A 488,605-nucleotide genomic window follows, 5' to 3' on the forward strand; every position below is an offset into this window, starting at 1 on the left:
TGTACAAATGTATTTGGGTGAAATGACACATCAATTCAATTCACATTAAGAGTTAAATAATTGATGTTTAATACTTTACTGAGGAGAAATTTTGATGAGGAGGCCCCCGAGCTCCATGGTGGAGCACTTCTGACCGTCAGGGAGGGGAGGCATCGTCTTGCTGCTGACCAGGGTACTTGGCCTTCCTAAATCAATAGAAATTGATAAGAGATCAGAAAAGAAATTCAGGCAAGGATTCCTCGGGGTTCCTGCTGCAGCAGGAGGGAGCGAAAACAGGTAACAGGTTCCCTTGCTAGCTCCCTGAGGAGGGGGCCAGCTGGTTCCTTATATGGGGGTTCCAGGGGTTGGACCAGAGGGGTGGCTTAGGTGACTTGCCTACCCGTTTGGTGATGTTGTGTGCATGGGGCAGGCTCAGTACCCTGCTTTTGCTCCCGGCTTTTCAAAGTGGCAGTTGGGTTCTTGGTCTTTTTGTATCTTTTTGTCCATAACTTGCTCCAAATGAGCATGCATACAGCTGTTTTTAGTCCCATATAGTTTCTTTGTATTTTGTTGCTTGAGGAGACGTGTGTCCAGGTGCAAGTACCGCGGCAAAGGGTCCCAGATCCCAGGTCCCAGCCTGTCTCCATCTGTTTGTGATCAATTGAAGGCCATTCCAGCCTTTGTGTTTCTGGAGGGCATAGGTGGGAGGAAGCTGAGCCCTGTGATGTCTCTGAAATAGAATCAGTTTCCTCCAAGGGAGGAGTGATAACAGGAAATCTACCTAATGACCACCCATATTCATAAATTTTGCAACATTTCTCTAAAAAGATCTAGATACCAGCCTTAGAAGTACAATTACTGTTGGATTAAACTTATGCTCACCCATGAAATCACAGAAACTTTACACCTGTTCCTTCCCCTCCCACAACACTCCTGAGGCTGCCTCTCAAATGAGGAATCCAACAGATGAGAATAGTATAAGCTCTTCCTACGCACTACAGGACCCTAAATTAAGTTAAATAATAGCCATAGCCAACATTTATTTATTTATTTTTTGGTCAAGCACTTCACTAGCATTACCTCATGTCATCTTGATAACTACTATTGTCATCATCCCTATTTCACGATGAGGATATTGAAGCTCAGAGAGGTTAAGTAATCTGCCCAAAGTAACCCAGATAGGGCCAAGACTTGACCCAAGGCAGACGTATTCTGCAGCCTATGTTTCAGCTACCCCAGACTGTTTCCACTGGTAGAAACAAAATTTTTTGGCATATAGAAGGAGCTAAATGGAATTTTATCCAATAACAAGAATGAGCCCCACACTGTTTATTACCCAGGCTAGAGGATACCGAATGGTGAGGAGTATCAGGCCCTGGAGAGTGTCTGGCAGAGAGCGGAAGTTAGACTGGGATTGCCATGTTCTACGCTTTATGCCTGGTGTTTGGTGTACATTTCTGCTTTTCTGGGCAAATAGCCTAAATAACTCCTTCAGTTGTCTTTGGTGGGGTCTTGAGCCATCAGTACCATATCACCTCCACTCAATTTTTGTCTCATATCTTTTGTCACCCAGCTCATTTCCATGGCCTAAACCTACAATTATTTGGTGTCTGCTGAATGCAAATGAAGCTGATTCTTGATACCCAGTGAAGTGACAGTTGATTTAGGCTCTTAGTTATTCCCTCTTCTCCTTCTGTTACTTCTTTTCTGCTACTTACTTTAGAAATTTCATCACCTCCACCAGGAAGCACACAAGTGGAAGGAAAGCATGCTCATTGTTAGTCTTTTGTTGCCAACTAACTCTTTGTTAGTAGTTACCACTAGAAAAAGACTAGTGGGGAAGAAGGCTGAGGCTTGTAGATTACCCTTTTGCCTGTGCATTCCCTGTAATCTGATAAGCTAGTTAATGTCTAAACTTTTTTCTTAGTTGAGCCTTGGCTGTGTTTCTTGAATTATCTGTCATCTTTCACTCATGACCCACCCTTGGTCAAATTCTGTGATTGAGGAATATGGACAGCACTAGATTTTCACTTTCTCTCATTTAATGAATTAATGCATGTAAAGTCCTAGGACATTTCCTCACCCAGAGTAAACCCTCAATAATTGTTGGTTATAATTATTGTTGACATTATAACATATTGTTTGAAAAATAATACTCAACATCCAAGGCATCAGTTATTTTTGTTACCCTAAGATTTTTATTATAACAACTGAGATTGAGTTTTATTATTATTATTATTATTTTGAGATTGCGTTTTAAAGCAAAAGTTCCTCAAGGGCAGGAACCAAGGATGATAAGATAGAGCAGTACTATTTATAAACTCCTTAGGGGGTGACTTCTGCTTCTAGACATGATGGACTAGCTTGTAGCAGACCAATCCTCCCTACAAGAACAACTAGAAAAACCTAGATTTAAAAAAAACTGTAAAATATCTATGTGGAAGCATTGGAGAGCTACAAAGACAGGGTCTAAGATGGTAGAGAAAAAGGGAACACAGAGAGGTGAGTGGCTGAACATACCGCTGCTTTCTCCATGAAGCATTTGCAGTTCTGAATGAGTACAGAGATGCTGAGCAGCTGAGCAGGGCTGTTGGCAATTTCACAGGGCTAAGGAAACAAAGATTGGGATTTAAGTCCTTCCAAAAGGAGGGGTTCTAGTAAGCATACCAGTCTTTCAGCTGGAAACCTTTAAGGCTATATCTTGGTAGTAAAGCTAGCCTGAAAATAGACTAGTACTCACAGAGACTAAAACTCAGATCTGAATCAATTCAATCTCAGATTAGATTAAGGAGATATTCTCCTAGCTAACTGCCTGCCAGAAACAAAGTAAATCCTCTTTGGAGGAAGCTAACATCATCCAGAGCCTCAAATTATCACAATTTTTCATGCACAGTGTGTGCTTAAAAAAATACCAGGCATACAATAAGATAGGACCAAATAACTGAAAACTAAGAGAAAATAATGATATAATTTAAACATATATGTTGAATTTCTTTTAAAAAGAATCATAAGAATTCTAGGACTGAAATTAAGAACTTGTGGAAGTATTTAAAAGCAGATTACAGGGGCTTCCCTGGTGGCACAGTGGTTGAGAGTCTGCCTGCCGATGCAGAGGACATGGGTTCATGCCCTGGTCCGGGAGGATCCCACATGCCATGGAGCAGCTGGGCCCGTGAGCCATGGCCGCTGGTCCTGCGCGTCCGGAGCCTGTGCTCTGCAAAGGGAGAGTCCACAGCAGTGAGAAGCCCATGTACCGCAAAAAAAAAAAAAAAAAAAAAAAAAAAAAAAAAAAAGATAAAAGCAGATTACACACAACTGAAGAGATAATTCATGAACTTGAATATAAGCCAGAAGAAAATATGCAGACCTCTCTATAATTACAACAAGATAAAAAGTTTATGATATATAGAAAAGAGCCTACGCTACATATGGAACCCAGTGTAAACTTTGTATAATTAGAGTCCTGGAAGGAAAGGAGAGAGATAATGTAGCATAAATAAGATTTTAAGAGAAAATTATCTGAGGATTTAAAAACTGACAAAAAACATAATGCCACAGATTCCAAAAGTGCTACAAACCCCAAGCAGGCAAATACAAAGAAAGTCATAACTAGGCACATTATAGTAACTGAAAACAACCAAAGAAAAAACTGTAAAAGCAGCCTATGTTAAAAAAAAAAAACCCAAACAACCAGAAAGCTACACTTTGCTCAGAGACGCAGTAAGATAGCCAATTTTCAACAAAAACCATGGAAGCTAAAAAAAATAATAAAATGACATTTTTAAAAGGCTACAAAAATCCCTTCTAACCCAGAATTCTATAACCAGAGAAAGTATCATTCAAAAATGAAAGTGAAATAAAGACATTTTCAGCCAAACAAAAACTGAGGTGTTTTATAGGTAGCTGACAGACACCAAAGGAAAAACTAAGCAGAGTTTTTTAGGTAGAAGGAAAAGAATCCCAGAAGGAATCAAGAAAATGCAAAAAGGAATATTGCATTTTATATGTGTGTGTGTGTGTGTGTGTTTGTGTGTGTGTGTGTGTATACCACATCTTCTTTATCCATTTATCTGTTAGTGGACATTTAGGTTGCTTCCATGTCTTGGCATTGTATATAGTGCTGCTATGAATATTGGGGTGCAAATTAGAGTTTTCTCTGGATATATGCCCAGGAGTGGGATTCCTGGGTCATATTGTAACTCTATTTTTTTCAATAGTTTTTTAAGAAACCTCCATACTGTTCTCCTAATGGCTGCACCAATTTACATTCCCACCAACAATGCAGGAGGGTTCCCTTTTCTCCATACCCTATTCAGCATTTATTATTTGTTGACTTTTTAATAATGGCCATTCTTACTGGTGTGAGGTGATACATCATTGTGGTTTTGATTTGCCTTTCTCTAAATTAACGATGTTGAGCATCTTTTCAGGTGCCTGTTGGCCATCTGTATGTCTTCTTTGGAGAAATGTCTATTTAAGTCTTCTGCCCATTTTTTGGTTGGGTTATTTGGTTTTTTTTTTTTTAATATTGAGCTGTATGAACTGTTTGTATATTTTAGAAATTAATCCCTTGTCTGTTGCACTGTTTGCAAATATTTTCTCCCATTCCATAGGTTGTCTTTTTGTTTTGTTTATGGTCTCCTTTGCTGCACAAAAGCTTTTAAGTTTAATTAGGTACCATTTGTTTACTTTTGTTTTTGTTTTCATTACTCTGAGATGAGTCCAAAAAAATATTGCTGCAGTTTATGTCAAAGAGTGTCCTGCCTATGTTTTCCTCTAGGAGTTTTATAGTATCCAGTCTTACATTTAGGTCTTAATCCATTTTGAGTTTATTTTTGTATATGGTGTTAGAGAATGTTCTGATTTCATTCTTTTACATGTAGCTGTCCAGTTTTCCCAGCACCATTAAGTGATACACTTCTAAATAATCTGTGGATCAAAGAAAAAGAGAAAGTATTTTAACTAAATGATAATATAACATGTATTATATATAATTAAAACATGTATATAATCAAAACATAAGGGATTCCGTTGAAGCTGTGCTTGGGAGTTGGGGGCAGCAATTTATAGCATGGAAAGCATATGTTAAAAAAAGAAGAAAGGCTGAAAATCAGTTATGTAGGAATCTATTCCAAGAAATTAGTGGGGGAAAACTCAGCAGATTAAACCCAAGAAGGTAGAAGAACATAATAAAGATAAAGGCCAAAAATTAATAAAATAGTAAACAAATGTGTAGTGAGTCAACAAAGCCAAAAGTTTGTTCTATAATACAAAAAGATCAATAATGTTGATAAGCCTCTGGCAAGAATAATCTAGAAAAAAGAGAGCAAACAAAGTATTAATATCAGGAATGAAAAAGAGCACCTCAACACAGATCCTACAGGTATTGAAAAGAGAATATGAGGAGGTGATAAATAAGTTTCTGCCAAAAAATTAGAAAATATGAAATGGATAAATTCTTCAGAAAGGCACTGTACTAAAGCTGAGACAAGGAAAAATAGAAATCTACATAGTCCTATGTATATTGAGTCTATAATTTAAAACCTGCCCTCAGGGAAAACTCCAGGCCCAGATGACTTCATCAATGAATTCTTCAAGTGTTTTGGGAAGAAATAGTAGCAATCTTACATAAACGATTAACTCTCCTAGAAAATAAAGAAGGAATAGTTACTACCTTGTTTTATGAAGCCAGCTTAACCTTGATACACAATCCTGGCAAAGATATTGCAGGAAAGGAATATTACAAACCAAACCCTCTTACACATAGATGCAAATATCGTATTCAAAATATTAGCCTAAAATATATGAAAAATAATCACAACCAATTTGAATTTACTCCAAGAATATAAGGAAAGTTTAACATTCAAAGCTCAGTTAATGGGACTTCCCTGGTAGCACAGTGGTTAAGAATCCCCCTGCCAATGCAGGGGACACGGGTTCAAGCCCTGGTCCCAGAAGATCCCACATGCCGCAGAGTAACTGAGCCCGTGTGGCACAACTACTGAGCCTGTGCTCTAGGGCCCGGGAGCCACAACTACTACTGAAGCCTGTGTGCCTAGAGCCCGCACTCCACAACAAGAGAAGACACCACAATGAAAAGTCCATGCACCACGTCGAAGAGTAGCCCCCACTCGCAGCAACTAGAGAAAGCCCATGTGCAGCAACGAACACCCAGCGCAGCCATAAATAAATAAATAAACAAATAAATAAATTTATTTTAAAAACTCTAATTCTGGCAGATACCATTTTAATCAAGTGATCAAGGTTAGCATTACCAATAATAAGAGGTATCATGCACCGCCTGATGTGATGCATTGGGAAGAGCACATCATCTCTGTAGTATATTTCTCAAAAATGCAAAACCTCAAAGTAAGAGATTGTCAAAGATTAAAGCGGACTGAGGAGACATGACGACTAAATGTAATATGGGATCCTGGAACAGAAAAAGAACATTATTTGAAAAACTAGAAAAATCTGAATAAGATATGTAGTATAGTTAAAAGTATTGTGCTAGCTTTAATTATTTAGTTTTGTTAATTGTCAAATGGTTATATAAAATGAGCATTAGGGGCAGCTGGGTGCAAGGTATATGGGAACTCTGTACTATTTTTGCAGCTCTTCTGTAAATCTAAAATTACTTCAAAATAAAAAGCTAAGATAATTCAATTAATGTAATTTACTGCATGAACAGAATAAAGGGGGAAATCTCATGATCATCTTAATAGATACAGAAAAAACATTTAAATAAAATTCAACATTCATTCATTATTTTTAAGACATTCTTAGCAAACTAGAAATATAAGGAACTTCCATAATCCTATAAAGGGTACCCATAGATAACCCTATAGCAAACATTGTATTCCCCCTAATTTGGAAATGAGACAAAGATGTCTGTTATCACATCTATTCAACATTGGACTAGAGGTTCACAGCTAGTGAATAGGGCAAGAAAAAGAAATAAGGTATGAAGATGAAAAAGGAAGAAACAAAACTGCCGTTGTTCATCAGCATCATGGATAATATATAGAAATATATATGAATATATATGTATATACGTATTATTTATATAGATATAGCTATAGAGAGAAGATCCAAAAGAACCTATAGACTGTATAAATTAGTAAATGAGTTGAACAAGCTAGCTGGATGCAAGATCAATATAAAAAATCAATTGTATTTCCATATGCCAGAAATAGTCAGAAAATGAAATTTTAAAATAATGTTACAGCATTGCAGTAACAGCATAAAAAACTATACATCTCTAGAGGAATAAAGCCAATGGAAGATGTGCAACACCTTTGTGCAGAAAGAATAACATGTCATTGAGCTAAGGTAAAGAAAACCCAAATAAATATTCAGGGATTAGAGGGCCCAGTATTGCACAGATGCTCTCCCAAATAATCGACAGATTCAGTGTGGTCCCAATCAAATTCCAAGAAACTGATAAACTGATTCTAAAATTTATATGACAATGCGAAAGGCCAAGAATGTTAAGATAATCTCGAAGAAGGACAACATTGGAGAACATGCACCGAAGGTTGTCTGGATTTATTTTAAAGTTACAATAATTAAGACAGTATGGTATGGTGCTAAACATGTTTGATTAAGATGAAAGTGGCGATGCAGATCAGTGAGGCAAAGGTAATCTTTTCAGAATTATACTGGGTCATTTGCCTATCCATATCCAGCAAGAAAATGAACCTTAATAGCTACCTCACACCATCCACTAAAACTAATTCTAGGTGGACTGTAGGTTTAAATGTGATAGGTAAAAATTTATAGCAACTAGAAGAAACATAGATATCTTCATTATTTGAGGTAGGAAACTATTTCTTTAAAAAGACACAAAAGCACTAATCTTAAAGCAAAAGGTTGATAAGCTAGATTACTCTAAAATTTAAAACTTTCTAAAATCAAAAGACATCATTAAAGGAGTGTGTGATTCCATTTATATAAAGTTTAAAAACAAGCAAAATGAATCTATGGTGTTATGGTCTGTGGTAGGCCAAATAGCACCCCTCCCAAAGACATCTACATCCTGTCCCCTAAACCTGAGACTATATTACCTTTTATGGTAAAAGTGATTTTGTGGATGTGATTTAATTATGGATTCTGAAATAGGGAGATTATCCTTGATTATCCAGGTGAGCTCAGTCTAACTATAAGGGTCCTAGTAAGAGGGAGCAGGAGAAGCAGAGTCAGAGCTACGATGCTGGATTTGAAGATGTAGGAAACGGGCCATAAGTCAAGAAGTGCAGGTGGCCCCTAGAAGCTGGAAAAGGGAAGTAAACAGATTTTCCCCTAGAAGCCTCTGGAAGGAACCAGCCCTGCAGACACCTTGATTTTAGCCCAGTGAGACCGATTTCGGATTTCTGTTCTCCAGAGCTATAAGAGAATAAATAGGTGTTGTGTTAAAGCCACTAAGTTTGTGGTAATTTGTTACAGTAACAGTAGGAGACTAGCGGCCAGAATACCGGTTACCTCTAGGAAGGAGAGGAGGTGTCGTGTCGGGAAGAGGCACAGGTAGCTTTTAGGGAGCTGATAATGTTCTATTTCTTGATCTGGGTGGTGGTTATGTAAGCATAGTTATGTTGTGAAAATTTATGATGATCTGTACACCTTTCCGAGTAGAAATTATAATTCAATAAAAATTTATATATTGAAAAAAACCAAAAACTCCTTATGGGGAAAGCATTTTACATTCTCCCACTACAGTCAGCACAGACCTTTGCTAAGAAGAGGCATTCAGTGTCTATCCGTTGAGGGAACTGCTGAGCAGAAGCCTAATTCCCAGGTATTACTTAAGGACATCATATATGGCAGAAGCATATATATATATTTTTTAAAAAGTTATTTATTTATTTATTTATATTTTTGGCCGCGTTGGATCTTTGTTGCTGCACATGGGCTTCCTCTAGTTGTGGCGAGCGGGGCCTACTCTTCATTGCGGTGTGAAGGCTTCTCACTGTGGTGGCTTCTCTTGTTGTGGAGCATGGGCTCTAGGCATGCAGGTTCAGTAGTTGTGGCACATGGCCTCAGTAGTTATGGCTCGCAGGCTCTAGAGCTCAAGCTCAGTAGTTGTGGCGCACAGACTTAGTTGCTCCACGGTATGTAGGATCTTCCTGGACCGGGGCTTGAACCCGTGTCCCCTGCATTGCATTGGCAGGCGGATTCTTAACTACTGCACCACCAGGGAAGTCCTAGGAGCATATATTTAATTCTATGAAAAGAGGAGGCTGTGCTCAAGTTAGAACGTAGTCTTCACTTGTCTTACCTGTAAGGATAATCCTCCCTCCTTGAGAAATTTATTTTTTTCCAACATCCTACTTTTCAATCAATATATGAAAGATTTTTACAACAGGAAGATTTAACTTATAGACATCATGCCAAGTGGTGATACAAGATTAAAATAATAAATTGTTTTTTTTTAAGTTTTAGGTAAATTTGAAGGTGTTAGATCCATAATTGGCTATTAAAGAGAAGCAGGATGCTTGGAGTATGGCTCTGGCCTTTAAAGCTGACCTCTGTGAGGACAGCCACATGCTTCCACTGCAGTGGACCTTGGGTCTGACTCAGTGTCGCCATTTCTAGCTTATTAAAACGCAGCGGGGGGCTTCCCTGGTGGCGCAGTGGTTGGGAGTCCGCCTGCCGATGCAGAGGACGCAGATTCTTGCCCCGGTCCGGGAAGATCCCACATGCCTCGGAGCGGCTGGGCCCGTGAGCCATGGCCGCTGCGCCTGCGCGTCCGGAGCCTGTGCTCTGCAACGGGAGAGGCCACAACAGTGAGAGGCCCGCGTACCGCAAAAAAAAAAAAAAAAAAAAGGCAGCGGGTCTGGTTCAGAAGCATAGGCTTTTCAGCTACCAGTTGAAGGCTCTGAGGATCCAAGCATCAGCCTCATAACTATTCAATTAATAACAGTGTGTTTGCATGTGGCAGCAGTCAAGGTCATAAAACTTAACATAATCTGGGAGCTGGTGAGCTGGTAGTCCCTAACTTTAGTTGCAGGTCTGCCTCTCACCAGCTGCGAGACAACGGGCATTGGGCTTGCCACTCAACGCATGTGAGCTTTGTCTGTGCGTGGAGATACTGCTACCACCCACACACGGTTGTCTGGGAAGCTGAATAAGAAGTGATACAAAAGCATTCAGTCAAGTGTGGGGCACTGTTCAAACGTGAGGTAAGGCTATTCGTTTTGTCCTCAAAGGAAAAAAAAAAAAAATCATAGTGCCCTGGTTACCTTAGTTTACTGCCAGAAAGAGTTTTCTAGTGCAGTAAGGTTCCCTGAGATAGAAAGATTCTGTTGTCAAAAAAGTTTAGGAATCTCTGAATCTGCACCTCCTTTGCCGGATTAACCTTCATTCATCCTTTTGATCACAACTAAAATACTGCTTCCTCAAGGAAGGTGTCCTGACACACTCCAGACTTAGGACCCCCGCGCACACCCCTGACCACCACACCCCCGCAGGCCTCCCCTGCGTGCGTCTTCTCAACGTACAAGGACCAATCTGTTTTTATATTATTTATATTAATGCCTTTCCTTCCCCACTAGACTGTAAGCTTTATGAGGGTAGGAACTCGTCTATTCTCCTCAGTCTTATCTGTCTAGCCGAAAGCTCCACAAATCTTTTTTGTTGTAGGAAAAAAATCTCTTCTTCTCAATACAAATTACACTTCCATTTCTGCTGTTTTGCCTCACTGCTTCTGCAGCTTCTCCACAAAATAAAAATCTCATCACTTAAGCTAACCTCCTCTTTTCTCCCCAGTGATGAAACCATTTTACTGACTTCTCCAGAGAGCTTCTTTTCCACTAGCTCTGGTTTTAAACTCACATTACAGCTGTACAGGCTGAACAGTGCCCACACCCGGAGGCCGTCTTCACAGATTACAGTGTGTATGGCACCCCCTGGAGTTGTGCGGTACTATAAGCTGAGAATACTCTGCCTTGTCTTTTATCAGAAGGTTTATTGTTTTGGTCTGATGTAAGCATCTGACCCAGGGCAGGTTTCTGGGCTAATGTTTATCACTATTCCAGGCCCCCTACCCCTCCTGAAACCCCACTCCCACTGCACATGTACAGAAAGATGCTCAAGCTTTTGCTTGGATCTTTTGGGGGACTTGGAGTGCACTACTTTGCTTGCTTGCTTGATCCTCAGGTCAACCCCTATCTTACCCAACTCCAGGCTGTTCTTTCTGCCCAGGAAGGCCAATCCACCAAAGCCCAACCTCCTTCCCCTCCATAATTTAATTCCTACTCATCCTCAGGCCTCAACCTACAGCAGGCCACTTCTTCAGAGGGTTCTTTCCTGAAAGATGACGTTGATTTAGTTCACCCTGCTATCCTTTTTTTTTTTTTGGCAGTACTTGGGCCTCTCACTGTTGTGGCCTCTCCTGTTGCGGAGCACAGACCCCGGACGCGCAGGCTCAGCAGCCATGGCTCACGGGCCCAGCCGCTCCGCGGCATGTGGGATCTTCCCAGACCGGGGCACGAACCCGTGTCCCCTGCATCGGCAGGCGGACGCTCAACCACTGCGCCACCAGGGAAGCCCACCCTGCTATTCTTTCTCGTGATATTCTACACTTTTCCTCTAAGATGCCCATCACAACTTGCACTTCCATACCTATGAGTTATTTATTTATGTAGCAAATGTCTCCCTAGTAAACCATAAACTCCATAAGGGCAGGGCCAGTGTCTCCTTTTTCACCAGCCCCATGCCCATCCCTGTGCTTGTTTACAGAGCAGGTGTTCCATAAATGTGTACTGAAAGAAAGGCACAATGAATGAACCAATGAATACGCTTGCTCTCAAAACAGCTTTTGACTCTTGGAAACCTGCCTGACTTGAAAATAACTCCAAGTCCAAGCAAAACTTAAGGAAGTGTAATTTGAAGAAACAAATTGTGTCTTGAATTTGTCAATGCCAATTCTCTGTCTATTTTGACTTGTTTTTTCACCTCTTGGGTTCAGAGCGACCTCACCAGTCTCTAATCTCCTGGGGCACGTACTTCCCTTCTGCCCTGTAATAATAGGCTGCATGGGGGGCTTGCTGGGCTGTGGTTTAAGAAGTCCACAGGTGGCTTCTCCTCTCTGCAGCCGGAGGGGACTTTCCGGAGGGCAGGACTGTGCATCCGCCTTCCCTTGTATCCCTGGACCTTAGAGGCAAGGCTGGGTACACGTGGTCTTCCGGTCCTGTTGGAACAGGCTGACTGTTCCCTTGGTTCAGTTTATTTTTCTTTGACCTGACTTCATTCTTACCCGTAGTAAAGCAACTTGAAAAGCATTTATGTAATAAAGCTGGTAACAGAAGATGCCAGTGCTCCACCCATACTCCCCTCAGTCCCTTTTTACCATTTCTTTTCTTTTTTTTTCTTTTCTTTTTCGGTACGCGGGCCTCTCACTGTTGTGGCCTCTCCCGTTGCGGAGCACAGGCTCCGGACGCGCAGGCTCAGCGGCCATGGCTCACAGGCCCAGCCGCTCTGCGGCATGTGGGATCCTCCCGGACCGGGGCACGAACCCGTGTCCCCTGCATCGGCAGGCGGACCCTCAACCACTGCGCCACCAAGGAAGCCCCCTTTTTACCATTTCTTGCACACCCAAGGCCTTGGTTCCAAAAGCCAGCTCTGTGGTGAGTTTGGCAGACGGCCCCTGGGGGCTCTGGAGCTGCCTTGGCTGCACAGATAGAGAGCCTGGAGCATGACTAACAGGGTCAGGCCCAGCTGCCCTGTGTGAGCTCTGGCCTGTGCTCCTCCCCAGCCCTGTCCTTCGCCCTCCACTCCTTCCCAGTGTCCTCACATCACAGGCACACAAATCCTCACCTGAGGCCTGCTTTGGGGGACCCAACCTATGACAGTTGGCTTCAAAGTGGGCTGGGAAGCTAAGCACACTGAGGCCAGGTGAGCATAAACCACAAAAAGGGATCTGAGAGTACCTGGTGGAGTACAGACATTGTTCACTTGCATCCTGCATTCAGTTCCACTCCGCCTTCCCATGGAGCCCTCACGATGGAGACTGGCCACAATTTATAGGAAAACTTAAAAAGAGGTGAGTTAGTTGGACAACTCATAGTCCTCGCCTGCTACAGCTAGACCGGAGGCTAATGAAATTTACATAACCCTCCTCGAACCTTCAGCCTCGGCCGGCTGGCACTTCTGCTGGTTGTTCCCTAGACGGGGTGTCTCAGCCCTTCATCTGTGAGGAGGCTGAGCCCGGTTACCATGGCCACGCTGGCTGTAACTGCTGGGTCACAGTTAACACTGGGCATAGGACTAACCTCCAGTTGCCCTGAGTTCTGCACATACGCCCGCCTGGCCCGTGGTAGCAGGGACGTAGCCTCCTCCTAACAATCAGGGTTAATTATCCTGGCCAGGACAGCAGCCTCTTTCTTTGCCTGATGCTCTACAGTATGAGAAGCCCCCAAATGACCAAGTGGTTGCCATAGATTTAGGTTGAGTAGACCTTTTCTGTGTCTCCTTTCTGGAAATTAGGCTCTCCGGACCCACAGAACCTAAAGTTGTGACAATGGGAAACACAACTTCCCCCAGATAGGTCACTGGGAAAGATGGTGAACAGGGCCACTCCCACTTCCACCACCTGCCCTATCCTTGTGTGCATTTCAGGCTCTGTCCTCTCGGGCAGGGAAGACTCAGGTGCATACCCAGGTCCCTCGCAGGGTCAGTCTAAAGCTGCCCTCTGTGGGGCTCGGTTGAGATCTCACCATGGTTGGGCCTACTCTCCTCCCCTGCTCTGCTCCCCTTAGTGGTTTCCTCTAGGAGAATCTCCTTGATAAATTACTTGCACCCAAAAAAGTCTGCTTTCTGGGGAAGCCAACCTAAGAGGGACCTGGAAGTCAGGATGAGTGGGGTGGGTAAAGTGCTCTGGTTTTGAATATATGAAATGGACTGAAGCCAGGTTGAAAGGAGGAGGTTTGAGCTACTGGACAGAAGCTTGAACGGGAAGTTGAGGGTCCTGCTCCTATGGCCACCTGATTGAAAATGGAAAGAAATGGGCCTCAGCTTTACCATGTTTCTGATGGGGATAATGCTTTAACTTCGAACAACAGAACAAATGCTCTCATAAGGTGTTCACAGCATATTTATTTAAATGTAGTGAATTTCAAAGCTGGTAAAATTATTTGCAGATAATATAAGATAATAACAATAGCTAACACTTCTGGTGCCTTTCTGTGGCCATGCACTGTACTAAGTACTCAATAAGATTCTCTCCTTTCATCCTTACATCCACCCCATGCAGAAGGTATAGGATTAGAAATTAGTCCCATTTTACAGATGCGAAGACTGAAGGAGAGACAGGGATTTGCCTGAGGGAGCTGTGGGGCGGGGATGAAACCCAGGTGTGCGCTCCAAACTGCCCGCTGCCCCGCAAGCAGAGACACGAATGTTCATCTCTCCCCAGCATGTCTGTGGAATGCAGGGTATTTGCTTTTCTGGTTTTTAAGTTTGCACACACACACAACCCATGGTTTATTTGAGTTGAGAGAAAGTGCTACTTCGCTGGTCTCACCAGAGAAGCTAGGGGCAGCCCCAGAAGCTCCTTTCATCCTACTCCAGTGCAAGAATTCGGCTGATATTACTATCAGTTGATATTTCTCATGGCTTCATTTGGCATATTCATGAGGAAACCTTGGCATTCCTTGGTTCTTGGGTGGGCAGGTAGGGCTGGCGTGAAGGGTGCGGCAGTGGCGTCAACAGAACCCCGTATTGGTTGGTATGTTCCAAAGTCTATTCCCGAGGCCAGAGTCACCATTTAAAACACACCTATACTTACTGCTGTTTTCTTCAAAGAAGATTACATTTTGGCTCCTAAGAAGTAGTTTGTCAGAACTCTCTTGATCGCTAAATGAATTTGAATTTGGTTTGGCAATTTGTGGATCTGGATTCCCACTAACCCTGGTCTCCTTTCTCATACCAGACACCTTTGGAGCAGACCTCCTTGTTACACTGAAAACCTTGGAGGGTGAGGCTTGTGTTTTGTTCACTGCTGGGCGTGGTCCCTGCCAGGTAGTAGGCTCTCTATAGGTGGTTGTTGAATTAACAAATGAATTGGTAACAGACTAAAGAGAACCAGCATAGTTCACAGTTAAGAGCCCAGACTCTGGAACTACACATCTGGATCCAAATCAAGCCAGCTGTGTGACCATGGGCAGATGACCTAATTTCTCAGTGGCTTGGTTTTCCCATCTGTACAATGGGCGTGGCATTAATATACATCCCTCAAGATTGATGGGAGGATTAAATGAGTTAGTATGTGTAAAACACTGAGAACAATGCCAAGCCCACAATAAGGGTTCTCTCACTGAATTCCTTAGATTGTGACATCGGGCCTGGCATAAATTCTCCTCACAGTTGTTGCCCTTTCCTCATACTATCCTGGAGGAAACAAATTTTGTTGTGTCTCTATTAGCTTGAAACCCCCTCATTCTCATTCCCCACTAAAGTGTCTTTGTGTCTGGCAGTGGGGCTGGTGGACTGCTAGATCCCACTGTTTGCACAAAATAGTGCTGAGATCCTTAAAAACATTCTCTGCAAGGAGCGAGGACAGATATACTTTGTTTTTCTAGAAGCAAAGCTGACAATTTATCACTGCCTGCCAAAACCTCTCTCTAAGGCATCCCTTCTCAAACTTTAAAAACTCTCTCCCTGTCGGCCTCGTCAGAACAACAAAGTCCAGAGTCATTCTCAAGAGAAGCGGGTGACAGGAATGAGCTGGCAGCTGGAAGCCAGGTGCATAATGCTTTAGAGCAATGAGGGAGGGACATCCAGGGCTATCATGAAAAACAGTCTGCAAGCCACCAAAGGTAGAGGCTGCAAAAGGCCCCCATTGTGGACCACGTTAGCTCAGAGGGACTGCTTTCCACAGTCTTCAAAAGTTACCCATTTCTTTGTTTATTCAACAAATATTTTTGAGTGTGTACTATGTGCCAAGTGCTGGGCATGCAGAGATGACCAAGGCAAATGTCTCTGGCTGCATGGAGCTTACATTCCATGATCATTAATGTCTACCCAACACCCACTGAAAACACTGCTCACCCAGGAAAGTTTACTGAACCATAGCAGGTCCTCAGGGATTCTCTAAGATGAAGCTGTAATGCCCCAAAAAGACTTTTCAGCAAGTCTGCAAGAATCACTTGACTTCTTTGGTCATGAGGAAAATGTAAAAGGAGCTCTTGTTGTCATGTGTGAGTCTCAATCCTGGCACTGGGAGACCCAAGCCTCAGTCAGGTGTGCAAGACTCCATGCTCAAGAGTTAAGGCTCCACACATCACACCCAACAGGGTGGTCACACACACACACACACACACACACACACACACACACACACTCTAGAAAATAACAAGAGTTGCCATGGATGTGGAAAAATTGGAAAGTTTATTCACTGTTTGTGGGAATGTAAAATGGTGCCGCTTCTATGGAAAACAATATGGAGGTTCTCAAAATATTAAAAATATAACTACCATATGATCCAGCAATCCCCACTTGTGCATATATAGCCAAAAGAATTGAAAACAGGGTCTCAAAGAGATATTTGCACACCAGTGTCACAGCAGCACTATTCAAAATAGCCAAGAGGTGGAAGCCACCCAGGTGTCCATCAATAGATGTTCTAGATTGACAATCAATACTCAATCAAGTCCAGGAAGCACAGAGAGTCCCATACAGGATAAATCCAATAGATGAATGGATAAACAAAAGGTGGTGTATACAGACAATGAAATATTATTCAGCCTTAAAAAGGAAAGACACAGGGCTTCCCTGGTGGCACAGTGGTTGAGAGTCCGACTGCCAATTCAGGGGATATGGGTTCGTGCCCTGGTCCAGGGGGATCCCACGTGCCGCAGAGCAGCTGGGCCCGTGAGCCATGGCCGCTGGGCCTGCGCTTCCAGAGCCTGTGCTCTGCAACGGGAGAGGCCACAACAGTGAGACGGCTGCGTACTGCAAAAAAAAAAAAAAAAGGAAGGACACAGGTAGCTTCAAGATGGCAGAGGAGTAAGACATGGAGATCACCTTCCTCCCCACAAATGCATCAAAAATACATCTACATGAGGAACAGCTCCTACAGGACACCTACTGAATGCTGGCAGAAGACCTCAGACTTCCCAAAAGATTTGCTTTTACCATTTGTCCTACGGTTCTGTCTGTCCTTTTTTTTTTTTTCAGTATACTTTTTAGTGCTTGTTATCATTGCTGGATTTGTTTTTTGGTTTGGTTACTCTCTTCTTTCCTTCTTTCTTTTTTTAAATTACTTTTTAATTTTTCATAATTTATTTTTTATTTTAATAACTTTATTTTCTTTCCTCCCTCCCTCCCTCCCTCCCTCCCTCCCTCCCTCCCTCCTTCCTTCCTTCCTTCCTTCCTTCCTTCCTTCCTCCTTTCTTTTCTTTCTTTCTTTCTTTCTTTCTTTCTTTCTTTCTTTCTTTCTTTCTTTCTTTCTTTCTTTCTTTCTTTCTCTCTCTCTCTCTCTCTCTCTCTCTCTTTCTCTCTTTTCTTCTTTTCTTTTCTTTTCTTTTCTTTTCTTTTCTTTTCTTTTCTTTTCTTTTCTTTTCTTTTCTTTTCTCCCTTTTCTTCAGAGTCATGTGGCTGGCAGGGTCTTGGTGCTCTGGCCGGGTGTCAGGCCTGAGCCTCTGAGGTGGGAGAGCCGAGTTCAGGACATGGTCCACTGACTTCAGGACATGGAGCCAAGTTCAGGACGTGGGGGACATCCTGGCCCCATGTAATATCATATGATGAAAGCTCTCTCAGAGAGCTCCATCTCAACACAAAGACCCAGCTCCACTCAATGACCAGCAAGCTACAGTGCTGGACATCCTATACCAAACAACTAGCAAGACAGGAAAACAACCCCACCTATTAGCAGAGAGGCTGCCTAAAATCATAACCAGTTCACAGACACCCCCAAACACACTGCTGCACATGGTCCTGCCCACCAGAAAGAAAAGATCCAGCCTCATACACCAGAACACAGGCACCAGTCCCCTCCACCAGAAGCCTACACAACCCACTGAACCAACCTTACCCACTGGGGGCAGACACCAAAAACAACGGGAACTACGAACCTGCAGCCTGCGAAAAGGAGACCCCAAACACAGTAAGTTAAGCAAGATGAGAAGACAGAGAAATACACAGCAGAGGAAGGAGCAAGGTAAAAACCCACCAGACCAAACAAATGAAGAAGAAATAGGCAGTCTACTGGAAAAAGAATTAACAGTAATGATAGTAAAGATGATCCAAAATCTTGGAAATACAATGGAGAAAATACAAGAAACGTTTAATCTAGAAGAACTAAAGAGCAAACAAACAATGATGAACAACACAATAAATGAAATTTAAAATTCTCTAGAAGGAACCAATGGCAGAATAACTGAGGCATAAAAATAGATAAGTTACTTGGAAGATAAAATAGTGGAAATAACTACCACAGAGCAGAATAAAGAAAAAAGAATGAAAAGAATTGAGGACAGTCACAGAGATCTCTGGGACAACGTTAAACACACCAACATTTGAATTATAGGGGTCCCAGAGAAGAAGAGGGAAAAAAAGGGACTGAGAAAATATTTGAAGAGATAGTTGAAAATTTCCCTAATATGGGAAAAGAAATAGTCAATCAAGTCCAGGAAGCACAGAGAGTCCCAAACAGGATAAATCCAAGGAGAAACACACCAAGACACACATATTAATCAAACTATGAAGAATTAAGTACAAAGAAAAAATACTAAAAGCAGCAAGGAAAACGCAAAAAATAACATACAAGGGAATCCCCATAAGGTTAACAGCTGCTCTGTCAGCAGAAACTCTGCAAGCCAGAAGGGAGTGGCAGGACATGTTTAAAGTGATGAGAGGGCTTCCCTGGTGGCGCAGTGGTTGAGAATCCACCTGCCAATGCAGGAGACATGGGTTCATGCCCGGGTCCGGGAAGATCCCACATGCCGCGGAGTGGCTGGGCCCATGAGCCATGGCCGCTGAGCCTGCGCGTTGGGAGCCTGTGTTCCGCAACGGGAGAGGCCACAACAGTGAGAGGCCCGCTTACCACAAAATAAATAAATAAATAAATAAAGTGATGAGAGAGAAGCCTACAACCAAGATTACCCAGTGGGGATCTCATTCAGATTTGATGGAGAAATTAAAACCTTTACAGACAAGCAAAAGCTAAGAGAATTCAGCACCACCAAACCAGCTTAACAGCAAATGCTAAAGGAACTTCTCTAGGCAGGAGACACAAGAGAAGGAAAACACTAACAATAACAAACCCAAAACAATTAAGAAAATGGTAATAGGAACACACATATCAATAACTACCTTAAATGTAAATGGATTAAATGCTGCAACCAAGAGACATAGACTGCCTCAATGGTTACAGAAACAAGACCTATATATATGCTGTCTACAGGAGACCCACCTCAGACCTAGGAACACATACAGACTGAAAGTGAGGGGATGGAAAAAGGTATTCCATGCAAATGGAAATCTAAAGAAAGCTGGAGTAGCAATTCTCATATCAGACAATGTAGACTTTAAAATAAAGACTATTAACAAGAGACAAAGAAGGACACTACATAATGATCAAGGGATCAATCCAAGAAGAAGATATAACACTTGTAAATATTTATGCACCCAACATAGGAGCACCTCAATACATAAGGCAAATGCTAACAGCCGTAACAGGAAATTGACAGTAACACAATCATAGTAGGGGACTTTAACACCCCACTTTCACCAATGGATAGATCATCCAAAATGAAAATAAATAAGGAAACACAAGCTTTAAATGATACATTAAACAAGATGGACTTAATTGATATTTATAGTATATTCCATCCAAAAACAACAGAATACACTTTCTTCTCAAGTGCTCATGGAACATTCTCCAGGATAGATCATATCTTGGGTCACAAATCAAGCCTTGGTAAATTTAGGAAAATTGAAATCGTATCAAGTATCTTTTCTGACCACAACGCTATGAGACTAGATATCAATTACAGGGAAAATATCTGTGAAAAATACAACACATTGAGGCTAAACAATACACTACTAAATAATCAAGAGATCACTGAAGATATCAAAGAGGAAATCAAAAAATACCTAGAAACAAATGACAATGAAAACATGATGACCCAAAACCTATGGGATGCAGCAAAAGCAGTTCTAAGAGGGAAGTTTATAGCAATAAAATCCTATCTCAAGAAACAAGAAACATCTCAAATAAACAACTAACCATACACCTAAAGCACTCAGAGAAAGAACAAAAACCCCCAAAGTTAGCAGAAGGGAAAGAAATCATAAAGATCAGATCAGAAATAAATGAAATGAAGGAAACAATAGCTAAGATCAATCAAACTAAAAGCTGGTTCTTTGAGAAGATAAACAAAATTGATAAACCACTAGCCAGACTCATCAAGAAAACAAGGGAGAAGACTCAAATCAATAGAATTAGAAATGAAAAAGGAGAAGTAACAACTGACACTACAGAAATACAAAGGATCATGAGAGATTACTACAAGCAACTATATGCCAATAAAGTGGACAACCTGGAAGCAATGGACAAATTCTTAGAAAAGAACAACCTTCTGAGACTGAACCAGGAAGAAATAGAAAATATAAACAGACCAATCACAAGAACTGAAATTAAAACTGTGATTAAAATATTCCAACAAACAAAAGCCCAGGACCAGATGGCTTCACAGGCATATTCAAGCAAACATTTAGAGAAGAGCTACCAGCTGTCCTTCTCAAACTCTTCCAAAATATAGCAGAGGGAGGAACACTCCCAAACTCATTCTATGAGGTCACCATCACCTTGATACCAAAACCAGACAAAGATGTCACATAAAAGAAAACTACAGGCCAATATCACTGATGAACATAGGTGCAAAAATCCTCAACAAAATACTAGCAAACAGAATCCAACAGCACATTAAAAGGATCATACACCATGATCAAGTGGGGTTTATCCCAGGAATGCAAGGATTCTTCAATTTACGCAAATCAATGTGATAAACCATATTAACAAATTGAAGGAGAAAAACCATATGACCATCTCAACAGATGCAGAAAAAGCTTTTGACAAAACTCAACACTGATTTATGATAAAAAACCCTCCAGAAAGTAGGCACAGAGGGAACCTACCTCAACATAATAAAGGCCATATATGACAAACCCACAGCCAACATCATTCTCAATGGTGGAAAACTGAAAGCATTTCCTCTAAGATCAGGAACAAGACAAGGTTCTCCACTCTCACCACTATTATTCAACATAGATTTGGAAGTTTTGGCCACAGCAATCAGAGAATAAAAAGGAATCCAAATTGGAAAAGAAGAAGTAAAACTGTCACTGTTTGCAGATGACATGATACTATATATAGAGAATCCTAAAGATGCTACCAGAAAACTACTAGAACTAATCAATGAATTTGGTAAAGTAGCAGGATACAAAATTAATGCACAGAAATCTCTTGCATTCCTATACACTAATGATGAAAAATCTGAAAGAGAAATTAAGGAAACACTCCCATGTACCACTGCAATGAAAAGAATAAAATACCTAGGAATAAACCTACCTAAGGAGACAAAAGACCTGTATGCAGAAAACTATAAGACACTGATGAAAGAAATTAAAGATGATACAAAAGGATGGAGAGATATACCATGTTCTTGGATTAGAAGAATCAATATTGTGAAAATGACTGTGCTACCCAAAGCAATCTACAGATTCAGTGCAATCACTATCAAACTACCAATGGCATTTTTCTCAGAACTAGAATAAAAAATTTCACAATTTGTATGGAAGCACAAAAGACCTGGAATAGCCAAAGCAATCTTGAGAAAGAAAAATGGAGCTGGAGGAATCAGGTTCCTGGACTTCAGACTATACTACAAAGCTATAGTAATCAAGACAGTATGGTATGGGCACAAAACCAGAAATATAGATCAATGGAACAGGATAAAAAGCCCAGAGATAAGCCCACACACATATGGTCACCTTATCTTTGATAAAGGAGGCAAGAATATACAGTGGAGACAAGACAGCCTCTTCAATAAGTGGTGCTAGGAAAACTAGACAGCTACATGTAAAAGAATGAAATGAGAACACTCCCTAACACCATAAACAAAAATAAACTCAAAATGGATTAAAGATCTAAATGTAAGGCCAGACACTATAAAACTCTTAGAGAAAACCATAGGCAGAACACTCTATGACATACATCACAGAAAGATCCTTTTTGACCCACCTCCTAGAGAAATGGAAATAAAAACAAAAATAAACAAATGGGAGCTAATAAAACTTAAAAGCTTTCGCACAGTAAAGGAAACCATAAACAAGACGAAAAGACAACCCTCAGAATGGGAGAAAATATTTACAAACGAAGCAACTGACTAAGGATTAATCTCCAAAATATACAGGCAGCTCATGCAGCTCAATATCAAAAAAATAACCCAATCCAAAAATGGACAGAAGACCTAAATAGACATTGAAGATATATAGATTGCCAACAAACACATGAAAGGATGCTCAACATCACTAATCATTAGAGAAATGCAAGTCAAAACTATAATGATGTATCCCATCACACCAGTCAGAATAGCCATCATCAGAAAATCTACAAACAATAAATGCTGGAGAGGGTGTGGAGAAAAGGGAACACTCTTGCACTGCTGGTGGGAATGTAAATTGATACAGCCACTATGGAGAACAGTATGGAGGTTCCTTAAAAAACTACAAATAGAACTACCATACAACCCAGCAATCCCACTACTAGGCGTATACCCTGAGAAAACCATAATTCAAAAAGAGTCATGTACCAAAATGTTTATTGCAGCTCTATTTACAATAGCCAGGACATGGAAGCAACCTAAGTGTCCATCAACAGGTGAATGGATAAAGAAGATGTGGCACATATATACAATGGAATATTACTCAGCCATAAAAAGTAACAAAATTGAGTTATTTGTAGTGGGGTGGATGGACCTAGAGACTGTCATACAGAGTGAAGTAAGTCAGAAAGAGAAAAACAAATACCATATGCTAACACATATATATGGAATCTGAAAAAAAAAAAGGTTCTGAATAACCTAGGGGCAGGACCGGAATAAAGATGCACATGTAGGGAATGGACTTGAGGACACGGGGAGGGGGAAGGGGAAGCTGGGATGAAGTGAGAGAGTGGCATGGACATATATTCACTACCAAATGTAAAATAGATAGCTAGTGGGAAGCAGCCCCATAGCACAGGGAGATCAGCTCGGTGCTTTGTGACCACCTAGAGGGGTGGGATAGGAAGGGTGGGAGGGAGATGCCAGAGGGAGGAGATGTGGGGATATATGTATATGTATAGCTGATTCACTTTGTTATACAGCAGCAACTAACACAACATTGTAAAGCAATTATACTCCAATAAAGATGTTAAAAAAAAAAAAGACAAGATGCAATTAGAGGCAATTGGCTCTGGGCATAGGAGTATTTGCAACTTAAATTTAGGCATAATGGGTCAGTTTGCTGGAATCACATGCTAGAAAAAGATCAGGAGATCACAAGCCAGGAAATTCTGTGATGCGGCCAAACGAAAGGACGCTTTGCTCGAGGTCTGTGGGTTGTAAATGGTGTGTCGAGAGCATTCCGTGGCATTCTAGATGTTTAGCAGAAGAGAGTGTCCTGTGATTCTGTGCAGTCACACAGAGCTTGGGGGGTGGGGGGGGCGGGGCGGGGATGGTGAGTGTGGTTATTCGGTGCCGGGAAGATAGTGTAGAAGTTGGCTGGAAGCGGTTTTAAATAGACATTTTATGAGAAGGGAGAGTGAAAAGTCTTTTCATATTATGTTTTTAAATAAGCAATAAAAGAAATTAATCATTAAAAAAAAGGAAGGACATCCTGTCACATGCTACGATATGATGAACACAGAGGACAATATGCTGAATGAAATAAGCCCATCACAAAAAGACAAAATACCATATGATTTCACTTACATGAGGTATCTAAAATAGTCAAACTCATAGAAACAGAAAGGTGCCTGGTAGTTTCTAGGGTCTGGTGAAGGGGGAGGGAATAGGGGGGTTGCTGTTTAATGGGTATAGTTTCAGGTTTGCAAGTTGGAAATGGTCTGGAGATATGTTTCACAACAATGTGACTATATTAGCACTGCTGAACTATCCACCGAAAAATGGTTAAGAAGGTAAATTTTGTTACATATATATATTTTATATATCTATTTAGATAGATAGATATAATATACATATTTATTTTACCACATTTTCAAAAAAGAGAGTTAATGCTTCAGTGGCCAAGGGCTGTGGCTGCTGCCCGGACGCAAGAGGAGGAGCACGAGGTGTGTGTGTGCGTGTGCGTGTGTGTGTGTGCGTGTGTGTGTGTGTAGGGGGCAGTGAGGGTGGGGAACAGAGTGGGTTCTGCTCTGCCTACATCCTGCTCCAGAGGTCCTGGAGGTCCAAATTAACTGGTCACACAGAGTCTGGGGTTATTTTTACTTGGATAAGTTGCCCAGAGGATGTGAATTGAGGCTCAGTGACTGGCAGTTGTCCCTGCCAGGTCTCCAAGTCCCCCAACTTTGTATCACAAGAGAGGAAATAGAATACAGTGTAGGGCAAGATTTCAAGAGTTCATATCCTGTCTCTGCCACCTGCTTAGCTATGTGGCTTTGGGCAAGGTACCTGAGCTCTCAAGTGCCTCAGTTTCCTCATCTGTAGAATGGGGGCAGTAATAGTGTTCACATCATAGGCATAGGGTGAGGACTGAACGAGTCATCCTGTGGAAGCCCTCGGCGTTTTGCCCAGTATGCTGTGTTCGTGTTTAGAAAGTTCCGGGATTCTCGACAGGGTTGAAGCGGGAACGGGAGAATTCATGTTGTAGTGAAAGAACTGGGCGTTGGGATGGAGATTGTTCAGTGAAAAGACAATGTGGCTACTTCTGGCCAGGATAAGCTAATGGCCTGAACAGGCCCTTCCCGGGCTAGAAGTCAGAGTAGCCTCGTGCACTATCCAAAGCCATTCTGCTCAGCTTGCAATGACAGTAGGATGAGGGGTGGCTGGCACCTCCCCAGGCCTCGTTCATTTGCCTTCTCTGCACACCCACACTGGGTGGGAGGAGGTAACCCAGGTGTGTGTGGGGTGATAGGCCACACGTGCAGGAAGCTGTGAGTGCCTCAGGCAGGGCCCTGAGGTGCACGCCAGCTCTAGGGCTTGGCGCCTCCCGTCCAGGCTCCAGTCTCCTCTGAAGAGTCACCCAGACCAACTCCTGAGAGTGCATTTTAAAACCGGTTCTTCCAGCCATTAACCGTACCACTCCTGACAGAACACACACCCAGGTGGAGCCAATTAGGTTGGGATTGGAGACCAGGACTCTAGAAATTTGGTGCCAGCCTCCCCTGCAGTTCACTCAGGGGTTGGGGCCCTGCCTTGGTAGGCATCAGCTCAGAGCCGTGCAGCAAGCAGGCACCACCTCCACGTCTGGGCGGCAGCTGCTTCCACGGAGCCCCCCTCCCCTCAGGCTGCTGTAGGAGTACACCCTCTGGTCTTGGGGCTCTTGGGAATCCTGCAGGGTAACCACTGTGTAATCATAACACTGCAGCTGAAGGATTTCAATTGAGCACTTACACTCTGTGGAGCCAGGCACTGACACTCATTATCTCCATCCTCATACCCACTCTGTGAGGAGGGTACAATTATTTATTCCCATTTTACAGATGAGAAAACTGAGGCTTAGAGGTGGTAAGATGCTTGTTTAAGGTCCCCGACCTTTAACTGATGGAGTTGGTATTTAAACCCAGGTCTATCAGACTCCAAATCCTACTTATAGCCCCTTCTCCTTTCTGCCTCACTCTAAAGATAAAATAGTCCACCTTAGCTAGTATATATTTGCACTGCCTGTCATGCTTATAGGCAACTGCTAGTGTTCAGTGTTGATGCTAAGAGCAATTACTAATGATGTGAAACAGTCAAAAACCTTAAAACTTCTCACCTAAAATAGGATCACATCACTCCGTCTTTCAAAAATCTTCAGTGACTTCTCTGCTTACCACATCAAGTTCAAACTCTTTAGCCTGCAGTACAAAGCACCAAAGAGAGTATGACAAAATGCCAAACTCCTGTTGCTCTTTTCTCTTTCAAAAATAACCTTCCATCTGGAGAGGAAAAAATAGCTTTACTGAGTTGGGATTGGAACCCAAGGTTGGTGAGAAGATACCTGAGGAGCAGGACAGGGTTGGAAGGGAGTCCAGATCCCCTTCCCCAACCAGTACACCCAGCCCGAGCCAGGCCTGGGAGAGTGAGGGCACCCAGCTTGCTCCGTGGCTGTTGTTAATCTTTCACAGAGGCACCCAGCTTGCTCCGTGGCTGTTGTTAATCTTTCACAGACCATAGCAAATGTGAGAGAGCCCCAAGCCTGGGCAAAAGTCCTAGTTTTCCAAAGGGAGAACACTTTAGATTCTGCAAACTGCAGAATCCCACAGGTATGAGGGAGCCCCAATAAAATTATAGTGTATGCCATTGAGCAAATGGTTTGTGCCACTTAAAAATAGGAGCACAGATCCCCAAAGAGCTACAGGGTCCACTTGAAACATCATGTGTGTCTCACCCCATTTCCTCTTCTAATGGGGCTGCCGGGCTGGTAGATCAGGGAAATGCTGATGATGTGGTATATCTGGATCTCAGCAAGCCAGCTGATAATGTCTCATGACTTCCTTGTAGACAAAATTGGAAAATTGAGCTAGAGATGCTTTTATTTGGAAGAACTGGTAGCTGATTAAATATACAACCTGAGGAATGCTGATTGATTGTAACTCCAAGGAGGTCTGTAGTGGTGGGCACCAAGTCTCTGCCCCGAGCCTGCTGTTTTGGATATTTTATCAATAACATCAAGGGCAGATGATGCAGCATTGGGAGAGATAATTAACAGTTTAGATGCAGAAATAGGACCCAGGCAGACTGAAATAATGGGCAGGATCTAATAGTATGAAACTTACTTGGGGCAAATAGAAAGTTATGGACTTGGTTTAACAAGTCTATGACCCAGGGTGAAAAGGACTCAAGGCTTTTAGTGGACTAAAAGCTCCATATGAGTTAATAGGAATCAAGCCATGGTAAGAGGCTCATGGCCCTCCTCTGCCTTCAGGATGCTTTATCCTTCCATAGGGTCAGATCCAGACGTGATCTGGCTACCGGTCACTGGATGGGTCTGGAATGTGCCATGTCCTTGCACACCTCCATGCCTCTGCGTGCACTGTTCCCACTCCCTCTGGATCACCTGATAGATCCCTCTTAAAGACCTGGTTTGGCAGCTCCATCTGGGCGGAGCCTCTCCGGATCCTGAGGATCCTGTCCCAGAGCACTCGCTCTTTGTGGCCCCTCGCGGCGCTCACCACGTTTTGTTCAGATGACCAATTCTCCCACCTGCCTCCTTCACAGGACCATGCACTACCTGAGGGCAGGGACTCCCTCATTCCCAGTGTGGGTGTCCAGCAAATGTTTGTGAAGAGGGTCTGGCTGCCCCCAAAGCAAATCCCGTCTTTTGCTGTGTTTGTACAGGGATGATGGAGAGAAATGATTTCCTAATTCTGCTCACACAGGGCAGATCAGACAGCTTGAATATGGGTTTCAGGTCTGGGTCCCACACTTCAAAAGAGACAGTGAGACAGGATGGAGGGACCCCACTAAGGAGCAAGCTGGGTGGTAAAGAGTGTAGAAGCTCTGTCACATGAGGAAAAGCAAAAGGATGGGTACGTTCAGCCAGGAAAAGAGAAGGCTTAGATGAGGACGCAAAAACTGTCTTTAAATGTGTGGGAGAATGACAGCAAGCGGTCCCTCTATGGTTGGGGAGTGGGGAGGGTCAGAGGCTTCTTCAAGTTCTCGATGGAGCCCTGGACATGCACACACGGTTCTCACGGAGTGGGAGGCAGTGCAGGGTACAGTCAGGAGCCTGACTTGAGACTTGGACTCCCCAGCCTGAATCCCGGCTGTGCCTTGGGCAAGTTGCTTAATCTTGTCTGTTTTCTTATCTGTGAAATGGAGTGATAATATTACCCGCCTTACAGGAGGATTAAATGTGACAATCCATGAAATACATTTACAACAAAGTCTGCCATATTCCATAAATGTTAGTGTAAAAAAAAACCAGAGAGTATGCCGTCTCTCAAAGCCTAAGGGAGTTCTCATTAGAGGGGCTGCAGACACCAGACTCAGAAGCCTACCTCCCTGCCTGGGTGTGGAGCCCTCCCTCCAAACCTGGCCTGTGAGCATCTGTGGGTCTGGGCCCACCTCCTCTTCCCTCTTTGCCTAAGCCCCAAACTATCAGAGCCCAACCTTTGGTTAAAGAACAAGCCCACTCTGGCCCAGGCGCACCCTTAACACATGTGGCAGGAGTATAAATGACACCCCCCCCCATGTGTGAAACCTACAAATCAAGCTAGCTAAATACATATGCTAAATAAATATGTTCTAGCCTCAAAACTCAAAAGCTACGCTTGCATAACCACCTGGAAGGCCAGGTTCAAATCTAGAACTCCTTGAAATTCTGTGCTGGAGCATCATGCAGCCCCTGGTGTGCAGACTGTGCCCCTTCTTTTCATGCCCCAGATATGGGGCTTCACATGAAGGGGTGTGCCCACCCCAGCCGTGGTGTGTAATCTATGTCACAGCCACAACACCCACACCCCTGCAGATGGGCACCCCGTGGGTCTAACGATGGGCCGTGGGCATGGTCTACACTTGAGAGGCCAGACCAGGGGACAGGCCAGTCAGGTCCTGTAAACATGCTCCAGGCTGTTCAGGCAGGGAATTCAGGTGTCCTGGACGCCCAGAGCATGGGAGGTGGTAGCCAGTTCTCCTTGGCTTTTGGAATCCTGGACTTTAAAGGTGAAGTCCAGAGCAGGGGCCCCCCAGCCCAGGCCTGAGGGCAGCACTGTGCCTGTTGGCCCTTGAAATTCTATATGCCTTCGCTCTAGCTGCTGCCCATCCCACCCTGCCCAACGTGATGGGTTTGGAGTGGGGGCTGTGTGTTTGCCTTCTGGAAGCCCTGCTTAGAAAGAGGGAGGGAGCTCTGTGTACCCCAGGGTCAGTTTAGAGGGTGACAGAAGGTGGTGACAGCTCTAAAGAGAGAAGGAGAGCAGGGGCAATGCCTGAAGCCTGCAGCCAGGGATACGGCAGCTCTGAACCTGGAAAGGCTCCAGTGTCGCGAGGCCAGGGGCGTTCAGGACTTCTGATCTCCACTGCTGGCTGGGCCTGCTTGCCTCCGGGCCCATTCCTCATCTTCCCCTCTGTTCTGCATGGCAGGCGGTGTGCTCTGCAGGCTGTGCTTCCCCGGGTGCTGCGTCAGTGGGCTGCTGGCCTGGTGCTGCCAACTGGAGGCTTTGGCAAGAGACTGCAGGGTGGATGGGGGTGGGAGGAAACATGGTATTTCTTTCCCTCCTTCTCTGCCTTGGATGTCATCTCTGGCAACTTCCACATTTCTCCTATGACCCTGACTCCTGCTGTGACCCCAGTTTCCTCCCAGTGACCTTGGTGCCTGGTCTTGGAGAGCTGCCTCATCCCTGTGTTCCCCCAGCCTCAGGCAGTGGTGGCTTCCTACTGTTGCTGATCTCTGAGTTGCCTCATTGGCCCTGGTTGACTTCCTAACCTTTTCCACCACCTGTGTAATCAATTTCCTGCATTAAATTCCTCCTGTTTTATATCCTGACATGTCAGTTTCTGTTTTCCTGACTAACACTGAAATCAACATGCATTGAGTACTATTACCTATTAGATGATTTCATATAGCATCAGTTTTATTATTCAGACCCAAACTAATACATGTAATAGTCATTTATATAGAGAGGACACTGAGTGTCTTAAGAGGCTATATAATTTTCTAAGGTTACCAGCTAATAAGTGGTGGAATAACTAGGATGTGAGTCTAAGTTTGTTTCACTCCCAAGTTTATTCTCTTTCTTTTTTGTTGTTGTTCTGAATATTTTTTTACAATGTCATGTTAGTTTCAGGTGTACAGTATTTATATATATATATATATCAGATTCTTTTCCCTTATAGGTTATTACAAAATATTGAGTATAGTTCCCTGTGCTATATAGTAGTTCCTTGTTGGTTATCTAATTTATATATAGTAGTGTGTATATGTTAATCCCAAACTCCTAATTTATATCCCCCTTACCCTTTGGTAACCATAAGTTTGTTTTCTAAGTCTGTGAGTCTCTTTCTGTTTTGTAAATAAGTTCATCTGTATCTTTTTTCTTTTTTTAGATTCCACATATAAGCAATATCATATGATATTTGTCTTTCTCTGTCTGACTTATTTCACTTAGTATGATAATCTCTAGGTCCATCCATACTGCTGCAAATGACATTATTTCATTCTTTTTTATGACTGAGTAATTTTCCATTGCTTTTATACACACACACACACACACACATATATATACCACATCTTCTTTATCCATTCATCTGTCAATGGACATTTATGTTGCTTCCATGTCTTGGTTATTGTAAATAGTGCTGCAATGAATATTGGCATGTATCTTTTCGAATTAGAGTTTTAGTCTTTTCTGGATATATACCCAGGAGTGGGATTGATGAATCATATGATAAGTCTATTTTTAGCTTTTTAAGTCTCCTCCACACAGTTCTCCATAGTGGCTGCCCCAATTTACAATCCCACAAACAGTGTAAGAGGTTTCCTTTTTCTCCACACCCTCTTCAGCATTTATTATTTGTACACTTTTTGATGATGGCCATTCTGACTGGTGTGAGGTGATAGCTCACTATAGTTTTGATTTGCATTTTTCTAATAATTAGCTATGTTGAACATCTTTTCTTGTGCCTCTTGGTCATCTGTATGTCTTCTTTGGAGAAATGTTTATTAAGGTCTTCTGCCCATATTTTGGTTGTTTGTTTTTTTGCTATTGAGTTGTTTGAGTTGTTTGTATATTTTGGAAATTGAGCCCATGTTGGTTACATCGTTTGCAAATATTTTCTCCCAGTCCGTAGGTTGTCTTTTCGTTTTGTTCATGGTTTCCTTTGCTGTGCAAAAGCTTATAAGCTTGATTAGGTCCCATTTGTTTATTTGTGTTTTTATTTCCATTACCCTAGGAGATGGATCTGAAAAGATATTGCTGCAATTTATGTCAAAGAGTGTTCTGCTTATGTTTTCCTCTAGGAGTCTTACAGTATCTGGTCTTACATTAAGATTTTTAAACCATTTTGAGTTTGTTTTTGTATGTGGTGTTAGAGAACATTTTAATTTCATTCTTTTACATGTAGCTGTCCAGTTTTTCCAGCACCACCTATTGAAGAGACTGTCTTTTCTCCTTTGTATATTCTGGCCTCCATTAATTGACCATAGGTGCGTAGGTTTATTTCTGGGCTTTCTATCCTGTTCCATTGAGGTATATGTCTGTTTTTGTGCCAGTGCCATACTGTTGTGTGTTTTTTAAAAATATATCTTTATTGGAATATAATTGTTTTACAATGGTGTGTTAGTTGCTGCTGTATAACAAAGTGAATCAGCTATACATATACATATATCCCCACATCTCCTCCCTCTTGCGTCTCCCTCCCACCCTCCCTATCCCCCCGCTCTAGGTGGTCACAAAGCACTGAACTGATCTCCCTGTGCTATGCAGCTGCTTCCCACTAGCTATCTATTTTACATTTGGTAGTGTATATATGTCCATGCCACTCTCTCACTTCGTCCCAGCTTACCCTTACCCCTCCCCGTGTCCTCAAATCCATTCTCTACATCTGTGTCTTTATTCCTGTCCTGCCCCTAGGTTCTTCAGAACCTTTTTTTTTTTTAGATTCCATATATATGTGTTAGCATACGGTATTTGTTTTTCTCTTTTTGACTTACTTCACTCTGTATGACAGTCTCTAGGTCCATCCACCTCACTACAAATAACTCAATTTCATTTCTTTTCATGGCTGAGTAATATTCCATTGTATATATGTGCCACATCTTCTTTATCCATTTATCTGTCGATGGACACTTAGGTTGCTTCCATGTCTTGGCTATTGCAAATAGAGCTACAGTGAACATTGTGGTACATGAATCTTTTGAATTATGATTTTCTCAGGGCATATGTCTAGTAGTGGGATTGCTGGGTCATATGGTAGTTCTATTTGTAGTTTTTTAAGGAACCTCCATACTGTTCTCCATAGTGGCTGTATCAATTTACATTCCCACTAACAGTGCAAGAGGGTTCCCTTTTCTCCACGCCCTCTCCAGCATCATACTGTTTTGATTACTGTAGCTTTGTAGTATAGTCTGAAGTCAGGGAACCTGATTCCTCCAGCACCATTTTTCTTTCTCAAAATTGATTTGGCTATCCAGGGTCTTTGTGTTTCCATACTGTTCTCTTTCTAGTATGTCTTCCTGCCATTTGGAAATACTTCTTGGATAACTGTATGGGGAAACATTAGATGCACTGTGAGAAGCCAGTGGAAGGAGAGTTCTGGGGTGAGGGTGGCTCTGGCTTCTGAAAATTACTCCAGCAGCCTCTCCTTATTTCTAGGGAGCCCTAAATAAATATGTTTGTTTGTTTGTTTGTTTTTGTTTTTGCGGTACGCAGGCCTCCCACTGTTGTGGGCTCTCCTGTTGTGGAGCACAGGCTCCAGACATGCAGGCCTAGCGACCATGGATCACGGGCCTAGCCTCTTCACAACATGTGGGATCCTCCCGGACCGGGGCACAAACCCGTGTCCCCCGCATCAGCAGGTGCACTCTCAACCACTGCGCCACCAGGGAAGCCCAATAAATATGTTTTTAAACTCTCGTTTTAAGTATTTTCAGAAAATCTGAATAGAAAGAAATCTCAGAGTCCACACCAGACTACCATTCAGACTGCTAGAAGTAGATTTAAATTGTTAGGCTTAATGGAAATCTGCGTGAGACACTATGATTTTTGAGAAACAAGAAGCCAGGCCGAAAGGAAATACCTGCTATAATTACACAATATTAAGGTTTAATCCAGTTAATACCAATGCAAATAGTTTTTCCTTTTTCTCTCTCTCTCCCTCCCTCCCTGTTTTTGTCCTTCACTTCTCTTTTAAAACATTAAACCAGGGCTTCCCTGGTGGCGCAGTGGTTGAGAATCCGCCTGCCGATGCAGGAGACACGGGTTCGTGCCCTGGTCCGGGAAGATCCCACATGCCGCGGAGCAACTAAGCCCGTGAGCCATGGCCGCTGAGCCTGTGCGTCCGGAGCCTGTGCTCCGCAACGGGAGAGGCCACGACAGTGAGAGGCCCGCATACCGCAAAAAAAAAAAAAAAAAAAAAAAAAAAAAAAAAAAAAAAAAAACATTAAACCAGTGTCTCTGAGATGATGCTCTTACATCACAAGTTAGATTGGGGTGATTTGTTCCCAAGGCAAAGAACTCTGGTCTTTTACTAATTCATGAGGTGGGAGGTGGGGAAGGGTGGAGAGGGTGAAATTAGGTTCATGGTATAATTTTTCTCAATTTTAAGAATTTTTGTGTTACTTTTTCTTAAAAGTAACCTGAAACACTTATGTGGACTAGAATCTAGACTCTAGTGTGAGGTGAGATCTGAGTTATCATTGAGTTTACTTATGAATAATTGAAGGTGTGCCACAAAGTGGCAGGACTCCAGTCATTCTGCCCTTAAAACAAGCTCACAAACCACTGCCTGCAGAAGCATGCTGAGACACCAGCTGTGTACTGTTCAGATTTCGGTCCAGGAGGGGAGCCACTGTGAGGTGTGGTTATGGTGACCCTCAGCTTCCCAGACTCGGCCACCCCCAACTTGTCTGACCCTCCACATACACTACTACACACCAGACCAGGAGACTTCCAGACCCTATCTTGGTTCAGAAAACATTGTTGTTGCAGGCAGTAGAACCTGCTCCAGATAGGATGACCCAAATACATCTCGGAGGATGTTGTTCTGGAATGACCTGGCAACATCAAAAGGATTTAGGAAGTGCCTTCCTTGATTGGGTATAGGGAGAGAGACTCTGTTGCTGGTCAACGAAGTCTTCTTTCTCTCTAGCACTCCTTAAATGAACCCAAAAGGCAGGCAAGACCTATGAGTAGAGTGTTAAACCTCATCAGTTTCACCTTCTGAGCCTGGCCATGGCAGGGAGTCCATGTAGGCCCATAGTCTAGGGATGGAGGGGGGGATACCCCAACTCCAGGAATGGAGAATCCATGAATATTTCCCCTGGAGCCCGAGGTCCCCCACCCCACTGTTTGCTGATGACCTGCGTGGGAGAAGATGACTTTCATCAAATTAGGCACAAGGGAGACACAGCCTATCTCACTGTGTGCTTTGCTAAGGACAAAATCAATTCCCTGGGAATCAATAGTTGGTGGCATTTGAAGATCCCATCCCAAACCTTACCTCATTATACCAGGCCACTGTGTTCAATATTTGCACCACAGCTGAAGAGGGGTTAATGGGATCCAACTCCACACTGTAGGTGATTGTCTTTTATCAGTTCTAATAAGTCACCAGTATTGGCAGTTTGCAGGCCAATTTTTCAGAACAGCCAATATTTAATAGACTACCTCAGATGATTAAGTGAAATGATTTCTTGGAGCAGTCCCAGACGTAGCTCTAAAAGTTGTCTCAGCTAATTATCTCAAAAGGAGAGAATCATAATGCCACTTGCCAGTTTAAAAATGGTTTCTGCCAAGATTAGGGATTCTAAATCTAGGCTCTACATGCCCAGAAGGTCTATGGTGAGGCCCCAGTGGGACAAGGAGAATCTTAGGTTTACACAAAGTCGTGCGCATTTACACCCGTGTTCATCAAATTCCCAAATGGATCCAGGACCCTACAGAGGATAAAACTGCCAACCTGGATTTTGGGTGCCATTTATTTTATAAGTCCATTTCTACAGTCTCTGATTAATTTTTCATCTTGCTCGCTGCTTTTATCCTCTTACTCTAGGTGGCCTTTATAAGTGGACCACTGTACCAAAAAAGCTACTAGCTGATTTATCAAACTGTTTTTGCAGCTAGGAAAGACACTGTATCATTTGTTTACGAAGCTAACACCTCAGTGCCAGTTCCTCCCCTCCTTGCCCAACATTAAGATGTTCAAATCTAAACCTGGAATAGTATGGCCATGTTCAGCATCTTAAAAATAAAGGCAAACCTGAGATCCCCCTCCACCCACAGATTACATTTAAAGTCAGATTTCCAAACATCTGAGGACAGTGTCTGTTTGAGTGTCTCAGTGGTATTACTAAATTACACTTGGCTTCCTGTGATGAGGTCTTTTCCTCCCCACACCCTGGCAATTACTTGCCAGTTAATACAATCAAGTAACCACCTTATGGCAATTTTTCATTCTGAATGTCAGGGTAACATTTTCCTCACTCTCCTCTACCCACGATTTCCTGTATTTTCAAGGCTTGGGCTGTGCCCCCTTCCCCTTTCATTCAGCTTAAAACTGGGCAGGACTAGGGGTAGTGAAGAATATTCATGTGAATGTCTGAGTGAAGGACTTCTGCCTACTTCCTTTCTAAATGCACCAGTCAGATGGAAGCAGTAAATTCAACAAGGGCTGCATAAAAAGCCTTACAAATCTGCAGACTGTCATGTTTGTGAACCCAGATTACCTCCTGGCACTATCTGGTGTCTCCAGAAAACAAAGCCCTCTTGTTCAGGAAGTTCTTTACCACCTATGCATTCATTCCCTATTCGCCACCAGGGCCCACCTGGGAGGGATGTTAGGTGGGGGTGAGTCAGCAGCACCTGCATGGTGCTGTCCTTCTGGAAGAACTTGCACTGGTATCTCTGTCCATTTTTGTCCTAGCGACCGGCTCACCTCAGGTGTATGCAGGCAACCCTGATGGCCTTCTACACTAGTGCCAGAAGACTGAACTCCCTTTCTTACTTTGCCACTAGCTATGTGACCCTGAACAAGTAACTTAATGTCCTTCTACTGCTGTGAAATGGAGATAATGATGTCGACATTACAGGGGTGTTGAGATGATTAACTTAGGTGAAATACATAAAGTCATTAGCAATCTATGTTAGGTTTCTTCTCATTCATAAATGGGATAATACTACCTAACAATATATACTGTACTATACTATACTATACTATACTATACTATAATCCTATTTAGTAATAGCCTACGAAGGCTTGAACTCTGTGGAAGGCTGCAGGAGTGAATGTGCCTCAATATTTTAAAAAATGTTTGATTTGGAGGTTAAAACCTTTGAAACATGATGCCACAAAGGCATGAGTAAAACTACAGCAGGCTTTCCTAAAGTTTCTCCTTTTGGAGCAAAAGAGAAAGTAAACTGACAAAGAGCCCCGAAATCAAATGTTTGGAAAACTCCACAGTCTGTATATTCCTTATGGAGGTTCACATTACACATTAGTATCTTAAAGTCCTATGATTTAAAAAGAATGTTTAGGGCTTCCCTGGTGGCGCAGTGGTTGAGAATCCTCCTGCCGATGCAGGGGACACGGGTTAGTGCCCCGGTCTGGGAAGATCCCACATGCTGTGGAGCGGCTGGGCCCGTGAGCCATGGCCGCTGAGCCTGCTCGTCCGGAGACTGTGCTCCGCAACGGGAGAGGCCACAACAGTGAGAGGCCCGCCTAGCACAAAAATAAATAAATAAATAAAAATAAAAAAATAAAAATAAAAAGAATGTTTATGATAAACTTGGTATTTTCACATTTACTTGACCACTTAATAAAAAGGATACTTTTATTCATGTCACACTGTTCATATTCCTGATTCGATGTAACACACTTTGAGATATGCTGAATCACCCTATTCCTAGTGTAGGCTAACCAAGAATTGGATGACACCAATTGCTGTCATAATTTTAGGGACAGATTTTAAATTGAATTAGAAATCAAAATGGGGGTGTTCTGTGACTATACACTTAGTCATCAGAAATTTTTTTTTTTTTTTTTTTTGCGGTACGCGGGCCTCTCACTGTTGTGGCCTCTCCCGTTGCGGAGCACAGGCTCCGGACGCGCAGGCCTAGCGGCCATGGCTCAAGGGCTTAGTTGCTCCGCGGCATGTGGGATCTTCCCGGACCAGGGCACGAACCCGTGTCTCCTGCATCGGCAGGCGGATTCTCAACCACTGCGCCACCAGGGAAGCCCCATCAGAAAATTTTTAACTTATGATTGAAAAAGATGGACTTCTCACAAAAGATGGGTTCTGTATCTTCTGGATTCAGATATACCAGCATCTTGTTTAACCAAAAAAAATGTCATTTTTGATGTATATGGCTTTTTAAATCTAATATGTCTGCTACTCAGGATCATCAAGGCATACAAGAAAGAAGTAGAGAGACCTTTATCCAGATATTCACATATTTTTTGCCACCTTCAGCTGAAGCTGGATTGGGATATTTGTTTTTGTCATCACAGTTGTGAACACTTTGTCTTTACCCAAGGACAAAAGCCTCCAGAGTTTCACATCCAGCAGCTTATGCAAGAGGGTCTGTTGTTTATATATGCTACCCACTATGCATGTATTTTTCTTTTTAATCCTCCACACAACCTTTCAACGTAGGTATTATTTCCTCCATCAGATGAGAAGACTGAGGCTCAAAGTCGTTAGGTTAACTTGCTTATAGTAAGATGTAGAACTGGGTCTCAAAGGCCATGTTGGCTAACTAAAAAGCTTGTGCTCTTCCTAATCCTTATATCACCTTCACTCCTCTTCCGTAAGATGTCTGGAGCTTTCTGTGGTGGCAGGATCTCATATTCCACACCTTTTCTTACCTCTGTAAAGTTACACCTGTCTTAGTGCTATAGACTGAATGTTTGTGTCTCTCCAAAATTCATATATTGAAACCTAATCCCCAATGTGATGGTATTAGGAGGTGGGGCCTCTGGGAAGGGATGAGATCATGAAGATGGAGCCCTCATGAATGGAATTAGTACCTTCAGAGAGCTCCCTCATTCCTTCTGCCATGTGAGGACACAGCAAATACACATATATGAACCAGGAAGTGAGCCCTCACCAGACATTGAATCTGCTGGTGACTTGATCTTGGACTTCCCAGCCTCCAGTACTGTGATAAATAATTTCTGTTGTTTAATAGCCACCCACACTCTGGCATTTTGATATAGCAGGCTGAATGGACTGAAACACTTACGAGGAAAATCACCTGATCATTTTAATCAATGCAAGAAAAGCATTTGATAAAATTCAGCACCATTCATGATAAAAACTCTTAGCAACTAGAAACTTCAAGTTCATAAGGGCATCTACAAAAAATCCAATAGCTGACACCTTACTTAATGGTAAAAGATTAAACTTTCTCCCTAAGATCAGAAGCAAGTCAAGGATGCTTGCTTTCACTTCTGCTCAATGTTTTACTAGAGGTTCTAGCCATTGCAGTCAGGTAAGAAAAAGAAATAAAAGGCATAAAGATCAAGAAAGAACAAATAAAACTGTCCCTGTTTGCAGATGTTATGATTGTTTATATATAAAATCCCAAAGAATCTACAAAATAACTAATAGAACTAATAAGTGAATTTAGTACAGTTGCACAATACAAAATTATTACAAGAAAATCAATTGTATTCTTATACACTAGCAGCAAACAATTGGAAAATGAGATTTTAAGAAAGCAATTCCATTTATAATAGCACCACAAAACATAAAATAGTTATAAGTCTAATAAAAGATGTTCAAGTCTTCCATGCTGAGAACTACAAATCACTGCTGAGAGAAATTAAAGATATAATTAAATGGAAATCTATACTGTGTTCATTGATTGGAAGAATCAATGATATTGATTCTTATATTGAGAATATTGATTCAAAATTCATTCAATATTCTCCTTAAATTGATCTACAGATTCAATATATTCTCAATCAAAATCCCAGGAAGATCTTTTGTAAAACCTGACAAGCTTATTCTAAAATGTATATGAAGTTGTAAAGGACATAGAATAACCAAAGCTAACTTTAAAAAGAACGAAGTTGGAGGACTTACTCTACCTGATTTTTTTTTTTTTTTGCGGTACGCGGGCCTCTCACTGTTGTGGCCTCTCCCTTCGCGGAGCTCAGGCTCCAGATGCACAGGCTCAGCGGCCATGGCTCACGGGCCCAGCCGCTCCGCGACATGTGGGATCCTCCCAGACCGGGGCACGAACCCGTGTCCCGTGCATCGGCAGGTGGATTCTCAACCACTGCGCCACCAGGGAAACCCACTCTACCTGATTTTAAGACATTATATAGCTATAGTAATCAGGACACCTTAGTGCCACTACTTTGAAAAATAGTTTGGTAGTCTATCAAAAAGTTAAATATCCATCTACTAAATGACCTGGCCATTCTATTCCTAGGTATTTACCCAAGAGAAATGAAAACACGTGTTCACAGAAGGCTTGTACAGAAATGTTCATAGCAGCCTTATTTGAAATGGTTCCATATGGGTAAAAACACAAATGTCCATCCTAGGTAAATGGATAAAGAAACTATGGTATATCAATATAATGGTATGTTTCTCAGCAAAAAAAAAAGGAACAATCACTACATGCACAAACATGGATGAACCTTAAAATAATTATGCTGACTGAAAGAAGCCAGTTACCTCCTCATAAAAATACATACAGTATGATTTCATTTATTTAAAGTTTTTGAACATGCACACTAATCTATTGTGATAGAAAGCAGATCAGTGGCTGCCTCAGGAAGGAGGTAGAGAAAGGAATAGATTACACAAGGGCATAAGGAAACCTTCAGGGGTTATGTAAATAAATGTTCATTATCTTGATGGAGTTGATAGTTTCATGGGGTAAACATTTGCCCAAACTCATCAAGCTGTACAGTTTTAATTTCTGTGGTAAAGTCAGTTACCTTAGTAAAGTTGAAAAAACTTACACCTGTCCTGGCCCATATGTTCAGAGCTTGTTCCCAGTTTCCTAAGGATCAGATCATAAGTAGTAAAATAACCGAGGGACTTTTGAGAACTTAAAGAAGGACCATCAAAGGCAGGAATTTCCATCAAGATTAGACTCATTTTCTTTTTAAAAAGGGTTCTTAGCATGGGAAAGCAAAGGAGCGTGTAGGCGCCTGTTGAAGGGTGTTAGCAGGCATTTGCTGTGCTCTTATGGTGCCTGGTGAACAGGACCTGGAGGTGCGGGGGTGCTCGGATTGCATGAAGAGGCAGGTGGATGGCGGTGGGAGGTTGAATGACCCAGATGGTGCGGATGAGGGGCCTGACATCAGCCAGAGGGTGGTGTCTACTGACAGCCACCTGCCCCTGCCTTGGCCCACTTCTGCTTGGTGTTTTCATCAGTGACTTAAATGAGAACATAAATTATATGCTTGTTAAATATACATTCAGCAAATAATCTATTGAGTCCTACAACATGACAGGCACTGTGCTGGCCCCGCACAGATAGATCTTGGGAGCAGACAACTGGGCCGCCTAGAGCTTGAACAAGAAAGAAAAGCAGTGAGACATACATACTCACAAATGAGGTCAGGGGGCCAAGAGGCTGCATGAGTCTGGCCTTGGGTGGTTTGGGCTTTGGCTCTGAGAGGAGGGCAGCAAAGAGGATTAGAGCCACAGAGTGACATGGGCAGGTTGGCGGTTAGAATCGACTTCTGCAGACACTGGATGGGAGGTGGTGAAGGTAAAGCAGGCAGGTGGCCTATGAGAGAGAGGATGGGGCCTGAGCTGGACAAGGGGTGGGGGCCATGCACGCAGCCTCCCAAACGTGCTACCCAGCCCTGGCATCAGCTCCTGTGACAGTAGCCTGTGACAGTATGCCATCTCCCTGGAGGGTGGAAGCAGCAGGTCCCCTGCCCCTTGGTCCACCCCCGCTCTCCAGCTCAGGCTCTGCCCGTCCTGCTCTGTGACAGTGAGCATCGTGTGTCTGGGCTTATCTCTGATTGCCCCAACCTGTGCCCCTTAAAAAAGCGTGTGGGGCTTCCCTGGTGGCGCAGTGGTTGAGAGTCCGCCTGCCGATGCAGGGGGCACGGGTTCGTGCCCTGGTCTGGGAGGATCCCACGTGCCGCGGAGCGGCTGGGCCCGTGAGCCGTGGCCGCTGGGCCTGCGCGTCTGGAGCCTGTGCTTCGCGACGGGAGAGGCCACAACAGTGAGAGGCCCGCATATCACAAAAAAAAAAAAAAAAAAAAAAAAAAGCGTGTGGATTTTGGTGTCAACAGATTTGCCTACAAATATTGGCTCCATTACTTATTAGCTATGACTTTGGGCAAGTTTCTAAACTTTCTGAGTCTCTGTTTTCTCTCTATAAAATGGGCATAAAAGTACCTGCCCTGGTAGGATTATTATGAGGATTTAAGCCTTTTTATTGTGTAAAATTTAGGCCTATCCTCAGCTTTTGCCCCAGTGAGTCAGAATTGCTTTCTGGCCTTCATTTGAGACACGGGGACAGATGACAATAAAATTAGTAAATGTAAAAGATCAGTATTGGAAATGTTACACATTAGCTTCTAGGGCCAGGACGTCTCTAGGCAGATACAAGGTCCAGTGCAATCACCCTGTTCCATTTGGATGAACGTCATTAAAGCCTCGAGTGGAGAGGTCCTCAGTGGCCCCCATGCTGAGCTGGAGGGGATATCAGGGATGCCCTCTCCTGCATGACACAGACTGTCCCATGCCAGACTCTTTTTTTTTTTTTTTAAGAATAATAAGAAGCTTTTACTAAAGAGCAAATACAAGTTGTCAAAAAGTAAACTTTCTACACAGAATGGAGTGTTTAGGCAAACAGCGAATTGTATAGATTATTTCTGTTTTTAATATTAAATAGAAATGATCGAACACATTTTCCTTTAGTTGTCTATCTCTTGCTTTACACAATAAGCCCATAAAGATGCAATAGAAATAAAGAGTCCATGTTATTGAGGAATTTGGTCGGTATCATCCTCTATGATTTTTGGAAGAATACTTCATTTCTTTGGACTTGTTGCTGCCATATATTTAAATAAATAATGCTAATTATAAATAAAGACAACCATATAGTGAAGTTTCCCCCTTTCACTGGGAAAGATTCAACAAATGTTTGAACCTTTCTTGTGTAAAAAAATCTGTCTGGAACACTCAGCATTTCTTGGAGATAAAATTCGATCTTTTTGGATAACTTCACACCTAATTTGCACTAAACTGCATACTCATGTTATGTCAATATCGCTGTCAAAAGATGGTGGGGAGTTGAAGAATCAAATTAGAAGACTAAATGAAGAAAAAAGTGAAAACACATGACTTTTGAAGCTTTCTCCTAACTGTATTTCCCATCAATTTCTCTGGGGAGAAGAGATCACATTGCATAAATTTGGAATCAAGTTACCTTTCATTTTAGTCTCCAAATTCCTCTCATAAGCTCTGATTTTAATAAATATAAATGCTGCCATTAGAATTACAAATGTTTTTATACTCCTATTGCATTTGCTGTAATTTTTATTCTTTTTAATTTAAAAATAAGTCAGACACAAAATACAGTTTTAAGAAACCAGGCTTACGGACCACATGCTTGCTTAAATAGATGAATAACAATTGCCTTAACACCTTTAGTTAAAATTGTTGACAGCATCTAACTTGAATTTGTTTTAATCTGAGCAGACATGATTTGTTGAAGGCTGTAGCTCTGAACACTAACCTGAGGTAGCTTATAGATCGTAGGGAAAAGTTGCTACAGCAGCACGTCAGGGTGACTTTGACCTAAGCAAGTTTCTAAAGGATAAAGACCAACTTCTTCATCATGCGCTTGGATTTAAAATGCTATTATTTTGCCAGTCATTTGGAAGTAATTGAAATAATAACTTAGATCAATTAAACATTACTTAAAAAATAATCTAAAATGAGATTCACATCTTGTTTCAAACACATTTTACTTTGTGGCTTATATTTATTCTTGGAAAATTACTGAGAAATTATTTTCCCCTCCAAAACCACAGATGATGTACAACTGAATACGATTCTACGCCCTAATGACTTGGAGTTGGAAGAATTCCTATAACTCAAGCTAAGATTTTTCTACTGCTTTGACCTCGGAACTTTTTAGGTGATTGTCTGCCCCAGCACCACTGTTAAAATTTTGTAAAGTGAAAGAAAGTATAAAAAGTGAAAACTTCAGGAGAAACCTTTAAACAATGAGTCTTGCTACACATTTTTAAAAGCCCTTACTTAATACCTTGTTATCCAGCCCACACATGCACAGGTGACACCCCGACAGTGGCATATAGGGGGTGTTCACAGTGGGAACAATGGTTTGCATTGGCTCCTAGTGACTTCTCTGTTATTTTTCAAGTTGTTGACTGTTTAGACTTCTTCCTGTTTATATATTATTTTCTTAATGCTTTTGTTATATTGGACAACATTCTCAAAGTAAAGTATTGGTAATTAAAATATACCATTCCATATAATCCTATCATTTTGCATATGAGTAATCTGCTTTGTAAAAGATAATTATTTCTTAATTATCTAGACAATACATTTTCCATTTGATAAACATTTTTCAATGCTACCTTTTTCTAGTCTTTTTTTTTAAACATCTTTATTTGAGTATAACTGTTTTAAATAGTATGTTAGTTTCTGCTTTACAACAAAGTGAATCAGTTATACATATACATATGTTTCCATATCTCTTCCCTCTTGCGTCTCCCTCCCTCCCACCCTCCCTATCCCACCCCTCTAGGTGGTCACAAAGCACAGAGGTGATCTCCCTGTGCTATGCGGCAGCTTCTCACTAGCTATCTAATTTACATTTGGTAGTGTATATATGTCCCTGCCACTCTCTCACTTTGTCACAGCTTACCCTTCCCCCTCCCCATATCCTCAAGTCCATGCTCTAGTAGGTCTGTGTTTTATTCCCGTCCTATCACTAATCTCTTCATGACATTTTTTTTTCTTAGATTCCATATATATGTGTTAGCATACGGTATTTGTTTTTCTCCTTCTGACTTACTTCACTCTATATGACAGACTCCAGGTCTATCCACCTCATTACAAATAACTCAGTTTCATTTCTTTTTATAGCTGAGTAATATTCCATTGTATATATGTGCCACATCTTCTTTATCCATTCCTCTGTTGATGGACACTTAGGTTGCTTCCATGTCCGGGCTATCGTAAATAGAGCTGCAATAAACATTTTGGTACATGACTCTTTTTGAATTATGGTTTTCTCAGGGTATATGCCTAGTAGTGGGATTGCGGGGTCGTATGGTAGTTCTATTTGTAGTTTTTTTAAGGAACCTCCATACTGTTCTCCATAGTGGCTGTATCAATTTACATTCCCACCAGCAGTGCAAGAGTGTTCCCTTTTCTCCACACCCTCTCCAGCATTTATTGTGTCTAGATTTTTTGATGATGGCCATTCTGACCAGTGTGAGATGATACCTCATTGTAGTTTTGATTTGTATTTCTCTAATGATATCAGGGATGCCCTCTCCTGCATGACACAGGCTGTCCCATGCCAAAGACTCTTGCTTAGTTGTTCTCAACTGAGGGATTTTGCCCTCCAAGAAACATCTGGCGATGTCTGGAGACATTTGGTTGTCATGACTCAAGAGTGATACTGGCTGCTGGTGGATAGAGGTCAGGGATGCTGTTAAATATCCTACATTGTTCAGGACAGTCCTCCACAACAAAGAATTACCCAGCCCAAAATGTCAATAGTGCCAAGATTGAGAAACCCTGGGCTAGTAAGAAAGCTGGATTCGAATTCCAGTTCTATCATTTGTAGCTGTGTGACTTTGGGCAAGTTACTTAACTTCTCTGTGCTTGTTTTTACATCTGTAAAATGAGGATGATAATAAGAGTTAGTGCCTCATAAGACTGTTGTGAGCATTAAATGAATTCATAGTATGTGCAGTGTTTAGATCTGTGACTGGGGCATGGGGAAACCCTATCTAGGAGTTTGGTATTGAACAATCCCTCATTAGAACACCACTCAGAGGTCATAGCTCTTCCCCTAGGGACTACCCTACCCTCAGGTAAGTCTTCTATTCTGTGGGCTACACACGCCCATTCTCTGTAACTGACACAGCTCCCAGACACGTTACCACGCTGGTCTCTTTTCTGGAAGGATTCTAGCATGTCATTATTAAAATAAGCCTCTCACAATTGTACCCAACAAACCAGATGTCCTGAAAGCACAGAGGGACCATGCTATTGCCTTCCTGGACTAGATGAACCCTTTGATGAAGGCTGTCTCTGTGGGGTTGGCTTTTATAACAAGAGCTGTGTGCTGCCATTGGCTACTTACACTTTGACCAGCTGGTACCTCCCTGCCTTTATTCCACAAAGGAGGGGTCCCAACATACAGAGTGCTCTGGGTAGAAATCACAGAGACTGAGGTGCTCCGATGACAAATGATGTACCAAAAAATAATTTTCACTTAGCCTAAAAGTTCAGTAAAACAAAACTCTGCTTTCCTTGAGGTGGAGTGGAGTGTTATTGAACTGGAAAGAGCTTCCCAGAAAAGCCATGTCACCAAGTAGAGAGGCCCTGACACCTGCATGCCTCACTCCTCTCCATTCCTCACTGCCCCTCACCTCCTCGGTGGGGTCATTAGTCTGATTCACTGTTTTTTATCATTTCCTAAACCCCTCAGGGAGTAGCCTCTTCTAGAAACAGGAACTCATAAAAGATTCTCCTTCGTCTAACAGTTTCATCCCACTGAAGCCTGGAGAGTGACTGTTTGACACATAAAACTGGGGCCCCTGCTACAGTCAATAGCAAGAGCAAGTTCGTTTCCAAACTTCCCTAACTCTCCGGGGAGCCCACTTAAGCATTCCTCCCATAGACCTCTGAGAGGATCTGTTAAACTGTAAAGGCTTCAATTTGGTCCAGTTCACCTCACACTGGGCTAACTTCTGCCCTTAGCTGTGTGTTGGCAGCTACCGCTCATTCCAGGTACAGTAGTGGGCAGGTAACAGTGGAAATTAACTCGGTGGATTAAAGGAAAAAATGTTAGCCGTGTCCTCCAAGCATGAGGGCAACAGTAACCTGCTGAAGCATGCTGATCATAAGTGCACAACCCACCCAGAAATCTTCATAAAGCCAGATCAAGTGGAAATGAAGTACATGGCCGACTCAGAACATGAGGGAGCTTTGCTTGTCTGTTTTACATGGTCAGGTGCTCTTTTACTTGCAGAATGTATTGAATGGCCAGTCTTTTCAGCTCCTCTGATTATAAGTCTGAACCACTTCCTTTCAGGGCATAAAGCCTTTTTAAACAACGACAACAACAACCCAGTTTTCTTTGGAAATCCTTCACGCTAAGTTTACTGTTTCAGTGTAAGGCTGCCCTGCCCGAGTGGGAAACCTAGAGCCTGCTCTTTGCTTTCTCACTCAGCATCCTTTTGGGATCTCCTCCACACCCAGGATTACACTTTTCTTCGCATGCATTTGAAACGGTGGTTTTTATCCGAGGGCTACGGTTTGTAACCAGATAATGGAAAATGGCACTAGAACAATCAGCTCAGGCCCTGGAGAGCTGTGGTCCTCTGACCCAGCCACTCATGTGGAGGAATCGGGACCCAAATTCCAAACTGCTTTCCCGCAGAACCCTGGAGTCCTCAGGGGGTTAAAGGGAAGGTGAGAGAAGCTGAGCAAATCCCAGCCACTCTTCCTGTTCAACCAGAGCACCTCCACTTTGATATATTTTTAACTTTTAAAGTTTAACATTTACATAGAAAAGTGCACCTATCCTAAATGTGCAGCTCAATGGTTTTTACAAACTGTAAACACCTGTGGAACCAACCCAGCTCTAGAACATTTCCAGCCCCCAGGAGCCCCTGTGTGCTCTTTTTCAGTGCTGCCCTTGAAAGGGGAGCCACGCTCCTAGATTTTTAACAGTATCTTATTGATATTTCTATACATTGAGGCCCCACATAGGTTTTTTTTTAACTTTTTATTTTGAAATAATTATAGATTCACAGGAAGTCACAAAGATAGTACAGCGAGGAACATAGAGTTTTATATTCTTTTTCAGTGTTAAAAAAAATCTTTCTTCAAAAGAAGCTTAAAAAAAACAGTGTTCTAGTAGAAAATGGAGAGGTTTTGGAGTCAGGCCTCATGGGGTTGAGTCCACATTCTTTCCCTTACCAGCACGTGACCCAGACATGTCCCTTAACTGTCCTGAGCTGCAGATAAGGTTTATATCGCTTTCCTGCTGCTGGTAGGTTTAAAGAAGGTGAGACAGTACACGAGCGTGCCTATAAACTGGGGGGCGCTGCGTGGAGCTACAGCTTCTGCAGGGCCGGGGCTTGGTGGAGCCGTGGAGGGAGCAGGAGTGGTCCAGCACCACCTGGCCCGGCTGCAGCTTCGTTTGGGCTCCAGCCAGTGTCACAGAGAGCTCGGTTACCCCAGCCCTCCCGCCATTCCTCTGCCTGCTCCACTCCGGCCACAGCATCTCTCCAGCCGCGTGGGCAGGTGGGGTGCTGAGCAGGTACAGCCGGGTGGAGGGGAGGCCTGACCCAGCAGGTTCGGGAGGCCACGTCCCGTTCAGACTGCTGGGGCTAGGCCTGCCTTGGTCCCTCACCTGTGGGCTGGCCATTGTGAAAGGCCACCCCACCTCCCACCTGGGGGGAGGGTGTGTCTAACGTGGGAGAGAATTGTCCAGTAAGCCATGAACCTTATCTTCAAGTGGAAGAGGCAGAGGTTCTAGATGGCCACAGTTAAGAGGTGGCTTTCAAGGCTTGCTCCTGGCAGAACTTTGGTTAAGTATTAAAATGATGATCCTGAAGTGGCAAAAGAGCTCTGCAGTTGTTAATGCTGTTTCCCACCGTGTACCCGGTACACAGGCATCCTCTGCCAGTAGTATTCCCAAGGCCAAATGCAGAAGCCAATGCAGACCATTTAATCTAATGGTAGATTAAATCTGCCATTTAATCCAGTGTTGGCAATTTTGCTTCAAGAAAACCAGACACTAACCTACGTGCCATAAAGTTTAAGGGGCTTTTACTAGTTTCATATCTAGCTTATATTTAGTTTGGTTAAAGTCGAGAAACATAGTGAAATAATTTAAATCGATGCTAAGAGGCTTGAGAGTTTGTTGTTTGTTTTTCTAAACAGACATACTTTTTACATTTTAGAAATGCTGCTCATGAGATAATATAACAATGAGATAATGTAAGTGAAAGCCTGTCTAACTGTGAAGTGCCATATAAATGTTCATACTTATTGGTTTTTTTTTCTGTTTCTTTTTTTTAATAACATACTTTAAAAAAATTGAGGTATAGTTGATTTACAATAATATGTTTCAGGTATATGACATAGTGATTCACAATTTTTAAAGTTTATACTCCATTTATACTTATAAAATATGGGCTATATTCCCTGTGCTATACAACATATCCTTGTAGCTTATTTTTTTTACACATATATTTGTACCTCTTAATCCCATACCCCTATCTGGCTCCTCCCTGCTTCCCTCTCGCCACCCGCAACCACTAGTTTGTTCTGTATATCTGAGTCTATTTCATTGTTATATTCACTAGTTTTATTTATTTATTTATTTATTTTAAAAATAAATTTATTTATTTCAGCTGCATTGGGTCTTCGTTGCTGCACGTGGGCTTTTCTCTAGTTGCGGGAGTGGGGGCTACTCTTCGTTGGGGTCGCGGGCTTCTCATTGCGGTGGCCTCTCCCGCTGCGGAGCACTGGCTCTAGGCGTGCGGGCTCGGTAGTTGTGGCTCACGGGTTCTAGAGCACAGGCTCAGTAGTTCTGGCACACGGGCTTAGTTGCTCTGCAGCATGTGGGATCCTCCTGGACCAGGGCTTGAACTCATGTCCCCTGCATCAGCAGGCGGATTCCTAACCACTGAGCCACCAGGGAAGTCCCTGTTTTATTTTTTATATTCCACGTACAAGTATTTATCTTTCTCTGACTTATTTCACTTAGCATAATACCCTCCAAGACCATCCATATTGTTGCAAATGGCAAAATTCCATTCTTTTTTATGGCTGAGTAGTATTCCATTGTGTGTGTGTTTGCATATGTATATATATGTATATATGTGTGTGTGTATATATATATATATTATATATATATATATGCCACATCTTCTTTATCCTTTCATCTATTGATGGACTCGTAGGTTGCTTCCATATCTTGGCTATTATAAATAATACTGCTATGAACATTGGGGTGCATGTATCTTTTTGAATTAGTATTTTGTTTCTTCATATATATACACCCAGAAGTGGAATTTCTGGGTCATATGGTAGTTCTAATTTTAGTTTTTTGAGGAATCCGCATACTGTTTTCCATAATGTCTGCACCAATTTACATTCCCACCAACAGTGTACAAGCGTTCTCTTTTCTCTACATCCTCACCAACATTTGTTATGTGTCCTTTTTGACGCTAGTCATTCTGACAGGTCTGAGGTGATATCTCAGTGTGGTTTTGATTTGCATTTCTCTGATGATTAACGATGTTGAGCATCTTTTCATGTGCCCCTTGGCTGTCCTTACTTCTTTTTCTCCCAGCTTTATTGAGATATAATTGACTTACAACATTGTATAAGTTTAAGGTATACTAGGTAGTGATTTGATATATGTATATATTGCAAAATGATCACCACAATAAGGTTAGTTAACACATCTACCAACTCACACAGTTAAATTTTGTGTGTGTGATGAGAACTTTTAAAATCTACTCTTAGCAACTTTCAAATATACAATATAGTATTGTCATTTATAGTCACCATGCTGTATAATACATCTCCAGAACTTATTCATCTTATAACTGAAAGTTTGTACCTTTTGACCATCTTTACCGATTTCTCCCACTCCCTGCCCTTTAGCAACCACCAATCTGTTCTCTGTTTCTATGAGTCTGGTATTTTTAGATGTCGCATATAATGAGAGTATATAGTGTTTGTTCTTCTCCCTCCTTGTTGTTCTATCTGTCCTTTTGCAAAGTGCTAGCTAGCTGCCCCACCTACTTCTGTAATTCTGCTCTTCCCTCTCCCTGCCCCTCCTGCCACATTCTCAGAGCAGAACCAGCCACTTGGCTGGAGCCATGAGGGGTCAGTTCCATGGAGGCCACTTCCGGGGCTCACTGAGGGAGGGTAGATTCTATCTTGCTAGACCTGGGCGGGGCCTTGGAGGTCTTATAGTCCCACCCCTCCCATGCAAGATGAGGAAGTGAAACCAGAGACACTGGACATGACCTTCTCAATGCCACAGAGGGAGTCAGTGCCAGATCCAGGAAGGAACTGTCTGGGATTCTTTTTCAATAAATTCTCTTTTCCCCATTCTTCCTATTATACACCAGGATGGAAAAAGGTACCAACTTTTCTGGAGACTCAAGACTCATGTGGCAGTGAAGGACACAGAAAAGCCAGAGAACCCAGCCTGGGAGGATGGAAGATGCCAGTCAGGACTCACTAGTGTCCAGGAATGGAGGGCAAGATGGCAGATGGAATGGGTCAAAGTCCGTAGCATGTTCCACTGGAATGGTTCTAAGTCCTCAGGAGCTTCAGAATGAAGACTGAGGTATCTCTGTAAAAGATACGCTGAGAAGACTCTTTCTCTTGGCAGACTTTATTTATGTTTTTTTCTATTTTTACCCATTAAAATGGGGAATTTCAAGGATCACTTGCAGGAAGGGGAGAGGCCTATGAGGAGAAGGGGAGTGAGTCATTGCTGAAAACTGAGGACTGGGCGGGGGAGGGGACTGATGCGTTGTTTCAGGGAAGATGAGGCCTTAGTCACAGGATGTGTCAGTTATTCCAGCTTGGCAAATGGCAGTGAACCTAGAAGGACTTTCTTTCACACTGGAATCAGGAACTTAAGCCTTAGGATATTTTGAATTTAAATAAAAAACATTTTGCTGGAAATTGAAAGAAAAGTGAGTTAAAAGGATTCAAGACTTTTGGAATAGTTGAGTACGTGGATTCCGGCCCAGGCATTACCCTTAAGAGAGGTGTGTGTTTAGGTTTTTTTCATTTGTAAACCATTCCATCAGAAATCCGTATGTGGTGCATTTTGCTGCGTGAAATTTTTAAATGGTAAATGATTTTAGTTATTTGAACATGTAGATATTTATCAGAAATACAAAAACAAAGCCCTTTTTTCAGATCCTAATATACAGTTAGAGGCCCAGAATTAGTCTTTAATCAGATGCAGTCAAGAGATTATCGGTATTTAGAGGTTTGAACTATGCTCAGGACTATGGTATGTATTAAATCAAAACCATGTCTCAGTTCTGGAGGTAGGTTTACATTACGAGTGATGACCTTTAACTTCATTCCAGCTGATTTATGATATAAGTGAGGCATAGAGTTTGGCTCATAGCAGATAATTCATGTTCTGCAGTGGATCTCCAAGTTTCCAGAAATATCAAGTCATCTAGGTGGCCAGTCCAATGAGTCACTATCATGTGGCACATGCTTGATAATTTGGCCACACCCCCAGGCTTAAACCCCAGAGGCAGCCAGAGAAGTATATGCATGATTCACGTCTTTCATCTGTGACTGTCTAAATTGTGACTTCATTTCCATCAAATAACACTTCAGTGGTTCAAACCTGTGACAGTGGCACCCAGGGCAGTTCAGGAATGGGAAAGAAAGGCTTCTGTTTCCTCTTGAAGCCACATGCCTGTGTGAACTGGACGCCAGTACTTCCGTGTTCGTGTGAGAAACGCCCTCCTCCCCGGAGCCCCAGCTCCATGCGTTCAGATGATTTATAGCATCATAAGAAGGTGTGGCCACGTCAGCCACGTCAGAGCATGTTAATGCTAACAAGACATGCATCTTTGGAAGGCGCTTAGGAAATCTCTCCAAGCTCCTAAAAGCTAGCCATTTGCCTGCATTAAAATAAACTAGATGTGCACGGTCTTCCTAGTGCCCCATAAATGGCTGCAGAGGAGGGCATGAGCATGAAGAAAATCACTGCCTTAATCACTCCTCCTCTTCATAGCCTCGAGGAGCCTCAGCCACTAGGCTCACAGGCCTTCTGATGAGGACCCAGTAGAAAGTGGGCCCACCTGCCTCTCCATTAACTTGAATAAACTGTCCCACCTGCACAAGTGAACTACCTTTTCCACGTTTAGACCAATGTCTCAAATTTCTTATAGGCAGGTAGTTAGCCCCTGACTAATTCATATGCACACACTAATTGGACAAACGTTAAGATTTGCTAAAAAACCTCAGGCCTAACACAACCCGGTGGGGGAGTGGGTCCAGTAGGCCGAATGCCTATCTGTTGGATGACCCTTCCTTAAGACAAGAGACAAAGAAGCCGAGCTTTCCTTCAAGGTGGATACAACCTTTGTAAATGGCTGATGACTGTATCTCACTCAGAGCACCCAGGATATGGGACAGGGTAGGACAGAAATGGCAAATAAGTCCATCTCACATGCCAAATCCAAAGAGCTACTAGTGGCTGCCTATAGCACCTTGTTAAGAAGGATTCTGGGGCAGCATCCAGTCTCACTACGAAACAGATCTGTGCTTGTTTAGCCAAGTCTGCTTCGGGCACAGGATGGAGAGGCAGCAGAGTTTAGCATCCTGGGTAGGTGTCTTAGACAATAGCTAAGAATTCTGTTGATCAATTCTTCCAGCAGGGAAGCCAGATCAAATTTAACTTGGCCTCCAATCTCTACAGGTTTTCTCAATATCCAATACAGACTGAAAGAAGCTCCTGCAGGCCACTGAAGAGATTTCCTCTAATCAGGGAGAGCCTTGGGAGCTGAGGAGATTCCTTAAGCTTTCATAGCTTCCTCATGCTTGTTACTTTCAGCGTCCGTCATCCGTTTCCACAGAGGAATTAGCAGTAAGTTTTTTAAATGAAAAGGGAACTGATTGCTGATTTGCTGGTTTTGAGGTATGAGGTAAAAGTGGAGTCGGGCAGACTGTGCTTTGCCCAGGAGCTGGTCATGGGGGAAGAAAGTGCTCTTTGTTGGGGGTAGCAGCTCTGGAGTGGAAAGCAAAGCAGGTCGAACACCTGGGACTGTGTATCGGGAGCTATGCTGTCCTCCTGGGAGGATAGTTGATGGAGGGGGCGGGCAGGTGAGAGGGAGGTGACACAGACACTGAACAGGTGGGAGTCCCATGTGATTTTTAAAACTACGTTGAGAATGTTTTCTGACTTTTCCTCTTATAAAATGATGGTTAAAGGAAAATATTGATAATTTGATTATATAAGTGACAATAAAAGGAACTGACCTACAGTTTAGGTAAAGAGGACATGCATGTAGGTATAAAAATGTCAGCTTCACAAGCGAAGACTTGGCCTTTCCTTCTGTAGAAACAAGCTATTTCTACTTCTAAATCTATAAATCTACAAAACTACACAAATGGACTAGAGCATGCTGAAGGGTTTTTTCCAGTTTGTTTTATTTGTGAATATCATGAAGGCTACATGGATCTCCAATTTCTAAATCACAAAAAAAGTTTCTATCCCTATTAAACTTGCTTCTTTCACTATTCTGTATTCTTTCATAAAGCACCGGGGCAGTACTCAATTAAGTCTTTTAAGGAAATTTGGTATAAATTCTTTTCACGGCCCAAATATTCTTTGAAGAATGAAAAAAAACAAAATATGCTCATTTTCCTTGGAAAATTAGCTGAGGCTATTTTATGAACTGAAACTCTTAAAATTAAATCATTTCACTTGAAAGAAGCCAGAACACATATTCGTTCTCAATGTTCCCTGCCTCTTGCTGGGTGGACATGTCCAGAGAATTGCCGTGCCAAAATTCTACAAGTCTGGTCTTTAAACCTGTTTTCCAAGCCTGCCCTCCAGTTGTTTGTGGAGAAACATGCCTTTCATGGTAAAGGGAAACATATCCAGTGTCAAGTTCCATGCTGTTAACTCTAAAATTAGAAAGTCTTGGTGGGAGGAGGGCAATGAGTGTAGGAATGATGGTAGTTACTCGGGAAGAAACTTAAATTAGATGGGACTGTACAGATTTTGTAATATGTGTTTTGTTTTATTTTTCTCACACAGCTGGGGACTTTTATAAGAGGAGCAAGCAGGGGGTGGGGTGCAGGGTGTGCTTTCAGGGAGAGTGTGAGGAGAGAGCTGTGGCCCTTGGTTTACAGTTTGTAACAAAGCAGGAAGCCCTACCCCCCACCTGGCCCCAATTCCTTTCACCCCATAAGTATTCTAGTCCTCTGTCTTCTTCATTTTTACTTCTTTTTAAAACATTTTTAAATTTTCTATTGGAGAATAATTGATTAACTATGTTGTGTTAGTTTCAGGTGTACAGCAAAGTGGGTGTTATACATGTATCTATTCTTTTTCAGATTCTTTTCCCATTTAGGTTGTTACAGAGTTGAGCAGCGTCCCCTGTGCTATACAGTAGGTCCTTGTTGGTTACCTATTTTAAATATAGCAGTGTATACATGTCAATCCCAGACTCCCAACCTGCCTACCCTTCCCTCCTGGTAACCATAAATTCCATTCTCTAAGACTGTGAGTCTGTTTCTGTTTTGTAATTAAGTTCATTTGTATCATTTTTTTTAAGATTCTGCATATAAGTGATATCATATATTTGTCTTTCTCTGTCTGACTTACTTCACTCAGTATGATAATCTCCAGGTCCATCCTTGTTGCTGCAAATGGCATTATTTCATTTTTTTAATGGCTGAGTAATATTCTGTTGTATACGTGTATCACATCTTCTTTACCCATTTATCTGTTGACGGACATTTAGGTTGCTTCCATGTCTTGGCTATTGTAAATAGTGCTGCTGTGAACACTGGGGTGCATGTATCCTTTTGAACCATGTTTTTCTCTGGATATATGCCCAGGAGTGGGATTGCTGGATCATATGTTAATTTTATTTTTAGCTTCTTAAGGAACCTCCATACTGTTCTCCATCGTGGCTGTACCAATTTACATTCCCACCAACAGTGTAGAAGGGTTTCCCTTTTCTCCACACCCTCTCCAGCAGTTATTGTTTGTAGACTTTTTTGATGATGGCCATTCTGACTGGTGTGAGGTGATATCTCATTGTATTGATAGTTTTGATTTGCATTTCTCTGATAATTAGCAATGTTGAGCATCTTTTCACGTGCTTCTTGGCCATCTGTATCTTCATTTTCACTTCCAAAAGCAAATTGGAAAGGGCAGTGGATGGGTGATAGGAAGGTGGGTAGGTGGGTAGGTAGATAGATGTGTGTGTGCGTGTTTAACTTCGGGAAAGTTCTGAAAACCTGCAGTTCTACCTCTGAACTTTCCTTGCAAATCAACCTCCTCCTAATCTTCTTCTTCCCAGTGTATTTGTCCCCAGGACACTGGGGTGTCCTGACCTTTCTGTGTTTCTGAGCAAATCCATGGTGGTGTGTGTCCCAGCTTCTGTGTTTCTGAGTATCCAGCTTCCAGAGCTGCAGAGATAGGATGGGAAAGAGGAAGGGGTGTGTGTCCAGGCACGTTCTCCTTCTGCTGGGGCAAGGGTGTGGTTCTCTTTCCTTTGGCTTTACCTGAAGGGGAGGAAATAAGTAGATGAGCTCCTTGCCCTGGGTCCAGGTAATGTGAGCAGTTTTGCCCTGCCAACCAAAGCAAAGTTTCACCAGACCCATGCTATGCCTGTTCATTTGTTTACCTCCTCATTTGTTTAGATCTTAGGTCATTTTACTTAAATGTTAACTCTTCCCTTCATGTCTACCATGGTCATTTAGCTTCTGGAGCACAGGGACTAGGCTTTATTTATCTAAGTCTGTCTTCGGGACTTGGTACAGCATCTGGTACCTAATGAGAGTTCAACAAGCATTTGAACAAGCCAGATCTCTTCAGCACACAATCACTGACGTCTACCACATGCAAGACCCACACGCAGTACTGTGAGTGGGGGCTTGGGGGGTGTCACTGGTGAGTCGGGCACCTTGCAAGGTCACAGCCAGGTGAGGGAGAGGGAAGGCACCCGCGGAGGGGTGCAGACACATCCCTGAGTCTCTAAATCTGACCCAGCACTTGGCACATAGTTATATTTGCTTCTTGGTGAAGTCTGCATGTTTTAAATCTAGGAAATACTCATTTCTGAGTGGTGTGTCAGGTTTGTAGCGTCCATACTTCTAAAATCAGCCACAGCATTCTGGCAGCTGCCCTTTGTGAGGCCCTTCTTTCTCCAGTCTTTGAGGAGGCTTTGATTTGGATCCAACAAATGGCCTCCTTCCTCCCCCAGATTCTGTGACACCTCATCCCCATTTCCCACAGCCTACAGCTCTCGACGTGGAGGCCTTCTAATGACCAACCTGGTGCTGTTTGCAGCAGTGGTTAGTGGTTGTAGTAAAACAGCTAAAACTAATCTCAGGTAGAGCATGGGCTTTGTTCTGGAAAACTCCATTGCTACTGTTGGTCTATAGAGCAAAGGGCTCCGAGGACAAGATCTGTAGCCTGGCCCGCTAATGAAAAGCGTGAGAGGAGTGGGGTGTAGGGGAGAGGGCCACATTTACTCTCACTAAATAAAAAATGGAAAAGGCCAGCAGGGTTCTGTTGGTTGCTAGCTGGCAACAGTGGTGAGGGACAGGGACGGAGACGGAGGCTGGGGTCTGGTTTTGAGCCACTGGAGGAGCAGGGAAATTGTGGACAGAGTTTGCTGCTTTGTTTTAAACAATTGAGATGATGCTGCCAAAGGGGGGAAAGTTTGAAATCTGAACCTTGTGGCCGAAGTTACTGGACAATTCTCCTTTTATTTGATATTAAAATGTGGTGTAAATAAACACCCTTAGGTAGTTTGGAAATGTAATACCACAGGGAGGTCCCACAGGAGGCCCAATGAGGCCACCTGTGTCTGGAAGCCCGCCCCCCACCCCCCCAGATCTCTATTTTAATGTGATTCCTGTCCAGTGGTGGGTGAGCTGGAGGCATCTTCTGTGCCCGTGTCTGGGCTGTAGATGGGGAGCTGGGGAGAAGGATGGCAGTGAGACTCTCCTCCAGCCTGGCCCTGGGACTTGGCCTCAGAACAGTGAGACCTTTGGAAAAACTAGAGAAAGCTATGGACACATCTTCCTGTTCACAACACATACCACACACGAGTACAGGAATAGATGCAGTTTCAGAGGCATCCCGGGTCCCCTGAGCTTCATGATTCCTTTGCTCCCAATGGTCTGGCCTCCTTTCACCTCCAGAATCAACTCTGAGTCCTTATCCCAGTGCTCTAACCTCCCAAGGCATGGCCCAACCTCCGCCTCCCGCCCCGTCCCACCGCACGTTTGTACCAGGCACAGAGGATTTGGAGATTCCCTGAAGGTGCCGGGCACATCCAGGCCCCGGGCCTGTGTTCCTCTTTGTGCTCCTGCCTGCTTCTCCCTCTCTCTCTGCCAAATCCCAGTTCACCCCTCAAGGTTCCTGTGCACTGATGCTGCTTGAATGAGGGCTTCCCCAGCCTGTCAGATGGAAGTAATTGCTCTCTTATTAGCATTTTCAAACTGCTTGGACTTTATTTTATTTTATTTTTTTTGCGGTATGCGGGCCTCTCACTGTTGTGGCCTCTCCCATTGCGGAGCACAGGCTCCGGACGCGCAGGCCTAGTGGCCATGGCTCACGGGCTTAGTTGCTCCACGGCATGTGGGATCTTCCCGGACCAGGGCACGAACCCGTGTCTCCTGCATCTGCAGGCGGATTCTCAACCACTGCGCCACCAGGGAAGCCCCTGCTTGGACTTTATTACATGCATCAGATGATAGTGGCTATGATTTCACCTCCTATGTGTGTCACATGATGCCATCTACACCAATGGATTATAAGCTACTTGAGGTCAGCCATGTGTGTCATTCTACCATGTATCCTCCTTAGGATCCAGGATAATGTCCAATTTTGAGGTTTGAGGGGCTTAGAAATGCTGGAGAGAATAAATGATAATGGCAAAGAAGCTCCACTGCCTCAAGATGAACAGGGACCTGGGCAGAGATGGGGCTGCAAACGACAGATGCCTGGAGTCCTGCAAAGACATGAAAAGAGCTTGGCTCTTTGTGCCTGGCAGGCCCCGCCCAGCAGAGCCCCAGACCCTGACACCTTTCACAGGGCTAAAAAGCAAAGGGAAAGCTCAGAGAGTGCAAGATGGCATGAAATGGGCTTTAAAAAATGATTATAATATACATTTTTGCATACGGCATCTAGTAAAAGTTTTCTGGCAAAAAGCTACCATCATTCATATTTCATGTGAAACTCCAGCCCCTTATAGCATTTTTGACTCTTACAGTCCCCCCTCTCTTTTTCTTAAACCAAAGGGTTCTTTGCTCTTTACCAAACAATTTAGGCCTTGTTCTCATTTTTCACTTGGGATGTTTTAAACACTCTCGGGAAACAGTCCTACCATTCAGAAATTCCAAAGATATCCGTGAGCCTTTATTTTTCTTCAAGGTTACAGGAATTTTCCCTGGAAACTATTTGAATTTGCGTAGAATTTTTGCCTTTCATGTCTCTTCCTGCTTTTAAAATGAGTTTCGGTAAATCGAAGTCTCTGAACTCATATTTACTTATTTATTTATTTTGCCACATTTAGCCTGTCTAAATATGCTTTGTCAGTAAAAAACAAAAAGTAATTTCAGGCCTTCCCCCTAAATTTCCTTTTAAAAATTAACTGGGCAAGATGTTACAGTGTGTCGTTTATTACCTTCATCATTAAGCTGGTATTGACATTAAAAGAGGAAGCCAACAGAACATTAAAAAGACATCTTTTGGCATCTCTCTTAACAATCTGAACGAAACCTCGAAAGCCATTCCACCTTCTGGTCCCACCTTTGTAAATTAGACCCCTGAGTATGCCAAATTTCAGGAACTCTTTTATCTTTATGCCGAGACACTACTCCAAAGAGAAGGAAATACACTGGGTTTTCTGGTGCAAACAAAAGCTTGCACACCTGAGGCACAAAGGGCAGGATGCTGCCGACCTCACTTCTCTCCCAACATTTTGGAACAGAAATTGACAACCTTGGCACAGTGGCCTCTCCCATACGACAAGTGTGCTGGCTGCAGAGCCACTTCTGGATCCCAGAAATCTGTCCCATCCAGGCTCAGCACAAGCTGTGGAGCCCAACCTGGAGCCAGGTTCTGCAAACAGGCTCCCGCACTACCACTGGGGACCCAGGAGGAGGGGCTGTGTGTGGCTCTTCCTGGGAAGGAGAGCACTGCCTGGCCTGGTGGGCCCTTCCGGGGAAGAGTTGAAAGAACCTCCAAAGAATACAAAAAAATGGAGAGACATCTCTCCTAGCATGGCGCTGAAATTAAAAGGGGCACCTGGAGGGTCCTGAAATGCTCTGTACAGTTGGGTTTGATCGGGTTTAGTGGGAAGCTCACAGATTTGGGATCATGTGACCTGAGGTCATCACACTTCCTCCTTTAGTAGCTGTGCATCCTCAGGAATGTCATTCAACTTCTCTGGACCTGTAAAATGTGGAGAATAACATCTGCTTCTCTTCCCTCTGGGTTGCTGTGAAAAGGGAGTTGATGACCTATAAAATGCCACTAAACAGAGGTGGTGGCCTCATGACTATCTGGGGCTCTGGGCTAAGAGTCCGTACTCAGAGAAGGCTCCCTGACCTCCAGACAGCTAGCTTTTGACTTGACTTTACTGAGACATTTGGCTTCATGGTTATTTTTTGAGGCTCATCACCCTGCTCTATTCTCACCTGTCCTCCTGCATCACCTGCGACCTTTGGCCGAACACTTCCCACACCCCTCCATCTATGCCTCTGCTACTCCCTCTGGAAGATGAGTCTGCTCCCCAATTCCACCTATCTCGAGGAGACCTATCAGAGCAAATCAAGTTCATTCACTGAACCAGAATCTATTAAAGCTCTACTCTGTACCCTAAGGTAGAATCATGAATGAAAGGAAACTCCAGCCCTAGAAGAAGAGAGAGACCAGTGATCAGTCAGTTCTGGGCAATGCAATTAGGTTACAAAAGAAGAATGGGGACAATGCCATGGAGGCTATACCGTGAGCCCTACACTTAAAGAGCAGGGTTAGAAGGGATCTTCTTACCAACAGAATTTCATAGACATCTCTACGAAGGAACCTCTGCTGTGCTCATCAAGGGAGAGATGGTGAAAGCAGGAACCGTTCAGCCTTCTTGCAGAGGGTTGGTCCCCGAAACACCCAGAGACCTGGGAGAGAGAGGTTTCCACACTTCTTACCAAGTTCTCAGGCCTGTTGTCCGGGGAGTGTCCTGAGCAGCCTGGAGTGGAGGCGTCCGGTACCAAACGTAGGGTTATGTCGCACCCAGATGCTTTGCTAACTTGCCCACTGAAAGTCGATACTTATTGGGGCCAAAGTAACACTTAGCAGTCACAGTGTTTGATAAGGTGATAATGAGTGATCAAACCACAGCACACCAGAGAGAAGTCAGGAATGCAAGAGGTCAACCTTCCCTGACTCACCGGTGGGTTGACTTTTCCCAGCCACACCTTGCAGCTGGTGGAGAGGTCTCATCCCATCCTCTACCTATAGCTGAGGGGAGGACATCATCTGGATGCAGATAAGGTGAGCAGGGACAGGTGGCCATAGTGCCAACTAAATTATACAGAAATTAGTCCATTCATTCATTCTTCTACTCACTTATAACTAGTTATCAAAGGTGCTGGACTTGGTGGGATATAACCAGGAAATTTCTTCTTTTTTTTCTCTCTCTCTTACCACTGTACTTCCAAACTGCTGTCAAATCTTCTTTCATTGGGCGACATCTCAGGCAGATCCCAGAACTATTCAGTCCCTTTCAGGTATTAATGAACTGTCCTCATGTTAGAGTATTAAAAAGTCCGGTCCAATATACATTTACAGCTGTTTCCTGCCAAATTCAAATTCCGGCCTCTTCCCTCAGCTCAGGTTTGACCCAAGCTCAAAAAGTTTGCATAGTCTTTTATTATTGGGTTGTCTCTTGCCTTTCACTAGCCGCTTATGACTCCCCAAGATAGAGGAAGAGAGGGGAGAAGAGGGGAAGAAGCAAAAATGTCTTTTTACTTGGCGGGGTCTGCTGTAACAGCCATTGGTGTCCTCTGAATACAGATGTTCTGGTACTGGTTCTTGTAAGGCACTTTAGTGATTTCCTTGGACCTGCCCCATCCCCACCCCCCGCCCCAGGACCTGTGCCTTGCAGTACCTGGACTTGGGATGATGCCCTCTCTGGCTGACTCTTAGGACTCCCCTTCAGCTTCAGAGCAATGGGATACCCCACATGGCCGTCTAATGCCAGCTTCACCTCTCCATAGCAGAGAAAGGTCCTTGGCTTGTCCTATAGAAGTCTCAAGCCTAGCTACCATTCTCAGGGTTCACGTGGTCCACAGAGAAACTTTTCACCTATTGTCTCAAGACCCTGTAGCTCAGCAAGCATCCATCAAGAAGGGAGATTTTATCTCTGCTCCTCCCCCACTCTCTGAATGGTCCTCTTGGAGCCATCCTCACTTGGCTCAAACATGGGGGAAGCACTTCCTCCCCTCCTCCAATGAGAGGAAAAGGAAAATAAATGAGTGCACAGTACTTCTTACTAAAACTCCCTTACAATCAATCTAAAATTATATCTATATATCTGTATCTGTATCTCTTGTTTTTGGCCAACTCCTAACAAGTCTTACTTACATGGCTAGAAGCTGTATCTCTGTTTGGGCCACTTGTTACCCATCTCAGTTTGGGGCATCAGCAGAAGTTCTCAAACAACAGAAAAATTCCAGTTTAACCCTCTGTTATTCACTAATTCATTCATCCACAATATTTATTTAGCAAATACTCATCCAGTGTGTACTATGTGCCCAGGACTATGCCTAGGTGTACCCAGTAAAGAGCAAAACTGGCCTGGCCCTGGCCTCCTTCTGGGTGTGCTGGGTGGCTCCACCATTGCTGGCCTCTTGAAACCTTTCCAGAACATCTACATTTGATTAATCCAATATCTTATCAACTGGAACTCTGTTATTCAGCACTGGTACATGACGGCTTCAAAGACAGTTGTAACTTCATGTTTGTAATAATGGTTCCAAGTGCCGCAAGATCCTAAAGTATCTTTGAGTCATCACAGATAACTTAATCATCATCATTGTTTTAGTGTTGACTGTATTTTGCTGATATCTGATTCTTTAGCAAGTACAAACTTAGTTATGTTTCTGTTTTAATACTAAGTAGACATATGCTCTAAGGTAGAGACGGTTACCTATAATCAGAGTACTTGCTAAATCATAACTTCCCATTATTTGACCAGGCTGGGTTCAGAACATTTTCCTGTTTGTTTATAGAGTACATCATAATTCTATAAAGTGTGCATATGTACATGAGTATGTAAATTTTTTCCAGTTTTTTGGGGGCGTATTTTATTAGATTGCATTTTCCTGGTATTTTTCCTTTTATCCAAAAAATGAAAGTGCCTACTTTCCCGGCTTCAATGGATAGCTCATTGAAATATTTAATCTAAGTTTTGTTTTTTTTTTTGCGGTACACGGGCCTCTCACTGTTGTGGCCTCTCCCATTGCAGAGTGTAGGCTCCAGACGCGCAGGCTCAGCGGCCATGGCTCACGGGCCCAGCCGCTCTGCGGCATGTGGGATCCTCCCAGACTGGGGCACGAACCCACGTCCCCTTCATCGGCAGGCAGACTCTCAACCACTGCGCCACCAGGGAAGCCCTAACTTGTTTTTTTTAATACAAAGTTATGTGTTTTTAAAACCCTGCCCCTGTTCTTGGCACTGCCAATCAAAAACATTCAACTTAGAATGTCTGCCTTGTTCTTGAGGTTGGAGTCTATGTGTTTTGATTTTGTGGGAATTTTTTTTTCCATCTCATTAAACCTCAGCAGAGATGAACAGTTTTGATCTTGTGCAGGGAAAAACACCAGCGAATCTTTAGTGTTGTCAACTATTCCATTTAAAAAGTCTTGCATTTTAACCCCAGTTCCCAGATGTAATATATAAATCTCGTTAACCTTATAAATATTATTTTTCAGGAGCAAAGAACTTCTCCCTTCTTCCTTGTTATGTCTAATTTGCATACTAGCACATAGTCCAAGTGTTGGTAGATAATAATATCTTAAAGAGCACTGAAGTATGAGAATACCTACATACTTGCAAATGTGTTATGAAATATACCCCATTAGTCACTTTATATTTGAAAGGCAGAAAAATAGGCGCTTAGCAACAACATGCCGCCGCTTGGGATTAAAGAAAAGCCATTTTACATCCAGGAAATATTACCCTTTTTTGGGGGGGCTGTCAGTGTAGCACATTTAATTACACAGAAAACTCTCACAAGGAGACTGGGCTGTTGATTGTCCACGTGCGTGATAAATGACAGTAATGACATCCCCAACGATGGCTTTTGGTAGAGGAAATGGGGCTCATTGGGAGCCTTCTATTCAGGTTCATAAGTCAGTCCTGTGCAGAGAGATCCCGAGATTCTGCTTGAGAACTGCGCTTTCCCTCCGGAAAACCCTTCCTTCCTTCCTCTCTTCCCCTCAGGGTGGATTCTGGGGTGGGAGTGCCTGTCCCCAGAACCCAGAATCTGGCACTTAACACGCTTTCAGGACCCACTTTTCCCCACAGGCTACGAGGGAGAGCATGAAAATGCTGAGCCCACATTAGCATCCAATTAGATTGAATTTCCAGAAGGTTCTCTCTCATACAAGTTAGGACATGTACGAAGTAACAGGAGGCAAGCAAAAGTGATGAAGAAGGAAGAAAATGTTCAAAACCTAACTTTCAGCTGGGGAGAAATTCCTTGAAGAACCCTATAGGTGCTTGCCTCTAGTCCAGTGCAGAGGACATCCCACCAAGTCCCCGAGGCCACTCTGCAGACATTTGCTGAGCCCCTGAGGATCCACAGCCCTGCCCTCAGCAGTTCCCCTTTGGGCAGGGGAGCTTGGCACCCAGGAGACTTCCCAGAAGCAGATTGTTCTCTCTGTGTCGTGGGGACTTGAGAATAGGCAGAAATTCCCACTTGATCAAGTCAACATCTTGCCTTCAAGCCTCGGCTTCCATTGGTTAATAGAGGGATGTAAAGTGAAGCAGTGGGGATTCACTCGCACGGGAAAGCCAGGGCTAGAGGAGAGATCGACTCTCCCTCTCTCCTTAAATAAATAAAAAGACGGAAAGCAGTAAGGGAGGGAGGGAGAAAGAGATAGAGCCAAAAATGGTATCCACGAGAAATAGATAGTGGCAATGACTGCACAGCGATGTGAACGTAATTAATGCCACTGAATTGTGCACATAGAAAAGGTTAAAATGCCAAATTTTATGTTATATGTATATACTTACCACAGTTAAAAAAAATAGTGTAATATACCTCAAACCATTGAACTGTACATTTTAAATGGGTGAATTGTATGGTATCTGAATTTATATCTCAGTAAAGCTGTTTTTCAAAAATTTGTTATCCATGAGTTGTGTGTGTGTGTGCACGTGCACATGAGCACAGACACAGGACAGCAGGAGAGATTGCCAATTTCTGAGTTAACCTACTTTGGGTGGAAACGTCAGAGTGAGGACTAGACAGAGGTAGGGAGGAGAAATGTAACACGTCTGCTCCTTGCTTACAGGTGCCCTGGAGGAAGGGAGAAAGAGGTAAAGTACGATGGATGCTAAAACAATGTCATAATAGTACAGGCTTCACATAGTTTTATAAGAGGGAGGATTCTCTGCTCTCTGTATGTACTTTGTTTTCAAAGTCAGAGGCACGGCCAGCTCTGCCTGTAGAGGCTGGTGTGACTGGTATGAAGGTGTGGCAAAGATCAAGCCGAAGCTCCCATTTTCCCGTGAAGCATCTGATTGTGCTTAGGAATGCAGCACATCTCTTTTGATTATGCCTTGGAGCCAACGTCCCTTTTCCTGGTGGCACACCTTCAAGGTTAAGGGGGCGTGGTAGAGGTGATGCTGGGTCTGGGTCAAAGACTGCCTCCCTTCCTGGGAGACTTTGAGTGGCTGGTGGGTCATCGCGTGGGCTTCTTCGGCCATAAAATGCTGCTGCTGATACCTCCCATGTCTTCTCCCTGGAGCAGTGTGAGAAGTGAAATCCAAACATGATAAGTGAGCCTTCAGTAAACTGCGAATCACCGCCCTTGTGGAAGTTGTTCTGGATGCACATAATAGAAAACCTAATAAATGAGCGAGAAAAAAGAAGGCGCTGTGTTGAAAGGATACTGGGAAATCTCTCGGAAACCACGGGCAGGGAGTGAGGGTCTGGAGAGCTGAGAAAACAGGCAGCTCACTCCCTTTGGCTCCTCTGTATATTCACCTGTCCTCATTTCCCTCCCTCTCTGCAGATCGTCTTCTGTTGTTCTGGCTTGCAGGCCAAATATGGTCACCCTGTGGCACCTGCAATTGCATACCGTCCATTCAAGCCACGAGCCCAGACTTTTCTCTCAGGTCCTCATTCACATCGGTTCAGCCTGGGCTGGGGGTGCACTACTTCTCCGACGAGCCGTGAGTGTGGGCAGGGGTCACACCTTTGTCCATCCCTGTTGGTATGAACTGGGCACGTACAAGGAGAGGGGCCTTCTACAAACATGATGGCAACATCTAGTGGTCTGATTACAACAGTCAATGGAAGAGTGAGATATGATTTTAAGAACCTCCTCTCATAGTGTCCCTGTCTCTGCTGTTTTCTGTGAGTCCTGTCCTGTGAGCTCTGTGGAGTCTGGCCCTGGCTGGGCACTGAGGCCAAGCAAAGTGAACCAAGGTGAGGCTGGAGGCCTGTCAGTGAGTGGGCCTGGGCCTGTGGGGTGCCTCGGGGGCCCTGAAGCCACCCTGCAGCTCCTCTGAAATGGGACCAGGCTGTTCTGCTTGTGCCCAGGGGTCCGTGTTGCATTTCTCACAAAATATTTTACAAATGAGAGTGGGTGCAGGTCATAGAAACCCATTTTAAGCCATAGCTTTAGCAAAAAAGGAGATTATTCTGGGGCTGCTTTTCTGGATCCCTCTCTCCTTTCCCTCCTGCTGCCCTTTGAGCCCTTCTTCTGTTTCCCGGCTGTCCACTCAGAGACAGACATGGTGAGTCCTGCATTGATCTCCTCCCATGAAAGGACAGTGGGGAAGATGCTGAACTAAGGGCTGCTGACTTTTTCTCCTTCTTTTTCTTTCATTGCCTGTGGTCTGCAATTACCCATTCCCCTCTTGGCCTTCAGAGCTGTGAGAGGGTGAGCAGGTGTTGAGAGCAGCTCTGTCCTTTTTGAGTCAATCTCATTACGTGGAAAAGGTCCAACTCTCTCTGGGGAGCTGGCAGCTCCTCCAAGGCCAGACCACTCGGCAAGGCTCCCAAGAGCAGTGCTAGCCTGTTTGGCGTCATAAGGAGCTGGGCCAGGCCTGCTCGCCTCGCCTCCACGAGCAGGTTGCTTCTCAAACAGATGTACAGATAATTGGATGCCTTGGACAGACTGCAGTGGTGTAAGGTAGCCACCTTACCAGGCTTGCAGGAAAGAAAAAAGAACAACTCTGAGCTGAGAACACTTCTGCCCCTCAGGTCTGTGCCGTCCTTCCATCTCTCTTCCATCCTCCTCTGCTATTGGACACAGGGAAGCCAGTGACTTACCTCTGGCCATAGGCCTGCTCCATGTGCCATAGAAGATGCTGGCAGTGGGAAGGGCAAGGGGGAGAGGGAGGGGAGGTATAAAGAAGAGCAGGCCTCTTCATTGCCCAGAATCTAAGTGGGCGAACACATTGAAGGTCCCTGTAGGACTTGAGCCTTAAGGATTAACCCTTAAGAAGCTACCAAGGTAAACAAGTACATGATTACATTCACGGCTAGTTATTTGATAATAATAATTGGCATCTGTTCCCAGCACAGTTCTAATCAGCTTACATTTGTCAGTTCGTTTAATCTTCACAGTTCTACAAGGTAGACACTTAGATTAGCTCCATCTTACAAATGAGAAACTCGAGGCACAGACTGGTAAATACCGTGCCCAATTTCATAGGGCAAATAATGGCAGAACCAGGATTTGACCCCAGAGAGCTCGCCTCCAGAGTCACTCCTTCAACTGCTTCCCGCATTATCAGCGTCTCAGGATACAAATTAAACACGGAGGACAGGGTGGAATCAGTCTTTGCTCTTGTGTGCTGTGATAATATAAAAGATGCTACTAGGGAGAAGAAATATTTTTAAAGTCTAACCATTGGAAAAGCAAGTGTTAGCAACAAAAAGTTTCATGGCCCATTCAAACCTCAGCGGTTAGTTTGCAGTTCTGCTAACTTCCCACAAGAGTAAAACTGGCTGTTCTCACTGCTGTTAACAGGAGCTGTGACCTTAATGTGGAGGGGGAGGGAGGGCCAGTCATCATTTAAGCAATGTGATCTGATGGGAAGGCGGTGCTGGAAAGTGAACAAAGGTGGGAATTATTGCACCGTAGCTCTCCCTGACGTTTATTGTGATTTTAAAATCTGTGAGCATATGGTAACTGCTGGAAGCATGGAATAACAGTTGGAAACCATAGACTTAAGGAACAAACAAGCTACTCTTTTTTCTCTTTTTTGAAAGGGAACATGCTATTTTTTAAAATTGAAGTATAGTTTATTTACAATATTATATTAGTTTCAGGTGTAGAACATAGTGGTTCAATATTTTTATAGATTATATACTCCATTTAAAGTTATCAGAAAACATTGGCTATATTCCCTGTGCTGTACAGTATATCCTTATAGCTTATTTATTTTATATGTAGTAGTTTGTACCTCTTAATCCCCTACCTCTATCTGGCTCCTCCCTGCTTCCCTCTCCACACTGGTAACCACTAGTTTGTTCTCTAATATGTGAGTCTGTTTTTTATATTCATTAATTTTATTTTTTAGATTCTACATATAAGTCATAACTTACAGTATTTGTCTTTCTCTTGTACTACTCCTTCACTTTATGTCTCCTTTTCCCACAACCCATTTTTGCTCCCAAATCTGAAGAAGACCCAAGAGGAAAGTCCAGAACAAGATATCTCCTCTTCTTCAACCCATCCCCCACACATCATGTAAGAGTTTTTCCTCTCCTGTTACAGGAGTTAGAATTTTGGTTCTTGGCTATGGTATTTCTATGTGCTGTGCCCTTTCCTGGTTTCGGCTGGATCTTGAATTCCACTTCTTTGTTTTATAGGGCTGGATGGAGAGCTGGAAATGTGGAGATGACATTTTGTTTGAGATCCCTGGTGGCCCTTGAGAATTCAGGCCAAGGGCTACTTCTCTTGCCAGTTGAGGGAGCACCACTGTGTGGCTAGGCAAAACCCACCCCCCTCCCCTAACACATACCCCCTCCCCTACCTGGTTATCCAGCAAACTCTGCATCTTTCCCCTCTTCTCTGACTCCTTTGGGTGCATCCTGGTGGTGATGTCCACCCCCTCTCTGTGCCTGGTGCTGACTCCACTTAGCCTCTGTCTTAGTCTGTTTCAAGCTGCTATAACAAAAATACCACAGACTGGGGGGCTTATAAACAACAGAAATTTACTTCTCACAGTTCTGGAGGCTGGGAAGTCCAAGGTCAAGGTGTCAGAAGATTTGGTGTCTGGTGAGGGCCTGCTTCCTGGTTCATAGATGGCTGTGTCTTCTTTTTTTTTTTTTTTTTAATGATTTTTAAAAAAACTTTATTTATTTATTTATTTATGGCTGCATTAGGTCCTTGTTGCTGCGCATGGTCTTTCTTTAGTTGCGATGAGCAGGGGCTACTCTTTGTTGCGGTGCATGGGCTTCTCATTGTGGTGGCTTCTCTTGTTGCAGGGCATGGAATCTAGGTGCATGGGCTTCAGTAGTTGTGGCATGAAGGCTTCAGTAGTTGTGGCTCGTGGGCTCTAGAGCACAGGCTCAGTAGTTGTGACGTGTGGGCTTAGTTGCTCCGTGGCACGTGGGATCTTCCCAGACCAGGGATTGAACCTGTGTCCCCTGCATTGTCAGGCGATTCTTAACCACTGCACCACCAGGGAAGCCCCGGCAGTGTCTTCTTGCTGTGTCCTCACATGGCAGAAGGGCTGAGGGAGCTGCCTGGGGTCTTTGTTATGAGGGCACAAATCCCATTCATGAGGGCTGCACCCTCATGACCTAATCACCTCCCAGAGGCCCACCTTCTAATACTATCACCTTGGGGGGATAGGTTTCAACATTTGAATTTTGGTGGGGGGGTGGGGAGACAAATATTCAGTCTATAGCAGCTTCTCTCACTATCTAGTTTACATGTTTTGTCTCTTCTAAATGGTAAGATTCTGGAGGTCTGAATCATGTTTTCTTTTTTATTAATCATATATATTTTTTAAGATCTTCAGATAATGCCACATGACTCCATAAAGTTTCTAGAATCTACACAAAAAAATTGACCAAGCTTCTAACTAGTCAAAGCAATGAAGAAAATACAATTAGATATAAGAATCACAGAGTTCACAAAATAAAAACAAAGCAAATAAATTTTTTTAAAAAAGAAAGAAATTTATCAATTTTATCCAGATTGTCAAATTTATTGCATAGTTACTTATAATCACTATACAATAAATTTGACAATCTGGATAAAATTGATAAATTTCTTTCTTTTTTTTTTTTTTAATGCAGCTTACCAAAACTGACACAAGAAGAAATAGAAACCCTGGAGTCTTTATCTATTAAAAAGAAATGATTTTGTAATTAATCAGAGGCTTAAAAGCATTAAATTCTATACACATTCATATGAAAATTCAGCAAGTTAGAAACAGAAGGAACCTTATCCAACTTGATAAAAGTGGAGATCAAATGACAGAGCTGCCCATGAGGGACTTAGACTTGGGTCACAGGCAGAGCTGCCCTGTAGCTAGTAGAGTGGAACAAGTTAGGGACCATTTTCTCTGACTCTGGCACCTTGTGAAGTGGGAGTTTGGGCATCTAGAGACAGCATAGCCATGACATTCTTATGTCCACTGGCAGGGGTAAGGCTCTGCCATGCAGTTTCCCTGACGATGGGCATGAATAAAATGGGCATCTGGGCAGGACGGGGAGAGCTGTGTTAGGCGCCTCCAGAGGAGTGAAGTCAGGATAGCAGAAGGGGTTATGACTGGAAGGAATATGCAAGGGGCTTCTGGGGCCCTGGGAATAATCTCTTTCATGATCTGGGTGCTAGTTAAAGAGATGTGCTCAGTTTATAAAAGTCAATTCAGCCATCCCCTTTTAATATGCACACTTTTCTCTCTGTGTATTACACTGCAGTAAAAAAGATTTTAAAATAATTTAAAATGCTTTTAGCCTCTATGTGTCCAGCACCAGGAGTTACAAAGATCCCAGTGCCTTGGCCTCTTCCCTTGAAGTTCAAGGGACTCAGAGTCTAGGGACTCCTGAGCCAAGGGACTCAGGAAAGCTCCTGTAGAGAGGCCACGATAACACAGTGTGAGAAGCACTCCTTCAGTGTGGCTGCAAGGGGACTGGGAGAGTCAGAGAAAGGGGCCCGAACTCTGCCATGGAGGGTCATGAAAAGTGAGTTTTAAGCTGAGGCTTGGAGGATGGGTAGGAGCCTTTTCCATAGACCAATGTGCAGATGTTGGGAAGGGGAGGAGGAGAGATGGTAGGAGGGAGGACATTCCAGGTCCATGAGAAGAGAAGATAAAAAACTGCCAATCTCCAGTCCCATCAAATACACAGTCACAGTAGAATAAATAATGTCCCTCAAAGCAAAATATGCAGCCTATTAATATAGGCTTATGACAGCTATTGGACACATACGACTTACTGAGAACAGGGGTGTGAACCATGTTTTCTTTATTCACTGCCTGCCTCACTCCATCAGCAAGCAGTGCTGTCACCCCCCGTGTCCACATACAGTCATCTTTTTTAGGCTTAATGTTGAGCACACTGCCTTTGATCAAGAAATGAATCCACCCCTTTTCAGAGATTTTCCCATTTTCTGAATCCCCTTCTTCCCTAACCAAGTTGCTTTGGGAAATAGGGGACTAGCTTCCCCTCCTCTCATAGTGAGAGAGGTCTGGAAGTCAGTTTCATGGGTAAACCGAGGCTCCCCCAGGTGCTTGCCCTTTCACATAACAAGCTGTCCCAGAAAAACCAGTTTGGACAGCAACTTCTTGTCTAAACACATCTCTAGAAAGCCCCATACAGAGAACACTAGTTTCCTATGTGATATCCACTCTGTCCTTCTTTCTTAGAAACAGACCCACAATGTTATTCCAGGTGGCATGTATTCAGTAAAAAGACTGATTCTCTGCCTCTCTTGTAGAAGATGAAAGCAGAACTTGTTGGTTGAAACTTCTGGGAAATACTTTTTTGCCATTCCATCCTACCTGCATCCTGTCATTTGAAATGTGGATGTGATGGCTGGAGCTGCAACAGCCATATTGAGGTCACAAAGAAAAGACTAAAAGAATCACAAAGATGCAGTACTAATTTTTTTGATTCTTAAGCCACTGAACCAATGCCAGTAATTACCCACACCTACATTTCACATTAAAAAAATTAATAGACCATTGTGTTCAAGTCACTGTAGTCAGTTCTGTTACTAGCAACTGAAAGCAATTCCTAATTGATACACTGAATTAGAGAGAGGGTAGCTCAATGAATACTCAAAGGCCTTAGTTACAGGGAGCTGAACTCTTATAAAGCCACAGTTCTCAGAAATTCTTCCTTTGCTGACAAGCCCTAGTGCCAATCTTCTCTGATTTAAGTGAGATCTTTGTGGCATTCCCAAATTTAACTTCTTCAGTGAAAATGAAACATGAAAGCCACCGGGCTCCCTCCCTAGATAAGCAGTTTTAGGAAAGCAAGTCATCATCTCCCTTTGACGTGTGGTCACCTGGTAAAAGCACTGCTGATACCATGCCTGTGAGCTACATGTTGAAGTTCTCCAACATCTGGCAGCTGAGCTGCTACTGGCTTTTTTAAGCCCAAGTAAAACCAAGCATTCAAATGTTCCCAATTTAGCCCCTTAAGCATTACGTTGGGTGCCTCTACCTTGGCCCACAGCTGCCAGCAATTCAAAACTCTTTCTTATACAGACATTTTCAGTGTTTTTAGTTTGTGCGTTCTCCTCATTCCCAGTGGTGGTAAAGTCACACTGGAGGAGTTTTTATAGAGGCAGTCACTGTTGTGTCTTACTAGCCATAGGTTTCCCTGGGGCTGGGGTGGTTAGAAGAGAGCAGGAAAACCTGCCATGAAGCTGGAAGCCCCGTGTCCTCTTAACCCCTTGTAAAGAGCCGATTCCTCACTGTAGCGAGGCCCTCATCTCAAGCAGCCAGTTTTATTTTATTTATTTATTTTTTAACATCTTTATTGGAGTATAATTGTTTTACAATAGTGTGTTAGTTTTTCCTTTACAACAAACTGAATCAGTTATACATATACATATGTTCCCATATCTCTTCCCTCTTGCATCACCCTCTCTCCCACCCTCCCTATCCCACCCCTCTAGGTGGTCACAAGCAGCCAGTTTTAAATCATAGTGGTGCCATGGGGGTGGTGGTAGAAATAGCAAACCCCACTTTCTTTCTCCTTCACACCTGGGCAGGGTGAGAAGCTGGGTCGGTGGAAGGCACAACTGTGAAACAGATGGACTCCATCCTCAAGGGCCAACCATTGCATCTTGTGGACCCCTTCATCCGCTGATGGTGCTGCCCAGGACCTGAGAGTTCTTAGAGCACCCTTTCTCCGGTCGTGCTCCAGGTTAGTGCCACCTTCTGCAAGAAATGTGTGGAATCAGAGAATATCAGCACTAGAAGGTGCTTCAGAGACTGCCTCACCCCACTTTCTAATTTGACACATGGGTAAAATGAAGTCCATGGCAGAGAGATGACTTGTCTCGAGTCACATTACTAGTTAGTGGCCTAGCTTTAGGTCCTGACCTTAGGCCAGTATGTTTGGCCCAGTAACAGATTTCTTATCTAGTGTTTGCTATGTACAAGGTGCTGGTGTAAGATATATATGGTGTGTGTGTGTACGTGTGTGCGTGTGCGTGTGTGTGTGTGTGTGTGTACAATCTTTCCCATTTTATGCGTGAGGAATATAAGGCATAGAGAGGCTAAGTAACTTGCCCAAAGTCACAGCTAGTAAGTGACAGAGTCAGGATTTGAACTCAGGCTGTCTGGCTCTGCTCTTGAGCACTGCACTACCCTGACATACTACTGCCCAGTCTTTATTCACTTCCAGTCCAGGGGAGGGATCTCTAATAAATTCCTTGGCCAGATGATTCCTGGCTTGATATCTTGCCCCTGGAGGAACGTTTCCCAAAACATGATAGCAAGCGGTACTAAACCAATCAACCAAAACAAAAATAAATTCCATGGTCAAATAAATTTGCAATGTTGTATTAAAACAAGTTAAACAGAATTGTTTTTACCACAGAACTTCTCAGGGCCTTTAATATGCTAATGGACATTGTGAATTCTCTAAGAGAGTCTAAAAGCATTTCCTAAACATTTTGGACCATAGAACATTTTTTCATGCAATGATGTCATCGCACAACATGTGGCTTCTGGAAAACTTGATTGAGTAAAAAAGGCAAATTGTGACTTATTATTGTTAAGAAAATAGTTTTGACCTCAAGAATCCTCTAAAATGGAAAATAGTTTTGACTCAAAGATACCCCTGCCAGGGTTCCCTGGAATATATTTTGAGAACTGATGTCCTAGAAAATAATATATTAAAAATAAGACTTGAAGCACATGATCATGGGCTAATTATCAACTTACCCTTGTAAAGGACAAGGAGAAAAGCAAATGAAAGAAGATAGGTGTGTTTTAAGAATTGGTCTCTCATTCTACTAACTCCTTATTTTCCCTTTTTCTTTCTTATCTTCTCTTCCCTCTCTTCTTTCCATTTAAAAATTCCTTGTTGCTCCATAAAGGATTTAAAGCAGCTTACTCTTCCAGTGAGTCAACATTCTTGTTGACAGAGACATATTTAAGAATAAGTAAAGTGTTATTTTAGCAGGGCTCCTGACCCTTCACCCTATCCTCCCAATTCTCCTCGACTTGCACCCTAGAGGTCAACCTGAAATTTCTATCATTAGCATTTTGGTTTTTTGGGTAAAGCCATGTCTTTCTAGAAAGAGGCCTGAGTTTAGATACGATTTGGATTTGGCGGGAGATGTGACACGTTGGGCTACAGCGCCTGAGCCTTTGCACAAGTGGCTCAGATTAGGGAGCTTGTCCCCGATGAGAATCCTGAGGGACTGGGACTCAGGACGGGGAGGAACTGCAGCGGCTACCTGCATGGGACCCTAGAAAGCGAGGTGCCCTGATGAGAAGTAGCTGCTCTTTCCTTTTCAGGGAGATATCCAAAGGTGCACTTTACTCATTTAACAGTTTTATTGGGGTTCTGCCCTTGATCTGAGGTCACTGTGCATTTATATTAGACCACAGGTCTTTGAACCTGACCTCAACCTTCAAGACAAAGCCAATGCGGCATTCGGAGTAACCCAGACCAGGTGGGAAAAATGAAATATTATATATGTCCGACTGGGTGGCACAGGGGCCTCCTTTGTAACACCGGCCAGTGCAATGTAATGTCCTTTGCTTGCAAGGCAGTTACCCTGCGGGAGAATGCTCCCCTCCCCGCAATCAGGGACCAGATGGAGAATCACCAGCTGGAGGGACAGTAAGTGTCCTCTCCCTCTTGAGAACAGCACCACCTCCCACGCTTCTTTGTCTTTTCCATCCTCTCGGTTTTGGGGCTCCTGCCAGGTGATGCTAACACTGAATCACCAACTCTTACCTGCCACTGCCGTGCACCATGCAGGTGTGTGGCAGGAGAGTCCTTAGCTGTTTGCTTGGAGTGGGCTTGCACGGTTGGTGTGCTCCTCATCAAGGCAAACCCATCCAACTAAGCGTTTTATAAACAACAAAACAAGTTTTATTAGAAGTTTCCCACATACATTAGTAACACATACTCCTTTTAGAAAATACAGATGAGAAAGCAGAAACGTTGTCCATAATCCTATCACCCAGAGATAAGGACAGCCAGCTTTAGGTGAGAATCCTTCCTTCCCTCCTGTTCTCTCTCTAGCTCTCGCTTCCTATGCAGCTACCGACACCTGCGGAAGGTCCCAGGTGGGGTTCATATGTGGCCACAGGAGTGGCCACTATTCCACCCTCCCCGCCTTCCACTGATTTGCAGCAATGGTCTACACGGCGGAAGGGGCCAGGTTTTGTGTGTGAATTCTCAGGCTTAGAGGGTAAATGGAGAGGACGGCATGGAGTTGGGCCCCTTTCTGCCTCAGGGGTAGATGGATCTGATGGGGGGCGAGAAGGGGAGGAGGAGAGGAACCCGCTTCACAGCTCTGGGTAGAATTCAGTGTGTCCCACACAGTGAGGACTCTGAGAAGTGTAGCTCTGCTCAAGCAAGTGAAGGGAGGGAGGATGTCAGTTCTCCATCATGTATTGAAGCTGCTATTTTTTCTCTTGGGACACCTCTGTTGTGGAGTGGGGTCTTCAGGCAGGGATACCACACTCTCGGCCAAGTATCTGCCACTTTTAACTCCTGGTTCCTGCACTCACCATTGATGCTGCTTTGGTATTCCTTTTAGACTTCCTAATTTGAAGACTATATTTAGTTTTTTTCTGCACTAGAACACGCACAGCAGTTAAACATGAAATCCAAGATGTCATAAACCAGCAGCCTACTACTATTCCATGTAAAATGTGTGGGGAGACATCACAAGCATTCACGGGCTGTGATGAACCACCTCAGGATCTCAGCATCTCACCATCTCGCTTAATTCTTCAAATTAACCAGGGAAAGAGCTGGGGAAAGTTGGGCTCTTCTGAGGCCAGCACCAGCCAGCTAGAGCGAATCCTCTCTGCTGGCTCAGCTTCTCCACCGGCAGCCCCTGCTGTCTCATCTGTTTATTCTGCAATTAGCATTAGAAGGAGACTCAGGGGGAAATTTTTGCTTGGGGGCCCAGGATTTATATTTCAGAACTTCTTCCCCTCATTAGAGCACCAGATTCTGTAAGGAGAGTTTGAAAACAATAGCTCTCAGTGCTCTTCCAATAACACTCTTGATAATAATCCTTGGTAATTTCAATATCCTCAAATGCAGTCTTTCTAATACATAGCCTCCCAGTTCCTCAACTTCCTTTCCTCCCAGTGATGGAAGGAATTCCTTTATGGAATCTTTTTTTTCCAATCTCACATGGAATAGTGCTTTTATTTATTTATTTTTAAAAATTTTATTGGAGTATAGTTGATTTACAATGTTGTATCAGTTTCAAGTGTACAGCATAGTGATTCAGTTATACATATATCCATTCTTTTTCAGATTCTTTTCCCATGTAGGTTATTACAGAATATTGAGTAGAGTTCCCTGTGCTATAAGTAGGTCCTTGTTAGTTATCAATTTTATATATAGTAGTATGTGTATTTTAATCCCAAACTCCTAATTTATTCCTCCCCCAGCATTTCCCTTTTGGTAACCGTAAGTTTGTTTTTGAAATCTGTGAGTCTGTTTCTGTTCTGTAAATAAGTTCATTTATATGGTTTTTTAAAAATTAGATTCTACATATGAGTGATATCATATGATATTTGTCTGACTTACTTCACTTAGGTGAAGGAAGGTCCACCCATGTTGCTGCAAATGGCATTATTTCATTCTTTTTTATAGCTGAGTAATATTCCATTGTATATATATACCACATCTTCTTTATCCATTCCTGTCAATGAACATTTAGGTTGCTTCCGTGACTTGGCTATTGTAAATAGTGCTACAATGAACATAGGGGTGCATGTATCTTTTTGAATTATGTTTTTCTCTGGATATATGCCCAGGAGTGGGATTGCTAGATCATATGGTAGTTCTATTTTTAGTTTTTTTTGTTTTTTTTTTGTGTGTGTGTGTGTGGTATGCCCTTGCGGAGCACAGGCTCTGGACGCACAGGCTCAGCGGCCATGGCTCACGGGTCCAGCCACTCCGCGGCATGTGGGATCTTCCCAGACCGGGGCACGAACCCGTGTCCCCTGCAAAGGCAGGTGGACTCTCAACCACTGCGCCACCAGGGAATCTCTATTTTTAGTTTTTTGAGGAACCTCCATACTGTTCTCCATAGTGGCTGTACCAATATACATTCCCACCAACAGTGTAAGAGGGTTCCCTTTTCTCCACACCCTCTCCAGCATTTATTGTTTGTAGACTTTTTGATGATTGCCATTCTGACTGGTGTGAGGCGGTATCTCATTGTAGATTTGATTTGCATTTCTCTGACAGTGATGTTGAGCATCCTTTCATGTGCCTTCTGGTCATCTGTGTGTCTTCTTTGGAGACATGTCTACTTAGATCTTCTGCCCATTTTTTGATTGGGTTGTTTGGTTTTTTTTTTCCATATTGAGCTGCATGTGCTGTTTGTATATTTTGGAGATTAATCCCTTGTTGGTCACTTTGTTGACAAATATTTTCTCCCATTCTGTGGGTTGTCTTTTTGTCTTGTTTATGGTTTCCTTTGCTGTGCAAAAGCTTTTAAGTTTAATTAGGTCCCTTTTGTTTATTTTTGTTTTTATTTTCATTAATCTAGGAGGTGGATCCAAAAAGATATTGCTGAGATTTATGTCAAAGAGTGTTCTGCCTATGTTTTCCTCTGAGTTTGATAGTGTCTGGCCTTACATTTAGGTCGTTGATCCATTTTGAGTTTATTTTTGTGTATGGTGTTAGGGAGTGTTCTCATTTCATTCTTTTACATGTAGCTGTCCAGTTTTCCCAGGACTACTTATTGAAGAGGCTGTCTTTTCCCCATTGTATGATCTTGCCTCCTTTGTTGTAGCTTAATTGACCATAGGTGCGTGGGTTTATTTCTGGGCTTTCTATCCTTTTCTGTTGATCCTTTATGGTATCTTGGCCACTCACACCCATGGCCATGCTCTTGACATTACTAACAATTGTGCTCCCTTCATTATCTCAATTTCAAATGTCCCACTCTCCCATCACAGTTTCTCCTTCCAGCTCAGTCTTCTATTCTCTCCAATGATTCTTCAACCTCACTGAGATCTGCAACTGATGGATCTACTACCTTTTCACTGTTCCTCACCACCCCATCATCACCCATGAACCCTCACTGCCCTCCTTACCCACTTAGATTATGTGTGGCCTCATTATCACCCTGCCCATTAATACACAATTGATTCCCTTCGACCCCTCCTTTCATTGTACCTTTTTGGCAAGACCATGATCCTGGTTGAATCTACCTTTGCCCACTGTGTCAGCACCTGCATGGCCAGGTGTGGCTACCTGGTCTTACTTTAAGTTCATCACCACAGCTGCAGGTGGGTCCTTGGTGCTGGCCTGGCACTCCTATTTCATTTCCCTACACTATTATTCTCCCACTCTTGAAGACACTGATTTCACATTTTTCTCCTCCCTTGTCAAACCCTCAGTCTTCTTCCCCCATCCTCACTCTCAGCTGATGGCCTTGCTTCCTGGTTCAGTGGGATAATAGAACAATGAGCTGACAAGTTCCACGTTTCCACCACCACACCCACCTGCCCACCCTTATCAGTGCCTATCCACTCTGCCTTCCCTCCTAGTACCGGGATGAATTTCCCAAGAGTCGATCAGCAGTACTCAATGTGTGGTCCTCAGTCCTGACTTGCAGCATCAGCGTCACCTGGGAGATTGTGAGAAGTACCATTCTCCAGCCCCACTCCAGACCTGCTGAATCAGAATTTCTGGGGTGGGGGCTCAGAACTGTCTCTCCAAGTGATTCTTAGGCACAATGAAGTTTAAGAAGTGCTGAGCTAGATCCCTTTCTCTCTCACCTGCTCAGATATATGCCTCCAAGGGTGGTCCCTTCTCTCTTTTGCATCATCGCACTTTTTCCTCTTTTGGATCATTGTCCATTCCATCCTATAAACAAGCTGGAGACAAAACACACAACCTCTCTTGATCCCAAATCCCACTTTAGCTACCACCCCATTTCTCTACTTCCCTCTTTCTCTTGAAATCCCCTCAATCAGTTTTTCGCTCCTACCATCCCCCAAAATGAACTTGTTAAGGCCATTTGGGCAGAAATTGGCTAGGTGGTCACCCAACTCTTCCCTCTTTCTGGCGACACAACTAAATGACATTTCCCAATTTCTTTGCATGTAAATGAGCCCAGGTGACTAGTTCTTGGCATGGGAGCGTGAACCTTCAGGCTGAGGCATTTGAGCAAGGGTGTGCTTCGATATAGATTGTCCCTTCCCTTTCCAAGGTAACCATGGAGGCCACATACTAAAGATGGACAGAGGCTGAGTACCTGAATCACCACATGGAAGGCCATCCACCAAGCACTGACTGGACTGTGACAGAAGTGAGAAATAAGCTTTTTCTTACGTTAAGTCACTGATTGAGGGTTATTTGTTACAGAAGTAAGCCTGCATAATAAAATTACCAGTGACCACCAAACTTCTAAATCCAATAGTGAATTCTTTGTTGTTATCATGTGACCAAAGAGCAGCATTTGGCAAAATTGAACAAAGGCCTCTCACTGTTGTGGCCTCTCCCATTGCGGAGCACAGGCTCCGGACGCACAGGCTCAGCGGCCGTAGCTCACGGGCCCAGCTGCTCCGCAGCATGTGGGATCTTCCCGGACCGGGGCACGAACCCGTGTCCCCTGCATCGGCAGGCGGACTCTCAACCACTGTGCCACCAGGGAAGCCCTTTTCATATATTCTTGAGGGCTCTTTTTTTCATTAAAAAAAAATCTTAACTCACTATAATATCCTTTGCTAATTCTTCTTCATGTTAACTGCCCCCCAGCCCTCAGTCCTTGGATCTCTTCTCTGTTAGTACTCATTCCTCCATTAATATCATCCTTGCACTTGGCTTTAAGCACCTTCTCTACAATAATGATTCCCACATTTATATCTCTAGCCTGGACCCAAGGCTTGCTTATCCAACTGCCTACAAGGCATCTCCACTTGGCATCCACTAGACACCTCCAACATAACATGTCCCAAACCAGACTCCTGATGCCCTTAGTCCTGCTTCATGCATCATCTTCCCCTTCTTAATAAAAATGTTAGCTCCATCCTCCCACTTGCTTAAGTCAATATAATGGACTAATCCTTGATTCTGTCTCTCATTTCCCACATCCCATTATTATCAATTCCTATAGATCTAACCTTAAAAATATCCTGGGACTCATCTCACCCTTGCACGGGTGCTGTCAGGGTTCAAGACACTGCTGCCCTCTCTTGCTTACACTCTTGCACAATCCTCCTAATACTCTCCCTGCTCACGTTCTGTCCTGTCTCCGTGCTATTCTCAATAGAATATCCAGGATGATCTTTAGACACAGAAATCAGATTATCTCACTTTTCTGTTCCAGTCTTGCTCCGCCCCTAGTATATTCCCAGATCCCTCAGAATTAAAACCAAAGTCCTTAAAATGGCTCTCAGGCCCTCCATGAGTTGGCTCTCCATCGCCTCTCTGACTTCATCTCTTCTGACTCTCTCCTTGGCTGGCTCTGCTCCTGTAACACTATCTTCTTTGCTATTTCAAGCATATTCTTGCCCGGAATACACTCGCCCAGTTAGTCAGAGCCCACTCTTGCACTTCCTCCAAACCCCTGGTCAAATTCACCTTCACAGTGTGGCCTTCCTCGATATAAACTCATGCCCACCCACCCCTGCACTCCCTGTACCTCTTAGCACTTATCACCACCTGGCACACTAGACATTTTCTTATTAGTTTGTTTATTGTTTGCCAATTCTCACCAGAATGTAAGGAGAGCAGACTTTGTCTTCTGCATTCTGTGTCCCCAGAACACAGAACAATGTTAGGCGCACAGTAGGTGCTCAATAAATATTTGTAGAATGAATGAAAGAATGAACAGCTAAACAAACCAGCTGCAGCCTCACTGGCCCAGGAGAAGAAGCAAATCTCACCAGTTGCGTTGTGCATGTGTGCTTTATTTCTGGTGAATCAGAGTCCTTTCTTGCTCTCCCAGTGAATTTTGTCCCAAGGATCTTGTCTACACAAAGCCTCCTGTGTATCCTGTTTTGGACCGTCTTGGGAGACCTGTCTCTTCCTCTTAGAACTGGCCTTGTAAACACTTGGTGGCATCGTACATGACTCTCCAGCACAGGCCTTTGCTCGTGAGGCTCTCCAGCACAGGCCTTTGTCCCGTTTGACACTGCAGGGAGGGTTGATTCCCCCACCTGCTCTCCTACCAGGCACACCCTGAGGTCTGACCAGGAGAGCAATGGACAGCACTGGGTTCTACTTTTGAAAAACTGCAGGCTTGTAATCACGGAAACTTCAGAGGAGAGGAGGGAGGTTTGAGGGTCCTTTCAGTCACCGGATTCTTGAGGAGAGATGAGCAAGACCGGGCAGGCTGCTAGAAGGTGCTGCTTCCTGGTCCTCCCCACTCTCTGACACTGTCTCTGGGCAAGGTTGTTGGAACCAGAAAGCACACGGCTTTGTTGATGAAAAGCCTGTTTATTCCTAGTACACTGGACACTTTGTTCAGGAATAGTTCATCCATTTGAAAATATTGCCCTTGTAATTGTGCCAAGGTCGTTGCCTGCTGGGGTTATCAGCAGAGTACGTGCCAGCTCTGCCTGGGGTATTTTAATAGGTGTATCGCTTCCCTGCCAAAGTGACTAAAGAACATTGCATAGTTAATTTGTATTCAGTCCTCTCCCTGCATGCATTCTTAATATTCAGTTTTTATTGGGACTTTAAGAGAAAAAAAGAAAGAAATGAATAAATAGGTTAGGATACAATGAACTGCTGTAAAAAGGAATTTTAAGTGGTTCTGATTCATTTTGAAGTTCTCTGTACCCATTTGATAATAACAATATACTTTGCAAAGAATTGGATAGTTTTCAAAAAATTTTTATATTCATTCTCTCTTTTGATGCTCAAATTTACTCTGAAAGGAAGGGTGATGTGTCCTCTATTTTAGGTGAGAAGACTGAGGCTCAGGGAAATTAAATGGCTTGTGTCAAACAAGGTCAAAGAATTAAACATGATGAGAAGAGCATTAGGATCCAGGTCTCTTAGTGCCTAGGTCAGAGCATGTCCATGCCATGGTGGCGAGCTGGGTGGTATAGGCAAGTCTCTGGAGGGGAAGGATCTAGCCGGGTTTGGTCAGAGACCCTTGAAGTCCAGAAGTGAATGCAAATGGAGATCTACTTTGTCACTAGCTGTGGCCTTCTGTGTCAGCCAACACAAAATAATAAACACAGTTTCTCGTCCTGAAAACAATGTGGAGACCCTACCTGCTGAGTGGCTGATGAGCATGTAGCAGGTGTAGCAGGGCCTGGGGGAGGCAAGCATCCCACGCAGCAGCCCAACGGCACTGTGGGAAAATCTCCACCCTGGGCTTCGGGAGACTGGAGTTCCAGTGCCAGCTCCACAGGGCATAGGTCTATTGTGTGATCTTGAGCAAACCCTGTGTAAGATAGATGTGATCACCTTGGCTCACCCCCTGGTAGAGACAGCTAGCTTCCATCGCAATGTAGCAATGGCTGGCATAAAGAAATACAAAGCTGGCCAACCAAGTTTGTGAATGCCACGAAGTTGGAAAGTTAGCTAATAATGACAAATGACAGATCAGTTTTCTAGAAGATCTTGAGACTGGCTGGAACATCGGGATGGAACCTCTAAGGTAAATGGACACAGTTGTACTCGGGTTTAACAACAATTGCATCAGGGGCAGCATTTGTTATCGATCCACATCTTTTCTACTCTTAGAAAGGATTTGGCAAAGCAAAATGCGCATGTTTGGACTGGAGAAGATTTATAAATTTTAGTTGACTGGAGGCTCAATGTAACTGGGGCTGACAAAGACGTTAGTGCAACCATGGGCTCTACTGACAAAGGTATAGAGCCTAGAAGAGCTCACCTTGAGCTTGCACACACAGCCAAGTGAACACTGGACTCCATAACAATGCTCTGTAAGAGGATCAAACGAACTGGAGCCAGGGTAAGTGGTGGGGAAATTATGGTCTATGTCAGGGGCTATATGACCTGTAAAGAAGAATACTCGTTGGGGTGACACGATGGTGGTCGTCATGTAATTAAATGATCAGGAGGACGAGGAGGTACATAATCTACGTGGAGGGCTGCAGGGCTGGAACAAGGCTGGTGAATGGAAACTGGAGGAATGCAGAGTTTAGATGTAAAAATGGGGCCAGGAGGGCTTGAAAGGCAGTGGTTCCTGCCCATCAAATATGCAGCAGCACCTCCCATCAGGAGGTGTCCTGATGGGGGTTCCTGCCCTGTGTAGGGCTGGAGCTAGGGGATGTCTCTTGACCGACACCAGTGATCTAAGAAAAGAGAGACTGCATGTGATACAAACTCTAAATGGTCTGTGAAGGTCAGGTCATTCTGTTTGAGGAGCTGGGGAGACTGGCCAGGCCTTCCTTCATCAACACGCACTTTCCACTGTCTCAGGCAAGGGATAGAAGTGTGTCTGCACTCACTCTTCACTAGTCTAGAGTGGGTCTCTAGGCCCTGCCCCTCCCTCTGAATAGGCCTGGAGACAAGGATGTTGCTTTGTCAAGACTTCTGAGTGTGTTTTATTTCCATCTCACAACTGAGGACACTGAAGTAGCAAAGATGTCAGGGTTGGGGAGAAATTCAGAGGCAGCTCCTGAAGGGTCCCATCCTTGAGTGGGAGTCTGTTCTTAGCAAATCTAGTGAGCCGGAAGCTCTGTGAGTCTGGCTTTACTGGGGTATCTTTATTTATCGGATCTGTAGAATTAAGGTTGAGGTTTTTCTCTTTTCTTTTTCTTTTTAGAGGTTTCTGGGTTACCTAATAGATCCGTTGAACTAATCTGGAGAAGAGAAATTTGTCTTTCAAACAGAAATGTATCCTTCAAACAATCCGCGAAGGCTATTGGCAACATGAAGCTCTTAGGCTTGAGGACACTGTGAGAATGATGCCCAAAGCTTCAGGCATGAAACCAGATAGGCTTCTGACTGTGGAACCTTCCTGAAGGGGGTATTTGCATTTTGACAGGAAAATACCTGTGGCACACACACCTCTGCTGTTTGTTCCTTATAACCCACAGTTGGGTTTCATCTGGACTCCCTCCCCAGGCCCACCCAAGCTGCCTCACTCTAAGAATCACAACTGCCCCTGACCAAGAACAGGGGGAGCTCTTAGCCAAGTTTCTATCAAAAAGCCCTGCCCAATCCTGGACCTGGGGGAACCCATCTACAAATTGGGCTGGATTAAGCAAAGACTGTCTCCTGGAGAATGATGTTAGGCCTGGCCAGTCAGGTGGTCAGTGGCTGGCTGGAGCTGGGCATGAGGCAGAGCCAGGGTCGAAGCAGCCATTTTCTGACATGAGCTTTCAATCAAACAAAAACTTCCCATTCAGTTATAATAGCTGAGAGGGAGCCTGATGTGACTGTGGGTGCCTGGTGTCTCCCTCCTTCCCCTCAACAACTGTGATCTCCCTGGGATGTGATTGCTAAGAGTGAGTTTGTTTTCACAGTTTCCACCACAACGAGAACCAGGCTGCTCTTGGAACGTATTAGACTCTTTAGCATTAAAAGTAGTGAGTGGTTTTAAGTGCAAAGTGAGGGTCATGAGCAGTGTTTATAATCTTGACTTGTATAGTATTTGAGATATGCTGTTCTCTCAATCTTTTTGAAAAGAGGTATAAGTAGGCCATGGGCTATGCTAATGAGTATTTTCACCGGGCTCCCAAAAGCTTCCTTTTAGATTTTGTTAATGATAGACATGCTTGTAGAGTTGATGCTTATTATTTTGAATCAAGGGCTAATGCTTTATTCTTTTTTTTTTTAATGCTTTATTCTTGTCATTACTTTTGCAAAACACTAAAACTCACTCTGAAATTAAAGGTCTTTCATAATTTTTAAGACAGTGGTTTATCAACAAGGAATTGCATTTGGCTGTGAGGGACAGAGACCCGAAAAATGGAGACATAACCAATTAGAGGCTTTATTTCTCATGTTAAATAGAAATCTTAGGGCAGCATCCAGGGCTTGTTATGATGGCTTCACAATGCCATGAGGAGCCCAGATTCCTTCCATCTGCTATCTTTAGCATGTGGTTTCCATCCTTGTGGTCATCAGATGGCTGCTGGAGCTCCAGCCATCAGGTCCACATTGTAAGTGGAAAAGGGAAAAAGAAGTCTAAGAGCAAAATGTACATACCAGTTGGTTGGGTCCCACCCAAGAGATTCTACTTATGTCTCATTGGCTAGATTTAGTTCCATGGTCATCTGGCAAGGGAGGCTGGAACACGAAAATATTGAATCAGGCTTATTGATACCTCACACAAAAGTAGAGTTCCATTAGTAAGGAAGAAGTCAGGAGAGTGTCTAATGGTCTGTGCTCTACAGAAAGGAAAATTTCTCTAAGACATATTCTATTGGCTTAACATTTTATAGTCAAAACCTATTAGAATTTCATATGAATTTTTCATTAAGAAACCACATCATGTACGATCTCTGATAGGGTTTCCATAGCTGACCTACCATCACTTCAAACTAAAGCCACTCACTGAACTCTTAATCATCTCACCCAAACGTCTCTGTGTCTGCCAGTTCCCCAGACCCAAAACCATAGTTTACTCTCTTGTACCCTTTATCCTTCACATTCAGCCAGTCACAAGTTTTAGCTGCCTCCTCTCCAGACTCTCTGTTAAGTCTTTCTGTTGCTTTCCACCTGAACCATCAGGTCAGCTGAGCGTCCCTGTAGTCAGGCACTGTGCTAAGCTCTGCACGTGCAATGATCATTAAAGCATTCGGTCTTATGACTTCAGCCCTGATTTCTTGTCCAGATCTGCCACTCCTTGCTGTGCACACAACACTTGCTCAGATACTGTCTTCTTCCTCCTGCAGTGTGCAGTCAAAATCTGTTTTTCAGAGGCCTCTGCAGCCTTGTACTTCACAGTACCCCTTTTGACTTTGCTGGGTTAGCTGGCCATGTGGAGGGAGGGTGGATTCTAGAAAGATCCCTGTTTAGCCATTTCCTGGCCCTGTGACCTTGGGCAAAAATCCCTGGCTTCAAGTGGTGTATGGGCAACAGTGGTGTGTAGCAGGGAACACTTGAGCGTGTTTGTCAGAACCAGGAACAGTAAGAAAATCTGAAAGAACCTTCTGTCTTAAGAAGGTACTTGACCCCCTTTGGATCAATTCAAAGAGGCTTCAATGACTCTTAAGAGGATTAGGCCAGAGGACTTCAGTGAAACTGTTTTGCTTTTGTTCCCTAGGTGGAAGCCCTTCACAAGTGATACACACAAACAATACTTGGGGTGGGACAAGAGCTTTATAATCATCTGTCTGGGGCCCGTAATACAATTCAACATCTCTTAAAGCTTCAGAGTCTATACGCATTTTCAAAATATTTCATTTAACCTTCACAATCGTTGAAATGCTTGGGGGAAAAATCCTACATTTTAAGATTTCTCTAGCAGAAGCATCACCAGCAATCTCAACAGCTATTTAAAAGGATGCAGTCTGCAGACATGTCACCCTCTTACGCTCACTCATTTTAGAGCTATTGCCTGGAAAGAGGAGAAGTGGATATCATTAGCTCCATCTGCAGTTGTGGAAATTGAGAGAGTAGTGAAGTGACTTTTTCAGAATCATAGCAGTAAATGGTAGAACTGGGAAGCTAAGTCTGATCATCTGGCTCTTGTCCTGTTGAAGTGATAAGGAGAGAAAAGGAAAAAGGTGACAATGAAGGAATAGAAACCATCTCATCCTCCTTCTACTCCTACCCCATCTCTTGCTAAGACTTCAGAGTAAAAGGAAGAAGCGAATACACGAGGAGGGTCATGCCAGGGATGGAAGAGCTGAGTGTGTGTTATGGAGAGGATGGGTGTAAAGCAGGTGGCATTATGAAGAGAGTGGGGTCATAGTCCCAGAAGCAGGATCATGGAAATGGGCTTGCAAGACCAGAGCAGGAAGACAATGATCCTCCAAGTACCTTCAGGCAACGTGCATTTAGCAACTGGATTTGGCCTGTGGAATTTGTCCTTTCAGTTGTCCAGCATCTGTTCACTTTTCTCCAGTTAACCACATCCTAACTTCCTACTTGGGAACTACCACTAACCCTGTTCTCGATCTATAGATCTCTGAAAGAACTGAATCTACCCCTAGCCCAGGAATCAAGAACCTGACCTGCGCCTAAGCTAATCATTCTATCAGATTTCCTTAGGCAAAGTGATCAATTTAGGAATGAGCAGCGATCCAGTTAGAATCAATGATATTTTCCCAGATATTCTGGGACAAAGACTCACTTTCTACTGGGTGTGGACCTGGAAGTGTGTAGTTCTGGGAGTTGCTGACGGCCATCTGATGGGCATGAACCTGTTTCAGAATGACTTCAACATTCAACAAGAAGTGAGCAGAGAGATGGAGATAAAATTGGACCCTGATAAACTTCCTTTGAAATCTTGTAAATAATGAATGATCTTCCTGAAATTTTCAGTTATGTGAGCCAATTGTTTTTTGTTGTTGTTGTTAAACCCAATTTGGGTCATGTCTTCTCTCAACTGCAGTCAAATGGATTCAGTTTCATAAAATAATACTTTAACTTTACATAAACTATCAGCAGAGTCAAGGTTTGTCATATAAATTTCTTCTAATGGAACTTCTTTTTTCATAGAATTGGGAAGGTTTGCAAAGTGTTTCTGCTTCTTGCTCCAGGGAATGGCAGATATCAGACTATCCTCCTGTCAAGAATAACCATAAATCTGTGCTTAAAACACTGATGTCTGACAGCATGGAGAAACATCAAGGCAGCCAGGATTGGAGGCGATTATCTCTGAGAGAATGAAATACAATTCCAATCAAAAGCCCAGATTTTTGTGGAAATTGACAAGCTAATTTTAAAATTTATACAAAAAGGGAAAAGGCCAAGAATAGCAAAACTATCTTGAAGAAGAAAAATCATTTTTAGCACCACCAAATATGAAGACTTATCATAAAGCTACAGTAATTAAAACAGAATGTCTCAAATATAGACAAATAGACCAAAGGAACAAAGTAAAGATTCCAGACCCGGAAATACATAGTCATTTTATTTTCAAGAAAAATGCCATTGTAATGCAGTGGGAGAAAGATGGTCTTTTCAATAAACAATATCCTAGGTTAGTTGGGTATACATCTAAGAAAAACTTGATACCTACCTCACACTATACACAAAAATCAATCTCAGCTGGATCACAGAGCTAAATGTGAAGGATAAATAGTAAACTTCTAGAAGATAATCTAGAATATCTTCATGGACTTGGCGTAGGCACTCATTTCTTAATTAGTGTGTCTTCTGACCTGTTTATCTTAAAGGAAAATGCTGAAAAATATTGAAAAAATTCAATTCAAAATATTGAAAAATCAGCCACTTGGCTGTATTGGACTTCATTAAAAGTAAAACTTTCACTTATTAAAAGAAACTATTAAATAAATGGAAATACAAGCCATGGAGTGGAAGAAGATATTTTCTATGTATATAGTTGACAATTGACTTGTACCTAGATATCTAGACTATACAAAGACTTCCTATATGTCCATAAGAAGACCATAGATAGCTCATTGTTTTAAAAAGGGACCAAAGATTTAAATTGCCCTTCACGAAAGAGAGTAATCAAAATGGTGAACAGACATAGAAAAAGATGTTCAGCATCATTAGTATCGGGGAAATTAAGTGAAAATGTAATACAAGTTAAAACCACAGTACTCCACATATAAATACTAGAATGACTAAAATTTAAATAATTGACAAAAACGTGTTGAAGATTTGGAGGATCTAAAATGCTCAGACACTGCTCATCGTGGGGGAAGAAAAGGATACAAGTTTGGAAAACTGTGGTGGTGTCTACTAAAGCTGAAGATGCCCTATGATCAGCAATTCCACTTCTAGGTATATATTCAACAGAAAGATATCTACAAGCGTGTTCATCTCAACACTATTTGTAATAAGCAAAAATTGGACACCAGATCTGGGGTGTCCACCCACTCTGGGATGTAGTAGACTGTGATAGATCATACCAGTCATGGTTGAACTCCTCTCTGTCTGTCTTCTACTGTGGAGGCTAAGAAATTCTAAGTATTCACTTTCTCCGCTTTCCTGGCAGTTGGAATGGCCATGTGACATAGCCGTGCCCAATGAGAGATCAACAGAAGTCTACTGTGGAATTATTGGTGTAGTTTTTGCTTTCCCCTCTTTTCTTTCTTCCTTGAACATAGATGTTATGTTAGGAGCCATCTTTACCCCATGAGGCCACACATTTGGAGTAAAATACTAACCTGTAGGATGATAGAATGAAAGATAGATGGATCCTGGGTCTCTGACCTCATCACTGAGAAGCTAAACCAACATCAGCAACCACTTACCTTCTCATGTCTTGTGTAAGATAACCCCCAACTTGTTTAAATTGCTGTCAGTGAGGATTCTGTTATTTGCAGCTGATGGATACATTTATAACTGATCATGTGGCAGATGATGGCAGGTAATCAGGGAAGTCTTCTCTGAGAATTAATGTCTAAGCTGAGGTGTGCAGGATGAACAGGTGTAAGCTGGGGGAGTGGTCGTGGCAGAGAGAAGGTTCTCCAAACAGGGGAGAAGCACAAGAAGAGGTGAAAGAGGACATGACAGTTGTAGAGAATTACAAAAATTTAGTTTAGCTAAGGCATTGAGTGAGAATTGGGAAAAGCTGAGGTTTGAGCAATAGGGCAAGGTCAACCTGTAAGGATGATTGTCAGCCCCATTAAAGAAGTTGGACTCTATCCTAAACTTCAGTGGGGAACCACCAGATACTTATTAAAGAGAGTGATATGATAAGATTTCTATTTTAGAAAGATTCTCCTGGAGTGTGGTAAGAATATATGCAGAGAGAGCAGTTAGAAATCTATTTCAGTGATACAGTTGAGAGATGATAGTACTTACTTGGTGCCAGAGGTCATTTTAAATGCTTTACCTGTATGATGGCAAATGGGATAGGAATAATTGTATTACTTTGAGAGCTATTAAGGAGATAAAATATGGAGTATTTGACGATTTGATAATTAAGGAGTGATGGAGAAAGAATTCATAATAAGTTTATGTTTGTGGCTTGGTTATGAGTAGATGGTGACACGCTTCACTGGGTTAAGGTATGTGGTATGGAAGCATGTTTTGGTAGAAGGGGTAAAATAATTAGGATTTGGACACACTGATTTTGAACTGCTATTGGGACCTTTTATTGGAGACGTAGGTCTGAGGATGAGGAGAGAAGTCAAAGCAGATATAGATTTGGGAGCTACCAGATGGATGGGACATGCATATTATGTCCCATCTTCTCACATTCTCCTGGTGCCACTGCCTCTTGGACCCTCAACCACTTGTTCTGCTCCAAATGGGGTCATCACCAGTTGAGTGAAGCTACTTGCATTCGGGCAATTATGCCAGACCCTCCTCCTTGGCTGCCACCTCACAGTGGCAACATAGTGTAGATTCTGGCTCCTCCCACCACTTCCAGACTTGGTTGAAATGGCTTACCATAGGTCATGGGTCCTGGCATTTCAAACGAAGTATTGAATATAGGAAACAAAGCGATAATAATGGATGAGAGGTTGGTGTGGGTACAGCAAAGGTAGCAGTCATGGGATCAGAGAGAGAGAAACGCTGCATCCTTTTAGAGTAAATGTTAGCAAAGGATACATAATGCTTATGTCAAGAAAGAAAGAAGCCATGGGAGATTTGAGGAAAAGGCTAATACAGGTGAAGCCAGGGAGGCTCTAGATGGAGTGTGGCCCAGTGCATAGAAAATTAAACAGGAAGCAAGTTATATTCTTCTTATGACTCTGGGCTTTCTCTTGTGTAACTTCATTCAAATTTTTGTCCATTGCTGGTTTTCAAGGCTACTGTCGAGCTGGGGAAAGGGAATGGGACTAAGCAAAGTCAAAATGGCACAAAGGTAACTGCTCTTATCAATATTCAAACATTTTTCTTAAATTAATGTTCATAAGGTTAAACAAATTTTGTCCTTGTAATTTGTAGATATTTTGGGAAATGGAATAATCTTATATTTGCTATTAGTCAATAACTGATATATTCACTTTTTTCAGTTTTGCTCTTATTGCTTACAAAATGCCACAACAACTGTCACTACAGTTTAGTTCCTTATACTGATAGCTAGTATTAACAAGCAACTATATGTAAGTTTGTGAGTATGGGCATGATTGTATGTGATGTTGTGTGTGTGAGAGAGAGAAAATGAGAATGAGAGACACAGATAGAGAGACCCAGTGACAGGCAGTGAGAATATAGTGGGTTTAAAACATATCTGAAAATTCTTTGATGCTTCTCCCATTGAGAGGTAGGGTGAATAATCCCCTCCCCTTGAATATGGGCCTTAATGACTTGTTGACCAACTGTAGTGACTTGTTGGCCAACAGAGTAAGGCCAAAATTATATTTTCTGTCTTCTGCTGCTAGGTTACAGAGGGCAATATAGCATCTGCCTGGTTCTCTTGGGGTTCTTGCCTTTGGAGCCCGAGCGGCCATGGTCACTAGCTGTGAAGAAGAAGTCCCAGCTACACTGAAAGCACAGGTGTAGGTGTTCCGGCTAACAGGTCCAACTGAGGTCCCAGCCAACAGTTGCCATCAACCACCAGACACATGAGTGAAGATGCCTCCAGACGATTCCTGTCCCCAGTTGCTGAGTTCCTCTGCTTCCACGTCTTTCCAGCTGAGACTGACATTTTGAAGCAGAGGAAAGCTGTTCTCACTTAGCCTTTTCCAAATTCCTGACCCACAGAATCTTTGAACATAATGCAACAGTTGTCTTTTACTGCTGAATTTTAGAATAATTTGTTATACAGAAATAGATACTGGAGACAGTTAATCATGATGCACTTTCATTGCAGCTGAACACAGTTTGCAGTAACTACTTTTACCATGAATAAACAGAGGGTTTTATGTTTCAAATACATATCTATTTTACCTCTAATAGTTTTATTTACCCTAAATAAGGAAGAGGATGTAAATTTTAGTGGATTCTGCAAATTAAAAGCTCCCCAATACAATATTCTTTTCAGGCCTTCCACCCAAAATACCAAATACATGTACATTTTATGGTATGGTTTATATAAATATTACTCATTATGCTGAAGTAGGAGCATACACATAACACTTTCATACTCAACTATCAAGTAAATGTTCTGCATTTTGATTTAGGCTCAGAGGGTGTTTGTTGTGGTCTAGTATGAGGCCTGTGCTGAGGGAGGCTAACATGCTAGTTCACTGGAAGGCAGAACAGAAAGGACTAGAGAAATGAATATAGGGGAGCTGGTGCTGGAAGCAAGGGACAGAAGGCAGGGAGGAGAATGTTCCACTTCCAGTAGTCTGGTTAGAGGTGACCATATTTTCTACTCAGATAAAGTAAGAAACTCAAACTAGATCTCAAAGTAAAATTCCCTGTGGCCTATACATAAAACACACATGTAAAACAATGTGTCTTTGAAAGCTTGAAAATAAAAGGATAGGCAAGATCATACAAAGCAAAGGCAAATAACAAAAAAATAGAAACTAGAATTCCTAAAATTAAACAAGGTTGAATTTAAGGCAAGAAGCATGATGTTTTAGAATGATAAAGGTGTAAACCACAACAAAGACCTAGCAATTATAAATAGATATGTAGTAAATAACATAGCAACAAATTTATGAAGCAAAGGGTACAGAACATACAAAGCGAAATAGAAAGAACAATATTAATGGTAGAAAAATTTAATTCTTTTATCTGAGCCCAGACAAGTACATAAAAATAATATTAAAGACCTAAGTAACATAATGAACATATATTCAAATACTGTATCAGAAAATGCAACTGCTTTAAGGTACTCAAGCAATAGTCACAAAACGTGACTCTATTAAACTAAAGAATACTTCATTGACTTGCAAAATGTAGAAATAGTGCAGGTCAAGTCCTCTGACAATATTTCAATAAAACTGGAAATTGATTTTTAAATAATACAAATCTAAAAACCTTATCATTTGGAGAATTTAAGCTCTCCATTTCCTTTTTTGATCAAAGAGGAAATTAGAAAGCATAGAAAATCTACAAAGTAATGGTAACATGTATGTTACATATTTGAACCTATGGTATATAGCTAAACAGTGCTCAGAAGGAAATTTGAAGTCCTAAATATTTATATCAGTGAGCAAGAAAGAATAAAAATAAATTAAGAATCAAGTTCTGGAAGTTAGTAAAAACTAAGGGAAGCAGATGGAAAGAATACTAAAGATAAAAGCTTAACTTATTTGTAGAGACGTAGATGGATCTAGAGACTGTCACACAGAGTGAAATCAGAAAGAGAAAAACAAATATCGTATATTAACGCATATATGTGGAACCTAGAAAAATGGTACAGATGAACCGGTTTGCAGGGCAGAAATCGAGACACAGATGTAGAGAACAAACGTATGGACATCGAGGGGGGAAAATGGCGGGGGGGTGGGGTGGTGGGGTGGGATGAATTGGGCGATTGGGATTGACATGTATACACTGATGTGTATAAAATGGATGACTAATGAGAACCTGCTGTATAAAAAAATTAAAAAAAAACAAACAACAACAGAACTAAGGCAATCAGATGGAAAGAATACTAAAGATAAAAGCTTAACTTATTACATTAGAAAACAGAAAGATGGCAATACTAACAAATAAATCAATCCAAGATCTGGTTCTTTAGGGGGAAAATAATAATATGTATATAGATGTTAGGTAATCTAATCAAGAAAAGGGGCAAAAACACAAATATATAAAATTTTAAAAAATGAATCATAAGTAGCTGCTTTGCTTAACTATGCAAATAAATGGCTAAGTGGATGTTTTCATAGAAAATATAAGTTGCCAAAATTGGTCAGAACAGAAAGAAAAGTCTAAACAGACCAATTAATATGAAGGAATTAGAAAATGTTTTTAATGACCTAACCCCAAAGAGCAATGGGCCTATATAGTCTCTCAGGCAATTTCTATGAAATTTTTAGGAAACCAGTAACTCCAGTGCTATTTAAATTGTTTCAGAATGAAGGAAAAGAATCAAAGGTGCAAATTCTTTTTATGAAACCAGTGTAAGATTGATGTTAAAACCCAACAAAAGTAGCACCAAAAGTAAATAAAATCATAGGCTAATCTTACCTACAAATAAGATATAAAAGTCCAGAATAAAAGAAACAATTATATTAAAGCAAGGAAATAGATAAAAATATGTATTATTACCATTATTTCACAATATATTGGAAACACTAGCCAACATAATTAAAGAGAAAAAAAAGAGGTATAAAAACTTGGAAGTAGGAGGTAAAATTATCATTCTTTGAAGATAGTATTGTTTACCTGAAGAATCCAAGAGATTCAACTATTATAAATAGTAATAAAATTTATTTAGAAAGCTTGGTATAAAGTTAACATTAGGAAAATAATAATTTAATTAAGTAGAAACAATAACCATTTAAAAATGTGATGGAAAAAAGACCTCATGTTGTACAAAAAATAAATTGTTCAGAACAAATTTAAAAGGGAATTGTGCAAAGACTAAGTAGAGAAAACTTTCAAATGCAAATGAAGTCTTTAAAAAAGGAAAGATGTTATGTTCTTGGATAGGAATATTCAACATTGTAAAGATGTCAATTCTCCCCAAGTTAATCTGTAACTGTAAAACAATAACAATAAAATTACTATCAGAATATTCTTTTAGAATTAGATAAGCTGATTATATACTTTTATACTTTATTTGAACAATAAATAATTAGTAATCTGAAAAAAAATAGATATAGGGATGTATTAGTTTTCTATTGCCACAAAACAAATTACCACAAATTTAGTGGCTTAAAGTAACACCTACTTAATTAGCTCACAGTTCAGTAGGTCAGAAGCCCAGGCATGGCATGACAGGGTTCTCAGCTCAGGGTCTAGCAAGACTGGAATTCAGATGTCAGTGAGGTGGCATTCCCTTCTAGAGGATGGACTAGGGAAGAATCTGTTTCCAGTCTCACTCAGATTGTTGGCTGAATTTAGCTCCTTGTGGTTGTAGGATTGAGGACCCCATTTCCTTTCTGGCTGTCAGCCAGGAACTGTTAGCTCCTAGAAGCCTCCCATATTCCGGGCCACAAAGCTCCCTGCATCTTCAAAGCCTTCTCTATGGTAAATAGACACTGTAGCTAGAGAAAGAGAGAGGATAGGAGGGTCACATGAATCCTTCACATTCCATTGGCCAGAATTCAGTTATATGACCATGCCTAACTCAAGGGAAGACGGAAAACGTAGTCTAGTTGTGTACCCAAGAGGAAAAGGAAATGTATTGGGTTAACAACTAATAGTCTCTTCCACAAATCCCTCACACCTTACACCAAAATTAATTATAGAGGGATAAAAGAGTAGAATATTAAAATGGAGGAAGAAAGGAAAGAAGGAAGGAAAGAAGAAGAAAACATGGGAGGTGTTTTTTTGTTTGTTTGTTTTTTTGTGGTACGCAGGCCTCTCACTGTTGTGGCCTCTCCCGTTGCAGAGCACAGGCTCGGGATGCACAGGCTCAGTGGCCATGGCTCATGGGCCCAGCCGCTTCGTGGCATGTGGGATCTTTCTGGACCGGGGCACGAACCCATATCCCCTGCATCGGCAGGTGGATTCTCAACCACTGCGCCACCAGGGAAGCCCAACATGGGACTTAAAAAATTTTTTTAATAATAATTTTCAGAAAAAAAAATTATGATTATTAAAAAAAGTCTCAGAATGAAGAAGGCCTTTCGAACTGACTCAAAATGTAGAAGCTATAAAAGAAAAAGAATGATTAATTTTAAAATTTAAAAAATTCTTCCTGACAAAACAAAAGAAAAACAGCATAAAGGAGAGTAAAGACAAGTCAAATTCTAATTGGGAAAAATCTAGCACATTGATATCTCAACCAAAGTGTTAATTTCCTAAAGCATAAAGAACTCTCAGAATTTTAAAAGAGCAAAAACACCCAATAGAATAATGAGCAAAGGATGTGAATAGACAGTTCACAGAAAAGGAATAAAATGGTTCTTAAAAGTATGAAAAGATTCTTGACTTCATTTATATAATAAGAGAACTGCAAAGCTGCATCTTTAACCTGTCAGACTGGCAAAGATGAAAAGATGGATAACACATTGTGTTGGCAAAAGGGTGTAAAGTCATGCTGCTGGGGGTATAAATTGGTCTAACCTCTGTGGAGAGCAATTCAACAGTAAAACTTAGCACATCTTTACCCTTGATCCAGCAAGTCCACTTCTAGGAATTTATCTTTAGGAATTTATGTACAGATATACATAAATGAAAAGACAGTAAATATACAATAGTACAATAGTCATGGCAAAAGATTGTAAATACTTAAATATTCATCAATGTGGAAATAAAGGGAAGTACTATGGAGCCATAACAAGAGTGAGCTGTAATATATAAAGTCATGGAATACTAGTCAAGGTACACTCTTAAACAACGAAAGCAATGTAAGAATAGTATACACAGGGTTAAACAACAAAATTCATCTGAGTAAAATTTAAAGATCTTATTATTTTTATTCAATGATTCCTGAATCAGGCAGCATCTAACCTAGCAGATAGAAAGGAACTCTGAGGAGCTGTATGAAATGTTAAGATTTTCTAAGCAGAAGGCAGCAGGAACAAGGAAGTTATACTAGCAAAAATCGGATTGGTTATTGCAAGGTCACTTTCCTTTAGGGGCTGGCAGGGGTCTCTCAGGCAGATTACCTAACTAGTGCTGTTCAAGTGATTCCTGATTGACTGGTTTAAGATTCCATTTCTGGGAGTGGCTGAAACTGTAGTTGTCTCATTATGGTGACATGAGGCTCAGCATAAGTGACTCCATTTGGGGTCTGTTGTCTTGTTTTTACAATTGGATGGAAGAGTAGAATAGAGATTGACTTCTGGGAAAGGAATGGGAATTTAGAAAATAAACAGGTGGCTGTAGGAAAAGGATGCAAAAGAAACTTTCCTTTTCTAATATACCTACCTTTTACGTTTTGCACTGTTTGAATTTTGTACAATGTACATGTATGGTCCATTAAAAAAGTAAATAATATATATTTTTAGATTTTGGAAGCAAATGTGTTATTTGGGTCCTCCAAGAAGCAAACCACAAGGTGAAATCAGACATGCAAGTGACTTATTAGAGAAAATGGGGAGGGAGCCAGAAACAGCAGGGAAAGCCCCCAAATGGTGATGAGGGTCTGACCCCTGAGAAGAAGAGAGGGAAGGAAGGAAGGAAGTTCTGACAAAGCCAATGGGAGTCCTTAAGCCAAAATCACCAGTGGGAAGAGTTCCCCCCTCCCATAGGAATGGGTGTGCCTTAGTCTCCCTGCCCTGCTTAGTCAATGTCTGGGAGCAGCACCTGGAAAGGCAGCCTCAGAACTGTTGATGGACTCAGAGCGCAGCAGATGGGGCCCTTGATGAGTTGCATTCCCAGCAGCAGATCCAAAATCTGTTCTGACCATCCCTTTACTGAAGTTTGCAAATACTTCTCTTACATGATGATTTACTTTGATTTTGTAGTTGCAGTGACTTGAACTTTTCTGTTTTTGAACACTAACATTTTTTTCTTTAATCATTCACTCATTCATTCATTCATTCATTCATTCATTGATCCAACCAGTATTTATTAAATACTTACTAAATACTATGCATTGAGCTAAGTGCTGGGGATGCAAAGATGAGCAAAACAGACACAGGTCCCAGACTTGTGAACTGTATGGTCTGCTGAGGAGGCTGACATGAATCAAATGATCAGACAGCATATAATTTCAAACTCTAATAAGTGCCATAGAGAATAAGTATAGACTCATGCATGCATCTAACACCAATCTGGAAGGTTGGAGAAGGTTCCCCCAAAGAAGTGAAACACTAAAAGTATATGCTCATTGAAAAAACAGAGAGTACAGAAGAGTTTAAAGAACAAAACTAAAATCACCTATAATTCTAAAACCCAGGGATAACCTCAACTAGCAATTTTCTTCATCTTTTTTTAAATGTAATTGCCCAACACAGCATTGTCCAATAGAAATAGAATGTGAGTCACACGTGTAATTTTAAATTTTCTAGAAGCCATATTTTTTTTTTTTTTTTTTTTTTTTTTTTTTTTTTTTTTTTTTTTGCGGTATGCGGGCCTCTCACTGCCGTGGCCTCTCCCATTGCGGAGCACAGGCTCCGGACGCGCAGGCCTACTGGCCATGGCTCACGGGCCCAGTCGCTCCGCGGCACGCGGGATCCTCCCGGACCAGGGCACGAACCCGCGTCCCCTGCATCGGCAGGCGGACTCTCAACCGCTGCGCCACCAGGGAAGCCCCTAGAAGCCATATTTTAAAAAGTGAAAAGAAACAGGTGAGATTAGCTTTAATAATTCAGTTTATTTAACCCAATTTGTCTAAAATATTGTCATTCAATATATAATCAATATAAAATTATTAACACAGTAGTTTACATTAGTTTTTCTTGCTAAGTCTTTGAAATCGCATATGTGTTTCATACTTACAGCACATCTCACTTTGGACTAGCCACATTTCAAGTGCTCAATGAGCACATGTGGCTAGAGTCTATTGTATTAGATAGCACAAGTTATATACACATATATAGTACGTATATATGTATGTAGATATATATACACATATAACATCACATTTGAGATCTTAATGCATATTCAGTTTTATGTCCTATTTTTTCAGTTAACGTTCTATCATATGAATTTTCCCATGACAGTAAATATTTTAAAAAATCATCCTTATGCACAGTATATGTTACACAGATCCACTATTATTTATTGAACCATTTATATATTATTAGATATCTAGGTTATTATCAACTTCTCAATATATAAATCATGCTGGCTGCAATGAACATTTAATAAACACAACTCTTCATCTGTATCACAGCTTGTCACCTTACAATACATTCTTGTTGGAGTTGCTTGGTCAAAGTGAATGAAGATTTGTAAGGCTCTTGAGACATTTCATAAAATTACTTTGAGAGAGGATGTACTCATGGCATCGCCAGCAGCCCTGACAGTGTATGTCTCACTGTGACCCTGGCAACAATGACCATTGTAATTTCTTCTAAATTGTTAATTTTATTTGCCAAATTTGGCATTTCCTTATTTTCACAAACAAATCTTTGAATTCCAGAGAGGCTGAGCACTCTTTATCTTTCTCTTCATTAGCTAATTCATTTCTAGTTTCAAATTACTAGTTTTTTTTCTGTTAATGTGAATCCGTGGGGCCTCTTGCATTGAATGGGGGAGGGTTAGGCCTGACATTTATGTTTATTTTTATAAGCTAACGTGGTTTGACTGCAAATTCCACCGACAATTGTTGAGCTTTACTCATTGGGTGATGCTGGCCTGCGTGTTAGAGGAGGCACAGTGAGTTGTGGGTGACTCCCACAGGAAGCTCAGGATCGTGAAGGAGAGAGGCAGGCACACATGCAGGCTGCTGGCACACCAGGCTGTGCGCACAGATGGGATGGAGGTTCAAAGGGCCCCTGAGAGCAGAGTGGTGCTGGTTAACTTACTCCAGGTGGAAAAGGCTTCATGAGTGGAACAGGCCTTGAGGAATAAGTAGGATCCCATCACATGGAGTAGGATGAGAGGGCACCCAGGCTGAGGGACGGGCAGAGACAACAGAGGTGTGGAAATGCTCCTGGTATTTGCAGGAGAACTGGGATGAGTCTGATAAAACATCAGTGGTGGGAGATGACGTGGGAAAGGCTGCCGGGCTCAGGTTCCAGCAGAATTTAAATACCTTGCTAAGGCTTTACTTTATGGACTTTGAGGATTGGTGGTGCTGTTAAGCAGTTATTTTTTCATCTGAGGAAAGAAAATCTGAATTCACAGAGCTAGCTTTTCAAGGAAAAGGGTCTAAAGAAAGGAAAGATTGTATGTCGTTAGATCTTCTACATTCGCTCCCACGTTGGTAGGCACCCCCAAGGTCAACGGAGGATGGAGAAGGGTAAAGCAATATGGAATTGTAATCGACTAAGTTCTGATTCAGATAGAAGAAATTAAGCTGAAATCCAGTTTCTTTACAACACTTCCATCCACAGCCTTTTGCAAATTGGTTTCAACTCATGATCTCCTGTGTCATAAATGAATGTGGCCGCTGAGCCAGTGGGACTTCCTGATGGAGACTATCTCATAAATGATCAGATCTTTCCACCTCAAAGATAACTAGAAGTGAAAGTGAGGTGGCCTCAGCTCCCTTGTGGATATATGCCCAGAGGGCAGTGCCCCTGTCAGGCTGGGCCCCTCATAGGCTTCCAGCCACCAGGCGCGTCTGAACACTGCCCAGCTAGGCCGGAGAGACTGTCTTCCCTGTAGTCAGCCTGGCGAGAATAGACTGTCTTTGGTTCCTCAGAACCACACCCAGTGAATGCACACGCATGCCCTAGAGTGGCCAAACATCCAAGACAGTATGACAAAAGAAGCTTCCTTGTGGTGACAGAGACTTGCCTGTCATGGCCACTGCCCTGTCAAGTTCCAACTTGAGCCAGGTTCCATCCCTCCTCCAGCCCCTCCACCTCCACCCCCTCCACCAACCCTGCCACCACACCTACCCCAGGGTCTAGTCCTTTGGAGGAACATGAATTTGGCCACCTTTAGAGCAGGCCAACCACTGGCAACTTCTGATTCAGGAAAGCTGGCTGTAACACTCAGGGCTTCCATTATCTTCATTATCCCAAAGCCTAAGCAGCAATCTCTGAGCCCTCCCCATCTCTGGGGAAGGAAGAGGGGACAAGGCATCTAACCAGGTCTCTAGTCTGGGGAGGAGAAGGACCTAGAAGCAGGGAAATCCTCCTTCCAGCACAGACAAGGAAGTCTTTTCCTCTCAGAACCCAGGTGTTGATGAGATTAATAAGGCATTCTACTTGCTAATTCAAGTGGAATACACAAAACCCACCCTAGCACTGGGTTCTACAGTTTTGGTTGAGGCAGTTTTTACAGATGCTAATGAACCGCTCCATTTGGCATCTCAGACAGACCCAGTCCTCAGGCGGTTTGACACTTGCTAATGATTGAAACTCCCTTTGGCTCCATAAACAGTGGGGGCCAGACGTGCAGTGCTAGCTGATTAGAAGCCCATTGGGCAGGCTGGGGCTGGGGTAGTTCTTCATCTGCCTTCGTTCTTGGGTGCAGGGTGAGTGCAGTGGAAGGAAGGTGAGAAGGTGGTGCCTCTTCTTGATCTCTCGGTTTTCTTCTGAATCCTCCATCTAGAATTCTCTGCGCAGGAGAGATGGACAAGAGGATTCATACACTTGCGCGCGCGCGCACACACACACGCTCCACATCTCTGCTTGTGACTGTTCTCTATCTTGTCAGATTGGCTCTGTGAGGGGCTGGTGAAGGCTGGGGCGCACTGCGGGGAGAATGTCTGATTGCAACCCACTGTTAAAGGTTAATCCCAAATCTGTGGGTGTGTGTTGGCAGAGAGCTGGGGGTGAGACAAAACAGAGAGGATAAAGATTTGCATCAACATGATTGCTTTTAAAAAATATGACAATTTGCGAAGGCTTTGCTGTCTGTTGAGCGTGAAAGGCACTCCTTGTCATTTACAGAGCAGTTCTGCAAGAGGGCTTCAGGGCAACTCCAGAAGAACTGCCAAGAGAGGGGCATAACCCAGGTCTTCTGACTTTGGCTGATTCCACACGAAGTTTCTTTTGTCATCAGCTCCGCTCACTGCCCTCTGTGTGGGGAGGAGGGGAAGTTGAGCGGAGGGAACATTAAATATTAGGAAACCGAAGGAAAAAGCAAAAGAGCCCCATATGGCAGTCTGCCCTCCGGAGGTTTGCGGTCCAGGAATGATGAAGGGAGACTGCCACCTATGGGCCAGGTTCCAGGGGAACCCACACATGGGACTCGGCCAGAGGGACGCCACACAGAAAGGAGGCTTCGTGGAACAGTTAGTCACCGCACCCTCTGCTCACAGACAAAAACACTGTCAACTCATTCACAACAAATTAGCCTTTTCCTGATGTAAACAGTGTCTTTCCCCCACAATAGCATGATCCTGGGAGCTGAGTTCTGTATATGTAATAGACACACCTGGACGCACCACCACATTAAACAGCTGTGCACACCATTGGGCTGCTCAGTGCCACAGCAGACGTCACCCCCGCACCACACCTACAATTTTATGGCTTCTTAATAAAAATGAACCAGCCTAATGGATCAGAGACAAGCATCGTCTTGCTGTGCCATCCTAGTAGAAAAGCAATAGGATAAGAACAATCGGGCAGATATCAAACACATCACAGAGGATGCCTGTAATGTGTTTGAGGCGGGAGGGATGGGAAATGAGAGGGGTATGGGGCACAAAGGAGAAAATAAAGTAAAATAAAACTAGAGAGGGGCCTCGCATGTGGTAATGGTAATGGAAGAGCATAATTGAATCAACTCTGCTCCCAAAGTGGAAAAAGATTTACAGAATTTGAGCTTGTATGAGGGGGGATCTATTGTGTTATAGACAACGTATTATATACGTTGTGTTATATACAACGGTATCACACAGTTGTCCTTCGATATTTGATGTGCTTGTGAATAGCACATTCTATTATTCCCATTCCATTCTAAAATCAGGTCTGCCCTACAATATTTACACAACAGTGGATCTTGACTGATGAAGCAACCCGACTTCTGTTGCAGAGAAGGGAGTGGTGTAGGTGTGTATGTGTGTGTGTGTTTCTTTGTGTATATGAGTTTGTGCACATGTGTGCAATTGTTTCTATAAATGTGTATGTGTATGTAAGCATGTTTTTGTGTATATATGAAAGTGCGTGTGTATTTAATAGAGGAACCCAGGAAGGAATATTGTTCTGTAACTCCAAGCCAAAGGGGGTTTAAAGCCCCTATGCCCAGCGTTGCAGCACCTAGAGGAAAACTAAGCCCACCAGGGAAACAGCACTCTCGAATAGGCACAAGTATAGGCCTTGGGCATGGATCAGAGAGGAAGAACCAGGCTGTAGAACTTTCTACAGAAATCAGCAGGTGAAACTTGGGGTGTCAGGTCTATACTTCTGGTGAGTGCCAGAGGAAACACAGGAATGAATCCATCCGAAGTAGGAGAGAGATTTCCCAGCGCAAAGCAGGCTGGGTGAGGGAGAACCACCCGGGACCTGTAGAAGAAGACAAGAAGCAGGCCCAGAGCCAATCTTTTAGCCCCACTGGTTGAGGGTTATTTTTATCAGTTCCTTAGGGGATAGGAACTAGCCATTGATATCAGAACCTCCAAGATGTCCTTTAGGGTTCTTTGTACTTCGGCACATAATAGTGCTAAATTCTCATAAGAAGCTTAGTCATTCTTGTTACCTTTTATGATGTGTTAATTCAAGGACCTCTCTAGATGTTGTAGTATTTAGAACACCTGGGGTAGAAGGCACCTCTCTCTCCTCCACCTTAGAGATGTGAATCATAACCAGGAAGATTTTGGTATCTTTAGTGTAGTATTGGTAAATAATATGTATGATTGTATCATTTATTTAAAATTTTAGATTTTATCGATGTAGATGATACGGATCTAGTTCACTTATGTTAACTGCTATGCAAGGTTGCATTGTATAAATAATTCCCATTTTATTTGCCCATTTTACTCCTGAAGGTCAGGTAGCTTGTTTCCACTTTTTACATGGAATGCTGAAAAGAACGTTCTTTCGTTTCTATTTCCTTGGGCCCATGTATCTCATGTATAAGGGTGGAATTGTTGATCATAGGTTATACACGTAGTAACTTTACCAGGTATTGCCAAATTGCTTTCTGCAGTGGTTAGATCATTTTATACTTGCACGGGCAGTGGATGAACGTTTTCATTTCTCCGTTCTCACAACTGGTATTGTTGGTATTGTCAGAGTTAAAAATTTTTTCTCCACTCTAATAGGTGTGAAACAGTATCTATTTGTTTTGCATCTTCTGGACTACTAGTGAAGTCAAGAGTATTTTCATGTGTCTATTGACCGTTAAATATCCTTTTCTACTAATTGCTTCTTCATACCCTTTGCCTTTTTGCTGTTTGGTGATTTTTTCTTGCTTATTTTTAGGAACTTATTATATAATTTGGATAGTTATCTTTGTAATGTTGGTTGTAGTTATCTTTGAAATATAGGTTGCTGATATTTTCTCTAAGTCTGTGTTTGTCTTTTTACTTTGTTATTGATGCCATTTGTCATGGACAAGTTTTTTAAAATTATGTAGTTTGATTTTTCACTTTTCCATGATGATTTTCACTTTGTGCCCTTCTAGAATGTTGTATATAGTTTCCATAGTCTGTCTAAATGTATACAGCTTTCCCTTAACATCTCTGAAATTTACTTTTGTGCATGCTGTGAGGTATGAATCTAATTTTTCCCTTTGAAAATATTATTAGCAAATAGTCCCAGTGCCATTTACTAAATAGTCATCCTTTCCCCACTGATTTGTAATGTCACCTTTGTCATATTCCAAGTTCCTATGTATATGTTAGTGTTTCTTGTTTTTTTCAGAAAACCTGTCCCATGGATCTATTTATCCAAATGCTGATATCAGAGTATTTTAATTACTATAACTTTATGATAAATCTTGATATCTGCTAGGGTGAATCCTTTCTCATTTCAAAATAGTTTTGGCTGTTCTTGGCCCTTTACTCTTCAGAGTAGGTTTTATGATCTGCTTATACAGGTCAATAAAAAAAAAAATTCCCCCAGGATTTTTAATAGCATTTATTAAGTTTATGGTGTAAATTTAGGAAAACTACTACTGTTAAGCTCTTGTCTTCCCATACATGAACATGTTATATCTCTCCATTTATTCGTTATTTTTATGTATTTCAATAAACTTTTAGAGTTTTCTCCATAAAAATTTTTCACATCTTCTGTTAGACTTACTCCTAGGTATCATACAGTTTCATAGAGTGTTGTAAATGGTATATCTTTTTATTTTATCCTCATTCTTGAATGATAGTTTGTGTATAGAATTCTAAATTAACAGGTATTTTCTCTCAACAGTCTGAATGTATTTCTGTTAGTGACCTAGGAATAGAAGGAAAATCCCTTAACTTGAAAAAGAGTATCTACCATAATCCTAAACAAATATTTTTCTTTATGGTGAAATGCTAAAAGCATCCCAGTTAAAGTCAAGAACAAGACAAGGAAAAATATTTATATGCAATTTCATCCTAATTACCAGGAACAAACAATTAGACATGCATTTTTAAAAAAAATAAATTTATTTATTTATTTATGGCTGCATTAGTTCTTCATTGCTGCAGATGGGCTTTCTTTAGTTGCGTTGAGCAGGGGCTACTCTTGGCTGTGGTGTGTGGGCTTCTCATTGCAGTGGCTTCTCTTGTTGCGGAGCACGGGCTCTAGGCTCGCAGGCTGCAGTAGTTGTGGCGCACCGGCTTGTTAGCTGTGGTGCACCGGTTTATTAGTTGCTCTACCGCATGTGGGATCTTCCCAGACCAGGGCTCGAACCCATGTCCTCTGTATTGGCAGACGGATTCTTATCCACTGCTCCACCAGGGAAGCCCAGAAATGCATTTAAAAAAAAAAAAAAAAAAACCCAATACATATAGCTGGATTTATTTAAATTAAATCTGAGCTTCAGTCTTTTAACTGGCCCATTTACGTTATTGTGATTACATATTGTGATGAATTTATTCTTTAAGCTTATTTCATGCTTTCCATTCACCATGTTGTTCTTTTTTCTCTTTTTCTGACTTCTACAGAACTGATCGATTCTTTTTCTTTCAAGTGATTATATTTCTACTTTTTCCTACTTATTGTTAAATTTAGCAAGCATACTGTTCAACAATCTGGTAGGTTAATCCATACACCTCGCCTTCCTTTTAAACTAAATATTGACCTTAGGATGCTTCATCTCTAATCATTCTTCTTCTCTTCTCACATATTGTTTCTAGTATTTTAGTTCCATCTTTTTTCATAACTTCTGTTAGTGCTTTTGTTACAATTATTATGGACATTCAATGCTTATCTAGATTTACTGTATATTTATCAATATTTTTACTCTCCATCTGCTTCTTTTTAAAACATCTTTATTGAGATATAAATCACACACTATACAATTCACCCATTTAAAGTTTACAACTCAGTGGTTCTTAGTGAATTCACAGACATGCACAACCACCAGCAGAATCAATTTTAGAACATTTTCATGACCTCCAAAAGAAACCTCATACCCATTAGCAGTCACTCCCCATTTTCCTCCAGCCCTAGGCAACCACTAACCTGCTTTCTATATCCATAGATTTGCCCATTCTGGGCATTCATAGAAATGGAATTATATAATAAATGGCCTTTTGTGACTGGCTTCTTTCATTTAACATAATGTTTTCAAGTGGTATCTCGTGATTTTGGTTTGCATTTCCTTACTGACTAATGATGTTAAGCAACTTTTCATGTGTTTATTGACCATGTGTATATTTCTTTTAGAGATTCAAATCCTTTGCCCTTTTTTTTTGTGTGCAGCACGCGGGCCTCTCACTGTCGTGGCCTCTCCCATTGCGGAGCGCAGTCTCTGGACACGCAGGCTCAGCGGCCATGGCTCACGGGCCTAGATGCTCTGCGGCATGTGGGATCTTCCCGGGCCGGGGCACGAACCCGTGTCCCCTGCATCGGCAGGCGGACTCTCAACCACTGCACCACCAGGGAAGACCCCTTTGCCCATTTTTAAACTGGGCTATTTGTCTTTTCATTATTGAGTTTTAAGAGTTCTTTATATATTATAGATACAAATCTTATCTGATACAAGATTTACAAATATTTTTTCCCATCCTGTGGGTTGTCTTTTCACTTTCTTGATGGTGTTTTTTGAAGCACAAAAGTTTTTAATTTTGATGACCCAATTTATATATTTTTCTTTTGTTGCTTGTGCATTTGGTATCATATCTAAGAACGTTTTGCCTAACCCAAGGTCATGAAGATTTAGCCCTATGTTTGGTCTAAGAATTTTATAGTTTTAGCTTTTACATTTAGGTCTATGATAACTTTGAGTTAATAATTTTTGTATGTAGAGTGAGGAAGAGGTCCATCTTCATTCTTTTACATGTGGCTATCCAGTTATCCAAGTACCATTTGTTGAAAGTAATTATTCTTTCCCTTTGAATGTTTTGAACCCTTGTTGAAAATCAGTTGACTATAAGTATAGGGTTAATTTTTGGACTCAGTTCCATTGATCACTATGTCTATTCTTAATCCAGTATCATGCTGTCTTCATTACTGTAACTTTGTAATAAGTTTTGAAATCTGGAAGTGTGAGTTCTCCAACTTTATTCTTGTTCAAGATTGCTATTCTGGATCGCTTGGACTTACATTTGAATTTTAGTACTATCTTCTCAATCTCTAAACAAAAAGCTAGCTGGGATTTTGATAGGCATTGCATTAAATCTGTAGATGAATATGGAAGTATTGTCATCTTAATAATATTAAGCCTTCGGGGCTTCCCTGGTGGTGTAGTGGTTGAGAGTCCGCCTGCAAATGTGGGGGACGCGGGTTCGTGCCCTGGTCCGGGAGGATCCCACGTGCCGTGGAGCAGCTGGGCCCGTGAGCCATGGCCGCTGGGCCTGCGCATCCGGAGCCTGCGCTCTGCAACAGGAAAGGCCACAATGGTGAGAGGCCCGCGTACCGCAAAAAAAAAAAAAAAAAAATAATAATAATAATAATAAGCCTTCTAATCCATGAGCATGGGATGTCTTTCCATTTATTTAGGGATTCTTTAATTTCCTTTAAAAATATCTTATAGTTTTCAGAGTACAAGTTTTGCACTTTTGTACTTTTTTTGTACTTTTGTTAAATTTATTCCTAAGTAGTTTACTATTTTTGATGCCAGTATAAATAGAATTGTTTCCTAATGTTATTTTTAGATTGTTCATTGTGAATTTTTTGCTTCTTGAATCCTTTCTCACTGGCTCATTTTTCCTATTCCCTGAAGTACATGTTTATGTAGTTCTTTCTTAAAGAATCTGTGAATGGAAAATTCTCTTAGCCCCTGTGTGAAAATGTCTTTATTTTCTTAAGTGCTAATTTAACTGGGTATAGAATTGTAAGTCAGCAATTCTTAAGATTTCTTCCTACTTTATTTTGGCCTCAGTTTTTGCTGCTGAGATGTCAACTCTCAGTCTAATTGATGATCCTTGACAAACAATGCCCCCCCCCTTTTTTTAAACTGGTTGTTTTAAGTTTTCCTAAGTTTTTTTTTGAAGTTTTCCTTAGTTTCACCATATGTATCTAAGTGAGGTTTATTTTATTTATTCTATTCAGTGTTTGCTGTGCTTCTTCAATGTGAGGATTTGTGTTTTTTAATTAATTCTAGAATATTCCCAGCTATTACCTATTTTAATATTGCATTCTCTCTAATCTCTTTCAAGACCTCTGTAAATGTTATATTTTCTCATTTTATTCTCCATTGTTTTTATTTTTGCCATAAAGAATCTCATTCTGAATTGTATTTTGATTACTTCTCAGATCCATATTCCAGTTTTTTGTTATGATTTTTTATTTACTACAAAGTAAAGGAGATAACTCTCCTCAAAAAGAATATTAAATCTTAAAATGGAGGACTTGAGTTTCATCCAGCAGGAAACTTTTCCATTAAGAAAAATTTCCAAATACACCCTTTAAATATAGAGAATTGTCCTAAGGTGGCTATAATTTTTTAAATATAAATATTTGTTAAATGATTGGATTTATGCTAAGGGGATATATCTGAAAATGTTGGAGGGGAAGATCACATATTTCATGATTTTACCTGTTGAACCTGATAGATCAGTAGGATGCCAACAAGCATATGCTTGGGGTCAACCAAACTTGAGTTCCAATACCAGCTTTGCCATTGACTAGATGTGGGACTTGGACAACTTATTTTAACCTTGCTGAGTCTCTCTGAATCTTAATTTCATCATCTATAAAATAAACCCTTCAGCCCTGACATGAGGAACGAATGATTAGGTACATGTGAAGTGCCTTGTGCAAAGTCCGGTCAATGGCAGGTGCTTCATAAAAGATTATCATTATTTCTTGCATAAAAATCTTAATTAGAGCTGGTGCCATCATGTGAGTTATCCCCATTTAGTATTTGAGACCTTCTCATTAGTCATGACCAATCATAACCCCTTTGCTATAACTTTGACCTCCCTAAAATACACGGATTAATAATTAATCCAGGTAAGGGCTGGAATAATTGCTAGTGGAAATGTCTGTGATAAGTGATATTTCACACACTTTTCTCCTGCAGCAGTCCCCCTAGGCAGCTATTGAAGGCCAAAAATAAAACATTCTGGGGTTCTTTTTTGCAGCAGATGGTGTATCGCAAAGTCTATCTTGGAGGCACACCCTATAAGCAAGATTTCTAGGACTCTTAAAAGAAAAACACTTAGAAAATTGATTCAGTCAAATGGAACTGCTATAAACATACTTTCTCTGTAATTTTTCAAACTAATATATTTAATTCTATCTGGCAGTGTCCCCTAAATTGAATTTGCATTAGATAGATGAGTCCATTGCATGAATATAATATATTGATGCAGGAATCATTCTGCCTTTGGTGGGGGTACTCAGTATCTCTAAAAGGTGAGGCTGCCTTGCACTCATGGTGTGATGGCAAATATTGCCTTTACAAGGCTGTTCTCGTGAATTCTTTCTCTAGCAATAATTATGGCAGGAAATGGGATCTCTCCTGTAAGCACATTTTAGTGACTAGCATCCCTATATGTGTAGTATATTCAGATCTGTTCATGGACCTGGATTGTACAGCCATCAGAATGTAGAATAAATCTCATCTTTATTAAACAACATCAATTATCCTATTATCTGCAACCCACTGTTGTACATGCCTGATAGTATGCTGAGCCCACACATATATTAATATATATTTGTATGTATATGATATATGTTATATTTAGTCTTCACCATAACTCTTTGAGGAAGGTACTATTAGCCCCATTTTATAGATGAGTAAAATGAAGCCCAGGGAGTTAGGTGCTCAAGCCTGTACAGCTAGGCAGTGGTGGAGCTGCAGCCACCAGGAAAGTCGTCTTACCTTCACCATATGAACGTGGTGAGACTTGAAGGTGCAGGGCTGGCCTTTCTTTGCTTGGGGATTCCTGGGGCCATGCTTCTACTCACCGGTCTCCCATGTAACACCTCTCTATATATTGTCAAAAAGACTGAAATTCAGAAATTGTAGCTCTGCTTAATTTAAATTGTATAATTACCTTACCTTTTACTTACCTTAACTCCACTGCCACTTAGGCAAACAGTTCTGCCCCTCTGCCCTTTCCTTCTTTCCTCTTCTTTCTCCCTGTTTGCTGAGGGCTTGGGCATAAAGAGAGAAGGAGGAACAGAAGGAGAAAAGAGTCTCTCCACTTGGGAAGTTTGCATTCTAGGGGAGGAAACAGGCTGCACAAACGTGAAACAGAGAAGGACGTGACAGTGTTTGGGGACACGCTGATGATGCCGCAGCTAGCACAGGCAGGACCATAGCAGTATCTCCAGCCTCTTCCTCACACGCAGTTGGCCTCTGGCCTGCCTCTCTCTGGTGGAGTTAATGCGCCATGTTCCCGTGCTGTGGCCCTCCCAGCCCATTGCCTTGGCTCTGCCTGTCTTCCTCCTTTGCTGCCCGTACCTCATAGGGCCTTTCTGGTAGATCAGGAGCCAAAGTACCCAGACCAAGCTGACAACGTAAATTTCAAACCACATGCAGTAAAATGGAATTTCACCTCCTAAGCTGAGGGAAGGTACAATTAGAACATGACACTGGCATTAGCACACAGACGAATTTTTATATTTCTTTAGAGGGTTCTGGAAACACTGGGCCACAAGCAAGCATTTCAGAAGGACTTCCTTAAATTTTTATATCTTGATTATAAAATAGATTTCTAGTCTCATCCTCTGTACTAGGTGATGTTCATCAGTTTGGGCTGCCACAATAAAATACCATAGACTGGTGTCTTAAACAACAGAACTTTGTCTCATGGCTCTGGAGGCTGGAAAGTCTGAGATCAGGGTGCCAGCATAGTTGGGTTCTAGTGAGAGTCCTCTTCCTGGCTTGCAGATGGCCATCTTCTCACTGTATCCTCACAAGGCAGAGGGAGGAAGCTCTGATGTCTCTTCCTCTTCTTATAAGGCCGCTAATCCCATCATGAGGGCTCTACCCTCATGCCCTCATCTAAACCTAATCACCTCCCAAAGACCCCACCTCCTATTACCATCACATTGGGGGGTTAGGGCTTCAACATATGAATCTTGGGGGGACTCAATCATTCAGATTATAACATAGGTAGAGGTGCTTTTAGCAGCACCTCTACCTATGTTATAATCAAAGTGAGAGCAGCCTCCAGGCTCTCTTTTCTCCTGGTCACCTTCCTTCTCCTCTCCCCTGCTTACTCTTCCTCCATGGGCTGAGTCTTCACACCTTTCCCGGGTAATCCACTAGCATGTGGGACATTTACCTTTCAGATCAAAATAACTAATCTTCCTAAAGTGGCTGCCTTCTATCACTAGTTCATAGACCGATGAAGGTATCTCATGTAAATACTTTATTCCATAGCAATACATGCACAAAATCAAAGGGTACAAAAGAGCATAACATTCATTCTTCAAAACTCATCAAATGGTATATTCCAATAAAGCTGATTTATAAAACTGGAAAAAAACTGGTTATGATATTAAAAGCAAGTTCCTCTCCCATTCCTGTCCCCAGCCACCCTATTCCTCCCTGGAGGCCACTGCTGTCAGGGAGTAGGGTATAGCCTTCCAGAGATATTCCCTGCATGTCGTCATAATAACGTATCGTGGCGATGATTCCATGTCCCTACAGTCAGTATCACCTCATTCTTTTGATGGGCAGCGTAGTTTCCCCCGTATGGATATAGCATAGTATCTGTACCAGTTCTTCTTAAAGAATTTTTTGGTTGTTTGCAGTCTTTTGTTCTTTTAAAGAATACTTATATATAAGCATATGTATAGAATAAACTCTTATAGTAGAATTATTGGGTCAAGTGGCATGTACACTTTAAAAGCTGTGAAATAATCTAAATATACAAAAAGTATAAAGAATAATGTAACTAACACTATACCCAGCATTATTACATCGCAACAAGGAAAATCACATTTCCTTTAGGAAGCACTGGAGTGTACAGTCACTAACTCCTGGGTTATGTATTAATGATATGGAATAAGGAGGTTATCTGATTTTGCTTTATGATCTGGAAGCCTGAATTCAAATGTTGCTAGGATTGTAAATGTATTCCATCTAGTGGCCTCATCAATGTCCCAAGTGGATTGTGTTTCTAACCCATCAGCTGTGTGTTCCTGAATACGATTCTTTGGTGTACTTGACCCTAAACAGTGAGACGACCGAGGCCTGGCCTGACAAGGAGCGGGGTCTGGCGAGAGACCTGAATTAGCTAAGAGGTGACTGCTTGCACCACGCAGAGCCCACGCCAAGTATCCAGCCATACAAGTAAGTGACTTTACAGGGATTAATTTTATCCCTTATAAAATGGAATGAGCTTTCAATTTTATCCTTATCTTTTGAGTTGACTGTGGCTTAATCTCTTTGTAAAGGCATATGTATGTATATGTGTAGACATAATTTCCATTATACTGTATTGTAGACCTCATACCTTCTGCAGGGATTTTAATAATGCTTTTCTGAATAGGAAGCCAGGGTTCTCTCCGTGCCCCATCCCCTGCTCCCACTGTGTTCACTTTCTTTACACGTTGCACATACAGGGTTAAGATTTTTCAGTTTTCCTTTGAATAATGATTGCAGTATTAAACACAGCCTCATAACGTTCAGCCCATTATTTGTATAGATGGCTCTCCAGTGCTTTTAAATTTACTTAATTAAAATTCTAGAATGATATGATTCCAGTGGGTTACATTCATCTTACTCTTACCTTCTTCAATCAGTTTTCTCTTGTAGGCTTTTTCTTTGTAAGAATTATTGAAGATGACTTCAGCCTAGCAGACTGCTTAACTCATAATTCATTACTTAAAAAAAAAAACTCAAATAATTAAAAGCATTCATTGTTAAGCGCAGTGGAGTTCAACTCAGCTTGATATTGATGCAGTGTCTCTCTACCACAAGGATATAGCTAACCTATCCTCAAAATGAAAAGGGAAAGGTTTCAGTTTTCTGAGATTTCCTATCCATCTTTTCTTTTTTTCCTTTTTTCTTTGAACTGAAATTATCCCATCAGTTAGCCACCGAGTTTGATTTTATAATCTACTTAAAGTTCAACAGGAGGGAACAAAGGATGTGCACTATCTTTTCCCTTTATGCCCAGAACATAGTAAGATTAGCAGATCACAGTTCATTGCCCGGGCATGCAAGTATTGCCATGCACAGGACCTCTGGTACCTCTACGTTTCTCCCTCCCTTAGTGACAGAAAACCCACTGGATTCCAGCAGCAGCTGAGCTCTGGCAGCCATTGGCCCCAAAGCTCTACCTCCTGCCTTTCAGTAGGTAGAGGCCAGCTGGGGAGGTGACCAATCGGCCGGTTTGTATCCAGGAGAACATGGCACAGTTCGCTATTTAAATCCAGCCAGGATGATGTCAGCAAGCAGAGCTGAAAGGGTTAGGAGAAAGGCTAACGGAGAGGAGAAATCTTGTCAGTCTGTATTATTACAGAAAGCTGGGCTGAGGCTAAGCAGAGGCTAACACACTCACCACCTGTGCCCTGAGCCCAACTCCCAGTGCCTCTGAACTGCCTCCTCCCAGCCTGGAGAAAGGAGGAATGGCTGCAGAAGATAACCTGATGCTAAATTATGTAGGGAGAGTTTAATTCTTACATGATTTTTTTTTTAACTGGAAGAGCAGGTTTCTACTTAGATGAAAATGCACAAACCATCTCTGGTTTGCAAATTACTGGGGTTTTACAGGAAAGCTGGGCTGACTCTCACCCGCTGATAAGAGAAAAGCGTTTGTTCCCGCCTCTGGAAGTCTGCGGTCCCAATAACCCCGGGTGAAACTTGCAGAAATGGTTCTCAGCTTAGATGCCGTTTTGCAGCACGAGCAGAATGTTCAGGCTCAGGAAATGATGCTAAAGACATTTTGAAAAATGTAAGATGGGCCTGACACAGCGCTGGCACAGGATATATGACGGAAGCGGCGTGGTGAGTGGTGATAACAGCCCCTGGGGCTTGGCAGGGAGCTGGTTTCACACCCCAGCCCTACCAGCGCCCCCCTCCAGCAGGAGCCTCATCAGGCTCCGGGGTGAGAGCGGAAATCTGGCCATGCTCCTGGAGGGCCCAGGCAGGGGACAGGCCCTCAGGAAGGAGGGCGAGATTCCTGAGAGCACCTTCTTATCAGCAAAGACTTGACAATCCACCGTACACACATCACACTTTAAAAAATTGTGTCGGTTTTGGTTGTTCTGGGCCCTGCTCACTCCTACTTTTCCAAAGCACCTGCTGTAGACAAAGCTGGCTTGGGGACAAGAGGGGATGCAGCATTTTTCCTTAGGGTCTCTCAGGGAGAGGCCACACAATGCCACTTACACAGGTGCTCAGTAAGAATTAGATGGAGAGGACACTCTGATTACTGCTAATGAGGGGGTAAGTTAATAACGGGGAGATGCCTGTTTCCGGGCAGATCCGCCCAGTGCGATGGGACCCACAGCTGATCTGCTTAGGAGGGTGGCTTTTCTTCCAGATGGCCATGGCCTTTGTGTCAGGGAAGGGCTTTCCTTCAAAGGCTGGTGCTCCACAGTTGCAATGCAGATTAGGGGTCCGTTTTTATTTGCCACTCTTAAAAAATAAACATTCTGGGCACAAGAAAGGGAGCTTTTCAACCCTGAGACTGTTCTGGATGTTTGGGTACATGTGGCAAGACCCTCTTACAGATAATGAGCAAGTGCTCCTGGCACTTTGGAATTATTCCTTGCTTCCACCCCAGCATTGTTCCAACAACTCTGTTCTTAAAGATTAACTACCATTCATTTAGTAACTTTTGCTGTAGAGAGGGGAGGGGAAAACTTGATGATATGAATTTAGAGCAATTATTATATTTGGTTTGTGTTTCTCCTGAAATGCTCTTCCTTTAAGGAGTAAGCTGGGAGGTATTAATAACTATTTGCCATTTTGCTTCCCTAATGTTTTTATTGCTGCTGTAATTTTAACAAGTATGGGAAGGCAAAATATTTGAGGACCCCTTTAATTTGTCTCATGCAGAATTGAGACAAATTCTGCATGAATTCTGAAGAGGTCACTGTATTTAAATGATACAGAAAAACCAGTATAGGTAACGAAATGATGGAAAAGAGCGTAATTCCATGATAATACAAAATAAACAGACAGTATCTCATCTCTGTCAAGCATGCCCAGGCACAGAGAGATAAAAATCTTTATATAGACACCATTCCTGCTTCAAGGTGCTCAAAATCTAGCGAAGGAAACAGACATGTATACAAATAACTGTAAGACAAGGCACGTACGTGACAAAAGTAAAAGTGTAAACCATAGAGCTGAAGAGAGCTGAAGAAGCAATGATTCATTCCAGGGGTGAGGCCTCTGAGTCTGACCTTAGGGATGAGGAGGGTTTCATCAGGCAGAATGTGGGTATCGCATGTGAAACTCTGCAGCCTTAAAAAAAGAATACCCTGAGTCTATATGAACAAATAGAGCAAGCTGTCCAATATAGACTACATAAATGGAGGTCACTTAGCAGTGTATGTAGAACTAGAATATATACATATATATATATATATATATATATATATATATATATATATATATAGTAGTTGAGCTTATTTTAAGCTCTAAGGACAGACTGGATTAAAATCTAAACTCAGTACTTTCAGTGGATTGTCATTGTTGAAAATATTTTCTGTCCCTCCCTGAGGGAAGGTTATTCTTTCCCGTTCATTGATACCAGGCTGGTCCTGTGACCTGCTTTGACTAATGAAATAAGAGCAGGAATGAGGTATATGCCTCCTGAGCTCACACTTTAAGAGCCATCATTTGCTTCAGCCATGTTCTCCTTTCTCTGTATTCTGATGATCAGGTAAGTCCGACTAGAGGTGCTCCTTTGGCTTCAGCCTGGATTCTGGGATGAAGATGGCATGAAGTAGGGCTAACTGTGGTCGACATGGCTTATTAGCATCAGCAAGAAACAAACCTTTGTTACTGTGGACACTGAGATGTCGAAGATGCTGTTACTATAGCATCACTCAGTCTAGGTTGACTGAGAGACACCTGGCAACCAACGGGATCTTATATAACTTCTTTAAACCTCAGTTTCCTAATCTATAGAATGGGAAAAATGATAGTATCTACCTCAGAGGATCATTGTGAGGTTAAAACAAGTTGATTTTAAAGCATGTTACATGATGTTTAGTTTATAATAAGAATTTAGTGTTAGTTATTTTTAAATAGATACACAAAAATGTCTGGAGGAATATACACTAACCTGTTAAACAACAGTTCTCTCTTGAATGTGAGATTACAGGTGACTTTCCTTTTTTCTTGTTAAATTTTATTTTTTTTTATGGAGCAGGTTCTTATTAGTTATCCATTTTATACACATCAGTGTAGACATGTCAATCCCAATCTCCCAATTCATCACACCCCCTGCGGCTTTCCTCCCTTGGTGTCCATATGTTTGTTCTCTGCATCTGTGTCTCAATTTCTGCCCTGCACACCGGTTCATCTGTACCATTTTTCTAGGTTCCACATATATGCGTTAATATATGATATTTGTTTTTCTCTTTCTGACTTACTTCACTCTATATGACAGTCTCTAGATCCATCCACGTCTCTACAAATGACCCAATTTCACTCCTTTTTTATGGCTGAGTAATATTCCATTGTTTATATGTACTGCATCTTCTTTATCCATTCGTCTGTCGATGGGCATTTAGGTTGCTTCCATGTCCAGGCTATTGTAAATAGGGCTGCAGTGAATATTGGGATATATGTGTCTTTATGAATTATGGTTTTCTCTGGGTATATGCCCAGTAGTGGGATTGCTGGGTCATATGGTAGTTCTATTTTTAGTTTTTTAAGGAACCTCCCTACTGTTCTCCATAGTGGCTGTATCAGTTTACATTCCCACCGACAGTGCAAGGGGATTCCCTTTTCTCCACAACCTCTCCAGTATTTGTTGTTTGTAGATTTTCTGATGATGCCCATTCTAACTGGTGAGAGGTGATATACCTCATTGTAGTTTTGATTTGCATTTCTCTAATAATTAGTGATGTTGAGCAGCTTTTCATGTGCTTCTTGGCCATCTGTATGTCTTCTTTGGAGAAATGTTTATTTAGGTCTTCTGCCCATTTTTGGATTGGGTTGTTTGTTTTTTTGATATTGAGCTGCATGAGCTGTTTATATATTTTGGAAATTAATCCTTTGTCCGTTGATTCGTTTGCAAATATTTTCTCCCATTCTGAGGGTTGTCTTTTCATCTTGTTTGTAGTTTCCTTTGCTGTGCAAAAGCTTTTAAGTTTCATTAGGTCCCATTTGTTTATTTTTGTTTTTATTTCCATTACTCTAAGAGGTGGATCAAAAAAGATCTTGCTGTGATTTATGTCAAAGAATATTCTTCCTATGTTTTCCTCTAAGAGTTTTACAGTGTCTGGTCTTACATTTAGGTCTCTAATCCATTTTGAGTTTATTTTTGTGTATGGTGTTTAGGGAGTGTTCTAATTTCATTCTTTTACATGTAGCTGTCCACTGCTCCCAGCACCACTTATTGAAGAGACTGTCTTTTCTCCATTGTATATCCTTGTCTCCTGTGTCATAGATTAGTTGACCATAGGTGCGTGGGTTTATCTCTGGGCTTTCTATCCTGTTCCATTGATCTATATTTCTGTTTTTGTGCCAGTACCATATTGTCTTGATTATTGTAGCTTTGTAGTATAGTCTGAAGTCCGGGAGCCTGATTCCTCCAGCTCTGTTTTTTTTTTCCCTCAAGACCACTTTGGCTATTTGGGGTCTTTTGTGTCTTCATACAACTTTTAAGATTTTTTGTTCAAGTTCTGTAAAAAAATGCCATTGATAATTTGATAGGGATTGCATTGAATCTGTAGATTGCTTAGGGTAGTATAGTCATTTTCACGATATTGATTCTTCCAATCCAAGAACATGATATATCTCTCCATCTGTTTTTTTCATCTTTAATTTCTTTCATCAGTGTCTTATAGTTTTTTAATTAAATGGCTGCGTTGGATCTCCGTTGTTGCGCACAGGCTTCTCATTGCGGTGGCCTCTCCCACTGTGGAGCAAGGGCTCCAGGCACACGGGCTTCAGTAGCTGTGGCTCAAAGGCTCCAGAGCCCAGGCTCAGCAGTTGTGGTGCCTGTGCCCAGTTGCTCCGCAGCATGTGGGATCCTCCTGGACCAGGACTCGAACCCGCGTCCCTTGCACCGGCAGGTGGATTCTCAACCACTGTGTGAACAGGGAAGCCCGAGTGTCTTATAGTTTTCTGCATACAGGTCTTTTGTCTCCCTAGGTAGGTTTATTCCTAGGTATTTTATTCTTTTTGTTGCCATGGTAATTGGGAGTGTTTCCCTAATTTCTCTTTCAGATTTTCCATCATTAGTGTATAGGAATGCAAGAGATTTCTGTGCATTAATTTTGTATCCTGAAACTTTACCAAATTCATTGATCAGCTCTAGTAGTTTTCTGGTGGCATCCTTAGGATTCTCTATGTATAGTATCATGTCATCTGCAAACAGTGACAGTTTTACTTCTTCTTTTCCAAGTTGTATTCCTTTTATTTCTTTTTCTTCTCTGATTGCTGAGGCTAGGACTTCCAAAACTATGTTGAATAATAGTGGTGAGAGTGGACATCCTTGTTTTGTTCCTGATCTTAGAGGAAATGGTTTCAGTTTTTCACCATTGAGAATGATGTTTGCTGTGGGTTTGTTGTATATGGCCTTTATTATGTTGAGGTAGGTTCCCTCTATGCCCACTTTCTGGAGAGTTTTTATCATAAATGGGTGTTGAATTTTGTCAGAAGCTTTTTCTGCATCTATTGAGATGATCATATGGTTTTTATTCTTCAGTTTGTTAATATGGTTTATCACATTGATTGATTTGCATATATTGAAGAATCCTTGCATCCCTGGGATAAATCCCACTTGATCATGGTGTATGATCCTTTTAATGTGTTGTTGCATTCTGTTTGCTAGTGTTTTGTTGAGGATTTTTGCATCTATATTCATCAGTGATATTGGTCTGTAATTTTCTTTTTTGTAGTATCTTTGTCTGGTTTTGGTATCGGGGTGATGGTGGGCTCATAGAATGAGTTTGGGAGTGTTCCTTCCTCTGCAATTTTTTGGAAGAGTTTGAGAAGGATGGGTGTTAGGTCTTCTGTAAATATTTGATAGAATTCACCTGTGAAGCCATCTGGTCCTGGACTTTTGTTTGTTGGAAGATTTTTAATCACAGTTTCAGTTTCAGTGCTTGTGATTGGTCTGTTCATATTTTCTGTTTCTTCCTGGTTCAGTCTTGGAAGGTTATACCTTTCTAAGAATTTGTCCATTTCTTCCAGGTTGTCCATTTTATTGTCATAGAGTTGCTTGTAGTAGTCTCTTAGGATGCTTTGTATTTCTGTGGTGTCTGTTGTAACTTCTCCTTTTTTGTTTCTAATTTTATTATTTATTTTTTTTGAATTTTATTTTATTTTTTTATACAGCAGGTTCTTATTAATTATGCATTTTATACATATTAGTGTATATATGTCAATCCCAATCACCCAGTTCATCACAGCCACACCCACCCACCCCCCTGCCACTTTCCTCCTTCTAATTTTATTGATTTGAGTCCTCTCCCTCTTTTTCTTGATGAGTCTGGCTAATGGTTTATCAATTGTGTTTATCTTCTCAAAGGACCAGCTTTTAGTTTTATTGATGTTTGCTATTGTTTTCTTTGTTTCCATTTCATTTATTTCTGCTCTGATCTTTATGATTTATTTCCTTCTACTAATTTGGGTTTTGTTTGTTCTTCTTTCTCTAGTTCTTTTATGTGTAAGGTTAGAATGTTTATTTGAGATGTTTGTTGTTTCTTGAGGCAGGATTGTATTGCTATCCCTCTTAGGACTGCTTTTGCTGTGTCCCATAGGTTTTGGATCATCGTGTTTTCATTGTCATTTGTCTCTAGGTATTTTCTGATTTCTTCAGTGATGTCTTGGTTATTTAGTAACGTATTGTTTAAACTCCATGTGTTTGTGTTGTTTACGTTTTTTTCCCTGTAATGGATTTCTAATCTCATAGCATTGTGGTCAGAAAAGATGCTTGATATGATTTCAATTTTCTTAAATTTACTGAGGCTTGATTTGTGACCCACGATGTGATCTACCCTGAGAATGTTCCGTGTGCACTTGAGAAGAAAGTGTAATCTGCTCTTTTTGGAAGGAATGTCCTATAAATATCAATTAAATCTATATGGTCTATTGTGTCATTTAAAGCTTGTGTTTCCTTATTAAGTTTCTGTCTGGATGATCCATCCATTGGTGTAAGTGAGGTGTTGAAGTCCCCCACTACTATTGTGTTACTGTTGAATTTTTCTTTTATAGCTGTTAGCAGTTGCCTTATGTATTGAGGTGCTCCTATGTTGGGTGCAAATATATTTATAATTGTTATATCTTCTTCTTGGATTGATCCGTTGATCATTATGTAGTGTCCTTCCCTGTCTCTTGTAACATTCTTTATTTTAAAGTCTATTTTATCTGATATGAGTATTGCTGCTCCAGCTTTCTTTTGATTTCCATTTGAATGGAATATCTTTTTCCATCCCCTCACTTTCAGTCTGTATGTGTCCCTAGGTCTGAAGTGGGTCTCTTTTAGACAGCGTATATATGGGTCTTGTTTTTTTATCCATTCAGCAAGCCTGTGTCTTTTGGCTGGAGTGTTTAATCCATTCACGTTTAAGGTAATTATCAATACGTATGTTCCTATTACCATTTTCTTAATTGTTTTGGGTTTGTTTTTGTAGGTCCTTTTGTTCTCTTTTGTTTCCCACTTAGAGAAGTTCCTTTAGCATTTGTTGTAGTGCTAGTTTTTTGGTGCTGAATTCTCTTAGCTTTTGTTTGTCTGTAAAGCTTTTGAGTTCTCTGTTGAATCTGAATGAGATCCTTGCCAGATAGAGTAATCTTGTTTGTAGGTTCTTCCCTTTCATCACTTTAAATATGTCATGCCACTCCCTTCTGGCTTGTAGAGTTTCTGCTGAGAAGTCAGCTGTTACCCTTATGGGAGTTCCCTTGTATGTTATGTGTCGTTTTTCCCTTGCTGCTTTCGATAATTTTTCTTTGTCTTTAATTTTTGCCAATTTGATTACTATGTGTCTTGGCATGTTTCTCCTTGGGTTTATCCTGTATGGGACTCTCTGCACTTCCTGGACTTGGGTGGCTATTTCCTTTCCCATGTTAGGGAAGTTTTTGACTATAAGCTCTTCAAATATTTTCTCGGGTCCTTTCTCTCTCTCTTCTCCTTCTGGGACCCCTGTGATGTGAATGTTGTTGCGTTTAATGTTGTCCAGAGGTCTCTTAAGCTGTCTTCATTTCTTTTCATTCTTTTTTCTTTATTCTGTTCCTCAGCAGTGAATTCCACCATTCTGTCTTCCAGGTCACTTATCCATTCTTCTGCCTCAGTTATTCTGCTATTGATTCCTTCTAGTGTATTTTTCATTTCAGTTATTGTATTGTTCATCTCTGTTCTTTAATTCTTCTAGGTATTTGTAAAACATTTCTTGCATCTTCTCAATCTTTGCCTCCATTCTTTTTCCCGGGTCCTGGATCATCTTCACTATCATTATTCTGAATTCTTTTTCTGGAAGGTTGCCTATCTCCCCTTCATTTAGTTATTTTTCTGGGGTTTTATCTTGTTTCTTCATCTGGTACATAGCCCTCTGCCTTTTCATCTTGTCTCTCTTTCTGTGAATGTGGTTTTTGTTCCACAGGCTGCAGGATTGTAGTTCTTCTTGCTTCTGCTGTCTGCCCTCTGGTGGATTAGCTACCAGAGTCAAAGGTGACTTTCAATATTTATTTCTCTTATTTCTTTAATCAAATTCTTTATAATAATGAGCATATATTATTTTAGTAATCATTAAAAAATAAGATATTTCCACTTTGGAAAACTGAACAATAGTACACTTTTCTGTCACAGTGATAATTGCACCAAACTTGGTCCCTTGAAGGAAAGGGCTACATGCCCTGCCCTGTGCGACTAGGTTCTGGCTTACTGGGTGCCCCAAGATAGGTGCTCAACACATGTTGACACAAGTGTAATTGATCACTGTTCCTTGTCTGAATAGCTCAACGGATAGTAGGTAATGACCTACTGTTTCTGAGATGAGAAACATGAAAAAGGTATAAACTCAGAATGTGTGCATTCTGCGTTTCTCATAGATCATTAATTGAGCACTGGGAATACACATTTGGAGATCAGAGATGGAGATCAGAAGCTCCTCTGAAGAGAGGTGATTAGTCGAATATGTGGGTATAGAGTGGGAGCATGGGCTTTCAGTTTCATCCCACTCCTCCCCACAAGACCAAGTCCAAATATTTTTCAACAACAACACCCATTCCACAACAATTTTCTGAGCACCTACCACATACCAGGCACTAATGGTACAGGAGTGAACAAGAAATGTTCAAATGTCTCTTCCCTTGAGCAGTTTATGTTTTATGGTGAGAGGTAGACAACAAGCAATAGTGAAACAATAATTAAAATATAGAGTGTATTCTATAGTGATAAGGAGGAAAAACATGGAAGAGGAAAGGGAACTCCGGGTGTTGCCATTTTTGACAGGGTAAGTCAAGGTAGGCCTTGCTGAGGACATAACATTTGAGTGTAAGACCTTAAGGAGGTACCAGGTAACTGTGACTACTGGGGAGCACAGTCCAGATAGAGGGAACAGAGAGGGCCAAGGCCTTGAGGTGGGAACATGCTTGTGTTTAGAGAAGCAGCAAGGAGTTCAATGTGTCTGGATGAGTAAGGGGGTCAGTGGTAGAGGAGTTCAGGGAGATAATGAGAGGTAGAAGGGAGGTGGTGGACAGATCCCATGAGGCCTCATCAGCAGACTGTTGGAGGAACTTTGACTTTTACTCTGAGTGACATAGGAAGTTCCTGAAGTTTGATTAGAGGAGTAGGTAGCATAACCTGACTTGTGTTTTAAACTGACCAGTCTGGTTCCGATCTTGATAATGAATGGATAAAGGGCAAGGGAGAAGCTGGGAGAACATTAAGGAAGTTATGGCAGTAATAGGTGATGGGTGTGTGGGCTGGAGTGGTGGCAGTGGAAGAAATAAGAAGAGGTCAGTTTCTGGATATATTTTGCAAGTGCAGCCAACATAATATATTCGTGGATTTGATGTGGCACATGAGAGAAAGAGGAAAGCAAGGATAACTCCATGGTTTGGGGCATGACCAACATGAACGATGGAGCTGCTGAGAGCTGAAGACCTCAGGGAGAGTGGTTTGGGGTAGGAATTTAGGAGTTCAGTTATAGACATGATAACTTTGAGATGCCCTTAGATATCCAAGAGGAAGTGGAGAGTAGGTGGTTGGCTATGTGAACCTAGAGTTCAGGGGTGTGATCCAGGCTGAATACATACGTGGGAGAGTTCTCAGCAGATCAGTAATGTTTTAACTGTGAGAATGGAGGAGATCATCTAGGAAAAAGTGCAGAGAGAAAAGGGGTCCGGGGACTGAGCTCTGGAGCCCCCCACCCTTTAAAGCAGAGGAGAAAAAGACCAAGCAGCAAAGGAGAATGAATGAGTGGTCAGTGAGGGAGGAGGAGAAGCAGAGGTGAGCTGCGTCCCAGCGTGTTTCTAGGTAGAGGACCTGCTACAGCAGGGTCAAGGGCAATGAGGACTAAGAACCGTCCATTGAATTTAGCCGGGTGGAGGTCACAGGTGACCAGACAAGGTGGTGGAGGTGCGGGGTGGGAGGTGGGGTGACTGAAGGAGGTTCAAAGGAGAATTCAAAGAGAGGAATCGGAGACAGTTTAAACAACTGTTTGAGGGAATTTTGCTGCAAAGGAGAATAGGAGGCGTGGAGCCTCCTGGAGAGAGAGAGATGAATCCAAGAAAGTATCTTCTTTCTTTTTTCTCTTTTTTAAGATGGTAGAAATGGCAGTGGTGTGTATCCCCCTAGCACCCAGCCCATCATACTCGTTTGATAAGCATTTGTTGAACTGACATGAGCAGATTTAAGGGTAAAACATGAGCAAATATCCCCATCATCCCTGAATGATGTCAAATAAGTGAAATGAGAAAAAAATCCCAATGCTTCCTATAAGAGACTGAACATTAACACTTGGAGACTTGTGGCTATGGGGATTCCTTTACCGTCTTCCTGTATTTAATACACTGCTTTTTAACAACAAAGGGTCAGGATCTATTTTTAAGTGGAAACCTTTGGGTTGAAATTTTTTTTTTTGCGGTACACGGGCCTCTTACTATTGTGGCCTCTCCCGTTGCGGAGCACAGGCTCCAGATGTGCAGGCTCAGCAGCCATGGCTCACAGGCCCAGCTGCTCCGTGGCGTGTGGGATCTTCCCGGACCGGACCAGGGCACGAACCCGTGTCCCCTGCATCGGCAGGCGGACTCTCAACTACTGCACCACCAGGGAAGCCCATTGGGTTGAAATTTTTTAAGGACACACAAATATAGGGAAGAAAATAGCAATGACTTACATTCCCACCAGGCAGAATTAAGTACTATTATCATGTGGGCATATTTGTTTCCAGACTTTTCATTCGATGCTCTGTTTTTAAAACCTACACGATGGAATTATGTGCTAAAAAACATGATGTGTGTCAGTGTGTGTGTGCATACTGTGAACTCACACATACATACCTGCTCACACATTTGTGGCTTTTTGCTTGCTCTTTCCCGGAGTTTCCGAGTTGGTAGGTGCTGTGTTATAAACTGCTATGGCAATAATGGAATCATGAAGCCATGACTTCACATGTCGGTATACAGAATGCACTGGCCAAAGAATACTTTTTTAAACATAAAAACTGTAAGTAATCTGTGCACACAGGAAAATATTCTAACACTACCCTTCTGGCCTACAGTCCTTCGGTTTTTCTTTCCAGACACAACTGGCATTGCCAGCTCCTTGTGAATGTTTCCAGAAATAGTACTTGCATATGCAAACATGTATTTTCTATTTTTCTACACAGATGGTAGCATACTGTTGTATACGGTTTGGTACTTAAGCACAGGGTTTTGAAAATTTTGGAAGTGCTTCTCAGCAGTAAGCTTTCTTTTTTAAAAATTTGTTTCATTGAGGTATAGTTGACATATAAAAACAGTAAGTTTTCTACATGTGCAAATTAGCAAGCATGCTCTTCCTTCTTGTCTGGTCTCAGACAATTAACTCAGGGTTGTGGGCAGTGGGGGTGTCAAGAATGTTCTACACTAGTTGGACAGGTCCCTTCAAATCACAAACTCCCATGTCAGTGCCACAGTTTGTTCTGACTCTCTCTGGTTGAACTTACTTACTTCAAAGCCCACAAGAAAACCCTTTATATTTTTGGTAGCTAAACCAAAGTCCTGCAGAACACAACAAAACCAAACGGGGAAATTTGGGGCTCAGCTTAAAATACAGATGGGCAAGCCCATACTTAGTTGCTGGAATAACAACCAGCTGGGAGGGTCCAGCTAAATTTAGCTTGGAACCTTATACACTGGTCAGCTCCGAAGTCAACAGCCCCCATCCCCCGCACAGAGCACTCTCTCCGCATCTCTGAAGCTGGTAGAGAAGAAGGAACAACCCTCCTTGTCCAAAATGCTGACTTTGCAAAAACCACCTAGTCGATCTGGTGTGATTTAATAGGTTGTAAAAGCTTCAATTTACAGCTGATCAATAGGCAAACGGTGTGATTTGTTGTCGGGGGAATACAGAGCACATGGACCAGGATGAGGCCAAACAGTGGGAAAGGTTAATTAACATTGTAAAGTTCATTTAAAATGTTCTTTAAGAAAGCAAGAAGGAGAACAAACTGGAACTGTAGGTGGGTCTCGACGTCAAGGCCGGCCTGAAGGAAAACGGAAGGTGAGCAGAACCGGTGTGCTCCACTAGCCCTCCTGGGAGGCCTCCACGTACACTCTGTCCCGGACCCCAGGGGAGGGCTGCAAAGGACAGGGAGCCCCATGCAAGCCCCATGAGCCCCATAAAGCTCAGTCTTGGCTTTATGATGTGGTGGGCCTCAGTTTCCTGGTTTGTTCAAGTGGCAGAGTTGGAGTAGATGAACCCCACCAGGCCTGGAATTCTTGGTGATTTGGGCCTCCTACAACTACCTGCCTTGCAGCCTGGAGCTCGCTACACTCTCTACCGTCACTCTCTGGAAACCCAAGTAGGGAGGAGGGACACACAGGGCCCCTAGTGCCTCAAGGTGAGACCACGTGTTGAAAACATAACTTGCTAAGCGGGGAGGATTAGGCCCCTGAGGGATCCTGCCATCCACCCCGATCCTGAAGATGCCCCGGCACTGACAACTTGCACAGAAACTCAGATGTGAGCTGGGCCTCTTCTAGGAGAGGCATGTGACACACTTTATGGAAAAACAACAAGACGAGCTTGCCAAGTGTGGCCTAGGTGGTGCCCAGGGAGTGATTGCAGTGAGGAGCAGGACTTCTGTTGAACTCACTGTGCTTGCACGTGCAAAATGATGTATGTCGTGGTTTCCGTGAGGCCCCTACCCACTGGATGGAGGTAAAGAGAAGCCAGACTGAGTCTGACCAGTTTCGACTTCGATGCAGTGATCACTACACCGTCTTTAGGGTGACTTCTGTCTCCATGCTGCTCAATCTTCCAGGCTCGCCTCCACTCCTCTGCTCCTGTCTTAGAAGCTGCCTAGCGGAGGGGCGGCAGCAGAGGCCTCCCAGGATGTCATGGCAGTTGGGGGTGGGATGGGCCCCCGGCCTTAGGCTGGTCTGTGCGTGTGAACACTCTCCAGGACCCCTAAGCTGTGTTTGGGCTGGTTTGATGTTTCACTGGTCTCAGCTGCCTGTGAATTCCTGGTGTGTTCTTTCTCAGCCTATCTGTGGGCCCGCTGCCCCTCCCTGTGGATCTGGGCTCCCCTTGTCTCTCTGTCATCACACACACCTCTGAATCTCCGCCACCCTCTCCCCCTGGGCCCCGGCCAGGCTGCCCCGCACAGCCTTGGCTGCAAGGTCGCTTTGTCCCCCGCCACGTTAGGGCCCTGGCAGATCTCCTGGCTCAAGGGGGCAAAAAGGTGCTCCAGATGCAAGCTAGACCCTCTCTCTGGCTGTGCCCTTCACATCTTGGAGGTGGGGTGTAGGCGTAGACGTCCCCCCCGGAGATGGCGTGCTGCCTCCTCAGGTCCTGGCGGTGTGCACTGCAGTCAGGACTGAGGGTTCCGCAGTCTCACAGGCCTGCTTCAGCCCCAGCTTTGTACTGAGCGGGGGTATGGCTTCGGGCCAGGGCCTTGACCGCTGCCTAACCAGGAGAAGGATACACACCTCATAGGATATGCTGATGGTCGATGAGATTTTCTGTAAAGCAAGCAGCTCCTTTTTGAGGCAGGGGAGCTAGCGCGTAGAGGAAAGAAGTAACCTTTGCTAGCGAAGCAGCGGGTGGTAGGATTCCTCCCGAAGAATTCTCATCCTGCCCCTGCCCCATCCCCATGCAGCACCTGAACTGGGCATGTGCCAGTTCCTGCTTTTTCTGAGTCTGTTTATCAAGGTCTCAGTGACTGAAATACCACCCTCTGATTTGGCCAATAAGTCATTTTTAAAAATAGCAAATTTTATGTTACTTCAATTATCAAATCTCCTGGGGATGAAGTCAATTTACAGTGGTCGCTCGACATTGCCATAAAGGGCGTTGCTTCCTCTCTGGGCTTGGACGCAGTGTGTGAAGGCGCCACGAAGGCGCGAGTCATTGGCAAGTAGGGAGCTGGTTATGACACCTCCCTCAGGAAGACGGTGAAGGAATTTGAAATCAACCTGCACACCAAGTACACTTGATCCTTCTGTGGCAAAACCAAAAGGAAGAGGTGAGCCGCTGGGGCTCTGGTGCTGTGGTGCCTGGAGCAACACCGTCACCTCCACTGTCACCGTGAAGGCAGCTGTCAGATGACTGAAGGCCCAGTAGACTGAGCCAGTGGAAACGCCGACAGCTAGACCAAACGGGCGAACTTACGTAACCAAGGAAAGAAGGGTCCTGGGGCCCCACATTGCTTCCTTAGGCTAACCCGGGGCACGGTGTGTGCTGTCTTGGGTCCACTGAGGGTAACAGGGGGACTCCCCAGAGTCGGGACCCTTCCAGGTCCCTCTTCTGTCGCAGGCTCTCCCCTTCACAAGCTCCTCCCTCTCTCTTGACAGCCCACCCCCAGGTGAACGTCCACTTCCCTGTAGCCGCCTTTGGCTGGAGGGAAGGTTAAGGTAACCGGTTCTTCCACAGAAGGTGTGACCCTGCCAAGCTTTCATTTCAAGCCTTCTGTCATTAACTTTTTCCTCTCTTTAACAGGGTTTCAGGTCTCTGTAGGTAGGGGAGGAGAGGTCCATTTTCAGGGCAATGGCTGTGGGCCAGCAGGTGCTCCAGAATTGTCCCAGGCCTGGTGGTGACAGGTTGGCCCTTAGGGAACCCTGGGTAGTGAACCAGGGCCTAAGAGTCCCCTGCTTCCTCCAGTCAGCGTGGTCCAGCGGGATGGAGCCTGACCCCAAGAGAGCTGATGAGAGGGGGAACTTGGGCCTCTTTTTGCGAGCCTCTCATGTTCACTTTCCTACCTAAAGACAGACCCACTTCCTTCCCGTCTCCTCACATCTGTCCCTGCCTTGCCTGCTTTGACCCCGAGACGCCTAGACACATATATTCTCATACAAGTGACAGCATTTTAGATCATATTTAATGACTTCTTTCTACCAACCTTCCTGGCCTTGTTTTCTATACCTTACCTCCCCTTTCCCCCGATTTTTAAAAATTAATTAATTAATTAATTTATGTTTGGCTGCGTTGGGTCTTTGTTGCTGCGCGCGGGCTTTCTCTAGTTGCGGCGAGCAGGAGCTACTCTTCCTTGTGGTGCGCGGGCTTCTCATTGCGGTGTCTTCTCTTTGTTGCGGAGCACGGGCTCTAGGCGCGCGGGCTTCAGTAGCTGTGACTCGCGGGCTCTAGAGCGCAGGCTCAGTAGCTGTGGTGCACGGGCTTAGTTGCTCCACGGCAGGTGGGATCTTCCCGGACCAGGGCTCAAACCCGTGTCCCCTGTGTTGGCAGGCGGATTCTTAACCACTGCACCACCAGGGAAGCCCTCTCCCCCGATTTTATTTTTCCTTCTACTGATAAAATGTCTGCCAAGGAAATGTCATTGGAACCATCCTTTTTGTTAATAGAGGTATTATTTTATAGGAAGTCCACAAGGCATTTTGAGGACATAAAATGCCACATCAATAATATAACTAGAGCAGAAACATTGACTTGAGACTAAAAACCCAAAAGAGGAATTAGAAACATATTGTTCCTTAACTTCAGGGGCTGGAGAAGGGAAGGAAGCAGTTTAATTTGAGGGCTATTCCTGATGGGGAATTCGGTTATGTCAGGAAAGTTGCAAGCCAGAGGGAAAATTTGGTAAAATCAGAAGAGGTTTGTTGTGTAACAATGCTATTACAATGTCTGCGCTCTTCTTGGAGGTGAACTCAGCAACTGAAATAAGAGCAGGCAGGTTAAAATATCAGGTTGCTGAGCTATGAGGAACTGCCCTCCCAAATATGTTGTTTGACTTCTGGTTACTTCTCTCCACGATTCAAGTTGTTTAGGTGTTTTGTAGAATCCAAACAAGGCCGTGGTAGCTCACAAACAGGCTGGTCCATTATCAGTTTGCTGGAGTGTAAGTTGGGACTTAATGCTTTTCATTCAACTTCTTTTTTAAGACACTCTTTTTTTTTTTTTTTTTTTGTGGTACGCGGGCCTCTCACTGTTGTGGCCTCTCCCATTGCGGAGCGCAGGCTCCGGACGCGCAGGCTCAGCGGCCATGGCTCACGGGCCCAGCCGCTCTGCGGCATGTGGGATCTTCCCGGACCGGGGCACGAACCCGTGTCCCCTGCATCGGCAGGAAGATTCTCAACCACTGCGCCACCAGGGAAGCCCTAAGACACTTTTATGTTTTGTCTTAAGCCACCAAAAAACCGAATCTGGAGGTATGTGGTATCTAAATAAAATGCAGTTAAGATGTCCTTGCTGTCAGATGCAAATTTTTCAGTGCCCACACCCCATCACCCTTACTGCAAAATTGAGGACAAACACTTTGACCCCGAGTTCCAGGATCTCTATGGAGGGCCTCAGTGGGCCTCTCTGGTTCTTTCTCACTGTTCCCCACATGGAAACAACCACCTTCTTCTTCCGTGAAGCCAGCGCCCATCTTGGCCCCCAAACCAGACCCCGTCCTCTTCTGCATTCACAGTGTGTGTCCCTTTTCCATGGCTCTGCCCTCCTTTTGTCTTGCAGTAGATGCATTTACTTACCTTTCTGCCTATTTCTCCACACAAACCGTCTCCCAAACCACACATCATAGGGCCTTGGAGGGCAAGGACCGTGCTTACTTGTCTCTGCAATCCCGTGAGTGCTGAGAATAATATCTTGAAATAGTTAAGAGCTGATAACTATATGTTGGTTAGTGGCAGGTCAGAAATTTTTTATAAGGACATTATGAAGATAGTTGTACCTCAGTCATCCATGGGAGTTACCTGTGCTAATTTTTTGAGCCAGAGGCAACAGGAATTCTACAACCTACCAGGTAAGCCCACCTTTTAATTGAATCACTTTCAGAAGAAAGCTTTTATTATTTTGGCAAACTGGAAGACAATGCTTCTGCAAATTTAAACATTTTCTCTAATTTCAACTTTCATAAAGTTACAGAAAACTTGTTGACCCTTTATAAACTTGGAGACAGATATTAAGTCAGTTGTGGTTTTTTTTTAAAGTCTAGTAAGCAATTTGGTCTAAATAGGAAGGAATAAAAAAAAAGAAGACAACTCGGCTTTGAGATGGGCACATTTAAAAATTGTTTTCCTACTTACGGGCTTCCCTGGTGGTGCAGTGGTTAAGAATCCGCCTGCCAATGCAGGGGACACGGGTTCGAGCCCTGGTCCGGGAAGATCCCACCTGCCGTGGAGCAACTAAGCCAGTGCGCCACAACTACTGAGCCTGTGCTCTAGAACCTGGGAGACACATCTACTGAAGCCCGTGCATCTAGAACCCATGGTCCGTGACAAGAGAAGCCACCTCTATGAGAAGCCCGCGTACCACAACGAAAAGTAGCCCCCGCTCGCCGCAACTAGAGAAAGCCCGTGCGCAGCAATGATGACCCAACAGTCAAAAATTTAAAAATAAATAAGTAAATTTATTTTAAAAAATTGTTGTTTTCCTACTTAAAAGCAAGACTCCTGGCTTGCTCAATAACTCATTTGACAAAGGATACCAAACAGCTCTAGCTCTTCTTGCCAAATAATGATGCATACTCTGGCTGTTAAAAGACAGTCTAAAGAGGCCTTACTTACTTATTTCCCCCACCTTACTCCCAAAAGGAATCGAGTCAGCTTTATACAAATAACACACAATATATCAAACCAAGAATAAACAAATAGAGATAGGGAAAAAAGAAAATAAAAGATAAAGACAGGGATAAAGTTAGCATGTAGAAATGTATGTCAGAAATTTTTGAACTTTTGAGTTTAGATCTGGGTGTCCTGGGGACCAAAGCAAAGAAAGGAACGCAACTGACTGCAAATTTCACAGTGTGTCAAAGCTTAGTTCCTCAGTGTCTGCGTGCCCACCTCTCAGTGTTTTTCTTCATTTGGGTTAGTTAGTCTGGTGCCTGCCGTGATGGGCCACATGTGTTTGAAACCATGGGATAGAGGGGAGTCCTCAGCCTGTGGACCTGCTGTCTTGTAAGCACAATGCCCATTCTTTTCAAGAATCAACCCAATGAGGGTGAGAAAAATAAGTCAAAAGGAGAAGAACACATTTCCATGCCAGCATCACATGCAAGGTTTTCAGTAGTGATCAAAGTTATGACAGTTGCCTCCAAAAAAGACCCTAGAAAAGTCCAAAGAGGCAAAAGAGTCCTAAACATCTTCTTGACAATTAACATTTTCCTCTTCCTGCCCTCCAGAAGCCATGATATTCTCTGGTGCCTAAAGCCCCAGCCTGCTTTCCCCAGAGTCCTCTGCCAAGCGCCCTGGCTCCACAATTGCCTCTCTTCCTTTTCCAAAGGGAAAAAAGAAAGATGACACACTTCTCTCTCAGATAGCTGTGTACGTAAAATAATTAATACAATGATGGGCATGACTGATATACACGCCACCCAGGAATAGACTGTATTTTTTTAAGAGTGGCTTTTTAACCCACTTAAAACTCGAATTAACTGACTGGAGGGTTGAGTGATTAATAGATTGTGTGTGTAGAGCAGAGTGACAGATTTTAAAACGATGACACCTTCTTTATATGTCTTGCATGCCTTTAGTGACCATTTCGTCATCCATCAAAGGCAAAGGATTTAGCAACTTGACCTCCACCTTCTAAAAACTGACTACTGTTGCCCTGGTGATATGTGAGACACACTGGAGTCACTTAAGCAGTTACCTCACTAAGCCTCAGTCTTAATTTATAAAGAGGAATAACAGTAGAAGTTACTTTAGGGCATTTGGACATGAAAGTAATAGGAGTGCTTTTTCTTCCCTATTTTGCTATCAGTCACCCTCCCTCCCTCATGCCTTTGTCAAATGTAAACCTACTAAACCACTGGTTTCATGCTTGAAATTGTATGTCCTCAAAAGCACTTTCCTTCCCACCCTGCCTGAAGTTGCACTGTTTCTGGACAGTATACAGTGTCTGCTCATGTATCATTCCACTGTCCAACTTCCACATATATCTTTCCTATTGGTGGTGTCTCATAATTAAGGCTATACGCCTGATGGTTGGCTAGTTGTGCCAACGGGTTGCATGTGGAATACTCACTGAAAACCACTCAGGATTTAGATGGTCCATTGCCCCACCTGCCCCAAACTGCTCTGTCCTACATCAGCTGCCAGGGGAGCAGAATTGTCAGCAGCAATCATCAAGGGATAGCATCTTGTGAATGGGTATATATATATATGCATATGTGTATATACATAGATATATGTTCATTCTATGTGCTTTTTTGTATTGAGGTCCGAATTGTGCTTTGTTTTGCCCTATGTAGAGCTAGGTTCCAGATATGAGCATCTGGGTAATTTTGAGCTTCTCAATAAACACTTCCCAATATTTTGAACATGTTTTAAAATAATCTCCAATACGGACAGAGTACTTTGGTTAAACGAGCCTTCCCAAATAATAACTATAATATTTGGGAGAAAAAATTTTAATGAACTATCAGAAAGCACTGAAGAATAATCAAAAGCTGAGAAAAACTAGACAAGAATCTACCATGGTGAGATTTGCTATCTGCAGAAGCAGATAGCAAATCTCACCATGGTAGATTCTTGTGTGTGGCTATTTGCTTTTGATAACTTCCCAATCTCTGTGCAGCTCAGAGGCAGCAAAAACCCACAGTCTCACTGGGTCAAAGAGTTAGCTGACAGAGTTTGGTATGGGATACCACCACATACCCAACAGAATTGCTAAAATTTAAAAGATTTATAAAGCTAAACTTTAGTGAGAATATGGAGTAACTGGAATTCTCATATGTTAATGTATAAAGTTGGATATATGTTGGACTACAAAATGGTACAACCACTTTGGAAAATGGCTTGACAGTGTCATACAATGAACATAGAGCTACACTTTGACTTAGCAATTCCATTCCTAGGCATTATCCAAGAGAAATGAAAACATACACACACACACACACTCACACACACACAAACAAACAAAAAAACCCCACTTGTACAAGGATGTTCATAGCAGCTTTTTTTTTTTTTTAACAATAGCCCAAAGCTGGAAGCAACTCACTGTCCATCAACCAGATAGTAAGACCTATCTAACAATGGTCCTTCCACTTAAGAACCAGTATTCTCACAATGGGATGCCTCGCAGCAGTAATCGAGAAGGAATTACTCAACAAAATGGATGACCCTCACAAATATTATGCCAAGTGGAAGAAGGCAGATTGAAAGAGGATGTTCCATTTATGTGAAGTTCTAGAACAGGCAAAAATAATCAAAAGTTAAAAAATCAAAACAGTGGATTATCTCTGATTGGGGAATGACTAAGAGGAAACATGAGGGAACTTTCTGAGGAGATGGGAAAGTTCTGTATTGTGATAGGAGTGGAGGATATGTGGGAGTGCTTGTTTGCCAGTATTACACGGTTAAGATTGGTGTATTTTAATGTGTAGAAATTACCTAAAAGAATGAACGATAACAGTTGTAACTGAGTGGAGGGGGGCAGTGGAGATACAGATGAAACAAGAATGGCAGAATATTAATAATTGTTGCAGCTGGAGGTTGGGTACATGGGGGTTCATTTTCTGTTCACTTTGTAGGCATTGGAAATTTTCCATAATAGAAGTTTTAAAAAATATAAGAGCTAATATGGAATTCCTTTTGACTACAGCAAGACCCACTGAACATTATCTAGTACTTTTAATTAGCTGGAGGTTAAAAATGAGAAATTAAGTGGCTTTCATCATGAATGTGTTTCTCTTTATTTCTTGGATCATTTTCATTTGTTTCAATGTTCAAAAATAGAAGAGAGGTCATCACTGTAATGCAGTCTCAGTATTAAACTTTATAACTAACATTTCCGCAGACAGCAGACTAAAGAATTCTAGTTTTATGAGAAAATTCACAAGTGTTCATGGTAGCAAGTTGTATGAGCATATATTTGATAAACCCAAAACATTCAATTGTCTAATTTTTTAAAAATTCTACTGAACTATACACTTTAAAATGGTTAGAATATTATGTGTATTTTACCACAATTTTTAAAATGTATGTAAGAAAAATGTTCCAGATGAAGAGATAAAATGGTTTTCTTTTTCCTCCACATATTCAATATTTATTTCTCTTGCCCTTGGATGTCACATGTTACTCAGTATTACAGTCCCTGGAAATAAAATACTTTAAAAAATATTTCCAATAATTGTCTTCAAGTTTCCAACAAGCAAAGATCCAGGATTCCAATATTCCCTGAAATTTATAAACAGAAATGCTTCATGAACAGTTGCGTCATCTGTAAACTTCTTGATGAGTTTTAATTTTAGCAGCTTGTTTTATATCAGCCTTTTAATTTCACAATTTAAAACCCCAATTTTGGGGTGGGGGGCCAGAAGGAGAAGAAATAGTATGGCTTTCATGCATAAAGAACATTTCAGTATAAATTCCCTGAAGCAATCCTTAGAGAAAGAGGCGGCATTGTAGAACCAACTTTTCGTAACGTTTTAATTCGGATTTTCTTCAAGTGTATAAGCTTTCACACCGGAAGGTCTCTGGCTGGGCTACTGCGGTGGTTTTGAAATCTCTGTTTTCTGGGAACTCGGTGGTTTTAGAGCCAGAAGAGATATTCCTCCAGGGTAGCTTTGGGCAACCAGGCAGCAGGAACAACTCAGCAGTCCTGGCCAGGGAGTAGGGCTGGAGTGAGAGTTTTCTGGAATGAATGAATACCTACTACTACTTTCCATCGTTGAGTCATTTGGTCAGAGAGATCAAGTCTTGAGAGAAAGAGTCTGATTGCCTGCGCTTAGGCCTGAGCCTGCCCCTGGCTGTTGGAGTGAGGGGGAATGCGGGTGGGGATGTGACAGGAGGTTTCTGCCAGAAGGAACCTCCAGGAACTCCTTCAGCCTTCTCAGTGTCAGGACAGAGTGTCTTCGATTACTGAACATACTGGAGGAAATGAAATTCACAAAAGGAAGTAGGATGTTGTTGCAGTCGGGGGAATGGATGGGTCCACTTCTGAGAGGGAAAGCTCTTCAGAAGGGACTTTCCTAATATGGCCACATGTTACCCATCCATTTCATTTTCACGGACACATCCTCAGGCTCCTCCAGTACAAGAAGATGACCATGCCTATGTTCCCACTCATTCTCAGTCATCCTTGCGATACTGGACAGAGTGGGTAGATCGGGATACTTCGGGCTGCAAGGAAAACCTCAACTGGCTCAGACAAGACAAAAAAGTATTATTTCACATAGCAAGTAGTCCTGAGATAGGATGGGTTGAGTCAGTGGCTAAGCAATGTTATCAAGGATCCACACGAATTCCATCTTTCTGCTCTGCCATTTTCAGTGTGCCAGTGACTGGATGGTGGCGGCAGCTCCAGAGTTCAAATCCCCACACACTATCCAGAGGCAGAACAAAGGGATTACTGTGTCCTTGTGTCTCTCTGTAAGAGCTAAGAAACCTTTCTCAGAAGGCCCTCAGCAGATGTCTTTTCATGCCTCATTGGTCAGAACTGGGTCACACAACTTTTTTGGCCAGTTACCATGAAGGAAAATGGCATTTCCACAACTGGCTTAATCAAGATAGCTGGGAATGGGGCCAGCCTGCCCCAAAGCTCATGGCCACAAAAAGTAAAATGGACAACTAGACAAAGTTGGGTTAAATTTTGTGGACACGTCACATTTGTGGCTCCCTATATTTGAGAAATTTCCCACATGATGAGTCCCAGATGGAAGCAGAACTCACCTTCCCAGTTGGTAGGTAAGTTTGGGTACAGGTATGTTACCTGAACTCAACCAACCAGATACACCTGCACAAGACTTGGATTTAGAACCGAGCAAAGTGACGGATTAGATGCCAGGGAGATTCCTTTTTCCAGTGAAGCTGGAGGAGCATTTCAGATAGACAATGCAGTTTTCTGAAACAGCTGAGTGGTAACATCTCGCGCATTGCGTCCACGTTATAGGTGGCAATAGCCATGGGTCTCCACTGGAGCAATCTGGTGGTATAATTTGGGTATTGTTCCAGGTTATATAGTCTTCAAGCCTGATTTTCCAGCCCTCCTGGGGATTCTGTGAGCTCCCTGTGTCCTTAAAGAAACTCCTTTCTAGCTTAAACTAGCTTGAGTTGGTGCTGTTGTTTATTACCAGGAACTCTGCAAGGAAGAAGTGAAGAATAGCTGTTGGGTAGGCAAAACCATCTCAACTACAGCAGGGGATCAATAGGTAGTCAGCACTGCAAAACACCAGGGGGCTGTATTCAGTGGGGTGCACCCCTCTTACAATGCCCTGCTGCTGAACCTGGCTTCCTTTCTCCATTGTCCTCCTTGGGATAACTCAAGGATTACTACCTTTTTCTGGAAATCTGCTCTTACTGCCTCTCTTTTTAATCAGTTCCAAATGGCTTCATACCCTGAGCATTTTCCCCCTTGGCCTAATGGGTAGGTGTAACTTAATACTGTGTGGAAGAAACCACAGACCAGTCTAGCCAAGTCAAGCCAAGCATAAATAAAATGGTTAAAAAAAAGAGATGCTGTATATGCATGATTCTGTATCCTCTTACAAATAACTAGAAGGTAATGAACCTTCCTTGCAATTTATTTAACATTTTTATTAAACAAACAAATAAATTTACGGTAACACTAATGAAACTTTCAACAACAGAAGGAAAAACTGCACTTACAATTCTGCCCCTCCTGCTGCCTTGACAGAACTCCTTGTGCCTCTTAACACTATTATTTGCATATACCAATGCCTTTTATTAAGTGGGTACAACATATCTTACCTAACCACCAACTACACTCACTAGATATTTAGGAGGCTTCCAAGCTTACAAACTTTCTTCTATTAATTTTGCATTAAGCAGGTGCAAAACATTGTTCTTCCTCTGAATAATGCAAATCACTGAATCAGATAAACATTTTGAATGGCTTTGCCTGGCATTGCTGTTTTGCGTTGCCATCATCAGTGTACATGTGGACCCGTTTTGCTACACCATCTCCAGCAACGAGTGTGTTTAAAATATCTTATTAATTTAATAGAAGCAAAATGCAACCTTATTGCTCTTTTATTTTGTATATTTTAATTATTATTGAGGTTTTCCTACGATTCTGATCGTGAAGACTCCCTCGTTCAGCATTATCATAGAATGTTCCAAGACAGAGTCAGCACCAGGCTCATAGGCTGTAAATGTAATAATGGTGTGCATATTATCAAGAATGTTTCAGAAGGTGCCATGTGGTTTTTTTCAGGAGCTGGTTTTAGGCAGAATTAATCCTTTTAGAGGGTTATTATATTGGATTGTCCTAGTTATGTCAAAGGATGGCCTGGGGGAGGGGACTTCTTCATTTGTTTGAACATTGCTGAACATTTAATTTCAAATTTTCTGCTTCGTGCATAATGAAAAGTGTTCACTGAATTTGTGGCAGTAAATATAAACTGTAGTTTTGACATTTGAAAAATTTGAAATAGATTAATATTACAGAACTGCATTAGGTCTCTGTAGCATCCCTCCCAAAAATAGAACTGCTATTTTTTAGATAAATTACTCCTTCTCTTTTTCTCTTATTTTCTCTGCTGCAAACATAAACAGTCACTTTTTAAAAAAAAATTAGCCATTAAAAGAAATTTACATTTTGGCAAACATTGCTTAATTTGGAATGCTAGTATAGTATTTCTCAAAGAAAGCTGGGGTCCTGGAAAACAGAATGTTATTTTTTTGAACTGCACTTTGAAAAGGGAGACCAACTGTAACTCTTGCTTTTCCAGGCCTTGCCATCCTGGGGGAGGACAAACAAAAAAGTAACAAAAATAGTTTTTGGCTCCAAGTGCCCACCAATGGAAATGCTGTAACCCATGTCCTCTAAGTTTGTTTCTTCCCCTTTCAGATGACCCTCTAGATAAAACCTGCATCAGTGGTAGCCATTCAATGTGCTCCCACTTGGTACCCCCCCTCTGCTCTGCCCCCTGGTGGCTCAGTCAGCCATTGCTGCCTCCACATAGTTTGACCTTTTGCCCGAAAGCCACCTGCCCTTTGTCACTGCCCCCACCCTCCTGCCAGCCTAAGGTGTCTGCGGAAGCTGTTCTCGCTGAGAAGGAAAGGAATTTGTTCCTTCAACGCATTACAGCAACCACTGCGCAGTCACCCTCTGGTGAGCTCATGCCCTCAGAATCTTACAGGCCCTTTTCCTGAAAACCTCTACTCAGGTTCCCTTGGCCCCAGATCAAAGGACATCTCAGCGACACAATGTTATCACTGCCTCAGAAAAAGCCTCTCACCTCTCTCCAACAGCTGGAACAACTTGGATAGTCACATGCAAAAGAATGAAGTTTGACTATTACCTACACCATATAAGAATAGACTCAAAATGGACCAAAGACTTTTAAATGTAAGAGTTAAAACTATAAAACTGTTAGAAGAAAAGAGGAAAAAAATCTTCATGACCTTGGATTTGGCAATAGGTTCTTAGATGTGACACTAAAAACACAAGCAACAAAGGAAAAAAATAATCTTGACTAGGAGTGTGGCCAGCCATCCCGTATGACTGCACAGAAGAACCACATCTGCTTTTCATTCCGTGGAAGCTCCAGGAACCTAAGAGGTGACCCTACCTAAGAGGTCTCTTTTAGCTCTGCACTTGCTACAAAAGCTACCTGTTAGCTCCTGGGGTGGGCTATCTCCTCCCCATGACCAGAGGGGTGCACCCTTACATGCCTTTCCTGGCTAACCGTTGATTTACCATGCCTCCAGCTCCTTCCCAGGCCTCTCGCCTTCACATTCTTCTCCCTCAAATAGCTCACGGTACCACAGACTGCTGGAACCCACTTTCCTTCACACACCCAAGAAACTCCCACAGATTATTTCTCCCACGTTACAAAGCAGTCAGGGGAAAGATGTGAGGCTTGACCTCAGACTCCAGGCCCTAAGCCCAGGGCTCTTTCCTGGGTAGTTCACACCAGGCCTCTGCTAACTGGAGACCTGGGAGGCTGGCGACCCCTGCAGGTGCCTGTGTGCAGGAGCCGATTTGCAGGAGAGCTTTTGGCTCACACTGACACTGATGGTAAGGAAGGAGTTTGTTGGTGCCAAAAGGAATAGAGAAATAAGAAGAAGAGGGATGAAGGGGTTCTGACCCTTAGCCAGAGGCCTGCGGACCGGTTTTGAGCCCCCGAAGGAGGAGCAGGTGAGAAGTGAGGATCCTCTGTTTGTGAATGGCTGTGTGAGGCTCTCTCTGGGCGGAAGCAGTGCTGGCCCGGGCCCTGGAGACGAGGTGCACAGAGGACCAGGAGAGCCCACCCCAACGCTCCCACTCCAGGCTGGCACCAGTGGGCAGGAGGGAAGACCACACTCTCCCAAAGAAAGGGCTCCCACAGCTGGGGCAGTGAGGAGACCTTGAGATGGCGTGATCTGAGGAGCGTGATGGGACTTGTTTCTGATCAGAGGTGAGACTGCACAGCCACGGGCACTCCCAGAAATAACTGACAAGAGGCCGGCGGTAGGCGGGGCTAGAGGGGGCTGGGGGTGACTGTCAGTGGACTGATACCGTGGAACATACGGGGTACACATCATGACACTCTGGCCTTGAATGTCATCCTCTCAAGCCCACATTCACTTGTTCATTTATTCAACAAGTGTTTAATAAACATCTATATGTTCTGGCTACCATTCTCGTATCTAGGATACCCAAAGGTGAGCGAGAGGGACAAACCCTCTGCTCTCAAGTGCTTACCATCCTGCTTAGCTATGCAGTTCCATTCTCTTCTCCTTGGGGTTCTCCTCTCTAGGACCCAAATGAACAAGAAGTATAATATACAGTGAGAAAAATAATAACCCAAAAAGAGATGGTTTGGAGCATCTTTAAAAACTTGCTACAGAGGCATTAATCTTTCTTTTTGGTGAGGTTCTCAAAAACAAAGACTATTTGGGTGTGGGACACCGGTACTGAGGGCTCAGGGAACGTGAAATGATGCTGTTCCATGCCAGATGAGCCTTCCTCATGGCAAATCATGACCTCAGAGTGTGTCCTGGCCAGAGAACTAAAGTGTGCTCTGCCTGGAGCTGTTTTAGGAGACCAGCTGGTACAAGATGCAATCACATGGCTTCTTAAGAACTTAAGCCACTTAGTGCAAAGCCTGGCAGATCTTTAGCGTTGGGTGCTAGGCTGAAACAGGAGGTGGCACAGTGTGTGGTGAGCAATGGTTGGCTGGGGGCTTGGCCCCTGCAGCTTAATTAGAGGGCAGGGGAAGGTAGGACCAGTGGGGGGTCTGGAGCAGCTGCAGCCAATGGGCAGAGAGTAGCAGGGTCCTGGAGGAGCCAGGGGGTCTCCACTCCTAGTAGAAAATGAGCTGCTTCGAACACTGCCATCTATGCCAAAAATTCCTTCTCTTAGTTTGAGTTTGAGCTCTCAAAATCAAAATGGTTTAAAAAATTGAAAAGCTTCTGTTTCTATCCATACCTTAATAAGAACTGTCACAATGAAGTTAAAAAAACAAAAAACAAAAAACGAACCTGATTGACACACCATTTATTTTAACAATCTCTGGGTGTGAACTTAGAAAACACCCAGAAAGAATAATTTCACTGAGACTTTCAGTCCTGAAACTTCAAGTTTCTTGATCAGTCAAGGCCAATGCACTGTTTTCAGAGTTCAGACAGAAATTGTGTTATCCACACTGCATCATGGGATAATCATCCTGTTTATTTCTGAATTTATATTTCCTCTATGTTTCCATCATAGCTTTTCATTTTATGAGCCTTGTAGAGGTGAAGTAGGAAGTGAGAGGGTGAAGTGGTTTATTTTAAACTGTTTACTTTGAGGTCTTGTAGATTCACATGCAGTTGTAAGAAACGATATAGTGAGGTCCTATGTACCCCTCACCCAGTTTCTCAGTGGTAACATTTTGCAGAACTATGCACAAAGTCACAGCCAGGACAATGACATTGACACTAACAAAATTCATCATTGTCAGATTTCCTGTTTCACATGTACTGGGGTGTGTGTGTGTATGTGTGTGTATTTAGCTCTATGAAATGTGAAGTGTCTGGGGCTCTGATGCAAAGTGCTTTGCAAGTACACAGTGATTATGATGAGGTTTTCATTGGTTTGTGGCTTTTACTTTTGCATTCCTGGTAGATAATATTGTGGACTCAATTTATGTAATATCTTTTATCTGAATAGTATAAAGAATTCTATGATTCTTCTCATCTCAATGAACATAGGTGCTTAGCACCTTTAGCTCTTAAAGATATTGCTATTAGCAGCCCAGATACTATCAGCTAGATTTGGGACCTGCTAGGATTCCTTCTGCCTGAATGCTGGAACTCTACATTTCCTTGATCACCTGAATTCCCACAACTAAATTAAACTTTTTTCCCTCTATTTAAATTTTCCTTCTTGTCATATTGCCAAGATAATATATTCTTGGGCTGGTAACTCAGTACAGAAGTACATTGTTTTGAAAATCAAACAAACTGAATTTGAGAGCCCCAAGAAGTGGCAAAGTAAGCCTCCTGGATGAGTTCCTCTAGGCCCACGGGTCTCCAGACTGGTTAGGGGGCTCCTTCTCAGGCCAACTCATTGCCATCATCACCCAAGAGAGCTGAGAAGCCTCTCTCTCCTAGAGCCTCAAGCCCTGGAGTCACAGCCTTCTCTGGGGCTGCCAGGTTCTGCGGGGAGACACTTGTACACGGGTGTTACTAGCACGAGAGCCTTGAGGAACAAACTACCTGATGGGTCAAGTTCTTCTCTCCCTCTGTCCCTGCCTTGTCAGCACTTCCTCTGGCCTCCTTAGGCCCCCGGCCACCCTGACTTTCCCCAGGGCAGTGGCTAGCCAGGCCACACCTTGGACCTCATTGTCTGGCTCTCACAACTGAGCCACTTCTGAAATCTCTAGCCCTCAGCCCTCTCTCTGACTACAACGTCCTGCCATGGAATGCTAGAGCCTGGCTGTACCTCGAGGGTCATGTAGTTCACCCTCCACCTCTCACAGGTGAGAAAAGCACAGCTATTCGGTGACGTGCCGAAGCTAAGGCGAGGCAGAGGCAGCATTTGAAGCAAGGTCTCCTGACTCCTGGTCCAGGACTCTTTCTACCGCAGCACACTCCTCATTCCCTGCCTCAAGCCTCCACATCTGCTTTGTGCCCTGGCCTGACCTCTGTCCTCCACCCTCCCCCAAACCTTCAGACAGGCACACTCTCCTCTCCCTTTACTCCCCCATACAGCCTAGGCCTGTAGCCTGTCCCTTCAGCTTCGTACTTCATCCTCTGGGCCAACCCCGGGCCTGGCCATCTCCATACACACTATTTCTGCTCTTCTTCCTGGGCCATGGGCCATTGTACAGAAAGCCACAGAAGTGTCCTGACTAGATCCGCCATGAACTTGACCAGTGGACAACGGGAGGCAGGCAGGAATGAGCAGCTACATGTCATCGTCTTCCTCTCTCCAGTGGGCTACCCCAAGGTAAGTTCCACCTTGCAATCCTTCCAGAGGAGTGCCTGGTTTGGATAAACATCCCTACCCAGTGCCCTGGCTTTCTAAGGGCAAGGGACCATTCAAAGCCAAGGCAAGGAGGTGGGGAGCTGTAGGAGTGTCCAGGGAATGGCAGCAGTCTGGTTTGTCTGAGTACATGGTATGTGTAGGAACATGGCCTCCAGAATCACACTGGCAGGGCTTGAGTCCTAGATCCACCATCTTTACCAACTGTGTGACTTGGGCAAATAAACTAAACCGCAGTTTCCTTGCATGTAAAATGAGAATACTTGTAGACTTCAGGGTTGAAAGATTTGCCAGCTGAAAGTCATCGAAGCACTTAGCACACGGCTAAGTGCTGTTATACCCCCCAAATAAATCCTAGTTATTATAAAAAGGTAGAAGCAGCAGCTGCAGTACAGAACCCAGAGGATCTGGGATATACTTTGGTGGTCGATGGGCAGACATTGAGAGCTTGTGAGCAGAGACAGCCACATCCAGGACTGTGGTCTATGACAGTTACTTTGGTTGCTGCCTGTAGGATGCACTTGGAGCAGGAGGAGAATGGAGTGGGGTCGTAGTGACCAGGTGGACAGTAGATATAAAAAGTGCCAAGATGGCATGGCGACAGGGTGGGGGGCCATCAGGGATAGCACCCTGCATCTCTTTGAGTCATGCATCGTAACAGTTCTCTCTTTTCCTTCTGCTCTGAAGCCAAGGATTCTTGGGACATCTCTGCCTCCTGTTTGGATCCTGGCTGAGGCCTTCAGAAGGGGGAGCTCTGACCTTCACTAGGGCTGGGGTTCTCCATTCTGGTTGCTGCATGTTATAGCTTCCCCAGCAGCTCTAAAAAACGCCGAACCCTTTGCCCTGTGCTCCCCTCCCCCAGCAACTGGACCAACATCGTGGTTGGTGCTGGGCACAGATGCTTTTTTAAAAAAAATTAATTTATTAATTTGTTTTTGGCTGTGTTGGGTCTTCGTTGCTGCACGCGGGCTTTCTCTAGTTGTGGCGAGCGGGGGCTACTCTTCGTTACGGTGCGCGGGTTTCTCATTGCGGTGGCTTCTCTTGTTGTGGAGCACGGGCTCTAGGCGCTCAGGCTTCAGTAGTTGTGGCTTGTGGGCTCTAGAGCGCAGGGTCAGCAGTTGTGGCGCATGGGCTGAGTAGCTATGCGGCATGTGGGATCTTCCTGGACCAGGGATCGAACCTGTGTCCCCTGCATTGGCAGGCGGATTCTTAACCACTGCGCCACCAGGGAAGTCCCCAGAGATGCTTTTTGAAGCTCTCTGGGTGACTCTGATGGCAGCCACGATTGGGCAGCAGTGAGACCAGGGACCACAGCCTCACTTCAGGACTTGACACCAGAGCGCCCTGCCTGGGCATTACTCGTTTGGTTCTCTCGTTCCAATCAGGACGAGCAACTTTCAAAATCTCCTGCCTATCAGGAGACATTCTTCATTGGTTCACCCAGACATTGTGGCAGACGTTGTCGGCACCTATCCAACAGCCATTGCCCCTTCTCCCTGATGAACAGCCTCCAGTTTGGTTCACGCTGTGGTGGCAAAATACTGAGAAGATGGGCTCCTCCCTCAACGCCCAGGGGATGAAACTCGATTGATCTAAATCAATCACAGTCATAGTCATCCTCTTCATCTCAGCCAGCAACTGCTGTGCGGACACGTGACACAGTTATGGCCAATGAGGTGTAAGGAGAACACAGCTGAGGCGTTGGTGGGACGTTTTTTCCTTCTCATTGTAAAGAGTGTATGGAGAGCGCTCTGCCCCTTCTCTCTCTCTTCCCAGCTCTGAGATGCTATCGTGTGAGAACGCACAGGCCAGTGCTGCCACCACTGTCTTGTGACAGTGCGGGGAGGAGGCATGACTGACACTCCTTAATGCCATCCCTGAGCTTCAGGGCCAACCCTGAAATAGCCCACTTTGAGATTTAAACAACATAATAAACATCCTTGGTATTTAAGCTACTTTTCATAGAGTATCCTGTTATTCACAGCTGAAAGCTTCCCAAAGATATAGGCATCCTCACTTAGTAATGGCTCACAGGTGAGTCTGACAAAGCATGGGGGTTTTCTGATGGTCTCTTCTACAGGAGGTACTTCAGTAGTTGTTTTAAGATGAAGCAATTTGTAGCTAAGACTCCTGGCTCAATCCTTGAAAACTAGAACCCTCTCCCATCCAGTGAAATACTAGGTAGTTAGAGACTCTTTGTAATCACCTGGTAATTAAATGGACCCTCTTTGTTAGCATCCTCAGCAATGCTTGACTTGGCTGCTCCTGCAGAACGTGGCCCAGGTGGTGCAGGTTCCACGGTAAGATAATGTGTTTAAAGGCAAAGACCGAAGGTGCACAGATTAGAGCTGAGCTCCATTAGACTTTTCATGCAATTTTTTTTTCAGTGAATACATTTTAGGACCTTTCCACAGTCTTGTGTCTATCCAGTTCCATGAAATTAGTTAACTTCCATTGCACTGTAAATTTTCACCAAGTTGCATTCTAATGTATTTGTACCTTTAAATCTGCATGCAAAGTCTGCATAGGCTATCAATTTGATGAACGCCTCACAGGGATTACGTGATAAAAATAATTAAAGCACTGAGATTCCATACTGGCAAAAGCAGAAAGTATCTCAAATGGAATATTAGAATTCTAAACTGGTGATTATTTCAAGCCAGAAGCATTTTTTTTTTCTCTGTGAGTCACATCTTTGTTATGGTCATAAAAACCATTGAAGGAATTGTGAGCATGAAAGAAGTATTTATTTAACTTGTATCTTTTCAAGAATATGTCTAATGTATAAACAAAGACAGGTTATAGATATTAAATATGAAGTATATGTAATGTAAACTAGTATAAACTATAAAACACACTGGTCGTCTGTGGTTGAAAGTAGCTATCATTCTGTTGTACTTCTTAGGGTACGTAAAATTATATTATTACCTGCTCTACCACCTATATAATTCTCACCTTAACCCCAAATCCAGAAATCCAGCAGACATTTTCAAGTGAATGTAAAGATTCTTAAATTCCTCTTGCTTCCTACAGCCCCACACAGGATATACTTTGAGATAAGTGAGGGAAGAAAATGAAGAGCATCTCTTAACAGCGTTGGCAGCCTAGGAACTACCTCTCAATGCTGTGAACAAGAGGCCTCAGCCTGAAAAATTACATTTACATGTGTACAATGGTGTATGACACATGGGACCTGGGCATCAAAAACACCAGGTCTCAGATCAGTTTACTAGCTGTGTGACTGTGGGCAGGTCACTTACCCTCTCTGAACCTCAGTTTTGTCCTCTCTCACATTGGGATAATAATCCCCAAACCAACGACCTCTCAGGCTTACTGTAAACTCTCAATAAAACAATAAAAAGGAAATGCTCCAAATGAAAGCAGTTTAGAAACTATAAAGTGCTTTATAAATGTTAGAGATGAAATGTTTTCCTCTTCAATCTTTCTAAGGTATAAGAAATGTCAACAATTTTGTTTCTAAAATAATTCCACTTATAAGCTTAACTATGTCAAATTCAGTTAAATAGCCATCAGGTAACGATGGAGTAACAGCCAGGTCAATATGATAGGCCATTGCTATGATATCCTCAAGACTTTCCCATGTCGTGCCCTTCAGTGAGGTAAGCTGGACAGCTTTATTGCTTTCAAATAACTCCTGCCTATAATTCTGCCCTTGTCATTCTTTTCAATCGTTCTGACTTGCCTGGCAGACATTTCCTGGCCAACTGAGCCAGCCAGCTTCATGTTCCAGTAGTGTGTTTACGAGGTCTATTTTAGCCCAAGATCCTAGGGTGCAAAGACCATAGTTAGTAATTGACTGTACAACAGGTTTTTAAACTGGGGTTTCAAATGAGATGCTAATTGTATAATCATCAGTTCCAAAATGAAGGTGAGGCAAAGTCTCCATAGGGCCAGTTACAAAGAAACATACAGACTCCCTGGACCTAAGGGTCCAGGCTGAGGCTAAAAATAAGGAGTCAGAGAGTGGAGGAGGGGGAGGACATATGAGAAAATTTCTGTGGAGTGTGGGGTTGCCAATTCCCTCATCTCAAACTCAGCAAGAGGGGCTTCCCAGAGACTGCAGTTCGGTGGTCCTGGGAAAACTAAAGCTCCATCCTGGGATAGCATGGAGGGGGCTGCATGGGCCTGCACTCTCAGGGGCAAGAGATGTGTGGGATTTCCCTGGGACAAGATATGGGGCCATCTTGGGATCCATCTAAAGGGTCTGGAGTGAACCCTGGATTTCTAGGGGATGGGAGGGAGTTACAAGCAACCAACAGAATAGCACTGCATCCACCCAGAGTCTCAGGGAGAGAGGTCCCCATTAACAGGAAACTCTGAAGGACTCAGGAAAGACCCATGTGGGTTGCTTTAATCACAGGCCAGGCACAGCAAGTTCAAAGCCATCAGCTCCAGGAACGAGTGCTCCAGCTCTTGGCTTCTCCTTTCCCTGCTTCCTGGCCACCTCCACCCAGGCTGGGTCTTAAGGAGCCTCTAGTCAGTGGGGAAGTGGTGAGCCTAAGCTAACCGCATCCCCTCTGGGAAAGCCAATTACAGACCTTAAGCCTGAGAAGGGAAGAGAGGGATGAGGCCTTACTTCCAAGTTAAGTTTGATGCATTTGTTTATATCTTGTACCCAACATTAGAATTTTGGAACGAAGCTGTGGTTGAGACTTAGTTACCTGAGGACTATCAGTTATCTATAACCGAGCAGAAAGTACAACTCTTACCCAGCTTTCCATCCAGGGGCAGGGGAAGATAACCAACACTATATTTTTAAATGGCAGTGAGACACAAAAATAAAGTTGCATTTTGGTCATATCTCACAAGTTGTGAACTCAAAGTACTAGTTATGGTTTATATTAAATGGGCAAAAGTCCCTTTGCACAATACAGTCCAATGGCCTGTAAAAGGGACTTGATATGATAATTCAGGTCGAGTCAATAGAAAAGATTTCAACCCTAAAGAATGCAAACGCTTTGTTTCAGGCCCTAAAATTACCCGGTCAACTAATAAGTATTTATTGTTTGTTATATGTGAAATCCTGTTGGGTACTTTGAAGAATAATTAGCTTCCTTTAGTTCAGGTTAATATCATTTCCCACCAAACACCATGCCTTACACATAGTATGTGCTCAAAAATATTTTCAATTTAATTATTCTTTACAAGATACCTAGCACCAAGGGATGTGGCATTTTTCCAATGCTGACAACAACACTTCAGCTGAAAAATCCCCATATTTATAAAATGTGGTGCAATCCTGAATGGAGCGTGATTATGGTCTCACTTGTATTTAACACTGTAAACTGTTGCTGAATATGGTCTAACAGGAGAGAGAGAACAGAATTTAAACCAGAAACATATAAATGGGGCTCTTCTGCCAGTCAACTGTGATAATGCAGAGTAGGAGCAAAAAATGAATGCTGATGGGAGGCCTACACTTGAATCTACCGCTGTCACTCATTAGACCTCGGGCCCCGATTTTGCTTCCTGTGAATGGGGATGCCAGGCTGGCTACCTCAGAGTGCAAGGGACGCTCAAAAAGGTACTATACAGTGAAATACTCTTTGTAAACTCTAAAGTGCTTCACAAGTGCAAGGTCTTAATAATAGCAACAGTTTAACATTCGTTGACTGGCACATGCATAATAGCACTTTAAATATGTTTTCTCATTCAATCTCCACAACCACCCCAAGACCTAGCTAGGTACTATTATTCCCTCCATTTTACAGATGAGGAGAGACTGAGAGGGTTAAACAGCTAGTTCAAGATTATAGTGAACCGCAACTTGAACCAGTAAATCCTGAATCTTACTCCTAAACACTAAGCTACTGTCCTGCTTATTGATATTTAATAGAGGTGCTGATATCTCATAGGGGCTCAACAAACGCGGTTCCGTAAATTGCTGATTTCAAAGCAGACGCCTTCCCAGCCCGCTCTTTCAAGCTTACCGGTCGCCCTTTCTCGCAGCACCTGATGCTCGTACTCCCGGCCACCGGCCCTCGCCAGCCCTCCTCCCACTCCCCGCGTGCTGGCGCCCACGCCTCAGTGTTTCTGCGCATGCGTTGGGGAGACCTGCGCAAGTCCAGTGGCCCCGCGGGGGCTGAGGGACCTCTCAAGTCACTCCTCGCCCGGCCCCACCCTGTTGGGCCCCGCCTGCTCTCGGTGGCTGCTGCTGCCGCCGTCGCCGCGTGGGGAAAGCTGGAGGATAAGCTGAATCTCCGCAGTTGTCACTGTCTCCACCGCTACCTACAGGTGCTTTGGGTCTGGCCGGAAGCCCCCTTCCCTGCGCCCACTCCCAACTTATTCCCTGGCCCACTCCGCCTGTCCAGCAGCTTCTTGGCTCTACAGGGAGGCGGCCTGGGCGTCCCGGGTAAATAGTTTGTGTACGGTTACCATGGAGACACTGGCCGGCCCGGCCGAGCGGGCGACCCAGCAAGCTGGCTAGCTGGCTGGCGGGCAGAGTGAAGATGCTGCTGCGCTCTGCTCTGGCCTGGACCGGTGGAGGAGGAGGTATTGCCGGGAGTGGGGAAGCTGCTGTCTGCGTGGGAGGTGAGGCGTCCCCCGCAGGTTCACCCGGCACCCCTCCTGCTGTCGTCCGCCTTCTGTCCCTGTATGGGGAGAGAGGTAATGAGAGTGCCCTGTGCACGCCTGTCGGGGTCGGGCCGCGGCTGTCTTTATCTCTGTACGCTGAGCATTTAGCCAAGCTCGTGGTGCTTAGTAGAAACTCAGTAGTATTTGTTGAATGAGAGTGATAGACTAAGGGACTTTGTTTAGGCATACAGTGACCCAGCCAAGGTCACACAAATTGTACCTGGGCTCCTCTAGGCAAATACATAGGGTCTTAATAAATAAGTGTATATGTAACAATATGCATTAAAATATATCGTACGTACATATAATGCCTTTTATAATCCATTCCTATGAGTATCACAGCAGATCTTCCATCTCACCCTGATTTAGAATTATTTTACTTGGTAGAAAAGCAAGTACCACTCTTTATTTGTATCCCATTTTGTGAATCTACAAAATTCTGATCAATTGTTGTTTTGACATAGCTGATATTCAATAAGATACTTAAGATTCTTTTTTCACAAAGCAAAACACCCTGGTTTAAATTGTAAAACTTATAAAATGTATGAAAACACTGAACAAATGTCATTTCCTTTCTTTTGCAATTTCTTTTTGTTTAATGCAACTTTTCATTCATGAGAAAATTTTTTGTTGTATCCTTTTATCACCTAGTGCTTGGACAGTATTTAATGTTTTTTAAGGGCCAGGCACCAAGCTAAAGCACTTTACGTTAATTTTGTCATTTAATGCTCAAAACAATCCTATGAAGCAATTACTATTACTACACACTTTTTACAGCTGAAGAAACTGAGGCTTAGAGATGTTAGAAGCCTTGCCCAAAGTTACGTAGCTGCAAATTGTCAGATTATTTGAACCTATACTCCAGCATCTAAGCATTTAACCACTGCTTCTTTGGATACTCATATTAACACGAAAGTCATTCAAAATCATGGTAAGGGTCTTGAGTATTTGATTTGCAGGAAAAAGGGTATGGAGATGGCCAGTCTTTCCCCTGTTGCAAACATCCTGATAGTGCCCTGTTGCATTTAGCAAGAAGCCTGTTTCAGATGACTGTTAGCAGCAGAGGTAAAGACAGATCTTTATAATTAGGTATAAACTTATAAATGACAACTCACAACTTTTCCCCTAACCAATAAGAAATATTTTGTTTGAAAAGGTCACCAGTTTCAAATTTCCTACCACTGGTGGTCATCCTCTAGAAGTCCTGTGGACATCATAAACTCAAGACAGTGATGCAAGACAGAACTCAGCTGCTTCTTTCCCTTCAAAGTCCACATCCCCTCCTGTTTTCTTTTATTTAAAAAAAATATTTATTTACTTGGCTGTGCCGGGTCCTGCAACATGCAGGTTCTAATTCCCCGACCAGGGATCGAACCCAGGTCCCCTGCATTGGAAGTGTGGAGTCTTAACCACTGGACCACCAGGGAAGTCCCTCCTCCTATTTTCTTTTAAAAGGTCAGCTTGCCCTCCCAACCTCCCTAAGTTTGCATACCCAGTGTCACCTCTGCCCGCTTCCTGCCCTCTCAGATGCCAAATCCTGTTGGTTCCTGTGTTCTTGGCACACCTTACTTGTTCTCATCTCTCTTCTTACTCTATTTCACCTTCACTCCTACACTTCAGGCTTTCAGTGCCCCATCCACTAATCACAACATTTATCAAGTCTTACTCCATGCTGGGCAACTTGAAGTGAAAGCAAGAAAGCAAAAAGGGGCTAAATTTGATCTCATATTACCCCATGGCATCAAGAATCAGATGCCATTTGAAATAAAGTCCCATGTGCTTTCTTAATCCACTGTAACAAATGCCTCCAATTCAGAAGCCATGCAGCCCTCATCTGGATATTTTCTAGCTTGGGTCTGTATTTGAAAATGGAGTCAGCGATTCCACAAATGCTGACTTTAAGCTGTGCTTCAGGTGAAGAGCTAAGGCTCAGAGTCTGGTGGGGTAACACCAGGTGTGCGGGCAATTCTAACCCAGTGAGGGGTGGGGTGTACTAACAGAGACCACGGGGGACCTTGCGGAGTATGGCGGAGGGACACCTAGTTGAGGCTGGGAGGGTGGGAGAGGCATGTCCAGGAAAGCTTTCTGGAGGACCTCTAAGAGTTAGCTGGGTGGTTATATAAAAACTGCCTGATCTTGTCCCTTCTAGTTTTTTCCATCCTTTCCATCCTGCCCATTCCTGCTATCACATCATGCCTCAACATCTTTTAATTTGCTTATCAGCTTTTATTTACTTTCTTGACCTGCCATTCAGTTCTGTCTCTGCTACAACTCCAGTCTTCATTTCCAGAGCTCCTTCCTCTCCAACGCACATCCCATATGTCCTTGATACTCTGCCTTGATTCAGTCATTGACTTGGTTGGAAATTCCTCCTCTATTCCAGCCCCAATGTCAGCCATTGTCATTTGTTCAAATTCAGACCATTTTCCAGAACCTAGCTCAAGCATCACCTCCTCTAGGATGTCTGCCTGACACCTCCCAATCAGAAATCCCTTTCTCTTTCATAATCACACGGTAGCTTATCTCTATGTTTTGTATTGCCCACATCAGTTTCTACCTTGTATTAAAAGCATGTGGGTACAAGCAGGACTGATACCCAGCTGGTTCACACCAAGAAAGCTGCTCTGCTTGTGAAAACACCAATATGTTTCTATATTGGTGTGTAAACAGCTGCAGCCCCAGGGCGTCTGAGTCCCCACCTTCCACCTCCCCATCCAGTGGGTAATAGTTTCAGTATCAGCCCTGGGCGTATGTCTTAGTTTGTGTGTGTGCGTGTGTGTACATGCTATTGCTTAAGACTTTATCCGCCTCATAGAGTTAATTGAGATGATGTACTTGAGAGTACTTAGCACACTGCTTGGTATTAGAGTAAATGTTGAACTAGCATTAGTGATTGGTCCTTGCCTGAGAGTGAAGACAGTGTTTATTCCTGCCTGTGTTCCCAGAGATCCAAGGGGAGGAAACAGTTCATCTATACTAGCTGAATGGATTTGTTCAGTTGTCAGGAGAATTTTTGTAAATTTAAAATTTCTGTGATACTATTATGTTATGGTTCAGGCATACTTTAGTATAAATAGACAAGCTTTCAAACTCTGATTGTTTTTTAAATTGGCAAAAACCATCTCTAATAAGAATTTGTAATTTAATAATTATAAAGAAAATACTCCCCCCCCGAAAAAAACCCCACTTCTAACTCAGTTCACTTGCATTATTGAACATTTCCATGTTTGATTTAGTTACTAATATATTGATATTGATATGATAATAGATTAACTGAGCAGATAACTACATTATTGAAACAGTGTCTCACAATATAGCTGCTAAAGTGGGATTTGCGGGGAAGAGAGAGGCAAAGGAAGAGAGGAAGTTGTGTTAGAATTTGTGGTAAAAATTTACAGACGAAAAGATTTTTAAATCCATTATGTACATCGTTTCCAGAAGTATTTGATCAATCTAAACTCCTGTATGCCCCAATAATTTACAGAGGTCTTAGAATTTGGCCTCCTTCATTACTCTATGAAAGGGTATAGTTTTCGATGTAAACTAAAATACAGCCAAGGACAACCTTAGTCAGGAATGATGGTCCATTATTACTCATCCAAAGCACGTTCTCTAATCTTAATTAGTTTTGCCAGATCACCTTTGGACATCCCTAAACTTATTAGTGCCATGTGGGGCTATGGCGTCACAAACCTCACTTGGTCTCTGGAAGAAACTTGTTCATTGTACCGAAATGTCTTCTTTTCTTACTTCAGTGGGCCTTTTAAAAACAAACCAGCAAACAAACTTGCCATGGACACTGAAGTTAGATGTTGTGGTTCTGAATTTGTATTATTATGCATCAAAAATTTATATATATATATATACATATATATAGTGTGTATGAAACACTTTATATGTATTTCTAATAATTAGCATTGAATATTTTTTAGTAAAGAGGCTATCATATGATATTAGAAGTAAACGTACCAGGCCTGCCACAGTTTTTGTTAATTGTTCTAATGTACATAATTCCGGAGCCCTTGCTTAAATTGGAACTCCTATATCAAAAATTCCTAGAATAGTGTTGCTTATCTACTAATTTATTACTGTTTTACTTCAATACCTGGCCTTTCCATATAAAAGGAACAGTATATTGTTTGCAGTTATCATATTCTTTTCCTCAAAAACTCTTGTGCAGGGTAGAACTAAACAAATGTTCTTGTTGTCTGTTGTTAAGTAACACCTTAATGTATAGAATCGTAATACAGTTAAGTCCTCTTTAGTTGTCTAAGGAATCACCTGTAGATTCTACTTACAGAAATGGTGTCTTTTTAGTTTCCTTGGGCATATGTCACAAAACTTTTTTCTTTTTTGCAGAAGTTATTCTAAAATTGGGCAACTGAGATATATGAATAATTTACAGACCTCAGTCTCCCTGGAGATACAACGTTGTTTTTTAATGAACACTAAATGTACTGATTAGAATTAAGTTTTAAAAACCTCGACTATTTTAAAGTGTAGAGCTGTCAGAGGTGTGTTGCCAAGTTAGCCAGGCCTCCATGGGACACATGAGCATAAAGAAGGATCTGCATTCTCATGGCCCTTGTGCCTGACTTTAACTTTTTAACTGAGGGCGGTGGCCTGGGAAAGGATCATTTGATATCGATATTCGGTATTTATTCATGTAGGACATTATCTCAAATTGAAGGTGATTTGAATCAACTCATTCAAATATATCATAGGCAAATGTAAGGCTGAACCTTTCTCTGAGTTTACAAGCTACATTTATAAAAGCTGATATAGTTTGGATAGAGGCCCTATCTGACTAACTTTAATCTTATACTAGCATTTTATGTGGATGGCAGTGAGAAAAAAAGGGAAACTTTGGTAAAACATTGAGCAGAACCCCTCTGCCCCGCCACCCAGTGTGTTTTTTATAGATTGGAGACTATGAGACGGTTTTCCCTTCCTGGGGTGTCTTCTTTCACGATTTATCCTCTTTCTCTCCAGGTTTAGCTTTCACTCTAGGTCTCTTCCCTGCGCGTCATTTCCCTCAATCGCATGTATTCCCAAAGGCATCACCGTGCATGTCAACCTATTTTTTTGAAAGCTCTTTTCCCTTCCTGATCTTCGAAGTGTAACTGTGTGGTAGATTTTTAATTAAAAGTTGTGATTTTGTTTTCAAGTTTAATATACAGGAATGGTTTAAGTATGTATGGTTGGGTTTGAGCACTCCTTTCTAAATGACTGGATGAAAATAGTTGATATTTTGTACCCCATATTTGCAGGGTGTGGTGTCTACCTGAAGAACATTGCACTTTAAGAGGAAAGATGCTGTCTCTAAATGATAAAAAGTTAGAAAAGCTAGATCCTTTTTACCGACCTTCAGTGTCCGAGCAGAAGACTAGTGCAGAAATCATAAGTGAAGCACGAAATGCCTTAAGAACTGTTAGGACCCAAAGACCATTTACACCACGGGAAGACCAGAGAAAACTATTTGGACGTGCATCTTCAAGAACACCAGAAAATAGACCCCGGTCTTCCTTCAGGTATTTAAAATTTCTCTTGCCTATACACTCAAGTATGTATACGTATGACGATGACATTTTCCCTTAATTCTAGTTATGGATAGTTGCTTTTTTAAGTGTGACTTCTGCTAATTATATCTCTTGTATCTGTTCAAGATTTCTAAAGATATTTCCAGACCTTGGGTCCAAGAAGTTGCTTTGGTTTGGAATGGTTAATAATAATTGTCATACCAACTTTATAAATTGATATGAACAAAGCTTTAAAAAAATCACAGTATATATTTCTTCTTTTCATTATTCAATATTTACAGTCCTCCTAAAAGCAAGAAAAGTGTTGTTAATAAAATGTTTAAAGTACTATGATTTTTAAAAATCACTTCTTCCTCAAGGCTTATGCATTGAGTGCTTTTACTTGTTTGGGGGCTAGAGATAACTAACATATACTAGAAATTTAAAAAAATGATTCTTTACAAACTAACACTTCTATTCTGTCTCCTATGCTAGCATCCATGCATCCAGTTTTGAGTCCTCTGATTCCAGGCCCATCTTTGGCGCACGTCTCAGTCCACTAGAGTTTGTGAGTACTTTATATTACCACGGGTGCTATGAAATAGAATTGGCCCCTGTACTTAGAATCAGCACTTATATATGCTAAGAAAATGATCACGTAGACCTAAATGTATTAATAATTTAATATGAAAGCAAATTCTTTTATACTTTTTCAAATATAATGATTTGTATATAATGAAACATGTTCATTACTCACCTATAGTTTCATAATAAAGAGGAATTTTAGAGATATATAGTAACTTGGCAAACAGAATGTTTCACAGTATCTCTTAAATTATGCATATGTATTTTATTTTCAGTAGTTACATATACAAGTAAAGTATAGATGCATGTACATAATCAAAGATTTGTTACCAAAAACCTCCAGCAGTCTTCCATCCCCTTGTTTTTCATTCTCCACTCTGCAGTGGCTCTCACTTTAAACTCTTTTGGCACATTCTTTTGGTATTTACATCCAAATTTTTAAATAACACAGTGTCTTGCTGTTCTCTAACTTAGGATCTTGAGGAATTATCTAATGACTTCCTGCTAGGGAAGATGAAGATTTAACCCTAGTCTGTCTTCCCACACACCTCCTCACAACACATTCACCCTTCTGTCTCCACTGCTACTCCCAGTCTATACTGGGAGTATAGACTGGTTAGATCCCTTTTCTCTGACTGTGATTATGTAAATCCTGTTTATAGCTGAGCCTTGAACTAATGATGATTGATGATGATTACTTCTCCTTCCCTGCACCACTCTTTGTTTTCCCTGGTGTTAATAATTGCCTTGCTTTTTTAGTTTTGTATTGTTTCAACTCCAAACTGTTCTCCAGTGGCCTTTTTCCTTCATATATTCAGACACATGAGGTATTGATTCATCTCCTTGGAGAACTTTTCACACTCCCTCCTGGACCACTCGCCCTGGGCATCTGCACACAGCTTGCTACTCCTTCCTGTGCTGGCTTTTGTATTTCCTGTATTCCAAGTCCCCCTTTTTCTTGAATTACTCTTGTTTTAGCAGAGTACTCCCTCCAATAGCTTCTTGAGAAAGGGTGTATGGGAAATGAATTATTTGAGACCTCGATTGCTGTTTTTTCTCTCTGGAAGTTTGTAGGATTTTTTCTTTTTGTTCCCAGTGTTCTGAAATGTCCTGATGCTGAGCACTTTCCATGTGAAATCTTGTACCCTTCAGCTCTGGGAAATGTCCTTGAATCATTTTGATGTGTCTTCCTCTCTTTTCTGTTCTTTTTGCCCTTTCTGGAATTTATTATTCAGATGTAGGATCCCCTGGACTGGCCCTTCAATTTTCTTATTTTCTCTTTTCTGGTTCTCATCATTTTTTGGATGAGGCTCTATCTTCTAATCCTTTTATTGAGTCCTTTTCATTTCTGCTATGATATTTTTAATTTCCTAAAGCTTTTCCCCCTCTAAATTATCTTTTTTTTAAATATATAGTATTCTCTTCTTATTTCATGGTTGCAGCATTTTATCTCAGTATATTAATGGTAGTTTTGATTTTTTAATTGTTTTCTTCTCCTTTTAAAATCTCTGTTGCTTTTGTGTGTGTTGGGGGGAGGGCTTAAAAAAGAGAAATTTATTTTCTCACAGTTCTGAAGATTAAAAGTTCAAGATGAAGCTGGCAGCAGGGTTGATTTCTTCTCAGATCTTTCTTCTTGGCTTACAGATGGCCATCTTCTTCCTGTGTCTTCACATGGTCTGTCCTCTGTGTCTCTGTTGCAGTTTTATATTTGCCTCGGTCTCTCTTTTTTCGTAGAGACTCTCCTCTGATAGCTCATGCTGCTTGTTGGGCTGTTCTTATTTGAGAGCGGAAGCATGTGGAATGGGTTGGTCAACTCACAGGTGATACCTACCCAAACCTACCTTTAGGGGGATTTGGCTGGGCTGTGTTGTTGGTGAGACCCTCAATAGCTATATCTTTAGGGCTTTCTTTGTGGGCTGCTCAATTCCCTGTAGAATATTTCTTGGAGGATAAAGGCTGGTTGCTAACTGTTGGACTGCACCCTGCAGGCCTGCAGTGCCTGCACTTGCCCAGCTTTAAGACTGAAGAAAGAGCCCAGAGTCGGCAATAGAGACATCAGTTATAGGAGGCAATTTCTCTGGCTCATTAGTTACCAGGGGAACCAGTAGAGGTGCATGCCCTTCACTTCCCCTTTGATAAGCTATCAGGTGGAGATGTTCTGATCTAAAGACTAGAACAATCACCAGCTGGGTCAGGGGCAAATATGTAGGAAGGTCAGTCATGTGAGTGTAGGATGTAGGTGAAGCAGATGCTGGTCATGCAGGGGATGTACAGAGAGCAAGAGATCAGTCATTTTGAGTGGCCTGACCATACATACACTAACTGCTAGGAGCCAGGAGGAAGAAGGTAGGAATGCCTAGCATTCAGTATGTAAATATTCAGTTAATATCTATGTTTACATTAAGTACCCTGACTCTTGACTGTGCCTGGTTAGCCTGATTCAGAGACCCTCTGTTTCATCCTCTCCGAAGAACACACTCCCCATCTAATCCTGGGTTCAGTAGCTTGACTGAGTAGAGCTGGGAGGGAAGGAGTTACACAGACTTTCAACCAATTTTCCTTAGGCACCCCTGCCTTTATGCCCCTGCTACCGCAAGTACCTGGTGATACCAATTCCTTAGACTTTCATGGAACTGGGGTGTCAGTCAAGCTGCTTCTTAATTTTTATTACTGTTTATGTGTGTGTATGTTTGTGTGTGCATATGTTTGTTTTTGATGAACTATTTTAAAGTAAGTTGTAGACCTTATAAGACTTTTTCCACAAAAATTTAAGCATGCATCTCATATTAACAGGGACAGTCTCCTACACCACAATGCTATCATCACAGCTCAGAAAATTAACAGTACTCAATAGTATCATTTAATGTATAGTCCATGCCCAAATGACCCTGATTGTTGCAACATGCATCATACATTCCCAAAGTACTCATCAAAATGCCTCTGTGAGGAAGATTATACTTGTTCTTATATTGCAGCTGACAAAAAATAAGATTCCAAAATAGGAAGCATGAACCAGTGTGCGATAAGTATTGTACTTTGTCAGCCATCGTTGACGTATGGCTTCTTGCACCTACAGCCTTGGAAACCACTTGGGTTTTGAGCCAGCAACAGCAAGAGGGCCCCCGGTTTAGCAGCCCAGTGGGTCTGCCTTGTTGAAGAGTGGCTCTCCATTCTACAGTTCTGTCATTTGACTCCTATGCTTTGTTTTTAATATTGCTGTAATTTGGGGGGACTCACTCTTTCCTAAAAATCTAAATTTCTAGAGTTCACATGGTCCCTGTCAAAGTATAGTTCTTGGACTTCAGGATTAGGTGTTAGGCAAAGATAATGTTGGTATTTGCCTCTGTTTAGGATCACTGCAGTTAAATTTCTTTACTGCAGAATGGTTGGGTGCTATGTGCAAATCAGGCTAAGAATAACTCTGTTAGTTTGAGTTTATTTGTTAGAGTGGATTATTTAAGGGTCTCAGGTATATTTCGTTTTAAACCATAATTAAAGTTTGGAGCTCTCAGTCAAAAAAACCTGAAAGTGGCCTTATAACTACCTCCCCTTCCACCTTTTCTCCTCCTTTCCACTAGACCTTTTAAAGAACCCTTTGACTCTGGTGACCACTAAACTGACAAAGAGAGGAGATCAGGGGCAATGGGAGCCCAGGGAGAGGGGGGAGGTAACGACCCCTAGAGGGTGGGGCAGGGGTGGTAGGTACATACTTAAGTCCCTTAAGGATGCAGTTGCTGAAAGAATTTGTGAAGACCTAAACACTTGAATTTCAGCACTTTTTGGATCTGGGACACTTTCTCAGGCTGGTTTGTTGCCTTGTAATAGTTCCTCACCCAGCAGTCAGGCAGGAAAGAGGGACCCATTCCAGCTCCTACATTTAGCAAATCCTCTCAACTCTTGGCACCTGTAGGCTGACCGCTCTCTCTGTCCCCTCCCCGCCCACCCCCTCCCCATATTCGGCCTGTGCTTCTTCCACAGCCTCCAGCAGGGGTGGGCTGCCTACACTCAGAAGCGCCCTGGGCTTCCGAGAATGACAGGAGAACTGACCCTCCTGGTCCCGGCTCACCAGGGTTCCCGTTAGCACCTGTAATCTTTTAAGTCAGGGGAAAGCACTGCAGTTTGCAGTCTGCCATGAGCATTTATATCCACCTTCTATGTAGGTGTGCCGTGCACAGCTTTCTCTTTCTCAGCAGCTCTCCCCCTCCCCCCGACAGCTCTGAGACGTGGGGCTGTTGTGTAGTGATAGTTATTTCCATTTCCATTCTGCCACTCGGGTTACTTAGCTGATGTTCCGATTTATAGGGTAGTATAAAGTAGGAAAAGAGATTGAGGAAATAGGAAGTTTTGTCTTTCATCATTATCATTGTCAAAACAGAGTTCTCCTTATGTTTCTGAAACTTACAAAGCCTAGTTATTTAAGCTCCGAGTATTTTTTTTTTCTTTTGGCCACACCACGCGGCATGTGGGATCTTAGTTCCCCGACCAGGGATGGAACCCGTGCCCCCTGCAGTGGAAGCATGGAGTCTTAACCACTGGACCGCCAGGGAAGTCCCCAAGTATTTTTATTAATTAAACTTTTTATCGACATACTGAAAAGACACAGATCATAAGAGTACAGCTTGATAAATTTACTCAAACTCCACAGACTTGGTAACCAGCATTGAAGAAGAAAGAAACAGGTCGTTACCAGCACCCCAGAAACCACCTTCCCAGGGTGACCACCGTCCTGACTTCTCACAGCATAGATTAGTTTCAGCCCGTTTTTGTATTTTATAAGAACCGAGTTCCAAGTATTTGACAAATAAAACGAAACTGAATATATTCTAGAAACAATAAATGCTGGAGAGTGTGTGGAGAAAAGGGAACACTCTTGCACTGTTGGTGGGAATGTAAATTGATACAGCCACTATGGAGAACAGTATGGAGGTTCCTTAAAAAACTACAAATAGAAGTACCATACGACCCAGCAATCCCACTCCTGGGCAAATAGCTGGAGAAAACCATAATTTGAAAAGATATATACACCTCAGTGTTCATTGCAGCACTATTAACAATAGCCAGGACATGGAAGCAACTTAAGTGTCCATCAACAGGTGAATGGATAAAGAAGATGTGGCACATATACACAATGGACTATTACTCAGCCATAAAAGGAAAAGAAATTGAGTAATTTATAGTGAGGTAGTTGGACCTAGAGTCTGTCATACAGAGTGAAGTAAGTCAGAAAGAGAAAAACAAATACTGTATGCTAACACATATATATGGAATCTATTAAAAAAAAAAAGTCATGAAGAGACTAGGGGTAGGACGGGAATAAAACACAGGCCTACTAGAGCATGGCCTTGAGGATATGGGGACCGGGAAGGGTAAGCTGTGACGAAGTGAGAGAGTGGAATGGACATATATACACTACCAAACGTAAAATAGATAGCTAGTGGGAAGCAGCCGCATAGCACAGGGAGATGAGCTTGGTGCTTTGTGACCACCTAGAGGGGTGGGATAGGGAGGGTGGGAGGGAGGGAGAGGCAAGAGGGAAGAGATATGGGAACATATGTATACGTATAACTGATACACTTTGTTGTAAAGCAGAAACTAACACACCATTGTAAAGCAATTATACTCCAATAAAGATGTTAAAAAAAAAAAAAAAAGAAAGGGACTTAGAAGCCCATATATACCTTTGGACTAGGGGAGGTCCAGGATAAGAAAGAGCAGAATGCGAATGTCAAAGCAGTGTTTTTTCTTTCACTGTTTCTGAAACGGAAGGGTGACATTACAGCAGTGAATCACATGCTGGGAGTGACAGAGGAGCCCAGAGGACCTGTGGAGAAAATCATAGTAATAGAAATGCACCTACAATTGCCACATCCAAAGATTATATGCTTGGGGGAATTTTTAATACGTATTTACTTTGGAACTTCCGGGAGGGGTGTGTGTGTGTGTGTGTGTGTGTGTGTGTGTGTGTGTGTGTGTGTGTGTGTGTGTCCTGTTGCCTTACAGATTAAATCACAGCAAGTTTCTGAGATGGGAGGCCTTGGACCCCCTTTTCCAGTCTTCATGTAGAGTTGGGACCCCCACCTTCCCAGCTGGTGATCCGGAGGAGCCAGGTCAGAAGCTGATCAGGGCCCACTGTGCTGGGATGAGAGTCAAGACCAGCCAGACCCCTTAAATGTTCTAGGGGGTTTGTCTTCGTTGATTGGGTTGTTCTATGAAAATGGTCTTTCAGTCTTCAAGGGACTCTAGCAGTTTTCTCAAACAGGACAGATCTTGAAATCTGACTTTTCCAGTACCTTGGTTATACCCCAGTCACTGGCTAGTATTATGACACAAAACTGGAGGGAGGTAAGGTTCTCAAGTGAGGATTTAAACCCACTTGCAACATTCTCTGAATTATAAAATGAAGTGAATTTTACAAGAAAAAATTTTTACTCATGTGCTTCAAAAAAGCCATTTTGCTCCACAGAGTGAAAGAACATTTTGTAGAACCTGGCATGATAGAAATTGATGGCTTGTTTCATTTTCCCTTGGGGAATTAAAAATGCTTCACATGCATCACTTTATATTTTCAGTCCAATGAGGTATATGTTTAAATGGGATACATAATTTAGTAAAGGTCAGTAGTAAAATGGAACTAATTTTTTATTATGCAAGCAATGACTAATTTTGCACTAGGAAAATAATGCCTTTTATCAAGGAGCAGTTAAGGGGATTTATCTTGCCATCCAGAGATAATTCAATTATTCCCTTCTGGGTAAAAATTAGCGTGGCAGAACCACATTTTCTATTTTATAAGATCGTTATTTAGTACCCAAAACATTTCTAATAGTTAAGGCATCTGTAAAAGCAGCCATTTACTTTGTCTGCATTATTATTATTTGGCAGACTTCTCAATCTTTGTTTCAGATGCAAGGTACCTGCAGAGTACAGACATTTTGAGATAAGAAAACCTTGAATCCACATTCAGTATTGAGAAGGTTATACTTTTGTATTTCATCTTTCATAATTAAATGTAAAGCACTTATTTGCCTGTATCACACTCTTAGATTTTTTTGTTACTATTAGTTTCATGGCCTAAGTCACATTCTTATGAATATTTTGCAACAAATTAAGGAGACTAAAAAGTAAAGCGACTTTATTAAACAAATATAACATAATTTATACAGATAGATGAGTGTTGTCTCCTTCAGAATAAATCCCTCTGAATTTGGGATCTTTTTTCTAGCAAGGTTGCCTCAGGATCTAGGGCCTTAGCTTTTGAGACTTAAAAGTAACTTGGAACCAAATCTGGTAAATATGTAAAGGGTGAGCAGCTTACCCGAGATATGCTAGGCAGGGAGCTAGCATATCTTGAGTTTCCATAAGAAGACTTGTATATACATCAGTGTCCCTGCAAGAAGGGAACTGCTGTCTCCATTTGATAGCTGGGCAAGTTCAAAGAAGTAAATGGCCCACCCAAGTTCACACAACTAGTACGTGGGTTTGATCTCAGAGTGATTTATTCTTCCTATTATGCTGATTATTTCACTTATGCTTTTTCTGTCTGTGTTTAGAAGAATGTATCTCTATAGTCATAAAATCGATATTTTTTTGGTCTGGTTTATGAACCGTTTATACATGTAAACGAACAAGAGGATATAAAAAATATTTTGAAAAATGTTACCATTATTGAAATAAGCAGCTTCTTGAGAGGAGAACACTAATATAGATGTCTGTGTTCTATTAATGTATATGAGAAAATGAGTGAAATTCTGTGTCATATATGATAGATGACCTCATCCATTTTTCTAAATTATCTGACTTGAATGTCACACTGGATTTTAAAAAAATTTGTTAATTAACCTATTGGATTGAGAGTCACTCATTTCACACAGTATGTAAGTGACTTGAGGAACTTGAACTCGATTACTTTTGGCTAGAGAGCTAGAAGCACTTGCTGCCATAAGATTGTGCTTTCATAGACAGATAATCCTGTTGCCTTGGACCACCAAGCAACACTAAAAGTGGGAGTTTAGGCCGCTCTGAGGCTGCGGCCCCAGATTGGGTCGGAGGCCACTGCCATCTGGAGGTTAGGTCAGAGGGTGCTCTGGGTGGCACAGTGCTTGGTGCAGGTGGTTTTAAGTCTTTAAGGAATTGGAATTTTGCTAGTAATGTCCCTTTTCTAAGGATATCAGCATAGAATTTTTGAGATGTAGCAAATAAAACGTTTTCATATCATAAGTCCCAAGACTACTTATCGCTCTGATGTTTTGTGACTTTTTAATCTACATTATTAAATTTTTTTATATCATTAAAAAGATACTTCTGTCAAGTCCAAAATATATAAAGGTAGTATTTAAATTCCACACAGTTCTTGGCACATATGGGTGCCCAAAAAATGTTTTCTGAGCTGAATCGAACACAAAAATTTACAAGGTATGTTGAATGTACTATACCATATTTTATAGTCTCTTATAGAGATCTGTTGGCTGGCACGGGTAAACCTTTTTTTTCAAATACACTAAGCAGGACAGTAGAGTATTTCATACAATATAATTGACAAAACAATGAAAAAGTGTTATATACCTAACACATTAAGTAAGGTGGGCCAATGAGACGGAGAACCAGTGGGCCGGGGAGAAGCCAGACAGGAAGCCCTGTGCTCCTCTGGAAGTGTCAGGGCCAGCTCCAGGTGGTGAGTCTTCTTCAAGACAAACTCATGCCAATCATTTAAAAAAAAAAATCTCTTTCCAGAAACCAAAAGCTCCAGCATCTCCTGCCACAGAAGAGGATCCCTGCCCTTCCTTTCCAAAACCCCCAGTGGACCCCGCGAAGATTAGAAGGATAAGCAGTGCCCGGGAGCGCTTACTCAGGGCGGCCTCACAGGGGGCTCTTCTGCCAGACAGGACACTTCCTTCTGCTCAGCGTAAGGCCACATAACATCCTGTAAAACCTGGGGGCAAGCATGTTTCTTGAGTTTGCACACAAGAGTTATTTTTATATGATGTTTTTCAAACTGCACATGATTTTTTATGTTAACTTAGTTAATATTGTGCAAAAGCTGGTTAAGAAACATTTTATGGGTGTTCATAAAGAATACCTAAACATAATGTTTTTTTAAAAAAAGTTACTTTGTAGAAAAATAATATTAGGATAAGTGTTTTTTAATGAATGCATTCACCTATTGATATATTGGAAATCATTTCTAAATTAGAGTTCAAAAAGTTGTTAATTTTATTAGGCATATTTAAGATTCATATAATGTACACTAAGCTTAGGTCTTTGAAAATACCTTTCTGATCCCATGTGAAAATGTAAGCACAAGTCGAATGGGGCTTATCCTGTGACCACAGAAGTGCTGGCATGTATCTAAACCTGGAAACAGAGAAGCTAAAAACCTCAAATCCTAAGGAATGCCCCCAATAATTGGAATCACCCCCTGTCAGGGCACACTAAGAGTTTTTCAAACTGTAGGAAATGTCCCATTAATTGGATGACAATCGATTTAGTGGCTCACACCAACATTTAAAACAATGAAGGAGAATAAAATAGAATGGAAATTATCAGGGCACATTGCAGACAATAAATGTTAGTATGGCTTCAAGGACTTCAGTCACGTACATGTGTGTTCAGGATCATGTTACAAGTTTACTATACATTATATTATAAATTTATCATTACTATATGTAGCCCCAAAAGTTAGAAATCCACTTAAACAGGGGCTGATAGAAATGGCCCTCCTTCAGTCAACAGGATTGATGAAGAGGAGGGATAGGTTTACATTCACAGAGAGGAGATAATCTGAAGATGGTCCCAAAAGTTACAAACCACCACCTTAGGATCCTACTTGTTTGACATGCAAGCCTTTTCTTTTAATTAGTCACCAGCATTGAAATGTAGAAGATCTCCCGGAAGAATCTAGATGTGTGACTTTTTGTGAAAAATTAGAAGATCTGGCAGCGCTGGGCCCGCGTTCTCTGCACCCATGGAGGGTGACTGAGCTGAGTAGTCTCCAGCCCCATTAGCCCGGGATATGATCTGCAGTCCCCATGTCTCCCCCGCCCAATGCACTCATTTTCCTGTCTGGTCCCTAGTGATCCCTGACGCAGCCGAAGACGTAGAATCGAGGAGAAAGGAAAAGACAGAGGCAGCGCAGGGTGTGCGTGCCACACCTCGATGGCGAACGGAGTGTGTAATTAGGCAATCTGCTTTACCTTGATGTCCCAGTTTGTTTTTTTTCCAACAGTCAGTCAGATATTTATTGAGGCCCTATTAACTGCCAGGTACCAGTCTAGGCCAACAGAGTCCTGCCCTCAAAGAGCTTGTGAGGGGAGACAGGCAGTAAACTGGAAAGCCAAGAAGTAAGACAGCAGTTGGGTTCTGAGTGTTAAGAAGAAGGTGAGCTAGTTTGCTGGGCTGGGGAGTGACTGTGGCAGGAGGAATCGTGTCACCTCTGGAAGGTGTCCTTGAGGAGGTGGCCTCTGAGTTGAAATGTGAATAATGAAGAGAAGGCAGCCTCTGGCTGGTGGACCCCAAGGCCCATGTGGCTGGAAGGGGGAGGGAGCTGAGGACACAGGGCCCATTCAGGGCCGGGCCAGGGGGTTCATGGCCAGGACTTTATACTTCCTGCAGTGAAAAGCCAGGGCAGGGTTTAAGCAAGGGAGAGACATCATCTGATTTCTGTTTCTTAATAGTAGCTGCACGTTTAGACTCACCCGAGGAACTTTTCAGACGTCGCACCACCAGGGCCCCAGTCAGACCAGTTACATCAGAAAGGATTGGTACTTACGAGAGCCGAGTCCTTGCCAAGGTGAGAGGCAGTGGACTCGGGAGCCACGGTGCAGGCTGAGGTCAGACCCGGATAGGAACAGGGTCACTTCTTGTAAGCAGGATGGCAGAGCCGGAGTGAGGGTTGCAGAGCTGTTGTTTATCAGATGTTTTTGCTTCTGAGCCTGAACGCCGCACACATTTAACTCTCGGTGGCTCCCATTTGAAAACCCTGCTGCTTGCTGAGCTGTTGCCATGTATGTGAAGGTGACAGAAGAGACAGATGTTTCCCCACCAGCCGAAGTGTGTCTCTGTTTCCGTTCTTCCATCCACCCTGTTGGCAGTTGCCCCCTTCACCACTCGCATCCTCCCTGAGGTCTGCGTCAGCGCCCGGGAAACAGAGGCAGTAAAAAGTCATTGTCTTTTAAAAGCACACATCACCCAATTTAAAAAACCATTCTGATGCTCCAGCCCTGGACTCATTGTCCATTGTACAGGAGCTCCCTGGGCTTGTTTCAGAGTCCCTATTGTTTAGAAAAGGTATCCTTTGTTGGGTAACAGGCTATAAAGGCCTGTGGTGGAGACTGAGACAGAGGGAGTGTCCCTGCCCCTGGTGTGAAGTCATTAGTAGCCGACACCTCCCCAGGCAGGGCTGGTTTGGTGCCGTGGCAGGTTTGGAATTCCTGTTTGAAGAAAGTGAAAGAAGAGATGTGTGTCATCATATTCGTAGGGCCAGCAGTTTAATCGCTTGTGTTCAAATAGGGTTTTTGGCTGGAGGTGCCCGTGTTGCTAATGCCCCCGTTACTCCAGCTGGACGGAGACCTCAGTGCAGGCTCTACCTTCTCACGATCTCTGTCATCTTAGCCACCACGGACAGGTGGGTCAACACAAGGACCCTGACCCTTGGAGCAGCCAGCAGAGCGTGGGCACCAGGTGACCACGCAGACGTGGCTGTGAGCGGCGGCCTCGTCCCTTCATCCCAGTGGGCCATGAAAGATGATGGTTTTCTCTCCGTGTGCCGTAAGGGGCAAGAGGTCAGGAAGCAGATAAAAATTAGATTGCATCATCTTCTTGCTGAAAACCTTTCAGAGGGCCCCCCGTGCCTAAAGGAGTGCTTGCCAGACAGTTCCAGGGAACACTTTTGGCAAAAATATTAATAGCTTTTCCCTGGAGGAAGGGTCCTGTGTGCCTACTTCCTCTCCCTCCTGGAGGGCCACAGTGCACGTGAGCATATTAAAGTGTGGGGAAGGCCATCTAGTAAAGTCACCTGTTTCATTTTAATTCAGCCCAGCATTTTACAAACCTCCTTGACTGTGGAATCTGTCTTTTGGGGAACACAGTTTGGGAAACACCGACCTAGTGCAGAAGTTGGCAAACTTCTTCCATAAAGGGCCAGAGAGTGAATATTTTAGACCTAGTGGGCCATAGAGTCTCTGTTCAACCTACTCAACTCTGCCATTGCAGCAGGAAATCAACCACAGACTGATTCATGGCCACTAAAATTTGAATCTCTTATAATTTTCACATGTTACAAAATATTGTTCTTTTGATTTCTTTCTTTCTTTCTTTTTTTTTTTTTTTTTTCTCAACCGTTTAAAAATATAAAAGCCATTCTTAGCTTGCAGGCTATACAGAAACAGGCGGCAGGCCAGGTTTGGTGGGGCTACAGTTTGCTGACTCCTGGTCCAGGGGATGAAGTCTTCACTGTGCAGCAGGCATAGTTCTGCCCCAGCCTAACATTCCAGGCCCTTCTCGCCCCTCCCCTTTGCCTGCCTACACCTCTTGCCCCTGTCTGCGCACCAGCAATATGGAACCCTTGCAGTTCCCCACACCCATCCTGCTGTTTCATGCCTCCTGCAGTCTCTGCTATATAATTCGCTGGACCCAGGCATAATGAGAACGTGGAGCTCTTTGTTCAAAAATTGTTTAGAATTTCAAGATGGCAACAGCAAAGCATTAAACCAAGTGCAAGGCCCTTCTAAGCATGGGGCCCTGCTTGACTGTACAGCTTAGACACACTTGAAGCTGACTCTCACGCCAGACTTTTGTTCCCTTTTCTCAGAACTCGTTTTTGGCCTCCTGTTAACCCTTTGGGATGCTTTTCAGGCTCCACCTTCTTTATGAATCTTTCCCTGACCAACTCCAACCCCTCAGGACTCCCCTGCTCTCTTACTCGTCCTTACCTGGCGCAGACCACACTGTACTGAATCTCTGTCTGGACGCATCTGCCTCTCTGTTTCCCCTACTAGACTGAACAACTTCAGTAGGAAAAGGGGTTTTCTCTATTTGAATCCCGAGAGCTTGAAACAGGGTATAGTCTATAGTAAGTGCCAAAGAAAATATCTGTGAAACAGGACAGTTCCTACACGGTAAGGCTACTGGTTGTAGAATCCTTTTGAAGTGTACCATGATCTGTTACAAAATTGGTACAGCGTGCTGCACATATTTTCCAGAGAGGCCCAGAGCATCGTTACTTATATTCAGTTGAATGATGGACATCCAGCAGGAGTAAGAGTGAGCCCTGGGGCCACTCTTCGCTGTAGTAATAACTGACAGCTCGCTCCAGTAGATTGTGAAGACAGAGGGGCTGCAGCTCCTCCGTCCACAAGTAGGGTTGCATTTTTCCCTCTAGAACAGAAGCTCCATGGTGGCTGGGACTTCTCAGTTCACCACTGGACCACCAGCCCCTGGAACAGCATCTGGCACATGGCAGTGGATACTTCATAAATATTTGTGGAGTGAAATAAATGAATACTAAAATATAGGGACAGGCTAACAATGCTTTGTAATCTAAAATGAAGTATGTGCTTTGTAATTCAGTCCTAAAGATATTTAAGGTTTTCTGGTGCTGTGGAGAGAGCCCTGGACTAGAAGTCAGGATTTGTGGGTTCCATTAATAATAATGATCATAACTTCTAGGTTTTGAGTGTGCTAGCACCATGGAAGTCACTTTACCAGGCCATTATCACTTGGGACCACTTGAGGAAGGGGAGAGAAGCTGAGTGAGCTGCCTGCATCACACAGCCTGTACTTGACCCCAAGTCTGATGGAATGCCAAGCCCATGCTCTCCCCACCATACAGTCTCGGCTCTCTCCGAACCTGCTCTGTGACCTTAGACTGGTCACCTTACCTTTTGGGTTCTCCATTTTCTCATCTGGATAGTGAAGGTTAGACTAGCCAATCTCTACGGTTCCTTTCTGTTGTAAAATTCAGTGTTTGAAAAGCATGGAGCTTAGTCAGAGGAGCAGACAGGGTGGATTTGTTATTGTTGTTTTTTAATTGGTTTGATGGTTCAAGTGCAGAAAAGGAAACCTTGAGTCATTTTGGAAAAGCTTGCAAAACTATTTCTCTATATGAAGCTCATCCCTCTTGCCCCTTTGAAAAACATATTTTATCACAGACTAGAGAATAGTAGCAGCATCGTGGGTAAGCTATTCCTAATGTCAATTTGCTGATGAAGAAACAGTGTTGTATTTTAAGTCTAAGGATCTGTAACGGTAAACACCGTAGGTGTTTCAGTTCAGAGACTGGACTTCTCTTTTTGCAACTTTATCTTATTCCTTTTTAGAAAGCCTTCTAAGTGTTTCAGTGCCCTCCTGTGTCCCCGCCTGGGAGTCGTCTGCTGGGCCTCCAAGAGCCGGCCCCCGTTCCTCTGATCACCTTTCTCCTCCCCTTCCCGTCACACACTCCACTTGAGCATGCCAGGCACACTCCTGCCTTTGGGCCTCTGCACCAGCTGTTCCCTCTGCTGTAAATACTGTCCCTCACCATCTGATGGCTTGATGCCTTACCTCCAGTAAGGGTTTGACTGCCATGCCCACCTGTTCAAAATTGCTACCTGCCCCAATTCCCAATCCCCTTTTACCCTTCTCCACTTTTCTGCTTTTGCTTTTTTCCATAGCACTTATTATCTTATATACTTCATTTATTATGGTCTGTTACTTATTGTCTATTGTGTAAACAGGTGTACTGTTAGGATGTAAGCCCTATGAGGGCAGGGATCTTTGTTCTGTCACTAATGCATCCCAAGTGCTTAGGACAGTGCCTGACATCAGTAAGGCACTCAATAAATATTTCTGAGTGAAAAATTACTAACATGATCAAATTCAGGAAGAAGGATTGTTATGGGACACGGAAGTATTTATGTGGACTTAGGTAGTTCATAAACCTCAATTAGAGTATTTACCTACAGGTAGACTCAAAGCTAACAGAGCTAAGATTAAGATTCTATTCATTTTTACCTGCTATATTGATGATGTCAAACCTAAAATAGTGGTGAGGTCTTGCATATGTTCAGGGAGGGTTTATCCATACAATTCCAGACTTGATTACTATAAGTCATATGTAGTTTTAAAATTGTATAAATTCTTGGATTGAAAAATATATTGAAAGATAGTGATTCCTAAAATAAGAAATGCTTTGACAAAACGTTTCCTTGGTTATTACAGCAAAGAAGAGAGTGGAATCCAAAGAAATAGTTACGATGGGGGACTCTATGGTGAAAATACATGGGATTTATTTAACAGAATCAAATGCCATTGGCCACGTGAGTCACCCACTTCGGCTAACGTATGACGGAGACTTCGGTGAAATCAAGGAGCAAGAAATTTTCAAAGGGGAAACATCCTTGCCATCTCGTCTCAGAAGTGGAGGGTCAGTATTCTTTTCATTTAACTTTCTGGTCAGGACAACTGTGTCATTTACCAGTTTGCTCTCTGTCTTATGTAGATGATTGATTTGCATTTTCCCCTTTTATATAAACAAAATTTAAGTTAATGATGCATGAGTAGGAGAGATTTCTTCTCACAGCTGAATGGGGTTGATTTTACATCTCCCTCTTTAATCCTCAGGAAAACATTCATACCTGCCAAAATGCTGCTTTGATAGGACTGTCAGAATAACATCTCTGCTTTATTTGGGCTGTTCCAGCAAGCCCTTGAGTGATGACTGATCATTCTGTTTGTGTTACTTGGGATTCTTGCCCGGGCTGGAATGTCTCATTACCTCCCTTTAGGTTAGTTCACTGTTGATGACTCCACCAAAGAGTGGACACTTGATTTATTTTATTCTCCAGTAGAAACTTGGATTAGAATATTTATTTTGGAAACTGATAGTTAAAACAGGAGAGTCCTATGGATTTCTCTTATCTATAATATCTCACTACTAATCCCTCATAAAATGAATGATTGAGGATTACTCTATTTCATACCATGTTCCTAGATAAGGCTTTTTTCACCCCAGTCTGTGATCCTTTCACCCCCATCCCATCGAGGAACCCCTGAATTCATACCGTGTTCCTGTATAGGGCTTTCTAGGCTTCCCCTAGAAAATTGAGGAGCAATTTTCCTACCATATTAAGAAGTTGTAGAGAATGTTCACTGTATGGACTGTGTGAATTCTTACACTGGTATTTTCCTAAAGAAGCCTTGACTAACTGGGGAACCAGGGTGGGGAATAGAGCAGGCTCTGTTTTCCAGTCCCAGCCAGTAGTGATGCTAAGATAGGCAGAAGGTCTTGCACTGGACAGGGGCACTCAGTTAGAGATATTTTTCTACGACTTTCCATTGGGTCATTGTGGGCAACTGCCCAGTTCGAATTTGCTTAACAAGATTAAATTCCATGGGCCATTTTAAGACCAAATGCTTGTTGCCCTCACTTAGATTTGGGTCTGACTTTGGCTTGTCCACATGTTGTGTGCTTAAAACTCCTCCCACCCCTACTGGCTGCTTGGCAGCTGGTTAGTTTAGCTGAACTGACCTTGTCTGCTGACACAGCCTGAAGAGCTTCGCACACACAGAATTTATATTAGGCAACCTAGTAGTCCTTGTAATGTCGCTTTGCATTCAGAACATTTTTTAAATTAAAGCAAAAATGAAATGTCTCCTTAAGTGGAAGAGGACTTCAAATTGGGACTTTGGGAGTTGAGCACAAAACATCAAACTAGCCATTGCGACAATCTTTTCCAGTTAGTGAATAAGAATAGGCTGGGGATCTCAGAGCTTAAACATAAAAGGCAGCAGGAAAACTTGTGTTTCTTTCAGCACTGAACTGAAAAGGAAACATTTATCTTGCTGCACCCATCCTTACAGTAATTAAAGTTGACTAGGAAAAACCAGACAAGAGCTGTTTTCTTTTTTCTTTTCTTTCTTTTTTTTTTTTTTTTTTTTTGCAAGCCTTCAGATGTTGCAGAATAATCTGGCAAGCCAGGGTTCATTATGTCTTCCTCAGTCTGGGACAGCAAAGGCATTTTCAGTTACATATTTTATCCCATGAACAGCAAAGGAGCAATCAATTAGGGACTGGAGGCACTTCTTCCTGACTGTCCAAAATTATGAGGCACTGGCGGCGGCAGTAATTGTTTTCTTTTTGCCTTGTTAGGACGGCTTTTGCATCGTATAGTGATTGTGTCTGCTTTGGGTTTGCCATACACCCTGGCAAGTTTAACTTCCAGTAACATTTTGGCTTTTGGAATCTTTACCTCCTTTAGTCATTGGATGGAACTTTTGTTGAGGTGATTCCCCCACAAAATATTTTTATATAGTAGGATTAAAACAAACCAGAAAATGGAAACTATTCGTAGTTCTTTCACTGATTACATTTGTGAATCAATCCGGAACACTTGATAGTTGTTTCTGGTAAACATTTAAGTGAATAATTCCAAGAAATGATCTTTGCTCCGCAGTGGAGTATTCCCAGTCTTGATGCTAAAGCCCTACCCTCAATTAACATGTTTTCATGTTTACACCAGAAGTGGAAAATGAAGACTCTTGTCAGTGAACTGGGCTGGCAGGAGAAGTGAGGGAAGGGATTGCGTAACTGGAACAGGGGGCAGCAGGAGCTGACAGCGGGTTGAGGGCTGAGAAGGCGTGTGAGTAGCTTGTGTAAAGGGGACAGAGGAAGTGAGGTCACGTTCTCCGCGCAGGGTCCTTGCTGCCAGTTCAGCGTGGGAGCCTCCACCTTCATGTCAGGGCTTCTTGGGCCAGGGAGAGAAAGGAGTAGTTTAATTCAATGAAACCACATTGATTTTAGGGAAACCTTTAATTTAGAATAAGCTCAGACCTGGGATGGACTGGAGTTTAACTTTATGCTGGTCATGATGGAAAAAGGCCTTGCTGAGCAAGGCATCATTGCAAGCAAGGTGGGCGGGGGGCGGGGAGGGAGCACTCTCTAACTTTCCAGAAGAGAATGCAATCTCTAGCCCTTATTGAACTGTTGTCTTCAAACAGCGTGCCAATTATGACAGTTCAGTCCATGTGTCCGTTTGAGGATTCAGTCAAGGTTTGGCAGGCCTGCTCTTAGCAACACCCCATCTTCTCTTACTTTATGTTGCCATGTGTTTTGAAAATAGCTTCTGTTAGAATATGTATGTGTGTATATCTCCATCCATCATCCATCCAGTGGTTCTATCTGATGAACCCCTTTATACATCTGCTTTTTAAAACCTTTAAAGGTTTTCTGTATAAATATTGTTCAAACTCTTGTGGTTTGGAAATGTGAGTTTTAGGAGGAAAGCCCAACAGCAGTCAGTTGTGGAGAGTCAAGAACTCTTTGTTGGGGGGCCAGAGTCTGTGGATTTAGGATTGGTTCTCTCTCAGCCACTTGATTCAACTGTATGTTCTTTGACAAGTCTCTGAACACTTTCAGGAGGTCAGTTTTCTAATCTATAAAGTGGAAAAAACTGTACTTCTTCACTTCCATCTCCTCCCAGCCCTCACTAAAGGCTGTGAAATGATAGCAGTTGGTTTAGAGGTGGGTGCATGATCCAAGCCAGACCAATTGAATCCTCCCCTGGGACTTTTGCCAAAGCCTTTGGGGAAAGTGCTCTTTCTCCAAGTTCACAAGCTGTAAAGATGATGTTGTGTTGGAGCCAACAGTGGCTATTTCATTGCCTTGTGGAGGGTGAGTCTGTCTGGGAAGTGATGTATAAACAAACAGAGCCGAGGAATGGAGACAGTGACTGAGTTCAAGGATGACATATTAAACCCCTAGATCCAGCTGTGCCTGAGGCCACCACATCCACACTGCAGACTGCTCTGTTTCATGAGCCAATATGTTCCTTTTTCCTTCTCTCTCTCTTACACTCTTCCTTCCTTGCTTGCTTCCTTTTTCTTTGCTTTCCTTTTTTATCTTTCTTTCTTCTTTCCTTTATTGATTTATTTTGACAGGAACAGCTTATGGTAATTAAGATTAGGTTTATGTCACTTGGAATATTGCAACCAAAAGAGTCTAGTTAACCTGCTAGACTTTATGAAATATAGATGAGGACAAGGGGGTAATTTGAGAGCAGACACCTCCTCAGACTTGAGCAAGAAACAAATTTCACTAAAAGCAAGTCTCTTAGTTAAGAAAGGTGTATCCAGTAGTCTTTAATTAAAGAAATGAGATCTAAGGATGTGGGCAGGCCACAGGAGAAGTGGGGAAGCCACAGTAGAGGCCCCCTTCAAGATCCAGAGTGTGGGGAATTCCCTGGTGGTCCAGTGGTTAGGGCTCCGTGTCTTCATTGCTGAGGGCCCAGGTTCAATCCCTGGTCAGGGAACTAAGATCCCATGAGCTGTGTGGCACGGCCAAAAAGAAAAAGAAAAAGATCCAGAGTGTGAAGTGACACAGGGGGAATGGAGCTGAGGGTGACACGTTCTCCTCGTTTCCTGTGATCCAGCCAGTTGGTGAGTGTGTTTATGGGGGAGGGAGTTTGATAGAGTAGAACCCAAAGAACCTAACCTGTAAAGGGGCTTTTCTGTGAGTCATGAAACCTGGTACATACAAACCAAGGGGACACGCACTGCAGGTCAAGAAAAATAACAGACCTGGTGGATGGATATTCAGGAAAACTAAAGTTGAAGCTACTGAGCACCCCAGTTCTCTCCCTCTGTGGACCATTTTCATTCTTCAACAAATACATGGCTCTGTTTCAAGATAAATAATGTTAGCACAAGAGTTAACATGGAACTTGAGCATGGGCTTTGTAAGGAACATAACAAAAGACAGATGGAGGAAATGGATCACAAAAGGATCTACCCTCCAAGAATAAGGAGAGTTAAAACAATTGTCCATAGTGTCAAAGAAATTACAGACAATGTTGTTACCCTCTTTTTAAAAAAAGAGGAAAAGAGCTCTTTGTTGGGTTATGAGAATTCATATTAGGGATTTTAAGCCCACATAAAGAATGAAAATATGCTCACAGTTCTCAGAAAAGAAATGAAAGAAAAATGTATAAACATGGAGAGAAAAGCCACATTAGAAATCAAAAGTGAGAATAAAAGCAGCTGAAAATGCAATCAGACATGGTGGATAAGCTGGAGGAAATCATACATAAAGAAATGAATAAGAAAATAGAAAAATGATCAGAGATATTGAGATAGGTATGGAAGGAATGACACTTGTATTCCTGAAGAGGAAAGTCGTCCTCCCCCGCCCCCTCCCCCTCCTCCTCCTCCATCTTACTTTGACTAAGTGCTAGGCACTCTTCCAAGTGATTTACATGTATTAACTCATTTAATATTCACAACAACCCACTGAGAATGGCAGAGATAATGAAAAGAAAAATATCAACATAATAGAAGACAACTTTCTGAAATAAAGATTTGAATCTGAAGCTCAAATGGACACATCATGTCCCAACAAAATTTGATATGGAATAATCCGCACTAAGACATCTCCAATAGTGCTCAGCACCAGAATACTACCCAGTACATAGTACACACTCCATTAGTAATTGTTGATTGTCTGGGTAAATGCGAGAAGGTATCCTATGGCCATCAGGCTGAACAAGCAAGTCACATAGAAGAAAAAAAAGGCAGGCTGCCTCTGGCTTTGTTAGAGCTCCTCTCGGTGCCAGAAGACAGTGGAGTAAGGCTTATGAAGTCCTAAGTACAAGAAGGATAACCCAAGAATTACATTGCCAGCCAAGTTCCTTCAGCAAAAAGGCAACAGACATTTTCAAATGCAGATGGATTTGGGGACTATAGTACTCATGCACTTTCTAGAAAACTTTTTGACAACAAAATGATGAGTCAAAATTCAGAACTCAGATGGAGAAGCTATGGTAAAAGCATTCATGGTGAGTACTGACTTTGTTTTCATACTGAATTAAAGCTGAACAACTCTGAAAACGATGGTTACGGAACAGAAACCTTGACAGCGTAATATTAGCATAAAGAACCAAAACTGGTACTTGGGAGGAAGTGTGAGTACTAAGTGCTTCACTTCATAGTAGGGAATAGATTTGTCAGTAGCTACAGTCTGAAATTGAAATATATAGTTAACAAAGAGTGATTTCACCCTCCTAACGTTTTTCATTCTTTTCTTAACTTTAGAGAAATCTTTTAGAAACTAATGTCTCTTGTGAAGACCCATTCATCTGAAGTTCTACAGTTCCTTCAGTTTCACCTCAATTTCTGTTTCTCTGTCACATTCAAGTAAAATTTATACTTCATACTTTTTAATTACAATGACACGTATGGTATGATCCCATTTATATGTATCTTTTATCTGCCCTTCCCTCCAAGTCGCCCTTCTGTTCTTTCATTCTTTTATCTTTTCATCTGAATATATGCAAAATATGTCTGGAATGATGTTTGCCACACATTAACGATATTTCTGGATGGTGGGATCGTAGATGTTTTTCTAAATCTTCTTTGTACTTCTTATATTGCTTGGCCTTAAAAAATAATAAATATATCATTTTTTCAAAAATAATTAAGTCATCATTATCCTTTTAAGAAATTAAGTAAATATGGCTGAGAAACTGTTTGCATTCGGAAAAGAGAGTCATTGATCAAAATGACTTTGTAGTATCCCACCTTATTTGACAGCTTCCGTTCGATAAGAATTTGTTGATAAGCAAAGCCCTGCGCTATGGGGGTTGGGAGATACACGAATGGACCCTGTCCATGAGAACCTCACCAGCATGTCAGGCTCTGAGGCTCAAGTGCAGTCCCTAGACCAGCAGCGTCAGTATCACCTGGGAGCTTGTTAGAAATGCAGGATCTCACACTCCACCCCAGACCTGCTGAATTAGAATCTGCATTTTTATAAGGTATCCAAGTGATATGAATTCACACAAAGTTTTAGAAGCACTGTTCAATGATTGACTCTAATGCTGGAGGAATGAAAGGAGAATGGAAAAAAAGCGCCTTGAGAGTTTAGAGGTGAGAGCACCTAACTCTGACTTAAAGATCAGGGAAGGTTTCCTGGGGTCTGTGGAGTTTGGGATGCCCCTTGAGGCTGGTTTTCAATAGAGGTGGGGCTCTGTGTTCTTTGCTGAAGGAGCAGCATAAGCAGGGGGGGATTTGACTTGCTGGTGGCAGGTTCAGAGAAAGGCAGATGGCCCAGTGTAGCGGAAGCATGGGTCCCGGGGCTGTAGACTACGTGGAGTGCTGAGAGGTTTGCAGGAGAGTGACGCTGGCAGCCACGTGAGGGACGATTGGAGACGGGAGAGCAGTAGCAGTTCTGGTGGGAGATGGTGATGTGTGAGCTGGAGCAGCCCACTAGGACATTGGGATGGAGAGCAGATCGTGGAAGCCGGTGTGGAATCATTTCCACAGTAACGGCACGGAAGAGGGTAGTGCCAGCAACTCTCCCCTGTGCTGAAGTACCCGTAGCTGCCGCGGTGAAAAGTTACAGCGCTCTTCACGTGAGGCGCCTTGAAACTGGAGCTGTGAAGGTGAAGGGGAGCGTGAAACTGTGGGCTTTTACTCTAAGCTAAGGGAATTTAAGCCTAACTAAGTTAAGCTAATGTGGTTAGCTACAGAACAGTGTCTAATCAAGTTTCTGCATATAGAACTTGAGTAATAACCAGTTAGTGATCATTGAAAAAGGTACAAGAATATATGCATAATCTTTAAAAATGTATATTTTAAATCTTGGACCACCAACCCAATGCTATGGTTACCTTGGAGGACTTTATCAAAATTTTGATCTTAGGACCATTCCTTTAAAATCATGTTCTTTCCTTTCACTGTGTTTCTATTTAACCATTTAAGTAGAATTCTATTTTAGTGTTAGTTATTAAGACAGAGTGCTAATGTCTAGAAACTGTGTGTCTGGTGTTTCAGGCTATGCAGACGTGATAAAGGGACCACCACCTTTTGGTGGTGGTATTCTTAAATTGCAGTAAAAAAAATAAGAGAGACTACAAAGCAGGGGCCAGCAGACTAAGGCCCATGGGCCAAATCCAGCCTATTACCTGTTTTTGTAAATAAAGGTTTATTGGAACACAGCCACGCCCATGCATTTACCTACTGTCCCTGGCTGCTTTCACACTACAGCCGCAGAACTGAGTAGTTGTGACAGAGACTGAGTGACTGCAGAGCCTAAGATATTTACTACCTGACTGGAATCTATACAACTTGAGTCTAATTCTAAAAATGAAGTGTCATCTTCTTAGGGCAAGGGAACTGTTAGCTCACGTTTCCTAAATTTCTTTTTATCATATATATCCTTTAAAATTTCCTTTTCCATTTTTTACATATAATTTTTTCCCAAATGGAAATAAATTTATTATATTTTTTTTCTTAATTCCAAATCCTACCATTAAGTCTGCTTCTTAATATCTTTTTAGCTATTGCTCCAGAGAAGGAGTCAACAAGCTATAGCCCTGGAGCAAGATCTGGCCAGCCATCTGTTTGTTTGTTTGTTTGTTTTACAGCCCTTAAGCCTAGAATTTTTTTCTGCACTTTAAAATCATTACGTTTTAAATGGTTACAAAAGTACCTACATTAATAGCCTCTGTTTTACCACTTGGCCCACAAAGTGTAAAATATATACTCTCTGGCTCTTTAAGAAAAAGTTGCTGACCCCTGACTAAAGAACCTCAGTCATAATAATTGGAAGAACTGTCTGAATTATAGCAAAATCTGAATTTTGGAATATTTTTAAAGAAATATACTTTTCTTTCTTTAGAGTGTAAATGATCCAGAAGTAGATGTTGCCAATGTGACTGACGCATGGATGGGCAGTAGTAACTCAGTCAGTGTATGACGTTGCCTTGGCTACAGAACTTGGTTCTGGTTGTTCAGAGTGAAAGGTGGGATTCTTGTTAATGATTGGGAAGAGAGGACCTTGTTTTTGCTCTGAAACATGTGGGCTACAGCAGAGAGACCTGGGAGTGCCATACCCACTATGCTTCCCTCGGGACTCCAACCTGATTACAGATGGAATCACAGGAAGGGCAGAGCTAAGCGAATTGCAGAAAGATGGAGCCAGTGCCCTGATCACACCACACCTAAAACCCACCCCTAGTGCTTGACTTTTGGGTTACATGAGCCAATAAATTCCATTTACTGTTTAAGTCAGTTAGAATTAGGTTTCTGTTATTTGTAGATGAAGATATCCTAATGAAATGGTCTTATTGGGGCTTTAAGAAGGATTTCACAAAAGAGCTTTAAAGAATATTTTCTGGAATTGTTTTATTCTTGGTACATCAAAAGATATTCCAAAAAAATTTAATTATGGTCTTTAACAGCATGGAACAGAAAGCTGAGAAGAAGAACAATTATACTGGATGTTTGAATCGAGATCTAGAAACATTTAATAGGCAGAAACCCTTTGCCAAGTATAACACTGAAATTTAATGAGGAGTCCAACATAGATGGGGGAAATCTGCCTTTAGCTGCATATGGAAGAAAAGACGAGAATTGACCAGCACTGCGATGTGACCACCAATACCGCTCACGCGGTTTTAGGCTGCATCATTTAGAAGCTCTCCTCTTTGCTCCTCAGGCCATACCTTTAGCTCAGTGCTGGGTTCCAGACAAACTGACACTCACTCTGAGTAACTGAACAGGCTGACGAAGAGATTTGATGAGGAACAGTTGAAGGGACTGGAGTTTGTTCATGACAACAGTGATGACAGCCATGATAATAGTAAACACTTGCTGAGTATTTACTGTGTGCCTGGAACTGTGCTAAGCGATTCCGCATCACGTCGTTTAATCCTCACAACGGCCTTACGTTGAGGGGCACTGTTATTTACCACCCCCTCATATGCAGATAAGGAAACCAAAGCTTAGGTTAAAAACATAACCCGAGGTCACACAGCTAAGAAGTGGCAGAACCATAGGATTTAAGCCATAGGAGATGAACTTAAGTGGTGACCACGACATATTTAAATATTTGAAGGGTGGTCAAGAGGAAGAAGGATAAAGTTTTGTTTCGTTAGGAGAACCAAGATCAATGGCTAGAAGTTACAGTGAGACAGTTCTTCTTTGAGTACAAGGGCATCTAGTCTTTAGCAGAGAGGGAATTTCTTTTCTGGGTGCCTCTCTCCCCGCTTCATGCCTTCTCTGGGTCCTGAGCTGCACTGCTCCACGGAAACCCTGTTAGGCTTACCCTCTCCAGACCGGACAGCTCTTCCTCCGTCCTCATCTTCCTGGATCTGTCAATCATACTCACTTCCTCAACACGCTGGACTGCATGAGAGCATATTTTCTCTGTCTCCTTGCTTTGGACTCCTTTTCCCGTTTCTGTCCTTTACCTGTGACTATCTGAGACAAGGCCGTGTCCTGAGATTCTGGTCTCTGAGCCGCCCTTCTGATAACTCTAGTCCCGGTGTACTGCTTTGACTTTTAACGGAGCTCCTTTCCTGATTTCCACATCTCCTTTGCTGATGCTCCGTTTTTCATCAGAAACTCAACATGGCGAAGCAGAGACCTGCTTCACCCCTCAAACTGTGCTGCTCCCTAACCCCCCCATTTCTGTATGGCAGCCCTGCTGTCCTGTCCCTCCAGGTCTGCCTTTTCATCTTTCTTCTGCCTGAAATCATCCGCTGAATCCTATCAACGTTTCATTTATAGGCTCTCTTGAATTTGTTCCTACTTCTCCAGTCCCACTATCACCTTCAAAGAATTAGTCCTTGTTACCTCCCTCCAATTCTCCTAAATACTTCTGTCATCACGTAACTCCAAATCTCACCATTTCCTCCTATAAGAACCTAGGACAGATCCTTATTACCCATCTAATTGGGTCCATTGATTCAATGCAAAGTTTCAGACAGCTGTTCCTGATCCCTGCCAGCAGAAACCTATGCCTAAATTGCTCGCCCTGTGCAATTACCCCCTTACCCTACCCACTAGGCTTCTCGGGCTCCTCTTTACCTTCAATCGTGCTACTGTCCCCCACTGAGAGCAGTGATGTCATTTGTTGGTTTGACTTTTATTCTTTTAAGTCCCACCCTGTGGCCCACTTCTCCCTCTCAGTAATCGCTTCCTCCCCAGCATCCCTCTGGTCCTTGTAACCTGCTGAATTTCACGTTCTAGTATTTGAGTAGAGAATCCATTAGCATTTTCCATTAAAAAATATAAAACTTCCTTAGTTTCTCAAAGTAGATTTTAAACTTCTGGGCAATGTCTTATACGTTCTTTATCACAGTAACACCCAGCCCTGGGCTGCTCAGACAGGTGCTTATTGACTTGGAGCAAAAGGGAAAAAGAATATTGACAATTTATTAAGTTCTTCAAATGTACCAGTCACTGTGCTAAGTAGAGACATTGCCCTCATTTTAAGAAAAGGAAAACAAGGCCAAGAGGTTAAGTAACTTACCAAGGCCACATGGCTGACAGTACTTGGACCCAGGATTTGAGCCCAGAGCCTGCACACTCAGCCACTGTACCATTTCGATCACACAGAGGATTAGTGGGTGCCATCCCTGTGCTCTTCTTGAGAGCCAGTAGGACTCAGCACTGTCAAGGTTCGGTGTTCGATAAGAAGGACCCTTCTTAACCGCCCCTCCAGATGAGGACGCACAAATGTGGTATTTACGGAGGCAGCCTCATCACGGCCATGTCCTCAGGGAGGATGGATCAGGAACTTGCATTAGATGCAAACTATCCTGCTTGATTTCAGTAGCTGTTTAGGACCATAATGAAAAGAAAGGCTTGTCTCTATGGTCCTCAAACTTTCTTGTGATTTCTAGAGTTGAAGTCTGGGAACTTCCTTGGCCTTACACCCTGCCAAACTTTTGGTATTTTACCTTTTCATAGAGTTGATTTTCTTTATTTCTGTCTTCTTTGAGATCTCCATTTGCATCTCTACTCTGAGAGTGTTGACAGAAAGGATCCCATCCCCATTTCTTTCTTGGATTGGCCAGAACATCTTGCCACCAGATCTATGATTTTACTGTATATAAAAATAAAGCAATTGTTTCAGAGTATTAAATACTTAGACCCTTTTGGGGAGAGTAACTCGATCTTTTCTCTATTGTATGATAAAAGGAAGTGTTAAATCAAGTGTTTTTTTTTTAAGGAAATGTTTATGGAAAAAATGATATTTGGATAAACGAATCCTTGGGGCAGTAGTCAAGGCCAAGGGCCAAGACACAGCACTGAACATTTGCTGAGGATCTCACTACACAGGAAGCAGGAGCAGTGGACAGCCACAGATGTTCATGGGTGACCCTGGCCACATGAGTGTGCATTCTGTATGATTTTTGTGACAAATATTGTATTTGATGGCGAAAATGAAATTTTTGTAGTAAAACTTGCACTATTATTCTCTAAGTAGTTTTTTTTTTACCTTGGAATTTTGTACAGATATTTACAAGTAAGTGTTTTAAGTATCAGCTCTAGCTGAAGAGAAGTTATGTCCTTCATAGACCATCTCTACATTGTATATAAGCTTCAAAACAAAAAACCCAGGCATATTATCCTGCTGTTGGCCAGCCACCAAATTTTCATTTGAAACACAAAATATTTGTCATCTGGGGACTGCTTGAATTTACCTTCGATTTTTTATCATGTTAAATATTTCTTAAAAAAAAATTTTTAGAGAATATTAATTAATTTTAAAATTATAAAATGGAGACAGGAGACTTAGTGATTTGGTGGAAAGAGCAGTGAATTGGAAAAATGAGACGTGGGTTCCAGATCTGACCCTGCTGTGTGATCCTCGTCACATCTGACCAATTTGGGAACAGTCTTCTTGCCTGGAGCACGTGTGTACCAGAGTTTGAGAGAAAGAGGTCTCTTCCAGCCCCTAAACACTACTAGGCTTTTGTGATTCAAGCATACCAGAGTTCTTTATTATTGCAACAGTGACCTCTTGTGGTGTAGATCCTTAATCAGTTTTTTTTTTTTTTTTTGATTTGCAGAATAAACTTTGGATTTATTTTGTTGTTGTTTCTAGTAGCTGTATTTCATATTGTAAAGCAAATCTGACTTGTCTTTAAAAGATAAATCTCAGTTGAAAATCAGAGGTTGATTTAAGCAAGGTATGGAGTACCAAACTTCATTTCTGGTTTCCTTAGAAATTATATTTAGCCAACTCTTGACTCTTGACACTTACAAAAAGAGAACTGCTTTGGCTTTTGTGCTGAGTGTTGTGTGTATTCCTCTTCCTCCCAGGGGCCAGGGGAAGAGGCGTTCAAGGGCCTCCTTATGCTCCCGAAGCTCAGACCGGAGCAGGCTAGACGCCAAAACAGGTGAGTCTCCCGTGTTCTTAGAGGTCCCCAGCACTCCTTCCTCTTATCCTCAGAATCTCCTTCTATAGGATAATCATTTGCACTAAAGATGTCTGATGTTGGCTCACTCTTTGAAAATTCCAGGAACTTAGTCCAGCTTGGTCACACGTCAGCATTTATTTTAATAAATTTTTATTATTTTCACAACAGTCTTAGCACTCTTACCATTACCCAGCTCTAGTGCCTCAAGCATCTGTAGATTACAATCTTAATGACTGAACAGAAATTATTTTGTAAAAGCACTTGACATCCACATTGTTCTTAAGTTCAATACTTGAGTCAAAATCATGGCTCCCTTAAATGAAACTATATTAACTATATGAAATCAGCCCTTTGCAACTTTAAACTGTTTGAGAAAGTATATAACAATATAAATCACAGGCTAGAAATGCTACAAAGTGTATTCATACAATGGAACATAGCAGTTAGAAAAATGAACCAGGGCACATTTATAATATTAAATGAAATGACTACAAACGTAACATTACATGAAAAAATTAAGTTGGAAAAACAATGACGTGTTGGTTATTGTTACAGATGTATGTGGTAAACATGTAAAGTCAAGCATGATAAAAATAATCATTCAATTCAGAGTGGTGGTAACGCCTGGGGAGGGGAATGGATGGGGTAGGCACACAGAGAGCGTTAACAATATCTGTAATGTTTATTTCTTTGAAATAAGGAGGAGAATGAAAATACAGTTAGTATTTGACCAAACTATTTGTGGGTACACAGGTGTTTGTTATATTCATACTTTTTCTTGGTGCACATGAACTTTTATGAAACCAAGCTAATATTCAGTTCCAAAATATTTTATTACCTTCAGAACTAATTTCTTATCAATTAAATGACTTTTGTGACCAGTGGGAATTTCTGTAGTACTCAGGAAAATCTTAGATAGACTGATTTCCGCATCAGCATTGTTGCTAAGCATCTTACGTGTACATGCTAAAAACAGCAGCCAATAAACATTGTGTCAAGTTTTTGTGTCCAGAACTCGAAGCTGCGGTTAAGAACTATAACAACTGAGACAGCAGAATCTTCAAAAACATGCTGAAATTTCTGCTTGACTTACCCAATTTCCTGTTGAATCATAATTTTTATATTTAGCAAACTGTGAACCTAGATGAAAGTGCTTTCTAAATGGGTTGTTGCCCAGGACTGAGACAAACTGTATTTATTTGTCATCTGTGGATCTTAAAAAGTAGTCACATGACTCCAGGCTTCAGTTTCTAGGGTAGAAGCTGGGTTAGTGTATAAAATGGGGTTTTTGTGGAGAGCAGAGTTGGAGGAGGTGTGTGAGGCGAAAGGCCATAGCCGGACACCACTGCTTACACAGGGGTTCCTGGGAGAGGGTTGAAAGCAGACTTACACCACAGTGTCTGGCAAACTTCTGTTCTGAGAAGAAACAAGTCTCAGAAACATTCAGAAGGACCTATGAGGGCCTTTCCTTTCCAAAAGGCTAAATAAACTGCTCTGTGATTTCTGGCTCACCCCTGTAATTCAGCTCCTCCTGGGGTGAACATGTTATCAGTTTTGTTTGTCCTGACAAACGGTTTGATAATCATGGTTTCTCATAGAGCGGTCCTGTTAAGGAACATGTCACATAGAAGGTGAAAAGGCTGATTTGAACTGATTGGACTTGAAGTCTGTATTTCTAATAAATTTAAGTGTGTCATAAATAGTTGTCTGTTATATTTTTTGCCTGGCTTATTATCTCCTGGCTTTCCCCTTGCCTTGATGTATGTTGAATTTATTCGCATACTTTGGACTTTGACCATGCCTGATACCTGGGAATATGAGCCATTATGGCTTTTTCATATTGCTTCAATAGTCATGTTTACTTTTAGGATCCATAACCATAATTTATCAATGTTAGGGAAGATTCATAAAAGTAATAATCCAAAAGATGGAGATGGTGGTCTGCAATCCTGAAACCCCAAAAGCTCTGAAAGCTGAAATACTGCACACACTCATTTAGTGGCAATGCCTGACCCGCACCGATGGGAGGCCAGTTATAGTCTTTGTTTCCTTAGTGTTAGTATTCATATGTTTTGCTGCAGGGTGCTGCCTCAGGAGACCCCGCTGGTGGTGGTATGTCATGCAGCGTGGGCACCATATTGCCTTTTACTCAAATTCAAAATTTTCTGAATCCCCAACCACGTCTGGTCCCAAAGGTTTTGGCTAAGGGATTGTGAACTGATATGGACTGGTTTTGTCCTAAAGACAATTCTACTATGTGTTTTGGTGAATTCTTCCTTTTGGGTTGGGCAGATTCTGTGCAACCTTGCCATTAAAACCATTGACAGCACCTACATCGTTTAATAACAGCTTTGTTGACATCCTTTCTATCTGCTTTTGCTGCTCAAATGCTCTTCATGCCCAGTGTGCATTGGCCTTGATAAAAACAAGCCTGGACTCAACGGCAGCTGGGGGTGGCCGTTTCCAGCACGGAGCGTCAGGGAAAGGCCTGTACGCTGGGCGGGAGAGCTGTCCAGGTTCTCCTGGGTGACATCACCACCGCTTGGAAAATTTAATATGTGTCGTGTATTTTTTTCTCAAGAGTAATACAAGTACATGAGAGGTTTTGGAAAATACAGGAGCACATAAAGGAAGATAATAGCCCTTAATCCCAATAGCTGGAGGTGCTCATTGTTACCCCATTTTACAGAGGGAAAGTGAAGCAACTTGCTCAAAGTCAGCTAGTAGGTGACAGAGCTGGAGTCAAACCCAGACAGTGACTCTAGAACCCGTGCTCTTAACAGGCTTCCCTGGTCAGCTTGTCTTGGTTTTGAGTTAAAACACCCTAAAAATATACAGGCCACACACCCCTTCACTACTCTGTCTCTCTCTCTGCAGAACCCTCTGATTGCCCCTATGATTTCTAACTCTCCATGTGACATTTTTAGGGTCCAGGCACCTACTGCGGGAACACTTAATTGGTACCAGGTCTGCACTAAGCAGGCACGGACTCCCTGAACCAGTATAGGTTGGGTGCCAGGTGAGGGCTTTAGGGGGTGGCCTTCAGAGAAGGAAGGCTGAGGATTTTGTCTGTAGCATTGCTTCTGAGTGCCTGGCACAGCGGTGCCCACTCCGGCTAGGCTTTCAGTGTTTTAGACCTGGAGATCTTGCCTGCGTGAAATGTAATCATGATTTGCAGTTTCTAATGTGATTTACATTTCTCCCCAAAGTTACCTTCTAGTTTTCCAGTTTGCTTCAGGGCAGAATGGCCCTGAAGGGGTCAAGTGCAAGGGCTATGGAGCTCTATGACCTTGGGCAGGTAACTTAATAACCCTGAGCCCCACTTTCTTCATCTGGAAAATAGTGACAGTTTGGGGACTTCCTCATAGTGTGACAAAAATTAAATACAGGCCTGCTGGATCTAAAGTACACAAGCTGTGGGAGCTACTACCCTTCCACAGCCTGCATCCTCAGGCAGCATCTCTTCTCGGTGATGTGGTGACATCATATAGCCCGATACGCTTCAGACAGTGATGATCTGTTTGTTGGTTTTTTAATCAGGGAAGTGAAATCCATATTGATTGAGTGTTACTAGATGCTAGGCACTGGGCTCAGAGCTTTGCCTATATCATGTCTTTGAATTCTCATAACCCCGAAGGCAAATATTTTAATGTCTGTTTTGCTGATGAGGCTCAGAAACGATAAGAAACCAGACCCCTGTCACCCAGTGCATCAGTAATGGAGTTGGGATTTGAACTGAGATCTGCCAGCACCCAGAGCTCGGGCTTCCAACTGCCCCCCACAAAGCCACAGGCGTGAACAGCGCTGGCCTCACAATAATGTGGACATTTTATTTTCTATAGGAAAGATAGTCCCTGCAGGCCTCCCTTTCAGAAAATTTTTCATTAACCATTTTCAAAATCCTTATTCTTTTCATATCAATAGTTTTCTATTTATTTTATATTACAGAGGGATATGTTTAAGTAAACAAACAAACAAACAAAAACAACTCCAAACTCTTTGCCTCACTGGTAATAATTTCAACATTTACAAAGCTGAAGACTTTATGCAGTGTCCCAGAGTTTAAAGTTCTGATTTCTTTACATTATCTTATCTGAGTTTAGTTTGGGATGATTTGATTAGAAGAAATGTAGTTCTAATTAGAATTAGTTAGGCTTGGGGGGCAAAGCGTAATGTAATTCTGGAGTCTGTTAATTATAGGGATGGATAACACAGTCTCATGGCAGTGCTCCAGTTATAACTGCTTTTTCATGGCTCTTTCTCCTCTTCTGGGTTTCTATTGCAGACTCAAAACTTGACTTGCAAGAAAAGGATACAGAAATAGAAGTAGGTGAAGTCTTTTGGAATACAAGGATCGTACCGATTTTGCGTGAATTAGAAAAAGGTAAAAAAAAAAAAAAAGTTGTTTTACATTAAAAATATCTGCACTTATTTATATGTTCCTCATTGCCCTGATATTTTCAGCACACTGACTATCATTTCTGTGAACATGTTCAAAAACAAATGAAGTCATCTATTTTATTTACCCAGTAATGTATGTATTAGATAGTATCAATACATGTAAACTTAATTTTCAGTGAGCAAAATTATACTTTAAATGCAGCAAAAGAACCTACTTCTGAAATTCCCTTTGGAATATAAATTATCACCTCCTCTTCCCAAGGAAATGCCAGGTTGAACACTGTAGAGTGGCAGTTCATGAAAAATAGTGAAAAAACAGATTTCAGGCCTCTGAAAGTTTGACTAAGTCTCATAGACTGGCATTCTTGGCAGGTGTGCCTGTGGTTTTCTAGATCCAAACGTATACAGTCGACCCTCCATGGCTGCAGGTTCCACACCCACATATTCAACCAACTGCAAATGGAATTCTGATCCGTGGTTGTTTGAATTCGAGGATGCAGAACCCGCGGATATGGAGGGCCGACTACACTATGTCATTTTATACAAGGGACTTGAGCATCCACAGAGTCTGGTATATGCAGGGGTCCTAGAACCAATCCCCTGTGGATCCTGAGGGAGGACTGTCTGTCCTCTTTCCTAAGGTTGAGCATGCGTGTCAGGGAGGCCACTCAGAACAGGAAGTGGCCTGGGATATGCCCAACCCTTACACTCTGGCATGCCCCAGCAAGGAAGGCTCACAACTCATGGGTCTCTGCCAAGGCGACCTATGGAAAGCTTGACCTATGGAATGCCCACCCCCCCATCCCACCTTCTGCCCCCTTGCTGCTCCTCAGGGATTCCACTCCTGAAGCTGAAATGGGCTCCTCTGGAGCTGCAGTCCTGGCTCAGGGCCGAGCCCAGTGCCTGGCCCACAGCCCACATGAGGCCCTCACTAACAACTGTGGAATGAGTGCTCCTTGGATGAGCGAACCAGCATGGTAGCCACGGGAAAAAGCCCTAGGAGAAGCAGAGTAAATGAGTCCTTCCCACCAACCTACCAGGGAAGTTGTGCAAAAGACGTACTTCCTTAAAGGTTCAAATGACCTCACCCCTCCTGGGCTCTCTGATGGTGGTTGGCAGTGTTTCTGGTTAATGTGGGAGCCCAGGATGGGGTTTCCGGTCCTGGTGCTGCTAACGAAGCAGATGGCTGGGAATCCCCTGATCTCTGTGCGAAGAGGTGCTCTCACCTGCCAGGTGAGGCATAGCCGAGGCTAGAACATCACCAAAGTCCACTGCAGCTCAAAACCCTGAGAATAAGACCATGACAACTTTGTTGTTCCCTCTAGGGTCAATCATTTTCACCCTCATGATAGCCTGGTTAACATTGGGTCCTTTATTTTAGGAAATGTGCCTAAAAACGAATGGGAAGGGCTTCCCTGGTGGCGTGGTGGTTGAGAATCCGCCTGCCGATGCAGGGGATACGGGTTCGTGCCCCGGTCCGGGAGGATCCCACATGCTGCGGAGCTGCTGGGCCCGTGAGCCATGGCCGCTGAGCCTGCGCGTCCGGAGCCTGTGCTCTGCAACGGGAGAGGCCACAACAGTGAGAGGCCCGCGTACCACAAAAAAAAAAAAAAAAAAAAAAAAAAAAAAAAAGAATGGGAAGAGCAGTCAATCTGGGCAAAGGTTAAAGAAGAAAACATACCAGGAGGAGCACACTGGGGAGGATAGGGGCAGCACAGAGGCCTGTCCTGGAGAAAGTCTTCAGCTTGAAGGATTTTAAGAGGATTCTGAGGGCTCTGTCTCCACAGGCACTAACAGAAAACATAGCAGGAGTTTGGGATTTGAAACGTGGATGAAACTCCCATCTTGGGGGATTATTAAATGCTGAAGGATGACATCTCTTCCATAGACAACTTTAAGAACAACAAGGGGTGGTAGGACTAGGTTACTTGACCCTTTGAGATCTTTCCTTCCTTCCTTCCTCCTTCCCTCCCTCCCTCCCTTCTTTCTTTCCTTCTTTTACTTTTTATTTTGATATAATTTCAGACTTTAGAAAAGTTGCAAGAATAGTACAGAGAAATCCTGTATGCTCTTCCCCCAGATTCCCAAAATATTAACATTTTACCACATAAGCTTTATCATTCTCTCTCTCCCTGCCTCCCTCTCTCCCTCTTGCTCTTTTGCTGTACACCCCCCCCAACACACGCACACATTGTTTTTTTTCCCTTTTTTGAACCATTTGAGAGCAAGTTGCCATCATGATACCCCATATACCTAAGTACTCTAGCATGTTTGTTTTTTTTTTTTTTTTTTTTTGCTGTACGCGGGCCTCTCACTGTTGTGGCCTCTCCCGTTGCAGAGCACAGGCTCCAGACGCACAGGCCCAGTGGCCATGGCTCACGGGCCCAGCCGCTCTGCGGCATGTGGGATCCTCCCAGACCGGGGCACGAACCCGCGTCCCCTGCATTGGCAGGTGGACTCCCAACCACTGCGCCACCAGGGAAGCCCCCTCTAGCATGTATTTTTAGAAACAAGGGCATTCTGTTAGGTGCCTGGAAATTACAAACCTTATTCAGATTTTGCCAGTTACCCTAGTGATTTCCTTTATAGAAAGAAAGTACAGTTGTTTGTCATGTCCCTTTCATGATCTTGATGTATTTGAGGAGAACAGGCCAATTATTTTATAGACTGCCCCACAGCTTGGGTTTGTCTGTTTTTTTCTTACCATTAGATGCTTATTAGGTATTTGGGGCAGTGTGCAGCATGAGTGGTGCTGTGTCCCTCCCAGTGTATCATATCAGGAGGCACGTGATGCTGATTTGGCCCTTTACTGGTGATGTGGACTTTGATCACTTGGGGAAGGTGGTGTCTGCCAGGTTTTTCCACTGTAAAATCACTGTTTTTCCCTTTCTAATTAATAGGTATCTTATGGGGAGTAGTTACTCTGAGTCTACCTTGCTTTCTGTTACTCATCAAACTTTCACCCACTAGCTTTAGCCCCTTGAGAATCTTGATAGCTCTTAGATTCAAGCTGTCTTTTGAGGCTACATGGCAGTTATAACAGACCAACTGGTAGAAAGAGGTAATTTGATCAATAGTTTAAAATTTGACCCGGGAGCCTTCCTTTTAAATTTCTTTTAAGCTAAAATAGCTACTCTTAAGTAGAACCCACCAGGCTGAAGAGTTTGTGGAGGGAACTATTAGAAAAATACCTTGAAGTCTATCCACTGCCCTCAGCTGAGTAGCCCTCAGCCTGGACTCGGGGTTTGTGAAGAAACTGCCAGTAACAGGAGAATAAAACAACAAAACAAAACTATTTCTTACAGTAGAGCTCAGGTTTTTCCCTTTATTTAAAGTTAGTCTAAGTCATTTCCCATCAATTCATTTATTTAAGTGCGTAACTGAAAGGCATGGAAGGTTACTTAGCTATTGAGGTTTAAAATTTTTTCTTAGATGTTATTGTTGAAAAGAGCTAAAAATGGCCTGAGTCATTTCCTTCTGCAGGCACACACTTCCTCTATGCGGGCTTTCAAGAGCACATTATGGTATTTATTTAAGATTGGTTTCCTACTTTTAAATTTTGTGACGGAATCTATCAGAGATAATATTTTTCAAATGAATGCCTTATACCTTGGATCCTTATATTCCCCTCATGTTCTATTTTGTGTGCTACTTTTCTTCCTCGTATGCCTGTTGGTAGGGCTACCACTTTCAAAAATTGCTTTCCTCAGAATTCTAATTATAAAATGAAGTGGTCTAGGTCTCCCGTTTCCTAACTAAAGTCTCCTTTTTATTATCCTCCTTGCTAATACCCACCTCCAAATAATGGTGGATGTGGTGACATTTTGAGATTTTGTTCCACTTGCACCTTCCTTTTTCCGATAATGAGCATTATTCTCATAGGAAAATGTTGATCATCATTTTTATCAATAGACTTATTAGAAAATGAATCTGCATTAAACTATGTTATAGGCTGTCAGTACAGTATTTTCACCGCACCATGCACCATTGGTACAAAGATGTGTCAGACATGGTTCCTACTCACTTAGCATGACATCTATTTGAGGGCATTGGGCATGTAACACAACATACATATATATGTGAAAAATAACAGTATTTGTTGAATGTTGCATGGTACACTTTTTCTAGAGGAGCTAGTAAGTAAACAGAGCTTTGAAGGACCAAAATCAGTAGGGATGAGGGTAAGGAGAACATTCTGGGCCCTTGGAACTGTGTGGCAGAGGGTCGACGGCAGAGACGTGAGTGGAATGCTTCTGGGGCCCTGAGCAGGGCATTGGTGGGTGGCTCATCAGGAATAAAGGAGAGCAGCTGAGATAATGCAGTTCCACTTCTCAATACACTCTTTGAAAGACTGTGTGTTTTAGATAAGCTAACTGATTAGTAAAGAAGTCAACATGGTAGGAGATGGAGCTACAAAATGGAAAAAAAAAATCAGGTAGATGGAAATGATGAGAAATGGAAAAAAAAAGAAACATAGTTCAGGAATTTGAAGATGTCTGGGGAAATAATTATGGGGTTTTACTTATACCTTCTGAGTTTGACACACTTGTAAACTTGACCTCAATGAGTAAGTTCTGCTTTGCTCTCTTTGCCCTGACAGAAGAAAACATTGAAACGGTTTGTGCTGCTTGCACACAACTTCATCACGCTTTAGAGGAAGGAAACATGCTTGGAAGTAAATTTAAGAGAAGAAGTATTCTCCTGAAGACCCTATATAATCTAGTTGATGTTGGCTCAGACTTGCTGAGCCTTAAACTTGCAAAAATTATTCTAGCAGTAAGTTTTTCTTTCCTCTGATCTTGTAGACTGTAGCACGTAAAAGTTGTTTAATGCTTTATTTGTAAATATTACAAAGAAGATTAGAAATGCAGTGTGTTCGTTTAGAATCTTGAAAAAAAATTAAGGTGGTAAACTGACATCCCAGAATTTTGACCAGAAAGTACCATCTAAGGAACTAAGGCTGAGTACAGATAAAATGTTCAAATAAACGCTCACACATGGACTGTGGCAGGTTTTAAAAGAACGTGACAACAGGCAAACACATTCAAAACAGTCGCTCAGGTAACCTGACTGGAGATCAGTATCGGAGAGCAGACTATGGTTTCTGCCCTACGGTTTCTGCTGGATGCTTGGTTCTATCACGTGATTTAATAAATAACTTCAGATAACTTGGGCTGTGGTCATAGTGGCCAGGTGCTTTATGAGGCCGCGTGAAACAGAACGAGCTGCTTAGTGGTCATGGGAAGGTGGTATTAGAAGGCTCCTGTGAGGTGTTAGAAGAAAAGGCCAGACACCTTTAATAAAAGTCTGTAGAAGCTCTGTCTCAAACAAAATGATATCATTGTTTGAGTGCAGCCCTTTGTTGTCACAGCCATAAACAGTTGGAACCAAAAGATAAGACACAATTATTACAGACTGTTCAAAGAGAGCCGCTAAAACAAATGAATGAAGCTTTGTTTACCTGGTTTCTTAAAAGTAAAAGCTATTAACACCCATAATTCATATAATTTAAAATCTTAAAGTACACAGTGAAGGTAAGTGTTGGCATACTTACTAATAGTTTAGTAAGGGTGCCCACTATTTCTTACTTTGAAGGATTTCATAAAGCAGAATATTCTGACTACATATTCTATGCAGTTTTTTGGAGAAGTACGTTCTTATTTAGCTGCCACCCTAAACTATTCACCCTCTTTGTAAAAGCTGTGATATGATATGTGATGCAGAAAGCAACATTTCCTTGAAATAATGATTTCAGTAGTAGTTTAATCCCCTCTCATTGATGAAAATGGATCAGTTTTAATGAAACAGAAAGAGCATAAACCACAGGGAGGATTTAAAGTCAGAAGTTATAAGTAGAGATGAAAAGATAGCTGCACGCTTGCCCAGTTCCGGATTTGGGGCACCTCCTGGCCCAGGAGACCCCAGTGTGAGGCTGGAGGGCTCTACTGGTGTAGCTGCCCTGGGCTGGACCCAAGCAACCAGCTGCCCAGAGACTGCCTTTGTTTTTCATCCTAGACATTGTGCTCTGTACCAAGTAAGTAAATAAATAAAAGAGAGAAAGGAAGAAGGAAAATGCCATGAATTTGTTAATGCTCTGCAGAGAAAATGTCATCTTGGTTATTAAAGGTGCCATTCAAATTAATTATATACATGGCACAATTTAAGTATTTTAGGGCAAAAGGCTGCGGTCGGCCAGGCAGTGAACACATTCTGAACGAAACATGTTTAGATAAAGCCCTTTCCATGACACTGACCTCCTGGCTGAATCGGGCAAGACCTCTCGGCTACAGTCCAGAGTGCGGAGGTGGGTGGGCCGTCCTTTTGGATTGGCTGTAGATGGTGGCCAGGACCGACCACGAAGTCCTACTTCTCATCTGCCATGTGAATCTTCTGTAATGCTCCAGGCAAGACATTGCTTCCCTTAGACCTTGGTAATGGGGGTCTGTGTAAATTTTTTTTTTTTTTTTTTGCGGTACGCGGACCTCTCACTGTTGTGGCCTCTCCCGTTGCGGAGCACAGGCTCCGGACGCGCAGGCTCGGCGGCCATGGCTCATGGGCCCAGCTGCTCCGCGGCATGTGGGATCTTCCGGGACCGGGGCACGAACCTGTGTCCCGCGCATCGGCAGGCAGACTCTCAACCACTGCGCCACCAGGGAAGCCCCCTACGTAAATTTTTTTTAAAGGACATCATAAAAAGCTGTTGAAGAAAAAAAAAATTTGACAAAATACTGAAGATAATAGGACTAAAATTTTTAAAAATAACTTCTGCTAATATTTTATCTACCAGTTTAATATTATAATTCAGACATTTAAAATTATTTATAGTTAAAAAAATCCAGTGAGTATAATGCTAGTTCTGATTTCTTGCATTCTTTGGTTTTTTTTTTTTAAACATCTTTATTGGAGTATAACTGTTTTACAATGGTGTGTTAGTTTCTGCTTTACAACAAAGTGAATCAGTTATGCATATACATATGTTCCCATATCTCTTCCCTCTTGCGTCTCCCTCCCTCCCACCCTCCCTATCCCACCCCTATAGGTGGTCACAAAGCACAGAGCTGATCTCCCTGTGCTTTGTGGCTGCTTCCCACTAGCTATTTTACATTTGGTAGTGTATATATGTCCCTGCCACTCTCTCACTTCGTCCCAGCTTACCCTTCCCCCTCCCCGTGTCCTCAAGTCCATGCTCTAGTAGGTCTGTGTTTTATTCCCATCATTCTTTGGTTAAGTGGGGTTTGCCAGATAGCCATTTTCATTTTAACCTTTGTATCAAAAAAATCTTACAAAAATATATCTGCCGATTTTAAGATTTTTTTTTAGAGTACAAACATATATACAGTGTGAAAGCAACTACATTCAGGAAGGGAGGACAATCTGACATCCTATACAGGGGGAAAAACTGAAAAGAAATAGCAGTATGTCAACAGTGACTATATATAGTGGCAGTGTTATGAGTGATTTTTAAACTTCCCTTTTCTTTAATTTTCCAAGTTTGCTTTAAATAAAATAAACTCCTATGTTTAACATAAAGGTGAACTACCCTACTGCAAGAACCTACTTTGTGCGAGGGAATGAAAGTGAATAAAATAACCCCTGCCCTGCAGGCTGGCCTTGTAGCAGGAGACAGAGAGTAAACACTTAAAGTGCTAAAGGGGCTGATGAGCCCTGTGGGAAAAAAATAAAGCAGAGTAAAGGGAATGGCCTGTGTTGGGGCAAGTGCTGTTTTATATAGGGTAGGTTATATTCCTTGCATATAATTTAATGTTTTATTGTCTTTTTTGTCTCAAAGTCATAATTTTACAGTTACCAAAAGAGAAGGTATAGGAATTCGCTTTGAATGTAAACTGACCTTATAGCAGGCCTGGAAATGGTGGGGTTTGTTGGGGGTTTTTTAATGAAAACTCTGATACCAGGTGTTCTTTTTTTTTTTTTTTCCTTTCCCACTTTTCACTAAACATGTAAGACTTGGAGTGGGGAGTGAGGGTAGTTGTATTCATTCATTTATTCAACAAGTTTCACTAAGTACATAGCAGATGCTATGTTCCACATATAGAAAGAGTAACAAATCATGGTTTTGACCTCAAAGGCTCATAATGTAGTGGAAGATTGCCAACAGATTAAAATATATTCCCAAATATAAAGGGCAATATATATTTCCATTGATACAGATTTTTTTTCTCTCTAGTCAGCTTTTTTTCCCTAGGTTTTAAAACAACATTTTAAAAATACCTAAACATTGAAAAAAAAATTTTTAAGTTTCCATTTCCTTTTTTCATCCTGAGAACAGAAAGAATTTCCATTCTGCCACGTGTGGCAGTTTCTGAGCCTTCCATAACAGAGCTTCTCAGACTTGAATGTGCACACGATCCCCTGGCAAAGTTGTAAAATGCAGGTTCTGGTTCAATACGGCTGGTGGGGCCTGAGATTCTGCATTTCTAATAAACACCCAGGTGATGCTGAGATGAGATGACATGGCCTATCTGAGGAGCAGACTCTTCAGTTGCAAAATGGGAATGACTACAGCTAATTTGCAGGGTTTGCTCTGAGATGTCATGAAAAGCACCAGAGCAGAGGGGCAGACAGAAGCTGCTCCATGAATAATAGTCACCTCCCCCTTTCTCTCCAGCTCGGGGCTGACCACGTTCACCTTGGTATTTCCTACAGCAAACAGCACAGTGCCTGGTACACAATAAGAGCTCAATAATATTTGTGGATCAAACATAGAATGAATCTTTTAAAAATATGTCTGACAAATTCCATTATCTTTTTTTTTTTTACTAGCTGAAAACTCATTAATAAACAATATTGAGGGCTTCCCTGGTGGCACAGTGGTTGGAAATCCACCTGCCAATGCAGGGGACACGGGTTTGAGCCCTGGTCTGGGAAGATCCCACATGCCGCGGAGCAACTAAGCCCGTGCATCACAACTACTGAGCCTGTGCTCTAGAGCCCATGAGCCACAACTACTGAAGCCTGCGTGCCACAACTACTGAAGCCCGCATGCCTAGAGCCCATGCTCTGCTACAAGAGAAGACACCGCAGTGAGAAGCCCGCGCACTGCAACAAAGAGTAGCCCCTGTTCACTGCAACTAGAGGAAGCCAGCGCGGGGCAACGAAGACCCAACACAGCCATAAATAAATAAATAAATAAAATTTAAAAAATAAGTAAACAATATTGAATAATTTTAAGGATACTTTTTTTCTAAAGGAATTTTTTCTTTTTTTTAGATTAATTATTTATTTTTGGCTGTGTTGCGTCTTCATTGCTGCATGCGGGGTTTCTCTACCTGCGGCGAGCAGGGGCTACCCTTTGTTGCGGTGTGCAGGCTTCTCATTGCGGTGGATTCTCTTGTTGTGGAGCACGGGCTCTAGGCACGTGGGCTCAGTAGTTGTGGCTCTAGAATGCAGGCTCAGTAGTTATGATGCACGGGCTTAGTTGCTCCGCGGCACATGGGATCATCCCAGACTAGTGCTCAAATCCGTGTCCCCTGCATTGGCAGGCTTATTCTTAACCACTGTGCCACCAGGGAAGACCCTTTTTTTTAAAGGATACTTTTTAATGATAAAATAATGACCTATATGCCATCCTTTTCACTCTGATATATTTATTTGTTCGGATGACCTCATTCCTACAAATATATTCTACACTCTTGCAATGAGGGCACATAGTATTTCCATCTTACAGTAGGTTATGTCTTTTTATGCATGGTGTTCTCTGTTATACTTTTGTGACTGCTTAATATGAATAGTATTGATGTTCCACAATTTATTAAACTATTCCTAAATGTTGGGCATTTAGGATTTTTTATTTGTACTACTTTACATAAATATGCAGCTAATTTAGACCATTTCAGTCCTCCTATACTGTGTTTTTTTTTAAGAGTATACTTCCTTGTTGCTTAATTTACTTGAATATTTTTCTGTGATTTAGAAGGTAATTTTAACCTTTGAACGGTACTTGTGATTTTCTCAAAGCATTCCAGAAATAGACTTAAATATTGTAATAAATACATATGTATTATCAAAGAATATTACTTTTTCATTTTATTTTATACAAATGATAAATATAATTGTACTTTTTCCCTGTCTTTTTTTCCTTCACCTCCATGATGTATTCTTTTCTAGGTTAGTTTAATCTGAAATTTTAGTATCCATCTTCCTTTACTTTTGTGGAAGGCAATTACTCCATTTAATTAAATTTATCAACATCAGCCCCCCCCTTTTTCCTCATATATTCTTTAAAAAGTAATAATTTCACATATAAGCATGAGACTTTATGAAGTGAGAAATAAAGGCTTATCATTAAAATGTGCTTACTCTAAATATCACTTATATTATATTTACTATAAGTGAGTTAATTAGATACCATAGTTGGCAAATATGTGGCCAAAACTTTTGAAAGTTGATTTCCTTAGAACTTTTATTTATGTTTTAAAAATTCTCCTGCTGCACTTTTAAAATTAGATGTTTATGTTTAAAAATTATGGCATATCTTTATTTCCCTGCAGTGGAAATGTGATTTCTTTCTCTGCAGCTTAAAGTGAGTGGAAAGAATCTTCTTAATGTCTGCAAGCTTATATTTAAAATTAGCAGGAGTGAGAAGAATGATTCTCTGATTCAAAATGACGGCATTCTGGGTGAGTATTATTCAGCACTACCATTGAGCAAATGTTGTACTTGAGTATGAATGAAAAGTTTGGAGAGCAAAGTTATAGTTAATGATAGCTGGAATATTTTATTTTCTCACAATATGCAGAAGTTAGGTGATGTCTGTTTTTTCTCTCTCCTCTATGTTTTCCATGTTTCATTTAATGTATCCTTTGGAACCTAGGAGGATAGCCTGCTTTTTTTTTTAATATGCCTATAGTAATAATATATAATTTATAAAGTGGTTCCTATTTAAAAATTCATTTCCTGGTCTTGGTTTTACTACTAGAAAAAATACATTTAATAGTGTTTGACATAAGTGAAATGTTTGATCTTTATAAAATTGACATCACAGTGTGTCAAATGTGTTTCAAACATGTAGGTAGAGAAATTGTAATACATTCTAATTATCTAGGTAATAATGTGTAATTCTTTATATACCTTTAAATAATTAAGATGCTTAAATAGTTACCTAAACAGAAATCTTTAATGAATTAGTATTGTTGATCTAAGGGAAGGCAGCAACATGGAAAAGACTAAGTCCTCTTTTTGCAACATAGGATAAATGGTCGTCTTCTTTTTTTTTTAATCCCAGCAGACAGGGACAAAGCCAGTACTGAAAGAAGTTTCTAACACTGAATCAGCTCATTGAGAGTAACAGACTAAAAACAAAGAAAGGTTCTGACAGATGATCACATTGACATTAACAAAAATTAATGTGAGATAGGCATGTTTAACTTTATCAGAGCTGCCTGAATTAATCCTAAAACCTAGTACTTGTATGTTATTTTGATGGATGTTCTTTAAGTTGTCTTGGGAAAAGGTGGATGTTATATTCGAAGCACCCCTTTCTACTGTTAAGATACCTTTAAAAGTTCCTATCTTGATTAACTTTCCATTCAAACAGCAACCAGTATATTCTTAAAGGTTTGTTGAAATGTAACTCTTAAATTGCTTTGATTATTAGTTATTCTATAATAACTCAAACTGTTTGTAACCAAAAATAAAGTTTGGCAAATATTAATAAGAGGCAAGGAATGGCACTCAGTTAAAAGAACACTTTCTTATTTACATATAATAATCCCATCTTTTTGCGTCATTACTGTTACAGAGATTTGTCTTAGCTAAAAGTAAGTTTTCCTCTTTATGCCATATGAGTAACTCTTCACAAGCATTTGAATGTAGGTTCTGGCTAACATCTCTCTTTCCAGCTGTTCTACTCATCCATTTGTAACAATTCATCTTTTTGACAGAATCATTATTGGAGGTCCTGAGAAGTGAAGAGCTGCAAGCTAACACCGAAGCTTTTTTGTACTGCATGGGGGTGATCAAATTCATTTCTGGAAATCCAGGATTTCTTCATGAAATGATTGGCAAAGGTGCTGTTGAAACATTGATGAATTTGATGATGCAAATAAACGAAAACACCAAGAAATCTGGGACATGTTTGCCTAATTCAGGCCACTTGTTAGTCCAAGTAAGTATTTTACGTGAAAGAGTTAGACGTGTAAAGTTAGTCTTCATGTTGCTTCATGTTGTCTAATACCACTTACCTGCCAGTGGGTGTAACAGGAAACAGGTGAGCTGTTCTCTGTAGCCAGGTGGGGGTGCCCGGCCTCGGGGATCAGGGTGGCAGCCCTAGCCACACCTCTGCCCTGTGTGTGCCCATTTCCTCTGGAAAGGCTATTCCATGGCTTTTCATGGAGCAGGTCTCCAGCATGTAGACATCTATTTCCACTACCCTGCGGAGAAAGCAGGCCTGGAAGAATGAAAAATTAGCACCTCTTCAAAACAATTGCATGTTATAATCAGAATTTTAATAGGCAGAGTGTTAACTTTCAGAGTTTAAGACAGGTCTAGCCTGGAGATTGTTCATGATGATTGGTAGCTTATATCATAAATATTGTATCTACAATAAAGAAAACAGAATTTAATGACACTGAGTGGACAGTTGTTGAGGGCGTGTGTAGACGGCGGTAGCAAAGCCAGATACATTTAGTATGACCAGGGCAGGAAGAAAAAATGTGTTATGTGTTAGAGTTTCATTACTTCTTTTGTGGCAGATTAAATTTCATAGTTGAATTATTTTCATTGGAGCTGCTTCAGGTCTCGTATTCTTTTTTAGAAGAGATTTTACTCTTTAATAGCATTTGTATATCAGATAATAGCATCTTTGGTGTAATAATTGATGAGATTTGAAATGTGCTTGTCAATTAATGGGGCTTGATCAAGGACTGTGTGCTCGAAGGCTTGCAGAAAGTGTGTTAAAAATTAGATTTAGGCCCTGTCTTAAAGATGCTTAAAGTGGATATGATAATTATTAATTTTGGACTTCGTGGTCTGTCTCCATTTCGAAAAAGACTGTGAAAACCTCCTTTAGTTATGAGTGATTCAAAATTCTACTGGATGTGCCATCTTTTGGCTAGGGAGACTTAAGAAACATTATTTTCATGCTGACAGTGTTATGGAGTTATTCAAATTTTTCCCTCAGTGAAAATAGTTATTTGGGTTATATAATTATTATGTTTCTTGTTAAAATGCAAAAAAAAAGTATGAGGAAGAGTGTAAAAATCACCTGAATTATTTTCACCCTTAGATAATCCACCTTCAACATTTTAGTAACCATTCTTCCATGCATTTTATTTGCATATATATTATATATACTTACATATGTATAATTTTATATAATTCTTGCTTTTTATCATGAACTTCCTCTTTCTAATAGTTGTTTTTGCTTGTTTTCCATCACCCTCTCTTCTTCCTTGTTTCTCCTCCTGGTTCTCCCTGTTAGCCAATATTGTTCACACAGATGTGCTCAGCACCTTTTAATATACTCATAGGTTTTCTTTTTTTTTGTTTTTAATAAATTTATTTTTATTTATTTATTTTTGGCTGTGTTGGGTCTTCATTGCTGTGTGTGGGCCTTCTCTAGTTGCAGTGAGCAGGGGCTACTCTTTGTTGTGGTGCGGGCTTCTCATTGAGGTGGTTTCTCTTGTTGCAGATCACATGGTCTAAATACGTGGGCTTCAGTAGTTGTGGCACGTGGGCTCAGTAGTTGTGGCTCACAGGCTGTAGAGCGCAGGCTCAGTAGTTGTGGTGCATGGGCTTAGTTGCTCCGCAGCATGTGGGATCTTCCCGGACCAGGGCTCAAACCCATATCACCTGCATTGGCAGGCAGATTCTTAACCACTGTGCCACCAGGGAAACCCCACTCATAGGTTTTCAAAAATGGAATATTCTGTGCACTTCTCTTTTCTCATTTAACAATACATAGTAAAAAACTCTATAGACTTATTCTTTTTATTGGCAGCATAATATTCTATGATGAAGATGTACCTCAAATTTTCAACCATTCTTCCACTGAGATACTCTGCTTTTAATTTTTACAAAAAAGCTTTTGGAATTCTTGTCTCGTTTTAAAAAGCTCTTTCATATATATATATATAGCTGTCCCTCAGCATCCATGGGGGACCTGCCCCAGATACTAAAGTCCACAGATGCTCAGGTCCCATACTCGGTCCTGTGTATCCATGAATACAGTACACCGTCCGTGGTTAGTTGAATCTGCAGATGTGGAACCTACAGATAGGAGTGCTGACTGGATATATGTATATGCATTTATATATTTATACATAATTTATAAATTTAAAAATAAAAACAAATATATAAATGTATTTGTATAGAATAAAAATATATAATTAAATCAGTTGGTATAAAGGAGAATTGAGTATTATTGTGACCAAAAATACATCAAATCCAGAGCTAGAACCTCTGGCATGTCAGTAAGTACAGTGCACTTCTCCCTGTGCTCCTCTCCTTTCCCTCTTCCCTTGCTTCGGCCTCCTCAAACGCAAACTGACTCAGTGGGTCAGATGCCCCTTTCTTGTCCCCACGTCCTTGCATCCCTCTAGGGTGTGGGGGAAAGGGCACTGTAGTAACTCCCTCCTCGCTGCCCACCACCACTCACCCGGCACTGTCATCATCTCCAAAGCCTTCCTCTGAACCTGCCTGGGATCTGGCGGGGGCAGGGCTTACACAGCCCGAGGCCTCTCTCAGGAGCGCAGTCAGCAGCCCACATCCCCATCCAGCAGGAGAAAGAGGCCCATTATTGCCTCCACCTGAGAATGTGCTCCTGCTGTGGTCACCAAGAGCCATTTGTGTCAACCGTACACTGTCACTATGTGTGTGTATGTTTACAAATTTGGGGGAAGAAAGATATTGTTTCAGGCTGTTTCATTTGCAGAATCCCCTGGACATTCCCTTGTGTTTAATTAAAACAAAGAAAAACTGTTTTGTATCATCCGAATGATAAAAATGTAAGCAACTTGACTTCACTATAAGAACAGATGAAAATCTCTACTCTTGCGAATGTGTCTCACTGACTGGCATTTTTACCAGCTCTCTCATGTGCGCATTCACCCAAACAGATCTGGCCATGGGCAGAATTGTTCAATTACAGCAGCCTTCAGAACTGGTAACTCTAGCTCAAGGCATTTTTTAAAAGCAACTTTGTTCAATTGAAAAAAATAAATAAATGACTTGCGGCTGTACTAACAGAATAATGTCTGTAAGCCAGAGAGAACACGGCAAGGCAAAAAGGTAAAGGCAGGACTTCCTCTCCTTTATGACTTTAACTGCTGTAAAGCTTTGTGCATTCTACCATCCGACCCCGTGCTAGAGTCGTCCTGTCTCCCTGAAGCAGCCCTGTTGGAGGCCACTGAATGAGTAGAAGGTGTCTGAAGCTGGGTCCTGCAGATTGTGTAGGATTTGGGAAACTGTCACCGAGGAAAAGGGATAACGGTGTGTTTGGGGGCTGCTGAAAAGGTAGGTCTGTCCAGAGCAGAGAGTTCCGTGGGAGAGGCATGGGAGGTGAGATTCAGCAGTTACCTTCATGGGCCTCGAATACCAGGCTGCAGAGTGCAGACCTGGAGTAACAGAGCAGCTGGAAGTCAGTGCAAGGGGAGGAGGAGATGAGATCAGAGTGGCAGACAGGTGGGTATGCGCAAGATATTAAACTGATAAAGGCTGAAAAGCTGAAATGTGGCAGGAGGAGAGTGTGTCAGTGGTACGGACGGATTGGAGGGTTAAGATCTCACACACAGCAGCCCCAATTAAGAGGTGTTGCTGCAGTTATTAGATTTTAGACTGATTATAATGGAGCTAAAGGATCGAGATCAAGGAATGGGCACGAAAGAAAATAAAAGCTCCTCCACAGCTTAGGGGCCAGTGATGCTTAGAGGAAAAAATACTGAAGTGTTGAGATTTTTGAAAGTTTCCTTTGCATAGTTTCTTACACATACGTATTTGTGTACACATACATGTATGTTTATCACTGCACCGCTGACATCAAGAGACGTTGATTTCACAAGTGTTTGTGCAGTGGCTGCTCTGTGCCAGGCGTGCTTTGGGTGGTTAGTAAGGCAGTGGAGGTCAAGAGAGCTGCCAGTAGGGGCCTACTTTTTGATGATCCCCATGTCCAGATACTAGTATTCTGATGCACTATTCTTTGACAAAACTCTGGTACTTCCACGAGTTCAGTTCTACCTGTCAGATGCTTAATAGCATTTTGAGAAGGTTGAGAGGATGATTGTTGATGCTCAGAGGGACCAGCACCACTTTCCACTAAGTGGAAGTATTAATATTCCCAGTCTGGCAAAACTGGAGGGAGGAGTTGGTCTGCAAAATCATTAGCGTAAAGAAGGTTAATCTGTACATGATCACTAAATTCCAGAATGTTAGGCTTTCGGGAGAGCTCCTTGAAACCTGGAAAAAGAGAAGTACAGACCAGCTAAAAGGCTAGGCCCCCTACATTCCAGCATTAAGTTGCATCACCTAAGGAGGTGACGCAGACGAAATAGGCGTTTGTCAATATTAATCTCGGTGGATTATCAGGAGGTGTTGGGGTTCATTTCTGACTTGTAAGGCCCAACAATTGGGAAGGAATAATACAGGAACTGAGGAAAATTCCTGGAGTCACCTCCATCAGAAAGTCCGTTGTGGTTTCCATCCTGCCCCCTTTCTGGGGACTGGAGAAGAGTCTTTTGTATGCGTCACAGTCACAAACAAGCCCCAATTCCCCTGGTGTCTCATTTGTCCTCTTGTGTCTTGAGGACACTATGTACAAAGCTGCTTTACTGTAATTGAAGAAAATCTCAAGGTACTCACATTTACAGTTGGGAATTTGTAGGTATATAACGTAACAATTAAACCCGGGTTGATTTAAACTAATATTCCTATTTTTATGGATTCCTTTGTATTTCTAGCCTTTTCTTCTTTACAGCCTGACCCACTTGATTTTGAGTTCAGTTCTTAGAGAAATATATTCTTTCCCTGCTTTAGATTTAACGTTTTTGAAGTTAGAACTGTCTGGCACTCCCCCAGATAACATGGTTTCTTTCCATCGTCTTACACCTGATTTCTCATCTCTGACCTCTAAACCTGCCACCCAGAGGGTCCTTCAAGTCCTAATCTTTCACCCTTCTTGCTCAGTGCAGCTCCACTGTCCAATTCTCCCTTTTTCTAAGCAGATGTTTCTCAGGAAGGTCATTCCCCTTACCCCTTGGCAATCCCTCTCTTCCACTTTGGCTCTAGAGGGTGGGGGAAAGGAGAGTGAATTAAACAGAGATTTGACCCTGGGTAGCTCAGAAAATGATAATGTTATTGTCAGAAATTAGAGGGTTATGTAAGGGAACTGATTTGGCGAGAGGAGGGAGGGAAATGATGTAATTAGCCCTCGTGTAAAACTTTTAAGGTGCCAGCAGAACAGCCAAGTGGGACCGTCCGGCAGGAAACTGGAGAGAAGAACCCATGCTTAGCAGAGAAAGTAAAGCCAGAAAAGCAGACTTGGCGTCATCTACATGGAGTTGACCGTTGAAGTCGAGAAAGACAATGATACTACTCAAAGGGAGAGTAGAGAGAGAGAGGAGGGCTAGAGGAGGGCTGAGGACAGGTTCCATAAAATGGCCAGATTTGTGGAATAGGGAGAGACAAGAGAAGTGACCGGAAAATTCAGAAAGGACAGTGTGGAAGAGGGTAGAGGTTTTAAGAGCAAGGGTTGGTCAGCTTTGGCAAGTGCTACGGCGAGCACACGGGGGAAGAGGAATTCTCTTACTGTGTGGGGCGATTTGAGTGGGCATGTGGGCCCGCGTCCTGTTGCAGGGGGTCTGTCCACACTCTCTTTAAATCTTAAATGATTTCTTTATCTCTACACTTTAAAATTAAGAGATGTTTTGATATAGTTGGGTTTTTGTTTTTAAATTTCTAAGCCCTAGAGTAAACTCCCCGCTTTGGCTGATGCGAGTTCGCTCCTGTATCGTGTATTCCACGTCCCCAGCACGCGGTACCGTCGTCTCCCGGAGCCCTGATGGTCCCTCTGGCTTTGTGCCCGGCGGGGACAGGGCTCAGTGCTGCCTCATGGACTAGTGACGGGAGCACAGGCCTGAAAAGGCGGTTCAGCTCTGACATTCTGTGAGCCTCGCCCTCCTCATCTCCCAGCGACTGGCCGTGCCCGGGGTAGAGGGGAGTCAGGGGAGTTAAACAAGATGATCTATTGAAGCACCTAGAACAGGACGTGGCACGTAGATGGCACTCAGCAGAAATGTATTAAACAAAGTGAGATCAGCATCACCAAAACTTGAAGCTTCAAAGAGCAATTATTTCTGATAAGAAAAAATTAATCACAGTCGACAGAGTTGAAGATGGATTTCATCTTTGTGTATTTTGTGTGTGTGTGGCTTTCCTTTTTATCTTTTGTTTTGAACTCAGTATAGGCTCACAAGATGTTGCAAAAATAGTAGAGGGGTCCTATTTATCCAATCACCCTGCTTCTCCCAATGATGACACCTTACGTAACTGTAGGACATTGTTAAAAGGGGGAAACTGATATGGGTACGATACAATTAACTATTTTACTTATTTGCATATTATTTTTGAGATTAGGTGAATCTCTTTTTTGATCACAGTCTTTAGTTTGGTTATTAGGCTTGCTAATTTTTTAATGATGTATTTGTTAGTGGGAAGGGGAGCTATTTCTACTTATGATGGTTCCTTCCTATAAAGGAATACCCAGTAGTGTAACTGACCACTCAGTCATCCAACTGGCATGAGAGAGTGGGCAGTCACAGCCTCCTCTTCCCTTCCCTGGGAAAGGGCTACATATAGGCAACTCGTGTTCAACTTTGACTCTCCACGGATGGCATACCTGAAGATTTGGGGGGAGTCAGAGATGCCGAACACGTAACGCCTTGGGCTTGGAATTCGAAATAAGAGAGAGACTAAGGCAGATGGGGAAGAAAGTTGAAGGATGTAGTTTATAGCTGAGGTGGGTGTGCTTTCTAATCCTGAACCCCTGAATCAGATTTACCCACCCAGTCACAGGCCACGCCTGCCCCGGGAGGAGCAGAGGAGAACACCTGTGCTCACCAAGCAGGAAGTGAGGGGTGGAGAGTGACCAGGAGATTATGCTAAGAAATGTCACCTCACAAGGGAGGAACATCAGGTGTGGGAAGTAAGTATTCCTATGCCACCTGCTTCTGGGGAGAGCCATTTGCTTTTCAACTGCTGTCGTATCTGCTCAGTCTCATCTCTTCCCTGTAGACATATCAGTTGTGGCAACAAAGAAATGTCACTAACTTTAACATGTAATTCTGAAAAATCAGTGTTGTTACTCTGTAGTTCTTAAAGCATTATCTTGTTCAGACTCATTTTCCTTATTTTACTGCTCTGGCATTCTGTATAGTTTAGATGACATTCAAATTTCAGCTGTATTGATACATATCATGGCCACAGCTGGAAGAATCAGCTACCTACTCATTTTACCAAGGTAACTGACATAGTGGCAGTAAATGGAGAAACAATAATGAACATAGGCAAATGTTAAATAAGAGTCTCAAAGTAGGGCACTGGAGCTTGAGGAGGGCAGAACCATTTCCTGCACAAGTAGGGCCCTCGTGGTAGGAATGTGCCAAATAGGCTTCACAGCCAGGCACCAGGCATTACTGAGGGTTGCGAATTAATATTACTTTCACATGCATGTATCTTAACTCCAAGAAAATGCTTAGGAAATTTTGGAACTAGTGGTTTCATGTATATAGTGGCATCTTACAATTGGTTTCCTTTTCCTCAGGCAGAACTGTACTAATCATACATGAGACAATATGAAACTTCTTGGGTTACCACATGGGCTCTGGTTTGGGCATATATGTGGTCTCAATTGGGCACAAATCCAGCAAATGAATATGCTTTCATTAATAGAGGGAGATGGTTTTGCTGAGGTTGGAAAATGGTGTGGCTTTGGTCTTAAATCATTTGACACTGTTTGTGGTCTCTGGCGGCTGTGTTTATTCTTTCACATCATCAGCGGGAAGTGAACCATGCTGCAGTTGGCAGTTAAGTTGAAATAAAGCTCTAGGGATTTTGGTTATGGATATTCCAGATGATGGAGCAATAAAATGAATGCTTTCAGGAGACAGTCAAATGGAGCAGGGGAGACAACATATGGGGAGTCTTTAGAGCCCCAGATGCCCACCTGCCTGGAGTTGGTAGACTTTCTGAGCTTCAGTTTCCTCATCTGAAAATTGGAGCTCAGAATACCTTTCCTGTCTACAACATTCAGGGAGCAAATGAGATCAAGCTCACAAGATAGCTTTATAAAAAATAAAGTAGCTGCTCATATTTTTTTCATAATAGCATTCAATGTATAAAAATAAAATGACTCATGATGCTAATTTTGGTAGAGGAAGCATAATAACTTTCAGACTGTTAGTGCAGTTTTCAATTGCATTATGTTCCAAAGTTTTCTTTGAAAGTCGGTTTTTTGAAATTGGAAAAATATTTCTCCAAGGAATAATACCATGATTGACGGTGAAGTTCCCAGGCTAGCCAAAGAGCCTGTTCAATTTCTGATGCACCTAAACAGGAATTCTGTGCTGGGCTGTGAGCTGCAAGCCCCTCTGATCTGGGCCAGCTCTGATGGCTGAATGCCTCCTAGGGCAGAAGAATCTGGTGAGTTCCCTGGGGACTGAGGACTCTGATGGAGGGAGAGTGCAAAGGGAGTAGAGAAGTCATCCACTTGAGAAATCAGAAGTATATGGAGGCCCAGGTGGACCAACCAGCCCTCCCCACTGTGCGCCCACCCCCCCTGCAGTAGAGAATGCTGGGGATGAGGCCACAGCTGCTGGGCCTGCACTGTCATTCTTAAGTTCATTGATCTAAATCAGGAGGGCCTCATATTTTGAGGCAAATATTTCATGTGTTTGCTTAGGTTTTTCAAATAATTAATAATTGGAAACATAATTTAAAATCGATAATGAAGTACCCACATTGATTTTTTTTAATGCTAAATCTTTTGAATTCTAATTTTGCTTTACTAAAATGCTTTTTGAGCCCTTATAAAATAATCAATTCTTGATAGAATTTTTCCCTTTAAAATGGGTCTCCCAATGTTGACTGCATGGTGAAGACCTTGAGGCCCAGCTAATTCAGTGTGAGATAGGACAGCTTTGCCAAACTCACCAGGTGTTTTACCTGGAGATGCTGATTGAGGTTGGGGCCCAATCTTGCGATCAAGGAGTTTGGGGAAACCCAGAGAGAAAAAGCTGCCTCAGGAGAAGTGAGCACCACAAAGCTGTGGAGTGTGTGTGTGTGGCTCAGTCATTTTCCAGCAGTAGATTGGCAACCAGAATCACACCGGCATGTTTCTTCCCTGATATATACCAAACATTTAGGTCCCCTTTTGTCCCAGACATCATCTAACAGCTGCTAATAAGCAAGGACACTTACATTTTTATCAATCTTTTTTGTGGATTACCAGTTTTCATATTCTTCTCCTTTTTCTTCTTCCCACTGGTTGCCTTCTGACTCAGTAGATCTGCCCCAAGGGGTTGCACATTAAGTGATGGGAAAAAGAAGAATGGAAACTCCTGTTTTTCAGTTTGCTATTTCTTGGTGAGATGACAGTTAAGAGGTTGGGAATTGTTCCAGTAAAGTCCTTTAGAAGCTAAACAAGCATCTATGTATGCATCTAACTTCTACTTCTTTTTCCTTTTTTGTCATAAAGTATTTGAGATGGCTTAAAAGATTATATGCAGTAAAATAGAAGAGTGCACAACTCAGTGGAATTAGGAACAATATAAACTAGAATAGAAAGTTAAGAAAGGAACAGATACATTTCTCCCAGCATGAAGCTCGGACTTCAGTGAACTCCTGCTTTGGGGGGGGGGGGTGGGACAGGCCCAGTGGGTGGGCTTTCCTGCAGGGTGGAAAACAAAAGACTCAACGGCAGAGCACACAGCTCATTAACAATTTCTGCAAATATATCTCTGTTAAAAAGTTGGAGCAAGGCTGAGAGTTAAGTGGGTTGACTTGGAATTTGCCTTTACTGTTACCACAGTATTTAGCTAGACTCTCCTCCCACTGACCTCTTTATATTTTTCCCAGAAAAAGCCACTTGTCTGTGCTCAGTGTTCAGCGCCAGCCCCTCCCGCAGTGAGATCATTGGCTCACAGCCAGCCTTTCAAATGGGGGGCCTTCACGGCTGCATCTGCCTGGCGACCTCCTCCTGACCCTCCTCCCTGGGGATTTAAGCTCTGGTTTACCACCAGGCCTCTGCTAATGCCGGCACTTTCTTGTCAGAGGCTTCTTAAAGGGGAAAAGCCTCATTTTCTGTCTCCCGTCTCCCTTGTCCCTTCATTTCCTTCCTCCTCCTCCTTTCCTTCTTTCCCCTCCTCATCCCCTCTTCCTTCCCATCTCCTGATGTGTATCATCCAGTAAGCTTTTTATGGGCATATTTATTTGTCCTCTGGGTAGGAAAAGGAATAAGAAACTGTATGGACTGTGGAGGAGCTCACAGTGGGAGAGAAGGTACCTGAAACTAGTGGTTAGGAGTCTGTGATGGGTATGGAACAGGAAGGTCTGTTCACCTGGAAGAGAAGCAATCAACCGCTGAAAAGTCCTCACAGAGGAGAAGTGAGCCTGAGCTGGGTCCATAAGCCCGAGCAGGAGGTGAGCAGGTGGGAGAAGGGGCAGCAGAGTGTGATGGAGGGGGGACATTCTGGGCAGAGGCAGTGATCCGTTCAAAGGCTTGGAATTCTGAAAGGATGAGGAGGTTGTGTATGGTGCAGAGTCTGAAAGATGGGGAGGAGGTGAAGGAGATGAGCTTGCGGGGGCTGAACCGTGCTTTAGAGAGTGAATAGCCTTTAGGATATGGATTTTGCCCAGTAGGCCACCAGAAGTCAGAGGACGTCTTTGAACAGGGAAGGTTGGGTTTCAAGATGCTCCCTTTGGCAGCAGGGAGATGCTGTGGGGAGATGAGCCCAACAGTGGAGAGAGTGGAAGGAGCCCATGCAGGGAGTGTAGAGTTTGGGAGAGAGATGAAGTGGGCTTAAACAGAACCAGCAACCTTGAAGATAGGAAGAAGAGGTAGAACAGGTGATCAGTCAGCTGTTGAAAGGGAAGGAGGGAAAGGAGTTAGGAGCCTAGGAAGGGGCTGCTGTCATGAATGAGATGAATAGGGAATGCACTAGTCCCCCTCCAGGAAGTCCATTTTTCTTTCATCGATGATTTTTTTATTCCTCCGCTCCTTTTAAATCATCTTAAAATCCATCTAACTGAGACATTGTCTGATTCATCCATGGTTTTCTGAATCCCAACCTTTCTATTTAAACCAGTGTTTCCCTTGTAGGTGTTAATCCATTCGTCCGTTCCATCAACAAATGTTTATTGAGGATCCACTGTGTGCCAGGCACTAGATTTGGGCCTGGGGGCCACAATGGTGAAAAGACAAAGTGTATACCCTCACTGAAGCTTCTAGTATAGAGAAATAGACAATAAAACATAATATTAAATAACCTAACGTAAAGTAGTTTGTGGGGGGGGGTGGTATGAGATGAAGTTTGAGGGGTTGGCAAGAGTCAGACCATACCAGACCTTGTACACCAAGGTGAGGAAATGGAGTCATATTCTAGGAGCAATAGACAAAAAGCCAGTAGGGCTTAGGGTGACAGAAAGGAGAAAGGCAAGATTCTGGAATGTGTCTGAAGTTTTGGGACTGGAGACACTGTGTCGATGGTAGTGTCATATATTGAGGCATCACTATGTATTTTTCAAGTGCATGGTATATGTTTCATGTATATTACTCTACTAGCATCACAACTGACAAATTTGGAAACATTCAACTCTCTCAACTCCCTGTACTACATACAGTGTGATTGATACAGGCAGTAAATAGATAGGGATTTAAAATCAGGTGATGTGTCACCTATAAATGTGTGCTTCCACTCTTGATTTGGGCCATTTATAAAAGTTATGTATTCGGGGCAAAAGAACCATGAGCTGTCTTAACTTTTTCTAATGAGGTGAGAAAAGGGGTTGAAAGGGAGAAAGAAACCAACCAAAACTGAGGTTGAAACAAGAAAACAAAAGCTCCTAAGAAAAGTCTGGTCCCTCCTGCTGACAGCGCCCCCTGCCAGAGGTTGAGTTGGGGAGCCAGAAGATGACAACAGATTGAGGTGCCCAATCTGTGAAGCTTTGGGGGCCAGGGAAGGGGAGGCGTTTGTGTGCACCGTGGGTGGAATGAGTGTTCCATGATCTGCCACGTTCTCTGTCTGTCTGGTTCAGGCCAGGATTCACTTGGGCATCTGTGCTCTTTGGTGTCAGAGTGGGGAAGCCTCTGAGTCTCCCTTTGGATTGACATAAACCAGCAATGCTCCAGTGCCTGGGCTGTCTCTGAAGAAGGAGAACAGGTAGAGCCAGGGTCTGATGATGAGAATTTTCCATTTTATGGCAGTGATGGCTTGAAATGCCTAGAATGGTTTGTTAACCTTCCTTAGCTTAAGAGACTGCGTTGTAGATCCCTGGTAAAGTGGAATGCTAGAATAGTTTGTTTCCCCTCCAGGGTTTTGGATACTGAATCTTTCAGGGAAGAATTTACTAAATTGCTACATAATTGAATTGACTACAAAAGACTTGCACACATTTATTTGAAGCGTTAATTTCATTTTCTCTGCTTTAGAGGGTAGTGGGTTATATTTTAACAAAATCTTTTTGTTGCAGTTGTTACAAAGGAAAACTAATCAAAGATACCTGACATCTTAATAATTGTTTTCAAAGTTTATTAATTATGGCTTTATATTTACATAATGCTCTACAGTGTACAAAAACGGTGTTACATTTTTTCCACCTGATACACACAACCCTGTCTGGTGAGCAGGGGTTGTAACCCCCTTTTCACAGATGAGGAAATGGGGAAGCTGAGGAACGAGTGAGTGCCTCAGTCACTTATTTAGGAAGAGGTTTCAGACTTGAATCTCCATCCTTTAACTCTACGGCCAGCAATCTCCCTTCTTCTGCATTTTGGGTGTGAAGACCCACAACAAAGGCGGGGATGGGACCCATGATTTTTGAGCTCCTGTTAGTTAATCAGCAGTGGCAATGCCACTCATGCATCTCACCTCATTGAATCCTAATAACTCCAGGGCATCACCATCCCCGCTTTACTGTTGAGAAAAATGTGCTCTGGGAGGTTAACTAACCTAAACTGGTGAGTGGTAGGTCTGGGATTTGACCAGGCCGTCCACCTCCCAAGCTGACTCTCTTAACCAGTAGCCGCGCCTGTACTATCTCACGAGGAAAGATCACCCTGCATATTTAAAATTATTAGATAACAGCAACTTTCACTTTATGGATTTATTAAATAGTTCTCCACTTTCAGACAAGGGTTAAAGTACGTAGCTTTTCTGAACATTTTTTTACAAAATAAGACAAATTTTCAAGACATCAATTCTTGCCACTTGGAAGAGAATGAGACTAACAGTCTTAAATATTCTTTGGCTACAGCATTGTTATTTGATGGTATGTGTAAGAATATGGAACAAGGAATTTCTGTTCTGTGGAACTCATGTGGCATGTCACAGGGTCAGCTGATGATCTTATGACTTCTACTAAACCAGATGACGATTTGCTTAACCCTGGGGTTTTGGTATACTAATTGCTTCTTAACACGAATATTTCATTCATTACTTTTGAACTAAAGTAGGCTTTCTTTGTTTTCATTTCTTGGTTTTCATTTTGTGCTACTTGTGCACATAGGCCCATGTTCTCTGATGGGAGATGCATAACAGGGCCTCGGTTTAGCTACTGATGTAACAAAACTTATGGTATGAATTATGCTGTGCCGATTAGTGTTGCTGTATTTTCTAATTAAAAAAAATGACACTAATGTGCTTTTTTTCATAGATGACTGCTACGCTGAGAAACTTGGTTGACTCACCACTAGCAAGAAGTAAGTTGCTAAGCATCAGTGCCCTTCCCCAGCTCTGCACGGTGATGGGACAGTACATAGGTGACAAGGAGGTCTGCACCAATGTTGCCAGAATATTCAGGTAGGTAGACTAGGAAAACAAAGTAGCCTTACAAAAATGCTAATGTTTAGATTTAGGGCGTGATTTGTAATATTTGTGTGTGTGACTGGCAAGGAATCCTGTTTTTGTTTTTTATGTCACCTCAAAGAAAAGGTAAATCTAGTGGCCCGAGTTTTTAAAAAATGATTTAAACTAATGACTTCATTTCTTATGTATTTCTATTGTGATTCTAAACTCATTGATTTTAAGTTACTGTAACTAACGTTGTGAGTTGTCCTAGTATTTTTACAAAACAAACAAACAAACAAAACTTCATCTCAGCTTATTGGAGATAAAGAGCTATATCACAAAACGTGGCAAACCTTCTGGTGTGCTTGGAAACAATGCTTACTGATTTTAACTGAAAAAGGAGGCCATTGCTTAGAAAGACTGATCTGACTTAATTTGTAATTGAAGGTCATTTTATTTCCGTTGTTTGGCTGAATTTTGGCTCACACATTCACTAGTCATGTTTATACTTACTTTTCTCCAGAAGCAATGATCACCTGAATCCAGGCTGCCTCAAAGCAAGTTGTGGCTAAATTTCAGAACTGTCTTTAAATTATGCATTTATATTTCTTCCCTCACTGCTCTTTGCCATTGTTTTTACATAATGATCCTTCTCAAGAGACCCGGGCCTTTCTTGAACTATAATATTGTAGTTGTTTAATGAAATACAAAATTTCCTGAAGACTGAATTGGTAATTGACCCCAATATGAGGATGTGAGTCCAGCCTTGATCTTTTAGCACTGTGCTTTCCTGTCTGGGTACTTAATTCTGGGTACTTAGTCCCATTTTGAAGCACTATAAAATCATAAAGAGTTTATTTTTATATATGGTGGCATGTAGAGATCCAATTTAATTTTTTTTCCCACGTGGACAGTTTTCCCAGCACATGTAATTGAATACACCATCCTTTCTTCACTGCATTTGAATGCCTAGTCAGTAGAACACGAGGTTCCATATACTTGCAGGCCTGTTTGTGGACATTCTGTTTGGTCCGTCTTCAGACCAGTTCCATGCTGTTTTTACTATTCTGGATTTAATAGGATAAGATGAATCTGTAGGATTCATCTGTAGGATAAGATGAATCCCTCACTTCTTTTCTCCTTTAAGATCCAAATTCTTATTTTCTCTTCCTCATGAATTGAAGAATCAGCTAGTCCATGACAGGAACTTTGGATTCTTTTTTCATGAAACTACATTGACTGTGTAGAGTATCTGGGATGGATGTGGAGATAATTGATTAGCATCTTTATGATATTGAGTCTTCCATCCATAAACATTTGTGATGTCTTATTTTAATAAAATTTTATTATTTTCTCCAAAAAGATTCTGTACATCTTTTGTTAGATACATTTCTTCACAGTGCTTGCTGCAATTATGAATGCAATCTTCAAAAAAACCCAATTCTAATGAGTGTTGCTAGTGTATATGGATAGTATTGATGTTTGCTTATTAATCTTGTATCCAGGGCATCTTGATTAACATTGGGTCTAAGAGTTAGTCTTTAGATGCTCTTTGATTTTCTATGCAAATAAGTGTAATTTTGGTTTTTTTCCCCCATGATTACAACCCTTGGCCCCTGTCCCCACCTTTTTCTTAGGTGCGTGGCTTAGGATGTCCAGTACAAAGTTGTGAGAGTGTTGAGCCAGCTGACTTTCTCCTGAGTTGAAAGGAAATATTTTTTTTGGTTTTGCCAGTTGAAATTAATGTTTGTTGTAGGTTTCTGTAGATACCCTTTGACAGTTAAGGAACAATTTTCTCTCATTAATGGATTTTAAGTTTCCTTGAATATTTGCCCCAAATATATTCTGATTATGTGGATTTTCTTAACAGATTTTCTCATGTTAAGCCATTATATATTGCTAGATTTGCTTAACTAATATTCTGTTTAGTATTTTTCATCTATGGTTATGAGTTACATTGACCTGTACGTTTCCTTTCTCATATTATCCGTGTCTGGTTTTAGTGTCAGGTTTATACCAGCCTCATAAAATGAGCTGGAATATATTCCAACATTTTCTCTCTTCTAGAAGAATTTCTGAAAATTAAACTTAACCTGTTTCTTGAAAAGTTTGTAGAACTTGCTTGAAAGCTGTTTTATCCTGATGTGTGTATATGCATGCATGCATGTGTGAATATCATTGACAACCGATTCACTTTCTTTAATAGTTATATGTCTAGTCATATTTCCTATTTCTACCTGATTCAGTTTCTAAAAGTTATATTTTTATAGGAATTTGTCCATTTAAGTTTTCAAACTGTATAAAGTCATCCCAAATATTCTATTATCCTTTTAATCTCTATTGAATCTCTAATTACTCCCCTTTTGTTTATATTATTTATTAAAGAAATACTTATACAGTGCCTACTATGTGCCAGGCAATGTTCTAAGCACTTTTCAAATACTAATTCATTTATTCCTTATAACAGCTTTAAAAGGTGGGTACTATTATTATTATCGTCATTGTACATATGAGGAGACTGAGGCATAGAGAGGTTTGGTAGTTTTCCACACAGCCATGATTTAAACCAGCCATGATTTAAACCAGGTAGTGTGGCTCTAGAATTCATACATTTAAAAGCTATGTTACACTGCCTCTTCATTTTGATATTGATTTTTATTCCTTATTTTGATGATTTGTGATGCTTCTCTTTTTCTCTTGATCAGTCTTGTCAAAGGTTTGACAATTCATTAGTTTTTGTGTAGAACCAACAGATTATCGAACCACTCTGTTGTATGTTTCTTTTGTATTTTATTCCTTCTGTTCTCATCCTTAATAATCCCTATCTTCTATTCTTTTTGGATACATTATATTCTCTTTTGATTAGAAATTCAATTCCTATCTTTTCAGCTTTCTTAAGGTTATAAATTTTCCTCTAACTACTGCTGTAGCTGCATTTCACAAATTTTAATTTGTAGTGTTTTTGTTATTATTCAGATATAAGTGTTTTCCTAGTTTCTTCTTTATTTGACCCATAAGTTATGTGTTTTTAAATTTCCAAAAGTAAGTTTTTTAAACAATGTGTTTTTCATTGATTTCTAATTTAATTGTACTTTGACCAGAGAATGTGATCTGAGACACTGGTTCTCTGAAAATTTACTGAGACTTGTTAATGACCTGGCACATGATCAAGTTTTTAAAATATTAGTGATGTTTTACCTATTAATCTATCACTTAATGAGAGATTTATGAACATCTCCCAATTTGAGGTAGGTTTGTCAACTCCACCTTGTGAGTTTCATTGTTTTCTTGCTTGCTTTTGAAAATTTGAAGCTACTTTCAAGGCTTTTTGCCTTAAGGTCTATCTTGCCTGATATTAATATACCACTAACAGCCTAGTCTATTTGAGCATTTTAACATTTACTTCTACTGGAGTCCCAGGAGATCAACTGGTTGATATCCAGCCAGATTTTGTGTAAATTTCTTAGCTTGTGTTTTCTGAACCACATGGGCAGTGTAAATTCATACCTTGTACGTGTGTTAGAGGCTTCAGGTTTCTCTTTTTCAAAGAACTTGAAAAAAATCTTCCCTCCTCCCACTCTATGCCCCTAGAGTCTAGAGCAGACAGCACACCTCCTTGAGGCTTCTCTGGACTGGTATGTACAGTATTTCCAGGCTGCTTTTCATGCATAGGACAGTGCTTTGTAGGTCTGCGTTTAAAGTGACCCTAGGTATAGTTGAACTTTATTGAAAAACAAAGTTTATTTTTATCTTTTCCATTTGACATTTCTACAGCAAAGTTACTACTTATCATGACTGCTGTGTAGCCTTGGCCAACTACTCCAGATGTTATGCCTTGTTTTTGAATCTGATAAACAAATACCAGAAGAAGCAGGTCAGTTTTTCATACATTTAATTCTTCAATGTGTCTTTGCATTGGTGTATTTGCGTAAGCCCATGTTTTTTTTGGTTTTTAAAATATTTATTTATTTGGCTGCGTTGGGTCCTAGCTGCAGCATGTAGGCTCAGTAGTTGCAGCCAGCAGGCTTAGTTGCCCCGCAGCATGTGAGATCTTAGTTCCCTGATCAGGGATCAAACCTGCGTCCCCTGCGTTGGAAGGCAGATTCTTTACCACTGGACTGCTAGGGAAGTCCCTGTGTAATCCCATGTTGAATGACTTTATATTTTGAATGTATAGGTTTCTATTAGAAGCTTCCATCCGATGTGTAACAAGCTTCCCCAGGAGGCAGAGTTCCATGGAGGAGGTGGGGAGGGAGTAGTTTGAGGGAGAAATGGCCTCAGTAGGATGTGGATGAAGTAGGAGGATTCACGATTTGGGGTGCAGGGTGGGTGGACCCCCCAGTGTTGCTTCTCCCAGTGATCTGTAGACCCGTACATGAGAGGCATCTTTGGGTGGGGTGGGGTTAACCGGGTTATTTCCAGGCCCCACCCCAGGCCTGCTGAGCCAGCTGGGTGCACATGGACCTAGCCATCTGCACTTTAACAAGAACTGCAGGGACTCCTGATGCAAACTAAAGTTTGGGATCTCCTACACGGGATATAGTCTAAAGATTCTTCTGGCCCTGAAATTCTCCAATTCCTTGACACTGCTGTATTTAGAAGATGGACATTTCTAGGTAAGTATTTAAAGGAAATAATTTGGTTTTAATGGATCGGACAAAAATGTGTATAGCTGTTTAAAAAAAAAAAAAAAAGGAAGAACTCACAAATGACTTCCCCTTAATAAAATTATAATACTTAGTACAAATGTTAATTCTTATTATATAAGTTTTTGAATATGCATTAAATGCAGTATATAAATAAAATGCTTAAAGTGACATCAACTCTTTAGTGGAGACGGTTTATACATGAAGACAATATATATTCATTTGAAATACGGTAAATTTTCAAAATCACATAGTAGGTATCACCAGTTTAAAACCAAATAATTTATGTATATATAAGACCTTTTTAATATAAAGCTTTGTGTTTATTTATAATAACCATATCAAAACCACCTCAAAATATAATCCCTGTTTGCCACAAACAGCATTGACTTATTTTTACCCAGTCAAGTAATTCTGCTGAGAATGACTAAATTTGTCATTATTTTACACTATTATCAGCTATTTATTAAATGGTTACTAGTGTCTTTTTGGTTATATAGACGGTAGAGAAATTTCTATGCTCATATTACACCATTACTACATTTTAAAGATGATAAAACTTTGCTTAAAGTGTTAATGTTTCTATTTAACTTTAAAAAACTGATTCACAAATAGGCAGTTGAGTTCCTGATTCTGAGTATTTGGATTACAAATGCTTTCCCCTGTGTATTTTGTATTTTCTTTAAATTACATACCCTGAAAGATTTCCTGGTATAAAAATTTGCTGTGTCAGGTGAAGAATGAATTTGATTAATGCACCTTAAAGTAGTCACAGTGTTAATTTAAGTGTCCATTAAGCATTTATTGATTTAGATTTTGGTACAATATATTACCAGAACTCTAATCTTTAGACAAGTGAATTATCCCCATAGGAGCTGAGGCACTCCTAGTCCTAGTTTTCTTTTTTATGGAAAAAATTAAAAGGGTAGAAAAGATAGTTTGCTGTAACATTAAAAGAAACTTTTCAATATTTTATCTAAAGAGGGATTTAGTTATGGATTTTATTTTGTAGTTTTGTTTTATGGGATTCCTTTATGGGTTTTAATTGTAATATTATTTTACCATCATTGTTTCTTTTTTGCTTTGGTGTTTTGATCATGGATGACTTAGATTAGACATGACCGGAGAAGATGTTTTCAAATGTGGATGAAAGAGAACACTTCTGTTTTACAGTTTGATTTCAAGTTATGTCATAACCTGTAATTTGTTTGAAAAGGAAGAAAACCTATCAGTTCAGTACCGACAAATAGCTCTGTTGTCTTACGGCATTATGAGCACATAACTGTTTCTCTGATTGTAGCTTAGATGATGGTCATATTTAATAAACAGTGAAAAGTCCTGGTATCTTGCTAATATTAGATATTTGAGATGTCAGTATGGTTAAGGATATGCTTTCTCTGGTTCAAGGGACTAAATGTCTTAAAGTTTAATTGGCATAAAATTTTAACGCACTTCTTACTGAACTACTTTTCACTTTGGACCAGTAGTTGTCTGTAAAGCAAAATTGGTGTTTAAAGGCCATATTCTTCTCTATTGATTTATGTTTTAATTTTGTGTTCCCGTTAAAGTTGTTTGGGTCCAAAGAAGAATAAAGAGCACCTTGCAAACTAAGTACAGTAACATGTTGTTTTCAGAACCATCAAGGAAATGTGTAATTTATCCCCTTAATCACCAAAATTATTTTAATCATTGTGGTAAAATCATATTCAAATATATTGCATGTTTCCTTGCCTTCTTAGAGGATATTAAAAATAATCTCTTCTTGATGCCAAAGGTCAATATTACAGGTATTAATTGTTACTCTAGAGGTTATTTGTCCTACATTGGGAGCATGAGTCTATTGATAAGGTTCTTTAAATGTCTGTGTCTTCTTCTTGTAGATTTCTCTCTCCCTTTCCTGGTTGTTAACTTTGCCTTTGGTAATCAGTTAACTGTCTTTTGCAACTATTTGCAATTAGCAGGGAAACCTCATAACCAAACTTGTTAAAAGTAACACCTAAATAATCTAAAAATTGAACATGAATAGGTTCTTAGTGAGAAGGGCTTGAGGGACTCTGATGAAGTTTCTCTTGTTCCTTCTCATCTTCAAAAGCCAATTCATGTTTCAAGATGTAGCGCTCCTGTTCCCTTCTCTGTGAAGCCTTCTAAGACCAGCCAATTTTTCCCTCATCAGTGCTTCATTTTATTTTTATTTTTAAAATGTTTGTAGTAGCTTTATATGTAGCAGTCAAAAACTAGAAACAACCAGATGTCCTTCACTGGCTAAATGGCTAAACAAACTGTGGAATATCCATACCATGGAATACTATTCAGCAATAAAAAAGAGTGAACTATTTATACACACTACAACTTGGATGAATCTCCAATTATGCTGAGTGAAAAAAAGCCAATCCCCAAAAGTTACATACTGCATGCATCATTTTGAATACATTTTGAATGTAGCTAGTACACCAGTCAGTATAGGCAGAGCTAAGGACCCAAGCAGTATGTCCCTGATCTCAACCATTTCACTATTATTAAGAAAAATTAACCAAAACTTAGAACTAGGGTGTGGGGTAGGAGCCTAGATGTCCTGACAAAGTCTTGCTGGGGCATTAATGGGCAGGGATCAATTCTCAAGGAGAATATATCTGTTTAAACTTGCTCTTTACTATTTGATTAGAACCCAGACACTATAAAGTTACACATTAATTTGTAGATTTCTCTCTGGTAGACAAGATAACCTCAAAGTTATGTTTTGTTACCTTTAGGCTATTAGCCAGGTGTGTATCTCACCTAGTTATCTTAATTCTAACATTCTTTTTAATGCCTGTAAACACTCATTTCTTTGATTGTTCATGGAGCCCACTTTACCATTGTATTGGCTTCCCTCATTAAATGAGATAATTTTTTAAATGTGTTAATTTTATATTTCTATGAGAGCCATGTTGACTTTTTAAAAATTATACTTTGACTCTGTATTGTCTTTAACTTATGCAGAAGAATGAAATATTACAGTTTTGAACCATCTTTGATTTTTTTTTTCTAGTAAGAAAAAATATGTGTAATTCGTATTTTCCTCAAAACCAAAATATTTTAGAAGAGCAGGGAAATTGTTCAGGCTACAAGGAAGTAGTTATGTGTCCCAACTATTTCCTAAAATCACTAACCAAAAGCTCTCATAGGTCTTTGTAAATATTTCTTCTGTGATTCTCCAAATGGTTATCATTTGCGTAGCTACTTCACCCACTGTTGGGATTTCCTAAGGACACAGTCTTTGTCTTTATAAACCTGAGATGATTCTTGGCATAACAGACTCATGATAAAAGTGCTAAAAGAATGAATTTTGAGTATGTGAGATGCTTTGGAATCTGTAAAGTATTGTACAGTATTTTTTTCTAGTCGTCTAGTACTTCTTCCTTAAATGTTTACTTTCTTCTTCCTACTTTGGAGGAGGAAATAATAATTTTCCCCACATTTCTCACATTGGGGGCTGCCATACACAATGGCAAAACAGAAATGATGGATCTTAAATTACTTTGGACCAGCACAGCATCTTAGGTTCTTGTTCCCCCTGGCCCAGGTGACCAGTCGGATAAGATTTGTTTTTCCTCTTTGCCTAGAGATAAAAGTGATTTTCAGAAACCGCACACGACATTCTGATGTGAGTGTATTAATCTTCGGTGGCTCAAACTTTGCTTCATTTGAGGTTTATGTGGACGCTGAGGCTTTGAACTGATCTTTGAAACATACACCAGTCCTCCAGCAGCTTTTAAAATAGAGTTATTACTTCCTGGAACTATTTTTGTTTCAGCTCTAGGAAATGTTTCTCTAAGGCTAACTTGGATTGTGGACACATATGTACTTTGGAGGCTTTATAGTCTCTTAATGTACACAGATATCACCCAGGGATTAATAATCAGAAAGACTCTATAGACTTTGTTTTGAGAGGTTAGTGTTGCCTTTGTCTTAAAAGTCTGAAGATTACATTGGCAATTGAGAGATTTCATTTTTCTGGGCCTTAGCCATAAAATAAATCATGAATCATAAATCATGTTATAGCTAAGTATATTTTTGAAGAACATAGAAACAAAAATCTAAAACAAACTAACAAAAACAAAAAGAAAAATCCTCTCTAGTAATAAATGAACTGTCACCTACACACACCTCTTTAAGTGTTTTTTATCAACCAGGTGAGGAGCTTGGCAGGAAACTGCCCAGCCACTTCCACAGTCCACCCGGGGGCGGAAATCCTGCTTTGAACTGGGTAGTACCAGAGCTGATGGCTGATGGGAGAAGTGTAGGATATTTCCTCCCCCATCTGATGTTGTTTCCCATTAAAGAAAAAAAAAAAAAAAAGAAAGAAAGAAATGAAATTGTTTGAGAAAATGTCAAAAAGTAAAAATTGTTTTCCTGTTTTGTTTTTTTTTTTACATTATTCATATTCATCTCTTTTCAAGGGTAATGTCTGACTTCAGCATATGAGAACGGGCCTTTTTGGAAAGTCCTTAATCTGTCTCTATTGAGTCAGTTGATAATGAAGGGTAGGAGGAGCATTTTCACTTTTATTTTCTACACATCTGTGTTGTGGGAATTATTTACAAGGAACATGGATTCATATTATTTTTAAACATGATATTATAAGAACAGTTAGTAGGTATTAAGGTGGTGAGATTTCGAATTCTTTCTTGATTTGAATCAGTGTCTCCTAAACTTGGGGAGCTTTAACAATACAGGTTCTCACAGGGAACTACTCAGTGCCCTCTGGTGACCTAAATGGGAAGGAAATACAAGGAAGAGGGGATATATGTATACGTGTGGCTGATTCACTTGGCTGTACAGCAGAAACTAACACAATATTGTAAAGCAGCTATACTTTAATAAAAAAAATAAAATACAGGTTCTCAGACTGCACCTGGGAGATGTTGATTCAGATCTGGGACAGGGCTCAAGAACCTGTTTTTAAGAGGCTCCACAGGTGATTCAAATGAAGAGCAGGTTTGAGAACCTATGGTATAAATTATTAAGATGGCTCCTGAAAACAATTTTTTCCCCCATATCGACAGCAGAGGGTTTTCTACAAAACCTCAAGAGATGTTAAAGTGATTTAAAAAAAGCAGCCACAAAGGGTCAGTCTTTCTCTACAGGCATGTGGCTGAAACAGTCTCCCTCACAAAGTAGGAACCAAATTAGCAAGACATGCCAGGTGTTGGTGTAGGTTTCACCGCCAGTGAGTGGTGATAGCCACATGCCTTGTGTCTTTTGCAACAATAGCTGAAGAGCACTTTCTTAGCCAGAGAAAATGAGATGGGTCATTAGACCCTTCCAGGAATTTTCTCTGCCAGATTTGTGTCCAAACAAGTCATCCTGAGACCAAACCCGATTTGATAACTAGGCCATCGCACTGATGGGGCTTCAGGCACTGGTCAGAGTGGGCTTACGAGGAAAGGTGAGCACGGGCCCTCGGGACCCTTGAATTGGCTGCAGAAGGGAGGGCTCGTTATCCTCCCTTAGCTAGACAAGCACGAGCTGCTGTTGATTCATTTGTCAGTGAAACAACCACCAAGCTTTATGTCTGCTTTTTGGTAGATAGCCATATCTTAACCGTGTAAGTTTGCAACAGATAAAGTCGAGGGCAATTTGTTCATTTTAAAAAACGCATGGTTTGGTTTATAACCCCCCTCTGCACACACAGCCCTTCAGTGATGGGGGCATGTCAGAATATGATGGCTGTGGTATAAGCCAAGGGTTTCTAGTTATCAACAGTCTCAGAGAAAAGGAATCCACTCCTCCCAGCTCTAACGAAGGACTTCCCCAAGGAGAACAAGGGAAACTTCTTTGGCTCATGTCTGTCTGTGAGGTTGATTTGTCCAAGATCCAGGGTCCAACTAGTAACTCCCAGTTCCCCTCCACACGCAACCTGAGACCGAAAAATGCAGCACTTCAGTCAGCTGGGTGCAGTTTGTAAGCTAGACTCTAACATTAAGTGAAGCATCTATTTAGAATGCTGACTGAAATTCAATTAAATGGCAAATCTCATTTAGAAATAAGCACATATTGTATGCTTTATGGTATAAACTGCGTTTGGTACAACCAAATGTGCAAACAGATGGGCCTCGTGTCGAAGGCATGGGCAGGGGCCGGCCATGGCAGCCTTGCGAAGCAGACCCGCCTCAGGAGGTGCCTCTGACGTCAGTGTTGCCGCATTTAGCAGCTCAGCAAAATACGTTTGGGTTTGCTTTTTTGGAAAAACGTGGAAGGATTTTCCCCCATTTCTTCTATAAATATCTACTGGGCAGGAGATCTGGTAAAATGCCTCAAATAAGACTTATAAGATTGGCACTATTTTGCAGAGGTCACAGTCCAAAAGGAGTAACCTTTACCTACATACCCATCACTCGTGTCCATTGAACAACTGTCTGTCTAACCCTCTCCACTTTTAGATATGGTCATTCAACTTCTTGTGTTTCTTCTTTTAAACCGAACCTCCAAATGCAGGGCAATCATCAGCACCTCAGAGAACACTGTCCGGGAATCCCCCGACTTGTCCTTGCTTGTGCTGCTTTTAAAGCCATGCCTCTCTCATCCCATTTAGACCTCTTTCTGGGCAAGCAGCTGTCTCCAGCCATGACAAACACTGTCTGATTTGGAGCACTCAGGCAGCGTGATGTCGAAAACAAGACCTGGAATGTCTGGAGAGTATAGGCTGAAAGCAAAAACATCTGCCCTTTTTGGAGCTGTTCACCTCCAATGCAGCCACAACCAAGGAGCAGGCCAGAGATAGCACGACCTCTCTCTCCCTCCCCTCCATCCTCTTTGGGGCCGGAGAGGATTGGTGAGGGAGGCGCCTCCACCCCTTCCCCTGGCGCCTTTATATGGTGACTTGGCTCCCCGCTTGCCCTCCGCCTCCTGCCTGGCAGGAGCGCGCCCTGTGGCTCTCTTCCCAGCCCCTCTGCAGGCACATTCCCAGTGGGTGCCGAGAGCGTTTGGCTGAGCTGGCTCCTTTTTTCGGCCTTGGCCTTGGTCTGTACCCCTGACCGGGCGGGCAGCACAATAAGCCCTTAGCTTGTTCATTCTTTCCAGCTCCTGCTGCTTTGCCCTTGTGGAACTGGCTCTTCCCCCCACTCAGCACGGAACCCAAATGCCTGATTTATGTCTGCTGACTTAAAAAAGAACTGAGCCCAGTGAAATTCTAGCATCACCCTGGTGCTTTTGAGTGATAGCCGCATTCAGAAGCATACAGTGGGCGCTCATTAAACGATTGTTGATGGAATGGATAGATGGATGGAAGCATCAAGGATGATCTCTTCTGGTTTTCAAATGATTTTCTACTTAGATTCTGGTTTTGAGTCTCCAACGTCTCAGATTCTTCCGCTTTCTATGGCTCAGCACTTCAGCAAACCATTGACCCACTTTCAGTAGCCTAAGGTTAATTAGCATTTCTGCAGCACTGCAGTCTGTCTTCCCGATTGGTAAAATTTATCTGTTCTTCAAGCCACCTATAAGCTCAATTAATGTCGGGGTTTTGTTTGAGGGTGAGAAGTTGGATAAATGTTGCAAATTGCAAATCCTGATTGAGCTCTCAGATCCAGATTGCATGAGAACTTTTTAACCCAGATTTAAACAGGGCATCTTGATTAGTTTAATTTTCTGGTTAAGAGAGGGTTCTGATTTTAAGTACGTTTACAGCTCTTTCAATTTCAACCCATTCTTGAAAACCTTTCTCAAACGTTTTCCTTGACTTAGAAGAAGTAGTCCTCTCCCAAGTAAGTAATGGAGCCTGCTGAACATCGTTGATTCTTTCTGTGACAGCCCCATATGGTTCCTTCCCCATGGTCAACATGATGCATCTGGGCTGTTTTAAGGGTTCTTTTAAGGTACTGCGGTAGGAAGGGTGTGGGAGTGGGGGAGGAGTGCGATCCCATTGGTGGGCCGTTGGGTGGGGAATAGCGTGAGGCAATGTAGAAGTGGACACATGGGGCCAGATGGTGCATTAGATGCTGGCTTTGGCATTTAATAGGCAGTGGATGTTTTTGAGCAAGGGGGTGACGTAAGAGCTGCGTTTCAAGAAGTGGAGTTAACCTTGGTCGCAGAGGGAGGAGCCCGTCAAGGGTCTCTGACAAGAGTCTACAGACGGGGGAGCCAGGGTTGATTTTGAGATGACAGTTTGGAGGGAACTTGGTGACTGGTTGCTGACGCAAGTGAGATAGGGAGGAAAGGAAGGTGCCTCTGGGGAAGATGAGCAGGTGCGCTTGGGTGGTTTTGGAATCCATCTGTGAGTTCAGAAGTGATTGTCCAAGTCCTGCCTCTTCTCTTCACCAGTGTGGGACTTTGGGGCCAGGGAGCCTCTTGAAGCCTCAGTTTCTACATCTCTGAGCAGGGGGGAATCTCCTCCAATGACTTTAGGCCAGTCTGTCTCACATGGAAAGTAACAGTCAACACGGCGGCTGCTGCTGGAACTTGACAGAGACCACTCTTTCCAGCAGTGTCCTGCTCCTTGTTTTGTTCCAGTTAATTTTTATTTACAGGCCTGGGGAGCCCATTCAGACTGAGTAACATGCTTGCTCATGAGGGCATAGCTTATGCTAAACCAAAGAGAACATCCCACAGGCTATACCTGGGATGCACAGTTGAGTCAGGCTTTGTCCAGTAAGTGTACCTGTCTGAGCTCTGGTTGGCCAGAGCTATTGCTGGGCTGATTCCGTTTTAAGCAAAATTAGAGTCGATATGAACTGGTTATACTAGACTGCCTTCTTAAAAAAGAAAAATAAGCTTCTGTCTCCTGATTCATCTTCATTTTGCTGTTTCAAAACTACATAGTTGTGGTATGAATATGCAACTTTGTGTTCAGTTTAATAAGAAGGCTATAAAAGTGCAGTGTTGATTTATAGGTGGTTCTCAGATGTTGTCTAAGAATAAAGGAGAGCCTCTGTACCTCAAAGGAGAATGGCCCCTCGATGAAATCGTTTTCTGCAAATTGTTTCTCTACAGATTGATGATTTTGGCCTTCGCCTAATTTTTCAAATCTTTACAGGATTTTAATTAAGTGATGTTTGGTAGACTTGAGATAGATTGGGCTGTGGAACAATAAACAACCTCTTCGAACACCATCCAGGGGCAGTGCTCTGCACGGCGCAGAGGCCACCCGCAGGGAGCTAAGGGGCCCTGCTAAGCCCTCTTGGTCAGCCTCCTTGTTCCGGATTCCAGATGAATCCAGACAAGCACTGGCATGGGAGTAAGGAAACACCACCGCCGCCAGCCTCCTGTGAGACTGCTGCTCTTCTGGCCTACTCCCTCGATTCACAGAGAATATATTTGAGAGAGGGGATGGGGGGAGAAAAAAAAAAAAAAGATGCCTTAGCCAACCCTGAGAAAGAGGACAGAAACAGCAAGCATAGCAGTTGCTGGAAGTTTGGTGCTGCAATCTGCCAGCCCATTTGTTGATTCTGCATGCCATCCTTCAGTTGGCACCACTGCTGCCAGGAACCACCCCCTCCTTTTTCCATCTGAAGGAAGGGAGAGAGGTACTGCGGCAGGGTTAACTCTTGCTGCCCTGAAGCCTAAAGTTTCTTCTTCCCACATCAGCCTTAATGATCTGTGCCATGTTAGGACCCACAGAGATATTTGAATCAAAGAATTTTAGGGGTTTCCCTGGTGGCGCAGTGGTTGAGAGTCCGCCTGCTGATGCAGGGGACACGGGTTCGTGCCCTGGTCCGGGAAGATCCCACATGCTGCGGAGCGGCTGGGCCCGTGAGCCATGGCTGCTGAGCCTGCGCGTCCGGAGCCTGTGCTCTGCAACGGGAGAGGCCACAACAGTGAGAGGCCAGCATACCGCAAAAAAAAAAAAAAAAAAAAAAAAAATTTTAGAAGTGGAAGGGGCCTGAGGGAATTTTTCAAACAAGAAAAGCAGCACTCGGTCTTCCCAGATTTGACCACATGTGACAGTGGGTAGAGGTCATTTGAATTATGAAGAATGAGGACCTCTAAGGAAACCTTGCTTTTTTTAACCTGCAGCCAGGGATCTGGTCAGTTAGACCAACCAGAAAAACAAACATCAGAGGTGGAAGTAAAGCAGCAGAGCTAGGAAGAGGGAGAAAGGAGAAAAAAAATAGTCTAGCATCCTTCAGAAGACGGCAGTGACATTTTAGGAGGTAACTTGATTAGTCCTGGTAATGATTTAACCAATAGAATGCAGTTATTTATCGTATTCTTTATGAAGTCCTTTAAGAGCACTGATCATGTCTTTCCTGACTTGCTTAATGTGCTTTTGTGGAAATAAGAGCACAATCCAGGGAATACCAGGAAGTCCAAAAATATTGGCCATAACTGCTGCCTAGGGCATGAGGGAGGTGGCTATCCAGATTGTGGAGATTGGGAACGTTTTGTTCAAATTAAAGAACTGCAAATTGTCACTTTTAGCGCATTAGTTAATTTGTGTACCTAGGTGCTTGGAACAGTGCCTGGTGCGTCATAAACACAGTGTATGAGCTGCTGCTGCTACTATCAGTAGTAATAGTAATTATTACAATTTTCAGAGGTGGGACTAGTGTAGAGTGTCTTTAATCAGAAATCTTGTATCAGTTTGTGTGAAAAGCTCTTATTCCTCAATTTAGAAAATACAGTGGAATTTTCCTTCAGGGAGCCTAATTCTCAGAAATAGCCTCTGTCCTGGTTGGAAAATGGTCTGCTTTGCTGCTGGGTGTTGCCAGGGTGGAGGAGTGCTCTCCTTCCAGAGCCCAGGGAGGAGCCTGCACCATCGGGAATTACATGAAGTAACCATTGGTTTCATGCGAAGGGAGACTGGAGTATTGTAACGAAACTTTGTGTGCTTGGTTTAGATTTAAAGCCTGTAGGCTTCTGCTTCTTTAGGGAACTGTCTGGTGATCAGACACAAAACAAGGTGACCCCAGGCCACGGTAAGGGACTGCTCTAGGTCCTCTTTCTCAAGACATGCTCCTTTTCCCCGTGCCAACCCACCTGTGTTCCCCACCAAATCTCCGCTTTCATTCATTTTTCAAGGTTGAACTTACCACGGTTAATGCTACTAACATTTTATTGATAGTAAAGGGTTCTTAACAGTGCCTGAGGGGAGTTCCCTCGTGGTCTAGTGGTTGGGATTCGGGCTCTCGTGGCCCGGGTTCAATCCCTGTTCAGAGAACTGAGATCCCACAAGCCACATGGTGTGGCCAAAAAAAACAACGACAACCCCAAAACAGTGCCTGAATCATCACTCACCACAATCTGTGCTTTACCTGTTTTTTTTTAAAAATGAATTTATTTTTACTTTTATTTATTTTTGGCTGTGTTGGGTCTTCGTTGCTGTGCGCGGGGCTTTCTCTAGTTCCGGCAAGTGAGGGCTATTCTTCGTTGCCGAGCGCGGGCTTCTCATTGCGCGGGCTCCTCATTGCACAGGCTCTAGAGCGCAGGCTCAGTAGTTGCAGCGCACGGGCTTAGTTGCTCTGCGGCACGTGGGATCTTCCCGGACCAGGGATCAAACCCATGTCCCCTGCAGTGGCAGGTGGATTCTTAACCACTGAGCCAGCAGGGAAGTCCCTGTGCTTTATCTGTTTTGTCTTAGTTTTGCGACACAATATTCCCCCCATTTTACAGATGAGTTAATCGAGTCACAAAGAAGCTAAATGAAGTGTGATGCAGGCTACCTGGCTCTCTTACTGGGAGTCGTAATCCCCTAGGGGTGTCTAGCTTCTTCCTTATTAGCCTTTCAGTCTTTGCTGCGTCCCCTCATGCACTAGCCTTGTCTTCTCAAGTCAATTCTAACTCTTCAGAGCACCTTGCCTTATCCTTGTTTGTGTGTGTGTGTGTATTTCCCCCAGACCCCAGCATTCAAAATATACCCAAGGACTAGCATCCCAGTTGGGGTGGGGGGGCAGGAGTGGGTCCCCTGACTGTACCACCTGCTGTGATTGGTTGCACACTGCCCAGCTGAGGTTTTTCCGGGTGTGAATGCTCTCCTGGGCCAGCACATCGTGTTAGACTCCACCCTTTCTTAATGTTGGCAAATGATTCCCAGCTTCACAAGCAGCAGCCTGGCTGCTTCTTCACCAGGGCCAGGGAAAACTTTTTCAGGAACAAGCAGGGACAAGTTGGTATTGGCAGAGCAGACCCAGGCAAACCCCAGTGTCTTGACCTTTGTCCTGGATCACCCACTCTCTCTAGGCCACACACAGTGCTCAGTGCTGCTCCCATCCCCCAGGTTCCACCTGGAGAAAAACCAACCCAGCTCTTTGCCCTTTGTCCCAGTTCCTTAAGGCTATGGCTGACTACAGATCTGATAAATTAGGGTTTATCAGAATCCCTCCTGGTGACATATTTACATTTAAAAGGAGATAATTCCTTTACTGCTCTGAAAGCAGGGTAGGCAAAGGAGGTTCGTAAATAACAGGCCACGTGAGAAGTGAGACGCAGGGGTGTAGGAAGGACTCCAGGTCTGGGTAATCCTGGGTTCAAATCCTGACTCCACCCCTCACTGGCTGTGACCAAGGCAGTTTCTCCAAACCAGTTTCTTGTCTGTAAATAGCACAGCACCTGCACAGTGAGCATTAGCACCCTGGCCAGTTGTAGCCCCTCAGTAAGTGTTCCTTTAACCACCGAACTGCTATGTCTGCCTGCTGTTGTCATATTAAGCACGTAATTGTTTCTGTTTCTTGTTCAGTTGTAAAGTGTTCTCAGCTTGGGATTTTTTAGAAACGTTTATTTATTGTGAAATATGGCTTATATACAGAAGAGTGCGCAAAACACATTTGTACCATTTAGCAAACAGTTATAAAAGTGTCACCCATGTAACCATTACCCTGGTCAAGGAAGACAAATACTGCTTTAAAGTGGTGAACACTTTGTAACAGTGGTTCTCACCTGGGGCCCATTTTGCCCCCAGGGGACTGTTGAAACATTTTTGGTTGTGGTATCTGGGGAAGTGCTTCTGGTATCTAGTAGGAAAGGAATGCCACTAAACATAAACAGCCCCCCATAGCAAAGAATTATCCAGCCCCCAAAGTCAGCAGTGCCCAGGCTGAGAAAGCCTGCTGTAACACAAGCTGATTAGCCACGATGGGACAAACACCGCATTTAGAAACACTAAACACACCTCCTGCTGAAGCAGGAGGTGAACTTTTAGGAAAAGATTTGGCTGCTCAAGAAACCTGTTTGGGTCAAGACTTAGATTTATATGACACATTGTTAGTAATGTCATCCGGCTCAACTAATTGTTCTCCAGGGAAAAAAAAAAAAAAAAAAAAAAGGCCAGCCAGCATTTCAGATGAAGGATCTGAAGTTAATAGACCTTGCTAACAGCATCAATCAGTTTGTATTCTTTCATTGTTGCCAAATGCTTTTAATTTCCTCTGTCACTTTGCACCAGTCTTGGGAATCAAATACTGCACACGTCAGAAGAAGCCAGGTGTGTTCCATTTTACTATTAATTAAATTGTGAATTAATTAAATACTGTCCTCTTCCCAACAACTTGTCCCAACCCCTTTGGTCTTGTGACTCTTTGTCTTTAATCTATTGCAGGATTTAGTTGTTCGTATTGTTTTTATCCTTGGCAACCTGACAGCGAAAAATAACCAGGCTCGTGAGCAGTTTTCCAAAGAGAAAGGGAGCATCCCAACTCTGCTGTCTTTATTCCATACATTCTACGAACTGGATCTGCATTCCCAGAAGCCCCTGGGGAAAGGAGAAGAGGGGCCCAAGGCGCCGAGGCCGGCCCAGGCGGAGGACGTGCTCATCAAGCTGACCCGCGTGCTCGCCAACCTGGCCATCCACCCGCGCGTGGGCCCAGCCATCGCCGCCCACCCGCGCATCGTGGGCCTGCTCCTCGCCATGCTGGGTAAGAAGTGAGGCCCTCTGGCGGCAAGGGTGTTGCCGGGAGATGGACCGGGGCTCGGGTGCCATGGGGGCTTTAGCAGCACAGTCGGCTCGCTTTAACGGGCCTTTTCTGTTCCTTTTCTGTTCAGAACTGCCTCAAAAGTCGTCCAGATTTTTTCTAAAAAAGAAAAAAATGAAAAACGTAGTAATACAAATTATTACTAAAACTCACGGAACTGTACAATTGAAAAGGGTGAATTTTATGGTATGTGAATTATATCACAATTTTTTTTGAAAGCATACCAATCAAATTGTAAAAAATTGGCCAAACTAACCACAGAGTTTAAAATCCCAAATTTTTCCTGGGATAGTCCACACGCTTAAAGTTTATTTATCTTTTTATTTTTTCAGCTTTTTTACATTATCAGCAATTATAGCCCCTAGTCATTCAGGTCCCGTTCCCCCGCCCACCCCACATTAGTCAGTTGGAGCTGCCATAACAAAATGCTGCAGACTGGGTGGCTTAAGCAACACAAGTTTATTTCTCACAGCTCTGGAGGCTGGAAATCCAAGATCAAAGTGCCCGCTGATTCTGTTCTGGGGAGAGCCCTCTTCCTGGCTTGCAGGTGGCTGCATTCTCACTAAGTCTTCCTGTGGCTTTTCTTCAATGTGTGCATGTGCACATGGGAAAGAGAATGATCTTTCTCTTCTTATAAGACCACCCTATCAGATACGACACCACCCTTATGACCTCATTTAACTTTACCTCCTAAAATCCCTGTCTCCAGAAATAATCACATTAGGGGTTAGGGCTTCAACGTATGAATTTGGGGGAAGGGACACAATTCAGTCAATAGTATTCTCCCCCTGGTCCCCCAAATTCATGTCCTTCTCACATGCAAAATACATTCATTCCATCCCAACAGCCGCCCAAATTTTAACTCATTCCAGCATCAACTCTAAAGTCTAAGGTCCAAAATCTCATTTAAATATCATCTAAATCAGATAGATGTGATACATCCTGAGGAACAATTCCTCTCCTGCTTGAACCTGTGAAACCAGACAAGTTATATGCAAGATACAATGGTGGGACAGGCACAGGATAGACATTCCCACTCCAGAAGAGAGAAATAGGACAAAAAAGAAAGTGTGATGGGTCCCAAGCAAGTCCCAAACCTAGTAAGGCGAATTCCATCAGATCTTTTTTTTTTTTTAAAAACAAATTTATTTATTTTTGGCTGCGTGCGGGCTTTCTCTAGTTGTGGCGAGCAGGGGCTACTCTTCGTTGCAGTGCGGGAGCTACTCTTTGTTGTGGTGCGTGGGCTTCTCATTGCGGTGGCTTCTCGTTGTGAAGCCAGGCTCTAGGGGCGTGGACTTCAGTAATTGTGGCATGCGAGCTCAGTAGTCGTGGTTCGCAGGCTCTAGAGCACAGGCTCAGTAGTTGTGGTGCATGGGCTTAGCTCCACAGCATGTGGGATCTTCCTGGACCAGGGCTTGAACCTGTGTCCCCTGCATTGGCAGGCAGATTCTTAACCACTGCACCACCAGGGAAGCCCCCATCAGATCTTAAGGCTTGAGAATAATCCTCTTTGGTTAGATGCTTTGCCTTTCAGCCCCGCCAGGGCAGTGGCCCTTCCTCCACAGCTCTGTCAGTTAGGCCACCAGGGCTCTGCAGGGCGGTCTTGCCCTCAAAACTTTGGGGTGAAGGCCAGTGTGGCCTGGTGAAACTGAGGCAGTGGCCCTGGTGATCTCTGAATCACCACTGGGGTCATTCTCTTCTCTACTAGAAGAATAGTGCATATTCACAGCCAAGTAGCTGTACACTGTGTCCTGTCAAATCCAAGGAGTCTGACAGCCTTCCTTCGTTTGGTCCTGTCTCAGCTCCTTCAGTTCAAATTGGCAGTGTTTCTGCTCACATAATCCCGTAAACTCTTTACTGAGTGATAGGCCAGCCACACCCTTGGTGTTCTCTCCAGCACATGATTTCTTCTTTCTTGCAATATGGATAGGCTGAGAATTTTCCAAATCTTCAAGTTCTAGTTTCTTTTGCTTAACAAATCCTTCTTCAGTTCATCCCTCTCTTCTTATATGTTACTGTAAGCAGTCAGGAAGAGCCAAGCCTCTCCTTAAACACTTTGCTTGGAATTCTCAGCTAAATACCCAGTATCATTGCTCGCAAACTAGACCTCCACAAAACACTAGAACACAAACAATTCAGCCAAATTCTTTGCCACTTTATAACAAGGATCACCTTTCCTACAGTTTCCAAGGACCTGTTCCTCCTTTCCCATCTGAGACTTTGTCAGAGTGGCCTTTGATGTCCATCTTTCTGACAGCATTGTATTCATGATTATTTCTGTGTTCTCTAAGAAGATGGAAGCTTTCTCTCCAGCTCTCTCTTGTCTTTGAGCCTTTGCCAGAATCACCCTGTTGACAAAAAATTAATCAGCAGTGGGCTTCCCTGGTGGTGCAGTGGTTGAGAATCTGCCTGCCAATGCAGGGGACACGGGTTCGAGCCCTGGTCTGGGAAGATCCCACATGCCGTGGAGCAGCTAAGCCCATGCTTAGCTGCTACTACTGAGCTGCTCTACTGAGCCTGCACTCTAGAGCCCGCGAGCCACAACTACTGAGCCCGTGTATCACACCTACTGAAGCCTGTGCACCTAGAGCCCTTGCTCCACAACAAGAGAAGCCACCACAATGAGAAGCCCACTCACTGTAACAAAGAGTAGCCCCCACTCGCTGCAACTAGAGAAAGCCCACGTGCAGCAACGAAGACTCAATGCAGCCAAAAATAATAAATAAATAAATAAATTTATATTAAAAAAAATAATCAGTGGATCAAAGAAAGAATTGGAAAATTTTATTCGAGCTAAATTTGAGGATTATAACCCAGGAAGAGCATCTCAGAAAGCTCTGAGAACTGTTCCACTGGTTAGAAATCAAGGCACAGTTACATAAGTTTTTTTGAGACAGAGGGCTGTACATCAAATGATGTGTTATTGACAGTTTACATAATCCAGATCTAAGCATCATCCTGGTGGGTCATGTGACCCCTTACAAGATCAAGAAGGAATGTTATCTTTTAAGGAGGGAGTCGTCTTGATGCTAGGAGAATGTTGCTCTTTATGGTTGAACAGGTATTCCTACCGATGGGAAAGGTTTGGTCGATGCATAAGGCAGATACACAAAGCACTGTGTGAGGAGAGAGGAGGCCAAAGAGCAGAGAAGTTCTATGTTTAAATTTTTCTGGTCTTGCCATAAAATATGAATTTTATTTCACAACCTTTAACATCCGTATTTCTTGTATACATCTCAGCCTCTACCCATTACCCAGTTCCAAAGCTACCTCCATACTTTTAGGTATTTGTTACAGTAGCACCTCACTGCTAGGCACCCAAACCTGTCTCAGTCTGTTTAGGGTGCCACAACAAAATAGCATAGGCTGGGTGGCTCAAACAACAGACACTTTCTGAAACTTCTGGAGGCTGGAAGTCTGAGATCAGGGTGCCGGCGTGGTTGGTTCTGGTGAGGCCTCTCTTCCTGGCTTATAGACGGCTGCCTTCTCTCTCTTCCTCTTCTTCTAGTGCCACCAATCCTATTGGATAAGGACTCTACCCTTAGGATCTCATCTAACCCTAATTACCTCCTAACAACCCTACCTCCAAATACAGGCTCATTAGAGGTGAGGGCTTCAACATAGAAATTTGGGAGGGGCACAGTTCAGTCCATAGCAACCCCCCTTCCACTTTTTAGACCTTGTCATTTCCCATGGGCACCTCTGCCTACCAGTGTGCAAGTAAATTGCCATCTAGAGTGATCTACTTCGCCACTACTTACCAGACTCTGAAAGGTTGTGTTGTTGTGGAAGAAGCATTCATGCCTGATGAAAATGATATATTGGGGTAATCTTTGAACTTTGCCCCTCTGCTACTCATTTATTGAGTCTTCACTGCATAATCAGTCCTATGCTGTATGTTAAAAGAAGTTTGTCTTAGTTTGCTCAGGATGCCATAACAAAATACCACAGACTGGGTAGCTTAAACAATAGAAATCTATTTCTCACAGTCTGTAGGCTGGAATTCCGAGGTCAAGGTGCCAGCAGGGTTGGTGTCTGGTGAGAATACTCTTTCTGGCTTGTATATGGCCACCTTCTTGTTGTGTCCTCACATGGTGGAGAGAGAGCTCTGGTGTCTCCTTTTCTTCTAAGGGCACCAGCCCTATCGGATGAGGGCCCCACCTTTACGACCTCATTTAACTTTTATCACCTCACAGGCCCTATCTCCAAATATAGTCACATTGTGGGTAGGGCTTCAACATATGAATTTGGAGGGGAACACAAACACTCAGGCCAGCACAACGTTTAAAAAAGTATAGGTTGGTATCTGCTTTCAAGGAACTCAGGGTATGTGTTGGAGGAATATCAGGTGTATAGACAAGAAGCTTATGAAAAGTGCCAGCAGCAAGGGGTACACGGAACATGAAAGCTGAGAGGACAGAGCCACAGAGCCCAGCTTTTGGTGTGTGGGAGTGTAAGTGACTGTGCCTTCCCTTGTTGTGGAGCTGTGTAATTTATTTTTATTTATTTATTTATTTTTAAAATAAACTTATTTATTTATTTATTTTTGGCTCCGTTGGGTCCTCGTTGCTGTGCGCGGGCCCTCTCCAGTTGTGGCGAGCGGGGGCTACCCCTCGCCGCGGTGCACGGGCCTCTCATCGTCGTGGCCTCTCCCGCTGCAGAGCACAGGCTCCAGGCGCACAGGCCCCAGCAGCTGTGGCACGTGGGCCCAGCAGTTGTGGTGCATGGGCCTAGCTGCTCCGCGGCATGTGGGACCCTCCCGGGCCAGGGCTCTAACCCGTGTCCCCAGCGTTGGCAGGCAGACTCCCAACCGCTGCACCACTAGGCAAGCCCTATTTTATTTATTTTTTAACTGGGGTATAAGTGACTGAAAACATTATGTTAGATCCAGGTACACAACATAGTGATTTGATATTTCTATACATTACAAAATGATCACTATCAGAGCCGCGCAGTTTATGAAGCATGTTCACATCTGTTACCTCACAGCAGCTGTGCGAGAGTAGGTTGTTATTTTAGCCATTTCACAGAGGAGGAAACAGGCTTAGTGAGATAAAGTGACTTTTAGAGGTCACAAAGTTAGTAAGTGACAGGGTTACTCTGCATGTTGCTGATCCTTTTTTTAAAAAAAATGTTTATTTATTTATTTGGCTTTGCGGGGTCTTAGTTGAGGCACGCAGGATCTTCGTTGCTGCACTTGGGATCTTAGTTCCCTGACTAGGGATTGAGCCTGGGCCCCCTGCATTGGGAGCTCCGAGTCTTAGCCACTGGACCACCAGGGAAGTCCCTACATGTTGCTGGTCTTAAGGAAGGATTATTAAATTCTGACTGAGGTCTTTCCTTGTGACTTAATCACTTCCACATGATAACTCAAAACCCTACACATTTAGTGTGGGACTGTCTTCCAAGCAGCTGACTGCACATTAAACCGTCTGTGCAAACCTGCATCGAGCTGTTCCAGAAATTCAGTTTCTCTAACAACCTCAAAATTTTCAGCACTTGGACCATACTATCACCCTGTCTCCTGATGATCCTTCTGCATCTGGAGGATCAATTCTTCTCCACCCAGAAGTCAGGGATCCAGCTGTCTCAGAGTCAGCTGTAGGGCTTATTAAAATACCCTTTCCAGGGGCTTCCCTGGTGGCGCAGTGGTTGAGAGTCCGCCTGCCGATGCAGGGGACGCCGGTTCGTGCCCCGGTCCGGGAGGATCCCACATGCCGCGGAGCGGCTGGGCCCGTGAGCCATGGCCGCTGAGCCTGCACGTCCGGAGCCTGTGCTCCGCAACAGGAGAGGCCGCAACAGTGAGAGGCCTGCGTACCGCAAAAAAAAAAAAAAAAAAAATACCCTTTCCAGTTTCTGGTCTTACCCAGAAAAAGGCTTTACCTGAAGGATGGTTTTAGGGTCTTGAAATATGCATTTCAACTACGCCCCTGCCCCCAGGTGATTCTTCTGCCCCTTAAATGTTGAAACCCACTGCTCAGAGAATCACCTTTAGCCTCTCTGGCTAGTGAGGTGCTGGCAGGTGGCTGAAACCCACCCGGTGAGTTCTCATCTGCTGGCAGGCCAAATCGCTTCACCTGACTGTAGCTACCTGGGGAGAGCCTGAGGACCTGCCCTTAGACACCTGGACACATCACTGTGGATAGTCAAGTTAAGAAATAAAGCTCTGCATGATTCATTTTCCTGCAATTATTAATATTCACATGTGAAGTGAGAAAATTCCTGGTCTTATATGTATTTTCTGAGCTTAGAAATTACATTTCTACCTATGAACGAAAGGTACAATGGATAATTTGTGTTTGACTTCTAGGAAACTGATGCTTTGGAGGCAGAAGAAAGGCTGAGAAGCAGATTTGGCCAGAGCTGAAAGGGTTAACCAGGGGGCCCGGCTAGAGTCCTTAGGAGGCTAGGGCTTGTCCCCTCCGTTCCTCCATCACCAAGTCCTCTGGGAGGGTCGGTGCTCTGTCTTGGTCACTGGGGGATTCCCATGTGAGGTCTCTCCAGTGCACCCTCTTGAGGTTATTGTCACTCGGGAATAGCCTACTTTCTTTCTTTCGCTCTAAAGCGATCAGTGAAACTCAAATCTGCTACTTCGCAGACTTCTTTGTGCATAGAATCATGCAGGGAGCTTATGAAAGACACAGACTCTTCACCCTACCCTCAGAAGTTGTGACTGATCAAGTGAGATGTGGAGCCCAGGAGTCTGCATTTTTTAAAGCTCCCTGGCTGGTCCTGATGTGGGTGGTAGAAGGTCTCACTTGAGAATGCTTCAGTCTCTGCATGTTAGAGCTCAGTGCCGTCTGAGGTTAAGCCCAAGTGAAGAAACCCTTCTCTCTAGCCTGCCATGCTGGGCAGTTGTTTGGGCAGGCAGTGAGGTCCCTTGTCTGGTTTTTTTTTTTTTTTTTTTTTTTTTTTTTTTTTTGCGTTACGCGGGCCTCTCACTGTTGTGGCCTCTCCCGTAGCGGAGCACAGGCTCCGGACGCGCAGGCTCAGCGGCCATGGCTCACGGGCCCAGCGGCTCTGCGGCATGTGGGATCTTCCCGGACCGGGGCACGAACCCGTGTCCCCTGCATCGGCAGGCGGACTCCCAACCACTGCGCCACCAGGGAAACCCCCTTGTCTGTTTTATCTCCTGAATGATTTGACCTCCCACGAAAAGCTTTAGTGGGGTGAAGTCACCTCGACAGAGGATCATACGCCTCCACCCTCCCCTTGGCAGCTCAGCTGCAGGGATGAATGTCCTGAGCCCTACGAGGCCCCCCCTAAACTGGTCTCTGCTGGTTCCTACCTGGAGTCTCTGCATCAGTGCAGAAGTGCAATCAGATCCTGGGAGAGGGAGCTGGTCTTCAGAGTATCTGCCTCCCTTAACCAGCCTGGTAGTGGCTTTGGAAAGCAGGCCAGGGCCGGCTTGACTCTGACCTGCTCACTTGCCTGAGGGCAAGGCAGCTGTTGCCCTGTTAGTCCCCGGTGCTCACTTAGTCCTCATTCCTCCCAGCCTGACACCTTTGCTGCACTGCACCCTCCCCCCAGGCACGTGAGAAAGGCATCCCTTGGGACCGTGTCCTCCACCTCTCCCCAGCCCTACTCCCCTCACAGAGGAGTTGCTTGTACCCCAGGACTCCCCTCCAGAGGCCAGTCTCATTGCAGAGGGTCTTTTAAAATCAAAACTATTTCTAGTAAGGACCAGCCTTCTCAGCAAGCGCCCAAATGCAGCGATTTGTTGCCTTAGTGGAATCTCCAAATTCCAGATTCTCTTATATTCATGAGTCAGCTACAGAGGGCTGTGTGGGTGTCTCGTGCTCTTTGGAGGCAAATTATTGCCCCAACTGGCTCTAATAGGCACTCAGCAAGATGCTGTGGAAAGAGCAGGATGGTGGAGTCAGGCAGACCTGGATTCACATGTCTGCTCTATGAAATCAGGCAAGGTATTTAACTTCTCTAAGCCTCAATGTTCTCATCTGGGAGGAGAAAATGGGATATTAGGAGGCTGCTGTGGACTAAACTGTGTCCCTCAAATTCATGTGTTGAAGCGCTAACCCCCCAGTGTGATGGTATTTGGAGATGGAGCATTTGGGAAATAATTAGGTTTAGATGAGGGTACAGAGAGAAAGCAGCCATCTGCAAGCCAGGAAGAGCCCTCACCAGAACCCAGCCATACTGGCTCCCTGATCTTGGACTTTTCGCCTCCAGAGCTGTTAAATAATTTCCTGTTGTTTAAGCCACTCAGTTTACGGCATTCTGTTCTGGCAGCCTGAGCTGACTGAGGCAGGTGCACCTTTAGAGTATTAATTATTGTGGGTTTAAATGTAAGTGCATTTAAAGCGTTATTAATAAGTAACTTCTGTGGGGTTAAATGCATGGAAAGTGCTTGGTGCTGTTCATGATAGATGCCTAGTAGCGGTGAGTGTCTCTCCTCTTGCTCCAGATGCCAGACGTTATTCCTGCTCCCAAACGTGAGGTCCTACAGCAGGGTGGCGACACATAAGAGCTGTATTCCTTTTTCTGGGCAAACTAATAAATTCTCCTACCAAGGCAAGAGAAAAAAACAGATCCCTAGACACTGCCCAAGATCTTTTGTCATCAGTCCAGGGATGGAGGGAACCAGGGATGAGACTTCCTCTTTGCTAAGTTTTAGACATTCACTCAGGCCATTCCCCATGAGCCATCCTTCTGGATAGCCCTCCTGTTCATTAACAGATGTTTATTTAGCACCCACAGTGTGCCACACACTTTTATAAGCCCTTAACAAGTATTAACGCATTTAAACTTTGTAACAAATCTGTAATGTAGGTGCAGTTATTATCCCACTTTGCAGACAAGGAAACTGAGGCCCAAGGAGGTTAAGTGACTTGAACAAGGTCACACAGCCAGCAGGTAGAAGATCAGGATTCCAGCTCCAGAGTCCCAGCGAAGCAAGCCGAGGATACTTTTGGGGGTCCTATGTCCCTACTTTTACCTTGCCTCCCTCAAAAACGCCTGGGATCTTTTTACAGATCTCCTAGAAACCCGAGGCCACTAGGATATTTCCTTGCTGTAGAATCCATACTGAAGTCCAAGATACTTCTGTTCTTTATTCCCTTCCCATGTATTTAAACTAACAAACCAGGCAATTAGGGCCTCATTTATTCTTTCTTTCTCCAGGTATTCACTGAGTGTCTACCAGGTACTGGACCCATGCTGGCTGCTGTGGGTGGAGGAACCACTGGCTGAAGGGCCAGTGTGTGTTTTCTGTAGCGTAACAAATGCCTGAATTTCCCTTTGAATAGAGTAAGCTGTAAAAAAGGTCATTCTCTTTAATGAAAAGAAGGCCAAAAGGAGAGAGAATTAAATCAGAGAATGTAAGAGCTAGCACAGCCCTCCTGCTCAGCTCACAGCCTCCCTCTTATCCCTGAGGAACTTTGGTTTCATACAAGAGATAAAAGGTACTTCCTTACTCATAAAAATGAATGAAATTTTGCCATTCGCAGTAACACGGAAGGACCTAGAGGGATACTAAGTGAAATAAGTCAGACAGAGAAAGACATACTGTCATGATTTCACTTAAATGTGGAATCTAAAAAAAGAAAACAAACAAATGAAGACAACAGAACAGAAATCGACTCAGAGATAGAGAACTAACTAGTTGTTACCAGTAGGCAGAGGCAATGGGGAGGGGCAAGATGGGGTAGGCGATTGAGGTATAAACTACTGTGTATAAAATAGATAAGCAATGAGGATATATCGTACAGCACAGGGAATATAGCCAATATTTTATAATAACTTTAAATGGAGTATAATTTCTAAAAATACTGAATCACTGTGTTCTATACCTGAGGTAATATTGTTTCTCAACTATACTTCAATTTTTTTAAAAAAAGAGGTACAAGGCACTTCTTAACCAATAAAACCCAGTGGGCAAATCAGGGCCCAAGACATGCATGGGCACTGAGTTTATTCCCTCCCAGGCTGGGGAAGGGCTTCCCAGTCAGGCGGTGACCGGTGACCGGTGGCTGGGTGGAGAGGGGAGTGAATGCACTCCAGGCACGGGGCGGGGGGAGGGGGGGTGAGGTGGAGGGGGCGTGCGCAGGGTCAGAGGTGAGAGGCAGAGGCTGCTATAGCTAGTTTAGTATAACCAGACTCCTGGTGTTTTCCTCTGACTCCCAGACCCTTATGTCCAACTGCCTTACCTAATCTCATCAACTGTGGGTACTTGAGAAGCACCTCAAGATGTCTAACTCATGACCTTTCCTCCACCTGGCCCTTCTTCCCATTAGTTCAGAGTATGGGATTGCTGTCCATCCAATTATGTAATCCAGAAACCCAGAGCTCATCCTGAGTGATTCCTCTCCCTCATCCCCCAGTCCAGTCTTCACCACACACTGTCCATTTTCCTCCCTAAATAGTTTTCCAGCCTGGCCTCCCTGTTCCATCTCCGCCGTCACCCCAGCCTCAGCTTTGTTATTTGCCATCTGGAACACCACAGGAGGTTCCTGACTGGCATCCTTGCATCTGCCCTTCTCTGCACTGTGGTCTCAGTCACCAGGAGATGAGTCTGGAGGCTGAGTGGAAGGCAGAGACAAAATAACTAAGGGTCTTATGTGCTAAGCTAAAGGGTTCATTCATTCATTCATTCTTGCATTCAGCAACCACTTATTTTTTTTTTTTAACAACAATGAAATTTATTATTATTATTATTTTGCTTCAAAAATTTATCATCTAGGCTTTATTCTGATCCACCCCAAGACACTGAAATGCTACAGTTTTCTGTTTTTTGTTAGTCGCTATTTCCAAGGGAAATTCCAGAGGGAATGATTTCTTTTTTAAAATTTTTATTGGAGTATAGTTACTTTACAATACTGTGTTTATATATATGCACACATCCAGTCTTCTTTAGATTCCTTTCCCATGTAGGTCATTACAGAGTATTGAGTAGAGTTCCCTGTGCTGTACAGTAGGTTCTTATTAGTTATCTGTTGAGCACTGCTCTGTGCAGACACTGTTCTAGATGCTGGGAATGCAGTGATGAATAAAACAAGTCCCTAGTCTTGTGGAGCTTACACCTTAGAGCTGGAAGACAGACATTAAACACATAACAAGTCAGGTGGTCACATGTGTTACAGAGAAGAGGGGGAGGGGAAAGTGAGGAACAGTGCTCTTTTATATAGGGTGGCTGAGGAAAGTATGTCCAATAAGGTGACAGCTAAGCAGCAGCCCAAAGGGCATGGGAGTGAGCCAGGATAACTGAAGGAAGGAATGTTCCAGACAGGGGGACTAGCAGTGCAGAGGTTCCTGGGCAGGATCAGGCTGACATGCTCAAAAAGAGCAAGAGGACTGGTGAGGTTGGCATGGGGTTGGGGGGAGCTGGGGGCTGGAGCAGCAAATGAGGCCAGTGAGGTAAGGACTGGGGCAGCTGGGTCAGGCCTGTGGGCCGGATGAGATGAGTGGTGTTATCTGAGTGAATCTTAAAGGACCACCATGTTGAGGACAGGCTCAGAGAGGCAAAGGCAGAAGAAGAGAAGCCAGTGAGGGGGTGAAAGATGGACTAGGTGGTAGCAGAGGAGCTGAGAGGCAATCGGACTGCGTGTTTCGAAGGCAGCGTTGATAGGAGTTATAGATGGATTATGACCTGAGGGCCATTCTTTTGGGAGGGGGGCAGGTCTGGGGAACAGACTTCCAGGGTCGCGGGCCCGGGGGAGCTCTGGGTCAGGGCAAATGAGCTCTGCTCGCTGGTGTTGGCACCTTTGTACACAGGAACTAGATCAGCCCGACTTTTCCAGACCCTTGGCTGGAGGGACTGAGCTTAGAGTGTTCCAAACCCTGGCCCAGAGTGGTCCCCTGCCTTCGGCGCATTTCCCTGCAGGAAGAGTCATGGGAAATAAAGCAGCAGACGGCAAAGGCAAACACTGCCCTCATACAGCCCTTGCCTGGCACAATGGCTTGTCCCCGCCACTGCTGGGGTTGCAGTGAGGATGTTGTGGTTTCTGCCCTGCAGTGAGTCTTTGACACCCTTGTCCTCACTTTATTTCAGAATCTAAGTCCATTGATGATTGTGAGGAGCTGGTGATCAATACTACGGCAACGGTCAACAACTTATCTTACTACCAAGTGAAGAATTCCATAATTCAAGACAAAAAGCTATATATTGCTGAATGTAAGGTTCAGAGTTGGGTTTGGGTGGATGCATGTTCATTTAAGGTTTTGACTTTACTAACTAAACACAGAACTGGAGGCATTTATATTTTCTGATTTCTGGTACTACTGTCTAAGAGCCTGATTTAATTTTAAGAAAGTTGAATATGGGGACACATTAGTTTCTTAGTTCTGGCTCAAGTCTCCTATAGTTGGAATTTTATTATCATTTTTAATTTTAAAATTACCAGTATTTAGCATGATATTGGTTTCTAATAGCCTTTAAATTGAAACTTAAATTCACTAATTTTATTTCTCTGGTCTCAAAACCCAGTGCTCTTAAAGCTCCTTGTGAGTCACAACATGGATGGAATCCTGGCGGCTGTGCGCGTTTTTGGAAATCTCTCCCAGGACCATGACATCTGTGATTTCATTGTGCAGAAAAATGGTGAGTTAATGACACTCACATTCATAAACAGGCATGTCTTGCCAATGAACAGCTGAGCGGTTTTGCAGCTTGGGTCATGACAACGTGATACTTGTTTCTGCTTTGGGACAAGTGGTGCCTCACATTCTGTTCCGTCCATCCATAAGGCTCTCGGCTCAGGATGCCAAGACGGACCTAGGCTGTGTTCTTAGTGTTTCTCTCTCCTTCATAAGTGGTCTTCTGAGTTTTGAGATGGCGCATGTGTGCCTGTGTGTGTGTGCGTGTGTATGTGTTTAAAGGAAACAAGTAATCTGTACACATCATTTCTGTCCATGGGAATGGACTCAGAAGACATTCTCCATCATGCACTGGAATGTCTATTATAGTACTGCTTGTAATCGTGAAAAATGGAAATAACCTAAATGTCCACCAACAGGTAAGAGGATAAATACATTACAGTATATTCATGCAACCAAGCTTCTACAGCAATGAAAATAAATGAGCTAGAAGTTCACGTATCACCGTACATCAACCTCAAGCGTGCAATATAGGAGCAAAAAGGCTAGTAATCGGAGGACATATATGAAATAATGCCATTAATATAGTTTTAAAACCTGCAAAACAATCTTGGGTATTATTTATGTACTATTCACGTGGTAATGGAATAAGGTATAAATGTAGTTGGAAATGATAAATTCCACATTTAAGACAAAGTTACATTTGAATGGTTGCCCCCAAATATAAAATTGAATCTGTAATGTTTTATTTCTTAAACTGGGTAGCAGGTACACAAGAGTGTATACTAAACATACTGTTTGTATGTCTTAAATATTTCATGTAAAAACAGTAAAAAATACCTAATTATTTATGTTCATAATAGAAACTTTGGATAATACAGATTAAAAACAACACTACCCCAGAGATAACTGTTAACATTTTAGTGTATATTCTTTTTTTTTTTTTTTTTTTTTTTGTGGTATGCGGGCCTCACTGTTGTGGCCTCTCCCGTTGCGGAGCACAGGCTCCGGACGCGCAGGCTCAGCGGCCACGGCTCACGGGCCCAGCCGCTCCACGGCATGTGGGATCCTCCCGGACCGGGGCACGAACCCGTGTCCCCTGCATCGGCAGGCGGACTCTCAACCACTGCGCCACCAGGGAAGCCCCTAGTGTATATTCTTTAGACTCTTAAAAACACACATGTGATGCAGCCTTTGCCAAGCTCACCGTGTGACACATCAGTAGGCCAGGGTCTGCACAGGGTAGCCACCTCTCAGGTGAGCAGTAGAACAGAGCACACACCTTACTCATTCTCCCCAACCCTTTGCCCAGCGCCTGCGGGGGGATGAGAAGACAGGACAAACAGTTCCATTTCTAGGGGTAAGGGAAGGCTGGGAGCCTGTCCTGATGTGAGACATCCCCTACCCTGGAAGTCCGGCCTCACTACAGGCGTGTTTCCTGCGGTCTGAGCGAGTCTTCCCTTACAAGCTGTGGCCTTGGAAGACTCCCAGGAAGATCTCCACTGGAGCCTGTGCTCCCCTCTCTCAGAGCTGTGTGTATAAAGAAAGTTGCTGCTGGAGGTTCATAAGGGCCCTGGAGAACAACCAGAAGTTAGAGATGAAATGAATGGCACCTGTGTGATTGGAAGGCCGTGGTTCCCTCCTCTCCGTGGGCGGGGGCTCTACCACTGCCTGGGAGGGGGAGCTGATGCCTGCGTCAGATACAGCAATATCAGGGGACAGGGGACCTGGGGGGCGGGGAGCAGGTTCTGAAGTGGTGGATGTTGGTTCTGAGCAGTGGGGGAAGTCCACTTAGGAAGAGTGGACCGAGTCCCCTAGCAGGGTTTCCAGTTTTGTAAGCTGCTCCCCATTTCCCCTTTGCCATTTGAGAAATGAAATACAGCTGGGGCCCCTGAGCTTTACTGGCCTGCATTCGTTCTCTGCCCTCCCAGTTCACAAGTTCATGATTGCTCTGCTGGATGCTAAGCATCAGGATATTTGCTTTTCTGCCTGTGGTGTTCTTCTAAATCTCACCGTGGATAAAGACAAGCGTGTCATCCTAAAAGAAGGAGGTGGCATTAAAAAGTAAGTTCAAGGCATGGAGTCCTGACTCTGTCAGGATTCAGAGGACATAGTTTTCCGGGGAGCTTGGGTCCCTCTCCTCATTTCTCCCAGGCAGAGGTATTTCAACATTTGGAAGTGCCAAGCTAGGGCTAGAGAGGGGATTTAGGTTCCATTGGATGTTAAAAATAATTCAAAGTAGGTTATTGCTACTTTAGAGCTGCTTAAATTTGTAGATATGAAATTAATTTTAATAACACTGAATTTTATATAATGCATATGAAATATCACCAAAAGTTAAGCATCATGTTAAAAATATAAAAATTAAAGAGATCCTGTCCTAATAACTTCTCAATTTGACTTTTATTAACTCAGGTTAGTGGATTGTTTAAGGGATTTTGGTCCCACTGATTGGCAGCTGGCCTGCTTGGTGTGCAAAACTTTATGGAACTTCAGTGAAAATATCACCAGTGCTTCGTCATGTTTTGGAGATGAGGCCGCCAACACACTCTTAGTCCTGCTCTCATCGTTTTTAGGTAAGACTCCTGACTGTGAGTCTGTGAGTTTTATCAAAATGAGAAAAAAATTTTGTGTGTGACCTGTATGGATAAAAATTGGTAGGCGTTTGGGTGGCTTTGTTTCTATTAAGTAACAAGAGCATGTTAAAGATTATTATAATTTGGAGCCCTCTGGAAGAGGCTGAGTGTTATTCACAGTGGGATGCAAGGACTTTTAACTCATTGCCTGATGTCATGATTTCTTCTGTGGCTTTTCCCCCTTGTTTGCATTTTCTGTAAACTGCATAAGTAGAAGACCTAGGCAGAAATGTATTGCTGTTGTTTAAAAAGTATATAGACATTGTCGTAATTGAGAAAATACGGCTAAAAGCTACTCTGAATTAAGTCACACTTTTCATGAACCCGTACGTTTTGATTAGCATCTATGTTAATTATGTGAGGGAGGGTCTGTGAAACTGTGACATTACAGTGGGGCCCTACATTGAACGGTGGGAAATCACTGATACAAACCAAAGGAAAGATGAGAGTGTCTTACCTTGAAAAATTTCTACTTTTAGGATAATATTTTCATCCTGGGTAAGGTCTAACAGCAGTGGTTTGGGTCAGTAAATGAGTGTTTAAATAATCTCTTTTCCAAAACGGAGGTGTCCCTCCCATTGCCTAGGCACTGTGCTGGATCAGCAAGGCCGTGTGGAAAGACTCGGTTTGACTCAGAGGCTGTGGATTCAAATCCAGCCTCTCTCGGGGGGTGGGGTGGTGGGGGGTGACTCGACAGGAGACTCTCTCAGAACCTATCTTTTCGTCTGTAAAATGGGGACATGATATCCCTGCCCTGTCGCAGGGAGTCGTGAGAATCAAACAAGCATCCTAAGAACACTCCGGGAAGACCAGAAGGCTGTAGTCAGACAATTCTGAGTTAAGGCCTCACTTTATCACGTACAAGCTTTTAACCTTGGGCTTAACCTCTCTGAGCTTATATTTTCTCATGTCTAAGATGGGGATGATTGATGTCCACTTTGCAGACTCGTAAGGGTAATAAATGAGCAGACCTGTACAAAGAACCTGATACAGAGACTGACACACAGCAAGGTCTCGAATCACGGTTGTCAAAGTGCTTCATAACGCTAAGTGTCGTAACAATATGTTATTAAAGAGGAACTCGGAACCTGAAGCTATTTGAAAGAATCGGGTGTGCTAGGTTGATGTGAAATTTGCTTTTTTCCAGGTAAATAAAATTTTGCTGCGTAAGAGTAGGAAAAATGAGCGTGACTTTAAGTCATTGAGGTTCACAGTCTGCTCCGTGGACACGAAGCTTTTTTCTCAGGTTGCCGGGAGCAGAAACCTGTGCTCAGCTTGCCTTAATTCAGTTCTCAACTGTGGCAGAACATTGGAATCAGCTGGGGAATTAAAAAACAAAAACAACAGCAAAAAAACACTTGTCCTGGCCCCACCCCCAGGAATTGATTCAGGAGCTCTGGGTGGGAGGCTGATTATCTGCATCATTAAAAAGTTCCACAGGTGAGTCTGCTCTTCAGGCAGCACTGAGAACCTCTGCCCTGGTTAATGAAGGAGTTGAAGGAGAGGATGTCCAGGGAAGAAGGGAGCCAGGAAACAAGCGCATTGCCCAGAGCCTGCTGGACAGGCACTCGGGACCAGGGAGGTTGTTCCAGGTGGAACCAGAGACCCCGAGTGGCCCCCCTCAGTAGCGGGCGTCATCTGCTCCACCCTGCTGAGACCCAGTCGTGCTCTGTGTCTCACCTCTTGTAGGAAAAGTCCTTCCTCCCCCTCGTTCCCTCTAGGCTCCTGCATGGCCATGGCTTCAGCTGCCTCGAGGCTGCTTCTTGCCGTGCTCCGTGAGTGGGACTCTGTCTCCTCTGTTGTTGGCATGACTTTCTGTGTCCCACTGGGGAGACGCGACTGGTTCCGTGAGTCACTCTCCTGGGGTGTTGGGCTTTCGTGCCTCAGGCAGCAGCTGCCTCGACCACAGGCTGTCTGTGGTTTCCTTTGGCACCTAAGTCTGGGGCAGTCAATGATATATAACAAAATGGTGGGGCCGTGTGGCACCTTGAAGGGATGTGGGCACAGCCGGCTGCGCAGCAGGGGCCAGCACACCGGGCGGACACTCGACTGTTCGTGGGCCTGTTCCTACCTCTTCCCTCCCCCAACCTTCCCTACAGCCGGGTTGGGCTTCGCGTGCTTCCCTAACCTTGTACCTTTGCTCAGGCCATATCCCTTACCTACCTGGCCCAATGCTGCCAGTCCTTGCAGGCCCTTCCCATGAGCTTTTCAAGCCCATGGTCATAGGAAATCTATACTACTTATATAGCAATTAATCATGAGCTGTGTAACTTGTTCTGTATTATTGTTTTGTAACTTTTCTCTTTTTTCCCCACTCCAGTGGAGCCACTTTAGGGGAAGGATATTGCCTTGTGCAAAGCAGGTTCTTGATGCTTGTGGATTAACTGACAGTGGTGGTATCTTTAATAGTGCTGTATACTTTTAAAAGCACGTTCATTCTGTCCTTGTAAGATCTCCCTAAGGTCATCAGCCAGGTGACAGATGAGGTAGGTAGGTCTAGGAGGGTTAGGTGACTTGTCTAAGATCATACTGTAGCAAGGCCAGGGCTCTTCATCAGAAAGTAAACATCTAGCCCCTGTGTTTTTCTGCTGTTCCATTACATAGTACATACCCTTACCCTACCCCGCCGTGGAAGGGGACGAAGGCATGGGTAACAAAAATCAACATAGTCCATCAGGGAGCCAGGTCATCACACTGTGGAGGACCGGCTGCTTGCTGGCTCTTCTCTCCACAGTGTGGGCATCAGACCCTTACTTCTGACAGGGTTGTAGCTGTGTCTGGCCAGTTGGGTGGCACCAGGTGAAATTGATATATGAGTGAGAGTATACTTAAATTTCAATTCTTTTACAAAAAATAGCTAAAACACAGGCCATTTTGAAAACAGGATGAGCTGTTAAATCACCAAAGTCCCACGCTGAAGTGTGAGCACTGTTTTTAGAAATAATGGTAGGGCAATTGATAAAGCAATGTAATAAGTTAACCAACTTTGTCTTGACGGGGAACTGGAAAAAGTAATGGTCCTCAATGTGGTTGGGATGTTGACAGTCTTTTAGGAAAGTGGCTTAAAAAGAATGTTGTCTGAAACTTCCTGATGTACTGCAGCCGCTTCTTATAAACTCACTAGCAATGTGTTTATCCTGAAGTTCTTAAGTGGTGTGCCCTGGCACACTAGTCTACTGTGAGCTTCTCTCAGGGTTGCCTGAAAATGGTGATCAGTGTGTGCAGTTTGTTATTGTGAACATAAACGACACTATAGGTTATTTTACGTTCGTCTGTGGTATGTGGAACTTAGCACCTAGGTTATATGACGGGGTAGAGGGGGACCCAGTGTTCAAATTAGAGGATCACATCACCAAGCCCATGCCAAAGAGCCATCAGGTGCTTCTGGAACATGTAAGGACTGTGCCTTATAATAGTCACAACAATAATCGAACCCTCAAGAGCCACCTGGTGCTGAACAGCAAGCTAGGAAATGGTGCAGTGAGTAGGGGAAGCTTTTATTGATGCTGCAGGATCCTTCAGCTGTAATAGATAGAGATTGTGTTATAATGGTCACTGACAAACTTGTTTTGAGTCCTTTAATCCTTTCTAATATCTTACCTAAAATTCTAGTATTTGGAAGTATGTTGTGCACAAAGAAAGCTTAAGAATAATTGGTTATCTAAATCAGCACTTTTCACACTGTGACCAGCATCTTTAAAAAATGAAGTAGCAAAGAAACAGAATATCAGAATATAGTACCTGGGGCTTCCCTTGTGGCGCAGTGGTTGAGAATCCACCTGCCAATGTAGGAGACACGGGTTCGATCCCTGGTCCAGGAAGATCCCACGTGCTGGAGAGCAACTAAGCCCCTGCGCCACAACTACTGAGCCCACGTGCCACAACTGCTGAAGCCTGTGCGCCTAGAGCCTGTGCTTCACAACAAGAGAAGCCACCGCAATGAGTAGCCCCCGCTCACCGCACTAGAGAAAGCCCACACAGCAACAAAGACCCAACGCAGCCAAAAATATATAAATAAATTTATTTTTAAAAAATATATAGTACATGTAGTAATATATAAATAATAAGTAAAATAAGTAAAAATAAGTATTCTATTGTGAAACATTTGCTATTTGTATATGAGTATTTAAGTGTGTGTATATAGTCATCATGTAATATGGACTTCTTAGGTCACAGTAAAAAAAAGGTTGAAAATCATAGACCTAAATTTTTCTTGGATTAGCCTCTGCTATTCTTTGCAGTACAAGTTCCAAAATTTAATACCTAGTGCAATATGACACATTTTATGCATTTGCTGTATTTACTTTGAAACTTGAGACTGCTTTTATCTTACCTATAGGTATTTGGCCACTTTTGTTATCTTGCCTAACCCAGTTTACAATGAATAGTGTCCGAGTGTAGATTAACTAATTATATGCTAAGCCTCAAGAAAAGTAACATAGTCTTGACGGTTCGTTAGATTAAAAAACCCCAGAACACCAAAATAGTGACTTGGCTAAACCCATCAAATCCAACCAAAATCCCTGGGCAGAGGAAAGGGCTGTGGGGTGCCTGGGCAGCCCTCAGCCCTCAGCCCTCAGCTGCTTGGGAAAGAAGGGAATGAAACAAGAGAGTTCATTTTTAATGAAAGTTTAGTGCTTAGAAAATCTGGAGAAGAGTGAGCAGGAAGAAGATCTAGAAATTCAAAAGCACTCAGAGTCTCACAGACTCCTTTTGTTTGGAAGTAGCCCAACGGGAAGGACTTTGAAGGCATTGAACACCATCTGTATTCTCTTCCTTTCAAGGCCCTGATTATCAAATGGGTGGGGAGAGCCAGGTTTGCTTATAGGGGTCTCCATGGAGAGCCTTGCTGAAGTGTGTGTGTCTGCCTGGAACTTATCTCGGAGCTGCATAGCTGTCCACTTGGCTGGAGGAGAGGAGGGGAAGGTACAGACTGGGATTCCAGACTTATCTTATCCTGGGTGGTGACACTAACACCGATAGTGCCAAAGTACACTCTGTGTACTGAAAATATTCAGGGTAGAAAATTTGATGTAAACACTAATGAAGCACTTTATGGTAGGATTTTAATTGGCCTTATGAAAAAAGTTTGCAAATTATGCAAGTAGCAATATTTGTGGTCACTTTAGGACTTAGTGGTTATCACTTAAGAAGGCCTCAGACCTAGGAAGTAGCAGAGCAACCTTCTGACTGGCAGGCCAGTGCATTGTCCTGAGGTCCTTCACGTGGGGTCCAATATAAACAAAAATGCAGTGGTAGGTCGGTGCAGAAACCTCAGTAGCCATTTGTCTTCCTACTTGGGTTGGATATACTTATGACATTCACAGAATTCAGAGTGCCCTTGGATTAAAAGCAAATCAAGGTTGTAATATTGCATTTTTTTTTACAAGTGCTTTTCTGCATTATCCATGGACTCACTTGGGATTCTGATACTCCTTAGGATTCTCAGTCGCCCACTTTTCACTTTTATTGGTGAGAGCATAAGGTGGCAAGGGGAGGGGTTGTCTTTTCAAAGAAGTATGTCTGGCCTGCTCTGAAATGAGCAATTTGATTTTCAGTCAAGTTTACAGTGTCAAATTCAACTATGCTACTTTCCCCAAAGATTTCCTAACTTCTTTTATATCTGTTAACCACTGAAGTAATTAACTTTTCTTATGTGCAGATGAGGAAATAAACTATTAATACTTTGTTTATTCTGAGAAATTGTAATCTGACTTTTGGATGTAGACTTACATGTAAACGTTAGGGATAAATTGAAGTAAGAGCTCAAGTCAATCTAGGATTTTTTTTTTTAAGAAGATTATTATCTTTTTCAAATTAAGAGACTAACCTATACTTATTTAAAAGTTTTTGTAAAGAACAGAAAAGAGTTAAAGAACTAGTCCCATAAAAAAAAAGCCTTGTTGGAATTAGAGATGACCCAGGATGAGTTTAACTCATGCCATCAAAAATTAAACTTTATTCAGTAGGATTATGTTTCTAAATAATTGCTGTAATGTTAATTTTTCTGATACAGATGAAGAACTAGCACTGAATGGGAGTTTTGACCAAGACCTAAAAAGCTATCACAAACTCCATTGGGAAACAGAATTCAAACCGGTGGCACAGCAGCTTCTAAACCGAATTCAGAGTCATCACACCTTCCTGGAACCCCTGCCTGTTCCTTCTTTCTAACATGACGCAGATTAACAACAGAAACAGGAAGTCAGGTCTCCTTCATTCTTAAGAAGTGGCAACATATGTGAACTTTTTTTTCAGTATTAACAAATATTGAAAGTTTTTCAGGTACTGATTTTAGTGAGTAGTCTTAGTATTTTAAAAGAAATAAGCATTTCTTCTTGTTAGGTATTATGGAAAATGAATATACATGTACTTTCTGCTATGAGAAATGTAAGATGAAAATATATGCATGGGATTTCTAAGTAAATGAATTTTTCTTCTATTCTCTATTAAATAATTTAGTTCTAGTCTTAAAATCCTGACTTAACAATTCTAGAATTCAAGTGCTTGTCAGTTCAGTAAATGAACTGAGCAATGAAGACTGTTAGGTTTTGTGTATAGAAAGAATGGTGGTCAACACTATTAGGAATATATTACTACATAAGCATCTGCACTAATTCTTACAGCATCTAATAATAATTTTCTGGTTAGGTACCAGTATTTTTCTGGTTGTCATATTAAAAGAAGGGGGTAATCAGAAACATTTAGAGAAGATTGCTTGGGGCCATCTACTCTTTACTAAATAAGTAAAATAGATGGAAAAGGGAGTATTTTACCTTTTTATTTTCATTTGAAATAAAATGAGTAGACCAGACAATTCTTCTACTTGTAACTCTCTGTGACTAGGGAGGTGATACAATGTACTAGAAAGAGTGTAGGCTTAAGTGTATGGCAGATCTCAGTTTGAATCCTAGCTCTCTCCTGCTTGGGCCTTGGGCAAGTAACTTGATTTTTTTAGCTTCAACTGTAAAATGGCATTAATATCTATTTTAATATCGTGTAGTTTAGGTAAAAAAATGGGCAAATTGTCCAGTATAGTGACTGATGTATAGTAGGTGCTCAATAAATTATGATGGTAATTAGTTTATTAGTTTGCCACTCTTTGTAGGATAAGTTTGGCCTTTGAATAAATGATAAAAAATCAAAGAAATTGAGATAACCATTGTTATCCCATATTAGCCAAAGGTGATTTGGAAATAAAGTAGATTTACTACTCTGCTCTGTAGGGTGAGAGATGAGACATTAATAACCAAAAAGCTCATCTCTCACGCTAACAAAAAACCAAGACTAATGGGATGAAGGCAGGCATCCCAGACTAGATGGGCTCTTAAAACTATTAGAAAAAACGAAATTTCCAGGAACAAATAGACTTACCAAGGGCTCCTCTAGTTTGGTGCTCACCCCTGGTTGGGGCTCAGCAAAATCCTCTAGAGACACTCACCTTATCCATACGTCTTTCATCCATAATTATATGCTAGTAGATTCACTCCAATAGTTGAAATCATTTTTTAAAAGTCTGACAGGCTAATCTCTCAAAAACATTTGAAGATCTAAGTCTTTATTTTAACCATAGCAGGCTATATATTCTACTTTCAGTGAAAAAGATAAAACTCTCTTCCCCCTAAAATAGCACCCTCTGTATTTATAGCTAATATAATAACTCATAGTGGAATACCACTGTACCTGTTCTCCATATTATACTCAGACTCATATGCAAGCTGGAACATCTGGAACCATCTCCCTGCCTTAAAAAAAAATTATGGTGAAAAACACATAAAATTTACTATCTTAACTATTTTATTTTAATTTAAAAAGAAATGTTTTTTTGGGGGGTGCACTGTGTGGCATGTAGGATCTTAGTTCCCCAACCAGGGATCGAACCCACATCCCATGTGGAGGAAGTGTGGAGTCTTAACCACTAGACCACCAGGGAAGTCCCCATCTTAACTATTTTAAAATGTACAGTTCAGTAGTGTTAACTTTATTCACATTGTTCTCCAACAGTTCTACAGAACTTCTTCATCTTGCAAAACTGAAACTCTATAATCCATTAAACAACTCTCCGTTTCCTCCTCTTCCCAGGCCCTAGAAATCACCATTCTACTTTGTTTCCATGAATTTGATTTGACTAGTTTAGATATTTCATACAGCGTTTGTCTTTTTGTGACTGGCTTATTTTACTTAGCCATAATGTCCTCAAAGTTCATCCATGTTGTGGCATGTGATGGGATTTCCTTCCTTTTTAAGGCTGAATAATATTTCCTTGTATGTTTATATCACACTTTTTTATCCATTCATTCATCAAAGGACATTTGGGTTGCTTCTCTCTCAGGGCTATTGTGAATAATGCTACTATGAACATGGGTGTGTAAATACATCTTTGAGATCCTGCTTTCAATTCCTTTGGGTGTATACCCAGAAACGGAATTACTGGATCATATAGTAGTAATATTTTTAATTTTTTGAGGAATCTCTATACTGATTTCCACAGAGGCTGTGCCATTTCACATCACCAACAGTGCACAAGGGTTCCCATTTCTTTACATCTTCTTCAGTACTTGCTATTTTCTGTTTTTTGTTTGTTTTGTTTTTGTTTTTTGGGTTTTTTTGATAGTAGCCATCCTAATGGTTGTGAAATGGTATCTCATTGTGGTTTTGATTTGCATTTCTCTAATAATTAGTGATATTGAGTATCTTTTCATATGGTTTTTGGCCACACATATCATCTTTGGAGAAATGTCTGTTCAAGTCCTCTGCCCATGATTATTTGTGTGTGTGCGGTACGTGGGCCTCTCACTGTTGTGGCCTCTCCCGTTGTGGAGCACAGGCTCCAGACATGCAGGCTCAGCGGCCATGGCTCACGCACCCAGCCGCTCCGCAGCACGAGGGATCTTCCTGGACTGGGGCATGAACCTGTGTCCCCTGCATCAGTAGGCAGACTCTCAACCACTGCGCCACCAGGGAAGCCCCCCTTTGCCCATTTTAATTTATTTATTTTGAAAAATAATTATTTATTTTAAAATTTTTATTGAAATATAGTTGATTTACAATGTTGTGTTAGTTTCAGGTTTACAGCAGAGTGATTCAGATATATATTTAATACACACACACACACACACACACACACATTTGTTAGATTCATTTCCATTATAGGTTATTACAAGATACTGAGTACAGTTCCCTGTGCTATACAGTAGGTCCTTGTTATCTATTTTATATATAGTAGTGTCTATATGTTAATCCCAAACTCCTAATTTATCCCTCTCCCACCCCGCTTTCCCCTTTGGTAAGCATATTTGTTTTCTATGTTTGTGAGTCTATATTTGTTTGTAAATAAGTTCATTTGTATCATTTTTTTAGATTCCACATATAAGTAAGTGATATCATTATATTTATCTTTGTCTGACTTAGTGTGATAATCTCTAGGTCCATCCATGTTGCTGTAAATGGCATTATTTCATTCTTTTTTTATGACTGAGTAATATTCCATTGTGTATATATACCACATCTTCTTTTTCCATTCATCTGTCAGTGGACACTTAGGTTGTTTCCATATCTTGGATATTGTAAATAGTGCTGCTATGAACATTGGGGTGCATGTATCTTTTCGAATTATGGCTTTCTCCAAATATATGCCCAGGAGTGGGATTGCTGGATCATATGGTAGCTCTGTTATTAGTTTTTTTTTAAGGAACCTCCATAGTGTCTCCATAGTGGCTACACCAATTTACATTCCCACCAACAATGTAGGAGGGTTCCCTTTTCTCCACATCCTCTCCAGAATTTATTATTTGTACACTTTTTGATGATGGACATTCTGATCAGAGTGAGATGATACCTCATTGTAGTTTTGATTTGCATTTCTCTAATAATTAGCGATATTGAGCATCTTTTCATGTGCCTATTGGCCATCTGTATGTCTTCTTTGGAGAAATGTCTATTTAGATCTTCTGCCCATTTTTTGATTGGACTGTTTATTTTTTTGATATTAAGCTGTATGAGCTGTTTGTGTATTTTGGAAATTAATCTCTTGTCGGTCACATCATTTGCAAATATTTTTTCCCATTCTTTTTGTTTTGTTTATGATTTCCTTTGCTGTGCAAAAGCTTTTAAGTTTAATTAGGTCCTGTTTGTTTATTTTGGTTTTTATTTCCATTACTCTAGGAGAGGGATCCAAAAAACTATTGCTGTGATTTATGGTAAAGAGTGTTCTGCCTAAGTTTTCCTCTAGAAGTTTGATAGTATACGGTCTTACATGTAGGTCTGACGGTAGGTCTTTAATCCATTTTGAGTTTATTTTTGTATATGGTGTTAGAGAATGTTCTACTTTCATTCTTTTTTTTTTGTTGTTGTTGTTGTTTTAAGAGATTTATTAAGGCATAACTTACCTACCATAAAATTCACTCATTGTCAGTGCACAATTCGATGATTTTTAGTTAATTTACCAAGTGATGGAAGCATCACTACAATCCAATTTTAGAACATTTGTATCATTTGCATAAGATCCCTGGTGCCCTTTTGCGGTCACTCTCCCTTCCCAAGACCGGTCCCTGGCAACCACTAATCTACTCTCTCTTTACTTTTTTTTTTAACATCTTTATTGGAGTATAACTGTTTTACAATAGTGTGTTAGTTTTTCCTTTACAACAAAATGAATCAGTTATACATATACATATGTTCCCATATCTCTTCCCTCTTGTGTCACCATCTCTCCCACCCTCCCTATCCCACCCCTCTAGGTGGTCACAAAGCACAGAGGTGATCTCCCTGTGCTATGCGGCAGCTTCCCACTAACTATCTAATTTACATTTGGTAGTGTATATATGTCCCTGCCACTCTCTCACTTCGTCACAGCCCACCCTTCTCCCTCCCCATATCCTCAAGTCCATGCTCTAGTAAGTCTGTGTTTTATTCCCGTCCTACCACTAATCTCTTCATGACATTTTTTTTCTTAGATTCCATATATATGTGTTAGCATACGGTATTTGTTTTTCTCCTTCTGACTTACTTCACTCTGTATGACAGACTCCAGGTCTATCCAGCTCATTACAAATAACTCAGTTTCATTTCTTTTTATGGCTGAGTAATATTCCATTGTATATATGTGCCACATCTTCTTTATCCATTCATCTGTTGATGGACACTTAGGTTGCTTCCATGTCCTGGCTATCGTAAATAGAGCTGCAATAAACATTTTGGTACATGACTCTTTTTGAATTATGGTTTTCTCAGGGTATATGCCCAGTAGTGGGATTGCTGGGTCGTATGGTAGTTCTATTTTTAGATTTTTAAGGAACCCCCATACTGTTCTCCATAGTGGCTGTATCAATTTACATTCCCACCAGCAGTGCAGGAGGGTTCCCTTTTCTCCACACCCTCTCCAGCATTTATTGTTTCTAGAGTTTTTGATGATGGCCATTCTGACCGGTGTGAGATGATATCTCATTGTAGTTTTGATTTGCATTTCTCTAATGATTAATGATGTTGAGCATTCTTTCATGTGTTTCTGGCAATCTGTATATCTTCTTTGGAGAAATGTCTATTTAGTTCTTCTGCCCATTTTTGGATTGGGTTATTTGTTTTTTTGTTATTGAGCTGCATGAGTTGCTTATAAATTTTGGATATTAATTCTTTGTCAGTTGCTTCATTTGCAAATATTTTCTCCCATTCTGAGGGTTGTCTTTTGGTCTTGTTTATGGTATCCTTTGCTGTGCAAAAGCTTTTAAGTTTCATTAGGTCCCATTTGTTTATTTTTGTTTTTACTTCCATTTCTCTAAGAGGTGGGTCAAAAAGGATCTTGCTGTGATTTATGTCATAGAGTGTTCTGCCTATGTTTTCCTCTAAGAGTTTGATAGTGTCTGGTCTTACATTTAGGTCTTTAACCCATTTTGAGTTTATTTTTGTGTGTGATGTTAGGGAGTGTTCTAATTTCATACTTTTACATGTAGCTGTCCAGTTTTCCCAGCACCACTTATTGGAGAGGCTGTCTTTTCTCCACTGTATATCCTTCCCTCCTTTATCAAAGATAAGGTGACACATATGTGTGTGGGTTTATCTCTGGGCTTTCTATCCTGTTCCATTGATCTGTATTTCTGTTTTTGTGCCAGTACCATACTGTCTTGATTACTGTAGCCTTGTAGTAAAGTCTGAAGTCAGGGAGCCTGATTCCTCCAGGTCCATTTTTCATTCTCAAGACTGTTTTGGCTATTCGGGGTCTTTTGCGTTTCCATCCAAATTGTGAAATTTTTTGTTCTAGTTCTGTAAAAAATGCCAGTGGTAATTTGATAGGGATTGCATTGAATCTGTAGATTGCTTTGGGTAGTAGAGTCATTTTCACAATGTTGATTCTTCCAATCCAAGAACATGGTATACTTCTCCACCTATTTGTATCATCTTTAATTTCTTTCATCAGTGTCTTATAGTTTTCTGCATACAGGTCTTTTGTCTCCTTAGGTAGGTTTATTCCTAGATATTTTATTCTTTTTGTTGCAGTGGTAAATGGGAGTGTTTTCTTAATTTCACTCTCAGATTTTTCATCATTAGTGTATAAGAATGTCAGAGATTTCTGTGCATTCATTTTGTATCCTGCTACTTTACCAAATTCATTGATTAGCTCTCGTAGTTTTCTGGTAGCATCCTTAGGATTCTCTATGTATAGTATCATGTCATCTGCAAACAGTGACAGCTTTACTTCTTCTTTTCCTATTTGGATTCCTTTTATTTCTTTTTTTTCTCTGATTGCTGTGGCTAGAACTTCCAAAACTATGTTGAATAAGAGTGGTGAGAGTGGGCAACCTTGTCTTGTTCCTGATCTTAGTGGAAATGGTTTCAGTTTTTCACCATTGAGAATGATGCTGGCTGTGGGCTTGTCATATATGGCCTTTATTATGTTGAGGAAAGTTCCCTCTGTGCCTACTTTCTGCAGGGTTTTTATCATAAATGGGTGTTAAATTTTGTCAAAAGCTTTTTCTGCATCTATTGAGATGATCATATGGTTTTTCTCCTTCAGTTTGTTGATATGGTGTATCACGTTGATTGATTTGCGTATATTGAAGAATCCTTGCATTCCTGGAATAAACCCCACTTGATCATGGTGTATGATCCTTTTAATGTGCTGTTGGATTCTGTTTGCTAATATTTTGTTGAGGATTTTTCAATCTATGTTCATCAGTGATATTGGCCTGTAGTTTTCTTTCTTTGTGATGTCTTTGTCTGGTTTTGGTATCAGGGTGATGGTGGCCTCATAGAATGAGTTTGGGGGTGTTCCTCCCTCTGCTATCTTTTGGAAGAGTTTGAGAAGGATAGGTGTTAGCTCTTCTCTAAATGTTTGATAGAATTCGCCTGTGAAGCCATCTGGTCCTGGGCTTTTGTTTGTTGGAACATTTTATTTTTTTATTTTTTTTTATTTTTTATTTATTTATTTATTTATTTTTTTTTAACATCTTTATTTGAGTATAACTGTTTTACAATAGTGGGTTAGTTTCTCCTTTACAACAAAGTGAATCAGTTATACATATACATATGTTCCCATAACTCTTCCCTCTTTTGTCACCCTCCCTCCCACCCTCCCTATCCCACCCCTCTAGGTGGTCACTAAGTACAGAGGTGAACTCCCTGTGCTATGCTGTAGCTTCCCACTAGCTATCTAATTTACATTTGGTAGTGTGTATATGTCCCTGCCACTCTCTCACATCGTCACAGCTTACCCTTCCCCCTCCCTGTTGGAACATTTTAAATCACAGTTTCAATTTCAGTGCTTGTGATTGGTCTGTTCATATTTTCTATTTCTTCCTGGTTCAGTCTTGGCACCTTGTGCATTTCTAAGAATTTGTCCATTTCTTCCAGATTGTCCATTTTATTGGCATACAGTTGCTTGTAGTAATCTCTCATAATCTTTTGTATTTCTGCAGTGTCAGTTGTTACATCTCCTTTTTCATTTCTAATTCTATTGATTTGAGTCTTCTCCCTTTTTTCCTTGATGAGTCTGGCTAATGGTTTATCAATTTTATTTATCTTCTCAAAGAACCAGGTTTTACTTTTATTGATCTTTGCTATTGTTTCCTTCATTTCTTTTTCATTTATTTCTGATCTGATCTTTATGATTTCTTTCCTTCTGCTAAATTTGGGTTTTTTTTTGTTCTTCTTTCTCTAATTGCTTTAAGTGCAAAGTTAGGTTGTTTATTCGAGATGTTTCCTGTTTCTTAAGGTATGATTGTATTGCTATAAGCTTGCCTCTTAGAACTGCTTTTGCTGTATCCCATAGGTTTTGGGTTGTTGTGTCTCCATTGTCATTTGTTTCTAAGTATTTTTTGATTTCCTCTTTGATTTCTTCAGTGATCACTTCGTTATTAAGTAGTGTATTGTTTAGCCTCCATGTGTTTGTATTTTTTACAGATCTTTTCCGTAATTGATATCTAGTCTCATAGCATTGTGGTCAGAAAAGATACTTGATACGATTTCAATTTTCTTAAATTTGCCAAGGCTAGATTTGTGACCCAATATATGATCGATCCTGGAGAATGTTCCATGAGCACTTGAGAAAAAAGTGTCTTCTGTTGTTTTTGGATGGAATGTCCTATAAATATCAATTAAGTCCATCTTGTGTAATGTATCATTTAAAGCTTGTGTTTCCTTATTTATTTTCATTTTGGATGATCTGTCCATTGGTGAAAGTGGGATGTTAAAGTCCCCTCCTATGATTGTGTTACTGTCGATTTCCCCTTTTATGGCTGTTAGTATTTGCCTTATGTACTGAGGTGCTCCTATGTTGGGTGCATAAATATTTACAATTGTTATATCTTCTTCATGGATCGATCCCTTGATCATTATGTAGTGTCCTTCTTTGTCTCTTGTAATAGTTTTTATTTTAAAGTCTATTTTGTCTGATATGAGAATTGCTACTCCAGCTTTCTTCTGATTTCCATTTGCATGGAATATGTTTTTCCATCCCCTTACTTTCAGTCTGTATGTGTCCCTAGGTCTGAAGTGGGTCTCTTGTAGACAGCATATATATGGGTCTTGCTTTTGTATCCATTCAGCCAGTCTGTGTCTTTTGGTGGGAGCATTTAATCCATTTACATTTAAGGTAATTATCGATATGTATGTTCCTATTACCATTTACTTCATTGTTTCGGGTTGTTCTTGTAGGTCTTTTCCTTCTCTTGTGTTTCTTGCCTAGAGAAGTTCCTTTAGGATTTGTTGTAGAGCTGGTTTGGTGGTGCTGAACTCTCTCAGCTTTTGCTTGTCTGTAAAGGTTTTAATTTCTCCATCAAATCTGAATGAGATCCTTGCTGGGTAGAGTAATCTCGGTTGTAGGTTTTTTTCCTTCATCACTTTAAATATGTCCTGCCACTCCCTTCTGGCTTGTAGAGTTTCTGCTGAAAGATCAGCTGTTAACCTTATGGGGATTCCCTTGTGTATTATTTGTTATTTTTCCCTTGCTGCTTTTAATATGTTTTCTTTGTATTTAATTTTTGACAGTTTGATTATTATGTGTCTTGGCGTGTTTATCCTTGGGTTTAGCCTGTATGGGACTCTCTGTGCTTCCTGGACTTGATTGACTATTTCCTTTCCTATATTAGGGAAGTTTTCAACTATAATCTCTTCAAATATTTTCTCAGTCCCTTTCTTTTTCTCTTCTTCTTCTGGGACCCCTATAATTCGAATGTTGGTGCATTTAATGTTGTCCCAGAGGTGTCTGAGACTGTCCTCAGTTCTTTTCATTCTTTTTTCTTTCTTCTGCTCTGCAGTAGTTATTTCCACTATTTTATCTTCCAGGTCACTGATCCGTCCTTCTGCCTCAGTTATTCTGCTATTGATCCCATCTAGAGTATTTTTCATTTCATTTATTGTGTTGCTTATCGTTGCTTGCTTCCTCTTTATTTCTTCTAGGTCCTTGTTAACTGTTTCTTGCAATTTGTCTATTCTATTTCCAAGATTTTGAATCATCTTTACTATCATTATTCTGAATTCTTTTTCAGGTAGATTGCCTATTTCCTCTTCATTTGTTAGGTCTGGTGTGTTTTTATCTTGCTCCTTCATCTGCTGTGTCTTTTTCTGTCTTCTCATTTTGCTTATTTTACTGTGTTTGGGGTCTCCTTTTTGCAGGCTGCAGGTTCGTAGTTCCCGTTGTTTTTGGTGGCTGTCTCCAGTGGCTAAGGTTGGTTCAGTGGGTTGAGTAGGTTTCCTGGTTGGGGGGACTAGTGCCTCTGTTCTGGTGGATGAGGCTGGATCTTGTCTTTCTGGTGGGCAGGTCCACATCTGGTGGTGTGTTTGGGGATGTTGGTAGCCTTATTATGATTTTAGGCAGCCTCTCTGCTAATGGATGGGGCTGTAGACCTGTCTTGCTCTTTGTTGGGCATAGGGTATCCAGCACTGTTCATTGTTGGTCCTTGATTGAAGCTGAGTCTTGGTGTTGAGATGGAGATCTCTGGGAGATTTTTGCCGTTTGATATTGCATGGAGCTGGGAGGTCTTTTGTGGACCAGTGTCCTGAGGTCGGTTCTCCCACCTCAGAGACACAGCCCTGATGCTTGGCTGGAGCGCCAAGAGCCTTTAATCCACACGGCTCAAAATAAAAGGGAGAAAAAATAGAAAGGAAAGAAAGGAAGGAAGAAAGGAAGGAAGGAAGGAGGGAGGGAGGGAGGGAAGGAAGGAAGAAAGGAAGGAAGGGAGGAAGGAAGAAAGGAAGGAATAAATGAAGGAAGAAGAGGAAGAAAGGAAGGAAGGGAGGAAGGAAGAAGGGAAGAAAGGAAGAAAAGGAGAAGACAAAATAAAGTAGGATAAAATAGTTATTAAAATAAAAAATAATTATTAAGAAGAAAAATTTCTATTAAAAAAAAACAAAGAAAAACGGGTCGGTCTAACCCTAGGACAAATGGTGCAAGCAAAGCTATAGAGACAAAATCTCACACAGCAGCACACACATACACACTCACAAAAATAAAAAAAGGGAAAATAATAGTCTATCTTGCTCCCAAAGTCCACCTCCTCAACTTGGGATATTTCACTGTCTATTCAGGTATTCCACAGATGCAGGGCACTTCAAGTTGATTGTGGAGCTTTAATCCGCTGCTTCTGAGGCTGCTGGGAGAGACCTCCCCCTCTCCTCTTTGTTCGCGCAGCTCCTGGGGTTCAGCTTTGGACTTGGCCCCACCTCTGCCTGTAGGTTGTCTGAGGGCGTCTGCTCTTAGCTCAGACAGGACGGGATTAAAAGAGCAGCTGATTCGGGTGCTCTGGCACAGGCCGGGGGGAGGGAGGGGCACGGATGAGGGGCGAGCCCGCAGCAGCAGAGGCCGGCGTGACGCTGTACCGGCCCGAGGCGCGCTGTGCATTCTCCCGGGGAAGCTGTCTCTGGATCCTGGGACCCCGGCAGTGGCGGGCTGCACGAGCTCCCGGGAGGGGCGGTGTGGAGAGTGACCTGTGCTCGCACACAGGCCTCTTGGTGGCGGCAGCAGCAATCCTAGCGTCCGACACCCGTCTCTACTGTCCATGCCGACAGCCGCCGCTCGGGCCCGTTTCTGGAGCTCCTTTATGAGGTGCCCTTAATCCCCTCTCCTCGCGCCCCAGGAAGCAAAGAGGCAAGAAAAAGTCTCCTGTCTCTTCGGCAGCTCTGCGCCTGTCTCTGGAGCTCCTTTAAGCGGCGCGCTTAAACCCCTCTCCTCATGCCCCAGGAAGCAAAGAGGGAAGAAAAGGTCTCTTGCCTCTTCGGCAGCTCCAGACTTCAACCGGACTCCCTCCCGGCCATCCGTGGTGCACTAACCCCTCAGGCTGTTTTCACGCCGCCAACTCCAGACCTTTCCCTGGGATCCGACCGAAGCCCGAGCCTCAGCCCCAGGCCCCCGCCTGCCCCGGCCGGTGAGCAGACAAGCCTCTCGGGCTGGTGAGTGCCGGTCGGCACCGATCCTCTGCGGGAATCTCTCCGCTTTGCCCTCCACACCCTGTTGCTGCGCTCTCCTCCATGGCTCCGGAGCTTCCCCCTCCGCCACCCACGGTCTCCGCCCGGGAAGGGGCTTCTAGTGTGTGAAGACCTTTCCTCCTTCACGGCTCCCTCCCACTGGTGCGGGTCCCGTCCCTGTTGTTTTGTCTCTGTTTATTCTTTTTTCTTTTGCCCTCCTCAGGTACGTGGGGAGTTTCTTGCCTTTTGGGAGGTCTGAGGTCTCCTGCCAGCGTTCGGTGGGTGTTCTATAGGAGCAGTTCCACGTGTAGATGTATTTCTGATGTATCTGTGAGGAGGAAGGAGATCTCCCCGTCTTACTCTTCTGCCATCTTCTCGCCTCTCCCCGAGTCAACTCAGAACTCACTTTTATTTTGCACACTTCTGTTGAATTCTTACTCCTTGCCAGGCCTTGTGCTGTGTGATGGAGCTATAAACATATATCAGACCTGGCCCTTGCCCTCAGGGAGCCATCTTGAAGCCAGCCTCTACTTTCATTCTTTTACATGTATCTGTCCAGTTTTCCCAGCACCACTTGTTGAAGAGACTGTTTCTTCTTCATTGTATATTCTTGCCTCCTTTGTCATATGTTAATTGACTGTAGATGTGTGGGTTTGGGCTTTCCATTGATTTGTTTCATTGATCTGTATGCCTGTAGTAAAGTCAGGGAGTGTGACTCCTCCAGCTCCATTTTTCTTTCTCAAGATGGCTTCAGCTCTTGGAGTCTTTTGTGTTCACATACAAATTTTAAAAAATTTTGTTCTAGTTCTGTGAAAAATGGCATTGGTGATTTGGCAGGGATTGCATTGAATCTGTAGATTGCCTTGGATCATATGGTCATTTTAACAATATTGATTCTTTCAACCCAAGAACATGGTATATCTTTCCATCTGTTTGTTTCATCTTCAGTTTCTTTCATCAGCATCTTATAGTTTATGGAGTACATGGTCTTAAAGTTTATGGTCTTGTACTTTGACAGAGAAATCAAAAGCTTTACAGACAAGCAAAAGCTAAAAGAATTCAACACCACCAAACCAGCTTTACAACAAATGCTAAAGGAACTTCTTTAGGCAGAAAAGAAAAGACCACATCTAGAAACAAGAAAATTATGAAATGGAAAAGCTCACCAGTAAAGGCAAACATACAGTAAAGATAGGAAATCATCCACACACAAACTAGTAGGGAAGTTAAAAGACAAAAGTAGTAAAATCATCTGTATCCACAACAAGCAGTTAAGAGATATGCAAAACAATTAGATGTAAAATATATCAAAACCAGTAATCATGAGGGGAGGAGAGTACAAATGCAAGTATTTAAAATGCATTTGAAACTAAGAGATCAGCAACTAAGACAATCATGTATATATACAGACTGCTATACCAAAACCTCATGGTAACCACAAATCAAAAATCTATACACACAAAAAAGAAAAAGGAATCAAAGCATAACACTAAATATAGTCTAGTCATCAAATAACAAGAGAAGAGGACAAAAGAAGAAGGAAAGTAAAAAGGCCTACAAAAACAAATCCAAAACAATTAACAAAATGGCAGTAAAAACATTCATAATGATAATTACCTTAAATGTAAATGGACTGAATGCTCCAACCAAAAGACATTGACTGAATGGATACAAAAACAAGAACCATATATATGCTGTCTACAGGAGAGCCCCTTCAGATCTAGAGACACATACAGGCTGAAAAGTGAGAAGATGGAAAAAGGTATTCCATGCAAATGGAAATAAAAAGAAAGCTAGAGTAGCAATACTTATATCAGACAAAACAGACTTTAAAATAAAGACTGTTACAAGAGACAAAGAAGGACACTACATAATGATCAAGGGATCAATCTAAGAAGAAGATAAAACAATTGTAAATATATATGCACACAACATAGGGGTACCTCAATATATAAGGCATATGTTAACAGATATAAAAGGAGAACTTGATAGTAACACAATAGTGGGGGACTTTAACACCCCACTTATATCAATTGACAGATCAACCAGACAGAAAATCAGTAAGCACAGGCCTTATATGACACATTATACCAGATGGACTTAACTGATTAATTTATAGAGCATTCTGTCTGAAAGCAGCAGAATACACATTCTTTTCAAGTGCACATGGAACATTCTCCAGGATAGATCACATACTCAGCCACAAAGCAGGCCTTGGTCAATTTAAGAAAATTGAAATTATATCAAGCATCTTTTCTGACCACAACACTATGAGATTAGAAATCAGCTACAAGGGAAAAACTGTAAAAAACTCAAACGTGGAGGCTAAACAATATGCTACTGAACAACCAGTCGATCACTGAGTAAACCAAAGAGGAAATTAAAAAATGCCTGGAGACAAATGACAATGAAAACATGATGATCCAAAACCTATGGGATGCAGCAAAAGCAGTTCTAAGAGGGAAGTGTATAGCAATACAAGATTACCTCAAGAAACAAGAAAAATCTCAAACAACCTAACCTTACACCTAAAGCAACTAGATAAAGAACAAACAAAACCCAAATTTAGTAGAAGGAAAGAAATCATTAAGATCAGAGCAGAAATAAATGAAATAGACACACACACACACACACACACACACACACACACACAAAAGATCAATGAAACTAAAAGCTGGCTCTTTGAAAAGAAAAACAAAATTGATAAACCTTTAGCCAGACTCATCAAGAATAAAAAGAGAGAGGGCCCAAATCAATAAAATCAGAAATGAAAAAGAAGTTACAACAGACTCCACAGAAATACCATACCACAGAATACCAGCAGGACCATAAGAGACTACTATGAGTAACTCTACACCAATAAAATGGACAACCTAGAAGAAATGGACAAATTCTTAGAAAGGTACAGTCTCCCAAGACTGAACGAGGAAGAAATAGAAAATATGAACAGATCAATTACCAGTATTGACGTTGAATCAGTAATTTTAAGACTTCCAATAAACAAAAGTGCAGGACCAGATGGCTTCACAGGTGAATTCTACCAAACATTTAGAGAAGAGTTAACACCTATTCTTCTGAAACTATTCCAAAAAATTGCAGAGGACAGAACACTTCCAAACTCACTCTTTTTGCCCAGCATCACCCTGAAACCAAAACCAGACAAAGATATCACAAAAAAGAAAACTACAGGCCAATATCACTGACAAACATAGATGCAAAAATCCTCAACAAAATACTAGCAAACTGACTCCAACAATACATTAAAAGGATCATACACCATGATCAAGTGGGTTTTATCCTAGGGATGCAAGGATTTTTCAATATCTGCAAATCAATCAGTGTGATACACCACATTAACAAACTGAAGAATAAAAGTCATATGATCATCTCAATAGATGCAGAAAAAGCTTTTGATAAAATTCAACATCCATTTATAATAAAAACTCTCCATAGAGTGGGCACAGAGGGAACATACTTCAACGTAACAAAGGCCATATATGACAAACCCACAGCTAACATCATATTCAACAGTAAAAATCTGAAAGCATTTCCTCTAAGATCAGGAACAAGAAAAGAATGCACCACTTTTATTCAACATAGATTTGGAAGTCCTCATCATAGCAATCAGAGAAGAAAAAGAATTAAAAGGAATCCAAATTGGAAAAGAAGTAGTATGATTATTACTGTTTGAAAATGACATGATACTATACATAGAAAATCCTAGATGCCACCAGAAAACTACTAGACTTCATCAATAAATTCAGTAAATTTGCAGGATACAAAATTAATATACAGAAATCTGTTGCTTTTCCATACACTGACAATGAAATATCAGACAAAGGAAACAATCCCATTTATGATCGCATGAAAAAGAATAATATACCTAGGAATAAACCTACCTAAGGAGGCAAAAGACCTGTACTCTGAAAACTATAAGATGCCCATTTTTTAATCAGGCTATTTGTGGGGGTTTTTTTGTTTTGTTGTTTTTTGGTGGTAGTTGTTGAGTTAAAGGAGTTATTTATATATTCTGGATATTAAGCCTTTATCAGATACATGATTTACAAATATTTTCTCCCATTCTGTAGGTTACCTTTTTACTGTTGATTGTGCCCTTTGATGCATAGAAGTAAGTTTGATGTAGTTCAATTTATCTATTTTTTCTGTTGCCTTTTGGTCTTATGTCGAATAAATCATTGCCAAATCCAGTGTCCTGAAGCTTTGCCCCCTATGTTTTCTTCTAGGAGATTTAAAGTTTTAGTTTTTACATTTAGGTCTTTAATCCATTTTAGTTAGTTTTTGTGTATGACTGTAAGGTAAAGGTCTAACTTCATTTTTTTTTGCATGTGGATATCCAGTTTCCCCAGAACCATTTGTTGAAAAGACAGTCCTTTCCTCATCGAATGGTCCTTTTTCCATTTATTTGTGTCTCCTTTAGTTTTTTACAGTAAAGTTTTGTAGTTTTCGGTGTCAAGTCTTTAAACTCCTTTGGTTAAATTTATTTCTAAGTATTTTATTCTTTTTGATGCTATTATAAATGGAATTGTTGCCTTAGTTTCCTTATTAGATTGCTCATTGTTAGTGTATAAAAATGCAACTGATTTTGTATCTTGCAACTTTGCTGAATATTTTAGTTCCAACAGATTTTTAAAATTTAATTTTAACTTTTTATTTTGTGTATGTGTGTGTGAGGGGGGAATCTTTAGGGTTTTCTATATATAAGATCATGTCATTTGCAAACAGAGATAATTTTACATTTCCTTTCTAATTTGGACATCTTTTTCTTGCCTAATTGCTCTGGCTAGGACTTCTGGTACTATGAGTGGTGCGAGTAGGCATCCTTGTTTTGTTCCTGATCTTAGAGGAAAAGCTTTGTCTTTCACAGAGTATGATGTTAGCTATGGGCTTTTCACATATGGCCTTTGTTACACTGAGATTGTTTCCTTCTACTACTAGCTTGTTGAGTATTTTTTATCATGAAAGGGTGTTGAATTATGCCAAATGATTTTTCTGCATCAATCGATATGATCATGTGTTTTTCCCCCCTTCATTCTGTTAACATGGTGTATTACACTGATGAGTTTTTGTATGTTGAATCATCCTTGCATTTCAGGAATATATCTTCATTTTTTAAATGTGCCATTGAATTCTCTTTACTAGTATTAAGGATTTTTGCAACAGTATTCATCAGAGATATTGGTCTAGTTTTCTTGTAGCCGCTTTGTCTGGCTTTGGTTTCAGGGTAATGCTGACCTCATAGAATGAGTTTGGAAGTGTACCCTCTTCTTCAGTTTTTTGGATGAGTTTGGTGTTGACTCTTCTTTAAATGTTTGGTATAATTTTTCCATGAAACCATTTGGTCCTGGGCTTTGTTGAGAGTTTTTGATTACTGATTCCAATCTCCATACTAGTTACAGGTCTGTTCAGATTTTCTGTTTCTTCATGATTCAGTCTTGGTAGGTTGTGTGTTTCTAAGTTATCCAATTTGTGTATTGGGTTGGCCAAAAGTTTCATTTGTTTTTTTTCTGTAAGATGGCTGTAGTAGCAGTTGGTTGTTTTTAACGTCATTCGAAACAATGTTAGATTGTATGTGACAGCTGTCATATCAGCATGCATTAAAAAAAAGATCAAAATTGGTGAATTTTTGCGTAGCCATTTTAATATTGAAGACGGAAGAAAAAACATTTTTGGCATATTATGCTTTATTATTTCAAGAAAGGTAAAACAACTGAAACGCACAAAAAGATTTGTGCAGTTTATAGAGAAGGTGCTGTGACTGAATGTGTCAGAAGTGGTTTGCAAAGTTTCATGTTGGAGATTTCTCACTGGACGATGCTCCACAGTCCGGTAGACCAGTTGAAGTTGATAGTGATCAAATTGAAACAGTAATTGAGAACAATGAATGTTATACCTGGTGGGAGATAGCTGACATACTCAAAATATCCAGATCAAGCACTGAAAATCATTTGCACCAGCTTGGTTATATGAATTGCTTTGATGTTTGGGTTCCACAGGAGTTAAGTGAAAAAAACCTTCTTGACCATATTTCTGCATGTGATTCTCTACTGAAATGTAATGAAGACATTGTTTTTAAAACAAATTGTGACAGGCGATGAAAAGTGGATACTGTACAACAACATGTAATGGAAGAGATCGTGGGGCAAGTGAAATGAACCACCACCAGCCACACCAAAGGCTGGTCTTCATCCAAAGAAGGTGATGTTGTGTATATGGTGGGACTGGAAGGGAGTCCTCTATTATGAGCTCCTTCCAGAAAACCAAACGATTAATTCCAACAAGTACTGCTCCCAACTAAACCAAATGAAAGCGTCACTCGATGAAAAGCCTCCAGAATTAGTCAACAGGAAACGCATAATCTTGCATCAGGATAATGCAAGTCTGCATGTTTCTTTGATGACCAGGCGAAAACTGTTACAGCTTGGCTGGGAAGTTCTGATTCGTCTGCCGTATTCACCAGACATTGCACCTTCAGATTTCCATTTATTTTGCACTTTACAAAATTCTCTTAATGGAAAAAATTTCAATTTTTTGAAATTTTAGACTGTAGAAGGCACCTGGAACAGTTCTTTGCTCAAAAAGATAAAAGTTGGGCTTCCCTGGTGGCACAGTGGTTAAGAATCCACCTGCCAATGCAGGGGATGTGGGTTCGAGCCCTGGTCTGGGAAGATCCCACATGCTGCGGAGCAACTAAGCCCATGTGCCACAACTACTGAGCTTGCGCTCTAGAGCCTGCGAGCCACAACTACTGAAGTCCACATGCCTGGAGCCCGCGCTCCACAACAAGAGAAGCCACTGCAATGAGAAGCCTGCGCACCGCAATGAAGAGTAGGCCCCCCTCGCCACAACTAGAGAAAACCCACACACAGCAACAAAGATCCAACTCAGCCAAAAATAAATAAATAAATAAATTTTAAAATATATTTAAAAAAGATAAAAAAGTTTTGGGAAGATGGAATTATGAAGTCGCCTGAAAAATGGCAGAAGGAAGTGGAACGAAAGGGTGAATGCATCATTCAATAAAGTTCTTGGTAAAAATTAAAAATGTGTCTTTTATTTTTACTTAAAAATCTGAAGGCACTTTTTGGCCCACCCAATACATAATAGTCTCTATCATTTTTTTTTTTTACATTGGTTGTTAATGTCCCATTTTTCATTTCTGATTTTATATATTTGATTCTTTTTTTCTTAATCTAGTTAAAGTTTTGTCAATTTTGTTGATGTTTTCAAACAACTCTTTGTTTTGTTGTTTCTATTGTTTTCTGTTGTTTTATTTATCTCTGCTCTATGTTTCCTTCCTTCTGCTAGCTCTGGGTTTGGATTGTTCTTTGTCTAGTTCCTTGACGTGTGAAGTTAGGTTGTTTATTTGAGATCTTTTTTGCTTTTTTAATGTAAGAGTTTATAGCTCTAAACTTCCCTCTTAGCACTGCATCCATAAATTTTGGTGTGTTCTGTTTTTAATTTATCTCAAGATATTTTCTAATTCCATTTGTGATTTCTTCTTTGCAATGGCTTTTTAAGAATGTGCTGTTTAATTTCTCCATACTTGTGGGCTTTCCAGTTTTTCTTTCTGCAATCGATTACTAGTTTCATTCCATTATGATCAGAAAAGATACTTTGTATGATTTCAGTCTTTTAAAATTTGTTAAGACTTGTTTTGTGGCTTAATATGTGGTCAGTCCTGGAGAATGTTCCATGTGCACTTGAGAAGCATGTATATTCTTCTGTTGTTTAAGTGTTCTGTATATGTCTGATAGATCCAACTAATCTATAGTGTTGTTCAAGTCCTCTGTTTCCTTATTTATCTTCTGTTGGTTCTATTCATTTTTGGAAGTGGGTATTGAATCTCCTACTATTATTGTGTTGCTATTTCTCGTCAATTCTATTAACATTTGCTTCATATATTTAGGTATTTGGTGCCTATATGTTTATAATTGTTATAGCTTCTTGGTGAATTGACCCTTTTGTCTGATATTCATATAGCCACCTCTGCTCTCTTTTGGTTACCATTTGCATGGAATATCTTTTTCCAGCCTTTCACTCTCAGTCTATATGTATCCTTAGATCTAAAGTTAGTTTCTTATAGACAGCATATAGTTGAATCCTTTTTAAAATTTTATCCATTTGGCCAATCTGTGTCTTTGGATTGGGGGATTCAATCCATTTACATTTGATGTAATTACTGACAGGGAAGGACTTACTATTGCCATTTTGTTAATTGTTTTCTGCAAGTTTTGTAGCTTTTCTGTACCTCATTTCCCCTCTTCCTCCTTTGTGTTTCATTGACTTTTTTTTTTTTTGGTAGTGACATGCTTTGATTTCCTTCTCATTTCTTTTTGTGTAAATTCTAAAGAGATTTTCTTCGTGGTTACCATGGGGATTACATTTAAAAATGTTAAAGTTATAAGAATATTTTAAGCTGATAAGAACTTGATTTGCATACAAAACTCCGTTCCTTTAGAGTTCTGCCCACTCCCCACTCTGTTATTGATGTCCCCCTAAGTCCCTTAGGCTTTCTTCACTTTTCTTCATTTCTCTTTTTGTCCCTCTGACTTGATAATATCAAATAACCTCCAAGGTTACTAATAGTAACTCCAAAGTTATTGATAATATCAATAACTCTTCAAGGTCACTGATTAATTCTTCTCTCTGATCAAATCTCCAGTTGAACTCGTTTTTTTCCCCTTAATTCAATTATTGTATTCTTCAGCTCCAGAATTTGATTCTTCTTTATTCTCTTTAGTGACATTCTCATTTTGTTCATGCATCATTTTCCTGATTTGTCAATCTTGTTCCTTTTTAGTTCACTGAGCATCTTTAAGACAACTGTTTAAAATTCTTTGTTAGGTAAATCAGATTTCTGCATTGCTTTAGGGTTGGTTTCTCTAGATTTGTTTCTTAGATTTTGCCACATTCTTCTGTTTATTTATATACCTTGTGAACTTTGTTGAGATTTGGGCATTTGAAAAATAGCTTCCAGGGACATATCTTCTTTGGGCATGCGTGTATGCTTTTATTCCAAGATATATATCTGCTTTTAAGTGTCTTAATTTCCCTAAGAGGCTTGTCTCTGTTTCTTCTCAGGAGCTTCCTGTTCCAATTTCTATTTTATTCCTGGTTGTACTCTCTTGGATCTCCTGCACCTGCCTACAGAACTGTAGACTCCCTGCTGCTCTAATGCACCTCTATGCTCACTTCTGTTTTCAGTGGCCCACAACCAGCATCCAAACCATGCTACCACTCCCACTAGTGCTCCAAGTCAGGTGAGACAGAATTCAGTCCCTCAAACAGCCCCCAGACAAGCCTGAATATTGGACACAAGTTCACCTTTTACCCTTTCTGTCCCAAGGGAGGAGTCACGAATTTGGGGTTTCCTCTCAATTGCATCATGATGTGCCAGGCAAAGGGAAGGGCTAGGACAAGCAAAACGCCCCAAATTTTCTTACACCTTTTGGTGCAGCCTTCTCCTGGTTTTGTGTTTGCCTGAGCTATAGCCTCCCAAGGGGTTTCTAGAGTTCTCACAAAGGTATTTTGGTCCTTATATTGTTGTTAGTTCAGTGTCTCCATGGGGAACCAAGGACCTGGAGCTTCACTGGTGATGTCACTCCCCATCTACCTGCCTTTTGCTTCCCCTTGATATTCACTAGTCACAAATACGTGACAAAATTTGAGTATCTTAATGAGTGAAATGTGCTTGGAAAACATGCTTATCCAATAAGTTTTATTTATTTACTGTTATCAAAATAATTTGAAATAGGTAAACCATTAGAAGAATGAAAAATCTTTTAAATGAATTTTAAGTTAAAAATATCACCACTATTTATATGAAGTTAATTAATAATTGTGGTAAATACATAAATGTTTAGAATTTAATCTCATTCTTATAGTAAGAGATAGTGAATTAAGTTTCACCTAATAAAAAAGTTCCCCAATTTTTACCAAAAAACTGATTTAAAAATTGAATCTTGGAAACCTCAACCAGAAATGTATTCATGATTATTTAAGAAAAAAAACCTCTTGTGGGGAAGAGTTTTGGTACTCTATAGTGTATTGTATTTTACCATCCCCAATTATTTTGGAAACTTAGTTTCAAAGATTATAGTGACATTAGAAATCCTATGTGTTTACTTTTGAGAAAACATTGAGTAATAAGAAACACCTGTTAAATGGGAGGTACTAAAACATCAACTTTGTATCACAGGCATGCCTTTATTACTTTAGGTATAAGCACACATTTTTACTCATTAAAATTTCAAATCATGATTTGTGAGTAGTTTATAAGCTTCAGTGAAAGAAGATAATGAATTCAGTTTATCTTGTTTTGTGATCATCCTACTACTTATTAGAACCTCTATTAGAAATATTGTATTTTCAAGAGCAAGTGCAAAGAACAAAGAGCAGAAGCAGAATGAGTAAAAATTTAACTAAATCCAGTGCAACTTTACTTGTTGGATTCACCTGTATTGCTATGAAGAAACCCAGGAGCAGACAGAAAAGGGCAGAGGTATGACGCAAATTCAATGGGTAAGACCATTTGTATATTATTGTAAGCTGACTCTTTAAATATACTGAAGATAATTTTTATCTAAGGTGATAGTCTTATCTTCTCAGTAGGGTGTACAGCCGTGAAGGTAAGTACATCACCTCCATTCAAAACTGTGCCTCCCATCCCACACTATAAATTTATAGGTACTAGATGGAGCTCAATAAATGTTTCAGTGAGTAAGAGAGTTATTACAACAGCTGTGATTAAGTTTAGAGCTATTTCTAATTGTTTGACAGTGTCATTTTTTAATTCTGTAGTGGCTCCCTAATTAGCCTTTGTTTCTAATAATTTTTAATAATTTGACCTCTAGAACATCTCAGTCCACCTCAGTTCAAAATGGACAAGGCATGGGGCTGTACCAGTTATTTCCAAAATAAAACTTTTCTTTATATCTTTCAAAGTGACTTTAAGAGTTTGCCATTTAATAGTCTCTCATCTGATTACAGAATTATTTAAGTGTGAGGCTAATGAAAAAGTCAAAAGAAACAGAATAGTTACTGATTGTGAAGTCATGACTTTTTAAGAGACTGAGACAGCAAAAAAAATTGGAGAAAAATTATTCTTTATTGAAAAATACCAATAATACTGACAGACTTCAAAAGCAATTCACGCCTCCAGAATACAAAGTACTTAATGCATTTTTTCAAGCCTGTTTGCATTTCAAACAAAGCTAGCATTTTTGTAATCAAATTTGATAACCTGACTATATCTTCCAGCTTTATTATTTAAGGAGCTGTACAACCTCTGAAGTGGGGACCATGAGGTGGGCAGAAGCTGAGGGGCAGAATGAACCTGGGACTGCGCAGCAGTCTACAGCAATATTTCCCATAACTTTGGTGCTGGAAACAAAAATACTGTACAAGACAGCTGTCCTCCAGTGTCAGAGAATCTTGGGAAACAGCATATCAAAAGGTAGCCAGCTTTTCTTATAATTTACACACTTTAAGATTGCTTTTTGAAGAAAATCTTTAAGAATGCCACTGTAATTTAATATCATCCAATAACTCTGAATTAAAAAACTATATGAAAGAAATGAGCTGTTACCATCATAATGGTCTTTGCTGAGCTGTAATTTTAGATGCAAAAAAAAATTAACACATATGCAAGTTTAATTTGAAACCACAAAAATTATGTATGTAGTAGGCTCAGATAGTAGCAGTGTTCACTTTATTACTAATAGCTTAACTGGAACAGCCACTCTATTCATTCCACCAGCAGGAATAGCAGCACCAATATCTAAAATCCTTTATGTATCAATATAAAAGCTTACATCATTATCAAAGTCCCATTCTTTGCATGCTCCAATTCTTGTTATTTTTTAACATAAAAGCAACAGGATTTTGAGACTTACTATTTGCTGTATTAAAAGTTATACAGCATCTTGTACTGTCAAAAAGCAAAATACTGTGAACAGCAGCCCTTCTTCACAGCTCTAAACTTGAAGCTGCCAAGCACTCACTGCTTGTGTCAGCAGTGGCATTTCCACAGTAAAATAGCAGAAACTAAAGGAATCATGGCACAATGGATTTCTGAATTCTTTTATCTATCATTGGTCCTGGGGCTTAGTACCTTCCCCTTGTAGGACTATATCTGCTGATCGTTCATCTTCTTTAATGGAGGAAAGGCATCAGGTCATATAGCGGGTAATGGCTCTCAGAGCATAAAGGAGTTCTGCTTGCATCCTAGCTTCTATAAGAAGCAGATTAACATGAACCTGAATATAAAACACATTATCATTTAAGATAGGGTTCAGTGAGGATATATGTATACATATAACTGATTCACTTTCTTATACAGCAGAAACTAACAACACTGTAAAGCAATTATACTCCAATAAAGATGCAAAAAAAAAAAAAGATAGGGTTATAAGCATTCACAATCAGTTTCAGTGTATCTAATAAACACCAGAAATGTTTTCTGTGTGCCACTGAATAACATCAGTTTCTCAAAACAAAAGCTGTCTGACCTTTTTTGGAGAGATGTTTTGAGCTTATATTTATATTCGATCACATCTCTTCTTGAAGGTTTGTTATTCTAATAACTTCCCTGCCAAATCATCATTCACAAACACTCTCTTCTTTCTCCTAAGCAGTTGCAGTGATGCCAGCACTTTGAGGAGAGGCCAGCACACCTGTTCTCCTTGTCTTTATTCTTTTACTTTTAACCGTAATGAGGTTCCCCCTTCCAAGGGGTATCTGAGACAGCTGATCTGGAATGTTCTTCTCTGGGTCAGTAGAGGTGATGGAAGGGGTTTGAGACCCATTAGATTAGGTGAAGGAGAATAAGGATCACTGCTAAGGTAGAATAAACACAATAGGTACTTACCTTCTCAGAGTGCTTGAACTGCCTCCAGAAGCTATCATACATTCTTTTGGTAACCTTTTCAGGAGTGCAAACAACAGTTTTGATATAAACTTTAAAGCTACGATCCAATAGCTGGTTAATTTCACCATAGTCATAGTCATCATATCTGTTAAAAGACAATGTGAGAATTATTATATTTTTGATGTACAGTCTGTTTTCTTCTTATGGAAGTATAGACATCAATAGTAAATGCTGTATTCTTTCCCCCTCTTTGTGTAGGTAGCTGTCCCCTAAAATGACAGCTTTACAATGTTTCATTGGGGGTGGATGAATGAGTATAAAGGGGTAAGAAAAAGAGAAGTTAGATGAACAAAAAAATTGCCAGTGCCCAAGCAACAGTATATATTTACAATCATGAATAAGCAACCACACTGAAGAACAAATTCTGGAAACAAAGTTTGAGTATTGCTGATATTAAGAAATTAATCAGGCAATAATACTTATTGATACTATTACATTATATATAAATTATAATCTATTTGTGTAAATAAATTTTTTTTCTTATGTTTCCAGGAGTTCTTGGGGTCAGATGAGAAAAAAGTGAGGAGAGGTGTCAGAATCGGTCTCTAGATGGCTTCACAGTGTCTACACTTAGGAAAGGCTAAGCCAAGATGGTCGTAGGCACCAATGTCTCCTCTGCCCCATTGGCAGATAGTTCCTAGAACTGAAGTCTCCTATTTGGTTTTTAGTAGAAAAGGAAGAAAGTGGGTCCTGTATAACCATTCAGGAGTCTAAAGTCATAGCCTGGCTACTGATAAAGTGAAGAAGCAAGAGAAAGTCTGACTTTACAGGTAAAATAATCAGAAAGTACCACAGCATGGTTGTTTATGTATGTTAGAAGGTGGTTTATGAGGGCTGTGTTTCCTATATAGCATAATAAATGTGGCTGAATACCTAACAGGATATGTAAGTTTTATATTTTGATGAAGTATCATGGGAGTAGGTACTCTTTAGAAGGGTACTGTAAGAGTTCTAAGTTCCATGAAGGTAGAAGTATGAGTGTGTCAGGAAATAAAAGATGATACAAAGGGAAAAGATACCATAAATGTTCAGAGACAAACTTTGCCTCCTCCTCTATGCTCTTGGACCAGCTTGCTTGCTCTCCTCTTCCCTGGAGGCATCCGTTATTTAACTCTTGTCAGCATTCCTAACTCTCCCTCCTGCTTAGCTAGGCAACAGAAAACACACCAAGCTGCAAAAAATCAAGTTTTTGAAGCACAAAATGCATAAAAATAAGCTATTGGGGAGGGGATGGTTTTGAGCATGTTAATGTATGTCTGTGCATATGTGTTCCAAGCACCTGAATAATTTAGGCTAAAGGAAAATACCTCTTCATAAACATAAGAAAACAGACTAACCTTATTCCAAACATGCAGTGAATATAGTTCCAAATAGCCCGTCTTAGCATTGAGGTATCAACATCTTTGTGCATTGCCATTGTATTATAAGTAAGATTGTAAGCAATGTGAAATTTTTCATCGATCAACTGTCCTACATCTGGATAAAGACGATTTACCAAAGAATAACCATGGTCTTCCCAACAATAGTCCTAAATACAGAGAACAGAACAAATATGAATAATTAAAATGTGGCCAACTATAGTTCTATGTCTGTCACTCTTCGGTGCAGTGAAATTACTGGCAGCGAAAATCCACTGCCTTTCTAGTACATCCCTAGCTCTGTTTCACTTGCATTCCAGTTTGATGTTTTCAATTTCTATACTGCAACATGCAAAAGTTACGTTTTGTAACTCAGTGAGTTTAAAAACCAGTGGAATCTCTTCCCCTTACACACAGGTCACCCATATTCAGCTTTCTCTCACTGTTTCCCCCGTCAGTCTCCAGAGATGACCCATCTTGGGAGGCCACTCTCCTTTTCTATTGCTGCAGGCATTCAAATGGTCCTCAAACTTCGTAAATTTTTAATTCAAGGTATCATTCTTTTTCCTCCTACCCACCTCTGATTCTCAGCCCTATTAACTGTGTCTCCGCATGAGTTTTCCCAAATTAAAGTCTCCCTGCTTCCTTTCTTTCCATCTCAAGCAAAACTTAATAAGCCCCCACACTTCAATGTTACTTCCATATTTATTTTCCTAAAACACGTCTTCGATATTATGCCATCACTATGGTCAAAACCTACAAATCTGATCATCACCTACAAATCTGATCAATTTTAAACTAACTCCCACTAATCCTTTGCTTGAAGGTCTTAGCAGCCCAGTCAGTTTCTGATCCTTTCCCTCAACCTATGCTCAGTTATTGCCTACAGTCTCCTCTGCTTACAATGCCCATGCTTTTAAACCATTCAAATCTCTCAAATCCTAATCTCCCTCCATAAAATTTTCTAGTCCACACGATCTCTTCAATTGTAATCTACTGTTTTATGACACAACTTCACTATCAAGTAAAATATTCTATAATTCTTCCTTGTGCCTAGTTCTGTCTCCTTAAACAATATGTTAGTTCCTTGAGCAAAGAAAAAAAAAATCTCATAGTTCTCAAATATTTTCATAATTCTGGTAAAAGAGTTATAATAGCCCCAGCAAAAGAGGAAAGTTGGGAATATCAACTCATCTGAATTATATATTTACCTATCTAAATTAAATATATTAACAGACTGTTTAAGAAAAACATTTAAACTACAGTATGTTTAAGAAAAACATTTAAATTACAGTATGTTTCTACTGACGGATTGGAAGCAGTCTTACAAAACTACAGCACAGAATAAATGTTTGCTAATTGATGATTCTCAACTTTTATTCTGGAACTAGAAGATACAGCAATTGTTACTCCTGAGATATACTTGCAAAGCACTTAGCCCAGTGCCTCCTGCCAAAGCGAAAACAGAACGAGCCTGGTATCCTGGAGGACGACGAGGTCCCTAAGTTTCCATGGACTCAGTATATACAGTATGTATTGTACTGGGAAGTTTTACTGTGTATTTCAAAGTTAATGATTATGGAGCTAAACAAATTGGGTCTACCAACAATAATTCTACTCCCTACCCTAGTAACTTTATTTATTCTAAGTAATTTTGGAATAAGATTTATGTGAATCCTCTTTAAGGTTTAAATTTGAAACCTTTAAAAATTCTCATTGCTTCAAATGACATTCAGTTCATATTTTAAAGGGAATTAGGTTATTGTAATCATGGTTTATTTTTTATGGTATCTGTAAGAATTCACCCAAATTAAGAAGAAAACAAAAAATCTGCTTTCCCTATAAGTCCTAATTTAAGCAAATCTTTCACTCTTTCTCATCCTCTTTCCCTCAACCCCCACACACATAATGCCTGAGATGCTGTGAGGACATTTCTCTGTCACTCAGGCCTGGTGCACATCAGGGCAGAAATCGCCTCACTTTAACACTGGGGCTCAGTAAAACAATGCTATAAATGCAAGCTAGGTTCAAACACGACTATTATTTATTGTTTAGTTATAGTAGGAACTTTAACTGGGTTTCTGCATACCATCTCTGGGAACCTAACCACTATTGTAATTTTGTTTTATGGGTGAATGTGTTTTGAATTCTGAGCAACTGATTTATGAACTTTAACAATATAATAAACATACCTAAGGGAATTACGTGTACGTAGAAAAGTTATTTTTCTCTGCATCACTTTCTGTTCTCAAATCCAGATGGCTTTCTTATTTTAAGTCAGATTGAGATATTTCTAATCGAGCATGTACATACAACAACAAGTTGTCATTTTACCTGGACTCGAAATGTTGGGACGTGCATTCCATGTCTAGAGAAATCCTTATAGCCATAACTAGTATCCTCAAAGTGACGAGATACATCTCTTGCTGGTGTAACTTCTTCATCATCTGAAATAATTTTTTAAAAAAACCACTGAAAGCCTTTTAAAAACAGGATGCTAGTTAAAATTCATTTTACCTATAACAAGTAAAAACAGGATTACCCTTTCTCTGACACTGAGTAACCAATATCAACTAAAATAAAGTCTTAAAACTATAAAGATAAATAGCCTACTTACTAGTAAATGGAATATAGTAAAAGTAGATTCTCTGCTATTAAAAAAATACTCATGGGCTTCCCTGGTGGTGCAGTGGTTGAGTCCGCCTGCCGATGCAGGGGACACGGGTTCGTGCCCCAATCCAGGAAGATCCCACATGCCATGGAGCGGCTAGGCTGGTGAGTCATGGCTGCTGAGCCTGCGTGTCTGGAGCCTGTGCTCCGCAACGGGAGAGGCCACAGCAGTGAGAGGCCCGCGTACCGAAAAAAAACAAAAAAACCAAAAAAACTCATGGTTGAATTTTCTATGCTTTTCATTCCTCTCTTTCACAGATCCTTTCTCCCTCTGTGTCCCCACTGTAGTTTATAGATACTAGGCTCTACTGAAAAGTATGTACTCCAAGTATGAACACCCTTTTGAATAATCTTTATGGTGATAACAAATATAAACTTTATGCTCTAAACTTTAGTACTTGGACTATTTTTAATGTCATACAATATATAAAATGATCTCTTTAACAGCTCGAAGGTCCTAGAAACAATTCTAAAATGATGAGTAAAGGAAAGAGGTTCTGTGCGTCATTGTTTTTACAATGTTTCCTGCACTGCTCTAAGCCTTTTCAGATTATCTTCATGTTTAGGGGTCGATGAGATTATAGTTTCAAGTAAATAAAATCAAAGACTTCTCCTTAAGCTAACATCCAACATCCATTTATACAAATTTGATTTTTTCTTTGCTATTAAGAAACTTGCTTTTAACATATACTCTTTGTCCCACTCTATTATTGTCAAAATACACTGACACACTTTATTAACTTTTTTCCTTTAAATTATCTGGTTTACATATTAAATCCTATAGCCTACATTTGATAAAGGCCAAACATAAAGGATTTACGTTGTTGTTAGTTATCCAGTAAGTAGCTCCTTTTCACAAATCATAGAATTTTAAAGCTGGAAGCAATCTCAGGCCTTTATAAATGCAATTTCCTCATTTTAAAGAAGAGGAAAAAAAGCACTCAGTGTTAAATGACTTATATTCACAAAGTTTATTAGCAGTGATTTTAGTATTAGAACCCAAATCGAATGTCCTCACTCTTAGTCTAGCGCTGTTTTCACTATAACTTCCTCTTCTAGAAGTAGGACTACCTATTCAATAACCTTTCTAAAAGGAAAGACATATTTGGATTAAACTTAAAAGCTTTTGCACAGCAAAGACAACCCACAGAATGGGAGAAAATATTTGCAAATGAAGCAACTGACAAAGAATTAATCTCCAAAATATACAAACAGCTCATGCAGTTCAGTATCAAAAAAACAATCCAATCCGAAAATGGGCAGATCTAAATAGAGATTTCTCCAAAGAAGGCATACCGATGGCCAAAAAGCACATTAAAAGATGCTCAGCATCACTAATTATTAGAGAAATGCAAATCAAAACTACAATGAGATATCACCTCACACTGGTCAGAATGGCCATCATCAAAAAATCTCACAACAGTAAATGCTACAGCTGTTGCTGGGAATGTAAATTGGTTCAGTATGGAGGTTCCTTAAAAAACTAAAAATAGAGTTACCAGCTGATCCAGCACTACTACTCCTGGGCATATATATGGAGAAAACCATAATTTGAAAATACATGCACCCCAATGTTCATTACAGCAGTATTTACAATAGCCAAGATATGGAAGCAACCTAAGTGTCCATCAATAGAGGAGTGGATAAAGAAGATGTGGTACATACATACAGTGGAATGTTACTCAGCCATAAAAAGGAACAAAATAATGTCATTTGCCACAACATGAATGGACCTGGAGATTATCTTGTTAAGTGAAGTTAAGTCAGACAGAGAAAGACAAATGTCATATGTTGCCACTTACATGTAGACTCTAAAAAAAATGAACTTATTTACAAAACAGAAATAGAGTCACAGATGTAGAAAACAAATCTATAGTTACTGGGGGGAAAAGGGGGGAGGGATAAACTGGGAGAATGGAATTGACATATACACACTACTATATACAAAATAGATAACTAATAAGGACCTACTGTATGGCACAGGGAACTCTACTCAATACTCCATAATGACCTATATGGGAAAAGAATCTGAAAAAAAAGTGGATATATGTATATGTGTAACAGATTCACTTTGCTGTACACTTGAAACTAATACAACATTGTAAATCAACTATAGTCCAATAAAAAAAGGATACTTTTCTTTAAATTCTCTTAAATTAATAAATTGGGCTTTTTTTTTTTTTTTTTGCGGTATGCGGGCCTCTCACTGTTGCGGCCTCTCCCGCTGCGGAGCACAGGCTCCGGACGCGCAGGCCCAGCGGCCATGGCTCACGGGCTTAGTTGCTCCGCGGCATGTGGGATCTTCCCGGACCAGGGCACGAACCCGTGTCTCCTGCATCGGCAGGCGGATTCTCAACCACTGCGCCACCAGGGAAGCCCAATAAATTGGGCTTTTATTTTTGGACACAATAGACATTTCATTGAGTATGTAATGGTTACTTTTACCTGAAGAGAAGACAAACATGCTCTCTCTTTTTTCTATTTCAAAACGTGAAGCCATCTCTTCCTGACTTGCCTCTTCTTCATCTCGACATTCCTGTAACTGCTTCATCTTTTCCATGAGGGCTTCGACCTCAAAGAAGGAATCACTTACCTGAAAAGAAAGTGCACTTAAGGTTACATATGTCAGACACGGAATGAAATTTTTGAATTTTATTAAGTCTGTTTCATAAGAATTTGCATCTTAATATAAGAAAAGTAGATCTTATAATTTTAATGCACATGAATCAAAAACAATTATTTTGGCTTATTATATATACAGATATTTAAATTTTAAAATATAAGAGAAAAATGATTTTAAGAACACATTTTAATGTTTTACCTTTTATTACTAAAATTAGTATTAATATCATTACTATCAATGCTAAATTTTTAAAATTAAAATTTAACACTACTTGTCAATTTAAAACAGAACTGAATATTTAAGAGTTAAACTTTTACTTGCTCAATCAGTTAAATAAGGTACACAAAGTATAAGTGGTTTTGCATCAACTGTGTACACTGGTCATGTTGTCAATAGACAGGCATACCTCAGGTATATTGTGGGTTCAGTTCCACACCACTGCAACAAAGCGAGTCATGAATTTTTTGGTTTTCCAGTGCATATAAAAAGTTATGTTTAGGGACTTCCCTGGTGGCACAGTGGTTAAGAATCTGCCTGCCAATGCAGGGGACACGGGTTCGAGCCCTGGTCTGGGAAGATCCCACATGCTGTGGAGCAACTAAGCCCATGCGCCACAACTACTGAGCCTCTGCTCTAGAGCCCACGAGCCACAACTGCTGAAGCCCGCACGCCTAGAGCCTATGCTCCACAAGAGAAGCCACCTCAACGAGAAGCGTGCGCACCACAACCAAGAGTAGCCCCCGCTTGCTGCAACTAGAGAAAGCCTGCGTGCAGCAACGAAGACCCAATGCAGCCAAAAATACACTATACTGTACATTATACTGTACTGTACTGTACACTATACTGTTTATACTGTAGTCTATTAAGTATGCAATAGCATTATGTCTAAAAAACAAGGTACATACCTTAATTTAAAAATATTTATTGCTAAAAAATGCTCAACACCTGGGAACAGGGAGCTTATCTACTACGGAAGGTATTTTTTTGTTTTTGTTTTTGTTTTCCTCTTCTGTTGCGGAGCACAGGCTCCGGACGCACAGGCTCAGCAGCCATGGCTCACGAGCCCAGCAGCTCCGCGGCACGTGGGATCTTCCTGGACCGGGGCACGAACCCGTGTCCCCTGCATCGGCAGGCGGATTCCCAACCACTGCGCCACCAGGGAAGCCCTACTATGGAAGTTTTAAAAAATTCTATTATTTCACTATTATCTCATTTAATAGTGGGATAACTAGGAACAGTACTTCTTCTTTAGCCTTGTACTAAATCAAAGGTGGGGAAGGACAACAATCCAACTCTAAGCATCCTAGCAACTGATGTACTCTCCCTTAGACCATCTCATAACCTTTAAGCTTTGATAAATAATCAGTGGCCATATGCAAGCCTCTAACAACAATCCAGATAGCTCAACAGAGGGTGGAACTGATGGTCTTGGGCCTTGCCAGCACAGCACAGTGATCAACCTTGGGAACATGATTTTCCCTCCTGTGCTAATCTCACCATATGTAAATGCTACCTTTTATTTAGTACTTGATAAATGCCAGGCACTGTACTAGGCCTTTTACCTCTTTAGAGACATTTCATTTAAACTTTACAATAACCTTGTGTTTGATCTTTATTTAGAAATGAAAGAATGGAGGCTCAGAAAGGTTAGATAACTTGCCCACAGTCAAATATATGTTAACAGTCAAATACACATTAAAGTCAAATGTATAAATTCAACCTGTCCAAATCTGTTTAAAACAATACAACTGAGAAAATCTGTGCAAAGTATTCAGAAGGCTGTAATGTTGTTTATGTGATTTCAATTTGGAAAATAAACCCTTTGCTCTTTCACTACAGCTAAAGAATGCAGAGGGGGGCTTCCCTGGTGGCGCAGTGGTTGAGAGTCCGCCTGCCGATGCAGGGGACACGGGTTTGTGCCCCGGTCCGGGAAGATCCCACATGCCACGGAGTGGCTAGGCCCATGAGCCATGGCCGCTGAGCCTGCACGTCCGGAGCCTGTGCTCCGCAACGGGAGAGGCCACAACAGTGAGAGGCCCGCGTACCGCAAAAAAAGAAAAAAGAATGCAGAGGGAATTTTGACTCATCATATATAGAATTAAAATTTGCTTATATCAAATTCAACTCATTCTGATCTGTTTCAAAGGAATAACATAACTGAGAAAATATAAAAGCCAGAGAAGAGAAGGAATAGAGGTAAAAGCATTTTAATAAATTTACATTCACTTTTACATATATTTGTGAGAAGTTAAAACATGAAGAAGTATTATAAAAGGAGAAATTCCAGATCAAGGCTGATTAAATCTTCTAAAAAATAATTAAGAAGACAGCCTGTTTCTTCTGTGCAAAGGATGTCATCAGCATCAGGAAGTTTCTACCACCAAGTTCCACTGTTCTCAGTCTCCCCTCATCTCACTCAGTAGCCGTTTAATGCCAGATGGCTCTGATGGGGCACATTGCTGGTGGCTTCTGATCCTAAAATTATTCAAATGTAACCTCCTAGAGGGTCTTATAATTTTGTATGTCCCTTAGCAGCAGACTAGTGCTGAGCATTTGGAGGCAGTCAATAAATACTTGCTGAATGAACAGGTATGGGGGCCTAATATCTTTTTGGACTTAACAGGGTAGATTTTCTTAAAAGCCAAATGAAAAAATAATATAACAGCAATTACTGTGATTACTCTTAGGATGAGCCTATAATAAATAATAGATACTTACCGAAACATTTCCTGCTGAGTTGACCTGCATCTCATCCACACTGTGATTGCCATTTGTAATGTCACAGATGCAGTAGTTACTAACAGAAGGAGGTCTGAATGTGTGGCCACCATCACAATGAATTTCTGGACTGATTCCACAGCCAAATGTGAACGAGGCAAGAGAATGATAGTGTGTAAGTAGAACTACTGCATGTACCAGTTCTGCAAGGGACCAGCTGTGCTCTTCAGCTTTTAAAAGTCCCTTGGGAAAAAAACCGAGAACATATTTTTATACTGGGGTAGGTATTGATGAAAGAATACAGTTCATCTTGGTATTTAACCTATTGAAAACAGGATTAGTTACTATATAAAAGTTAGGATAAAATTACAATTTGAGGCATGCAGAACCCAGAATTTGCTAATTTAATTTTTATGAATATGTATTCACAAATAGAGCTTAACATAATCTGTTAATGACACATTCATTATTATTTTGACTTTCTGAAATCCTGATTTTAAAATGTAGAATACATTTTGTTTAAAAGCAGTTGCCATATTTCAGATGATGGATTATGAATGCATTAACTATGTTGTTAGTGCAGTCTCAAACCAAATGTAATGAATTTGTGTTTAAAGTAGAAGCTACTGTGTAAAATATGCCTGTTTTTCTTTATTATCAGGCCTCCTCAAGGAATTTTTAAAAAGTGGTTTGAACAACTTGACTCTGAATATTCTTAAATCATCAAATTATATTTATTTTAAAAATTATGCTGAAGGTAAAGTCTACAGTTCTTCAAAGTCTTACAAATCTGTGTCCATTCTGCTTCATTATCTATTGTATAATATTGTGTAATTTTATATTACTAGACAGTATAACATTCATTAATCATATTCAAATCTTGTATCTCCTTGATAATAAGATGCTTCAATTACATAAAAGAATCTAAAATATTCTAGGGAATTCCCTGGAGGTTCAGTGGTTAGGTCTCTGCACTTCTACTGCAGGGGGCATGGGTTCCATCCCTGGTCAGGAAACTAAGATCCCACAAGCCTTGAGGCCTGGCCAATAAATAAATAAATATTCTAAAAAAAGAGAAAGACAACACCAAAAATATATTGTATTTTTAAGAATTTCTACTGCATGGTAGATTCTTTTAGAGAATGTCCATCTACTTTTATTCTATTATCTTTATTAATAAATAGAACCAGGCAAAACTAGTTTAAAATGGTATTCTACAAAGATAACACAACAAGATGCCATTTTACATCTATCAGAATGGCTAAAATCCAGAACACTGATAACAAATGCTGACAAGGATGTGGAGCAACAGGAATGCTCATCCATTGCTCATGGGAACACAAACTGGTATAGCCACTTTGGATGACAGTTTCTTACAAAGCTAAACACAAGCTTATCATACGATCCAGCAATCACACTCCTAGTTATTTACCCAACTGAGTTGAAAACTTATGTGCACCAAAAAGCCTGCATGTGAATGTCTGTAGAAGCTTTATTCATAATTGCCAAAAACTGGAAGTAACCAAGATGTCTTTCAATAGATGAATGGATAAACTGTGGTACATCCATACATGTATTTTTCAGCAATAAAAAATGAGCTACCAAGCCATGAAAAGCCATGGAGAAACCTTAAATGCATACTGACAAATAAGCTAGTCTGAAAGGGCTATATACTATGTGATTCCAACTATATGACAGTCTGGAAAAGGTAAAACCATAAAGACTGTAAAAAAGAACAGTAGTTTCAGGGGGAAGGGGAGAGAAATGAATAGGGGGAGCATAGGAGATTTTGAGAGAAGTGAAACCTGTATGATACCATAATGGTGGATAACACGACATTATGCAGTTGTCAAAACCCATAGAACTGTACAACACAGAGTGAACCCCAATGTAAATTAGACATTATTAATTCATCAGTTACAGCAAATGTACTATACTAATACTAGATGTTAGTAATAGAGAAACTATGTGTGTGTGTGTGTGGGGGGTGGATGCTTGATAGGGGTAGAATATGGGAACTCTACTTTCTGTGGCATTTTTCTGTAAACCTAAAACTGCTCTAAAAATTAGTCTAATTTTTTTTTTTTTTTAATGACACCCTAGATATATTCTCTACTTACCTCAATATGTTCTTTGGTAATAAGCCAAGGTCTATGGGCTAACACTTTGTTAAGTTCTCCTAAATTCTGTAGTTTTTGAGGAGCATTCTCTAAACCATTAAGCCACTTGGGGTCTCCACCAACATGAAGGAAATCATTTACATGGAGATTCACTAAGTAGGAGCACTGATGTCTTGCTGCAGCCTTAAGAGAAAACAAAAAGATTATTCTAATTACACATATTAAAATCTTGAACAACTACAAATCTTTTTCTTTACAAAAGCAAAACAGCTAATTAAGTTTTTGATTAGTATGTTTTCAACTTTTCCATATACTACAGAAATGAAGTTTTCATATAAACATTTAAAAATTCATACACTATAGAAAGCATATCAAAAATATCCCAAGAACAAATAAAATATCTAATCAAAGTATCTGAACTTTAGAAGAATTTTATACCTACTGTCAGAACCTCAGATTAAGAAGAAACTTCAATTAAGGTGCCAACCATAAAACAATGGAATATTATTTATAAATTGAACATAAGTACCACCACTTATGTCAATCTGAACTATCAGTGAAATAATCTTGTGTTCTACTTTATTCTCATATTTAATAGAAAATGGTTCTCAACAGTGTAAATACGTATTTCTTTTTGTGTTATATTTGACAGCATACTTACTTAGGAAGAGGAAAAATAGATACTACCTAACAGGAATCCAATTAGAAGTTAGAATATAAGTATTTATTCCTGTGTTTGAAGAATTAACCATCTCTTAAAAAGATTAATAAAGCAGGCAGAAAGAATTTTTCACTGAATGTTTACAAACCATTATTCCAATGTAGTGCCGATAATGTAGGGGTAATGGCCCATCCATTTGCAGTAGGTAGTGTTGAGTTTTTAAGAAACTTTCTAAATATTGTGGGTGAAAAACCATCACTAAGGTAATATTATCCAAACGACCCAAAGCAGCAAAAGAATCTGCAAATAAAGTATGCATCTGTGCGTCTTCACTCCCCACTTGGAGAATCTGTATGAAAGAGAGGAAAACCATGGTTTCAGAAATTGTAAATCGGTGTAAAGGAAAGAAAATATGCAGGGGGAGGGAAAAAAAAAGGAACATGCATGCACTGCACTCTGTCACCTAGAAGCAGATTCAATTTGGCTTAAGAAAGAGAGGTTATAATTCTACAAATTTAACTCAACTGGTTGCAAGATAGCAGAATAGAGAGTCACATATCATGTAGCAGGGGAAAAACAACAAAGGCCGAACATTAAAGGCCATCTAGATAGGCTGCTTGCAGACTTGACCAGAATCCAGACATCCAGATCTAAATCCAGAATCCAGATTTAGATTATCAAATTTGCAGAGCTTGCAAACAGACACTAATGCCTTTCCTTTTAACAACACCTACTCTCCCTCAATTTACAGAGAACCAAAATTAACAATAAACAATCCCTGTGAAAACAAAGTATAGGAGCATTTACATATTTAGAATTAAAGATCCAATCTAGCATTGATACTAGCCTGTGGAGTTGGCCAAGACCAAGTAACTCAGCTTATGGGCACACCTAAACAACATCTAAATATAAGCAGGTGGCATGTCATTGGTCAAAAACAAGTCTTGCCTTTGCTTGATTAAATATGGGTGTTAGAAAAGCATCATGAAATACTAGAAATCAACATGACTATAACAGCTTTTTAATCCCACATATTCACTGCCAAAACATGATGATTAACTTGTGTAAAGCATATTGTTGACCAACAGTTGTTCAGATGCGAAGATGTGGGTCATGAAAGCTTTTCCTTAAAAGCATACAGTTCACTACTTTCAGAAACAACATACCTCCTTTTCTGGGATGAATCTGCTTGGTCCGTGTCCTAGTGGTCGAGGAATTCTAATTCCAAGTTCCTAGAAAAGAAAACTACACCATCTCAGGCCTCCAGCAGTAAACAACATGAACTGAGGCCACAGGAATGGGAGAGAAAAACAGCCAGTTGAACAGAGACTGGCTTGTTCTGGTGATTTATTTTCATGGCCATATGTATATACCAGATCCTCTGTTTGTATCACATAGTTGACAACAGTTTGTAATACAACTCTGACTAAAAACAATAAAACCTGTTTCACTAAAACCAGAGTTTTGCATAAAGTACTTGGCAGAAAGTCTAGAACAGAAAGTTCAGCACATAGCAGCCAACCCTGTGGATTGTCAGTGATACAAAATAAGACCAATGTGTGTGTACATCCAAAACCCAACCAACCAAAATATCAATCCCTGTGCATCTTGTCAGGAAATGAAAAAGCCATAACCTCTACCTAGATGTCTTAAACTGAAAGAAGTATAATTATTACTACATCTATAATAACACTTCACAAGAACAGAAATACTATGAAAAATAAAAAAGCTATTTAAATCCACAAAAGAGAAAGTAGTGTAGGGCATGGTTTCTCTGTGGTTGAGTAAAACAATTTTAGAGAAATTAATTTTGTTTGTGAGTTTTCCTTAAATTTTTAATTTATAGGATCTCATCAACTTTGCTTATATTATATTTTAGAGGAACTCAACTAATTAAAAAATAAATGGTTTTCTGCCTTTTGATATAGTGAACCTAGAATTCTATACTTCATGTGACAGTGTAGTGTGGTGTGGTTAACAAAAACTGACAATCTACTGTTAGGCTTCCATCTTTTCCCTCAATACAGTGTGCTAATAGAAACAAAACCAAAATGTAATTCAGAATTTTTTTTCTTCTTTTTGAGGCTCATGTCCTATCACTCTAGTCTCTAAACAAAAAAACCCCTCCTTATTTAACAACTAAATATTAACCCTTGCTTATATAATTACATACAAATATTATTTCTACCCTCTCTCTACTGCTTCCAAAAGTCCTTCATGATATAAACCAGATGCTTTCCTTTTAAAGGAAAAAAAGGGGGGAGGGGGCAGTCAGAGAAGAACATGTGGCAATAATTCAAGAAATCTGGTCCAAGTGAATGAAAATGGATTTTTGAGCAGAATGGATTTTTAAAAATTAAGCAGGCAGGACAAAATTGAAGAGAATCTTAGGAGAACTCAAGATTCAGATTCAAAGTAGGCTGGATTTGCCAACTAAATCTAAAATTTTATATATGTTTCAAATAATCTTGTATTGGAGGTCAGTGATTTCTAACTCTGATAATTCCACACATATACTGAAGATAGTAATGTCTAATAACCATGCCCCTCATTAGAGGAGGCACTATATTCACTGGCCCGGCCATGTATGTGTCTCAATTCAATTTTAATATCCTATAATAAATGCAAGGAAAAAACCCACATTCCTACTATTCAACACATCATCTTGGCACAAATGCAGCCATTTATATAAAATGATGACTGTTATTGGCCTTTCTAACTGATTTAATTACATACATTTCTAACAAAATATATTGGGCAAGACTTTAAGGCTAAAAATCAATACTTACCCCTTCTCAGTTCTTTTTTTTTTTTTTTTTTTTTTTTTTGCGGTATGCGGGCCTCTCACTGTTGTGGCCCCTCCCGCTGCGGAGCACAGGCCCCGGACGCGCAGGCCCAGCGGCCATGGCTCACGGGCCCAGCCGCTCCGCGGCATGTGGGATCCTCCCGGACCAGGGCACGAACCCGTGTCCCCTGCATCGGCAGGCGGACTCTCAACCACTGCGCCACCAGGGAAGCCCCCCTTCTCAGTTCTTTACTATCTTATTTAAACAAAATGCATTTTAGCAAACACCCCATTTCAGCGGTTTATTATTCATTTTCTACCTAAGAGACAGTATTCTTGTGATTTTAGTATACAAAAGGTGGCATTTCAAAGGAGGAGAAATGGATTATTCAACAAATGATTTTGGTACAACTGGAGAGCCACTCAGAAAAAAGTGAAATTGGCTTAAATCATACTTTACTCCACAATAAATCAGATATAAGTGTAAAAAACAAAAAACATTACAGTATTAGAAGAAAATACCTGTGGACTTAGGTCTAAGAATGCCACAAAACCAGGAAATCATAAAATAGAAGATTGATAAATTTGATGACATGAAAATAAAGACTTTCACATGGGAAAAATAAACATATAAAGTCAAAAGCAAACAGAAAACTTGGAAATATATTTGCAACTCATATAGCAAAGAGCAAAATTTTTTTAATACATAAAGACAAATCACTTAGAAAACCCCCAACAACCTCACAGAAAAATGAGCAAAGGACATGGACAGTTCAAAGAAAATGAAATATAAATGGCTGAAAAAAATGAACCCTCACAATAAAACAACTGCCATTTAAGTACACTGAGATACAATTTTTCACCTAAAATACTGCTTAAGATCAAAAAGTTTGATGATAGGATGTGTTGGAGAGGGGGTGGAGAAATAGCCATTCATTGCTTATACTTTTCTGATGGGAGTATTTTGAAGTGTGAGGAAAAAATATCAAGAAACATATAAGAAGTATAAATTACTACAACCTCTAGGAGGGCAATTTGAAATACTGATCAATATTTAAAAGTTACATACCCTAATCAATAATTCCATCCTAAACATTAATTACCCTATACTCACATTTCTGAAATGTCATGTGTAAAAGTATAATCATTGCAACATTGTTTCTAGTAGTACAAGATATAAAGCAACCTAAGTGCTCATCAATAGACAACTGTTTCAATAAAGTTTAGTATGACCACAGACTAGAATAGCATGAAGTCCTCACAAAGAATGAAGCAGTTCTATACAAGTTGGCTTTAAAAGATCTCCAAGATATATTAGGTGGGGGGTAAAAGACAAAGTGTATATAATATGTATATATTATGTTACTATTTGTAAGGAAAGGGAAAAAAATTTACCAATTCCATTTCTAGAACTTTATCCTACAAATACATTAGCAGCATGTGGATTGTGTATGTGTGTGTTTATTTTTTAAAAAATAAGACCAGATTCCTAGCACACGGGCCTCAAAACGAAGAGGTTGAAGTATATTGTTTTGGTTTTATTTCTATACCAAATAGATAGTTTATATATCAAACTGTTACAAAACAATAGCCTTACAGTTTCAAGAAAATGACTATCAATGTTTCAGAAATGGAATATTTTCCTATAGGCATGCCAAAGGTCTTTCCCAATGGTCCTTTCTAATTCTCAAGTCTTTGAAAGTCCATCCCCGTAGCCAAATTTAGTGGCCACACTGGTATCACTGTCTCCCCTCTTCCTTGCCTTCAAAGGTCAAATCTTTCTTTCCCAATTCCTTTAGAAATAGATTCTTTCATGTATTTTATGAAAAATTATGTTTTTTAAAAAAAGATGTTAAGAAAAAGCAAACATTCTTAGGAATGGATTATAAACCTATTATGCTAAGAACCTCTTACTGTTAAGATCACATTCATTCCTTGGTGAGGTACCAGTCTAACAAAGCAGGGGACAGAATAGAAAAACTGAAGAAAGGAAAGGAATGGAAAGGAGTCTCTGATATTTAAGACTCCAATTTCATTATTTTACTTATGGCTAATTCTAGGTAAAATAGAATTTTATGAACTCTGAAATTGCATCCCAATTTATCCTAATCCATATACTGTCAGGAAGCAGGTCATTGATTCCATCTAGCCTCCCACTGCACACAAATTGAGCTCTAACTTCTGGGAAAAGGAAACAGGTGACAATTATCTTGAAAACAGCCAGGAAGTCTGGTTCTAGAGTTGGTGTCTTTAATTAATTACTCTCAAAAGAGCCTCTTTAAGAGCTTTTGAGGGACTTCCCTAGTGGCACAGTGGTTAAGAATCTGCCTCCCAATGCAGGGGACAAGGGTTCGAACCCTGGTCTGGGATGATCCCACATGCCGCAGAGCAACTAAGCCCATGAGCCACAAGTACTCAGCCTGTGCTCTAGAGCCTGCAAGCCACAACTACTGAGCCCGTGTGCCACAACTACTGAAGCCCACGCGCCTAGAGCCTGTGCTCTGCAATGAGAAGACCACGCACCGTAACCAAGAGTAGACCCCGCTCTCCGCAACCAGAGAAAGCCTGCGCACAGCAACGAAGACCCAACGCAGCCAAAAATAAATAAATAAATATTTTTAAAAAGAGCTTTTGATACTTAAAGGTCCTTTTAGATACCATTATTATTATACAATAGTATTCTTGGCTTCTAAAGCATTAAAAGTTTCAATTTTCTGGAAAACTCACTTTTGAAACACTTCTTTTCCTAGTCACATAACAAATTAGTTGCTACCCTATTTTCTAGCAGTTACTGATTAAAAAAAAAGAGGCACTGCAGGTCTTCAATGGTATGATCGTAAGCCAAACTAAGTGCATTTCATAACGTCCTAAAAGTTCCTTCAATTGTGCCTTCATATGTACCTTTAAGAAACTGAATTACAGACTTTGAACAAATTTTGGCCAATCTAGATTCAAGGAGGCAGAACTTGCCAACTGCAAATGGCCTTGTTGTGAAGCAGATGTAAATGCTAACCACAGCACAAACCTCACAGGCTCTTGGTGAAGGTGTGGCTGGGAAATCTAACATGGGAACTAACAGTCTTCTCCTCTCAACAATCCTCCTAATCAGCATCTTTGAAGACATAGCAACAGCTTCTGCCATCACAACATTGCTGCAAATCTCTGACGTGATATCTGTTTCCTCTCCAGTGTATACTAACACACTAATTTTCACAGTATGAAAATTCTCAGCAAATGCTGACAGTACCACAGAATGACTAATGTATGTAATGTATCACTGTATGAATCTGTGTTTATGAATTTACTGTTCTAATCAGATTTTTCAAATTTGTCAGATACAATTATGAATCCATGAGTACCTTTAACCAAAAAAATGAAGTTTGCCACAAGTGCAAAATGAGAGCGTTTGTTGGCTTACAGTGTCTATCCACTTGCAAAACTTGTTGAAAAGTAAAAATAATCAGATCACTTGAATCATTTTATTTTTTCTCACTGCACTTGGTACATTATTAAACTGTCTAGATGTCTTAATACTGATAATCACAATAATATTAATTTTGATTTTTAAAAAAAATTACAAAAGCAGTTCTTTTTGAAACACATTTCAACAAGGCAAAAATATGCTGTGTAAAAAGTAAAAGTTCCCATCCCACTCTTCCTTGTTTATGAGAATCATTGCCTATAGCTAGCTGGGTGCTAGCCTTTTGACATTTGAAATTTTTTAATAGAAATGAAGAAATCCAGAAGCATTATAAAGAAATCTTCCTATTATAACAACATGTACTAGTGCTTCTTCTAAAATTGTCATTAACTCTTTTATAGGGAATTTAGAAATACTAAAAGTTCAGGTACCTCTTTTTCCATTGTCCGGTCTTCTATGAAATACATTCTAGAAAAATAAAAACTCACTGACTTCAAAGAACTGGCTTTATAAGGCTGACTTAGGCCATATGTGTGCCCTATACTTTAGTCAGGAGTTCCACTCCTGGAAAGGGTTTAATTTAAAGGCACTGTGGAAGCTTGCTATTTGAAAGAGTTGTGTTATTAATTCTTTTGTAAAGTGAATAGTTTTCCTATAAAGCACTACTTCCTAATTTATCTTCCCACATGTTGGAAGTTTTAAAAATGAAATACAACTATACAAAGGTTCCTGGTGTCCTGAACACAATCCCATAGGCTCTGTAATCAATGTGCAAGCTATTGATAAAATCTGTTATCTTCCAGTTGACATGGGGCAAAAACCAGGATTCTGCACACAAATACCATCAGAAATAACAGACTCAAGCACAATGATTGAGGCTCACTTCTCAAAATGAGAACAGATCTGTTACGGCCTGCAAACAAACTGTAAATTCTATTTCAACACTTTCACACTCTTTTCTATGGTAAAGTTTCAAAGCAACAGTTATAAGACTTTTTTTAGGTTGTTGTATTATCTGGAAACAAGGAGCACATTATGTATCCATGAATGCTAAAATCTAGAAAAAGCATTTGGTGTTCTGCAACCTTCCATGAATGCTAAAATCTAGAAAAAGCATTTGGTGTTCTGCAACCTTCCATGAATGCTAAAATCTAGAAAAAGCATTTGGTGTTCTACATCCTTAAGGAGAAAGTGTCTTCATTTAAGTTTATATGAATATATGTAGTATATCATAGTGTAGACTCCATTTACAAAAAATATATGTACATATAAATACTAACACTGAGTCATTTCAGTGGGCAATACAGTAGAGAAATTACCTCGTATTTACATTTCTTTAAGTCAATACTTAAAACGTTCTGATTTCAATTTTAATTACTATTTCTCTACTTTCTCCCTTGCCACCTTTTGAATTAAAGCCTTTTAAAGTTTCAAATTTGAGTTGGTGTATTAATGGTGCCCTATTTGCAGCCACTTAGGAAAAATACAAAATGTTACAATTAAACAGCTCTTTCTGAAGGCCAATTCAGACACAAAAAAGGATAGTTTAATAAACAAGAGAAAACGCTGTGCACAACGTCATAGAGCTGGCAGAACATACTTATTCTGGGCAACATCATCTTTTAACTGACCGAAATATATTTGTTTCTCTTTCTTTTTTAAAGTAGGAGGCGAAGAGAGTAAGGGTCCCCGAATAATGTGTTTTGACAAGACGCTGAGGGGCGAAAAAATCCACAGGCTGTTCTACCGTGAGACTAGAGTTTGTTAGGTTTCTTCTGGCTTGTGGAGACTTGTACAGAAGACAACGTTATTTACGTTTCGGAGACGTCCATTTAAATGACCGAGGCAGCTGTCCCTCCCAACCGCAGCATATTCTGCCCGGGGACGACTCGCGGTGGCAAACGCCACCCCCCGCCCCACTGGCCGCCGCTTCACCTGAGGGGAGTGGGCCAGCCTGCGACGCCCCGCCGGGCAGGGCGTCCGTCTGGGCGGTAGCTCAAGGGGCGCCCTCCCCGGTGAGCGTTCTCCGAAGCTGTTAGGGTGCGAGGGAGGGGAAGCAACGCGACCTCCGTGAAGCCCAAGCAGTTGGCCGGGTGCCCGCCCGCCCACTCGCCCGGTCCCTTGCCCTGATACCTCGTCCTGGCCGCGGCTCCCGCCACACTGCTTGCAGCCCAGCAGCTCCGAGACGGCCAGCGAGGCCGTATACGCTTCGTTCGCGGCTGTAGCCAGGCGCATGTCGGCGCGGGGACAGCTGCGGATGCGCAGGGGAGCCGCGGCGGCGCGGAGGAGGCGAGCGCTGGACGGGCTGCCTGTCGGCCTCTCAGCTCAGAGGCTGAGCGCCTCAGTCTGCGCTGACTGCTGAGGCAGTGCGGGGCGGGACGGCGCAAACAAACAAGACACGTGGCCCCGCCCCCGCCGTCACTCCGCCGAGTCGGCGGCCGCGCGCGCCAATGGGGGCCCGCAGCGCCGCGGCACCCCGCCCCTTTGGAGCTGAGGAGCGGGCGCTGGCGGGGGGCGGGCTACGCGGCCGGGCGAGAAACAACCTCTAGGGAACGAACTCCCGCGAGGAGCTAATCCTCGGGTCGGAATGGGCTCTGTCCGCCGGGAGGTGTGCGTGCACTGCGTTGGAAGATTCAGCGCGAGCCGTCGGGTTTCAGTTGAAAGGCAAAAGTGTCCCTGTCCCAGCATCAGCAGCCGAAAGCTTGCCCTCCCTCCACCCGCTTGAATCCATTTACCTAGAGCCAAACAGCAACCCACCTCTAGGCTGATCCCAACACCACCAGGAGGAATCAAATTCGCTTCACATTTTATAAACTTTTGAAATTTCCCTTCTTTCTTTCCAATAATGCCCAAACATCGCTGACTGGGCCGCAGAATGCAGAAACAAGTAGGGGACCATGACCCATATTCAATGTAAAATTATTTTGGGTAAGCTACGTAGAAACTATAAATATCACTGTCCTACACAGATAAGCCTTGGTAGCAGATCTCTAAATTTTTTTTCTTCCCAAGTATATTCGAAAGCTTTAAAATTTGTTTCCTCACAAGCGCCCTAGGTTCTAAAGAAAGAATCTCTGAAACCTGATGAGGAACGTAAGAAAACAGGTCATAAAGGAACACAAATAACTGACATTGTTGGATCTGGAACACAAATCTCTCAAGTTCTGTGTCAACACTATTTCCTTTCAGGGCTCCATTAACTTCTTTTAAAAAAATTAACTCCTAAATTAGGTCTCTTTTTTTGCATGTTTGCCCCGTATTTTCAAAGGCTTACATGCTCAGGTTAAAAAAAAAAAAAAGTTGGAACATTCTGATAGAAGGAAACAAGCAGAGTTTAAGTCAATAAATACTGACAGACACAGAACCAGGGCTCATAAATGAAAATAAGTTTCAGTCTTAGGAGTGAGGTTACAATGTCTCAGAGAAAACTGAGTTACTCTTTGAGCTCTTAAACTGTCACATTTTAAAAGTAGCAGGTTAAAAATGGTTACTTTTTATTTATCTTCTCCAGATAAATAAAATGATGTTATATGTTCTCATACACTGCTTTTATAAATTGCAGAAGCCCAAAATATTTTTGCTGGTCAAGAAAAGCAATTTGAGGTTAATACTGACATAGAAGAAAAGGTTACAGAGACGTCCAAGCTCTGTTCCTCTGAGCACAGCCACAAAAACAAACAGTCTAATCTGATGCCCACTCAGCCACAAACACACAGGCAAAAATAAACCCAGTAAACCATCCAATTTGCAACAATATGACATACCCTCCAAGATAAACTGATTGTAGATGAATAACGTGGAAACATAAATGGACTTGATGTAGGGGATGTGAGCTATAGAGCTACTTAATGAGGGAAGTATATGAAAAATAATGACTGGCTCTAGAAGAGTTGAGCTGTGATTTTATTTTCTGGAAGGAATAAAATAGTGGGGGTTAGCTGTCTAGTAGGGCATAACCTTGTCTGTAACATTAAAATTATATCATTTACAAAATGGAGAATGTTTACCTTTTTATTTCCTAATGAGAGGCAAGGGAAAAGCATTCATTTAGCTAATGCAAAAATGGTTTAAATGCAAATTAGAACTGCAAACTGTGTATACACACGTGTATATATACATATGTGTGTATGTATACATATATATGTTCATGTTTGATACTTTGTGCTTGATAAATATTTATTGAAGAAATATATGTTGAAATTGAATAGGAAGCTCCAATTAGGATCTTTTTCTTTCTTTCTTTCTCTTCCTTCCTTTCTTTTTTCTTGTCCTTCCTTTCTTTTTTCTCTTTCTTTCTTTTCTTTCTTTCTTCTTTCCTTTCTCTCTCTCTCTCCCTCCCTCCCTCCTTCTTTGAAAGTTACAGTTTATTTATTTTGATGCTGCCTTACATAAAAAGAAAAATAATTTTAATATATTCTAATTCAGTCCTTACTGAGACCCTTTCAATCCATTAACTGTCAAGGTTCCTTTATGGTTTCTATAAAGACTGACTTAAGGTCTTCAAAGAGTACTGATTTTTGCTCTTTTTGACAGAGCAGTAACTGTGAATTAGTCACTCTCTTCTCTAACATAAAAAGGCTACCTCCAAATAAATCTATTAACCAAGAATTCCAACAACTGTATTGACCTGAAAATATCATTGTGTAGATCTCACTTCTGGAAATGCTTTGTTCCAAATCATTTAATAAAAAGTTTATATTTTCCAAAGATTTCACATAGGCCAGATGTCCTGAAGGTGCTTCTCCTAATGAACCCCCAGTGCTAAGCATGTCGTAAACTTCCTGAGCACCGATTAGTAATTGGAAAGGACTACATTTTTGATATTTACCACAGGCTATCATTATAGGCCAGCAGCTATTTATAAAGGCTGCTATTTAAACATTTCCTTTCAACATTTTTTTCTTCAATGAAGAATCCTGACATCTAATCCAAGAAGTAAGGTAAATCTGATATATTTCCTTTCCTCTAAAAATGTTTTGGGAATTCCCTGGTGGTCCAGTGGTCAGGACTCCGAGCTTTCACTGCCAAGGGTGTGGGTTCAATATCTAGTCGGGGAGCTAAGCTCCCACAAGCCATGAGGCACAGCCAAATAAATAAATATAAAAATAAAAATGTTTTGGTAGACCTACTCAAACTGTATCAAAGTGAGGTTTTTGCATTTGTCATTAGCAGGAATGGGCTCAACTCTAATTTTCTCAAGAACAAGATGTTACAGCCATGTAAAAGAGTGGTGTCAAATGACTTGATCTGAACAGAGAACTATGTGGCATTAGAGAGTCCAGACTTGGCATGGTGGTTCAAGATGGGCTTCCAGAAGGAAGAGATATCTGAGCTAGGGGCTTAAAGGATTAGTAGAGAGGCCTTGGCAAGAAAATTGGGGGAGAGTTTGGGAGAGTAAAGACAGAGTTCTAAGCAAAGAAACCAGCATGTGCAAAAGCCCACAGGCAGGGGAGAGACTGAGAGTGGTAGTCCATTAGGAAAACTGAATAAAGGAAGTTCACTGGGGTCTAGAGCACAGGGTATGGAGAGTAATGGATGAAGTTTAGGTAAAACATAAACAGTAAGGAGGGACCTTGTTTAAGATTCATTAAGGACAATAAATTTCATTCTTAAGAGTAATGTGGAGTTACTAAAAGTTTTAAAGAGTAGAATGACATCAAATTTGCATTTCAGCTAAGGTTTAGGCAAAACTAGATGCAGGAAGACGAGCTAGGAAGGCTGTTGAGGCAATTCTGTCAAGGCAAGAGGGTGATGTGAAGAAAAATGGAAATGAAACAAAGTGTAGGGATGAAGGTGGATTTGTCTCTCCAACATGATAATAAGTTTCTTGAGAAAGGAAATGATGCCTCATACTTTTGTTTTTGAAATTTAGGAGATAAATCTCAACTTATATGCTCTCCTGACCAAGTGGCTTCCCTAAATCCATTAGACTTTAAAAAATATAGTCACATAATGAAAAAGAATATGTATATTTTAATAGAAAGAATATTAATCAGGCCAAAACATATAATCACACTTTCATGGACCACATATTAAACCTTGAATTTTCTCATTAACTAAAGGAATTAAAGTACTATAGATCTGTAGATCTATTCTTTAGAAATTATATTTAATAATTGGTTAGATACACATAGCCATGATTTTAGCCATTAAACCAAAGAACTCCTTTAAGAGGGGGAGTGGGATTTGTTACATTTATGTGGTTTAAACATTCTTGAAAAAAATGCCGTATTGTCATTTAAAACATTTTTACTTGGAATGAATGCTGGTTTTTAAGATTACTTCTGCTTACTAATTTTGTCAAGATTTTTCTCCTCTAGCTGATATCTTCCTGTTTTTTAAATATATAGCTTGCCTGCTAAGCACTTTTTTCCTTTCAACATCATGTTTTGGGTATGTTGAGATCCTTCTAGTACTGAACTTTAATTTTATATTCTCTTATTTGTCCTCTACTTTTTTTACTTCTTCAGTTTAATTTTTAGAATTATATTACTTATAAAGGAGCAAGAATGTTGACAAATCTTTGCTATCTTTCTCTCCTTTAGGGTTTCTTCTTTTAGAAATGCACAGTTTTAAATTTCTACATAGGGTTTTAGAAACATAGACCATCACTCATACTTGTAAACAAGTAGTATTCCAAGTAGTGTCAGTGTTTTTAAATTAGAAAATCGCTTTCCCTCAAAGAATAAGCATGTTAAATCATGGTCAGGTTTTCCAGGCTAATGATAAGACCAACATATCAGACACTAAGAACTTTACACTTCTAAGGCAGATACAATTATTTCTATTTTACAAATTTGTAAAACAGAAACTCATGAAATATTGGTAACTTGTCCAAGGTTGTAAAAGTAGTCAAATGCAGACTGAGATTAGAACCTAGGTCTGTCTGAATCCAAAGCAGCAGAAGCTGGGCTGCTTCTTTTAATGAATATTTTTTAAAATGTCAATAATGGTATGTTAGCTTAAGTTCTTGATTCCGATGGCAAGAAAAGAGGGCAGGAAGAAAGAAAAAGGTATCTCCCTTGCTCATACTCAGGGCGAGATCTGGTTTTAAAAAACAGAAAAGAAAAAAGAAATCATGGAACGTGTGGCCTTGGTCTTTGAGAGCTTCTCTCCTCTATTTCTCTACCCCTGTCATTTCTCTCAATGTCTCCCCAGACCTTTGGTAACTTCATGCTACCCAAAGCTCCCTCAGAGTTTACCCAACTTCCTACCTGCTCCTCACATTACTCCTATTCTTCTTAGAATAACTGGTAGGTATTAGGAAGAAAACAGACTTCTTATACTAACTCACACTTATTATATGAGGGAATGACATCTCTTACTAATTTATTTATTTATTTAGTCTGTCTCAATAGAATGTAAGCTCCATAGAATCAGAATGTTTGTCTTTTTTGTTCACTGCTGTATTTCTGATATCTTAGTGCCCAGCACAGAGTAGACCCTCAAGAGTGTATTGAATGAGTGAACTCCACAGAGATGTTTCCATTTAAAAAAAAAAAAAGAAGCCTAACTCAACTGAAAACTTAATAATGAATTTCAAGTTCAATATTCATATAAGAAAAGATATGGGCCATCTAGACAAACACTTTTGGAGGCTTTGGGGTCACTATTTAGGCAGGCAGGCAGGCTCTGCTTGGGAATCAGCTTGTCCTTTCCAGCTCTACCAAGCAAATTCTGTTTTTCATAGTCTCTTCCCATCTTCTCCTTTGGAACCCCAGATATTCCCGAGTTCCTTTGATTTTTCTGTTTCTGTTTTCCTGCACTACCAAGATAGTGGCTATATAGGTTTGGGCAATGGTACATATGGCTCACTTGTTAAGTCGGGCAGGTACTTACAAGTCAGACACTGTCTGTATACATACCATAGTTTGACAAATTCATGAACATTTTGTAACCAAATCTGGCTTTAAACATCCTGAGACTTCTCTAAAGTGAAGTGACCGTAAAGAAAGTGTTGAGATATCAAAGTTAAGTGTGATATTTCATTCATTACAACTTTTAGAGGCTAATTACTTTTCAGCATTGTTGCTGAAGTAAATAAGAAGGAATGGATTCAATCTGGAATAGGATGAGGTTCAAGAAAAAGGTGAGTGTAGTGGGAAACAGAATTATTAGGTCTTTATCCTGTATGTTCTTAGGAGTTACTGAAGGTTTTAAAGAAGGACAAAAAGGAAATACCAACTCAAAAAAAAAAAACACAAAAAGGTAATGGAAGATACTTAATGTATTACATATTCAAGTAGAAAATATTTCTCAGGCTGTACATATATACTGTATTGTATTTAAAATAGTTTTTGAACATAGGCAGAACACTCTATGACATAAATCACAGCAAGATCCTTTTTGACCCATCTCCTAGAGAAATGGAAATTAAACCAAAAATAAACAAATGGGACCTAATGAAACTTAAAAGCTTTTGCACAGCAAAGGAAACCATAAACAAGATGAAAAGACAACCCTCAGAATGGGAGAAAGTATTTGCAAACGAAGCAACTGACAAAGGATTAATCTCCAAAATATACAAGAAGCTCATGCAGCTCAATAACAAAAAAACAAACCCAAATCAAAAATGGGCAGAAGACCTAAATAGACATTTCTCCAAAGAAGATATACAGATTGCCAACAAACACATGAAAGGATGCTCAACATCACTAATCATTAGAGAAATGCAAATCAAAACCACAATGAGGTATTCACCTCACACCGGTCAGAATGGGCATCATCAAAAAAATCTACAAACAATAAATGCTGGAGAGAGTGTGGAGAAAAGGGAACACTCTTGCAATGTCAGTGGGAATGTAAATTGATACAGCCACTATGTAGAACAGTATGGAGATTCCTTAAGAAACTAAAAATAGAACTACCATATGACCCAGCAATCCCACTACTGGGCATATACCCTGAGAGAACCATAATTCTAAAAGAGTCATGTACCACAATGTTCACTGCAGCACTATTTACAATACCCAGGACATGGAACCAACATAAATGTCCATCGACAGATGAATGGATAAAGAAGATGCAGCACATATACAGAATGGAACATTACTCAACCATAAAAAGAAATAAAATTGAGTTATCTGTAGTGAGGTGGATGGACCTAGAGTCTGTCATACAGAGTAAAGTAAGTCAGAAAGAGAAAAACAAATACCATATGCTAACACATATATGTGGAATCTAAAAAAAAAAAAAGAAAATAAAGATGTTAAAATGGTTCTGATGAACCTAGTGGCAGGACAGGAATAAATATGCAGATGTAGAGAATGGACTTGAAGACATGGGGGTGGGGGGAGAGGGGAAGCTGGGACAAAGTGAGAGAGTAGCATTGATGTATATACACTACCAAATGTAAAATAGATAGCTAGTGGGAAGCAGCCGCATAACACAGGAAGATCAGCTCAGTGCTTTGTGACCACCTAGAGGGGTGGGATAGGGAGGGTGGGAGAGAGGCTCAAGAGGGAGGGGATATGGGAATATATGTATACATATAGCTGATTCACTTTGTTACACAGCAGAAACTAACACAACAGTGTAAAGCAGTTATACTCCAATAAAGATATTAAAAAAAAAGTTTTTGAGGAGCTGGATTTCATCTGTACCTAAAAACATATGTGAAAATGCTTTTTAAATTCACAAAATGCTTCTGTTTGTGGGCACAAGGCAATAACTGGTTTTAATATGTAACCTATACTTTTAAGTACAAGGAATATATTGGTCTGGCATAATATAAAAAATTATCTTCTCAAAATAGAATAAAATCAAACCTAATAGCTTCAACTTATCCTGAGCCCACAGACTACATGGAACTGAATTCTCAAGTGTTTACTTCCTTTATAAAACTGAATTTACCCACAGTTAAAATGCTTAGGCTAAATGCATATTAGTAAATCATTTGCTTAATCACATCTGAATTTTGAATGTTATATTCATACTAGAGATAATTTTAATTCAAAGAAACAAAATCCTAATGACAATATTCTAAAATCTTTTAATCAAGTTATTTTTTGTTTATAACAGCTATCCTGACCTCCCTATCCATGACCCCTCGCCATGATTAGTACTACCAAGCTGTGAATAGAGTTCAACAATATGTGCTTTTCTAACAGCTCAAAGAACCCCCCACTCAGTTCCTTTGTGATAATCTTTAGTTGTAGGTCCTTTAATCCTTTAAACCACCTTCTTTCTTTGCCTCCTTCTGAGATCTCTTGTTTTTCAAGAGGGTATTAAGTTGTAGATCCTTAACCTCGTCACAAAGTACAAAGCCACATCTACAAACTACTTGCATATTACTAAGCATTTTAGAAATTAAATGCCATTCACTGGATTTTCTCATCTGTTCTTCTGCCCTCCAAAATCCTCACTGCACCTCTGTGGGCCATTTTGCCCTTTGCCCAAAGTATGTGGGTACATTCAGGGCACTGTAGTTCAACAAATATATTTATTTTCACTTACCATTACTATCTCTCTATTTAGCTAAGAATACTCAAAAACAGAATGCAACTTTAAAAATTATGTTTTGTTTAGTTTTTTTTTACATGAGGTTAAGTTTGAACAGAAATTCAAGATCATTTCATTTGTAGTAATAGAAAATCTGATTTTCCTAATTTTTGGCAAATAATTGAGAAACACTAAAATAGCATTTTATTCAGATATTACAAGTTGGAGAAGGTAGTATTCTTTTTTAACTTGTTATATCTCTAATTTAAAAAGTATGTTTTGGCATAGGTTTATGTACGGATGTCAGTGCTATTATTTTACCAATGAACAGTAATCTTTTGTTGTTGATGTTGTTTTGTTTTTGTTTTGTGGTATGCAGGCCTCTCACTGCTGTGGCCTCTCCTGTTGCGGAGCACAGGCTCCGGACGCCCAGGCTCAGCAGCCATGGCTCACGGGCCCAGCCGCCCCGCGGCATGTGGGATCTTCCCGGACCGGGGCACGAACCCGTGTCCCCTGCATCGGCAGGCAGATTCTCAACCACTGCGCCACCAGGGAAGCCCAACAGTAATCTTAATAATATGTAAACATTTCAGTCATTATTTATAAGTATTTACTGAATGCCAATTATATGCACTTAATTTCTTAAAGCTTATGAACAAGCAGAAACATCTTAATTTGAGATTGGACATCTATTTTATTTAGACTTAAGCCTCACATAAGTCATACAGATTGGCAAATAGCTTGGGATTCTGTCAGGGATCATTAAAGAGGGAGTCATCTACTTTAATGTCCAACTCTGAGAAAAAAACAACAAACAAATATGAAAACAAAAACAAAACCCCAGAAGGTACGGCAATCTCTTAATAACCCTTCTAGTTTTAGTCCCCTCAAATTTAAAATGAAGGGCAAATGAACTTCATGATCTCTCATACTTTACTTCAGCTCTAAAATTCTACTCTGTTAATATAATTCCTGATTTTATCAAGAATTAATATGCTTTACGCTAACCAGAACCTGGCTTCCTCCTACACCATGCTTCTTTGTACATTACCAGTGATTTCAGAATTGTATTTCTTACAGGTACTTTAGAGATACTATGAAATATTTTATTTGAGCTTTCTTTTTCAAGGTAACCTACAAACATCTATAAACAGTAAATGCGTTGGGAACCACCAAAATAATAATTTAGATACTGGAGTAAATAAAGCTTCTTCCATCATCTCTGTGAGTATATGTTTGAACATTGTAAATTTGTCAGTGGCAAGGAAGGGTATAGTTTGTGTGTTCTGGCCTTCTAAAAAATTCATGCCTGCCTGCATCTGCTCGAGTAAAACTATAGTAGTGAGTGGGCTGCTACAGCATGTAGGTACTTTGCTGTGTCAATCCAGATTTCTCTGATATTATGAATACAAGAAAATACAGAAATACTGTAACTATAATCCATAACGCCTTTATTTCAAATTTGTTTAAAACATAACATAACCTCATTGTTCTCACTAATTGGCTTGATAAATAATTTAACTTTACTTATTCGAACTTTAAAGAGATCATTTATTATCTATTTATTAAAACACCAGTTTTAGATATTGTATATAAATCAGAATTCTGGTAATACTGTTTCACTAAAGACTATGTGGACAAAAAAAAAATCAGTAACACATTTGAATATCACTGTTTTATATACATGCCACATCTCCTGATCTGTACACTAGAACTCCCAGTAGGTTTGGAGAATCCATGCTAGTCTGTAGCTCCCTATGTTGTTCATCCAAGGCTTGAGTCAGGCTTTAAGGCTCAGAGAATGTTCCCAGGATTTCTGCTGGTTCTAAAAGAGTGCCGGGGAAATCTAATTCAAAGTCTCATTCCCATCAATGCCAAATAGAGCCTTAGAGAAAAGGCTCTTGGAATCACAACAGTTCAATTATGGTTTACTGAATTACAAACCAAACTTGGCTTCCAGTAGAACTTTTATTTAGGCTGTCCCGGATTTGGTCTATAACTGAAAGGACTGTCAATCCTTCTAGCCTTTCTCCAGAAAACATGAATAAAGTCAATCTCATCCTTCAGTGACATACATGCCAATATGATAAATAATAGCTTTTATCCTAAAACACAAAAAGTTGACCTAATAAATTCTTCAGTGATGCACTTTGGAATTGTTACTAACAATAAGGATATTATTGATATCCAAATAGTCTTTTGTGTTTGTAATAGGCAGGTCTTTAAATAATGTATTTGCTCTTTACAATTAGAACGTGCTTTAAATGTCAGAAAATTTAACTTTCAAGTATTCAACCAGATTAAAAAAAGAACCACTGTACTCTAATTTGTGCATTACAAATGTACAATTAAAATCTTAAAACCTTAAAATACTGCACACTAAATTTACAAATCGATGGGTTAAAAAAAAAATCTAAACTTTAAAAGATAGCAGAAAAAAGTATGTGGATCGGAGAAAGAGCAAAGCAGAGTCAAAAGCAGCAGGATACAGTTCAAATAGGTCACATTCAACTTTTGACTTTCCCAAAGAACAAAAAACAAGCTTAGCAACAGTTTTCAGCCAATCAGAAAGCAGACAAACAGGTAAGGACTCAACCGATCCAGATACCAATGAAGTCCAACCTTCAGTGGTTTTTTTGTTGTTGTTGTTTCTTGCTAAAAAAAATTATATAGTATCAGAACAGAGCACAAGTTATAAAACAGGATAGACTGTCCTGGGCTAAAGAAAGATAAAATCTCTTCACCAACCCTTAACAAAATATATCAGATTTTAGTAATGTAGTGATAATTTTGTTTATATCCTTATTGTGCCAGATCCTGTATAAAGTTATCTTTAAAATATTTGTGTATTTGTAATAATATATAGAATTTTGTGGGAAATTTTCTTTCTTGTCTGTGCATAGAGGATAAGGGTAGGAAGATGTATAAGATTCTTCTCTTCTTAAATTCCCTAATACTCAATTTCTAAAATTCACGGGGGATTGGTGGGGGGGACCCAATAAGAAACTGCTACAGTGCAAATCCAAAAATGTAAATATGATTAAAAACAACCACATAAAAATACAGCCTTCAAAACAATCAAGCAAACAACAAATTGTACAGTGCCATTCTATGTAATTTTTCTTCCTTTTTTCTATCACTCAATACATATTCTTGAGAGAAGAAAGTTTTCTGAAGATTTAGAAGGGATTTTCAAAGAGTTACAGATTTCATCATTGTAATGTTTAGTGCAAACCTCAGTATTTGCTCAAATTGACAGTGTTACTTGCAATAGAGACACAAAAACACTGTGAAACAATAGTTAATAATTTTCTTCATTCTGCTTTTGGCTTGCCAAATTTATAAAGTATTCTAAAGCAGTTTCTAATATTTTCTGTAAAAATCTTCAAGAACCACCTTTTGTTTTTTTCTTCAAGTACTGCTTAAATCATTTGCTAGTTTTAGTTCCCTAAAAAAAAAAATTAAGTAGATCAGCTTGACTGATCTACTTAATCATCAATTATATACTGAACTTACCATGCACTAAAAAACATAAGAGATTTGCTACTGATACTGTAGGGTGCTGTCAAAAATGTATATATATGTATACTTCCTCTCAATATTTCATTGTATTCTATACATCCCTAGGAAGGTAGGGGGAAATTAAACAAATATTTGGAGACTAAACAAATATTTGGAGACTAACTCTAGGTTTTATTTATTGGTGATATCCTTACTTCATCCTTTTCCTCTGTCCTCAAATGTCACAGATAACTAAGCTATGCTGTATCAAGAAAAAAAAGTATTTTCAATACATCATTTGGGAAAGAGACACTCTACATCAAGCTCGTATTTTCCTTGGTCTCTTAAGCCTTAATAATTTAAAACAGTATCCATCCAAATATTACTGAAAGTTTAATCAATTACTTAACACTTATATATCTATACACCAGGGATTGGTTGTGTATGTTTCTGTTAAATTCATGAATCTCTATATGTATGGATATATTGGGCCTATTTATTCAATATTCATTCAACCAATATTAATTAGGCATCTACTATCATCCAGGCATTTTTTTTCTTCCCAGTCTACCTTCTTTAAAAACAATATCCATATGGGCTTCCCTGGTGGCGCAGTGGTTGAGAATCCGCCTGCCGATACAGGAAACACGGGTTCGTGCCCTGGTCCGGGAAGATCCCACATGCCGCGGAGCAACTAAGCCCGTGAGCCATGGCCGCTAGGCCTGCGCGTCCGGAGCCTGTGCTCCGCAACGGGAGAGGCCACAACAGTGAGAGGCCCGCATACCGCAAAAACAAACAAACAAACAAAAAAAAAAACAAAAAACAATATCCATACCTTCTTCCTTTCTCCACCTTCTTATAATTTCCTTATAAGATCCACCTACTGTAGTCTTTTTGCTCCTAAAGGACACTTGGACTGAGAAATGCCTTAAACTGCAAAGGCAAAGAGGTACACAAAGGGCTTGGAAAGCAGGATTCTGTGTTATGCAAAACATCTGATTGTTATTGCAGCACTTAGGTAACTGAATGCCGGTTGATGGAGAGCTTCAAAACCAGTAACTCAGATTTTTAGTCTAAGATCTGATTTGATTTTTAGTCTAAGATTTGAAGTAGATAGATGCTACACTTCATGGTTACAGATTTGGTAATATTAACAGCATAGCTAACACATATTTTAGTTAGTATGTGTCAGGTACTCTTCTAAACGCTTTACATGTTTTAACTCTTAACCCTTATAATAACCCTATAGGTAGATGCTATCTCCATTTCAGAAATGGGAAACTGTGAGACAGAGAGGTTAAATACCTAAGGTCACATAGCAAGGGGCTTGAGCAAAGGTTAGAACTTAAGTCTGTCTGACTCCAAAGGCATGTTCTTTCTACTATACCATGATGTTGTCTGATAGTTTCCTTTCCACTGTTAATATTCCAGTCATTGTATGTGCATTAGGAAAGCGGCCAAGGGACCATGAACTTTTCTATTCATATCTCCCTATCTTCCCCTGTACTATTTTCCCTAAATCTCTTTTGTATAAATGACTGTTCACCCCACCCTCTGTGACCACCCAAGTCATTAGAACATCATCCCTTTCTAGGAAATCTAGACTGACTCCCCACTGAGCCTACTGCCAGAATAAGAATGCTCCATAACATCTAGAAAACATTATAGCATTTTATGTAAAAGGGAAAAATGAAAACATAAATGATGACAAATTGGCACACGAACATTAAAGTCACTTTAACAGACTTAAAATATAAGAAAATATGGTAATTTTTCTTAGTGGTTAAATACTGTATTGCCTAGTCAAAAAAAAAATAGAATTCAGTGTGATTTGGTAGGATTAAATCTAATGATTATTTACATACACACCCCTTAAAATGTTTTCTTCCACATTTGAAAATCAGTAATTTTGGACAAATTTGGTGATTATTATAGACTATTTATATAGTAATATCTCATTATACCTGAATTGACTCGTTTGACAATCTCAATAAAAGAATCTAGAACAAGTAAAAAAAAAAAAAAGAGTAAAATAGATGGCACAGAGTACATATACCAAAGAATATGTACTGTACTCAGAGGAAAACCTTTGGTTTACCTCTCTTAGACACAATTTACTTTTATTTTGTATAAAATTACAAAAAGCTTGTTTATTTAGTTTCTAAGTCCACAGTAATTTAGAAGGAAGTAGGGACTACTACTGTTTAAACTGACAGAGAAAGAATGATAGTCAACCATTTGATCATAAGGGAAGAGTCAGAAAAATTCTAAAAAGCAGAAATAAGAACTTGGACAAAAAAAAAAAAAAAAAAAAAAAAGAACTTGGACAGTACAGTAGTAGCCCATTTACTACAAGTGTACGTTTTTTTTTACGTTTTTTTTTATGTGGACCATTTTTAAAGTCTTTATTGGGTTTGTTACAGTATTGCTTCTGTTTTATGTTTTGGTTTCTTGGCCGTGAGGCATGTGGGATTTTAGCTCCCAAACCAGGGATCAAACCTGCACCCCTTGCATTGGAAGGTGTAGTCTTAATCACTGGACCGCCAGGTTAAGTCCCCTAAAAGTGTACTTTGATGTAAGCCTTAAGGAGCTCTGACAGCACCACTCTCTGACAGATTAGGGTAATAGCTAACCTCCATAATAATGATTCTTACTCATGTTGTAAAAAACACCTACAAATATTTCTATAAGAAATATAATTTAAAAGGTATGGCTAAACTGGCAAAGTAAGAGCAATCCTCATAAGTCAAAAATGACCAATAGGAGGAATCCAAGGAGGTAGGGATTACTGATGCTGGTGGCTATGAATCCCCAGTAACCTAAAGCAGCAGCATAGGGAACAGATGACGAAACCTAGGACTTGGGAAACTGGGGGGTGCCAAACCCCAAAAGCTAAACTATCATTGAAAGCATTAACTAGGAAAAATACCCCATCTACAAAAGGAGATAAAAAATCTGCCTGTTTCAACTTTTGTTCTTGGTAGAAGGGGTAAAACCTCCTCTGAAAATTTATAAGCACAAAGTGGCTCACATATGAGGAGCTGGGGCCTTAAATCCTTTTACCTACCTGGTCTTAAAAGAAACAATCAAAAAACAAGGCAAGGATTCAGTTAAAGAGGGTTGGTTATGTCCCCCAGGCTCCAGTCAGAAATATAGATTATCTCTGAAGGTGATAAAATTCTGATGAATATGAGCTTACAATAATAAAACATACCATGAATAAAAAACACCATTAGTGAGGTCTGAAGAAACAATAATCACCTAAGACCTGCAAGACTTCAGGTGTTAGAATTATAGATGCAGAATACCAGTTTAACGTTTCTTAAATTTTTAAAGGAAATTGAAAGTATAGATGAGGAACAAGAAACCATCAAAAAATAACCAGACAGATTTAAAAATGAATCGAATACAGACTTTATAATAATTGAAACAAAATTCAATGGATAAACAGTGTATTCAGCATAGATGAGGAGAAAATTATTAATAAACTAGAAAGTAAATCTGAAGAAATAATCCAGAATGTAGCACATAATACAAAGAGATGGAAAATATGAAGAAGAAATAAAAAACATGGAGGATGGAATAGAAGGTCTAATATATATCTAATTGGAGTTCTCGAAGGAGAAAGGCAATATTCTAAGAGATGATGGTTGAGAATTTTCCAGAACTGATTAAAGACACCAATCCTCATTTCCAGGAAGCACAATGAATCCCATGCAGAATAACTGAAAGGAAATATATACCTTGACATACAGTAAAACTGAAAAAATTCCAAGAATAAGGGAAGATCTTAAAGGTTATCCAAGAGAAAAGTCAGATGACCTTCAAAGGAAAAACTAAACTGACAGTATAATTTTTAACAATGGAAGCCAGAAGATCGGGGAATAATATCTTTGAAGCACTCAGAGAAAATGGCCTTTCTTGAATTGTACTAATATATGAAACTATCTTTTAAGAAAGTGAATGCAAGAAACACATTTTAAGAGAGAAAAAGTAAGAGTCTACACCAATATATCCTCACTGAAGTAGCTTCAGTCCAGGAAGAAGCAAAATGATCCCAGTAAGGAAGTGGAAAAAATGCTACATGTCAACGAAAAAAGGTTCTTTGTACTTAAGATTTTCAATTCCTGTGTAAAATTCTCACCTAAGTAGGACAGTACATTCCCTAAGGATCTTAGATAGGTTTGTATTGAATATATGATTCCATTTTATTTGCTTAGAGTGGAATGGCCAGCTCATATAATAAGCATAGGTTTAACTTTCTAAGGAACTGCCAAACTGTTTTCCATAGTGGTTGAACCATTTTTACATTACTGCCAGCAGTGTATGAGAGTTCCAGTGGCTTTACATTTTTACCAACTCTTAGCATAGTCAATATTTTTCATTTCAGTCAGTCTAATGGGTGTAGTGCAGTGGTTCTCAACTGGGGGTGATTTTGCCCTGTTAGAGGACATTTGACAATGTTTGCATACATTTTTGGTTTTCACAACTGGTAGGTAGGTCAGTTGCCACTGACATGTACCTGGTAGAGGCTAGGGATTCTGCCAAACATCCTAAAACACACAGGGCAGCCCCTCACAACAAAGAAATACGTGGTCCAAAATGTCAAGTGCTGAAATTGAGAAGCCCTTGTGTAGTAATAATGCATTGTGGTTTTAATTTGCATATCTTGGATAACTATCGATATTGAACATTTTTTAATGTGCTTATCAGTCATTTATATATCTTCATTCATGAAGTGACAGTTCAAATCTTCTGTTAATTTTTTTTTAATTGGGCTGGTTGTCTTCTTGCTACTGAGTTGAAAGTGTTCTTTATTCTGAATACAAGACTTTGCCTGATATATGTGTTGCAAATATGTTCTTCTAGTCTATGTCTTGTTTTGATGATTTTCTGCTACATTAACTCCATACAGCAAAAAATAAAGTCATCTTTCTTCCAGAGATGAGAGCAGGTAGATATTGAAGACAGGGTTAAATAACAGTTTTTCTTTGGTATCCTTGGGTCATAAAAAAGCACTTCTTAAAAAGCAATATTAGTTGATGCCACATGGAAAACTGGGCAGCACATACCATAGAGACAAAGAGAATCTAATACTTACAAATGATTCCCCCAATCCTAGGACCTGGCAAAAAACAAAGACGAAGCCATGTAAGCAGTGTGTTGAACAAAGAGATACTTTTAAAAAGTCCCCAAACTACAGTTATTTGTATCAGAAAATAACAGCACCACCTAAAACATGCCAAAAAAATCTGCAGATGAAGAAATGAAAAAATGGTAGTGGAATCACACAGTGGTGCCTATTGGTGACGTGAGAGAAGGTATCTTTGAACTGGGTTTGAAGATTACCTTGAAAAATGTACATTAACTGTCTCATGTACATTTAGAGTCTAAACTGTTCACTTGATAATCGTCTAAAATTCTTACAGTTTCAAGACTACTCTGAAATAGAGATTTAGTGTATGAAAATGATGATTTTAGGATACTTTCTATCCTCTCTGCTTAAGAAAATTATTTATTATAGAACATTTGCAATAATGTAAGCAGTAAATGGGGAACCAAAGTAGCAAAAATGGTCCTGAGTTCTATAAGGAATTTCAGAGAGCTACTATTTCTAAAGATTATAGAGCTCCGTGTCCTAGATTTTTTCCCTAGCTGTTGATGACTAAAGACACTATTAGGAACAATGGAAACCATGGTTTAAAACACAGTAATTGTACCAAAAAGGTGGTCTCCAGACTAAATGCACTTGATTCCTGGCAATTTTACTTTTCAGAACAATTCTTATGAGTAGCGGGGATGATTTTGCTTTATTAAATATTTTTCTTGAGTGTGAATTATTGCCTAAAATGCCATGAATACTGAATTTTAAATGTTGCCATTTTTTCTACCACTTCCCCTCCCCCATAAACACTCCTTTTCCCCAATAACAAGCAGATTTGTCTACTCTCTGCTTTTCTTAGTAAGGAAAGAAATGTTCATTATTTTCCTATATAAATTTGCATTCAATTAAAGTCTATTTTCCTGAGCTTCTTCAACCTCCTCAGTAAAGTTCTTAGATACAGTCAAAGACTGGCAGATAATGTAAGTTCTTAGATAGTAAAGTAACCAACAACAGTATGTTGGGTCCCTTCTTTCCCCCTAGTACAAGTGGTAGGTAATAATTAGTAAAATGGCCTTTTAACTTGGCCATAGCTTTCCCTGACACTTGGGATTAGAGGCATGTGTCTGCTTCCTCTGATTCCCCATTCTTTGGTCCTCCAATAGCATAAACAAGATCCCTAGCCCTCGAACCCTCAGAATCTGAGCTTTAAAACCTGACAAGTCACTGATAGGACCCCCTGATCTGAGAATCTGGTCTAAGGAGAGGTATAAAAATAAGAAGAATGGGTTCTGGAGAAGCAGGGATATCAGAAAAACTATTTAGGACTATAAATGCCCACAAAGGCCTGAGCAGTGCTCTATGTCCAGAGTATTCATGTAAAGGTATAGATGCTAAGTAATTGTTTCCTATGCATGCAGAGTATGCTAGGAGAAAAAGACAGTGGGAGATTTCTTCAGTGTATCAATAAATTAGGCAACTGGACTTTTTCATGTCTCAAAATACTATTTTTTCAGCTGCCTAAAATGATTTCATCCATAAGTTTGAGGACAGGGCAGAAACAGATGAAACAGAGGAAGACTAAAAATGGCCAGGACCTGGATTAGAGAGAAATATGTCACAAAGGAGAAATAACTGTCTGAAATTCTCAAGATCCTAAGGTCTTGGAAGGAACCATAAAATCTCACATTATATAATTAATATAACTCTACATAACTGTGGAACAAAATGAAAATGTATATAGAGTTTTACAGTCCACAAATTTCCCATGGTGTGACTGTGCCATTTCTCACAACCACCTGTGAGATGGATCTCATTATTCCTGTACTACCCAAGAAGAAACCGGACAACCTTTAAGTGGCAGAGGTAAGAGTCAGATGCAGGTCTGCCTGACTTCAGGTCCAATGTCCTTTCCTTTCCCCTACTCAACAGTTTAAAATGCAGCTTCCGAGCCCGCCCTCAGGGAGCTTACAATCCAGTTGATGATAAAAGACTCAGAAACAATGAGGACAACACTAGGCAATGTGTAATTCTGTGTTAAATTACATGCCACAAACTGAGAATATGCAGCAATGGAGAGTCAGTAAAGGCTTGAAAGATGGGTAGAGGGGAATGGCACAGGGGAGAGAACAAGCTTGATGAACTCTAGAGACTGAAAGGAAATTGTCTTGTCCCTGGCAAGGGATATGAGTTAGTAAGCAGTGGGAAATAAGTTAGGGTCAGTTTTAGGGTGCCTACAAAGCCAGCGAAAGAGGAGACTAGAGAAAGCAAAAGGCAATAATGGAGCCCTAAAAGCTTTCTGAGTAGTGGTATAAAGTGGTCAAAGTGGTGACTTTCACAAGTGTACAAGATGAGCACAGGCAAAGGAAACCTGAGTACATCTAAGGAAGAGGTAGTGAGACTAACTGTTCCCCTCCTCTTCAGCCTCACGACTTTACCTAACTTCACAGTCTACCCACAGGGATCATTCCTGGACTTGTGCACATGCGCTTCCCTCTGAGCACAATTCTGTTCCCTCTAATCCACGCCCACTTCTCACTGTCAGTCTGAAGTTAGAAGTCACTGCCTTGGAGAAGCCTTCCCTGTCCTCCCCCCTGCCACTGAGCATAGCAAATATCTCCTTTATATACTTCCCTTGTTAAAGCACTTATCTCTCTGCATTGTAATTCCTAGTGGGCTAGCCAGTCTCTCTTATTAAACTGAAACCTCCAAAGGTAAGAAATGACCCACCTTGTTCAGCACTGAATCCCTTGGCACATAATGGGTGAATCAGAGGAAGTAAGGAGGGGTGTAAGATCAGGAAACAGATTTAGGGCTACTTTCCCTAAGATTATATGAACAGTTAAGAAGACAGATACATGTATAGCCATGCTTAAATAAGGAAGAATGTAATGCGGAAAATAGCCTCAATCTCAGTGAAAGAGATATTCCAAGCCTTCTTTCCTTCTATCTACCCAAAACCCTTTAATGAAGGAGAGGGTTGGATCAGGGTCATGACAAAGGTAGGAAGAAGATATACTTTTTATAACCACTGCTTGAGGATAATAGGCTGTAATTTTTTTAAACCACATTTTGGCCTTAAAGGGAGCAAAGAGTTTAACAACTTTCATTTAACAACTCTCTACAGGGAACACAATGCTTTGCAAGAACCCACACAGGATATTTCAGAGTATACTAAGATGAAAGAAACATAATTCCAGCCCTAAGAAGCTTTATAATCCAATAAAGAACCACACACAGTGGAATTATGTTAAAGGTATAAGCAGTGCTATGGCTTCAGATGAGGGGAAGAAGTCAAGAGATCATAAAAAAATGTGTCAAGCAGGGAAATGAGGTTACTGAGCTTTGATTTTAGAAGATCAGGAGAAACTTCTAGGATGGTCTGAGTTGTGGACAGAAGCTAAGGGGAGGTAGACTTTAAGACAGTGTAATAGTCTAGTTAAGGGGTAGCTGGATGCATGCCAGAGTGATGAGAGTAGAAATAGAATGCAGGAGACATATTCTGTAAAGTCAAGAAGGCAGAATCTTAAAATTTGATTACGAATGCCTTAAACTTATGAGTAAGGAAAATAATGAGTTGAGGTGATACCTGAATCCTCACTGCTAATGTGAGACAAATTTTTGAGTGGGTAAAGTTTGCTCCTAAGGTGACCTCTCCCCCTCCAAAATTGATTATGAATTAGAAGAAAATTTATTTCCCAAGAAGCCTTTTGCTTCTTTCCACTTTGTATCTAAACAAATACTGTATAAGGCAAAGGTGGTGTTGTCAAAGATGGTTTTGATGAGATGCTTATGGATAAGATACTGAGGTTGCTTTTATTTGTGACTGCTCACTTATGGACAGATGCCTCCAGCTGTTTTTATTCCATAATGTCCCTCTGCAATTATCTTTAGAGCCTAAAGTAGTATGATTAAGTGAAAAGAATCAGTACTTAAAATGAGAAGATCTTTTTCTATGTAGATACAAGGTAATAATCAGATAGATTATACTATTAAACATTTGTAAAGAAGAAGTAGTAAAGTATAATGACTAGAAGCACTGGCATTAGAGTCCAACAACCCTGGGTTCCAAGGAAAAATTAAATCTCTTTTAGCTTTGATGTCCTCACCTGTATAATGTGAATGATAATATAGTGACCTTAGAAGGCCAGAGGATTACATGAAATCACACACAGTGACTGGAATAATAAGTGGTTAGTAACTATTAGCTCTGAGAGCTACACAGTAAGAGCTACGATACATCGAACCAGCAGTCCTGTCTTGTTTAAAATATAAATTAAATAACTCTTTAGCATAGCGTTTGTGAAATACTCAAATTGTACTCATCCTTTTGGTGTTTGGGGCTTGAACAATGTACATTTAAGATTAAAATTATTAGGTATCAGTGTACTTTTAAAAATTTAGTATTTGTAATTCTGTTTCTTCTAATTACAATGTTTACTAAGTATTTGCAAATAATTTAATATTAAGCACAACCTAGCCTCAACGACTTTACACATTAAAAGAGAATCTATATTTTAAAAACAATACAATATTGAGTGTTTTCTATAACAATTCTTTGTCTACCTTTTATTATTGATATTTTTCCAAGAAAATCCATTGGTCAATGTGGTAGAGATGGCTAGTTGTCCCTAGTGCTGATTCTCTGCTTCTTCTATGGTTAATAAAACCCCAAATCTTTAGTTGGGTATATTGCCATTCAGAAAAAAGATAAATTATCCAGCTTTTCTTGCATCTAGGTGTGATCAAGTTGGTAAGCTTTGGCCAATGTGATTATAAAGGGTAATGGAGTGTGTATAATAAATGACATTTAGGAGAATAAGCATATGCTTATTCTCCTAGTAAATTCTTCCTCTGTCTGGAATGTAGATGTGATTCTGGAGCTGCAGTGGCCATCTTGGATATCTATCTTAGAGATGAAGCCATATCTTGAGGCTGCTGGAAAAACACAGAAGGGATTTGGGCACCTGATGATTACATGGAGCTTCTGAATCAGTCCTGGACTGCCTTCATTTACATGAGAAAGAAAGAAACTGTCCTGTATAAGAATTATTATTTTCTTTTTAAAGAATTCTTATATTGGATTTTCTGAACTGGCAGCCTAATGTAATCAAATTCTAAAAAATACAGACAAAATGAAAGCCCAAATTTAAGCTCACTTGTTTTCTTAATAAGTCTGTTCTCAACTTATACATGCCTGGTCTTTTTATGTCCCCTTTCTTCTTATTCCTACTGTAAACTCCTGGACGCCTGTAGACATTACCTTTGATTCATTTCTATGGTGTTAAGGGAGGGAGGGAGAGGGGGGTGAGTTCATTCAGCTGCTCCACCACTACCACAGTTATATTCCTAACCTATTCTTTAGTCTACCCCCACCCACTCTAGAGTCTATTTTGCTCTTCATCCTAGAATTTCAACTCCATAAAAGAACTGTCCTCAAAAACAGCATTTATTTGTTCATTACCCACTCAACATATTTTGAGTGCCTACTGTATTCTGTTAGTTGACGAATAAAACAGACCCTGACTTCAGAGAGCTAAGTCAGGCAATATTTTAAAATGCAGATTGAACTGTGTTCTATTATTTGTGTACTACACCTCTATGGTCCCAAATTTTACTAAAGGATCAAAGTGAAAGTAAGTGAATGTAAAAGATTGGGAGAAAACAGATATATGGAGAGGGAGCAGGAAATAAGGAGGTGTGGAGGAGGACTCTCAGGGACAAAGGCAAGATGTAACCATATAGCAAAGGAAGAAGGAGGGAGAAGGGAAAGGAACACACATTCAGTAAATTTTACTGAGCTTCATATATCCTTAAAACCTCTTTCATGTGTTAGTGATTAACAGGGACAAGCTTACTGTTAAACTTCTGGAACCTTTAGAGCATAGCACCCGCCCTCCTTATTATTATATCTGCTGTTTGCGTTGCTAGAAGCAAAGACCTTCACAAACCCTCAGAAAGCTCCCCACTATTCCTTCCCAATCCCAGTGCCTATTTAGAACTTCTACCCCTTCTCACCTCTTACTGGAACCTTCTTCTACCAGTGTTGCCTGAGGGAAGAGGTGATTCAGTAGAATGGGGAGGGAGTGTTGTTGAAATCCCCAATCAAAATTTAGGTTTAATTTTCTCATACAAACACTGCTAAAATAGAATATAACCATCATTTTTGCTACTAACTTTGTTTGGCAATAGAGCAGTTAAAATTGGCTTTTATGGGTTGTCTTTAGGATTTGCCAGAGTGAGAAAATAAGTTCTAAGTTTCAAATAATTAATATGAATTTTAACTTCGGACTGCCGTCCCACTGTGAGACATAGAAAACCTGAAAATCATTCTTTGCCTAAAATATAAAGATGGTGCTATTGCTGGACACACGGCTCCAGAAGAATGAAAAAACAAAAATAAAACACCCAAACAACTCAGCTACTGATGTTGGGATTTGGGTGCTTTTTGTTGTTGTTTTTATCTTAGGTGAGGGAAAATGTATTTATTAAATACTACTAAACCAGTCTGTGACATTTAGTTCTTAATACTCTATAATATGACATTATGAAAAAATTTTTTTCTTAGATTGTGGTTTTAACACTTCACAAGTAGTTTCTTTTCCTGTTAACTTTTCAGACAACTCTGCTTAATCTTGAGCTAAATACCTGGAGGAAGTGCTACCACAATTTTAGCTTTCTTGTTTCCAGTTGAGCAGTATTATTCTCAGTATTTCTCCATTAGGAAAGTATCATATGTTTACTTTCTAGCCTAATAAAACTGCTCTAACCTAATAAAAATTTTTGTAGTATATAAAAATTAATATGAAATAATTATGGTAAAATAAACAATTATAAATCTGAAACAGAAAAACAGGAACACTGTCCCACCAGTACTAGCAAAAAGGCTTATAGGATGCTTAAAAACTTTCTCTGGCTTTTGTTTAGCACCTGAGTCAGGAAACTCAGGGTCCCTTGTCTTTTTCTACAGGGTCCCTGTCCATAACATGCAGCCAAAACATAACACTTGTAATATTCCTGATACAGCATAAAAAAGCAAGAAAACATTCTAAGTAATAAAGACAGTCTTTTCCTCCCCCATGGACCATAAGTCCAGAAAAACAAGTTACCTCATTTGTGAACCATGCTATTTAAGACTCTGTGATGCAACAATATTGCACTACTATTTTCTATAAAAATGTATTCTTCCAATTAAAATCTTAGCTCAAATGTTGGCCAGCAAAGTCCTAAAAATCTAGTTTTTTCCCCCTCTTATTCTATCAAATTGGATTTAGGGAACAGAAAAAAGTATGTTTTTATTTCACACAGTAAACATCATTAGGCCCTAGAAACTATAAATCTCTACTAATTGGTATCTTTGCATAGCAGTAGTTATGGCAACCTAAATTCATGGGGATGATTTTGAAGTACTGCAAGATATTAAAATCCCCTCTGATTAAACAACACAATTATGTATTCAGCATCTAGTCCACATCTGATATAATAATCATAGATTTCAGGGCTAAAATAATTATAAAATAAACTGAGTGAAGCTAGAATTGCAATTTGGAGAGTGTCTAAATACAAATACTTTCACTCTAAAAATGAAAAATTTGAGAACCAGAGGTGAAATACACAGTTTTAATGTTGATGTATTTATCATAGTTTTGAGAAACTCGGAAATCTGTGTGTAAAATCAGAGCTGGTCTTAGGATTTGATAGAGTAAATGGCTGCTTACTTCGTGTAATTTTAGAAGTGCTATTACCAAAAAAAAACACATAAAAATGTGTCACCCAAATTTTCCCTCAGAGATGGAAATAGTATAATGTTGTCTTTCTTTTACATATTTAGTTGAGGTTTAATAATGCCTATAATTCTATAAGCAGATTAATTCAATTATTTTCTGTTAAAATGCAAATATAAAACTCATACAAAAGAAAAAACTCAAACTATATAATGGATTCAAACCTTACATAGGCATGTAAGGTGAAAATCATGTAGATAAAATTATCCTTGAAAATCTCTTTTGAAGGTACCAGACTGAAGACAGATATTCCACTTCTTAATAAGTCCAAAGCAGACATTTTGTCTCTCAGTATTAGAGCTGATGACTGTTTATTTGGTTCAACACCAGATGGAGTCATTGGCTTGTGTTTAGGAGGCTTGTATAAAAAAGCCTTGTGTAAAACAAACAAACAAACAAAAATCTTTTAACACTTGAAATACCCTCAGAATGGTGAGATGCTCACTGTATGAGAAGTGAGCAGGAACTCAGACCAATGGAGAACATAGCAGATTTCTGTTTCTTATTTTACACTCACTCAGGGGCATATGTTCATTGAGTATAATGTTAGGCAGAATTGCCTATGATATTTATATTAAAAATACATTCTGCCTCACATTGAAAATTCTTTTGATGAACAAGAACAGTTACATTTGCATAAGTTAAATGTATGAGTGATGTAATTCCATTGTAGGGGTCAGTTTTTCCTTAAGACCAGGTTTTGATGGCCTATCAGGGCAGTAGAGAAAAGAACAGGTTCTGCATCTGTGAACAAGGAAAGATCCCTTGGGGGGTGGGAAAAGACCATGGTCAAAGATAAATTTTGCGTACTGCACAAATTTGTTTAGAGTATAGATACGCATATGCTGCATAAAACCTTTAAGTCGCAATACCCTACTAACCATAATATCCCACATTCTCAAACATGACAGATAACTGAGAATTTACTATACTTCCCCTTCACTTTTGCAGATAGTAACTATTAGTGTGAAAGTATCATCTTTATATTTTACTGTTTTCAGTTCAAGATGAGGCCAAATTTAAAAAGTTAACTTGGAGGTGAGAACATCAAATTCATAAAACACAGTGTTGTCTTGTGGCTTTTCTACTAAGTACTGCCAGCAAGTGCTGGCTTCTTTATCTAGCTAAGCACTGCTAAAGTGTCTAAAGTGGGAGGGGTCATAGTCCTATCACTAATAGTAAAAATCCTAAGTTACTAAATTATATACAGACAATTTACATGTACAGTCTAAACTGGTTGACCCAAATAGCAAAATGAAGTTAACAGAAATGTGAACAAGTATTTTCATGAATTTACAAATGAAGTTTCTATTAAGAGTTCTTTTGGCTACAAATTCAGTTTTTCAAGAAACTTGTTGATAGCCCTCTTTCTCCTAACTAGAGTATTGTTCATGTAGATAATACATTAGTCAAGTGAATTACTGTGGCCTCAAATCTGAAAAGGAAACAGGGATGGGAGAGGGGAGAAAGCACATTGAGGGGGGTTATTTCATGGCCACACACTGCACCATGGCTGTGGCTGGGATTTCACAAATGTGTATGTACCACCAGCCCAATGAAATTCTTTGGGAGAATACAGATGGCTGAGCTCACTTAGGAACAATGACTGGGAAAACAGCTAACTGGAAATACATGGCCAATTGATACGAGGTGTTATCTTTAGCATGAAAACACCAGTTATGGGAAGAGAGATTATTATTTGAATTGCTAGTCTTCAGCTATAGCGCTAATGAAAATTATTTAAGCAACAACAACAACAGCAACTCGCCCTTCTTTCAAAAGAAATAATTTAAGTTGGCAGGTCTCTTATTTATATGATATCAACTTTTTATTATATTTAAATATACTTCTATAATTGATTAGGCACAAAAGTATCAAACTGAAGGGTTTTTTGGGTGGTGATGGGAACTGAGAAAGGACGAAAGGGTTGAGTTTAATTAATGTTCAGACTTCTGATTTCTCTGTCAACTTAGGTGTTAAATGTGGGAAGGTTATTACAAATTTATCATTTTGGTTGTGCTACTCTATTCTTCTTGTAAACATTTGTCCAAGGACTCTTGAGGCAACTCCAGCAAATTACATCAGGTGTTTTGCTACAATGATTAAATTAAAACAAGAGTCCTTGGTATCACTTCCTTGATTTTATTTTAGCTTCTTAAAAACAAGTGAAATGTTAACCATCTATATGACAAACTAGTTTAAGTTTTTTTAACAACATATTCTCAGTCTGCAGAGTGTTCATCATTTTAAATTGAAACATAAAAATAGCAGACAACATTTCACCATTTCTTCTCTCCAAGGACAACCCAGCATTTACCTGTACAAGTACTTGTGCCACTAACAAGTAACTAATGAGCCAAAGAAGGGATTTTGAGGGCAATGAAGAAGTGGTAGAAGTTTCTACAACATAAGGAATCAAGGTTCAATCACAAAAATTCCTCATGTCATCGGAAAACAACAGGGCCCATGATCAATATGTGAATAATATAGAATATTTTAATGATGTAGCACTGATTAGTTCAGAATTGATTGCTTAACTAAGAATCCTGGGATCTCTTCTCTCTTAAACCATGTCATAATTCTTGAACTATTTAAAAATTTCATAACAAAATATTCCAATGCAGCATTGAGAAATTATCTTTTAAATGATAGCAGTTTAAAAAAAAAGGCAGTAGACCTGGGGTATAAATTAATCAAATTAAAGCAATCTAGCAGATAATTTTCTAAGCCTCTAATATCCTTATGCAAACCATTTAGGACACTGATGATGAATGTATGAATGTTTAGATAGGTAAATACATAAATATTTTTAGTTTTGGCTTAAGTACCACTGAAAATTGGGAAGATTCTGCTGCATAAGATATATTTTATTAAACATACATTTATAGTAGATAGTACTTCTACCACAAATTATATAATTGCAAGTATGTGAACTCAATATGCCTGTGTCAACATAGGAGCACCTCAATACATAAGGCAAATACTAACAGCCTTAAAAGGGGAAATCGACAGTAACACAATTATAATGGGGGACTTTAACACCCCACTTCCACCAATGGACAGATCATCCAAAATGAAAATAAATAAGGAAACACAAGCTTTAAATGATACATTACACAAGATGGACTTAATTGATATTTATAGGACATTCCATCCAAAAACAACAGAATACACATTTTTCTCAAGTGCTCATGGAACATTCTCCAGGATCGATCATATATTGGGTCACAAATCTAGCCTTGGCAAATTTAAGAAAATTGAAATCGTATCAAGTATCTTTTCTGACCACAATGCTATGAGACTAGATATCAATTACAGGAAAAGATCTGTAAAAAATACAAACACATGGAGGCTAAACAATACACTACTTAATAACGAAGTGATCACTGAAGAAATCAAAGAGGAAATCAAAAAATACTTAGAAACAAATGACAATGGAGACACAACAACCCAAAACCTATGGGATACAGCAAAAGCAGTTCTAAGAGGCAAGCTTATAGCAATACAATCATACCTTAAGAAACAGGAAACATCTCGAATAAACAACCTAACTTTGCACTTAAAGCAATTAGAGAAAGAAGAACAAAAAAACCCCAAATTTAGCAGAAGAAAAGAAATCATAAAGATCAGATCAGAAATAAATGAAAAAGAAGTGAAGGAAACAATAGCAAAGATCAATAAAAGTAAAAGCTGGTTCTTTGAGAAGATAAATAAAATTGATAAACCATTAGCCAGACTCATCAAGAATAAAAGGGAGAAGACTCAAATCAATAGAATTAGAAATGAAAAAGGAGATGTAACAACTGACACTGCAGAAATACAAAAGATTATTAGAGATTACTACAAGCAACTGTATGCCAATAAAATGGACAACCTGGAAGAAATGGACAAATTCTTAGAAATGCACAACCTGCCGAGACTGAACCAGGAAGAAATAGAAAATATGAGCAGACCAATCACAAGCACTGAAATTGAAACTGTGATTAAAAATCTTCCAGCAAACAAAAGCCCAGGACCAGATGGCTTCACAGGCGAATTCTATCAAACATTTAGAGAAGAGCTAACACCTATCCTTCTCAAACTCTTCCAAAAGATAGCAGAGGGAGGAACACTCCCAAATTCATTCTATGAGGCCAACATCACCCTGATACCAAAACCAGACAAAGACGTCACAAAGAAAGAAAACTACAGGCCAATATCACTGATGAACATAGATGCAAAAATCCTCAACAAAATACTAGCAAACAGAATCCAACAGCACATTAAAAGGATCATACACCATGATCAAGTGGGGTTTATTCCAGGAATGCAAGGATTCTTCAATATACACAAATCAATCAACGTGATACACCATATCAACAAACTGAAGGAGAAAAACCATATGATCATCTCAATAGATGCAGAGAAAGCTTTTGACAAAATTCAACACTCATTTATGATAAAAACCTTGCAGAAAGTAGGCATACAGGGAACTTTCCTCAACATAATAAAGGCCATATATGACAAACCCACAGCTAGCATCGTTCTCAAAGGTGAAAAACTGAAACCATTTCCACTAAGATCAGGAACAAGACAAGGTTGCCCACTCTCACCACTCTTATTCAACATAGTTTTGGAAGTTCTAGCCACAGCAATCAGAGAAAAAAAAGAAATAAAAGGAATCCAAATAGGAAAAGAAGTAAAGCTGTCACTGTTTGCAGATGACATGATACTATACATAGAGAATCCTAAGGATGCTACCAGAAAACTACTAGAGCTAATCAATGAATTTGGTAAAGTTGCAGGATACAAAATTAATGCACAGAAATCTCTGGCATTCTTATACACTAATGATGAAAAATCTGAGAGTGAAATTAAGAAAACACTCCCATTTACCATTGCAACAAAAAGAATAAAATATCTAGGAATAAACCTACCTAAGGAGACAAAAGACTTGTATGCAGAAAACTATAAGACACTGATGAAAGATATTAAAGATGATACAAATAGGTGGAGAAATATACCATGTTCCTGGATTGGAAGAATCAACATTGTGAAAATGACTATACTACCCAAAGCAATCTACCGATTCAATGCAATCCCTATCAAATTACCACTGGCATTTTTTACAGAACTAGAACAAAAATTTTCACAATTTGTATGGAAACACAAAAGACCCCGAATAGCCAAAGCAATCTTGAGAACGAGAAATGGAGCTGGAGGAATTAGGCTCCCTGACTTCAGACTCTACTACAAGGCTACAGTAATCAAGACAATATGGTTCTGGCACAAAAACAGAAATATAGATCAATGGAACAGGATAGAGAGCCCAGAGATAAACCCACACACATATGGTCACCTTATCTTTGATAAAGGAGGGAAGGATATACGGTGGAGAAAAGACAGCCTCTTCAATAAGTGGTGCTGGGAAAACTGGACAGCTACATGTAAAAGTATGAAATTAGAACAATCCCTAACACCACACACAAAAATAAACTCAAAATGGGTTAAAGACCTAAATGTAAGGCCAGACACTATCAAACTCTTAGAGGAAAACATAGGCAGAACACTATATGACATAAATCACAGCAAGATCCTTTTTGACCCATCTCCTAGAGAAATGGAAATAAAAACACAAACAAATGGGACCTAATGAAACTTAAAAGCTTTTGCACAGCAAAGGATACCATAAACAAGACCAAAAGACAACCCTCAGAATGGGAGAAAATATTTGCAAATGAAGCAACTGACAAAGGATTAATTTCCAAAATTTATAAGCAACTCATGCAGCTCAATAACAAAAAAACAAACAACCCAATCCAAAAATGGGCAGAAGAACTAAATAGACATTTCTCCAAAGAAGATATACAGATTGCTAACAAACACATGAAAGAATGCTCAACCTCATTAATCATTAGAGAAATGCAAATCAAAACTACAATGAGATATCATCTCACACCGGTCAGATTGGCCATCATCAAAAACTCTAGAAACAATAAATGCTGGAGAGGGTGTGGAGAAAAGGGAACCCTCTTGCACTGCTGGTGGGAATGTAAATTGATACAGCCGCTATGGAGAACAGTATGGAGGTTCCTTAAAAAACTAAAAATAGAACTACCATACGACCCAGCAACCCCACTACTGGGCATATACCCTGAGAAAACCATAATTCAGAAAGACTCATGTACCAAAATGTTCATTGCAGCTCTATTTACAATAGCCAGGACATGGAAGCAACCTAAGTGTCCATCAACAGATGAATGGATAAAGAAGATGTGGCACATATATACAATGGAATATTACTCAGCCATAAAAAGAAATGAAACTGAGTTATTTATAATGAGGTGGATGGACCTGGAGTCTGTCATACAGAGTGAAGTAAGTCAGAAGGAGAAAAACAAATACCGTATGCTAACACATATATATGGACTCTAAGGGAAAAAAATGTCATGAAGAGATTAGTGGTAGGATGGGAATAAAACACAGACTTACTCGAGCATGGACTTGAGGATATGGGGAGGGGGAAGGGTGGGCTGTGACGAAGTGAGAGAGTGGCAGAGACATATATACACTATCAAATGTAAATTAGATAGCTAGTGGGAAGCTGCTGCATAGCACAGGGAGATCACCTCTGTGCTTTGTGACCACCTAGAGGGGTGGGATAGGGAGGGTGGGAGAGAGGGTGATGCAAGAGGGAAGAGATATGGGAACATATGTATATGTATAACTGATTCAGTTTGTTGTAAAGGAAAAACTAACACACTATTGTAAAACAATTATACTCCAATAAAGATGTTAAAAAAAAATATGCCTGTGTCTTCCTACTATAAAAAATTGAAACAATATAAACACTATAAATTAAGACCTATTTGGAAAGAATTTTTTTCTAACAATGTTTTATTTTTAAAAAATCTAACAATGTTTTAGATCAATTATTATAGATGAGAAATATAAAAGCCTGGTCTCTGTAGCCAAAGGACCAGGAAAAGGAGAGCCTAGTAAGACAGAACATTTTTCAGCAATAACCACTCCACTTCAGTCAACCACCACCACCACCACCACCACAACAACAAAACTGTGGCCCTATTCTCACCCATGACAGCAAAGGCTAAATGGGGAGACTAGAGACTCCCACCCTTGCCCAGATGTAACAAGGTACCCTAAACTCCCTGCCAGGGTAGTGCCAGAGAAAGCCCAGTAGAGCTGGGATGTTTATCCCCACTGGGCAATAGTGCTTCTCATACCCCATGACTGGCAATGTTAGTGACAGAGACCATGTGGAGAACCTGGACATCCACTCACACCAAAATAAGCATTCCTCCTTCCCTGTTAGGGTGGTGTCAGAGGAAGCCTAGGGGAGAGTCAGGACTTTTAACATAGCCCTGTAGTAATGAGGCCACTTCCAACTTGTGGTGTCATGGGAGCAGTAACAAGGCACTCCCACTCCTTGCAATCAGGAAGGTGCCTTTGGAGACCTGATGGAGGGCTGGAACATGCACCCCTTCCCAGAAATAACATAGAGTTCCCTTCATCCCTCTGCTTGAGTATTGATGGAGGCCAAATGGGGAACCTGGGTTTCTGTCTCCACCTTGCAGGGAAGGCAGTGCTTGTTCCTCTCCCTACTGGAGAAGTTTTAGACAAAACCAACTAAAACAGAATACTAAAATAAGATCCAGAATTTTATTACATAATACCCCAAATATACAGGTTTTAATTGAATACTATTTGTCATACCAAGGACCATGAAGATCTTAAATGGAATAAAAAAAGACAATAAATGTCAATACTCAGATGAAAAAGTCATTAGAATTGTTTTAAAGAAGCCATCCTAAAAAGTCTTCAACAGCAATTTCAAACACTTGAAACAAATTAAATATATAAAGTCTCAGCTGAGAAACAGAAGTTATGAAGAAAAGCTATGAAATGGAAATTTATGGTTGAAAAATATAATAACTGAAATACAAAACTCAATGGATCGACTCAACAGCAAAATGGAGTGGACAGAGGAATCAGTGAACTAGAAGACAGAAAAATGAAATTACACAATCCACACAACAGAGAGAAAACAGACTGACAAAAAATACAGCCTCAGAGACCTGTGGATCTATAACAAAAATCTAACACTTGTGTTACTGGAATCTCAGAAGGAAAGAGCAAAGACAGCAGGACTGAAAAAGCAATTGAAGAAATAATGGCTAAAAACTCCCAAATTTGGCAAAAGACATAAGCCCACAAATTAAGGAAGCTGAGTGAACTCCAAACAGAATGAAACCAACATTAAGACACATCATAGTCACTTCTGAAAAATAGACAAAGAAAAGCAGCAAGAGAGAAATGACACTTTACCTACAGGGAAAAACAATTTGAAGGAAAACAGATTTCTCATCAGAAACCATAGAGACCAGAAGGGAGTTGCACAACATTTTTCAAGTGCAGAAAGAAAAAACTGTCAACCCAGAATTCTATATCAAGTGAAAGTATCCATCAAGAATGAAGGGGGAAACCAAGATATTCTCAGATAAAAGGAAACAAATGATAACACCAGTACACTGTAATAAGTTATGTATATAAAATGTCATATGTAGAGCAAAAAGATCTGTACTAAGAGATACACTCAAAAAACAAAAACAACCTATAGATAAATCAAAATAGAATTCTAAAAAAATTCAACAAACCCAAACAAAGGCCTTAAAAAGGAAATATAAATGAACAACAAATGGAACAAACAGAAAACAGAAAATAAAATGGCAGGTGTAAGCATTAACATATAACATGGATACAAACCCATACATAACATAATTATATTAAATGTAAATGGTCTAATATACCAATTAAAAGACAGAGATCAGCAGAGTGGATTTAGAAACATGACCCAACTGTATGCTGTCTACAAGACACTCACTTGAATTATAACAACATAGGCAGGTTGAAAGTAGGATAGAAAAAGATATATCATGCAAACATCAATCAAAATACAGCAAGAAGTTCTGTGGATGGATGGTGGTGTTACCACAACAATGTGAAGGTACTTAATGTTATTGAATTGTACACTTGAAAATGTTTAAGATGTAAAAAACTACAAATAGAACTACCACATGACCCCGCAATCCCACTACTAGGCATATACCCTGAGAAAACCATAATTCAAAAAGAGTCATGTAGGGCTTCCCTGGTGGCGCAGTGGTTGAGAATCCGCCTGCCGATGCAGGAGACACGGGTTCGTGCCCTGGTCCGGGAAGATCCCACATGCCGCGGAGCAACTAAGCCCGTGAGCCATGGCCGCTGAGCCTGTGCGTCCGGAGCCTGTGCTCCGCAACGGGAGAGGCCACAACAGTGAGAGGCCCGCATACCGCAAAAAAAAAAAAAAAAAAAAAAAAAAAAAAAAAGAGTCATGTACCAAAATGTTTATTGCAGCTCTATTTACGATAGCCAGGACATGGAAGCAACCTAAGTGCCCATCAACAGATGAATGGATAAAGAAGATGTGGCACATATATACAATGGAATATTACTCAGCCATAAAAAGAAATGAAACTGAGTTATTTGTAATGAGCTGGATAGACCTGGAGTCTGTCATACAGAGTGAAGTAAGTCAGAAGGAGAAAAACAAATACCGTATGCTAACACATATATATGGAATCTAAGAAAAAATAATGTCATGAAGAGATTAGTGGTAGGACTGGAATAAACCACAGACCTACTAGAGCATGGACTTGAGGATATGGGGAGTGGGAAGGGTAAGCTGTGATGATGTGAGAGAGTGGCAGGGACATATACACACTACCAAAAGTAAATTAGTTAGCTAGTGGGAAGCTGCCGCATAGCACAGGGAGATCACATCTGTGCTTTGTGACCACCTAGAGGGGTGGGATAGGGAGGGTGGGAGGGAGGGTGACGCAAGAGGGAAGAGATATGGGAACATATGTATATGTATAACTGATTCACTTTGTTGTAAAGGAGAATCTAACACACTATTGTAAAACAGTTATACTCAAATAAAGATGATTAAAAAATTTAAAAAAAAAAAAAGAAAATGTTTAAGATGGCAAATTTTATGTGTATTTTACATTTCCCCCCGCACAAAACAGGAATGTCTATATTAACATAAGGTAGACTTCAGAGCAAAGAATATCACCAGAGACAGAGACATTATATCACAATAAAAGGATCAATCTAATAAGAAGATATAGTAATCAAATGTGCATGCACTAAAGAGACATGCAAAATATTATATATAAAGCAAAATGTGATAGAACTAAAAGAAAAAATAGGCAAATCCACATTATAGCTGGATATCAACACCCCTCTCTCAACAAATGATAGAACTAGACAGAAAATCAGCAAAGACGTAGAAGAAACTCAACAATGTCATCAGACAACAGAATATATTTGTAGAGCATTCCACCCAACAGTAGAATACACATTCTTTTCATATGCCCAGGAATATAAACCAAAATTGATCATATTATGGCTATAAAACAAACCTCCACAAATTTAAAAGAACTGAAATAAAAGTGTGTCCTCTGATCACAATAAAATCAAACTAGAAATAAATAACATAAAGATAACAGGAAAATGGAAACTTGGAAGCCAAACAAACACACTTAGAAATAATTCATAGATAAAAGAGAACATATCAAGGGATTTTTAAATAGATTGAACTTAAAGAAATAGAAAATACAACATACCAAAATTTGTGAGACACAGCTAAAGCAGTAGTGTGAGGAAAATTTATAACACTGCATGCATATATAAGGAAAGAGGAAATTTTCAAATAGATAATTTAAGTTCCCACCTCAAGAATCTGGAGAAAGAAGATCAGTATAAACTGAGAAGCAAGCAGAAGAAAAGGAATAAGAAGGAAAAATATGGAGACAGTACAAAGATCAATGGTTGCCAGAGATCTGGAAGAAGAGGGCAAAATTAGATAGGTGAAACACATGAATTTTTTGAGGTGATAAAATTATTCTGTATGATATTCAATGTTAGATATATGACATTATGCATTTGTGAAAACCCAAAGAACTCATGGAGCAAAAAGTAAAACAATTAACACAAATTTTAAAAAATCATCTAGAGGGTTGGGGCGTTGGGTCCCAGGAAGGAATGCAGACTGTGACAAGAGAATCTAATTTAAATTACAAATGTATGAAACAACCTCACTGAAGTGGGTAAAGGAAAAATTTGCTGATCTTAGTAACTTTGAAAATTAGTAGAGTCTATAAGACTAAAGCAAAAAAATTGTATGTAAGCACTGCACTGTCATTGCTGAAGTTGTTTTCCACATGGGTATGGGTCAACAATTCTATACGGCTATACATATATACTAAAATTGAATGATTAAGTAAATGGATTGTGGATGATGTGAGCCAGATTTCCCACTGTTGGAGGGGGAATTTACAGATAAGGGGAGAAATCTAGAATGATCCATGTGGTAATGGATTAGAGTTAGAAATATCACTACAATCTCATGTTTAGCTTAATATAGAGATGGTTATATACAGACATATTTACAGATGCATATACACAGGTTAGTATACACATATATATTTCCTTACTCTGTCTGCTAAGAGGGACTAAAAGCAATTAATGGCACCCTAGTAGCAACAGGCACACCTTGCTGATGTCTGTCTGGTCATTTTGACAGTCTAAAGCTCATTCTTAAGTAGATTCTATAGGAAGTGATCACAGGAAATAGATTCTCTGAGCTGGTACATTTTGAAAAGTTTGTTGTTTACAATTGAAAGTTAGAAAATCCTTGTCTCACACTTTCTTTCCTGGAGTATAAAATATGCTGCTCTATTTTCTTTTGGTATTTCTATTGAAAAGTCTAATGATAATCTAATTTTTCCCTTATAAGTTAATATCACTATGTCTTGGTAATAATGGCCATTCTGGGTTAATATTCTTAGGCACACAGTATATTATTTCAACATACAGTTTCTTTCTTTTTAATTTCAGGAAAGTTTTCTTGAATTGTAATTTTTAGTATTCATTTTGTTCCCTTCCTCTAATTTCTTTTTCAGTAGCATTTATTATCTACATGTTGGCTCTTCTTTGTCTATCCTTAATATCTGTCATCTCTCAAAAATCCCTTAACATTTTTTCCTCATCTCTTTCCTATTTTTAAAGTTTCCTTCCTTATTTTTCACCTTCTATTTCTCTTATGGTATTATTTACTTGGGCTTACGTTCCTTCCAGTTTAATACATTTCTTGAAATGATTTTTTCTTTACTTTTAATTTTTTGCAGTTATATTACCTCACTTCTGAGTTTTTCTAATTCTTATTTTTGTTGTTCTTTCATTTATTGTTTTCCTAATATCTTTTGTTTTAAGTAGTAGGTTACAATATTTGACTAATCTTTCAAGCATGCTTTCATTGTCTGTAGAGATACTATTCCACTCCTTATTCTCTATTATAACTTTGTATATTGCTCATTTTTATGTGAAATTAGTTTTCTTGAAATTTTTGAACAAGACAGGACAGATTTTCTAACTTCACAGAATTCCCTTTTCTGTTGTTTTTGAGTAGTTTTCAAAACTGTGACAGCTTGCATTCTGCAATTTTTGGGGGCTCCATTCTCCTCTCCCACAGACTTTCTTTTCTTTTCATCTCTGTTGTCCCTAATCTGCTCAATTTTTATTCTACTGTTTCTCAATATGGGACCTTGTCTTAGAAAGAAGTCACAGAAAGGTTGGTTTTAAGAGTTCATAAAAGCTGTACTGCTCCAGTCTCTTTAGTTTTTCTTACAGTGGATCTCACACTCACCTACTTTTGGAATGAGCAAAATTCCTCTCCATTTCTGCTACTGTTAGCAAATTGGCCTGCCATATTTTCCACACCTGTTGGCTATTTCAGGGTTTTCCTCTTCTTGGGTCTATCAGACACTGCCCCTTGGCTGCCTTCTACCTCCAGCCCAGGCATTTTCACCATACAGGTCTTGTCTTACTTTACTTCTTCCACAATTGACAATGTTGACCAATCCTTTTCTGAAATCTCCCCTCCCTTGTTTTTGGGATAATATCCTCTTTCAGGTTCCATCCTCTATTTCTGGCCACTCAATATCAATCTCTTAATGATTCTTCTTCCACTGCTGATTTCTTATAAATAGTTCTCCAATGTTCCATCCATCCTCAGCCCTCTTCTTACTGTATATTTTCTCCCTGGGTGATCTCACTCTTGGCATAATTTCAACAATGAACACTGATCAAGGCTGTAATTACATCTCACCCTTTCTCCTGAATCTGAGGCCCATTTATCCAGCTACCTAATATATTTCACTTTGATATCCTACAGCCATCTCAAAATCCAACACATTAAAAGCCAAACGCATCACCTTCTCCCAACCCATCCCACTGCACTACCTACCAGCTCTTATATTCTATCCTCTATCTCCAAAATGGGCCTCACCGTACATCCAGTTTCTGATGCAGAAACCTGCAAGTCCTTGCATAGGCTGCTCTGACTCCTTTACTAATCTCTTGCAAAGTTCTGAATATTACACATCCTAAAAACTGTCAAATCTATCCCCTTACCCTCAACCCCAACCCCATCAATTTGGTTCCCGTCCATTTCTTTTCTTAATTACAGCAACAGCCTCTTCTCTGTCTCATTGTTTGTGCCACCTTCCAGCCTATTCTCCATACTGGAAAAGTCTTTCTAAATTGCAGGTCTGATGATGTTATAATCCTTCATAAGTTTCCCTTTAACTTTCAGAATGAAATCCAGATTCTTCACATGGCATACAATTCCCTTCTGAATCTCTCCAATCATACTGAGTTCAACTTACTGAGTTCGACTCAAACATAACTCTCATGACTCTGTGCTTTTGCACATGCTAAACTCTCGGACTAGAGCACCTTATCTCCTACCTTTTCAACCGGGAGCTCCTCAGTCAGGCTTCAGGAGCCAGTTGAGGCTATAATCTTTTACAGAGCCTTCCCTGACCATTCCCTATCTGTGTCCCCTCATTTTCAATCATCCAAAACCTCCTCTACTACCCCACGTACTTCTGGAGTCAAGCACATGTTCACACCACAATAAAACCTCAGGCTTTGCCCATTTTAGTCATTTTCTTGGATAAGTTGACCTTCCTTCAGAGCACTTGCCACATTTATTTCAACTGCCTTTCACCTGTCCATCTCCCCTACGTGTCTGTGAACTCCGAGAGTGAAGCCTTTGCCTTCTCTGTTTCCCTAGTGCACAAAGTAAATACTCAATAAATGTTAAATAAACAATGTAACGTGAGGCATGATGTAGAAGAACTATGAATGAAAATGAGAATTTGATTTTGAACCTGTATGGATTGAAGAAAGTGTGACCCATCCTTTGCTCTAAAAGAAAAAACAATGCCTCAACATTCAATAATTCACCCACTGTGGAACATAAGTAAAAAATGTTATATTTACAAAGTTTAAAAAATCTGAGGCAATACTTAAGCTCTCAAAATTCACTGAGACCACGAAAAGAAGAATGTCCTTCTTCTTTTGGGCCCCCCTAAATCTTTTGTCTTCCAAGATCACAAAGGCTTAAATAAACATTCAGCTGCCCCTAAATGGCCCTGCTTATAGGTAGTGTAGGAGTTTACCACAGATATTCCTCCACTTACTTTGCCTATTTGACTTGAGATCTGCACCATCAGTATTGCTCCAGTGGATTTAGTCAACAAAGCAGTGGAACTACTTCTAAAGGACAGCTGTTAAAATGTAGTGACTATCAAAGAAATAAGGCTACATGCTCTGAAAAGGCAGCTACCTTTTCTAGCCTTTCCTTTTAACACCACATTTATAAGATCAGATAGGAAGGGTCTCTCAAAATTTTCCACAGAGGCATTTCTAATCTTTGAGGGGAGAGAACTCCTTCCATAGTGGATAAAGTGGTGAAACAGCCCAAGAGTAGCTGGCCCAAAGCCAGACAATTCTTTATATCAAACTTTGTATCTTAGTCCCTAATACAGCCATGCTTATTTTTAACCTAAAATAATGTTTTAAATTACTTACCAGTTAAATTACCTATTTCTTACTAAGACCTGTCCCCCCTGTAAACTCCACCCCATTTTAAATTCCAGGGAGATATGTTGCATTTATTCTAGGTGGGAAAGATATGCAGATTTCACTACAAGGTGCAACAGAAATATCATACTGGAGAGGATGGTACAGCTGACATAGGACTGGAAGTGGCACAATTCCAAGCACATGTTAGATGAGAGCACTTCATCTGGGAGAAACTAAAAGTAATAATTTAATTGTTCATGAGGCAAGATATGTTCCAATTTAAAACACTAAGAAATAGTCCCATCAGTGAAAAGGAAATCAACTTCTAAGTGTACCAAAGGGCTGTAGGGCAAACAAGAGGAAAATTTGCATCTGTTGAGGTACAAATAGGAGTATTCCATAGAGGGGAATTAATTATTATTAATGGCAAACCCTGTAAATACAAAATAAAACCAAAATCACTGGTCACATAATTCAAAATTTACTTGCAGTAAAGGCAAGGCAATAGGCTCAAGTCATGACCAGTCAAATATTTACTCCACTGACATACAACCACATATCCCAGAATGTAATAATACTCCAATCTGTGAAGTTGAGAACTATAAAAAGTGAGGGGGTGAGTACTTAAAACATTTTATCTGTTTACTTCTTTATCTCCTCCACTAAACAAGAAGTCTCTTAAGGACAGGGGCTGGGACATAGTATTTCTATCCCGTTTGCTTAGCACCCTTCTTTGCACAGAGCTAGCTTTCAACAAACATCTGCAGAATCCATGAATGAGTGAATACATGAATAATAGCCAAAACCTATGCAAAACTTGGAAAACATCTTGGCACATCAGAGCAGAAAAAGATGGTATCAAAAAAGGAGGAGGGACTTCCCTGGTGGCACAGTGGTTAAGAATCTGCCTGCCAAAACGGGGGACATGGGTTCGAACCCTGGTCCGGGAAGATCCCACATGCCACGGAGCAACTAAGCCCATGCACCACAACTACTGAGCCTGTGCTCTAGAGTCCGTGAGCCACAACTACTGAGCCTGCACGTCTAGAGCCCATGCTCTGCAACAAGAGAAACCCGCACACCACAACAAAGAGTAGCCTCCACTCACTGCAACTAGAGAAAGTCTGCACGCAGCAACGAAGACCCAACGCAGCCAAAAATAAATAAGTAAATTTATTTAAAAAAAAAAAGAACCCCCTCTTTAAAAAGAAAGTGGATATTTATGATTTATATTAATGTTACATACTAATATTTATTAATATATAATATTTGAAGTCAATTATATATTATATTAACACATATTTTAATAATGTAGAACTGAAAGGAAGTTAAATTACATAAGAACTTTTAAATTTTTTTCAAGAAGAAAATTGCATCATAACAATTAAATGTCTAAACAAACATAAAGGGGAGAAAATCTCAAGATGTCAGAGTAGAAGGAAGTGAGCTCACTCCTTCTTATGAAAACACCAAAACCATAACTAACTGCTGAACAACCATCAACAAAAAAAATGCTGGAACCTACCAAAAAAGATACCCTACACCCAAAGACAAAGAAGAAGCCACAATGAGACAGTAGGAGTGGAGCAATCACGACAAAATCAAATCCCATACCTGCTGGGTGGATGACCCACAAACTGGAAAATAATTATAGCACTGAAGTTCTCCCACAGGAGTGAAAGTCCTGAGCCCCATGTCAGACTTCCCAGCCTGGGGGCCTGGCAAGGGGGAGGAGCCCCCAGAGAATCTGGCTTTGAAGGCCAGTGCAGTTTCATCACAAAAATTCCACAGGACTGTGGGAAACAGGAACTCTACTTTTGGAAGGTGCACACAAGGTCCTGTGTGCACCAGGACAAGGGAAAAAGGCAGTTACCTCATAAGAGAATGGGCCAGACCTACCTGCTAGTATTGGAGGGTCTCTTGCAGAGGCGGGGGGAGGCTGTGGGTCACTGCAGGGACAAAGACACTGGCAGCAGCAGTTCTGGGGAATATTCATTGATGTGAGCCCCCCCGGAGGCTGCCATTTTCTCCCCAAGACCTAGCCCCACCCAACAGCATGTAGGCTCCAGTGCTGGGATGTCTCAGGTGAAACAACCCACAGGGTGGGAACACAGCCCCACCAATCAGCAGACAGACTGCTTAAAGTCTTCCTGAGCACTGCCCTGCCTACCAGAGGGACAAGACCCTGCTCAACCCATCAGTGGGCAGGAACCAGTTCCCCCCACCAGAAAGCCTGCACAAGCCTCTTAGACAGCCTCATCCATGAAAGGGCAGACAGCAGAAGCAAGAAGAACTACAATCCTGCAGCCTGCGGAACAGAAACCACAACCACAGAATGTTAGAAAAAATGAGATGGTAGAAGAATATGTCCCAGATGAAGAAACAAGATAAAACCCCAGAGAACAACTAAATGAAGTGGAAATAGGCAATCTACTGGAAAAAGAATTCACAGTAATAATAGTGAAGATGATCCAAGATCTTGGAAAAAGAATGGAGACATAGATCGAGAAGACACAAGAAATGTTTAACAAAGACCTAAAAGAACTAAAGAACAAATAAACAGAGATGAAAAACGTATTCCATGCAAATAGAAATCAAAAGAAAGCTGGGGTAGCAATATTTGTATCAGACAAAATAGACTTTAAAATACTGTTTTGAGACAAAGAAGGACACTACATAGTGATCAAGGGATCAATCCAAAAAGAAGATATAACAATTGTAAATATATATGAACCCAACATAGGAGCATCTCAATATATAAGGCAAATGTTAACAGCCATAAAAGGGGAAATGGAAAGTAACACAATAATAGTGGGGGACTTAAACATCCCACTTACATCAATGAACAGATCGTCCAGACAGAAAATGAGTAAACACAGAGCTTAAATGACACATTACACCACATGGACTTAATTGATATTTATACTGCATTCCATCAGAAAGCAGCAGAATACACATTCTTTTCAAGTGCACATGGAACATTCTTTAGGATAGATCACATACTGGGACACAAAGCAAGCCTCGGTCAATTTAAGAAAATTGAAATCATATCAAGCAGACTTCCCTGGTGGCACACTGCTTAAGAATACGCCTGCCAATGCAGGGGACACGGGTTCGAGCCCTGGTCTGGGAAGATCCTACATGCTGCGGAGCAACTAAGCCCACGCATCATAACTACTAAACCTGCGCTCTAGAGCCCGCGAGCCACAACTACTGAAGCCTGCGTGCCTAGAGCCCATGTTCCGCAACAAGAGAAGCCACCATAATGAGAAGCCTGTGCACCACAATGAAGAGTAGCCGATGCTCGCCACAACTAGAGAAACCCTGCACACAGCAAACAAGACCCAATGCAGCCAAAAATTTAAAAATTAATTTAAAAATCATATCAAGCATTTTCCGACTGTAACACTATGATATTAGAAATCAACTACAAGAAAAAAACTGTAAAAAACACAAACATGTGGAGGCTAAACAATATGCTACTAAACAACCAATAGATCACTGAAGAAATCAAAGAGGAAATTTTAAAAATACCTAGAGACAAATGAAAATGAAAACATGATGATCCAAAACCTATGGGATGCAGCAAAAGCAGGTCTAAGAGAGGAATTTATAGCAATACAATCTTACCTCAGGAAACAAGAAAAATCACAAATAAACAACCTAACCTCACACCTAAAACAGCTATAGAAAGAAGAAAAAACAAAACCCAAAATTAGTAGAAGGAAAGAAATCATAAAGATCACAGCAGAAATAAATAAAAACAAACAAACAATAGAAAAGATCAATGAAACTAAAAACTGGTTCTTTGAAAAGACAGATAAAATTGATAAGCCTTTAGCCACACTCATCAAGAGAAAAAGGGAGAGGATTCAGATCAATAAAATTAGAAATGAAAAAAGGAGAAGTTACAGTGGACACCACAGAAATGCAAAGGATCATAAGAAACTACTACAAGCAACTATATGCCAATAAAATGGACAACCTGGAAGAGATGGACAAATTCTTAGAAAGGTACAATCTCCCAAGACTGAACCAGGAAGAAATAGAAAATATGAAAAGACCAATCACAAGTCATGAAATTGAAACTGTGATTTAAAAACTCCCAACAAACAAAAGTGAAGGACCAGATGGCTTCACTGGAGAATTCTATAAAATATTTAGAGGAGTTAACACCTATCCTTCTGAAACTATTCCAGAAAATTGCAGAGAAGGGAATACTCCCAAACTCATTCTATGAGGCCACCATCAGCCTGATACCAAAACCAGACAAAGATACCACAAAAAAAGAAAATTACAGGCCAATATCACTGATGAACACAGACACAAAAATCCTCAACAAAACATTAGCAATCCAAATCCAACAATACATTAAAAGGATCATACACCATGATCATGTGGGATTTATCCCAGGAATGCAAGGATTTTTCAATATCTGCAAATCAATCAGTATGATACAGCGCATCAACAAATTAAAGAATAAAAACCATATGATCATCTCAATAAACGCAGAAAAAGCTTTTGACAAAATTCAATGATAAAAACTCTCCAGAAAGTCGGCATAGAGGGAACATACCTCAACATAATAAAGACCGTATATAACAAACCTGCAGCTAACATCATACTCAACTGCCAAGAGCTGAAAGCATTTTCTGTAAGATCAGGAACAAGGCACTCACCACTTTTATTCAGCATACTTTTGGAAGTCCTAGCCATGGCAATCAGAGAAGAAAAAGAAATAAAAGGAATCTACATTGGAAAAGAAGAAGTAAAACTGTCACTATTTACAGATGACAGAATACTATACATAGAAAATCCTAAATATGCTACCAGAAAACTACTAGAGCTAATCAATGAATTTTGTAAAGTTGCAGGATACAAAATTAATACACAGAAATCTGTTGCACTTCTATACACTAACAACAAAAGATCAGAAAGAAAAATTAAAGAAACAACCCCATTTACCATCGCATCAAAAAGGATAAAATACCTAGGAATAAACCTACCTAAGGATACAAAAGACCTGTACTCCAAAAACTATAAGATGCTGATGAAAGAAATCGAAGATGACACAAACAGATGGGAAGACAGACCATGCTCTTGGACTTGAAGATTCAATATTATCAAAATGACTATACTACCCAAGGCAATCTACGGATTAAATGCAATCCCTATCAAATTATCAATGGCATTTTTTCACAGAACTAGAACAAAAACATATCAAAATTTGTATGGAGACATTAAAAACCCCGAATACACAAAGCAATCTTGAGAAAAAAAAAACAACAATGGAACTGGAGGAATCAGGCTCCCCGACTTCAGACTATACTACAAAGCTACAGTCATCAAAACTGTACATGGTATTGGCAAAAAAACAGACACATACGTCAATGGAACAGGATAGAAAGCCCAGAAATAAACCCACGCACCTATGGCAATTAATCTATGACAAAAGGGGCAAGACTACACAATGGAGGACAGTCTCTTCAATAAATGGTGCTGGGAAAACTGGACACCTACATGTAAAAAAATGAAATTAGAACATTCTTTAACACCACACACAAAAATAAATTCAAAATGGATTAAAGACCTAAATGTAAGGCTGGATACTATAAAATTCTTAGATGAAAACATAGGCAGAACACTCTTTGACATAAATCACAGCAATATCCTTTTCAATCCATCTCCTAGTGTAATGGAAATAAAAATTAAAATAAATAGGAAGCAATTAAGCGTAAAAACTTTTGCACAACAAAGGAAACTATAATCAAAATGAAAAGACAATCTGCAGAATGGGAGAAAATATTTGCAAATGATGCAACTGACAAGGGATCAGATTCCAAAATTTACAAACAGCTCATGCAGCTCAATATGAAAAAAACAAACAAGCCAATCAAAAAATGGGCAGAAGACCTAAATGGATATTTCTCCAAAGAAGACATACAGATGGCCAAGAGGCACATGAAAGGATGCTCAATATCACTAATTATTAGAGAAATGCAAATCAAAACTACAATGAGGTATCACCTCACACCAGTCCGAATGGCCATCAACAAAAAATCTACAAACAATAAATGCTGGAGAGGGTGAGGAGGAAAGGGAACCCTCCTACACTGTAGGAATGTAAATTGGTTCAGCTACTATGGAGAACAGTACGGAGGTTCCTTAAAACACTAAAACTAGAGCTACCATATGACCCAGCAATCCCACTTCTGGGCATATATCCAGAGAAAAACATGGTTCAAAAGGACACATGCACCCCAATGTTGATTGCAGTGCTGTTTACAATAGCCAAGACATGGAAGCCACTTAAATGTCCATCAACAGATGAATGCATAAAGAAGATGTGGTATATATAAACAATAGAATATTGCTCAGCCATTAAAAAGAATGAAATAATGCCATTTGTAGCAACACGGATGGACCTGGAGATTATCATACTTCATTAAGTGAAGTCAGACAGAGATAGACAAGTATCATATGATATCAATTATATGTGAAATCTAAAAAAGAAAATGATACCAATGAACTTATTTACAGAACAGAAACAGACTCACAGAGTTAGAGAATGAACTTATGGTTACCAGGGGGAAAGGATGGCAGGGGGGATAGATTGGGGCTTTGGGAGTGACATGTACACATTGCTATATTTAAAATAATCAACAAGGACCTACCATATAGCACAGGGAACACTGCTCAATATTCTGTAATAACCTAAATAGAAAAGAATTTGAAAAAGAATAGATACATGTATATGTATAACTAAATCACTTTGCTGTACACCTGAAACACAATATTGTTAATCAACTATACTCCAAAAGAAAAACAAAAAACAAAACCTGTGAATACTCACAGAACAGTATATAAATAAAACTACATGTCTGACTTTGGTTTGAAACCTAGGTAACAGCTTTAAAAGAAATTTTTAAATGATGATTCATAAATAAAAGTGTTGTAAAATACAACAAATAAAAACAAGAATAAAGGAAAGGTAGTAAATATAGGAACAACTGATTTTTAAAACTCTGGGACTTCCCTGGTGGCACAGAGGTTAAGAATCCGCCTTCCAAGGCAGGGGACACAGGTTTGAGCCCTGATCTGGGAAGATCCCACATTCTGCGGAGCAACTAAGCCCGTGTGCCACAACTACTGAAGCCCGCGTGCCTAGAGCCTGTGCTCCGCAATAAGAGAAGCCACCGCACTGACAAGACCGCACACCTCAACGAAGAGTAGCCCCCGCTCACCGCAGCTACAGGAAGCCCGTGCACTGCAACAAAGACCCAACGCAGCCAAAAATAAAATAAACTAACTAAATAAAATAAAACTCTGTATATATGAAGTAAAAATATTGGCCAATTCAGTGATAAAGCCTAACTGGTTATCAGGCATCTGACTTAACTACTTTTTCAATTTTCACCAGGGTTTGTGTCATGTCACAACCTTGTTCTAATCACATGATAGAGATAGCCAGCGGAAAGAAAAAACTTTGAATCTAAACATGTCCAAATAGAGTAATAACTGACCCAACTGGGAGCCGCTCTAGGACTGAGCAACTGTGCTATTAGCTGAGGTAGTATCTGTCTGCAACAGCACCTTAGGTAGCAGTGAATATATCCCCAGCCTAGAAAAGACACATGAATTTTTTTTTTTATCATTTAAAAAAAGTCTTTTCAATTATGGTAAGTCATAGATTTACCATCTTGCTAACAAACAGAGACAGTATGACAAGTCTTTAAATATTAAAAAGCAGATTTAAATTGCAAGAGGAATAAAGTTAGTTGGAATGGTCTAAAAGATTGAGGAAATTCACTTCCTAAGAGAAGCAGACAAATACTAAAGTAGTCTCCAATTTTCAAATAACTAGTCTTTACAAGTGGGCAAGCAGCAGTAGTTCCTTCCCATCTCCAAATCACAACAGACTTACACAACCTTTAACCAAAGTTTCTAAGCCTAAGGGTAAATGCTCTGTTTTCCAGTTTGACCATAAGAAGAGCAACTTTCCAAGAGAGTTCTTTAAAATATATATATATATATATATATATATATATATATATATATATAAAATTTATTTTTGCCCGCGTCAGGTCTTAGTTGTGGCACGTGGGATCTTTTATTGCAGCATGTAGGCTTCTCTCTAGTTGTGGTGTGAGGGTTTAGCTGCCACGTGGCATGTGGGATCTTAGTTCCCCCCCCAGGTTATCGACCCGTGTCCCCTGCATTGGAAGGCGGATTCTTAACCACTGGACCACCAGGGAAGTACCCAAGAGAGCTATATTCTTTTAGAAGGCATGTGAAATTAATAAAATACTGGTGTCAACAAATAATCACTCACCACTAGCCTCCCTTCTTTTCCAAACCCTGCTTCCAGTCTCTGGATCCCAGCCTGGTAAGGAAAGGGAAGAAGCAAAAACAGCTTCTACTACCTAGATAGGGGAGTTATGGTGCTCAAAACATACATTTCCATAGGAATTATATTATAAGTGGTAGTTTGTTATGGTAAAACTTGTTCAGTTACTATAACTTTTCATGTAAGAACCGGCTGAACACTTTACTTGTGTGAGCTGATCCTTGAAGCTAACCACCAAGTATTAATACTACCTATACAAAGAAATATAAGTTGAGTCCTAAACAACTGATTTATAAACTAACTCCTGTTAAGAAACAGAGGAACTCATTTCAGAGATTAGTTTCACAATGGTTTAAAATTCCTTTGGATCAGTAGCTTTAAAATTGGTTTTATGAAATTGCAGGGTTTCATGAAGTTTCAAAGAGAACCAAAATATTTTATTACAAAGATTTACTAGTTTTTTACCTCCTGAACATTTGAACTGAGTCAGACTATAATGGTGCTACTTTAGTGATAATACAACAAATCAGCTATTTTTAACATTAACAGTTAGATAAGCTGCAACACTGTATATTAATGAGTAACACGATGTGAATTAACTCTTTTGAAAGAGAAAATGTAACCCTTTAAGGAATGTTTAAATTGGGTCACTCTTATCACCTTTACACTGGACTATTATTATGTCAAAGATAGGATTCCAAGGTATGAAAAACATTAGAAGGGTTGAAGAATTGCAAAGAGTTTAGAAATTGCAGTTACTAGTTTTCTTTTTTTCTGTAATACAGGACGAAAATGATAAATCATTAATGTGACATCAATAGTTTTTAGGAAAGATGTGAAAAAGGAGTTTTGAACCAAAGCCACACAGGAAACTGCAATATATCAGAATGGAAATTCCACAAAGACAAGGATTTTTGCTTATTCTATTATAGCCTCATCTCCTTGGCTTAGAACAGTGCTTGGTACTTAGCATCTGCTCAGTAAATACTTGTTGAATAAATGAGTGAATGAAAAGTATTCCTCTATACATTTCAGAAATATTTAAGTAAGTTTTAAAGATAACTCTTGTTAATGTAAAATTAATAGTTTCGCTGTAAGAAAGTAGAAAATCATCTGTATCTATAAATATAAATGTGAAATAATTAAAATTGATCACAATCCTACCACTCAGAGAAAGCTGCTGCTAACATACTGGTATATTTACTTTCAATTCTTTTTCTTATGCATATTTTTAGAGTTGAGATCAAATATTACTTAAACTAGTCTATCTAGCCTTCATTGTACATTTACATTTTTAGTGTAAGCCTTTTCCAATGTTGAAAACAAGGGTCTTCTTTAATACTTTTTAAATGTTATATTCAAACATTTAAAAGGACTTGAAAACATCTTTTAGTGACAAATAAGTTTTATGTAAAGTACTGGTACTAGCTTATTCTCTAGTCATTGCTATTGATTTTGTGATTCATAGGCTTAAAGGCAAGAGTATCCTACAGGAAACATTACCATCAAGTATGCTGTTTTGAGAGGAGACAGGATATACCTCTAGTTCATTCATTTGTTCATCTATTCAACAAATATTTATTATTGGCTTACTATGGGCTAAGAATACAGTGAGCAAAACTAGAGTTACTGCTCCCATAGGGCTTATAAACTAAAGCTTATAATCTCTGCAGCTAGTCAAGGGAGATAGACTAATTGACCAATCAACAAATGAATTTAAATCACAATGGTGGTAAACTATGTTAGGAATAAGAGGTATGTAGTCATATGTCTCTACATAATAGCAAAGGAGTTGGCCTAGACTGTTTGGTAATGTGTGTGTATGTATCAGGAATTGGGAGTAGGAGGTGGGTTGGGAATAATTTTATCTACATTTATTGAGTACTTCATTCAACGTTAGTCAGTCCCTGGGCTGGGTACTTTACATGGCTTATTCTCAATCATAGTACCTTATCCATCAATAATTTCCCCCCATTTTACAGATAAAGAAATTGAGTCTCAGAGAAAAGTCAAATAACTTACTTAAGATTATATAGGTAGTAAAGAAAGAGGTGGGAGGGGAACCCAGACAATAAGGCAGCAGAGAGAGCCTGGAGTCATATGCAACATCCCACTTCCCAGCATAATTAACATTTATGCTAACATATAAAGGATTAGTAGGTGTTAATAAAGCATGAAGGGAGGGAGAACAGGGAAGAATATTCCATGCAGACTGAAAGGCATAAGAAAGGCTCTGAGATAGCAGCAACCTCAGTGAATCAGGGGGAACAACAATAACAAAGCCAGTGAACTAAGCAGGAACACAGGGAATGAGGGGAAACAGAGATGAGATGGAAGAATAGGCAGGACCCAGGCAGTGAAAGCCCTCACAGGCCACATTAAGGATGTTGGCTTCAATCCTAAATGCTATGAAAAGGCACAAGACACTTTTACTCCTTTTATTTGAAATTCAAAAACTTAAGGGTAAGAAAATTCACAAAGGCTGGATTTAATGAAGCAAGGAATAGAAGGACAAATATCTGCTCAGTTTTGAAAATATTTTCTGGGACCTATCATATCTGTATCAATAAGTTTGAATACTTGAGGAACCAAAGTGGGCTTTTAAATACATTTTAAAATAAACTCAAATGTAGATAAATTCAAAAGAGGTTTGTTTTTTTTCCTTCTGGGTCTGATGTACAACTACAGAAGAGGATTATATAAAGAGAGAGTACTAGAAAATGGTCTGGGCTAGGTTGTAACAGGTGTGGATCAATCAGCTGATATTTAATACAGAGGTATGTGGAGGCCCCAGGTCTGAACTAGAAGCAGGGAATGTTGACATAGACTTCAGACTTAATAGTAGTCAAGAAATGATGGTATCCAAGTTATGAAAATGGAAACAAACATACCATTGAGAATAAGCTAGAAAAATTTGGGCTATTCATCAGGCTGTGGGAGGTAAGAGTAAAGGGAAAGACTATAGTAAAAGGTATTTCCAAGATACAGTCTTAAAATATCCTCCCTATATGCCAACAATCTTAATATAACAAGACTGTATGTCATGTAGAAACTGTTATTTTCAATTAATTTGACCTTTGGATAATAAATCTTTTGTAATCTCCATTAACATGTAGATTAGTTGCTATATTCATTTATGCAGTCCTTTGGATCCCACAGGTTCAGAATGCTTTGACTGCATCTTCTGAATTTTTATTAATTATGACAATAATAATCAATTTCATCTAAAATATACTTTCTGAAGCAACTGAAGTCTATGATCAATTATCTATATAGTATAGTTACATTTTACCCAATTTTTTTCAATTTTGTTTCCTGAAATTATCCTCATTGAAATAAATTCTTTACCCATAAATTTTACAGTGAAGATTTGATTCATCTATCAGATTTCTACCCATATCAAATTTTATCATCCATATAAAATTTGATCAGTTATAGGATCTATCATTGTGAGTTGTCTTTTGTGACCATTATTTTTACCAAGTCTTATTCTCTCAAGTATGATGAGAAAATTTGATTTGCTTTTCTTTTATTGGTAAACTTACTTTGTACAGTTTTAGTACTTTTCATCTTTATTTTGGGATTATTTCTTATCCCAATTTTCCCCTTGTCAACCTTTCCAATTTTTTTTTTCTTTTTTTTGCGGTACGTGGGCCTCTCACTGTTGTGGCCTCTTCCTGTTGCGGAGCACAGGCTCCGGACGCGCAGGCTCAGTGGCCATGGCCCATGGGCCCAGCCGCTCCGCGGCATGTGGGATCTTCCCGGACCGGGGCACGAACCCGTGTCCCCTGCATTGGCAGACGGATTCTCAACCACTGCGCCACCAGGGAAGCCCAACCTTTCCATTTTTAATGTTACCAGCAAGATGTTTCTTTTTTCTTAGGTTTTTCTTTTTTTGGGGGGGGTGATGTCTGGCTAAAATTCTCTGAACAGATTTCTAACTTATTGTCAATTTAATTTACTGTTGATTATTCATATCAATGATGAACCACAAATTCACCTATAGACTAACTCTGGGAGTTATGCTTATGAAATAAAATTTAAATGTCATAGATCTTAAGAATATAAAGGAATAATTTGACTAACACAAACAGGAGGTAAAGGGAAGGGAGAAACAATAAATTCATTAATTTTCTCAGTTTAATAGAAGAGAGTACAGTCTAAAGTTCAAACATATGATTTTAAAATATTTTTATACATGATTTTTATGAGCCTTTAAAAAAACAGTTAAAGCATTCCATTAGGGATCAGTTGTGAAGAAATATTATTTTTGTTCTGAGTGAAATTACTGAAAAGATGAAAAATGATGTTACATAAATTTATATGTGGTGTATCCTGACTTATATGAGGATTATCATTTTTTAAAACTGCCAATATAGTAGGCAAGAAAATAATCACTTCAAAAATTTCTTCTATTATTATGAATTTGAACTTTTGCACATTTGTTGGCAGTTTTTTATTTTTAATTTTTCTATCTTTGTCTCTTGCTTTTTCTTATTGATTTCAAGAGCTTTTAATACACTAAGAATATTAACTTTTTTCATACCTGATGCAATTTTTGTTTCCAATTTCTGGTTTATATTTTAATTTTATGGTATTTTTTATGTATCTAATTTTTATTCAATCAAAACTATCTTCTCTGTTAAATGTTTCTTCCCTTGCTTTAAATGACCTTTCCTAACTTGAGGTTGAATTAAATATCAGTTACATTTGTTAGTGTGAGATAGGTTCAAATTCCACTACTTTCCCCAAGAAGTTGAACAGTTGTTCCAGCACAGTTATGGAAACAAGCCCCCTCTCCGAGTGGGCTTTTTCAGTGTTCTAAGTACCGATCCTCACCTCTACCTGCCAGTGGTTATGTGGTGTCCCTTCCTCTTCAGCCTATTTTCTGCAGAGAGAAACCTCTCCTTTTCTGGTCTCCGGGGTAAAACAGCATAGGATAACTCTGGTCCTAACCTCCCTTTAATTTATGTTTGGCATCCAACTTCCTCCACCTTCCACTCCAGTCCTTCTTGGGTCCCGAGGTTAAGTTCATATTCTACTCCCATGTTTTCAAGTTGTAGGGCATTTTTCAGATATGTAATTTGGTATTAACTGCTGAAAGTATATATGAAAATCAAATATGGTTATTCCAATCAACAATATGGTTCCCCCAAATTTAGTAATCAATAGAAAGGAAAAGCTCACCAAGCGAAAGTGCCTGGCAGAGATTATTTCAAATTTTCCAAAAATTGTATAAGTTACTAATCTAATTGCATATGCTATATGATAAGCCCTCAATAAATGTTTGTTGTAGGAAAACATTTATCTTTTCATATGTCTGAAAATATAGACACTGGGAATAGTTTCAAATTTCAGAATTTTTACTGTTAGAATATTTTGTTCAGACAAATACAGAAGAATACAAAGGAGAAAATACCTTAAAATTTCCTCAAAATAAACTGTCTTATGATTCATAATTAAGTAAACTGATATTTTCTGGTAGCTAGACAATAGTAAGAGCTTTATTTCTGTAACAGTTAGAGGAAACACTACATTAAAAAGAAATTTTTGAAGTTATGTAGCTATGTATGTACAGTGATGGATGTTAACTAGATGTATTATGGTGATCATTTTGCAATATATGCAAATTTTGAATCATTACATTGTATACCTGAAACTAACATAATGTTGCATGTTAATTATACCTCAATAAAAAAGTTTTTAAAAAATGTTCAGGGCTCCACTTATTCATACTTTTATTGATTAAATCTCCTAGAAAGCTAACTGTTAAGAATAGGCAATACAGGCAAATTAAAAGTAGTTATAGTCTTTAAATGCTCTGGTAGTGGCAGACAATGGACATTAGGCCAGCCCAAATTCCATTTCTCACCAGCTTCTCCCCTGGCTGCCTCTACAACAGAGGCTCTAAGAACTAAACATTTGATTTCCCAGCCTTCCTTGAGAGGTCATGTTACACAGTTCTGGCCAGTGCGACACAAACAGACGTCTATTAGCACTACCTCTTTCTTTTCTTTCTTTTTAAAATTTTATTTTATTTTTTTATACAGCAGGTTCTTATTAGTTATCTACCTTATTGCTATTAGTGTATATATGTCAATCCCAATCTCCCCATTCATCCCACCACCACCTCCCGCCACCGGCCACTTTCCCCTCTTGGTGTCCATACGTTTGTTCTCTGTATCTGTGTCTGTATTTCTGCCCTGCAAACTGGTTCATCTGTACCATTTTTCTAGGTTCCACATATATGTGCTAATATACAATACTTGTTTTTCTCTTTCTGACTTATGTCACTCTGTATGACGTCTCTAGATCCGTCCATATCATTAGAAATGACCCAATTTCATCCTGTTTATGGCTGAGTAAAATTCCATTGTGTATATGTACCACACCTTCTTTATGCATTCGACTGTCGATGGGCATTTAGATTTCTTCCATGACCCGGCTATTGTTTGTTTTTGTTTTTTTTTTTTTTTATGGTATGCGGGCTTATCACTGTTGTGGCCTTTCCCGTTGCACAGCACAGGCTCCGGACGTGCAGGCTCAGCAGCCATGGCCCACAGGCCCAGCCACTCCGCGGCATATGGGATCTTCCCGGACAGGGGCACGAACCCGTGTCCCCTCCATCGGCAGGCAGACTCTCAACCACTGTGCCACCAGGGAAGCCCCTGACTATTGTAAACAGTGCTGCAATAAACATTGGGGTGCATGTATCTTTTTGAATTATGGTTTCTCTGGGTATATGCCCAGTCATGGGATTGCTGGATCATATGGTAGTTCTATTTTTAGTTTTTTAAGGAACCTCCATACTGTTCTCCATAGTGGCCGTAACAATTTACATACCCACCAACAGTGCAAGAGGGTTCCCTTTTCTCCACACCCTCTCCAGCATTTGTTGTCTGTAGATTTTCTGATAATGCCCATTCTAACTGGTATGAGGTGATACCTCATTGTAGTTTTGATTTGGATTTCTCTAATAATTAGCGATGTTGAGCAGCTTTTCATGTGCTTCTTGGCCATCTGTATGTCTTCTTTGGAGAAATGTCTATTTAGGTCTTCCACCCATTTTTGGATTGGGTTGTCTTTTTAATATTGAGCTGCATGAGCTGTTTATATATTTTGGAGATTAATCCTTTGTCCATTGATTCATTTGCAAATATTTTCTCCCATTCTCAGGGTTGTCTTTTCGTCTTGTTTGTAGTTTCCTTTGCTGTGCAAAAGCTTTTTAAATTTCATTAGGTTCCATCTGTTTATTTTTGTTTTTACTTCCATTACTCTAGGAGGTGGATCAAAAAAGATCTTGCTGTGATTTATGCCAGAGTGTTCTTCCTATGTTTTCCTCTCAGAGTTTTATAGTGTCCAGTCTTACATTTAGGTCTCAAATCCATTTTGAGTTTATTTTTGTGTATGGTGTTAGGGAGTGTTCTAATTTCGTTTTTTTTACATATAGCTGTCCAGTTTTCCCAGCACCACTTATTGAAGAGACTGTCTTTTCTCCTTTGTCATAGATTAGTTGACCATAGGTGCGTGGGTTTATCTCTGGGCTTTCTATCCTGTTCCATTGATTTATATCTCTGTTTTTGTGCCAGTACCATATTGTCTTGATTACTGTAGCTTTGTAGTATAGTCGGAAGTCAGGGAGTCTGATTCCTCCAGCTCCGTTTTTTTCCCTCAAGACTGTTTTGGCAAAAAAAAAAAAAAAAAGACTGTTTTGGCTACTTGGGGTCTTTTGTGTCTCCATACAAATTTTAAGATTTTTTTGTTCTAGTTCTGTAAAAAATGCCACTGGTAATTTGACAGGGATTGCATTGAATCTGTAGATTGCTTTGGGTAGTATAGTCATTTTCACAATATTGATTCTTCCAATCCAAGAACATGATATATCTCTCCATCTGTTTGTATCATCTTTGATTTCTTTCATCAGTGTCTTATAGTTTTCTGCATACAGGTCTTTTACCTCCTTAGGTAGGTTTATTCCTAGGTATTTATTCTTTTTGTTGCAATGGTGAATGGGATTGTTTCCTTAATTTCTCATTCTGATCTTTTGCTGTTAGTGTATAGGAATGCAAAAGATTTCTGTGCATTAATTTTGTATCCTGCTACTTTACCAAATTCATTGATTAGCTCTAGTAGTTTTCTGTTGGAATCTTTAGGATTCTCTTCGTATAGTATCATGTCATCTGCAAATAGTGAGTTTTACTTCTTCATTTCCAGTTTATATTACTTTTATTTCTTTTACTTCTCTGATTGCCATGGCTAGGACTTCCAAAACTATGTTGAATGATAGTGGCAAAGAGTGTACATCCTTGTCTTGTTCCTGGTCTTAGAGGAAATGCTTTCAGTTTTTCACCAAGGAGAATGATGTTTGCTGTGGGGTTGTCATATATGCCTTTATTATGTTGAGGTAGGTCCCTTCTGTGCCCACTTTCTGGAGAGTTTTTATCATAAATGGGTGTTGAATTTTATCAAAAGTTTTTCTTCATCTATTGAGATGATCACATGGCTTTTATTCTTCAATTTGTTAATACGGTGTATCACACTGATTGACTTGTGTATATTGAAGAATCCTTGCATCCCTGGGATAAATCCCACTTGATCATGATGTTTGATCCTTTTAATGTGTTGTTGGATTCTGTTTGCTAGTATATTGTTGAGGATTTTTGCATCTATATTCATCAGTGATATTGGTCTGTAATTTTCTTTTTTTGTAGTATCTTTTCTGGTTTTGGTATCAGGGTGATGGTGGCCTCATAGAATGAGTGTGGGAGTGTTCTTTCCTCTGCAATTTTTGGAAAGAGTTTGAGAAGGATGGGTGTTAGCTCTTTTCTAAATGTTTGATAGAATTCACCTGTGAAGCCATCTGGTCCTGGACTTTCGTTTGTTGGAAGATTTTTAATCACAGTTTCAATTTCATTACTTGTGATTGGTCTGTTCATATTTTCTATTTCTTCCTGGTTCAGTCTTGGAAGACTATCCCTTTCTAAGAATTTGTCTATTTCTTCCAGGTTGTCCATTTTTTTGGCACAGAGTTGCTTTTAGTAGTCTCTTACGATGCTTTGTATTTCTACAGTGTCTGTTGTAACGTCTCCTTTTTCATTTCTAATTTTATTGATTAGAGTCCACTCCCTCTTTTTCTTGATGAGTCTAGCTAAAGGTTTACCAATTTTGTTTACCTTCTCAAAGAACCAGCTTTTAGTTTTATTATCTTTGCTATTGCTCTCTTTGTTTCTATTTCATTTATTTCTGCTCTGATCTTTATGATTTCTTTCCTTCTACTAACTTTGGGTTTTGTTTGTTCTACTTTCTCTAGTTCCTTTAGGTGTAAGGTTAGATTGTTTATTTGAGATTTTTCTCGTTTCTTGAAGTAGGCTTGTATAGCTATAAACTTCCCTCTTAGAACTGCTTTTGCTGCATCCCATAGGTTTTGAATCATTGTGTTTTCATTGTAATTTGTCTCTAGGTATATTTTAATTTCCTCTTTGATTTCTTCAGTGATCTCTTGGTTATCTGATAACACATTGTTTAGCCTCCATGTGTTGTGTTTTTTTAACATTTTTTCCCTGTAATTGATTTCTAATCTCATAGCATTGTGATCGGGAAAGATGCTTGATATGATTTCAATTTTCTTAAATTTACTGAGGCTTGATGTGATCAATCCTGGAGAATGTTCCATGTGCAGTTGAGAAGGAGGAGTAATCTGCTGTTTTTGGATGGAATGTCCTATAAATATCAAAGGGTCTATCTGGTCTATTGTGTCATTTAAAGCTGTGTTTCCTTATTAATTTTCTGTTTGGATGATCCGACCATTGGTGTAAGTGAGGTGTTAAAGTCCCCCACTATTATTGTGTTACTGTCGATTTCCGCTTTTATAGCTGTTAGCAGTTGCCTTATGTATGGAGGTGCTCCTATGTTGGGTGCATGTATGTTTATAACTGGTATATCTTCTTCTCAGATTGATCCCTTGATCATTACATAGTGTCCTTCCTTGTCTCTTGTAACATTCCTTATTTTAAAGTCTATTTTATCTGATATGAGTATTGCTACTCCAGCTTTCTCTTGATTTCCACTTGCATGGAATATCACATCAGTCTATATGTGTCCCTAGGTCTGAAGTGGGTCTCTTGTAGACAACATATATATGGGTCTTGTTTTTGTATCCATTCAGCGAGCCTGTGTCTTTTGGTTGCAGCATTTAATCCATTCATGTTTAAGGTAATTATCAACATGTATGTTCCTATTACCATTTTCTTAATTGTTATGGGTTTGTTTTTGTAGGTCCTTTTCTTCTCTTGTGTTTCCTCCCACTTAGAGAAGTTCCTTTAGCATTTGTTGTAGAGCTGGTTTGGTGGTGCTGAATTCTCTTAGTTTTTGCTTGTCTGTAAAGCTTCTGATTTCTCCGTCGAATCTGAATGAGATCCTTGCCAGGCAGAATAATCTTGGTTGTAGGTTCTTCCCTTTCATCATTTTGAATATATTGTGCCACTCCCTTCTGGCTTGTAGAGTTTCTGCTGAGAAATCAGCTGTTAACCTTACTGGAGCTTCCTTGTATGTTATTTGTCATTTTTCCCTTGTTGCTTTCAATAATTTTTCTGTCTTTAATTTTTGTCAATTTGATTACTATGTGTCTCGGCATGTTTCTCCTTAGGTTTATCCTGCCTGGGACTCTCTGTGCTTCCTGGACTTGGGTGGCTATTTCCTTTCCCATTTTAGGGACGTTTTCAACTATAATCTTTTCAAATATTTTCTTGGGTCCTTTCTGTCTCTCTTCTCCTTCTGGGACCCCTATAATGTGAATGTTGTTGTGTTTAAAGTTGTCCCAGAGGTCTCTTAGGCTGTCTTCATTTCTTTCCATTTTTTCTTTATTCTGTTCCGTGGCAGTGAATTCCACCATTCTGTCTTCCAGATCACTTATCCGTTCTTCTGCCTCAGTTATTCTGTTATTGATTCCTTCTAGTGTATTTTTCATTTTAGTTATTGTATTATCCATCTCTGTTTGTTTGTTCTTTAATTCTTCTAGGTGTTTGTTCTTTAATTCTTCTAGGTCTTTGTTAAACTTATCTTGCGCCTTCTCGATCTTTGCCTCCATTCTTTTTCTGACATCCTGGATCATCTTCACTATCATTATTCTGAATTCTTTTTCTGAAAGGTTGCCTATCTCCACTTCATTTAGTTGTTTTTCTGGGGTTTTATCTTGTTCTTTCATCTGGAACAAAATCCTCTGCCTTTTCATTTTGTCTGTCTTTCTGTGAATGTGGTTTTCCTTCCACGGCCTGCAGAATTGTAGTTCTTCTTGCTTCTGCCTCTTTTCTTTCTTATTGACAGGAACATATTTGTGATGTGTAATAGGCAGCCTCGAAGATGGCCCCAGTGATCCCGGCTTCCAGTTATTCACACCTTTGTGTAGTTCCCTCCCATTCCGTATCAGGGTGTGTGACCAACAGAATATGGCAGAAGTGATGATACCTCACTTCCAAGATGAGGTTATAAAAGACTACTCCCCTTCCCTTTTGGACCATTTGCCCTGGGGGCAGCCCACTGCCATGTCAAAAGCAGCCCTATGGAGAGGTCCATGTGGTAAGGAATTGAAGCCTCCTGCCAAGGCATGTGAGTTAGGTTGGAAGCATATCTCCAGCTCAGCCAAGCCTTAGTTGGACTATAGTCCCAGCTGTTATTTTGACTGCAACCTCATGAGAGGCCCTGAGCCAGAATGTCCCAGCTAAACCACTCTCAATTCTCAACCCTCAGAAACTGTATGAGATTAAAAAAAAATGTTCATTGTTTTAAGATATGTTTTGGGATAATTTGTTATGTGACAATAGATAAAAAAATACAGTGATGCCTGAAAGTATGATAGTCATTTGGTGACCCTGAGGGTAAGAACCACATTCTAAGGATGGTAGAGGGTCATTATTAATACAGTTAAGCATCAGCATCAGCTCTGAACTACTTCAATTAAGATTTCTTATGGAGGAAGACCTCCATCTGTGTGGGCCACATGGTAAAGTTTTCTGTTATCTGCAGCCAAACACATTCCTAAGTGACACACTCAACAGTTCCCAAAACCCAATTACAGTTTTCAAAGAGAGGTTCTTTTTATTCAAACTTCTGACTCTGCTCAGAAGTTCATACTTCTCTTATCTTCTGGAACCCAGGTGTTCATTCCCTGATCCAGAAAAAATACCCAGGCTGAACTGCAGGTACTCCTAGTATCTAAAGGTAATGGTTAGAATTATCCTTTCATTTAGGAAGCAATTATAATTCTTTAAGTAGCATGCCTACTAATCTTAAAATAAATCCCCTTCGATGTATCCTTTTTTTTTTTTTTTTTTTTCCGGTACACGGGCCTCTCACCATTGTGGCCTCTCCTGTTGCGGAGCACAGGCTCCGGACGCGCAGGCTCAGCAGCCATGGCTCACAGGCCTAGCCACTCTGCGGCATGTGGGATCTTCCCGGACTGGGGCACGAACCCGTGTCCCCTGCATCGGCAGGCGGACTCTCAACCACCGCAACACCAGGGAAGCCCTGATGTATCCTTTTTAAAGATCCACTCAGCTACACCCCAAAACACAGAGAATTCAGGAATGGATTCTAAACAGCTGGATTATGCAAGCCATAGGAAAACCGGTTTCTCTTAGGATGCTCTGCTTTATGATATGGATTCTAGGAACACGTTTCAGCCAAAGAGCATGGACTGGCTGTCTCTACCGTGAATGAAGTACAGAAAACATGAGGCTTAAGCTCAAAAAAATCTCTCCTAAAACCCCCACGTTCCCCTCCTAAATGCCTCTCTCTAGATGCCAAAAGATGCCGAAACTGTAACACATAACAGAAGGAAAGTTTCACTTGGCACAGAAGTAAAAGTAACTTAGATCCAGTGACCTTACTTTGATTTTCTTTCCAAGTGTACAATTGCTCAGAGATAGAGGCAACACAGCCCCAGAAGAGGAAGAAAAATGACAGGAAATCCTGATCCATACTTATCCAAAATCATCAAACAATCTAGGCAACTGGTATTCACTCATATGATAGCTTTTAAGTTGTCAGCAATTCTTGGCAAATATAAGAAATAGAAAATAACTTCATCAAGTCTGAGCTCTAAAAGGCTTATTAGCATTTTCATGGGTCTCTTGCCCTTATAAAAGGTGAGGCAGGGGAAGGACCTAAGAAAGGAAATTTAGCCAGAAAAGAAACCTTCTGCTCTAAGAAATAACACGATCCAAGATACCAGGAATACTATATTTGAGGAAACACCATATTTAATATAGTTTTCCAAAATTTATGCAACTTCACATATATAAATTTGTAGATAATAACTTCTAAACATTTAACCAACTCAAGGAAGCCATTTCTTAAAATTTAATTTTAAGAAAATTTCATTTTAACTTTGAGATGTAAAAAACATTCCAGGATCTTTGAAGCCAGCTGAAGTATACTCCTAGATTCTAATAGGATTAGTCAAGTAAAGTAGGCAAAAAATGGTGTTTCATAGTTGCTATTCCAGTGATCAGTAGATTTGCCTATAATGTTCATTCAATTGCATATGTTCAGAACTAATATGACATGAACTGATTCCTTGATTTTAAAACATGGTCACTTCTACAACAGCTACATGTTAAAAAGCAGAACAGGCTGGCAAAATTTGAAATACTAGTTCCCATTCCACAAAGACCCACACAGCACTCCTTATATTATACTTAGAGAAGCTATCCTATTTATGCATAATTTTGCTTTTGACCTGTAGAATCTAAGATTAAATTCAGTTCTAATTTTCATTCTCACCTATGCTGCCCCCACCAACCCTGCCAATAATTGATAATGATACATTATTATAAAAAATTACTTATGATAATTTTCCCGAGACTTTTCTTCAATTTGACTTTTCTTCCATTCACAGGAAGACAGGTCTAGACCATAACAATGAAAGTGAACTCCACCAGAGGCAAGACAATATAAGTAAGCTTGGGGATTTCCCCTTTGCTACACCATGGTACTCTTTGACCTACTTTGGTTTTCTACAAATCACCCCTTTAGTTCTGAGCCTGAAAGCACCAAAGCTAGGCTCTGTTAAGCATCGTGCATTAATGAATGATAACAACACACATACACATTTATATTATGGAGTAAATATCACCTAATCTGTGAAAAAAGACACCACTAAATAAAACATTAAGAAAGGACAATTTTTTGAGGTTAGTTCCCCTCTCCCACCGAATACTTACTAAAACACTTAAAAGGAGACTTTTAAGGGAAGAATTATAAGAAATGTTGTAATAGCGTTTTCATATTAACACATCATGTGTGCATTGCTGATCCAGTCTTTTGTTAAAAGAGCCTGTTTATAAAACTTCACAATTTCTTAGTTCCCGGACCAGGGATTGAACCTGAGCCCTTGGCAGTGAAAGTTTGGAGTCCTAACCACTAGACTGCCAGGGAATTCTCAAAACTTCACAATTTCTAACTGTAGTGAGAGAGGTCTGACCTACCAAGTCTTTCTTCCTATGGAAGAAGATGCATTCTGCTTTGTCCATGGATTAGTTCAGTACTGTGGAGTTTTAGAAAGATTTTAGAAAAGTGTCATGTGAAAAGGAACAGCAATGACAGTGAACTAATCTCTTTTAAAGGGAAAATCCCTGAAAGGCAAAGACAATTCCCTCCTTCATTTACCTTTTTAGGTCAGAAAAAGTAGGCCATTAATGACTATAATTAGTACAGTATCTGTCAGATACTCCATTCTACTTTAACTACATACAATAGAATACTTTAATCCTGTTTAAATTATGATTAAATGAGATCAGTACTAATTGTGTCATGGAGTCATTTAGTAAGCCTCAGAAAATTTGTTACTGGAAGGTAGCAATATTTCCCCCAAGACAAGTGACCAAGATAATCAGGAATAATCACATGTTTTTCCTTCCCTCTTCCTTAACTTTATGCCAGGCACTTTTCAATGTCTCAAGAGGGAAAGCATACACTATTCTAACTTCCCCTCCCAATCTTTCCATCAGGCTGACTTCAAATCAAATAAATTTAAATGGTTAATTCAATAAATGTGCATGAGACTTGATTTAGTTTGTGATTAAAACTGCTACAATAACAGAAAGTTAACATTTTCTTTGAAAACACATTTGACTCAAATATCTTATATTATTCACAACTCAGATGTATATCTGATTTTAAAATGTGCATAATATAAAATGAAAGCAACAATTTTTTCTAATTTAAAGTTCCCTTATGAAAAAAGAACAATGAGCTAATTAACACAGAGACTTGTAGACCACATCTGATGCCACATCATTTAGGTTTAAACCTAAATAATTGAAAGGCATATTATATAAGGAAAGAAACAGCCTTGAACAAAAATATTTTCCAATAAATTTAAAGTGTTAGAACTTTTTATTTATGTATAACATAAAAATGAAAAATTCTAAGATTCTGAACATTTTCAATTATAAATATAAATGTATTAATTATTTTAAACAAAAATTAAATGGACATATCAGAATTTATTTCCCCTAACTATTTTGGGCTATGTAGTAAACTTGACTTTACCTTCTTCCTTTAAATGAATTAATCTAACAAATATTTATTTAGCTTTTACTGTGTGCCTACCAAGTGACAGAGAAAAAAATGATGAGAAAAACCTGGCAGGGCCTCTACCTACATGAAACCTCACTCTAGTGGAGGACAGACATTAACCCAAGAATGATCTAATGTAATAAAGTATGTGCCCTGAGGAATAATGAGAAAGAATGGATTTAGTAAGGGAAGTCTGAGAAGGCTTAGCCAAGGAAGTTGCAACTGAGTGAGATCTGAAAGATGACTAAAAGGAGTTTATTAGGGTGAAAAAGAGAGAGGAGAAGCTCTGTCCAGGGAGAGGGAAAGGCTCATATAAAGGCTTTCTAGTAAGAGTAAGCAGTCAGAGCATAGTGCACTTGAAAAAGGAACTGCAGACAGCCCATGAGCCTGGGCCATACAGAGCAAGGAAGAGCACACTGCAAGATAAGGCTGCAGAGGTCAGCAACTGCCTGACCTTAGACAGCCTTATAGGGAGGGTGACTATTCATCCTGGTTTACTCCTGTTGACCTGTCATGATCCATCTTCTCATGATGTCCCAGTTTGGATGATAAATTATGTGAGGCCATGTATAGAATTTTGCCCTTGACCAAAACACCATCAGAAATCATTATAAGAATTTTAAAGTTGTGTGTGTGTGAGAGACAGACAGACATAGAAAAATAGCAGTATTATAACATGAATTTAAACATGAAGGTAAATATACAATTGCTAGAGATCCCTTCACCTGCAAAGTCTGAAATGCACTTCACAGTTGGTCTCAGGGAGAACAAGACAACTGAAATGGTACCAAATCAATGAGCAATAAAACCGTTCCACAGAGAGAAACAGCTCTTGGGTGCTTGGTCACTGCTCTGTTTGAGTCCCAGTTCCCAGCTGCCCTACAGAGGTTGAGGGGGCTTCTGGCCTGAAGAGGGGGTCAGATACATGTCTGTCAGTCAGCTGGGTGGGGGGTGTCATAGTTCCATATCTATATATTTTGTCAGGATAGGCTCAGGAGCAACAGTTTAAAGACAAACAAGTTGGGGGAGCAGGGGAGAGAATGCAGAAAAGAGAAAGCCCTGGGTGGGGAAAGGCCAGCAGACTGCAGGAAGGAGACCAATGATTTGCCCCAAATTCCCCATGGGCCTTACCCAGTGGGCAGTTCAATGACAATGATGGATGGGAGGGGATGAAGAGGATGTGGAAATGTTCATAAAGGAGATGAGAACAATCAGGAGAAAGTTTAGGAAACTGCTACTGAGGAATTGCCTATGTATCCTCACTATCGTGACATTTGCCTAACCTTTGAATGCTGAGGTCTCTGAGATTAATACTGTGACCACTGCTGTTTTCCCTTTGCATTTTTCTGGTGTACCTTTGCTGATTTAACCTTTTGATGAAAACCTTTATCAGGTGAGTCTTGTGTTACATCTTCTAATCTGATTATCTTTTCACCAGTCTATAAATTCCTCAGCAGGGGACCTTTATACATTTGCGTAGAAAGATGTTCATTGTATATTGTGAAGTTTATAAAGCATTTTATGGAGGGGAAAAAAGAAACTTTCACAAGTCATCTGGTATCTAAAAATACCTGAAAATAGCTATACTTTTAAAGAGGAAAAAAACCTTGAAAAATTTAGGCTTTCTTCTATTTTACCCTTTCAGCCTTTTACTTTACTCATATCAATGCTAAATTAAATAGGTGAAATAAAATTGAGCCATGTGCATAATTTTGGATCCAAAGAATTAACTGAAATTCACGACATGGAAATTAACAATGAATGGTCAATCATCGTGAAATAGTCTTAGGATCTTAGTGAACTAATATTTAGTCTTGTCACTAAACTGGCTTGGTATCTGCCAACCTTTAGCATTCCTCCCCCATCCCCTTTTTTCCTATAGACTACGAACATTCCAAATAATCAAACAGGTATACCCTTATGTTCTTGAATTATATGCTTAGAATCAATAAACCTAAAGGTGACTCAGACACTATATCAGGCTATAATGGGAGGTAGTATACTTGACCCCAAAGCCTCATGGATTCAGCTATGTAGATAACACTCTGCCCCATGATGTACTAATTGATGTCAAAATAGAAAGTGATTTAAGGACAGTATGTAGTACTTGAGAACAAAAGGCAAGATCTGAAAGCCACAAGTTATCATGAATCACCAAATCAAAACATGGGTCATAATCAGCTGGTTTTTAAATGAACTTAGAGAATATCAACTATTAGAAAGAGAGAAAGAGAAAGGAAAGAAAAGGAAAAGCAAAGCAAAGAGAAAACCACAGAGAGTACATCAAGTGTAAACAAATCTACATCACTGATAATATAATGTCAAAATCTGTGTGTTCATAAACTAATAACACTCAGTGTTCTCTACTTATGTAAGAGGCAAAACAACAACAAACAGGCCTCTCTTCTATACTTTCTACACCTGTAAGTCTGCAAACCTTCAGATTACCAAATACACTGTGACAACTTAAAAACAGTTACCAATAATAGTACTGTGTGCTCTTAGTTTTTTCATTAACTGTAACATATAGGTTATCTTTCACATATGAAATTGTGTTATTTGAATAAGACACATGAAATAATAGTTAGGGGTAGTTATTTACCCTAATATTTACCCCAACCACTTCTCCTGCTATTGGACCAACTTCCTGAGCTGCCAAACTTGAAATTTTGCACTTATTTTTAATATCTCTCCCCTCTCAGTCTCCAAATTTAATGGAGTATTAACCTTTAAAATTCTCTTTTCCTATTATCTTTCATTTTCACATCTATTACATTAACTTTCATAAGCTTTTATTTTCCCTAATGATATAGGCATATTTGAGAATCATTATTATTATCAGTGTTCTTACAGGTTTATTAAAAAATATAGTTTTCCCCTAATGCTGTTATTTATTATTTGCCTCTCAGCTTTTTAAGAATAAATGTTATTTAGTTTCTCCTTTTCCTATTTCCATTAACTCATTCAATTTTCATAGACCTGTTTCTTTTTTATTATTCAATTTTAAAATAAATAGTAATCTATTATGCTTTAAATAACTAAAATATAAACTCAGTTTTCAAAATCATTTAATTGACCCTCTCACACATTCCTTTCTATATGATCACGAGACAAGGGGAGGAAATTCTGAAGCAGAGTTGTTCTTCTTTCTAAAGTATCTTCGAAGGTAGTATAAGATGACTAGAGGATTTTAAAAAAAGGAAAAAAGAAAAAAAAATATTATTGGGCTTAACAGGGACAAGGCTACAAGCCAAAAATTAAAATACATATGTACTCAGGTGTAGAAAAGGTTCTGAATCACATATTTGTCTTTCAGACACTTGTGGACAGAGCGATAGTAATATTCTCAGTGTCACAAAATACTGTCCATTTATTAAAGACAGAAAAATAACAAAACTTAAAAATATAATTTACTTTTTAAAATATAAACTATTTTATTTTGTATTATAATACAAAATACTATCTATAATTACAGTCTAAAACCAAGACGTTGAAGGTTTTTTACAAAGAACTCCTTTTAGTCTAATGTAGGGTAAGAGCCTAAAGAAGCTAAGATGAGATTGCCCCCTCAAAATCTGAAAGAGATATCTATTAAATGGATAAAAGAATTACCAATATATACAGAGTAGAAGGTAAACTTATGAAACTAAGATAATACTCTAGAAATTCTGGTTTTGCATGCAAATTAATTCTAATACTCAGGTTGACAGGTAATACTTTGTTAGATACCAAATCTTGATTTTTGGCTTAATAATATATCTGTAAGCTAATAATAAAAAGACACAAACCTACAATTTCTATTCATATCTTTTTCTCCCTAGATCCTTTGCTGTAGCTTCCTAATGAAGGGAAAAGAAAGCACAAGCCTGTTTAGGAAGCATAGATTAGTTACTACAGTTTTCTGTTGTTGTTGTTTTTTGGGGTTTTTTTGTTTGTTTTTGTTTTGAGGAGGGAGTAGAGGTTTACTATTTCTCTTTCTCTCCTGTAGTGAGGATAAGAGAGTCATGTGAAACCCTCTGGGATAGGATAAAAAAGGAAATAGGTAGGACTCATATGTGGGTCTATTCTATTTCCCTTAGGAAAACTAGACCAATTTGGTAACTAAGATCTGGACATGTATCAGAGCACTGAGATTATCTGATGGCATTTAAACTTAATTAAAAATTAAGCCAAAGAAGTAAACTAGATAGTCTTCTATTTTCAGGAAAGTGTGACATGAAGGAAATGATTTTATCCTGGAGGGGACTCTGAAACAGCCACTAATGAAAACAATGATGGCAAAGTGCTTAAGTAACCCAGCAGCAGAGTGGAAACCCAAGAAATTTACCAAATAGTTATTTATTTTTAGGAGAATAAAAAAAGCTAAGGGGATTTCTAGGAAGATGATGGAATAAATGCTCATTCCTAGGATATCTATCATAGAACAACCAAACTATCAGAATCATTGAAAAGCAGACCCAAAACCTAACAAGATAAAATTAAGAATACCATACAACTCAAACTGGTTAACTTAAGTCTCAGGAACAAGTATTAAAAACTACCCAAGGGGAAGAAAGGTTGCAAGGGGTCCAAGACACCTAAAATGGTGAAAGTTCTTAAACCACTTAAATATCCAATAGATATAAATGAATCCTATTTTAAAGGATAAAAGAATAATGACTGCCCTCACAAGGAACACATTACAGTAGCAAAAGACAGTGTTAAAAGTTTTAGAGAGTCCATGCAGAGAAAAATTGATTTGTTTGGGTCAAGAATCAATGAAGACCTGCAGTACAGCAAACATAAACCACATATGAAGTATTAAAGAGATACCAGAACACAAAACAAACTTTCAGATCTGGGAAAAAAAAAAACAAACATAAAAAGCTATTATCATCTCATTACCTCCTTGGATGTGGTTATTCTGGTGCAATATTAACAAAATCAATCGTTCCCTTAGATAGGTTTATTTAAAATATATTCTATTTAAACCTTCATTCTAATACCATTTAATTTAGTTGCTTTTCTGATGAATAAAAGATCATATAACCGCAAAAGCCTGCAGTATGGATGTCCCCACTGTCCTGCAGCCCTTACTGTTCAACAAAATAATGTGAATCTCAATGTCTTCCCAGCCATACAACTTCCCCTCCCCATCCACAGAGATTTAGTTTATCTGGGCACAAAGGAATTGTGTCACCTTCACTGTGGACTCCTCCACACTGTAACACACTTCCTTGAGATCTCATGGCACTCCCCCTGCACAGTGCCCACTCCACCATCAACCTCCACATCATTAACATGCAGTCACTGAGTGTAAAAAGTCTTGTATGGACTGAGAAAATCTCCTAAAACTGGTTGCTAAATATGATCGTTCTCCAAATGCAAAATAAGAATGAATGTAAATACTTCAAAGGGACCCATTTCATTGGCAGACCCTCATTCCAATAGCTATATGCCAATCTTATCCTCCCTCTCCCCAGACTTTTCTCTTTCATCTCTCTTCCCTTGTTTCTGAATCCTCAAATCTTGAAAAAGAACTCTCCCCCCACCACAACTGCTCTCATCTTGACTATTCACCAGATCAGCCCAAAGTGCTACTCTTCACAGCTCTAATCCACCCATCAAGATGTCTTCCTAAACAGCATGAAATAGATATAATATAGATATAGTATAGGTATAGAAATAGATACAGTATAGGTATGTCTATTTGCCTCTCCAAATTGTCTCTCTGACCTATTCTACCTTGTTTTGTGCTTCAAAATGCTCACCTCTACGGACTGTATCACTGGGGTTCCCTTGCCACCTGGCAATTACACTCTACCAATGGGAGGGACTAACAGATTGAAAGGCGGGGGAAGAAGGTCAGTGTATTTATTCCTCCACTTACCTCCCCGCCAGGCTGAGGGCTAGCAGTGAGTATATTCCTCTATTGAAGGCCACAGTTCCTGTAAGGCTGGCAGCCTTCTCCTATAGCTGTAAATGTCATCGTGTTCCAGTAACTTCTCTGAAACCTTGTCCCTTGAAGTTTATAGATGTTACTAGTCCAAAATGCTTATCATCTTGTTGGTTTCCCTTAACTCTGCCCACACTTTCATTAAACTCTCTTCAGGCACCCCACCTGAGTGTGCCATCCATTTCCTGCCAGAATCCTGGCTGATTCAGCAGGGAGGGAAAGAAACTAATTAAAAATTATATTGGCATCCTTAGAGAGATTACAGACAATAAAATACTCATAATACAAGAATTGGCTGTTCTGAGAAAGGAACAATCAGAATAAGAAAGAGTTTTTGAAAATTAAAACATGACTGCTGAATAAACACATCAATAGAAGCACTGAATAACAGAACCAGGCTGAAGAGCAAATTTGTAATTTGGAGGACAAACTTCAGGGAACTCTCCAAAGTGTAGAATAAAAAGGACAAAAAAAAAAAGAAAGAAAGAAAAGAAAGGACATATGGGAAAAAGTTAAGATGGAGTTCCAACTGTCTTCACAGTTCTGAGAAAATGATTTTAATCTAGAATTCTAATGAACTATAATAAAACCTGAGGGCAAAGTAAAAACACAAATATTCAAGGGCCAGAAGGCTTATCCCACACACTGTTTAAGAAAAAAATAATAATACTCAGTTTATGCAATCTAAGCAAAATAGCAGTGAAATACCTAAATGGAAAACTAGTTGAAACTGTATCTTCATTACTATCATGCTAGTCCAAACATTATATCAATTATTGCTGAAACACTGCAATAGCTTTTTAATTGGTTTTCATGCTCCCATTGCTGTACCCTTCCTATCCTTTCCCACACAGGAGCTCATGTAATTTTATTATAGTTTAATATTCTATTTTATTTATTTTTTAATGTAGGTAATATATTCACATTGAAAAATACATTCACATGATTTGAAAATAAAAGGTACAAAAAGGCATTACATTTCTAAGACCCAGACAATGGGGTCCTTGCACTTTAGAGGGCCTGTTATAGCCTCTTTCAGGTACACCCCTCCAGTAGGGGAAGAGTACACAGAGCCAAGGACATATTCATCCAGACCATGCTCTAGGTACTTGAACCCTGGGACTCTCTGCCCAGATGGGCTAAGCCCTCTTCCAGGGCTCATGGGTTGTCCATCTTTGGCTGAACACAGGGCCCATCAGGACACCTCTAGGCCCAAGGAGTGGGCAAGTGGTAGCTGTATGTGGGTGTACAGAGAGTCCTGATGTGAAGGCAGGTGTCCAGCCTTCATGGTATGTCTGAGAGTGGGGTTGGGGTAGGAGGACAGGGTGGACAGGCCACATGCTGGCCATATCAGAGTGAATCTGGATAACAGTATACTGCAAAAAGCATCAGTCCCATCTTTGTCCCCAGCTAAAAGGTTTCCCTTCCCAAAGACAACCACTGTTTCTGACCCAAGAGTGATCATTTTAAATAACAAATCTGATAATGTAATCTCCATCCTAAAATTTAGTGGTTCTCCATTACTGTTGGGATAAAATCCAAAATCCTTAAAATGGTCAACATGGTGCTTCTCAAACTATAATGTGCATTAGAGTCACTTGGGGATTCAAGTCTGGTTCAGTAGGACTGGGGTGAGGCCTGAGATTCTGCATTTCTAACAACTTCCTAGGTGACACAGATGCTGCTGGTCTGTAGGCCACAGTGGAGTGGGCCTAATGAGATTAATATTCCTTTTGAAGCTATAATTTCAGCTATCCTAGTTAGGGAAAGAGACTTTCATCCTGGTATACCTACCTCATCTTGAAGCTGCAGCTGATACAGGCAGATGGGAACATGGAGAGAAATGGCCAATTAGTAATAGTAGCTAACATTTATTCATTCAACAAATATTTATTGGACATCTCTTTGTATGTGCTACCACTGGCTTAGGGAGCCTGGCAATGAACAAGAAAAAGTCTCCATCTTCATGGAGCTTACAACCTAGTAGGGCATACAGAATCAACAAGTAAGTAAGTTAGTAACAATGTTAGGTAGTGTTTGGAGCTAAGAAGAAAAATATATCAAGACAAGCAGCTAGAAGGTAAGAAGACTTGCTATTTTAGACAACTGAGTCATATACAAGGATAGATTTAATGGTTTTTGCCGTACTAAGTACTAAGGTAGGCACTATGCTGAGTACCTTAAAGAGATAAAGTTGCTATTATCTCACTGATATGAGGCATATTGTCTTATTTTTCGGGTAATAAAACTGAAGCTTAGAGATGTTAAGTACCTTGTCCAAGGTTAAACAACTAGGAGAACCAGGATATGGATCCTGACAGTATGGCTATTTCCAACTTTTGTATTAATGAACTTTTGCTGAGGAAAAACACAACCCCCAAATCTCAGTGGCTTGCAAGTAGGTATTTCTTGCTTCTGTTATACTCTGCTGTGCTCAGCTGGGCTCCCCACGTCTTAATATTCTTAAAACAAGACTTAAACTTTTAACCTCTAAACTGTGAGGTGTTAGCCTGCCAGTTTATGACAAACATTAAGTAACTCAAGTACCAATACCACCAGACATACCACAAGAGGATCACTAGACCAAGAGGGATAAGCTAACATTGAATCAACAAAATTTTCCCTTTGTTGGTTTAAAACTCCCAAATTTCAATCACTTAAACTCTTTTCTAAAGTTTAAGAAAAGTTTAATATGCAGCAGCTCAGTTTTAGCAATGGTTCTTAATCTTTTGGGGTTATAATCTCTTTGAAAATCTGATAAAACTTGGGCTCTCTCTCAGGAAATAACGCTCATCAGTCTACACAATTTTGCATTCGATCTAAGGGGCAAACCGGTCCCTAGAAAAGCCAAAATCCTCAATTTGAGAACCATTAAATTGTAGCATCTGCCAAAATAAATCTCTTCTCTGAAAACTTCCTTCCACTCCCTGGTGAACAACAGTGATTCTCTTTTACTAATTATTTCATTTAACTAAAAGATACCTAACTCTGATTATTAGCAATCAAAAACATAGTTTTGTAATCTAAGACAGTTCTGCAGCAAAAAAGAACAGGGGCCTAGCTCGCTGTTAAGAACTAACTATTTCAGCTTCCCTGAAGGCAAGTTTTACTTATCAGTTATCTGTGTATGAATTAGTCATCAATATTTTTATTCTATGGTGGCTGGTTTTCCGCCTATACTCAGTGGCTTACAAGTATGTTGTTGAATACAACTCTGGTCCTTCAGAAATACAAATATAATTGTAAATTATCCTAAGTCATATAAAACTTTTTTTTTAAGAGGAAGGTAAATTTGCCCACTCCTCCCCCAAATGATGAACTTTTATAGTGTATTACTGACCTTACTCTGTTTTCTTTATAAACACAGTACTACTAAGATATAAAACAAAACAGGGGAGCAAGCAGGCAAGTTGTTAACTTTTGATACTTGATGCCCCATGTTTCATTATACAACAACTGAATCACAACCTGATTAAGCTCTCATCAATACAACATACCCAAATTATTATGTGGCAATACAAACAGTTTAAAGTAAATAGAGCTATAAGGATGCTTAAATATACACTGAAACGAGGCCAGCTGTCTCTGTGACTTGATCGTCACTATTTGAAAGAGAGCTAATACTATGATAGTTGTCCACAGAATCATTTTTAAAAAGGCATTTTATTTAGTCAGTGTTTTTTCAATAAAAAATGGCAATAATATGTTAATTGAACAGATCTAGGGACAATATAAACAAACAGGTAAATTTATATTATTTGCTTTCAGCAGAAGCAATAATAAAATATTCTTTCGTTTTGAGAGGCAGTATAGTGTTGAGATGAATAGAACAAATTTCAGAGGCTAAATGCCTCAGTTTGAATCCTAGCTCTTCTAGGTACACTAGTCAGGTGAACAGGGGCAAGTTACATAACCTCTCTGTGCCTCAGCTTCTTCTTATGAAATGAGTTAACGGATGACTCCAAGTACAGAACTTAGAATGGCACCTGAAGAAAAAGTCCAAGCATTAGAATGTAAGCTGTGTGAGGGTAGTGATTTTTACCTCTTTTGGCCACTGATGTATATAGTACCTAGCACAGTGCCTAAAGATAGCAGGTGCTCAATAAATATTTGTGGAATGAGTGACTGATATCACTATTATCAACACGGTGATTTCTGGATAGAGGGGAAAAAACTGAACCATTTAAGCTCAGCTACTTAAATTTGGAAACTTTCCCTTTCTTCCCATACGCCCTCCCTCTAAAACAAAAGGGAAACATAAGCATTCTTAAGTTGTACATCCAACTCTTCTAAGGCCCACAGCACCAAAATATGATCGATAAACCAGATTTCAGTTGAGCAAGAGTGCCATCTAGTGCTCATAAAAGCTACAACAAGCTGATAATTCGGAGTAGACTTTCATAGTGTGAAGACAAAAAAAACCCTACAAATGCAAAATTTGTTAGGAAAAAATCTGCTCTATCAACAGCCAGAGTCTTTGAAAGAAAGGTATTTCTACAGAAAATTAAAGAATTAAATTTAGTATATACCATATTAGAAGAAACATTTTAGAGAGTATGCTCAAGATCTACTTACCATAAAGGTCATTCTGTTATGAATAAATTGGTGCATTGAGCTTATTTTCTTTTCAATGGCATGTGTTTTCTGGTCTTATTAGAAGAAACAGAAGTATCCATTATAAAAATTTTGGAAAAATATAGAAAAGTATAAACCTAGCCCAGAGGTAACCACTGTTAGCATTTGGAGTACATATATATATTTATCCTTGATTTAAAATATACATGGGAAAAATATTTTAATTTTCATCAAATATTTGGCCAAGATATTAAAAATGAAATAGAATATGATAAATGATCTTTTTAAACTAAAATTAAGAGCTTTCCCTAAAATTAAAAAAACCCTAGCCTCAACATTGTATTCAGTGGGGTAAAATTTTTTTTAAATTGCTATCAGTTATATAATCATTTTGGCCTGGTTTTGCAATAGCCAAAATTTATAAGGACTGGGCTTATAAAATGAAAAAAGATAAATTATTTCATCTGTTCTCTTTTTGATAACACTAAATTGACAGTATACCAATTTGAATTTGGGAGATTTGAATTAAAAATTTGGGTTTGCAATAATGTTTAATCTTGTTATTCAATTTGAGAATGCTCATAAAAGTGTTTGGCTTTATTTTTAATTCCCCTTCCCCTCAAATCATTGACACAGCAGAGATTTGATTCACAGCTCATTACATAATCATTAAATGATGAAAAGAAAGCGGTCTGCCACTTCCTACCTTTTGGAAAAATGCTGTTTTTACATTTAGTACAAAGAATGGGAAGCAGGGAATTTCCTACGATCACACAGGAATAATGGGGTCAGATGAGTCATGGGGGAAGATGGAGAAATAAAAGACCAAGAAGCTGCTAGAGGGAGGTGGGCGGGCCTAACTGAACCTTGGTGGTCTCCAAACAGTGAGGTAGCAGGGCCGTGGGGAGGGCAACTACTGGCCAGGCTGGGGTGAGGCTCCTTTATCTGGAGACTGGTTGCAAGGCTGGGAAGGGGGGCAGAGCCTGGGCTCATACTGTCACTTGCTGGACTGAACTCTCTTCCAGACATTAATTAGGTTCCTAGGCATATAACCTAAATTACAACTCTCTTCATAGTAGGCAGGGAGGCCCATTCTTCCCAGCACCTAGTTTCAGGACAAGCTGTTGTGGTAGGCTGCTTTAAAATGGCTCCCAAGGATCCGTGCCCTATCTTCTGGTACTCACTCTACTGTGTAATATTCTTCTAATGAACAGACTAAGGCAGAACTGACGGCATGTCTCATCCAACATTTGGTTATAAAAGACTGACTTCTGTCATGCTAGCATTCTTTTGCTGGTATCTTGTCTCTGGCTCTTCTCAGGTGCTCTCTCTGAAGAAGCAAGTAGAGAGGCCCACATGGCAAGGAACAGCAAGAGCTGCCAGTCAACTTCCAGCAAGGAATTGAAGTTCTCAATCCAACAGCTCTCAAGGAACTGAATCCTTCCAACAGCCATGTGAACTTGAAAACACATTCTTCCCCACTTGAGCCTTCAGATGAGACCACAGCCCTGGATGACACATTAACTGCAGGCTTGTGGGAGACCCTGAAGCAGAGGTCCTAGCTAAACTACAGCCAGATTCCTGACCCACAGAAATTGTGAGATAATAAGTGTGTATTGTTTTAAGCCACCAAATTTGTTATGAAGCAACAGATAACTAATTCAGTTGTTAAACAAAGAAAAGCTGCTTGAGCCCACTTGAGATACCATACCCTGAGAATCTCTGTCACTGGCTTTTGGCAGCCTCCCCACTCACCACCAAGGCCTAGACCCTTCCTGTGCCCCTGGCACAACTGGGCACTTCTTTTGTGAGTTTACAGATTAGGTTCTCCTCCTCAGTTCACCTGCCTGGTCTCTCTCTCCCACCCAAGGGGTTTTGTACCTTCAACATCTGAAATAAATAATAAAACATCTGAGCAAACTTCCTAGCTCCATGCTTCAGTGAGCAGACCAATTTGGAATCTAAGTGCATGTGTGGTTTCTAAGATAAGCCACCCATTCTGACTATGTATTATTAGTTTTATTGCTTTTTGGAGTTTACCATTTACCAACTGGTATGAAAATACTTTAGTATTTTAACATGTATTGCTGTGCCAGTGCACAATGACTGAACATCAACCCTAGTTTATGCTGCAAAGTTAATTCATCAGACAATATTCAAGATCTTGGTTCTATTTCCTTTCAGTGAGTTTTTAAATACAATTTATGTAATTTTTGCAACTTCTTTTAGCCAGCTCAATCTTTAAATTATGATGGTATTACCACATGGAAACTGCCAAGCTAGAGTTATTTTATTTATAATGCCCAACAGCATAGTGAGAAGGAGCTTTGACAAAAGTCACAGTTACATGTTCATACATGCACTAACAGATAGCAAAAGGAAAAAAAGGGGGGGGGGCCACAAAAAGGAAACAAAAATGAGGCCAAAACTTAGTCTGCAGGAAAGAACAACAGAGCATTACTTACAGCCAGTAATAAGAGGTTTGGTTTGGGCATGTTGGGGATAGAAGCAGTGTGTACTTATATAAACAAACAGATAAGCTAAGAAGAAAAGTTAATTATTACATTAAAAGTTATTTGCTCCACTAAGCTGTCTTTATTACCCAACCCATTCTGATCTTTCCTTGCTCTGAATTATTGTAACGCTCTATATGTTGTTTAATTTTTCCACATTGATTTTAAGTCATCTTCCAATATAAAAATAATATGTGCTCACGAACAAAAACAAAAAGACTATAGGAAAACAGATTGGTGCTTAAGGACGTAGAGTCAGACATGCCTCCTAACTCTCAGTATTCACTATTTAAGTTGCTTAATCTTTCTGTTTCTTCATCTATAAAATGTAAAACTCACATCACAGAATGGTTGTACATATAAAACTATATATTGCAGTAAAATGGACCTTCAAAGGAAGTGCACAGGTAGTTTGTAAAAATTCTTCCAGAATGTGAATGTAAATGTCAAATATAAAAAGGTAAAATATAGCAAGAATTGAGTTTTGCAGATCTGGTGTGACACAGGTAGTGTCACCAGCAGTTGCACCACCTTTAGGAGCACTGAGGACCAAGGAAAGCAGTATCCAAGCAGGCTATAGCAAGTGCTTCTTCTCAAGGAGAGAGCCTAGCTTTTGAGACGTTCATGTTTCCTTTGCTAAATAAATTAGAAACTTAATCTAATTTCAGAGCGAGTGGGTGTATTCATATTTGTATATTTGTTTTGTTTTGGGAAGACAGCTTCCTCAAAACCTGTAACCTACGTGAAATCTTGCAATGTTATATGTCAAATGCTTATAACAAAGCCTGGCATGTAGTGAGCACTCAATAAAATTAAGTATTTATTAATGATTATTATTATGAAAAGAAAAAATCTCCAATAATCCCACCTCTAAAAGAGAACCAGGGTTTTGGTACTATTTTGGTACAAGCATGTTTCCTGACATTTTCCCCTCTCTATAAAAAAATATATATTTGGCCTACTATTTTAAAAGTTGCTTTTCCACTTAAATATAATTTTTTTCTTTTCTTATACATTTTAAAACAACTTTCAATAACTATGTAATAGTCCTTTATACAGATGTACCATAATTTAATTAACTAATAATTTTGTTATTGGATATTTAGATTACCAACTTATATATAATAATATAAACACATTTATATCATAAATAACACTACAGAGATTATTGTCATACATAAATATTTTTTCAGATGAGTTCTTAGATGTGGAATTACTGTGTACATACACTCCCACTAACAGTTGCACTATTATCAACGTACTACCACAAAATTTAACATTTTTAGTGAAAGTCTTGATTTGTTCTTAATTGCTTTTCTCTAAATCATTGCAAAACTCTTAACGGTAGTGGTTGTTTTCAACTTTTTATATTTCTCATAGTGCCATAACAGTGTTAGGCACAAAGAAAGATTTTAAATGAATTCTTACTTTCGGTACGCAGGCCTCTCCCCTGTTGTGGCCTCTTCCATTGCGGAGCACAGACTCCGGACGCGCAGGCTCAGCAGCCATGGCTCACGGGCCCAGCCACTCCAGGGCATGTGGGACCCTCCCCGACCAGGGCACGAACCCGCGTCCCCTGCGTCGGCAGGCGGACTCTCAACCACTGCGCCACCAGGGAAGGGAAGCCCTGAATTCTTACTTTAAAAAAATATTCCCATTTCAGCCTTAGATGGAGAGGGAGATCAGCTAGAGGTATAGTGGGGTTCAGGAAAGAAAACAATAACCCTGTTATTATTTTAAGAAAGGAAAAAGAACTATAATTTAGTTTCATTCCAACCAATAAAAAGCATTTAATACAAATTGTAGTACTAAAATGACAGAATATTTATCTCAAGGTTTGACTCTTCACATTTTACTACAAAATTACTTCCAAGTTCAAAGAAGGAGCCATTGAAGACCAGTATAAATTGGAATTAGACACCTCTTAATCAGAACAATTACCACTAAGTATTTATTTATAATAATAAAATGCACTAAAAATAATAAAATAAAGATTAAAATACTCATTGCTTGGTGGAAGAGCCAAACAACTCTAGCTTGGAGTGAAATTTCTGTTTAGAAATTTACTTTTATACGTTAAAATGAAAAAAAGAAAGAAAAGGGCTTGCCAGACACCCATACTCCAATACTTAGTACAGGCCCAATCATGCAAGATTTGTTTAAATCTTCAGCATCTAAATAAGATGAACTAAACTTTTAATGCAGTATTTAGGGGAAAAAAAGCAAATTTGTTAGTAGTTTGTTAGTAGTTGTCACTAATGAAAGAAGTATAATATTTAGATTTTCCATCTTGTTTTACAAGGTTTATTGCCATAATTATTTTCATCATGCTATACGAGATTTTTAGTGTACATGCCATAGATATCAAACCTCTGACCTAATAAATGGTATGCAAAAGTATACAAAATGGCACTTACTATTATGAGTTTGAAAATATTTTGTGCTTAACAGTATAGTTATAATGGGGTTTACAATTAGAAAATATCAGTGAAATATTTTAAAATCTAATTTATAACATAGGCAACAAAGTTAACAATGTCTAAACAATTATGTTAGTTTAACACAGTTCAAACTGGGTAATTTCTTAAAATCATTTTATAACTTTAGTTAGTAATTTAAGAAACCAAGATTAAAATGTTCCAATTTGATCAGGTAAATGTTGAACTATGGAAAGGACAAGAAAAAAATACCTTTTACACTATTTAAACATAATCCTTTATGATCCTATGATAATTTTCCAAATAACTAAATAAAAGAATCCAAAGACTTTAAAGTATGCACGGGAAACATACAAATGGAAAAATGATTTCTATAAGAGCTCAAAGTGATATAATCTGGGCTTGACTTCTTAAAAAGACAATAGAAGACCCTTTTCTTTTTAGCTGTAAACAACTTGCTGTATGACATGTAACGCAATACAATATTTCGGGAAATTTCAAACATTTATAATCCACGAGAAAAATACTCAACACTCCTACACTATTTTTTTAAGCCCACAATAGTGCAGTCTTTCAGCTACAAAGCCAGAAGCCAGTTATAAAACCAGTACTTTTCCGCTAGTTACTTGTGGGGCGGGGAAGGGGATGTTCAGCACTGCAAACGTTAGGGTCTAAAATAAGATCATTGCAAGGAGTTACTACAGCACTCACACTGCCAGCATTGTCATGGCAACAATGAACTAGCTAGGAGAATGCTCTTTTAACATTCAAAGCTAATCTTGAGTCTATTACTCACGGAAATATAACAAATTTTCTTTTAGGCAGTTCACTAAAGAAATCATCTTACTTGGTAATCTCTTAATGTAAAGATAAGCCTTTTATATATTATATTTCCAAGATCACAGTCTAGCCGCCTTCTTGCAATCAGCTGAAATTTATAATGACAACATAATGAAAATTATATGCCACAGTGAAACACAAAGATTCAACAGAGTTCAAATGCAATTTCAAGATGGGTCAGGGTTTAAATAGCAATTTGATATGCAATTTAATAACATCTAAGAATGTGGTTTCTCCTAGAAACCAAAGTTTTACATTTCATCCTGAAGGAAAAATTTGGAAAAGAAAGTAATATATATTTTCATAAATAGGAAACATATTAAATTTTTATTCAGATAATGCAGTATAATGATGAAAAGCATGGACTCTGGAGTCTCACAGCCTGAGTTTGAAACCTGGCTCCTTTTCTTACTGAGCTATGATAGCTTGGGCAAGTTATTTAACCTATCTGAGCCTTGATTTTTTTTCCTGATGCATAAAATGGGGATAATAATACCTACTCTTACAGTGTTGTGGTGAAGATTAAATGAAAAGGGTTAAGAATGTATGAAAAGGGTTAAGAACTAGGTTTCAAATACAGAATGCCTATTCTTATTACATTCAAAAATACACACATTCTTCGAAACTAGAAAGATTAAGAGACTGCAGAAAATGACTTAAGATAACTTTGTCCCAATGTGTGGCAGATTCTAAGCAGGGCAGGCATGGGAGCTCAGGAGGAGCGCCAAAGACACCTGCTATGGCCGATGAGGCAAATTCAAGAAATCAAACATGATACAAAATCTCTTCAAGCCCTGTTACTTCAGGGGTATCTTTTGGGCAATGTAATCTTTGCTTAGTTACTTTGTTCTTAAAATCATATCTAGCAGTCTAGGCCAGGCCAGTTATCACGCCAGAGTGAAAGGACTGTTTTGGGGACTTTCTGCTTAATATGTCAAGCTCCCACTGGGGGAAGCAGAGTAGGAACACTGATAGTGCAGCTTTAATCTCCTCAGTAGACCATCAAGGCAAGCAGTCTCTGCCGCAAATTTGCCTGAAGTATCAGACATGAATTGACTAGGCACAAAGGATTCAGTTGCTTACTGACAGCACTGGCATATAAGTCATCATTTGCTTTTCTATATTTTATACCCCTGAAGATACAATAGAAAGTCAGATATTCCTAAATGGAATAACAGACGAGCATTGTATCAGGGGAGTAATCCGGTTCCCAGAGTGCTAAAGCAATGTTTATAAAACCCTTACTTTGGGGCTTCCCTGTTGGCACCGTGATTGAGAGTCCGCCTGCCGATGCAGGGGATGCGGGTTCTTGCCCCGGTCCGGGAGGATCCCACGTGCCGTGGAGTGGCTGGGCCCCTGGGCCGTGGCCGCTGGGCCTGCACGTCCGGGGCCTCTGCTCCGCAACGGGACAGGCCACAACAATGAGAGGCCCGTGTACCACAAAACAAACAAACAAACAAACAAAACCCTTACTTTGGTTCCTAGAGATGCTATTTCCTCTAGGATGCTATTCCCTAGGGCCAAAGGACATGGAAAGTAGGTGAAAACTTTCCCAGTTGCCCAGAGACTTGGGGTACCCTAAAGGGCATATGGTGGCAGAGGGCTCAACTTCCCATCTCCTCTCCCCCAATTGCATTGTGAGGGCAGAACAAAATACTAATAGTTAATATTCACTGAGTGATAACTGAGTTACAGTAAACACTGCACATGTTACCTCATTTAATCCTCACAACGCTGTGAGGTAACTGAGGCTTAAGTGGGTTATATAACTTGCCCAAGGTCACAAAGCTTGGCAGAGTAGGACTTAGAGCCAGGTCTGACTAACTCTAAAGCCCATGGTTTGAGCATGCTCCTTTATTGCTGTCCAGGTATTAAAGCACAGGCCTTAGCAATGGACCTCTCCATGTACACTTGACCCCTGGATGACACATGCAGCTCCCTGCCTGCAACGCCTCCCTACTGGTGCCATGCTGACATACTACAATGGTGCTGAAGTCCAAGGAGGGGATGGATGCTACAGATCTGCCATCACCCACAGGGCAAAATTCTGGGTAAGTCCACCACTTACCCTGAGGCAGTGGTTGGTTAGAAGCCTCCTTTGGTAAAGTTGGACATAGCATTAATATGCTAATATATTAAAATATACTGTACAAAAGGCAATTAGGGGTGTAAATACATGTGGATACAAAGGGTGGGATATATGAAAGTCAATTATAAGTCAATACATAAAAATCCTAAAGTAATGCCAGTTTGGAGTTTGACTCATTAGCTAAAAGACCTAGATCAAGTTCATCATCATCTTCTTTATTATCACCAATATTCATCACCATCATCACCAATATTTACTGAGCACTTACTGTGTATCAGGCCCACTTCTACAAACTTTACTGTTCACTTAATTCTCAAAACTACCCTGTGAGAGTGGTATTATTATCCTCATATTACAATAAGTAAACAGTCTCAAAAAGTTTATTCATAATTAAATTTGTACAGTATATCAAAGTTTACAAAATGCTTTACCAATATGATCTCCTTTAATTTTTATAAATCACATCACAAGGCAGATATTAAAATTATGTCAATTCACAGATGAGGAAACAGACTACAGAGGTTAATTTATTCATGGCTGGTAAAGAAAATCCAAGATCTTTAAACCCTTCTGAATATCTCTAGTCAATGTGAGACTGTATATTTAAAATAGATGATTAGAAAGAAAAATAAATCAAGAAAAAGCAAAAGCTTCTTTTGTTTTTAAAGTAGAATAATGATTAAAATTAAGAGAAGCTTACAGCCTTTCCTTTGATATGTCAAAAGATAGATAAGCACAGTGCTTGGCATATAGTAGGTACAAAGTAAATACCTCATGAATGAAATGAGAAGAAATATTCAGTGCGTTCAGTGGTAAAATCTATACTGCCTCAATAAAATTTCAATGATTTCTTATGCTCATAATCTCTGTCATCAAGAAAACTGAATAAATATAGATTAATATTTTATAATTTAAGACTGCCAATATATACATTATTTGTTAGATGAAAAAAATAGACACATCTTAATTTGGTGAGGTGTAATCACTATCAAAGACTTTGAGAGATCTTATTTTGTGAGAAAACCCATCTCCCTATCATTTAAGTCACTTTTTACTTTTGAAAGCCTTCTCTAAATATGTCCTTCAGTACCACTGATCATATCACTCTACCACTATTTTGCAAGGCTTGGCCTTTATCACATGATTGGAAGAATTTCTTACTGTGTTTAGGCTATGAATAGCATTTGAAAAATTACTCAGTTATAATTATAGACAGCTAACACCTGCCAACTTGCTAGAAAATGAAATCATGTCAAGTTTAAAGACGACTGTGCACTGCTTGTCAAACAGTGAAGTGTCAAAACAGTAAGTGCTCATTTTTCGTGGGGTAAACTAAGATTCTAATTAGACTTTACTAAATATTACACATAGAATTGACAAATTATCCTAGCTATTTAAGAAAGCATATGTATATATATGTGTATATTTTATATATGTATAAAATATATATGTATTATATATATATAAAATCTTGTCAATTTAAACAATTTTTAAGTTAAAACATTAATACTATTCATTTAATGAATATGTATATATGAAAGTTGATTTGGGTAATATAACTAACAAAACTCACATCATAAATTTTATTTTCCTTTTGTATGGTTTAAAAGCTTAGGAAGTTGTCTGAAGGTAATTTTATTATATAAGTAATATTTTAGAAATCTGTGAAGACCTTTCCCTTTTAAAATTAAAAATAAAGATTTAAAGAAAGCATAAAACTAAAGTATCTCATTTTCCTAAGGTAATTCCATATTTCATTGCAATCTTATTAGATTTTTCTATAATTATAGAAAAGAGATAAGAACAGGAGAAGACATAATTCTTGTGTTGCCAAATTTCATTAAGTCTTTTTCTTATAAACTGAAACATGTCACAAATGATGACAGTTTACTAGCAGTATACAGGCTCTCAACAATACAAATGCCTATTGTGAAAATCCAATAAATGGTCCTAACAGCTACCCTATAAAAACTCCCTAAGTATATCCAGTGAAAAAGCATTTTTTTAAAAAACAAGCATCTTTTTTTTTTGAGCAACATTTTTTAACATCTTTATTGGAGTATAATTGCTTTATAATGTTGTTAGCTTCTGCTGTATAACAAAGTGAATTGGCTATATGTATACATATATCCCCATATCTCCTCCCTCTTGCATCTCCCTCCCACCCCTCTAGGTGGTCACTAAGCACCAAGCTGATCTCCCTGTGCTATGCGGCTGCTTCCCACTAGCTATCTATTTTACATTTGGTAGTGTATATATGTCCATGCCACTCTCTCACTTCGTCCCAGCTTACCCTTCCCCCTCCCTGGGTCCTCAAGTCCATTCTCTATGTCTGCGTCTTTATTCCTGTCCTGCCCCTAGGTTCTTCAGAACCTTTTTTTTTAAATTCCATATATGTTTAGCATACAGTATTTGTTTTTCTCTTCCTGACTTACTTCATTCTGTATGACAGACTCTAGGTCCATCCACCTCACTACAAATAATTCAATTTCGTAAAAAACAAGTATCTTGGGCTTCCCTGGTGGCGCAGTGGTTGAGAGTCTGCCTGCCGATGTAGGGGATACGGGTTCGTGCCCCGGTCTGGGAGGATCCCACATGCCGCGGAGCAGCTGGGCCCGTGAGCTATGGCCGCTGGGCCTGCGCGTCTGGAGCCTGTGCTCCGCAATGGGAGAGGCCACGGCAGTGAGAGGCCCACGTACAGGAAAAAAACAAAACAAACAAACAAAAAAACAAAAAACAAGCATCTTTTAAAAGACTTTTTTTCTATACACAAATGTCATGGTAAATGTATCTTTATTGACATTAGTTTAACTTGGTGTAGTAACCAACAGGAAAAAAAGCAAATCATAAAATAATGTTCCCACAGTGTGACTTAAACTTCCAGTTTGCCCATTGCCCTTAGTAATACCATCATCAAATATTCTGAAGAACCCTCAGATGCCCCTGAGTTTACTGTGCCAGTGTAACTAAAGTAGTAGGTCGTATCATCAAGGTCAATTAAGGTCTTTCTCTCTTAATGCAATAAATGTGATCTACAAAAGCTGGGTCAAAGTAAATCCTATTTTCTAGTGACTTCAATTAAAAAGTAAATATTTTATCATGGTGTGAAAAAAAATAGACTGATTTGAGAAACTGTGACAAAGAAGAGATTATAATTTGTGGCGAGGCTTGCTTGGTGCTGATATACATCCAGTATAACTTTCATCCTTTTATGCAATTTAAGCACTGCCTTCCCTCCACCAGCATCTCCCCTGTCCTTCCACAAATTCTAAAATTTCCCCATGCCTCTGGTTCCTCCAGTACATGATAATTTGCTACTCATAAACACTGTTTGTTTTTAGATATGAAATTATTTATGATTAAGACATAACACCAAATAGGGCCCCGTTGTTTCAAAGTTCTAAGTGATTAATAATCCTTCATCAAACCGAAGATTCTACAGCTACTTTCTGTCACATCAAAGTTTCAACAAATCCTTAAGTTGGCTGTTTAAGTTATTATCTACTCAATTGGTTAAAAGATATCCTGCAAATTTCTAATGGCTTACAAAAGTAAAATAAATATAACCCTAAAAGAGAACAGCACATCTATTTTCAAATTCTTTTACTCCAAGAATGATCTGGGGCTTCCCTGGTGGCGCAGTGGTTGAGAGTCCGCCTGCCGATGCAAGGGACACGGGTTCGTGCCCTGGTCTGGGAGGATCCCACATGCCGCGGAGCGGCTGGGCCCGTGAGCCACGGCCGCTGAGCCTGCGCATCCGGAGCCTCTGCTCCGCAACGGGAGAGGCCACAACAGTGAGAGGCCCGCGTGCCGCAAAACAAACAAACAAAAAAACCCCAATCATCTTAAAAGGCCAAATCTGCTTGTAGAATGTTCCGAATCTGTTATATTTTATAGCATCATTATAAATTAGTTACGTTTCCAACCTAACAGAATCTAAATTATACCTAGACCAAAGCAATATATTATCTAGTTAGATAGGAGTTTTATTGGCAGCCTCTGACTGAACCTGTCTTCTGTCCCTCTTCTTCCTCACCAACAGAAATCTTTGTTCACATGATGGGGGCTCTCCTGGCTCTTAGGGGCTGAAGTGGATTAATCCAAACCAAAAATAGAAATGCCCAATTTCCTTGCCAGTTACTGGCTTAGTAAAGGGCATGTAACACTGGTCAATAGAAACTGAGAAGTCTGCTGGAGGGTTTCTGGGGAAAGCTTTTCTTCCCTGATAGCATGGGAAAAAACTCTTTTCCTCTTAGCTGCAAACGGTCAATGACTGCACATGGTGCCTGTAGAACAATAAGATAAAAGGCAAAAAAGGTAACGTAGTTCAGCTAATGAATCAATCTTTCAGGCTTGAAATGGCCTAATTCCAGACTCATTACACGAACAACAAGAGGTTTACTAACCTCTTACTGTTAAACCTACAAACTATATACTACCCAATGGATACCAACTGGATACTCCAACTGCAACTCTACAACTATAAATGTGCACCATACCCAAAAAATAAAGTTTCATTTCTCCCTGGGGGTTAACAATCACTTCACTGAATGAAAGTCTCCTCCATCCCACTTAAGATAAATACTTCCTTACTTGGTCTAAGTTTTCTACCTTAAGCCAAGTTACTTTCAGATAGTGTTAATTGCTGACAGGCATATAAGAAAATTTGTTTTCCTTTGTCATGGTATAGAAATGAAAAGGATCAAATGACTACTCTTGGAAAAGTACTTGGCTATTTTGGATACTCCTCATAATGTTTTGATGAATATACACATACTCACATTTTCCCCCTTAATTACGTGTATCATAAAGACAATAGCTCACCAGTGGACTATAATAGTATATTGGGCCACTCCATTCATTTGCTTAGGGAATCAAGCATATCCAAAAGGTATTATGGGTGTAAACAAACAAACAGCACAACTAAAACCTCTCATGAGAACAGAAGACCTTCCTCTAAAACAGGGAACAAATCTAATTGACCTTCCAGTCCTGACTACAGTGCCTGGCACAGAACAGTTCTCAAAAATGTGTTGAACAGATTTAAGTGTGCTGACTTGAAATCAATAAATTGAGAACAGGAATACAAACAGAGAATGCTATCTCTCAATGTGCCAATTTTTTACATGTTTAGCCATTCTGAGTTGAATCCATCCTACCACCACCCTACCATCTCTCCCTGACCATACTCCTCTGAGCTGACCCATAGCAATTAAGGGCCCCTTCAGGAACAGCTGCAAGAACTGCAAATGCAGCTCAGCTTTTGCTGCTTACTAGTGAATAACAGAAGGCATTACGGAGCACTACATTATTTTGTTTCCCTTGTGAGGCTGGTGCTAGAGTGTGAGAAGTGAGGCTACAGTGTTAAGTGGATGCCAGATGATGCTGGACATTAAGTAACATACTTAAGTTTAGATTCTATCCTAAAGGATTTTAGGGAGGAGAGAAACATGGTCAGCTTTTTATTTCAGATAAGTAGCTCTGCAATTATGTGGAGGATGGATATCAAGGTGGTTGAGAAAAGTGAGAGATAACAATGTCAGGAGTAGAACAGTGGTGGCAGGGGCAGAAATCCCTTTAAGAGCTATTTCTAATCAGATTTATCATAGGCAACTTAATCTCAACATGTCTAAAACAGAACTCATCATTCCCCTAAAGTGACCCTCTACCACTCTTTTGTCTCCCAAAATGACTTAATTATTCACCAAGGAGTTCAAGCTAGAAACTTTAGAGCTATCCTTGATTTTATTTTCCTCATCTCCTATATCCAATTAAATACTATACCCCATAGGTTCTAACTCCTAGCTATCTCCCAAATCTATTCAGCTTTTTCCACTTTGCCCACTACATCTTACTCCACCATTTTTGCTTTGGACTAGTGAACAACCTTCTAACTGTTGCACATTCACTCTCAACCCCTGAAATCCATTCTTCAAATTGCTTCCAAAGTGATGCTTCTAATACACCATGTATCATGTCACCATCTTGCTCAACACCCCTCAGTGGCTTCCCATTGTTCCTAGAATAAAGCCTACAACTCCTAACATGGCCCACAAGATCCTCTGTTCTCTGGCTCCTGCCTAAAAACAGAATTCCTAACTTTATGGGTGTTCCTTATGTGCTAGGCACTGTGCTATGCTTTGTAAGCATTATTTCATTTTATTCTCATTGTGAGGCAGGAACTATTAGCATCATCCTCATTCTGAAGGTGAGAAAACTGAGTCAAGGAGAGATTATGTAACTTACCTAAGGCTGTAGAGTTCAGGCCTGACTCCAGAGCATGTACTTAAACTTACTTTCACACTCGCCTCAAACTGTATGCTCCAACCACACTGCATTACTTTCCACTCCTAAATTCACCTGCTCTCTCTTACCATGAGGACTTCACACACACTATTCCCTATATATGGAATGTCTCTCTCACAAATCTCATTTTTGCCTGGATAATATCTATTCATTTCTGCTTAAATGCCATCTCTTCAGGGAAGTCTTCCTTTACTATCTAAAATTATATTGTTTATTTATGGTCTGTCTCCCTTCAGTAGAATGTCAAAATTGTTACCACTGATTCTCAGTTCTTAGAATGGCATTCATCAGGAGTTCAATTAACATTTGTTGAATGCAGGCATGAATGAATGATGTAAGGATGAAAACTCCCTAATCTAGTAACTTCATCTATTCAGACTAAGAAACAGTATTTATTTAGTAGTTTCCAGGTCCCAGTCAATACTCCTAAGAATTTACCCCTCTGGGAGAGACAGACACATAAACATGTGATTATAGCCCAATATAAGTAAAGTACCTGTTAGAATTGTAGCTGGAATAATGTGCAATAATAGATGCAGAGATGAGAAAGAAGTCATAAATTGATGGGAAACCTTCACAGCAGAGATTCTTGAATCCTTTTGCAGGATGAATGAGTCTTGAAATACATATCACATAGTCCATGTATTTCTTTTATGAAAGGGGAGAGCAGCATCCATTACATATGGGGCACTTTACATCTCATTTATAATAATTTATATTATTTATTATAGTAATACACCTCTGTATTATTATTACCATTTTATAGATGTGGAAATCCAAGCTTAAGAGAGGTCAAGTAACTTAACTCATTCAAGGGTATGCAGTATATTAATAAAGGAGGAGAACCTGAGCCCAGGTCTGACACCAGTACCACTTTACTTACCATTATGTTAGTCCTCTAACCCTGTACTCCCCAGAGCCTAATTACTTTTGTCTTCAATCTAACTCTTAACAAAATTGGTAATCTGGTTTCCCATTCTAATATTTTTAAAAGTAGCAAAATAAAAGATTCAGGAAGAGACTGAAGTGAAGTATACCAACAGTAAGAGAAGGAACAGAAAGACTATAAAAACTGAACACACAAATTCAAACAAAATGGATCATACAGTCCTACATATACATTCCACCCTCAGCTGTACAACAGTATGTACTTGATGTGCATAATGACTCCATTATGAAAAAAACGGTTCTTGTAGTCACTACACTAAGAGAGAAATAACTTTTGATGCTCAAAGAGGTAAACTTCAAGTACTAGAATAATTCCTCTCTAGTAACTCTGGATAAATATAAATTGTAACTATTGTTTCCACAGTGTTTGTGAGAAGAAATATCCCGAGATCTTAGAGTCTTCATTTTATACACATTATTATTTTTCTGTTGCTTTAAACTGAATTCAAACCAGAATAGAACAACTGTTCATCTTAGCTTACATATATACCCAAGTAAATTATAAATTTAAAAAACTTCTCATACTATGACTTTGAACACATGTGGATTGAGTAATTTAGACTGATAAGCTTAAAGACCATTTCTGACAATTCTTAATATCTAAAAATCTTTCCCTTAAAAAAACCTTCTAATAAATCTTCTAATAAAACAAGATGAATTGAATATGTACAAACAGGAGGAAAACTATAACATCCTTTATCCTTTGCACTCACAACTTAAATAGGTATGTATGTGAAAAAGAAAAGAAACAACTTAGGCAAACACAGAGAAAGCTAGTTAAGTAACTGACCATTAACAGGCTACCATTCACTCAACCTGGATCCAATTTTTCAATCTGCAGATGTCAGCTCCTTTATAACATGGGCTTTTATTATTTTATATAATTCTTTTAGGAAAAAAAGGTTGCATTTAGGGAACAGATTCTCAGGTTTTTTACTTTGTTTTTAAGAACAAGAGGAAATTGTTTCACCAGTTATCTCAAACAAGCTGACTAGGAAACATTTAATATCTTTATCATTTTAGAGGTTTTTAACGTAAAACTTTCCACAGAGAACACTGTAGCAATGTGAAAAGCATACTGGCTACACTTCCCAACAACACATAAAAATGAATATAAGGAAAAGTAAGTATTTATTTGTAATTAACTGTAATTTTCACATATTTTGCCCAGGAGAAATGCATTTCTTTTTAAATTTTTTTTTATGCAGGTTTTTATTAGTTATCTATTTTCTACATATTAATGTATATATGTCAACCCCAATCTCCCAATGGAGGAATGATGCATTTCTGCTAAAACTCTCTAAAAGACACTTGTTTAGTTGTATTTGAAAATTACTTTTACTTTAGTTCACCTTGTCCAATTTTAACCCTAAATTCAATGTTTTACAAAACAGTCTAAATTTAAGATGTGGAGTGGTTCAAATTATAACAACCTATCTGAAGCAAACACAAAGTGAATATTTGCAAGTAAAACTTCACATTACTAGATAAACAGTTGTACTTACAATGCTATTTCTTACCTGGACGCTCTTCAGAATAAACTCACTTTTCTCTCTTACATCTTTAAAGGGACACCTCTTAGAAAGCATAAGCAGATGAGCAAGAAGCTTATTCAACCCATCCAAAGAAACAGCATTTGAAAGGCCGTCTGCTGGACGATAAGGTGTCTCTTTCACCAAACGAAGACACTCGGTTTTTCTCACAATGATCTGCCTAATGTTTTCCAGTGCTGTCTCTCTAGTAGTTGAATCTCTACTGCACAGTCCATCCCATCTTACTTCATTCTCTCCTTCAGCCATGACAATTGGAGTTTTTTCTTTGCTGTCTTCAGTTACCTTTCAGCATGTCCCCCAAAGCACTTTGCATTTTTAAAAACGAGAAATGTAAGAATAAAATCAGAGAACTAGAATCGTCATGAAAACATACGTCTGGGTGACATTTGGAGCCAGAATTGTCTTCGATCTACAAGATAGAACTCGCCCTCTCCTTCTGCCCGGAGGGGCAGTCTTCTGGTCAGACTGAAAAAAAAGTTGGAAAGTTGAAACCTTACAGCGCTGGCTTTGCTGTCGGGAAAGTGTTCTCCTCCGTCTCTCGGGGTCAGCGGATATCCTCACGTTGCGGAGCTGTCAAACCCGTACTCTGCCCAAAAAGGCTGGTAACAGCTGAATGCTCACCAGCCATTCGGTGTTTTCTGTCTGTGTAGCCACGGTGTTCTCGGGAGCGTTCCCACCCCGCCCCTCCTCCGGCACCAGTCCCCGCCTTCCGCAGCTCCTCCCTCCCGGCCGGGCGCTGGGTGGGAAAGCTTGCCGAACCCTGGCTTGCTGGCCCCGGCGGCCAGAGACCCTGGCGCTCCCGGGGGGTCGGCAGTCTTGTGCAGCCGCTGTGTCGGTGGCGGCGTTGGGGGAAAGCGTCTCCGACCTGCCAGTTCCGGACTCCCCGGGCAGACGCCGCTTCTTTTCCAATCCTTGCGTCCTCGCCCACCGCCCGCCAGACCAGACAGGCACAGAGCTGCCCCGCAATCCCCAAGCGCGGGGCTGGGACGCGAAGCTGGTGGAGCGGCTGGGCCCGCGGCGCAGAGCCCGCCCCTTCGTCCAGCCCCATCGATGGGGTTCGGCCCAGAGGGCGGGAGCTGGGAGGGAAGATGGGGTCCTCACCCCCAGCCCCTCCCCTTTCTCCGCCCGGCACAAACGAGGAGCCGCCCCCGCCCCTGCGCCCTGTTCCCCGCCCAAGCAGACGCGACCCGCGGAGGCAAAGCCATTGGAAAAAACCCCGCCCTCCCACAGGCTACCTCCAGACCCCAAGTCCGCGCGCGGCCGCCAACCGCTGCCGGCCGTTACGCTTGCGTGACGGCGGGCAGCGCGCATGCGCCTTAAAAGGCAGTTTAACTGCGCCGGGGGCGTTTTCTGCGCTCTGAGGTTTGGATTCTTTGGCCTGAACAAGGGGAAAGGAAAATAAGAGACAGCTGAAGTACACAAGCACGGCAGAGAGTGTAGCACAGACGTACACCTGCAAGTTCTTGAATCTAAATTTAAGGTCAGCCTAAAAATCGAAATGGTCTCTTTATTACGCCAAACCCAGGTTTAAGAAGGCAGGGCGTACTCGCATTGACTTCTGGGAAGTATAGTTTTGGTGCCCCCGGCGCGTTCTGTTTGCGACAGAAACTACAGCCCCCGTGAGCCACTGCGACGTTGCCTGTGGCGGCCTGCGAGCCAACGGTTAGCGTTGACGGAGATTGACTGAGAGCGTCGGTTTGGTGAGCACTGTAGGCTTGGTTGACACTTTTCCTTTGACAGGATTTTTCCTTCCTTCATTTCCTCTGGGATTTTAGAAACCAAGCCATCTAGGGCTGTATCCTTAGTCCAGGGACTTATGTTAGTAATCTGCGTGGGAAGGACTAGTCCGGGTGCCCAATCCCGAGGGCGCGTTGAGGCGAGAATTTGGAAATGGTTGCTATCCTGAGGGTCGGAGGGTGCAGCATAAGGCCAGGCAAGGAGGATGCTGTGGAAACGGGTGCTCCGCGCTGCTGCCTCTGCTTCCGCTGTCTCAAGTGGTCTCGCGCGGGGTGGATTAGGTACCTCTGTGCAATTGCACCTTTGTTTGCCATTGCACAGGGGTGTGGTTTATTTGCTCAGTCAAATGTCACCCCAAGCCAGGCTTTCGAAGAGAGTTGTCAAATCCATTTTGTATGAGACTAAAGGAGAAAGAATCCCCGGTATTCCTAAATGTGAATTTTTGCAGGCTTTAAGGATACCATATGAAAAACATATAAAAATCTCCAAAATTTAGTATTTTTTAAAGATTCAATCATTTGTTTACAAATTACTGTTTGATTTTTAAAAGTCATTCCTCTTGAGGAAAGTCGACGTTTGAAGTGTTGTCAATGGACTGAAAAACAAATTAGATTTTAATCCTTCACTTTGCAGAATAGATGTGTTTCTTAAAATTTAGCCTTGTTAGGTACTAAGTATACAACAGTGGAAAAGACTGTTATCTAGTTAAACTAATGGTTAAACATACTACACAGTACACACATTAAACATACAGTACTATATAATTGGGATGGCTAGAAAGAAGATCACTTAAACCAGGCTTGGGAAGTCAGGGAAATCTTCATCTCAGGGAAAGAGGGCCAAAAGAACAGCATATGTTGAGGCCCTGAGTGAGAGAGAGAAGATAATTTCAGGAAACTGCAATAAGCCAAAATCATACATATTTTGAGAGGGATAGCTTTTTGTGTATTGATGTACTTTGAAGCAGCAAAGAGAAAGGTACTGTGAATTTTCCAGGTAGTTTCTGAAAGTCATCTATCCTTGAACAGATTTATAGTTCTGATGAATTGGTTTAATTTGGAAAGCCTTTGACATTCTAATGTTACTGGTTTAAATCAGAATTTCTAAAAATGAGAACTTCTTATGAGTATGATTTCAAAAACCAAAAGAGCCATTCCTTTTTTTTTCTTTTTGAGGGGCTCATCCTCCTTTGTTCAGCCCACAAAGGGTAGGGTAGTTTCTTAAGTCCGAGTCTCCTTTTTGCTGTGTAATTGAATATGATCTCATTCATAGCCATGGTTTTGCCACCACCTATGACTCTTAAATGTATAGCTCCATCCAGCTTCACCTTTCAGCTTTCTTATATACATCTTCTTGATATTTCTTGGATATCTCAAAAGTACCTCAAACTCAACATGCCTAAAACCAAATGCATGGTTATCACCTGTGAATCTGATTGTTTTCCAGTGTTCCCTACTTCACTTTAGGGCACTACCATCCACTTATGATGAAAATTTGAAACCTAAGCAATATTATTTTTTTTTAAATAAATTTATTATTTCGGGCTGCGTTGGGTCTTCGTCGCTGCGCTTGGGCTTTCTCTAGTTGGAGCGAGCGGGGGCTACTCCTTGTCGCGGTGCGCGGGCTTCCCATTGCAGTGGCTTCTCTTATTGTGGAGCACGGGCTCTAGGCGCGCGGGCTTCAGTAGTTGTGGTGCACGGGCTTAGTTGCTCCGCGGCATGTGGGATCTTCCTGGACCAGGACTCGAACCCGTGTCTTTCTTAATGTCCTTCATACCTCTGTATCCAAATTATTATTAAGCCTTATCAATTTTATCTCCCAAATATCCCTCAAATCCATCCTTTTCCGTGCATCTACATAAGCACAGTCTTTTCTAAACTGCCACAATCTCTTGCCAAGACCATTGCAATAGTGATTATTCACTCTGGCCTTTCTCCATTAGTTCTCCACACAGTAGCCAGAATAACTGTTTCAAAATTCAGATTTCTCTTAAAACCATTTAGTGATGTCATACCTTAATTTTAAAGGCAAAATTTCTTTATAAAGCCTAATGTCATTTGGTCCCTTTCCACCTTTCCAGCCTCACTTAGTCTACCAGTCTCCACCTATCTGTGCTTCAGCCATACAGATGTTTCTTCAGTCACTGGTTCTCATATTCCTTTTTATCCATTTGTTCACTCAACAAATATCTGTTGAGTGCCTACTATATAATAGGACATTGAGGTTATACTACTGAGCACAATGTACAAAAGTCCCTACTCATAATCTTACATTCTACTAAGGAGAGATAGACAATAACAATAAATATGTGACATGTATAGTAAATGAAGACAAATGCAGTGGAGAAAAATAAGAACCAACTCAGAAGGGGGATGGAGAGTGCCAGGTTTGGGGGAGCAAGGTTCACTTTTAAATAAGGTGGTCAGAGAAGACCTAATCAAGAAGGGGACATTTGAGGGGATCTGAAGTAGGAGGAGTAAATCATGCAGATGCCTGGAGGAAGAACGTTTCTGTGAAGAGAACAGCCAGTGCAAAGGCCTGCAGGTCCTCACATTTGACAAATAGCAGTGTGGCAGGAGAGGAGAATAACATGAGGTCACAGAGGATGGAGGTCATGTAGGTGATTGAAAGAACTTTGACTTTTTGATTGAGATAGGAAGCCATTGGAAGGTTTTGAGCAGATGGGTTGCATGATCTGACTTTTTAAATTGATCACTTCTTTTAAATTATGTTGATCATGGGCCACGGAGAAGCAAGTGTAGAAGCAGAGACACTAAATAGGAAGGTAAGGTAATAGTCCAGGTGAAAGATGGTAGTGGTAGTGGGCCAGGGTGATAGCAGTGGAGGCGGTGGGAAGAGCCCAGAGTCTGGATATATTATGAAAGTATAACCAACAGGTTTGCTGACAGATTCGATATGAGGTGTGAGAGTAAAAGAGTCAAAGATGATTACAAGTTTTTAGCTTGAGCAAATAGGAGGGAATTACAATTCAGTGTCATGGTAAAGTCTCCAGATTTATGTGTTGGGGTAGCAGGGTAAATCAGGAGTTTAGTTTGGCCGTGTTACGTTTGAGATGCCTCTAAGACATTACAGTAGAGGTGTGGAGCAGGCAGTTCGATAAATGAGTCCAGAGATGAGGGTAAAGATCTGCCTATAGATATAATTTTAAGTTTCACAGTAGTGTTTTGATAGTAGATAAACACTGAGAATAGCTGGTATAACAAAAAGAGGCACTCCATGGAGTTTGGATTTGGATTTATCTGCAACTATGCAGGATTTGCCAGTGAACCAAGAGAAAAACCTAGAGTGTGGCGTCCCAGAAGCCAAGTGAAAGTGGTTAAGGAGGAAGGAATGCTAAGTTATGTTAAGTGCTGCTCTAGGTCAAGTGAGATGAGGATAGCTGATCACTGCATACAATAACGCGGAGCTCATTGAGGATCTTGAGAGCAGTTTCAGTGCGGTAAAGGGCAGAAAAACCAGAAGGGTGTTTTATTTGAGAGAATAGGAGAAGAGCTAGAAACAGTGAATGTGGTACTATTTTCTTTATCCAGACTGTTCTAGCCTAGTCTTTGACTCCTGTTCCTGTAGATCTTAGCTGAAATATCACTTTCTGAGAGTTTACCTGATCTGATTAAATACCCCTATTGCATACTCTTATTGTGCTGTATACTTTACTTGCTAATAAGTTACAAATGTAGTTTTACAATTGTCAGTGTGATAATTTGACTTAAGTATATCTGCTTCTAAAGCTTAAGCAGGCCAGAGCAGCAGCTGTGCCAATTTTTGCACATCATCTCCAGCTCCGAGTACAGCGTCTGACAGAATGAACTTAATAAATATTTGATGAAAGAATGAATGGAAGAAAAATGTAATGTCAGAATTTTCAAAGGTGTTGCATATTTACCTGTTGTTTACAAAAACACAAGATAATTAATGGATGGAGGAGGGTATTTTATAATGAAAACATTTTAGAAAATTAGTTTTAAAAGAGAACAAAACTGGGACTTCCCTGGTGGTCCAGTGGGTAAGACTGCGCCCCCAATGCGGGGGGCCCGGGTTTGATCCCTTGTCTGGGAACTAGATCCCACATGCATGCCGCAACTAAAAGATTCCCCCATGCTGCAACTAAAGATCCCGCATGCCACAATGAAGATCCTGTGTGCCTCAACTAAGACACGGCACAGCCTAAATAAATAAACTTTATTTTAAAAAAAGAGAGCAAAACTTTTATTGCTAGTGAGTTGTAGTGCTTACCCTCATTAAATTGGACTTGCTGATATCTTTACCATGTTCCTGCATGTCTCATCCTTTATAAGATAGTCGCGCATATTTACGTAGAGTATAAAGTAGAGGATATCCTCTACTTTATACTCTACGTAAATATGCGTGACTATCCTCTACATTCATTTATGCTTTAAATGAATAGTGCTCTAGTCAAGGAAAAAGCTGACTGGCTGGTCTCCCAACAAGAGGCCTTCACTATGAAATTCATTGATGTATTAACTGTAAGATATATAGGGCTGCTAAGTCTTGTGCACTTACAAACACAGTCTTTCTACGTGCACCATAGTTTGTGAGATACACACACACACCTTGACTGATGAATTTATCAGGATGCCAGTTTATTGATATACTTTGAGATATTTGTCAAGTAGATAGCATACTGATTCTCTGACTAAGGGGTTTTCTGTGTAGGAAGATATGAGAAATCACCAGGTTGCTTAGGAGCTTGGAATAACAACAAAGGAAATTAGATGTATGTTGTGGTCACTTAATAGCATTAAGCTCTGAGAACCTCTACAGTAGAGCTTAAATTGCCTTCAGTTTCTGCCCCTCTGAGTTAACTTTTTCTATTCCTGACAGCTCTTCTTTTTGATGAAAACATTCTGTCTTTAAATATTTTTAAACATTTATATTGTAGCCTAGTCTCTGGTCTTAGAGCCATTCTGTCTCTATAAGCTAACTTTGCATATATCTGCTCTGGTCCATTATGTACTGATTTATCATTTAGCTTTCTGAAGGTAATATTATTTCTAAGTTTTTGTAGGCCCCACACATCATAGGGGTGTACATTGATGTTAATCTCAACAGTGAGGTCTAAGCTAGAGATGTATTATAACTATCAGCTTATTAGAGTATTTTGTTTTATTTTGCTTTTAACGTACCATATCTTTGTGCTTACTGCGGTTCAGGCAGTCTGTTAAATGCTTTGCACTTATATTATTTGGCCTTTACATAGCTAAAAAAAAAAAAATGCTAGAGTTGATCCAAAGCTTACTCTTAACCGTTATGTTAGTGTTATACTATAACCATGGGAGCAGATACAATTGGCTATGGTGAGGATGCAGAATAAGAGCCATGGTAGTCTGAAACTGACCAGAGAAGGAAGGGAATAAGCAGGAAGTGGGCAACCAGGGTTGAAAATTTCAAGAAGAAATGACTAGTCAATATGCAGAATGCTATCAACATGTCTAGAAGGCTAAAGTTACTGAATGGTTTGATAGTAGGTAATCTCTGTTACCCTATAATATATGCATCTGGCGTATATTCCCATATTAATATTGAATTACTATGCTGTATTGAGATAAAGATTGACTGACTTGGATTGGCCTAGGATAAAACCATGCTGCTCCCTGAAGATAGGAGAGTCTCTCCTAAAGGGCTGGCATTTCTCTTGTTCACTTCTACCAAAAATGTAGGTTCCAGATCAGGAAACTACAACTTGGATAAAAGGATTTAAGTGGGGATAGGTAACTCTGGATCCTTCTGGGTTCTCTTTCCTAGGTTTAGTCTTTAAGGAGGGGATATGGTAAGCATGGATTCTTGGGTGGTGGGTGCTAAAATAGTGCTCACCAGTTGAGGGTAGATCAGGAACTATGATAGAACAGGGCCTAAAAGCCCCAGAGAGAAAATCCTAACTTTTAAGATTCACTGCCTGGTTACTTTTTTGGTGTCTGTGCTTTCTTCTCTTTTATTATCTTCTGGCTTTGGTAAAGTCTTATTTAAATATTATAACTTTATCTTTGCTGTATCAAGATATATAAGGGAAAGAGTCATAGTCATAGATCCAAAAAGGCTCTAGCATTATAAGGGGAGCAGCACCCTTCTTCCAATGAGGCCAGTGAGGAGGGACAGCGATAATGAGATCTCCAAGGGGAAAGTGAATATTAAGGACAAGAACTGGAGCTTGTAGATTTAACTCATAAGTTCCTCTTCTGCCTGTAGAGATTCTTCTTCCATTGTCAACCTCAGAGGATCTGAGTTTTATTTATTAAAGAAGGCAGTGCCATTTTCCTATCAGAAAATGACCTTTTTCAGTGCACTTACAGGGGAATGGAGGAATGAAAGCCTGATATTTGCATTAAAATGTCCAGTATTTATTGAAAACCTAATATGGACAAGCTCTATGATTGGCACTAATTATAAAGCAGTATAATTAAGAAGCTGCCATTAAGAACTCCCCTTAAGCATACAATCGGCATGGAATATAGACTGTTCTTTGAAGAAGTTTGGCTGAACAGTGAGGGATAAAGATAGGGTAGTAGCTGAAAGACTGTGTGAGTGATAATGAGAGAAGGGTGATGTTTAGCAGGTAGACTTAATGGGATTTGGTGACTGTTTGATCATGGAGATGAAAAAAGGAAATGCCTGGGGGACTACTATCCAGATGGTAAAGAGTAACTCCTTCCATTAATCAGAGTAGGGAATATATTAGGAAGGCCAATCTTGGATGGAAAGATACTGAGTCCAGGTTTGCACGTTAATCATCTTGTTTGAGGGACTTATGAGTCATTCAGGTGAACAATGACCAGTACTGCTTATGAACACCTTCTGTACATGAAACCCTTACTGTTCTTTGTGAGATGTAGCTATAGATTCAAATAGTGAGAAGAGCATGGACCTTGCAGTCACAGTATCTTGGGTTTGAATCCCAACTTTGCTTCTTACTGGCAGTGTGAATTTGGCCAGTTGTTTAACCTCACTAACTTTGAATGTGGGAGATGAAATAGCCTTAGTTTTCTTACCTGTAAAGGGAGGATAGTACCTGCCTTCCCAGGGCTGTTGTGAAGATTTAATGAGATAATATAAAGTTTTAGATTAGCAGTTGGCACTCAAGAAACAGTATCATAAATCCCAGCAAGATCCTTTTTGGCCCACCTCCTAGAGAAATGGAAATAAAAACAAAAGTAAACAAATGGGAGCTAATAAAACTTAAAAGCTTTTGCACAGCAAAGGAAACCATAAACAAGATGAAAAGACAACCCTCAGAATGGAAGAAAATATTTGCAAATGAAGCAACTGACAAAGGATTAATCTCCAAAATATACAAACAGCTCATGCAGCTCAATATCAAAAAAACAAACAACCCAATCCAAAAATGGGCAGAAGACCTAAATAGACATTTTTCCAAAGAAGATATACAGTTTACCAACACACACATGAAAGGATGCTCAACATCACTAATCATTAGAGAAATGCAAATCAAAACTATTATGAGGTATCACGTCACACCAGTCAGAATGGGCATCATCAAAAAATCTACAAACAATAAATGCTGGAGAGGGTGTGGGGAAAAGGGAACCTTCCTACACTGTTAGTGGGAGTGTAAATTGATACAGCCACTATGGAGAACAGTATGGCAGTTCCTTAAAAACCTGAAAACAGAACTACCCATACGACCCAGCAATCCCACTACTGGGCATATACCCTGAGAAAACCATAATTCACGAAGAGTCATGTACCATAATGTTCAGTGCAGCTCTATTTACAATAGCCAGGACATGGAAGCAACCTAAGTGTCCATCGACAGATGAATGGATAAAGAAGATGTGGCACATATATACAATGGAATATTACTCAGCCATAGAAAGAAACAAAATTGAGTTATTTGTAGTGAAGTGGATGGACCTAGATAGAATCTGTCATACAAAGTGAAGTAAGTCAGAAAGAGAAAAACAAATACTGTATGTTAACACATATATATGGAATCTAAAAAACAAAATGGTTCTGAAGTACCTAGGGGGCAGGACAGGAATAAAGATGCACACGTAGAGAATGGACTTGAGGACATGGGGAGGGGTAAGGGTAAGCTGGGAAGAAGTGAGAGAGTGGCATGGACATATATACACTACCAAATGTAAAATAGGTAGCTAGTGGGAAGCAGCCACATAGCACGGGGAGATCAGCTCAGTGCTTTGTTACCACCTAGAGGGGTGGGATAGGGAGGGTGGGAGGGAGATGCAAGAGGGAAGGGATATGGGGATATAAGTATACGTATAGCTGATTCACTTTGTTATACAGCAGAAACTAACATAACAATGTAAAGCAATTATACTCCAATAAAGCTGTAATAAAAAATAAAAATGAAAGAAACAGTATCATCAAAAATTGATCTTCTTTATGTAAAATAATACTTGTCCTTCAACTTGATTGATATTAATGAAATATTTATAAAGTGCTTTGTGTTTAACTGAAAAGTGTTATTTTGTATAATGCTACTATTGTTGGCATTCTCTTAAGATTTTATAATGAGATCCTTGAGTTATATTTCATTTTTCCCAAATTTACAACTTAGCTTTAGTAATATTTTGCATTTTAAGCTTCTTAATTGGGGAAAGTTGCCATAAGTAAAAATAAGGCAATTATTATTTTTTTTTCATAAAACAGCAAAATGAGAGATTACTGTATTTCTGAGTAAGGACTCCATGTCCAGCTTTGTTATAGAAATTTTTAAAAACACCATATTTCATCTGTAACATATCTATATCATGTAAAAAATGTAAAGAATGTATATTTCAAGAAAATATAATTACCAATCACATAAAATTTTATTTAATGTGGTATAGTTTTATACTGTTTAATTCAGAGCTCTTATTTTTATAATGTCTACCTTATTTTTCCAGAAACAAATAAAGTAAATAGATACTAGGGAATTTAGAAGAACTTCTCCAGATCGGTAAAACTGAGTGGTTCTTTTTTTTAATTGTTGAGTTTTAGGAGTTCTTTGTATATCTTGGACACAAGTTCTTTATCAGATATGTTTTTTTGCAAATACTTTCTCCCAGTCTGTGGCTTGTCTTTTCATTCTCTTGCCAGTGACTTTTGCAAAGCAGAAGTTTTTAATTTTAATAGAGGCAAACTTGTCAGTTTTTCTTTCATGGGTTGTGCTTTTGGTATCCTAAAAGTCATTGCCAAACTCAAGGTCACCTAGATTTTCTTCTATATTATCTTCTAGAAGTTTTATGGTTTTGTGTTTTATGTTACAGGTTTATGATCCGTTTTGAGTTAGGGTCTTTTTGGTGAAAGGTATAAGATCTGTGCCTAGATTCATTTATATGTTTATTAAGAAAGTTTCTGCTGGATCTGAAATTATTAATTATTTTGATCAATAATATTAAAAGGTGACAGAAAGTTTACAAAAACAAATAATATACTGAATATTCACAACTATATAAGTTTTGTTCTTCAAAACTGTTCCTTGAGTGAGAGGTTCGAAGTCAGCCCAAAGATCGGGCCAGGGAGAGCTTTATCTGAAACACATCAGGAGACGATTAACAGCTCCATTTTGGTGCTGCTCTACTGTTACCTATTGTTAACATGTGCAGTTGGCTGAGTGCTGTATGTGCAAATTGTTTGGGGAGTCTTCCTACAATTAGGAATATTTTACTTCAGTTAAAACACCCTGTTATTTGTTCACATTGCCATTTCTTTTTTTTTTTTTTTTTTTTTTTGTGGTACACGGGCCTCTCACTGTTGTGGCCTCTCCCATTGAGGAGCTCAGGCTCCGGACGCGCAGGCTCAGCGGCCATGGCTCACGGGCCCAGCCGCTCCGCGGTATGTGGGATCTTCCCAGACCGGGCACGAACCCATGTTCCCTGCATCGGCAGGCGGATTCTCAACCACTGCGCCACCAGGGAAGCCCCGTTTCACTCTTTTATACTGTGAAACAATGACGCCATCTGAACCTCAAATATCTCCCTATATTTTGACTGACTTCAATTTTGTTTTTAAAGGAAATTTTCCTAATTATCTACCATTTAGTAACATGAATAGGTTTGCCTTGAAATACTTGCTTTTTCTTACTTTGGCTTGTTGGAAAATAGTTTATAAACCAATTGTTTATTATATGTGTACCTTGGTGTTTATTTGTTGCCCAGATGAATCATAAAGGCTTTTAAATGTTGAATCTTTAGATTTTATTTTTAAGGTGTCTGTAACAAAATTGATTTGAATTATGTTGTTTTCAGCCTTAAAACACCTACTTTCTGAAACACTGTCATACATACTATTCTCAGAAAAGAGTTCATTTTCTTTTTTGTGTGTTATTTTGCTTCTATCTCTCAAGAATAAATGAATGAACCACTTAAATCAGATTTACTCTTTTAATATTTTCTCCAATTCCTCTGTCTTTGATGTTACCAGATTTACTATAATATGCTTTGAATGTCTAAATCTCCAGTATTTCTGTCATACTTTAATAGATTAAACAATTTATTGTTTTTTTAAAAAAATCTATATTCATTTTGCCCTTATTTAAATATTTGTGAGCTGACTCACTATATGTATATGTGTGTATGTATATATATGTATATCCACAGTTTATAACATGTACATATATATGTGTGTGTGTGTATATATATATATATATATATACACACACACACACACACATATATATATACACACACACAATTTATGACAAATTTTATAGACCAATCTCACTGCTGGCTTCATTCTTTTTTTTCCTACTCTTGTTTTCCTTATCCACATATTTTATGTGAATATATACATATATAGAGGTAAGATATTAAAATTTTGTGTCATTGTGTCATTTGAAAACTTGAAATATTTCAAACAAAAAGAAAAATAAGGATAATATAATAAAACCCTTTTACCTACCTCTTGGAATGGATAAATTGTTAACATTTCACTTCATTTGCTTGCTTGCTTCATTTATTTAATTATAAAATCTAATATTTTTATTGAAGTATAGTTGATATACAATGTTATATGTTACAGGTATTCAATATAATGATTCACAATTTTCAAAGGTTATACTCCATTTATAACTATTATAAAATATTGGCTATATTCCCCATGTTGTACAATATATCCTTCTAGCTTTTTTTTTTTTTTTTTGATTGCATTGGGTCTTTGTTGCTTCGCACAGGCTTTCTCTAGTTGCAGCAAGCGGGGGCTACTCTTCGTTGCAGTGTGCGGGCTTCTTATTGTGGTGGCTTCTCTTGTAGCAGAGCATGGGCTCTAGGCATGCGGGCTTCAGTAGTTGTGGCACGTGGGCTCAGTAGTTGTGGCTTGCAGGCTCTAGAGTGCAGGCTCAGTAGTTGTGGCACACGGGCTTAGTTGTTCCGCGGCATGTGGATCTTCCCAGACCAGGGCTTGAACCCGTGTCCCCTGTATTGGCAGGTGGATTCTTAACCGCTCCACCACCAGGGAAGTCCCCTTCTAGCTTATTTTATACATAATAGCTTGTACCTCTTAATTCTCTATCCCTATATTGCCCCTCCCTCTTACCTCTCCCCACTGTTGACCACTAGTTTGTTCTCTATATCTATGAGTCTGTTTCTTTTTTCTTATATTCACTAGTTTGTTGTATTTTTTAGATTTCACATATAAGTGATATCATACAGTATTTTTTTTTTTCTCTTGGGGTATATGTATCTTTTTGGATTAGTGTTTTTGTTTTTGTTTTCAGATATATACCCAGGAGTGGCATTGCTGGGTCACATGGTAGTTCTGTTTTTAATTTTGTGATACACGTTCATACCATTTTTCATAGTGGTTACACCAATTTACATTCCTATGAACAGTGTACAAGGATTCCCTTTTCTCCACATCCTCAACAACACTTGTTTTTTGTGTTCTTTTTGATGATAGCCATTCTGACAGGTGAGAGGTGATATCTCATTGTGGTTTTGATTTGCATTTCCCTGATGATTAGTGATGCCGAGCATCTTCCTCTTTGGAAAAATGTCTGTTCATTTCTTCTGCCCATTTTTTAATGGGGTTGTTTGATGTTGAGCTGTATGAGCTATTTATATATGTTGGATGTTAACCCCTTATTGGTCATATCATTTGCAAATATTTTTGCCCTTTCAGTAGGTTGTCTTTTCGTTTTGTCAGTGGTTTCCTTTGCTATGCAGAAGCTTTTAAGTTTAGTTAGGTCCCAATGTTTATTTTTTGCTTTGATTTCCTTTGCTTTAGGAGACAAATCAGAAAAAAAAAATATTGCTGCGATTTATGTCGAAGAGTGTTCTATCCCTGTGTTCCTCTAGCAGTTTTATGGTTTCCGGTCTTACATTTAGGTCTTTAAACCATTTTGAGTTTATTTTTATATATGGTGTTACAGAATGTTTAATTTAATTATTTTATAATGGAAGGAAAAATTACGTGTGTGGTGGAAGTGTCCTTGGCAATGTAATATATTGTCTTTGTGTTTAAAAAAATTTTACAAAACAGACATCTTATGATATGTCATTGTATAACTTGCTGTTTTCACCAGTATTTTCAAAGCTTATCCATGTAGCTAAGTGTAGATTTAGTTTTTGAATTTTAGCTACTCTATGGTGTTTCATTGTATGAATATGACAACTTACTCATTTCCCTGTTAATATATATTTAGATTATTTTTTCATTTTTTTCTATTGCAAGCAAGGCTACAATAAACATCACTATATGTATCTCCAAATTAACATATGCCATTTTCTTTAGGGTTCATTCATAAGTACTAAGAAGTGGAATTGCTGAGTTATAGAGTATATACAGCATCAGAACTTTCAAATTATCTTCCAGAATTTTACATTAGTTTACCCTCCCACCAGCAGTTTGTGAAAATTTTCATCTGCCCACATCCTTGTTATATATTGACAGGTTTTATTGCCAATCTAATGGGTATGAAATAATTTTTCATTGTTGTTTTAACTTATGTTTTCCTGATTACATTATATTTCCTGAAGTTGAGTACCTTTTTGGTTTTTAGCTATTCATATTTTCTCATCTGTTAACCACCGTTAATATCTTTTGTCCCTTTGTTAATTGAGCTGTTTGATTTTTCGTAATGATTTGTAGAATAGGAGTTGTTTCTGTAATTCAGACACTTATCTTTTATCTGTTATATATGTTGCTTTTTAAAAAAACTTTGTCAGTGGTGTTTTTGTTGCATAGAAGTTTTAATTTTAGTACAGTTTTTAATCCCTTTTCCTTCTCCTTGTTGTAAATTGTCTTGTTTGTTACAAAATCTTTCTTACCCAAAGTCTGAAACATATTCTATATTTTCTTCTAAAACAGTTCTGGTTTGTTGTTTACATGTAGGTGTTCAGTCCAGCTAGAATTTATTTTTGTCTTTGGCATGGAGTGGAGATATGTTTATTTTTTACAATATGGGTAGTATGTTATCTCAGCACAAATTGTGACTGATTCATCCTTTCCCCATGAAAATGCCCTCTTTTTCATAATACCAATTCCTATATGTACCAGAGTCAGTTTCTGGACTCTTTTCTGTTCATCAGTCTGTTCGTCTCCTTATGCCACTGCTTTGATTACTAAAACTCTATAGTAAATTTAAGGACTTACAAATTTTTATTTGGCATTATCCCAATGTTTCTAAACTCAAGATTTATGGCAAAAGCTTAAGTAACATTTCAACATGTTTGTAAATTTGCTTCCCTTTTATTAGAAATTTAGAAATGGATGAAAACTTCAAGATTACTTAAGTCAACCCTTTTATTTTATATATAAAGAAAGTTGTAGAGAAGTTAAGCTACTAATTAGGATGAGGTCACAGAACTAGTTAGAACTCGGTATTATTGCCACCATACCAACTAATCCAAATGCAGTGCCCCATCAGTAAGTAGCAGTGCTTTGGAGGAGTCTCTGACCCCAGGTATTTAATGTTCCTCACTTTTCTCATTTTGTTTGAACCTAATTGTATTTCCTTATATTCTTCTGTTCAAAAAAGGATAGATAATGGCTGTGAGCCTTCTCTTGTGATATGTTCTTTTTTTTAGACTTTATTCATTTAGAACATATAAGAGACAAATTCTGTTTCTTGCTCTAAAATAATTTTATACCAGATGTTTGAATTCTGTTACTCAATTTTACTGTGTCTTCTATGAACCCTCCTTATTTCATGAGTTGTGTTAATGAGAAAAATTATAGTATCTACCAAATAATTTGGTTATATCATGATCTGTCCGGTACTTTTGAAGGTACACTACAATTTTGGAGTACCATTTAGTCAGATATACCAGAGTAGTTGTTTACTAAATCAAGTGAACTTAAATGCATGAATACTACAATCTTTAACCCTTTTTTTTAATAGGACAGTCTCTTTACTTCTCTTCCTTTACTCTCCTCCACTGGAAATATGAATTTCTATGTATGCAGTACAGATGCTTTAGACAATTTACTCTTTATTTCTGTTACCAGTTGTTATTTTGTTATCAATTCTCATGATGTTTTGATAGCTGTCTTCCATGTAGAGCTGCTTTGAAGATTCTGTATATAGGTATTACCTGAAGTCTGTTCTGTGGAACACTGATTTCTCAGGAGGACCCCCCAAAAAATTTTCTGTTGCAAATAAGTTTGGGAGATGCATGCTCTCTCTCTGTTTTGAAAAATTCAAAATGATAGTAGAATGTTAAATATACTGATAAAATTTGCTGGTGAGGAAGTTGGTTAACGTTGCTTCACTAATCTCCCCAAATTAGTTTAATTTTATTTGCCTGGAAATCTATTTAATTTATGGAGTAACTCCAATTAATATCCTATAAAATTAGTATTCCGTAGGACACATTTTGATAAATACTGTATAAACCATAGTGAGTTGTAGATCTATAATCTTTAAATATTTAGAATAATAAGTATATTTCCTTCTTTTTATTTCTTAAGTTACATTATCTTTATAGTTTGTTTTCTTCCTTTACAGCATGGCTCATCCCCTGTCACCCAATCATTCCCTTCCCCCAAGCCAAATGTTTTTATTCATTTAGCTGATCTTTATTGAGCCCCTAGAGAGCACATACTAGAAATACAGAGATGAATAAGGTGAAGTTCTGGCCTTGAAGACCTAACACACTGATTTAATGGAGCAGGGGAGCCACCTATATGGGATAGCCCCTCACATCTTTGTGCAGCTGTAGAGATCCATGATCAGCACTTCACATTTACTTATTTAGTAGCATGAGAAAAATGTTCTCAATGTATGGTTTTATGAAGACTTTATTCATTGAATTTAAGATATCAGAGATTGTAAGGCGCAGCATTACTTTATGTACCACAATGAAATAAAAAAATGTTGCCAAATATAATTTAAAGTTGAATCCAGATTTCAGAGAAGCAGAATGTATGCATTACATATACTAATAAATGTTTGTTAGCTATTAGCCTTAGATGTGTTTCTTTTTATGTATTTCTACATTAATTGAATCAAGTGCAACAAATGCTTATTGAATGACTATCATTTAATAAGGCCAGTGGATAATAGAATAATGAATAAAATATGGTCTCTGCTCTTAAGGAACTACAGAGGAAGGCAGATGTGTCCAGACCTTGCTAAAATAAAACTAAGTTTCTTAAAGCAATTTAATTAAATCACACAAACTATAATTAACAAGTATGTTAAAGCTAATGCTAAATTAATGACAGTTGATGGCTTTGTAAAAGTTAAAAATATTATAGATTGGAGAAATAGTCTCAAGACATGGTGAGAATTGTGAACTTTAGGACTTTGTCTCAGTCTAAGCAAAGCTCCAGTAATGTCTTAATTTTTGTGTGTGTGTGTACACATTTAGTTTTATTGTAACAAAGCAACTTGTACACTTTTAACGTTTAAAACTGAGCATCATCTTTCCTTTCCAGTGAAACAAAAAGAAAAATTTAAAAATAAACAGGAACAAAATTACAATAGAGAATGTCAATTGCAAATAAGATCCTACAGGTTCTGCTGATTCTCCCATCAAGTGGCAGGGCTCAAGTCATCATTAGGAGAGAATTTTATTTTAAAAGTGTCATCTTAAACTGCAAGGATGTCCGTTAAACATCACAATTAAACATGCCAAAGGAGAAGCCATGTTGTCAAAATGCCCACTTAACCCACCCAAACATCTCAAACCCACCCTTTGCTGACCTTCTATAACCCCATTTTTTAAGTTTTTTTTTTCTTTTTTTAAACAAGAGAAAGTAGACAGATACATGTTGGTAAATGCTAACTGTCCATATTCACATAGAGACACAGTGTAATCTCTGAGCCCAATATACAGAGAAAGGAGGAAAAAAAGCTAGAATTCTATGCACTACTACACAGGGGCCTAGCACCCTCCAGCTTCCAGCAGAGCTAAGGGAGCAGAAGGTTTTTCTTTTTTCCCACAGAGCATGGTGGTGTTGATTCCATAAAGTTTTTGTTGAGACAGGAAGGGATAAAAATGAATTTGGAACAGAAAGGGGTAGAGATTCTTTTCCCACTGAATTCTGCTCAAGGTATTTCCCCCCAAAATAAGTTGTGAGCCATCGTATAAAGGAGAAAAGAGACCTCAAAAACAGGGCAATTGAGCACAAGAGGAGAAGGAGGGGAAAAAAAAAAAGACTGCAACTTGCTCCCAGGGACTGGAGAAAATTTAAAAAGGAAGGTTGGAATCCATCAGTGTTCCATTAGTCATCTTCTCCTTCATCTTCCTCTCCTTCCTCCCCCTCATCATCATCTTCATCTTCTTCACCTTCATCCTCATCCCCTTCTTCATCAATATCTTCCAACCCTTCCTCCTCTTCATCATCATCATCATCATCTTCTCCTTCCCCTTCCTCATCATCCATGTCTGGAACCAAGTAGTACTGTAATGGATTTGGCCAAATATCATCTTTGATGACCTCTCCTAACTCATCTGCACCTGCATCAGAATGATCAGTAAACCAGGTGAAGAAGCTTTCTGGTTCCTCATGCTGTCTCTTCCTGCTGGCTTTATTCTGCGTTTGACTTGAACGTTTTGTCAAATCCTTTCCGGATTTCCATTTGATTTCAGTGGACTTTGAAGATGGATCACCACTCTCATTCAGATGAAATTCTTTGGAAAGAACTTTATTTTCAAAGTAAGGGTTTTCATCAAAATAAAAATCTATTCTGTAACCTGATTTAATATCTTCAAACTCTGTCACTTCGACTCTTGTCAAATAATGCAGCGCCTCTTCATCCTCCTCCCCAAGCAGTGCAGACACTTGTGGATGGTTAACAAATGTTGTTACCCCAAATTTGGGATTTTGGCGATCAATTCCGACCTCTTCTGAAAAAATGGTTGGCGGAGTTTGTTATATTTCTGTTCTACTTTCAAAATCTCCTCACTGGCTTGTTCGTTAAGTCTGTCTATTTCATTTTGTACTTCATCAATATGTTCAATTGCTTCTTGCTGTTCTTTTTCTTCCTTCGGCAAGTTCGGAGAAGCAGACGTTTTCTCTGGCCTGGAGGCAGGAGTCCGTCTCGGTTTCTTCGGTTTCTTTGCTTGGGGTGGAAGTGAAGATTGGTGTTTGGGGGCCATGCTGGGAGAAAAGCCAAGAATCCACCAAAGGGAAGAAGCTCGGACCAGGAGCTCTGAGAACTAAGGCTGTCCCAGGTGACAGAGGTTTAAATATCAATGTCTTAATTTAAAATAGCTTCAGGAGATCAGTTCGGTGCTTTGTGACCAGCTAGAAGGGTGGGTGGGATAGGGAGAGTGGGAGGGAGATGAAAGAGGGAGGAGATATGGGGATATATGTATATGTATAACTGATTCACTTTGTTATAAAGCAGAAACTAACAGCCCATTGTAAAGCAATTATACTCCAATAAAAATGTTAAAAAATAAAATAAAATAAAAAAATAAAATAGCTCCGGGCAATTTGACAGTATGTATCAGAAGCATCAAAACTGTCTTTAACTTAATACTATATCCTGTATCCTAATTTAAAAAAATTGGTAATTTACATAAATATTTATCTACTGCCACTAAAAAAAACCCCTATACTTTAAAAGAATATTTAATGATACAAGAAAATGTTTATCGTATATTGTTAAGTAGAAAGGCAATTTACATAAACATTGTATGATACAATCCTAACTTTGGTTAAAATAATAAAAGATTGACTTAATAGATACCAAAGTATTAATAATACCTTAACAATCTTAGATTGCTAGAGTTTATAGTGATTGTTATTTTCTTCTGTCATTCCCAAATTTTGTAGAATGGGCATGTATTACTTTTGTAATCGGGGAAAAAAAACAGTATATATATTGTTTTCAGTTTTTTGTCAAACCTGTTTCCAAATACTCTCACCCTAATCTCTCATCTAGCACAGTAAAATATTATGGATTTATATATAATGTAAGTATAAGAAGTTGTTAGCAGTATTCATATACATAAGAATAATATTATTTATTTATTTAAATTTTATTTTTGGCTGTGTTGGGTCTTCATTGCTGCGCGTGGGCTTTCTTTAGTTGAGGCGAGCGGGGGCTGCTCTTCATTGCAGTGCGCGAGCTTCTCGTCGTGGCTTCTCTTGTTGCAGAGCACGGGCTCTAGGCGCGCGGGCTTCAGTAGTTGGTGGCTCGCGGGCTCAGTAGTTGTGACTCACGGACTCAGTAGCTGTGGCTCACGGGCTCCAGAGCGCAGGCTCAGTAGTTGTGGCTCACGGGCTTAGTTGCTCCGCGGCATGTGGGATCTTCCCGGACCAGGGCTTGAACCCGTGTCCCCTACACTGGCAGACGGATTCTTAACCACTGCACCACCAGGGAAGCCCTTAAGAATAATATTATTAATGATTGAACTTATCAGTGCAAATGCCTTTGGCCATGCCTTTTGGTTTTGCTGTGCTACAACCCTTGTATACCTTTCAATGAAATGTAGTTTGTGGCCAATAGGAAGTTTTTAGTTCAAGGACAAAAGGCTGAGTCTGTCTTAGCTAAGGCTCATCTGAGCTGGACTGGCAAACTTGGCTGGTTACCATGATGAAAGCAGCATTGGAGGGTCAACCCCAATTTTTGTGGGATACCAGATTAGTACTAGTTTAGAGCAAGTTCAAAGGCCCACATTGGTTAAGCATTGCATTTATTTCCCCTCAGACTATGCCCTCTTCCTCTTTCTACCTCCATGTCTAGCACAAAGTCTGGCACATGTTAGGCACTCAGCAAATAGTATTGGAATTGAAGTGGAATGAAAACTGAAAATTATGCAGATTCCTAACATTAGCTTTACTGAAAAGTCATCTCAGTCTTAAATGAAGTGAGTTATGCCGACACAGTCACAGGTGTAGTCTCTATTTGGATGCAAGAGAAGTTCTTAGGAACAATAATGATATCTCATGCTTAGCCATCATAATAGGGTCTCTATGCCTCTTGTAGTTTGGCTGCTAGTGGTACATTGGGAGGCCCTCAACACTTTCAGCATTTGGCAAGGTTAGCTAGAAGTAAAGGATGCACATTGGAAACTAATGAAGAATTGGAAGATATAAGAGGAAGGTCATTCCAATTTTCATAGGTGCATTTTAAGTAAAATGTATTTTGATTATCTTAACTAAGCTTCTACCTCAGCTAGGCAGGAAAATCTGGTTTGTCCTTTTCCCCTCTGTGCTATTCAATAACATATGCTATTTCTCATGTTAAGACCTTAACAGCTGTGCCAACAAGTCCGTTTTGAAAAAAAGTAAGGGCTTAATGGTGTCTCTTTACAGATCAGCCTGTCAACAACTCTGTCCATCAATAGATTACTTCAGCCATTTAGAACAGTTGTTCACTTCAGACATACATGTCAAAAGTTGGTGTGGTTAAGATATTGCAGCTTGCTAATAGGAATAAGAATTGGAATTATGAATATGGAGCTCTGGATGCTAAGGAGACAAACCTAGGTGTGTTGCTCTTTGAAAGAATAACTCAGGCACTACTGTTAGTGACTAGAACCCTCTTTTGTCTGAATGGCATAGGCATCGTCCTTTTACCTCATATTGAGATGACTTGTCACTAGCATTTATCTTAAAACTCTGCATGGCTTTTAGGCCTTTAATTCATTTCAGTTTAGCAAGCATTTATTAAGTATTGAATTAGGTGCTAAAGTTATAAAAATGAATGAGGCTTGATCCCTGTCCTCAAGGCTTTCAGTTTAATGGGGAGGACATGAACAGATTATTTCAATATAATATATTAAGCATACAAGTATGCAAAGGGAAAGCTTCATGGACAGATTAACTGATAAACTGTGTGTTGCATAATGAGTAAGAATATTCTAGGAAGAGAATACAATATGAACACTAGAAATGTGTTCACTCAGTATAGGCAGGCTGGAGAAAAGAATTAGATTGATAGAGAACGGGTCATCAAGGTCCTGAGAACATGCTTGATCTTTATCCTGAAGGCAGTGAGGAGTCACTGAAGAGTTTTAAACATTGAAGTGACATGGCTGGATTGTAATTTTAGGTAGATCACTCTAGAGGCAGAGAAGAGTATAGTTTTAGTGGGACACGATCAGTGTCAGGGAAATCACTTTAGAAGGCCACTGTAGTAGTCCAGGCAAAAAATGATGAGGGCCTAGGCTAGGGCACCTAGTTAGTGGTGGTAAGGATGAGACAGTATAGGTGATTCAAGAAGTGTTTTAGGTGTTGAAATCCTCAGGACTTGAGGTTGAGGAGTAGGGGGATGATACCATTAAGTGAGATTAAAAATCTAAGAAGAAAAAGAGTTTTTAGGGGAAGATGATATATTAAGTTTCAGATATGAGTTTGAGGTGCCTCTGGGACATCTGAGTGGATGTGAACTTTTAAAATTCAGAGAAATGGTGGTCAGTCAGTACTTGATAAGAAATAAATTATCATCTTGAGTAGATAAAAAGCAAATATATTAGGACAACCCTCAATATTGTTGCTTGAGGAGGGCTGGGTGTAATGAAGGCTTTAGGTATAAAAATTGGGTTTGTACGGCAGCAGTGTAAAGTTACTATAAGTAAGTTAAATATTGTGGGGAATGGAGCATTCCACTTTGTGAAAAGTCATATGCCATTTATAGACTACTGTTTGGAAACTTCATAATATGGCATGATATTAGAACAGTACTGGATATAGTTTAGGTTTTGATAGTTCAAAAGGGATTTTTGTATTTTGTGGTTTCTCAGTATCATTGTGGACATCAATGATTATAGTAACAAAATTTTGGACGTGATATTCAACGTATAAAGATTTTTAGATATCAATAAGATTTACCAAGTTCTAACTATGAGTCAAGCTCTATTCTAAGAACTTAGTATTGATTCATCACATATAATTCTCTGAAATAGGTATATAGACTTATTATTCCCATTTTATAGGTAGGGGAAAACCATGGAAAGTTTAAGAAACTTGGCTTAGATCACACAGGATTCACCCCCAAGGAGTCTTGCTGCAGAGCCCACCTCTTAGCCACTATGCTATACTGCCTTATCAAACAGTACAGGTTACAAGTACCTTTGCTCATTAGGGAGAATGGAAATGCATTATATAAACAAAAGTCCCTCTAGGATTTCCCTGGTGGTGCAGTGGTTAAGAGTCCGCCTGCCGATGCAGGGCACATGGGTTCGTGCCCCGGTCTGGGAAGATCCCACATGCCGCGGAGCGGCTAGGCGGGTGAGCCATGGCCGCTGAGCCTGCGCGTCCAGAGCCTGTGCTCCGCAACGGGAGAGGCCACAACAGTGAGAGGCCTGCGTGACGCAAAAAAAAAAAAAAAAAAAAAAAAGTCCCTCTAAAGGTAAAATTTCTAGAAATGTAAAGCGGTAAAAACTTCAGAAATAGTTTAATGTCAACAGTGTGTGTGTGTGTGTGTGTGTGTGTGTAGAGAGAGAGAGAGAGAGAGAGAGAGAGAGAGAGAGAGAGAGAGAGAGAGAGAGAGAGGAATTACATTGCTGATTAGGAGGAATGAAAACCTGACATGTCAGAAAAATTTAGGAAACAGAAATACAGGAAGCTGAATTATTACAGGGGGGGAAGGGAAGAATTTATGTCAAGAGATTAATATATATATAAAGGCTAAGTTGTAAGGAAACTGAAACTCCGAGAAGAGAATGATAAAGAGTTTATCACTTCTACTTCTACCATTGTATATTTACATAATACTTTATATTTTCCAAAGCTAAGAGAAAGGAAGTAACAACTAAGATTACATGTTATATAAGTGTCAGAAACAGGAAAGAACCCAGGTCTTACAACTCAATCCAGAGCTCTTTCCATTATGTCATATTCCTTAGGAGAACCATGCAGATTCAGTCCTCAGATCCATAGAAATGGAGGGGGAAATGCCTCAGAAAAGAATTAGTCATCGCTAAATCCAAGAGAGTAGCAACAGCAACAGGGATGCAATGGTAAGGAATGAACCAGTAATTCTATAATCGAAGAGATTGCCAAGATTCTAGAATCTGATAAATCTTTCCTGTTGATTGATGTATATGACAGGAAAGTCACCAAAAGAAAAGTACTTAGGTATATGAATAATTGTTTTTCTTTCTATTCTTAAGAATCTGCTGTTGGTGGTTACCCTCAGAGAGGGGAAAGCAGTAGATGTGGTTGGGAGTCAATGGTCTAGGAGTAGAAAAGTTATTACTTTTTATTTTGTGCTTCTCTGTGCTGTTTAAGTTTTGTTACCTGTGGGTATACTACTTTTTTAAAAAAACATGTTAATAGGAGTTTCTGTATAATTGGATTATGGGCCACTTAAAAAAATTGTTTCATTAAATATTACATAGTACATAAACTGTGCTAACAAACTTTATCCCAAGAGTTACCAAGTAGGTTGACATTGACATTCAGAGTGAATTTTCCACAGATAGACATAGAAACAATATATTTTTAAAAAAACTTTTCTTCTTTTAAAAATTCTTATTTATTTTTTGGCTGTGTTGGGTCTTCATTGCTGCATGTGGGCCTTCTCTAGTTGCTGTACACAGGGGCTACTCTTCGTCGTGGTGCGCAGGCTTCTCATTGCTGTGGTTTCTCTTGCTGCAGAGCATGGGCTCTAGGCGCCCAGGCTTCAGTAGTTGCAGCACGTGGGCTCAGTAGTTGTGGCATGTGGGCGCTAGAGTGCATGGGCTTCAGTAGTTGTGGCGCACAGGCTTAGTTGCTCCGCAGCATGCGGGATTTTCCCGGACCAGGGATCGAACCCTTGTCCCCTGCATTGGCAGGCGGATTCTTAACCATTGTGCCACCAGGGAAGTTCCAAAACAATATTTTTATACCATGTTTGGAACAGCAGTGGCACTATAAAACCATTATTCTCTTGTTTCTGTGGGAAGGTGAATATTAAATTGTAGGTAGGGATGTGGGAAACTTCACTTTCTGCAGTCTTAGAAAAATCCCTGTGCTCATGTATATACATATATGTATACATTTGCTCCTGGGATAGGAAATAGCTTTCCTGAGTGAAAGAGGTACTGTGGCAGGGAGTGGCAAGTGTGAGATTCAAATTAGAATTCTTTTATCAATTGCTCTAGGCAGATTGTGCTGTGAGAGGGATTTTGAGGACCTTCATCTACTAAAAATGAGGAGAAGCCAGCAGTTTGGCTGTATAACTAGTTTATTTGTAAGTCACACATTTGAATTAGGGAACTCCTCACAGTGATCAATTGGTGCTTACTTTCACTCTAAAGCCATTTTAGTCCTTTAACCACCTGTTTGGATGATATGCTTGCTATTCAATGAAATTGCAGTTTTCTAAGTTCCCAGAGCAATTATGGTGTGTAATTTGTGCAGTGTTTTATACTTCCCTTGGAAAAGATGGAAAGTGCATGGCTGGGCAAGGAATACACTCCTTTACTGGGAAATTATAAAAGTGCTAAAGGAATTTTTTTTTCACGGCGGCATTGTTAGGAAGGGATCAATTTTTCTTAAAAAGGGCCAGGGTATTCTGGATATAATGAAAATATTAAGATAGTATGTTTGTGGCCTGTGAGTGAAAGAAAGAACACCAAGTATTGGACTGGGACTGTAAATCATCATCTTTGGCAGGAGCAAAGTTTGCTCTTCCTCCTGTTGTGTCTGGACTGTTACCAGGGCCTGTGGTGAATTTTGCAATCTAGTTCTCAAAGTCCCAGTGAACACTGAAGCATTTACATGGACTCTGGGGTATAACTTGTCTGATCTCACTTGTTGTTTGTTTTGTTTGTTTGATTTATATTTTTTTAATGGATGAGATTTTTTATATTTAGAGGAATAATTAAAAATGTTTAATGTGATGGGAAGGAAAAGGATTTTTAGAATTTTAAATAATCTTTATTTTGTAGTTCTTACTTTTAAAAACAAATCAACACCTATATGAAATTATGTATGAAGTGCCTTTGAGAGCCAGAAAATAGCCACTCCACTCCAAAGTTTCTGGGCATTCAGAATAGCTTGGTATACTTTCCATTTACTGCATTTTAGTGATTCTAAGACTTTTTTTTCACATTTAGAAACACTTCTAAAATAGGGATACATCTTGTAATCATTATTGGCCTGGATTGAAATCAGATTACTTCAGAAAGAACTTGCATTTGCCTCTAGCAGTCATTTGCCCTACTACCTGAGGCCATTTTAAATTAAATTCTCTGTTTGAGATTTATATTTGTTTTGTTTTGTTTTGTTTTTTACCCCACTGGTAGTGTGAATTCAGACTGTAAAGCTGTGTAAGAATTGTCTTTTGGATAAAAGTCCCTCTACCTGGTGCCAGTACTTGAAAGGTAGAGGCATTCAAGTTTTCTTGCTCTTTCTACTTTGTGGGTTTAGTTTCCATTTATTCTACACAGTATTTGTGGCCCTTCTGTTGTTCCAGCTTTACATGAGAGGTCTCCTATTTTTCCCTTCTTGTGTTACGTGAAAGAATAGTGCATCTTACAATAGGTGGTGACTTACATTTGATAAAAGATCCATCAGATGCTTGCTTAGGCCCTTATTATACTTCTTCAGAGCTTGTTTACTCGCACTGTAGGCACAGTTCTAATAAACTCAGTGTCATTGTTACACATTTCTTTGCTCATTCCTCATCAGTGATCTTCAAACTTTTTTGCATAAGAATCAATTGGGGAGTGAAAATTATATATTTCTATGCCTTATGCTCAGAGATTCTGTTTCTGTGGACCTGGGTGATGCCCAGGAATCTTCACTTTTATTAAATATCCTCGAGGTATTCATACCTAAGTGATTGAAGAACCATACTTAGAGAAAAACTGCATACTCTATATCTAAGTGAATTTTTTTTTTTTTTTTTTTTTTTTTGCCTTACGCGGGCCTCTCTCTGTTGTGGCCTCACCCGTTGCGGAGCACAGGCTCTGGATGCGCAGGCTCAGCGGCCATGGCTCACGGGCCTAGCCGCTCCGCGGCATGTGGGATCTTCCCGGACCGGGGCACGAACCCGTGTCCCCTGCATCGGCAGGCAGACTCTCAACCACTGAGCCACCAGGGAACCCCTAAGTGAATATTCATGACTTCAGCTGCCACCTATATATACTGATGATTTTCAAATACTTATCTTTAGTCTAAACCATTCTTCTTGGATGCCAGACTCATCTATACAACTGACACGTCTCTATTAAAGGCAGAATACAGCCTGATCTGGGGTACATGGGCTCAAGTCCCAGCTCAGCCACTTATAACTCTGACCTTTGGCAAAGTTACTTAACTTCTCAGTTGCCTCATGTAAAATGAAATGAATATAAATACCTCATAGGGTTGCCTAGACTATTCTGTGGATCAATACATGTAAATTTCTTTGACAGTGCCTGGCACTAAGCTCAATGTAAGTGGTAGCTGTTTTTATGTTTTTATTGTCCCACAAGTACGTGAAGCATGTCTAAAATGAACCTTTTTTTAATCACCTCGACACCCCTCAAAATCTGTTTTCTGCTTTGACTAGAGCTATATTTAATTTCACCCTATCGTTAATTTTCCTCATCCCAGTCATACATTCTATGAATTCAGTATCCTAATTATCTCTAATTTGTCCCCTTCTTTTCATCCCCACTTCTGTTGCTTTGGTTCGGATCTTTATTGCCTCACATAGCATTCTGGAATAGTCTTCTGTCTGGACTTCTAGCCTCTGCTTGTTTTTCTCCATTCTAACTCACAGAAATCTTTATCAAAGGCAATGTGATACTGCTACTCCTCTGCTGAGTGGCTCTTATTGCCTGCGGGATAAAATCCAAACACCTGTGCCTGGCTTACAAGCCTCCTCAGATCTGGTTTCTGCCTCCTCTTCTGCAACACTCAGGCACATTTGCAATCTTCCAGCTTTGTACATTTCTTGCAGTAGCTTGCTCAAAACAGCACATCCTCTCTAGCTCTCATAACTTTGCATAAATCAGCAATATAGCATGGTGGTTAAAAGTGTGACCTTTAGAGCCAAACTGCCTGAGTCAAAAGTGTGAGGTTTAAAGCCAAACTTTGAGCCAAGTTCTGACTTTGCCACTTTAGTTGTGTTGGGCAAAACACAGTTTTTCTGTGCCACAGTTTACTCATCTCTAAAATTGGAATAATTGTGCATTATAGAGTTGTTATGTGGATCTTAGTAAATTAATTCACATAATAAGCATTCAATAAATGTGAGGTATCCCTAGTTTTATTATTACCATGCTATTTCTTTTGCTTGTACACTTGATCTTCTTCTCTACCCATTCTCTCACTTTCTTTTGCCTATCAAATCCTACTCATTCATCCTTTTTCAGTTTAAGAACTAGCTCCTCCAGGAAGCCATCTCTGAAACCCCCGGAATTGTTTAGATGCCTGTCCTCTGGGTTCCTATAGCACCCTTTCTAGTATAATTAAGCTATGAACATTTTAAGGGCTGCCAAGGACTATGTTTTTCATCTCTGAGTGGCTAATGAATGAAGTGTGATTATTTTATTGTTTCTTACTTGTTTTAGGTTGGGAAAGCAGTTAGAAAGGGGAGGGATATTCTACTAGAGTCAAGTAGACAGTTCATAAGCAGGCAGGAATGGAAGAGATAGCAAGAGGTGAAAAGACAGAAAACAAAATCTGTAACAGTCTGGAATTTTCCAGTGAAAGGGCAAATAATCCAACAAATATCAGTGTGATTCTCTAAGTATCATTGTGCATAATTAAAATGCTATTGTGATATCCTCAAGGTTAAATTGTGTTGAGTATACTCTGCCTAAAACGAAGAAAAGTAGATTAAGCATTTTAGAAATATCTCTTTTAAAACTAGTTGAAATAAATTTGGGCAATTAAATAGGTAAGCTTTAGTTATTTATCATTGTCCAACAGCTCATTCCCCCTTGGGCTGCCTGATTAATCAGTACTCCCGTAATTAATTCTGATTATTGTGTATGCTCTATCTGTGGGAGAAAAAAAAAAGTAAAGGCCAAGGAGGATTTGTAGCAACTAATCTGAGGATTGTTAACTTTAAAATTCATTATTTGTTGACTCAATTTCTAAATTCTTTCTACATGTAATAAGTTTGCCATCAACCATTCTAAAGGGTGTTGACCCAAAACAGACTGCCAGATATTTTTCCAGCAAAAATGGGTTTATTTGGTATCAGCAGAAAATTACAATTTGGAGTCTGCAACTGTGGTGAGCCCTGTGCAAATCCCTGCAGGGCAACAGAAGGTGAACTCTTTTATAGAGGGGAAAAGGAAGTTGGGAGAGCTATAGTAAACAAAGAGTCTATGGCTTTTCATTGGCTGAATCCTTGCCAGGAAAGAAGAGTATTTCTTCTACCTGCTGGACTCAGCTATGTCACAGGGCATGAGAGCTCCCCTTTATGATCTCTCTACTCTATTTAATTGAGGTTTCTGTTTATTGTTTACAAGAGAAATGGTTAGAAACAGAGTATATACTGTATGCAAAAGTATATGCCAAGGTATAATATGTGATTTTTTAAAACTTAGGATAGTAATTATAGAATTGTTGGGTTTAACTGTGACAAACATTAGTGTAAGAAGGTAGGGAAAAGTTGTTGACCTATCAAATTAGTTTCAGGGGATTCATTTTACAAGTATTTTTTGGATTAGGCCCTGAGGATACAATGCCCCTTTGCAGAGCAAAGCAATTTAGATTGTAGAAGCTTACAGAAGAAATAAACATAATTGTCCTCCCTGAGTTTATGTTGATATAAGAGGCATAAGACCCTTAAAAATGAAAAGATGTAAGTGCTTCTACAAATATCAATATAAGCCATTGATACTCTACATCTTTGCTATTTTCTACCTCTGTAGAAATCTAATTAAAAGGAAACTATTTTAGTAAATTTTTGTTTCTTATTATAAAACTAATATGTAGTTATTGTAGAGAATGTATAGGGTAGAAATAAAAAATAAGGTAGAAATAAGAAAATAAAAATCTATTGTTCATCTAGTAACATTTAATATATTTACAATTATTATTTATTGTATATAATATATTATAATAAATATTATTATTGTTTAATACATATGTAGTCTTTTATCTATGCTTATCTTTGTCCTTTTTAAAAATTGAACTATAATTATATAATTGTATACCCTTTATTCACTTTATATTGAATCAGGAACACTTTCTCTGAACTGAATATTCAAGATAAAGTACAGGTAAAGATGATGGAGAGTCTCATCATTTAAATAATCTCTGACATTTTTAAGTTTTAAACTTATTTATATTCAAGTTCAGTAAGAAAAAATTTAACTTTCTGATTATTAGATAAAATGTTCATAAGTCTAGTTATCTTAAATCCACAAATTGATATGTTTGCTTGGAAATCAGGTAGCTCTTACAGCATAGCATTGAGAATTAACTGTACACCTAACAATTAGATGCTGTGTTATAACTTATAAAATATTTGTAAAAGATTATACAAAGATTGCTTTGTACTCTTTAAAAAACAAGGTATTTTACTCATGTAATCATATTTCTTTAGACTCATTTAGGATAATGAGATTGAAGAATGGTCAATAAAATTTTAATAATTATAATAAATAATAATAATAATAAAATTTAATAATTGTGAAATAAGCAAACCTTTTTTTCCTCCCTTTTCATTGTCTCTTGTTTGTCTTTTTTCAGCAGTGAGATTGCAAACTATTTGACTGCAGAAGCCATGCCCTGTGTGTTTATTTCTACAGGGCATAGCATATTAAATGTAGATACTAAACAATTACTTGTTGTTCTTACTTTGACTTTGTCTGTGGGAACCTCAAATTCAACTATATCTAAAACAGAGTTCGTTGTTTTCCATCAGACTTGTATCTCCTTTTATATTACTTTTTTTTTCTTTTTTTTTTTTTTGCGGTACGCGGGCCTCTCACTGTTGTGGCCTCTCCGCTGTTGCGGAGCACAGGCTCCAGACGCGCAGGCTCCAGACGCGCAGGCTCAGTGGCCATGGCTCACGGGCCTAGCCGCTCCGCGGCAGGTGGGATCTTCCCGGACCGGGGCACAAACCCTTGTCACCTGCATCAGCAGGCGGATTCTCAACCACTGTGCCACCAGGGAAGCCCTATATTATTTCTTATTTCTCTTAATGCCACCACCATCTCTTTACTTGCACAGGTGAAATTTTGGAGCGTGGTTTTGATTCTTTCCTCTCCCCCATTTCACATATCTAGTTGGTTCCTAAGTCCTTTTGATTGTATCTTCTAAGAATCTTTCATGTTGATCTCATTTACTACAGTCTTAGTTCAGGCCTTATATTTTTTCTCATCTTAATTACTTCAGTAACCTCTTAAATTGTCTCTCTGCCTGTAATTTCTTCTCCCTCCAGTCTACCTCAGGGCCATCTGAATAAACTCAGAATACAAACCTGATCGTGTTATTCCCCTTTATATCCTTTATTAGCTCCCTATTGCCAGATCCTATAAAATATGAACTACTTGTGTGATATACCAAATCCTTTGTGGTTTGGCCCTCATATACCTTTTTAGCCATCTCTTATTGCCAACATTTACTCACTATGCTCCAGACAAATTCACTAGAATCTGTCATGTCCCTCAGTGATTATACTTCTGTCTCCTAATTATGTATTTCCAAATTTTGTGTTCCTGTTAAGCCTTTGTTTGCTTGTTTTGATCTCTGTCTTTCATATCTTTCCTCAATGTCTGGTAAGCCTTTGTTAAACAACTTATATTTAAGAGTGGAGCACTAAAAAACTGATTGGAAATTCCACATCCATCCAATCCATTCATTTTATTGTCTTTAGTATCTTTGTTAACTTGGGCTAGTCATATTCCCTTGATAAGGGTCTTCCCGTCTCCACTTGGATATGTAGACTGCCAGTATTCTGTGTACTGAATGTTCCTCCTTTCAGTCTGGTTTCCTACCCTCACCTGTGCTGAGTGTCTCCCAGTCCAGAGATACTCTAAAAGTCCCTCTTCATTAAAAACAAAACAAAACAGAACAACAACTACTGGTCTTCTTCCCAGATGAGGGGATAAAGTAGTCTTTTGGTTGTATGGAGAAGCAAAGGAGATTTGGGCATATAATTTACTTCTAAATTAAACTTTCATCCTATTCACTAGGTTTCAGCCCTATCTTAACAACTTACAAATTTACTACAGAGGTGTAGCTAATACATGAGCCATTTTGGAGGTTTTATAGGGTAAACTTAAAAGTCACTTTTATTACTTGAGTTAGGAATCTGCCTTTTTGCATTAGCTAAGTCTGTTATTACTTGTACATCTGTTTTCCATTTTCCAAAGTTATGTTGTTATGTTTTCTGATTTCTTTGTCCTTTCAGGTTTATATCTTTTTTAAAAAGTTTTAATATTATTTTAGTGGGCTTTGAAGAGGAAGCAAAAGTCAGGGTATATGTCCGCTCTCCCATATTTACCTAAACTGCTCTTTCAAAACTGTTCATAATTCCAAATTATTCCTGGCTTTACTTATCTCTCTGTCAATCAGAGTTAGATAATCCCTCTTCTGTGCTCCCATAACACTCTGTGTATGCTTTTGTTATGGAACTTATCCTGTTGAATCATATCTTGTTTTTAACTTGTCTCCCCTGCCACACATTGTTGTACAACCAATCTCCAGAACTTTTTCATCTGGCAAAACTGAAATTCTACAACTCCCCATTTACCCTTCCCCTCAGCTACCATTCTACTTTCTGTTTCTATGAGTTTGACGACTCTAGATACCTCATATAAGTAGAATCATACAGTATTTGTCTTTCTGTGACTGGTTTATTTCACTTAACATAGTGTCTTCAGTGTTCATCCATGTTTTAGCGTGTGTCAGAATTTCCTTCTCTTTTTAAGGCCAAATAGTATTACATTGTATGTATATACATTTTGTTTATCTGTTCATTCATTGATGGACGTTTGGGTTGTTTCCACCTTTTGGCTATTGTAAATAATGCCATTATGAATATGGGTGTACAAATATCTATTTGAGACCATGCTTTCAATTTTCTTTTGGATATATATACCTAGCCGTGTCATCATTTTTTATGACGTTGACATTTTTTAAGAAAACGGTCCCCCCTTTATAAAAAATAGAATGTTTTCCATTTGCGGCTTTTGTGATATACTGAGATTCAGGTTACACATTCCTGGCCAGAATGCTGCATAAATCATTGCAAATATTATCTTCTGCTTTTCTTTTGTCTTTCAAATTTGTTCATAATTTCTATATGTTGTAGTATAAATTTTCATGTAGTCTTTGTATCTTTTCCTTTATTTTCCTCCTGCCTTTAAACACAAAATATCTTGCCTCCTTCTAAGATTATTTTAACTATTCACTGTTTTTTTAAATAATTTTTAAAGTTAAAAAAATTTTAACTCTGTAGTGTATTTGAAGTTTTCTACTGATGTGTGCTATTATGGAAAGGTTTAACTGGATTTTTTCCCTAGTTTTTCTAACATCATTCATTGAATGAACAACAAATGAATCATTTGTTGAATCCCATGGAAGTATTTATGTGAAGTTCTTAGATTTACTAATTTCTATTGACCAGTCAGTTTTTATATCACTATCTTAACACTTTAGTTATTATATGTTATAAATAATAGGTTGTAATATCTATTAGAGCATCTGTAAGGCAAATTCCTTAACCTCAAATTATTCTACTCAATTGTAAGAGTACTTTTTAAAGTAATATACATTACGAATAAAATAAAGTTAGTCTAACCTTTACTGTGTTTGCTCTTTAGATAAATTAATCTAGATGCATACACAAAGAAAACCAGATAAAAGAAACAGAGCTTTCTCCAGTCTCTCCAAGGAAAAAATCTAAACTTGAAAGAATTACCAGTATGGGAAACAGAGAGTCCTCCGTTTCAAGAACCCATTGTAGTATCTATGACTACCTCCTAAATGCCGTCTCCCTAATAGTCCTATGAGATTACACAAAGATGATGCCACCAGCAGGAATAGACATTGGTTTTTTAAAGGGACCATTTTGGAACAATTACTTCCCTCAAGAACAAGTGAAAATGCTTTGCAGTTAAGTATTTGTGTCTAGCACATCCTTTAGGGGGGATAATTTCTTTATGCAGTGGCACCTTAGTTGTCAGGCAATTAATATGTCTTAATTTTATACACCATAGAGGCAATGGATAATTTCCCTGATTGTTTACAAGCTGTCAGGAATGGTTCCAGGCATAACTTGAGTTTTCCTACGCTTTACCAGGCTATTGATACAATTGAGGCCCACATTTTACAGCCTTTTGCCCCTACTTGTGGGACAGAATACTCCAACAAGAATTTCTGAGGTCTTTTCAATAACCTACAGCTAGACCTCATACCAAACATTCACATTCCTTGAAGGATGGGGTTTAGGCAGCTCTCTGTATTTTCAGAAAATTTCTTCTAGAAATTTATCTCATACATGCCATGAATATGTCCCTTCCAGCTGCTCTCTCACTCTCTTGCTGTCTCTCTCTGGCTGAACAGTACTACCAATGCAACAAAACTCTTAATTAAAGTGCCAAAACTGTGTTAGTGATCTCTGGGAACTTCCCCCTTCATTGGAATATAACATCTTATACAAAGCAGGGCAGCTAGTGCCTCAATCTTTTATAGAGATCTTGGTGAAATATTTCTCACTTTTTACTTCCAGCCCTCTCTCTTCCCTACAGCCATGTATGAGTAGATGGGACTAGGTCAAAGATGAATTAGAATGACCACCACCATACTCTACTCAGAATCACTCCTCCTCTCCTCCACCAATTAAGGCTTTGATTTTTGGATCAGGGTTTTTGTACATCTGTCATATTCCTTCAGAGTTTTTCTCCTAGGATGCCTCAGTTCTTTATGTAAATAAGCTTTGAGTAGTTTTTAAGCACTTGTTTATAATACAGGGCTAGATTGTAAGTGTTAAGCTGGAACCCCATTCCAGTGAGAACCCCATGGCTTGTTTTCTCTCATTTCTTTACTGTTTCCTTTCTTTTCTTCATATACCAGTAGGTTATTACTCTGCTTATGCCCACTTTCAGATGTGTTTACACATTTAATTTAAATAAACTTTGGTCTAATTTTGAACTTATTGGTATCTTCTGAGTAGTCATTTCATATACACTAAAACCCTTGAATTTTTTTTAATTGGTGCAAAAATTGACTTTGTAAAATAATACTATATTCGGGACAGAGGAAGCAGACAGTCCTCCCAAGGACTTCAGTGTATAGTGACTAATGGCAAAATTTCATTCTCTTCATTATTGGAGAGACTCAGCAGGAGCTGAAAACTGAATCAGATATCTTGAGTAACTCCAAAGTTCTTTGGATAGTTTCAACCACATACCTCTCTCTGAAGATGTACAACCATGTTCAGAACATCTGTACTTTGGGGCCCTACCTTTACTTTATTGTGAGCCAGCTGTAACTAAATTTTCTCTCTTATTTTTTGAGGGAACAGCAACTTAGATAGATGCAGTCTCCCGTGGGGAGCAGACAGTGTCTAAGCAGCAAGAACCCAGAGGGAAAGAGACATATTTAGTAAATGGTAGCTGGTGCTAATAACAAAAGCAAAAGTGATCACCTCCTAAGATCAAAGAGCATCAAGTATTCTAGCAAAGCTTCCTAGGCTCTATAACCTCTAATTTAGACTGATGAGAATGTCCTGGAAGACAACACATCATGACAGTGGCTAAAGGAGAAAACCTATTGAGTGAAGTATGTTCCCTGCCATCCCAGGAAATACAGTCATGGAAGTATCTTCCTTTGCCCTGTGAATTGGGAAGGTAGTGAAATCACTGAAATTTTACAATTCTCAAAAATTAAAATAGGCTAATTATAATTCTACAAAGGAATTCTAAATTTACATTTTAAAGCAAGCTTTCGTTCTAAAAATTGTGCTGGTAAATTGTTTTGTGTATAAACAATTTTCTGTTTTTTTCAGTGTGGTTATGAGTTAATTTATTTAACATTGACTATAATCTATTAAGTAGAATACATTTCTAAAATATTTAAATTACAGAAAGAAAAATAAAATGATTTGGGAAAATTTAAAAATTAACTGCTAAGATGGTTAAAAGGGCTCTCCAACAAACATACAAAAAAAGCCCAAAATGACAAGGTAAAGCTATTTTAGATTTTCAGATTTGGAACCCTTCTAAACTACATGATTAGAATGCCAGTGCATTAAGTGGAGTTGTGTCTTATTCAAGGGTTAGACTCAGAAATTGATATATCCAAAATTACCCTTGAAAATCCCTTAGGAAGCCAGTACATTGGAGTCTTAGAGAATCATGTTATGTGGGTGGCTTGTGTTTCAAAGCTGTGTTGTCTTTTAGAATATATACTTTTCTCTCTGAACCCCAGAGTCAAACTCTTTTAGAGGGGTGCTCAGATGATGAACTTATGATCAACTGAGAAACAAGCAAATTCACACCACGCATGTAATGCTCACTCCAGAGTATATACTCATTGACAGTCAGGCAGAATTGTCTATACTGTTTATAGAGTAAATAGTCACTTTTCTTTCTTTTACTGCTGAACTTATTATAGTTGAGTTTGTGATAATTAACTTTGTAAAGACACAATTCCACAGTATATGATTATGTATTTATGTTAAGTTTCATCTGAATTTTTGTCTAATGTTTTTGTCATGCACATAGGAAAAAATGCTATACTGTGCCATTCCTTTATTGGCACAGTACAGAAGTACAGATAATGGATTCTGAATTAATGCACAGTATAGTAGGAAGCTATCTTAAACCTCCAGAAAGAGTGTTTGTTCCATCAATCACCCAGAGTGATGAATCATCTCAGACTCACTATTCTGTGAACTTAGAAGTTACCTCTCCTAAAATGCTTCATGGTCCAAATAGCCAAGGTAATGCTAATAAAAAATCTTACTTAACATTTGGGGAATGGTACAAAGTATATTATACAAAACTTTTCATTTTTATGTAGAAAATAAGATGATTGTGTATTTAACTAATCTTAGTAAAACTGCTAATTTTGACTCTGTTTCTTAAAGTTTCTATAAACTTAAGTTATTTAACATTTTTTTATTTTGGCTTCTTCAGCTATAAGATGAAAATTAATATAACCATCTAGGCACATATTGCAGGCTTATCATTAAAACATCATTAGAAAATAGGAAAATACTCTTTGAAGAATAAAAGGTCAGATTTGGAGAATCCTTCTAATAAACAAGATGATTAGAATACTAATGAATTAAGTAGAATTGTCTTATTCAAGGATTAAATTCAGAAATTTCATATATCTGAAATTACCCTTGAAAATTCCTCATGAATCCAGTACATTGGAGTAACTACAAAATACAAGTATTATAACTTTTAAAATATAAGCTTAGGAGGATCTTAAAATTGAATTAGGAAAACATTTATGACTCCAGGCATACCTACACCATTACAAGTTACTTTCTAAGATGATGATAGTCACGTCGTTTTTTAATCTTTTATAATAATGGTTGCCATTATAAATAGACTGGCTTTGTGGAGCAAAGCAACTGAAGAAATAGTAATCCAAATCAAAAAATAATCTCTAGCAAACATCTTTCTAATTGGATATAAACTATATGAAAGTTAACCTATAACATTTATTTATATTCCACTCATCTCTAGTTTTTTATAATTTAAAGTAACTGAGAAGAAAATGTTAGATAATATTTGAAAATTTTATAACTCTGAGCTTATCTGAATCATGAAGATATTAATATAGCTGAAAAGAAATCACAGTCGCACATGTGTAACACTTACAATCTTTCAAACCTGACATCAGTTAAACCACTAGGTTGTAATTTTTTCTTAATGGAAGAAACTATGTTCTATCTTATATGTCCTAAGTATTAACATTATATCTTGGACAAAGAAACAATAAATGTTTGTGGTTTGACTGAAACTGAGTACATGAAGAACTGAGAAAAACTTTTAACTTTAAACCTGTTTCCTTGTTAATTAGTGGACACTATATTTTAATTTTCTTTATCCATGCTCAGACTCTTATGCCTCCCAACCTTCCTCCCTCCCTCCCTCCCTCCCTCCCTCTCTCTCTCTCTCTCTCTCTCTCTCTCCCTCCATATACCTATATACACACACATAAATATATACATATACATATATATATCTTTTTCCCTTAATTTAAATATATTTATTTTATTAAATTTAGTGATTATTATCTTTCTCATATCTCAAATTTAGGAAAGTACTCAATACAATCATAAATATATTGTTTTTGTAAGATATGTTAGAATTTGTCCCTCTTTAGAGTTTTGTCATTTTTCTTTTTTATGAGGAATATAAATTACTTATTTTTTTTGGCTCACTAACAAAAACATACTGCTCACTTTTATATGCCACTATGACTGTAAGTGTTCAAAAATTCTCACTTAAAATATCAAGCAAATTTTTTTTCAACAGCTCTTATTTTAGCCTTAAAAACTCTTCAGGAAAAGATTCATCGTTTAGAGTTAGAGAGAACACAAGCTGAAGATAACCTGAACATTCTTTCCAGAGAAGCGGCACAGTATAAAAAGGCCTTGGAGGATGAAACAAAGGAGAGAAATCTGGCACACGAGGAACTGATAAAGCAGAAAAAAGGTAAGAACATTCAATAGTTCTCAGAAACAAGTGGTTACCAAAGTTAACAACTTGAAAATAATAAGCCCAGTCTAAGAAGATTTACTCAAATATCTTTGTTCTTATATGCATTCCAATGTTGAGGGCTTATTCTCAGACATTTTGGTATTTGCACTAAATGGATATAATTTTGAACTTACCTCTATTATATCTGTTATCCCAGTTCATAAATTTTTGAGATTAAAAGAAAAATTAGACAAGTTGTGTTTAGGAATTATAATATTTTCAGAACACCAACAAAATCCAATATGTTATTAGCCCATAATATAATTGAAATACTTCATATTTTCACTAGTTTTTTTAAAATTAGAAAATATAAAGCAATACTAGTAATCAAACAACATAAAACAATAAAAATAAATTAAAAAAATTATATTTAACTTAAAAGATTAATTGGAAGAAAGAGACAGGTAGGTTGAGGTTTCTGTGGAAATTATGAAAAGGACTTCTGGACATCTGTTTTAGAGATTTAGAACATAAGTTCTTTATATAATTTCACTTCAAAATTGTGGCTTTTTTTTCCTTGTAACACTACATCACCCTCATAAACAAGGTTCAAATTTGTGTTTCAGCTTATAAATAGGATGAAGAAATGGGGAAGAAAAAAAAGATCCCAAGGTAATTGGACAGAAGTAGAAGAAAGAGCTGAGGAAAGTAACAAATTAGAACGAGGTTGCTTATTATAAATAGAATTAACTGTGCAGTTAGTAGTCAAGAACAGAGGAAAATGGGAATGGTAGAATGCATATACCTGAGTTTCCTGAAAGAGAAGAAATGTTTTATTAGGAAAGAGACTTTAGGTCCTCTATTTTCCAGATGGTGTTATTTCCCAGGAAGAGCCAGGTTTTTTGTTATCCCACAGGTCACTGAAATCCTTCCTTTTCAGAAGTATGCCCTCTGGGTGTTTATGAGGATACAACATTAAATTGGTTATATATAATTAATGAGATATACATGAAATGTATGTTCATAACTTTGGGAGAGTCAATATTTAGAACTAAAGAAGTCTTGAACTTTTAGCTGTTGATTGAATTCATAGAATACATTTCTTGTTATAACTCTCTGATCTATGTGATAACTAACTGACTCATTATTACTTTTTCTTTTTCATAGATATAAGTATGCAGTTAAGCTCAGCCCAGTCTCACTGTACCCTTCTAGAGAAACAACTAGAATATACAAAGAGAATGGTTCTCAACGTAGAGCGAGAGAAGAATATGATCCTAGAACAACAGGTGACCATATTTTCTATAGTAATATAATACAATATGTTTTTAAAGAATGTTTAATGTCATGGGAAGGTTGTCATATTAAAAATCTTAAATAGGATGTAAAGCTGTATATAGAAAATTTCCAGTTATGGTGATACATACTAGGTCATTTGGACCAACCTTTTTGTAGAGGAAAACACAAAAAACTGGACAGAAAATTAAAAAGAAAGGGAGGGAGGGAGGAAGAAAGGAAGAAAAGAAAGTACACAATGGCATTGTAGAGTTAACAAGGTGATGAAAAATCACCAATTCAAAAATCTGTGTGCAGACTTAAATCCAAAGAAGTTGACCACTAGAGAGGTTAGTTTCAGGTCCCTTCCTTCTTAGGGCATTTCTGATTCCAGAAGAGTCAGTTGAGAGGCTAAATAATGCTTTTGAAAGCTATATCTATGGGGCTAAGGAAATTAGAGTCCAGGGCCTGCCAAGAGTAGGAACTCTGGTATATCTTCTGTGCTCTAAATGCTTTGTAATGGTGAACAAGAAGAAAAACAACCCAGATTACAGCTCTGCTTTAGGTTATCAGAGTAATCCAAAAAATCTTAGTCCACGAAATTAGATTAAAGTGATCCTAGATGGCTAATGTTCCCAGGGACCTCAAATTATTTCTATAAACATCTCTTCTACTTAGTGATAAACTTTCAGTCAAAGATAACCAGGCAGAAGGAGATAAAGCACTATGAAAAGAAATAGCATACATAACAGACTATATAAACACTCTCATAAGTTATCTCCAGCTAGGTACTGACTCTAGAAGAGAGAGACTTTAAAATAATTATGCTTGCTAAAATCAAGGAGACAGAAGATAGGAACAAAATTTTCAGTAGAACATTAGAAACCATAAAATGGCAGAGCAGATTTGAGAAAGAACCAAATAAAAATTTTAGAACTAAGAAATACAGTAAGTGAAATTTAGAACTTAATGGTGGATCTAATAGCAGATTAGAAGAGATAATTAGTGAACTAGAAGCTGAAACTGTCCAGATCAATAAAGAGACAAAACAATAGTAAATTTAGAAAAGAGAGTAAGAGGCAGAAGTTAGAGTGAGGTCAAATTTATGCGTGATTGGAGTTCCAAACGGAAAAGAGAAAGAATAGGACAGAAACAATATTTGAAGAGATAATGGCTGAGAATTTTTAAAGATTGATTTAAAAAAAATCAGACCACAGATTCAAGAAGATAAAACCAAAGTAGGAAAAATAAAAAGAAATAATAAGACAAGAATTAAATCCTAAAAGCTTCTGAGGGGATAAAAAGGATACGTTCAAAAGGACAACAACTAAAGTAACAGTGGACTTCTCAACTGAAAATACTGAATCTGGAAGAAAATGGATATAATTAAGGCAGTAAAAGAAAATAACTACCAAGCTAGAGTCCAATGCCTGGGGAAAATATCCTTCAGAAATAAAGGTGAAGTGAAGACATTTTAAGGCTGACAAAATCTGAGATAGTTTGTTTATTAGGAGATACATTCTAAGGAAACACCGAAGGACATTATTCAGACAGAAGGAAAGGTGTCTTAGATGGAAGGTCAGAGATGCAGGAAGGAATGAAGAACAACGAAGGTGGTAAATATATGGGTAAATCTAAATGAATATTGTATAAAACAGCAATAATAATGTTTTATTTATGTGTTTAAATATATATAAAGGATTAAAATTAATGAGAACAGAAGCTCATAAATTAGGAACTGGTAAATATAGTTTAAGTGTTCTAAGATCTTTGCTTTATGTTGGAAATGGGTAAAGTACCAGTCAATACTGGATTTTAATGGACAAGAATTTAATAGTTGTTTCAAGGAACTGGAAAAGTGATTCTAAAATTTATATGAAAAGGAAAGGTCCAAGAGTAGCCAAGTTATTCTGAAGAAGAGTAAGGTGAGGTCTTGCTGTATTACATATTGATGCTATCAAAATTAACATGATATTTGTATGGATAGACACCAGAATAAAGGAATAGGATATAGTCAGCCACACTTATGTGGAAACTCAATATAAAACAAGGATGCCACTGCAGAACATTGGAGAAAAGTCAGACTTCAGTAAACAGTTTTGGGAAAATTGGTTCTGTGTGAGAAAAAAAAAAAAAGAAAGAAATTGATCTCTACCTCACACCATATACAAAAATCCGTTCCAGGTGGATTAAAGACTTAAATGTAAACTTTGGAATTTTTAGGAGCAAATATGGAACAATATCCTTACGACCTTGGAGTTAAGGGAGATTTTTTAGGCAAGATACAAAAAGTAACAAAGCAGTAGAAAAATGGGCAAAGTTATGGAGAGGCATTTTGCAGGATAAAAGGAATCACCAATGGTCATACATTTATAGAAAACTTGATCAATCTCATTAGTAACCAGGGAAATGCCAATTAAAAGCACAAGATATCTATCTATTCACCTATTCACATTTTATCTTATAAAATAACCTAGAAATTCCTATCCTAGCTAAATATTGTAGATCAGTGACTTTTAACCATTTTTTAAATGTTTTTATTGAAGTATAATTTACATCTAGTGAATTGCACAGGTCTTAAATGTACAGTTCAGTGATTATTGATAAATGAATATGCTCATGTAATCCATAGTCCTACCAAATAACAGAACATTTTAAAAATAAATTATTTATTTATTTTTGGCTGCGTTGGGTCTTCATTGCTGTGTGCGGGCATTCCCTAGTCGCGGGGAGTGGGGGCCACTTTTCATTGCAGTGTGCAGGCTTCTCATTGTGGTGGCCTCTCCCATTAACGGAGCATGGGCTCCAGGCCCGCAGGCTTCAGTAGTTGTGGCATGTGGGTTTAGTTGTGGCTCATGGGCTCTAGAGTGCAGGCTCAGTAGTTGTGGCGCATGGGCCCAGTTGCTCCGTGGCATGTGGGATCTTCCTGGACCAGGGCTTGAACCTGTGTCCCCTGCATTGGCAGGCAGATTCCCAACCACTGTGCCACCAGGGAAGTCCAACAGAACATTTTTATCACCCCAGAAATTTTCTATGTCTCTGCCAAGTTATTCTCTGTTCTCTCCCCACCTCCCAACAACACAACTACTATTCTGATTTATTTTACTTCAGATTAAGTTTGCCTGTCCTATAACTTCATATAAATTGGATCATAGAAAATGTACTTTTTTGTGTCTGGTTCTTTAGTTTAACATAAAGTTTTTTAGATTAATCCATGTTGCTGTATGTATCAGTAGTTCATTCCTTTTATTGCTGTATAGAATTTCATTATATAGATATGCCACAAGTTGGTTATCCATTTTTCTGTTGATGGACATTTGGCTTGTTTGGAGATATTATGAATAAAGCTGCTATGGACAGTTTGGAGATATTATGAATAAAGCTGCTATGGACATTCTTGTACAAATTATTTTGTGACCATATGTTTTAATTTCTCTTGAATAAATATCTAGTAGTAGAATTGCTGAACCACAGGGTAGGTGTATGTTTATAAGAAACTGTGAAACTGTTTTCCAAAATATTTTCTTCTAAAAGCTTTTTGTTTTCATTTTTTTTCCTGTGATCCATCTGGAATTAATTTTTGTATGGTGAGAGGAAATATTCAAGGTTAAATTTTTTCCATGTGGATGAGCAGTTGTTCCAGCACTGTTTGTTAAAAGATTTCTTTTCTCCTGTTGAATTCATTGGGGACCTTTGTCAACAATCAATTGGCAAAGATAGATAAAGTCTGTTTCTGGCACTCTATTATCTTTTGGTCTATTCTTACACTATTACCATGTAGCTTTATAATAAGTCTTGAAATCAAGTAGTGTGAATCTTCCAGCTTTGTTCTTTTTGTGGTTATTATAGATCCTTTGCACTTCTATATAAATTTTATAACCAGTATAACATTTTCTAAAAAATAAGTCTGCTGAGATTTTGATTGGGATCTTGTTAAACCTATAGATCATTTGGGGAAAAATTGATAACTTGAAAATATTGAATCTTCTGATCCATGAACATAGTATATTTCTCTATTATTTCAGTCTTCTTTACTTTCTCTTCACAGTGGTTTGTAGTTTTTATGAGAGGTCTTGCACATCTTTTGTTAAATTTATCTCTAAGAACTTTGTATTCTAAATGCTATTATGAGCAATATTGGACTTTTTTTTCATTTTTCTATTACTAGCATATAAAAATGTAATTGATTTTTATGGGACTTTGTATCCTGCAGCCTTGCTAAAGTTATTCTAGTAGTTTTCATATTTTCAAAGGATTTTCTTTTTTTCTTTTTTTTTTTTTTGCGTTACGTGGGCCTCTCACTGTTGTGGCCTCTCCCATAGCGGAACACAGGCTCCAGATGTGCAGGCTCAACGGCCATGGCTCACGGGCCCAGCCACTCCACGGCATGTGGGATCTTCCCGGACCGGGGCACAAACCCACGTCCCCTGCATCGGCAGGCGGACTCTCAACCACTGTGCCACCAGGGAAGCCCGAAAGGATTTTCTTTATACACAATCATGTCATCTGTGAATTAAGACAGCTTTATTTCTCCTTTTCCAATTTTTATGGCTTTTATTTCTTTTTCACACTTTATTGCTCTGGCTATTACAGCTAGTATAGTGTTAATTAGGAGTAGTAAGGATTGACATCTTTGTTTTGTTTCTGATCTTTGGGAGAAAGATGCCAGTCTTTCACTAAGATATTACCTCAGGGTTTTTCATAGTTGTCCCTTATCAAGGTGTGGAAATTACTTTCTATTCTTAGTTTGCTAAAAGCTTTTATTGTGAATGGGCATCAAATTTTGTGAATTGCTTTTTCTACATCTAGTGAAAGGGTCATTTTTCTCATTCATTCTGTTAACATGGTAAGTTACACTGTTTGATTTTCAAATGTTAACCAACATTGCATTCCTGGTATAGACCCCAATCAATCTTAAAATAGTATTCATTTTTTACATTGCTTGATTCAGTTTGCTAATATTTTGCTTAACTATTTTTGTGACTTTGTCCATGAGGGATCTTGGTTTGTAATTTTCTTATAATGTCTTGTTTTAGTGTTACGGTTTTGTTGGCCTCATAAAATTAGTTGGGAAGATTCCTTCTTCTATTTTCTGGAAGACCTTGTATAAGAGTAGTATTATTTCCTCCTTAAATGTTTGATAGAATTCAAATTTGATAGATGCCATCTGGGACTGGAGTTTTCTTTAAATGTAAAGTGTTTTTGAATAATGAATTCAATTTATTTGTAACAGAGATTGGGTTACTCAGATTTTTCATTTCTTCTTGTGTCTTTAGAGAAGCCCCTCTTTCATTCCTGATATTACTAAGTTGTATTTTTGCTCTTTTTAAAATTATCACTCTACCTATCACTTTATCAACTTTACTGATTTTTTCAAAAAAAACTTTAAAAAAAGTTTTATGTTCTATTTCATTGATTTCCACTTCATTTTTATTATTTCCTTCCTTCTATTTATGTAGGGTTTAATTTGCTATTTTTTCCCTACCTTTGTATGTTAGAAACTGAGGTTATTATTATTATTATTATTATTTTGTGGTACGCGGGCCTCTCACTGTTGTGGCCTCTCCCGTTGCGGAGCACAGGCTCCAGACGCGCAGGCTCAGCGGCCGTGGCTCACAGGCCCAGCCGCTCCGTGGCATGTGGGATCTTCCCGGACCGGGGCATGAACCCGTGTCCCCTGCATCGGCAGGCAGATTCTCAACCACTGCGCCACCAGGGAAGCCCGAAACTGAGATTATTGATTTTAAAACTTCTATTATTTCTTTTTAAATGTTATATCTTGTGATTAAAACTATCACGTTCCCTGTAAACATTGCTTTACTTGCATCCCACAGATTTTGATATTTTATATTTTCATTATCTTTCAGCTAAAAATATTTTTTAAGTTCTCTAGTGGTTTCTTCTTATATTCTATTGACTTCTTGTACTTTTTCCCTTCTCCTTCTCCTTTTTAGCACCTGCTCTACAGGTTAAAATATGTATTCTTAACTTACCACAGTCTGCCATGAATTAGTATTAAAACATTTCACATGTAATATTAGATCCTTACCACAGTATGCTTCCACTTATCTCCCTTTGTGCTACAGTTTTCATACATTTTGTTTCTACGTATGTTATATAACGCACAATACATTGTTTTTGTTTCTGCTTTAACTGATCAGTTTTCCTTTAAAGAAAATTAAGAAACAAGGAGACATTTATCCACAATTTTACGATTCCCAGTGCTTTTTATTTCTTTATGTAGACTCCATTTTTCATCTAGTGTTATTTTGTTTAGTCTGAAGTACTTCTTTTAAAACTATGCTGGGAATTCTCTTAGCATGTATTTGTCTGGAAAAGGCTTTATTTCACCATCATTGGTGGAGGATAGTTTCACTGGATATAGAATTCTAGTTGATGCTTTTTTTCTTTTAGCACATTAAAGCTGTTCTCTCACTTGTCCTCTGGATTTCATAGTTTCTAATGAGAATTGTTATCTTCATTCCTCTGTGCATCATGTGTTATTTCTCAGGCTGCTTTTTTTCCCTTTTATCACTGGTTTTCAACCATTTGATAATGTGCCCAAATGGGGTTTTCTTTGTATTTATTCTGCTTGGGTTATTTTTTTGTTTGTTTTAGATTCTTGAATATGTCAGTTAATATTTTTCATCAAAATTGGAACATTTTTAGCCATTATCCTTCAAATAATTATCCTTGTCTGACTTCTCTCTCCTCTCGTTCTGTAACTCCAATTGAATGTTAGACCACAGGTCACCAAGACTCTGTTTATTGGTTGTTTCAGTTTTTTGTTTTTTAATAGACTATTTTTTTAGAGCAGTTTTAAGTTAATAAAAGATCGTTCACTGTATGTTTTATTCCTCTGATAGTTACTTTTCTATGTTATAGTTAGAGAGGGGGTAAATCAGTGACTGGTTTGGTAACCTTGTGAATAACACCTTTATTTATTTAATACACATTTCACTGATGGTGTTTTCCATAGTAGAAATACTGTATAAAGATACATAGAAGACTTTGTTCCATTGATCTAATATCTTTTTTTTACACATTATGTGTTTGTTTTTTAAAAATATTTTATTTTCTTGTTTTTTGCTAATAAGCACCTAAAGTATGTGCGTGTTTCTTATGACAGATTTATATGTGCTTTGAATTCTCAGAAATTGTATTACTCTTGAGCCATTGGCATCACTTGCCAAACTTAGATTTTGTTTTTTTTCCTTTCCAGGCCCAGCTTCAAAGGGAAAAAGAGCAGGATCATATGAAGCTGCAAGCAAAACTTGAAAAGCTTGATGTCTTAGAAAAAGAATGTTTTAAACTTACAACAACTCAGAAAACTGCTGAGGTAAGCTTCTACTTGTTTCTTTGAAGTGGTGATGCCAGGAATAAATCTTTAGTATTAAGCATAATTACACTGTATGTGAATATGCACTAAAATTAGATTAAAAGTAAAAGTTCATTAACAACTTTTAGTAATCCAGATATGAATTCCTGCCTATAGAGATGAAAAGTTAATGTATTCTATCACAGCATGAATGAGCTTGCCTTTTGATGTGAAATTGTAGTTTTGGTTTCTTCTGCAATGGCAGAACATTTTCATTTGTTAAGTAATTTACCTAAAGGTAAATTGAAAAGATTGCCTTTCACCACTTACAATTAAGTTAAGCCTATTCTAGATCCTGTCCTGAAATGCCCTCTCCTTTTCCAGCCAAATCCTATCCATTTCATAGGAATTTCTCCCAGTCCTGCTTCCTCTGTGAAGCCTTCCTTGAGTTTTCCAACACTCAGGAAGCTCACGCTTTGAAATAGTACTGTCTTCCTATTCTAAACTACACCGTGTATATAAGGTGAAATACTTATGTGTATAAGGTTATACAGTATATACGTGGTCTGAGTCAAATCATATCATTTCATGTATATTACTGTTGTTTCCCTAAGTACAGCATAAATAGACGTTTGTTGTAATTTGTCTATATTTTGAATGAAACATTGAGACCCAAGACTATAATTGTTTGACCTTCTAGACCTTTAGAACCTCCCAAATTTTCATTATTATGATCTTGTTGATGAAAGTTAAAAGAGCCTATGCATATACATTCTTTGCTTTTCCTTTGTTCTTCTTGTATATAATAGCAGGTAAAGAAGCATAGGAAGAAAGCCAAGAAAAACTTAGCATCTTTTGCCATTCCTTTTTCTTACTTTCTGCTTTAATTTACCAAACTATTAAGAATCAATACCCTAGGGCTTCCCTGGTGGCGCAGTGGTTGAGAGTCCGCCTGCCGATGCAGGGGACACGGGTTTGTGCCCCGGTCTGGGAAGATCCCACGTGCCGCGGAGTGGCTGGGCCCGTGAGCCATGGCTGCTGGGCCTGCGCGTCCAGAGTCTGTGCTCCGCAACGGGAGAGGCCACAACAGTGAGAGGCCCGCGTACCGCAAGGAATATAAGATATTTGGCTCTAGTTTTTGTATAATAATACCAGATTTTTTATTCTTTTGCAGGGCAAGATTAAACATTTAGAGGAAAAACTAAAGGAAGAAGAACATCAGCGTAAGCTCTTTCAAGACAAAGCTTCTCAGGTAAATAGAGCACTGTATCATCTATCACATTTAAATCATGTACGTTTTATTGTACTTTATTAACTGAAGCCTGTATTCTAGACTCTAATTTCTGCTTCCTAGCTTGTTATTTTTTGTCTCATTTTGCTATAATACTGAAGTTCTCAATAAGTCAGCCAGGATATTCATATACTTGGATGTATTGCCAAGAGATCTTTTGGTCTTTTGAAATTCTGGCAAACATATATATATTCTCAGTTGAAAGAATTCCTGCTATAGATTGTTTTCAGTTTGAGATATATAAAATAATTCATTCTCTTAAAAACAGAAAATGATTGTAATTACCAGTAGACCTTGTAACTTTTACACACAAAAAATAGTATTTGGGGTTTTCTTCCTCAAAAAACATTTTGTCTTTATAAATTGAGATCTGATCCCTCATTATAATGTTTTTGAAGAAGAAGAAACTTGTTAAAAATCAATTTAATACATTTTTTTTCAATATTGTAGCTTCAAACTGGACTTGAAATCAGTAGAATTTTGATGTCTTCAGTATCAAATCCAAAGCGCTCCAAGGAAAAGAAGAAATCTTCAAAGGTATGCAAACACTTTATTCTTATCTTGCTAATACTTATTTCTTCACCCTTTTAATATTTATACCTATCCATTTCCAAAAAAATTTGAAGAGATTTATAATACAAGACAATGCTCTGAAATGGGCATAAAAACATGAGTCAAGTAATGATGGTTTGGGGTGTGAGGACAGAAAATTCCATAAAACCTAGGTTAAAGAAAGTAACAGCAGTTGAGTGCAAAACCTAGCTCTGAGTTTGCTTAACAGCCAAAGCAAAAAGGAGCATATAATGGGCAGTACATCTATCTTTGTGAAATAACAATAAGCCTTCCAGTTTTTCTAGAAAGACATTTTCCTAGTACTAAACTGTTAGAGAAATGTATTTTGGATACTTTACGAAAGAGGAAGTAAACATAATAGATACTGACAAACACAATAGATCCTGGAAGAAATTTTGTATAATATATGCACAATAAAAAGACAAAGATATAGTATTAAATTATATTGCATTATAAATTATAGTATTATAATTATAGTCATTTCTCTAGGTAAATTATTTATTTTTTTCTGTGCTCATAGCCTTTATATTTGCCTAAAAATAAAGATTAGGGAATGAGTACTTTATAGATTTACCAATAATATTTTGTTTAGATGAGTTGATGTTTTGGGTTTATTATATTAAACTTTCTTATTTATAATGGTAAGAAAGAAAATGTTAATCCCTTTTAATCTTATGATTCTGAAATTATAGTTTTAATGACCATCATTACTGTTTACTCAATATGCATGTAGTGTTTGTGTGTGTTCTTTGCTGTGGGAACCAAGCATGCTATTTGCAAGTTCTGGCCACTGCCATAGGCTCACCCTATGGATATGATATTGGAGGAAACGTTATACTTAACTTTAGCTAGTCATTTATTCCATAAATAAGATTTACTATTCAATAGTTCGGCTGCATTTTTCACAGATTTTTTCTTTCAAAGAATTTGCAAAATACAGTAATGAAAAACATTTTCCCAATGCAATTTATGTCAATTTTTTAGCTTATTTCCTTCCTCAAGTATGTTTTATGTCTTGTCTCTACAGTAAGATTAGAAGCTGCAAAGCCAAATAGAAAATCACTATAAGTAATTTGCAAGTGGAAAAATTATTGACTTATTTTTATATTTGTGTTTTATGGCATCCTTTGATGAGTTAGTGGAAAAAAATTTTTAATAAGGTACAGGGAGAAACAAGGTAAAAGAAGTGAAGGAAAGAAAAGGTAGCTGCTGGAAGAAAAGAAAAAGTAATTAACAGCAAAATCACTTTAAAAAAGTAGTTAGTTCAAGTCCCAAGTTCATAGGATCTGCCTGTAATAATGCCTCCCTTTAAAGATGGCAGGGACACTTAGTTGCTTGCTGAAGGTAGGATCTGATTTTGAGACCTCTATGAGAGTCCTGCTTGTCTCACTGACACTTACTCCATATCCTGGATGTAGTTCATTCAACTCAGACATCTTGATTTACATAGACTAGTACCTTTAGGTAGTAAAAAGATAAATAACACAGGAATTTACAGAGAAGCAGATAAATATACAAATATAAAACAGAGTATAATAAAAACTTAATGGAGGTATAAACGAAGTATTGTGGTGCTGTACAGATAAAGAATATGTGAAGGGGTCATGCAAGAAACAGCATTAAAGGCAGCCTTGGAAAATTATTAAGTATTGATAGAGATGAGAAGTGTTTTACAGTCTGAGAGTATAGTTGGTTTTTCCATGAAACCATAAATAATTGTCCAGTACTGGGTGTGAGTTGGTGTCATATGAGACTGAAATTGAAAATATAGCTTGAGGTGATATGACTGATCTTCAATGCCATGTTAAGAATTTGAACTTTTATTCTATAAAACATTGGGAACCATTGAAGGCTTGTAGGCAAATGATTAGAGCTATACTTCTAGATGGTAAGCGACAACAGTAAAAGGTGAGCTTGGAAGTAAAGAATCAGGCTGTTTGAATGTGGTAAGCAAGATGATGGAGGCCTTTCCTGTGATGTTTTCATTATTCTCTTAAAAGGTTAGACTATAATCAATCAGAGATCTCATTCAATATAGTAACTAAAAGAATTCATTTTTTTTTTACTCTTAATTATAACTGCTTGAAATAGCCTTAGACCAGACCATTGTTTTCCATTACTTGAAATTACCATTCCTAAAGTACAGAGCTTGAATGATTGTCCAGGGTCACCAAGCAACTCTGAGTGAATAAGAACTGACTCACAAACTTGTGATTTCTCTACCTCTAAGCCATTTTATTTCTTTAATTTTCAGAAGAAAAAATTGAATGTTTATAATAGTTAAGATATCTAAATTTTCATTTAGAGTTGGGAATATTTTGTTTTCATTATGGAATATGCTCAGTTTATTGATTATTCTCTTGCTGAAGTGTTAACTAGAGTGACCAATTCACCCCAGTTTGCCTGTGACTTTCCTGGTTTTAGTACTGAAAATCCTGTATCATGGGCAAATTGAGACAATTGGTCACCCTAGTTCAATCCTTCCTACAAAAATAGTGAAATCATTTACTTTTAAGAATGGAGTTTAGCAGTGTCTTTTTAAAAATGTTTCATGAAGGAGTATATATAACAAAAAATGTCTGCTCGAAGGATAATAATGAAATTAGCACTTGGTATACTCACCACCCAGCTTAAGAAATAGAACATTACCAGCACTGTTAAGCCCCAGCATATATCTCTCCTAAATTATATTCCCTCCGTCCAAGGATTAACCACAATTCTGATTTTGCTTTTATCATTCTCTGGCTTTTCTTTAAAAAATTACTTTACCAAATAAGTATTCCTAAAAAATACATTTTTTAGGTTTATGCTTTGAACTTTATGTAAATGGACTTATTCTGTTTGCATTTTTCAGCAGCTTTCTTTTTCCACTCAGCATTAAGTTTATGAGGTTCTTCCAATTGATGCATATACCTATGGTTCGCTGCTTTTTATTGCTAAAAATATTTTTTTCCTTTCTCCTTTCAGTGATCATTTGGTTTGTTTCTCACTTTTTGTTATTATAAAAAACACTGTTAAGAACTTTCTTGTACATACCTCTTGGTGTATGTGTTCAGGAGTTTCTCTAAGATACTGGACCATAAGTGTTATGCACCTTAGCTTTAGGAGATAATGTCTAAAGTGGTTGGACCAGTTTATGTTCCAAACAGCAGTTACCATTGTTCCATATCCTAACCATAAGTGTCTATTTTTGGTTTTCACTTTTTATTTTGAAAAATTATATATTCACAGGAGATAACAAAAAAATATAAAGGGAGGTCCCATGTGTCTTCAACCAGTTTTCCCCAATGGTAACATATTTCATAAATATAGTATAAAGTCCAGGAAATTGAAATTGATACAATACACAGAACTTATGGAGATTTCAACAGTTTTTTGTTCACTTAGTTGTGTGTGTATGTGTGTGTGTGTTAGTATATGTAGTTTTATATAGTTTTATCACATGTGTATATTCGTGTAACCATCACCACAATGAAGATACAGAACTATTCCACCTCTATAAGGTTTCTTCATGCCATCCCTTTATAGTTACACATCATCCTCCTCCCTAACCCTTAGCAGTTTCTAATCTGTTTACCATCTCTATAATTTTATTTCATGAATGCTATATAAATGTAATCATACAGTATGTAACCATTTTTTTAAAAAAAATTATTTATTTTTGGCTGCATTGGGTCTTCGTTGCTGCACGCGGGCTTTTCTCTAGTTGTGGCGAGTGGGGACTACTCTTCATTGTGGTGTGTGGGCTTATTGCTGTGGCTTCTCTTGTTGAGGAACATGGGCTCTAGGCACATGGGCCTCAGTACTTGTGGCACGTGGGCTTAGTAGTTGTGGCGCACGGGCTTAGTTGCTCCGTGGTGTATGGGATCTTCCGTGACCAGGGCTCGAACCCATGTCCCCTGCATTGGCAGGTGGATTCTTAATCACTCTGCCAACACGGAAGCCCAGTATGTAACCTTTTGAGAGGCTTTTTTTGCTCAGCCAATTCCCTTGCAATCCACCCAAGTATTAATACATTTTTTAAAGTTTCTGTGTAGTATTCCATGTTATGGATGTGCCACAGTTTAACCATTTACGTATTGAGGATATTTGTATTGTTTTCAGTTTTAGGCTGTCACAAATAAAGCAGTTATAAACATTTGTATACGGGTTTTTGTGTGAACATAAGTTTTCATTTTTCTGGGATAAATGTCTAAAAGTGCAATTGCTGAATCATACGATAACTACATGTTTAGTTTTATAAGAAACTTCCAAACTGTCTTCCAAAGTGGCTGAATTATTTTGTGCATATTAGTGATCTGGTTTCTCCACATCCTTGCCAGCATTTGGTGGTGTCACTTTTTTTTTTTTTGGCTGTTGTAATAGGTGTATAGTGATGTTTCATTGTAACTTGAATTTTCCTAATGGCTAATAATGTTGCATTTGATAAATGTCTTTTAAAATATTTTTTTGTTTACTTTTTCCCTTGTCGATATTTAGAAAACTAAATGTTTAAAGAGAGGACCACCTCAGCAAATTTATTCAAAGTTTGGATCACTGCCTATTGTGGCTGAGAAGGTGAGAGGGGGAAAAATGAGGATACTTGTTCAGATAAACGCAGGCTTTGTTGTAAGTGCTATTTAAATGCCATCAGTTATTTAAAATCGTTCTCAGCTATTTCTTTTCCCCCAAAGTCTGCCAGTGCAGGCCATTCCAGGAATGCAAGTACACAAAACCTGCAGACAATGCAACATTACAGGCCACATATCCTTCAGAAACTGGCTGAAGTTTCTGAACCTAGATGTCTCTACAAGCCTTCTAGAAAAACTTCTCAATGTGAAGCTGTACCTTCTGACTCAGAAAAGTCCATTTCCATTTGTAACAATTTGTCTGAACTTTTGATGGCAATGCAAGATGAGCTGGACCAAATGACTATGTAAGTATTTATTGGAAGAAGTAGCAAGATATTTAGGTATCTTTTTTTCTTCTCAGTCTTTCAAACAATGCCACTTATAAATTCTATAAGTCTTACTTAGCCATTTGGATTTATTTTGATCTGCAGATTTGTTGTCATTGATTTTTCATTATATTTGTTGTATTTAAATTGCATTTTAATTATCTATGTGTAATTACTACTTTTTCCAATTTAAAGTGTATCTGTATTCCCAAAATCTGAACTGATAGACATATATTTCTGTCATTCTAACAAATGGGGTCTGGTGACCTTAAATTGTAACTCACAAATGCTTTTATAAGACAGATTCTCCTTTTGTTTTTTATAATCTTTTTAGTTAAATGAATGATTTCATTAGACAAATAGGAAAGCAATTTCTTGTTTTAGATTCTGGCTGGTTTGCATTACAAGTTTGAAGCATCCATAGTAAACAAGATTACTGTGTGGGATATATATTTTAAGCTTCAAGTTTAAGTATATATTCAACAAAAATTCCAGAAAATATGTGATTTGGGTGGCCAGCTAGTTGAACTAAGACCTCTGTAGAAGATATAACTAGTTCTATTGGCAGTGTTTCTTTGAATAGGCTATCACCAAATCTAGGGATTTCTCAGGCAAATACTTCTATAGCTGGAATTCTTCCACAGATTCTACATTAAGAATTCCAAACTTGGAATGAAAAAGAGTCCCTTAATGCCTCTGGCTGAGGACATCAGAATATTTTACTACATTTAACTGTGAACATCAAGAATTCAGACCTTTTTTTTTAAGATTCTTTAAGATCCTAAGTCTAAGATATTTCTAAATGTATCTAATCTCAAATCATAAGAGCCTATTTATAATTACAATAGATTTAATTTGATAACCCTACAGAAAGAGACTGTCTTTGAAGTTTAATATTTAACTCTGATTAAAATTTACGATTGAACAGAATATTGTCTAATTGTGACAGACATATACTATAAACTGTAATAGTGCTTGATATTTGCTTTTCTTTCATAGGGAGTACCAAGACCTGCTGAATCAAATGAAAGAAACTGAAAGCCAATCAGTCTGTGAAAACATAGAATGTGAACTAGAACATTTAGTCAAGAAAATGGAAATAAAAGGAGAACAAATTTCTAAACTAATGAAGCATCAAGACAGTGTAAGAAGGCTTTAGTAAAAGATTTTAATGAAAAGATAATGTATCTGGATTCAGTGTTATATCTCTGTATGACCTTCCAAATTTGAGGCCTGTATGTGTGGCTTAGAGAAAAGATGATAGATAGGAATCCCTTAGGCTTATTATAGAGTCATCTGTCCATTGAAATAACATGGCCTCCTATGTAACTCTTCAAGATAATACAAAGAAAAGGAAACAAGGAAGTTTAGTTATGGGAAATTCCCTGGTGGTCCAGTGGTTAGGGCTTGGCCCTTTCATTGCTGGGGCCCAGGTTCAATCCCTGGTTGGAGAACTAAGATCGTGCAAGCCTCATGGTGTGGCCAAAAACAGAAAAAGTTTAGTTATGTATTCAAAAATAACTTTGGGAAAATTAAGAGGTAGGCTAGATTTGCTTTACAGCTCTCCCAGTTATCCTTTTAGCATTCTTTCCCCTTATCCCTCTCTCCCCTAATGCCTTAATGAAGCCCCTTATGTCAACAGGTGTCTAATGCATATATAAACCTGGCTTCTGAAGCAGTACCCCAACTCTAAAACTGCTAATTCCAGTTTCCCAGAACAAGCTATGCTGTGTTTCATTCCCTGGGGACCTGTGCTCAGCTAGCTCTAGAGGGGTGATGAGGGGGACTCTATCCTTGTGTGTAAATTCTTAACAGCTAAGAATGACATAACAGTTTTAATATCTTAATGAAAAAAATCATGGACTATTTTATCCCAAGACAATGACTCCATTCTTAGTATGATTATGCTACTGGAACAGAAAGCAGAGGGAATCTTTCCAGGAACCCTCAGGTCATATCATGTAGCTGTCTGCCTGTGGAATAATCAGCATTCTTATAATTTGGTGATATATTAACCTCACAATTAAGCCTTCCCCACTTTTATAGGAAAGTAATAAAGAATGCAGAATTTTACTGCCTTTACTCTTCTATGGCCAATAAAGAAAGAAAGAAGGAAATGAAATTTTGAAGCAAACATTTTCACTTTACTGGCTTTTAAGTCTATAGTAAGTAAATTTTTTGTATGATTGTGTTAGGGTGAAGATTATATAACTTGTATACTTTCTTAGAATCACACAAGAGAAACTTGGAAGGAATAGAAGAATAGTCATTTTTTAAATTTAGGAAGTGTGTACATAAATAATATTTTGAAAAGTATTATTTATATTCCATAATAACTATAGAAGTATAAATTTTCAAGCATTTTTGGACAAATAGAACACCAGATACTTAGCCAATGTCTAGACCAGCTCTACAAATTAGGCTGTGCTTAAGTGAAATAGATTAAGTAATGGAGGGAATTCCCTGGTGGTCCAGTGGTTAGGATTCTGTGCTTCCATTGCAGGGGGCACAGGTTGGATCCATGATTGGGGAGCTAAGCCGTGTGGCCTGGCCAAAATAAATAAATAAATACTAAAAATTTTTTAAAAGATTGAGTAATGGACTGGACTTGGAAGAGATGGGTTTTGACTAGTTTATGAGTTTTGTTTTATTTAATTCTGTCTACCCAATTGTTACTAGATACTCCTCAAAGAGATAAAGTTATTCCTTTGCCTTTTTTTTTAAACTGGCATTCAGTAGTACTTTAAATTCATGAATACTTTAAATTTAAAAAAAAAATATATATATATATAGACTCTATAAACTTGATGTTCATTTCCAGCACCAAATCTTCGCTTGTTGTTAATGTCACCTGAAAGGTCCTTCTCTCACCTCCCTGTTCTCCAGATTTTTCCCATTTCATATCTTACATAAACATTCCTTCCTCTCAGCTTTTCCAGCCCACATTGATCTTGTCCTACTTTTAGCCTTCTCAGATATACACTTTTTGTCCTACTCAAAGTTATTGTGGCTTGAATTATTCTCTAGTTGTCACATATATGCTTTTATTTCACTAATAAGAGCAGTAAACTCCTTGAAAGCAAAGATTGTTTTATTCATTATATTTCTGTCTAACTAGCACAGTGTTAGGCATTTAATAGGTATTCAATACATAAAAACTTACCGAACTTTTTAATTTCACATAATCTTTAAACCGTCAATCCAATCCATTTATTGTAAGGTATATTTTAAGTATATTTTTGACTAAAATGTTAGATTTTTTTCTCTCCAGGTCCACAAACTGCAGCAAAAAGTTCAGAATTTGAAGATGAGTGAAGCTTCAGCTATTCAGAAAGAAGATAGCAACTGTAAAGGATCAAAGAACATAAAAAATAGCCCCAGAAAATGTTTGCTAACTAACTCTCCTCAAAAGAACAGCAACTTTCGTCCAATACGAGTCCATAATCTTCAAATGAAATTGAGAAGAGATGATATCATGTGGGAACAGTAACACAGTAAAAACTGTCACCTTAAATGAACTTTGTCAGTGAGATCTTGAACTATCTAAAGTGGTTTTAATTTAATATACCTTTATGAAATTTTGAATTATGTTTCTAGCCTCTATAAAGTGTCAAAATTGTAGTATTTTAAAATTAGTGCCTAATGACCTCCTAAGAGCCCCAAATAATAAATGATTGCTTTCTTGTTTTTCTTATTGACTGAAGTATCTAATCTCACCATGTGTTAGAAACATTGTTCACTTTGCAGATACCTTAAGCTAAATTAAAAAAATTATACTAGACTGATGATATTGAAAATTGAGTTAAATTTGAGATAAAAGTGCCATAACACTTTTTCATTTAGTAGGCTTGGAACCTTAAGAACCAATATAAAATTAACAGAAGGGTCTTTTTTTACTTTCCTGGTGCTTCCTCCCTATCTTGTTTTAGAGCTGGGAAATGTTTTTCTTTTTTTGAAAGGAAAAGCTTTGGGAAGAGGCCTTTAGCCCAAGTTTTTATGTGACAATTACAAATAGGAACCCATAATTACTTAATTTTTAGATGACAATAACTTAGCTGTGGAAGCCTTTCTCTGCTATTCCCATTCTCTTTTACAAATCTAGCTTTGGTTTTTTTTGATCTTACTCCTTTATAACTATATTTTTGATATTTTGATTAGTGGTACCATAAGAGATTTCATTGTACATATATGTTTTTTAATAAATTTACATTTGTTGACCTATCTTTCCAGAAGCCTATGGAAACTAGTACAACTCTTCTGAACTTATTTGGTTTCTCATCAGAATCCTTTGGGGCAACTAGAGAACTGGAGTCATCAACTGAAGTAGAACTAGAAGACTGACAGAAAAGGCATAACAGAAGTGAGGAGCTCAGAAGATAGGGTAGCAGTTTAAGAGATGGTGATTCCAAAGGCACAGATTGGGAGGTACATCTTTATCTACAGCTGGGAGGGTGTTCAAGCTATAGGTGTGAAAGAATAAAAAGATCAACATCTTGGGGAGCTAGGAAAAGTAATTTTTTAAAAGACAGTCTTTATATCCTCCTAGGAAATCCCAAAAAGTGTGTGTAAGAGGGTAATTGTGGACCCTCTGTTGGGGGAGGAGGAAAACTATGATTCAGTCTCATTGAGAGAAGAGGTGCTGTTAGAAGACCTTTCCATACCTGAAGTGGGGAGATGACTGAAAATCGGCACATTTATACTTGGAATTGTCCTTGAAAGCAACAAATGGCTGAGATAAAAGTTTCTCTCCCTTTGGTTCAATTAGTACATTTGTCCTTCACCCACTTTCACTCCCTCTCCCTTTACAGCACCTTCAGCCCCAGAGATGTTCCACAGACTGCTTCGTCTAAACTCAGTTTCATCACCTTACCTATTTTTCAGCTTTGCCTTTTCTCCTCAAGAATGTGAGTGCTCGGTGCTTTGTGTCCACCTAGAGGGGTGGGATAGAGAGGGTGGGAGGGAGACGCAAGAGGGAGGAGATATGGGGATATATATATACATATAGCTGATTCACTTTGTTATATAGCAGAAACTAACACACCATTGTAAAGCAATTATACTCCAATATAAATGTTAAAAAAAAAAACACCTAAAACTCTAACAGAAGGTGAAACTAATTAACCAGAAATGAATCAGATAGAGAACTTGAGAGTGAGAAAGCAGTGGTAAAGTTGTTCTAGTTAGCATAAGTTTTGTTTTAATAATAATAATCACCATCATCTAAAATGAAATCTTTGGAAACTGTGGTTGTAGAACAGAGGTTAAAATTGACATTTCTTCAGGTTATTTCCATCATTATCTCAGAGTTTCATCTTGTTTCACGGTCTTCCTTTTTTTTCCTTATTTTCCTAACCATTGTCCTTTCCTTTGAAAGCCATGTGCCGAGATAATCTATCCAAGATCATATTTGCTTAGTTCCTTCAAAGACCCTTTCCTGAAATCTTGATTCTTTACATAGGGAGACAATTTCTAAGTGTTAACTTCTGATTTCCTTCATCTGCTTAAAGAATAACATTAGAACATTGAATAAACTACTTTGAATGGTTGCTTAACATATTCGTGATTTTATATATTAAAAACATAAATGATAATTGCTGACAGCCTTATACAATTAATTTAAAATTACTTACACATTTTTAAAAAATCTAATGTTGGATTAAGGTTTTGCATGTGCTCCAAGTTTGGAAAGACTTGAACTTAACTGCATTAGGTGATGTCTCCTTTTGTGAATCCAATTCCACTATTCTGTATACATTCTGCAGAAATTTCCTCTCTTTTTTCTAGAGATCTGTTCATCCAGGTCTCCTCTTCACTGCTTTAAAAAAAAAAAAAACTGATAAAAAATGGCAGATATGCAGACTTGCTGCTGTTGACACTTTGCTCTGTGTCATTCTAATTTCCTGCCACCAACTCCCAAACTGATCTATATCTCAGCAATTCTCTGACAATCTGTTCACAGTACCATCTACTGTTTTAAAGATAAAGTCATTATTGTTACATCCTGAATAACAGCAACAAATGACCTTTACACACTTACTAAAACAATGACTTGATGATTACTGATACATTTTTCAATCAGGACTACAGCAAACAACCCTGATGCACATTATAAAAAAAGTAAAATTAATTCAAAAGTTTGAAGATTTTTCCCTTTCCCCTTCTTCCCTTCCTATTCCAGAGATACTTCAGCTTTACTGCTAGACTGGCTGCTTTGTTAGTGTCATTAAGTAAGGCAAAGAGCAGACACAAGCACATTGTTGTTTAATATACCACCTCAATCAGGAATACAGTAGTCCAGAATATTTTGAAACATTTCAGGGCTTTTTCCAACCAATCACCTCACCCAAACAGTAATCCTTTCCTCCCATTTCTGAGTGCCTGGGAGCAATTGCCTTTTCAGATTTGGAAGGGACTTGGGTAGCATAAGATAAATTAGATTCTTAGTTTTGTATATTTGGCTTCTTTTTCCCTCTTGTCAGTATTCCACTTAAGCTGTTTCATATTGTGCATCTTTCTTCCCTTCTCACCAAAGGGCTGACCTCAGGAGACAGAAAAGAGCAGGCTTTGTTGTAGCTAATTAGAGAGGGTAGATACCTGGGACACTGGCTGGCTACCAGCATCACAGTAACTCTTGAAGATCATTGCATTTAACAAACATTTGCCAAACATTTTATTATGTGCAGGGCTCTGTACTAAGTTCACTGTTTTTTTGTTGTTGTAGGTTACTTTTGTTTGTTTTTCATTTGTTTTTTCCTTCTTGAGAATAGGTCTAACAGCTTGAGGTCTTTACATTAGTAAGTCATATAACTTTAATGAATCATAATCATAAATCCTAGAAAACTATGTACTAGGACAGTTTAAGCCTGATATTTGATATTTAATATGGGAGCTAATTTATTTGTTTCCTTTCTTACAAGATTATGTGTATATATATATATATATATATATATATATATATAATATATAAATATATATTTATATATTATATATATTTACAGTACACACACACACACACCCTCTATATCTGCTTACAGTGCTCATTCTCAATGTGTTAACCTTCAGTCTTAATTTACAAAGCAAACTTATCTCAAATCATCAATAATAAAATGTGCTGGTGTTCAGTAATGTGTAAATTTCAGTTTTTTCTTTTTCTATATAAAAAAAATAAATTTCAATTATGCTTAAAAAAAAAACAAAAAAAGAATGTGAGTGCTGTAATTTATACTTAGCAAAAAACTCACCAGGACTATTAATGCAGCCCTATCTTTCTGTGCCTTTGTTTTCTATGCACTTAGGACAATGGCCGAATAGATTTTATCAGTAGTGAAGTCATTACTTGTGGAAATGTATTACTAAAACAAATTACCATAAGAAATTAAATTTGTTTAAGGAACACTTGAATATTTCAATTAAGAATTGAGATATTTCTTGCAAAATCAGTGTAGTGTAGTAGAAAAAACAGATTTCAGAATTAGGAGACTTGGGTTCATGTGATTCTGCCATGTAGTAGTTTGGATGATCAAATAACTTTTTGGAGCCTCCATTTCTTACTTGTAAAGGTGGGATTATATTACTACCTACCTCATAGGATTGTTGTAAGATTAAATGAAATAACATGTCAAAGCACCCAGCAGAAGTGTTGGCACTGAATAAAAACTCAATAAATGTTAGATCTGAGTAGCCAAAAAAAAGAAAAAATTGTCGTATAACCTAAGTTTGCATGGGTTAAAGCCTGAAAGCAAGAGCCAAAAGGTACTCTTCAAAAAAGTGAGAATGGGCTTCCCTGGTGGCGCAGTGGTTGAGAGTCCCCCTGCCAATGCAGGGGACACGGGTTCGTGCCCTGGTCTGGGAACATCCCACATGCTGCGGAGCGGCTGGGCCCATGAGCCATGGCCGCTGAGCCTGCGCATCCGGAGCTTGTGCTCCACAACGGGAGAGGCCACAACAGTGAGAGGCCCGCGTACCAATAAAAAAAAAAAGAGAGAGAATATTCTAATTTACTTTTTTTTTTTTTTTTCTTTTTCCATGTGCCTGGGAGGAAATTGCTTTGGCTTGTTTCCTGGCTCAGGTTTCTAGTGAGGGTTGGGTAAAGAGTATAGTCCTACTATGGTGCAGAAATACATAATCACACACAGCAAGTTGGTGTGGAGTTGTGTTGTTGGGGTGACATTTATTAGGAAAGACAATAAGGAATGGTCTCTCATTGCTCGATCACAATTACTGAACTCAAAATGTGTCCGCTCACAGACTGCTGCTTGCCTTTGGCTCCTCAGGGGTGGAGCAAATGATTTCCTTCCTGGATGGGGCAGTCTATGGTCAGGGTACAAGAGTTGCTGTAGCAACCCCGCAGCTGTGCTCTGCCTAGCAGAAACTCCGTAGGGTATCATAGATTTTGTTCACTTAAGTAAAAAACAGGTTTGTTTGTTTTTTATTTAATCAGAAATTGAAAAAAATGAAATTGGAACTTTTTAGCCAAGACAGGTCTCAACTTTGATGAAACTGTGAAACTAGAAAGTTTGTCTGAAGCAGGAGGTATTGTGACTATTCTAATCTTGGAACTAGGAGCTGGAATCTTGAATTAACTGTACTTGTGTGGGTCATTGGCAGCATGGCCTTATTTATCAGGTTGTAGCTAAAGGTAGGAGGGTTGGAGGGAAATGTGCAGTTTTTAGCAGTATAAGATTAAAGAAGGAGATACCTAATACAGTGGGCTAACTGGCTAGGATGGTGTGCTTGAAAATTATTTCTGAGTTTTTTGTATAGCCTTCTTACTTTAAAAATAAAATTTTAGCTATAAAGTAGTATTCTTAACCCATGATAAAACATCAAAAGTTAAATTAAAATTTGACTTGTGAGACATCAGACTCGGGGGAAAGGGTGGGTTCGTCATGCGCAGTGGAAGGAGTACTCACTGTGGCCAAAAATGCACCAGCTGCCATTGTTGGTGTAGAGTAAATAGTGAAACTCCTAATGGGGTTTCCTGGAACTCTATTCAGCTGTAACTAAAGCTGTACCTACGGACAACATTTAATTGTATGTGAAGTTTAGATAAGTATAAGCTGACTCCCAGATGTACAACAAGACAAACCTATCTAAGGCATAAGAGCATCTGTGAGATTTTAAAAATTCTTTATGGGTGCCCTGGCACCTTTTAATTAAAGTAAAATGAGGATAAATAAAAATAATTGACTTGTCACTGATGTGAAAATAAATTCACTTCTCAGTAATTAAATAGACCTTGCCAATGCCTCAGCTTTTTTCTTCATAACCTATGTACTTATTTTCATGTAACTTTCCTCCTTTATTCCTTTTTTTTGTGTGTTTTGTTACATAAGGAAAATTAGACATAACAAAATTGTAAAGTTAAAGTTTTAAAATATTGTCTAGGCCAGAGTTTGTTTTGAGTATAGCTGTAAATGGTTTACTTAAAGAATCAGGTGGATTTTTTTCCTAGCGGGTTTTTGGGAGTGTTCTCCTTATGGGTACAGTGTCATTGCATTCTCATTTGGTGCAAGAGCCTACTAGACACCATAGGAAATCATTAGAACCCCCACTGAAGAAATATATTTTTATTATATATGCACGGTCCATTGTATCTTATGTGTTTAACAGTTTTAACAAAAAATATTAGAGAAGCAAATTGATCTCTTGTTACTTTATGCTCTGAGGTGGTTTTTTTTGACAATATAAGACTTGTAAATGACCAGTTCAACAGTCGGTAATGTTGGGAGACTGGATCCAGGTTGGAGGTGGAATGTTGGGCATTATGAATTTTCTGTTAAAGGGAGATAAAAAGTTCTGTGAATGGTATAATCAGCTTTCTAGAATAATCTTTTAAAATAAAGATGAAGTTATCCACCATACTTTCTGCACAGATTTTGCTTGTCTAACTTCCCCTCATTCTTCAGGTCTCAACTACCTGCTGCCCCTAAGAAGCTCTCTTTAAGCCTCCTCTTCACACCCCTACCTGCTCCAAATTCTGGCTTAGCTGCCTTTTCTGGGTATTTTTCCTATCTTTGCACTTTGCACATTTTCTTGTTATCATTTGTTTGTTTGTCTTCCCATAGACTGAAAGCTCCCTGAGGACAAGATTCTTTCTTGCTTACTGCTGTAGCCCAGCACCTAGCATAATACCTGCCCCGTGTAAGTAGCCTCTCAATAAATATTTAATAATTACATTTCATGAAAATACATTAACGTTATTATGTGGTCTTATCCGGAGTGAGCATATTGGGTCAGGTACTGCTGTTTCAGGCACCAGTTCTGCTATTCTGCTGTTTCATCTTTTAAGGATATGTGACCATATTTTACATAACCACTAGTTAAGAATACTTCAGTATTTTATTATTTGTTTCTTTGCAGGCACAGACAACAGGCACTCAGAATGATGCTTTCTTTGATATTATGATGCTAAGAGGAAGAGGTTTGAGAACCAAGGTAGTTCTTTACTTGTATATTGGTGTGTTTGACTTGTTCATTCAGCAAGTATTTATTGATCTCTAATAATCAAGGATTTGTTGATCTCAAGATACTGTGCTAGTTGCTATGGGAGATTCAAAGACACATTATACATGGATTCTGTCTTCAAGTTGCTTATAGTCTGATAGAAGACATAAGACTTATGCATAAACATACAAGGAAAAAAACAATAGGTGACACAGAGGTATAATGACCAGCACAGATTAGATGCTCTAAAAATATTTGTCTACCAAACCTTTGTTTTCAATCATTGATAAAGTTGGCCTGTTTGTATTTCTTCATTTGCTATCTTTATATATATGGCAGAATTGGTCTCGGATTCTTAATTTTCTATAGGCTTGTTGATTGAAGATACCAGTTCACCTAGTAATCTCAAACAAGTACTGCCCCATAACAAGCATCAAATTCAAAGACATGAGTAGAAAGAATGGGTATGAAACATGGAAGTAAATGGGAAGGGAGTGGAGAGTGAGGGGGGCAAAAGTCAAGCAATAATGATTTAGACTGCAACAGAAAAATAATATAGAGACAAGTTATATTCCAGAGGCCAATTATTGACTTGCACAGAATTATGCAAATGATTGCCAGTCACTTTCCTTATGAATTTAAGCCATTCAGTTTCCTCATACTTCATCTTCCTTATCACTTAGGCCAGGTCAATAGTTTTCAAACTGTAGCTCATATCTTATTAATTGTTGTGAAATCAGTTTAGTGGGTCACTACCAACATTTTGAAAATAATATACAATAGCATTGAAACTATCAGAGTGCATCACACAGAGAAGGTAGTGGTGTTTTATGAAACTTTGTGAGTACTGAATTATAATTAAAAATGTATTCCTAAATGTTATTTGGAAAAGAAAAAGCCAGCTCTTAATAAATGTTCAAAGGGAATGAATTTGAAAGATGTTGTAGAGGAAAGTGAGATAGCCAGTTTAAAATAGGAATACCCCTGAGGACTTCCCTGGTGGTCCAGTGGGTAAGACTGTGTGCTCCCAATACAGGGGGCCCAGTTCAATCCCTGGTCCGGGAACTAGATCCCACATGCATACCACAACTAAGAGCCCACATGCTGCAACTAAACATGCCACAAGGAAGATCCTGCATGTGGCAACTAAGACCCGGTGCAGCCTAAATAAACAAATATATAAATATAAAATAAAATAAATAAAATAAAACAGGAATACTCCCAAATCCCCTGCTATGGCTTGTGGCAGACTACTGTTTACCCCAGAAATACCATTTCAAATTTGTTTTGTATGTTCTACAGATAGAAGTCCCATTTTTAATGTAACGGTATTTACATTTGCTGGTCTATAGAATACGCTTTTCAAAACACTAGCCAACCTACATTAGAGGAGTGTTGTTTTTCTAATGTGGATACAAATAAATATGTTCAACATGAATTCCTTAACAAATGGCCCTGTTATTCCTCACCCATTGTTTCTATCTAGACAGTGCCTCTGTGTGGAATCTAACCAAGCTTGGGTCTTATGGATAGGAAAGAAATTTTTTTCTGTATGGTGCTTGAGACAATTTTAAAATGCATAAAGAAATGAGATTTGTGGGAGAAAAACTGTGTGCATGTCTTGAATCTGAAATGAGCAAAAATTTATCCCTTGACAAACCCTATTTGTCTGAGTATCAATAGTCAACAACACTAAAAAAAATTTAAAACCTGATGTACCACCCACATGACACTCTTTAAAAACATGTCATTTTACTGAGCTGATAAAATATTTTCAAATGAGTGAATGGGAGTATATAAATATCTTACCTGAAAAATGCCTTCATTAAATGAAATAATTACCAACCGAGAGGCTGTATTTCTGTGACTTTTGATATCCTTTTCAACATATTTCTTCATGGCTGTATCAGCTCTGGGCTATGGTCAGAACATAGGAAGAAGTGCCATAAGGAAGTGAACATTAGAATGATGTTCATTATAATAGAATTCTAGTCACTTGTGAAAGTTTATTCACCACTACAAATTATTAAAGGTACTTAAATCATTAAATAGATTTTAGTCTTTATGAAAAGAGGATTGTAATGTGAGCCAGACCTTCTAGTTGTAGTTAAAATAATATACTTTTGACCTAATTTTGTTTAATCTGATTAAGTAAATTTTAAGGATAAGTTCTGAAAAACCTTGGAAGATATTCTTTGGTTAGTTTTCCTTAAAGTTAAGGGCACATTGACTTGTAGGGTATTTCTCTGAAAAATCTATTACTGAACTAGTACAGAATGTGAATCATTTCTTGCCTGAAATATAAGATTGCTGTTTACAGGGCACTTGTCCAGAATCTTCTTTCAGAATTGGAAAGTATTTCACTTTTCATCACTGTAGGTTCTTTTAACTTCACAAATGTGTTATTCAAAACATAAACTCTATTGGTACACAGGAAATACACTTAAAATTAAATTTTAAAACACTCTTGAGAATTCCATGGAACATTTTTGGTGTTATAATTTATAATTTCTAGCAAAAGAAAAAGTACCTTTAATACTTTAAAAATATTTTTTCAGAGATAGCTAAGCCCCAAATATGTAATACATGTGAAAGAATAGCACTATTAATATCTTAAATATTGAATGTTGGAGCACAAGATAAAAAAATTACCTTCATTTTCCCTAAAGTAAGCTAAGCCACAAATTTAAAGCTGGGAAATTCAGTACCAGAATTAAAAGAAATTATTTCTAGGTTAAGAAGTTCTATGTTTTACTTGAATCTCAAAAGGAAAACTGGTCTTTTAAAAACTTATTCTGTGATTTTTTTTTATTCTATGATTTTATGTATATAACTCTTTGATTTGATAAACTTGGAAGAATTTATATCAGTATTACATACAATGCTTCTGTCTTGTGGTGTGATTTAATATTGGGCACCTAAGCTAAATTTTCAGAGGGTCCTTTTCGCTTTGTTCTTTTACAGAATAGCTCTCAAGTAGAGTGAGAGAGAGTAGAGTGAGGGCTGTGAGGGCTGTGCCTTTGGTATTTAGGTATTTTGGTATTTAGGTAGAATTTAGGTAGAATGTTTTCCTGTGATTTCTAATTCCCAGAGCCACTTCTGAGCATTTCGACGGATATTCTGCAGAAAGTGAAGTTTGATTCTCTTAATCAGTCTACTGAAGTACTCTTGATACGAACTACCACTGGCTGAAATAAAACATAAACCACTCAGAGACTAAAGCATTCAGAAAAGAAAAGGAGTTTATATGCAAACAAGATTTGTAAGGGAGTCCAAGCTATAGAAGGATAGCTTTCACAAATTAAAGATATGACAAGTATTTAAAAGAAAAAAATAACTTACAAAAATACCAAGGTCACCAAGTTTACAGTTACTCTCTTCAAGGTGGAAAACAGCAGTTTTCTCACATAATTGTCATATCCAAAAAAGTCATCACATATCTTCAGACATCAGCATTACCAAAATCAGGGATACTGTTGTTTTTATCAGAGAATAACATACAGGAAAGACTCAAGGTTTCATTTACTGGGGAAACAAGAACCAGGCCAATTGACTGTTTTTGATGATATTACTTTATCTCAGGGTTGCAAAGTGTGATTTCAGGGGTCCCCAAGGTCACCGTTGGGTTCAGTGACTCACTAAAGAATACATAGAACTCAGAAAAGCTATTATACTCACGCTTATGGCTTTTTACAGCAAAAAGACACAAATTTAAATCAGCAACTCAAAAATGGATATAAGGCAAAGTCCAGGAAACACCAGGTATGAGCTACTACTTGTCCTCTTCCAGTGAAGTCATTCAGACAGCACTTAATTCTAGCAACGATGTGTGATATGCTTGGAATATGGCCAACCAAGGAAGCTCCTCTGAGCTTTGGTGTCCAGGTTTTATAATTGTGGGCTGGTCACATAGCATGGCTGACTGCACATGTGACTGACCTTCAGTCTCCATCCCCTCTAGAGGTTAAGCTGATACTAAATGGCTGAAAGCCCCCACCATAAATCACATTGTTAGCATAGATTATCTGGCAGGGCATAAGACTCCCAGGTAAACTAAAAACGTTTTTATCAGGCAGAATATTCCAAGGGCTTAGAGGTTATCTCCCAGGAATTGAGCAAGTGTGAAATCTTTCTTTGGAATGTGAAAGGTTTACACAGCCTAGACAGACTACGTTAATCCTTTACTATACAGTGTTGTTTTATTTCGTTTTCTGATTTTGGAATGTGGTGTGCTTGCTTACTCTGGTTAAGGTGTCAATTTTGCCTTCAAATTTCCTCCTAAGGCATGGCTTTGATGACATAAATTTGTTTAGTGTTTTTCTGATTCAATGTCATTACTGTGATATTTTGTTTTTATTATGTAAATTGATGAAAGGTCACACTTATATATACAAAAACCTTCTTGTAATTTGGTTAATAAAACTAGAGTCACATGATACTAAAATTTAGGAGTTAACTTTGTCTGAAGGCTTTGTAAAGTTCATATGGTTGTCATTACTTTTATATGTAAAATATTGCTCTTATCAGCTCATATACCAAGACCAGGAACCAAGAACCATCCAGTTCACCTCAAGCAAGTTGCTTGGACCTTGTTTAATAATGAGATTTGAGACATGCATGGTTACAAAAGCAATTTTTAAGTAACTGCCTTGCAGAAAGAATATTTTTATGGAACCTATGTAAAATAGCGTCATGGCCATGAAAAGTAAGGAACTAAGTAAAGGTATTTTGTGTAATTTTAACCAATTTTACTATTTTGGAGTAGTTTTTTATGTCATTTTCTCCAGAATCATAATTTTTATGTTTCTCTAATAATGTATTACTTATAAGCTATATTGAGAATTTTCATAGAATTTTTTTTTCTGAATTCCAAAGGCTCTGTTGGAACATGATGCCATTTAAAGAGTGTTTCATTCCAGTTTATATAAGTGTGGCCAATAGAGTTTGAAATAAAGAAGAAAGGAATTTTTCTTATATGTCCATTAGATATAGAACATTAGTCATAATTAACTAATTTACTCCTGGGTAAATAATTCTTGTTTTTCTGATTGTGGGTGAAGCAATCTATTTCACAGAGTCATCTGCTTCTGGATTTAAAGAATCCTAGAAATCCTGACTATCTTTGGTAGTCTGACAGTTATTTGTTTGTCATGCTGACATCAGCTTATACTGAAAAGTCTGCTTCCGTGAGTCTACTCCCTGTAGAATCAACAGTTATGAGTATGATAAAAGTCTTTACTGAGGCTTTCACTATTGTCATGTTTTCTGCCAGAAGACTCAATTTCTGGTCTGTGTAGCTCATAATAGGGACTTAAGACTAGGCAAATGTAAGGAAAAAGCAGAAACTATCTATGGATGACAAGACTCAGTGGCTCATGTTAATTTGTAATAGCTAACAATGATAGAATACTGAATAGTGAAATCCCTTTTTTCTGAAATAACACACAATCACTTTATGAGGATTTAGTTAATAATTACCTTGAGAGAAAAACTATATTATAGACAGAGTAGGCATTAAGTAGTCTCCATGTTCTTTTAATTTGTCCCATAAAGCATCTTGGGATTGTCAACTGGAAACAAAATATTTCTTTTAAAAAATTAATTTTTAAAAATAGGTTTTGTGCCAATTTTTGTAGATGGACATGACTGTATTTCTGTCCAACCTGAAAGTTACACAATTACTAAAGTATCTTTATTTTATATTAATGCATTTTGCTTAAAGGCAATTAAGTTAAACTCCTCTTACTGTTTTGCAAGTTCTTTTTATATTGAAGACTTGATAAGCAGGATGACTTTTACAGTAGTTTTGAGCTAATAAATAATCTGGAGTATATCATTTTTAGTACTCCTTTTATAGGATAAATGAGCAAAGCTTTGTGGCTGTCTGGCAGCTGTTTAGGAAACCCCAGAGACAACTTTGGTATAAACGACATAGTAAAGAGTTGTTTAGGGCTTCCCTGGTGGCGCAGTGGTTGGGAGTCCGCCTGCCGATGCAGGGGACACGGGTTCGTGCCCCGGTCCGGGAAGATCCCACATGCCGCGGAGCCTGCGCGTCCGGAGCCTGTGCTCCGCAACAGGAGAGGCCACAACAGTGAGAGGCCCGCGTACCGCAAAAAAAAAGAGTTGTTTATTCTGAATTTGGGGGCTGAATTTGAGAAATGCAATATCAAAAAATGTAATCAGAGGAGAAAAGATATGAGTAAATGATTAAAGAATAAAGTTTACAGGCAATATTTAAAATAAACTAAACATCAAGTAATGATACTTATTAGGGAACCTTTTCAAAGATGAGGAACTTTTGTTTAAACAAACAGTTCAAAGGTATGGCAAAAGCACAAAATGTTAGGCTCTCAAGAGTATTTTGGTAATGCAAGAAACCCCTGCTATTTGGGCACTAAATACTTTTTAACTGCTTTTTGTTCCAAGTAGACATATACTCAAAGATTAATTTGTCAATTTAACAGAAAAGAAAATCCAAATTCTAGTTCTACTCTTTTGGATGCCCTCCATATTTTATAGAGTAGGATTCACAAGTCTTTCCTTCATCTTATAAATAAATTCATTTACATCTAGCTAACATTCTGGCACAACCAGACAATTTTACTTTAAGACAAAGTCAATTTCCTTTTCCCATGATATTCATCATGGGAAATAAAAATTCATCATTTTGCATATACACCTCTTTACAGACACATAAATATTCCTTTACATTTCTTAAAAAGGAATATACCAACATTTCTCAGTTTCTCATATATATCTTTTCAACCTATTAATTAATGGTCACTTACAGTGTATAAAAGCAAAGCCAGGGGTATGTTAAAACTATGTTTGTTGACCCAGTATTTGTTTCATTCTCCACAAATGACTTGCTTAGATATTGTAATTTGTATCCAAGGATTATTAATTAAATGATTAACTCAATTTAATATTAGTTTAGGAATTAGAGGGAATTCCTTGGCAGTCCAATGGTTAGGACTCAGCCATTTCACTGCCACGTGTTCGGGTTTGAACCCTGGTTGGGGAACTAAGATCCCACAAGCGGAGAGGTGCAGCCAAAAAAAAAAAAAAAAAGTTTAGAAATTAGAAAAATTTCTATAAAGTTTAATTAATTCGTTTTTTGGGGGTTTGTGGAAACAAACCCAAGTGTTTCATGAGTTATACTAGTATGCTAACATTTAAATTCACATTATGATAAGATCAGGAAAGAGACATATACTTGTTTTAAGACAGCATTATTAAGCTAGTCGAATTTGTTCAAGGATTCACCTTGATTAGAAATACAAACTTTTTTTTTTTGCGATACGCGGGCCTCTCACTGCTGTGGCCTCTCCCATTGCGGAGCACAGGCTCTGGACGCACAGGCTCAGCGGCCATGGCTCACGGGCCCAGCCGCTCTGCGGCATGTGGGATCTTCCCGGACCGGGTCACGAACCCGCGCCCCCTGCATCGGCAGGCGGTCTGTCAACCACTGCGCCACCAAGGGAAGCCCTATACTTACTTTTTAAGAGCTTTTCAAATTAAGTTTAAAAGTACTAAAATTTATTAATATTCCTCTCTCCTCTGTCAGTTTACATTGCATTACTTATTTTGTCAACCTGTAAACAAGGCAATTAATTTAACTCGTAGCTAAAAGGTTTTTTTTTTCCTTCTGCATATAGGCTTCTTCAAGAGAAATATTTTTTTAAGAATCAACAGACTTAAAGCAATGAAAGTTGGATGTTTTCTTCCTTTGCTAAAAATTCTTGAGTTCTCTATTTTAAATTTATAAAAGTGTTTCATAATCTCTGTAAGGCAATCAAAAAAGGAATGCAATTAAATTTAAGAGACTTATAATCTAATTTTTCTTTAGAGCAGGGTTTCTCAACCTTGGCACTATTGACATTTTAAGGAGATAATTTATTGTTTGGGAGGGCTCTCCTGTGCCTTGCAGGATAGTTAGCATCCCTGACCTCTATCCACTAGTCGTCAATAGCACCCCCATACACAAACACAATTGTGACACCCAATAATGTATCCAGATATGGCCAAATGTCCCCAGAGCAGAAAAGAATCAAAATTACTCCCAGTTGAGGATCACTGCTCCAGAAATAGGCAAAGGTGCTCAGAAAATATATGCCCTCACTTAACAGATAAACATATTAATCTTATGGGAAAGTTATGAAGAGAGTTCTGGAGAGTTTATAGCTGGACTTCTCTCTCTTTGTGTATATGCTATTTTTGTAGTACTGTTCAGTCAGATCGTGGGTTGAGCTGGGGGCACAACTTTAGGTTTATTAACACCCTGGTTTTGGACACCAAGCTGTTCCTCACATCTTTACTTGACTCACTGTGTATTTATGCTTTCTTATTTTCTTTTGAGAGGAGAGAGGGTAAAAGTTATGCACCCAGAGCTTTTTAGATTTCTTGCAGTGGTCATGAATTTCTAGGCAAGCCAGTAGCAATCATTCTTATTCAATCACAAATTCAGGCTGATTTGTAGAATGGTTATACAAACCAAACAAAACCTTTAAAGTCTCTCTCTACCCTTTGCTCTAAAACCATGTGAAAACAATTTCTAATTTTATCCATTGTGTATATTCTCTTTGATGGTAAATCTGGTATTGGAATTAGATATCCCTATATAGTGAGTTCAAATGACAACTTTTCTGACCTATTAATCTCAAATAGCATGCTGAGGAAGAGAGAAATTTAGCTTCAGAGAGAAAGTTATAATTGTAAACAGACTATTGTTAAAAGCTGTGCCTTCCTTTTGCAAAGAGGAAAAGAGTCTTTTTTAAAAATACACAAAAAGAACCAACAATCTTAGTTTTATAACATTAGCCACAGATGAATCAAATGTAATCAAGGTACAAAAGATTTATTGGCTGATGGTAGCAGCTCCAGATCTCCAGTGGCTGCTCTCCATTCCTATGGGCACAAAAATATTTTTTTCTTAATTAATTTGAACTCAGAGTGTCACACACATGAAAAACAGCACAGAGGATATCATCAATGGTTAGGCAACAATAAATAAGTAAATAACAATAAATCAGTAATGTAGGGAATGATATGAACAACTTCCCAACTTACTACTGAAACTAGTTATCAGATTGACTAAATCAATGTCTCAAGACCCAGAAGCAAAGGGAAGATGTATTGCAGATGACAAAAGGTAACAAAATACTCAAGACAAATATAAAATACAATCAGATATTCTGTCATAAAGATCTCATAAAGATCAGACAGTAAGAACACTAAAATCTATATTATCAACATTGCTGCCACCAAACGAGAAATTAGTGGTTGTGTACAAATCAGAACCAGCATGAAAACAAGACTTAACCAGGAAACAATCAAACATAAAGAGTCAGAAAAAGAAATAGAATCAACTAGATTAAAATCCTGTTGCCAAAAAGAACAAAGCTGAAGGCATAACCCTTCCAGACTTCAGGCAATACTACAAAGCTACAACGTGGTATTGGCACAAAAACAGACATATAGATCAATGGAACAGAATAGAGAGCCCAGAAATAAACCCACACACTTACGGTCAATCTTCAACAAAGGAAGCAAGAATATAGAATGGAGAAAGAGTCTCTTCAAATGGTGTTGGGAAAGCTGGATAGCCATATATAAGTCAATGAAGTTAGAATAGTCCCACACACCATACGCAAAAATAAACTCAGAATGGCTTAAAGACTTAGGTATAAGACATGACATTATAAAATTCCTGGAAGAGAATATAGGCAAAACATTCTCTGACATAAATTGTACCAATGTTTTTTTTATTCCTAAATTTTTCAAAAAATTTATTTATTTTATTTATTTTTGGCTGTGTTGGGCCTTAGTTGCTGCACACGGGCTTTCTCTAGTTGCAGCGAGCCCGGACTACTCTTCGTTGAAGTGCACAGGCTTCTCATTGCAGTACCTTCTCTTGTTGTGGAACACAGGCTCTAGGCATGCAGGCTTCAGTAGTTATGGCACGTGGGTTCAGTAATTGTGGCTTGCGGGCTCTAGAGTGCAGGTTCAGTAGTTGTAACACACGGGCTTTGTTGCTCCGCAGCATGTGGGATTTTCCCAGACCAGGGCTTGAACCCATGTCCCCTGCATTGGCAGGTGGATTCTTCACCACTGCACCACCAGGGAAGCCCTCTTTTTTATTTATTTATTTATTTATTTATTTTATTTTTGCTGTGTTGGGTTTTAGTTGCGGCACACGGGATTTTTTGCGGTGCGCGGACCCCTCTATAGTTGTGGCATGCGGGTTTTCTCTCTATAGTTGTGGTGCGTGGGCTCCAGCACACGTGGGCTCTCTAGTTGAGGCGCATGAGCTCAGTAGTTGTGGTGTGTGGGATGTGGGATCTTAGTTCCCTGACCAAGGATTGAATCCGCATCCTTGCATTATAAGGCAGATTCTTTACTACTGGACCACCACAGGAGTCCCTGGACCAGTGCTTCCTTAGATCAGTCTCCCAAGCAAAAGAAATAAAAGCAAAAATAAGCAAATGGGACGTAATCAAACTGATAAGCTTTTACACATCAAAGGAAACCATAAATAAAATGAAAAGACCACCTGTGGACTGGGAGAAAATATTTGCAAATGAAGCGACTGACATGGGCTCAATTTCCAAAATAAACAAATGGTTCATACAACTCAATATCAAAAGAAAAGCAACCCAATCAAAAAAGGGACAGAAGACCTAAAGAGACATTTCTGCAAAGAAATACAGATGGCCAACAGGCACATGAAAAGATGCTCACCTCACTAATTACTAGAGAAATCCAAATCAAAACTGCAGTGAAGTATCACCTCACACCAGTCAGAGTGGCCATCATCAAAAAGTCTATAAATAATGAATGCTGGATAGGGTATGGAAAATAGGGAACCCTCCTACACTGCTGGTGGGAATGTAAATTGGGGCAACCACTATGGAGAACTGTATGGAGGATTATTAAAAAACTAAAAATAGAGTTACCGTATGTTCCAGTAATCCTACTCCTGGGCATATATCTAGAAAAGATGAAAACTCTAATTCAAAAAGATACATGAACCCCAGTGTTCATAGCAGCACTATTTATAATAACCAAGACAAGGAAGCAACCTAAATGTTCATTGACAGAGGAATGCATAAAGAAGTTGTGGTATATATATATACAATATTACTCAGCCATAAAAAAGAATGAAATAATGCCATTTGCAGCAACATGGATGAACCTAGAGATTATCATACTAAGTGAAGTAAGACAGCAAGGACAAATACAATATCACTTATATATGGAATCTAAAATATGACACAAATTAACCTATTTACTAAAAGAAACAGACATAGAAAGCAAACTTACAGTTACTAAAGGGGAAGGGGGGAGGATAAATTAGGAGTACAGGATTAACAGATACACACTACCATATATAAAATACATAAACAACAAAGATTTACTGTATAACAAAGGGAAATAATATATTCAATATCTTGCAATAACCTATAATGGAAAAGAATTTTAAAAATATATATGTATAACTGAATCACTGTGCTGTACACCTGAAAGTAACACAATATAGTAAATCAACTATACTTCAATTAAAAACAACAACAACAAAAACTATTGCCACAGGAGATTCACCCTAAGACTAGAAAAAGATACACCTCAAAGAGCTCTTGAGTTGCTCCTCATGGACAATGCAGTTTACTTGGCTCTGGCTGGTGAATATACCTCTGGTAGATAAATACATAAAATCTTGGTGGAATCTCTAGAATTTTCAAAGGAATATTCAGACACAAAGCATTTAGAAAAGTTTACTTCCAAGAAAAGTTTGCAAGAAACTCCCGTTTTAAAAAGAATTGGTTCATCAAATAAAAAAATACAAAAATTGGGGGGAGAACCCCACAAAATTACCAACATTAACCAAGTTTGTAGTTATTCAGTCCATGGTAGAAAAGACAGAAATTTTCTCACACAGTTGTCGTAGCCACAAAGGTTATCACAGATCTTCAGCTGTCAACATTGCAAAAACTTGGTGATAAAGTTGCTTTTATTAGGCAGTCAGTACTTATGAACAAAACCTAAGGATTCTTTTGTTTGGGGAAAGTGAACTACACACAGTGACCCTGTTTTTGTTTGCTTATTTTATTTCTTTCAGGGTACAAGTTGTTTTATTTTCTTATTATGATGTACACACTGATAATGGCAGCAAAGCATTGTATCAGTTTTGCTTCCACACATGCTTCCTTTGGTCCTTGGTAGTTACAAATCCTTCCATGAACAAATACTGAGGTAGTTTATTATTACTTAAGGTAAAAGACAGTACAGAGGGGAAAGTCAAAGTTTGAGGGAAGCTGCTTTGGATATGAGGGATATTTTTTCTTTTTTCTTGAAAGAAATTGTCATATCTTCTTGGACAAAATAATGGAAACTTAGAATGTATAGGGTTAATATACACATGACTAAGACAAATCATAAGAATTTGATTTTGCCTGACAAAAAATCCTGGAGAAGGAGTATAACAAAATTAAATTTGCCAAGATATTCCAGTGAGAAGGTAAATTGTATGCAAAAGCTGACCTTGTCATACCTCAAAGAAAAATGCATGCAGAATTATATACTTCAAGAATTTATATAATACTAAGAGGATTGAGGTCCATTTAATCCATATCCGTTAGATGACCTCTTCCAAACAGCCAGCCACCTTGGTTTTTCCCAGAGATCTATTAGAATGGTTTTTCTCAAAATGCAGATTATGATCCGTTAGTGGATCCTAACATTGATTACTCATGGGTTGTTACTAAAAGTTTGTTTTTAATGAAATAGAGTAGAAAATATGAGAATACATTTAGGTAGTACTCTCAAGTAAGTATTGACACTTCTACTTCAGGTAAGATTTAGTAGAAAAGCCACTCTCCCACTAAAACGATAAATTACAAAGTCATATGTTTAAAGTCATTGGAAAGTTATAGACACAATGAAGACTAGAAGAATTAAAATTCCAGAAAGGGAAGAACCCTTCTAGGTCACTTGACAATCCCTGGCTATTTTATTCCTTAGAACATTTACCAATTCTGGTCACAGTGACTCTGTTTTTGGCATGGGGACTCTACTGGGACAAAAAAAAGCCAGGGGAGTTTTTGAAGGTCATGGATGCAGGCATGACAGATTTGAATTTAAATTCTGAAAAATACCACTGGCCATTTGCTGAATGCTAGAGTATAAAAGAAACAGGAGAACTGGCTAAGAAAGGCAGAATAAGACCTGCAGTCTCATGGTGAAGAGATAAATTCCTGCTAGAGAAAGGGACTCCATCAAACAGTCCCTCAAGTTTTTGCCAGATATTGAACTTGATGGGATGGGAGGCTAAGCTGAAAACTTTTTTTTTTTTTTGCGGTATGCGGGCCTCTCACTGTTGTGGCCTCTCCCGTTGCGGAGCACAGGCTCCGGACACGCAGGCCTAGCGGCCATGGCTCACGGGCTTAGTTGCTCCGTGGCATGTGGGATCTTCCCGGACCAGGGCACGAACCCGTGTCTCCTGCATCGGCAGGCGGATTCTCAACCACTGCGCCACCAGGGAAGCCCTAAGCTGAAAACTTTTGAAGGACAGAATTTCAGTGATAAGAAGAAAGGGAAAAGCCCAGCTGTCAGTCAAAAGTCTCAGAAGGCCATACCCAAGAAGGAAGCTGGATTGCAAAGTCATAGTGAAATCTGTCCACAGTGCTTAGGAGACAAACAACCACCAGAGACAGGAAGTCAGCAAGAAACACTTGATGAGTTTTCCTCTCAAGACATTTGCCAGATTGTAAAGCTACATGAGACGAGAGGCTAATGAGCTAAATTAAAACCTCCAAAGGGCAGACTGAATCTCCCATAGCGTTTAAGGGCTGAAAGAAAAGAGACCTTCCAAGCTATTGATCAAAAGTCCAGGTGAGCCACACCTGAGGAAAAATGACAAACGAGATAGACTGAATCTAACTAAAACCAGAATCCAGCCCCAATCTAGTTCAGTTCCTGATGGGATTAAGGTGATCAGCCCTTCAAATTATGCAACTAACAGAGGAAAGGGAGAACATTTATGAGGGAAAATAACATCATTACAAGTCCCATTTGTTCATTTTATACCTCAAATATGGCATATAATAAATTATAAGGCTTGAAAAGAGGCAGGAAAATGTGAGTGATAAGAGAAAAAGCAGATAATAAAAGCAAACCCATAGATGATCCAGATATTGGAACTAGCAGGCTGGGACTTTATATATATATATATATATATATATATATATATATATATATATATAAAATATGCGTGTGTGTGTGTGTGTGTGTGCGCGCGCGCGCAAGGGAGCAAAGGAAAAGATAGACAAAATGGATAAAATGATGGATAATTTTGACAGAATTGGAATCTATAAAAATAAATATATATTATAGATTTTAAAAATACAACAGCTAAAAAATAATAAATAAATAAATAAAAATACAACAGCTAAAACTGAGAATTCATTGTGCAGTTTTAGCAATAGCTTAGACTGAGCAAAAAGAGTTAGTGAACTTGAGGACAGATAAGTTGATAGTACCCAAAACTGAAGCACAGAGACAAAAAGAATGCAAAGAATAAAACTTAGTATAAGAGACATGTGGAATACAGTGAAGCAATCAAATATATATTTAATTAGAGTCATAGAAGGATGAGCATTAGAGAATGGAGCAGAAGCAATATATGCAGAGATAATAGTCAAGAAATTTTGAAAATTGATGATAGACATCATTCCAAACATTAAAGAAGCTCAGTGAACCTCATTACACAACGAGGATATATACAAAGGAAACCATAATTAAGTATATCATAGTTGAACTGCTGACAAAGAAAATCTTAAAAGCAGCAAGAGAAAACAAGGTACTTTTTCAAAAAGCAACAGTAGGGCAGATGACTATTTTACTGAAATTATGGAAGCCAAGAGATATTTAAAGTGCTAAAAGAAAACAAACTCAATTTTATGTGCAATTAAAATAACTTTAGAGATCATAGTAGACATAAAGATTTATTCAGACAAATGAAAGCTGAGAGAATCCATCAGGAGCAGACCCACACTATGAAAAATATGAAAGGGAGTTCTTCAGGCTAAAGGAAAATGAACTCAAATGGAAGCACAGATCTTCAGGAAAGAAGAGCAGCAGAAAAGATAAATATATGGGTAAAAAAATTTTAATTGACTTTCAAAGTAGCAAAAATAAAAAATATTGTGGAGTTTATATGTAGATGTGAAATAAACAGTTGCATGAATTGTAGGAAGGAATTACGTGAACTTAAATCATTGTAAGATTTTTATTTGGAGAGTAAAAGACTAAAATTGCTAGCTTTATAGTGGAAGACACCATGAAAACAAAAATTACTAGCTTAAGGTAGGCTGTAATAAGTCAAGAATATATATTGGAATCTAGAGGAGTAACTATCAAAGTGTGGCCTTTTGACTTAGCAGCATAAGCATCATCTGGGAATTTGTTAGAAGTGAAAATTTCCAGGTTTCCCCCAGACCTACTAAATCAGAAACTTTGGAGGTGAGGCCCAGAAATCTATTTTTGAAGAAGTCCTTTAGGTGATTCTGATGCACACTAAAATTTGAGAAATATAGGTAACTACCAAAAGAAAACGGGTATAATTAAAAACCTAATAGAAGAGGCAAAACAGAAAAATAAAAATACTTGATTAATCCAGAGTAATGAAGGAAGGGAAGAATAAAGGAACAAAAAATAGGTAAGACAAATAGAAAAATAAATAAAATGAATAAAATACATAGTAAGATTGTGCACTTAAACCCAACTGTAACAGTAATCACATTAAATGTAAATGAACTCAATGCTCCACTTAAAAGACAAAGATTTTCAGACTGGACTGAAGAGACAAAAAGACAGATAATTTTAAAGGATTAAAAAGATATGCCATGTAAATACTAACACCCAAAACAAAACCAAAACAAAACCAAAAAAACTTCCGTGACTATATTACTAATTTGTAAGCTTGACTTGAAGAAATATTAACTAGAGATGAAGAGGGACATGTCATGATAAGTTTCAATTCAATGAAAAAAAATTTACAATCCTATTTTTATACACCCATAATATAGCTTCAAATATATAAAACTAAATGAAGAAATAGACAAATCCATACTTATTATCAAAGATTTTAATATACCTGTCTCAATTTCTCATAAAAATCAGACCAATAAATCAGTTTTAAAAGATTAAGAACAAATGTGATCTAGTTAACCTAATAGAACACTGTTCCCAACAATAGCAAATGTATATTCTTTTCACGAGTATTTGGAACATTTACCAAAACAGATCATATATTGGGCCATAAAGCAAGTTTAAAATATTTTTTTTTAAATTGAAGTCATGCAGGGTACGTTCTCAGAACACAGTGCAATCACACTAGAAATTAATAAGAGAAATATAGAACCACTTCTAAACAACTTATAGGTTAAAGTAGAAATCACAATGGAAACTAGAAAGCATTTAAATGATAAATATGAAAACACAACATCCAAAATGGTAATGCAGCTAAAATAATGCTTAGAAGGAAGTTTATAGCTTTAAATGCATATCTTAGAACACAGGTAAAAAATTAATGATCTAAACTTCCATCTCAAGTGCCAGAAAAATAGAGCAAATTAAATTTAAGATAGTAAAATAAATGGTATAATAAATGAATCTTAATAAATAATAAATATGTAAATAATAAATTATAACTAAATAATTCAATAGGTATAGCTCAATTTGTATAATAAATTATATAAATAAATATCAATAATTGATAAATGAGCAGAAGTCAAGAAGGAGAAGGCAGACATAAAGTAGACACAATAAAACTAAATATGGGTCATTTGAAAAGTTTAATAAAATTATTAAATCCCTAATAAGACTGATCAAGATAAAATAGCAAGTACAGAAATTATCAGTCTCAGGAATGTAAAAGGAGACAGCAGTATACATCCCATAGACATTAAAAAGATAAAGGGCTGAACAAACGTATGGACACCAAGGGGGGAAAGTGGCGGGGGGGAGGCGGTGGTGGGATGAATTGGGAGATTGGGATTGACATGTATACACTAATATGTATAAAATAGATAACTAATAAGAACCTGCTGTATAAAAAATAAATTAAATTTAATTTAAAAATAAAAGATAAAGGGCTTCAAATACTCCCTAACAACATACACAAAAATAAACTCAAAATGTATTAAAGACCTAAATGTAATGCCAGACACTATAAAACTCTTAGAGGAAAACACAGGCAGAATACTCTATGACATAAATCACAGCAAGATCCTTTTTGACCCACATCCTAGAGAAATGGAAATAAAAACAAAAATAAACAAATGGGACCTAATGAAACTTAAAAGCTTTTGCACAGCAAAGGAAACCATAAACAAGACTGAAAAGACAACCCTCAGAATGGGAGAAAATACTTGCAAATGAAGCAACTGACAAAGGATTAATCTCCAAAATTTACATGCAGCTCAATATCAAAAAAACAAACAACCCAATCCAAAAACGGGCAGAAGACCTAAATAGACATTTCTCCAAAGAAGATAGATTGCCAACAAACACATGAAAGGATGCTCAACATCACTAATTATTAGAGAAATGCAAATCAAAACTACAATGAGGTATCACCTCACACTGGTCAGAATGGCCATCATCAAAAAATCTACAAACAATAAATGCTGGAGAGGGTGTAGAGAAAAGGGAACCTTCTTGCACTGTTGGTGGGAATGTAAATTGATACAGTCACTATGGAGAACAGTATGGAGGTTCCTTAAAAAACTAAAAATAGGGGCTTCCCTGGTGGCGCAGTGGTTGAGAGTCCGCCTGTCAATGCAGGGGACATGGGTTCGTGCCCCGGTCTGGGAGGATCCTGCGTGCTGCAGAGCAGCTGGGTCCGTGAGCCACGGCTACTGAACCTGTGCATCTGGAACCTGTGCTCCACAATGAGAGAGGCCATGACGGTGAGAGGCCCGCGTACCACAAAAAAAAAAAAAAAAAATACCAAACTAAAAATAGAACTACCATACGACCTAGCAATCCCACTAGTGGGCATATACCCTGAGAAAACCATAATTCACAAAGAATCATGTACCACAATGTTCATTGCAGCTCTATTTACAATAACCAGGACATGGAAGCAACCTAGGTGTCCATCGACAGATGAATGGATAAAAAAGATGTGACACATATATACAATGGGATATTACTCAGCCATAAAAAGAAACAAAACTGAGTTATTTGTAGTGAGGTGGATGGACCTAGAGACTGTCATACAGAGTGAAGTAAGTCAGAAAGAGAAAAACAGATACTGTATGCTACATATATATGGAATCTAAAAAAAAATAAAGTGGTTCTGAAGAACCTGGGGGCAGGACAGGAATAAAGACACAGACGTAGAGAATGGACTTGAGGACGTGGGGAGGGGGAAAGGTAAGCTGGGATGAAGTGAGAGAGTGGTAGTGTATATATGGACATATATACACTACCAAATGTAAAATAGCTAGCTAGTGGGAAGAAGCCGCATAACATAGGGAAATCAGCTCAGTGCTTTGTGTCCACCTAGAGGGGTGGGATGGGGGTGTGTGACAGAGATGCAAGAGGGAGGAGATATGGGGATATATGTATATGTATAGCTGATTCACTTTGTTATACAGCAGAAACTAACACACCATTGTAAAGCAATTATACTCCAATAAAGATGTTAAAAAAAAAAAAAAAAAAAGGGCTTCCCTGGTGGTACAGTGGTTGAGAGTCCTCCTACCGATTCAGGGGATACGGGTTTGTGCCCCAGTCCGGGAAGATCCCATGTGCCGTGGAGTGGCTAGGCCCATGAGCCATGGCTGCTGAGCCTGCGCGTCCAGAGCCTGTGCTTCACAACAGGAGAGGCCACAACAGTGAGAGGCCTGCATACCGCAAAAAAAAAAAAAAAAAAAGATAAAGGGCTTCAAAGGGCAACATCAACAAAGTGAGAAGATGACCCACAGAATGGGAGAAAATATTTGCAAATCACATATCTGATAAAGATCATATATCTATAATATGTGAAGAACACTTAAAACTCATCAATAAAGAACCAAAAAGCTCAATTTAAAAATGGACAAAGAATCTGAATAGACATTTCTCCAAAGAAGATATACCAATGACCAACAAGTACATGAAAATATACTCAACATCATTAGCCATTAAGGAAATGCAAGTCAAAACCACAGTGAGATACAACTTCACATCCACTAGAATGGCTAAAATTAAAAAGAAATCTGGCAAGTGTTGACAAGGATGTAGAGAAATTAGAACCCTTCTATAATGCTGATGGGATTATAAAATTGTGCCCCTGCTTTGGAAAAGAGTCTGGCAAAAACTTTGACTTGAATATTTATAGCAACATTATTTATAATAATTCTAAACTGGAAACAACCCAAATTTCCACCAACTGATGAACCAGTAAACAAAAGTGGTATAACCATACAATGGAATAATATATAGCCATAAAAAAGGACTGATCTACTGATACCTGGTAAAACGTGGATGAACTTTGAAAACATTATGGGAAATAAAAGAAGCCAGTCACAAAAGACCATGTATTATATGATTCCATTTATATAAAGTTTCCAGAATGGGCAAATCTGTAGAGATAGAAAGTAAGTTAGTGGTTGCCTATTGCTGGGGGGTGGGGTGGCTTAGAGAAAAATGGGGAGTGACTGCTAATGGATATGGGGTTTCTTTTTTGGGTGATGAAAATGTTCTAAAATGAATTGTGGTGATGGTTGCACCACTGTGAATACACTAAAAATTATTGAATTTTTCACTTTAAGCAGGTTAATTGTATGGTGTATTAATTATATCTCAACATAGCTGTTAAAATGTATTATAAAAGGATATTATGAATAACCTTACACTAAAAAAAATCATCAACTTAGATGAAATGCTCTTTTAAAAAATATTAAAACAAATACAAAAAAGAAACAAAAATGTGAATAATCATAGAATCTGTTAAAAATATTGGATCTGTAATTTAAAACCCTCCCATAAAGAAAATTTCAGGCAGATAAGTTTCACAGGTGAATTATTCCAAACAGTTAAGGAAGAAATAATACCAACCTTAAACTTTCTCAGAATATAGAGGAGAAAGGAACAGTTCACAACATTTTTTAAGAGGGTAGTATAATCTTGATACCAAAACCTGATATGAACATTTTAAGAAAATGACAGGCCAGTTGTTCTCATGAACATAAATGTAAAAATCCTAAACAACATAGTAGCAAAAAGAGTCCATTTTTCTTTAAAAAAAATTAATAAATAACAGATCATTGCCAAGTGGAATTTATTCCAAGAAATCAGTTTTGTATTAACAATAGAAGATCTGTGAAATTCACCACATTAAAAAAAATAAATGAGGAAAATCACATGGCTACCTTAATAGATGCTGAAGAAGCAATTGACACAATTCAATAGCCGTTCAAGAAAAACAAAACAAAGCTCTCAGTAAACTAGAAGTAGATACAGGTTATCCAATTCAGAACATCAAATATATGTCTTGTGTGTCCCCTCACCCAACTAAAGGTCATGTTCTGTAGCCACACTGAAGAGAAAACACTAATGTGTTTGTCTGAAAAATGCCTAGGGAATGATGGAACTGACTTGGAAGGAACCAGTGTCCTTGAATGTCCAAGAGGAGCAGACAGTTTACACCCATTTACCAAACACATTACATTAGACACATTTAAACAATTTTTTTCTTTAAGCCACTGATGACTGTGTCTTTTTGTTAAAACAGTCTTACCCCTACTAACCCAGAAGATGGTGTATAATGTGTAAAAGGAGAAATTTCATTTGTACACAGGAAGAACATGTTGATGATGATGAAAGATGACCAAGCATCAAAAATGGTTTACCCGGGGAAGTTATTGAGTACCTTGCAGATCTTTGTGAAGAAGATTGAATTGCCCCATGGTGATACAGGGCCAGCTTGCTTACAGTTTAAATTCTATTCTAGCATTTGCTAGAATAAAAATCATTGTTTTATTTTGGTACCCATCACATTACCAAATTTTAGGGGTTTAAAAAATGTTCAGAACTGTGATTTATGTGTTTTGATAGATGGGCTTTATCCATTTACATTTATTATAGTTACTGATATATTTGAACTTATTTCTACCATACTTCTTTTTGTTTCCTTTTTTCTCTTTTCCTGCCTTCTATTGGATTTAAAAGACCCATTTCCTATCCCTCACCCCTGCTTGTTTGGGAAGCTCTGTGTTGCATTTCCATTCTTTTGGTAGTCACTTTGAAGTTTTTGACATGCATTATACATTTCCCTATAAGACTCTAAAGTTATTCATTATTTCTTTTCTAAACATTCTTGCTTTAACCCCATTGAAGCCCACTTTACCTATTAAACACCCTCAAACCCTACTCAAGCTAAACTTACCATCTTTTCCTTAAAGCTTAGATTGTACCACTTTTTAAACCCACTTTTTAAAAGGGGGGGGTTGTTTGTTTGTTTATAGTCGATAGTTAATTAAATGTTTTTATTTTATTTTATTTTATTTATTTATTATTATTTTTTTTGCGGTACCCGGGCCTCTCCCTGTTGTGGCCTCTCGCGTTAGGGAGCACAGGCTCCAGACGCACAGGCTCGGCAGCCATGGCTCACGGGCCTAGCCGCTCCGCGGCATGTGGGATCTTCCCGGACCGGGGCACGCACCCGTGTCCCCTGCATCGGCAGGAGGACTCTCAACCACTGAGCCACCAGGGAAGTCCTGTATTTATTTTTTAAAAGACACTATTGAAACAGTTCTTGAGAATCTCTTTTCTGAGACGTTAAATGAGGGCCCAGTACCTGTCTCACGCAGAGTAGGTGCTCAATAAATGGAACCCATCTTTCCCCCTCCCAAAATAAACTGTTGTGGACCTAGAGCCTGTCATACAGAGTGAAGTAAGTCAGAAAGAGAAAAACTAATACCGTATGCTAGCACATATATATGGAATCTAAAAAAAAACATGGTTATGGAGAACCTAGGGGCAAAATGGGAATAAAGACACAGACCTACTAGAGAATGGACTTGAGGACACAGGGAGGAGGAAGGGTAACCTGGGACAAAGAGAGTGGTAGTGTATATATGGACATATATATACTGCCAAATGTAAAATAGATAGCTAGTGGGAAGCAGTCTCATAGCACAGGGAGATCAGCTCGGTGCATTGTGACCAGCTAGATGGGTGGGATAGGGAGGGTGGGAGGGAGGGAGACGTAAGAGGGAAGAGATATGGGGATATATGTATATGTATAACTGATTCACTTTGTTATAAAGCAGAAACTAACACACCATTGTAAAGCAATTATACTCCAATAAAAACGTTAAAAATAAATAAATAAACAGTTGTTTGTCTCTTTAACACTAGTGAGTGCTCAGCAGGCATGGATTCCTCTGGGTTGGATGCATTTCATGGACAGTTGGCAAAGACCAACCTCTCCTTATGTTAATTTTGTGAATACTGTACTTAACTGTGTAACAAGCTAAATGATGCAGGATTAAATGTTCTCATTTCTGAGCTGTGAAGTGTTGAAATTGATAAGGAAATAAGGGCAGAATATCCATCCTTTGGGAGAAAAATGTCAGTCTGTGTTGCTGCCCCTCTTGGCTGCTGGTTGGAATGCAGCTGTTAAGGCAGCTGTTTAACTGTTTGCCCAACTTGAAAGGACACTGCCAAGTGGCAAATATTTTTCATAACAACATTTTACTTTTTTGCTGAGAACAACAGTGCATTTTATTGAGCTCCAGCAGTGTGCCAAACATGACAGATTTATAACTTCAGGTTCACAACCTAGACTGAACACAATGCTCATTTCCATTTTTAATATTTATAAAACGAATGAATCGGCTCCCAAAGGTAGCCTCTACACAAAACATCTCTACATCTTTCCTATTTGTTGAAAAGTCAGCAGAGTAACTTGAGAAAATGAAATACCTCTGAAAATGAAAATCTTAGAAATGTCAAAGGAAAAAAGGAAAGTTTAAATATTTTACCCCTTCTTGTGACTTTACCCCTTCTTGTCCAGGACAGATGAGGGCAGCAGTAGCACAAGAAACACATCATCTACTGAATCTCCTGCAATTTGTGGGTCTCATTCTGGGTCATGAAGTTAACCTATGTTGTTCATTAAAATATTGACACTAAGTACTTAGCAAACAATTGTGTTGAATCTGACAGGCTGTGAACTGGGGTAGCAGTGGGGGTAGGAGGCGATTATAACTTTTATTTCATTGTAAAAGCTATATGACAAATATCAGCATTCAGAATTAAGAAAACACATTCAAATGTGTAAGCGTGATTTTCTTCCAAACCCAAAAGTACATGGATCATGATCATGCGACATAGACCTGCACCCTCAGTCTATTACCACTGGTCAGAAGCTCATGCCTTCAAAAAGGCTTATGGAGATATACATTAGGCAAGTAGAGGGATCCTGCACACACCTATTGTTTGTTCCAGCTGAAGTGATATTAGAAAGCAGCAGTAATCACCACTCATAACATTTAGTGTGTAATCCCCTTTACAGCCTTTATGAAGACTACAGAAGTCAGGCAAGGTGGATGCAAACTCATTTAATAAACCCTCACAGTCAAAGCTGGAACAGAGATGTTTCTAAAGGTGAGCTGGGCTGAACAAAGATGGTCAATGGATATTCTAACCTATGTTATGTTTTCTCTACTATTTACCAAATGGTAATTAACGCATAAATGACAGCAGTCTGGTCCAGCAGTTTCTCCAAATTACAAAAGCATACATTTCGACAAAACTGACATGATTTCTTGGACAATGATAGACAAAGTCCCATGCACTGGTTAATGGTCACTGAGGAAGTCGGCCACAAATTTTGTTCTCTCCTTTTTTCAGGGATCAGAAAATTAGTAAATGCAAACCATGGATGAATGTTATAAGATTGCTTCCACAGAAAGGATCCAGGTGTTGGTAAAAGAACTGGCTGTGCAATTGACAGAACTGAAGTCTGAGATAGAAGAACAGGGGACTCTTCAGGGGTCAACTCATCGAGCTTACAGGTAAATAATGGCAGTGTGAAGGCATGGTCTTCAGGGGCTTTAACCCCTACTCTCATCCCATAGTCTCCATCAGAACCCCCTCTCCTTTTTACTTGGACAATTGGCATCATCTCAAGCTCAGACTTAACTGCTGCCCCTAAGGTTTTCCTATATTCTAGAATTGTCAAGGCATTTAGAGGCAATGTGCTACCAAAAAAAAAGGAAAAGTGCTCTTATATCTCACAAATATCATTGTCTTAAAGTTCCAGAAGCTACTCTGCAAATCATAGTCAATGAAATCTCATTTTCTCCAATGATATTTTAACTGAATTTGACCTTGATTTTGATGAGAAATTTCAAAACGAAAATAATGTGAGGTGTTTGATAATGAATTCTGCAAAATGATGTTCTATTAGGAGCTATTCTATAGGTAAATGCTGCCAACAATAGCAATCAAATTCTTTTAGAGACAGGGTAGCCAGATCAGCCCTCATGGGCCCAGGACATTCAAACTCCTCTGTTTCTGCTACTGCCACAATTGATCAAGAGGAGCAGTTATAAGGACCCTTTTAGGTTGAGTAGCTGAGTAAACACAATGTGGATGGTGAAGGTTGGAGAGGGAAGGTCTGGAGAAGAAGCAGGAAATAGGTACATTAGTACCTCCTTCCAAAGGTGATTCTTAAGAACCAGTATTTAGTGTATTTTATAATTTGGTATTTAAAGCCCTGAGGTATATGAAGCAGATCAAGGATTGTATGATGAAGTGGAAAGGGAATGGAACCATGCAAGTCATAATTTTTCCCAGCTTTTGTTCCTTTATTTGAAAGGTTAAAAATATGTACCTTGCCTACCTTATAAAGGTCAGTTGAGATCATGCCCGCTAAAGCACTTTGAAAACTATAAAACACCATGCAAAGATCAAGTGTTGATATTGTAAAAACTTAAATGTCAGAGTGTCAGGCAAGGGGCTGCCCACTGTGCATTGTGGTAAGAAAGGTTTCCTGAAGTCCCTTTTAGGACAGAGTGATGGGAAATCTCTGGATACCTGTATTTCTCCTCTCCCCGAAACCACCAAACACTGGACCTGAAGAATCTAACTATTAATCCAACAAACATTTATTGGTCACCTTCTGTTTGCCAGGTGTTGTGCCTGGTTCTGGAGTCCATGGAAAATATCCACTCCTGATAATAACTTTAGAATTCTCATTTCCTACTAGACTACACAATCTATTGAGAACTGGAGGATAACTGTGCCTTAGTCATCTTTCCTTCCACCCTCCCTCCCTCCCTTCCTTCTTTCCTTCCTAGCTTCCTTCCTTCTTTCCCATTCTTTCTCTCATCTTGCCCCCATAAGCCCAGGTCTTTGTGGTTGTTAAGTGTTTCATAGACGCTTGCCGAATGCGTAGATGAATGAATGTATGTTGATGAACAAATAGGTGAATCTTATTTTGGCTTGATGTACATACCATGTTCACCAATCTCTTTCAGGTCATTCACAGACACTTTGAGGTTAACTAAGAGGAAAGGCATGGTCTGAGCATGGTCTGAGCAAGAGTGGGTCAGAGAACTAAACCCAGAACTCCACCCAATCTCCCAGCATGCCAAAGAATTAGAAGACCAAAGGGCAGGGAAGGGATGGGTTTCTTCTGTTTCTCTGACTGCCTTTAGTAGCCGGTCCCCTTTCTAGGTGGTTACTGGTTCTCCACCTACATGAGGCTGCAGCCAGAATTCAGGTACCCAGTAATCACAGAAGTTATACCTTTGATTTATTAATGCTTTTACCCTTTCAGAGCTTGTGTCTTTTTTCCCTCAAAACCAAGACATGAGGAGATAAGGGAAGGCATTATTCCAACTGCAGTTGTGAGTTCAACACAAATGGATCAATGGGTTGCTTAGCCTCACGTGGCTGAGGGACCTCCTGACTGTCAGCCTGGTGTTCGTTTCACAGGACCACTGCCTCCAGTGGGATGAACTGCTGGCAAGTCTATTTTCATCTTCCCTTAAAACTTATCCATGGGGACTGATAACAGTCATATGAACATTAACCATACTTTACTGACTATAATCCACCTCTGATCTCAAGGTGGTTTCTCACATGTGTTCCAGAAGTATCTCCTGTGGCTCCCTTGCCAGTGTTCCCGAACTCCCATCTTAAGGAAGTAACATCTGCTCCATGGTTGCAATGTTCCCAAAGCTGCCAAGCCTTGGGGTGTATCTTACACCCAATGGGGAGAGCGCTTCTCTTCCTGACCCAGGATCCAACCTCTTATCAGGCCCCAGGCAGTGCTGCTTGTACCTCCTCATGTCAGAGTCTTTGGTGCAACCAACTGCCTCATGATTGGGCTTGGACAGCAGTCAGAGGGTTCTTAAGCAGGCACTTCTGCTATGCTTTTCCTAGGGATAAATAATTTTTCTGAAGCAGAAAGTTTGATTAAAATAATTTCCAAAGTATTTCATGTTTGATATTTAAGGGTCATTTTCACCCTCTAGATAATTGAGCAAGAGCACAAAAATAAAAACATTTTGTTTAAATTATTAGATAATGATTTTATATGTCAGCTACGGTAAGACAGAGGTCAGATAAACACAGTAGTTGTTAGAAATGTGGTTACTGAAGGAAATATGGGTGGGGGAAAGAAACATCCTTACTATTGTCAGAAATAAAGAGGTAAATCAGGGGTAGAGGAAAGACTATGTTTGTATGAGGAGAGAAAAACCGGCCCAGGGAAAGGTTTAACCGGCATGAGGTGTACACAAGAGAGATTCTGACTAAGACAGAAGCCTGTGGCCTTTACATGCCCCCAACATTCCAGTATAATATGATATACTTATTTAGAAATGAGCAGTTGTGGAGTTACAGATTAATCAGGGCCTATCTTTAATCTGATTTATTATAGCTTCTATAATTACAGCTTCTATTGCATAAAACTTTCTGCAGCTCTGTTCAAATGCCAAAGGACATTTCTTACTTTAGAAGAGAAAGGGAACTGGCTCTAAAGAAAACTTTACAGGTGAGTAGAACAGTGGGCTATTTGAACACAACAATAAATTAGAATTTGCTAACTTGTTGGAAACTGTTAGCAGGGAAAGCTTATTTTTGCAAACAAACAGCTGATCTTATTGACAGTGGTTACAAAGACAAAACAGCCCAATATTCAGCTCACTGCTGGATCAGAGCAGGCCAATACTTCTTTGGAGATATCTGATTTTTGTAGTGTTTTAAATTTTACAGTTCCTTGATTTGTGATGTTAAAATTCATTATTTGGAAACAGGTGTAACAGCATAATGTGTTGTATAAAAACTGTCAGAGATGATATGCCATTTTCTGTCATAGACACTGATAGTTCTATTTCCTTCTTTCCTTTTGTTTGCTCGCTCCGTTCCCCACACCCCCAACCCCGGGTTCAGTGGCTGAGTCAAAACCCCTTGTTATTCAAGCAGATGTCATGCAGAGGGAGCTAGAGAGCTGCCTAAGGAGAGAGTACACTCCTGAAAATTTACCTTTGCTTCTGTTGCAGGTAAGAGTCATTTTGCAATTTGAAAAGTAGATCTGGAATTTGGTAGAAATGTATGAACAAAGCTGGCTTTCTGGTATGTCTTCTGGCCAGGGTAGGACTTTCTCTATATGTGTGGTTTGCAGAACTTGGTTAATATAAATGCTCTTCTTTGTTAGAGACCCACGCCATTTAGTTCAGCTTAGTTACAGTCCCTAAATTAACTAAGTTTCTACAAGTTACTCCCTGTGCTGGTATTATGAAGCAATACAACATTGAATAAGATAGTTGCAGACCTCAAAAACTGTTGGCTGACCTAGGGAAGATTCTGGAAATCTCTCTTAAGAAAATAACTCACAACCTGGGGGGAAAGATTTTCCATAAAGATTATTATTGCAGCATTATAATAAAAGTGAAAATATTGGAATTGCCTAAAATTAATCCATTTACATTTAAGGTAGTTATCAGTATGTATGTTCCTATTACCATCTTGTTAATTGTTTTGCGTTTGTTATTGTTGGTCTTTCCCTTCTCTTGTGTTTCCTGCCTAGAGAAGTTCCTTTAGCATTTGTTGTAAAGCTGGTTTGGTGGTGCTGAATTCTCTTAGCTTTTGCTTGTCTGTAAAGGTTTTAATTTCTCTGTTGGATCTGAATGAGATCCTTGCTGGGTAGAGTAATCTTGGTTGTAGGTTTTTCCCTTTCATCACTTTAAATATATCCTGCCACTCCCTTCTGGCTTGCAGAGTTTCTGCTGAAAGATCAGCTGTTAACTTTATGGGGATTCCCTTGTATGTTATTTGTTGCTTTTCCCTTGCTGCTGTTAATATTTTCTCTTTGTATTTAATTTCTGATAGTTTGATTAATATGTGTCTTGGCATGTTTCTCCTTGGATTTATCCTGTATGGGACTCTCTGCGCTTCCTGGACTTGATTGGCTGTTTCCTTTCCCATATTAGGGAAGTTTTCAATTATAATCTCTTCAAATATTTTCTCAGTCCCTTTGTTTTTCTCTTCTTCTTCTGGGACCCTTATAATTCAAATGTTGGTGCATTTAATGTTGTCCCAGAGGTCTCTGAGACTGTCCTCAATTCTTTTCATTCTTTTTTCTTTATTCTGCTGTGCAGTAGTTGTTTCCACTATTTTATCTTCCAGGTCACTTATCCATTCTGCCTCAGTTATTCTGCTATTGATTCTTCTAGAGAATTTTTAATTTCATTTATTGTGTTGTCCATCATCGTTTGTTTGCTCTTTAGTTCTTCTAGGTCCTTAAACGTTTCTTGTATTTTCTCCATTCTATTTCCAAGATTTTGGATCATCTTTACTATCAGTACTCTGAATTATTTTTCAGGTAGACTGCCTATTTCCTCTTCATTTGTTTGGTCTGGTGGGTTTTTACCTTGCTCCTTCATATGCTGCATATTTCTCTGTCTTCTCATTTTGTTTAACTTACTGTGTTTGGGGTCTCCTTTTCGCAGGCTGCAGGTTCATAGTTCTTGTTGTTTTCAATGTCTGCCCCCAATGAGTATGGTTGGTTCAGTGGGCTGTGTAGGCTTCCTGGTGGAGGGGACTGGTGCCTGTGTTCTGGTGGATGAGGCTAGATCTTGTCTTTCTGGTGGATAGGACCACATCCAGTGGTGGTGGATAGGACCGTGTCTGGTGGTGTGTTTTGGGATGTCTGTGAACTTATTATGATTTTTGGCAGCCTCTCTGCTAATGGGTGGGGTTGTGTTCCTGTCTTGCTAGTTGTTTGGCATAGGGTGTCTAGCACTGTAGCTTGCTTGTTGTTGAGTGGAGCTGGGTCTTAGCTTTGAGATGGAGATCTCTGGGAGAGCTTTCGCCAATTGATATTACGTGGGGCTGGGAGGTCTCTGGTGGACCGATGTCCTGCACTCGGCTCTCCCACCTCAGAGGCTCAGGCCTGACACCTGGCCAGAGCACTAAGACCCTGTCAGCCACTTGGCTCAGAAGAAAAGGGAGAAAAAATTTTAAAAAGACAGAAGGAAAAAAATAGAATAAAATAAAGTTATTAAAATTAAAAAATTATTAAAAATAAAATATTAAAAAGTAATAAAAAAGAAAGAAGAGAGCCACCAAACCAAAAAACAAATCCACCAATGATAACAAGTGCTAAAAACTATGCAAAAACAAAAACAAAAACAGACAAACAGAACCCTAGGACAAATGGTGAAAGCAAAGTTATAAAAACAAAATCACACAAAGAAGCATATACATACACACTCACAAAAAGAAAAAAAGGAAAAAAATATACATATATTTTTTAAAAAGAGCAACCAAATCAATAAACAAATCTACCAGTGATAATAAACTCTAAATACTAAACTAAAACAAACATAAAACCAGAAACAAATTAGATGCAGAAAGCAAACCCCAAGTCTAAAGTTGCTCCCAAAGTCCACTGCCTCAATTTTGGGATGATTTGTTGTCTATTCAGGTATTCCACAGATACAGCATACATCAAGTTGATTGTGGAGATTTAATCTGCTGCTCCTGAGGCTGCTGGGACAGATTTCCCTTTCTCTTCTTTGTTCACACAGCTCCTGGGGTTCAGCTTTGGATTGGCCCTGCCTCTACATGTAGGTCACCTGAGGGCATCTGTTCTTTGCTCAGACAGGATGGGGTTAAAGTAGCAGCTGATTAGGGGGCTCTGGCTCACTCAGGCCGGTGGGGAGGGAGGGGAACGGAATGCAGGGCGAGCCTGAGGCAGCAGAGGCCAGCGTCACATTGCAACAGCCTGAGGCACGACGTGTGTTCTCCCAGGGAAGTTGTCCCTGGATCACGGGACCCTGGCAGTGGTGGGATACCCAGGCTCCTGGGAGGGGAGGTGTGGATAGTGACCTGTGCTTGCACACAGGCTTCTTGGTGGCTGCAGCAGCAGCCTTAGCGTTTTCATGCCCATCTCTGGTGTCTGCGCTGATAGCCACAGCTTGTGCCCATCTCTGGAGCTTGTTTAGGCGGTGCTCTGAATTCCCTCTCCTCGTGCACCCTGAAACAATGGTCTCTTGCCTCTTAGGCAGCTCCAGACTTTTTCCCAGACTCCCTCCCAGCTAGCTGTGGCGCACTAGCCCCCTTCAGGCTGTGTTCACGCTGCCAACCCCAGTCCTCTCCCTGGGATCCGACCTCCGAAGCCCAAGCCTCAGGTCCCAGCCCTCTCCTGCCCCGGCGGGTGAGCAGACAAGCCTCTCGGGCTGGTGAGTGCTGGTCGGCACCAGTCCTCTGTGTGGGAATCTCTCCGCTTTGCCCTCTGCACCCCTGTTGCTGCGCTCTCCTTCGTGGCTCCGAAGCTTACCCCCCTCCCACCCACCGTCTCCATTAGTGAAGGGGCTTCCTACTGTGTGCAAACTTTTCCTCCTTCACAGCTCCCTCCCAGAGGTGCAGGTCCCTATTCTTTTGTCTCTGTTTTTTCTTTTGCCCTACCCAGGTATGTGGGGATTTTCTTGCCTTTTGGGAAGTCTGAGGTCTTCTGCCAGCATTCTTTAGGTGTTCTGTAGGAGTTGTTCCACATGTAGATGTGTTTTTGATGTATTTGTTGGGAGGAAGGTGATCTCCACATCCTACTCCTCTGCCATTTTGAAGGTCCCTCCTCCACATATATTTTCTATCTTTATCCTTCCTTCTGGGACTCCAGTGATATATATGTTAAATTACTTCACATTGTTCCATAAGTCATTGAGGCTCTGTTAAATTTTTTACTGTCTTTTTTTCCCCCAGTGCTTCATTTTGTATAGTTTCTATTGCTATATCTCCAAGTTTACTAATCATTTCTTCTGCACTGTCTAATCTGCTGTTAATCACTTCCAATGAATTTGTTATTTCATATATTACAGCTTTCATTTCTAGAAGTTCTATTTCATTATTTTTCTTATATAAATTTATTTAGTTATTTTATTTTTTTTGGCTGCATTGGGTCTTTGTTGCTGCACTCAGGCTTTCTCTAGTTGAGGTGAGTGGGGGCTACTCTTTGTTGCAGTGCATGGGTTTCTCACTGCAGTGGCTTCTTTTGTTGTGGAGCACAGGCTCTAGGTGTTCAGGCTTCAGTAGTTGTGGCACTCAGGCTCAGTAGTTGTGGCTCACGGACTCTAGAGCGCAGGCTCAGTAGTTGTGGCACACGGGCTCAGTTGCTCCGTGGCATGTGGGATCTTCCCAGGCCAGGGCTTGAACCCATGTCCCCTGCATTGGCAGGTGGATTCTTTGTGCTGCCAGGGAAGTCCCTATTTCATTATTTTTAATAGTTTTCATTTCTCTTCTTATGTTCACATTTTCCTTTCAATTCTTGAACATACTGAGCATATTAATAAAATCCCTTTTAAAGTCCTTGTTTGCTAATTTCCTCACTGGTGCTGTTTCTGGGTCTGTTTCTCTTCATCAATTTTTCTCCTGCTTGTGGGGTCATATTTTCCTGCTTCTTTGCATGTCTAGTAATTTTTTTGGTCACTGGGCATTTCAGTTTTACATTACTGAATGCTGATTTCTTTTTGTATTCCTTTAAAGATGTTGGACTTTATTCTGGCAGGCAATTAAGTTTTAGATCAGCTTCACACTTACAAGGCTTGGTTTTTAAGTTTTGTTAGAGCAGGTTTAGAGTTACCTTTACTCTAGAGATAGTTTATTTTTCTTACTAAATTGTCACCCCTCTCATCTCTCTGCTGAATACTCCAGGTATTCAGTGAGGACTCTTCACCCTGTCTGATTGAAACTTGAACATCTCCTAGTCCTGTTTGAACTCTGAGAAATGTTCAGTTTACAGTTCCCTCGTTAGTTATTCTTTGCAAAGCCTCATGGAGTTTTGCTGTCTGTATTCAGGGCTTAATAGTCAGCAAAAAACTCAAAGGGATCTCTATGCAGATTTCTGGAACCCTTTTTCTGCATAACTTTCTCCTCTCCAGTACCCTGCCCTGCAAACTCCAGCTGACTCAGCTTACCAAACTTGATTTCGGAGAGACCAGCATGCTCTGCTTTCCTACTCTATGGTTCAAAAACTGCCTTCTTCAGGCAGAAAACCAGGGCTCATTTCATTTTTTTCCTTTCTCTAAAGGACAAGAGTCCTGCATTGTCTGTTGTCCCATGTCAGAAAACAGTTGCCTTGTGTAATTTGTCCTATTTTCTAGTTGTTTATGATGGAAGGGTAAGTCTGGCCCTGTTTATTGCATCATAGCCGCGATTTTTTTTTTTTTTTTTTGCGGTACCCGGGCCTCTCACTGCTGTGGCATCCCCCACTGCGGAGCACAGGCTCCGGATGAGCAGGCCCAGTGGCCATGGCTCACAGCCCAGCCGCTCCGTGGCATGTGGGATCCTCCCGGACTGGGGCACGAACCCGCGTCCCCTGTATCGGCAGGCGGACTCTCAACCACTGCGCCACCAGGGAAGCCCAGCCACTATTATTTTTATCAGAAATAAAATATTTTAAAAGAGTTGGCTTATCTGACTACCTTTAAGTATAAGTAAAATTCTTGGTCTAAGGTTAGAAGCTATAATCTCACTTGTAATGTGCTTTGTATTTTAGACTCATAAACTTCAGTTAAAAAAAAACTTTTAAGCTTAGCTTTAGATAATTTTATAGGCTTTTATGTCACTGCTAAAATTGTTCACCAACTGATAAAAGAAACTACAATCTGTTGGAATGGCAAAATGCCTACTTGCTTCATTTAAATTTGAATGGTGAACCAGGTTCGGTTTTTTTTGTTTTGTTTTGTTTTTATTGGTTCGCCCCTCCCTCCCCACCCTCTTTAATTAGAGAGCTTTTCTCTCCAAATCAATTTTGAGACAGGTTTCTCAATTTTATTATCTTCATGTAGAAAATACATCTTTCCAAAACAATCAGACTTATTTTCCCATTAGTGTTCTTAAGATTTAATCCAGTCTTACTGCTATAATTGTATTCTAAGTGTTCATTTTTTCTTTCCACCTTTGGTAAGAATCTTAACCAAACAGCCTTTATTTTTCTCTTTTAAATAACAATATGTACTCCACCCACCTTGCAACATCTTGAGTTATATATATTTATTTATAAAGTAATATAAATATGTTTAAATAGTAAATGTATACATGTAATTAGTAAATGTATAAGAATGTATATGTATATATAGATATGTAGAAAGTACTCTGTAAACCATGAAGCCCTATAAAAATTTGGGGTGCCATCATTTCCTCTTATTATGTATGCATTTGATTCACCTGTTTATGTATCTTACTATGCATCTATTCAGGGCAGAGTCTAGGTTGTAAATTGTTGAAGTACAAGATTCATGACTTTTGACAACCTGGGGGAGATTCCAGATAGTAAACTAAGCAAGTGCTTAAAAAATGGCCTTTTGAGACTTCCAGTTCCACAAACATGAAGTAATCTCATTCCTCCAGGTTGTTCCTGAAAA

The 488,605-nt window shown here is 39.7% G+C and overlaps 4 protein-coding genes, 1 long non-coding RNA gene and 1 other non-coding gene across 20 annotated transcripts; 3 read left to right on the forward strand and 3 right to left on the reverse strand.

The window, feature by feature from the left end:
• Positions 1 to 134,284: 134,284 nt before the first annotated feature.
• On the reverse strand, positions 134,285 to 149,085 carry LOC136792410 (uncharacterized). The gene is made up of 2 exons (XR_010836150.1): positions 148,983 to 149,085; positions 134,285 to 136,695 (listed from the first exon to the last, which is right to left on the reverse strand). It is a non-coding gene; the product is annotated as an uncharacterized lncRNA (long non-coding RNA).
• A 35-nt stretch (positions 149,086 to 149,120) lies between these two features.
• ARMC2 (armadillo repeat containing 2) lies at positions 149,121 to 281,579 on the forward strand. Of its 4 annotated transcripts, none has more exons than XM_059083647.2 (18): positions 149,121 to 149,286; positions 154,896 to 155,156; positions 155,640 to 155,712; positions 164,460 to 164,631; positions 170,922 to 171,126; positions 183,810 to 183,886; positions 188,193 to 188,291; positions 192,909 to 193,084; positions 198,843 to 198,945; positions 200,209 to 200,432; positions 214,187 to 214,332; positions 218,095 to 218,194; positions 232,477 to 232,792; positions 244,857 to 244,979; positions 245,292 to 245,405; positions 247,333 to 247,465; positions 247,817 to 247,977; positions 254,054 to 254,848. In XM_059083647.2, exons 2-18 carry the CDS (start codon positions 154,939 to 154,941, stop codon positions 254,209 to 254,211), a joined length of 2,598 nt encoding a protein of 865 aa, XP_058939630.1. In that variant the 5' UTR covers positions 149,121 to 149,286; positions 154,896 to 154,938; the 3' UTR covers positions 254,212 to 254,848. The 4 variants fall into 4 exon arrangements, with proteins under 4 accessions (XP_058939630.1, XP_066867673.1, XP_066867674.1 ...); XM_067011572.1 differs by lacking the exon at positions 254,054 to 254,848 and adding an exon at positions 281,534 to 281,579 and having other exon boundaries at positions 149,177 to 149,286; XM_067011571.1 differs by having other exon boundaries at positions 149,199 to 149,404.
• On the reverse strand, positions 277,042 to 391,448 carry SESN1 (sestrin 1). 4 transcript variants are annotated; one of them, XM_067011575.1, is made up of 11 exons: positions 390,124 to 391,402; positions 316,280 to 316,303; positions 292,198 to 292,263; positions 291,180 to 291,380; positions 290,371 to 290,553; positions 288,251 to 288,493; positions 285,355 to 285,502; positions 282,574 to 282,686; positions 280,219 to 280,409; positions 278,822 to 278,966; positions 277,042 to 278,210 (listed from the first exon to the last, which is right to left on the reverse strand). In XM_067011575.1, the coding sequence occupies exons 1-11, from the start codon at positions 390,400 to 390,402 to the stop codon at positions 278,124 to 278,126; spliced, it is 1,680 nt and encodes a 559-aa protein (XP_066867676.1). In that variant the 5' UTR covers positions 390,403 to 391,402; the 3' UTR covers positions 277,042 to 278,123. The 4 variants fall into 4 exon arrangements, with proteins under 4 accessions (XP_066867676.1, XP_066867677.1, XP_058939595.1 ...); XM_067011576.1 differs by lacking the exon at positions 316,280 to 316,303 and adding an exon at positions 388,152 to 388,303 and having other exon boundaries at positions 390,124 to 391,175; XM_059083612.2 differs by lacking the exon at positions 316,280 to 316,303 and having other exon boundaries at positions 390,124 to 391,448.
• On the forward strand, positions 319,823 to 319,938 carry LOC131740270 (U12 minor spliceosomal RNA). Its single transcript, XR_009330869.1, has one exon. It is a non-coding gene; the product is annotated as a U12 minor spliceosomal RNA (small nuclear RNA).
• A 53-nt stretch (positions 391,449 to 391,501) lies between the features above and the next one.
• CEP57L1 (centrosomal protein 57 like 1) lies at positions 391,502 to 448,568 on the forward strand. Of its 9 annotated transcripts, XM_067011578.1 has the most exons (13): positions 391,783 to 391,856; positions 423,996 to 424,287; positions 426,900 to 427,117; positions 428,670 to 428,849; positions 430,002 to 430,123; positions 437,332 to 437,448; positions 438,602 to 438,679; positions 439,169 to 439,255; positions 443,771 to 443,848; positions 443,965 to 444,206; positions 445,227 to 445,371; positions 447,499 to 447,749; positions 448,510 to 448,568. In XM_067011578.1, exons 2-12 carry the CDS (start codon positions 424,181 to 424,183, stop codon positions 447,715 to 447,717), a joined length of 1,593 nt encoding a protein of 530 aa, XP_066867679.1. In that variant the 5' UTR covers positions 391,783 to 391,856; positions 423,996 to 424,180; the 3' UTR covers positions 447,718 to 447,749; positions 448,510 to 448,568. The 9 variants fall into 9 exon arrangements, with proteins under 9 accessions (XP_066867680.1, XP_066867683.1, XP_066867678.1 ...); XM_067011577.1 differs by lacking the exon at positions 448,510 to 448,568 and having other exon boundaries at positions 391,779 to 391,856; positions 447,499 to 448,446; XM_067011580.1 differs by lacking the exons at positions 447,499 to 447,749; positions 448,510 to 448,568 and adding an exon at positions 446,274 to 446,365 and having other exon boundaries at positions 391,779 to 391,856.
• LOC131768050 (protein SET-like) lies at positions 408,522 to 409,436 on the reverse strand. Its single transcript, XM_059083639.2, is given in 2 exon segments — positions 408,522 to 409,148; positions 409,151 to 409,436. Coding segments are annotated over 2 exon segments (876 nt in total). The 3' UTR covers positions 408,522 to 408,558.
• Positions 448,569 to 488,605: the final 40,037 nt, after the last annotated feature.

This window comes from Kogia breviceps, chromosome 13, assembly GCF_026419965.1.
Source record: "Kogia breviceps isolate mKogBre1 chromosome 13, mKogBre1 haplotype 1, whole genome shotgun sequence".
NCBI lineage: Eukaryota > Metazoa > Chordata > Mammalia > Artiodactyla > Physeteridae > Kogia > Kogia breviceps.

Coding starts and splice junctions, on each gene's coding strand:
- SESN1 (XM_067011575.1), bottom strand. CDS start 390,402: ATGGCTGAAGGAGAGAATGAAGTAAGATGGGATGGACTGTGCAGTAGA. Junction 278,967..280,218: donor CACTGCATGTTTGGAATAAG/GTTAGTCTGTTT, acceptor GTCTTTTAACAG/ATATGATGACTATGACTATG. Junction 278,211..278,821: donor AGTTCAAGCACTCTGAGAAG/GTAAGTACCTAT, acceptor TTTTATATTCAG/GTTCATGTTAATCTGCTTCT.
- ARMC2 (XM_059083647.2), top strand. CDS start 154,939: ATGCTGTCTCTAAATGATAAAAAGTTAGAAAAGCTAGATCCTTTTTAC. Junction 200,433..214,186: donor CAGGCCACTTGTTAGTCCAA/GTAAGTATTTTA, acceptor TTTTTTTCATAG/ATGACTGCTACGCTGAGAAA. Junction 214,333..218,094: donor AATGTTGCCAGAATATTCAG/GTAGGTAGACTA, acceptor ACATTTCTACAG/CAAAGTTACTACTTATCATG.
- CEP57L1 (XM_067011577.1), top strand. CDS start 424,181: ATGAGATTACACAAAGATGATGCCACCAGCAGGAATAGACATTGGTTT. Junction 439,256..443,770: donor AAAAGAAGAAATCTTCAAAG/GTATGCAAACAC, acceptor GTCGATATTTAG/AAAACTAAATGTTTAAAGAG. Junction 444,207..445,226: donor GAGCTGGACCAAATGACTAT/GTAAGTATTTAT, acceptor TTTCTTTCATAG/GGAGTACCAAGACCTGCTGA.